The sequence below is a fragment of the Xyrauchen texanus genome, chromosome 21, assembly GCF_025860055.1.
Source record: "Xyrauchen texanus isolate HMW12.3.18 chromosome 21, RBS_HiC_50CHRs, whole genome shotgun sequence".
Lineage (NCBI taxonomy): Eukaryota > Metazoa > Chordata > Actinopteri > Cypriniformes > Catostomidae > Xyrauchen > Xyrauchen texanus.
The window spans coordinates 25,866,502-26,410,423 of NC_068296.1; the positions used below are offsets into that span (position 1 = coordinate 25,866,502).

The 543,922-nt window shown below is 38.6% G+C and overlaps 15 protein-coding genes across 20 annotated transcripts; 5 read left to right on the plus strand and 10 right to left on the minus strand.

Annotated features, from left to right (window-relative positions):
• Positions 1-13,405: 13,405 nt before the first annotated feature.
• LOC127661976 (neurotensin/neuromedin N-like) lies at positions 13,406-17,653 on the minus strand. Its single transcript, XM_052152964.1, has 4 exons — positions 17,387-17,653; positions 16,602-16,663; positions 14,767-14,997; positions 13,406-13,688 (listed from the first exon to the last, which is right to left on the minus strand). Exons 1-4 carry the CDS (start codon positions 17,475-17,477, stop codon positions 13,545-13,547), a joined length of 528 nt encoding a protein of 175 aa, XP_052008924.1. The 5' UTR covers positions 17,478-17,653; the 3' UTR covers positions 13,406-13,544.
• Positions 17,654-23,118: 5,465 nt separating this feature from the next.
• LOC127661398 (ras association domain-containing protein 9-like) lies at positions 23,119-88,387 on the plus strand. Of its 4 annotated transcripts, XR_007972757.1 has the most exons (4): positions 23,119-23,270; positions 29,874-31,188; positions 88,021-88,087; positions 88,258-88,387. XR_007972757.1 is itself a non-coding variant. In XM_052152065.1 (3 exons), the coding sequence occupies exons 1-2, from the start codon at positions 23,224-23,226 to the stop codon at positions 31,156-31,158; spliced, it is 1,332 nt and encodes a 443-aa protein (XP_052008025.1). In that variant the 5' UTR covers positions 23,119-23,223; the 3' UTR covers positions 31,159-31,188; positions 88,021-88,215. The 4 variants fall into 4 exon arrangements, 3 of the variants coding, with proteins under 3 accessions (XP_052008025.1, XP_052008027.1, XP_052008024.1); XM_052152065.1 differs by lacking the exon at positions 88,258-88,387 and having other exon boundaries at positions 88,021-88,215; XM_052152067.1 differs by lacking the exons at positions 88,021-88,087; positions 88,258-88,387 and adding an exon at positions 44,703-44,812.
• Positions 77,418-83,279, minus strand: LOC127661399 (ALX homeobox protein 1-like). Its single transcript, XM_052152068.1, has 4 exons — positions 82,838-83,279; positions 81,680-81,972; positions 81,069-81,197; positions 77,418-78,587 (listed from the first exon to the last, which is right to left on the minus strand). Exons 1-4 carry the CDS (start codon positions 83,037-83,039, stop codon positions 78,249-78,251), a joined length of 963 nt encoding a protein of 320 aa, XP_052008028.1. The 5' UTR covers positions 83,040-83,279; the 3' UTR covers positions 77,418-78,248.
• lrriq1 (leucine-rich repeats and IQ motif containing 1) lies at positions 88,203-132,773 on the minus strand. Its single transcript, XM_052152219.1, has 27 exons — positions 132,761-132,773; positions 132,403-132,572; positions 131,935-132,037; positions 129,447-129,550; positions 128,974-129,031; positions 126,836-127,056; positions 126,632-126,703; positions 125,165-126,511; positions 124,919-125,071; positions 121,127-121,277; positions 120,440-120,633; positions 119,795-119,922; positions 118,913-118,986; positions 118,524-118,617; positions 112,658-112,828; positions 104,629-104,976; positions 104,161-104,335; positions 103,455-103,574; positions 102,691-102,780; positions 99,470-99,546; positions 99,321-99,365; positions 99,097-99,185; positions 98,078-98,179; positions 92,427-92,556; positions 92,177-92,237; positions 91,816-91,936; positions 88,203-88,351 (listed from the first exon to the last, which is right to left on the minus strand). Exons 1-27 carry the CDS (start codon positions 132,771-132,773, stop codon positions 88,221-88,223), a joined length of 4,542 nt encoding a protein of 1,513 aa, XP_052008179.1. The 3' UTR covers positions 88,203-88,220.
• Positions 132,774-160,082: 27,309 nt separating this feature from the next.
• On the plus strand, positions 160,083-180,246 carry LOC127661397 (sodium-dependent neutral amino acid transporter B(0)AT2-like). The gene is made up of 12 exons (XM_052152063.1): positions 160,083-160,393; positions 161,588-162,051; positions 167,014-167,171; positions 167,314-167,440; positions 167,817-167,998; positions 169,183-169,293; positions 171,127-171,368; positions 171,830-172,019; positions 175,076-175,268; positions 176,804-176,963; positions 177,368-177,530; positions 178,505-180,246. Exons 2-12 carry the CDS (start codon positions 161,757-161,759, stop codon positions 178,895-178,897), a joined length of 2,214 nt encoding a protein of 737 aa, XP_052008023.1. The 5' UTR covers positions 160,083-160,393; positions 161,588-161,756; the 3' UTR covers positions 178,898-180,246.
• A 17,122-nt stretch (positions 180,247-197,368) lies between these two features.
• Positions 197,369-205,963, minus strand: LOC127661724 (cathepsin D). Its single transcript, XM_052152566.1, has 9 exons — positions 205,756-205,963; positions 204,106-204,262; positions 201,776-201,899; positions 200,973-201,091; positions 200,686-200,885; positions 199,456-199,578; positions 198,614-198,758; positions 198,274-198,372; positions 197,369-197,920 (listed from the first exon to the last, which is right to left on the minus strand). The coding sequence occupies exons 1-9, from the start codon at positions 205,815-205,817 to the stop codon at positions 197,759-197,761; spliced, it is 1,191 nt and encodes a 396-aa protein (XP_052008526.1). The 5' UTR covers positions 205,818-205,963; the 3' UTR covers positions 197,369-197,758.
• Positions 205,964-210,100: 4,137 nt separating this feature from the next.
• bhlhe41 (basic helix-loop-helix family, member e41) lies at positions 210,101-216,138 on the minus strand. 3 transcript variants are annotated; one of them, XM_052152632.1, is made up of 6 exons: positions 215,941-216,138; positions 214,770-215,185; positions 214,599-214,662; positions 214,361-214,468; positions 214,109-214,220; positions 210,101-213,919 (listed from the first exon to the last, which is right to left on the minus strand). In XM_052152632.1, the coding sequence occupies exons 2-6, from the start codon at positions 214,829-214,831 to the stop codon at positions 213,003-213,005; spliced, it is 1,263 nt and encodes a 420-aa protein (XP_052008592.1). In that variant the 5' UTR covers positions 214,832-215,185; positions 215,941-216,138; the 3' UTR covers positions 210,101-213,002. The 3 variants fall into 3 exon arrangements, with proteins under 3 accessions (XP_052008592.1, XP_052008594.1, XP_052008593.1); XM_052152634.1 differs by lacking the exon at positions 214,770-215,185; XM_052152633.1 differs by lacking the exon at positions 215,941-216,138 and having other exon boundaries at positions 214,770-215,278.
• An 8,639-nt stretch (positions 216,139-224,777) lies between these two features.
• On the plus strand, positions 224,778-235,500 carry LOC127661211 (sarcospan-like). Its single transcript, XM_052151818.1, has 3 exons — positions 224,778-225,255; positions 227,734-227,820; positions 231,715-235,500. Exons 1-3 carry the CDS (start codon positions 225,001-225,003, stop codon positions 232,072-232,074), a joined length of 702 nt encoding a protein of 233 aa, XP_052007778.1. The 5' UTR covers positions 224,778-225,000; the 3' UTR covers positions 232,075-235,500.
• Positions 235,501-238,221: 2,721 nt separating this feature from the next.
• Positions 238,222-337,994, minus strand: itpr2 (inositol 1,4,5-trisphosphate receptor, type 2). Its single transcript, XM_052152014.1, has 57 exons — positions 337,424-337,994; positions 332,238-332,308; positions 330,758-330,873; positions 330,370-330,456; positions 329,566-329,724; positions 327,173-327,271; positions 326,594-326,677; positions 326,347-326,493; positions 325,052-325,147; positions 324,235-324,276; positions 319,810-319,958; positions 319,508-319,607; positions 319,258-319,421; positions 318,973-319,114; positions 318,705-318,863; positions 317,221-317,393; positions 316,888-317,007; positions 316,541-316,723; positions 316,038-316,289; positions 314,934-315,081; positions 314,084-314,231; positions 313,444-313,631; positions 313,109-313,226; positions 312,930-312,981; positions 312,449-312,617; positions 310,832-310,999; positions 310,346-310,435; positions 309,953-310,078; positions 307,216-307,338; positions 306,864-307,064; positions 305,563-305,814; positions 303,327-303,452; positions 302,977-303,105; positions 302,429-302,549; positions 298,803-298,984; positions 298,410-298,549; positions 295,106-295,214; positions 274,070-274,172; positions 271,343-271,530; positions 271,075-271,255; positions 269,535-269,782; positions 268,596-268,796; positions 267,231-267,341; positions 266,851-266,946; positions 266,610-266,726; positions 264,712-264,822; positions 262,457-262,649; positions 262,217-262,342; positions 260,696-260,871; positions 259,964-260,128; positions 259,631-259,814; positions 257,970-258,044; positions 249,972-250,102; positions 249,426-249,591; positions 248,450-248,610; positions 242,129-242,290; positions 238,222-239,025 (listed from the first exon to the last, which is right to left on the minus strand). Exons 1-57 carry the CDS (start codon positions 337,513-337,515, stop codon positions 238,942-238,944), a joined length of 8,004 nt encoding a protein of 2,667 aa, XP_052007974.1. The 5' UTR covers positions 337,516-337,994; the 3' UTR covers positions 238,222-238,941.
• A 5,189-nt stretch (positions 337,995-343,183) lies between these two features.
• On the plus strand, positions 343,184-366,459 carry LOC127661896 (pleckstrin homology domain-containing family G member 7-like). Its single transcript, XM_052152851.1, has 17 exons — positions 343,184-343,531; positions 344,444-345,176; positions 345,925-345,947; positions 348,335-348,453; positions 351,234-351,274; positions 351,699-351,782; positions 351,945-352,094; positions 352,311-352,406; positions 352,609-352,710; positions 356,220-356,333; positions 357,289-357,463; positions 360,313-360,428; positions 362,118-362,205; positions 362,304-362,383; positions 363,865-364,018; positions 364,233-364,330; positions 365,299-366,459. The coding sequence occupies exons 2-17, from the start codon at positions 344,484-344,486 to the stop codon at positions 365,407-365,409; spliced, it is 2,244 nt and encodes a 747-aa protein (XP_052008811.1). The 5' UTR covers positions 343,184-343,531; positions 344,444-344,483; the 3' UTR covers positions 365,410-366,459.
• An 816-nt stretch (positions 366,460-367,275) lies between these two features.
• On the minus strand, positions 367,276-402,928 carry LOC127661751 (early endosome antigen 1-like). Its single transcript, XM_052152609.1, has 29 exons — positions 402,785-402,928; positions 401,392-401,466; positions 396,397-396,509; positions 395,449-395,503; positions 395,227-395,298; positions 395,031-395,067; positions 394,815-394,919; positions 391,426-391,547; positions 391,161-391,316; positions 388,016-388,132; positions 385,347-385,685; positions 384,878-385,027; positions 383,259-383,378; positions 382,855-383,058; positions 382,125-382,325; positions 381,850-381,963; positions 381,246-381,401; positions 380,922-381,061; positions 380,204-380,534; positions 378,134-378,235; positions 377,787-377,981; positions 377,382-377,564; positions 377,050-377,235; positions 376,337-376,468; positions 376,064-376,249; positions 374,226-374,464; positions 374,000-374,120; positions 372,730-372,828; positions 367,276-370,529 (listed from the first exon to the last, which is right to left on the minus strand). The coding sequence occupies exons 1-29, from the start codon at positions 402,806-402,808 to the stop codon at positions 370,407-370,409; spliced, it is 4,197 nt and encodes a 1,398-aa protein (XP_052008569.1). The 5' UTR covers positions 402,809-402,928; the 3' UTR covers positions 367,276-370,406.
• Positions 402,929-404,636: 1,708 nt separating this feature from the next.
• Positions 404,637-447,944, minus strand: LOC127662011 (diphosphoinositol polyphosphate phosphohydrolase 2-like). The gene is made up of 5 exons (XM_052153023.1): positions 447,579-447,944; positions 426,033-426,143; positions 411,553-411,597; positions 411,240-411,324; positions 404,637-408,941 (listed from the first exon to the last, which is right to left on the minus strand). The coding sequence occupies exons 1-5, from the start codon at positions 447,804-447,806 to the stop codon at positions 408,736-408,738; spliced, it is 675 nt and encodes a 224-aa protein (XP_052008983.1). The 5' UTR covers positions 447,807-447,944; the 3' UTR covers positions 404,637-408,735.
• A 620-nt stretch (positions 447,945-448,564) lies between these two features.
• LOC127661918 (ubiquitin-conjugating enzyme E2 N-like) lies at positions 448,565-459,330 on the minus strand. Its single transcript, XM_052152877.1, has 4 exons — positions 459,204-459,330; positions 451,873-452,119; positions 451,169-451,309; positions 448,565-449,754 (listed from the first exon to the last, which is right to left on the minus strand). Exons 1-4 carry the CDS (start codon positions 459,231-459,233, stop codon positions 449,708-449,710), a joined length of 465 nt encoding a protein of 154 aa, XP_052008837.1. The 5' UTR covers positions 459,234-459,330; the 3' UTR covers positions 448,565-449,707.
• An 880-nt stretch (positions 459,331-460,210) lies between these two features.
• LOC127661874 (complement C1q tumor necrosis factor-related protein 4-like) lies at positions 460,211-466,725 on the plus strand. Its single transcript, XM_052152816.1, has 2 exons — positions 460,211-460,339; positions 464,861-466,725. Exons 1-2 carry the CDS (start codon positions 460,312-460,314, stop codon positions 465,940-465,942), a joined length of 1,110 nt encoding a protein of 369 aa, XP_052008776.1. The 5' UTR covers positions 460,211-460,311; the 3' UTR covers positions 465,943-466,725.
• Positions 466,726-516,235: 49,510 nt separating this feature from the next.
• LOC127661794 (vesicular glutamate transporter 3) lies at positions 516,236-533,120 on the minus strand. The gene is made up of 12 exons (XM_052152688.1): positions 533,023-533,120; positions 528,103-528,358; positions 525,714-525,832; positions 524,701-524,815; positions 524,370-524,457; positions 520,753-520,839; positions 519,804-519,946; positions 519,512-519,661; positions 519,273-519,405; positions 519,029-519,139; positions 518,132-518,259; positions 516,236-517,763 (listed from the first exon to the last, which is right to left on the minus strand). The coding sequence occupies exons 1-12, from the start codon at positions 533,118-533,120 to the stop codon at positions 517,419-517,421; spliced, it is 1,773 nt and encodes a 590-aa protein (XP_052008648.1). The 3' UTR covers positions 516,236-517,418.
• Between the last annotated feature and the right edge of the window lie 10,802 nt (positions 533,121-543,922).

Genomic DNA, 543,922 nt, shown 5'->3' on the forward strand with positions numbered 1-543,922 from the left:
ACTTTGTGAATGTGCGGGGTGATAGGACTAGGCCGAATGGAAGAACCAGATATTGGAAAGCTTTGCCCCTGAAAGCGAACCTCAGGAACTTCCTGTGTTGTGGCAGAATTTCTATATGGAAATATGTGTTCATGAGATCGATCGTGACCAACCAATCATGATGTTGGATTTGAGACACAACCCAACCGTCTTGACAGATAGCATCTTGAACTTGAACTGAACGTTTCAAGCCTCGAAGGTCTAAAATCGGATGCAACCCCCCACCCTTCTTGGGAACCAGGAAGTATCTGCTGTAGTAACCTGACTCTTTCTCTGGAAGGGAAACATGTTCTATGGCCCCTTTGACCAAGAGATTTTGCAGTTTTTTCCACAGTAGACATGCTTATTCTGGTGTCATGGTAGTGGAGACCACGCCGTTGAAACGCGGAGGACGGCGATCAAATTTAATTCTGTAGCCTTTTTCTACTGTTCTTAGAACCAATATAGAAACACCTGGCAGTAGCTACCACGCTGCCAGGTTCTCTGAGATGGGAATCAATTTTGACACTTCCTGTTGAGGGGATGTCAATTATTCCGCATCCTGGACTAAAGCAGGAAGCGATGGAACACTCAACATTTTGCTGGAAACCTCTAACTCCCGAAACACCAGAAGCGGCGGAATGGAGAGGTTTTGTGGGGTATCGGGAAGGTACAGGTGAATGCATCACGTGCCCCGACTCGAGGGGGACTACCCCCACAAAGCTGGGTTCAAAACCGTCAGGGTTTTCTCTTTTTAGAAATAACTGCCCTGAGGTCTTGGTTTGGGGGCTGCTGAGGGCGATTAACCGGCCCCCAGTCTCTACGAGGGGGAGCACGATTCGCCACGCTTTGTTTTTGAGCCTCCTGTCTAGAAGGACTAGGGCGGGGCTGGGTGGCTACCTCCCCTCCCCCTGAGTATGGTGAGGAAGGAATTGCCCGAAGGCTTCCTCATGACTCTTTGCCTCCTGGAACCTGGTGATAACCTAGTTCATGGCGTCACCAAATAAACCAGAAGGCGAAACCTGGGCATCGAGGAGGAAAACTTTGTCCTTATCTCTGATGCCCGACAGGTTGAGCCATAAGTGTCTCTCTGTGCTGACCAAGGCATCCATAGACCGGCCAATTGCGTGAGCTGTCTGGTTGGTCATAGTGCCATAGTGTGCACGAAGACACGGGAAGTATAAGGTTTCCTCCATGAATGAGAGAGCTCGTCATGGAAGTCATCAAAGAAGGGAAGGGACTGATGAGGCGTTCCCTTCCACTGGCCACCAGACAGAAATCTCTCCTCCAGTTTGTCTGGTTGGTCACCCGGTGAGACAGATCTGTGGCTCGACGAAGCTCTGAGAAAGCCTCTTCGTCGACCGTGGTGCCCGCACTCAGGTCCTTCAACAGGTCAGCCTGGTACGCCTGTAACACTGCCATAGTGTGCACGAAGACACGGGAAGTATAAGGTTTCCTCCATGAATGAGAGAGCTCGTCATGGAAGTCATCAAAGAAGGGAAGGGACTGATGAGGCGTTCCCTTCCATTGGCCACCAGACAGAAATCTCTCCTCCAGTTTGGAGAACTTGGGGGTCTCTTGTTTGCATGGCCAGTCTAACTGATTGCAATGACCCCAAACACACAAAACAAAACTGGTGTGTGTCCCTCTCAGCCATAGAGCGTAAACATTGGAACACACATTGCTTGCTTTGTTTGTCATTCTTTTTCTTCTTTTTTTTAAAGAGAAAAGAGAAAGATAAAGGTTTCTGAAATGAAATTGTCTGCAAGCAACATTTAAATCGCAAGTATTATTAGATAGATTTTTCCAGATATTATAGACCTCCTTGGTAGATTCATATGAAAAATTATGATTTTTGAATGTCTGTTCGAGAGACGTTCATTTCACAAAACAGTCAAGCTGCAAATAAAATTAGGCTTGCTTGAGCATTAAGTGTCATTTCAAGTTTTGGGTTTCATTCGTGGACGTGTTTTTAAAATGTTCTAGTTATCTGCAACATAATGTATGATCAGGGTTGGGAGGGTTACTTTTTAATATATATTCCATAACAGATAAATGCAAAGTAATCTCTTCAGTAATCAAAATACTTTTTGAATGTAACTGTATTCTAATTACCATGTTTAAATTGTAACTGTATTGGAATACAGTTACTTATATTTTGTATTTTAAATATGTATTCCATCACTCCCCAAACCTTTGTATGATGCCCAAAGGCATAGGGTCTCTTATTCATTGTGAAACTGTGTTTTCTTAATGGCATTAATCACACTGAAGGCCTAGATTTTAAATGCACAACCTGCCACTGGCTTTAGTCCATATGTGATGAGACCAAAGGAGCTGTCTCATGGCAACCATTAGATGGTTAGCACACCCATAAGCAGATGTTTATCTCTAGGCCTAGTGACACAACCCCACAGGTGTTGGAATGGACCATTTCTGGCTGAACTTACTCTCTCCTGGGTCACAGCGGTTTAATACCCCATCACTGCTATGCACCAAGGTAACATCTGGCTTTTCTCCACTGCTGTCAAATATCACGCTAGGGATGCTGGAGCCAGATCTACCCTCATCCAATAATTAGTCTCATTTATCCTGCTGCTCCCCTCGGAGTGTTGCTCTGGGGTCCTGCCTGCTCCTATGTGCTTCTTTCATCAGTTTCATCAAGTTTCATACGTATTAAGTACTGGCTGGTGACACTCTCCCTCAATAGCGCATCTTTATAAAGCTGATGGTGCCCATCATTTTGCAGTAGCAATAGGTACCCCTGCTGCCAATGGTAGAAGTAAAATTAGCTCTTCAACAACACTATGATGTTGAGCAATTGCATATTAAAGCTGTTTGCTCACAGAGACCCAGGTTCGATTCTGGCCTGGGTCATGTCCAATCCCATTTCCACCTCAACTTTCCTATATAATAAAGGCTAAAAATTCCCAAAATAAAATAAATAAGCAACACTATGACATTATTTTATTCAATAGTTTGAAATATTACATAAGGACGGACATAAACGTTTGACAATCTGTTGAATATACAACTTTAACTGGATAGTTTTCTCACTCTCATGTTGTTCCAAACCCGTATGGTTATTTTTTTTCTGTAGAAAACAAAAGTAGTAATTTTTGGAAGATTCCTTACACAGCTGTTATCATACAATGTCAGCTGTCAAGCTCAAAAATAAAGATGGAAAGATTACCAGTGAAATTTTCCTCACTCAAAGCTATTATATGGCTGCAGAAGACTTGGAATATGGCTCACAAGTTGTAATGATTACTAGGCCTGTGCCTTTTTTTATGCATCGATAATCGCAAAATTTTCCAGATGAAACCTCTTCAAAGATACAGAGAGAAATTGCATAATAATTTCTGATCGTTTTTCTAAAATGTATCGATAAAATAACGAGCCTGTCGATAGTTAATATATAAATATTTGATGACATGCCTTTTTTGTTTTACAAAAAAATGTTTTATTTTATATTCTAAACTGTTTAAATTATACTTATTTTTTTGATTTTATTCTTATGTTAATCTCTTCTATGTAAAGCACTTTGAATTACCATTGTGTATGAAATGTGCTATATAAATAAACTTGCCTTGCCTTACTAAAAATATAGGTTTGCCATATGTGTTGGGAACAATGAGGTTGAATAAATTATGATTTACATTTTCTTTTTGGGGTGAACCAAAAAGCCAATTAGAGGGTGTTAAAGATCAATTTGCAAGAAATGAGCCATTAGAAATGAGTTAGCAATATATATTAATCCGTGTTCTCTCAGCGAGGGCATAAACAATACATAAAACGCTGTTTGCCCTCGCTATCATGCCAACATTATTCTGTACATCCTATTACAGATCCAACCATATAATTCATCAATATTTGAGTATGTTACAATACTCCAAACAACAATTGTAGAATTATCCCTTTATTTGCTGAGGCATCTGTCCTCTTCAAAGTCTGTTAGATCTTGAGAGAAAGTGTTTTTGATGATGACTAAATGAGCTTCTACTAATGTACTCATGCACTCTCTATCTCCCACACTCTCTGTCTTCTCTCTTGTTGTTATACCAAACCCCTTTTCTCTCTCTTTCCCTATTACTGCAGTGTCCCTCTCCATTGTAACAGCCGTAATTAAAGATTAATGGCAGGGTTTTCCCTGCATGTAGAGTGGAGATAACTCATTTCCCAAGGCACTTCTCTAAAAGCACCTCACTGCTGGGAGTGCTAAAAGTGGAAGAGAATATTGTGCTGTGGAGAACAAAGACATTCTGGCCTATCCCGTCTCCCTCTTTCCCATTGTAGGGCACGTAATAACCACATGAAAATAGGAGGTGCGCCATTGAATGTAATCATTTTAATTTTGGCTGCCAAAGAGATGCAATCAGCTCATTTAAAATCATGTGTCACGGCTGCCTTTCTTTCCTCCCATGACAATTTCTGCCGCACCTCCATCAGGCCCTTTAATGGCCCTGCTCGGAGCCTGTCTGAGAACAGTCTTCTTTCTTACTTTTCTAGGGGGAGCTTTTAAAAGAACCAGTACAGGAGAGAAATGAGACGGATAATTGTTGCTTTTTGGAGTGAAGATTTAGCTTTTTCCTCTGGCAATCCATGTTACAGTGGGATCAATGGTGGTATATAATTACATTTTTGTTTGTTTGCTCTTCAGTTGTTTTTGACATGAGGCTTGTAGCATAAATCACATTTAGGTTTGGGTTTAAGGTTTAGGGTAGGGAAGTAGGTTTTGTCACAGTTATGTAATTTAAAAATGAGTGTACGATTCTACTTGTGGAAATCTAGCTTATTTGCTTCTAAGTGCATCAAAATTCTGAAAATATTTACTCATATGATGCCACTAACTTAGAAAACGTTAACTGTTATTAGTTCTTACTCAAAAGTGCTTATTCTATCAACCTGGGACCATTAAGTTTGGTTCATTGCAAGAAGACAGTAAGTTAGATTAGATCTCTGTTTCTCCTGTTAGGGGCTGTCAGTTCCCAACCACCCCCAAACTCTTTTCTTTCGTCGAAGCTGGGTAATGCTGCCCATATGCAGGCCCTAATTATTTACTCTGCTGGCAGAGAACAAGGTCATGCTTGTTATACCATCATCCAATTCACACAATCAGATTCAATCCACACAATCAGCTTTCTCACAAAGAGAACTAATCTTGTTCTTTCACAAGCAATTATCTTGATGCAACTGCCTTGTAGGAGATGTACCACCCTGCCCAGATGAAGGCAATGACTCTCATTTTGCATCAGGCCCAGGATTTGGTAAAGACACATGGCTAAGTTAAACTGTCAATCTGTGCTTCTATTGGAAAATTTGAACTAAATTAAAGCAAGCTTCAGCACTGGATTGTTGCCAAACCAATTAGGGAGAGCAGGCATGGACACAACAGATGATCCTTTTGAGGATTGCATATCCTTGGTGTCCGTCCACAGTACATGACCTTTTTCATAGAGTTGATGTGACAAATCCTGCATGAGTGAAGTCTATTCACATACAATTTACTGAAAGACACAGCAGCAGGATCCACCTCTGTGCCGTCATACCACAAACATGTAAAACAATATATCATAAGTATAACAGGACATTTACATTTAAGAAAAAATTATATTTTGACATATTACGCCTCTTTTTACAAGATGTCTCAGGTGTCCCCAGAATGTGTCTGTGAAGTTCCAGCTCAAAATATCCCCTGGATCATTTATTATATACCATGTTATAAATGGCTCTTTTTGGGTGGAATCAAAAACACGCTGTTTTGTTTTCGTGTGTCTCTTTAAATGCAAATGAGCTGCTGTTCCCCGCCACCTTTCCGGAAGAGGGCTGTGCCTTTACAGCTCCTGCTTCGGATACTACAGCAACAAAAAATCAGAACCTATATGACTGACATAGATAATACTATGATGTCTAACTAAAAAATTGCTATTGAGTACACTTTTGATGTGTCAAGGAGATTAAAGTCTAGCTTTTATCCATCATGTAGGGATGCATTTTTTTACAGTGTTGATGAGAAAAATTTGAATATTTTAAATGGAAGTTTATGCAGTTACATTGAATGAATGAGCATCTATAAACATCAAATTTATATGAAATATATTGAAGACAATAAGAAAGGCACAGCTGTCATGTAGCCCATACAGTTGAAGTCAAAATGTACATACACTTAGGTTAAAACACATTTTAAACCACAGATTTAATATTAGCAAATGTCTAGGTTACAGATGTAACCTCCGTTCCCTGATGGAGGGAACGAGACGTTGTGTCGAAGAAGCAACACTAGGGGTCTTTCTTGAGCGCCTTTTGCATCTCTGATCTATGAGAAAAGGCCAATGACAAATTGGCAGACAGAATTTGCATGTCCCGCCCCCGGACATATGGGTATAAAGGAAGGGAAATACTTCTGTTTCATTCAGGATTTTTCTGAGGAACCGATAATGGTTTGGCCACAACAGTGCCTCGGTTCAGTGACGTGGAGTACACAACGTCTCGTTCTCTCCATCAGGGAACGGAGGTTACATTCTGCAGGAATGAGAGCACTGACCTAACTGCGCACCACTGAGGGTCTTCAGCCCGGGAAGAACACCAAATTGCGAACAAGCGCCACTTCAGGGTGTAAAGTTGCCTGGTAAAGGGGGCTATGGATTGGTTGATCATGTCTATGACGGCAGGTGGTAGACCAGCTAGATTTTCCGCATCCTGTCCAGGGGCCAGACGTGGAGGTTCCAGAGGTCTGGGTACGGATGCCAGAGCATGCCCCATCCCTGAGAAAGAAGGTCCTTCCTCAGGGGAATTCGCCAGGGAGGGGCTGTCACGAGGAGTTCGAGATCTGAGAACCAAGTCCGAGTGGGCCAATAAGGAGCCACTAGAGTGTCTTGTTCCTCGTCCTCCCAGACCTTGCACAGCACCTGTGCAAGAAGGCTCACTGGGGTAAATGCGTACTTGCGCAGCCCCGTGGGCCAGCTGTGTGCCAGCGTTTTTTCCCCCGAGGGGAGCCTCCATTCAGGCGTACCAGAGCAGGCAGTGGGAGGTCTCTCGGGAGGCGAACAGGTCTATCTGAGCCTTGCCGAACCATTCCCAAATCAGCTGGACCGACTGGGGGTGAAGCCTCCACTCTCCACTGGGCAAGCATTGTCGTGATAACGCGTCCGCCACCATGTTGAGGTTGCCTGGGATGTGAGTGGCACACAGCGACTTGAAAAGTTTTAAAGGGACCACTGTGCCTGGCCTGAAGGTGGCAAGGTATTTCAGCACTGACTGCGTGTGCTTGTTGGTGAGGCACGCTGACATTGAGACTGAGTCTAACTCCGTGCCGAGAATAGAGATGATCTGTACCGGGCGAGCTTGCTCTTTTCCCAGTTGACCTGAAGCCCTAAACGGCTGAGGTTCCTGAGCATCTGGTCCTTGTGGACGCATAGTAACTCTTGGGAGTGGGCCAGGATGAGCCAGTCGTCGAGGTAGTTGAGTATGCGGATGCCGGCTTCCCAAAGCAGGGCAAGGGCTGCCTCTGCGACCTTCAAAAAGACGCAAGGGGACAGGGACATTCCGAAGGGGAGGACCTTGTACTGATAAGCCTGGCCGTCGAACGCGAACCATAGGAAGGGTCGATGTCGAGGTAATATTGAGGTGTGGAAGTACGCATCCTTCAGGTTTACCACTGCGAACCAATCTAGATGTCGGACATAAGTAAAAATGTGTTTTTGCGTGAGCATTTTGAACAGGAGTTTGTGCAAGGCCCGGTTGAAAACTTGCAAGTCCAAGTTCGGTCGTAAGCTGTCGCCTTTCTTGGGTACGATGAAGCAAGGGCTGTAGAAACCCTTCTTCATCTCAGTTGGAGGGGCAGGCTCTATCGCGTCTTTGAGAAAGAGAGTCGTGATTTCCGCAGGCAGGGTTTTGGTATGTTCGTTGTGAACTGCGGTAAAGCGGACGCCCCTGAAGGGGGGGGCCTGGCAAATTGAATTGTGTAACTGAGTCGAATGGTCCTGGCCAGCCAGCGTGACAGATTGGGAAGTGAGAGCCACACGTCCAAACTCTGAGCTAGGGGCACTAAGGGGATGGTTATTTTTTACTTACCTGGCAGTGCTTCGCAGCGAGGCAGAGCAGGTAATGTGGCGTCGGGAGGCAAGGATGCTTCCCGAGGCACTGGTGCTGAGAGAAGAATCGAAGCACTTACCTTGCTCCGCACACCCGGCAGGGGGTGGGTTAGTGACTGAGGAGGAGGCCCCATAGAGGCGTCCTCCAGACTCGAAAGGTCCGCGTCCAGCATGCCGGGACTGTTGAGGTTGAGAGTGCCGTGAGAACGGCATTTGCGGGCATGGCGACCCAGAACAAAGGAAATAGCTCTTTTATTTATAGGCTTTGTGACGGGTGGAGAAGGGTGTCCTCCACAAACTTGTTAGCTCATCATGCACTTGAGCCGAGGAACCAATCGTCAAGCCGCGAAGGCTGTGGGGAGGACGGAGGGTTCCAGTTGGCGGCCCGGGAAAGCATGTCGGACATCTGGGCGTCAGCCTCAAACTGTTGTGGGGGTGCTTTGCTGCACTTCACAAAGTAGATGGCATCATGAGGATATATTGAAGCAACATCTCAAGACATCAGCCAGGAAGTTAAAGCTCGATCGCAAATGGGTCTTCCAAATGGACAATGACCCCAAGCATACCAAAGTTGTGGCAAAATGGCTGAAGGACAACAAAGTCAAGGTATTGGAGTGGCCATCACAAAGCCCTGACCTCAATCCAATAGAAAATTGGGGAATGGGCCAAAATTCCAGCAACTTATTGTGAGAAGCTTGTGGAAGGCTACACAAAATGTTTGACCCAAGTTAAACAATTTAAAGGCAATGCTACCAAATAATAACAAAGTGTATGTAAACGTCTGACCCACTGGGAATGTGATGAAAGTAATAAAAGCTGAAATAAATAATTTTCTCTACTATTATTTCTGACATTTCACATTCTTAAAATAAAATACTGGTTAGACAGGGAATGTTCTCAATGATTAAATGTCAGGAATTTATGTTCAATTTATTTGGCTTAGGTGTATTTAAACGTCTGACTCTATAAGAAACACTCAGCATGCTAAGTCACCATCAAATAATTAAGTGTTTTGTAAATAGAGGGATATGCATATTATGTTCCTATCTGTATTGTGTGGGACCTTAATTGTTAAGGGACACAATAGTTTTTTCCTATACTTCAGCAGGAGGCAATAAAGTGAGTGACAAACAAGACAAGCAGCCATATGCAATCAATGCCAGTAAGAAATGGGAAAAAAGGCAAGGACTCTCTGTCTAAACAGAACTGCACACATGCACACTATATCTATAAAAACAACTTACTGTGGAAGTACTTGCAGTGATGGTTTTTGCAGTAACTGGCAGCATACAGCAACACCTCAGATCTGGAGAGAAGCCTTACTATTTTAAATAATATTAATTATATTTTATTACCGTATTAAAATATATATATATATATAATGTTTGTTTCAAGACATTAGAGATAAAATTAAATATATATTAAAAGCAACTGACATGGTGTAAATCCCCATTGTTTATCTAAACATCTTTATCACTTGCCAGGTCTCAGTTATTTCCTCAAGCTTGCTGCCGTTTGAGGTCCCTCAATTTTGCATTAAACTGTACTGCCATCTCCTGGTGCATATGCCCTGACAACTTACTGGTTGTCTGAAAAATGCAAATTACCAGAGGACACCTTCAGAGGTCTTGTGGAGTCCATGCCTCAATAGGTCAGAGCTGTATGGGCAGCATGAGGGGGGCCTACACAATATTAGGCAGGTGGTTTTAATGATGATCGGTGTATATTGACCTGAGTGAATTCTGGATGCAATCTTATATTAAATGTTTCAAGAACGTTTAGTTTATGTCTAAATTACAGTGTCCAAAGGGCATGGTGGAATAACATATTTGGTCGGTCCATTTAAATTGTTCAGTACTTTTCAAAGCTAATTACTTACTGAAGCTGAATTAGTGGCCTATTAGAGAAATGAAAACCAACAAGCTCTCACTTTTCCATTTCATAACGTAAGAGGTGGGCTTAAACTGAAGCTAGAGGTTTGACAAATCATTGCTCATTTATCAGAGAGATACTGTTTTAGTACAGAAATGTCCTATAGAGAAATGTATTTTCTTTATGGAGAGAAACTGAATATCTTTAAACATCTTTCTTAAGTGAAGCCTTTGCGTAATGGTTACACTAGGCTATACTACTTTGAATGGACCTGTGCAATGGAAAACATATATATATATATATATATATACAGTGCATCCAGAAAGTATTCACAGCGCTTCACTTTTTCCACATTTTGTTATGGTGCAGCCTTATTCCAAAATTGATTAAATTCATTATTTTCCTCAAAATTCTACAAACAATACCCCATAATGACAACATGAAATGAGTTTGATTGAAATCTTTGCAAATTTATTAAAAATAAAAAAATGTTCACAGCCTTTGCCATGACACTCAAAATTGAGCTCAGGTGCATCCTGTTTCCACTGATCATTCTTGAGATGTTCACAACTTGATTGTAGTCCACCTGTGGTACATTGAGTTGATTGGACATGATTTGGAAAGGCACACACCTGTCTATATAAGGTCCCACAGTTAACAGTGCATGTCAGACCACAAACCAAGCCATGAAGTCCAAGGAATTGTCTGTAGACCTCCAAAGACAGGATTGTATCAAGGCACAGATCTGGGGAAGGGTACAGAAAAATGTCTGCAGCATTGAAGGTCCCAATGAGCACAGTGGCCTCCATCATCCATAAATGGAAGAAGTTTGGAAGCACCAGGACACTTCCTAGAGCTGGCCACCCTGCCAAACTGAGTGATCGGGGGAGAAGGGCCTTAGTCAGGGAGGTGACCAAGAACATGATGGTCACTCTGACAGAGCTCCAGCAGTTCTCTGTTGAAAAAGGAGAAACTTCCAGAAGAACAACCATCTCTGCAGCACTCCACCAATCAGGCCTGTATGGTAGAGTGGCCAGATGGAAGCCACTCCTCAGTAAAAGGCACATGACAGCCCACCTGGTGTTTGCCAAAAGGCACCTGAAGGACTCTCAGACCTCTTTGGCCTGAATGGCAAGCGTCATGTCTAGAGGAAACCAGGCACTGATCATCACCTGGCCAATACCATCCTTACAGTGAAGCATGATGGTGGTAGCGTCATGCTGAGGGGAGGTTTTTCAGCGGCAGGAACTGGGAGACTAGTCAGGATCGAGGAAAATATGAATTCTGCAATATACAGAGACATCCTTGATGAAAACCTGCTCCAGAGCACTCCGGACCTCAGACTGGGGTGAAGGTTAATCTTCCAACAGGACAACAACCCTAAGCACACAGCTAAGATAACAAAGGAGTGGCTATGGGACAACTCTGTGAATGAGTGGCCCAGCCAGAGCCCAGACTTGAACCCGATTGAACATCTCTGGAGAGATCTGAAAATGGCTGTGCACCGATGCTCCCCATGCAACCTGATGGAGTTTGAGAGGTCCTGCAAAGAAGAATGGGATAAACTGCCCAAAAATAGGTGTGCCAAGCTTGTAGCATCATACACAAAAAGACTTGAGGCTGTAATTGGTGCCAAAGGTGCTTCAACCAAGTATTATGCAAAGGCTGTGAATACTTATGTACATGTTTCGGTTTTTTTATTTTTAATGAATTTGCAAAGACTGATGAGAAACTCAGTATAAGGTTATATACTGCAATCCTTGAAAATGTTATAGTTATTGCATTTTTGCACATTCCTTTAAAGGAACAGTTCACCCAAAAATGAAAATTCTCTCATCATTTACACACCCTCGTGCCATCTCAGATGTGTATGACTTTCTTTCTTCTGATGAACACAAACACCGATTTTTAGATGAATATTTCAGCTCTGAAGTTTCATACAATGTAAATGGGTATAAAAAATTTTAAGGTCCAAAAAGCAATAAAATGCAGCTTAAAAGTAATCCATGCAACTCCAGTATTAAATCCATTCTTCAGAAGTGATACGATAGGTTTGGGTGAGAAACAGATCAATAGTTAAATCCTTTTTTTATGATCAATGCCCATTTTCACATTCTTCTTTTTTTTTTGGCAATTTGTATTCTTCATACATATTGCCACCTACTGCGCAGGGAGGAGAAATTATAGTAAAAAGTACTAATATTAATCTGTTTCTCACCCACGACTATCATATCACTTCTAAAGACATGGATTTAACCACTGGAATCTTTTTGATTACTTTTATGTTGCCTTTATACATTTTGGTACTTCCATTGTGAGGACCTACATAGCTGAAATATTCTTCTAAAAATCATTGTTTGTGTTCAGCAGATTAAAAAAGTCATACACATATGGAATGTCATGAGGGAGAGTAAATTATTAGAGTATTTTAAATTTTGATTGAACTATCATTTTAACTAGGCATCATTCAATATCTGTTAAGAAATGTTGGGTTTGCCCTCAAATTACAGCACATTCAATTTTGAATTGCAAAGTGTTGACATATTTATTTGGAGAATACTCTTTATATATATATTAACATTTCAGGCTCACTACTTTGTGAACACTGACATTTTTCTGATGTCACCGACTCTATGAAATATTAAAGAAGGCCGTGTAACCATCATCTTTCATGTAATTGATTAAACTCTGTTTATGTGGGCCTAACCGTTCTGATTTTAGGTAGAGTTATATTGAATATTAATACACTTTTTTGTCAAAATATTCCCCTTTTGCTTCAATATCATTATGTACTCTAGCTGGCATAGACTCTGATTATCAGACTCAGCAAAACCTGATTATCCATATTATCCCAGCATGATTTGAGAATGCTCCAAAGAGCAACTTGGACACTTCTATTGAAGCAAGGAAATCTGACCTTTTGTACATAGGAGTTAAAATGGTCAGTGTCACAAATTTGCTTACATTGTATTAGTGACCTAGAAATAGTGCAGAATCCTAAATGTTTCTTATTCATTTCACATCATTTCTTAGTTTATAATTTTCCAAAAAAGTAAAACTTGTATTATTATTATTACTAAATTCCATTTAAATGTGGACTTCACTGTATTATGTCTTCTTTGCAACAATATAAGTCTATATACTTAGTAAAGTTACTTACATTAGTATATCAGGTAGTATCTCACACAAATAATTTTGTGATTATTATTATTCATGTGTGAGGAATAAAAATGTAAATCCAAATAAAGAATAATTTTCTCAATTAAATAATGCAAAATATTTTAAGGAGCTTTAATGATATGATTTAATTACATTTGGAAGCAAAATAAATATACATTGAATAAATTTAAATATTAAATAAACTCTTGAATTGAATGCTGTTTATATTTACATTGTCCATCCCAAAATGAAGAAGGGATAAACTATTGAAAAGAACTTTAGCTGAAACAAAAGTTTAGCTAAAATAAAACACAATTAATGTCGCTACTGATACTATGACAGTGAGTACAAACACATATTAACAAAATGTAAAACAGTTTTTACATCAGTGGGTCTTGGGCATCAGTAATATGCACTTCGCTTCAGAATGTATGGCCTTCTTGATTTATTGGTGCGCAGTTGCCTTTTTAGTATATATGGAGATTTCCTCTTCAGTGGGCTGTCACTGTTTTGGTCCAGATTCAGATATTCTTGACCATCTTGAAGCTAAAATGAAAGAGAATATTTGAGATGCATATAATTACAGAACTGACTATGTCAGCAATTGAAGGGACAATGCATTCATTCTGCTGTCATGACAGCTGTTTTTGTTGTTGCTTGGCTTTTTCTCATAATTTCTCCTTTCTCTGAAGTTTGCTTGAATAAGATGTATAACTGATAAGAATCTACAACATAAAAATGATAGAGGATGCACTTTAAAGGCAGGGGTAATTTTTAATTTTTTTTAAGTATTATTATTTTAATGACATATGAGATACTCAAGAATGTTTGTTGGTAATGCAAGCAGCACACATTCAGTCCTAGATCACAACATTTTCGACTCATAAAATGGAGATTTACCAATACTTTTAACCAAAGCACTTACTCCATGCTGCTCCATTACTGGTACCTGCATAAAAATGTATGTAAACCATTTAGTCTGGTTTCTGTATGAGTTAATATGTTTGGCTTGTGTTGTTCAGTGTTGGGTGTAATCGGATTACAAAGTAATTATTTACTGTAATCTAATTACATTTAAGCACAAAAGTAGTGTAATGTACTCAATGAAAGTAATTACTTTTAAGTACATTTCTTGGGTAAAAACTAGTTCTAAAAAATATTATTTAGGTGTAATACAATTAAAATGTGAATTAATATGTTTGTATGTACGGCTGTTTGCATTTCTGTGACAACTGAATGGTGTACGACAATGAACAAGGAGAAAATAGACATAATTTTGAATTTGTTGAGCACAAAAACAAAAGAAACCTGTTTGTGACAAGTGTTTAGAAAGTAACTTAAATGTAAAGTAATTAGTATTGTGATTACTTTTCAAATAAGTCAATTGTAAAGTAATCTGATTACAATTTTAGAGAAGTAGTTAGTGATGTGTAAAGGATTACTTTTATTTAGTAACTTAACCAACACTGTGGTTATCAGCTCTTGCCATTTTAAAATTGGCAGCATTTCTTTTTCAACTTTTCTGTAAGGTATTTATAAAGTATATAATTATATTGGCTTTGTGTTAGAGCATGGCTATCCAAGTTTGTGTGTTTCTATGGTGTCTGTATGTCATCTATCTCACCTCTCTGGGATGAAGTACCCTACAGAGGTTTTGAAGGTCATGCAGTTCCTCAGGCATTTGGGTGAAGCTACTGGACACTCTATGGTCATAGTCAGCTTGAACATACTCCTCCTCCTGCTCCTCCATGCTGCCCCAGGCCTCCTGCCATGGGTTCCCTTGATCGCTTATGATCTTGCACACCTCATGAAGAGGCAGTTGCCACAGGGGGGCGATGTGCTTGCTCTGCTTTACCTGCACGTATGATGAGAGAGCAAAATTTGACTTACAATGTCTCACTCTGTATCACAGCTTTATTTTGGCGTATAAAAAGTTGTGCTGTCTCCAGCCAACAATATCTTTCAATAGCACTGTATAAACACATTTCAAGTTTTCTCTTAGCCTCTTTAAATGGCCTTCACAAGATTAAATTAACAACATCAAGGCTTGACTTGATGCCTGGAAATCTGTTTTGAACCCGTTGCCTGTATATTGCAGTCTAACACAATTCTCCCTTGAGTTCTTCTGTCCAGTCTAATATTAATATCACACAGTATGCAAGTGTAAATTGTTTTAGTAATTCTTATATATCAGACTGACATATGGACTTTTTTCTAATTGAATTACAGAGAGAAATGTCATTGCATTAACTATTTCCCATTATCTCACCAAGACCTCTCAGACAAAATATCCAGAGAGTAGACTGACAATCTGCATTAAAGAAATTCTGTTCCACTACATTTAATTAGATCTGACCTACTGACATTTTAAAAGTATCAGCCTTGAACAAGCACAAGACATTATATTTAATGTCAGCACTTAAATGCTTAATTATTCATTAACTCTATGGTGGAGAGTTGCCTTAATTGAAAGTTACAAAAGCTGCCTTGCCATGAATTATGGTCAGTGTTCAAAATAATCTAAATACAATTTGTCCAATCTCTGAGAAATTAAATGTTTCCACACTTTAAAGATAACAAATAATAGTCAAATATTTGATAGTATATACAGTAGTTGTTATAGATGGCAGATCAATGTAGAACATTGCTTAATGAATGAAGCTGAGTATTACCTCAGCCAATAAACCCTAATTTGGTCCACCAAAGGAGCGTAAAAGCATCATCCAATGTGCTTTTTGACTACGCTGCTCATGATTTGCTGCTTAAACATTTAATTTCATGCATTACACAAAATGTGTCATCTCAACGTGTAGTTGAATTTGAAGTCAATCAGCTTTAGCATTTATGGACCACTCTGCACCCTGTCATACACAAAAACCCTTGTGCTATTCTGTTTTCGTTTAAAATGTTTTAGTAAAAAATAATCAAAGGTCTGATGTGGTAAAGGGAGAGAATATTCTCCCCTGTTTTATTTTGTATTTTTTTTAAGAATGTCTTATTTCTGTTATTACTGTATAGAACTAGTCTTGGTTTTCTTCAGCTGCACACTGTTCTTCCACGTAGTATTTTCCCTGCAGCACCAAATACCTTTATAAACATTGATACAGAGGATATCCTAGCACTGTGTAAAGAAAACACATTTATACATTCATTTAAGAATGCATACAAGTCATGGATCAAACCAAAAGTCACAAACATAGAAGGAGAAAAATACATAATGATATATTTGTCACAGAAATAAATATTTACATTGTTTATTTTTTTCTGTACCACAGGTACTGTATACTTTAAAGAAAGGAACAAAGAAAAAGAAAAAACATGGTATCCATTTAAAATCCAGTTGCTCTTTACAGTCAAAGGGCATATCTATATTAAGGCCCTACTTTATATAAGGCCAGTATCACCTCTGTTGGATTTTTTCTCTTGCCCTCAACAGGTGTTTTAAAAGCACTACTATACCTTTGAAGTGAGGAGACTTCTCAGTACCTCTTCCTCTACTGCCTCTTTTCCCTGGTCTATATCTGCAGAGATAAAACACACAATGTTTTAAGGGTAAGACTGAGTGTAAAAACACCAAACAAAGTGCATTTAATTTTAATCCATTTTAAAGTAAGTGAAAAATAGGTTTGTACTTCATTGAAGCCATTTAGAAAAAATATTAGAATTTTTAATTTTAAAGTAAAGTCAAAACCACTTTTAGGCTTTGTCAGGAAGTTAAAGTTAGGAAGATTTGTAAGATACAATGCTTGCCCAACAGCATGTTCTACGATGTGTGAAAAAGGCATTTCAGCATTAGTGTGACTTTCCAACAGATAATATTTTCCCCTATATTTAGGGATATGTGTATGGCTCGCTGGAGATGTGTGAAGAACCTTACACAGGCAATTGATCTTTCAAAGGGAAATTGTGCAATGTGCGGGAAAAATGTACTCCAGAAATAAAGCAGAATGTGAACAATTTCCACTCTATAAATACATACACTATGTCTGATTCCATCCATCAGGACTAAGTCTAAATGCCTGCTTTCAAAAATACTTTTCATTCATGTAATTTGTAATTTGTTCATATGAAATTTACCAATCAAAATCATCATAATAACACATTACTTTGCAAATATAGTTTTTTATTGGTATTATTGGTTCTGGTATTGGCAAATTTTTACCACTTTCAAAGGTGAATTACAACTTGCATTTGGTTAGTTAAACCATAGTAAAAATAATTCTGAGTGAATAAAGTGTGCATACCTGAGCACAGTCCATTGCACAGTAAAAACAGGAGCGTCACGAAGGTCAGCTGCATCTGCATTTTGTTAGTTGTCCCACAGTCTTTGCACATTTAATCTGGGCCCAAGTCCATAGGGTTAGAGGTAAAAAAAAAAATGTTTTCTATGTGTGGCACGAGGAGAGAGATAAGTTGTAAGAGATTCAGAGATAGAGAAGCACAGAGTGTCCAGCAAAAGTCACGATGTTGTCCTCTTGGTTTCTTATCCAACCTGTATTCTGCGTCTTCTGTCTCTTGGCTTCCCAGAAGTGAAGTGAGGAATGGTGGGCTCCATTCTATCCAGTATATAAGAGCCTCTATGATGTCAGAGGAGCCGCACTATAATTCCTACCCCTCCCGTATCCATCTCCATATCTCTCTCTCCATCCCTCCCTCCATGCCCCCTTGTCCTGTGTCATGATGACATCAGCAGGCACCTCATAAATGGATGCCAACCACTTTAGCGGTTGACGTCAAAACTTTCCTAACTGCTAACTGATGTTCCTCGTCATTCTAAAGAAGGGAGGGGGGAGTGTAGAAGTTAATTTATTTTGGAGTAGATTTATCTTGGAGTGAATTTATTATTTATTATTAGTTCTTAGAAGCATGATGATGACAGATAATGTTGAGGAGGATGCATGATGCCAGAGTTTTATCTGAACTGGTTGATATTAATGGTATTACAGTTTAGATGCTCCATATTGGACAAGTCATGCTCATACTCACAGTGCCTAGTTTTTCATAGTCTTACAATGACTTGTGTTTTCTACAGTTTTGATTTTCCTAGCATCTACATTGACATGCTGAGGCACCAGCATGTCAATCACCATCATTTGCACTGTATATTTCCTTTGCTGCTAAATATTATTGCATTTAAACAAAAACTTATGTTATTAAACTTTGGGAAAATACAGAGTGTTACTGCACCCATGCTAGTTTTTATGCTCTTCTTCGCAGACGTATGTAACATATGTAACCTCGGTCCCCTGAGTCAAAGGGAATGAGACAATGTGTCACTAAGCTGACGCTACGGGGAGTGTCCTTCAATACGACCAAGTTGAAACCTTTCTACAATAACTGCAATTCTAAAATTGACTATGGTGTTTAAGCCTTGACATTTTAGGTGCGAAGCTGTCTCAAATAAAAGCAGGCACACAAACACAATTCCTCAGAATTATCTGACAGAGGAGCAAGAGTGCATCGCTCACACCTCAAAGTCTGTAGTGTGGCCAGCTTACGCAATGTCTCGTTCCTTTCATCTCAGAGAACCAAGGTTACATATGTAACCGAGACATTCCCTTATGACTCAGTACACTTGACATTGCATCTCTAAGCTGACACTATGGGGAACAGAGTCTCATCATGCCGCAATATAAGACATAACCTTCCAGAGAGGAAACATGACGCCGCAATCCCCTGGGACGACGACCAATATGAGTAGGCCACAAGTCAATGACCCTCATGGTGGGCCATGAAGGGAACACTCAGAATGGATATATGATCTGTAGTCATGTAGTATGAATTAACCCCTTCACGAACTCAGTCAGGAAGGAAGTTTATTTCTAATAAAAGTGCCTGTGACTTTTGGGAAATACAACGGTCTGAATGCAGGCAGTTGAGTAAAAATGTATGGAGCCCGTACTTAAAAAGAAGGGCAAAAGTATATGTTTGGACAATGAAAGAGCAAGCGCTCTAGACAGAGATGACTTGCTGTGAGTGAGATGTTACGTCTAGGTTGTAAAACTTTGCAAATGTGTTTTGAGGAGACCATCCTGCTGCAAAACATATGTCTTGTAAGGATACACCATTCGTCCATGCCTATGAAGAGGCCACACCTCTAGTTGAGTGTGCTTTAACACCAATTGGGCAATTCACACCCTGCGACTTGTAAGCTTGGGCAATCGCATCAACATTCCAGTGAGAAAGTCTTTGCTTGGAGACGGACAATCCTTTCGTCCATCCTCCATTGCACACAAAGAGCTGTGCTCCGTTCAAAGGCCACATATATAGGCTTCACAGCTTTGGCTGGGGATGCCAAATTGTGCCTTGTGTTTGAGAGAGAAGGTCTCTTTTCAGCTGTATTTGCCATGGATGCCTGCCCAGTATTTCTATTATCTCCAGAAACCAGGACTGTTTGGGCCATTTCGGCACAATAAACAGGACTGTTTTCATGTCCACTCTAACTTTGCCGATGACAGAATGAAGGAGGCACACCGGGGAAAACGCATACTTGCGTTTCACCGGCCATACGTGGGTCAGCGCATCCTGGTGACTTATATACACCACTACTGTTGTGTTGTCCAAAAAAATCAGAATGGGATGATTCACAATGTCAGAATGAAAAGCTCTCAAAGCTAGAATGACAAGCAGTTGACATGCCATGCCCGTTTCACACCTGTCCAGGTATTGAAAGTCAGGTGCTCATCACACACCATGCCCCAACCTGTGTTGGATGCATCTGTGGTCAGCACTTTCATTCTGAAAATTTGACCCAGCATAACACCCTGCTGGTAGAAGGCCGGCACTGCCCATGGTTCTAGAGCAGCCAGACAGCAGCGAGTCACCACAATGTGCATGCACCCGAGGCTCCAGGTGCGATGGTATGACGGCAGATGCTGCCGCCATAGACCCCAGCATTCTCTGAAATTACTTTAGTGGTAATGTTTTTCCAGTTTGGACTGAGACAGACACTGAAGAATGGTCTGAACACACTTGTTTGCGCATGCATTTTCATGGAGTCGAGATGAACTCCTAAAAAAGGAGACTTAATGGCTGGGGGAAAGTGTGGCATAAATGGGCATGTCACGAGCGATTCAAGCTTCTCAGAACAAGAATGGGCCGAATCCTGCCGCACTTCTCCAGGATATAACGTCTGTAAATCCCACTGTGTGGAACACAGATTGCAAAGCACCGTTGAAGTAAGGGGGCCGGACGCATTCGCACAGCAGGACAGAAGGCTTTTTAATTAATCTGAAACAACCTCTTTCTCGTTCTTTGCGAGAAGATTGTGTATTTCGGATCAAAACACCGGCAAGTCTTCGGACGGAATCGTGGAAGACAGAACACTGTTGGAACGGTGCAGCCAATGTGCAAACTGGATCATATAGCCATGTTCGACCGTTTTTAGCACCCAGTCGGAAATGCCTGTAAAGGGACAGAGGGCGATTTGGTTTGTTCATTATATGATACATGTTGTGCAAAATGTGTGGGCTTTGAAGTGGGAAAGCTCTTTATTGAAAAGGGTTGAGCGTCTCACTCATGTGCAACTAGCGCTGTACTCTTTTTTGCATTCTTAATTGCATGTGATTGAATGTGAGACACAGAAACAACATATTGAACAACATTTTTAACAACAATATTCCTTTCCCAACAAACGAAGAAGGGAACAGCATGGTGTATCAGGAGCGCGCAAGGATTTTGCTAGTTTGTTATGAACTTCCGGGAGGAATGGGGCAGATTTGCGGTACGCGGTCACTTGACAGCATCTGGACTGCAAGAACCATTCATCAAGGACGCGAAGCATCTCCTCATCAGTGGCGTGTACACGCTCCTTGCCCTCGCTGGGGGTAGGGGCAGCAACGTCAATCATTGACCACTCACCAGATGCAGCGAGAGACATAACATCATCCCCAGCATCAGAACCGCTGAAAAATACATATTTTTCATCCTTCCATTCTCATTGACCTTTTTGTATATGTATTTTTAATTGCTTTCCACTCTTAATTAATCTACAAACAAATAGAGAAAAACAAAAAGTTTATCCAGTCAGAATATAATCCTTGATGCTTACAAGAAAAGTGAGACAACTGTTTCACAAATCGCATGCCCGAAGCCAAAGCAGTGTGTGAGTTTGAGCTCCACCCAGTCAGGCCTTCAGAATGTCTTCAAAATCCCTCAACAGTGCAAATGAATGGGCTACTACTTACAACTAAAATCAGATTGTCAGATTCATCAGCCAATCAGATTGATTTATTTGTTCTGGGTGGGTGTGATCTTTAGGATATGTCCCAGTCGAGGCCTTCTAGCTGGTGCTGAGTGACGCAATCACGCTTTAAGTGATGTAATTTGAAAGCGATGAGCGTGAGATATTGCTGACGAGTTGGCTATCAATGTCACATCACCAATGAGAAAGAGATCCTTATGGATTTAGAAACAGGAGAAGTTCTGCATGACCCTGTGATTGCTTAATTTATTAAACAGGAAAAGAGGACAGATTTTCACTTCAATTAAATTGGTAAGTGCTTTTTGTATTGTTATAGCAACATCAGTTGTTTTTTACGTGTAAATTAGGCTGCTTCAGCATTCAGTGTCGAATCAAGTTTTGAAAAGTACTGCTGCACTCGGAAAGTCGGATTTTATAAATTCCTACAAGGAAAAGTGCAATGGAATGCATCTTGAAGTCAGAATTACAACTTGTAGGCTTGTGCAGAAAATCTCAACTCTGATTTCACCGAAATGCAGGTGTATGATGTCACACAAACATGTAGACACTCAGTCAGGTATGCAAAGTAAGTGATAAATATTCACTTTATTAAGTAATATTGATAAATGAGTTCGTTTCCACATTACATGATATTAAGCTTGTTTTATAAACACTTGCAGAAACAGTAATTGGTATTACTAGTTAGCTGTGAGGGCAGTCTTTCTCTATAAGAGCATTATTAAACACTATAGCCAATTTTAGAATTGCAGTTATTGTAGAAAGGTTTCAACTAGGTCATATAGGAGGACACTCCCCATAGTGTCAGCCTAGTGACACAATGTCAAGTGTACTGAGTCATAAGGGAACCACTAATTATATCAAAATCATTTTTTCTGTCTTTTACTGCAGTCAGTCGTGCCTTTTTTCCTTGTGATATCAAATCATTTTAATTTATATTTCTTAATAGGAAATCTATTTCACTCTATACACAGAAAATAACATTTTTGTACACAAATAAAACAAACCAATAACCTAATAATTCATTCTTATTGCGTAATATAAGATAACTTGTTAATATGAACATTACTACATTAGTCATTACCATTACAATGCTTAACAATTTATTGTGTATAAGATAATGTATGTTTTAGTTTATTGTAAAGTATAAAGTGTTACCCATTTCACTGATAAATAAAAGAACAGCTAATCAAACCTATTAATTTAAAGAGATATTTAATATCAAGGTTTATTAGTGCACTGTAGCTACACCATGCCAACTAGAAACTTACCCTGACAAGCATTTTGTAAGTTCAAACGAGACTATGATAACAACAGACCACCATCCTCGATAAATTCAAAATCCTCATTCCACAGACTCGTTTTCATTTCCTACAAAATCCAACATGACGCTACTGTCCGCCATACTTCTGTTATTGCTCTTAGTATTAGAGGTAGGCTAAAAATGTAAATTGAAGGCTTTTGGTAAATGTTTTGACAGTCGCCAGTGCAATGTGTTACCTTGAGTGTTCCTCTCAATAGTCTGTAGATAAAACACTATTTTCTTTTGATTGCTTTCAAACACAAAAGTTTTATTCCAAATGTCTGAGTGATGTGAATGTCAAGATTAAATAGTTATAGATTATGATTCATAATGAATGATTCATTATAATACCTTGCATTAGGATAGAAATGCTATCACAATCAACACACAGTCTTGAGTTTTTGCCGCCTCCCTCCGTGTGTGGTGGGCAGGCCCTGCGCGATGAGCGTTGCTTGGAGCTCCTCATACTTTGAAGTTCACAAGTTGTTAAACTTTTCCTCCTACCAGTATTTCAGTGGCACTTTCTTGATTAACTTTAGGCGCTCCAGTGTGTTCATATTGCCACTTGGTGACGTGCAATGGCTCCTTTCGGAAGAAACTTTCTAAAAGCGCGTTTGAAGAGCAGGTATGATTCACTCCTATTTCTTATGAAAATGTTCTTATGTTATAGCCTAAATAAATATGCATATTATTTTAAAAGGGCGTTAAAATACAAATGTTTTTCTGGTTTTGCTCTTTCGTATTTGTCTGAACCGTTCACAATGAGAAACGCGTATAATAGCCTAATCATAGGTTAGTCGGAGTACTGTAACTCACATCACTAACAACAGAACTAGCTCTCGCTAAAGGGTTCTACTACATGGTCGCAGAGAGTCGAGTTACAATGCTGTTGTTGTTCTGCTTCCAATGGTGCCTCTAGGATGCAGGTATCTGGCGTTAAGTAACGTCAAATGAGTGTCTTCAAATGAGTCATTTTCCGACTAAATATTAAATCCCTTATGTCGGACTGGAGAGTGAGTAGCCTATATAAGCGCATCTGGGTTTGTGCTTGAAGAGAACGGGAATGACTGAGCTTTGGTTTAGTATACATTTTACTTATTTGTTTTGTTTTGGTCTTAAATTATTGAATCGTGTTTTCACGTTTATCTGCCTCCTCCTGTTGTGTGTTAATATAACATAATATAATACTTATTATATACGTGATATATATATATATATATATATATATATATATATATATATATATATATATATATATATATATATATATTATTCTTAAATATAAGCAAACTTGGCTGAAGTGGAGAAGGATCCTGTCATCGACACAACCATAACTGACTTCAAAGTCTTAGACTTCTAAATTGTTAATTGTTCAGAAATAGTGTTTGTTGTGGGTCAGATTAAAGAGATTTGATAATCCTTTTAGGCTATGCCATGAAGGCAAGACAAGTTTTATGTGGTGTTTTTCCAGATATTAGATGACCCATTTTTGTATAATTAGAGAAGGGGTTCAATCCTCTACAGTATATTTATGCATGTAGAGGGAATAAAAGCTGCCAAAAATAATGCCAGAAATGCAATTACTTTGCAAGAATTCTTGTTGGTTTTGCCAGTCTTTTAGCAGTTTAAACTGGAGACTATTTGAGGGGTGATTGTGCTATGTTTTATGATCCAGTAAAATCACCTTTAAAGCACAAGCCAGCTGCAATTATCTGAAATGTTCAGATGAAGAACTAATCAAAGGTGATCTAACTCAGTGTCTGCTTTATTTCACGTGGTTCATAGAGAAGAATGCCATTCTAACAGCTGATTTATAAATGCTTAATGCTTTAATTCTTAGATTGACTTAAAAAAATACATAGATGTATGCTTAAGTAATTATCAAGCTTCACATAACTACCTCAGCTACCATAGTGTGGAGTATTTCAGTGCAAGGAATAACATCACTTTCCAAAAGCCTAAATATTGTTATCATTACAAAATTTTAGCTTTATTACTTTAGTGCTATTGAGACAAACTGCTCCAGTTAGAGATGTAATGGAAATGTTTTGTCTTCTCAGTGATAGGGGTCTTCCTGAAAATCAGTGAACCATAAAGAAAAAAACATGATGTTTTCCTAACATCATAGTGTGAAAATGTGACTTATGAATTCTTCTCTTAACTTTAGTCTCTCTTACTTCTGTATCTCTGCAGTTCACATTTGGCCACTAAAATCTCTCTGCCCTCTCAGACTTTTCTTAATAAATCAAATAACACAGCCAATATCCATATAATACTATAATAATTTAAAGCACAGGGGTCGGAAACCTTTTTTCACTAAGGAGCCAATTTTAAAAATTTTTGGTTGATTTGGTTTTTTCGAAAGAGCCAAACCACAAAAGTTACTATTTTCAAAAACAAGTTTTTCAATAAAATTAAATGTTTATATTGACCATAGACTACTAAAAAACAAACAAATATGCAAACATTAATAGGTAACATGTTGCAGTATGGAATTGAGTACACGTGTTTGTGCGGGTCTCCTAAATTTACTTCATTTTACAATTGTTCATGAAAAATGTAACTTCACTTTTGGGCTGGGCGATATGTAAAATAATATTTTAATGATAATCACATTTAATGTATCGCAATATGTAATTATATGGTCAACCCCCAAGGTCTGTGAATATTTTGGCTTTACTGATTTTGCTTTAAAAATATAATTAATGTATTCAAATGGCACTTTAAATGAAATGAAAAAGCAATTAAAATAATGAAGGGATTAAAAAAACTTATATATAACCACCTCCCCAAATCCAAACATTTCCCCAATGGCCCCATTTGCCATCAGGGAAGTATCAGTACACAGCAACAGGTGAAAAATTATTTATAGCCTACAAATTAAGAACTAAAGACAGTTATAAATGTAAAGATAATTATAATGATCATCATAATAAATAAGCCTAATAAATTCTGCTTAATGTGTGTTCTTATCGAATTTGTTTGTATTGCGTTTGTTAATACAGTTAATGCTGCCTAAAGAAAAGAAAATAGAACTACATTTTAGGCTCAAGGTGAACGTGTCTTGTATTACTTTATGATTTAATCACATTCGTCTTTGTTTCTTTAATACAAAGATGCCTGTATATATTACTCAACCTGCAGAGTTGTGTTCACAATGTGTAAGAGTGAACTATTCAGTGGAAATAAAGTGAAATTCACAGTATATCACGAGATGATCGGAGATAATTTGCAGCATTCTCATAGACAACATTATTCTTGCAAACAGTTTTCAGTCGAATGAAACAGAGAAAAGGGAGTGATAACTCTTTACATGCGCTTGTTCCACAAGACAGGGTCCTGCTGGACGCATCTGAACAAACAGCGAATCAGATACAAGCAATGACAGCATTTCTTTTGTTTGTTTTTATATAATAAAAATATAATAAATTGTCTTCAAGCATGTGTCTTTGTGACTAACAGCATTTCTTCTCATGTGTCACTCCAAGACATCTTACATGTCATCCGCCAGTTGCGGATAGATGAGCAAAATTACTCACGCATGAAATAAATTTGGACGAGGAGCTTGTGAACTGGATTCAGCCTTGTTGCATTTTGCCAGTGGTGGGTGCTATATCACACCCTGGGTGCACATAAAAAATAGCAAACTTTCATAAAATCAGCTCGTAGAAAATGCTCTTAACAGCTAAGATTAATAGTTATTTGGAAACGAGGCCCAGAACTCTATGCATGTGCATGTCTAGGAGAAGAGCATTCATTGCACTCGTGAACAGTTGAGCTCACTTCACATATTATTCAAATCAGACGCACATTGGTGGCTTTTCTTTAGGCTGTTCTTCAATATATAATCGCACTTTTTGTCAAACGCGTGACTTTGTATCTAATTTCTTGTAATAATCACTCTGAGAAGTCTTACAGGTCGCCCTCTACAGTGGCTGGTACATCAGCAAAATACTTTGCATGATTAATTTCAAGTCTTGTTCACCAGGAGTAGGCTGTATGAAAAATTTGGGAGAAAGGAAATCATAACAGTGTCTATGACTTCAAACTTTGCAATCACACCCACACATTCTGCAGGAAAATTATATCTAGAAAGCTTTAAACAATCAAGTGTTGTTGAATGGTGTGACCCCCAGTGAGCCACTTGATTTTTAACAAAGACCCACTTGTGGCTTGTGAGCCATAGGATCCTGACTCCTGCCCTAGCATATTTGTGTAAAGTACAAAAGTTTAAACTGGGTTTATGTTCCTTGTCCGGACACTATATTGTACCTGTAAGGATACAGCATGTTCTCTGTATTACTGATCATGTCTGTAACACATTTTTGTATAGCTTGTTCAGTTGAGAAGCAGCGTGTTCTGTTCTTTTCACCTTCATTGTTATCCCACAATGTGTCTGGTGTTGTAATTATGAGGCCACAAGAGATATATCTAATCTGCATTTTCAAACACAGCTTTGGTGTTAATTTTAAGCAATTTATTTAAATAGACCACCACAAAGATTTCTTCTTTGCCCGTAGATGTACCTTCTGTGTAGCAAAGACACGTCTCAAATGTTTAAAACATTCACAGTAAAAACTTTTGTATTTACAGTATTTTACTGTACTGAAAAGACATAGAGTACAGTTTACATATTTATTTTATTTTTGGTCAGCTTTTCTTCATTTGTTTGCAATATATCCTTGGAATGGTATTCATATTTTTCCATTGCCTCACAATACATAAACTTGGTGGCCGGATGTATGTAACAGGATGCTGCTGGTCACCATTGATTTTCCCACAAGACAAACACAGGTGCTTCCATCTCTCCTCATTTATTTCCTGTACTCATGAGGATTTTAGAAAAGGCCAAATAAAAAAGGCAATTTCATGAAAACAATATTGAATTCAGAGTATACGGTTGTTGATAACTTTTGTAACTTAGAGTAAATCCATTTAGCAAACTGTATTACAATTATATAGTATGTGAAGAAAAGAATGTTGTGTTCATCAGTTAAGTGTGAATATTTGCATTATATTGTAGTATATTAAATAGTTGCGTGTAGTGCAGCTGACATGTTTGCACAAGCTATCATTTTACATGCTTATTATGTAAAAGCCAGGGTTGCACATTTCTTTTCTGATGTCATTAACATTATGTCATATGCAATTACTTGCATAGGTGTGTCTGTGGCATTGACTGTGAAAAACAGCATACAGTTATTAATATCATACAGTATCAACCATGTGCAAATCTTACATTTGATCTATGGACTTATTTTGGGTCTAAGAGATTAAGTTTAGCCCTATGAAATATTTTTTGTAATTGTCTTAGTTTGTCTCCATCAAGTGGTTTTCTGTGTGACTAGCTCAACTATTTACTTTTGCTTAGGGTAGCAGGGTCCTCAAAAGATTAACTAACCACTCACATTGTTGCATACGTAATGCATTCTTTTGAGGTCATTCGTCAAGATGCACAATATACACCAACTGTATTTTTATCACCTTGTGGAAAGCAAAATGCCAGTATATCAGACCGAAAGGATCTTGAAAGGATAGACAAACAAACGGTTCTACTGAAAACATTTCTTTCTGTTTCACTCTGGAAGATGATATGTAGCAAGACATGGGAGCTCTCAGTTATAAAAGAGTCAGGTTTAAAAGCTGAGACTTGGCATTGGCCTTGCCTAAAGGGAGAATGTTAACAGCAAAGAAGTGACATTGATTTAATATCATTCTAATTTGTCTTTGATCCAGAGTTTTAATATACATCATCTTTTTAAATGTTAATATTTAAAAGGAAAAACACTATTTCCTCCTTCTGTTTGCAACTTTGCAATAGATTTTAAATCACCTCTACAATAGTCATAATATTTTTTTCTTCCCATTATTGTTGTTGCCGAACTGACATGATTAAAGATGGATTAATTTGATGATCACAATGCAAAAGAACTAAGAGAATAAATTAGTCATGCGTAATGTTACTGTGAGAGTGCACAGACTGAAAAATTATGAAACAACCATTTCAGATAATGGAGGTTAGGATACATTTGTCTTGAACAAAAATGAACAAAAAGCATTTGCCTTCTGCTCTACTGAATAATATTGCCATTTAGTGTGTTATTTGTGGTACGGATGTGAATCTGTCATCAGCATTATCATAGACTGTTAAAAAGCATAGTTAGTCTGCCTATATCTGGACTATATACAGTATACGCTGATCAACCACAACATTATAACCACCAGACTAATATCGTGTAGATCCCCCTTTTGCTGCTAATACAGTGCCAACCTGTACAACCCCTCACCAAAATTGTTTAGAGTGGTTATCTGAGTTACCGTAGACTTTGTCAGTATAAACCAGTCTGGCCATTCTGTGTTGACCTCTCTCATCAACAAGGCGTTTCCATCCAGAGAACTGCCCCTCACTGGATGTTTTGTGTTTTGTGCACCATTCTGAGTAAACTCTAGAGACTGTTGTGTGTGAAAATCCCAGTAGATCAGCAGTTACAAAAATACTCAAACCAACCCATCTGGCACCAACAATCATGCCACAACCCAAATCACTGATATAAAAATGTTTCCCCATCCTGATGGTTGATGTGAACATTAACTGAAGTTCCTGACCCGTATCTGCTTGACTTTATACACTGCACTGCTGCCACACGATTGGCAGATTTTTTTTTTTTAACAATATATATATATGCTACCGCATTTCAAATTGGATGTTTTATAATGAAGCAAGGAGACCCTCAAGTTTGTGCATTACAGTGATTTAACCAAGGTTAAGGGGTTGAACATGATGTTAAGTGAAGTGTCTAAACCATAGTGAAATCATTGTAACCTACATTATTGCTTATGCTACAGTACGATGCTAAATTATTCTATTGCTTTTTTGGCAGCAATAGCAATATGATACATCGGTATGCAATAAAGAATCCAACATATTAGTAATAATAATAAGGAATAAGTAATATAGATCATTAGCCTAGGCTGCAACTTGGTCCATTAATATAGAATCAAGCATATGTGCCATTACAGGTGTGTGTAAATCAGCTGTTTTACAACAGGTTTTAACATTACTTATCCTATCAGATTTTATAACCAGAACTATCTATTTTATAACTATCCATTTTTTGTTGATTTGAGAATCTAATCAAATGTCATTTAAAGATATATACTTGTGGCTATGAAATACACTTGTGGCTATGTTTTTATAAAGTGAACACTTGCTATATTCTTTTATCAGGTCTAAGGTTGTAGAAGAAACTCCAGGGAAAGAAATCCAGGTGCTGGTATGTCAGGAAGAAAAAGTAGTCTGTGGTGTGATCAAGCACACAACCTGTGCTGATGTGGTTAAGGCTTTATTGGAAGACCACAAGACTCTACCAGAGAGTAAGAGGCTCTTACATGGAGAACCTAAAGACTTCTGCATCTTGGAGAGGTGGAAGGGATTTGAGAGGGCTTTGCCTCCTCTCACTCGAATTCTCCGGCTATGGAACGCTTGGGGTGATGAGAGACCTTCCATAAAGTTTGTCCTGGTAAAGACCAGTGAATTTGTGCCATCATCCAAGGGAACCAAGAGGATGTCAAAGTCTCGGGGAGTGAGATCTAAGAGACGGGACCAGGGACCTTCACAGTACGCCAAGACCGTATCTGCAGAGAAGCAAAAGCGCATGGTGAAGAAGGCCTTTCGCAAATTGGAGAAGATTCAGAAAGGAGAGATATCAGAAGGCTCTGAAGAAATCAACAAGTTGGTGCAGTTGATCATCTCCCAGGACCAGACCATCCGGCAACAGATTCACAATATGCGCAAGTTAGATCTGGATATTGAAAGTGTGGAGCAACAGCTGAGGAACAGCCCCACACCCTGCTCCAGCCTCACAGAGAGTGCAGACGGTGAGTCGCTGACCCCGTCCATGTCCCAATTTGAGGACCAGCTGCAGGTGTACATCTACACCAGTGATGGAATAGAGCAACTAAAACTGCATTTGTGCAGACACCAAGAACTCATTGACCAGCTTTCTCAAGACATTGAATTGGAACTAAAGAGCAGTGCTTGGATCTCTGATTCAGATGAATTGAAAGGAGCTGCAGCTGCTAGTCCAGAACTGGATCTGAAATTAGGCCTCTCCTTGTCATCCTCAGATCTTTTAGAGCTAGAAAGCTTACGCAATGAACTTGAGTCTAGCATGCGAGCAGGGCTCTCGCTCTATGCCCAAACCCATGAAATCGAGAAGGAAATACAGCAGAACAAAACAGCCCTGCAATCGCAGGACCAAGAATACCAGCATCTTGTTGCCCAACTCAGTGCACTGGAACTGGGGGCCTGTCCAGACCAGTCAAGCTCTGTATCTTTGAAGAGCCAGATCAGGGCTACTGTCTCTCAGCAAACAGTCAGCAAAGTGAGACAGACATGCTCCCCTACAGATGCAATAGACACTGATTCAGACACTGGAATAAGCTCTACTCATAGTCAGGACTCACTGTCCACCTACATGGACAGGTCACCTCCTCTGGACACAGATGTTTAAACAAGCTGGACAAACAACCAAACTGAACAAGTATGCTTTAATTCATACTGCATTTAATGACTCCAACAAAAAGCACAATGCATAACAACCATTTATTGTGCCGTTAAAGTTACAAATATATTACATAGTAATAGTGCAGCTTTGGAAGCATATATAAAATTGACTGTTTAAGTGAATTATGTCTATCGTCTTATGTTTTTTTTCAAAATGATTAGAACTCATATTCTCTTAAAGCCCAAATTAAATATGTGAAAGTCTTTACAAAGTTTGACAAATTTCCACAAAAGAAATAAATAAATACAAATCTTTTGGGTTCAACTATAGAAAGTGACCCTCTAGTTTTGTTTGAATTTCAAAATTATTCTGATGATATTTATTAAGCCCAAATGTTCCACAATTTGAAATCAACATAGTGTACTTTCATAATACTTTCTTCCTAATAATGATGCACTTACAAAAAAGCAACCAATTGGCCCGGTTGCTAGGGAGGGTAGAGTCACATGAGATAACCCCCCCTCGTGGTTGCTATAATGTGGTTCTCGCTCTCGGTGGGGCACATGGTGAGTTGTGCGTGGATGCCGTGAAGAATAGCGTGAGCCTCCACACGTGCTAGGGCTCTGCGTTAACATGCTCAACAAGCCATGTGATAAGATGTGCAGATTGACGGTCTCAGATGCGGAGGCAACTGAGATTCGTCCTCCGCCACCCAGATTGAGGTGAGTCACTATGCTCCACAAGGACCTAGAGCGCACCTGGAATTGGGCATGCCAAATTGGGGAGAAACTTGTGATGTGAAAAAGGCCTGTCACTTTGTTTTAAGAAAGTGAACAATCTGTGAACAAATTGTCCCTCATTCCATATTTATGCAATACAAAGATATTGATGTATGTCAAAAACATGTAACATGATTCCCTTATCCCGTTCCAAACTCAATGTTATCTTTTTTCCGTGGTATGTTATTTTCCTATTAAAATCATGGTTAGGTTTAGGTGTGGGTTTAAACTTAGGAAAAAACTAAAAACATTGTTCATTGGTTCATTTATTTTTTTCTATGGCAGTAAAAGTTGTACATTATTTGTACAAGCCCACATGTACGATTTCTTAAGATTTTGCCATCTCGTACCATTTGTTAAAACTTGTCATGAGACCGGGTTGTTTGAAAAACTGGCAGCTGTTGTTGCCAGAATAATTATATAAAAAAATACAGTAAAAATGTAAACAACTTTACAGAACAACCTTTACATTTTACAGTTTAAAACGGTTGTAATTTCCATGACCATGTCACTGTAAAAAAAAAAAAAAAATTTACAGAAAAAAACATAAACTCGATATTAACCTTCTGAAACTGTAAAAATCAGCTTTTCACTTTATAATGTTTTGTTAATTACTGTAAAAATGAGTTCACCAGCAGTGGCTCTTCCATAAGCAATGACCAAAACACATGTAGAGACAGTGCTCAGTGTCACACACACAAACACATCAGGGTAACACAATTTCAATTATGCAATAAACATTAACTAAACTACAATAAATATAAAACAGAACACCCCAAAGTACATAACTGATATTAAAAATAAGAAGAAACATAAATATTCCCATAAAACAATGAAATAGGATGGGTCATGCAGGGAATTGCGGGAATGCCCGATTATAGTTTTTTACTGTAATTTTTACAATACTTTACTGTAAAAAGTACATGTACTCACATGTTAAAAATAATGTCAATTTTTTACATTAATCATACAGGAAAACCATAATTTTTACAACATTTTATTGTAAAATAAATACTGTATTGTCTTGTAAAATATATAAAAACAATCACTATATTTAACAGTTAGTATTTGTTAATCAGTTAACATTTTATTTCTGAAAATTGCAGACATTTTTTACAGTGTACAGAGTTTAGTTATCTAGATTAGCTAATAAGACATTTTACCCTCAAGACATTTTTTAAGAAAATAAATTAATGCTATCTTTGTAAATAGGTCAATAGCATTATAAAGATCAAAGAACATAACATTGTTTTATATTAAAACTTCATACTTTCAAAATGTACAGCAAAAATGAACACAACTGCACAGATTGCAAACTATAAAGATAATTTATGATGTATCACATATGAATGCATAATTTATTGTTATCTTTAAAAAAATATATTTTGAATTAAAATATACTATATTCAAATGTATTATAAACTGTATTACTTTGTATTTTCCACCACACCGAGAGCTTTTTTTAGCACAGCAAATGTGATGTGATGACATTTCCTCCAATGTAATTGCAAAGATGTGTTATCAACAGTCATTTCTAGTGTGGCACATTGTAACTTGTTCACTGAAAGTTGTGGTTTCACATTCCCCTTGCAGCTAAAGTGGTATATGACACTTAGAGAAATAATCAATTTTCATGCTGGTACAAATGCGGAATATATTTTAGGAAAACTTTTGTACATAGCATTCATCAGTGCCAGTAAAGTAATTTTGCTTCAAGTAATTGCCTAATTTCTCCTTTCTTTAAAACTGTGAACAGACTAAGAAGCCCCATTAGAGTGTGGTCTCATTACTACATTGAATTAATGCATGGTCTTGAAAGCCAAGTTCCTGAGTGGTGACAGCATGTTACACCGTTGTCGTACAGCATGACTCATAACAAATGGGATTTTTAAAATAAAAGTTCCTTGTAATGCAAAACAAGTGGTTTAAAAAAAAGCTGCATTATGCAGGAGGCCTTGGTTTTTCAGAGGGTGTTAATGAAGCCTTGCTTCATTGGATCCATCTGAGTGCTGGCTTCGCACTGAGATAATAACCGAAATCTCCTTCGTTAGCTCTGATCCAACACAACATCCACTGCAGGGTGTAGGCAATACAAAGTCAGAAGGCTCTTTAATGTCTTCACTGGCAACATCATGACTTGTTTACCTCCGCTGTCAATTCAGGAGGAACCAGAGTGCTGCCAGGACTCTGCCACATTACAAAACGGCCATAATTACCTGGGCGAAAACAGCAATTACTGACTTTTATCTCTCTACTGCAGTGTTTGTATTTCCAGCACTAACAATTACACGGGCCAATTCTACAGTAATTAAACAGCTCTTTAAGATTGTGTAAGGGAAGGTACCACAATGAACTTTCAATTACGATGACAGTAGTATACTATCAGGCACTTTGGATTAAAATGAGGGTGATGACATCATAATAGGGGGCTCTGATGTAGAGGAATTCAGGATATTTGCATGGGTAAGTAATTTTACCCCTTAAGCCGTCATGTAACAAGACACTTGTAGTTTCCTTCACTACAAGGAGCCTGTCCAACTCACGTTTCATAAAAACATATTGTGGTTTCCTTTTTCACAAGGATTATCTTGATCAATACAAAAAGACCTGCCTTGACATTTCCTGATTATGTTTTTTATTATTATTATTATTTCCCCTTAAATCAACAATTTGTAAGTTAATGTTGCACTCATAGATACCAATTAAATTTGAACTTGTACCAAAAAGCTAATAAATTAATTTTAGGATCTCTTTTCAACTGAGTCACTTTATTTTCACCATTGTTCATAAACTGCAGTGTGGGTGAAGGGTGTGTTCATAGGATTACAGAAACCACAGAAATGTCAACTTGACAGCAACTAAATGTTCCTTGGTTTAAATCACATAATTACATGTTGAAAGCTGTAATGTCTTGTATTCATTTTTAGTGGACATGGACATGTTATACAGGAACCAATCTTTGTGTAAATGACTAGCTAATTTAAAGTTGTTAAGCACAGTACAGATTATAGTCGCTTAAAAAGTCATCTAGGTTGAGACAAGTTTATTTCATAAACAAATGTGATTATGTTTTTAATTGGAACAAATTATAAATCACTATAAACCCTAATAAGTTACCAGAAATTAAAAAAAAATGTAGGCAATTAGTAACATCCAATTATTAAGTTAATAAACTCCCAAGTTTAAGTTAATAGAACTTAATAGCTAATAGAGTTAATAGTGACTTTGTACTACACATGTATGTTAATTGCTCAACTTCAAAACACTCAGTAAGCTAACTCGAACATTTCAATGGCACTTAACTTGAAATATAACTCTTTGGCTGAACTTGAAATTACCATGTAAACTCAACCTAATCACTTCAAGTAGAGAGAACCTAACTAGATAGAACTAGAGAGAACTAGAGAAGTAGCTAGTACAGTGAATTTCAAGTGCCATGTAAAACATGTTGGGAAATAGAAATCACCTGCCCAGTTTCTGTTTTTTAATTTAGTTAATTAAACTTAAAACAATTCAGGTTACTTAAAAGGTGTCAGTTTCATGAACTGGAAAGAAAGAGAAAGTTCTAAATACTTATCAAGGTTAATTTATTTGAACTTACTGTATGTGTAAGTTCAAAAGAATCTCAAAAAGAATATATATACATACATATATATATATATATATATATATATATATATATATATATATATATATATATATATACAGTATATATTATTTTGAGCATTAGAGTTTACAGTGTTTGTGCTTTCCCAGGCATGTCCATGTTTATGTTTATGTAATTTTCACAGCACACAAATTTTAAAGATTTTTCAGCCTAAAGATGTTTGTATCCTTGCATGTTTAAAGCATTCAGGTGAAACTTTTTGCTCTTGCTAAATTGTGTCAGGGAACAGGTTCATCTTCTTTTTTTTAACTCATAAAAAATAACTGCTCAAATGAAACAAGCTTGCCGTTCCTCTACCGTGCATACACCTGGCATGTCTGAACATCTCCTATGGTAAAGGGTAATTGTCTTAATAAAAGCAGTTAAGAAGTGTGACGCCATCTGACCAACCATGAATTAAAAAGCTTCTTATACCACTGGTCTGTTGGATGCTTGATTCTGATTGGTTGACAGACGTTCTAAGGTGTGCAATAATTTTTTTTAAGGAAATGCACGACTACAAAGTGGTTACAGGTCGTGACCGAATAACGGTTCCATATCACTTCGCCAAATTATTTCAGTTATTTCAAAGAGCCGTACAGGTTACTACAACAAAATAACCAAATAAAAAAAAGACATTGGTTAAGTACATCAAATAAGAATGACAAACAATGTCTATAATATCCTAAATTAATTTAAATTTAGATTGAAAAGTGTCCTTGGGATCCCTCTCTTTCTCTCTCTCTTTCACTCTCGTCTCACCCACAAACACTGTACATGCTACCACAGCAAAATAACCATATAAACAAAGACATTGGTTATAGAAAATCGGTTAAGAATGACAAACAATGTCTATAATATCCTAAATTAATTTCAGTTTCGATTGAAAAGCGTCCTTGGGATCCCTCTCTTTCTCTCTCTCTTTCGCTCTCGTCTCACCCACAAACACTGTACATGCTACCACAGCAAAATAACCATATAAACAAAGACATTGGTTATAGAAAATCGGTTAAGAATGTCAAACAATGTCTATAATATCCTACATTTATTTAAATTTCAGTTGAAAAGCTCCCTTATCTCCAACAAGTAGAGCCGTACCCCTGCGACTTGATCATTACAACAGTTTCTATTATACGAAATAGCGTAATATGTGAAAACCTTTTATGTTTCAATGTATTTCGCCCTAATCAGCCTCACATAGCTATAATGGAAAGCACCGCACTACCCCTCCCCCTCTCTTTCGCTCGTGCATGCACGCACACATGCACACGCACACATAAACTACCTTGTTACTCCAATGCCGAAAAGAAGCGTATCCTCTGTTGATAGTTCCAAAACTATGGCGACACTCGGTGCTGCTGAGAAGAGCTTAAACTTACATCTTGGCGATTTTGAAGTGAGGTTACTTCTAAAGGTAATCCCACAGGCGACTCTCTCAGTTTCTGAGCTTCTCCCTTTTGATCCCTCAAAAACAAACTCACACAGCAGCATAAAGTAAAGTAAAATATAGTAATGTAAAACTCAGTAAAGCAGCGCAAGCATCACCATCCTCCATTGCTAGTTCTAAAGTGATGTTTTTAAACTAGTAACAAAGGCTTGAGCTGTATCAGAGCAAGACGCTGAATCCGTGGTGGAAGAAAGTAGTTCCACTCACAAGAGCGTTTTAGGAACAAAAAACAGAAAATGTCTTGAGATAAAACCTTGAACTATGTATTAATGTGTGGTAACCATGGTATAAGTGGAATAATGGACTCCATCCTGTTGAACTCCGCTGCGCGCCTTGACCGCATTACCACCTCGGTTGTGCATTATTTTATAATAATTCAACGGTCCATCATCAATTATTCCTTACATAAATAATACCAAAAAGCAACCATGTACAGTGACATGTTTTTTGTTCTTTGTTTAAATTTTGTAATTAATTAATTACACAAATTTGTGTCAGCTCTCATTAATGTTTTGGTTATTTGAACTGTTGAAAGCTGGAGAGAAGATTTATGTACAGAGATCAGTGATTTCATTTGATAACAAAGCCAAGCCCTCAGGGTTGTTATTCATGAGCAAACAATCTTGCTGTCCCAGGAATAGAGAAAAAGCAGCAATTGAGTTATAGTGCAATAACTCTATGAATTGAGGGTTGGAAATCTAACATGCATGGACTAAAAGATAACTTTAATTTTGATTCTTTAATAACAACATGCACTCAAACTGGCATGAACCTTAACTTTTTGCAAAACCTGATGATCTATGTTTTCCCAGCATGATTTGAAAATGCTCCAGAGTGTGCATAATGTGTGCATAAAATGTAAGCACGGAAATATGACTATTTGTACAAATGAGTGAACAATGTCAAAAATGTGCTTACATTTGATTAGTGACCTTGAAATAGTGCAGCATGTTCAACATCTTATTCATTTTACAACAAACTTTAAAAAAATTCAAAATGCTAAAACTTATTTCCTTTACAGCCTTTATTTTGGTCCCATTTTCAGTGTGGATGCAGTCTTTTTGACCTCAATGTTCACATATACTCAAACCTCACTGGGGTGGTCTAGTATAAGCATTCTTCAAAGGTGATGGTGGGTCTGAAGCACCCACATGTCTCTAATTCATTCATTAGAAGCATTTGCCACAGGTGTTCTCTAAGGCTCATCAGCAAACCTGTTATTATAGCACCACGTCAGAGAGAAGAGAGGTGGTGGTGGTGTTTTGGGTTGAGATTGTGAGTATTGTAATATAAGTAGAGAGGAAGAATATAGATTTGGACATTTGCTAGACAGAAACAAATACCTCTGGGAGCCCAGAATTTGACAGGCAGCAAATCTCGTCTCGGAACAAGTGATCAGAAGTAAATATTCAAATATGCTGGTTAACCAGAAGGATTAGGACAGTTGTCTGGATCATTGCCATGCAATGTAATTTAAAGCAGAACATGTTTAGATGTATCTCACCTGTTCGAACGGCACTAACTCACTTATTCTTGTCTTTATTAGTGCGGGTCTGAAAAGGAGAAAGTTGTACTCCTTCCTCTTTGATGTTTTTACATGGGTTTGCATAAAAGAGAGACATTTTCCTTTTCCCTTCTCATCTTCCCTCCCGGTCCTCATAACCCTTGTTTATTTTGCTGATTAGCTGCTTATATAAACATTTATTTTGCCATATCACACTCTGTGCTTGAAGCCTGCTTGAAGCTTGGTCCTCCTCTTTCCTACTCAACCAATTTCTTCCTCTGAGGCCCCCACTGACCGCCTTGTGTGCGGATAAGCTCTGATTGCCTACAGCACAGGGAGTATATCCATACGGCTAATCAGTCTAAAGCCATGACCCAGTAGTATTAAAAGCAAATTATTTCCTATTGTCTTGTTTTTCATACTGCTGGTTTCACAAGCCTCACAATCACATCAAGGCAGTTTTATTAACTTCAATAGAAAATTCATATTATCATTAATGACTAATACATATAAAAGATGAAAATTTCTTCATTTTTCTAAATCTTTTGATACACCCAAGATCAAAACCAGAGAGAGTATACTCCACTGAGTGATTGCACGAACACAGATGCTGGTGCTTTTGTGACACCAGGTTCACTCAGAAGTGTCTGTGATGAAGACTTTGAACTGAGGCCTTCACTCTCACCCCTTGTAAGGTTTGAAGTACCAATTAGGGAGAACCTACAGTATCCTGCAAAGTTGAGATCTTGTATGGCAAAACCTTTGATCACATACTGTAGATCTCTCTCTCTCTCTCTCTCTCTCTCTCTCTCTCTCTCTCTCTTTCTCGTTCTCTCCTCATGACTTCCTCTAGGCTGTACTGAGCACAACACTAATCTTGATTAACTTCCTGCTCATCCCCAGCTTGTTTATAAGATTAATCTGAGTTGATGTTTATTTCCTGAGAGCACCTCTCCAGCTCTCATCCTACAACCCAAAATCCACACCTTGTGCTCTTTATAAATCACCATGGCAACAAAATGACTCATCTTGATAGATATACTATAATACAGTATACAGTAAAAATTTTGTAAATAGCTAGATTGGTGATTCTAGAGACAAAATAAAAAGAAATTGCTAGTTTCACTTAATGTACAGTACTTAAAGGAATGTTCCGAGTTCATTACAAGTTGAGCTCAATCAATCACATTTGTGGCATAATGTTGATTACCATACAATTAAATAAAAATAAATACAAATGTAAATATAAAAATCAGGGTTCCAGGAAGTGAGTGGGGCAGTCCATAAATGTTAAAATAGACAATTTTAAAAGTATGTCCACAAGACATTAGCATTATACATGATTTTAATGTTATAAAATCACTTTCTGAACTCATCTGTGTAAATTTATATCCAATATTACTTTGTAGTCATGACGGCGTAATGCTGGTAAACCATTTAATCTGGTAAAATGCTGTAATACCAGTAAATTTGAAACTTTATGGACTGAAAATGTATGGACTGTTGCCAATTGTAAATACCTCACTGTAACCATATTTTTTTTTTTTTTGCTTTTTATCATTTAATAAATGAGAGATAGTTCAAATTAATAAACATTATGCCACAAATGCTCTAAATTGAGATTTAACCCAGAACATTTCTTACAGACTTTCAAGATTTACACATAAAAGCATTTAAAGGTAACCAAATCTGTACTATTTGCAAGGGTTTCAAATAAATCACAAGAAAATAATGAGCATAACTCAATACAAGTAGTTTATTCTAGTATTTGGCCTTAAATAAAATTCTCTGGAAATCAGTAAAAAAAAAATGCAGAAAGAAAGAAAGTTAGACACAGATTTGAGCAAAAAAAAAAGAAGAAATGGCATACCAAGTTACTCCACAAAACAGGTACAATATGTGCCACTCTGAGAATATGTGCAGAGAAAAATGGGTCTATACAGGTTGTATGGTAAAAATAAAAATTCCAAATAATCTGTAAACAAACAAAAATAGTTAATTTGCATATTGCACCAATAGGTTTGTAAAGGCAGCATGTTTAAGTATGAATTTACAATTTGATTATACACATGGCACAGACTAGATAAATCACTTTCATGAAAATAAAATAAAAATCAGCCCATATAACATAACTGAAAAGCTGAATTTAAAAGCACACAATTATAAATGCATGAGCTTGCTTTGTCTGAGCACTTACAAAAATGTGGCATGCATCTGCTATACATGTAATCCAGAACTACACACACTGAGCACTTTATTAGAAACACCTGTACACCTACTTAATCATGCGTTTATCTAACCAGCCAATCATGTGGCAGCAGCAGATACGGGTTGGGAGATTCAGTTAATATTCACATCAACCATCAGAATGGGGAAAAATGTGATCTCAGTGATTTCGACCATGTTATGATTGTTGGAGTCAGACTAGCATCTCAGAATGCACAACACATCGAACCTTGAGGCGGATGGGTTACAACAGCAGAAAACCACGTTGGGCACTTTATTAGGACCATAGTGTTCCTAATAAAGTGTTCAGTGAGAGTATGTTCTGCTCATTAGGTGTTGAGCAGAACAGAGTCTGAACAGAGGAATTTGGTCTGTGTTTGATAGTGGAGGACAAATCCCACCAGGTCTGTGAATGCCTGCATATCTCTGAGATAATAATACTGACATTTATGGGTCTCTTTCCGCTTGCTTTTGTACACTCAGTGGGAGTGATTTCCTCTGAACTCAATGGTCAACATTTCCTGTTGAAGTCAGGTTCCAAACAAAATGAGAGCCTAGAGAAACATTTCCGTATTGAATATCACCAACAACATGGCTACACAGGCTTGAAGTAAAATAAGTTATATATGTCTGAAGATTGCTTGTTATTTTGCAAAATTGGTGTGGAATAAAGATATAGAAGTCGATATGGAAAACTACATGTTGCAACATGCTTCTGTGTTACAGTTCAATGGGTCCAGTAAGGTTATATTTATATACACTCTTACCGTTTATGAATGGCCCTCAGGGTATCATTTATAATATTGATGGTTTTAACTGACAATTAAATACATAACCTGAATGATGCCAAATAGCAGTTAAAACATAAAATCTATAGAGTTTATGTAAAGCAGCATTTATATTGTAAGGGTATCTTTGGGTTAATGAAAAAAGAAATTCAACTTATTTTGGAAAAATGACACTCTGTTGTTCATCTGAATAAAAATGTCCAGATATACAACCTGCATAACAGACCAAAGGAGAAACAGTTAGCTTGGAGTGTTCTCGAGAGTAAATGCAGTACTTCAGTTGATTTGTCATACAGAAGACTCATTAATGAAATGAAGCATATACTGTAATGTGATTTTGAAAAGGGAAGTACTACAGTGTGATATTTTATTCTCTGTTTCCTCAGCAATAGATGTATTAAATCAATCCACATTTTGGCAAGTCTGTTCTAGATGTGTTTTTACTATACTAGCCTGATAGTATACTGATGCTGTTTCAAATGAATGTTGACACTTGACTGGGATCTGATACACCATCCTTAAAGGATCATAACAAATTGTCTTAAAGCTGAAGAATGAAACTTCCTTCTATGTCATCTGATACGGTATATGCTGAGATAACACTGGGAGTGTTCGGGAGTGAATGATCATATCATGCTCACTGTTTAGGAGTCCAGCCAAAATAATTTTTCTTTGGATACAAAGCAAAACACCAAGTATATGAGTGGAAAAGACCCTAAACTCAATGGATCTAAAGAGAGGTGATATATCATGAAATAAGTTTACTTTTAAAACGTTGAAGTCCGCAGATACATAAGTCATGCATTTGAGGTATCATTAGAATGCTTAGAACACTTTGACATTTGCATTTATTTACATTCATAGTTACATAAAATTAAAAAATAACGTCTGATAACTTCAGCTAATGTGGTAGAAATGATTATATAAATTTAAAAATCTTTCATATAGCACTCTGATTCTGATTCTGATAAATTGACATGTCAAGGCATGTGCGATGGGCTTTGAGATTGGGCAGACAACAAAGATTGTTAATAAAAATTATTAAACACTCTGCCCAAAACACATTATATGGGTCAGTGTAATGTCACAGAAATGTTACTGATGTACATTTTTGCCTTAGAGCCCACCAGTCAATGGAAACAATTATGTCAACTTCATTACCAAAGATTGTTAGTAACTAGTTTCATCGTAGGCCTCACATGTCACTCATGTCACTCACATGTAACGTAGATAGTCTAAATTGGCCTAGTTGCTAGGGAGGGTAGAGTCACATGGGGTAAACTCCTCGTGAGTGCTATAATGTGGGATTCTCGCTCTCGGTGGGGTACGTGGTGAGTTGTGCATGGATGCCGCGGAGAATAGCGCGAGGCCTCCATACATGCTACGTCTCTGTGGTTACACGCTCAACAAGCCACGTGATACTCAATTGAGATTCATCCTCCGCCATCCAGATTGAGCCGAGTCACTACGACACCATGAGGATTTAGAGCAATTGGGAATTGGGCATTCCAAATTGGGGAGAAAAGGGGAGAAGAAAAAAATCAGACAGAGCAGAACACAAGAAGGACATGATTGATCACCACTACATAGCTTCAGACTAACCAGAAACAATGACCTAGTATCAATAACACATATTTTTAATAAATAAATTAACTATCCTTTACCTAAGTACAAAATCTAAAAGTGTGTCTTTGTACAAAAGTCTCTCCGTCACTTTTTTTAAAGTCGCCTGCTTGTTGAAGTTTCGATAGCCTCTCTTCCTCGATTCCACTGAAATCAAGTTCTTAAAATCCCTGTAGGTCGCCGATGCTAACACAGTTAAGTGAACTTGAACGTGTTGACACAAAACTAAAATCTAGCCAATCAGGTAGTGTAACTAAAGTAAGAGTTTCTGATTGGCTTACTCATTTTGGTAAGCATACTTACCTTGGCCATTTGTAGTAGCAGGTGCGACTCAATTTGAATGAACATGCAGTGTTGAATTAATGGTCGTAAACAATGTTTTGAATCAGAGAAAGCATAACATAAAGTGTTTATACCTAAGGATAGTTCTAAGCAAATGAATTAATAACTGTCTGTGCTGCTCTACTGAGATGAAAGATGATGAATTTGAATGAAAATAGTTGTTTATATTAACAATTATATTTAAAAATGTAATTATGTAATTTTGTTTTTCACACGTCTATAAGGTAAGCAATGCTTACCTTGCATATATGGACGGCACATCCCTGGACAAGTTATATATATAAAATGAAAGCTCTTATTATCACTCAGGAATGTGACTATATAGTTTATATTGTTGCCCTAAAACCACAGTTTGAAAGATTTTCAAAAGAATCACAAAGTAAAATATGATTTCTGTAAGACATCAAATAAAACATCTCTTTTATCACTGCAGCTGTAAGCCCCAAGTAGCTAAAGTTTTTATATAGTCCATTCAGACTGCAGAATCGTGGTATTTCTCTAAAACCCAAAACAGTATCTTTCCTCAGACACAAAGCCTCCTATGCCCCACATGTAAGGTATCTGAATGTAAAGCATATGAATCTTCAAACGAACTCAAACACAAACACTGGACTGATCATTCCACTTTAAAACCACTGATGATCTTATCTTTTTGCAAAATCGAAACTGTGCAAGTTATTATTGTCCAGATATTTGGTAAGGAGGAAATGTAGAGGCCGGACCTCTTGGAACTTTAATGAAATATCCCTGCTATACTTTGTACAACATATAGTTACCTCACACATTTAGTCATTTATCAGTATGTACACCTTTATTTATTATTATCAACATGTATTAATATCCTCTTTAAACTTTAAGAAATTGTCTATGGGTGATAAATATAAAAATAAATATACTGTATGATAAATATGATTATTGCTATAATTGTTAGTTGTATGTCTATAACTTATATCATTATATCATTATCATTACTGCTAATATTTTATATATATATATATATATATATATATATATATATATATATATATATATATATCAATTTCAATTCAATGTTAATCATAAGTAGTTTAAGTAGTAGATTTAGCCAAAAAATGAAGTTTTAATCAATTACATTATGAACATTACATTTAAAGTATTACATTATGTGCAGTTATTACATTATGCTGCTTTGTTATCACATTATGTGTTGCTACAGGCCATTTCCTTGATTATTGTGAGCAGGTCACAAGCATATACTGTCTCCAGACTCCAGAGTAACACAAGAAAGGCCTCTGGAGCAGTGGCCCAGATTCCCCTAGTAAACAAGAGAATGGACATAAACCCATGGGACTATTAAAGATAAGGTAACACTGGAAATGTATTCTCACTTTGCAGAGGAACAATGCAACAAAATAATAAGATAGAAATTAGTGTGAGCAAATTTAAAATGTGTATATTTTGTTGTTGGGTTTTGGCCACCTTTGTATTCAGAGATGCAATAGAGGGGATCAGTAAATAACTCTTACCAGAGTCAAGAACCAGTCATATACAAGAGCACAAGAAAACATGTATTTAAAAATATTTGGGTAGTTGACACATAATTTGTCCATATTTACTTTTAAATTGAGGAAAGTTTATATTTCAGGCGCTGAAGTGTTTCACACTTTTGATAACATTCATTAAAACTTAATTTTACATTTTTAAGTACAACATTCCATGATTTCCTTCAAAATTATCATTAAAACTGTATAAATAATTATAAAATTAGCAAAGTGTTATTACAGTTTTAGATCTAATTATGCAGGACATGTCAACAACACATATACATTAACAAATTTGCATTTCTCCAATACTCGGTTTACTTTGAACTGAGATATAACAGTACTGGGGCTGTTTGCACTTAGTGCCAAACAAAATAATTAGCAATATTATATTTTTTTTAAAAATCCATCATTCCATTATTATAGTCTAAAGAAATGTATTAATCAATTTCCATCAAATATAGTTTAAAGCATAAAACTGATTCCCCATTTTATGGTGAGTGGATACTGCAGATACCAGGAGTCTAGTGAACTGGGTTGCCCAGAGGGAATTTTGGTAGTTGAAGTATGTCCTGTAAAAAAGTATTTTTGTCTTCTGCCCTTCCTTTCTCTGCTGCCTCTAGTTTTGCTTTCTTTGGCAGGGTATGGGTTTGATGTGCCTTTGTGTTGCAGGATGATGTCAGCTGGGTTATTGGGAACACCTGCTGAATTACGCACAATGCTGCCACAAGAGGGGAGAGAGGTTGAGACCTATCCCTTCTGTTAGTGCATCCAAGTACCACTGTGTGTTTTTATATGCATACACTCATGTGCAACCCTGGAAACAGACACTCATGGGTTTTAGCTTATCAACAAAAAGACAGCATACTTCCTGTGCTATCTGAATTGTCTTGCCATCCTTTTGCCACACCTCTTCCATTGCCTCTAATTCCTCTAATCAGAGGCTTTTTACTACAGAGTGCAAGCTTTCATGAGGACACCGCCCTCCATTGTCCCAGATGGGTGGCTCTGGCTTATGAAAGTTGTCAGTGTAGAGTGGAGCTTCATGGCCAACTAAGCAGACAATCTTTTGAAATGTATCAAATATTATTTTGGGAAATATAGTTATAGGGGAATAAATATGGCATGAATAATTTTGTGCGATTTTTCAATTTAGGCTATTTGATAAAGGGCATATTCAATTTCTGCAGCCTAAACTAAACATACCGCAAAAGGCATGCTCTGTCCCAGGTTGTAAGTTTGTGTTTAATGGCACAACATTGTAAAAACAGAGCCTACAAAGTTAAAACAGATCCCGCAAGGTTAGCAACACAATGCACAATGCAGTCCCATAGACATCCTATGGGTGTTACACTGGCGAGAAGACCAGACCTTTTTTAAGATTATTTTTGTTTTTAAATGGATGTCTTAAATGGATGCTTCATTGTGCTAAATAAACTGCTTTTGTGATGAAACACCTCATAACTTAATGAACTGACCACCTGTCTTCCAATCTTCAACATGTTTTATATTAAACAATCCAATTGGAATGAACTATGTGTGGTGTTTACTAAAAATAAATAGCTTTTTTATAAGAGAAGACAATTTTGCAGCAGGAAGGTGTCAGTTTGCAGCTCTCCCCATTCATTTTTGTGTGATCCGCAAATGGTGACTTACTGTTGTAACATGCTAGTTGACCATTACATGCTGCTCTCCTATGGTGAAAACACAGTAGTATAATATTCACAGTTGGTAAAAATTCTGAGATACTAAAGACAACATTTGGGGCTCCTCAGATGCCAAATTATTGGATCTTTGTGGTCCTCCAAACTTTCATTCTCTGAGAAAATTGTAATATCTGCAAGAACTGTCAATGTGTACTGAAGGAACTTATACTGCAAGAAATTTAACTTGCAGATTTACCTCTCCCATGGTAAATTTGGCTACAGTAGGTCAAAAGTTCAGTTTAAATTGGTCTGTACTTCCTGGAATTCTAAACACTGCCCCCAGTGGCTGAAGCTGTTTAAGCTTTTTAGTGCTGTTGAAAGTATTGGCATGTGAAAGAAGGATATAGCAGCAGGCAGAGTTCCATAAAGCTGCATGCAGAGCACCATATCGCTATTAAATTTATATGGAGCCCCTAAATTAATGCTTTCCCTAACCTTAACCATGTGTGGAAGTGATGCACCATTTTGGAGTTGTCACAACCCACTTTTGGAGTAATCCCGCCCTCTTTTGGAGTAAATCTGCCCTATTTTGTAGATCACGCTGCCATTTGAATATATCCGGCCTGCAGCTGTACCTCACAAGCTCCAATTACAGTGTGAAATGTCCACAGAGTGGCGCTAAAAACAAGTTGTGTGGAGAGTTGTTTTTAATTGTACAGTCAGCAGGAATGCATATTTAACAAAGCAGACACCCTAACCCAAACCTAACCATCAGCAAAGTAAATCTAACAGGGAAAATCTAAAATCTTACAGGGAAAATCCAACCTGAAAAACGTCTCGGGTTACATGTGTTGTTCCCTGAAAAAAGCGGAACGAGATGCTGTGCTTTGCTAAGCGCTTTTGGGAACAATCCTGCATTGTGACCAGCTGTGAATATGTGTGTAACACGTCAATAAACATTGACCGGAATTTATAGCCTCGGCTGGTGAGATCATTAGATGCACCTGTGGCCAGGCTATAAACAGAGGCATCACCAGCGTGTCGTCAGATATCTTTTTCTGAAGAGCAGTCCTGGGACGTCCCAGTGCGGCAAAGAAGTGCAGCATCTCGTTCCGCTTTTTTCAGGGAACAAGGGTTACACATGTAACCCGAGACATTCCCTTTACAAAAAGCTTCACTATGATGCTGCGCTTTGCTAAGCACTTTTGGGAATGCAATACCCACGCCGCCGCACTGGGGCTGTCCGTACCCCTACGGTTGTGAAGTGTGCTCACAAGAATGCGAGAGGTCTCAGACATGAGCTTGAGATGTCGACTCAAGGACGCAAGAGCCCGGAGTAGCATAAACATCTAAACCATAAAATTTGACGAATGTGTGCAGAGAGGACCAGCCTGCAGCATCACAAACTTGTTCAGACATGAGCTTGAGATGTCGACTCAAGGACGTAAGAGTCCAGAGTAGCAAAAACATCTAACCCATAATGTTCGATGAACGTGTGCGGTGAGGACCAGCCTGCTGCATCATGAACTTGTTAAGGCATGAGCCTGCCATAAAAACTGATGAATGTGCACGGAGAGGACCAGCCTGCCGCGTCAAAAATTGTTCAGGCATGAGCTTGAGATGGGGTCGGGAACACGTTCATGGCCCCTTTGACCAAGAGATTTTGCAGCTCTTTCCACAGTAGAAGTGTCTGCTCCGGTTTCATGGTAGTTCACGCGGAGGGTGGCGAGCAAATTGAATTCTGTAGCCTCTTTCTACTGTGTTCAGAACCCACATAGAAATGCCTGGCAGAAGTTTTCCATGCTGCCAGGTTCTCTGAGATGAGTATCAATTTCGACACTTCCTGTTGAGGGGATGTCGAGTGTTCCGCGTCCTGGATAAAGGCAGGAAGCAACAGTACACCCAACTCTTTGTTGGAAGCCTCTGTCACCCGAAACACCAAAGGCGGCGGGAGTGAAGAGGTTTCGTGAGGGTATCGGGAGGGCCAAATTGGATGGTACACGCGTCCCGTCCCGAGAGGAATCACCCCCACAAGGCTGGGTACAATACCGTCAGGGTTTCTTTCTTTTAGAAATAACGACCCTGAGGTCCTGCTTCAGGGGATGCTGAGGGCAATGAGCCTGTCCCCAGTCTTTACGAGGGGGAGCATGACTCGCCATGCTCTGCCTAGTAGAGTCGGGATGGGACTGGGTGGCCGACGGCCCCGCCCCCCTGAGTGCGGCGAGGAAAAAACTGCCCGAAGGCTTCCTCATGGCTTTTTGCCTCCTGGAATGTGGAGATAACTGTATTCATGGCATCTCCGAAGAGACCGGAAGGCGAAACCGGGGCATCGAGTGGGAAAACTCTGTCCTTATCCTTGATGCCCGAAAGGTTAAGCCATAAATGCCTCTCTTTGCTGACTAAAGCAGACATAGACTGACCAATGGCTTGGTCGCACGGAAAGATAAATCTGTGGCCCGAAGAAGTTCAGAAAAGGCTTCTTCGTCTAGCGTTGCACCCGCACTCAGATCTTTCAGTAGGTCAGCCTGGTACGCCTGTAACACGTGCATGGTGTGCAACACTGCACCAGCCTGACCTGCCGCTTGATAAGCCCTCCCCACTAGCATGGAGGTAGTGCTGCATGGCTTAGTGGGGAGAGCGGGTTTTTTGAGTGATGATGCCGAACCCGGTGAGAGATAGCCCGCAAGCGTCTCTTCGACCGACGGCATCATTGAATACCCCCGTGTCTCAGCACCCACGATAGTCGAGTATAAAGACGTCGAGGGTACGTGAACAATGGAAGTATATGGGTTCCTCCATGAGTGAGAAAGCTCGTCATGGAGGTCATCAAAGAAAGGAAGGGACTAATATAGCGTTCCCTTTTTCTTTTTTTTATTATATATATATATTTATTTTTTTTGGCCACCAGACAGAAATCTGTCTTATAGTTTGGAGAGTTTGGGGGGGTGGTCTCTTGTTCGCGTGGCCAGTCTAGCTGTAGTCTGGCCACAGCCCGAGTAACCACCTCGAGTAATTTCTCAGCCGCTTTATTATTATGCGTGAAATATACAGAGGTTCAGCGTCCCCCTCGTGAAGAGGCGCCAAGGCGCACTTCAGATTACGAGAAGGATCAGCTGGATCTGGGGAGAGAGCAAGCGATAGGGACGGACCCGTCTTTTGCTCCTCAGCCAAATATATGCGAGAGCCCCATGATGAAAGTGTGGGCGCTGACTCCCGGAATTAAGCGAGGCGAGCGCGAAGCATTTCGCCCGAAAGTAGGTCGCAATGCGCGCACTCGCCCGGCCCCAACGCGAGAGAAGCATGCTCTTCCCCCAAACAAACAAAACAAAATTGATGCGTGTCCCTGACAGTCATAGAACTTTGACAGGGAAACACGCATAGTTTGCTTTGCTTCTCCGACATTTTTCCACCTTTTTCTTTTAGATATATATATATATATATATATATATATATATATATATATATATATATATATATAGAAAGAGGGAAAGGAGAAAAGGTTCACTGCGCACTGCCTAACAAATTCTAAATAATAGCAGAGGAAAGAAAGTTTCTGACAGGCTTGTGAGACACATAGCACAGTTTTCTCTGAAGAAAACGGATCTGACGACATGCTGGTGATGCCTCTATTTATAGCCTGGCCACAGGTGCATCTAATGATCTCACCAGCCAAGGTGTATAAATTCTGGTCAATGTTCATTGACGTGTTACACACATATTCACAGCTGGTCACAACGCAGGATTGTTCCCAGAAGCGCTTAGCAAAGCGCATCATCATAGTGAAGCTTTTTGTAAAGGGAACTGCTATCATTGAATATCTTGACATGATCATGTACCATGCTATCAGTAGCACCTCAGGAAAAGGTAAACACTTTTGAATTCATGCGAATATGTCTGATGGGAGGGTACAGAAACAGTCGGTAGTACTTTGTCATGTTCCCTTGTGATTATGTTGGATTGGGTTACTTAATGGCTTCTTGGGTTCCATCAGCTGATAAGCATTGTCATGACATTTTCCTACAGCTCTAGAATGATTCGTCACATTACGGCTCAAATGATTGTCATTGAAATGAATAGGAATGTTACCTGATTGATTTCTCCAGCTACTATAGACCTCCTTAGTCTGACCTCAACCTCTTTTCTAGTCAATTCTCACACACATCACACAGTAATTGACCTAAATTACTATGCATGCAAGCAGTATTCTCAGCAGAAAAATCAAAATGCTCTGAAAACCAACACGTTGAAGCCTTCTTAAATCGTCCATAGTTTACAGTTTTACTCATAGACTGCAATTTCTAGCTTGAGGGATTTCCCCTCCTGCAACCTGTGAATTTCTAATGACATATTAATAGCCCATGAACAGAGAATTATGTTTGAGAGAGAAATTATTCTCTTTTCTTAAGCATACTGCACTGTTTGGTAGTTCTATTAAGTGACTCACAGTGCAACCTTGAATTTAATAAGAAATTCTGTTAAGCTTGTCAAAGTTATTGCAATTTACTGCTTGAACTTCACAAAGCTTTGCAGTAACTCCATCGCCCTCCCCTAACTTATTCAAAATGTGTGCTATGAGCAAAAAAATCCACAACACGAGAGAAAAACAAAACATTTCAAGAAATAGTTATGTCTATGTTCTAATTCCTCAGTCTTCTCCAGACTATATAGTCTCCTTTCAAGGCTGCAAGGCCTGAGGGTGAAGTGGGAAATCTAGGTTTTGACACTGTGGGAAAGCAAGCTTTGTTCTTACTTATCTTACTGTGCTCTCACCACCCTGAGCTGAGAGCAGCAGACATGCACTCAGAAGTGGGAGCTTTCATGTGGCTGTACCAGCACACATGCACAGGTCCCCCGTCTCCAGCAAAAACTCATAGAAATGGAGACATTTTCAAAATAATGTCTGGCTTTTGTCTTAGAGTATGTGCGGTGCCGGTGGGTATTGGATAAAAGTTTTTTCAAGTGGCATAGGTTAAGTTTGACTTACATACTATATAGTGTAAAAATTATTGAGATCTTAGCTATTAACGGTATACACCATGGAAATAAGACAACCTTGTCAGACAGAAACTAAAACAATGATGCTAGATTTTTCCTTAGAACTTTTAGTAGCCATTATTGCAATTACTTTTAACCAACTATTTTCATGATAATTTAGTTGATGAAGTCAGTTCCACCAAGTTCACACAAGTGCTCTCGCAGAGTAACCAAAAATGCAGTTCATTACATTAACTATTGTCATGTTTCACAAAGTTTGACAACCAGAAAGTGTGTATTTTGTGTCAATTTTGAACACGTCTATTTATTATAATTTGAAACCTAAAAAAGCTATTTGTGACATGTTACTTAAAAATCTTAATATTTTGTTATACTGTATAATGCAAAGACATAAATTTTTGAGACTGAAGTGTCCAAGTAATTTCTGGGGCCAAGTCAAGTAAGTTTACTTATGCATTTTTCTATGTGAATAGACACAGACTGAGTTCTGGCCTAAGGCAAAATATAATTCACATGTTCACAGTAGTAGAGGATGACTCCATTGGGAATGCTGTGACAAGAAACGCGGACCAGTTTTCGTCTAATCCTTCTGAATGACAGAGAAGTAAGAAACATGAAGGGATGGTAAAAAGAGGTCAGCATAAGCTCCAGGCAATACAAAAAAGGGTCTTAAAACACTCACTTATACTCATTTAGGACTTATCAAGTGAACAGCACAATTAAACTTTATCTCTCCACCCCTAATTTTTATTACCACCAGTGATATTGCATGATATTGGATGAAGGAACTCAATATTTGTAAATACGAAATGCAAAAATTATTGTTCAGGAAACCTGTATGAAAACAATCATTTTTGCAGTTCCATCTGGTGATGCGAGTTATGCAGATACGACACACTTAGGGCTCTATTTCGTGAGTGCACAAAGCGCAGCACTAAGCGCTTCCACTGTGTGCAACTTCTTATAAAATGTTCGTGCCGGTGCAAAGCGCAAGTGGGTGGGACTGTTTCTATAGGTGTATTGTATGTAAATGAAGTGGCGCAAAGCACAATTTGCTATTTTCCTCAACACCATTTTTATTGATTGTTTTTTATTAAGTGTTGTGTTGCATGCCTCTTCATGGATTGACATCAAATCAGAGAATTACTTGATTATTTTAAATCACTTGTTAACATGCATTCTTGCTTATTGTTTTATTAAGCTGATTTTGCAGAGTTATCAGCATATTAGTGTGCTTGTAAACAGGCTCAAATACACTGTTTATTATTGAGACTTTTGTTTTGTAAAAATGGGAGATTTGGGGTTTTCTTTTTTTACAACCCCTTTCTGTACTGGCGACCTGTCCAGGGTGTCCCCTGCCTTTCGCCCAATGTTAGCTGGGATAGGCTCCAGCCCCCCGCGACCCTGTACACAGGATAAGCGGTTGACGATGGATGGATGGATGGATGGACAACCCCTTTCTGTAAAGTTCTTTGTGAATTAGAATTTGAAAAGCTTGTCTTTACCAGAAGCTTCTGTCCTCTGTCTCACCTCTCTATAAACTTCCTAACAGTAGCTCTATACCAGCAACATCTAGTTCCTGTCTCTGCAGTGTATAGAGCTTTTATGTAGGATTTCTCACACACATTTATGATGCCTGAGGGAGGACACTCATAGGTTTAAAGAGCACTGTTATGTTACCACTGACAAGACCTTTCCTGCTGGTTCCAATATTGAGCTAATGAGTAATATCGAAATACTGACCAATCACATTTGAAGAGAGGCCTGGGTTTTTGTGCCCCAGACATACTAATGGTCCAGACGAAAAGATTATCTGACATTAGAGAACATTTCCATTAATTGTTATAACGTTGCTCTGTTCAGACCTGTTATTTAAGGGGGTTGATGAGCTGTGCTACAGAGCCAAATGCCTGTTTCTTTAATATAATTTACCTGATGAATATGTTTTTCATTCTTTAAAGAGCACAGACAGTTCAGAAGCCTTTCTTATAAGTAAACTGATATAAATATTATTTAAATATGATCAACCTAAAGGACATCATGCAATTCCTAATAAGCATTTAACCTAACCAAATGCTTACGTAAACCTCCCTGAAGCAAAGATGCTCTAACTTTGGGGGATGTTTTTACTCATTTCCTAACTGAAGAGTAAAGATAAAACGTGTCACCATGAAATTGTTGTTGTCTTTTATTTCTGTTTATCAATTAAATTCGATATTGACATTTTTTCCCCACTTTGACAATAACTCTCCTTAAATTGTACTTAAATAGTCTTTAAATTGTTAAGAAGCATTGCTGTTTGTACTTTGCTGTCAGGTCACTCTTGCAAAATAGATTATCTCAATAGGTTTTATTCATGAAAAAACAAACAAAGCAAATTTTTGTGTAAATTGTTCATGAATCCATTCTAACGTAAATTGTCTCATTGAATTAAATGGGACAATTTACGCAAAAATGGATTTACACCCATTTGATCTGCACGTGTTTCATGAATAAGGCCTATTGTATTGTCTTTTACTACAAAGGTAACGGAAGAGTATTCCAATTGCCATTATTTATCCTTTGCCTAAATTTCTGCATGAAGTTGTGGCATATATGCCAAAACTGAAGTGATTTCAACACCTGTTACTTTCTTCCTCTTTTCAGATCCACGCGTACATATTTTCAGCCTGAAACCTGGCAGTAAAAACATTTACTTGTGAGACATTGTCCATTTGAAGCAAAGAGCAATGTTAGGATTTGAATTGCAATTAGAGTGTGCTGCTGAGGAAATTATGTTAATTAACCAGCACAGCTGTGTGCTACGAGGGACATTTTAACTCACTAATGCTAATATTGTCAGCATACAAAAGCTTGCAGGGGGAGGCATGCAGAATGTTCACACTCATTTTCTGGTATAGTGAAGAAAAGTATTTTGAACAGCAGTTTCAGTAGTTCGTATGTTAATGTAATCTTGAAACATTAAATGTATTTGGCTTGCTGTCCATATACTGGAGGGCTTGGAGCTCGAGACTCGACTCAAGTCCTGATTACCCCCCCTGGACTTTACTTATTTTGATTATGAATCAAGAGAATAGGTGGAGATGGGGTGGAGGTGAGATGTCAGGATAGTTGTCCCAGGAAGCAGGAAAGCAGTGGCTTATATACTCCTGCTCGTGGGCTGTGATTTGTCTGATTAAAATTAACATGCTCCTCCCGAACCTCTGTTAATTAACTCCATTTCAGTAGTTCGTAGGTTAAGGTAATCTTGTTTTGAAGCAGTAAACGTATTTGAACAGTACCATGACTATGGCAGGAAGCATTTAGGACAGCAAGACAGCAACAATTCTATTTGGTAAATTGGCTTGGTGGATGCTTCTGAAATGTTCTTTCCACAAAATCTGTATAGAGGGAGTGCCTTAAGCATTTGTTTGAAGGTGCGTTCTTGTACGATGGCTGGTCAAGATGGCTACACTGCGATTTGAACGAGAGACCACCACTCATCGTAGAAGTGGGTGGGCTCACAGTATGTGAACAGGGAAGGTTAAAATGAGAGTTGGCTTGTGCTGCATTCGAAAGGTTGGGCTCACACTGTAATTCAAACAGGAGACTGTTCTAAGAGAGAGAGTTTTAACTCAAGGCATTTGAATGGTTACGCCCCGCATGCATTAGAATGGGGAAAGTGAGCACTAGTTGGTCATGCTGCATTTGAAAGGGAGTGCTCACACTATGATTCGAATGGGAGACTGCTCCATAGAGAAAGAGAGCTCACGGCATTCGGGAGGGTAAGCCCAGCAAGCAATCGAACTGGGAAAATGAGCACGAGATTTGGTCACGCTGCATTCGAAAGGGAGGGCTCACACTGCGATTCGAACGGGATAATTCTCTATAGAGAGAGAGAGCTTCATTCAAACTGGTAAGCCCAGCAAGAAATTGAACGGGAAAGGTGAAAATGAAAGATGGCTCGTGCTGCGTTCGAAAAGGAGGGCTCACATTGCGATTCGAATGGGAGACAGCTCTATAGAGAGAGAGCGCTCACTGCATTCAAACACGTAAGCCCAGCAAGCAATCGAATGGGGAGAATGAGAACGAGAGGAATGGGGCTTGTAGTAGTAGGAAGTGTGGACCGGGCAAGTCCTTTCTGCATGGAAGTAGTAATGGGGTAGTAGGGAGGGGCTTAATTTGGCTGGAGGTCTGAGAATTTTTTATTTATTTTTCTTGCTTGCGGGTCTGTTGAATTCCTGGAAGCGAAACGAGGGAGGGAGTCAGGGATTATATTGAAAAACTCAGGAATGTGTCTGGCTGTGATAATGAAGTTGCAGGAAATTATCTGCCATGTCAGACGTCTCATTTGGGACATGATGGTTTAAGGAGGACCGAACTTTATTGATTATAGTGACGACTGCGGAATTGTCGCAAAACTACGACGTTTTGCGTGTCCAAAGGGAACCCAATATAATGCTAGCCGTGATGATGGGATGAATTTCAAAGAGAGCGGATGGAGTGTAGGAAGCTTTATTGAAAAAAATATAATCTGGCCATTTCCCTGTGAACTATGATCCTAGAAAGTAACCCCCGAATCCTATGGAGGGAGCCGCGTCCGTGAAAAGGGACATGTCAAACGGAGATTCGCGGCAGCCATCGTCGATTGATATGTAGGAGAGGTTGTCTACGGAATGAGCTAGAGTGAGGAGGCGGAAAAATTAAGGAGCGGCCTTGAGGAATGATGCGCATGGTAAAAGTGAGGTGGCCTAATAGGGACAGTAGACCACATTATGAGACATAAACTGACCAGAGAATGACGTGCATATAAACCTGAACCTAAACCTTGCATGTTTAGAGAATGGAGCGTGATGCCTAGAATATCAAAAGACGTGGATTTATTTATTTATTTTTTTCTTCCCGAACTGGAGCAAATACATTGAGAAGAATAATGTCACAGCTTCGTTAGCATCATAAGTGTTCTGTTGTTGGCTGTAAAAGTAAACATAAGAGAAACAAGTTTTGTTTTGAAGGAAATGTGCCCCAAAGCATACGAAAAATCGTGTATGTTTGTGCAAATCATTTTACACAGGACTGCTTTGTGAATGGGTGTAAATATAGATCAGGATCTTCAAAAATTGGATTCTCAAGCATGGATCAGTACCAACTTTTCGGGGTCCAGATTCGCACTTTATATTTTGTGAATGTTTGCAAATCGCCTTTCCGAAGAAAAACTTGCCTGCCGGTCCCTGGAAATGCTGTCGCCGGTCCTCAACCGCTCCTCTCCAGATGACAGCTCACTCCTCCCCTGGTGGATGGCTGTGAGGCCTACGACTCCTGGTGGACAGAACCACTCCTCCCCATATCGGTGGACGGTAGCAGTTCCTCCGGATCTCGGTGGCCAGCAGCGACCCCTCTGTCACCAGGCAGACAGCTGCGGCTAATCCTCTGAAAGATGGCAGCATCCCTCCTCCTTCCTGGGTTTCGGCACCACTGTAACGGTTAAGGATGGGCAGAAACCAGCTAAACAATAAACGTAAAGTTTAATATCAAAGTCAACATAAAACAAACATAAACAAACACATGGCTGTGTGCATCTCTCTCTCTCTCTCTCTCAAACTAGCATCTCCAGCTCCCCTTTATATCACTCTCCCACTGATCATCTGATTCAGTGCCTGCTGTGCACCGCCCAGTCGAAATAACACTCCCATCCATTGTAAAAATAGTTTTGCATGTAAACAAGCTACTAAAGTATGTATTTATGAAGTATTTGTTGATGTTGGGGCAGTTGGTTTACATGTTTGTTTCTTCAACTTTTGGGATCCTCAAGTCTATATTTCAAGAAGCTTTGGAAGGGAATCAGGAACTATTCCAAAGCATGTGCTTGTAAGATTACAAAATGCCATCACAATGCCTTGGTAATGAGCAAAGCCAGGAAGGGTGCCAACAAAAAGAGCCTGCCTGTTTTTATATTTCCCTTCATTATCGGCCTCAATGAGACCCGAGTGATTTCTAACGGGCTCATAAAAACACTCAATAAATCTGTCCAACTTTACATTCAGCCTTCTACCTCTGCGATTTCAGGGAAGGTAGACGATGTATTTCTCTTTGATGCCCCGATTCAAATCACTCACATCAGCCTTTGTTTATTGCCTGACATTGAACCTGTTCCTGACAGATAGGTTTTCTGTGGGTAAGAGGCATGTGAATATAACATTATGGTTTGGAAAACTTGTGTCAGAATTGAATCATTCTTACTTGCTCCTTGACATTTTTGTCCATAAATAATCTGGGATTTCAGAGTAAAGTAATCCTTATCCAGAGTAAATCCTTATTTCTCAAGCCTGTATGAACATCTATGCCAAGGTTCTGATTGGAGGTTAAAATACAGAATTTTGTTACAATATGTTAGACTTTGCATTGCACAAATATTTTTAAATCCGTATTGACCACAACATTTTTAAATCAATACAGTTTTAACATCAGCAAAGTAGCCACTTTACCTAGATTACACTCTAGCCATTCTCTCAACCAGTTTCATGAGGCATCCACCTGGGATGCTTTTTAGTCAGGCAAGGAGTTCCCATATACCCTCCTGAGACTAAACCATAAATGCTGTGGGCATTTTCCAGTTCCCTTTTTGATTTGTAACTATTAGCACCTAATAAATAAATAAATTCTAGAGAAAATAAAAATACGTTTCCTAAAAATGTATGTCCACATATGAGGAAAGTGGGACCAAGTTGTGATATTTTAAATAATAACAAGCTAAAGAAAGTCTGATTTATTTGTTGTTGTTGTTTATCATGTTTCCAGGAGTGTTGGTTATTCATGCTTTTGAGACGTTACAGAAATTACAACTGATTTTCTGTAAAGCTGCTTTGGAACAACTTGTATTGGGAAAAGCCAAAATTAAAAACTATACAAATAAAAATGATTTTACTTTATATGACTTTTATGTTACTTTTTGTTTTGTTTTTACTTGCGCAACAAAATTTTAATGTTCTCTCTTTGTACTGTCAAACAAACAAGTTAAAGAGAGCGCTGAAGCATTTTACCAGTCAGAAATGTAAATAATGGCCATCGTCCAATCAATGTCAACCAGGTTAAAATAAAATATACATTATAACTTCTGAATCTAAGTACTAAGTACCATTGTCCCATGTCTGCCAAACATCATCTGCAGGCTGAAAGTGAACTTTTGATGGAAGTTTGTATTGAATGCACTTGGTTTCATAAGAAAACTTTAGGATGCTCCCTTGTTCCCTATTTAGTGAATGTATTAACCTCCAGTGTGCTGTATATCTGTACTGGTCTCTGAATTGCACAATATGTTCATCCTAACTCCTTATAAAGCCTCTGAAATAAAAAAAAATTCTCAATATGAAAATGCACAGTAAATATAGCATTTATAATGAAAACTTTGTGCCATTGTACGAAGTGCCTAGGTTCCCTAACTCCTTATAAAGCCTCTGAAATAAAAAAAAATTCTCAATATGAAAATGCACAGTAAATATAGCATTTATAATGAAAACTTTGTGCCATTGTACACTATAGAGTACATTGTGATTTGCAGCATAGCTTTTTGCAATGAATCACTCACATTTTTAAAATGGCATATTGGATGAAACTAGAGACTCTAATCTTTTGACTCACAGGTGTGGGGAGAGATTTGAATCTTTTAAAAGCAGAGAAAAAGACAGAGCCCTGCTGAAGCCTTTGAGAGTGAATGTTTTTTTGACTGCCAATCAATGCAGCCTTCCATGAGGTAGGAAACGGAAAGAGTGGATAGTGTTAGCATGCAGTGTACAACAGAAAGAAGCAAGGGTGATGGATGCAGTAGTCATGAGTCATCAGCCGATAAGGTTAATGCTGTGATAGTGGCTAGGTGTAAACTGCAGCCATAAATCTCTCCGAAAGGTCAATTGTATACAGTGTTACGTTTGATATTTTATTTAGATTGCTTACTGATTGATGACTGAGTGGCAGAAATTAACTATTTATTAAGGGGCAAATATTTGCCCTCAGGAATTGATTCAGGGGGGATATGTAAAAGCAGTGTGTTGTCCATTTTTTGTAATACTTGAGTTTAATTAAATTACAATTATTGCTGTTACCCATCAAATTCACAAAACAAAATGGCCACTATAATGGTAACCTCCCAAAGCATTCCTGTCAGTTTCCTCAATGCTACATTAACACCACAGAAAGTATTTACTGTATGTAGTCCCAACTCTAAAAAATGTATTAAGAAAACTTCCATTTTATAAATTTAAATTAATAGAATGCAGTGAAATATTCTATTATATTCTAGAATTGTATCGCTTTATTTCATTTTAATAATTAAATTGATCAAGAAACAAACCTTTTTTGATTGTAGCTGTTACGTTCCTGTGTTGTCTGCCCTATGTTCTCTGTTTCACTATCACGTTTATTTCACGTTTCCTTGTTGTCCGCCCTGAGTCTCACTGTCCGTGTGTTAAACTACATTTCCCACAATTGCCGGCCTCCCCCACTGCCTGCACTCATCATTGTTTTCACCTGTGTCTCGTTCAGTCTCCACTTTGTCTGTGTATTTAAACCCTGGTTCTTTGTTTAGTCTCTGTCGATCGTTTTCGTTTCTTGCATGTTGTCAAGCCTGGTCCGTGTTCCCTACCCGAGTTCAGAGTTTGTTTCATCGTGTTTATATCTGTCGTTGTGCATCAGTTTTCTGTTTTCCCCTCGTGGACTTTTCTTTGTGTTTACCTTTTGTTTCTTATTTGTCTTAAATAAAATACCACGTTTGGATCCGCACCTCTGTCTGTCTTGTCCTGCTTCCACACCCAGCATAACAGAACGATCGACCCAAAAATGGATCCAGCGGTCCAACAGGCCAACTATCGGCTGCTTTGTCTAAAGCAAGGGGACCAACCGGCGCTGAACCACATAGGCGACTTTCTCAAGCTGGCTAGCGTCTCTGACTTCCCGGACCCTGCCCTGGTGGTCTACTTCAGGGGCAACCTGAACGCCTCATTGAGGGAACGGTTGCCACCGGCAACGCACGAGTGGACTCTCTGCAGCTTCGTGGAGATGACTTTGCGGGTCTGCGGCTCGCCGTTAACCGTGGGCGTCGCTGAGGAGGATCCTACCTCGCCTCCCTCAGTGGTGACTCTCCAGTCACCCATGGCGCTTCCTGTCACGCCAGTCCCAACTGTCAACGAGTTCACCCTCACGCCAGTCGCCTTCCACGAGCCAGCACGGCCCACTTCGTCTGCCCGGAGGAGGGAGAGAACACGGGCTTCTGCCTTCCGGCACACGCCTGCCCCGGTCTGCGAGCCAGAGCCCACGCCTGCCCCGGTCTGCGAGCCAGAGCCCACGCCTGCCCCGGTCTGCGAGCCAGAGCCCACGCCTGCCCCGGTCTGCGAGCCAGAGCCCACGCCTGCCCCGGTCTGCGAGCCAGAGCCCACGCCTGTCACCGTGAGCGAGCCAGAGCCCTCGCCTGTCACGGTGAGCGAGCCTGTGCCCACGTCAGCCACGGTCAGCGAGCCTGAGTCCTCGTCAGCCACGGTCAACCAGCCAGAGCCACTATCCCCCGATGTCTGTGAGCCAGCGCTTGTAGCCTCGACCGTCCCCGAGCCAGCGCCTGTAGCCTCGACCGTCCCCGAGCCAGCGCCTGTAGCCTCGACCGTCCCCGAGCCAGCGCCTGTAGCCTCGACCGTCCCCGAGCCAGCGCCTGTAGCCTCGACCGTCCCGAGCCAGCGCCTGTAGCCTCGACCGTCCCGAGCCAGCGCCTGTAGCCTCGACCGTCCCGAGCCAGCGCCTGTAGCCTCGACCGTCCCGAGCCAGCGCCTGTAGCCTCGACCGTCCCCGAGCCAGCGCCTGTAGCCTCGACCGTCCACCGAGCCAGCACCTGTAGCCTCGACCGTCCCCGAGCCAGCGCCTGTAGCCTCGACCGTCCCCGAGCCAGCGCCTGTAGCCTTGACCGTCCCCGAGCCAGCACCTGTAGCCTCGACCGTCCCAGAGCCAGCGCCTGTATCTGGCTCTGGAGCCAGCGCCAGCAGCCTTGACCGTCCCAGAGCCAGCGCCAGCAGCCTTGACCGTCCAAGAGCCAGCGCCAGCAGCCATGACCGTTCAAGAGCCAACGCCTCCCGAGCTTTCCAGAGCTCCACCTCCCGAGCTTTCCAGAGCTCCACCTCCCGAGCTTTCCAGAGCTCCACCTCCCGAGCTTTCCAGAGCTCCACCTCCCGAGCTTTCCAGAGCTCCTCCTTCCGAGCTTTCCAGAGCTCCGCCTTCCGAGCCTCCCGAGCTTTCCAGAGCTCCGCCTTCCGAGCTTTCCAGAGCTCCGCCTTCCGAGCTTTCCAGAGCTACTCCTCCCGAGCTTTCCAGAGCTACTCCTCCCGAGCCTTCCAGGGCTCCACCTCCCAAGTCTCTCGAGTCTTCCAGGGCTCCTCCTCCCGAGCCTCCCAGGGCTCCGCCTCCCAAGTCTCTCGAGTCTTCCAGGGCTCCTCCTCCCGAGCCTCCCAGGGCTCCGCCTCCCAAGTCTCTCGAGTCTTCCAGGGCTCCTCCTCCCGAGCCTCCCAGGGCTCCGCCTCCCAAGTCTCTCGAGTCTTCCAGGGCTCCTCCTCCCGAGCCTCCCAGGGCTCCGCCTCCCAAGTCTCTCGAGTCTTCCAGGGCTCCTCCTCCCGAGCCTCCCAGGGCTCCGCCTCTCAAGTCTCTCAGGCCTCCCAGGACTCCGCCTCTCAAGCCTCTCGAACCTTCCGGGGCTCCGCCTCTCGGGCCTTCCAGGGCTCCGCCTCTCGAGCCTTCCAGGGCTCAGCTCTTCAAGTCACTCGAGCCTTCCAGGACTCCGCCTCTCGAGCCTCTCGAGCCTTCCAGGGCTCCGCCTCTCGAGCCTCTCGAGCCTTCCAGGGCTCCGCCTCTCAAGCCTCTCAAGCCTTCCAGGGCTCCGCCTCTCAAGCCTCTCGAGCCTTCCAGGGCTCCGCCTCCAGAGCCTCTCGAGTCTTCCACTGCCTTTTTTTCCCGAGCCTCCTACGGCTCTGCTCCCAGAGACTCCAGAGCTTCCTACGGCTCCGCCTCTCGAGCCTCCTACGGCTCCGCCTGCTCGAGCCTCCTACGGCTCCTCTCCCAGAGACTCCCGAGCCTCCTACGGCTCCGCCTTCTGAGCCTCCTACGGCTCCGCCTCCAGAGCCTTCCAGGCCTCCGCCTCTAGAGCTGCCTATGGCGCCACCGCCCTCAGCTCCATCTCATGAGCCTCCCTCAGCTCCGCCTCCTGAGCTTCCAGAGCCTCCCTCAGCTCCTGAGCCTTCCTCGGCTCCGCCTCAGAGGTCCTCCTTGGCTCCGCCTCACGCGGCTCCGCCGGCCTCCCCAGTGGCCACTCCTCCTCCCAGGCCCCCTGAACCGGTCCTTGCCCCACGGCCATCTCCTAGGCCACCTAAACCGGCCTCTGTCCCGTGGCCACCTCCCAGGTCCCCTGAACCGGCCCTTGGCCCACGGCCATCTCCCAGGCCACCAAAACCGGCCTCTGTCTGGTGGCCTCCTCCCAGGCCCCCTGAACCAGACCTTGCCTTATGGGCAGCCCCCGGGCCATCTAAACCTGTCCCGGCCCGGTCAACACCTCCCAGACCACCTAAACCTGTCCCTGCCCGGTCGATACCTCCCTGGCCTCCTAAACCTGTCCCTTTGTGCCCCGGTGGACTGCCTAATTGCCCCTTGTGCCCCCATGGACTGCCTAATTACCCCTTGTGCCCCCGTGGACTGTCTCATTTCCCTTTGTGCCCCCGTGGACTGCCTAATTGCCCCTTGTAACCCCGTGGACTGTCTCCATGTCCCTGGTGCCCCCTTGGTCTGTCTCCGTGTCCCTTGTGCCTTCTTGGTCTGTCTCTGTGCCCCTTGTGCTCCCTTTTCTCTGTCTGTGTTCCCCCGGGTCTACCCCCTCACTCCTTGGATCTTTTGTTTTTGTTCTTCTGTGTGGGTTTTCTTTTTGCTATTTTAGGGGGGGTTATGTTACGTTCCTGTGTTGTCTGCCCTATGTTCTCTGTTTCACTATCACGTTTATTTCACGTTTCCTTGTTGTCCGCTCCGTGTTTTCCGTTTCACCCGTCACCGATCCTGTTCCATGTCACGTTTTCCCTGTTGTCCGCCCTGAGTCTCACTGTCCGTGTGTTAAACTACATTTCCCACAATTGCCGGCCTCCCCCACTGCCTGCACTCATCATTGTTTTCACCTGTGTCTCGTTCAGTCTCCACTTTGTCTGTGTATTTAAACCCTGGTTCTTTGTTTAGTCTCTGTTGATCGTTTTCGTTTCTTGCATGTTGTCAAGCCTGGTCCGTGTTCCCTACCCGAGTTCAGAGTTTGTTTCATCGTGTTTATATCTGTTTCGTTGTGCATCAGTTTCCTGTTTTCCCCTCGTGGACATTTCTTTGTGTTTACCTTTTGTTTCTTATTTGTTTATCTTAAATAAAATACCGCGTTTGGATCCGCACCTCTGTCTGTCTTGTCCTGCTTCCACACCCAGCATAACAGTAGCATCAAAGAAGCTGTATAATGCACAAGGTTTCATAGCAATAAACCTTCTACACTTTATTAAAAATATATATATATATATTTTAGAATATTTTATGATTCATGCATTTCAATTTCCATCAAACAAAATTACTTAAACTTAAAATATCAAATGGTTTTTAATTTCATATTCTCAAATTTGATTGATAATTGTTATGAAATTGAAATGCATAAATCTTACAAATATTTTTGTTGAGTACAGAATATGTTTTAAATAATAGAACTGTCCCTATGTTAGTTTTCAAGAATTCTACTGTCTACCATGGAGAGTTCATTTTGTACTCAATGTTTTGGAGTTGTTGCTGTTGATTTCAGAGCTGATTTTATGGCTGATTTTCTTTTATCAATGTAATTTTTTTCAAAGACACTTTTTCTCTTCACTAAGGTCTGTAAAGTCACTATATGGATAGAATAGAATAGAACATTATAACATATACCAAATGTTAGACAAATACTAAGAATTTACAATATTGGATTTACCCCCCAAAACAATTTCCCCCTGTGGCTTTTTTGCCATGCCCCTGGTTAAGTTTGGACTATTCTTGGTGGTTATGTGGCATATTTTTATTTTAAGACTGCCTATAAGACCCAAATCTGTTAAAACCCAATCCGAATGATCATGATGACAAAGCCTTAAAGTACAGACAGTCGATGATTGGAGCCACATTCAATGACTCAGTGGGTAATACCCATTAAATCAACCAAGCTCAACATATATCTGCGTGGGAAGATTCATAAGCTATTTTCAGCGTGAGCAATTATGTGAAGAGCATGCAAATCTGACTTCCCTGTCTCACTGTTTTTAAATTGATTAGGTTCATTACTGATCCTACGTAATATGTCCAGCATAGTCAGATGAAACATTCTATTGTGTTTAGTTACCCCTAGACCTGTCTATGTCCCCATTTGACAGGGATTTTTGAAGGGGAATACTGAGTCATCCACAGGTATGCTGCAAAGGCCTTGATTCAGACAAAGCAGATACTAAAAAAAGTCAGTTGTTAAACACTGAATTAAACTTGCACAAACCTCAGGCATGAAGCTTCTCGTTCTTCCTACAGTAGATGGTCTTAATGCCCCATTTCCTCTTAGCATGGTAAACACTTAGCATCATTAAATGGTTAATCGTTAGTGAAAAGAGTCATCATTTGGGAAGTTGAGTAAATTCTGTATGCTTGAAATGTTTCCTGGAATGTGTGGAATGTCCAAGTTCCAGTTTGCAAATAATTAATAGGTTAGCTTGGCATCCAATAACAGTTCCTTTCAATTTTGTTCAGGCTTGACAACACAGAATTATCTGGAACTATTTCTGTTAACTGAGGGGAACAAGACAAAATTACCGCCAATATTGTTTCTAAAATGTAAGCTACTCATTATAAACTTTATTCAGAGTAGAGCCATATTTAAATTTTGACAGGAATAAATGCTGTTAGGGATAGATTTACAGTCTTTACAAAAGTTGTACAGTTGTTTAAAGTGGTATAGACCAATCCCTCTGTTAACAAAAATGGCATCGTGTGCACAGAGAGCTGACAAACTGTTGTGTTAGATTTGACAGACTAGATGCTTAAACAATAGATCAAAAAATAAATATGGCACTACTCTTAATAGATCTATTGACATCTTGATCGAACTGATATGTAAAGAAATTGCATGGGAAAAAAATGGTCTTCATGTTGAGGCAAGTTTACAACATAATAAACTAATGAATGGAACCATTATTATTCGCTTACATAAACATGCAAAATGTATAGATTAGGGTTGTAAGTGAAGCCACACTGAGCTGAATGACTAGCATGGCAGATTGGCAGCAGAATACTGATGAACTGATATTTGAAGAGCTGGTCACACGCACATTATCGCCCCTGGGACACCCATCTCCACGCAAAGCAGAAGAGGTTGGCAGACACCACAGACTGGCCTCTCATTTCCAATCACAGGGGAGAATTTAATGAGAGACAAACACCAGGCACTCCCACAGGACTTTGAGTGATAAATTCATACAATCACTGATTAGAATAGGAGACAGCACAGGTGCTGAGCATGCTGAATATATTGTCAGGGACAACTGCAACTTTCTTGTGCTAAAGCGTAATGTTTCATTTTTGGTTTAAAAGCCTTCTCTTCGTGACTTCAGGGGAACTATGTATTATACTGCCATCTGCTGGCGGATGCGTAATAAAACAGGTTTGATTGTGCTGTCACAAAGATGGGATACACAGTTAAAGCAAAAATTTACATCTTGATTATCTTTTATAAGTACATAATTATATTTTCATTTGTGAGTATCCCTTTAATATTAGATTTTAAAAGGTTTTAAAACATATTAAAGATGACATATCCTTTTTGTATTTTAGATGCAATTTGGTGCACTTGAAGACTTTGTAAGTTACGGCTTTGCTATTTTTTCCCCTGGTGTTAATCATAGGATTGCTTGTTCAGGGAGAACTAAAAGAAAGGAATGAATCACAGCATGAGAACTGAATGTATGTACCATAAAATTACACCAACAAACAACACACACCAACAAAATATGTTCACAGAGTATGAACATCTTCACAACCATCCAATTTCAATTAGTCCAATCCAGGCATAAAAAAGTGATTTCAAAGACAAAAGCTTATTTCATTTGCTCATCTCTCTCTCTCTCTCTCTCTCTCTCTCTCTCTCTCTCTCTCTCTCTCTCTCTCTCATCTTTTACTCCTAGGGGAGATACTTGTACATCTAAAGGAGAAAGTATAGCATGTGACATGGGCTTACATGCTTATTTTCATTCAAATTACAGTCGCCTTCAGCTTGCTCACTGGGGTTATTAATACAATTATTATTTAATTATTTTTAAACACGTTTAAGAATCGTATTTTATATAATTACACAATGATGATTCATCGACTTTATAGACATTACAATTTTATTGTCTGTTAATGCTGATCTTCTGAAAAGCTGATTTGAAACGATGTATGTTGTCAAAGGCGCTATATAAATAAAATTGACTTGACTTGACATTTATGCATTTGGCAGACGCTTTTATCCAAAGCAACTTATAGTGCACTTATTACAGGGACAATCCCTCCAGAGCAACCAGGAGTTACGTGTCTTGCTCAAGGACACAATGGTGGTGGCTGTGGGGATTGAACCAGCGATATTCTGTTTACTAGTTATGTGCTTTAGCCCACTACACCACCACCACTCTCATATGCTTATATGAGAATGACAGGACAAATCCCTTATCATACCAAGCAGATAATAAGACGTACATGTGTGTGAAGCCCAGGTCAATTTTGAAGTGAATTTTCACTTTCCCATTCTTTCCACACTCTGAAAGCGAAAGTAAAACTGGAGATTTATAGTAAAAAAGGATTTAAATATTGATCTGTTTCTCACCCAAAATGATTGCATCACTTAAAACCACTGGAGTCTTATGGATTACTTTTATGTTGTCTTTATGTGATTTTTGGAGTTTCAAAGGTCTGGCCATCATTCACTTGCATTGTATGAACCTACAGTGCTGAGATATTCTTTTAAAATTCTTTGTTTGCATTCAGCAGAAAAAAAAGAAATTCATACACATCTGGCATATCCATTTAATGGCCTCATTCTGCTCAGAAAAGTTCACCTCACAGGTACTCTGTTAGTTAATAGTTTATCTTTATTTAATAAATCAAAGTATCATATGAGGCTTTTCAATAAATTGCAATGTGACCTTTAGTTTCCCAGATTATAATCACAGTAAAAACAGCACTGTCACTGATGCAATCAGCCTCTTGATTCAGTGCACCCTATGGGGGTGTGTGTGGGGGTGATGGGGGTTATCCCAGAGGGACTGCAGGACTTTAGCTACTTAACCTTTTCCATTAATGAGAGCAACAGGGGGGTGATAAAGCTCTCTCCTTAGACCTGACTAGAAGAATCCATTGGTTATCAAAAGACTCAGAGTTGTATTTACAGTGCAGTGCTCTGCCAGGCTCCATTACATAACCCCCTTTAGAGTAAATCTGTTAGATCCGCAGTGTCACCTGAGAGGTGCCATTGTTATTTAACAGATGATTATGTTCCTAATTTGGGAACAAGGACAGGGAATTCTGCCACAGCAGCCTCCACATTTAAACAATGGCATAATTTTATTCAAAACCTCCAGGACCTCGGGAAAGTCGTCAACATGTCAAAAGCTACAATTTATGAAAAGTTGTTTGGTTAAAAAAGAAAAGGAAAAATAAACCAATTGTGATCTGGGATAAAATCTGGGATCACATTTTATTTTAAATCTAAACAAAACAAAAAAAAATATTTTGAATAATGTAACAAAAAGAATCAGAACTATTTAAGATTCTGCACTATTTCTAGGCCCCTAAACAATTAAGCAAATTTGTGACATTAAAGCCTTTGTACAAAATATCACTCAAGCTGCTGTTTGGGACATTACCAAATCCTGCTGGGAGTACCTGGATCACCAGGTTTTAGACAAATTTTGAGTGTATTAAGTTACTAAAGCATGTGGTGGATATTTTAAATGCTAATAAATTATATTAAATTAAATTCAACTTTTTAAAATTGTTAATTAAATTATATAGCTTATAATATAACTTATTGTGTCTTTAAATTTAGAATAAGGAAAGTAACAGAAAACCATTGTTATGTGGTTCACCATGTCTTTATTAGTAAACGACAAGTCCGTAACTTTGCTTGGAGGACGTGTCAATCACAGTAAACTTTTATTAATTCCTATCTTTAATATTTCAGACTTTGTGGTGACTTGGCACTGAGAGTTTTCACCTTGAGAAAATTTAATTTAAAGCCATTAGAAAAAGGAAACAACCATGTGGGAGGACTTGGCTTGACATTGGAGATGGGCTTCAAATGCATACAGGGTCAGCAGATCACATCAATTGACATGATAAGAAACAAACATTTCTACCATCAGTTCAGATCGTGACAGAGTGATACTTCACTGTCCACAACCCAGATATTACTTCTAGGAGGGTTTGAGATCCATGTGTTTTATCAACAAAAGAAGAGTTACTTTCTCTTTCAAAACACAACTTTTATTTTTAAACAAAAGTCTATCTTAAACAGGATAGTTACTGTTGCTGCTGACATTGCTTTGAGTGTCCAGAGATGGATCTGACAATGCAGATTTAAAAAATTAGAGATTCCATAGACCAACTGCTACCTAATTGCTCTTGCATCAAGCCAAATCATTTTATCACAAATTTTACCCACTTTCGAATAAACCAGGCATTTTTGCTCTCTTGTTTTGTCATTAGCATCTTTTGCATTCTTTAGTGAAGATCTGTTGGTGCTTCAAATATGGCACGTTTCCACTGCATGTTACGGTTCGACTCGCCTCGACGCTACTCGCTTTACATTTCGGAGCTTGCATTTCCACTGCAGTTTAGTGCCATCTCAACTTGGGTGAGATTATAGGTTGATCGTCATAGTTGCGCCGCCTCTACTGCCAGGACATCTTCTTAAATACGACACAAACCAAGCATCCCTGAGATGGGCATGTTCAGAGCATCTCTTTCCTCAGCATGGAGTTAGACTCAGTCTCAATGGTAGCGTGACTCACAAACGTGCGTGCGCAGTCAGTGCTGAATTGCCTCTCTTCGTTCAAAATAGGTACTGCGGTCCCCCTAAAACAGTTCCAGAGGCTACTGGGGCATATGGCATCCTCAGCTGCAGTCGCACCGCTAGGGTTGATGCAAATGAGACCGCTCCAGCACTGGCTTCAGACTCGAGTCGCGAGGTGGGCATTGGCACTGCGGCACGTATCGTGTGATTTTCACCCCTCTCTGCCGTCAGTTACTCAACCCCTGGACAGACCTCTGTTTTCTGCAGAAAGGAGTCCCCTTGCAGCAGGTGTCCAGGTGCATCGTGGTCACCACAGATGCCTCCAAACAGGGTTGAGGCACCTTGTGCAATGGGCATGAGGCTGCCCGGTCCTGCCCCGTGGCTGCATTGGCACATGAACTGCCTAGAGTTGCTGGCTGTATTTCTTGCCCTGCAGAGATTTCTCCCGCTGGTCCGAGGCAAGCACGTCTTGATCCATTCAGACAGCACCGCGACGGTAGTGTACATAAATCGCCAAGGCGGTGTGTGCTCTCGTCATATGTCACAACTCGCTCGCTATCTCCTCCTTTGGAGCCAGCATCGTCTGAGGTCGTGCACACCACTCATATTCCGGGCAGCCTCAACACAACAGCGGACGTGCTGTAGTGTCAGGCTCTGCTCAATGGAGAGTGGAGGCTACACCCCCAGGTGGTTCAGCTGATCTGGGGCCATTATGGTGAAGCACAGATAGACCTGTTCGCTTCTCAAGAGAACTCCCACTGCCCGCTCTGGTACTCCCTCAGGTCGGAGGCAAGTCCCCTCGGGACAGATGCGTTGGCACACACCTTGCCCCAGAGGCAAATTGGTGTTCATCCCGATCTGAAGACCCACAGAATTGCACAGTCGGGTCAGTGCTCTCATTCCTACATGGAAAGCTGGAGGGGCGGCAGTCCCCCTCCACCTTGAAGGTATATGTTGCCGCTTTAGAGGCCCACCATGATGGGTGGACGGTAAGTCCCTAGGAAAGCACGACCTGATCATCAGGTTTCTAAGAGGTGTCTGGAGGCTGAACCCGCCCAGGCCATGCCTGTTCCCCTCATGGGATCTCTCCATGGTTCTTACGGGCCTTCAGAGAACCCACTTCAGGCCTCTAGAATCAGTTGAGCTAAGTGCCCTCTCCCAGAAGACAGCCCTTCTGATTGCACTCACTTCCATCAAGAGGGTTGGAGACCTGCAACCATCAGCGACACATGTACATAAATCGTGTCTATCGTGTCTATGTTTACACGACATAAATCGTGTAAATCGTGTCTATCGTGTCTATGTACATAAATATGTGTCTATCAGTGACACATGCCTAGAGTTCGGTCAAGCAGATACTCATGTCCTCCTAAGACCACGACCGGGCTACGTGCCCAAGGTTCCTACGACCCCTTTCAGGGACCAGGTAGTGAACCTGCAAGCGCTGCCCTGGGAGGATGCAGACCCAGCCTTATCGTTGCTGTGTCTGGTACGTGCTTTGCGTACCTATTTGAACTGCACACAGAGCTTTAGACTCTCTGAGCAGCTCTTTTTTGCTTTGGCGGACAGCAGAAAGGGAATGCTGTCTCCAAACAGAGGCTTGCCACTGGGTAGTCGACACCATCGCATTGGCCTATCAGACCCAGGCCTTGCCTGCCACCTTGCGGGTTCGAGCACACTCTATAAGATGTGTGGCATCCTCGTGGGCACTGGCTAATGGCACCTCTCTAGTAGACATCTGTAGAGCAGCAGGCTGGGCGACACCCAATACCTTTGCGAGATTCTACAATCTCCTGGTTAAGTCAGTTTCGATCAGTGTTTTGTCAGGCCAAGCATGTAGAACTCGGTAACACAGGAGGACTGATCGGGTGTACCGCTTGCGCCAGAGCCCTTCCCCTTCACTGAGGTGATCACGTGCGCTGTTTCTCCCAGGAGAGTCCACTAAACTTGTGCTCCTTGGATCTCTTTTCCTCCCTAGCCCTCTGGTCCGCAAATTCCGCAGAGGAATTCCCGACCAGACCCACTACGGGTACTAATTACTCTGTACTGGAATAGGTGCTCCACAGGGTTTGCCTTCATTGATTAATCCCCCTGTGTGTATTTTCCATGGTAAGGTCCCCCTACTGGTGGACCCGCGTCTCCCTTGGGCAGTCCCCTCTGCCCCCCGGTCGCTGTGTTTGTAGCAACTCCTCCCTCTCAGCAGGTAGGATCTACCACAGCGGCACTTCCACATGTGACCTAAAAACCCATGTGAGGTATTCACCACATTTAACCTCCCCCAGCCTGGGCAAGATGTGGTCTTAGCAGGGTCTTTTCCCCCTGAAAGAATAGGAGTCGAAAAAGAATGCCTTCCCCAATGAGTGTTATAGCTACATGGCCCCGGCCTCATCTAACACTCTATGAGGAGAAACATAGAGAAAAGGCCACTGCTGGTGCGGCCTGCTCCCATGCTTGCCACGTCGCTTGTTCCCACCCCCCCAAGGGAGTCCTGGGTCAGATTCCGGGAGCCTAATAAAAACAATATGATGTCTTAGTGGGGCGTTGGGGAGGGTTATGTGCAGTCTGATGTGCCTTTGGCACGCTACAGCCTGATGCACCAGCATCATCAGCTCACGTAACACGGTCAGTGTAGGTGGCGCTATTGAATAGGGACCCCTTGTGTCACTACAATCAACACAACGTCGAGTGAGTGAGTGACAGAAGGGGAATGTCTAGGTTACTAGTGTAACCCCCGTTCCCTGATGGAGGGAACGAGACATTGTGTCCCCCTTGCCACAACACTGTACCAAGTTCTCAGCTACTCAGTGCAGAACCTGACTAAACAGAGGCACATCCCGCCTTTCATACCCGTATGTCCGGGACATACAAATTCTGTTCGCCAATTTGGCATTGGCCTTTTTCATATTCAGAGGTATCCGAGGCTCCCGAAAGAAGCTCCTTGTGTCACTACAATCGACAAAACGTCTCGTTCCCTCCATCAGGAAACAGGGTTACACTAGTAACCTAGACGTTTTTGCAGCTTGGCTTCAATAAATGCTTTTATTGCATTGGGGATTATGTTTTGAGTTCTGAAATTTACAGTATGTTTTTATGGTAGAATGACCTCCTATATATCAAAATATCAAGAACATTTTGATTCCTCATGCATGACCCCTTTAAGATTGCTATCAGCAAGTGTAGTTTGTCGTCTTTACAGCTGCACTTTACCTCTTCAGCTGGAGTTGCACTTACTGCCCCTACTGACATAGACTCATAGAAACATGAAAGTGAACATTCATTATTATAGCCAAGAGGTGGTTAATTGACAGCTCAAATTTGAACATAAAAAATTGCGCACTACAGGTTTAAATGCACTTTAAGTTGTACTGGATAAAAGCGTCTGCCTAATGCATAAGTGTAAATGTAGGGAGGCTGAAGGAATAGTGCTTCCCACAGATCAGTTTGGGATGTTTGGGTACATATAGAGATGAGCCAGTGCAGATGATGGAGATTGATGGTTTTTGAGCTGATCCGCAGATGTGAGTCCTCCTGCTGGGAGCTCAGTATGAGGCCAGTCACTGGAGAACAGACCACTTGATTGTCATTTGATATGTGGTTGTGGTATTTGTGTGCAATGGTTTCATGTTATTTGGTTGAAATAATTTGTGTTTTAAAATGTACCAATCTTTGATTGAATATCCAGCATAGAAAAGGACTGAAGAATATACTTTTAAATTTTCCAGCTTGCATTAGCCCTTAATGCACACATTTTATACACTAATTTCCTAAACGTATTCAAATATTTTCTTTGAAAACAACTAGTTACAATTATTCTGTACATTCTGAATGATAAAGAATGCAGTTTTATTTAATATACATAATTTATATCATGCTAGTTGAAGACTCAAGCCTAGACGTCACGGCCCAGATAATTTTGGCATGTTTTGAGTGTGTTTGCCTCTGATGGTTAATTGGTCTGTTTGTTGCCTCAGTTTGTCTTTCCATTAGTAAACATTGTTATCTCAGCAGGGTGCCGCCACATTTCACTATTCATAAGCACACAACATGTCAAGACTGACAATCACTCAATGACTCATCAGGCTTAACAAATGATATATTAAAGGCCTACTGCATACAGACTGAACGAATAGACTATCTTCCTGCATCGTCTGCAAGTATGTGTATGTGTATTTGTATGTGTATGTGTACAAATAATACAATACTTCTGCGCTCCTTAAAGGTGATTCAAGGGGGGGGGGTCCCATGTTATGATACAAAATTAAATAAAGCTATAGTTCAAAACCAAAAATGGAAAGATGCGGTCATGTAGGCTACTCGCAGTAAATTAATTACTGAATTAATTTAATTCAATGCCTGGCCAAAGAACTCTCAACACTTTACATAATTCTGGTTGATCATTTTCCTTACATTTTAATCACCTGATCAGCCTTTCTGTCATTTTTGTTTCAGGGTCTCAGGTAACATTTCCATTTGCTAGGGTTTACATTAATCATAGACATCACCACTGCGGCTTCACCGCCTAATCTATATGACCATGTTGCTCTCCAAAACAGCCAAATGCTGTGTGAAAATGTAATAAAAAAATCCCTTCACACACAATAACTCATCAGGCTTCTTGTGTGAAGGAAAGTCAGTTTGGGGAGTTCATTCATTAATCACAAAGCCCGGTATGGACTGTAGCACCACTGCTCCTACTGAACATGCATAACTGTCCTGGCAGGAAGAGAGATCATGGGCCTCTAACTCGGCAAGGATCTAAAAACATCAGGGCCCACTGCACGCTGAGAGTTTTTTGAATGATAGGGCCCAGCTGAAATGTCCATCAGAGCGTGTATGTGGCATTTGGATAGAAGGAAAACAAGAAGTGTGAAATAGTTAAGAGCTGAGTATGCTTGTCTAGCTGGTCTTCTACTCTTACAGCATGGGCCATGAGTGCCCCTGAGGTCCGTATATGTTGCTTTATCCAATATTTCACAACAACCCAAGTTTTTTTTTTTTTTGGTGTTTTGATGATTCATACTAAGTCCTGTATGGACAAAAACATTCAGTAGTATAAAGATAATGAGTTTTACAGTGATCTGAGTAAGGACTTGTATGTTGTAGTGACCTGTTAGAGAGAAGTAGTGCTATTGTGACATACATTATTATATAAATAATCCAAAATAATTATTGTTATTTAGGCTCCATTTTATTTTGGCTCTATAATACTTTCATATTTTATTGCTATGGTTATTTCAATTTCTTATAAAGTAACTACTGATAATGAACTATTCAATTGACATATCCATATCAAAACAAAAACTAAATCCTACAAATAATTATTTTAATTAAACACTATACAGTGTACGATATAGAACATTTTAAGGGTTCCAAATATGAAGGAATTATTATTACCTTTTAAGATTCTATAGAACCATTTCTGCTGTATGATTAAAAAGGCAGTGTTGCTCTCTGTCTAGGCTATCTCAGTACATCCTTAATTGATGGCTCTAGTCCTACATCTTTTTTAGAGCAGCATAAATGAGTCTTGCCCCATCTTTCTCAAATATAATTTTCTGGGGCATTTTCAGGATACTGTTTTCCAGAGGTGTGGTAATTTCACCCCAAACATAAAATCATATCACATAAAATCATTATCATGACCCAGAGGATAATGTGGGTGATGGAACTCACTCCTAAACTTCATAGCATAAAACTGACATTTGGAATAGATGGAATAGACATTTGCAGCTGATACCTCAAAATGGAATATAAAAATAAAGTCAAGAATTACAGTTCCCATTACGTCTGACAGTGTCATGACATGTCTTTGGTACCGCACCAGTTGGATCTGTTGGTACACAGGAATGGATAAGCAGTCCATAGGAAATACAGACTAAATGTGTTTACTCTCAGGCTGTAATTATAAAAGCCACATTGTACTGAATGGAAAGTGGAGCCAAATCAAGCATTCAGGGCATGGCAAATCTATGAGTGTTCTGGAGCAGAGTCATTCAAAGTCAGGGTGCAATTGCTGGATAAGAAGCATCATTTTTCCACACAAAGTCTTATGGGACTTATTTTTATTTTTGCTGTTGAACTTGCCAGCTTATCTTTGAAATATCTATCACAAAATGTATGTTCTGTACAAAGCCAGATTGTTACGCTTCATGTGAATGTGTTGGTGAGTATGTACTTTGCTAGTTTGGGGACAAATGTTTTCCCAAAAGTGAAATAAATCTGACCAAACCTCCCCTTGTGGAAATTCTGAGACATCTTTTGGAAAGAAGATTAACAACGCACTGTTTTGTTTTGTTTGTTATGTTATGTTATGTGTTGGTTTTTGTTTCAAAAATGTTAAATTTTTATTATTTTTCTTAAATTTTTTTTGGAGTGTTAAACGTAAATGAGTTAGTCTAAATGTAAATAAGACCTACTAATTTACCTTTAATTTATTTATCCGTGGGACTTTCCAACCAGTCACAACAGCAAAAACAAGTCTGAGTGGAATCTATTTGGATATACTCTCATTTCAAAGACATATTTTATGCACAATTATTTGTAATCATTATTAAACCTGCTTTAAGATATGATTCCCCCTCCAAAGTGTGGGGCTGGAGTGTGGGGCAACAGAGAGATCTGACTCCTTTGTGTGGCTCACTCCCCCAAGTGTATGAGGGTCTTTATTAATGACTGTGGCTCACCCCAGAGGGTCAAACACATTCTGCCTGCTGATGGATCTCATCTGCAACTGAGTGTGGTGGGATCTTCTGCCTCATATGTGGTGCACCATCAGTCTTACAGTGAACGCAGGGTTACACTGATGATCTGCATCCAGAGAAATTACCAGTGACCATAAGAGAAATGATGACGAGACCAGTACATGCAGAGATTACAGTATGAGGCAGTACATGAACATAAAGTACTCTCTCTCTCTCCCTCTCTCTCTCTCTCTCTCTCTCTGTCTGTCTGTCTGATCAGTAAGTAACCCTTAGAGTTTAGACCTCTTAAGTCACTGTTAAGAAAGTCTTAAATATTCAGAGGTAAGATTTAAGTATGAGGGAAGAACTCATTAAAAACAAATAAAAAAGAAGGAAATAACCCTAATATATAAGTAAATTATAAATACATTTTAACAAAGGTTGATATCACTACAGTCAATACAAAATCAAAGCATGGAAGCTAGAAATTTGCAGTAATATATAAGCTTGAATCAAAGTTATTAAACTGAGAGATTTCTTTAATCATAAGTAATCCATATGTAACCTAAAACACTCAAATTACTGATTTGCTTTATGGTTATTTATAGGATAACTATTTATAGCGTATAATACTAAATACAATGTGTATATATAATCTACTTAACATTCTAACAAATTTTAACATTTAATTTTTATTTCACTACTTTCAGAATACACTTTTGGTACATCTGTATCAATATACTGTATGTATTATTCACCAGTTTTTATATTGTATATCAAATGATCACATCTTCATAAGACCATAAAAAGCAGATATTTTTGAAGAAGCTGTTTATTTGCCAAAAGCCTTAAACAGTTGACCTAACTCGATAAAATTATTTTTGTTGTTAGAAGGAGAGACAACAATTATGAAGGTTAAATTCATAAATTAATTTTAACAGAGCAGTTAAAATAGATCAATACAAAACCAATATTTTGGTAGTACTGGTAATTATGACGATTTTGTCAGTTATCATTTGTTAGCACTTTTTGGAGTCTTCATATTTTAGATCACTGAAAAACAATGTTCTCCAAAACTAATATCTAATTCACAAATTAATAATAAAGGAATGTACATTACAAATTCAAGTGGGTTACAACAGGGTGTTCAAATGATTACTCTGTCCTGAATTACATTTTTAAAACAGCTATGATTTGAAATTACTCAACAAACCTCATCTGATCATCAATTAAAGGGCTGTGATGGAGTGGTGTCTAAAATAAATAAATCGGAACACATTAAGTATAGTTTTAACAACTTTTAATGAACTTGTATTAACATAAAATAAAAAATTCTCCTCCGCATGTGGCACAGTGCACACCAGCCACAGCTAAAGAGCGTTATACAGCTTTGCTGCAAAGCACACAGACATACAGTAGTGTTAGTATGTCGGTCACAACATCTCTGTAAGTCATGAGAGTATAAAACTTCTGAGCACTGTGCTCTTTATAATCACAACAAGAGATGCTAAGACAAAAATTATGAAATTATGTGAACAGTCATTCTTGAAAGGACAAAAAACTCCAAATAGACTATTTTATAATTAATGCTGATACCTTTGTTTTTTTAATTTACAGTATTATTGCTGATATCTTTGTTACAAAAAAAGAGTAAGAGAATAAGTCTTTCACACCTTATTATAGTATGTTTGTCATTGGGGCAACAACTGATTCATTGTGAAAAGGTAGAGGAGTCTTTTTTTGTCAGTTTGGTGCCCACAACAATGGCTGTATTGTTATTCTTTTTAAAACACATCAGATCTGCACTATTAGAATAGAGTTTAGAGTTCACATAGCCCAAGATATGTTGGCTGTATGTTCCTTAGCCTTCATTCGCAGTACAGCAATGCTGGATGACCGCCTTTCAAACTCAGGTTTGGTTTCAAACGTGGCATGACTGTTTGGTGAAGGAGCCAGAAGTGAATCGGCAAAGAAGTTATTAAGAGACACGTGATTAACTCCAAATTGGTTTTGCTGGTGATTAGGGAATCCCACGTAACCGTGCTCACTGGCCCGGGGTGAGTGTGGGTAGGGGGATGTCACACAGGGAGGGGAACCTCGTGGGATCATGCAGGAAGAGACTACAGAGCTGCCTGGAGTTGGACCCGTCCACAAGTTGTTGGGAATCTGTGTGGTCAGGGAAAGGTGGAATAATGAAAAATTAAACAAAGATTGCACCTGTATGTAAATCACACCAAATCAGCAAGCTTCCGATTTAATACACTGTAAAAAGTGAATACACATGCAGTTGTTGCCTATGCTGAAAAAAATATTTTGTCAGATATCCTAAAAAATGTGCATCATGTGGTAACATCTAAATTAACAGGTTTACAAGTCAAAAATTGGAATTAATATGACTGAATCAACCTGACTACACGAGATTTCACCAACACCAGTATTTTTATGGGTTGGATCAGGTAGTAATATAACCTAAGACAATTGCAGGTTACCATTAGATTTTTAATCTAGGTTAGATTTATTCAAGGCAATCGGTTTGCATGCAGTTTCAAAGTAAACGTACTAATTTGGCTCAAGTAAACTGAACTTAACTGTTAACTAGTTACAAGTAAACTTAACACATCTGTGAAGTATTATTGTATTTAAATTGAGTTATAGCACGTCTTATACAGTATAAGATGGAATCTCGGTTAGCCATATGGCACATTGGATTCTCCTTAGAGTCTCTCAGTACTTAAATAGGCACTTTTGTAAAGTACAATTGAGGTAACACCATCACCCTCATGGTAACTTCATACAAATCACATCAACCAGCTACAACAAAACACAACAATAGACAGAAGAATAAAAACTTTATACATTTTTAAATAACAATTATTATTTTTATACAAAGTTCCTTTGTTTTGACCAAACATACATAATTTATACAAGCACAAGGTATTATGTGTATTCCACACAGCTGCAATTTTGTTTTGGATAATTTTAGAAGTCAAAGTTAGTTGGACTTGAAGACAATTTTAAAGAACGTATACTGTATATTTCAGTTCTAATTCCAAAATGTGACATTTTAAGTACTGATTAATTAGGACATTTTAAATGTTTTATTAATGACAACTTTAAGATTTATAGAGTAACAGTAATGTAAACTAGTATGAATATTGAAAACTTAACCTTAATTTGAGTAAAAAATTTAGATAATTATTTACAATAATTGTACCATATTTACATTGTACCTAATCTGACTGTTAAATGTAATTTTGTTAGAAATAACAGTGGTTAATTATATCTAATAATATTTAAAAAAAAAAAAAAAACAGTTATTTTAAATGTTACAACATAAAGCTCTTGTTTTTTAGGTTAAGTGGTAAAAGTGTATGCTAATGAGAGGTGAGCTATAATTGGACAGAAAATCCTGCTTAGTAAGGATATCTACAGTAAATGAAAAATGGAGGTGAAACAACATCAGGAACTCATGGAGCAAAATGTCCACAATCAAAATGATAGAAATCAAAATGTTTGGAAATTCAAAGCACATATAGAACATAAATCTTGATTTGGAAAGTGTATTCAATTGAAAAAAATATATATAAATATGCATTTTAGCGTGCCTGGGGAAAAAAAAAAATTCTGATAAACATCAAATCAGATATGACCTCAGACTAAATTAAAGTGCAGTTTCAATTATAACCAAAGACTTAAATAAATCCAGATCAGGCTTTAAAACAAACAAACAATGCATGCAGCCCACAAAAATGCATTTATGTTGGCCACAAAAATCCACATTATAATGTTGACTGTACACATGTCAAGGGCATAAGACAAACACAAGCACTGCAGTCTTGCTGAGCCCTCCCTCCTCTTCTTGGCATGCCCAGTATGGACCTGTCATAATCTCATATGAAGACAGAGATTTTTTTAAGTGAATATTGAAAACGCATGAGCGAAGAATATAAACCCTGTGAAATCTGCTCTAAAGGAAATTGAGGTCCTGCAGTGCCACAAAAACCTTCATAGCTGTCAGTTACCGTCCGTGAGACTACGTTGTGCGGCCTGACTGGTGGACCACACCACACCCGTCAAAAGTCAAGTTAGGAAGACCTTGCTACCCGACAATTCATGCCTAGTGTTTGTGCGTTATTAGCGATCCATCCACACACACACACTTCATCAAAATATGCAGACATCACTCACAATATCACGTTCGGGGGTGGGGGGTGCCTTACGGGGAGTCAAATAAATCATGAAATCTACTGTGTGGGTATTAGCAATATTGTAGTGTAATAACGGACAAATTAATGTGCATTATATGTTCATTAAGAACTGCAGCATGATATATTCCATGCATAATTATAATAATGCTGATTTGGAAGAACGCGCGTCATGCGTTTGCGTTTAGGAAGTGTGAACCTATAACCAATGCATATAGCTTATAGCTAATTAAATGACCGGCCACGGTAGGTTTATGTGGCTTGGTTGATTCTCTCTCTCTCTCTCTCTCTCTCTCTCTCTCTCTCTCTCTCTCTCTCTCTCTCTCTCTCTCTCTCTCGTCTCTGTCTCTGTCTCTGTCTCTGTCTCTTTTTTTTTTTTTTACATAAGTCTTTGAGGACACTAATAAAAACAAATAATAAAGAAATAAAGAAAGTCACTCACCTGTGAATAACTGTCTGTCCGGGGCACCATTGAAATGTCATATGACGCTGCAAAGTGACTTTTGGCCTGCTGGATCTGTCCATATCTCTCTCTCTTCCTCCACTTAGCTCTTCTGTTCTGGAACCATACCTTAAAAGAAAGAGAAACGTACGGTTCTAGTCGCTGGATGTTAAATAAATGATTAAAGATGGGGAAACTAACTTTTTATGTAGCGCTATTTAGAAATTGTATGAGTGACTCGCCTAATGATTGAAGGCTATGTGTTTTATTGTTTGATGATTGTGAGTTGTCAGTAGATTCGGCTATTCGCTGTATGGTAAATGTGAAGGCATAATTAATTAGAGGTTTGTGGGACGTTTTAAGTTAATTAAATGTTACATAGTTACACATTTTTCAAACACACACATAAAGAACGATTAGCTGTAAATCCACTATGCTTTATTATTATAGTAGGCCTAGCCTACGAATAAGCGTCCATTAATCTTAATTAAATGTAGGAAATTCTAATTTTGCCTGTAAGATGTAGGCTATATGCATAACGTTTCATGCGTAGAGAAAGTATTCAAAATAAGATTGTCTCAGAACTGTAGATATTTAATGAATTAAGTTACCTGTACTCTGGCCTCCGTGAGCTCTGTTCTCATGGCCAGCTGTTCTCTCACATACACATCTGGATAATGGGTTTTCTGGAAGACTTTCTCTAGATCCTCTAGTTGAGCACTCGTGAAGGTTGTGCGATGGCGTCTCTTTTTGCTGCTCGACACGTTACTGTCGCATTTCTCTTCGAGCTCGTCTAAGTCGGGTTTCTCTGGTCCGGTTGTGACCGGTGAGGCTCTGATGTTGCAACAGTTCTCCATCGGATGCAGGCTGCTGTCCTCAGTTTTAGGAGCGCAGTAACTCACGCCTACAGTCATTATTAACAATTAAAATGTATCTTAGTGCAAATAAAGTAGGTCAAATATATCTAATGTAATGGTAAGTTTATAATAACTTCAACAAACATTATTGCATTATATAATGCGCACAATCTTGAATCCGTGTACAGTAATGTCATTAAACTTTGATAGGCATATATATATATATATATATATATATATATATATATATATATATATATATAGATATATATATATAGATATATATATATATACATACATACATACATATATACACATCAGGCTAAATTATATATATATATATATATATATATATATATATATATATATATATATTGCATGTATTGTATGTGGCTGCGTATCACTGATCTGTTAAGCATCATATTGATTAATTTAATTAAGTGTTAGCCAACCTGTTTATTAATTAAATTAATAAATATAGGGTTAGGAAAATAAAAGAGCAATGTTTTGATAAGTAGGCCTATGTCTAATATTGAAAAGAAAAAATCGACTAGGAAAATATTAGACACTTTACAGCTATCATAATTTCTCGTTAAAATTTCACACATTGCAATTGTAATTATACCTTAAACATGTTGAACTGTTGAATAAATTTGGCCCACATTGAAAAAGTTAAATGTGTAATAAGTAGGCCAAATAATAAATTAAACTAGTCAATGGTAGGCTAACATTTTTTTATAATAAATAAAATAAAATAAAAACATTTAAGTTACATTTTTTTTAATCAACATTTGTTTTACGCTTTAATAAAAACAATCGAGTTGGTTTACTTTATTATTATTAATGGGTTTTACATGTCACTTTTATTTTTTTTAAGACAAAAGTTTATTTCTTTCAAAAATCCAAACTTACTGTTTTGGTTGTCACATGGAGAAGACCTGTCCATTGTGCTGTGGTGATCATTGCTCTGCATTGAGAAGGCCTGAACGCATTTAGGTGATGCCTTGTAGTACTGCACATTGTCTAAAGTCTCCATGACCTGGTCCATGTAGTAATCGCTGCCTTTAATCGCTTGACTTTTCAAGGCGAACTTGTCACTCAAGTATTCCATCATCGTCCTCTGGCCTCGTCTCAAGCATGAAGCTCATCAAAGGACACCATAAATGTTTTAGTGATGTCAAAAAGAAGTAATACAGCCAATTATTTGCACAGACTGTTAATTTGTCTTGTCTTAAAGAGACCGAGGGCCTGTTTTTATACTGCTGAGAAAGGGGGCTTCAAGCAACCACCCAACTTCTGAATATGGAGAAGTTGAAACTCCACCCACGTGCACATCCACAATAAAAAAAAAGATTTATGAAACTCTGTGATGACCCGAAATGAAGCATTTACACTTTCTTTCGCTTTCAATATGTTTGAATATCGCTAATGGATATTTAAATGACTAGCGCGCCATTTTAAAATTGTGATGTTTCTAAAGCCCAAAACATCCTAGATTAAAATGGGTAAACAGTATAAATAAATTAATATAAAAATGCGGGATCTAAACTCTAAACCCCGCATTTATTTGAAAAGTTGTAACAACAAATGTAACATTATAATTCGAGTAAATCTTAATAACTTTCTAGTAAAGTTCATTTTGTGGTAATAATCTTTTTTAATAAGTTATTTTCACTAGCTGCAACCTTTGTACAATTGTAATTTTAATAATTAGCCTAATAATAATAATAATAATGCCCTTTTAAGAGAATTTAGCTTCATTTTAAAACCTAAACCTATGCATGAATTTTCCGACGCTATTTAATATTACCTATTGTTTAACTTCTTGTTTGTTGATTATGGCGAACCCTGAAATGTAAATACAAGTACAACGACTACGCAGAAAGCAATTCCCCATCTTTTAATAATTGTAAATAAATAAATAAATAACTAAGTATTTAAAGTACTAAACCTTCATCCAAATCTATGATATTTTAAATCTCTTAGTAGTAATAAAAGGTATTTACAGCTTTAATAAAGTCAGAATCTAGAATCTTCCGACCAAGAGTCGATCAGCGCATGGCAATTTGTGACGTCCTATTATAATCATTTCAATTGCAAATTAATCCCGTTATAATGACCCGATTTAAATAGAAGACATTGAAAAAACAAATCACATGTTATTGTCGCACATTTATATGGAATTGTCACACAGTATCAAGCCTGAGAGTTTATTTTTCCTTTAGAAAAATGTCTTGTAATACCGATATTAAATGTAGGCTTGGTTCAATTCTAGCCTCATATTACAGTTGTTTCTGATTGCTTAGGCACTATCTTTGAAAATATAGGCTATTTTTTGCTAAACTCTACACACTAACCACAAAGCCTTACACCAAACCAGCAAAACATTATACATCTCTTGCAAAAGCAAACAATTCTTGCAAAACTCTTCAAACTCTTTTAAAAAAATTGCGTTTTTACATCAATACAGTACACACAAACCATCACTTGAAACAGCACATGAAGCACCAGCACTGATAGTACAAATGAAAAACACTTGTGGCTTTTGATTTTTCTGTGTGCAGGGCATAGCAGCATTCAAGTTTTGTCATACATGTTGTAAACACACATACACACACATCCAAATGTGTTAAGTATGTGTATTTCCGAACATAACACACTGTTACTACAAATAAGGAGAAAAAGTTGTTTACTCTATTTTTTTTTCTCAATGTTCTAACACTCCTCAAACAACAAAAGTGGAGTAGAAGAAAACAAAAAAAATGTGTGCTAAAAAAATAAATAAAAAATAAAACAGAAAAAAATGTGTTGTGGGTCTGGCAATAAGACTGCGGCCTATTTATAGTGCTCAAGCGCTGATTTGTAAGTGAACTCATTATTTACAAATGAGTCAATGTGGAAAGGCAATTGGCGAAACAGTGTAGCAATGTAGCATTGGTCTATGTTTACAGTTTTGCTAGAAGTGTGTTATAAAATTATAACACATAATGTAAAGCAGAGAACGTGCATTCAGTTTGGCACACTTGGTAAATGCATTGGCTACAAGTGTTAATGGTTTCAGATATAGTGCTTCAAAAATCAATTAATGTTTAAGCAATAAGAAAAAACTGTAAATGACACAAATTCTTACAATTTATTTTGTTCTATTTTGACACCCTATAGCCAAACTCCATTAATAATAGATATAATAACACATTAAAGTCTCCAAATCTCCAAACAGTCTCTATATTTTTTAAATATGACCAACACACAGTGAGCATAAGGCTAATAACCAGATGCCAGTCTTTTTTGGATGCCAGAATAAAAGCCGGCACCAAAATATTTTTGCGACCACCTGAACGTTTGTATTTAAAACAGTTAAGGTGTCATCCGATACCACCCTCCAAAAGTCTGTGTAAAAGAGATCACACATCGAGAAGCTCTCTCCCCACTGCCAGCAAATTATACCACCTGCCAGGCTAGCCATATCTAAGGGTCACTTCCAATACTTGGGGTTTGATGGTGCCACTCTTGGAAAAAATAAAAATAAATAGGGACGCTCTTAAGTAGCAGGGGGGTTTCTTTTTAAGGTTCTGAAATGACCTTGTATTTGGGCCCCTTGCTGAGGGGAAAATGTGAGAAATTCTGTGTGGTTTGTTGAAATTTTTTCTGCAAATTAAAAGTAAAGCACATGAAAGAACTTGACTTATGGTCTGAATTCACTCAGTTCAGAACATAACCCCATGTAAAAATAAATACATAAATCTTATCAAATAAAATTTGTTTTTGTGTGACAATGTATGCAGTGAATTAATTAAAGCATTTAAGCTATTACACAAGGTCTGTCCGTTCCTTAGTACCCAAATGCTCCCAAAACACCCAATACAAAAAAATAAAACACTTTTTATTGCTGTGATAGAGGGCAAAATATTCAACTGGCAATACGATTTTTATTGTCGTTTTAAAAAAAAAAAATTATTAGGCCCACTTTAAACTAAACTACAATACAACTACTTTCTAAACAAATAGAAAAAAAGGATCTACATCAGAAACATATTCATAGTTTTACCTCTAAATTGTATGTGAATCATTCTGGAAATCAACCTTTCAGGCTTTGCAATGAGATGTGAAGATTACATATATATATATATATATATATATATACATATATATATATATATATATATATATATATATATATATATAGCTCTGGAAAAATTAAGAGACCACTCCATACATATATATTACTTCCATTTGCTCATCGGATGCTTTGTTGATTAAATGTTATGTTAGGTTACAGTGGTACTCACACAAATAAAATACTTACTTATCCACAATAATTACTGTTGTTTTCAGCCCCATAAATACTTGTGTTTGGAATAATATTTGTGTGTGCATTTGTGGTGGTTGTTTATGACTTTATTTACCTGAGTTTGTTTTCTCAGGGCATTGATGGCTGCAGAGATGGTTTAGATTCGAAAGCAAAGTTTAGGTCCGACTCAACTGGTATCCCTCCAACTCTTAACAAACATACTCAGGCTCAAAGACATTCAGCTGAACACACAAGTGAGTTTCAAAACATATATATATATATATATATATATATATATATATATATACAGTATAGGCACTGTCAGACTGGTACAGACCAATCAGAGAGAAGTTGGTAGTTTCCTCCATTATGAATGTTATTACATTTGTTACATTCTTAAATATTTTTTGTACAGGCCGCACAAGGCTTTTAGGCCAAAGACATGTTTGCCATTGTTTATTTCTTCTCTCTCTGCCGTTCTCTTTCTCTTATGTAGGATAGACTGAATGAATCCCTAGTAAAAGTCAGAGGTCAGTATGAGCGTGTCAGCTGGGTTTGTGTATATATGCCTTTGCAGTCACTTAAGTAATTAAAATGATAATAAATGGATTGGCCACAGTCAGTCCTTCCAGCTGCAGAGATGGGGCAGCTCAGGCTGGGTCAGTGAGTAACATTTGGTTTGAAAGGCTGATTTACGTAAGTGTGAAGCCTTTGCTTCTTGTTAAAATGGCTAAAGGATTTAGTCAATGCATACTGTATTTATTTTCCCTGTAATGTGTCCTGGGTAGTTAAGTACAACGTAGTCTATATACATAACCCAAACACACCAGTAGGTTTTCGATGGCTCTGAAGGCTCTTACTAACCCTTTACAGATCTGCTCTCACTGGCAGTCGAAAAGATTATTTCTTATGGTTTGCCTATATTTTTTTTGGTGGGTAATAACTGGCATGAATTACCCACTGGCATCCAGTCAGTGAATAATTCTGCTGTTGAAACTTGTAAACTTACTGTTAATGCAACACTGCAGAGCTATCTACGATGTTTCTATAACTCAAAATACCATATTACTTCCTTTTTATTCTAATTTTTTATGTGCTATAAACATATTTCCACATATGAACAGAATCAAGCAATGTGAGACCTATAGGCAGCCTGCCTAAACACAATGCCAAAACTCTCACTAACAAGACACCATTTTCTTAAGATTTATTTGATCATTGCTAGGGTCAGAAAGCAGCTCCTCTAAGACTCTAAGCTGTGCCCAGAAAGTTATTTTTCAATCAATATTTGTGAATATAGCCAACTTTTTTATGTCCAGTTTAAAATAAACAAATGCAGAGATTGCTATCTGATATTAACACTAGATAAAACACAAGTCTAAAAGTAATTCTGTTTTATGTAATTATTCAACTTATTTTTATACCTGTTTGCCATAGATGCTAACAATTTATCAATTAGATCAAAAATGAATGTTTGTGCCAGAAATGTGTACAAAATCAATATTTTATTGATGGCTATATTTGATATATAACTTAAATTTTTAGTTTTATGAACGGTACAAAGAAATGACAAAAAAGAAATGTGAAGAAAAAAACCCTAAACTGAATCAAAACAAAAATGAACTGGTTTCTATTGCTTGTCATTGTCTGCATATTAAGCATGTCATTTGTAAATGCTTTCCACTCATTCCATGGCTCGCCGTGCACACGTTAACTGGATTGATACTTGAAAGCAATACATATCATGTGACCGCCTGCAGATATTTGGGCTATATCTCATCCATTGCTTCTAATTCATTTGCAGGAGAGGAAGCTGGATTTTAGTAAAAACAGCAGCTGCAGGGAATTTCAGTGGAGATCAAATGTGCATTGTAAGTCTTGTTAAGGGCTTACATCAACAATACATCCATCACACTCTGAATATATACACACCCACAAATATGAAGTTCAAAACTAAAGAACTGAATCAATATTATCTCACAAACACGAGCTGATGTTGTCTTTTTACTTGTTCAATTTGGCCTTCTTTCCTCCACCCCAGCCTCCACTGTGTCGGACCGGGTTGTCCCGGAATGAGATCCGTTCCTTTCGGGTTGGAGCTGAACTGACTCTATTGGGTGACGGCACTTTGGTTTCTGTAAAAAACAAAGACAATATTTCAATGATAATGCACCTTCAGTTATACAAGGGTAGTTGACATACTTGATCTACAACTATTATAATGGCATTTTGCAAATTATTTTTATTATAGTACATATTGCTTTTATTAACCTCATATTAATTGAAGACTACATGGAATATTTGAATATATATATAAAACAATTGTCACACAGCAGGGCCATTTAAAATAAAATAGTGAAGGCAAAAAGGTGTTTAACTCTTTAAGCTTGAATTAGAGAAAAAAAAAAAATCAAAATATTAATAACTACAGTCTTGACAGCACACAATATGTATTGTTTTAAATCTTAGAAGCTGAGAATATTATGATGCATGTTGAAATTTGCAGTGTTCCGTATCATAAGTGTTCTGTTTTGATAATGTATTAAAAAGTTTGCATTGCACATACATTATTATTGTTATCGATTAAAATACCAAACTGATCAAATAGTCATGTGTCTTATGTTGTTGGAAAGCTCTAAAAGAGTAGAATATAACCAGCCTATTTGCTTTACTCACAAAGAAATATAGCGTATGATAGCCAAGTATGTCTTTGACATACATGTTACATGTAAACAGGTGTTGCTTATATGCTGCGTTTTTGCTTATAACTTTACAAAAAATAAACAGAACATAAAATATTACATACCACTACTTAGAAAAGGTAAAATGAGCCTCCACACAGCCTAATCTGATGCATAGATCATTAGATAATCCCCACAAAGCAGTGTTCACACAGCACATAATGTGTTATCTGGCTAAAAACATGCTTTCCTGGATCAGATGACTTGATTAGAAATGATGTTGTATCATGCATCATGGAATGTTAAACCAATTGTTTTAGGACGCTGCAACCAGAGGTGGAAGTCATCCAAATATGGGCAGAGAGGATCATTCAATCTATTTACATAAATTCATGACCGACTCGATGGCTCAAATGACACAGAATGAAACTAAATGAGATCTCGTTACTCATACCCACATGCTGTGGAGAGAAAGCATACCTTTAGGCATTGTTGTATGTGTGATTAGTTCTTATGTACAAGTTTTTTTGTTTGTTGGTTTGTTTGTTTGTTTTTGGAGAGACTTTTAGACACGTTTTTGGACACTATGATGAATTATTTTTTAAATGCTATAACTTTTGATTGCTTTATCATATTAATGCAAAATGTCACTCAGTTACAGGTGGCATGATTTCTTAGGGTGACAGTCTCAGAATTTATAATTTAAATAATTTAAATATGTGCATCTTTAAGCATCTTTACAATGATACCAAACACTTGACCCTCCTTGTTTTTATATATATTTTTTTTATTCTAGTTATAAGCCTTTAATTTTGCATATGCCACTGAAAGAAGTAGTCTTTAAAAACACCCTAAGAGCTTAAAGGGCAAAAAAAAAAAAATTGTGAAAATTTCATAATAAATTTTTGTTATTTTATGCTGAAATTCTGATATTGTTTAAAAAAAAAAACAAAAAAACAGTGTCTCTCTGTTTATCTCTCCATCTCTCTATCTCAAAATAGTGCTATCGTATATGTAAGTATAGATTGAATGCATTTGAAATTCTCTCCCAGCAGGGCATTATGGTCCATATCCGTGTGCTATGGCCCGTCTGTGTCCATTCCACATTGAGATAAGAAAAGTTTTTATTCCAAACAGAGAACAAAGTGAGCTTTTTTCTATAGTTGATGCATTCCACGTGTAGAACCCATGGCCTCACTAGGCAAGACAGAACGGTATTTGGAAATCTTTATAGACTCAAGGCTGTGTGCACCACACAAGTCACTACCCACTATGATATAATGATGTATTCAAAAAATTATATATATCATCTTTATTATTGAACAGAAAATGTAGTCTCATCACCAAGTAACTCTTCCCTTAACAAATTCTATACATTTTACAAATGCAACACTGTGTTTTTGCTAAATTTGTCTTTGTTTGTTCTTTGCCTGTGTGTGATGGATATAAATCACACTTCAAAACCTGAATGTTTATATTAAAAGAGACTGTGTTCTGTGGGCAAATATTTAATAAAAAGGCCGTCACTCTTTTAACTGCTGTGACCAAACAAATTGTTTTCAGCCATTTTGCTCCCATTACCTTTGGACGAGGGCAAAAACAAGGCACCGGGATATTTCCTCTACACACATAATGAAAACGTTTAATGCTTCCTAAACCGTTCTATATGGCTCTGCCCCAGTAAGCAGAGGGTATCTTGTTGCATTAAACTAAGTAGTACTTAAGGATTCCTTAGTGGAATTTGAACACAGTAATAAGCCTGTCAATTTTTTGCCCATGATTTAAAGGGCCACATTGATTCAATTCAAATGGCAAAAGGCCTATATGAGGGACTGGTAAATTTAGCATTATGTTAGCTGATAAACAACAGAATAAAATCTGCACTACGAGAATAAAACATTCCTTTCAGAAAATGAGTATTGATATTTGTGGCCATGATGATTGTTACCATGAGTCACTGAAATGTCTTTTGAAATAATAATGAATACAATGCATACAAACTGCAAAATGAATAATATATAAAGGAATCTTGGAAAAATGTAATATATTTAAATGTTATCCTTCCAACGCAACAAGAGCTTTGAGCTGCAGAGAAACAGCCTGGTTATGCACTTTTTCTTTTGTTAAAATACCTCTCATAAATCACCTAAAAATACCTCTGTATGAAAGACTTGGTTCAGTCAGTCATTTAGACAGAGTCAGTCAGTCAGTCAGGCTGTCAGCATCCTCGTGGATTTCATTTTCAAATCATCATCAGAATCCAATTTGGCTTCATTAGGAGAGACAGTGAAAGGCCTTCACAATCCTACATCACTGTGTTAAATGTGCTGAGCCCTGCTAGTGTCCCTTAGTGGTATCTTTGTCAGGGCGAGGCACTTTTTATGTATGACAGTACTTGCACTCATTCAGTGAGCTGACAGTGGTCTCTCGCTGGTAGTTTCCTGCTGAAAGAGAGATTATTCCCTCTGCCCCCTCTTTGACCTTGTCTGCTAAGCTCACACACGTGCACACATGCAATTACACTCTCTCTCTCTCTCTCTCTCTCTCTCTCTCACACACACACACACACACACACACACACACACACACACACACACACACACACAAACACACACGGGCACATACTGTTTGCTCAAGGATACTTGTATGTACACATACACATGCATTTAAGCAAAATCATTCAAACACAGGCACTATATCATTATCTACAACACAGCAACAGAACATCAACGAAATCTGATTTATTGTTGGTGTTGTTATCAGTGAGGATGATGTGTATATTCATGTCAGTTTCCATTGTGCGCTTCACCCCACGCTGGTGAATATGTGTGTGTGTGTGTGTGTGTGTGTGTATAGTATATGTGAGTGTATATATATATATATTCATTCAGTTTATTTATATTATATATAAAACTCACTTGTGTGTTCAGCTGAATGTCTTTGAGCCTGAGTATGTTTGTTAAGAGGTGGAGGGATACCAGTTGAGTCGGACCTAAACTTTGCTTTCGAATCTAAACCATCTCTGCAGCCAGCAATGCCCTGAGAAAACAAACTCAGGTAAATAAAGTCATAAACAACCACCACAAATGCACACACAAATATTATTCCAAACACAAGTATTTATGGGGCTGAAAACAACAGTAATTATTGTGGATAAGTAAGTATTTTATTTGTGTGAGTACCACTGTAACCTAACATAACATTTAATCAACAAAGCATCCGATGAGCAAATGGTAATGTAAGGGTTTACGTACAGAAAAGCCAAATAGCAGTTCTTACCACAAGCTGCACCCTTCCACCATTAAGAACATCAGGGTCAATCTCAGGCAGGAAATGACTCCTACAAAATAATTGAATAAATTACCTTTAACACTGCATTTACACCAAGGCACATTCTCAAAGCTTTAAGCTCTAAAATTGTAGATGTATATGTGTACACTATCACTGTGTGATATCATCTAACTATAAATGATCATCCATCTGTACATTTCTTAAAAGTATACAGTATAATGCAAAGCAGATATCTCACCGTCCCAAGTCTGCAGATTCTGCGTGGGGGTGGACTGCTTGTGTGTGAAGCCACTGGTAAGTTCTCTCCTTATAACTTTGTCTTTCATTTGCTCTCAGTGCGTTGTAAACTTCCTCTTCTGCATGGCGAACTGCATTTGACGTAAACCAAGTAGCAAAGCATCCAAAATATTTTTTTCCTGTTACTTCCATTTAAACATTAGCAGGAATCAACATTACATTTAGAAGGCCGTTGTTTCTCAGAACATTTCTAAAAAGCACTATGCGAATCAAGAAACGAAAAGAAAAAAACAATTGTACTAGATTGTAATTAGAAAACAAAATAATAAAAAAAATAATAACTTTTTGTTTTGCAAGGCTTGGAAAGGCATTACTATAAAGCTCCAAAGGTGGACAGTGCATGTGGTTTATGTTTAAGCCTATTGAACAACAGAAATTAGCAAAAGAGTCGGAAGTAGGAAAATTTATGGACAGTGTTGATACTTGCCACCCAAAAGCCCTAATTCAAAATAAGCACATGCGCTCAGTGGAGACTAGAATGAATTGATAACGACTTCTGACGGCCAAGTGCTGGAACTAATGATCCATTTATTTAACTCATTTTCATGGTTTTGCCAAAAAGTAAAGAGTAGACAAGGTTTATGGGTTACAGTTGTCATGGGTTAATTGAAAATCCAATAAAAATGTCAAGTGATTAACTCCTCCCTAAGGGCTGAACAAGAAATGAAAAAAAAAAGGCAATGCACATTTGTTGGTGTTAAAACGTGATGAAATGTAACAATTATTCAGCATTAACACAAAGTATTTTGCATTTCTGGGCTTTCTAGTGCTTGCTTACTACTGTTTTTAGACATATATCAGTTATATATCATATATCAGGCAAATGTAATAAATAGAACAAAACTACTTTTTTGATATGCGAGTGGCAAGCATATACTGTACATACAAATTACAGTTGAGAGAAAGAGAAAAAAGAATAGAATACAAAATAAAAGAATAGAAGAGATTGCAGATATTACACTTCTAGTTCTTAGGCTTACAAGTCTATACATCAATATTAATATTTTTTTAATCTATTTAATGTACACTCACTGAGCACTTTATTAGGAACACCTGTACACCTACTTATTCATGCAATTATCTATTCAGCCAATCGTGTGGCAGCAGTGCAGTGAATAATATCATGAAGATATGGGTCAGGAGCTTCAGTTAATGTTCACATCAACCATCAGAATGGGGACATTTCGACCGTGGCATGATTGTTGGTGTCAGACGGGCTGGTTTGAGTATTTCTGTAACTGCTGATCTTCAGAGATTTTCACGAACAACAGTCTCTAGAATTGACTCAGAATGGTGCCAAAAACATAAAGGATCCAGTGAGTGGCAGTTCTGTGGACGGAAATGCCTTGCTGATGACAGAGGTCAACGAAGATTGGCCAGACTGGTTCGAACTGACAGGAAGGCTACGGTAACTCAGAAAACTGTTCTGTACAATTGTAGTGAGCAGAATAACATCTCAGAATGCACAAAACATTGAACCGTGAGGTAGATGAGCTACAACAGCAGAAGACTACATCTGGCACTTTATTAGGACCATAGTGTTCCTAATAAAGTGCTTAGTGAGTGTATATCTTTTATCAAAAGTTTACATTCAACAAACAAAAATGTATCATGAAAAATGTTTGAGTTATAGATCATTCATAAAAAGTATACAAATTGGGGAATCAACAGGTGCATATGAATTATCTTGGAATTTGCTGAAATAAAACATATTTAAAAGAATTGGAACTGTTTGAATAGAAGGTATGTACATACAGTAAATGCAAATTTATGTAAATGACCTGCAGAATTAACAGAGGTTATAGGAAAGAAGCACATCACATCTAGTGTCCGGTAGATCTTGAACCCACAACCCCCAATCTATCCCACCCTCAGGACATTAGGGGGCCCAGGAGTCATGCCTGTTAGAGTAGCTCATAAGTATATTATGCTGTGTGGTACTGCAGTGGTGGTGGCAGGGGTCTGGTCTCTGAATTAGTGAATTGGCTCTTTCATGAGGGGCAAGAATGACAGAACCAAACAGCATTGGTGGAACAGGTCAAAATTGTTCCTTTAGTCCACTTTGCAGGTATTTAAAAAAATCCTGTTCTCCTATACCAATACTGATTTTTCTCATTCAAATAACTTTTTAAGAGGCTGATATGAATCTCATCTGGGTGGCGATATAATCTTATGTCTATCAAAAATGCTTCCAATGATGACGCCAAACTTTTGAGCTATTTTTGGGTCTGAATTAATAAACTGGAATTTGGCCTCCAAAATGCCTGAATGTTTTTCATCACAATGAAGTCACCACATGGACTCACACATTTCATAATTTTGTATAGGACACACTGAATGAAATTGTACTCTTGCATGTGGGGGATTCTTATGTGTGTATGTGTGTGTTTGTGTGGCATACCCATGGGGCTTTGATAGTTTGGAAGTACTCTGAGCAGACTCAAAGAGGGAGGTCAGGTCTTTTATCGTATGGTTTCATCTCCCACTTTCCTTTACCCTGTGTCAAACCTTCACCTCCAGAGGGCAGACCACAGGCGGTCAACCAGCGGTCAACACACACACATACACAAACACATGCCACAGCAAACGCTTTCGAAATGCAAGAGGCTTGTATGCGTGCATGAAGTACTTGTCAATCATTTCAAACCAACAAAACCACTGAAACTGATGGATCAATGGAGGAAAGAAAAATTATAAAATTTTAAGGTGCTCCTACAATTTATTGGATGCATTGGTGGGGGAAAATGTGAAACAGTGGTAATATTAATTTAGATTTGGTTATTTGGTTAAGAATTTTGGGTGCGAAAAGCCTCTCATAAGTCTGGGTCTTATAAAACCACAATGTAGCCAGGAGAAAAAAACATGATATTTCTAGACAAATCATATATTTCAAACTTTATTTACTGAAAAATAAATTAAACATGGAAAACATGACCAAACTATTGATGCGAGGCAGATTTTATCTGCAATTGAAGTGCTTAACAATTTAGGGGTTTGAACTGCTTGGGTTTTGAGTTGCTTTGAGAATTGTGTTCTGGTGGTTGTATTTTATATAATGTATGTATATTAATATTTATTAAAATATAAAATGTAATTTGAGCAATGAGGAATTTCTTATGTTAAACAGCATTCATTCATATATTATCTAAAGTAAGACATTATATGTTAGGTAAATCCTTTCAGCTGATCTAAAAAATTATTTTGCAACTAGTTTTCAAAGGAATGCGGCCAAACCAAAAGCATCATCTACATGACGTGATATATTGATACACTGCCACATATGAGGATACGGGGCTGGAAATATAGTACACATGATGCAAATCAAACGCAGTAGAGCAGTGAAAACTAGGAGGTTAGCAAAAGGCATCAACGTGTTAAAACACTGCATTAAAAAAAAAAAGTGTCAGATGATTGCATTTCTTAAGATTACTTGAGCATTTAGTATAAAGAAAGATAAAAGAGCACCATAGAGTGTCATGGAGTGTCTATTTAACTGGGTAACTCAGAACTGAGTCCTGGCTGTGGGGTTTTGTTAGGCTACCTGCTCTTCCCATTTGCTGACCTGCGGAAGGCACCAGCAATACAACCTCAAAACCCAACCCTACCCCATCCCCACTAGGGACGGCCCAAAGCCTCAGGCTACAGGCCGGCCGCTGCTTCCCTGCTCTCCCCCAGCAGGGGCTTACATTTCAGCTGAGCACTCCAAGCCCCCTTCTGGAGGTGATTAGCCCCACGAAGCCGTGACAGATTCTTTCCGAGATATCCGACTCACTCTTGTTTATTTTATCCGAGCTCTCTTTTGTGGATGTGCTGGACATGAAGTAACTCACTTGAAATGGGTATCAGCTTACATACGCCAGGGAACTAGTGGAGTCAGAACAACAACAAAAAAGGAAAAGGGAAAAAAAGCAACCGTTTGCATGTAAAGAGAATATCTTTCCAATTTACTTGCCCTGGTCTTTAATGTGACCCTTCATCTATCCCTCTCAGGGCTAATCTCTTATTCTTAACCTCCCTTGGTAGCCTCACTCTGGAAGCCCCTCCCCCCTTGGGTGGCACTGGGGGCTACAGACAACTCTCTCTCAGTCTGGAACCCCTAAGTGCCCTACCTCCTCTGCACTTAACTCAATTTCACACTTTAGGTCCACTACAAAGTCTCCTGAAATACAATCATCTTGTTTATTCTTTACCATCCCAAACAACCTAATAGCTAGCTATTTACGATCCCATCATGTGCGTTCAATTTTATCAGTCGATCCGCATGTTTTCGTGTATTACTCACAAAACAGGTCCAAGCATGTCCCAATCAATTGTATGGATTTGACCATTTCACAAAGGTAATGTATAGGGATGGCGATATGATTAAAATCTTATGTCATGGTATATGATATGAGTAATTTTATTATATGGTAATGATATAGATATGTTTTGTTTTTGTTTTTGGAAAATCAATAAAAATCTATTATATATGAAATAACCATATTGTAATGCCTATTTTTGGATAATTCAGTCAGTGAATTAACTTCAAGTGACCCCGCGTCCAAATGTGTGGACATTGTAGTTTGGCTTCGCTATACACAACACATCATTCAAATTAATTTAAACCAACTGAATACTGTTCACAAGACTCTAGACTGTCATTTAATGGTTAAACTTCAGGTGCACAGAGTCATATGACACAACAACATGACGTTGATTTCCGTGAAGTACTTCTATGGACGCAGAGCAAACAAAAGTGCCTCTGGTAAGAAACCTCTTTTTTCTTTGAAAAAGTTATTTCTTTGAAACCTCTTTGGGTGTAAAGAGTAGAGCCACTTTGAGGCTTCGTTTGATATGTCGCTTTAAATATTTAACATTTTCAAATTCATCCAAAAGCTCAATAAAGTTTGCTTTCAAAGGCTTTATTTTTTTATTTAAATTAAATTCTGAAATGTTTTAATGCCAAAAAAATCATGTCCACATTTCTTTCTGATCGATAAGCCAGCACCGCGCACATGGATATTTACATATTGCGATATACACAATACATCATATGTATATATATATATATATATATATATATATCATCATATCACCCAGCCCTGATATAGAAATTATGGAAGGGACAGTTTATGGTATACAATGTCAAGTGGGATTGCTGAAAATCTTGGGAATTTAGGAAATTAGGTTGAACTTGAACTGCATCAGTTTTTATTATGTAACATATGAGTGTGTTGCGACGTTGAACACAAAAATTCAAATCAAGATGTATTTTCCGCTTCTGCATGAGTTGTTAAATGACTATGTTAAACTTGACTAGTTCATTGGGTCAGTGGTTCTCAAGTGGTTTTGCTTCAGGACCTAGATTTTACAGTGGATATAAGTGGCGTCTGAATAAGGTACCAAAATTTTAATCGTACCAAAGTTAACAAAATGTCATATATAAAATGCCAATGTACATAAATTTGTAAGTTGCATTTTACTATTTGCATTTAGTATTTGTTTTTGGTGTGTGCCGCCAGTCGAGAACCACTGCGATACGCTGATACATTTAATTCATAATTTGAATATATTGTATTCTAGTGTGACCACATATTGAAAATTCAGCCCTACCTTCAAAGCAGTCCTTGACCCTCAGATGGGTTTGGCTTTGAGTTTCAATGGAAACATTCTGGTTACTGTGTCTCCTGAACATGGTCAGACGTGCGCTTGGGTCTAGAACACATAACACAGACAGGAACGCTGCCAAAAATGAGCTCACACGAATGCTAGATTCATCGGGCAGACCAGTGCAAATAGAAAATTGACAGAAACCAAAGTTTCACTTTCTATTTAGAGACCAAAAGAGGCCTTGGAGAGCTTCACACAGGCCTTCATTGCATTAGAGTCACACACTCCTGACCTTGATCAAAGCCAGCTTCAGGCCAGCCCTGGAGGATCCAGACCAGGACTACCGTGTCTGGACTTCTTCTTAGACTTACGAGCATTCGTGTTTTCCTATGTTCTAGTAATCAAAGCTGGTTCTTGGCCCTCTGAGAGAGGAGGACATTATAATATATGTATGTATGTTTGAGGACAGGCCAATCGAACATGACAAGGCATGGAGTAGAGTGGAGCTACTTGCTGTTATGGCAGATTAAGCTTCACATGGAATTACAAGCTCTATGCTTGAGTGCCATGACTGCTCACCAAAGCACTAGAGGAAAAATAATAAAAAGGGCTTAAAGACAGGCATATTTTTGGAGAAATTTGAATTTTTCATTAAAACTCGTAAAGTTTCATTTAGACTTCCACCCCCTCAAATAGACTTCAGTCTTCAGACATCAGATAGAATTAAACTTATTTCCAAAAGAGCAGCAGAGGGAGAAATCTGAGAAGCTTGCTATACAGTTTGAATTACTACAAATTAAATATAAAAATAATGAAGTTAACAGGAGAACATTTTTGTGTAATTTAAATGTATCTATTTTAGTTTGCTTATTTATTTGAAATATAAGATATCGGTACTTTTACCATGGGCTGATGATCAATTCTTTTAGAGATACACCTTTCTAGAATTATGAAACTTTTCCAACTTTTGAAAGGAAATAATTCAAAAGAGTAAGTGAATTTTTATACTGTAGATAGCTTACCCAATAATTTCTTCTGCTGCTGTTTCCTGCCCTTCATTTTACTGGCTCTCTTCAGCATAAGCAGCGCAGTGGAGTTACTAGTGAAGCCCCTGATAGAAAAGCCAGAAAGAACACATATAGACTAATAGATTTACTTAAACTCTATAGATTTTTTAAATTATATTTGTACATTACACGTATAACATGTAAGTGGGATACTTGTACAAAGTTGCAGAGAAACATACCATTCTTTGACAATTTGTTCGGATTTCTCAGAAAGGGTGATGTTTCTGGATATTGTCAGAAAAATGTGTGTTTGCTAAATTGTATTCTTGCAATTTATTTTTCCAAAGAATTTATGTTAGGAAGTGTGAAGTGGCTCTTCTCTAATTACCTACTACTATGGGGAGGTGACATGTTTTGCTCCAAGTGGGCTGCTCCTTCTCTGTCTGACCAGGCATGCTTGGGTTGCTGTGGAAGGAATCAAAGGAATCATCTAATTATAAAACACGATTAAATAAAACTGATCCTGAAAAAGGTACAGCATATAGGAAATTATAAAGGGAAATTAAAAGAAAATGTACACTGGCAGCCAAAAGTTTGGAATAATGTACATATTTTGCTGTTCCAGAAGGAAATTGTTACTTTATTTCACCAAAGTTGCATTCGACTGAACACAAAGTGTAGTCATTACTGATGTAAAAAAAACAGCACATCCCTATTTGAAAAAGTAATTTTTTATCAAATCTAGACAGGCTCCATTTCCAGCAGCCATCACTCCAACACCTTATCATTGAGCAATCATGCTAAATTGATAATTTGGTTCTAGAAAATCACTTGCCATTATATCATACACAGCTGAAATAGATTTGGTTCATTAAATGAAGCTTTACATTGTATTTGTGTTTGTTTTTGAGTTACCACAGTATGTAATAGACTGGCATGTCTTAAGGTCAATATTAGGTCAAAAATGGCAAAAAAGAAACAGCTTTCTCTAGAAACTCATCTGTCAATCATTGTTTTGAGGAATGAAGGCTAAACAATGCTTGAAATAGCCAAAAAACAGAAGATTTCATACAAAGGTGTACACTACAGTCTTCAAAGACAAAGAACAACTGGCTCTAACAAGGACAGAAAGAGATGTGGAAGGCCAGCTGTACAACTAAACAAGAGGATATGTACATCAGAGTCCCTAGTTTGAGAAATAGATGCCTCACATGTCCTCAGCTGACAGCTTCATTGAATTCTACCCGCTCAACACAAGTTTCATGTAAAACAGTAAAGAGAAGACTCAGGGGTGCATGCCTTAAGAGAAGAATTGCAAAGAAAAAAAAACTTTTGAAAAAGAAAAAGAAAAACAAAAGGTTAGTGTTTGCAAAGAAACACAGACATTTGACAACAGATAATTGGAAAAGAGTGTTATGGATCTTAACCCCATTGAGATTTTGTGAGATCAGCTGTAAGGTGCATGAGAATTGCCTGACAAGACACATCTATGACAAGTGCTACAGAAAGTGTGAGGTGAAATGTCACCTGAGTATCTGGACAAACTGACAGCTAGAATGCCAAGGATCTGAAAAGCTGTCATTGCTGCACGTGGAGGATTTTTTGATGAGAACTCTTTGAAGTAGTTTAAGAGGCTTCCCCCGACCAAAGATTTTTTTAGTCGACTAGTTGTCATTAGTTTAAGCCATTAGTTGACTAGTTATCGCACATTTATTATATTAATTTAATAACTTAAATATATATATTCTGGTGGGGCTTAGAAAGATTTGAGTTCCAGGGCTGAGAAAGAATGTTATAAGTAACATCGTTAACACTGTTCTACAGTTCAGAGAAATACTAAACCATAATAATGATCCTTTAAAATATACATTTTACAAGCGCAGGTACATAGCGAGCCACAGCAACACCGGCAAAAGTGGTAATGATTCTGAATGTGTCGGAAAAACTAGCAAGGAGACTGTTTGAACGTTTCATTAATTTATAGAGAAATACACATTAGGGCTTTGCCGACAGACGATGATCTCGGGATCGATGATGGTCAGAATGATCGCCAATAGCTGATGCTTTGACGATGTCAAGATGATATTTGGCTCGTTTTCCCATTAATGTATACAATTATTTTATTATTATTATTATTATTATTATTATTATTATTATTATTATTATTATTATAAGGCTATTATTATTATCAAATTTATATTACAAATAATTTGCCCGTAGACACACAGACATGCGCTTGAAGAAACACACTTTATTATATTATTAAGGGCATATGACAGAAAAGCCATCTATGCGCATGTATGACATGCTGTTTGTACAGAGGTGTTCAGTCTTGTGGAACACGGTCATGTTAAAGATTCTCACTCTTTGTTTGTCTTTGGAATTTTTTATTTTTTTTTGTCTATGAGTGCTGCAAATTACCTCAGAGATCTCAGCTCTGTGGGTGAACAACACACATTTTAATTGTACTTAATAGTTTTCCAGTTTCATTTGAATTTTTTGTTAAAATAAATACAAAATAAAGTTCAAAGTTTGAAATCAAGGTGTCTTGCTTTATTGTGTAAGGCTTAACCCCTAACCCTGCTTAAAGAAAATTACCCCATAGTACCACCTAGCAATACCGGTGTTCGTTGGTTTCCTGTGGAGGTTTTTTCTTGGTACAATGTTATGTTATGTTATGAGTCAAATCACTAGTGTTTAACCCATATGGCCAAGCTGGCCTAGACACACATAGAGATTGATTTAGCATTTAGCATTATGCCATTTGGCCAAACTGGCCAAAAGCACTTAGCTAGCATACACTCTGAGCACATAGATCTTCAGAGTAGCAGCAGTACACAGGTTTAGGTTGTAGATCTGATTGGTGCTCTAGAGCAGCATCAGCTAAGAAGATCTAGTCCACCAGGACCAAAATCTTATCAATATGTCATACCCACATTAACATGCTCAATCCTGCAGAGAGTTGTCATGATTAAATATGCATTAGACAGACGTCTTTGTCTCGCTGTTTTTTTTTAGTGTCTTGCACAGAAGGGCCTGTTAAAAATACATTTAGAGACATTTGTAATCTGTTTCATTCGTGTTTTAAGGCGTTCTGTCTGAATGACATCTAAAACACTATACCAGTTAATTTATGTATTATAAACACTTTTAGGTTTATTTATAATTTCTGTAAAAGCTTTATAATATAAGAGAAAATAAAATGTTTCTGACACAAAGACCATGTACAAAGTGCACACATAGGTTCTTCAATTCTTTTGGAATACATTTTGAGAATGGACGGAGTTCCATTCTATCTGCACTCACTCGGTTTTCATTTTGGTTCTAAAGCACTGAAGTGCCTATGGAAATCTCTACATCTTTACAGCAGCAGCTGCATCACATCACAGCACCACTACCATGATAGAAAAGGCCAGCTCTCTCTAAAGAAAAGAAACCGCAGGAGAAAAAGCACTGTCCTGAAAAATTACATCTGCTGACGAGAAGGAAGTTTAAGGCGGCCCAGAAAGTAATTGTGTTTTTGGAGGCAATAAATTCGGCACTTAATCACCCTGAGAAACTCTGATTGTGCCGACCCATAGACAGAGGGAGGGTTAGTAGGGCTGTTACCTTTGGCAATGGCAGCTGCGCTGAAAATGGCATTGTTCTGGCCGGTGAGGTATTGGAATGTAGGGTTATCCAGTCTTTCTCCAGTGCTTTCTATTTACAACACAGAACACACGCAAAAAGCTCAACATGGATTGCATCATTCCAAAATCAATGGGATTTGTACTGTTGTTGAAGTGCATCTTGCTGTTTTCATTATTCCTTCAAAGCAAGTGGCAGATCACATTAAACTAAAAGCACTGAACAAGCCTTGATGTTCCCTGTGTGTGCATGCAGACGTACAAACACTTGAAGACATATCCACTTCAAAACAGCACATTAAATTTTTTCCTAAGTCGATATGTATGTGATGATTAGAAGAATAAAAGTTAGTGGAACCTTTCTGAATCAAAGAAAATTGGAGAGATCCAACCATTGAAAAACCTCAGATGTAGACCAATAATACAGATCAATGTAACATGACATTGCAATACACTATAATGAAGCACCTAATAAGCTACATGTATGAGCTCACTTAGCGTAATGCACACGTTAAGCCAAAGTTGAGTAAACATGATGCAAATGGGCAGAAAATAGCAGGTGACATAAGTAAAAGAAACAACATTTTCCTCCACTCATTGACTGTTCTTTTTTTACACCTAATCAATGCTGACAGCCTCCCACCTTACTGCTACAACAGCTAGTTAAAGGACTGTCAGCACACCAGTACAGGCTATCAATCTACCGACTTCACTATAATGGCAGGAGCACCACGCATCTGCTCATACCTCATCAAAAATGAATTCGTCCATGTCCACCTCTTCAAAGTACTCATCGTTCTCTGTGATCTGAGCGGCGGCTAGAGTGCGGGCTAGCCTTCTCCGCAGAGCGTAGCCCCTCCACGCAGCCTGCAGGGGCAATACACACAGCCATGAATCACATACAAGCATAAATATTGTGTGTTATCCCATTAGGAAGATAAAACATGTTAACCTCTGTTTAATTGCCCCGCGGTCTGCAGTTTGAACTTTCGGTGACTTTGGCTTTGCAAGACAAATGTAACACAGGGATGCCTTTAAATCTGCGTATTCCCCATGGGCAAAAAAGACTTAACGGATCAGAACCTGAGCGCTCCCACTCCTGCGACACGTTGGAATTTGATTAATCATTTTTGTCTCTCAGTTTGGGTCCTCAGAGACTCATTAAACTCAGACAGAGAGAAAAAATATCCCTTAGAAGTTGCATGTGAAAGGAATAGACTGTTTTTAAAAGCACTACCTACCGATTCAAAACAAGCCCTTGGCAGTAATAGTATAATGAAGATGATTTAATTTTATATAAGTTATTTATAGCATTCATAAAAGGAGGTATGGAAAACACCTTTCCAGAGGTACGATAAGCACCTCAGAGCAGTAGATCACACAATCAAAGCCAAAATTAAGCTCAATAATCCATGTAACTTTAAATTAGGAGAGCTGCTAGAAAAACTCTCACCTGAATAACAACGGCAGCATGGTCCCTATTATGCAGCTCTGGCCTCCCAATGCAGGAATCTTCCATCCAATGAATATTCGATCTCTCTTTTGTTTTCGCAATTACGCCTAAGAGGCCCCCACATCTCTGCATTACGCATCTCCGCCAGCGTCGTTGGATCACCACAGCTGCCGCTCTGAGTGATAGAGCAGAAGACAATTTTATCTGATGACTCACTGAGGTCATGAGTGACTAAATTAATGTCGCTGAACTCATGCCTTGGATGATTCATCTTTGTGAAGACATCTAAACAGAGACCCACTAGGGATCCAATGTCATTTTAATGATTTAGAGATGAGCTTTATTTTGGTTACCTTTAGCTAAAAATAAATGTACTTTAAATCATGTGAGATGTTTTCTCAAATCAGAAATCTTCTACACATCTAAAGCTTTTAAAGCAAGATAAAGAGACCAATGTGAGAGTCATACATTTTAAGGTTCTGTGCTTGAACAGGTTTCATCTCAGTTGGTTTCTCAGGACAGTCAGCTTGAAAGTCTTTAGAATGAAGCTCAAGGTCAGAATTTTTAGTAATCTGTGGATTGTGTATCTGCCAATCTGCTGTACACTGAAGCTGCTCGTCTTGGCTTTGCCTCTGTGATGGAGGTGCATCAGAAACATCATGTAGACAACTGTCAGCAGCTACTGCCGGTGCGGGATCCTCTGTGACACAGCTATCGGCGTATTCATGGGCATAACGCTGATCTACTGCCAATCTGAACAGGTCTGCATGGTGGCCACTGGCAAGAAGTTGGGCATCATGTTGTGAGTGGGCAGAACTTTATGACAAACAGAGAAAAAAAAATAAAATTTTTGAATGCATTTGATTTAATTTATAAACTGTGGAGATATGCAATAAAACATTTGAATTCTCTTGATAAGGAATTTAAAACAGCGTACCATAGGGGAAAAAAATTACCAATACAAACAGCTGAATTTTTCACTGTGTGAGGCAAATCTGGAATACAGTGGCCCCAAAAAGGATTTAGAAAATTTAGCCACTCTTAAAAATGTATGAATGCCATTGCATTAGATAACAAAGATAACACCTGGCATTTATTTAAAAGAAAGGAAGTTTGTTAGTTTTTAACCTTGTGCGACCCTGCGTCAATATGTGTGGACTTGTATTTTGGCTTTGCTATTCGCAACACATAACTTAATTTAATTTAAACTGACTGATCTCAGCTTAGGAGACTCTGTGCTGTCAGTAAAGGGTTAAACGTTCAATGTATGGAGTTATGTGACAAAACAACATGGCGCAAATCACAGTGGAAATGCCAACAAATATACATATAGTTAAGAAACCTAACTACATTTTTACATTGAAACCTTTTACAGTAAAACCCCTCAACATGTTTGGTAGACATGGGACAATGGTAATCAGTACATAGATTTAGAATTTATAATGTATAATTTTATTTTAACATGGTTGGCATTGATTGGATGATGCTGACCATTACTTGTATCAGAATTAATTATGCTAATTTGTGATTGGTAAAAGGCTTCAGCTCTGGCTTTAACTTGTTTGTTTGACAGTACAAAGAGAGAAAATTGAGATTTTGTTGCCAAAGTAGAAAAAAGAACTAACAGAAAATGTTGTCAAGTGAAATAATATTTATTTGTATACTTTTCCCAATACACGTTGTTCCAAAGCAGCTTTACAGAAAATCAGCTGTAATGTCTGTAACGTCTCAAAAACACGAATAACCAACACTCCTGGAAACATGATAAAAAAAATCTGACTTTCTATAGCTTGGTATTATTTGAAATTTTCACAACTTAATCCCACTGTCCACATATGTGGACATCAATTTTTAGGAAAACTATTTGCTCTAGAAGATTTTTTATTTTTTTGCATGTTTATTAGTTGCTACTAGTTACAAATCAAAAAGGAAAATGGAAAATGCCCACATCAGTCACGCTCGGTCTCATGTAGATAATTGATAAAACAATAGATACTGTTTAAAATTAAGACAAAAAGTAATTTAAGTAATTTTCAAATGAGTGAAACATAGTGGCCCATAATGCGATGAACTACACCTCTGGTTACTGTTAGGACACCTGTGTGAACTTGAGGGGAACTGACTGACGGAGATACAACAGGTAAAAGTAATTGCACAAATGGCTCATAAAAGTGAGGTTAGTTCTGAGAAAAGGTCTAGCATCTTTTGTTTTGCAAAGGCCTCTTTGTTTTGTATTTTGTGATCTAATGAAAGTCATACATTTTTAGTGTGGCCAATTCTTCAAATACTCTTTGGGGCCACTGTCTAATGAGGTTGAAGTCCTCACAAAGGTGCCTCAATGCCACTCTAATTACTCTATTAGCCATGGCGAGTTTGTCCCCTCCTGCCCCTGACCCCTGAGCCCATCTCAGAAACCAGCTCTGTCACTCCAGATTCCCTGCTTTTCTAATCCTCTGACACGGTTAAGGGGCATCCTCTTTCCGCCACAACACACACACACATCTCATATATAACAATTCAGCACATAGTCATATAAAAAGCCACAAGAGTCAAATGCAATGTTCATTTGTAATGGGAAATACAGTAAACTGTTGAAAATGTTGAAACCCACTGCAAGCATAGAGATGTATATCAACATGTCTAATTTGATTACCTCATTAAAACAAATTAATGTCAAATTGCATATACAGTCCGCAATGGACATATTGAGAGCCAAACTTTGTTACAAGTTGTAAAATGTATGCCAAGGAAAATAAATACAATTCTTAAATAGTCACTCTACTTACTGACAACTGAAATTACCTCAGCTAAATTTCGGGAAGGGTTTTCGTTCACACAGAACTAAAGTGGCTTTACCGTAATACAACATGTATATTTATGATGCAATGGCAAGCCATTGAAAATCCCATTTTATTGCAGTGGTTTGGTGGTATTAAAAGAAATAGTTCACCCAAAAATTACACTTATTCCATAATTTACTCACTGTCATGCAAGTATGACTTTCTTTTATGGTACTTTTTGTGATTTTGGAGCTTGACAGCCTCAGTCCTCATTCATTTTCATTCTATGAATAAAAGTGGCCAGGATATTCTTCAAAAACGCACCTTTTTTGTTCCACGCAAGACAGTCATATGGGTTTGGAACAACATTAGTGTAAATAAATTATGAAAGAACTTTCATTTTGGGGGGGGGAACTCTTCTTTTAAATGAATCCCTTATAGTTCAGTTGTAACTCAGACATCCGCCGCCTGACTGCAATACAACGTTAAACCAGACTCTTCACCTAGCCAAAGCTGGGGACTGACACTGGGTCAGGTCAGATGTTAAACGGCTGCATCACTCCCCCTGGGAGTGCAAAAGACCCTTTGTGCAGAGTACGCTGCGGAAGGGTTAGGGGGTATCTCGAAAGTCCTCCAAGCCATGAGAGACCTCAGCTTGAACCACAGGACACACAGACTTCTGCCAATCATCCTTTATGAAACATGACAAGTGTTCTGCTTTATTTGCTGGTGGTCTGTGGCAGCGTCTAAGGGGGCTTTTGTATTGATAGAAGTAAAAATGTTATATCTTGTTGATATTCAGCATGTGTAGCCTAAGAACATAAGGAGTTTTATCCTACACACATAGACATGGGAATACTTAATCAATACAGATGTCAATACAAAGACATTTTTAATTTCTCAGCCAGTATCACAAGCTTTTAAAAATAAACACATAGTTAAAATTTTATATGCCACACTGCATTCAAAATTTTTACTACATATACACTTTGGTATGGACACTTTTCACAGACTGTGGTGATGCTTTTTCACCTTAAACTTTTTATATATAATGTGTATATATATATATTTTTTATTTATTTAAAATAAATTATTAACATTTATAACAATATTCTTTGTTAATTTACCCTGGCATTAATAAAAAATAAAAACACTGCTGTGATAGGGTTTCAAATACATCTTCTAATGGAAGAGATAGTAAATTTGATCTCTCAGTCTCCTCTGATGGCTGTTATAGAAGTTTATTCCACCATAGTTTACATCCGCTTCTCAAACCTGGAAATGAGTCCATTGTGTTCTTCCTCTAATTAATTGTTTCTACTTGAATTATTCTCATTAGTAAGTTGCTTTGGATCAAATTATCTGCTAAATTAATAAATGAAAATGTAAATTTGTTTATTAAATAAGTGAACATGCAAGAGATGGGAAGATGTGTAGAACTTGAATGATGGCTGTTCCAATTCTTCATAAATCTGCAGTTCCGTGGACACAACAATTTGTGTGGGTTTTGATATGTTACTGAATGCAGAGGCATCATGCCCAGCCAGACTGAGGGAGCATGGGCCCCCTTTGATTTTTGAACCAAAATATTTGAATGAATTGCTTGAAATGTAAAAAATTGATTTGTACATTTGATAATTAAATTAAATTACAGGAATATTCCAGGTTCAATACAAGTTAAGCTCAATTGACAGCATACGTGACATAATGTTGATTAACACAAAAATTCAACTTACTCCCTTTCTTTAAAAGAAGCAAAAATCGAGGTTACAGTGAGACACTTACGTACATTGGAAGTGAATGGGGCCAATTTTTGGAGGGTTTAAAAGGTAGAAATGTGAAGCTTATGATTTTATAAAAGCACTTACATTCATTCTTCTGTTAAAACTTCTGTATTATTTGAGCTGTGGAGTTGTTTAAATTATAATTTTTACAGTCATTTTAGGCTCTGACAGCATACTGCCCTATAACGGCTTTTCAGCCAGGTGCCTTTCAGTGGCCCAAACAGGGCATTAAGTATTTGGGTATTTTATTCCCAGCACATTTGTGTGATTTAGTTAGACTTAATATTGACCCTTAAATCAAAAGGTTTTCAAGCGATGTTGGCAGGTGGGCTTCATAACATTTATCGATGTTTGTGAATATTAATGTTATTAAAATTAATTGTACTCCAAAATTCGTCTACTTGCTACAGTCTCTCCCGATAGATGTCCTCCTCTCTTATTTCAAACAATTTGATTGCATAGTGAAGTCTTTCATTTGGAATGGGAAACATCCCAGATTACATTTCAGTAAGCTGCATAGGCCGACAAAAGTGGGCTAGGCAAACCGAAGATTTCGATTTATTATTATGCGTTCAGTCTCAGACATCTGGCTCATTGGTCGCTTCCACCTGAGAGAGCCCCTCCCTTGTTTTGTATTGAACAGGAAGTTCTTGGCCCTATTTCACCATTGCAAAGCCTTTCTATCAAACTAATCAGAGAAGTTAAATTACACCACGTTATCTCGCATTTGCACTCGGTATGTTTAATTCTGACATTTATTTAAATGTTGCCTCGAGCATATGGCTGAACCCCAAATTATGTGTTAATAAGTCCCCTTTGTGCTGGTCAGAGTGGATTGTGAAGGGGTTAAAATGCTCACAATAATACGCTATATGAGAGTGGAGTGTTGAGATCATTTGAAAATTTGGTTCAACATTTTGGGATTCCCAGATGTCAGTTATTTAGGTATTTACCTATTGGGAGGTAGCATGCACCCCCCTAGTGCGGCAGATAATATAGTGGTGATTACTGCTTTTGGAAAAGGTCATGACCTTTCATGGTCATGTGAGGCATCAGTGTATTACTCGCTGCTAATTCAGAGTCTGGGGGGCAGAGCTTCAAATTCTCTCAAGAGATTATGGAAGAAAGATTTAAACTTGGTATTGGAGGAGGGAGAGAGGGCTAGGATTCTAAAAAAAAATTAAGTTTGCATCTAGGGACGCAAGGGTGCGCATTATGCGATTCAAGATTTTACATAGATTTTATTGGACCACTCTAGATTGTATAGGCTTGGTCTTGAAGACACACCCACCTGCTGGTGATGCTAATCAGAGGATGGAGCCATAATCCATGTCTTTTGGGGGGGGGGGGTGTTAAGATCCAGGAGCTTTGGTTGAAGGTTCAAAGTTTTGTGTGTGATGTATTGGGCACTCGGGTTTCATTTTGCCACAGACTCAAGTTTTTTTGGCAATGGGGCGGTCATCGATGTTGAGAATAGACACATAAAGAGTTGGCTCCTAACCAGTGTCATGATCGCCAGACAGATATATTTAAGGGGATGGAGGTCGGCTGGAGCACCCTCATTTCAGGAGTGGTGTTGGGAGATAGGAAGGGTGGCGGCCTTTGAAGAAGAGTAATTTAGAAGACTGGGGAAATTTAGCTTGTTTATGGGGAAATGGGGCGGATATCTGGCGTTTATGGATGTGTGATTAATATTTTTATTTTTATTTTATTTTTTTTTATTTTTTTTTGTGTGTGTCTATAATCATGCCACCATTGGTGTATGAGTGTGTGTGTGAATGGGTGATTGGGACACAGTGTAAAGAGCTTTGGTAACCTCTAAGGTTAGAAAAAAGCACTATATAAGTGCAGACCATTTACCATGTATGTTCACTGGCATGTTGTTTGGGGCCAGAGTGGGGTTTGGGATTGGGAGAGGTAATAGTGGGGGTTAATTTTTGATTCTGTGTATAAATGTTTTGTTTTTCTGTGTTCAATATATGAATCAATAACAAATTATTCATCAGAAAAAAAAGTAACAAAAGGCTGTTTTACATGGTTCCTCGGTAGCCGCAGGTCCTGTATTTTTAGAATGGCATTTGTCTTTTTCTTTTTTTCTTTCTTTTTTATCCCATTTTCTCCCAAGTTGGAATGCCCAATTCCCACTACTTATTAGACCCTCATGGTGGCAAGGTTGATCACCTCAATCAGGGTGGCGGAGGACAAGTCCCAGTTACCTCCGGTTCTGTGACCGTCAATCTGCACATCTTATCATGTGGCTCACTGAGCATGACACCGACTCTGAGACTCTGCATGTGAAGGCTCATGCCACGCACAACTTACCACACACCCCATTGAGAGCGAGAACCACTAATCGTGACCACGAGGAGGTTATCCAGCGGGCCATTTTGGTTGCTTAGGAGACCTGGCTGGAGTCACTCCGCACACCCTGGATTCAAACTCGTGACTCCAGGGGTGGTAGTCAGCGTCAATACTCGCTGAGCTTCCCAGGCCCCCTAGTGGCATTTGTCAAGCTCATTCACTAGACATCAGCTGTTTTGTCTTGCATGACAACCTTTTGAGGCTGCTGCATGTCATTGACCATCTTATGAAGATAACTTTAATGAGCGGCATAGCTTTTATTTATTCAGTTCCCTTAAGCACAATCTAATCTGATCGATCACTCTCTGTTCCCTACATAGTTTAAATGTAGGTTAATGATGCCTCTGACTGAATTTGTATTAAATCATTGAGAACAACATAATACACAACCAGCACTTAACTTTAACAAAATTAGACATCAGAATGTTCTAGAGCAGGGGTCGGCAACCTATGACATGCGTGCTAGCATTGGTACATGGTGGGGTAATCACTGGCGAGAGAGGAGTAGACTATTTTATTCATATAAATTCCACACCTGCATTCCAATCTCCATCTTGATGTAATCCTTCCTCATGATCACACAGCATGTTTTCATCAGCTGAATGGGAGACTAAACATTATTAATGTGTGATGAGACTGCAGTATACCCAACAGACTTGTGCAGTGCGTGCAAGTCATTCAAGCATCATGAGCCGGCAGCACTTCACGTTCGGTTAATTCGTAAACACGCCTGCTTTGCTTCGGTCAGGCTGCGTAAATGACAGCCTACATTCCATGTTTCATTTGTTTCTTTTTACTTTCAAAACACCACATGATGTAATAAGGAAAAAAAACACAAAAAAAACATTGGATTTCCAACCCAGCATACAGTCACACCCTCCTTAAACAATGGTCAAACTAAAAATTACATAAAACAATTAAAAGAGAAAACATAAAACATCAATTCAAAATATAAATTAAACCTGGAAATAAAGTTTGTAGATTTTGCAGGTGCAATTCACTGAAAATGGCTAAATAGTTGATCGGCTTGTGATGTGCAAATGGCGTGATCACGAGGAAGGATTACATCAAGATGTAGATTGGAATACAGGTGCGAAAAACATCAAATAAATAAAATAGCCTGCTCCTCTCTCGCTGTTGTTTGCATGCTAGTGATTACATGATTAAAATGGCATAATATAAGACAAATTTAAGATTCCGCACAATTTCGTGATTAGTAATTAAATAAGCAAATTTGTTACATTAACTGTAACTCATTTTGTGCAAAAGGACAGGTTTTCTTTCATTAAAGCACTGTGATGCTCAGTGAAAATTCACATACAGGATCATGATTATATCATAACCATCGGTTTTGCACACAATTTCACTCAAACACTTATGCTGATAATATAATTTGTAACGAAAAATAAATGATTAAATAAGAAAAATGCTAAATAGAAAAATGTTTACAAATGTTTTTCATACTTTTGGGGGGTAGGGTTGGCTAGGCCATTGACCAGGAAAATAAAAAATGGCACTCCATGTCAAAAAGGTTGCCGACCCCTGTTCTAGAGACTGAAATCAGACATCTACCTGATCTTCATCTTTTGTTGCTGGAGGAGTAAATCATGCTTCCTCTGCTGTGCCTGACACAGGGCCTGGAAACTCCACTGCTCTCCTGGACCTTTAGTGGGCGCTGTTGTTGCGCCAGTCTGCTCATTATTCAACTTAATCAAGCCAGGCACTGTCTCCAGAAGCAAGGACCTGAGGGAAAACATGGATTTATATGATGAACATTTTAAGTGAACAGACCACACAAAATGCTGAAAGCTCTATGAATTAATTAGTCTAATTTTTATAACTGTTTATTTTATAAAGCTTAAGGCAGTTTTAAAGAAAAGCTTTCAATTGCAAAACTTTCAAAAACTTAAAGAAATTTAATCTTGAGGCCTCAATCTAGATAAAATAATAAACAGTGTGCCACTAAAAAAAGAAAATGAAAACAAATAGGGGTAAATCAATTATTTTAAACAATTATGATTTAAATACCCAAAACAGTAAGCATATCAGAGTAATATGTAATGTTATCCAATTGACTGTCCTCTGCAATCATAAAAGCTTGTGGAAATGTAAGTTCCAGCCCCTCCCTCCCTGTCTCCATGGCTTTTCTATTGGAGAATATTTACATTGAGCAGATGAAATCAGTTAGGATAGAGGTATAAAATGTTTAATGAGTTTGACATTCTGGACTGCAGAGAATCAAAAGAACGTTTGTGTGCTAAGTAAAAGGGTTGGTCAGAGTCTGCCTTTCTGTGAGAAACAGCATGATGACACTCAGCTTGGATTAGAAGTGAACAAGGGTTTGCTGGCCTCACTCCAGAGTTGTGACAGTTATTCATGTGAGCCATTATTGCATTTGTTGGTCTGTTTTTAAATGTGTGAGGATGTATGAGAAAACGCAGGTGTGGCCTATTTTGTAAAGCATGCTGAAAGAAGTCAAATAAATTTTGCACAAAAAAAAGCAGCTTTTTTTTTTTTTATTCAATCCTCAAATATATATATATATATATATATATAAATAAAAAAAAAAAGTCATGCAACCAATGAAATTTAAATGAACTGTGTTGATTCAACTAAAAAACGTGTATCTTGTGAGCTTTATTATTTGTGTTGGAACAACAATATTTTTTTGTTTGGTTAAACTAAACTGGGCTGAGTATTTCTAGTTCCCAGCATGCTTTACATGGGACTCAAAAGAGAGTGTAAATGTTCAAATGAAGTGCTATTTTATGTGTCTTTGCAAGATGAATATAAAGGGGGAGATATAGTATGTTAATGTTTTGCTATGTTGATATTTAGAAGAATTTTTCTTATGTTGTAGCTTTGGGAGTTCCCATCATGGTGAAGAGTGGAGCTTGAGCCTAGGTTGAGGACCAACACATTTGTATTCTTGATTTTGCTTTATTCATCGAGCAATTGCAGTATAACCATAACATAGCGAACAAGTTAAATTTGGTAGTGCTTCCTGCCAACATGTACTTAGCATAATAACATTTACTGTCACTAGCTAACATATCACAAAAAGTTATTTTGACATATTACATTTGGTTGGGTTTGCTTGATTCAGTTATGTTCCCTGTACTTGAAGTAGTCAAGTTAAAATACAAGGTAATTTCAATTTAATAAAACTACTTTCAAACATGTGGAAACACTGTCCATGATAGAATCAAGTTCAGCCAAAGGGTTATTTATTTTAGTGTATAATCCGTAGCAATTCATTTATTGTAGTATTATTGTAGAATTTTAGGATTATTGTAGTCATTTGTTATTTAGAGTTTGTTGTGTGTTTGTCCTTGTTACCATTCCAAATAATATTGCTGATATGTTTATGACATTTATAAAAATTGTATTTATATATAATAGTAAAATACAAAATACACAAAGTGTAAAAATGTATTTTACAAAAAAGCCTTAATTTTGGCTTTATTCAAACCCTTGTTTTGTCGCAGACAGCCCCAGATCAAGAGCAAATCAAAAAGCTTCACTTTCACAAACATCAGAGCATGGTCATGTTTATGGTCACGATATGTTCAGTCGTCAGGCTCAATTGCAACCTAAAAGTGGACTCTATTCTGTTCATCACTTAGTGAAAACTTCCCTGCAAACAAAGAGTTTTAGAGCCGTTCAATTAATCTAGCTAAAGTCCCTCTGTTCTCCCAGACTCTGAACACTCAGGCGCTGTGTCCTGCTTTGAAATTTCCTTCGGTCCTTTAATTTAGCCTTTGTTATCACTGGATGAGGATGAAAGAGCAATGGGGAGAGAGGAAAATACAGGCTCTAATTCCGTTGTTGGCATATAGGGTTAGACTAAGTTCAGTGGAATCCAGAGACCGGCGAGTGAATTTCCTATCCGTCATTCCCGAATAAAACAGATGAAAAGACAACATATATTTCACCTCAAACTTCTCCTGATTCCAACAGAATTCAGGTGTCTCGAAGCATATTTAGAAAATTTTGTTTTTAAATTGCTGTCTTAAAATTTGGCGCACATGGAGTGACATGCCGGAAAAACTGTGAGGCGAAGCTCAACAGTCAAAAATGTCTGTGTAGGGCATATTAGAAAACATATAAAAAAACACACACAAAAGAAAAATAGTGCAGACAGATGCAAGAATGCATCTTGTGTAAACTGCACCTTAAGAAAGATTCTGAAAAGAGTCCTGGAAAATAAATGTGGTACCAATCTGAGCTATTGAACTACATGACACTTTGAAATAAAGGATTTTTTTCAAATTTTAACAGGATGAACAGGCTGATTGGTACCTCAGTGTAGGCTAATACCAATATGCTTATATAATTTTCTTGATCTCCTTGTTCTGTCTCTAACAAAAGATTATCATCACATAAGAACAAACAAATTGCACAATTTTAAATCAACCCATTTAAGTATAATTAAAAACACTCATCAAACTGCTGGCACTTTAGAGTAGGAGCACATTTGCTTTTAAAAATATTCCCCCTCTGAGCAAATATTTTCAGAATTATGAGCACTTAAGTCCACGTGCGTACAGATGTCATTGGGAAATCCAATAGCAGACACAGATACAATTGCTGGTGTGCTGATATGGGCGGGAAGCTCGGCGGTAAAGAGGAATGTTTATTCTGCTTTAAACGCCTGGTGCACTTCCAGGCAATGTCCCCATTCACATTAGTTTCACATTTTTGGACAATTATGAAATGCTCAGTGACTTTTGCTGGAATGCACACATAACAGCTTCAGCACAATCCCAGATAAATCTTTCCATTAATGAAGGGGGAACCACAACTTCTCTAAATCCTTGTGCGACCCCCGCGAACACATGCGTGGACATTGTATTTTGGCTTCACTATATGCATAATTTAATTTAATTTAAACTGACTGATCTCAGTTCAGGAGTCTTTCGATGGGCCAAGTCAAATGACATAACAACATGGTAATGGCCATAGCAGAGTCTTTGGGAGAAATGGCAAAAAAAACTACATCTGGTAAGAAACCTAACTACGTTTTTACATTGAAACCTATTTGAGTCAAAAGATTAGAGTTCCTCGTTTCATCCAATATCCCGTTTTAAAATTTTGAGTGATTTATCGCAAAATGTACACACTACTAAACACAATGTACACTAATGTGTACAATAGTACAAGGTTTTCGTTAGAAATCCTATACTGTATTTACTGTGCATTTTCACATTGAGAATTTATTTTTATTATTTTAGAGGCTTTATATGGAGTTAGGATGAAAGTAAGGTGAAATTAAAGCTGTTCTGAGACCAGTGCAGACAGACAGCACACTGGGGGTTAAGTCATTCACTAAATAGGGAACAAGGGAGAAACCTATATATTTCCTATGAAGCCAAGTGCATAAAATCCAAACTCCCTATCAAAAGTTCTGTTTCAGGCTGCAGATGATGTTTGCACCACTCAATATGTTTTGCAGTGATTAGATGATGTTGGCCATTACTTGAATCAAAATTAGTTATGCTAATTTCTGATTGGTAAAATGCGTCAGCTCTGGCTATAACTTGCTTGTTTGACAGTGCAAAGAGAGAACATTGAGATTTTGTTGCCAAAGTAGAAAAATTTATTAAATTAAAATTAAAATCAAGTCAAATTATATGACAGGTTGTGTAGAGCCAACAACCTGTCCCTGAATGTCGACAAAACAAAAGAGATGGTTGTTGACTTTAGGAGAGCACAAGGTGAACACACTCCGCTGAACATCGACGGCTCCTCTGTGGAGATCGTCAAAAGCACCAAATTCCTTGGTGTTCACTTGGCGGAGAACCTCAACTGGTCCCTCAACACCAGCTCTATCACCAAGAAAGCCCAGCAGCGTCTCTACTTTCTTCGAAGGCTGAGGAAAGCACATCTCCCAACCCCCATCCTCACTACATTCTATAGAGGGACTATTGAGAGCATCCTGAGCAGCTGCATCACTGCCTGGTTTGGGACTTGCACCGTTTCGGACCGCAAAGCCCTGCAGAGGATAGTGAGGACAGCTGAGAAGATCATTGGGGTCTCTCTTCCCTCCATCAAAGACATTTACAAAAAACACTGTATCCGCAAAGCAACCAGCATTGTGGACGACCCCACACACCCCTCACACAAACTCTTTACCCTCCTCCCGTCTGGCAAGAGGTACCGAAGCATTCGGGCCCTCACGGCCAGACTGTGTAACAGCTTCTTCCCCCAAGCCATCAGACTCCTCAATACTCAGAGACTGGTTCGACACACACGTGTCCTGAATTGCACTTTAATTACTGTCACTTTATAACTGTCTGCTACCTCAATAACTGCTATGTGCATAGAACATTATCTCATAGTATGTTATGTTTACATTTTTAGAAACTGTCATCTTTTTGCACTACTGAGTACTGGTCGGCGCTGCACTGTCTATTGTCCTGTTCATTGTCAGTAATTTGTTGTACTGTCCTGTACTTTTTGCACATGTTTGCACGTGCACTTTATATAGGTATATGTAGGTTTTTTTATATAGGTATTTTATTTCGTTGTGTTGTCTCATGTGGTCCTGTGTTGGTCCTTTGTTGTTTTTATGTAGCACCATGGTCCTGGAGGAACGTTGTCTCGTTTTGCTGTGTACTGTACTAACTGTATATGGATGAAACGACAATAAAAACCACTTGACTTCACTTGACTTGATATGAATTTGTTTAGTTTTTGATTTTTGCTTTTCCCAATGCACATTGTTCCAAAGCAGCTTTACAGAAAATCAGCTGTATTGTCTGTAACATCTCATAAACATGAACAACCAACACTCCTGGAAACATAATACACCATTTGATATAAAACAAATCTGAATTTCTATTGCTTGTTATTATTGAACATTTTACAACTTAGTCCTGCTGTCCACATATGTGGACATACATTTTTAGGACATCTATTTGCTCTAGAATTTGCATGTTTATTAGCTGCTACTAGTTATAAATCAAAAAGTGAACTGGAAAATCCACAGCAGACACGCTCGAGTCTCAGGAGGTTAAACAATTATACTAGTTCCAGTCATCTATTTTGATTGGTCAGGCAGCATTCCAAAAGTGTCAATATTTAACAACACTTAGATGCTTCACTGTTTGTATCACTCCACTTGTCTATGTTCGTTAACAAACAGCTGTGAGTTTTCTGACGACATTTTATCCAACTTTGGCTTCTTTTGGAGCTATTTTTGGTTGACAGAGCAAAACTATTCAAAATAGCTGGCCATATTTAGTAAAACAGTTCTATAGCTCATGAGACATTGCTTAAATGGACCATCTCAATAGCAAAAACTCACTTTGGCCTGGTAAGATTATACATTATACACAAGATCTGCTCTCAGTTTAACAGTCTGATAATGGACTAATCTTCAACCAATAAATATCTAAATATACATAAATAAACTGGTTCCCTAAGTCACACCTACCTCCAGTTGTTGTCCTGCTGTAGTGGGTTGCCAGTCAGGTTAATTTCTTGGAGCCCAGTACATCCCTGAAGATTCAGACAAACGTTCTGCAAGTCTAAAGTGAGAACAACTCCTCATGAGGCCGAGACACTTCTATTAAATCTATTCATTGGTATAATTCTATTCTGGAGAGAGCTGGGAATGCACAACAAATATTAGTGTTACATTCTGGTCTAAATTAGAACTCAGATATCATAATAAAGACTTATAGAAAAAGATCACTGTGTTATATATATATTTTATATATATAACTATATTAATAAATATAGTTAATATTATCTTTAAATATACAAATATACAAATGCTTTCAAAAGCATTTTTTGTCAAGCCACCCCATGTCCACAACTCACCTGACAGACAGTTGTGGCTGACATCCAGTGTCTTCAAAGAGATCAAGTCCAAGAGTGGAATTAAATAAGTTATACTGAGGGAAAAAGTGAATCATTATTTTAAACAATAAACAAACATCTTAGCATTGCATATTCACATGGGTTTCTTCCATACTGTATGACTACTGCCCTGGCCCTTTTATGAGCATATGGGGGCATTAAGCAAATGCCAACCCACCCAAGAATGACACCACATTACAGTCTGACATTTAAATTTATGCATTTGGAATACCCTTTTATCCAAAGCGACTTACAGAGCACTTATTACAGGGACAATCCCCCTGAACAACCTAGATTTAAGTGCCTTGCTCAAGGACACAATGGTGTTGGCTGTGGGGATCAAGCCAGCAACCTTCTGCTTACCAGTTCTGTGCTTTAGCTCACTATGCCACTACTAAATTTTGAATATATTGATTTAAATTGGAATATATTAATTACACAAAACACAAAATTACGCAAAAAAAAAAAAATTATTAACAAACACTTAACAATAAATTACCAATAAATAAATATACAAATGAACAATACATTTCTATAAATAACTGTATATACAAAAAATGTAGAAAAAAAAAAACCTGACCTTGCTTTGTGGGGCCACCTGGTGGCTCGGAGGACCTAAACAGCCGCTTATACCACTTAGAGCTAGAAACAGCCCTGCCACTGCCTCAGAAAATGTTTAATTGAAAGAATTAACTTTTACTTTAAGTAGCACTTGATTGTGAGAGAGAAACCTAAAGAAGTGCCTACCTACACAGCATAGGTGCTGAAATGATGCCCAAAAGCTCCCTAGTTTGGCAGCTGACTAGATTAGGAGCTACAGCTGTTCTCTATATTGAGGCCTACCTGTTTTGAGCCACAGAGAGGTTTTGTAGCAAAGGTAACCAATGAGATTCCAGATTATGTATAGAGGAAATCAGATTGTCATCCAGAAAAAGGTCCCTCAGAAGAACGTGGTTCTGCAGGACAGGTAGCTATGCCACAGGACAGACACAAAAAAACAACCATATGATGAAGTAAATGTCAACCTGTCTGTTCTAACCATGAACACTGTCCCATGAGCAAGGGAAACTCAATGGGCGGAAACTCAAATCTCTTCCTGAATATGAGACCTCATTGACTAACATCCACACACTGAGCACAACAGATAACGATAATTGAATTAAAGTGATGGCAGCCAAGGATTGCAGTCTAATGGGTGAGCAAGTTTTGGTATGAAAATAACATTTACAAAGGCTGTCATCATTATATTTTAGTTCTCTCCAATGGCAAATGCATTTCTTGTAATCAACACTGTCAAGTTACTAATTTCCTGGACATTTGAATGGAAATATGTTTCTACATAGAATCTAACAGGTGAAAATCTCTTATTTCAGTCTAGGTAATTAAAGTAAGAATGCAAAACAGTTCTCATTCACAGACAAAAAAAACTAAATAATGGGGGCGGGGGGTGATGTCATCTTTTAACTTGTAAGGTTGAGTAAGATTTACCTCAGTCAGACTGTTTCCTCTCAGGTCCAGCGTGTTAAGCAGAGCACAATTCTCCAAACCTTCGATGTGGCTTAGGTGGTTGTGCGAACAGTCTAGATGCAGTAGGGTATAAATTTCATTCAAACCTCTTGTGCTGAGCAGCTGGTTATGGTCCACTGACAATCTCAGAAGCATTTTCAGGGATCCTAAACCACCTAAGAGAACAAAGATATTTCATCAAGTCAATGCCACTGTAGAAACCTGGTTAGAGTGTATGAGAATCATTCAAGGCACAGTGAAAATATCTAATACCAGCCAAAGAATAATCTAATCTAAAAAGGCAATATTGGCAGGACATCATCAAACACTGACAGCATAAACCTTTTAACTGCATTTATCCCCTTTCTTAATGATATTTATCCATATTTTTTCAATATGAAGCCAATTTTTCATAAGTGAGATATATTTGGAGAGCCATAAGAGAGAGAGAGAGAGAGAAGGGCAATATGAAGAAACCAAACTGGAACAATGCTGCCTTCTACTGGATCACGGCTGAATGTTATATGCTAATTCAATGCCACACTTGTTGTGCTATAAAGTATACATCATATGCATTTTAGTTCTTCTCTTTCTAGAATGCACTTGTTAAAAAATAAATAGAATATAGCATACAATTTATCAACACTTGCGTCTAGTAAAGACACTCACCAATTCGGGAGATGTTGTTGTGTGAGAGCTGAAGCACTTGTAGATTTTCAGCACCATCAAGGCCATGAATGTTTGTCAGCTGGTTCCTGCCAAGCAGGAGGACCTGAAGTCTGGCCAGACCTCCACAATCCAGAAGGCTAATGGAGTTCTCCTTAACGTAAGAAAGAATAGGATAAGAAAAGTTTTTAAGAAATTTCTTCTTAGCTACGATTTTCTTCTTAATTGTAACTTAACAAAGAAGTTAAGAATATTTGGTATTCCCAAATAAACTCCTTAAGAAAGTTCTTATCTTTTTTCTTAAGATTGTAAAAACTTAAGAAGCATTCAAATTCTCAAAAAAAGAAAATTCTTAAATATTGTTTAGGAATATTTAAGAATTTAGGATAACTTCACAGTTGTCTTAAATCCTAAAAGGTAAGATTTTTAATGAATTTACGTTGAGTCTGAAGTCGCAATGGGCTTATTATGTAGAAATGTTATTTTAGACCCAAAAAAAAAAAAACAGTTTTTGACTGTTTTGTGTTTAATTATATTTTTTAAGTCTTGTAAATCATTTAAATGTTATCACCAAATAAAAAATAAAAAATTGTTTTGAAGCTTCTTAATGTGGTGACCAATCATGCTAATTCAAATGGATGCACTGCATATAGTGCTCTCTCTCTCTCTCTCAACGATATTTGAGTTCATTGAAACTTAATAATTATAACAATAGAAAGCTGAGACTTTCTTTTTCACCCCCCATCCACATCCCTATCAGAGCTAGGCACAGCAGAGATAGCCTCCGACACTTTTTCCCATTTACTTTCTAACGTGATATTATTATCAAGCTTCCTAAGGAGAACATTTACCTTGCAGTAATTTCCTCAACAAGAACATGTAAAATTAAAAGATATCAAATGATTAGCAGCAAGTAAATACTCTTATGACAGAGAAACGTCTCCGTTTAAACAACCTCGGTTCCTTGAGATGAAGGAAACGAGACATTGCAGTAAACGCTTTTGGAGAATTCCTTTTCCGACAACCTAATCGAAGCCCTTGTATAATAACAGCAATCCTATGATTTCCAATGGTATTTGAGCTCCGCCCCTTTAAGCGCACAGTTGGCCTATATAAGTGGGCATTCGATCACCATTTCTTCAGAATTCTCTGACTGAAGGACAAGAGCACATCGCCGATACCTAAAAACTCTGAAGTAGTAGTGCGACCAGATTTCACAATGTCTCATTCCCTTCATCTCAGGGAACCGAGGTTGCATGTGTAAATGGAGACGTTCCCTTTCGATTATGGTTCACTCAACATTGTGGTAAACAGCTTTGATCCCATCACGCCACACTACATGACGTCATACCTCGAGAGATACACCAGGGTATAAACACTTGTAAAAATAATATGTATGTGAGGTCACTGGCCTGCTGGACGGTGACTTATTACAACATATTTCAAGTGTATAGAATAATAATGAACCCCACATGGTGACAACCAGATGGGAAGATAATCTTATGCTGGGGATATATTTGAGTCATACACAGTATCAATGTAACCCCTTTCATAACCAGAGGTTGTGAGGGAGATTTATTCTTTTGTAAGTGCTTGCGACTTTAGAGAGAGTAATTTGGACAACAGCCTACACATGCAGTTATATTAAAATTACAACAGGTACCCCACCCATAGTAAAGGAGCTTGGGCTCACTAGTTGGGTGTTAGGATATAGATGCCACATCTATATTATAAAACCTCACGAATGTGTTTTACGAAAACCATCCTGCTGCAAGGCATATGTCCTGCAGGGGCACACCGTTTGTCCATGTCCATGAAGAGGCCATGCCTCTAGTTGAATGCGCTTTCACACCAATAGGGCATTTCACTCCCTGTGAATTATAGGCAAGGGCGATCGTATCAACGATCCAGTGAGAGAGGCTTTGCTTAGGTACGGACATGCCTTTTGTGCATTCTCCTAACAAACAAAGAGCTGATCTGACAGCCTAAACTTGCGGGTATGCTCCATATACATGTGTAGTTCCCACACAGGGCATAATTAATGCGCTAATTGCTCTTCATCCGAATTAAACGGTGGGGGAGAGAAAGCTTGTAGGTGAAATACTTGAGCTTTAAATGGCATGGAAAGCACCTTAGGCACACAGCCTTTTTGGGTTTGATGGTGGCCTTTGAAAGCCCTGGTTCAAATTCCAGACATGAACTGTCAATTGACAGTGCCTGTAGCACCCTCAGCACCAGATTTAAATCCTACGTTGGGACTGTAGCAGGGCGAAGGGGGTTCAAACACCTAGCTCATGACTGCCCATAGAGGAGCCAGCCTCTGGGGTGTGAAATGCAGAGATAGTCGCTACATAGACCTTAGGTGTTGACGAAAGACTTGTGTCCAGCCACTCTTGAAGGAATGCAAGATTTTCTGCTATGGAGCAATTCACTTGAGCGGCACATGAGGAGCACCAATCTTCAAACATGTGCCATTTTAGTGCATAGAAGCGTCATGTGGACGGTGCTGCAAAATGGTGTTTATTACCGACTGAGCCAATTCTATGCTACGTTAGGAGCCACATGTGTAGGTTCCACAGCTCCAGCTGGGGATGCCAAATTATGTTCTGCGCTTAAGCGAGGAGATCCGTTCTCAGCGGTATTACCCCATGATTCTTGCTGAGGTGCTGTTGTCAAGGCGAAGAGCGTCTGAAGCAAAGAACCTGTTGCCGGCGTCGAGACAAAAAGACTCTTTGCTGGAACACTGCAGGGGGCTGGTAAGTCTTTCGCTGCAGGTGCAGAGTCAGGCGATGAATCGTCCTGTTGCGTCTGCAGGGAAGTCCTGTCTGCTGAAGGGTGTATGTCGATGGTGAAGACAGCTTTTCAAGATGAGATGTAGTCATATCATCCCAAATGGAACACTTAATGTTTTTTACTACACGGAAGCATTCACCGTTTAACAGCTGACGGAAGTGATGCGCCAAACACATGTGACGTGTTGCCACTAGCTTTAGCACGTTAGCCAATCTCATTTGAATATAAAAAAATTTACATTTTCACACAGCTTGGGGTGATGGCAAAGCATTCAACTCACATTTGTAAGGTGCTGTATCCACTGAAGTTTTGCCAGCTGCTACATTCTTCATTATATACAATTGTTTTATCAGACCAGCAGCGCAGCCAGGTAAATCTGCCGCTTCCGCTATATACAACAAGCCGTGTGCACTGAGTGCATGAAGTGTACAACATTCCACACTCTTAAAGTACACTTATTTGCTGCATTTTCAGTGTAAACCTACTACTCGTACTACATACACTACAAAATGGTGTAGAATAGTGCAGAAGTGTGAGGTTTGGGATGCACCTCATGTTTTTTGGTGGAAACCATGGTTTTAATACAGTATACTGTATACATATAGTAACCATGGTTTTACTATAGATTAACCATGGTAATTTTTTGGCTACTATGGTTTTACAACAAATATTGTAGAATAACCATGTTAACCACAAAATTATAAAAAATGTTCACCATAGTTTTCATTTTTATGTTTTATTACTATGGTATTACTATATAGTATATGGTTACTATAGTATGTAAATTTGAAGAAAAAAAATAAACATGGTACATTTATTGAGGGAGAACGCAAAACTATAGCGAGGTAACGCAAAACTATTTCAGAACAAACAATTCCTTCCCTGTCCTCTAAGGGGCTCCATATGAGAAAAAATGAAGGTGGAGTAAATAATGGCAGAACTTTCATTTTTAGGTGAACTGTTCCTATAAGAACCATTTGATAGTCCTTTTGTCTTTCTTACCTGTACATCAATGTATCTAATATGGGTACACTGATTAAGTCCATCTAAGGATCTGAGTCCACAGCGTCTAAGGGTTAAAGTTTGCAGTTTGATACACTCAGACAGTGTGGACAGGCTGCAGCCCGGCAGGTCCTCCAGTGTCACTGTTGTAACCTAATTTTGACAGCACAATGAATTTATAATCTATACATGTCTCATTCAAGTAATCAGATTTTCTATATATGTCAAGTTTAATCAAACTGCTACCTGTATGATAGAGCACCACTCTCCTGTCTTGAGAATAGTGTCCACAGACAGAGGAGGCAAGCTGGGTACTCTTGTTCTTCTTGGCCCTCTCTTTTGGGACTGTAGCTGGGCAGAGGGACCCTTTCTTTTATTCAGCATTGATAGTTTGGCCCAAGGAGTGCACTTCATCATCCAGGCCAGACGCTTCTGCTCTGTACTGTCAGGCAGATATAAAGAATTTAATTGTTGAATCTCTGGTACACGTTTCTCCAACTCAATGGCTGTAGCATTTGTATGCACCCTAGTGTTCATCCCAGGTCCTACACCATGAAAATCAGAAACTGGTAGAGTCGTGTCTGTCTCTGGGTTCTGAGTCGTTTCAACACTTATGTGGTCTGTATCACTAGGGGAACCAACTGGACTAATGCCACGCTCATAAGATAGTGGCTGATGTGCATTTATGCAGGACTCTGGAGTGACTGTATGAACTTCTAGGTGTTTTCTTAAATTTGAGAGATGTATTAAAGAGTCAAGATCTCCATTATCAAGTCGTTTCTTCTCTTGATGGCTCTTCATTCTGTCTTTATCACTCATTGTTAGTGGTCTCTGATCATTTAATCGTTCTGGAACTTCTAAGTTCATGCTTTTTTCATTTTTTTCCATCATATACTTCTCCGCCTTCACTGTCTTTTCCTCCTTGTTCCCATCTCTTATTCTTTCATTATTATCTTCTTCTTTTCTTACATTTTCCTCATTGCCTATGTTCTCCTTTTCCCTTCTTTCCTCAATTTCCTTTTTTCTTTTACATTCATCCTCCACTGTGATTTTTCTCTCTTTTTCTGTTTCCTTTGTCTCAACATCCTCTTCCTGTCTTCTTCCTCGGCTGCTCTCCTTCACACTCTTCTCTTCAACTGATTTATTGTTGTTCTGCTTCTCCTTCCTCTTCCTCTCCATTTCCCTCCACCTCTCTTCATCTTCCTCCTCTTTCCTCTTCTTCTGCTCAAGTCTATGCTCTCTCTCCAAACGATGGCGCTCTAGTTCTTTTTCTCTTTCATAATTTGCTCTCCTTCTCTCTGTCTCCTCCTTTCGAGTGTGTTCTTCCTCCTCAATCCTACTTCTCTCCTCCTCCCTGTATTTCGTAATCTTCTCCCATTCCCTCTTCTCCTCCTCAAGCCTTTTTTTTTCTTCTCTCTTTCTGTTCAGCTCTGTCTTGCTCCACTGGCGTGCTAATGTTCCTCTGAAAGCAGCTTGGATCTTTGTGGCTGCTCTGCAGTGAAGCTCCTGGGTTCTCCTTCTCGCCTCCTTCTGAGCTTCCTCAAAAGCTTGTCTCTCCTCCACCATCTCTTCCGCAAGCTTCCTTATCAACTCCTGAAATGTACCATAAAACATTGATTGGTAAACACTGTATACTGTCATTTATGAGGAACTGTGTAGGGTTTAAAAAGAACTTACACATGCATACAGCATAACATTTAACAGATTACTCACCTGCTGTTTATCCATTTCCAATTGAAGATCCACTGTGGGATGTACTTCTTTTTTTAATCCAAATTTTTGAATCTATTATCAATATACAGATATATTATTATATTGCAAAACATCTTGATTCAATCCTGCTTCCTCATAATTTTCACAAGGTATCCGTTGATGTCATCTCAAGATTAATAAATGTTATGTTAAAGATAAACATACCAAAGTGGTCTGCTCTATCCTCCTCAGCTCCTCCTCGAACTCCAATTGTCTTCTACTCCTCCTCTCTTCCTCCTCTCTCACTGAGTTCAAATGTAGCTCTCTTTCTTCCTCCTGTGCTGCTAATCTCTGCTTCTCTTCCTCTTGCAGTCTTTTCTCCAGTTCTCTCCATTCAATATTGAATTGTAATTCACTTTCAGTGCATATATCATGCCTAGTTATATCTGAAAACCAACAAATTACATAATGAGGTAAACTGAGTAATGAGTGATCTATACAAAAATATTGTGGATTTGGTGTTTTTAAAGGGATAGTTCACCCAAAAATGAAAATTCTCTCATCATTTACTCACCCTCATGCCATCCAGATGTGTATGACTTACTTTCTTCTGATGACCACAAACAAAGATTTTTAGAAGAATATCTCAGCTCTGTAGATCCATACAAAGCAAGTGAATAGTGATCAGTGCATCTATGCCAACTTCCGCAGTTAATACAGGATGGACTTCAAAGACATAAGTCATTAATGTTACTGTTTTTTTTAATACTGGACCTTAACACTTAGTTTATACATTTTAAACCATGACTTGCACTGCAAATAAATAACTAATATGGCCATTATATTCATGCTGTTTAGCCAGAGGGGAACTGGCCCCCACAGTGAGCCTGGTTTCCCCCAAGGTTCTTTTTCTCCACTAACCAACATCTTATGGAGTTTTATGTTCCTTGCCACGTTCAGTTTTAGCTTGCTCACTGTGGGGTCTAAAAATAATTATTTTTATATACTTTTTGCACGATGATTGCGCGACTCTGACATTACAGATATTACAGCATGATTTTCTGTAAAGCTGCTTTGAAACGATGTGTGTTGTGAAAAGCGCTATACAAATAAAAATTTGAAGCTTCAAAAAACACATAAAGTCAAAAACATCAGACTCGAGTGGTTTAATTAATGTCTTCTGATGTGATCCAGGTGGTTTTGGGTGAAAATAGACCAAAACGTAACTCCTTTTTCACTGTACATCTTGACAGTAGTCTCCTTGGTGATCATGATATCAAGCTCGATTACACTTCCCACAGCACCATCTAGCATTCTGTGCATACTGAAGTGTAATCGAGCTTGAAATCATAATCATGCCTAAAGACTGCAATGACAAGTTGTACAGTGAAAAAGGAGTTATATGTTGGTCTGCTCTCACGCAAAACCAACTGGATAACTTCAGAAGACATTAATTAAACTACTGAAGTCGAATGGATTACTTTTATTCTGACTTAATCTTCTTTTTGGACTTAGTACTTGTCACTTGCATTTTATGGATCTACAGGGCTGAGCTATTCTTCTAAAAATCTTCATTTGTGTTCAGCAGAAGAAAGTCATACACATCTGGGACAGTATGAGGGTGAGTAAATGATGAGAGAATTTTCATTTTTAGGTGAACTATTCCTTTAAGAGGTGAGATTTGAAAAGCTTGTCCAATGGTATACTTTTAAAAGGTGCCATCTACTGGCAAACTATTAAATTACTCTCTTGAGTGAGTATTGACGCTGATTACCACCCCTGGAGTCGCGAGTTCGAATCCAGGGTGTGCTGAGTGACTCCAGACTGGTCTCCCAAGTAATCAAATTGGCCCGGTTGCTAGGGAGGGTAGAGTCATATGGGGTAACCTCCTCATGTTCAGGATTAAGTGGTTCTCCCTCCCAATGGGGCGCATGGTAAATTGTGCGTGGATCGCAAAGAGTAGCATGACCCTCCACATGCTGGGAGTCTCCGCGGTGTCATGCACAAAGAGCCACGTGATAAGATGCGCAGATTGACTGTCTCAGGTGCGGAGGCACCCGGATTGAGGTGAGCAACAGTGCCACCACGAGGACCTAGTAAGTAGTGGGAATTGGGAATTCCAAGAAAAGGGGATAATATAAAATAAACAAATAAAAAAAACTCTCTTTGCAGTGAACATTGTTCAACACCTGAACATCAAAACAGATTTAAGTTTTGATTCGTTTAGTTATCTAGATTATTATGATAATATATTTTTATGACATAATTCATTTTTAACTGCAGTACTGTAACAAGGCTAGGTTTCTACTTGTGTTAGTACATTGATCATCCATGTTATGACATCTGTGACATCTCCCTCTCACCATTCTGTGGGTCAATGTCTTTGGGAAGTCCAATTTGTTCCTTAATTTCAGAATGAACCTGAAAACACACACACACACACACACACACACACACACACACCTTAAGCAAGATAATTTGGCTTAGGTGTCAGAATAAAAGCGTGTTTGTGCTGCTTTAACTTTAATTAATTTCAAATTACTGGTTTAAAAAATCTATCTGAGATGCCATTTTAGGAGAAGGGCATGACTATGGGTAAATAAGGACCTTTTTCTCTCTTCAACATCTTGAGAGTTATATCTTTTGGAATAAACTGTCTAAGTGTATATTTACTCAACAAAATAAGATAAACATAACATCTAATTGGTATTATAAAGGGACAACCAGTATTTAAGGTTAAGGACAAAGCACAGACACTCCTGAGTGATGACTCAGATGGGTTTATTGTCTCATTTCCATTTAATCACAAACAACAAACCTTGAAAGCATGACTCACCCTCTCTTTCCACTTTATGGGGTCCTCACTGAATTCTGAATCTGATTCATTTATAAGATTATCGTTGCAATTGAGGTGAGACAGTTCCAGGCTTGAGATGTCTACTAGTAAACAGACAAGAAAAAACAAGTAATGTAGTATTCCAAGAACTTGATAGGGAACAACGGGCCTAAAGGCTCCTTGGGTTAAAATTATTTCTCTCTCTCTAAATAAACACCACCACAGCACTTTCCTAAACACCTGTTTGCTGCTACGTATTGCAAAAATTTTCCATGCAATGACAAAAGGTTGCTTTTGGGGTAATTTGGTCTAAAATGCAGGGTACAACTGGGCTAAAGGCACACCTTAAGGAAAATTTGCCTTTTTTTCTGGTCACAAAGTGTATCACGATTAAAAACATAAATGTATTTTTATTGAATATTGATGGAGCAACTTAATTTGTGCGAAAATAAATAATAACAGATTATTTCACATGTAAATGTAATATTCTTGACACAACATAACACTTACCAGCCCCAGTCAGCTATATGCTTTCTACATGCGAAAGGGACCCCACCACACACACACACAAATACACGCACGTACAGTTATGTCACCGCATAACAACATGTCAAACTCACTTCATTTCAAGTGGCATGCGAGCTCATTTCTGACTTCCCCTGTCATCTGTATGTTTTGGAGTGCATTTTGCTTGCTTCAACAGTGGAATGAAACGTTACACGGGTCAATTACCAACACGGCTTAATCATATCAGCACGAGCGCAGAGCAGGTGCAGTAATTTGCAGACTGGTCTCAACCGCTGAGACTATTTTAAATGTGTTTGTGAACCAGTGAGATATGGGGCAGGGTTTGCAAAACATGTTTGAATGCTGTACAGAATTGTCTCGTGATTAAAAACAAACAGCCCCCAAATTCTAAACGGCACATAAACATAAATTAGAAGGGTTTTCAATTCACAGATCGCAATGCTTACAAAATTGTACCATGGATGTACTGCAGTAACACTACCTGTATTGTATTACCTATGGAAGTTGTGGCAGAAAAACTTTCTAAATATATTTAGACTGCTGTTTTGTAATTACAAAAATGCCATGCCATGCATGGTTTTACCTATGGTTACCATGAACTATTTCAAATATCATTGTTAAAACTATGAATACTATGGAAGTGCATTTTCATAATAATGGACCATGTTATCCGTTTTCCATCTGTGTAAAATCTGTACTCTTGTAATGCTCTCTGATTGTAAGTTGTTTTGTTTGCCTTCAGAAATTCCAAGACATGACTGTAGTTTAATCTGTAGAAGCCTGATGAAAGGAATCTGTAAAGACCCAATTTAGTCACACTGTCATAATATGTAAATGTAGCCATATACAAATTAGGTGCTCATTTTCAACAGATGTTACTGTTATTAATGTTATAATTTTTATCTTCATCCCAACCTCAAAATCAATGCTTTACTGTCAAATGTGCATTTCAATGCACATAACGTAATATTATTTGCATGGGTGCTACCAAATCAGGTGCTGGTGCCACATTTTCAAAGGGCCCTTTGAGGTCACAAATAAATCAATATGTGGCTCAGGCTGAAATTGAGTTTGACACCCCTGTTTTAATCTATTCTTTGGCTAACACGCATTAATATGGGTCCAGTGTTGTGGGCTTGTGGACACATGCACAACAGCACCTCTGATGAAAAAACCAAGTAGTAACACTGTGAAAATATAGGGGAAATAGTTATAGGGCAATATTTGTCAAATACATTTGAGACAGCAAGTTGCTTTTTTGAGTTAGAAATTAAGAAAATGCTTATTCAAAATAACAACTTCAGAAAAGGGTTAAACATTTTCTGTTAATCTCAATCACATTTGGCATTTCATAACACCTCAAGTTTTCTATAAACATATTATTCACCATTGTGATTGGATCAGTCAATGTCAATCACATTTCAAACATTTTTCATAACATTTCTATATGCCCCACTATGTGCTTTATGAGTGCCTTTAGCTCCTGCAACAGAGGGGCTTTTATACCAAATACTATCTTTTCACATATTAGACAACTTTTTTTAAACTTTTGATTTAATCACCTTAAACAAAACTGAAAATGACAAACAAGTATTTTGTTTTTAAAATAAATGTGATAATTTCAGGGATTCTCATTACATTTTCAAAATGTTAAATTATTACATATTAGATCAAATTACCTAAAAAAATAAAACTTTAGATATTGCACACAAAGATCTCATGGATCAGGAATATTTTTCTGTGTATAGTGACACACAGGTGTTTAGGAAAGTACTGTGGTAGTTTTTGTTGCTGTTTAGTGTTTTGTGAGCAAATAAAATCAAAAGTGCCTTTTACCCCATGGGGCATTTAGCCCTATTGTACCCTAATAAGTTTTTCAAATGTTGCAGATTTACAGTATGCAGAATGAGAATCCCTTAAAATATCACATCTGTTTTGAGACAAAAGACTTGTATCTCACCTTTTTCCTCAAAATCTTCATGGATCAACTGTTCAAAAGCGTTCATTCGATTTCTTGAAGCTTCCATATATGCTAGGACAGAGTTAGGAAGTTCTGCATGCAGCTTTTGTGAAAACACAAATAATGTTACTGATACAATGACAGCTGAGGTAGTAAACATGCAACCTTATGGCTGAACTATATTGAATTATGTCTACACAATGTCACAAAAGTTGGGGTACATTACATTTCATCCATATTTTCAGATTGTTCATTTTTCTTATAGTTATATAAGAAGTTATACGTGAACTTATGTATGGAAGTATGACTTTTTCGCCCTTTGATTTTATTTTACTTAAAAGTTTCAAGATGAAGTGGAATGGGTTGAAAACACTGTTGGAAAAGTCGATTGAATTTCAAATGTTATTATGCACTTGTGTAGGATGTTTAAGGACTGTTTATTAAATGGCACACGCACAAGCCACTTACATCTCCATCCAACACAGTTAAGCTGTCATCTTCTGATTCTTCAGAGTCATTTCCAGAGGGATCAAAGTTTAATTTATTCAACTCCTCGTCAATTGCCTGCTCAATGTCATCCATATTATCACATCCCGGGTCAAAAATCAATAAACTGTCTGGGGAAACGAACAGAAGGCCTATTTGTTAACGTCTTTACATCTTATAAATCACGCGCATTTAACATTTATCAGTATCAACTCTTCACGACATCACTAAATAATAATAACAATAACAGAAAGGGTCTTAGAAGTATTTAACAAAATAAAGATTATGTCTTTATTTTATATTCAGCACTTGTTTCTTACGATCTGCCTCATGCTCGCACCATGCGCGTCCATCGTAGTTGCTATGGAAACCAAGAATACAGGGTGCCGTGAGGGACAACCTTCATGAAACATGCAAGCGCTAAACATGGAGCCGCAAATGGTACAATTTAAATACAGTTTGTTGGCAGAAAACAATTATATTTTGTCCAGATTTAGCATAATAAAACAAATGTACATTTTCAATTGTGAAAATTAAATAGAAAATATTTTTAATATAAATCATGAATATAAACGATATGAAAACATTATACATCAGAAGTAAAGAACTATAGGCCTGTGTCAAATCTAGAAACTGCACACCATTTATAATGGCTGGTCTGAGCTAACTCATTCATTATTCGTTCACTAATTCATTGGGGTGTCTGTAGCCTATATGAAGGCATTGTTACTTTACAAATTATTACAAAATGAGTGAAACAAGACCAATTAATACTTTGGAAAATAGTAAATGCTACTTTGATGTTAAAAAACATACATCAGACACAAATATATTGCACAAGGAAGCCTAACATCATTCTACTGCATCACTGCTGTATCATTTTCGGTGCATCAAATTCTTCATCAACATACAGTCAGTGTCGAGTCTTTTATTTAGCAATACACTGTTGCTGATAAAGTGTGAACATTGATGGGGTTTATTTACTGTACCAAACTCTTATTGTAAAAAAACAAAACAGTCGTCATCACAATTACAGTGCATTCAAGTGCACATCTTATTTCTTTAAGTGCATTTTTAATTGTATACTGTAGGGTACAATGGGGCCAAACTGTGTGTCTCAAAATTATTTGCCAAAGTTGACAAATCTTCCTCTATAACTATTGTCTCCATATTTACATCGTCTAACTATAACCTCCCTGGGGGCTTTTACCCCATGTGTGGAGTCTAAAATACCCACAAATAAAATGCTTAGAGTAGATCTTCCTTTACATACACTGGCAGCCAAAAGTTTGGAATAATCGTTTGGTTACGTATGTAACCTCCGTTCCCCGAGGGAGGGAACGACACGTTGTGTCGGAGAAGCGACACTAGGGGTCTCTCTTGAGTGCTGATATCCACCTCTGATCTATGAAAAAAGGCCAATGAGAGTTGGCAGCCGGTATTTGCATGTCCCGCCCCCGGACATACGGGTATTTAAGTGGCGCAAATACGGGAGTTCATTCAGGATTTTTCTGAGGAGCCGGAAATGGTCCGGCCACAACAGTGGCTCGGTTCAGCGACATGGCGGAGGAAAGACACAACATGTCGTTCCCTCCCTCGGGGAACGGAGGTTACATACGTAACCAAACGTTCCCCTTCTGTCGCTCTCTCCACGTTGTGTCGGAGAAGCGACACTAGGGGACCCATTCCAATCTTGCCATGCCCTGAACCGTGTACGTGAACCGCCGATACAGAGGCGGGCAGGGATTTCATCCAGTGCCGCGCATCGTCTGTACCTGGCTGCACGTACCCTTCCCCAATGCCCCATAAGAACATCGGAATCCTTCTAGTTACCCTGGGAGGGGAACAAGGCGATGTTTGCCAACATGGGAACGGGCCAGCCTGGCTGGGCCTCTTTTCTCTCTATGTTTCTCGCATAGAGCAATCACGACCGGGGCCCTTACACGCATATAGGGAAGGGGTCTTACCCAGACCCTACGGAGACCACACCTGCCCTTTTTCTTGGGGAGGAAAAGTGGTAGACACGTCACACGTCCGTCTTAGGGCTCGTGTGGAATGTATGGTGCGGTGGTAGATCCAGTCTCGAAAGGGGGGAGTTGCTACAACATGGCGACCGGGGCAGCTGTAACTGCCTAAGGGAGACACGGGGGTCCGCTCGAAAGGGGACAGAACCGTGGAATTACACACAGGGGGAGTCCGAGCAGGAGGTCTTACCTGTGGAGCACCTATACCAGTACAGGGTAGCCATCAGGGTACCCGCAGTGGCTTGGGTCGGTGAGTTCCTCCGCTGAACCGCGGACCCGGAGGGCTGGGGAGGAATCGACCAGGGTCCCGACTCGGAGTGGGGCGCCCTGGGAAGAAGGCGCACTACTTTACCTTGACGTCAGGAAAAGGGCGCTGGGCGCAAGCGATCCACCCGGCCGGTCGGTCTACGTGTTACCGAGTTCTACGGGCTCGGACCTGACAAAACACGAGACGCAACCGACTCAACGCGGAGGTTGTAAAACCTCGCGAAGGTGTTGGGTGTTGCCCAACCCGCGGCTCTACAGATATCTGCTAGGGAGGTGCCCTTGGCCAGTGCCCACGAGGACGCAACACCCCTTGTTGAGTGAGCTCGGACCCGTAAGGGTAGGGGCACGGCCTGGGAGTGATAAGCCAGTGTGATGGCGTCGACAACCCAGTGGGCGAGCCTCTGTTTGGAGACGGCATTCCCTTTCTGCCGTCCCCCAAAGCAGACAAAGAGCTGCTCAGAGCGTCTGGTGCTCTGTGTGCGGTCCAGGTAAATGCGCAGGGCGCGCACTGGACATAGCAACGAAAGGGCTGGGTCTACCTCCTCCCGGGGCAGCGCTTGCAGGTTCACTACCTGATCTCGGAAGGGTGTGGTAGGAACCTTGGGCACGTAGCCCGGTCGCGGTCTTAGGATCACAGACGTATCTGCCGGACCGAATTCCAGGCAAGTGTCGCTGACAGAGAACGCTTGCAGGTCCCCGACCCTCTTGATAGAGGCGAGCACGATCAGCAGGGCCGTCTTAAGAGAGAGGGCCCTGAGTCCAGTTGATTCAAGCGGCTCGAAAGGAGATCTCTGGAGTCCTGCCAAGACTACCGAGAGATCCCAGGAGGGAACTAGGCCTGGCCGGGAGGGATTCAACCTCTGGGCGCCTCTCAGGAACCTGAGGATCAGGTCGTGCTTACCCAAAGACTTGCCGTCTACAGGATCGTGGTGGGCGGCAATGGCGGCAACATACACCTTGAGGGTGGACGGGGACAGCCTCCTGTCCAGCCTCTCCTGTAGGAACAGGAGCACTGACTAGATCGCACATCTCTGCGGGTCTTCAGTTCGGGAAGAACACCAATCTGCGAACAAGCGCCACTTTAGGGCGTAAAGGTGCCTGGTAGAGGGGGCTCTGGCTTGGTTGATTGTATTCACAACGGTCGCCGGTAAGCCGGCTAGCTCTTCCGCATCCCGTCCAGGGACCAGACGTGGAGGTTCCAGAGGTCTGGGCGCGGGTGCCAGAGCGTGCCCTGTCCCTGAGAGAGGAGGTCCTTTCTCAGGGGAATTTGCCAGGGAGGAGCTGTCGCGAGAAGTCTGAGTTCCGAGAACCAAGTCCGAGTGGGCCAGTAGGGGGCCACTAACGTGACTTGCTCCTCGTCCTCCCTGACCTTGCACAGCACCGGTGCAAGAAGGCTCACTGGGGGAAATGCGTACTTGCGCAGCCCCGAGGGCCAGCTGTGTGCCAGCGCGTCTGTCCCGAGGGGAGCCTCTGTTAGGGCGTACCAGAGCGGGCAGTGGGAGGTTTCCTGGGAGGCAAACAGGTCTACCTGGGCCTTGCCAAACCATTCCCAAATCAGCTGGACCGACTGGGGGTGAAGCCTCCACTCCCCGCCGGGCAGGCGTTGTCGTGATAGCGCGTCCACTACGACGTTGAGCTTGCCGGGGATGTGAGTGGCACGCAGCGACTTGAGTTGAGCTGGCTCCATAGGAGGAGACGGCGGGCGAGTTGTGACATGTGGTGGGAGCGTACGCCGCCTTGGCGATTTATGTACGCCACCACTGTGGTGCTGTCCGATCTCACGAGGACGTGTTTGTCCCGAACTAACGGGAGGAACTTCCTGAGAGCAAGAAGGAAGGTCAGCAACTCCAGGCAGTTGATGTGCCAACGCAGCAGGGCCCCTTTCCAACGGCCCGCTGCTGCGTGCCCGCTGCACACGGCACCCCACCCGGACCAGGAGGCGTCGGTTGTGACCAGAACACGTCGGGACACCTGCTGCAGGGGCACTCCTGCCCGTAAAAACCAGAGGTCTGTCCAGGGTCGGAGTGTTTTGAGGCAGGCGGGGGTGATCCTTACCCGATGCGTGCCGTGGTGCCATGCTTGTCTCGGGACTCGAGTCTGGAGCCAGTGCTGGAGTGGTCTCATATGCAACAACCCCAGCAGCGCGACCGCCGCGGAGGACGCCATATGCCCCAGGAGCCTCTGGAAAAGTTTTAGAGGGACCACTGTGCCTGGCTTGAAGGAAGCGAGGCAGTCCAGCACCGACTGAGCACGCTCGCTCCTGAGATGTGCTGTCATTGAGACTGAGTCTAACTCCAACCCGAGAAAAGAGATGCTCTGAACCGGAGTGAGCTTGCTCTTTTCCCAGTTGACCTGAAGCCCCAAACGGCTGAGGTGCCGGAGCACCTGGTCTCTGTGTGTGCATAGTAACTCTCGAGAGTGTGCTAGGATGAGCCAGTCGTCGAGGTAGTTGAGAATGCGGATGCCGGCTACTCGTAGCGGGGCAAGGGCCGCCTCTGCGACCTTCGTGAAGATGCGAGGGGACAGAGACAGGCCGAAGGGGAGGACTTTGTACTGAAACGCCTGGCCGTCGAACGCGAACCGTAAGAAGGGTCGGTGTCGTGGCAGAATTGAGACGTGGAAGTATGCGTCCTTCAGGTCTACCGCTGCGAACCAATCTAGATGCTGAACACCAGCCAGAATATTTCTCAGAATATTTGAACGGGAGTTTTAACAAGGCCCGATTGAAAACTCGCAGGTCCAGGATTGGTCGTAAGCCGCCGCCTTTCTTGGGTACAATGAAGTAAGGGCTGTAGAAACCCTTCCTCATTTCGGTTGGAGGGACGGGCTCTACCCATGACTCGGTTCTACCCGTGCTATTTCCGTGCGCAGGGAACTGGCATGCTCGCCGTGTACAGCGGAAAAGCGGACGCCCCTGAATGGGGGCGGGAGCCGGGCAAACTGAATTGCGTAACCGAGTCGAATGGTCCGGTGCAGCCAGCGTGATGCATTGGGAAGCGAAACCCACGCTTCCCAGCTCTGCGCTAGGGGCACCAAAGGGACGAGTATTTTGGATGTACCCGGCGGGGCCTCGCAGCGGGGCGGAACAGGTAATGCAGCGTCGGGCGGCTTCGTTGCGGCCTGAGGCTGAGGTGCTGAGAATAGACTCAAAGCACTTACCTTGCTCCGCGCGCCCGGCAGGGGGCGGGTTCGTGACTGAGGAGGAGGTCTGATGTTGGCGTCCTCTGGACTCGTCTGAACCGGCCGGCCGGGGGACAGTCGTGGGCAGGTGGAAGGCGGGATCGCCGCGTCCGGTGTACCGGGACTGTCATAATCTGAAAGCACATTGCCGTGAGAACGGCATTTGCGGGCCAGGTGACCCAGATGCAAAGGAAATAGCTCTTTTATTGAGAATGTGGGTACCACAGCCCCCATCAGGGGGTGTGGCAAATGAAAAAACAAAGGATTCTCCACCCGGCCCTCCACCGGGGGACGGAGCTGTCTTACCACCTCCGGAGCTAACGTCTTCGGCTCTGGGTCGACTGTCTCAGGAATGCTTGGGAGCCTTCCGGGTCCTAGAGGGGGTTCGTGAGACAGGGGGCGTACGCCGCCTGCGGGGTGCTCGACGCTGGGGCTGAGAGCTGGGCCCGGGTTGGGGCGGAGCAGGAGCTGGTTTCTTCGCCGCAGGGGGACGCCCTCGGCGAGCAGACGGGGCAGGGCCTGTAGCGGCAGGTGTGCGGCGGGGCATGATGTGAGAGATGGCCTCCGTCTGCTTCTTCACCGCGGAGAACTGTTGGGCGAAGTCCTCGACGGTGTCGCCGAAAAGGCCGATCTGGGAGACAGGTGCGTCCAGGAAGCGGTTCTTGTCGGCCTCACGCATCTCGACCAGATTGAGCCAGAGATGGCGTTCCTGGACCTGTCCGAGTGCCTGCGCTGTGGCCTTCGTCGCTCTCAGGGCGAGGTCGGTCGCTGAGCGCAGTTCCTGCAGCACATCAGGATCAGGTCCACCCCCGTGCATGTTTCTGAGTGCTTTGCCCTGGTGGACTTGCAGGAGGGCCATCGCATGCAGCGAGGCAGCGCATCCAGCCGCACTGTAGGCCTTCGCGTTGAGCGAGGATGTTGTCCTACAGGGCTTGGATGGGAGTACGGGGCGGCCACGCCAGGAGGTAGGGCTACCGGGGCATAGATGGTACGCAACTGCCCTATCGACCTGGGGAATCGCCCCGTATCCGTGGCGCTCTCCGCCGTCGAGGGTGGTGAGAGTGGAGCGGGCACCTAGACGGGCGGAGAGCGGGGCTCTCCACGTAGACGTCAGCTCGTCATGCACCTCCAGGAAAAACGGGACCGGGGGATGCGAGGCCGCGAACGGCGCGTTGCCCCCAGGAACCAGTCATCCAACCGTGAAGGCTGTGGGGAGGATGGAGGGTTCCAATCCAACCCCACGCTCACGGCGGCCCGGGAAAGCATGTCAGACATCTGAGCGTCGGCCTCAGCCTGGGCCTGCTGGCCTGAAGGCGACAGTCCAGGGGAGTCCTCGGCATCAGACATCACACTCTCCGATGCAGCGGCGAGCTCATCTGCTTCGGGCTCGGGAGGACAGACAGCCAGGCCGTGAGGCGAGCCGCTACCCGGCGAAACTGCACCCGCTGCCGCCCCCAAATCGCCCCAGCGCCAACCGCATCGAGCAATGCGGGGTGCAGCTGGGGTGGCTTGCTTTCTGTTGAAAACAAGCCACGACCACAACGTGGTCATGGTCATGTTCTCGCAGTGAGAACATGAACCATCCACAAACGCCGCCTCGGTGTGATCGCGACCCAAACACACGAGACAGCGCCTGTGGCCGTCTGAAGCGGAGAGGCTTCTACCGCATCCAGGAACAACACAGGGGCGGAAGGGCATCTTGAAAAATACGCGTCCTGAAAAGGACGTTCAACACCGCTGTGTTTTGCTCTTTTAGAGAAATTACTCGTTTAATAGAAATTTGCTCTTTTAAATACACAATGTGTGTGTGTGTCTGCGCTGTCGAAGCGCTCAGGGGCAACAATGCACGCCGTGCAATGTGAAGGAGAAAGCCGCTGTTGTGTGCCGTCAAGATCCAACAGCATGCAGATCGTCAGAGGAAACAGGAACGTTTATAGTGGTGTGTAACTCGCAGCAAACTGCAGACAGATCATCGGCTCCGAAGACATTTTCTGAATGAACTCCCGTATTTGCGCCGCTTAAATACCTGTATGTCCAGGGCGGGACATGCAAATACCGGCTGCCAACTCTCATTGGCCTTTTTTCATAGATCAGAGGTGGATATCGGCGCTCAAGAGAGACCCCTAGTGTCGCTTCTCCGACACAACGTGGAGAGAGCGACAGAAGGGGAAGTACAGATTTTGCTGTTTTGGAAGGAAATCGGTACTTTAATTCACCAAAGTGGCATTCAACTGATCACAAAGTATAGTCAGGACATTACTGATGTAAAAAAAACAGCACCATCACTATTTGATAAAGTCCTTTTTGAACTCTAGACAAAACCTAATTTCCAGCAGCCATCACTCCAACACCTTATTCTTGAGCAATCATGCTAAATTGCTAATTCGGTACTAGAAATTCACTTGCCATTATATCAATCATTAAATGAAGCTCAAAATTGTCTTTGTGTTTGTTTTTGAGTTGTCACAGTATGCAATATACTGGCATGTCTAAAAAAAAGTCAATGATGCCAAAAAAAGAAACAGCTTTCTCTGGAAACTCATCAGTCAATCATTGTTTTGAAGAATGAATGCTATACAATGCTTAAAATGACCAAAAAACTTAAGATTTCATACAAAGGTGTACAGCCTTCAAAGAACAACTGGCTCTAACAAGGACAGAAAGAGATGTGAAAGGCCAGATGTACAACTAAACAAGAGGATAATTACATCAGAGTCTCTAGTTAGATGCCTCACATGTCCTCAGCTGACAGCTTCGTTGAATTCTACTCGCTCAACACAAGTTTCATGTACAACAGTAAAGAGAAGACTCAGGGTGCGGGCCTTATGGGAATAATTGTAAAGAAAAAGCCACTTTTGGAACAGAAAAACAAAAATAAAAGGTTAGAGTGACTCAGACATTCGACAACAGATAATTGGAAAAGAGTGTTATGGATCTTAACCCCATTGAGCTTTTGTGGGATGATGAGAAAGGTTCTCAACCTTTTGCAAGCTGGGCCCGCCCAAAGCTGGTTCATTGCAGTTGGGGCCCCAGTGCCCCCCGCCCCGCCCCATGCTTTATTGTTGTTATTATTATTATTATTATTATTATTATTATTATTATTATTATTATTATTATTGGCAGTAGCACCAGACTTCTAATGTGAGCTTGCAGGCATTATTATTATTATTATTATTATTATTATGAGTAGTAGTAGGCCTATCATCATTACTAGGCTATTGCTATTTAATTATATGAGGTTACATGCTTTATTGTTGTTATTATTATTATTATTATTATCATCATCAGTAGGCCTATTATCATTACTAGGCTATTGCTATAATTGGGAATTGGCACCAGACCTCTGATATTAATTTATGCTTTATTATTGTTATTATTACTAGGCCTAATAGTAGGCATCATCTGCATTTTTACAGAAGCTTGCTGGTAGGTGATGTTAATGTGAGACCTGAGCCTGCTTTGCCTTGCAAAGATCCTCAATTCTTGGCTCAATGTTTGATAAACATAGCCTCAAATCATCCTCGATTTGTGCACGATTGCGTATTTCGTTTTGAGTGCAGTCAATTTTGAGAATCCTGCCTCACACAAATATGTCGACGCGAAAGGAAGGAGAATCTTCAAGGCGACGTCACAGAGTTCAGGGTATTCCTGCATCAATGCTGCCCAGAATGACGAAAGAGGCTGTTCCTGCATATCAATTGATAGCTCGTTTGCTGTGCACACAAACGGATCTCGAACCCATGCAAAAGAGCGATAATCCTCTTTAAAGTACGTCGCAAATTGTTTTCTCATTGCTGACAGGTGCTCAGACGCTGATTGAAACAGGGAGGAGATCGTGTGACATGCCTGCATCAGTGATAAAGTCTGCAAGGCTCGGGAACATGTCGCAGTTCCCTCGACAGATGCGGCCATGCCAGAGGTCTAGTTTTTGTGTGAAGGCGTGCACTTTTATGGAATGATATTCCGGACATTATTCAAAAGGAATTGCAAATTGTATTTGCAATTGCGTTTTCAATTTGTGGACGCATAAATTGTGACATAATCCAAACGCAATTGCAAATCGCGCATTACCGTTTGCATTTTCGTTTAAGCGAACGCACAGTGACTGCCAGATTTCAAATGGAAAAGCAAAGTCCGTTTGCAACTGTGTTTCTCATATCTTACGAGTTTTGGCCCTGTCATATTTAAATAGCAATTTCAATTACCACGTCTGCTTTTTCACTTTCTCAGCGTCGCGTATGTAGCCAGCCAAAACTCAAATGGAATATTATTATTTTTTTTTTTTTTTATTATTGCAATATTAACAAACAGAACAAGACGATACATACAAGAAATATAAACAATCTTTCAAAACAAAAGAGAAATTATGGTTCAGAATACATTAAGAGAGGAAATGTGAAAGAAATTTAAATATATTCAACAACAGTCTAAAAAGAAAAGAGAGTAAGAGAAGAAAGAAAAAAAAAGAAGAGGGCACAAAAGAAAAAAACATTAAGAGAGAATATTAAACATGGCACTAATTCTGGATGTTTTCATTGCTTTCTTGTTAACAGAAGTTGAAATTGTATTTAAATACATCTTCAATTCTTCTTTGAAAAAGCTAAAGTGGGGTTTACTTTTCATATATTTACATTTATGGATATGAAACTTTCCAATATATAAAAGAAGGTTTATACAAAAACATGCATTAATTAGATTCTTGTCTTTAACATAAAATCCAAAAAGAATGTGTCTATATGATAAAGAAAAGTTACATAAAACCTTTTGGACAATCAGAGCATCAATATTGTTCCAGAAAGACCGAGTAAAAAGACATTCCCAAAACAAATGATCAACAGTTTCAGAGGAGGCTTCACAAAAAGAGCAGGAAGTATCAATATCATTTCTAAATTTCTTTAAAAAAGTATTTAACTGGATAAAATCTATGAATAATTTTATAGGATATTTCTTTAACTTTATTAGTTAGAAAGAATTTCTGAGGAAGTGACCAAACATATGACCATTTAATATCATCAAAAAGGTTATTCCAATACGAAATGGAGGAAGGAATTGAAGTAACAGGGTCCAAAAATAATGACCTAATTTTATAACTGGATTTATGTATTGAAAAACAAATAGAACCAACCACAGTAGATTCAGGGCTAGGGGGAGAAACAGAAGTCACTGTAGCATTATTATTGTTTCTAAACAGCATACAGATTTCCAAAGAGATGGCCTTGAAAACTATATTAAATTCTTTACTAGATACTGGGAATTGGTATCCTGAAACAAAATCGGAATAATTAAATAAATTACCTTCACTATCAAATAGCTGGTTTACTAATATCACCCCATTATTGAACCAGTTTTCAAGAAATAAAGATTTCCTCTTATGAAGAATATTACAGTTGTTCCAAATTAAAAAATTGTGTGGCGAGAAATTATGCTTGTAAATAAGTTTCCAAGCCATAAGCATCTGCTGATGATAATTGGAAAGTTTGACAGGAAGTTTACTAATTGAATAATTGCACATTAAAAGAAAATGTATACCTCCTAATTGAGAAAAAATATATCTTGGGATTATACTCCAAATAGAAGATTGATTGTGAAGGAAACGTTTAAGCCAATTAATTTTTAAGGTATTGTTAAGAGAATCAAAATCACTGAAATTTAAGCCACCTTTATTATAAGAATTCAAAATAACTGATTTTCTAATACTCAAATGGAATACTAATTCCCTTAGTATTTCCATTTCCGATGCCTTACACAGAAACCTGTCAATCAGGGTCAAGGGTGGGATTATGCTATGGGGCGTGTTTGTCTTGGGAAGTGACGTCACTCACAGTCGACGGTCAAGAGGTGATGCCCTGAACAGACGCCGGTTTATCAAATCAAATCAAATCAAATCAAATCAAATCAAATCACATTATTGTCACACTACCATGTACACAAGTGCAACAGTAGGTGAAATTCTTGTGTGCAGTTCCGAGCAACATAGCAGTCATGACAGTGACGAGACATATACCAATTACAATAAACAACATACTTACACAACACAATTTACATATCAAATGTACACATACTTACACAACACAATAATTATATACAATGTACAGTAAACAATACACACAATATACAATACAATAAGTAGGAGTATATGAAATATATATATATATATATATATATGAAGTAGTATATTGAGGAGAATATGTTGACAGTCCAGTGTGAGATTATAGATGAATAAAGTGCAGTGCTAATTATTGATCCTGATAGACTGTGAGTGATGTCACTTCCCAAGACAAACACAGCATAATCCCACCCTTGACCCTGATTGACAGGTTTCCCTGTAAGGCATCAATGGAAATACTAAGGGAATTAGTATTCCATTTGAGTTTTGGCTGGCTACATACGCGACGCTGAGAAAGTGAAAAAGCAGACGTGGTAATTGAAATTGCTATTTAAATATGACAGGGCCAAAACTCGTAAGATATGAGAAACACAGTTGCAAACGGACTTTGCTTTTCCATTTGAAATCTGGCAGTCACTGTGCGTTCGCTTAAACGAAAATGCAAACGGTAATGCGCGATTTGCAATTGCGTTTGGATTATGTCACATTTTATGCGTCCACAAATTGAAAACGCAATTGCAAATACAATTTGCAATTCCTTTTGAATAATGTCCGGAATATCATTCCATAGTCGTCATGTCGTGTGATGTATGTTGCTGAACTGTATTCAAATGTTATAAATATAAAAACACCACATTTTGAAATTTAACTGCAGTAGGCCTATGTCAATTTAGTTTATTTGTGTGTGCTGCGCTCATAGACTTTAGAAAACGGCGCTCATTTGTTTGATTTCAACCTGTCTTTGCAAGGCCGCGAAACTCATATTTTGCTCCTTGCAGACAAAGTGAATGTGGTGTTTTTATATTTATAACATTTGAATACAGTTCAGCAACATACATCACACGACATGACGACCAAGAGAGCTGACAATTGACCATCACTTACCATCACCTCACGATTGAAAATGTGACACTGATTTCATATGACAGTTCAACAAACAAGTTAATAATATTAAGTCATTTACATTTTAGACGAAATAATGACTGTTTTGGTCTATTTTAGCAGCGAAAATAGATCCGATGAATCCAAACAAAGATCACAGCATAGCGCATCTCACAGCAATACTCTTTTTGAATGATTTGTTAAATCATTGTGTTTTGAATGATTCAGTGTTGTGAACGAATCGGTTAAGTCAAAGATTCAATGCCCCCTAGATCTCCCGACCACCCGCCTGTCCGATGTTCCCCCTGACCTTGCCTTGAAACTGCCCATTGACCCCATGGACTGTCTCATTTCCCTCTGTGCCCCTTGGACTGCCCTCAATTTTGTTTGTGTGTTTTGTGGGTTGTCTGTTCAGGGTTTTTTTTGTTTGTTGGGATCGTCCAGCACCACTTCCTCGCAACCGAGCGCGGCCGTCAGAAGCCGTCCGTTTTAGAGGGGGGAGTACTGTCACAAACCCCGCTCCTCTGCCCCATCCCCGCTTCGTCGCACACACACTCACTCCTCAAGCTCGCACGCTCGCTCCGCCCCCTCGAGCTTTTCACGCTCTTTTTGCTCGCTCGAGCCCTCACGCCCACTTTGCTCCTACTCGCTCACATGAATCTGTCTCATTCTTGATGACTCGGCCGTTTGAACGAATCGTTTGAATGAACGACTCAATGACTCGCTTAATGAAACCGCTTATGCTTATCACCTGCATTTGTTCTCACTATCGGCAAACCAGTCAAATTTGTTCAAAACATTTTTTTTTAAATCAGTCCAAACACATTTCAATTTTTATTCAGAAGTTATGTATATACAAAACTATAACTTTTTATGACAGTAGTTTAGTGATAAAAAAAATGTGCCCAAAAAATCCCTTCCATCATAGCCTACTCGCGCCCCCCGGGAGAGTGTCCGCGCCCCACCGGTTGAGAACCACTGATCTAGACTGTAAGGTGCACGAGAAGTGCTCGACAAGACAGCCACATCTATGGCAAGGGCTACAGGAAGTGTGGGGTGAAATGTCACCTGAGTATCTGAACAAACTGACAGCTAGAATGCAAAGAATATGCAAAGCTGTCATTGCTGCACATGGAGGATTTTCTTGATGAAAACACTTTGAAGTAGTTTAAGAAGTTCTGAGCATTTCTTTCAAATTGTAATAGTAATTTTTCACGATATTAATGTCCTGACTATACATTGTGATCAGTTGAATGCCACTTTGGTGAAAAAAGGTACCAATTTCTTTCCCTAAGAGCAAAATCTGTACATTATTCCAAACTTTTGGCTGCCCATGTATGTCTTCAGGATCTTGCAACCAGTGTTTCCAAAGCCTCACAGGATGTATAAAGGGAATACATCAAACAATGCAATACAGTGAACAGATTGAAAGATACATTTTGGAGGGAAGTAAGACTTTTCACACACCTTCTGCGTAATTTATCTCAAATACTGTAACCCGCACAAGAAGAGACAGTCACAATGTATGTCAAAACTGCGTTTATTTGCAGGCAAACAAAAGTACAGCATGGAAAATCCAGAGGGAGAATGGTCAGGGTAGCGTAGGGTCAAAAGCCGGGGAAACAAAGTCGAGTAAAGGGGCAAATCCGGGAGAGAGTGGTCAACGAGAGTGGGGAGGTCGAAGCCGGGAAACAGGATCAGAGTAGACGGGACTAGTGGGAGCAAAAGACAGGGGAACAAGGGGAGCTGGCAAGCTAAGAGGAGGACAAGAGGAGTTCAAAACTAGACGAGACTAGCGGGGGGCAAAGACACGGGAAACTAAATACAATAACCAACAGGAGTGAGACGAACGGGTTGTGAAATATATAGGGGCGAGTGCAGGTGTAAACAATGATAGGTGATGAGACGAGTGCAGGTGAAACTAATGTGCAGGAGTGCAGATGACGCGAGTACAGGTGGTCATAATGTTCTGGGGGATAGGAAACGCGTGAGAAACTCGAGGAAGGGAGATTGCCTACGAGCATGTGAGCGAGTAGGAGCAAAGTGGGCGTGAGGGCTCGAGCGAGCAAAAAGAGCGTGAAAAGCTCGAGGGGGCGGAGCGAGCGTGCGAGCTTGAGGAGTGAGTGTGTGTGCGACGAAGCGGGGATGGGGCAGAGGAGCGGGGTTCGTGACAGTACTCCCCCCTCTAAAACGGACGGCTCCTGACGGCCGCGCTCGGTTGCGAGGAAGTGGTGCTGGACGATCCCAACAAACAAAAAAACCCTGAACAGACAACCCACAAAACACACAAACAAAATTGAGGGCAGTCCAAGGGGCACAGAGGGAAATGAGACAGTCCATGGGGTCAATGGGCAGTTTCAAGGCAAGGTCAGGGGGAACATAGCAGACAGGCGGGTGGTCGGGAGATCTAGGGGGCAGCCGTAGGGCAGAGACAGGGTCAGGGGGTCTGGAAGGCGACTGGAGGACAGGGACTGGGTCCGGGGGTCTGGAAGGTGACCACCGGACAGGAATAGGGTCTGGAGGCCAGGGAAGAGGCCACAGGACAGGGAGAGGGTCAGGAAGTCCGGGCTGAGCCGTGAAAGGCGGTGCCGTCAGAGGCGACACTGTAGGCGGCTCTGGAGGTGGGGTTCTGGAAGGCTCTGGAGGTGGAGCCGAAGGAGGCTTTAGGGGCGAAGGCCTGAAAGGCTCTGGAGGTGGAGCCGAAGGAGGCTTTAGGGGGGAAGGCCTGGAAGGCTCAGGAGGTGGAGCCAATGGAGGTGGCGCCGTGGGAGGTCCCCGAGGTGACGACCTGGCAGGCTCTGTAGTCTCGGGGGGTAGAGCCGTAGGAGGCCCGAGAGGCGGAGCCATAGAAAGCTCTGGAGTCTTTGGGAGCAGAGCCGTGAGGGGCTCGGGAGGTGGAGCCGTGGGAGGCTCGGGAGGCGGAGCTGTAGGAGGCTTGGGAGGCGGAGCCGTAGGAGGCTCGGGAGGCGGAGCCCTAGGAAGCTCTGGAGTCTCTGGGAGTAGAGCCGTGAGAGGCTCGGGGAAAAAGGTCATGGAAGACTCGAGAGGCTCTAGAGGTGGGGCCCTGGAAGGCTCGAGAGGCTCGAGGGGGGGAGCCATGAAAGACTCAAGAGACGGAGCCCTGAGAGGCTCGGGAGGAGGAGGAGCCCTGGAAGACTCGAGAGGAGAAGCCCTGAGAGGCTTGAGGGGAGGAGGAGCCCTGAGAGACTCGAGAGGGGAAGCCCTGAGAGGCTTGAGAGGGGGAGGAGCCCTGAGAGACTCGAGGGGCGAAGCTGTGAGAGGCTTGAGGGGTGGAGCCATGAAAGACTCGAGGGACGGAGCCCTGAGAGGCTCGAGGGGAGGAGGAGCCCTGAGAGGCTCGAGGGGTGGAGCCATGAAAGACTCGAGGGGAGGAGGAGCCCTGAGAGGCTCGAGGGGAGGAGGAGCCCTGAAAGACTCGAGAGGGGAAGCCCTGAGAGGCTTGAGGGGGGGAGGAGCCCTGAGAGACTCGAGAGGAGAAGCCCTGAGAGGCTTGGGAGGGGGAGCCCTGGGAGGCTTGGGAGAGGAGCTTTGGAAGGCTTGAGAAGAGGAGCCCTGGGAGGCTTGGGAGGAGGAGCCTTGAAAGACTCGGGAGGAGAAGCCCTGAGAGGCGGCGCTCTGGGAGGCTCGAGAGACTTGAAAGGCAGAACCCTGGGGGGCTTGGGAGGTAGAGCTCTGGGAGGCTCGAGAGGAGGAGCCTTAGGAGGCTCGAGAGGAAGAGCCCTGGGAGGCTTGAGAGGAGGAGCCTTGGGAGACTCGAGAGGCAGAGGCCGCGAGGGCTCTGAGGGGCGAGCAGAGGCTGGCAGAGCCGTGGAAGACTCTGGGGGCGGAGCAGAACCCGGCAGAGCTGTGAAAGACTCTGGGGGCGGAGCAGAACCCGGCAGAGCCGTGGAAGACTCTGGGGGCAGAGCAGAACCCGGCAGAGCCGTGGAAGACTCTGGGGGCGGAGCAGAACCCGGCAGAGCCGTGGAAGACTCTGGGGGCGGAGCAGAACCCGGCAGAGCCGTGGAAGACTCTGAGGGAACCTCTGCGGTCTTGAGCACAAGACGAGACTGGGGAGAAGGGGCCCTCTTCCTTCTCTTGCGTCCTCGGCCAACAGGGGACGTGGCCATGGGGACGGTCGAGGCTACAGGCGCTGGCTCACCGACCGTGGCGGGCATGGGCGCTGGCTCGTTGGCCGTGGCGGGCATGGGCGCTGGCTCGCTGGCCGTGGCGGGCATGGGCACTGGCTCGTTGGCCGTGGCAGGCATGGGCGTTGACTCGCTGGCCGTGCCAGGCTTCGAGACTGGGGCCGTGACAGGCTTCGGGACTGGGGCCGTGACAGGCTTCGGGACTGGGGCCGCGACAGGCTTCGGGACTGGGGCCGCGACAGGCCTCGGGACTGGGGCCGTGTCAGGCTTCGGGGCTGGGGCCGCGACAGGCTTCCAGACGGGGGCCGTGGTAGGCTTCCAGACAGGGGCCGTGGTAGGCTTCCAGACAGGGGCCGTGGTAGGCTTCAAGACGGGGGCCGTGGTATGGAACGTTGGTTCAGTTTCTGCCTCCCCCACAGTAAACGAGGAACCAGCGTACAGTAGGGCGAGGTCAATAAACTGAGCCAGGTTGAGAGAGCAGCGACCACCAGGCATGAATGATGAGGCTGGCTCATTCAGTCCAAATTGAAAAATGTCTTTCAGAGCCACCTCATCAAAATTCACCTGGTTGGCCAGGGCACAAAAATCAACCACATAAGCCTCCAAGGGTTGACTCCCCTGACGCAAAACCAAGAGTTGGGCCGCTGGGTCCATAATGTTAAGGGCACGGTTAAAAGTTCTACAACCGCTGCCCTGCATAAACAACCCTTGGCAAGCGCCCGAAGAGCCATCAAACCTCTCAGGGGGTTGAAGGCTTACGGCGCTCAGAAATGCACTGGAGGCATAAAAGGGCTCAGGGGCAGACACATGTGAAACAGGGTGACATAAATCAGACAAGGGACATACCTGCTGCCCCTGGGCCGCGAGCGCTTGGTCCTGCCTCCAAACTGTAGCTCCTCGCGCCGAATGTGACGTGCACCTCCGCTCTATTGAGCTGCGCGAATCCTCAGCGCGGGGCATTGTGACTGTCTTCGGTAACGGTTGGTTATTTTGTAACCCGCACAAGAAGAGACAGTCACAATGTATGTCAAAACTGCGTTTATTTGCAGGCAAACAAAAGTACAGCACGGAAAATCCAGAGGGAGAATGGTCAGGGTAGCGTAAAAAGTCCCCTTTTTGACCCCCGGTCAAAAGCCGGGGTAAAGGGGCAAATCCGGGAGAGAGTGGTCAACGAGAGTGGGGAGGTCGAAGCCGGGAAACAGGATCAGAGTAGACGGGACTAGTGGGAGCAAAAGACAGGGGAACAAGGGGAGCTGGCAAGCTAAGAGGAGGACAAGAGGAGTTCAAAACTAGACGAGACTAGCGGGGGGGCAAAGACACGGGAAACTAAATACAATAACCAACAGGAGTGAGACGAACGGGTTGTGAAATATATAGGGGCGAGTGCAGGTGTAAACAATGATAGGTGATGAGACGAGTGCAGGTGAAACTAATGTGCAGGAGTGCAGATGACGCGAGTGCAGGTGGTCATAATGTTCTGGGGGATAGGAAACGCGTGAGAAACTCGAGGAAGGGAGATTGCCTACGAGCATGTGAGCGAGTAGGAGCAAAGTGGGCGTGAGGGCTCGAGTGAGCAAAAAGAGCATGAAAAGCTCGAGGGGGCGGAGCGAGCGTGCGAGCTTGAGGAGTGAGTGTGTGTGCGACGAAGCGGGGATGGGGCAGAGGAGCGGGGTTCGTGACAAATACAAAGAATAATGTTCCAAAACCTAGTGTCAACTTTCAAAAACTCACACAAATTGTAATCATAGATCTCTCTGAGTGGCTGCACAACTTCAGTTGCATTGCAGGAGTCTGTTATTGAAGTCAAATCAACTGTCCATGTTTCATCAGATCCATTCACAACGTTCAATTGCTCAAAAAGGCCCCATCAGCAAGCCTTGTCTGCTTCAATTAGCGGAGAGTGGCATCAACCTCTTTGTTAGTGGGCAAGGTGTCCGGAGTGTTTTGTCTGAGAGCATGGAACCCGAACAGGGACTAGACAGGCCGTGGCTGCAGATTTACACTGCAGATTAGGCAGTCTTAGCATGCTCAGCTTGAAACAGAGCTCAAGTTTGTATAGTGTCCCTACATTGTAAAGGGTTTTCTGTTACTGGTCTGTTGCCATTATCTGCATACTGCTCTTCAAGCTGATTGTTTCCATTCATTCTTTCTCTGTGGATGACAGGGAAAGAACATGTTGAATAAAAGGTGGCTTTAGTTTTGTGCTGCTATCTGTGATTCTTCTTTATACTGTATTCCTTCTTAGTACATAACCACATTGAATTACTGGTGAAGAACTAGAAACAGTATTAAATGATCTCAGATCTCTTGGGCAACTTGATGTTAAATTTTAGATATTCAGATGGAGTCATTAGAAAATCAAATCAAATCAATATCTAAACAGGGTATTTTAGTGTTGGCTATGCAAATAACTGTACAATTGTTACTTTAGTTCATTTCCATATTTAACATTTATCATTAAATACAGACATCAAATTTCCTTTGAGCATGTAATAGTAATGATCAAATTTAGAAAAATAAAAAACATGCTTCTACACATCTTTTTCAAATGTTAAACGCAATTTACCAATCCATGATATGACAAATGGACATTGTCATATAAGTGTTCATTTTAATTTGCAATCCCCCTTATTCTACCTAGCTCTTTGTAGGTTAAGGGCAAATTAACCAAAAGTAGCTTGTGAATCTCATGTAAAATATATGTAAATACTTCATAAGGTTTAAAAAAAAAAAAAAACACAAAACTGGGCTCCCTGAAAAGGAACTCATGGAATTAACTGATATTCTGGCAAATTCTGAGTAAAATTCCTATTAACACTTTGTAGTTACACATCTACATAGCAACATCTGGCAGCTGTGAGTTCCAAATATATTCCATTCCAATACTCCAGTTTTTAAAGGGAATATAATGGTATAAAATCTTTAATCTGTCATATTTCTGTATTTAGTTCAAGTTTCATTCCTTAAAGGTATAGTTCTCCCAAAAATAAATATTCTCTCATCATTTACTCACCCTCATGTCATACCAGATGTGTATGACTTTATTTCTTCTGCAGAACACAAACAAATATTTTTAGAAGAAATATTTCACCTCTGTAGGTCCATGTAGGTAAGTGAATGGTGACCCAAAATTTTGAAGCTCCAAAAAGCCCATAAAGGCAGCATAAAAGTAAACCACACAATATTTACAACAATATTTAAGTCTTTTTTTTACTATAAATTCCCTGCCCAGAAGGTGGTGATGTGCATGAAGAATGCAAATCGCTAAAAACAAATGAAGAAGAATGTGAAAGTGAAAGTGGAAAGTAAAAAAAGACTTACATATGGATTTGTTTCTCACCAACACCTATCATATAGCTTCAGAAGACATAGATTTAACCACTGAAGTCTTATAGATTACTTTTATGCTGACTTGCTATGCTATTGGAGCTTCAAATGTTTGGACCCACAGAGCTGAGAAATTCTTCTAAACATCTTTGTTTTCAACAGAAAAGAAAAGTCATACACATCTGGGATGGCATGAGGGTGAGTAAATGATGAGAGATTTTTCATTTTTGGGTGAACTATCCCATTGAAGGATTCCCAACCATCTGATTATCCCATGACTAAGTTGAACCCAATGACACAGAACGATTTTCTAAGAAAGAGGAACTTAAAGACCACATTAAAATTAATCCTCTCATCTTCAAACATCTCCAAAAGCTTGTGAAGGCACCTCTGTCCACTCCAATTCCCACATTAATTCCATTATTTTGGAACATGGACAGTGAAGATATGACAAGGGGTACTGGACAGAGAGAGACAAAGATAAATAACCTTTTTTCATCAGGGTGAAGGTAACTACAGCGTGGGTGAGTGTTAGTAATGCAATGTGAATGACTCATGTGTCAGAATATTAAATGATCTTCTTTAACTCAAGAATATTGTGAAAGGACCTCCAGTTGTTTGAATATGCGCTATCACCACTTTACCCTTGAGCAAGGAACTTGAGGTTTCTCTGTGGATTGTCCCTGTAATGGTTCTGTTGCGATATCACATGAAATTCCTGGAAAAAAATTCCATGGTCGAGTAGTGATAATTAATTAAAAGATTCTAGAGAAGGAAGACACTTCACCCAAAGCCACAACTGTTCAGATAAAACAGATAAAACAGAACCTTAAAAGGGATAGTTCACCCAAAAAATTAAATTCTCTTATCATTTGCCATCTAAAATTTGTATGACTTTCTTTCTTCTGTGGACACTAACAAAGATTTTAAGAAGAATATCTCAGCTCTGTAGGTCAATACAGTGCAGGTGAATGGTGATCAGGCCTTTGAAGCACCAAAAAGTAAAGATAAAGTCAGCATAAAATAATCTATAAGACTCCAGTGGATTAATCAATGTCTTCTGAAATGATCCAGTTGGTTAGGTGTGAGAACAGACCAAAATGTAACTCCTTTCTCTGTAACTCTTCTTGGCGACCATGATTTCAAGCTTGATTACACTTTCTACAGCCCTATCTAGCGCTCTGTGCCTGCGTCAAGCACTAGGAGGTGTAATCAAGCTTGAAATCATGATCATGCTAAGAGACTGCAATGACAAGATGTTTTATGCTGACTTTATCTTTTTTTTATCCCCTTTTCTCCCCAATTCCCACTATTTAGCAGGTCCTCGTGGTGGCGCTGTTACTCAACTCAATCTGGGTGGCAGAGGACAAGTCTCAGTTGCTTCAGTCTCTACTTCTAAGACTGTCAATCCGCACATTTTATCACATGGCTTGTTGTGCATGACACCGCTGAGACTCCTAATGTGGAGGCTCATGCTACTCACCGTGATCCATGCACATCTTACCGCATGTCCCATTGAGAGCGAGAACCACTAATTGCGACCATGAGGAGGTTACCCCATGTGACTCTACCTTCCCTAGCAACTGGGCCAATTTGTTTGCTTAGGAGACCTGGTTGGAGTCACTAAGCACGCCCTGGAATTGAACTTGTGACTCTAGGGATGGTAGTCAGCGTCAATACTCACTGTGCTACCCAGGCCCCGACAACTTTATCTTCTTTACAACTTCAGTTGTATTGCTTGAGTCTGTGTTTCATCAGATCATGAAGAAGCATTCACCAAGTTCAATTGCTCAAAAAGGCTCCACCAGCAAGCCTTGTCCGCTTCAATTAGCAGGGAGTGGCATCAACCACTTTGTTAGTGGGCAAGGTGTCTGGAGCTTTTTATCTGAGATATTATGAAATAATTTTCATTTTTGGGTGAACTATCCCTTTAAGAACAATACGGTATCATTTTTAGGTGTTGTTACCACTACCAAGAAAGCCAGTTTATGTCTTTAGTTTCACTCTGTGAAGAACTTAAATTAGTCATAATGATGCATAGATCATTAATGTAACTAATTCTACTCAAAATAATGTAATTTATATTTTACACAAACCACTAGAGCAGTCAGATAAATTTAACAAGGTTAAAATGTCATTCTGGTTTAGGCATAAAAAAGACTTGTGACAGCAACAAAGCATCATGTTACGTGACGCATTAAGTAGTTAAGAAATTAACTATTTAACAGGTAGCCAGAACAACCTGCCATCTGTGACATTTTTTATTGTTGAAAACATTCCACAAATGATGCCTTGGACAGGAGACACTATATGAGACAAGATTTAGGGGGTCTGCTTTTCAGGTTCCAGTGAGATAGCAAAGTTAGCTTTTTCTCCATCATATGATGGTCAAGTACAAAACCTTCCCATCAATGGAAACTGCTCCAGTTGATGACATCACAATGGTATGAGTGAAATGCGTCACACTAAAGTTCCAGGACATGACCCATATCTGACATCATGTTCACCCAAATACTTACAAACAAGAAAGCCTTCCAAGTGTTCTTTTTCATAGAATGTTTTGTGACTTTTAAGTCAATTACACATTTTAATTTAACTAATACTAGCATGTATTTCACATTCACCATCCCTTAATGTTGGAATCAAACTCCACCCAAGCGGTTGAGTCCTTAATAATCTTCAAAAAGACTTGCAGATGGAAGTCTTCTACATATCCACCTTTTTCCTGAATTCTCCATGGGCGGCACCATTGCAGCGAGACTTCCTCTCGGATGCTCCACAATTACGCTTAGTTGTTGTTATCAGCTAGACTAACGTTACTGGTGATGGCAAGCAGCTAAGGGTCTGGGTAATTATGCACTGTTATAGGGTGTTATAACAACTACAGATGGCTTAAAAACGACTAAAAAATTAACGTCACAACGACAAGCCCCCCAAAAGATGTAAATGCTGAAATATCCCAAGTCGATTTAATAATCAGAGGTTGCATTAAAATAATTCTATATCACTTGCCTTTTTTTTTTTAAACATTGACAGACTGTCATACTGTCTGTCATATTGGAAGATAACAATGATGAAAAACTTTTAAAACAAGCCTTTGTTTAATTAATCATCTTTACAAGGTTCATATCTCATGTTGTGCTGTGAGTGTATGTGAATAAGCGAGAGGCCAAGTTGTTCTCGGTAGAGTGCGTGAGAAGGCGGCACTTGTTAATGCAGAAATAATGCAAAGATACCTGCCTCAAATCAGAAGATTTCTTAAATGGAACCTATGATGAACATACACCCTCTTTTCATGGACATGTCCTCTTTTTACAAAAATGTTTATTAAATATAGCGCATCATACATGTATGTGAATTCTCTCTTTTTGCATGCTGTATGTCTGTCTCTCGCTCTCTCTTTTACACACAACACACACACAATCACACACATATACAGGGAGCATGCAGAGAGTGCTAGAGCCCAGTAACTTTACCATGTAAATGTGTGTGATTGTGTACTTATCTAATAAGGGATTGCCTTAGTGAGAAAGGGATTTACGTTAAGTAAACACAGACTGTTCACTCGTTTTTGACTGTTGTTAGAGATATATCAATGCTTGGTAATGGGAATAAGCTGCAAAGCGGAAGTCTATAGCATCCGCATTGGAAGAACACGCTAAGCATAATTGGTAATTTCACAGCCTGTAAAAAAAGTGGACACTTAAACGGTAAGTTCACCCAAAAATTATTCTCTCATCACATTTTCCTGATTCCATGCAGATGTGTAGGACTTTCATTATTCTGCTGAACACAAACAAAGATTTTTAAAAGAATATCTCAGCTCTGTAGGTCCATACAATGAAGTTGGAGTCCAGAACTCCAAAAGCTCCAAAAATGACTCCAGTGGTTTAATCAATGTCTTCTGAAGCGATCCAGCTGGTTTTGGTTGAGAACAGACCAAAGTATAACTCTTTTTTTCACTATAAATTTTGACAGCAGTCTCCTTGGCAATCCCGATTTCAAGCTCAGTAATATTTCCTATAGTGCCATCTGTGCATGTGTCAAGCGCTAGGAAGTGTAATTGAGCTTGAAATCTTGATCGTACCAGTAGAGACTGCAATGGCAAGATTTTCAGTGAAAAATGTGTTACATTAATGTCTTTTCACACAGACATGGATTAAACAACTGGAATCATATGGATTACTTTTAAAATGACTGTCTGTGCTTTTTGGAGTTTTAAAGTGCTAATAACCTTTCGCTTGCATTGTGTGGACCTACAGCCGTGGCCAAAAGTATTGGCAGTGACATACATTTTGTGTTTCACAAAGTTTTCTGCTTCAGTTGTTGTGGTGTTGATTCACATTGTTTCTAGATTACTGTGCAGAGTGATCAGATGCATTTAAAATAATTGCAAAAAGCTTAATTGGCCAAAAAATGAACTTTATCACAAAAACCTAAATTTCACTGTTTTTTGGCCCTGGCACAAAATGACCAGCTAACATAATTTTCATAATCATATACTAGTCAGGTGAAATCACTCTATCATTCTGATTGGATTATAAGAGCAGACTGATTGCTATAAAAGGAGAGAAGAAGTGCTTCCAATCATTGTGTTCTTGTTCGCAATATTACCTCTAAAGAAAGATGTGCAGCCATCATCACTTTGCATCAAAATGGCCTCACATGCAAGGAAATTGCTGTAAAGAATATTGCACCTGAAAGAACCATTTACCGGACCATCAAGAACTTCAAGCAGAGAGGTTCAACTAGTGACAAAGGCTTCAGGACATCCCAGAGTGTCCAGCAAACACCAGGACCGTCTCCTCCTGAGGAGTCAGCTATGGAATGGTGTCACCACAAGTGCAGAGCTTGCTCAATATTGGCAGCAGGATGGTGTGAGTGAATCTGCATGCACAGTGAGGCAAAGACTTTTGGACAATGGCCTGGTGTCAAGAAGGGCAGCAAAGAATCTACTTCTCCCCAAGAAAAACATCAAGGACAGACAAAAATTCTGCAGGAAGTACAAGAAGATTGGACAGCAGAAGACTGGTGCAAAGATATTTTCTCTGATGAAGCCCCTTTCCGACTGTTTGGGACATCTGGAAAATCGATAGTTTGGAGAAGAAAAGGTGAACACTACCATGAGTGCTGTGTCGTACCAATAGTGAAGCATCCTGAGACCATCCATGTGTGGGGTTGTTTTTCATCTAAGAGAGTGGGCTTTCTCGCAATTCTGCCCAAAAACACTGCCATGAATAAAGAAGGGTATCAAAACGTCCAGCAAGAGCAACTTCTCCCTATGATCCAGGAGCAATTTGGTGATGATCCGTGCATTTTCCAGCATGATGGAGCACCATGTCACAAGACAAGAGTGATAATGAAGTGGCTTGGAGATCCTTACATTGAAAAATTTGGATCTGTGGCCAGGCAACTCCCCGGATCTTAATCCCATAGAGAACCTGTAGTCAATCCTCAAAAGGCGAGTGGACAAGCAGAAGCCCACAAATTGTGATCAACTCAGAGCACTAATAAGACACGAATGGATCGCCATCAGTCAGGATTTGGCCCAGAAACTGATATCCAGCATGCCAGAGCAAATTGTAGAGGTTATGAAGAACAAGGGCCAACACTGTAAATATTGCATATATTGAATGTTTTTGCCAATAAAAGCCTTTAAATATTATGAAATACTTGTCATTGTTTCCAGTATACCATAGAAACTTGTAAAAAATATATATATATACAAATACTGAAGCAGCAAACTTTGCAAAACACAAAACTGATGTCACTGCCATTACTTTTGGCCACGGCCATACAGAGATGAGATATTCTTCTAAAAATCTTTGTTTGTGTTCAGCAGAAGAAAGAAACATCATACATATCAGGGATGGCATGAGGGTGAGTAAATGACGAGAGAATTTTCATTTTGGGTGAACTATCCTTTTAATACACAACTACCTATAATCTAAATGCTAAGGCAAGGAACATTCTAATAATACTAAAATAAAGCCCTATTAACTGGGTTTGTACTTTTCTGGACAACTTTGGTACCTTGTATTGCATCACTCCTGATAAATTGCTTGGAGCACTCCTTTTAAAGTTGCTTGGAATAAAAGTGTCTGCTAAACTCATAAAATGTAAATAATTTTTAAATGTCTCTCTGCACATTGCCAATAACCACCAGTGGCTTGAATGGAAAAGTGCAACTTCATTCATACAATTGACAACACATTTAGAGTACAACGAAACATGAAGATTCCAACATGAAATTTGTAAATGGGAGATTTGGATGCTCATTTCAGGTGCAAGATAAATTATATGAGAGGACATTTTTAAACTGTCAACATAAGGATCTGTGTTAGCCTTAAAATCTATTCTACTGAAAATTGAAATGCTGCCCGAGAACTGATTATTTTGTTATTATTTATTTTTGATTATGTAGGGAGATTCAGCTAATTATATGATTTTACACTCACTGAGCACTTTATTAGGAACAGGTCCAACTCCTAATAAAGTGCCAGGCATGGTCTTCTGCTGTTGTAGCACATCCGCCTCAAGGTTTGATGTGTTGTGCATTACAGATACCTGTTCTGCTCACTGCAATTGTACATAGTGGTTATCTGAGCTTCCATAGCCTTTCTGTCAGCTCGAATCATTCTCTGTTGACCTCTCTCCTCAACAAGGCATTTCCGCCTGCAGAACTGCCACCCACTGGATGTTTTTTGTTTTTCGCACCATTCTCTTTACACTCTACAGACTGTTGTTCGTAAAAATCCCAGGAGATCAGCAGTTACAGAAATACTCAAACCAGCCCGTCCAAGACCAACAATCATGCCACGGTGGAAATCACTGAATCAAATTTTTCCCCATTCTGATGGCTGATGTGAACATTAACTGAAGATATATATATATAAATACCTTGTATATGCTTCACAAAAAAGGTTGCATTCCTCATTTGATTAGCTTATTGCATACCATACTGTGTAATCTCATTCTACAAAATGGCAACGTATTCCACTAATTCTTTAGCCAATGCTTAGAGTTACCCCAGATGTGCCATGTCAGAAATGTACTGTGACTGTGGGACAATCTATCTGCTTTGGTTTTGCACAGATCTAACCAGTGTAAGTGTGCTGGAATATTCAGCAAAGGGACGATACCTAGCCGTCAGGATATTACTTTATGATGCAATATTTCAACCCGATTATTCATTATGGACTTCGTCAGCAGGGGCGCATGACGTACGACGACTGCTCATTGAGACAGAACATCAGAGGCTCAAAAATAACGTTTATTCCGAACTCAGCTTTTAAGTCATTTTTATTGGAAATTATGGTTAAAGCAATCTTATAGCACTGCTAATATGATTGTTCTCCTTTCGAAGTGCAGGGGCTAATTTATGCCGTTTTGAACGCAGGGTGAAAGTATTGCCATTGCAGTGTGTAAGCCTATCATAGGCTACAGTTAAATAAAAAGGAAAGAATGTATCCTTATTTTCGTATATAGCCTATATATTGCAGTCACCTTCTCGCCATGCCTTCAGCAATGATGATAGCTCAATCAATGTAAAATAAATTATTAAGCAGGTGCCAAAATCTGTGATTTCGGCCATTTTATTGTAAAGCTGATGTAAGATTTCCAAGCACGAGGTTACAACGGCGGTACACCCCAAAAAATCAGCTTGTGGGCGCTATTTTGGATTGTACCACTCAGTTACATTTACTAGGGGGAGTTCAATTTGAAATAAATGTTCCAACATACCGCTTTTAAAGAAAAAAGTCATGAAATATTGTCAGGTTATTTAAGCTATTTAAAACATTTATGTTAATAGCCCACAGAAGACCCGCCTAGTTCACTTCTTCAGGGAACTCAAAGCAGTTTCCCCGGTAATCTCGTCAGAGCATCTGCGCCTGCTGTCCACCACCGGCTACATCACTTTTGCATCAGACTGTGCCATTACTGTATGTTCAGACCATCGAAATCATATAAAGCGTTTTCAAGTCAAAAGAGCAATTCTACCAACATTATCTTATTTTCTCCTCTTCGTTCGTTATAAGGTAAGATTATTATTATTATTATTATGTTTTTCGTTAGTGATGCTTTAACATACAGTATGATGAGAGAAGGGCTGCGCATTAAGATTCAGTGTGTATGATGAAACCTCTCACATGGTAGACATAATCAATTTTGGCGGTGGGAGAATTTAAGTTCTTTACTAGCCTAATAATAATGGTGTTTCCTGTCATCGTAATTGGGGATTGTAGAATGAATGTTTCATTCCCCCCCGTAAAATAGTCTATTCTGAAATAAATTAGATAACGTGACACAGAATTTACAAACACATCATTTTCTTTTCTAAACATTTTGCTTAATTCTTGTCTGCATGTAGATTTATGGTCTTAGATTGTGTGTCCTTATTTTAATATGCTATTGCTATTCAAAGTGCTTGAATTCGATTTTTTAATGAGCGCATTTTAAGAGTCCAGGTTTCCAAGGTTTGGTAAATCCAATGGCAAAGTGGCAGGTTTTAATAGGAAGCCTATTAATAAATATATGGTATAAGGTGTTGCCCTAAAATAAATCGATTTATCACGAGCTGTGGCTAAGTGTATTGTACGCACACACATTAGGCTACGTAGTTTCGCGTCTTTTTTTGTCATTTGTACACTCATGGTTAAACCCTGAGCTTTTGCGTCTCAAAATATTGATTTTATAAGGTATTTAGCATTATTTTCTATTTTTACTGTGTATTGAGAACCAACCTGCTGTTCTGCCACGTGACTACAGAACGCGCGCTTGTCTGTTTGGGTACGTATGCAAATTCATTGACCTCGTGCTCTAAATAGGAGCTAAATTATTTAGGCGCGAAGTATGATCGTGTTCCGAACGTTCCAATGGGTTTCAAGTCACTTTTGCTGTTACAAAGAATAAGCTGCGATGCGAGTAATGGTTAGTCGTTGTGACTTGGCGTCGTGCAACTTTGTAGCCTATTTGCTGGAAGTTCTTCATTCCTGTTAAACTATACCGTTTGTAAATAAGAGTGATATAATATTATGTCGGATATGTATTTAGTTCAGCCAAACAATAATGCTACCAACTTTGTCATGATAATTAAAAAAATAATTAGTTAAACTTAAAAATAAGAAAACCTGCCTGTTTTACAAAATACATGCAAATAAGTGATGCATTGCATCATGTTAGGGGAATTACCTGAAAGTCTTGTTTCTGTTCTTTATTTTTGTATCTAATAGGAAGCCTATTCTGTCAAAATGAGAAGATAGGTATTTCAGCCAGCCACCCTTTCCTCTATTCACTAAATCCATCTTTTTGACCTACCTTTGTCAGTTTGGCCCTAACCTGCCCCTGCTGAAAAGGGTTAGTTTTAATATCTCCCAACCCATAGCTAAAAGACATTTTCAAATGCCCAAAAACAGCAAAGCCGTCAGGAGAGAAATTGACGATGATGATGTTACGGAATCTGTCAAAGATTTACTCTCCAATGAAGATACCTGCGAGGATTCTTTCAAGAAGAGCTCTCTGATGGTGGGAGGTGTTCCTCTGAATAAGGAGAGGGATGCTGAGGAGGGCTCAGAGGAGGAGGAGGAGAGGCCCGCTTGGGGTAGCAAGCTCCAGTACATCCTCGCCCAAGTGGGTTTCTCAGTGGGCCTGGGCAACGTCTGGAGGTTTCCCTATTTGTGCCAGAAAAATGGTGGCGGTAGGTTGAATTCAGTAATGAAAATGAATTCAAAATTAGCACAAGGTTCACAAGGGTAGATGATTAAAATGTATTCTGTATAAGTTCAGTGTATTGTCTGCTCTTGTCTGACAATCAGTGTAAATGCAATTTACTGTGTAAAAAATTAGGATATATGATTAGGCTAACTCTGAACTTAATTTTCTTTCAGTACACAATTGCATTGAATAGCAGTCCCTATTCTCTATAAGGAATTACAAATGTTTGCTAAATAAAATTCAGTATTCTTTTTTTATTCTTAAAATGTACATTAACTCATACAATTATATAATGTATATGAATGAAGACATTTTAGGAGTCTGTGGACCAAAAATTGGGTCTGAAAAAGTGAGTTGTAATTAGATAACAAAACTAAACTAACAAAACAACAGAATATTGCTGAGATTTTGTTTATATTGTAACAAACCTTGCTAAAACCCTATGAATGAAGTTGAGGAAACAGATGTTTTTATATTACTTAAAAGACAGAGGAACCTTATTTAAAGAACTGACATCTTTACTGCTTCTAAAGTCAGACATATGTCTGACACCTCATTTGCAAAGTTCTCATTATGCATTTCCTCTTCTTAGAAGTTTGATTATACAAAGCTTTTTAATGTCAAGAGAAAGCAGATTAGAGCTCCTTTTACTGGCCTCCCTGGGAGCAATGACATTCAGTAGGTATGATTGCTCAGGTCTCTGTCTTCAACTTATTTCATTTGCAGAAAGACACAGAGAGTGAATGTTTTCTGCACTATAGACAAAATAAAAATGGTGAGATATGGTTCATTTTGTATACACTGCTGCTATGTCTTGCAAGTCAACACATAGTAGGAAGCTGCTGTGTTTGTATACATATTTATTGCATCTGTATCAGAGAGAGTGTGCCAGTTTGTCGATCGGGCTGTCTGTACGAAAGGGTTTGAACCCAACACCACACCCCTGCTTGGTCATATATTCCAGGTTGTTATAAGTGAGTGTGGCCACCCTGCTGTGCAGATCTGTAATTAGATTAAACAGGCCACTCAGTATGTGTGTGGGCCATGCCTGTCTCTGTCTTTACCAGGGCAGCGCAACGACAAAAGTGCACCATCTGGGTGCCATCTAAATGACAGCATATTTTGTTCTCAAAGAAATACCCCTATGTCTGTCTGCTCCAATCTTCCAGATGTCATCTCACACATACCCTGTAGTTTTACTGTTACATGTTTGCAATTAATACACTAGTTTTGCCAACAGCATTTCACAGTGCCTTGGCCTGAACTATTATGAGCCTTAAACTAAATGCAAAAGCATCACTTTTGAAGAGACTCTATTTGTTAAGAAAATAAATTGGATACAAGACCTTATGACCCCTATTGTTGGCCACATCCAGGCTGTTAAAGACCTTAATGTTAAAGCATTGTAATCAGTTGCCCAGCTTGCCTTTTCGGTATATGAGTAAAATGAGACAGCCCGGGTTACGTAAAAGCCCCAGAAAATGGATAATGCCTATATAAAAAAAATGGAAATCATTGTCCCAGAATGGTTCATTCTTTTCCAAATAACATGACTAAATAATACCACAATATACTATCCCAAAGCCTTGACTGCTAAGTTGGCACTTTTTTAAGATCCTTTATATATTGAAATAGATCATACAGACCAAGATATTTTGAAATATACTGGAATATTAATCAATCTCCCCTCTTATTTCCCCAGACAGATTTTGTGCGTGCAGAACTCTGCAGATACTCTCAGTTCAATTTAACACATTTTACCATTTTTAAATCCCTTCAGCAGAATTGAGCAGATTTTCCTTCAAAATCAGCATAGAAAATGTGAAAAAATTAAAAAGGATTTAATCAGGACCTGCTAATTTCTTTGCTTGTATGGGTTGGGGGATAACTTTTTGAAAATTGGCATTTCAATTAAAGTGTTTGTTCACCCAAAAATGAAACTTCTTTCCACCCTCATGTCATTCCAGATGTGTATGAATTTTTTTTTTTTAGAATATTTCAGCTCTGTAGGTCCAGAACATGCAAGTGAATGGTGACCAAACCACATAAAGGCAACATAAAAGTAATGCATATGATTCCATTGGTTAAATCCATGTCTTTAGAAGCAATATAATAGAACGTTTAGAGAAACATATCAACATTTAAGTCTTTTTTTACAATAAATCTCCACTTTCACTTTCAGAGAGTGAAAGTGGACATGTATTGTTAAAAGGGATTGAAATGTTGCTTCTAAAGACATGACATACATTAAGCCACTGTAGTCTTATGGATTACTTTTATACCTTTCACTTGCATTGTATGGACATACAGAGCTGAAATATTCTTCTAAAAATCTTAGTTTGTGTTCTGCAGAAGAAACATAATGTCATAGGATGGGATGGGATAAAAGGGAGTAAATTATGAGATAATTGTCATTTTGGGTGAACTATTTCTCAGTGTCACTAAATATATGATGGTATAAATGATGTTCTCTAAAATAATTGTCATTGTCTATGAATCTCAGTATGTTTCTGTGTGTTAGAACACATGACTACAACATGGTTGAAGCCCCTGAGAGCTTAAGAGTACCACATGTACATTACTGTCAAAGCAACACTATTGTATGAAAGCTGTTCCCCATAAGGGACTGGGAAGGAATGTTCTATCCTCTGCCACTGGCAGTACTTGAACTGTTTGTAAATATCAGTCTCTTCCTCATTTGCCTCTTTGTAATGAAAGTGGACATTCAAGAAAGAGTAATATTCACAATCAGAACAGTTACCTCATTCTTTCATATCTTGCAGAATTAGTCAGGTAATTGGATACAAAAACAATATGCATGATAAACATGAGAAATAAATCCATTTGAACACAAAAAAAAAACAATTAGTTAAACAAGTTAGTTAAAAGGGATTTCAAATAAACAGTAACAAATGAACAGGATACATGAAAGTAACATGGATGGTTGATTGGTAGCAGAATCCATATAGTTTTAGGTTTAACACTTTTGGAAACACAAGGGTGACAAAGATGTTTTAAAACATCCAAATATTGTCCTTGAGTAATGATTGATTATTCTGGGTAATTACTTTAAATACATGAAATTGCATAAAATGTTATTATATTGACCACAAAACATATTTTGACATGTACTGTAAGCTGCACAAATTATTAACTTTAATCTCTGAGGATGTTTTAAAGATTTCCTGTTTCAGTGGCATACCCAAAATTAAATGCATAAAAAAACAAGTGTGTGGTATCATTGTAAAGAAAACTTCACATTAGATTATGATAAATGTGGAGACTCTCAGCCTAAGAAACTGCTAAAAATTCAAACAAAGAACTTGATCCATAGATTAACCTTTTTCCCCTTATTTTTATGATTTGACATTATATATCTCTGGCTGTAAATAAGGTAGCTAAAACAGCTTTTGTTTTGTTCCCAATAATGTCACTTGTAACAGAGTAAAATTTGTGTTGTAAGAACAAAGCAATAAAAATGTATAGCATTACAAAAATAATTTATCCTAGTGTCCAAAAATGTCTCCAAGTGTCCAAAAGCCTCTCCAAACAAACAAAACATAATTATTGTACATAAGAACTAATTACACATGCAAACACAACAATGAATAAAGGTTTGTATAGCATGCAGACTTGAATTTAGTAATGAGATTTCACATAACGAGTTTCATTCTGTGCCATTTGAGTCATCATCGAGTCGGTGGCGCCATCTCGTGGTGGCCATATATGATTAGAGTTATTGATCACATGAATCTCTTCCCAAATATGGAGGATTATCACCACTGGTTGGACCAATCTGAACCCAGTCTGATTGGTTTAGCATTCCATGATGCCACAGCATTTCTGATGACGTCATCTGATCCAGGAAAGCTAACATGTTTGTAGCCAAATGCCAGATAGCCAGATGTTGTGTGCACATTGTGCTTCATGTGGTTTATCTAATTATCTACGCATCCGTTTTGAGTGTTAGCTCGTTTCAAAGACAATCACCTCCTCTAAGTAATGTTATGTGATATTCTGTGATCTGTTTATTTTTTGTGAAGTTATAAGTGAAAACGTGGCAAATGAGCGACACATGTTCACATGAAACGTGTATATCAAAGGCGTACACCGATCAGACACAACATTAAACCACCTGCCTATTATTGTGTAGGTCCCCCTCGTGCCACCAAAACAGCACCGGTTATCTGAGTTTCCATAGACTTTGTCAGTTCGAACCAGTCTGGCCATTCTCTGTTGACCTCTCTCATCAACATGGCATTTCCATTCACAGAACCACCTCTCACTGGATGTTTTTTGTTTTTGGCACCATTCTGAGTAAATTCTAGAGACTGATGTGTGTGAAAATACCAGGAGATCAACAGTTACATTAAAAAAAACACCCATCTGGCACCAACAATCATGCCATGGTCCAAATCACTGAGATCAATTTTTTTCCACATTCTGATGGTGGATGTGAACATTAACTGAAGCTCCTGACACATATCTGCATTATTTTATGCACTGCACTGATGCCACACGATTGGCTGATTAGATAATCACATGGCATGATTGTTGGTGCCAGATGGGCTGGTTTGAGTATTTCTGTAACTGCTGATCTCCTGGGATTTTCACACGCAACAGTCTCTAGCATTTAGTCCATATTTTGAACATTATAGCTGTTTTTTTTTTTTTAATGTTAAGTCTTTTCTTTGTGAATTATTTTGCTCAAAGAGTACTTCTGCTATTTTTCTTTGAAGTAAATGTTACTATGTTTAATATGTTGTATATAATGCAATGACATTAATACATTTTTAAATCTGGCTAAAATGTCCAAATAATTTTTGGAGCCACTGTGTATACCATGATAATAATATATCTGAAGTACAACACTGTGGAGCCTGGAGCATTTGCATGTGTGGATAGTTACAATTCATGGTCCCTGAAAACATTATTTTCTTTGAAGGAGCATACCTGGTTCCCTACATCATTCTGCTGGTGGTCATAGGGATTCCCCTCTTCTTTCTGGAACTAGCCGCCGGACAGCGCATCCGTCGGGGCAGCATTGGGGTGTGGAACTACATTAGCCCACGCCTGGGTGGTATCGGCTTTGCCAGCTGTTTGGTAAATATCAGGCTGTGCTTTCATGCGGAGAGGCAACTAATTACGCTATTAAAAAACTTAGGTAGATGGAATTGATATCACAGCCTGTACCTATCCTAATATATGCAATCAGTGGACTTGACTGTATTCTTTCTTGTTGCAGGTGTGCTTTTTTGTTGCCCTCTACTATAACGTCATCATTGGCTGGAGTCTTTTCTATTTCTCGCAGTCCTTTCAGCAGCCTCTTCCTTGGCACGAGTGTCCCTTGGTCAAAAATAAAACCACAACATGTAAGACTTGTATTTAAAAGTATTTTAAATTACATATTTTGTTTTTTTGCATTGTGGCATTATTTTCATAAAAAAAGAGAAACACACCCCTACCACCAATCTAATTCTCATAACTGTAATGCACACAAAAATATGTTTAAATTCTAAAGTATATACATTTCACTCTATTATTTGTTGTACTCCATTTAATTATTCTGAATTAAATGTAAAAAATAATTGTATTAGAGTAAAATTTTAACTGTAATATTACATGAGAATTATCCATTTAGACATCTTCTGACATATCTTATAATAATGTACAATGTTTTAAGTTCACTTCTGCCTAAGAATTTTTTTTATATCAGGTAGATCTTTTAGTGTTCATGTTATTGTTTAGATGTTGTGCCAGAGTGTGAGAAAAGTTCTGCCACAACATTCTACTGGTATCGTGTGGCCTTGGACATTTCCGACTCCATCTCTGAGAGCGGAGGACTTAACTGGAAGATGACTTTGTGTCTACTCATTGCTTGGGCCATGGTGTGCCTTGCTATGATTAAGGGCATCCAATCTTCTGGAAAGGTAAGAAAACTGACATGGTTATTCATGTGAATGATTTACATCACTGTTGTGTTATACAGTATATAATCTCAAAGAATGGCTTATCCAGGAAAGTTTTATTTTGCCTAGTGATACCCAATAAGGCAATAACTACAAAAGGTATTTTGTTTTTGGTAAGTCACAGATTAAAAGACAGCCAAGGCCTCAAGGTTAATTTGATCTCAAGACAACAAACTGACATTTGGCTATTCTTTGAAGATACTATGTGTCATTGAGAACCATTGGTCTCTCTTGTGATCAACGCCTGTGTACAGTGTCCATATGGATTTGCTCAGATGTGGCACTCTGACGTCATTGTGTTTTGACCTTGTTCCCTTTAAACAGCTGTGGCAAACCCATTGACCCAACATCATTTTGAGCTCTACAAAACAATCGGGCACTTGTAAAACAGCTATTTTCAATTTATCTTTTGCAATTTTCCACAAGTAGGTGCTAACCATCCAGCTAATCCTTGACCCACTGCTTAAGTCAGAAGGCAGAAAAGGGAGGGTGCTTGTGGAAACTGTCATTACAGTACAGATTTAGAAATCACATATTAGTCATGGCCTTGATGATACCTGCGTGTTTTTGTTGTACATACATAATTATAATTATTATTATTATTATTATTATTATTATTTGTATTTTTATTTTCTCCTCAAATTGGAATCCCCAATTTCCTCATGTCTCCAAGTCCCCAAGGTGGCATAGTGACTCGCCTCAATATGGCTGGTGGAGGACGAATCTCAGTTGTTTTCTCTTCCGAGACGTTAATCCATGCATTTTATCACGTGGCTTGTTGACCGCATTACTGTGGAGAACTAGCACATGTGGAGGCTTCACGCTATTCTCCATGGCATCCAACACAACACACCATGTGCCTCACTGAGAGTGAAAACCACACATTATACATGAGGAGGTTACCCCATGTGATTCCACCCTCCCTAGCAACCGGGCCAATTTGGTTGCATGGTAGACCTAGCTGGAGTAACTCAGCATGCCCTGGATTCGAACTTGTGACTCCAGGGGTGGTAGTCAGCGTCTTTACTCGCTGAGCTACCCAGGCCCCCCGTTGTGCAGACATAATTAAGATTTTACAGTTTATTTTTTTATTTATTAATTATTTGTGCCACTGAAATCCATTACATGGGTATGATTGATTGCAGGTGATGTACTTCAGCTCTCTGTTCCCCTACGTGGTGCTTATTTGCTTCCTGGTTCGTGCTCTCCTTCTCAAGGGTTCTGTGGATGGTATTGTCCATATGTTTACCCCAAAGGTAAGATCCTAACAGATAGGAACAGTGTATGTGTTTGCAGGTGCAACCTTTTTCCCAACATCATCAACCCAAAGACACGTTACTACAATGATTAGATCAATTTACTCTACATGCTCTGGTTAATACAGCAGTAATTAGTCTAATTTATTCAAAGTTATGGTAATGATCCATTAGTAATTCCTATGTCTATCCCTCGACTCAGTCTAGTGGAAGCCAGAAAATGTATCTATGGAAACAATGATCCCAGCATGCATTTGTGCTTGTGACTCGGCACAAGTAAATTAACTCTTCACTCAGTGGAGACTGAAACACAGCAGTCTGTCTCACTTTGTCAGCTACTTTACATATACAGTCACTAAGCACTTTATTAGGAACACTCTGGTGCTAATAAAGTGCCCGACGTGATTTTCTGCCGTTGTTGCCCATCCGCCTCAAGATTCGACATGTTGTGCATTCTAAGATGCTATTCTGCTCACTACAATTTTACAGAACAGTTATCTGAGTTACAGTACCCTTTCAGTCAGCTCAAACCAGTCTGGCCATTCTGTTTCTGTCCACAGAACTGCTGCTTACTGAATATTTTTAGTTTTTAGCACCATTCGGAGTAAACTCTAGATGTTGTGTGTGAAAATCCCAGGAGATCAGCAGTTACAGAAATACTCAAACCAGCCCATCTGACACAAACAATAATGCCACAGTCCAAATCACTTAGATCAAATTTTTTCCCATTCTATGGTTGATGTGAACATTAACTGAAGCTCCTGACCAGTATCTGCATGATGAATAGCACTGCTGCCACACGATTGACTGATTAAATAATCTCATGAATAAGTACGAGTACAGGTTTTCCTAATAAAGTGCAATTAACAATATGCATGTGTAAAGATATGCCAACATTGTAGGAATATTTTGATGTACAACCTGAAATCATTGACATTGTGGGGACCAACCAAGGGTCCCAATGGGAAAAATATGTTAATAACATTTAAGGTTTTGGCCATGCTGATTAATTTGGCAACTTTGAAATGACATTAGCGTAACTTTCCCTTTTGACACCCGATGGATAATGCAGTTTCCATTTTCAAATATTTATGGGTGAATTTTGATAAATATTGTGTCAGAAAAATCTGTGTATTATCAGTGCACATCTGTATAAACCTACTTACTGTATATATTTGACATATTGCCCATTACCCACCCCACACTGTAGTTACGGTTTCGCCATTGAGAAATCCATAACAGCTGGCTGGTAACTGAAAAATTGGTTGTCCAAACCCCACAAGGGGGGATCCATGTACTTTCACTATTCTACCTAAAGACACTTAAAGGGATAGTTAACCCCAAAATGTAAATACTCTAATAATTTACTCACCCTCATGTCATCCCAGATATGTGTGACGTTATTTCTTCTAATGAACGCAGACAACGATTTTTAGAAGAATTTCTCAGCTCAATACATTGCAAGTGAATGGTGGCCAGAACTTTAAAGCTCCAAAAATCACATAAAGGCAATGTCTTCAGAAATTAAATCAATGTTTCAGAAGCTATATGAAATGTCCTTTTTGACCATATATCTCTACTTACACTTTGAAAATGTGAAATAATGGAAGGACCAACAGAGCTGAAATATTCTTCTAAAAATCTCTGCTCGTTTTCTGCAGAAGAAAGAAAGTCATACACATCTGGGATGGCATGATGGTGAGTAAATGATGAGAAAATCTTAATTTTGGATGAACTATTCCTTGTCCTACTTGAAACAGCTTGATAGCTTGTAGAAAAAAGGAATGTCACTGTGTCCCACCATGTGACAAAAAATTTACTATTTTCTCACAGCTGGAAATCATGTTGGAGTCGAAAGTGTGGCGTGAAGCTGCAACGCAGGTCTTTTTTGCCCTGGGTCTTGGTTTTGGTGGTGTGATCGCCTTCTCCAGCTACAACAAGCGAGACAACAACTGCCACTTTGATGCTGTGCTGGTCTCCTTCATTAACTTCTTTACCTCTGTGCTGGCCACTCTGGTCGTGTTTGCTGTACTAGGCTTCAAAGCCAACATCATGATCGCCAAGTGTGTGGAAACGTAAGTTCAAAGTGAACTAAGCACAAAAGGATTAAGACTGTTAGTTTGTTTTCTGACATTTTTAAAGGGTTAGTTCACCTAAAAATGTTCTAATGGTTCTGTGTCATTCATTCACTCATAATTTTCAAAACCTGAAACACAAGAGGAGAACTTATGGAGCATGTTGACACTGCATTTTCCCATATAATGAAAGTGAATAATGACTGAGGCTGTCAGTCTCTAACATTCTGCCTAATATATCTTTTGTGTTCTTTTTTGGGTAAACTCTTTAAATATTAATGCCCAGTTTATCCAGTCTATTTATGAGACAGTTTGGTGGCATAGTTTCCACTTTAACATATTTAAATCCATTTTGCCACCCCAAAAATTTAGAGAGAGAAAAAAAGTCAGCAGACTCCATCTGATCCTGGGCATCACCCACTGGCCTGTATGTTGACAGTTCTTGTTTTGATGTATCTTAGAAACACGAAGAAGATCATTGATTTACTTGGCAAAGAGATCAATCCCAGTTTGATCCCACACCACATTAACTTCAGTCATGTTAGCAATGAGGACTACCAGAAAATGACTGACATCATCCGGGATGTGGTGGAAAATGATTACCCACGCCTAGGCTTAGAAAACTGTGACATCAAAGAGGAGCTGAACAAGGTAAGATGGAGCTTAAGTCAACTGATACATTGAGTGACAACTGATATACACAAGCTTTCCATTGGAATGTAACCCTACAGGATACAATCTCGCTCTAATCATGTTTTGAAAGGTAGAACAACACAAGCGAGTCCTCATTAAGCCTTTGTAAAAAAAAAAAAAAAAAACTATTCCCATATCATTCAGGAATACATATATAGCATTTTCCCACTGCACGTTATGGTTTGACTCTACTCGCTTTACTTTTCTGAACTTGCTTTCCACTGCTGTTTAGTGCCATCTCAATGTGGTAGCGCCGCCTCTACTGCCGTGACATCATCTTAAATGTGACACAAAACAATAAGCAATAACACGACCGCTAGCTGTTAGCTACTAGCTTATTGTGCTGCATAAAGCAGTTGTTTCATGGTGATTTTACAAGTGTAACAGTTCAATTGGCCTGGTTGTTTTAGAAGCAAGCTTTCCAGTAGCTGGTCAACTAAATAAATTGAAGCTTTCAAGCAGAGTATAGAGTTAACGTACCATCCTCCATCATGGGGGCACTCTCCCTCCCATTGCTCACAGACTTGATTGCGTCCATTTGGTCGAACCACTTCCACTTTTCCTTGATGGTTCTGTAGACAAATTTGTTTTACTTTTCCATAAATTGTTGGTAGGTCCGGTGGTAGCCGTGTGCGGCCAACAGATGAGACACTTCCTGAAAGACATTTTTGTTTAGTTCGTCGCTAACTAGAGGAATGTCTGCACCTCGTTTATTGACCACGTTTATAATTTGTTCAGTTGCGTGAACAAATTATACTGCTATACTGTAGCTAACTTTAAAACAAGCGGGTTGATGTCCCATGTCCAGTGACGCTAGTAGTGACGATTCTCTCTGACCAATCAGTGATCTGCAGGGTTTGACCTCACATTTAGTATCGGCTCGGCTCAGTTGGAACCTCGACCGAGGTGGTACTAAAGAAAGTACCAGGTACCATCCACAGTGGAAAACCCCAGAAAGCGAGCAGAGTGAGTCCAGTCGTACCGTGCAGTGGAAAATCCCCATTAGTCTTTTTATTCAGAGTTCCCACGATTATGGAAAACCTGGAAATACAAGGGGGTAAAAAGTGTTTTCCAGGCCCAGAAAAGTGTTGGAAATCAATCAAATCTTAAAAGTCATGGAAATTTCTATAGCTAATACTTTTTTGTAATTAAACTCTGCTCTCAAATATTTCATTGGCTAGAAAGAGTAAAACTTGCATGCAATCCGTGACATGTGACATCAGTGATTTGCCAGTGAAACATTATTTTGAGTTGGTTATTTTCAATGAATATTTTGAACCGATTCACAAATGAGTCATTAGCTGTCTGAATTTGAATGCTTTTTGAAAATCAATTTCCAGATATTTCAAACAGGGCTAGACTGGTAATCTGGCATACCTGTTATTTTTCCGGTGGGCAGACGCACTTTGGGGCAGATCAGGGGCGGACTGGCCATCGGGAGAACCGAGCAGGCCAGTGGGTCGTCCGCAAAATGTGCCGAATGGGCCGCGATAAGCAAAAATGAGCCGACGCGTTATGCAAAATGGCGTCGCGATATGCATAAAAGGACAGCGAACACACCCCCACCCCCCGCTCAACAGTTGGGCCAGTTGCCATGTACAATCCCCGGCCGATTTCCTTTGCCAGTCCAGGCCTGATCACAAATGAAGTCACAGAAAAGTCTAAAGTGTGGGAAACCTGATTAGTGTTGCCTCCTAATTACTTTAATGCTAGTTATTACTTTTCTATGTGATCAGACTTATGATTTTTGCCAGTCAGAGGATAAAACAGACAACAGAATCCCATTGACTTACACTGAAGTAGGGACTTGAGCCAGAATCAAAGAGACTTTGGTATGGGCTCTTTTGACTTGGGGTAACCACTAGTACTAATACCCTAGTAACCATCAGTTATGTAACAGAATTAACAGATATATGTACAGCAGTCCTACTGGCAGTGATCTAATGTTATTTTAAAATGTAAACATCAACACTAGACTTAATGGAATATTCCGGGTTCAATACAAGTTGAGCTCTATGAACACCATTTGTGGCATAATGTTAATAACCATAAAATATTAATTCGTCTCAACCCTCCTTTTCTTAAAAAAAAAAAAAAAAAAGCAAAAATCTGGGTTGAAGTGATGCACTTACAATGGAAGTGAATGAGGCCAATGAGGCCGTAACGTCAAAATACTCATTGTAGCCTCAAGATGTAAACAATATGCATGTTAACATGGTTTTAGTGTAATAAAATGGCTTACAAACCGTTTCTGTGTAAAGTTATGTGCAATATTACAACTTTGTACAACACCGTAAACCCATAAAACAACCATAAAAACAATGATTTAAATAACTTTACATCTCAAATAGTACACAAGTTTTAACAGAGGAATTAATGTAAGAGCTTTTATAAAATTATAAGTTTTACATTTCTGCCTTAAAACCCTCTGAATATTGGCAACATGAACTTCTATTGCAAATGCCACACTCTAACCACAATTTTTGCTTTTTTTAAAGAAAAGGAGGGACGAGTTGAAATTACTTTTTGTGGTTACCAAAATTATGCCACAAATGCTGTCGTTAGAGCTTAACTTAAAGGAGTATTCCGGGTTCAATCAAGTTATCACATGAAGCACCACATTTTCTGGTCTCTAAATATCACTTGGGTTCTTTCGTCAGTGAAATTTAATGGGATTTTTTTGCCCGTTTTATCATCCACCAGGTGAAAATCATCAGTCTTATTCCTTAGGAAAGTAATGGTACACCTCTCCTCAACAAGCCACAAGATTTAAGATGTAATTTATGTCCGTAGCGCAAACAGTGCAGGTTGTATTATGCGCCAACGTCTAATGTTTAGGGTTAGGGGTTTATTCAGATCTGTATGAAAAAAGAGTGCAAGAAGTGTCTTAAACATGGGGCAGTTCATATTGCTGCAGATCACATGCTGTGTCTTTGTATTTATACTTCTAAATGCATACCAGAAGGTTGAGACACTTTGAATCTTTCAGCATCTCTCTCTGTTTTCTCTCACAGGAAGTGCAAGGTACAGGTTTGGCCTTCATCGCCTTCACTGAAGCTATGACCCATTTCCCAGCCTCACCTTTTTGGTCCGTCATGTTCTTCCTCATGTTGGTCAACCTGGGGCTGGGCAGCATGTTCGGCACTATCCAGGGCATACTAACACCCATTGTGGACACCTTCAAAGTGCGCAAGGAATACCTCACAGGTATGTAAGCAAAAGCCAAATACAGATAACTGCAAAAATGATGGAATTGCATTTGTTTTTTGGTTGTCAATATTTTAGAAAATCAAATACAATAGGAAAGGGACCATCGAACCTATGCCGGTGCTGTTATTTCTTTCCAAAAAAAAATGTATTGTATGTGGCAGTGTTAAGTTGCTTAATGTTGCTGTAAGCAATTTTAGACAATGGAAATTCCACCAGACTAGCCGTTGAATTAGCCACACCCCCTCTTTCCATAACCCACCATTTTGAAAGACATGCACACACACAAACAGACTAAAGGCCATTGTCTTGCAGCAGATTCAGAACATTTCACCATCTGACAATGAGAGTTACATGGGAGCAGGACAGCGAGCCTGCGGCACTTTTATGAGCATATCTGTGCTTCCCTATGAACCGAATGATTGACAGGCAGAAAGTCTTCTGTTTTTCTGTACAAACTATTTGACCATGGCCTGCGGACATCTTGTCCCCCGCTGTTTACTGAGTCTAGGGCTGTTACAGTGATAGGTGTGATATTTCATGCCACATATTTCAGTGATATCTGATGTAATAGAAGTGTTTTCTGCATGTAAATCCATTTTTGTTTTAAATCACTTACAGCACCTTTACGTTACAGAACAAGGACAACTTCTAAAACAAGGGCGAAAGTTAAGAGATAGTTCACCCAAAAAAGAAAATTCTCTCATCATTGACCCACCCTCATGCCATCCCAGATGTGTTTGGCTTTCTATCTTCTGTTGAACACAAACAAAGTTTTTAGAAAAACGTCTCAGCTCTGTAGTTCCATACAATGCAAGTGTATGGAGGCCAGAACTTTGGAGCTCCAAAAAGCACACAAAGGCAGCATAAAAGTAATCAATACGACTCCAGTGGTTAAATCCATATCTTCAGAAGATATATGATAGGTATGGGTGAGAATAGATCAATATTAAAGTCATTTTTTACGATAAATCTCCACTTTAACATTAGTCTTCTTTTGCTGATTTGCATTCTTTGTGCACATCGCCACCTACTGTGCAGGGAGGAGAATTTATAGTAAAAAAGGACTTAAATATTCATCTGTTTCTCATCAACATCTATCATACTGCTTTGAAAATATGAATTTAACCACTGGAGTCTTTGCTTTTATTCTGCCTGTATGTGCTTGTTGGACCTTCAATGTTCTGGCCACAATTCACTTGAATTTTGAGGACCTACAGAGCTGAAATATTCTTCTAAAAATCTCTGTTTGTGTTCAGAAGAAAAAAGAAAGTCATGCATGTCTGGGATGGCATGAGGGTGAGTAAATGATTTGAGAATTACATTTTTGGAGTGAACTATCCCTGTAATGAATGTATTGTCATGGATTTCTTGATAACCTTATATACCAGTCCAGATATTTTAATCACTAGGCTAAACAATCAGGGTTTACATTACTCAGAGAATGCTGTAATGATAACATTTTGATGTGCAGTTCACCTGTTAGTTTAGAGTATTACGCAAGCTCACCCATTCTTTCTCTGCTGTCTTTACAGTTGGTTGCTGTGTACTTGCCTTCAGTATTGGTTTAATCTTTGTCCAGCGATCTGGGAACTACTTTGTGGCTATGTTTGATGACTATTCTGCCACTCTTCCTCTCCTCATCGTGGTTCTTCTGGAGAACATTGCTGTGGCCTGGGTGTATGGCACTGAGAAGTATGTTACAAAGATCAAAGATTTTAAACAAAGGGATTCAGCTGGAGAGTCTATTAGAGAGCCTAGTCTAGCCCCCTTTAGTGGCTTGAGCTTGATATTGCATCTGTGGATGTTTTTACATTTTACATTTAAGGAAATAAACAAATATTTTTCTTTGACTCATAAGGCATAGGTGTCTAAGTGCATAATGGAACAAATGTAAAAAAAAAAATGTCATCCCTAAATAACATTATTTGAAAACTCTATTTCCTACATTTGTAATAATAAGCACTGCTATTTTTAACAAAATGACAGCTATAATTGAACATTATGCACAATTTTGGAAATATTTTGTAAAGTAGTCCATAAGCTGTAAGCAAACTCTGATCTAATTTGGCCTGATGAGAATGTCTATGGTCATTCAGGTTCTTTGAGGATTTGAAGGACATGCTGGGTTTCACTCCATACCGCTTCTATTACTATATGTGGAAGTTTGTGACACCCATTCTGCTTCTGGGCCTTCTGGTTGCAAGTATCATTCAGCTGGTACTGTCGCCTCCTAGCTACAGTGCATGGAACCAGCAACTGGTAAGTACTCTTGATTAAAGGCCTTTGTCAACAACTAAATCATAGCAATGAATTCAAAGTGTTAATATTTGAGGTTCCCTGAAAGGTAAAACTGAATTACGGTAGTGTTTTAACTATCAAATTATTAATCAATTTTGACACTTAATATGCATTTTAAAAGCCTTAATACTCAAGATTTGAGATCTGAAATTTTTTTGGAACTCAGATTGTTGTAACAGTAGGATTAATAAAAAAATTAAATAGGATTGGTTTGGTTTGGTTTTCAGTCTTTTGATTCGCTAAACGGAAGTGAATGGGGGCCAAACTGTAATGTCAAAAGTATAGCCACAAACATAAACAATATGCATTTAACATGATTTTAGTGTATTAAAATCACTAACCTTTTCTGTGTAAAGTTAAACAACTTTTTGAAGTTTTACAACTTCGTTGCCATGACGATGTAATGTCAACAAACCCTAAAATGACAATTTAAACAACTTTACAGCTCAATCTAAGTGCTTTTATATATATTTGTTCACATTCACATTTTTGCTTTTTAAAAAAAAGGAGGGACGAGTCAGTATGATAATGTCATTGTAATATTTGCTTAATTGAGATTGGTCTTGTTTTACACATATTTGCATATATTTAAACTTTTAAAGCAGCCTTACTGTATACTGCACAATGACAGTGTTGTTATTGTGTGCAGCTGATGCATGCTGAGGGTCATGACAATGGCAAAGTAGCTCTGTTAATTTAATTAACCCAGAACCAAATTTTAACACCTAAAACTTTAAAACTATTCTTTTGCTGTCTTGCAAGCACCGTTTTTTCATATACATATATGAAATTCCATATACATTTCCACATACAACAGGATATTGACCAAAAAAGGCCAGGTCTGTCATAGGGCCTTGTGATGCACAGATTTACCACAGGATTAAAGTGGAATTATTCCTTTGCCAGAATAATCCAATTGCTTTGTCTGTTCTTAGGCTCAAGGACAATCTCTCAGCTACCCGCCCTGGGGCCTGGCGGTCTGCATCTCACTTGTAGTCATAGCCATTCTCCCTGTGCCTGTTGTCTTCATTCTGCGCTGTCTGAACATAATTGATGAGAATGCAGGTGGCCTGTCCACAATCTCCTATAAGAAGGGTTGCATTATCAAAGACACCACTAGTAGGACCAGAGAAGAGGATGAAGACGATGATGCCAGTCTTCTCCAGGCAAAGACACCCAGTGAAGCTCCTTCACCCATGCCGGCCAACTACCGCAAGAAGAGCGGCCCTCCATTGGGCAAAGACATCACCCTCAATGGTAGCTGTGGCACTGGATATGTAATGCCGAATATTACAGACATTCCAGATATGCCTGAATCTGATTTGTGAGGAACTGTAAACTGTAAACTGTCTAGTTTCATGTGTACTGTAAGGACCAGTTCCATTTCATGTGTACTGTAAAGGCTGAGAACACAACCCTGTGTAATATTTACCATTTCATCACCTTTACTATGAGCCATACTGGTCAAATTCTAAATTCCGTTTTTGTACCTTTGAAGTTCACTGCGGAAAGTGGCTGCTTCTCGTAGGGTCATTCCAAACAAAAGTGAGCAACTGTATGCCTTCATGTGAGTGAAGTGTACATGTTCATAATTAATTATAAAATGTTAGTGTTATGGTCAGGTTTAGGAAAAATAGGTCATTTATGTAAGGTATTTCCTGGGATATTAAAACCCTCAGTTGCTCTCATGCACCCGGGGACTATATATTTTCGTGTATTCTTATTTTCATATTGTCAGTATTTTCTTTTATGTTTAATGCTATGCTATCAGGGTATTATTGAATTTCAAAATAAAGTGGAGTAGGTAGGGCATAGTTATGCTCACTTTTGAATGGAATACACCCATCTGTTGCCTCCTGCAGTGTCCCATAAATCAACATGTCAGTCATCTCCTTAACCAATCTTAATCAAACTCCCTCTCCTGTATGTCTAATAATCTCATTACCGCCCATTTTTAACCTTCAGTTCGAACAAATCTCTTTCACCCACCCTGTCCAGAAAAAGGTATGAATATTTCAAATTGTATTATGTATGTCTGTAGCTAGCACTGATTAACCCCATATCCCTCTACAACCCCGAACACATTTACCCAATTGTTACATGCACGTATCAACCTTGGTTTGTCTGTAGGGGTCTGTAGACCCCTGGGATATGCTCTACTGTAGAATGGCTTGGCCTATTTGTACAAAAAGATTGTTGCAAGTCTGAGCAGTTACTATTCACCCAAACCGAGATTAGAAGTATATTAGCAGCTTTGGAAAAGTTTAAAATGAATGCATAAAATTTCAAAAACATGCAGTACATTTCTTTTGGATGTAATTAAATCATTGTGCATCAGCGTATGTATTGCATTTAAAACAACCCTACTGTAACTCATCGTTCTTCAACTGTGTGCCTAATTAATTCTCAAATATTAATACAAGGTGAATGTTGTAAATTTAAGATATCCTGTAAATACATCATGAATAATTGGAATATAGTTTGGATAACAGATCATGTTGATTTTGGTAAGAAGTGCTTAATCCAGAATGCTAACTTTTTTGTTTGTATGTTTGCTGATGTGCTATCAATGTAAGGGGCTGTATACTCTGCACACTTCCTGTAAATATTTTTTCATGAATTTGCTCAACAACGCAGTATTTCCTTTCTCAGTATTGAGATTAAAAGAAAGGATTCAAACACGCTTTTGCTTTGTTACTTCCTTGAACTAAAATGGCCTATAAATGAAATGAATAAAAATGTAAGACATTCTAACACACAATTCTGACTGGATGTGCAGCATTCAAAGCCATTGTAAAATTACAATAAACACATCTGGCATCACACATTATGAATTAATGCGTATATTCTGTTAAATAATTAGCTGTCGGCATATCCTTACCCCCAAAAAAAGGTATTCAAGTCTGCATTACAGTGAATTTAACATGTGTCCCTTTCCTGTAAAATATATCACTGTACTGCACAGCCTCTTATGGCTTATTTCTTTAATATAATGTCTACTTAATCAGTTTATGGTTTCCATCAATATGCCAAAGGAGTAGGGACTGAATACACCCTTCTGTGAATCAAATGAAGGTGCAGTCCACGAAGCAGGGTGCCTATTGGATCCACAGCCTTCAGAGTTTCTCGAACTCAAGATCGATTCTATATAAGAGGGGTTAGAACAACAACTTTCTATTAGCATCAACACTACATATTTGTATTCTACTGCCATCTTTATACCTTCCATTCAATATGAACTAAGATCTGCTTAAGCTGAATAGTAACCAAATTTTATACCACTGTGCAACTTGACATGTTAGACACAACTAAAACCAAAAATATCTCAGGAACAGTGACGTTTAGTTCAATGAGGTATTCCAGCTGATCTATTGCAATGCTAAAGGAAGACCGTCCCTTCTCGCCAGTTTGTTTGTGAACTGGAGCTATAAAAACATGAAATGTTGCATCCCCTGACCAGCTGATGTGCCTCTTTAACTTTTCTAACACATGGTCAAGTTTCCAAATGCTAAACGGTCAGCACATTTTACAAGTAGACATATCCTATTCTCTATCTGGTACAACACACAATCAAAATCACCTGAACCAGGGCATTAAAGTTTCTGTCCTAAAAAACGGAGGAAATCTGCAGTCTAAGCTACACCATCTTGAGAGAGCTCAACCCTAACGGGGAAAGATGAAAAAGCAAACTATATATATATATGGCCAATGAATAGCAAGTGCTCTAAACAGAGAGGACTTGTGAAGAAAGAGACGTTACGTCTAGGTTGTAAAATGTGTTTTGCGAGGACCATCCTGCTGCAAAACATATGTCTTGTAAGGACACACCATTTGTCCATACTCATGAGGAAGCCATGCCTCTAGTTGAGTGCGCTTTAACACCAATTTGACAAGTCTGACCCTGCGATTCGTAAGCCAGGGTATTTGCATCGACAATCCAGTGAGAAAGTCTTTGCTTGGAGATGGACATTCCTTTTGTGCATCCTCCATAGCATATAAAGAGCTGATCAGACAGTCTAAACGGGCAAGTATGCTCAATGTATGTAAGTAGTGCCCGCACAGATCATAACAAAGGCAATGATTGTTCCTCTTGAAAGACCAGAGCCAAACTCTAGACATGAATTGTCAACTGATAATGCATGTAGGTCACCTACCTGTTTTACTGAGGCCAGAGCCAGCAGTAGTGTGGTCTTAGTAGAGAGCATACGCAAATCAACAGAGTCCAAAGGCTCGAAGGGGGGGCCCTGCGAGAGCTTTAAGGACTAAAGTTAAGTCCCAAGTCGGGACTGTAGCCTGCCGAGGTGGGTTTAATCGTCTTGCTCCTTTTAGGAACTTTATGATTAAATCAAGCTTGCCTATAGAGGCGCCAGTTTTATGTGTGTGATACGCAGATATAGTTTCCACATACACTTTGAGCGTTGATGGGGTGAGTCCTGCGTCTAATCGCTCTTGAAGAAATATTACAATTTCATGTATGGGGCAGTTTACTGGGTCCTTGCTGTGTGAGATACCAATCAGTGAACATATTCCATTTTAGTGCATAGAGGCATCTACTGGATGGTGCTCTGGCTTGTAAAATGGTGTTCATGACTGAACGCATCAGTTCTGGTGCGTGTTGTGCGCTCCGTTCAGGGGACACACGTGGAGGTTCTACAGCTGGGGAATGCAGTTTGTGCCTTGTGCCTGAGAGAGGAGATCCCTCCTCAGTGGTATTTCCCATGGTGAGCTGTACAGCATCTCCATCATTTCCAGAAACCATGGCTGGTTGGCCATTTCAGCGGATTTTGCAAATGGCAGAGTGGATCATGCATAGCGGAGTAAACGCATATTTGTTTTTCACTGGCTATTTGTGTGCCATTACATCCATTCCCAGCGGGGCTTGGGACTTCGAATAACAGAGGGGACAGTGGGCATTCTCCACTGAGGCAGATTTCTGCTTTGCAGAATATTTCCTAAATTCTCAGTATAGTTTGAAGATGAAGTCTCCATTCGCCTGGTATCAGCCCTTAGCTTACCATAATTCAGGCAGCCTGGGACATATGTCACTCTCAGGTAGAGATGATGCTTGCTCAATAGGAGGGAGTGATGCATTATTCTTGACAGTGGCAATGAATGAATTCTGCCTTGGTTGTTTATATATGACACAACTGTCATGTTGACTGAGCAAACCAGGACATAACAGCTCACTATTTCTGACTGAATTACAGCCAATAGCTCTAAGTGGTTGATGTGTCACGACCCTCCTCGCACATGTCCAGGTGTCAAAAGTTGGACGTCCATTGCTCACCGCCCCCCAACCTGTGTTGGAAGCATCCGTGGTCACCACTTTCTCTCTAACAACTTGGGACTTAAAGTACCAGAGGGGACAGTGGGTATTCTCCACTGAGGCAAATAGATGGATTTCTACTTTGACAGATATTTCCAAAATCCTCTATACAGTTTGAGGGTGAAGTCTCCTGAATTCTGCCTTGGCGGTTTATATATGCCACAACTGTCATGTTGTCTGAGCTAACCAGGACATGACAGTTTGATATTTCTGACTGAAAAGCCTTAGAAATACAGCCGATGGCTTTAGGCACTGCGTGACACTTGCCCCAGCATGACACCTTGCTGGTAAAATGCAGGAGGAGCTGTCCGTGGTGCTTAACAGCGGCTAGATATAGTGATGCGCATGCTTCATTGGCGCTAAGCACGTCACGGCACACGGCACTTCAGCCAGCACTGAAGAGGTCTCATGTGTAAGAGACGTAATGGAATGACAGCGGATACTGCCGCCACAAATCCCAATGCTTTCTGAAACAAGTTTCAGTGGAAATGTTCTCCCCAGATTGAACTGACATGGACACAAAAATGGCTGAAGAGTAAATCTCTATGCTTGCATAACATAGCCTCTGATTGCAGCAGTAACATCCAATTGTCGAGGTTGTTCAAGATGCGCATGCCGCTCAGTCTCAGAGGGACAAGAACCGCATCAATGCACTTTGTGAATGTACAAGGCGTCAAAGAGAGTTTTGTCTCTTGCTTTTGGTAAAAAAAAAAAAAAAAACTACAAAAAGAAAAAATGAATAAAGCTCTGATAAAGCGTTTCAATGAAAAATGTGGTTGTTTTTTTGGTGGTCAATGAAACAATTTAAGAAAAGGTGAGGGGGTATAATCAGTTTATATTAGGTTTTCTATTAGCCAATTTCTGCTTATGAATGTGATATTTCCCATAAATCATAAAGATATTATGTTTGTAGTATTAAGGTCAGCATTTGAACCAACAGATGAACGAAAAGTGATGTCACACATCTGGCAATTGCGCATCCTGACAAGTAATTTTTACTGATAAATGATTGAGCAGCATTAATAAACAGTGGAGTATTTCACAATGTAATACATCATAGTAATGTAAATAAAATGCACTATTAGGGTGATACATTTAGTTTATAGTGCAGAAGTAAAAGTAGGTCCTTTGAAGAACATACAAAATGTTTTACTTTATTATAATTATAGTATATTTTTCAATATTCTAGTATGTTTCTTATATATCAAAATACTTATATGAGTTTCCTGGCCTTTGTGTGACCCAGGAGAGAGCATATGAGGTTACTAAAAGTGTTGATGCTGCAGAGGCCACAAAGAGCACCCAGCTGTAACAAAATAATGAGACTAAGGACCTTGAAGATAGACTAAAGCCAAGTTTCTACCAGTAAAAAGATATCAAAAGGCTCTGTGAGATAATGGTGGCAAATAGTATCCATTGGTTACAAAAATAACAAAGGGGCACAGAAATGAGGTAATGCCAGATAACAAACTGTATAGAAGAGGAGGTTTTGGACTAAGACAGTCAGAACGGACAGCTGGCCGGTCTCATGTTTGTTGGTGTTCAATAAACTACAACTTTGGCATCTGGAACTCAAGACTCTGAGAGTTTTCTTACAACTTAGAGAGATTCATCGTGATATTCCACGACATATCTTTGGCGCCCAACTCATGGGGCCGGCATTGAGGTCAAGGGGGTAGAGGTCGCTGGTGGGACGGCTTGCACGAATCGCACAGAAACACCGGCGCCAGAAACTGAGGTAAGCATCTTTGCTTAAGGTGTTTTTGTGTGATCTGTGGTAGCGAGTCCCAGTAAGTGACTTCCCTAAGACTTTTGCCGGTCCGGACATAGAATAATTCGAACTAATTGGCTAAAATAGAGACGAGTTCCAGATTTCAAAAACTTGGGGTGGGATTATTTAAGGAATGTTATTTAAAGAGTCGAGAAGCGACTGAGTGTTATTTAAGAAGTCGAGAAGCGACTGAGTGTTATTTAAAGAGTCGAGAAGCGACTGAACGTTATTTAAAAAGTCGAGAAGCGACTGAAGGTTATTTAAAAAGTCGAGAAGCGACTAAAATATATTTAAAGAGTCGAGAAGCGACTAAAGAGAGTTGAGAAGCAACTCTAGGCCTGGAGGTGAGTCAAGAAGCGACCATGCGTGAAAATTCCCGGTTAGGTGCATTTATTCGAGGTTTGGCCAAGAAGTGGCAGAGAAAATCCTGTACAGGTGAAAATCCTAACTCGGGTGGTTGAAATTCGCGTAAAATTCCTCCAGGTGTTAGATTTAGTTATTTATTGAAGTGTTTGACGGAACCCGGACTGTGTAGAAAACGGGGAAATGTTGAACTATGTGCATGTTTGAGATAATGAATAATGTGCATGACTAACTATGTTGTTGGTGCATGTGTGCTTATGGTACTAAATGCGCTGTTTTTGTGTTTATTCAAATGCATGATTGCAGTGTTGATGATGTATTGTGTGCAGAGGCAGAATAATACAGAGAATCAGGTGCACAAAGGAAATGCTAAATGAGAGCAAAAGTGGAAAATGAATTGAAACATTGAATTGAATAAAACAATTGTTGAAAAAGTATAAAGACACAAAATGGCACCGGCTTCTCTGATATCTCCCTGCCTTGCTCTCACTCACTGGTCAGCTGAACGGACAGCTCTGTGAGTGAGGGGAAGGGGAGATTCAGAAGAGAAAAAATAGAATAATTGGGAAAAAGATAAAGAAAAGGCAAAAAGTTTTCCATTACAGTGAACAAGACTAGAGAAAAATGCAGAGACAAGCTGAGTTTTGTAAAGTTGGAGATCAATGCAGATCTGAAGAGTGGGAGAGAGAATTGGAAAGAGCGCTGATAAAGTCAAAGGGAATCAGCGATCATTTTTGGAAAGAATCAGAGTACATAGATTACGCAGGGCAGAAGAGAAAATTAACTGCAAAAAGAAGGAGTTAATGAGAACCTTAACTGAAGTGGTGAATTTAGGAGAAATAGAACAGGAGTGGCCATTTGTTAACTGGTTGGATGTTGCGGTTAGGAACATAGATCCTAAATTATTTGTGGATCACATAACTACACTCTGTAAAACAGGCCATAGAGATGAGATAGATATATACAAGGGACATTTGAAAGTGTCAGTCAAGGAGGCGAATATTCCTTACTTGAAATCTGAAGTGGCACATTATTGGGAAATGTTGTTTTAAGAGGGCAGACTTGGATAGGGAAACATAGATATGCATGATATAAAGCAGAATGCAAACCTTAAGTGTGTATTGCTAATATAGACATAGATAATGATGCATTACTTATGTGAAAGCAATGTATTGCTCATGTTGAAATAAATATGTAATCAAAAATGAAAGTATAATGCATGATAAAGCAAATAATTTGAAAAATTAATGCATTAGTTTAAACACTTGTGACCATGCTGTATGTATAAGAAATAAGTAATGTATAATCATGTTATCCAGTTTAGACTTTGTACCCAAGATGTATGTATAAGTAGTATGTGAGGTATAACCATGTTTTAAGAAAAGTTTTGTAATTCACAAAATAAGATTATACTAACAAACATAAAGCATGAATAAACAAATAGTTGGTTTTGAGAATAAATAAAGTGAAACCATATAAGCAATAAAAGAAGGAACATAAGCAAATAATACAATAAAAGAATAAGAGAAAATATAAGTTAAGAAAATAAAGAGGATAACAAAAAGAGTAAAAAGAAAGAAATAAAAGATAATAAATAAATATAAGGGGAAGAGATAAGAAATAAAAATAAGTATAATAAATATATAAATAAGTATTAGTAGTAATAAATATTTAGTTTATTTAGTTGGATGTTATCCAGAAGTATAGTTGATAAGACTCGGATAAATGAGCACAGTTGTTGATTTTTTCATTCTCTCTCTCTTACAGTACGCTGGAGACTGAGTGCTAGAGAAGAGAGAAGGGAGGGGCTGCTAGAGTGAGAATAGGGAGCTGTAAAGGGAGGGCTTTGAGCAGGCACAGAGAAACAGAACAATACTTTTTTTTTCCTTGTCTCAGTTTTCCTCCTGAAGCAGAAATCATAATGTGGAAATAAGATGTTACTGAATTTGAGAGGAGACTAAGTGAGAGGAGAAAAGATATCGAATTAAAAAGATTAATAATAGAAACACAGGGAATTAGTGATCATTTCTGGAGTTATGAAAAATTAAATACAGTCAAAAATGTTAAGGTGATTTTTAATAGGGAGAGTAAAGGAGAATTAGCACCAATGTAGAAATTGTCTTGAACAGAGACCCAAAATGGATGTGACCTCTGTGGGTGGAAGTACATGAGTTTTAATATAAAAAGAAGTAACAGATATAGCAATCAACCACTGTAAATAATTAGTGTTTTTTATGGAAATAAAGGAGAGAGAGGGATAAAAAGAGGAGAGCAAAAGGAGGGGCAGAAGTAATAGGTTTGTTTTAGTATAATATTTTTTGAGAGCTCTGTGTTTATAAAGGCCTTGTGTTTGTAAAAGTGTGAAATGTTCTGTGTTTGTGAGAGTATCTGTGTCTGTGTTTTAAAGTATGGGAAGTATGACTGAAGAGTGATTGCGTATGGAAGTGTATGTTATATGAGCCCTATAAATATCCATCCAGATAGAGAGGTTGATCCTTTGCTGCATAACTAATGAGGAGTATGTATGCAATTTACATAAAAGAAAATCTATTTAGACTATTTTCATCAATATAAGAGGCAGAAGAGATCTGATGATTAAAAACAAAGAGGGCACTTAATAAATATTATGATTGTAGAATTAAAACCAATGATAAAAATTATATTTGTATGTCTGTGAAAATGTGTGTATGTATATGTATATGTATGTATGTATGTATAAGGATAAATATAATACAGTATAAACAAACAAATAGCTTTAAAACAAAAATGTGCATGAAATCAAAAAGTTAACCCTTAGCGGACTGGACAATGTTTATTCTTGGGCTGTTCTTTTCATGTCATGAATGAAGCCTGATGTAAGATTAACTAAACTGAAAGGGAGCAGCTGTTGAATGGACATGTGTCAGATCATAACTCCTTTTATATCAAAGTGATGAGTAAGAATATTTAGATTATAAAAAAGTGATAACTTTAAAGTCCCGCGACCCTGTACACAGGATAAGCGGTTGACGATGGATGGATGGATGGATGGATAACTTTAAAGTGATTGAATTGCATTTGGGAAATCACATTATCTGGACAAACAATAAAGCTTTCAATCTAGTGTATTGCGCTAAACTTAAGTCAAATAAGTAATTGTATTTTAAACCAAGGTTGTATTTAAGATAAGTGTTGTTATATTAAAGCAAATGGCAAAAGAGGACCAAAGATATGATAAAATAAGAAAATTATATTTTGTATCTTATGCAGTTAAACCTTAAATGTGAAAACTTCACATTCATGTGTCCATTTTATGTTCTGTCTGGTCCAGTTTATGAGAGAATACTATTTTAACATTATTAAAATAAACACAAGAAAGTTGTTTTTGAATTTTCTATGATTTTAAAAATGTCTGGAGAACAATTTAAATGTGAGTGCAGCGTTGTCGGTGTAAACTTGATCAACCAACAAAAGATAGGCAGAGATTTTTTATTTTTGTTAGGGACTGTCTGATGAGGGCATTGAGGATGGCTTTGAGGGGAAACAGGCCTCTCTTGATGTCTTCAGACAGACAGAAAGGGGCCCCGACTTTAGAAAAAGATAGAAAGCAGATAGATAGCTATTTTATTTTTATTTTATTTATTTTTTGTTTGGTATACACAGAATAGGTCTTGGTTGATCGTGGATACACTGAGAAGCTGCATTTGAGACTAAAATTAAAGGAAAATAAATTTAAGAATGATTTGGATCATTTAAACATTGGTCTTTGGGGCAGGTGAAGCCCATGGAGAAAGGTTAAGATTAAATTGAACATCATAACTTCCTCATATATGAATGTTAATAAGTTCATATTCATGTGTCTATTCTGTGTTTCATTTGTTATTATTATGTGTGTTGTTTCACTAACTCATTCTGGAACTAGTTTCTCCCCATTGCAGACGGCTGAGAAAGATGATTTTATAGAAGTTACTAATGGTGCAGGAGGAAATCCGGACACAAAGAAGACTGAAAATGATGTGACTGATCTGATATATCCTCCTGCGCTCATTACTGCTGGTAATCATTATTGATTTGCCATTTATAATGTGGATTAAAATTTCTCTGGAAAAGTTGATTTCAGTCTTATACGATCACTTTATGATTTTCCAGAATGCCATCAATGGGTTCAATGCCCGTGTCTAAATTGTTCTGAGGGTCTAAATTTAAATCCAGCAGCTAACCATGATTTATTGATTTGAAGAGTAAATATTACAAACATGTGGCAAAGTTATAGAGTTACCTATTGGATTGGTTACTCCCCAAATTTTCCAGAGAGTACCCTCATAATAAAGAAATTAAAAAAAAAAAAGGAGCTTAGTGTGTGCTATAAAGTGCTGATTGAGTGTCTATTTCTATTACTACTATTTTAGTTTGCCATAGTTAATACATGAAAGTGTAATTTTAGAGGTATAATAGTGATAACTGTTAAAAGATGATGAAACATTTGGATAAAAAAAATAAAAATAAATAAATAATGTAAGAGTCATGAGAAATTAAAAGTACGTAGTGTATCTTACTGAGCAATTATTTCAAAACACAAGAAAAGAGATATGTTTTTAGATATGTTTGTCTTTAAGACTTTATTCTGTTTAATCTTTTACTTTTCTGTTAGTTTAAAAACTTGATTTATATTATTTTATTAGATAGAATGGAAGTTCCTTCACCTGAGAAAGTGTAAGAAATGGAGAAAGTAGTAATAATAAATTATTACTTAACAATAAAAAGGGATTATAATATATTAATAATAAGATAGGTGTTGTAAATGTAAAGCTCTGCATAAACAGAAGGCTAAAAATAAGTTGAATTGATTATATAGAGAATGTCGAAAAAGACATTGTGTTCTGTTTTATTAAAGATTAGAAAGGTTATTTGTATGTTGTTTGAATGGACAGAAGAAAGTAAGATGAGAGTAGTTTTTGATGAGAGTAGTTTTTGTTTTTAAATGGTGTGAGATGAGAAAGTTTGAAAGCAGTTAATATAATCAGTTATTATAAATATCACTATTTTTACTGTTGAAGAATAAATTAAATGTATTATTGTGAAACAGTGTAATGCCCCACTCCTCACTCTCAGTCTAAAATTGACAAGTGTCTGCTTGAAACAGAAACACAAGAGCAGAATTTGAAGAAATATTCATAAGTGTTTTATTTCATTTTATTTTGGTTTGATTTTATTTTTATATGTAAAATGATGTGCCTTGACAATAATGTTAGATAGAGTGATATGAAGGAGTTCAAACAGCTCTCCTCATCAATGATTAAAGATTTCATATATTAAGAGGGCAATCTAAAGTTAAGGGTTTATACTAAAGAAAAGAGATTAAGTTGAAAATTCATCTGAAAGAATAAATGTAAACTATCTAGAGACTATTATTGAATTGAGGTGATGTTTTTAATTAAGCTTCCTAGAAGCTTGAGAGGCTCTGATCTGATGTTAGTCCCCACATAGTTTTGTGTAACATTTGCTGAAGTAGCAGAAATAAAACCTGAATGGAAATTAATTATCTATAAATGAGTTCAATTTTAGCATATTTTACTTTTACTTTGGACAATTTTAATAGATTGATGAATTTTTAATAATGCTTTTTTGAATTTAACCATGTTTTGAATTGTCTCCATATTTAAGCATTTGTAGATGTTCCATTGGCTGTGTCGGTTCTCTGGTGATACTCCCTGAAAAAGAAAATATCTGTTTACTGATAGCAAATTATTAAGGATTGAGGACTGAGCAGCATCAAGACCAGTGGCAAGAGGTGACGACCCAATGACGGGTAAGACTTGACAATGGCATAAAAGGTTAAGCAACCAAAGCAGGGGCGTCACCGCCCTGGAGACCTGACTAAGAAGGTTTGAAAGGGGTTTAAGGAAGTGGATGAATGCTCTTAGATCAGAAGCATCAAAAGGGAGGTCTAGAAGAGACCTGCTCAAAAATTTAAAAGTTCCACTGAACCCGACAGCATTTTTATAACCACTTTACTAAAATAACTTATCACAGTGATAAATACTAAGCATTCTGTCACTGTGTTGTCAGGGGATCATACCCTGTGTAGAGGATTATTTATAGATTGGTTTTGGGGGTAAAGTTTTGAGAACCGTTGCAGACAAAGGAGTGCTTGACATTTTATAGAAGTATTAAACAAACATGGGGAATGTTTGTATGATAATGAATTTAGACTGGAAGATGATTTATTACTTTTACTTATGCTTTAATTGAACTCATATACATTTTAAAAGTAATGAAGAATGGAAAAGATACATGGTGGTGACTAAAGATTGCGATTGCTTGTCTTGTTTGTTTGTAACAATATAAATGGAATTAATTAAGAAATAGGGTGCAGGGTTGGCTACAATTGGTATAATAATTGAAACAACAATTTGTGAGAGGGAATAATATAATATTGTGTGTTACCATTGATTAAATAAAAAACCAGATGAAGTACTGATCAATGTAAATGGCCCAATGCAACAGAAAGACCAAACTGGGAGGAAATTGATTCCTCCAATGATATGTTATATATTTGATAATTCTTTTATTGATTTAATACTCTGAATTACTCTGATATAGTCTGAAACTATGAAAAACAGCTTAGCTTTCAGGGAAAATTAATTAATGTGATACAGACATTGAGAGTCCTTGGGAAACAGGAGGAAATGAAATGTATGTGATAAGTGAATGAGTAGGGAGTTTTAAGATAAGGAACACCTGTGGTAGTTTACCTCCTCTGTGGAGAATTATAGCCTTTTGTGAATGACCATGAAAAATGTTGTGTATAGATATGGGATGATCTAATGTTTTTAATTGGAACAAAGTCAGGCTATGCCTGGCTCCTGCCTGGAGGAGGCAGAGGACCCATGTGTTATTTAGTGCTAGAAATGAGATGCAACAAATGTGTGTGTAGCAAATGACTCTAATAAGGGAAATCATTTAATATATTAATCAAATGAATGCAGAAAGTAATGATTGTTAGTTAATATAAAACATGTAACCATATGAGGTGATTACAGTGTTCTTTATGCATATAAAATGAAATAGTCATACTGTTGCCATCATTGAAGCAAGTTAGGACAGGATGACCCGCTGAAGGAGAGAAGGTGGAAAACAATTGCGGCCTACAATACCAATGAATAAGAAAGACATATTAATATGGATGTTATTACTGACATACTTGGGACAAGTGTTGCCCCCAATGACGGGGCCTACCAGAGAAACGTCCCAAGAAGGACCAGGATCCCCAGATGAACAATTCTATGAAAGCATACTGCAGAATGGGTTCCCTACAATCAGCCTTGGAGATCTTGGTTGGCCTTTCCAATGAAGCTAACCTGAAACTAAATAATCCAGAAAGTGAATTCAGAAAGTACAGAGCACTTGACGGACTGCATTGAAGAAACTATGAATATGGACTTCCCAACGATGAATACGAGGCAAGATTTAGACAAAGAAGAGCAGCAAGCACAAAAACAAGAACCCGAGGAAGAAGATCAACAGGAACCGGCTACAGAATCTGAAGAAAGAGAAGAGGAAGTAGAAGAGGGACAAGCGAAAATAGGGGAAGAGCATGCTGTGGCAGAAAGAGGGATTGAAGTGCCGCAGTAGAGCAGGAAAGCATAGAAAGTGAGACGGAAGTACATGTCACAGAGGAACAGAACCAGGAAGGTGAAGAAGGAGAAAGACAAGAAGAAAGTGATCGTCCTGCTGAAACAGATACAGAAACAACTGAAGGACATGAAGCAGGCCAACAAGCGCAGTCATTCAATGAAGCGTTGTGGGACATGGAGAAAAGAATGGAAGCTCAAGGAGGTACTAGTGTGGATAATGATCTTACTAACATATTTGGGACAGGTATTGCCTCCCATACAGGGCCTACCGGAGAGGAAATCCAGGAAGGTCCAGACTCCCCAGGTGAGGGACCATCACAACGACCATGGTATGATGAATTTCCTACAATTGACATCTCAGACCTTCAATATTATTCCCCCTAATGAGCAGAGACTAGATAACATAGCACGAGAAATCAGAAAGAAGCGAACGCCTGGATCACTAAACAAAGGTGAACCCGAAAAGCAAAGAATCTGGATAAGCAATTTGGCTAAGCAGAACAAACCGAAGAATCCGCCTCAAAAGACACCTGTCAAAATAATCACCCAAAGACTGAAAAAGCCAATAAATTTAGAAAATGATATGGAACCCATAGAGTCAGCAGGAACAGAGGAACTATTACAATATGAAAATCAAAATGACTGGTATAAATGGGCCAGATATACAGCTAAGCAAGCAAAAATGACAAACTGTGTAATGTGCTCACCCACTCCATTGAAAAAATTTGTAGTAGTCCCAAATCAGTATGATTATAAGCATTGCGCTGAGTATTATGCCAAAAAATTGTGGTAAAACAGGGAGAACAGTGTTCTGCCCAGCAGAATGTTTGGCATTCTTGGGTCATCCGGAATATGATAAATAGTATAAGATGATAGGGTGGGGAGATGAAGGCAGAAAATTAGACGTACGTGTGTATAATTAGAAAAAAGAAAGCACATTATCATATAAAATAAATCGTCAACTGGAGTATGAATGCTTTAACAAAACTAAAGGAAAAACGAATGTAGGACAATTTAAGGGCAATTGTGCAGTAATATGGCATTTAGATGATGAAATGTTTTTTTTTTTTTAATAATAATGTGCTGTATATAACAGATTGCTGTATATACATACATACCAAATAATACATCCCCAGAAGGAACTTTTACCCAGGCGATGAGGAAACTGCATGACCTGAGAAAGGAAGTTAAATCTAATGTAGGGAGAGATCAGCGGTTTGGGCAATGGTTTGATGATCTTTTTGGTTCATGGAAGTTGGGACTAATGAAAATAGGTATAATAGTAGTTATGGGACTGACCTTATTTGCATTATTGTTATGTTGTATTATACCCATTCTGAGATCAATTATGACTAGAACGGAGGCTAAGCAAATGGTAGCCGTATCAATGATGACAACGCAAACAAGTGTAGCAACCAGACAATATACCATTGGGGCAGGATTGGATGAACTTGATGAGATTTACTGAGAAGCAATCAAGAAAATAACAATGTAAGGGGAATTTTATTTTTGAACACTTTTCTCATGTTTTTGATAGTAAGGGAGACAGCAAGACTATTGTACTTTCATTTTACATAACAAAATAGGTAGCATCTCAAGAAAGGAGTTAGAGGGTGTTTTGTTTGTTATTTTTGACATATTCCCCTATTATCAATGTAACCAATTACTTATTACTTATTGGTGAAGTATATCTTTAGTACACTGTATCTAACCAAATAGAAGTAGCATTTTGATGATTATGGTTCCATATAATGTATATGTGAAGTTATTGCCAAGAGAAGACATATAAGAGCTATATTTGAAGACAGGAGCGACGAACACCTCAGTGCTTGGCTGCAAGAGCAAATAGACTCAACTGGTGGTTTAAAAACCCGCTGTCTGCTCCAACACACCACCAGATAGCGCTCCAGGCTACCGGAATTGTCTGTGAGTTCCTCTGGCAACGAAGGATAAATATTACTATGTTACTTTTAATAGTGTTTTGTTAAAGCATATATATATATATATATATATATATATATATATATATATATATATATATATATATCTTCTACTCAATGGATAATCAATTGTACTCTACATCACGTAAGGCTTCACATTTGCATGCACATGCTTATTACAAATGAGTTGATTTTTGTCACCCACCCCCAGGCACAGCGCTAGCTAGAGGACTGGGATCTTTTACTCCTTCCTAGTTAAGTGTGGATGGAGAGGTTTGGTCCCAAGTTCTGCAGAGTGCAGCCCCATAAAAATGGCATTGGATAGTGGACTGAGTGGCCTACTTTGGCTACATGATGAAATGGGACAGGCTAGCTTGTGTGACTGCACTCTGGTTTGAGGGAAATAGAGTGTGAGACTTTTTAAGTCTCAGAGGTGGGAATATATAGTATATTTTTCAATATTCTAGTATGTTTCTTATATATCAAAATACTTATATGAGTTTCCTGGCCTTTGTGTGACCCAGGAGAGAGCATATGAGGTTACTAAAAGTGTTGATGCTGCAGAGGCCACAAAGAGCACCCAGCTGTAACAAAATAATGAGACTAAGGACCTTGAAGATAGACTAAAGCCAAGTTTCTACCAGTAAAAAGATATCAAAAGGCTCTGTGAGATAATGGTGGCAAATAGTATCCATTGGTTACAAAAATAACAAAGGGGCACAGAAATGAGGTAATGCCAGATAACAAACTGTATAGAAGAGGAGATTTTGGACTAAGACAGTCAGAACGGACAGCTGGCCGGTCTCATGTTTGTTGGTGTTCAATAAACTACAACTTTGGCATCTGGAACTCAAGACTCTGAGAGTTTTCTTACAACTTAGAGAGATTCATCGTGATATTCCACGACATAATCTACAGAATTTAATGTTAAACAGCTATTGTCATTGTCTTGCCTTTAGAACCCAGAGTGTTGCCGCAAAGCATATGTTTGTAAAAGTGAACAATATGTATTTATGGGACATCATAAACAACCCAACTGCATCAGAGCGAGTCGCCGGCTGCGTGAGGAGAGTGAGTCACTTGCTGCGTGGGTCACCATCTAAGTGAGGAGATTGAGTCACCGACTGCATTAGGTGTGCGTGTTGCCGGCTGCATGAGGAGAGTGAGTAGCCTATCCAGATGCCCTGCCAGCTTCTCATTAGTCAGTGCTGTTCTATCAGTGAGAGACTCAAGTGGCTTCCCGTGGCAAGTCATTAGTCTTATTTTTGAACCGTTTGGCACACCATACAGGTGTACCTAGGATCATTTTGGCTGTTTTAAAGGCAAAGGTGGTCATACCAAATATAGATTTTTTTAATGTTTACTGGACTTTGTATGACATTAAGTGATAAACGAAAAATATTTCTGTCATTATTTTTGAAGACAGCCTCACTATGCAATATTTTTCACAAGTGCCTAAAACTTTTGCACAGTACTGTAAATATATAAACAAACAAATGTTCACCATTGTTAATGTTTTAGAATAATAAAGTTTAACACTAGGAAACAGTAAAAATCTGGGAATTATATAGTGATCAAAAATGTTAAACAAATAAAACCTTTTTTAGCTTCTACAAAAGTAGCCACCCTTTGCCATGATTTCATTTGTGTGAACTATCACTTAAAGCATAAGCCTTTTAAGATCAAAAGGTTAGGATTGCAGCTAGGTTTACATTCACTTACAAAAATTGTTTATTCCAGGGATTTTGCAGAAAGTGGCATTCTGAAACATCATGTACTGTAAAAATCATGTAATTTTCTAACACTATTTAAGAGATTAAAGGATTAGTTTACCCCCCAAAAAAAGAAAAACTCAGTCATTGTTTACTCACCAGTGTTGTTATAGCCCAATATGACTTAACACAAAGGGAGAAATTGTGAAAAATGTTGTTCTCAGTGATGTCATACAAATGGTAGTTTATGGGGACCACAAGATTCCAAAGAACATAAAAGTATAATTCAGAAGTCTAATAAATTATTCCACAAGACTCATGATTTTTATGAAAGCATACGATAAGGAAGAGCGAAACAAGCCGAAATCTAACGTATTGTTTAATGAAAATATTAACTGACCTTTCATAATTTTCTTCTTTTTTTTTTCTTTTTTTTACAATTTCTCCGTGTTTAAACAAGAAAAAGTCATATGAGGTTATAACACAGGAGTGAGTAAACAATGACTGAACTTAAATTTTTGGGTGAACTATCCCTTTATTAGAAAGTGGTTTAACACACCGGGGTTTCTTCCAGAGAATGTAGCTAAACACATAAGTGTGGTTCTGATGAGTGTTTGAAGGGTGCGCATGTGTATGAACAGACGTCATAGGATGGACCCCAAAAACAAGTTAACAGCAGAAAGAATTCCAGGTTTCTGGGGAGTAAAGTGGGTGGGTAAATGTTTACATTTGCATAAATGTGCTCCTACATTACTGACTTTTATGTAAGAGGGAATCCCCACTATTGCAGAGCAATTCTTCTTCAGGTCAGTTTAGTTTAACTCTAGAATATCTGGAAATAAAGTGAAGCAGAGAATTAAATAGCAAAGTCTTTTGGATTCCATGCATGTCGTTTACTCCAGCATTGCAGGGAATTATGTAGCTGTGGAGAAAGCTGCTTACGGACCGAGACGCATGTAAACAGGATTTACCCTTAAATCTTGAGCCCTTATTTCACATGGGGAAAATATCCATAGTGTATAGTATTACAGTGCTTCACTTAAGACAGATAAATGAGAAAATACATGTGGCTTTAAATCGCTTTATTTTTCCATTGTAATTTATTCAATTATTGGAGGTAATTTTCAACAGTACAAACTTGAAAAACTGGTAGTGTCTAAAATCAAATGACATGTCAACAACAATCATAAAATAAAATGTTAAAACATGGTATAATAAATCACAGATATTGAGAAAAGCCTGCACTAAAAAGCAAATTAATGTAACCTTGTCATTTTAGGACTTTTCTCTGAATCATTTAATCTCCACATACTACTTTATAAAACAAAAACATTTGAAAAGCTAAAATCAGTGCAAATAAAACAATCATACCGCCATTTAAGCAGAGATGATATTGACAAAGTTCCTAGATTCCTTATTACTCTCATGACACCTCTTCAGTATTAAGGGCTACAGCTGGGCTTATACAGCCTTAGCAAATCCGACTCGGTTATTCTCACGATCAAACACAGTGTAGTACTGCCCAATGAACACATCACCCAGAATCCAGAGGGGTCCAGCGGGAGCTGGGATATCCAGGCCCATGAATCCACTCAGACAAATATCCTTTCCACCCTGGCTTTCCTATGAGGTGCAAACACACACATAATATGCATTTATATAAAGCTCATTATAATTACTATAGACTAACCCAAACCCTTCACTTAAGGAAAAGTTTATGTTCTTTTTGGCCTAACACAGAAAGAAAAAGGATCTAATCTTTCAAAAGTCTTTGTGGAAAAACAAACAAACATTAAAAGACACGTGATTTAGAAAACATCCAGGCCCATGATTAGGTTCTGGTGACTCATACCGTTTGACCTGATAACAAACATGTCGATTTCACAACTCTTGCAATGCAAAAAAAAAAAAAAAAAAAAACACACATCAAAACAGAAGCACTGCTCAGGGCCAGAAAGGATAGAGAACGTACATACCTTCAGAATGTATTGCTCTCCAGTCAGCGAGTAAGTCTTTCCACCCAGAGTAAATGAGACGGTGGGGAGTGTGGGCACTTTCTTACAGTCAACCATGTACTATAGGGAGAATAGATGTAATTAAAGAAGACTGTCAGAGTGAAAGCTCACTTTGAAATACATTTAAATAGCTTAAGTTGCCTTGACAAACTGTTAAGCAATTTAAAATGCACATCATGTACACAAGCACCCAATATTTTCAACAGGGTGAAAAAGAATTCCATTTCAATTAAATCTCATACAGAGATCAAGTTAAAAGTCTCAGCGATGTTAAATTGTATAAATATTAATATTTTAGTACCTCTCCCTGGATCAGAGGGATCGCTCCAATAGCCTTCTGCAGGGCTTTGACTTCAGCGGATGGACCAGTGATCAGTGATGTTCCAGTGTCAACAATGGCTTCACATCCTCCCTTACACAGTGTCAGCCCACCACCAATGTTCATGCTACACACATACATATACACACACAAAACTGTTAAAAACCAGCAGAGTTTACAGGATTCTTCTGCTTTGCTGGTTAAGTGGTACCTTTTACATAACAGGCCAGGATCTGATTACACATGCATAGTATTTTTCATATTAATTACATAAACAAATTAACAGGTTTAAATAGGCTTGAACCAGCAAGTCTTAAAATTGGTGCCAAAACTGCTTTTGCTTGACTAAAGTTAGAATTTCTTAAACACAAACTTTTAAGCTCCATCAAATTCAATAAGACGAAATAGTCATTCTGTCTGTGGAGACTTTATACAAATGTCAGCCAAGAGTACAACACTTTAAAGATGCTAAAATGAACAGAATTAAGCCTTTTACCATTGCAGGGGTTAGAATAACTACAGGAGCAACAGAACCATCTGCGAAAGACTCCAGTTTTCACTTCTAGCTACTCTACTGTTAAGTGCACTGTTTCCCACAATTTAGACACTTTGTGCACTTAAGATATGATACCGGCAAAGAGTAACACATAATGGGAATGCTTAAACTGCCAGGATCGATAGGGGATTTGCAATGAGGTGCTGCCCTTAAACACCAACTTTGATTCTACACATAGATGTGTATGTTTATTTGTAAAAAGAATGTTTAGATTAACTCTGTATTATCCAAAAAACAGGTTTTTAACAGTACAAAGGCAAGTTCTCACCCATCCATGTGAATCTGCCAGTAGGCCTGTTTGCTGATGTCGACATAGTTAAAGTCTCCAGTATAATATTTGGGGTCTGTACCTCCGAGGAGTAACTCGCCACCAGGTTGGGTGTCAGGGTTTCTGCCGAACAAATAAACAGGGTCATCCACAACAATCATGCAAAACAATTAAACAAATTTGACTCCAGAACACAACCATATGAAGAACAGAAAATGTAAACACCAGGGGCACACCATGTGTATGACAGACTGACCTTATATCTTTATAATGGTCTTTTAAATAAGCAGGATACGAACGCAATATCACATGAGCAAGTGCTGTATGGCCCTATATCAGCACAGCTATGATTTGGCTGCAGGCCAATCACAGTTCAAAGTAATCTTCCAAAGGTAATCTTATATACACAACAGTTCAACAATAAAGAATTTGTGCATGGAACTACTTTCGTACATCACAGATCAGGATCTGCTATTGCTAGTTAAATGGATGTGCTCAAGCATCTGTTACTAAAATGTCAAAACACAAAAAAAATATCACTTTAGAACTAGTTAGATGGCTTGGCCGGTATCTTACAAGTTATTAAGGAAACAAGGGTGTGTGTATGTGTGTGTGTGTGTGTGAGTGAGAGTGATTGAGTGCATCTGTCGTGACTACCAAGCAGAGATGAGTAAAGATATAGCTGATTAACCATTCCTCAGCTGTAGTGTTAATCAGCTTGCAGGTGATAATATAATTTGGGTCAAATAAATCCTATTTTCTCAGTGTAAAAATAGCAGTCCAAGCAGGGGTATTCCTCCCCATTTCGTAGTAGCGGTGTGCAGGAGTCATTCGCTATAGAAACCGTACACCCCTCCACCATGTTGAATGTTTGTTTACATTTCCTTCCAAAGAAAACACTCTGGTATCCAATAGTTTCAAGTAATCATATGTGCGATTATGCAGTCTGTTGTATCTCTGTGAACCCTTTTCACAGACATGTTGTGATGCTTTTCCACCTTTTTTTTTTTTTTTTTTTTTTAAACATAGCAAACTTTTTATATTTACAATTTTTTAATATGGAGTGTAAATTTATAACATTGGATGAGAGACGAACAAAGTACAATCTCAATCGAGGACTGGAACTAACCATTTTATATTTTAAAACAGCAGAGGTGCTAAACTCTACCCATTCTGAGATCCCCTTTTTTCTGAGATGGATTAGAAGTTTGTAAATCTATAAAAAGTTACCTGTTCAGGTAGAAAGAGAAAATATTTTTCTCCACTTTCTTTTGGCTCATCATCATGTCAAAAACAGGAGGGACCCCGTCCACTGCAATGCGAGGATAGGCCATGCCAAGAATACCATCAAACTTAGCTGCAATGAAGGCCACTCCTGGCTGTTTGATTGCTTCTCCAAATATCTGTTTCTCAACCACAATATCCCCAACCTAAAAGAGAAGTAACAAATTCGTTTGTTTCTTTTATCATTTCAAGGGACAGAAATTTGTAGACATGCTAGACTTTTTGAATCCTACCGTGCACGTATCCTGGCTGAGATAACCAGACAAGCTTCCAGATCCATACTGTATGGCAAACGCAGTCCCGTTCTTAACATAGGTGCTGGACTTGCCACCGTTGTACTTATGATGAAGCACTACATGATTCAAAATTATCATTAAAAAAAAAAAAAAAAAAAAAGGTTACACAAGACACGGTTCACCTAACTACTGTGTATATCACTGCACAGCACCCATATTGGACAGCCCTAGTTTATTGCTTGGATAAAAATTATCCTAAAAATACAGAATTTTTATCTCATAATGAAATACCCAAACAAGTCAAACCGAAGGAATGCACTTAGATCATTTGTTTTCTTGCAACTTCTGCAGCTCTAGAGTCTTGCAGATCAGACACTATGATAAACTTCTAACTATATAGAAAAGGGGTGATGCTATCTTTGGTAAGAATGTCTGTCTGTCCCACCCCCCCAGATTACAGGAACAAACTAGTTAACATGTCACAAAATTTTAGGCCACAGACAAACTTGAGCAATTTGACCACTTTGAACTGGCTTCTTGTTTCCTTTAAAATTTATTTTTAAGATGTATTACAAAGTAAATTATGGTCTAGTGCCTATAAACAATTAATGACAGAATAAAACAATATCGGAGAACATGAAAAACTAGTTTACCAAATATTGCCAGAGAAGAGCCACGGAAGCTTTTGTTCTTATGCATCAAAAGGATAATTGCATTAACATTATTAATTTATTTTGTCAAAATAATGTCAACATATGATGTTCAAATGTGAAATAAACATTCTATGCTCATTGACTTACAGCAGGCGATATCAGTGAGGGAACAGTGGACAGAAGGCACCCACAGGTTGGAGGATCCTGTATCAAACACTACAGTAAAGGACTGGACAGGAGTGCCAAGGCCAATCTCTCCATAGTACTGAGCCTGAAAACAAAAATGCTCCATTAATTCAAAATGTATCACCACAACAGGCTGTAGCCTAAGAAAACTCCCACTATTTTCACATGAATACAAATTCTAGGGTCTTGTTACTGCTAGAAAATTTTACTGATATCAACAATTACTGTATTGCTTGTGAGGCAAATCCACATTTTTAGTTACATTGAATTGAAAATCTCAGGAGATTATAATCCATTAACTGTATCAATTGTAACACTAGTATGATTCTAACTTTTTACAGAGGTAGAGATCTCTGATAGTGAGAGTGACATGAATGAATCCACTTCTAATAATCTTATTATAAGAGGCTGACGATTTAACACATTAATTCAGTGCAATTATATATACATTTATGCATTTGGCAGACGCTTTTATCCAAAGCGACTTACAGAGCCCTTATTACAGGGACAATCCCCCCAGAGCAACCTGGAGTTAAGTGCCTTGCTCAAGGACACAATGGTGGTGGCTGTGGGGATCAAACCGACAACCATCTGCTTAACAGTTTAGTGCTTTAGACCACTACACCACCACCACTCCAAATAATAATATATAAATATGATGGTACTGTGCAAAAGTGTATCACTTAATGTCATACAAAGTCCAGTAAACATTAAATCAATATTTGCTGTGGCCACTATTTATGCTCAATTGCTTCAGTCTTTTACGTAATCTTAGACTGACACGATGTTCAGTGGGGGACTCTGTGGGGGCCCTGCCATCTGTTGCAGGGCTCCCTGTTCTTCTATTCTATTTAATCTTTTTTAACTTGCAAAAGTAATGTTTGGGAGTCTAACATTTATATTTACTATTTTATTTAGTGAAACAGCTTATGTTCACACTTATGTTTAGATTTTGCACAATTGTATGTATGTATAATATATATAAAACGTTAAAATTAAAACACTTCATGTCCTTGGACCATAGAATAGCCTTTATACTAAATTATTGCTGTGGACTGTAGGGCAACGATAGACTTATGTTCAATAATATGGAAATATTTTTTGTTTGGCTCATCAATGCTCTACTCGCCTGCCACAATAAAGTATTTTAATTCTGAATTACTATTATTTTATAATACATATATTTTATTATAATTAAATACAGCCATTTATAAATATTTTATCATAATAAACTGAATTTTTGTTATTTGAGGGGCTTTCTCAGCAAATATCTTCATATGCGATTAATTCAATTAATTAAAAGCCATACCATGTGATTAATTGGATTAAAAAAGTTAATCAATTTACAGCACAACTTGTATTATGTAATGCATTGGCTTGACAAAGCCTTGTCTGAAAGTTGATTGTCCGCTGAGTGAAAACCATAAGTCTTATCAGATTTTCAAAAATAAATAAAAGATAGCAACCAGGGTCTAGAACAGCCTGAAGGTCAGTTCCCAGTTTGGTGGAGGCAGCTTGAAAGCTCTAGTAGTTAGTCAGTAATTGTTGCCTTCATTAAGGGATTTTTGGGGATGAGAAAAAAAAAAAAAAGTAAAATTTCACCTACATTAATATTTATCCCTATGCAAATATGATAATATATTTTTTTTACTTGTTTATTGATACAAGTTCTTAAGGGGTTTCAGATCATGTTTCAATTTGTTTTATTCTTGAAAAACTATTGTTGGCAAAAACATCACCTGCATACGGCCAAAGCGGATTGTGTGGCCCACTCAACTTTAGTGGAGTCATTGTTTCAGAGGTATGACAAACATTCTCATGACCACTTTTAAATCACACTTTCCATAAGAGCTAATGACAGGAAATGCAAGTGCACAATTTTTGCTGAATAAACTAAACATAACTAGTTTCAAGTTCATTTTTTGCTGGTGTCAGTCACGTTCCTACCTGATGACATGGTGAAACTTAAATCATATGATATATGGTCTACAAAAGGTCTGTCTGATCAACTAGAACAACTTGTCTTAATATTGTACAATGTCCAGTTGTGTGTGCAACTTTATGCAACCTCTGTGGTTAAAGGGAGTAGACATTCATGACACACACAGAAGCTCCCTGCTAAAACAATTGCCATTATGCCGGAGAAGGATATCTACTGAAAAACCAGGCCAAGTAGGTAGGTTTAGTAAATGATTAAGAGGCTTTTACAGTAAATGGAGCCACAGGATTAAAACGGACCAGTTACCTTAGACCAAAAGCTACTTGAAGCACAGGAAATAGGCAGTACTCACATCAAGGTAGTTTTTGAGAGTTTCAGGAGTTGGACCATTACTAGCTGGGAAGCCCAGGTTGTATTTTAAGGGTACAGAACCAGCCACAAGCTCCTCTACAGCTCTACCAGAGTCACTCATTGTCCGTCTTATGGAACGAAACTTGTTAAGTGGAATCCTGGAGAGAGACAGACACAGAAATGCTATCAAGTCTTTGCCTCCAACATTCATATTCATTCAGACTTACTAGAGTATACACTGTTATCTTGCAGTCCTTTTCAAAAAATGACCTGTGACAAACTGTAAACATTCTCATACTGATAACAAGTAAAGGCTCTTTTTCATACAGACACAAACACACCTAAATAATCTATAATTAGGATTCAAATCAGCTAGTTGCAGTGGGCTATTTTTACTGCCCTGTAATAGCCCAAATAACATGAGCTGTACAATACTTTGTTATTATACATGCCGATTTCAAACATACACATAAATGGTTTTTAAAAAAATATATTAGTACTGTTAGGGCAGCAATTTTTCTCATCAAAACAATGCAAGTAGTTGCATTGCTTACGGCGATCAAATGTAACTTTCTCTTTCCTTGTATGGGGTGAGATGTTATGATGCAGTAAATGCTGTTGTGTTTTGGACTTTGACAGATTGGTGAAAAAGCCTAAACAGCTCAGCATGTGTCGACAAACCTCTGACAAATCAGGTCAATTTCTATCATTGAAGAGCAAGAGTCTTTCATGATCGGGACTAACATCAATAGATGTATACTTGGGCTAGTGCTGGAATCGAAGCATGTCAGACTGGAATCTGGATTTTGAATGGTTGAACTTAAAGGAACATTCCAAAAATTGATTTAGACTAGATAAAAAATAAATAAAGTAGTAAATATCAGGGTTCTAGTGAGGCACATACAATGGGAGTGTACGGGGACCATTTCTGTAGGGTTTAAAGACAGAAATGTGAAGCTTATTTTTATAAAAGCATGCAATAACTCTTCTGTTAAAACTCATGATGATTTGAACAACTTGGCTCAAATAATACGTTTTAACGGTCTTTTTAAGGGTTTAGTGTTTACAGCATTACGTTGTCATGGCAACAAATTTTTACAATTTGCTATAACTTTACACAGAAATGTTTAGTAAGTGATTTTATCACAATAAAATCATGTTAACACACGTTGTTTACATCTTGTGGCTATACTTGTGAACTAGTATGCAATTTAACGTTTATTTCCCCCCATTCACTTCCATTGTAAGCGCCTCACTGGAACACAGACTATTGCTTTTAAAAAGAAAAGTAGGGACAAATCAGGATTATTTTGAGTCACAAACGGTACAGACAGGCTCTTGTCTTGTGGGAGACCTACAAACGACGTCTATGTGCCTCATAACATCTCACACATGGGCTGCGAAACAAATCCTAGTGAGTTACTTAACTAGACCGCGGTTTTGGGCATCATAGCGACGTTTGAACGCGTAAAAACCACTAAATCTAATTACGTTTTGAGATCCAGCTAATGTATATCAAATTAGCTGGCTTAAATAGGACCATATAATACAACCATCATGAATCAACAACAATAACAAGCACACTAGAGCTATTTTCACGAGGTTTTCAGGCACATCGGATTGCGTCGCTGTGAAGTTACTTTGACCTTACCGAACAATCGCATCGGATGTCCACACAAAGGCAGCAGCTAGCAGCAGACAGGCGAGTCTCATGTTGTCGAGTCCTCAGGGGTGTTAGCGCATCTGAGGAGTTGTGTTGATATGTGGACAGTGTTGTGTCGCGTGATCTGATATTTATAGTCAGTTGGATATTCAGGGCAAACGGCTGCAGTCAGCTGATGTTGATGCAGAGCAACTTATGCCCACAGTCATGTGATGAGTGACCGGCGCACTCATGAGCGTCAAGACTGCGCGTTATTCTGCGCAGTAAAATGTTGGATAATAACTGAAATAACAAATCACGTTTTAATTTCACTTAAAATATAGTCTATTTAATAGAAATATATGTATATATTTATATTCACAAGTATTACTGTTTTCATTTATATAATTGTTGTGTTAGGGTTAAGGTTAGAGTGTACATTGTTCAAAAGGCAGGGTTGGGCTGTTACGTACTAACACATGTAACGGCGTTACGTATTTAGAATACACAAATAAAGTAACTGTAACGTTAAGTTTTCAATCAGCTGTATTACTTTTAAAATAGTATACTTCTCTATTAACGACAACAAAATAAGGCAGTTGTGAAAGAAAAAAAGGATTGCAATTGTCAATCGAGTGAGAACCTGCGTTTTTCTAAATATTGCACACGCTGCACACTTGTCCTCTGACTTTCTCTTCCACAGAGCAGCTGCAGCTCTAGTGCAATTTTGCCAATAACTACTGTCAATGTTGTGGCTTATAGAGGTATGGGCAGCTAGTTCAGTGTGACACCTGTTGTAACATAATAGGCATTTTAATATTTCTATCTCACTTAAAAAAGGTTTTTTTTAAACCATCTCATATGTTTTTGGTTTTCTTTCTTTCTTTTTTTAATTAGGGGTTTCTGCAGCTCAACTGGTGGAGCATGGTGCTATCAACGAGAACATGGGTTCAATTCCCAGGGAACACAATAATTTAAAATGTTAATACCTTGAATACATTGTAAGTTGCTTTTGGGTCTTGAAGATACCCGCACGCAGTATTTTCTTACATTTTGGAAAGTGGACAGAATATTTTAGTTGATCACAAACTGCCTTCAGCCCTCCATAAAGAAAAACATTAGTGTCCAACTTCACATCTAATTTAAAGAAACTAGCCCTTCAGATTCTCTAACAGATTAGATGTTAAAAGTGTGGGTGTAGCAGTTCAGAGAACATAATAATGACAGATCATACATCATTCCAATTGTCCCTTGTCTTTATAAATATATATTGCAAAAGTATTCTGAATATGTTGTTTTTTATGTGATGCATCTGAATACATTACTGAATAATGTAAAGAGAGAGTATTTCGTTTTCAACCCAGAATACTTATAACAATTGTGCAGCTGATCATTTTAATTTGTGCACATTTCCTCAACGTTTACATGGGTTAATGATTTGATGCTAATTGTTTTTTTTGTCCGGATTCTTTAAGCTATTCAAAAAATACATGACAAATGCTTTTCACACAAAACAATTACATGAATAAACCTCTACTATGGTAAACATGTCAACTAGCGTATTACAACACTAATCACCATTTGTGGATAAGGCAATTTATTCCACTCACTGGCAACCCCGGAAGGCTAAATCGCCATGGGTTTATTATTATTATTTTATTATAATTTTACTCGTAAGTTTAAACATCCCATTATAAAAATGCAAATGAAAATCCAGAGGACACCCATGGTGAATTGTCTTCCGGGTTTTTGGACTACAACCCGAACAGCTGTATTTTTCAATGTAAACAAGTGAGTTGACTGACAGGTGATGTCTGTATTCAAAAGGTGATTGGCTCATTTACTTGTAAGTTTGGACTTCCTTTTCCGCTCCATTGACCGTTCCAATTTCTCGCATACATTTTTTTTCTCCCCTTTTTTCCCCAATTTGGAATAACCAATACCCAGTGTGCTCTGAGTCCGGGTGGCTGGATGACAAATCTCAGTTGCCTCTGCTTCTGAGACTGTCAATCTACACATCTTATCATGTGGCTTGTTGAGTGTGTTACCACGGAGACGTAGCGCGTGTGGAGGCTTCACGCTATTCTCCACGGCACCCATGCACAACTCACCACGCGCTGCACCGAGAGCGAGAACCACATTATAGTGACAATGAGAAGGTTACCCCATGTAACCCTACCCTCCCTATCAACAGGTCCAGCTGGTTGCTTAGGAGACCTGATTGGAGTCACTCAGCACACCCTGGATTCGAACTCGCGACCCCAGGTGTGATAGTCAGCGGCAATCTTTACCCTCCTCCCGTCTGGCAAGAGGTACCGAAGCATTCGGGCCCTCACGGCCAGACTGTGTAACAGCTTCTTCCCCCAAGCCATCAGACTCCTCAATACTCAGAGACTGGTTTGACACACACGTGTCCTGAGTTGCATTTTAATAACTGTCACTTTATAACTGTCTGCTACCTCAATAACTGCTATGTGCATAGAACATTATCTCATAGTATGTTATGTTTACATTTTTAGAAACTGTCATCTTTTTGCACTACTGAGTACTGGTCGGCGCTGCACTGTCTATTGTCCTGTTCATTGTCAGTAATTTGTTGTACTGTCCTGTACTTTTTGCACATGTTTGCACGTGCACTTTATATAGGTATATATATAGGTAGTTTATATAGGTATTTTATTTCGTTGTGTAGTCTCATGTGGTCCTATGTTGGTCCTTTGTTGTTTTTATGTAGCACCATGGTCCTGGAGAAACGTTGTCTCGTTTTGCTGTGTACTGTACTAACTGTATATGGTTGAAACGACAATAAAAACCACTTGACTTGACTTGAGATGCAGGTCCCATCTTGCGATTCACTTTAATAGAAGTAGCCCGTCTCTGCTAAATAGTCTCTATTTGATACACACTAATTATCATATCACATACTATTTAGCACGGATAGTGTGCATATTGAGACGCAGGGACAGTTACACCCATACAAGTGAAAAAATTGTGACTTCATCTTTTTGCCACTAGAGGGCAGTGTTATCTCATTAATAACCCTTTCTCGTTGCATTCTGGAAGCTGATCAGAGAGCAGACTTCCAAACATAACCTGATTTTACTGATACTGTGAGAATGTGGGATATCAATCTCGAGTGTATGGATGTCTTGTTTGTTTGAGGTAACTGTGAGTTGTTGCAAAGGAACACTTTTTATTCAATACAATCACTGGAATACACTCCATATAGGATTTTCAGGCCTATTGTAGCTAAAGCTTTAAGATTAAGGTCCTGACGATCTTAAATGATATGTTTACATAAGTATTTAGTGGATGATTCCTTGCTATATACCTTTTCACCATCCGGGTTTTAAAATGCGGAAGTACAGGTTTGCAGGGTAAACTTCAGCGCTAAATGGGAGATCACATTTGCTCAAACAGCAAATGAAAAAATCCACTATTCATTTTTCAATGAGTGGTGAATTACGACTGTCATATGACAGAAAATACCACATTTAATATTCCAGTGTAATATAACAAAAGAATGATGTTATAAACTTGCACTAAATATAAAAAAAAAATGCCATTATAAAACATTTTGCTAGATTTACGTTGCTAAATCTGGCGGAAACGCGTCATCACAGTCCGTGAAAAAGGTCCATTGTCTTACCATTTTTCTGTATTTCCCACAAGCTATAATGATGCCATAGGGACTGAAATGATTTGAGGTTTGTGATAATTGTGTACAGTGAATACATTTCAGTCTCAAATCACGTGATTTGTTAAGATTGGTTGCTTTTACGTTCCAACTCTGTGAATCTCATGTCAGCAGATTTTCAAGCTGTTTGTTTCCCTACAACTATAAAATCCACAAAACACCAATGTAATGGACTATAATGTCCATTATGAAAAGTATAACAGGCTCTTGGTCTGACCAATTATGTGGTTGTTGACCCATATGCTATGTATATCAGTGACAGTAAACAATTAGTTTATCACAGGATGATTTTATATATTTGATCCAAATGGGTCCTCTCAGGTATTCTGGTGTTCCATAGAGACAGTTTCACACTATTATGTGATTACATTGATTTTTCTTGTTTCCTTGTTAAATAGTGAAGGTTAGGCTACTGGTGTAAAACACCAGTTTATGTATAACTGAGATCAGTAGGTTGGGAGGTTCACGTTGAAAGTGACACAGTAATGGATGTCTTGAAAGACTGAGTGTGTCACGTGTGTACTTTGACCTGTAATGAAGTCAGAAGAGAACTGAAGGATTATTCTGTCAGCTGTCTGTACAAAAGTTATACTGTGTGCTATGAACACAATGACAGTGTACTGTATAAATATAATGTAAATCTCAGTGCTTAAAATGAATGAGGGGGAATAATAACATTCTGTTCATATGAGCTTATTTTTATTTGACAACTGAGCTGCATAAATTCAAACAGCAAATGTGTAAAGCATTAAGGACATGTGCAGCAGTTACTCAGTTTCTCCTTTAAAAAAATCCATAGATTTCCTCTACAACATGAACATTAAACATACAGCATATTCACAAACTATGTACATCCAAATGCCACTGTATAGGCTAAATGACAGTCGAGGCAAAGACATTATAGGGCCTATGAAATGTGTTACAATGCAAAAACAAATGGCAGCGGTTACAACACTGTTCTTATGCATTCATGAACACATTCAGTATAACTTATGAGCCTTCCATTGCCTTATCAGTTGTGACATTGGTCTTTAATGTATACACAAATGCGCCTTCTGAATTTTTATCCAGTTCAAAAGTTTGCTTACATTATTCATGTGTCATGTTACAGTGCTCTACAACAGTTGCACAATACACGGCATGACTCTTGTTTGGTTAGCTTGTCATAGGTCATGAATTGTGAAAATGTTTCAGTAAGGCAAAGCATGACTGATATAATCTCTTAAAAGTTTTACCTTTAAATAAAATGGTGACAGCTGTCTCCCCAACTAGACACTAAGAACTGTCACTGGAGAATCATTGTAAATCTTGAAAATAAGCCCAGGATGTGAGCAAGCCAATATTGGTTAAAGTGAGCTTCAAAAATCATTTATCATGATGTTATACATAAATATATACACATAATCCAAAATTTTCCTTTCAGTTAAGATTTCTTTAAGAAAACATACATTATAGTTTGAGTTCGAAGGGCTTTGACTAAAAAATGATGAGTGAGGATTGTGTTATAGGAAACTGAGAAGGCAAGAAAAAGTGCACTTAAATTCTGGATTAAATAACTACTTTTATCAGAATATATACAGTACAAACTTTTATATCTACTAAAAGAACAGAGATACATTCAATATCAAAGTTCCATAAGGTGCTAATATACCTTTTATATTTTTGTTAGAGGTGCAAGCAATGTGAATAAGTCACATGACAGGGGACAAAGAGTTGTCAAAACGTTATCCTGAAATCACTTTCTACTCTATAGCCTTTCTACTCTAATGTGGAGTGTTGATATCCTTTGTATAACAGATTAAAATTTAATTTTTCATATGAATTCCTTTGGGGGGTGAAAGACGGGGGTGCTGTAACATTACATCAGAGGATTGTTGCTCACATGATTTGTCCAATTAAAAATGTTTTATCACCATCCCTAGCAGAGGAGCATCTCTAAGAATGTTGAGGTATTTAAGTTACTCTTTCAAGTGCTGAACATTAAAAGAGAAATTATGACTGCTTCCAGTCTTATTATAGCAAAGAGAAAGTTATCTGACAAATACTGCAGCAGTCACACCAGCCTGCATGAGGTCAGTATCAGATATTACATCCAAGAGTCCAATATGTGATATAATTCCAAATTTTTGAAAACAACTTTCTATATCTTAAAGAAGATTACTAATACACATTGCACTAAACTACATTATTTCATGAAAAATAAAAACCCTACCACAACAACACAATAATTCCAGATCAAATTCTGAGATTTGACATATTTTCAGTCATAACCAATATGCCATTGGATGGCAAGACCTATAGGTCAATAAGTTTTGATTTTCATTAAAATGTCTGGCTGTTACAACCAGTGTTGGGTGTAAACCAGTTACAAAGTAATTAGTTACAGTAATCTAATTATTTTTGTAATGTAATGCATTACATTTTAACTTCTTGTAATCAGAATCAGATTACTTTTAAATACATTATAGGGTTATGCTTATTTCTAATATGTTATTTATGTAGAATACATGACTTATGGCCCTGTAACGAGTCATTGTGAAGGAGAAATGTGAGGTGCTGAGTGTATAACTTGAGTGTAACAATTAATAACAACAGAAATGTTGAAAGGTTTTTAAGGGATGCACCAATGTATTAGCTGCCGATATTTATCGCCCAGTTATTATATTATATAACCATCTGCATATCAGTTATAAGCATAAAAACGCAGATATTAAAAACTGATGGTTTATTTATATTTAATTAGTTACCCTTTGTAAAAACTGTGAATTCAAATGCACACTTACACATAGCCTACATGATGAGGTAATTCATCCAAAACACTTAGAAACCAGAAGACTTTGACTTCGAACCCCCCCAAATAATCGAAACAAGTGAGTACAACCCCCCCATTATTTATACCATGATAAATGGAAACATGTGAATGCTTCACACTGCAACCCGCCCACCCCAAAGTTCAAGCCAAATCTATGCCCTTGACTTTTAAGATATCAAAAATTATATACAGTATATTGAAAATTATTTATTGATAGAAAAGTTCGTAAATTTTTTATGTATTCCCAAGTAAATCTGATGACAAAATAAGGTAAGTGGCAACATATCGGTATCATTATCGGCCTATAGTTTAAAATCGGTAACGGCCAAAAATTTTCATTTCAGTGCAAAGTTCAAGAGTGTCTAAGAAAGTAACTTAAAAGTAAAGTTATTAGTAATGTGATTACTTTTCCAATAAAAAGTACCAGTAAAGTAATCTGATTATAATTTTTGATTTAATTATTAGTGATTTATAGTGGATTACTATTTTTAAGCAACCTACCCAACACTGGTTACAACATCCCCCCAGTCTACCCTTAAAAACTAAATAGAAAAAAATGTTGTTGTGTTTTTCAACTAAATTTAATAATGGAAAACAAATACAAAAAATAAATGAACAGCCTTTGTTTGGAAATCCATAGAAACACTATTGTAAATACTCAATAATGACAATTAAATTTAAGAATCAGATAAATAGAAGCAGTTTTACAAGCAAACTAATGCGCACTGAAAGATTAAATTATCAGCTTTATGTGCCATCATTTTCGTTTCTTTGGTGCTGATGACCAGCATCACACTCTGCCCCTTGTTCCCCGGATTCAGGAGAAGCCAGCTCTGCCTCGTTTGACAGCTCATCATCGGGAAACGTCGGGTCGTTGTCTTTTGAGGATGCGGCATCAAATCCAGAGATTTTAACCTGGGAGACTCCGGGAAACGCAAAGGCTGCGGCAGAGGCGTTCGCGGGAATCCCGGGATAAAGCCAGGGGAACGGGGTGGTCAGCGCCGCCGCTGCTGCTGCTGGATACACAAGCTTCTCCAAATGACTTTTGTCAAATAAAGGCATGTACGATGCCGCCGCGGACGGGTTTATGAAGTAAAATGGCATGCAAAACGGAGTTTGCTGTCCACCAACACCTGTCATTCCCATTAACGAGTTCATTAGCGCCACGTCCGGCCGGTTATTGGCAGAGTCTGAGCAAGACGCGCCATTCGTAGACCAGTTCATTTTGGGTTTCTTGGCGACGCGCTCGTCTCCGAACTCCTGCTTGATTTTAACTCCTTTCGCCGCGTCACATCCTTTCTCGCATTTACCGTCGCCTTTCTCCGCCTCTCCTCCGTATCCGCTGTCTGTGTCAGTGTCGTTTTCGTTCAGCTCGAGGTTCTGAGTCCTCTGGATGACAGGGACGCAGTTGGATTGCGCATCTCTCTGAGTGTCCCGCTCTTGAGCGTCGTCGTCGGACGATGAATGCTGCAGGAGTCGCGCGCCCGGCTGGAACTGCGCGGAAACTTTGTGCAAGTGGCCGAAGAGCCGCGTGCACCTCTGTTCGTGCGCCGTCCAGTTCTCCACCTTGTTCAGATACTGCAGGACTTCTTTGGCACAAGCTTGAAAGCCTGAGTGAAAAGCGTCTAAGTCAGCCTGGAGAGAGGGCTTCAACGATCGTTCCCCTGTCATATGCAAAAGAAAAACAAATGTCCTGTCATACAAAATACATTATAGATAGATAGATGGATGGATGAATAATATTGCACAATACATAATCATGTGTTTATGTACTTATTTTCATAATGTGACAGTAATTTAAGTATTTATCGTGCAATTGTGTAGGTTGCTTGTGATTATGTAATTCAGGCTACCATTCTGCAATGCGATGATCTTCTGGTGCTGTTGCTCTGTGACAGCTGTCAAAGCGTTCAAATGCTTCAGCGTCAATTCAAGAACCACTGCTTTTTCCAAGTGACCTAGGGTCTGTTAGACATAACAAACATTTACTCATCTGATTTAAAGATTTATACGTGTAATATACTTCATTAATTTGCTTATATGACTGAGATAAAATCAAACACAGCATATTATCACAAGGCTAAACAAAATTCCCTTGAGTTTACCGTGAGTTTGAGATGTTCAGGTAATAAATCTTTCAGCTGCCCAATACATTCATTTATTCTGTCCCTCCTCTTTTTCTCTATCAGTCTGTGTGGTAACTTGTACGCGTCCTGTGAATTTGAAGTAGCCATTGTTAATGCAAAAACCAAAAAGTTTCCAAAAGTATCTTTGATGACACCAAGCGTGTTATCTGAACCTAACAGACATAATGTTTTCATCACGGGTTCACAGTTTGCTTACCTTTCCTTCTTCTCTCTTCATCCCTCTTTTCGATTTGCACATGTAGAGAGACGAATATTCAACCCTATAAAAACAAAGGCCTAATTCTTAAGCAAATGCATTCATCTCGCCACCAACCTCACACAATTTTAATAAACAAAATATCAGTTGCGTTAATAACAAAACAATTACCCCAAGAAATCAGCGTGATCCAAGAACTGTCTGCTCTGCATTCTCGGTATTCTTTCATCCATAACTTTGTTTCACTTTCTTGTGCACTTCTTATGCAATCGTGTTTTGTTAATCCAGTATGAGCGGAGCGGCAGCGCGTTGTGTCCAGTATCGCGCAGAACCTCGGAATGATGATGTGTGTGTGTGCGCGCGCACTAGAACGAGCTGCCACTTTACCCAACACTCTCGCGCGCTCACACTGCGCGTGGCAACTACAGCGCACGCGCGCCTCCAGTAAGAACCGCGCACTGACTCACGTGTTAACTGCACCAGCTCGAGAGACTGGGGGAATTAGATAGGCGCTCGAGCTCTTCATTAGGGAGATTTGCTCAGAAGTTCAAGGAGGAGGGAAATTTGTCAGTTCAGTGCTGAATTGTCTGTTGGATGAAAAGATAAACCATAGCATAACTCTCCAAAGAATGAAGATTATTGTATTTTAAATCTCAGGAATAAAAGAGAAATGTTGTCCATCTAGGCTATATGTACACTAACAAAGTTTGGACACACCTACTCATTATTATTAATATTTTTTATTTACATGTTTGAATTGTATTAAAGCCATCAATACTATGAAATAACAAAAAAGTAGGCTATGTATGGTAATTATGTATTGATTGTAATTCTGTGTTGACATTATATAAAAAATGTTAAACAAATCAAAACTGCTATATTTTGCACACCCTTGGCATTCTCTCAACCAACTTCATAAGGTATCACCTGGAAAATAATAACTTAAGTTATATTTTGGTTTTGAAAAGAAGCCTTCAGCCTATACATGGTACTTTTCACATTAAGTCTATATTTACACAGACACGAATGCCTCCTACACACTACACGACTTTCAAAGACGTCGAATCGTTCATATTACACAACTGTCTGTCTTGTCATGGAAGTCGAAGTGTTTTCAAATTACACGACGAATCCGCGACAGGTGTGAACACATAAAGCATTGCACTAAACGAATCCCAGACGACTCTCCATGTAGGCTACTCCAAATTACGTTTCACAACAGAGTACACGTGAGAAGTGATACGAGATACGAAAACAAATGCATGATCACATGTTATGCATTTCAGATTATGATGTTTTTAATAATATATTTTATTTGGTTGCAATATTAAAAAGTACCTACTGTAAAACCTTTGCTTATCTGACTGTCCAAGAGAATTGTCAGATTCTCTCCAACTCTTCTCTTTCTCTAACCAGTTGTGATACAGTTCAGAGGAAACATCACATATAGGCACTGGTGCTGCTGCCAATGTTCCACACATTTTTCCTCCATTTCTTCGGTCCAATGATACTTTTTGATACCGCAGCTATGCTAGTTGGTGTTCTGTTGCAGGTACATCAGGATTCCTCCCACTGAAACTTCCGTGTCCCGTTTCTTGCTCTCTCATTGGCTGTAGGTCAACGCTGCAGTTGTATTCAGTCAAAACATATTTCACATTGCGCGATCTGGAATCGCAGACAGGTCCAGATATTTAACATCTGGACCTGCTTCTCTCAAATCACATCTTGATAGTTCATACATTGCGATCGTCGCTCACGGGAGCGAGCTCCGATTTGCCTACGATTTCAGGCTTTTGTCGGCGAACGAAATTTGGGCTTAAAATCCTGTAGTGTAAACTCGGCATAACACTCACCACCAGTGGTGTGTTTACAATTTCTGAGGCCCCAAGCAACCGACCAACCCAGGGCCACAATTTAGAAAATGTTGGCTTCAAAAATCACATAAAATTGATTTTAAATTATAATTTTAAATTCATCCTATCAGCCGTTGTAGCCAAGTACATTCAACATGTTTAATGAAATAAAAATCTAGTTAAAGATAATACATGTTTTCCAGTTTTTCCACAATATAATGATAAAATACAAGACATATATTTTTACAAAACACTTTTTTTTTTTGAACAGGGTGTGCAAAATCTACTACACCCACTAACCTTTTGGAATTCAGTTGTTATTTATTATTATTATAACCAAACAATTATTGACAGTTGTCCAGTTTTTCATTATAATACAGTATGTTACAGTATCATTATTAATACTTTGAGGATTTGCTGTATACAATAGAAATATAAGTCTTGCTTTACTTTCACCTGGAGCTTATATTCTAATGCTGCAGTGTATTATTGTTCATCATGTTGCAAAAGGCTGTATTTGTATGTAAGCATTGTAGGCAACCTTCATAACAGTAACAACAAACATACAAGGCATGGTGGCCCCTCAGCACACTAGAGCAGAAGGAAAAAAACAGAATAATCTGGAATTATGTTATATACATTGTAACAGTCACCTCTTTGCAACCTGAAAGTTAAATCTTTGTGACACCTGCACTAAAAACAATTTAGATGCAGCACTTCCAGCATGAAAGAGAACGCAGGTGTTTCGAGATGCGTTTTTGAGGCATGAAGTTATTTTTAACTTGAGACAGTATCAAAAAATATGTTGGTCCTGACGAGACTGAAGAAATAGCATCCAGATGGACATTCGTTCAGTGCGTGTTTACAAAGGAAAACAATGGATAAACAGAGCAGATGCACACAAACGCGTGTGAACAGCCCAACAAAGTTTGGAAGGACTGTATATTTTTTTCAGAAATTACAAACCCCAACACAAAATAAAACGACTTAAAAACCCGGCAGACCTCTACCATGAACTACTCTGAGAGCGCTAAAACAATGTTATGTTTCAAGAGGTTTTTGCTGAACTTCTCAACAGGAGAAGTTTTTGAACCCCCAAAATGCGGGACCCCACACAATTGCGTGGTGGTTAAAACCGCTACTGCTCACCACACCTTTAACTATATAAGTCAAGTCAAGTAAAGTGGTTTTTATTGTTGTTCAACCATATACAGTTATTACAGTACACAGTGAAACGAGACAACATTCTTCCAGGACCATGGTGCTACATAAAACAACATAAGGACAAACACAGAACCACATGAGTCTACACAGACTAAATAACATACCTATATAAAGTGCACGTGCAAACGTGTGCACAAAGTATGGGACAGTAAAATAAATTACTAAAAGGAACAGGACAATGGGCACAGTGAGGGACCAGTACACAGTAGTGCAAAAGGATGACAGTTTCTAAAATGCTAAATGTAAACATAACATACTATGAGATGTGTTCTATCAGTTAGATAGTTAGCAGCCAGGTATAAAGTGACTATAATTAAAGTACAACTCAGGAAATGTGTGTGTGTGTGTGTGTGTGTGTGTGTGTGTGTGTGTGTGTGTGTGTGTGTGTGTGTGTGTGTGTGTGTGTGTGTGTGTGTGTGTGAGCGTGTATTTATCACTTTGTGGGGACCAAATGTCCCCATAAGGATAGTAAAACCCGAAATTTTTGACCTTGTGGGGACATTTTGTCGGTCCCCATGAGGAAAACAGCTTATAAATCATACTAAATTATGTTTTTTGAAAATGTAAAAACGCAGAAAGTTTTCTGTGAGGGTTAGGTTTAGGGGTAGGGCTAGGTTTAGGGGATAGAATATAAAGTTTGTACAGTATAAAAACCATTATGTCTATGGAAAGTCCCCATAAAACATGGAAACACAACGTGTGTGTGTGTGTGTGAGTGTGTGTGTGTCAGTCCAGTCTCTGAGTATTGAGGAGTCTGATGGCTTGGGAGAAGAAGCTGTTACACAGTCTGGCCGTGAGGGCCCGAATGCTTCGGTACCTCTTGGCAGGAGGGTGAAGATTTTGTGTGAGGGGTGTGTGGGGTCATCCACAATGTTGGTTGCTTTCCAGATGCACTGTAAGCTGCAGGTGAGGGGGTCTTTAGGGTCAAAAAAGAGCAGTACTCTTAAGGTGTTTTCAAATAATTTTATCAGCTTTTCCAATTATTAATGTACAGTAATTATTATGGTTGTTTTAAATCAATAATTCATATTTTGAAGGAATATTCTAATTGACTTCATACGTTTTTTTCAGCTGTTACATATATGAAGGTTATATCACCCTGCAAATTACAGTACATACGTGTCATGAATAAATTTACATAAAAACGTATAAACTGAAGTTCTGTGCATTGCAAGAGAAATTACTAGTCCATGTTTTAGTTTGAATGGAGGTCTATTGAGATCGCTTTGCTTATACTGTATATGAGGTTTGACGTGACATACAACAGCACATAAACAAGGCCTCTGTCACGGAGCGCTCAGCTACGCCTCCCTCTGGTTTCATCCGCTCCCTCTCTCCAGAGTTTTAGAGCTGCACTTCCCATCTTTCCCTCTGGTCATTATCTATCTCCATCCCTGCCTGGTCTATCTGATTATCCTCATCACCGTCACCTGTTCATCATTATCTCCCCAATATCTGGACTGCCCCATTCATTGTTACTTTGCGAAGTGTTGTTTTGCTCAGCGGACATTACCAAGCGTTGTTCCCTGATTCCCATTATTATCTGGACCTTAGATCTCTGCCTGGACTGTAAACCTTGTGAACCTTTGCTGCCTGCCCCGACCCTTGCCTGTGTCTGATTACGAGTACCAAAACTTTGCAGCCTGCCCCGACCCTTGCCTGTGTCTGATTACGAGTACTGGATTGTCCCTTTATCAGAGCCTGTTTCTGTTTATGTCTGCTTCTCTATGTTTGATCGCATGTGTGAATAAACTACTGCAAATGGATCCAAACGCCTCTGCCTCTACACTACAGAACACGTTGCCATCACAGGATCCAGCAGATTTGTTCCGCCTAGCCCACGAGGTTTCTTCGCAAGCATCGGAGTTTGTTACACATCGTCAGCAGCTGGTTAAATTGACTACTCTCACTGAGGAACTGGTGAAATCTGTATGAGCACTCACCCCAGCGATCACGGCCGCTAATCAGGCTCCAGCACCCGCCGCACCTGCTCCTTCACAGCCTGTTGTGAGTACCTCTTCCAGCAATCCCAAAATGTCATTCCCTGAAAAATTCACTGGATCACCCATCACTTGTAAAGGTTTTCTGATGCATTGTGAGATCTATTTTAACCAGTCACGGGAGCATGCCACCGACGACAGCCGTATCTCCTTTGTGTGTTCGCTCCTCACTGGAAAGGCGCTGGAGTGGGCAACGGCGATGTGGTCAGGAGGTCAGCTCTCTACTCTCTCTTATGATATGTTAGTTACTCACTTCAGAGAGGTGTTCGAACACCCAGCGTGTGGAAAGGATCCGGGGGAACTTCTTCTTTCGTTATGCCAGGGAAGCTCCACAGCGGCCGATTACACTCTCGCCTTTCGGACGCTCGCTGCACAGACGGGCTGGGCTGAGGAACCCCTCAAGCTCTTATACCGGAAGGGTCTCATCTCGGAGCTTCAGGGAGAGCTAGCCTGCCGCGATGATGGAAAGACTTTGAACCAGATTATGGAGCTCGACGTTCGTCTCGATCATCTCATCCGGGCTCATCGCTCATCGTACAAAACTAACTTCTTTGTTAATCCCCCAGTAAGCAGGCGGCATAATCTGTGCATGTATTGCGCTCAACCTGTTCATCTGAGAGCTTCCTGTCCAGTGAGACCTCCTGGGAGACCCACATCCACAGATTTGATTGCGGTGAGTCCTCATGTTTCATCTCTAAACTCACTCATTTTGGAGATTTCGCTATATTCAAATGGAAAGAGTGTCAAAACTAAAGCATTAATTGACTCAGGAGCGGCAGGGTGTTTTGTTGATCTTGCTTTTGCCAAAACTCATCGTCTTCCTCTCGTCTCTTGTGATCCCCGGATGGCAGTTGCAGCGTTGGATGGGCGCCCCCTGGGGACCGGGAGAGTGCAGTACATCACACAACCCCTCACGCTTAACATCGGCTCTCAGCACACCGAAACTATACAGCTGTTTACCATTAATTCACCTCTTCATCCAGTAATACTAGGATTTCCCTGGTTGGAGAATCACAACCCCCAGATTTCCTGGTCAGAGAGGAGGATTTCCCAGTGGTCTCCCCGTTGTCAGAGGAACTGCGCACCCACTGTCCAAGGTCCTGAAGCATGCCTCGTTTCATCTACGGAATCGAATCTTCATAAGGTACCGGCAGTTTATCATGATTTAAGCTGGGCATTCAGCGAGAGAGAAGCTGATCAACTACCGCCACATCAAGCGGGCGACTGTGCCATTGAACTCCTACCTGGGGCTGTACCACCTTGCGGGAGAGTTTACCCATTATCTCAGCCTGAGACTGAGTCCATGCAAGCATATATCGAAGAGCAACTATCCAAGGGCTTCATAACTACCTCTACATCCCCTGCTTCAGCTGGATTCTTTTTCGTGAGAAAGAGGGACGGTGGCCTCCGGCCGTGCATTGACTTTCGGGGCCTGAATGAAGTGACCGTTAAATATCGATATCCTCTGCCGTTAGTTCCTGCTGCCTTGGAGATGCTTCGCACAGCCCGGTACTTCACCAAGCTGGATCTACGGAATGCTTATAACCTGATACGCATATGCAAGTGTGACGAGTGGAAGACAGCATTTTCTACTACCACCGGCCACTATGAATATCGGGTTAAGCCGTTCGGACTTTCCAATAGTCCCTCCGTGTTCCAGGCTTTTGTCAACGAGATATTCCGAGACCTGCTTAACCGAAACGTCATAGTTTACATGGATGACATCTTGATCTATTCTAAGACTCTAGAAGCGCATGTTAGGGATGTGCGAGCCGTCCTGAAACACTTAATTGACAATCAGCTATACGCCAAGATTCAGAAATGCGAGTTTCATCAGACCCGAATCTCTTTCCTGGGCTACATTATCAGCGCCGAAGGGGTCTTTATGGATGATAGCAAGGTCCAAGCTGTGGTCAATTGGCCTCAACCCTCATCTGTGAAGGAGTTGCTACGCTTTCTGGGGTTTGCCAACTTTTACCGCAGATTTATACGGAATTTCAGCATTATCGTGGCTCCCCTCACATCCCTTCTCCGGGGGGGGGGAGTTCAGGTGGTCTCCCGAGTGCACTTCAGCATTTGAATGACTGAAAGAGAGATTCACCACAGCTCCCATTCTTCACCACCCTAATCCAGAGAGGGAGGTGAAGGTGGAGGTGGATGCTTCTAACACAGGAGTGGGTGCGATTCTTTCACAACGCCATGGCAACCCGGCCAAAATGTTCCCCTGTGCGTTTCATTCTCACAAGCTCAATTCAGCAGAATGTAATTATGATGTGGGCGATCGTGAACTCCTGGCCATGAAGGCAGCCTTTGAAGAGTGGAGGCACTGGTTGGAGGGTGCACGTCAGCCTTTCACTGTCCTCACGGACCACAGGAATCTGGAATACATCAGATCCGCCTAGCGTTTGAATGCGTGTCAAGCTCGCTGGTCTCTGTTCTTTTCCAGATTTATCTTCAAGATCACTTACAGACCAGGGTCTAAGAACGGGAAGGCTGATGCTCTCTCTCGTCTGTTTGATAGTCCCCATGAACCATCCAAACCTGAGTCTATTCTTCCCTCCATGCTAATTGTGGCACCCGTGCAATGGGATGTAATTGCTGAGGTAACTGCTTCACAGCAAGATCACGCTGCTCTGCCAGAATGCCCTGCAGATCGCCTCTATGTTCCTCTCGAGCTTCGCCATCGTGTCCTCCAATGGGTTCACTGCACTCCCAGTACGGGACATCCTGGTATCACGGCTACCACTCAGCTCGTCTCCAACCGTTTCTGGTGGCCTACTTTGCAAGCCGACGTCATCACTCTCATCCACCAATGTGTTATTTGCAATACTGTCAAATCCTCTCATCTCAAGCCTGCTGGTCTATTACAACCTCTGCCCGTTCCTCAGCGTCCCTGGTCCCACATTGCCGTGGACTTCGTCACTGATCTGCCTCAGTCCTAGGGGTTCACTACCATTCTATCGGTAGTTGATCGCTTTTCCAAGTCATGCTGCTTTATTCCCATGGCTGGATTGCCTTCCATCCTTCAAACAGCTGAGGCTCTCGTGAATCATGTGTTTCATCTCTTCGGACTTCCAGATGACATTGTTTCTGACCGCGGTCCCCAGTTCACATCTAGAGTCTGGAAAGAGCTCTGCACCAAAAGAAACATCAACGTAAGCCTCACATCGAGTTACCACCCTCAGGCCAACGGTCAGGTGGAGCGGCTCAACCAGGATCTCATCCGTTTTCTGCGCACCTATTGCCACCAGAATCAACACGACTGGAGTCGCTTCTTGGTCTGGGCAGAGTACGCCCAGAATTCTCTGTTGAAACCAGCTACAGGATTAACCCCATTTCAATGTGTTCTAGGCTTTCAACCCCCGCTCTTCCTATGGGCTGGAGAACCATCTGATCTCCCCGCAGTGGACGCGTGGCTACGGCGCAGCGAGGCTACCTGGGACTCCGCCCACGTCCACTTAGAGCGCGCTATCCGCCACTATCAGCAGCACGCAGATCGGAGAAGGCGCAGCGGCAGCAATACAGGCCTGGCCAGTGGGTGTGGCTCTCCACCAGGGATCTCCGTCTTAAGCTTCCCTGCAGAAAACTTTCTCCTCGGTTCATCGGGCCATTCAAAATTCTCCGCCAGATCACTCCAGTCTCTTTTCGTTTGGCACTACCAGTTCATTACTGCATCTCACCCACTTTTCATGTGTCTCTTTTCAGACCCGCTACTACTCCCAGGAGAGAGGTGGTCCAGGAGGAGATCGCCCCAGTGCAGGCTCCTCCCATTGAGGTCGGCGGCGCAGAGGCATACCGGGTGCAAATGGTCCTGGATTCCAGACGCCGCGGCGGGGTACTACAGTATCTCATTGACTGGGAGGGATACGGTCCCGAAGAACGCTCCTGGTTAGGTCTCAGGATATTCTAGACCCCTCGTTACTCTCCACTTTCCATCGAGACCACCCAGATCGACCCGCACCAAGACCCCGTGGAAGACCCCATCGTCGGTCAGGTCCTCGCTTCCGGAGCCGCTCGCAGGGGGGGGCTCTGTCACGGAGCGCTCAGCTACGCCTCCCTCTGGTTTCATCCGCTCCCTCTCTCCAGAGTTTTAGAGCTGCACTTCCCATCTTTCCCTCTGGTCATTATCTATCTCCATCCCTGCCTGGTCTATCTAATTATCCTCATCACCGTCACCTGTTCATCATTATCTCCCCTATATCTGGACTGCCCCGTTCATTGTTACTTTGCGAAGTGTTGTTTTGCTCAGCGGACATTACCAAGCGTTGTTCCCTGATTCCCGTTATTATCTGGACCTTAGATCTCTGCCTGGACTCTAAACTCTGTGAACCTTTGCTGCCTGCCCCGACCCTTGCCTGTGTCTGATTACGAGTACCGAACCTTTGCTGCCTGCCCCGACCCTTGCCTGTGTCTGATTACGAGTACTGGATTGTCCCTTCATCAGAGCCTGTTTCTGTTTATGTCTGCTTCTCTCTGTTTGATCACATGTGTGAATAAACTATGCTTCTGCCTCTACACTACAGCCTCAAAGTCTGGTTAAAAAAAAACAGAATATCGTCAATATCTAGCCTTCAGAAGATGATTAACTCTTGATCAAGATCTGCAGAGTATTACAAAAATGTTATAAAATAAATAAATGTAATTGTTGCACAAAATACATACTTGAATAGAGACACATTAATTAGGTGGAGCGCATATGCACATAGTTAATGAGTCTGCATAATTAAAGCAAAATTATATTAATAAGAAATTAAAAGTAACCCACTCATATGCATGCAGGGCACATAACTTCATCAAAATCATGTGACTGACATTATGAGATTTCACAGTGTGTAGCAAGAAGTTGGCAGGACTAAAGCACTTGCCCCAGCGACATGAAGTGTGTTTGCCAATGCTTGAAAATAACAGTGGATCTCTGGCACTCTGTAAGATCCATTTTTCTTGCTTACTTTCAGGGAGTAGTTGTCGTGTGTTGGAGTCCCCCCTTTATGTCTTCCCTCCCCTTTCCTCCCCTCTGCTCTATATGTGGCTCTCACGCTGCTTGTGGAATCTGCTCCAAATGTTTTCCATATTAGTTCAGAGCCCTGTATGATTTTGAATAGCAGCACCCGATCATGGTTCACATAGAGCGAGGGCTCCAGTGAGGAGGGAGGGGAAGGGCAGGGAAGGGGGTGGCAGGCAGAGTGAAGGAACAGTCAGGCTAAGGAGAGCAAAAGAGGCACCAGGCAAGCAAGAAAAGGAAGGACAAACAGACAGGGAGGGAGCGAGAACTTCCAGTTGGCCTCAAAGGAAGATTAAGAACCTCAGCCCAAGTGAGGAGGAATTATGGGGTACAGGAAGAGTCCGGTGGGGTCCTCCGGAGGGGGCAATGCACCCCCTGGCAATGAGAAGAAGGAAAAAGCAGAAACTGGAGGCCCAGTGGTGGAGGAAGCCCAAAGGTGTTGTGGTTGCCGTTTTCCTTTGCTGGTCGCTCTGCTACAACTTCTCCTGGGTATCGCGATAGCAGGCGTGGGCTTTCTCATGGTGGCCTTAAGCCCCTCTTTGCTAACAAGGGAAACACCCTACTGGGCCGGCATCATTGTAAGCAATCCTCTTGTTCTTCATCATCCTCTTCCTCAACTCCTGGCATGCCTTGTTTACTTTTACAGGGCCATGCATGAGGCCATCTCACCAAAACACCTAATGGATTCATAGGCCACAAGGCCATATTGTTCATATGTATACTGTTTACATAAACAGTAAGAATGTTCATAAGCTTGCTGTTACAGAAACTAACAATTCTGTTTGTCAGTGTGCATGTATAGTGTGAAAGTTCAAATATAACATTTTAGTGAGACCAATAACTACATATAGTGCATTATAGATTAAATTCCTAAAGCTGATATGAAGACTACCAAATGAAAGTGTCATAGTGCAAGTAATCTGCTCTAAAGATAAACATCCATAAGTGCTAATTGCACTCTTTCAGCGGTCAGCAGTGATTTAACCCTTATATTGTGTTCAGGTCAAAACTGACCGATTATCATATTTTTATCTCTCTCTGAAAACTGCCGTTTATTTCATCCAGTTGGAATAAAATTCCATGGATTTGTTCACACAGGGCATCCGAACACAAACTTTCTATTTTTAGATCATTTTCATAAAAATATTTTGGTTTTAATTCACTTTGTTGCACCTGTGGAGATCCTGGTCTAAAGGGACTGGCCATTGGGAATTAAGGGAAATATTAAGTGTTCAGGAGCATCCCAGTCTTTTAGATGAGCACATCTGGATGTGTGTTTGCACACAAAAAGTCCTCGAATGCATGCACACACAATGTGTGTTGAGTGCCATTTTGTGCATCATCTCTCCATGTACACTCTTTGAGGAATATTTCAAGATCTACTTATCATATTATATAGTGTTTAGGCTTGTTTGAATCAGGATAGTTGGCTGTAAGTTCTGATATGCCATTATCTATGTTATATGTATGTTTCAGTAAGTAATAAGGAAAAAGGTGACAAAAAGCTTATATTTATGTGTCAGTGGGAATAACATACATTAATTCTGACAGCAGAAACAAGTTTGCTCATTACATTTTACTAATTGAGACATTCTGCTGGGAGTGCCTACCACTAGCCTGTTATGAGCTCAGTTCAATGAATCCTTCTATTCATAATAAAATATATACCGGTACTTTAAAAATATTCAAAAAATAAGTATTATTTAGTCATAATTACATATATATGGTCACAATTATCAAAAAAGGAAGTTGACAAAAAGATCTAATGCAGTATCTTGGAATAATATATGAAATATGACAAAATGACAATATGATTTATTAACAACCTTAGTGGGCCGGTCATTTTTGACCAGGAACACAAAAGGTGTTATCACAAAACAAAACACAAAGGTTAAAAAGAATTTACACCTGAATAATGTCCAAACTGCTCACCGTTACTCAGAAAAGTATCTGTTAAAGTCTGTAAAAACTGTATAAAAAATAAATAAAACAAAAAACCTGTTAAATTTGCATAAATAATGGCAGCTGTGGTTGCCAAAAATATACAATATAAATTCAATGACCATGTTTCAGGCATTACGGGATCTCATTTTGTCACCTGTTTATTTCACTGTTCTCAAAGATCATTAAATGATATAATGTTATTATACAAACATACTGGAACATATGATAAAAAGTACATTATTTAATTAATTGTTTTGCTTAAATTCATGGTGAGCCTTCATGCGTAACACTCATAAAAATCAGTCTTTGACATCAAAAATGTTTGTGTACACAAATGTTTCATCATGCAAAATATTTGCTAGTGTGGCAATGATATGAAGCAATGTGTTATGAGAGGCCTATTTGTTGTTGGATACACACTTTCGGACTCACACACAGTATCAGAGTGATAAGGTAGATCAGAGAGCATCTCTGTGTACTCTGGCATCTCAAGATCAGGCCTCACGAGATCAGATCTGCAGTTCCTGAAAAACAAGCTGAGGTCACCGGGACTTCTCCAACTCTGCCTCTCTGCCTCAATACCGGGTAAAAACAATCAAATTAGATACCACACGCTAGTCACAAGACTCCAATCATGCTGAGAGAAAGAGTGGGAAATATATATATATATATATATATATATATAGAGAGAGAGAGAGAGAGAGAGAGAGAGAGAGAGAATAAAAGAGCAAGATAAAGAGCGTGAAAGATTAAGATATCTCGGAGGGTGGGAGTCAAACTATTCAATTTGCAACGGCAGTCAATAGATTATCAGATGACAACTGAATGCTGAGTTGCACAATGCTGATTACAATAAGGGTTATGGGTGGCCCATGACAGGCCTGGTAAACACAGAGAATTATGAAGTCCTGCTGCAATGCAAATAAGATTAATACAATCCAGCAGACTTGTGTGTGGTCATAAATTGAAAACATTTTTCAGCAACAGATCATAAGATGCCCATGCCCATGTTCATGGTCAGTTTGCTTGAATGATTTGTTCAAATATGATGCTAGATTTGAGGTTCGAGTGATAGTAAGTCTTTCAAAAAACATCTCCATTGTGTTTTGCAGATGTGCGTGGTGTCTCTGGTGGGATTCATACTCTTCTGCATCACCAGAGTGCCTGATGAGAGAGCATCAGTGCAATTTATAACAAAGGTGAAAAAGGAATGCATGTTTTGTGTCATTTTTAAAGGGATAATTCACCAAAAAAGTAAGATTCTCTTATCATTTACTCACCCTTATGCCGGATGTGTATGACTGACTTTCTTCTGCTGAACACTGCTGATTTTTAGATGAATATCTCAGCTCTGTAGGTCCATACAATGCGAGTGAATGGTGACCAGAATTTTGAAGCTCAAAAAATCCCATAAAGGCAACATAAAAGTCATCCATTTGACTCAACAGATCAATATGTCAATCATTTTTACCATTAATCTCCACTTTCACTTACAGAATGTGAAAGAATATCAAAGATTTAACCACCAGAGTCGCATGGATTACTTTTATGCTGCCTTTATGCTATTTTTTGAGCTTCAAAGGTCACCATTAACTTACATTGTATGTACATACAGTGATGAAATATTCTTCTAAAACCTTTGTGTTCTGCAGAAGAAAGAAAATCATACACATCAGGGATGGCATGAGGGCGAGTAAATGAAGATTGAATTTGAGATACATTTTGGATGAACTATCCCTTAAATTGCAATTGCTGGCAATTGCTAAATGTATTTCATATGGACTTTGTGCATGAGCTGGTTACATTACACTGAGTAAATAAGTACAACTTTATTTTTTATAGCACTTATAAAAATGTGTTTACACAGTGCTTTATAGAAGAAATGTATGTAGTGGTCCCAAAAAGTATATGGACAATTTAGCCACACTCCAAAATATCAAAGCATGAGCCATTTAATATAAAATGTTAGCATACATATGTTATATATGTAATGAGATACAAGAAACTGAGTGAGAATAAAAATAAGAGAATAAAACAGAAATAAGAATATTATGAAATTAGAACTAAAAATATAATTCTAAACAGACAAAATAAATTAAATTCAAAACCATTTAATTAAAACATTTAATTAAAGCCTCATTAACAAGTGTGCTTTGAGTTACACAGAAATGTACTCCAGCTCTCAGTGTGGGGAACATCTTTGGCAGCAATGCAGATATCCAGCAGCAGGTCTAAAATGAAATCATTCTTTATATCATCATTGTACTTTTAATTAGACGTGCCATCAATATTTAATGGACCATTGACATTGGCCATAACATGATTCATGAGTCATCAAGACACAACATTCAGCTTAAGTGAACAAGTATGGACATTTTAGCTTATTAAAACAATTTTCCATAAACTTAATCCATTTACAAGTGAGATTTCATGTCATGCCAGTACGCAGAATTTCCTATTAATCAAAGATCTGTGCCTCTACACCTATGGATTCTGAAAAGCATTGCCTAATTGCCTAAAAGGGATTATTCACTCAAAAATGAAGATTCTGTCATTATTTACTCACCCTCATGTTGCTTTAAACCTGTCTGACTTTGGTTTTCCTCTGTGGAACACAAAAGGAGATGTTAGTTTTTAAATCAAACCTAAAAACTCATCTATATTCTTTAGCTTTTGAATGAATTTGAGGTTGTAATAGTGGTTCTTGATCAGATTTAAGAAATGTTAAGCATCTGTAACATTATGTAGATGTGTGTATCTGTGTATATGTATTTGTGTAAATGCGTGCATGTACATTTGTGTTTGTGTATTTTCTGTTTTATGTATGTATGTGTAAGTGCAGTTGAAGTCAGACGTTTACATACACCTTCAATTCACAATTCCTGACATTTAATCGTGGAAAACATTCCCTGTCTTAGATCGGGTAGGATCATTACTATTTTTAGAGTGTGAAAAGTCAGAATAATAGTAGAGAGAATTATTTATTTCATCTAATATTTCTTTCATCACATTCCCAGTGGGTCAGAAGTTTACTTTCACTATGTTAGTATTTGGTAGTATTGCCTTTAAATGATTCAACTTGGATCACATTTTTAGCCTTCCGCAAGCTTTTCACTATAAATTGCTTATAGTAGCATGGTATTGCTACTCCAATACCATTACATTGTTGTCCTTAAGCCATTTTGCCACAACTTTGGAGTTATGCTTGGGATCATTGTCCATTTGGAAGACCCATTTGCGACCAAGCTTTAACTTCCTGGCTGATGTCTTGAGAGGTTGCTTCAATATATCCACACAAATGTCCTTCTTCACAATGCCATCGATTTTGTGAAGTGCACCAGTCCCTCCTGCAGCAAAGCACCCCAACAACATGATGCTGCCACCCCCATGCTTCACGGTTGGGATGGTGTTCTTCAGCTTGCAAGCTTCACCCATTTTCATCCAAACATAACAATGGTCATTATGGCCAAACAGTACAATATTTGTTTCATCAGACCAGAGGACATTTCGAGTAAGATCTTTGTCCCCATGTGCACTTGCAAACTGTAGTCTGGCTTTTTTATGGCGGTTTTGGAGCAGTGGCTTCTTCCTTGCTTAGCAGCCTTTCAGGTTATGTCGATATTGGATTCATTTTAGTGTGGATATACATACTTGTCAACGTGTTTCCTCCAGAATCTTCACAAGGTCCTTTGCTGTTTGGGATTGATTTGCACTTTTTGCACCAAACTACGTTCATCTCTAGGTCTCTTTCCTGAGCGTGGTCCAATGGTGTTTATACTTTGTACAGATGAACGTAGTACTTTCAGGGGTTTGAAAATTTCTCCCAAGGATGAACCAGACTTGTGGAGGTCCACAACTTCTGAGGTCTTGGCTGATTTCTTTTGATTTTCCCATTATGTCAAGCAAAGAGGCACTGAGTTTGAAAGTAGGCCTTAAAATATATTCACAGGTACACCTCCAATTCAGTACACCTCCTATCAGAAGATAATTGGCTAACTGCGAATGTGTAATTTTATGTAATTTTACATGCTGCTTAAAGGCACAGATAACTTAGTGTATGTAAACTTCTGACCCACTGGAATTGTGATATAGTCAATTAAAAGTTAAACAATTCACTATTAACAGTTTAGTCTGTAAACAATTGTTGGAAAAATGACTCGTGTCATGTCCAAAGTCCTAAAGATGTCCTAAACAACTTGCCAAAACCAGGGGCGAAAATGTCATTAAAATGTTGGGGGGGACAATAAACATTACAATTCTTAAGAGCAATTTTTGAAGGGGACACAAAGGTTTTTTTGGTTGTTGCCCCGTTTGCATTTGTATTATTTTATTTCTTAAACAATTATTTTAAGAATATATCATTATATTATTTACAATACACATATTTTAATGATATTTTGGGGGGGGACAACCCTCAGATGGGGAGGTCCTGATAGTTTGCAAATATGAAATCTGTTGAGTGGTTAAAAAAATTGTTTTAATGACTTCAAACTAAGTGTATGTAAACTTCTGACTTCAACTTTATATATACACAACTCTGTAAAAAAAGTTAAGAGAACACTGCAATTATCAGTTTCTCTTGATTTACTATTTATAGGTATGTGTTTGTGTAAAATGAAATATTTTGTTTTATTCTATAAAGTACTCCACCAAATACTAATTTTGACTGAATTTAAAACATTAGTATTGAGTTGTTTAAAAATGAACATGAACCTGATTTCTTTGCATTATTCAAGGTCTAAAAACTCTGCATCTTTTCTGTTATTTTGACCAGATGTCATTTTCTGCAAAGAAATGCTCTAAATGACAATATTTTTATTTGGAAATTGGGAGAAATGTTGTCAGTACTTTACTGTTGCTTTTAAATGTGCCATAGAAATAAACTTTGACTTGACTTTTGACTTGTTAGAATGTTCACTTTCATCTCGTCTTTTTTCCACACAATGAAAGTGAATAGTGACTGAAGCTAATTGCGTCTAACAAAGTCATTTGGGTTTGGAACAACATAGGAGTGTGTAAATGATAACATAAGTTGAATTTTGGGGGGAATTAACCCTTTAACCATCTTTAATGACTCTCTGACTTCCCTCCAGCTCCTGTACTTCCTCCTTTGCACGATGGGGCTGGTCATCTCCATACTGGTCATTGCCTACCAGTGCCACCACTGCGCACTTACTTACAGCCTCATCTGCGATAAATTAGGGGAGGACTGCTTTTGCACCCTGGACCCTACAGATCCTATTGCCCGTACCTTTAACTACAGTGGTGTGACAGACTGCAGCACCATCAAAAGCACACTACCAATGTACAACATTCTGCAGATGGTCCTGAATCTGGCTCAGGCCGTTGTTTGCCTGGTGGGGGCCTTCATGATATGGAAGCACCGCTATCAGGTGTTTTTTGCCGGACTACAGATGGGATCCCCCTCTGCCATGCAGTGGCAGAGCGTTTAGGGCACTGAGTAGAAGAAATCATGTAGAGTGTGGGAGTGTTTGTGCCTTTAGGATGGAAACTTTTTTCTGCAATATCTGCCCCAATGGAAGTTTTGTGTCATATGTGACCTTTTGTCAAAGCAATTGATTGATGCTATGTTTGCATTGCAAAATTACAATATCATGGAAAGTTTTGTGATTTTTAGTGGTATTTTTCTACATTGGATTTTTTAAAATTTCCACTGATCAAGGTAAACCATCTTTACTGTTGCCACTGCCAAGGAGAGTATTTTTATCTCTGAAACCTGTATATGACGCAAAACGAGACCTGTCGTTTTGCAAAAATGAGCTGCACAATCTGTTGTTGTTTCTGTGGTGATAACGATATGCATAAAATGTCATTTAATTGCCAGTCTTAATTGTTTGCTTAGTCAAAGAAAAACACATCAATATGTAATCATTTCAGCTAAAAAGAAATCTTCATGCTGTGGAGGTGCGGTGAACTTTTCAAAGAGATGGTATATAAATTACACGATTGCTTGGTTTCTTGGTAGTACATCTTAATCTGTGATATTGAGCAAATTCCAACTTGCGCACAAAACATTTAACAATAAGTTACCAATAAATAACAAAATAAATGACTGTAAATAACAATAAATAACTATATACAAAATATTTTAATAATAATAATAAAAACATTAAAAACCGACCTTGCTTTGCGGGGCCCCCTGGTGGCTCGGGAACCTTAAGCGTGATGCTTTTACCACTTATAGCTAGAAAGGGCCATGCTGAAAGTTATGGTGGGACACTGCAAAACCTTTGGCCCCCCTTTTTAATCACTCACTTCTGGGGCCCCAACTGTTCCAGGACAATGTTCATGTTTGTTCTCCTGCTGCTGGTGCAAATATGTGCATAAGATGTTTAAATAAGCATTTTTATTGGTTCTTGCTCATTTTTTTCTAATAAACATATTTTTTTAACTATTGTATCATTAAGATTGATAACCAATTTAGACGACAATTGCCTTACCATGAGAGACTGTTTTTAAATGGAATATTTCACCCAATATTTCACCATTTACTCACAGTCATGCCATCCTAGATGTGTCCGACTTTCTTCTGCTGAACACAAACGAAGATTTTTAGAATAATAGTTCAGCTCTGTAGTTCCATACAATGCAAGTTAATGGTGGCCAGAACTTAAAAGCCAAAATAAAAGATACATAAAGGCAGCATAAAAGTAATCCATATGACTCCAGTGGTTAAATCCATAGCTTCAAAAGTGATACACAAGGTGTGGTTTAGAAACAGATAAACGTATAGTGCATTTTTATTAGTTTGTGTGTTTCCTTAAAATCAAACCCATGATCTCGGCATTGCTAGCGCTACGCTCTACCAGTTGAGCTACAATAACTTTTATGTTGTCTTTATGTGGATTTTGGAACTTCAAATTTTGGTCACCATTCACTTGCAATATTTGGACCTAGAGAGCTTAAATATTCTTCCAAAAGTCTTAATTTGTGTTCTGCAGAAGAAAGAAAGCCATACACCTCTAAGATGACACGAGGTGAGTAAATGACGAGAGGATTTTCTTTTTTGGGTGAACTATCCCTTTAAATGTAATTGCTAGTGTTATGTTCTACAACAGGTATTAATATATTATTTTTAATAAATTAAGCCATATTATAAACTCTGTTATGAAGTAAGAATACACACAGATGATGGCCTGCCTTAAATGGAATCGGATATCTAAAAATCAGATACAAAAATATCAAATTATTGGATTGAACTTACTGCTTTAAGAAAAGAACTGCTAAAATAACTGAAAAGACAAACAAAAAGGAAAGGTGTGTCCAACTGTCCAATGATGTGACTCGCCAGGCTTGTGGACTGAGGTCATAGTTCACACAGCCAGACTGTGTGTGTGTGTGTGGGTGAGTGGGGGGGTTAAAGGGGTACTTGGAGAAACTGTCACTGCCTCCAGCTACATGAAACTGATGAGTAAATTGACTTTTCCCTCCATTTTTTTACATTGCAACATATGCCAAAGTAGTCTACAACATATTTTGAATTTGAGGCAAAGTGAAAATTAAACAAGTGTTAAACTTGATAACTAAACCAAAAATGCATGAAGCTCTATGCTCATCAACTTATAGTCAATGAAACTTGTAACCAAACTAAAATAAACAAGACTGCTAATTATAACAGTAAGAGAGCTGATTGGGGGTGTTAAAAAGTCCTGTCTCTTTAAAAACATCCTTCAATCTGGTGTTTGGAAGAGATGCAACATGATGGTTTGATACAGAAGAAAAAAACAGCCCTAAATGAACACTTTGTATGACTCATCTTTCCTGTGAGCCGATTTCTAATAAAAGACATTTACATAACTCTCTCCCTCATCTTTATATCGCATTTCCTCTAAAAATTATTAAATGAATTTCATAGTCTTCTGTTTCTGCCATGACGCTAATGTGAAATATGTCTTCATTGGTTAATTTCCACAAATCCATTCTATGTATCCTATCGCTAATACATCTGATCAAATAACATTCATATATAATAATAATACTGCTATACACGGCAATCATACTTAATAAACAATCACTTTCCTTGCAGTATGAATCCCAACTTAAATGGTCATATTTCACCTAAAAATTATTTTATCATTTACTCACCCTCATGACATCCCAGATGTGTATGACTTTCTTTTTTCAGCAGAACACAAAGATTTTTAGAATAATATTTCAGCTCTGTACATTAAGTAAACATGTACCAAAACTTTGAAGCTCCAAGAAGCATATAAATGCAGCATAAAAGCAATCCATGCGACTCCGGTGTTTAAATCTCTATATTCAGAAGCGATATCATAGGTGTGGGTGAGAAATAGATCGATATTGAAGACGTTTTACCATAAATTCTCCTCCCTGCCCAGTAGATGGCGATATACATAAAGAAAGGGAATCATCAAAAACAAAAGAAGAATGTGATAGTGGAAATTTATTGTAAAAATGGACTAAATATTGATTTGTTTCTCACCCACACCTATCATATTACTTCAGAATACATGGATTAAACAACTGGAGTCTTATGGATTACTTTTAAGCTGGTCCTTTTGGATCTGGTCACCATTCACTTACAATGTATGGACTGAATAATAGAGCTGAATATTCTTCAAAAATCTTTATTTGTGTTCTGCAGAAGAAAGAAAGTCATACATATCAGAGATGGCATGAGGGTGAGTAAAAAATTTTTGTGAACTATCCCTTTAAATACAATAAAATCTGTTGAGAACCATTAAGATTTTCTGCATTGTCATATTATTTTCACAACAATTAAGCACGTTCCCCCCAAATTCTCATTGCCATAATGCAATTTTTTTCTTATTACTGTAATGTGAAGGAAATTGATATGAAAGTCATGAAAATTTGCTTTACTGCCTTTATACTGATTTTAGTTAAAAATACTGTATTACAGTATTTTTTTATTTGTATTTTTTTTTTTTACAGTAAAACAGAAAATGGTACTGTATTGCAATAATGAAAGTCTAATGAGAATGACCATTGAGAATAATGGGAATCATACAAAACAAAAACAAACAATGAAATGTGTCAGTGTAATCTCCTGCTGTTATATCATTAAAATGTCAATGCTACTGTCCTAAATGTCTATAATATTTTATTTAGACCACAGTCCTGCAGATCAGCCCTCTCTTTCCTCCAGAGTTTCAGCGAGTCATTTTTCACACTATCAGATTAAGCAAGAATGCTGAGTCAAATGAAAAATCCCCCTCACATTCCCTGTACTTTTAGAAAAGAGTGCAGCAGGGGTGATCCATTGCTGCTTGGAGATATGCTCATGTGACAGATCTCGCCTGCTCTCCATCCTGCCAACAAGACAACAACACGCAGAATCACATGCAGACACACCACATGCAGAAAGGAGGAAGGGAGGTAGGCATATTTAGATTAGTGACTGTTTATCATGGATGTTGTTCACTAAATGTGTCGTCCCATCATTGCACGTGCCCCCATAACTGTGCACACATCCTTTATTGACCGGCACAATATAATTTTATGTGAGAAAGATAGTGAATGTGTACTGAACTAGACAGAAGGATAAATACAGTAGTGATCAGTGTTGATAACAATACAAAAGCTTCTGAAACCTGTTCATGGAATAACTAGAATATGCATGACTACTGCTGTTCATTGATTATTTCTGTTCTGTATCGGAAAGAGCCTGTTTGCCAACGGATGAGCGATCAATGCGAGTGGGGACAGTTGGTGAGAGTGGCAGCTATCCAGCTGGCTTTTCCCTGATGAAGCATTCCAGAAGTGCTGGACTTTCCCTCGCTTAGTGACAGCTGTGAGCTATAATGGAGCTGTTTGAGGCTAATTTTAACCAGAGTTGAAGCACGAGATTCATTAGTAACTGGGGAGGGTTATCTACCCTAAACAACAAGGAATGATATATCTAAAGCAATCAACTGATGTTTTATTATAGAGATATTATTCTAACAATGTTTATCAACATGAGTAACAGGTGTGCTTTATAGTTTTGCTCTCAATTCCAGTATCATTACACATCAATATTCATTTTCATTTTCTAGTGTTTATAACCAACATTTTGGCAGCCAACATACATTTTTAAAAACTCAACCAGTTTTAACTTACGTCTGCATTTTCAAAATAGCCCAACTGGAAGTGTGTGAATTACCTTCTCACACAAATGCACCAAGGAGATGGTGGATGTCAAGATTTATAGTGAACAGGGACTAATATTTTGGTCTGTTCTCACCAAAAGTGATCGTATCACTTCAGAATACATTGATTAAAATACTCCAGTTGTATGGATTAATTTTATACTGCATTTATGTCCTTTTAGGAGCTTAAAAGTTCTGGACCCCACTGGCTTACATTGTATGAGCAAAAACGCATCATACATCCTTCAAAATATCTTTGATTGTGTTTTGAAGAAGAAAGTCATACGAGTTTTAGACAGCATTAGAGTGGGTTTGCAATGGAGGAAATGTTGGGGTTTATGGTAAATGGTCTGCACTTATATATAGAGTCTTTTTAATCTTAGCGGTATTCAAAGCGCTTTACACTGCATCTCATTTACCCATTCACACACACATTCACACTCCAATGACGGCAGATCTGCCATGCAAGGTGCTAGCCTGCCATTGGGAGCAACTTGGGGTTTAGTGTCTTGCCCAAGGACACTCCGGCATGTGGAGTCGTGCGGGCCGGGAATCAAACCACCAACCCTGCAATTAGTGGACTACCCGCTCTACCACCAACAATTTTTTTATGATTGCTTCTATTGTTTCCATTGCCTGTTTTTTACCACAACAACCTTATAGTTCACCCAAAAATGAAAAGTCCCTCATTGTCATCCCAGACTTCCTTTCTTCTGAAGAACACAAATTAAGATTTTTAGAACATGTCAGCTCTGGAGGTCCATACAATGAAAGTGAATGGTAATCAGACATTTGAAGCTCCAAAGATCCCATAAAGGCAGCATAAATGTAATCCATAAGACTCCAGTGGTTTAATCCATGTCTTCTGAAGTGATATAATAGATGTGGATGAGAAACAGATCAATATTTATGTCCTATTTTACTAGAAATCTACACTTTCACATTCTGAAAGTGGAAATTTATAGTAAAAAATATATTTAAATATTGATCAGTTTCTCACCCAAAGTGACTGCATAGATTCAGAAGACATGGATTAAACCACTGGAGTTGTATTTATTACTTTTATGCTACCTTCATGTGCATTTTTGGAGCTTAAAATATCTGGCCACCATTTACTTGCATTAAAAGGACCACACATATGACAATAAAGTTTTGAACTTGAACTTTTGTAAGCCACTGATAACCACAATCTTGATTTTAAATATATCTCGTTTTGGGGTGAATTTTGTGTGATTTTATCAAGCTGTGACATTCAATATGCAATTTTTCCCCACCAAACATCATGTTGTTTTGATAAAGTTCAGAGTGCCAACTACTGTTATATGTAGTTTTTACCCAGTTCAATAAAAAATAGGTGTTATGTAATTGCTTTAAAGTACCATTGCAATTCTGCTACAGTGGGACTCTGGGGGGGGGGGTCTGACAATTTTAGACAAAAAAACAGTCAAAGCTAACCATTCTAATAAACAAATATACATTCTTTATTACTTTCTGTACAACTTTGTAAGGCAGGCACAAACAGTGCATGTGCAGGGTAGTCACATTTCTGACTTTAAAAAAAATGTAAAAAATCATCATGTGAAAGTTGAGACTAGAGTTCAGAGGGTTTAGGTGTTTGTAGAAGGCGGCACAAATAGATACAGATGGTTCCATGATTATGAGACGATAATTTTTCCAGTTTTATATCTTTCATCAAAGGAACAGTAAGGCACAAGTCAGCGATTTTAAAAACTTTGATTGTCTAAAGGCACTTTATCTCTCCAGTTTTTCCAGTACAGAAAGTCCACCTTGAGTTACAGCAATACTCCAGTTATTTAAATGACAATAAAAATACGAATGAGTTAATACTTAAGCTAAAAAAAACAGACAGCCCTTCCAAAGGCTGTCGGCGTTAAATAGGGAGCAAATGGAGTGCACGTTCCAATGTCCTGAACAATACTGGTAATAAGTACAGTGTTCATGATTTTCCAAAATAATATTTTCAAAAAAAGAGTAAACAACATGCACTTTATAAAGAAACCACTTATATGAGATGACGGTCAAGTCTTTAGTCATTTCTGATTTTGTAACTGAACAACTGTCACAATGTAAAGTGTGATGTCACCATGAGTATAGTGTTGTTCATGGTGTGAACATAAGCATGTGTGTGAGTGTGCGTGTTCAGAGTGTGACACTGTAAGGTCATCATCAGTGTGCAGGGGGCATGTGATGGTTCATCTGTGATGGTCCCAGGAAGCCTAGTCTCTGTTTTGTCTTCCTTTGCTCTGTCATCTGTACATGTACATGAAACACACAAAACAGAGGAACCATTGTTACAGATGCAGATATTTATATAATAGACAATAAGCTGGGTCAAAAAACTCTATTCAACTACGTAACCAAAATGCTTCTAGATAGGTAAGCTTGACCTCTCGTGTCACTGCATTCTCAGCGTTGCCACTTGGGGTGCTATAGCAGGAATATACAAAAAGTTTTCTCTTTCAGGTCAAATAGTGTCATGGAGTTAATCTGTCATCATGTTAATGGCTCTAAAACATTAAAACAACCATAAAAACATTGATTTAAACAACTTTACAGCTATAAATAATACATGTGTTCTAACAGAAGAATGAATGTAAGTGTATTTATAAAATTATAGGCTTCGCATTTCTGCCTTTAAACCCTCAAACTTTGAGTGCCTTTAAACTGTGCTTTTCCAATACATTAGCCAAGCATTAGCATCCGCATTTGTGTACTTGCATTACAAGTACACAAATGTCTGTTGCCACCTGTCCTTATTTACAGTTTGGGATTTTGAATCTCAATTAAACATTATGTACATTATGGTTATGCAACAGTTCATGATTTCACGAGTGAAGACACTTTTACGTTTACAACATCTTTGGGTCCTTTTTTTAGCTTTAAATTGAGTCACTATCAACTGCCATTGTATTAAAATCAGCGAACGGGGGTGCCTGGGGGTTTAACTAACCCCCTTTTGCTCAGTGAGCGAAGATGCTAACTACCACCCCTAGAGTCACAGGTTTGAATCCAGGGCGTTATGAGTGACTCCAACCAGGCCTCCTAAGTAACCATTTGGCCCAGTTGCTAGGGAGGGTAGAGTCACATGGGGTAACCCCCTTGGGGTCGCTATAATGTGTGGTTCTCACTCTCGGTGCAGTGTGTGGTGAGTTGTGCATGGGTGCTGTGGTGAATAGTGTGAAGCCTCCACACGCACTATGTCTCCGTGGTAACGTGCTCAAGTCACGTGATAAGATGCGTGGATTGACTGTCTCAGACGCGGAGGCAACTGAGATTCATCCTCCGCCACCCGGACAGAGCTGAGTCACTACGCCACCACGAGTACTTGGAGCGCATTTGGAATTGGGCATTCCAAATTGGGAAGAAAATGGAAGAAAAATAAAAAAATTTAAAAAATCAGCGAACGGGGCATCCTTTAAAATACCTCCTTTTGTGTTCCACAGCAGAAAGTAAGTCAAATGGAACAGCATTATGGTGAATAAATGATGATATAATGTATTATTTTCTGTCTTTAAGAGAGTACAAAAGCATTGATGTAGAGCATAACTTCTTATTTCATGGTTCTTTGTTACTTTTCCACCACATAGGGTTTGGACTGACATATGACCTTTGCTGAGATGGGACTAGTAAGTAAACACCCCTACACCAAGAAAACCGGTGGAACACAGTGTAACACTGAACTGGAGAGAGGCTGTGTGTCTGAACACATGACAAGTTTGGATTTCACCCACTGGTTCTGAGCCTGGCTAGTGCTGAGAGGTGAGGAGGATCTGTTTAATTAAGCCTACGGCCAGGAGAATTACAGTAAGCTCACTTCTCGTGACCACCAGGAATTAAAAGAACTGCTTGCTGTGTATGTGAAGGGGGCCACGCTGATTTGTCTACTGTACCTGTTGTGGTTTTATTAAAGGGGTCATATCATTTACATTTTACATTTATGCATTTGGCAGACGCTTTTATCCAAAGCGACTTACAGTGCAATTATTACAGGGACAATCCCCCCGGAGCAACCTGGAGTTAAGTGCCTTGCTCAAGGACACAATGGTGGTGGCCGTGGGGTTAGAACCTTAGGCTTGGCTTTAGCCACTACGCCACCACCACTCCTATATCATTCTGTTTTTGCACTAAAATTCTGATTTATTTAAAAAAATACTAATTTATTTTATCCTGACCCTCTCTCTGACCTTTAGAATAAAACTAGTCTGTTTTTTGCTGCTGTGCCTATAAAAAATGCATGTGAAATGAGCAACATCGATGCCAGGTTTAGAATAAAATGTATATATTTTAACTACCCTGTCTAATTTTAACAGCCTCTTTGCAAAGTCTGCATCATATTTTGACAGATTCTTAAAATCAGTTCAAGCTGAAAAGTGCCACATAAATAGTTAAAGGGATAATTCACCCAAAAATGAAAATTCTCTCATCATTTAGGTTAAAAATAAACTTAAGCCACTTTTTCCTAACATTGGGTTCCTTCAGAAGGATACGCAGAGCTGTAGGTGCTACACATTGTCTGAAACAGCTCAAGGTTTAGAACATTTTAACATATTTAATACTTATATTGTAAAATGTTGTTTAAGAATAATAGTATCTATCTATCTATCTATCTATCTATCTATCTATCTATCTATCTATCTATCTATCTATCTATCTATCTATCTATCTATCTATCTATCTATCTATCTATCTATCAACACCTGATAGTTAAAACAAATTTAGATTAAGCTCTTTTTCATCACAAGATAAAGAAAAATTAGCATCGACTGTTTCTCGCTCACTTTCCTTGGATCAGTGATGTTTCTCAAATACTATGCAAGATTTCAATTCCTGTGTGTTTGTCCAAGTACAGCACAGTTCAATCCATGGGGCAGCAATTTCTTTCCAATGTCATCTTATTAGAACCCGAAGCTCTCCCTTTCTAGTCTCTCCTTGTGTCATGTGAACTGGTTAATCCGTTTGTGCAAAATCACATGTGGGCCAGGCAGGTGATAACAGTGATCCTACACAGCGGAGCGGAGCCGGAACATCCATATGGCCACAAGGCACTGCCCCACCCCTATGCTGATGCACTTCCACAGCGGGGCCTTATAGTCACACATCAGAGGCCAAAAAAAAGAAAAAAGCAAGAAACGGTTGTTTTTTTTTTTTGCTTAGTGCGAGCAGTGAAACTGGGCAACCTTTTGGACATCGACTGGGTTTCTGTGGCACAACTGGTAGAGCATGGTGGCAGCAACACCAAAGTCATGGGTTTGAATCACAGGACAGACACAGAGTGATAAAAAGTATAACTTGAATGCTTTGTTAGTCGCTTTGGATAAAAAGCATTTTCCAAATGCTTCAATGTAAATGTTACCTGTTCTTTAAGTTCAGAAAGCTGGCTAGACAGCTGAGTCACCAGTGTGACGGTGGTGTCCAACCTCTCCTGCAGCGATCGTATCTCGTTCTGTTCGCTCTCGCCCTCAGAGCTCACCAAAGACATGGCCCTCATTCGTGGAAACCAGTCCAGATTCTTCTCCTAAGGGTAAGAGAGAAATCTGAATGGTACTTTGCACAGTTCAAAAACATCTGTGGGTACAGAAAATAGTCCTACTCTCAAGTTACAGCATTAGTTGATTCGATATTGCTGTGTTGGGCTGGTCAGGATGCTCAAACAAACAGAGCAATGTTTTTTTAGAGGTCGACCGACTTATAGGTTTTGCCGAATAATTGGTACAATAGCTGCTTTTGAAACGGAACCGTGCAGACAATTCAAATTAAGAATCCCCGGTGTATTTTGGGCTTGTTGAAATTCTTGTGTTATGCACCAAATCTATTTTTGTCTGGTTATAATTGGGATTTTGGTTGCTCAGAAAAATGCATCTGTGATTTTATTAACTTTGGACTCTTTTGCTTCTATGTCTGTGCCTGTCACAGTAACGAACGGCAATTTTTAAATGTTCAGTTATATATTTTTTAATTATGTATCAGCCAATGACTAGTTATCGGCCTTTACCACAACCTTAGTAATCGGTATCTGCAAAATCCAAAGTCGGTTGACTTTTAGTTTTTATTGCTCCACAGAGCCATAGTATATACACTTTTCAGTCAACCTACAAATGTTTTACTTGTAGTTGTCTCTGCATATTAAGCGGAATAGGAGATGGTATTTACCAAAGAATATTACAAAGTTCAGCTTTAAATATATATAAAAAAAGTTTTTTGATGATTACTCAACTAGTCGATCATCCTCACCCATCCCTATTTGGGATCTGCTTCAACTGCTCTTAGCTAAAGAAAATAAGATTATAAGCACAGTTAAAAGATCATTCTGAAAACAGGAATAGGCCTGTTGTGAGTCATTATGCTTTGTGAATTGTGTGGGCCTACACAGCAGCTCACGTACATGAAATTCTTTTGCAGCCAGCGTTTGCCATGTGTGATTAGTGTGTACATGTTTATCTAGTTTGGTGGTTGTTCGGGGGGGGGGGGAGCAGAGAGTTCCAGGATATGTTTAGAGGCGGGGAAAACACTGCCTTCCCTTCTTACACAATCCCGCAATAGCACACAGCTACATACACTCAAAAGGAAACACACCCGTGCATAAAGCTTCTGACAACCTTTCTCCGCTATACAATAGGGAATGAGTCTTTCCAAGAAAACCACACTGGATAAACACGCTGCCCTTCTGAGAATGCAGTACATGCACAAGGTCAAATACACTTCTGTGAACTTCCCATAAAAATCAGAACAAAGCACCTCAACAGTATATGTCTGGAAACCTCTGCATCTGGTTTCCATGGGAAATAAAATGGGAACAAGGGGAAAATTTGCAATTACAATTAATTGGTTCCAGGGCATGGTTCATTATGAAATCTATTAAAAACATTAAAGAGAAAAGGAGTGCTAAAACATAGGTGAAGTGAGGTCAGAGGAACAGAGGCTAGACTGTGGTGGTCAAGTCTCATGAAATATCCAATTTTTCAAGGTCTGGTACTACCTAAGGATACAAGAGAGAACACAAAAACAACTCAGCTTTCTTATGGCAGTTCTCTCATGGCGGTTTGGGGGGTGGAGAAAGACTGGGCACAAAGTATCTTTTTCATGAGACTCGGACAGCATTGAACAATGGAGTTTATCCAAGGACAACTGATCATTACTTGTTCAATTATCCATGACTAATTAATTGAACATTCAGTGATAAGAGTGCCAACAACCTGTCTGATAAACTCTCTGTGCATAGCAAATATTAATAGGTTCAGATACTGTTTTTCAGAAATGATTTACCACATTCAAAGAAGCCATATTCTTTATTAATAAAAACATACTTAAAAATGACTAAAACTGACCCCACGTACACATGACTATGTATTTTGGCAACGCTATATGCAATGCATAGTTTAAATTAATTTATACTGAATGAATTCAGAAACGCTGGGCTGTCAGTAAAGGTATAAAAACACATTCACTGGCTTTCTCTATACTGTGTGCATTCGTGTTCGTCACTTCTTACTGGAGCTTACACTAATCCTACGTCATATGCCGGAAGTCGACTCGATTGTGAACCCGCAGATGGCCGTTACCGGAAGCCAGTGATTATAGTTTATAAAGTTATAAATATGGATATTTTTCTTACAAAAACTCATCGATTCACTTCAGAAGGCCTTTATTAACCCCCTGGAGCCATATGGATTATTTGTTTTATGGTTGGATGCACATTTCTGGGCTTCAAAATCTAAGTTACCATTCACTCCCAATATTTAGCTTGGAAGAGACATTATATTTTGTATATAACTCTGATTGTGTTTGGCTGAAAGAAGAAAGTCATATACACCTAGGATGGCTTGAGGGTGAGTAAATTATGGGATAATTTTCATTTGTGGGTGAATTAATCCTTTAATAAATTGCTCAGTGAGTGTATATTGTCTTTCACTTTTATATTGTCATTAAAATTCTATCTGGAAAATATGTACTTTGCATTAAGTTGACAGCCTAACTTTTTTATACCCAATACCCAGAGTAATGTTAGATGAATAAACCTGTCCTGAAGAGAAACATATATTAAATAAAATGTTAATTATTTGTATGGCACTTTTCACAATAGAATAGTCCATACAATAAAATAATTGTGATAAATCTAATTATTTATGACCTTCTGTTTTTAGAAAGCATATTAAAACAGTGATGCTTTACAGTTTATATACAGTTAGTTAATATGTTAAAAACAATTCCAGGACAGTTTGAAAAATCCCCTTTTTAAGCAAGTAACAGACCACAAACGCTTAAAGCTAAGCAAGCTTAATTTTATGCATCATTGCATTCCAAATTATGTCAGAATGCAATTTATAACAAAACACAAGTGTGCATTGTATTTCTCAGTATTGCTGCAAAACAGAACAAACTTCTTTTATGCTCATTTTTCACTTATAGGTCAACTACTGTCATAGCAGAGCTACAATTTGAATTTGAATCTTGCTAAGCTGAAGTTAGTTAAACAAACTATTGATATGATTATACATTAGCTAGTTACTTGAATAATAACACATCCATTTTAATGCCAAAGACATTTGAAGGAACTATCGTGCCCTTAAGTAAAGTTTGTTACCACCACAGTAACGCACGAATGCACATACAACGTGCTATCCAGGCATTCACATCTGCATTTGTGTACCTTCCTTAAAGTAAAAGAGGTCACAGTTTCAAATCGACCTCAGAGTAAATGCCTGAATGATATTGAAATCTGTCCAGAGTAAGACACAGTTATCATGGGTAGACACTAGTATGCTATTGCCAGTTAAGAGTGGACTAATCCCAGTAAAACAGAGGCTAATAACGGCTTTAGGTTACAGCTAACAACGTACAAAAAATGTACACACACACACAAACACACACACACACACACACACACACACACACACACACACACACACACACACACACACACACACACACACACACACACTTCAACACTTCAACACTGATGCTGCTGTACATGTAAGGTGAATGGGCTATCATTAAAGTGCTATTAAATTTTTTCCCATCTGACAGACAGCATAATTGCTCGATCACGTGAATTCATCTCTCATCCCCATAAAACCGCTGTTTTGTAACGGAAATGCAGTTTCAGAGCGCTGCCATCAAACCAGTTCTGGAAATAGCTGCATGACTGCAATAATCAGTTTGATTAGAGTGGCCATTGCACACACTCCTGCAGCTGGGGGAGAGAGGAGAAAGGGAGAGGTCCCATGGTGAATGTGTGACATTTGAACTTGCATTGATCACAAGTCTAGAGGTAGAGGAGTTTTTTCTTATTTCTGCCGACAGAGCATGACGACGGTGTTGCCAAGGAGATGCCTGACTCACTGTGTGTTAAAGAGTGGCGTAGAAGGTGTGTGTGTGTGTGTGTGTGTGTGTGTATGTGAGGGACAGGAGAGTACATGTGAGGATGGGCTAAGCTAACAGTAGGCCACTTGAGATGGGTTACATAAAGCTTTGACTGCTACAGTACCTGCACACATACACACACTCCCTCTCTCTAGCAGTGTGATAATGGCATGCACGCACGCACGCACCAGTATATAGAGATCTACCAGCTTCAATGTAAGGCTCTCTGTGTTATTACCTTTAAAGTGCACTCAGTAACTTTTTTCCAATGTAAAATAGCTTTACCCCTAAAGAAATGATTTGTACTTGTGAAAAATATACTCTTATGTATGTGAATGAAAACACTAAGCTTGATTTCTTGCATTGTTGCATTCCAAAACGTTTCAGAATGCAATTAATAATGTGAACACCATCATATGTGCCAGTAAAACGTTTTAAATTAATTAAAGAGATTAAGCTGGGCTTAATTTGAGTCTATTTGTTTCTTTTCAGGTGACTGGAGTCTGCGCACACACAATAATACAGAGCCAGACTGTAATATTTTGCATTCTGTTATGGTTTCATGTGGTCTAATACAAGATAATTTTATAGATGGAACGAACAATCAAACAAATAATTACACTATCAAAACGAAACAATTATTTGTGCATGTGTTGCCCATGTCTCATCTTTGCCATCTCAGACTTAATAAGAGCCCTTGTGTTTGTAGTAAGTAACACAGGACAATTAGTTAATATCATATTAATTGAATGTGTCCTCAATAGGCCTGCATAGAATCTGCATTGATTCACTCCACAAATTTTTACAGAATTGAAAGAATTGATTTTGTGAGCCATGGTCCATGTCAGCAGATGCTTTTTGTGAAAAGCTAATTCCAAGTGTTTAAGTGCTTTTTAAAAGTCAAAGTAGCTCTAGCCCACACCTCCAATCTCGTTTCATTGATTGGATGACAGGTTTGCCAACTCCTGACTCTAATTAGCTTTCGTTGATTTCATTAGCCTATGGGGTTCACATACTTTTTACAACCTACTCTGTGAATGTTTGAATGATGTATTCAATATGTACAAGAACAATACGGCATGTAAATGAAGGTAATTCCAAAGGGTTCACATAATTTTACTTGCCACTGTATGCAGTATATATCAGTATTATAACAAAACTATACAGTATGTTCTCTATAGATATCGGTTCATTCTGCAGATTTTTCTTCCATGTGGGTCTGAATGATGAGTGAAGTCATCTATATATAGTAGATCTTAACTCTGCATGAAACATATTTTTTTTCTCCTCGCCTCCAATATGATCGTTAGCCCTACTCAACGCATTATCATACTGAGGAAGCCCTCTAAATGAGGGTTTTTAATTACTACACTAATTTTAGTGTGCTCTGTGAGAAACAAGGATCAAGAGAAGGCCACACACACATATAAACAAACAATTGAACACACACACACACAGGGTAATCTTAAGGGATGTTCACTGCCTCTTTCTGCTGGAGCCTAGTCAGCTTGGAATCAAAGGCAGACATACACACACACACACCCACACACACTCACTGGGCAAGTCCTTGGTTTGTCACTGCCAACAATGTCAACAATGACAAAGCAAACAAGAATCCAGTTACAAACCAAACTTATTTAATCAAAACAATTCGTGCTACAAGGGACAAAGGACATAGCATTCGATGATCATGTGCATGTGCCTTCATGCTTCATGTGCATTCTGCTGATGTTAACGTGTAACCAAGATGTTATCCAGCTGGCTGAATGAGGTTGTCAAAATTTCTCAAATAACTTTTAATAGTATTGAAAGCATTAGTTAGAAGGGGTTGAAAATTGGAAAAAAATCCATAATGTTTTCCCATTTTCCAGCAACAATTTTATAAATTTAGCTCTCATGAAGTTTATTTTGGTAACACTTTAGCATAAGGTTCCATTTGTTTAACATTAGTAAATGCATAGGGTATAGTGAACAAACAATTAACAATTTATTTTTACAGCATTTATTCCTTTTTGTTAATAAAATACTATTTTATTTTATCACTATATTTGTTAACAAATGGAAACTTATTGTAAATTGTTGCCATTATTTTATTATTATTATTTTTAAAAATTATATATATTTTATATATATAAAATATTTAAAAAAAAATGTGTTACTAAATAAACAAAATCTTCTTATTTTTTGGGGGTGGGGTCATTGAAAATATTGACAGGGAAAATCAAAATCGTAACTAATGGCCAGACTGTGCAACAGAAAAAATCCTTATGCTGGCAATTGGCAAATCATGGTACTAGACCGGTGATGGACTAACCTTAATCATCTGGGCCACATAGCTCTCAGGGCCTGTATATTCAGTGGGGTCCTTCACCTTCACCAAGACAAGGAAGTACAAGTAGTGCCACATGTTGTGCTCTGATTTGATGTGTTCCTCGAATGACACAGTCTTGTTATCAAACTTGTCTCTTTCAAGGCCTGAAGAACAACACATAATAAATATGAAAAGTTCTCATTCTGTCTATCAAAATCTCTTGTTTCATTAATGGCATTCCACTGATATGTTTATAGACACTGTAATACATTCCGCCAGATCTGTTATTCTCTTACACAGACTTTATTTCCTCTATATAGGTTTAAATGTCACCATAATCATAGTTCAAACCATATCATCAACTTTAAGGGACTACTTTTGTTGCATTTTATTTTTGCCAGTAAAATCCTCATGTATGTTTCTTGCATTGAGTTTCTTCGTTTTATTCATAGTTTTATACTCTTACTCTGATCCTCATGAATACAAATTTACATTATAAAGTCATATGATAGCTTTGTGTGAGGGATACATGGAAATGTATGTCACTGCAGCAGCTACGTTTTGAATGTTCATTGTGAGCAAAGTCAATCTCTTAATTTAAAGGAATAGTTCACCCAAAATGAAATTCTGTCATTATTTACTAACCCTCTTGTCATTCCAAACCCATATTACTTTTTTTGTCTATGGAACACAAAAGGATATATTTTAAAGAATGATCAATGATTTGATTTGATAGTGAATAATGACTTACATTTTGGAATTAACATTTATGACACATTTGGGTGCATTTAAGCTTTAAACTAAAGTGAGTTAAAATCAACTGCTAATGGAAATCAGTGATCACAACATTCTTTAAAATATCTCCTTTTGTGTTCAACATGAAGCCGAGTAAATTATAATATAATTGGGTGAACTATTCCTTTAAAAGATCAAGGAAAATACTGTTTTCCATGACATGTCTCCTTTAAGTAAGACATACCACAAATGAAGCAGGAGGTCTTCAGAATCTCCTCCTTTCTTTGTTTCTCACTCCTGAGATCAGCAAAGGTGTCGATGATCACGCCAAAGATGAGGTTCAACACAATGATGATGACAATGAAGAAGAACAGGAGGTCATACACAACGCGTGCCGGGAACATGGGCTCCTGAGTAGCAACAATTGGAGCGTCATGGGTGAAGAAATTATTTTATAGATTTTGGCTCTAAAAGCAAAAGGTTAGGCCTACAGAACACATAAACAACAACATTGACATCTCCTCTATTACAGTTTATCATCAAAATATTGATCTGTAGCTTTCAATCATCCCCAGAACAGACAATAGTCTTTGAAGCCAGCAAGACTGATTTTGCAAAGCTTCAAAGTATATAGACAGATGCAAGCAGATAGTATAACAAACGCAGAAGCCTGTGTAAGCATGATGGACAGATGGTTGTGGGTACCATTGGATTATACTGACAGTATTGGTGACAATGGAAAGGATTTATTGGCATCTTTCATGTCTGTGTGTGTTGATGTTATGTTCACCTCTTTAGAGAGCTTGCGCAGTACATCTGCGATTCCTCCTCCATTCCTCAGCCCGTGGTTCAGAACCGTAATGATACACATCAGCAGGGTGTCACATACGCGCTCCGTACCATCTTCATCATCTTGCTCTGCTGGGATGGACACAAACACACACACACAGAGAGAGAGAGAGAGACAACATAACAGTTTTAAAGGTTTATGGATAGTAAATGGTTTTATTAGGATTTACTATATATAAAAAAATATATATATATATATATACACACACACACACACACACACACACACACACACAGTGTCTCACATAAGTGAGTACACCACTCACATTTTTGTAAATATTTTATTATATATTTTCATGTGACAACACTGAAGAAATTACACTTTGCTACAATGTAAAGTAGTGAGTGTAAAGCTTGTATTAATAGTGTCAATTTGCTGTCCCCTCAAAATAACTCAACACACAGCCATTAATGTCTAAACCGCTGGCAACAAAAGTGAGTACACTCCTAAGTGAAAATGTACAAATTGGGCCCAAAGTGTCAATATTTTGTGTGGCCACCATTATTTTCCAGCACTGCTTTAACCCTCTTGGGCATGGAGTTCACCAGAGCTTCACAGGTTGCTACTGGAGTCCTCTTCACTCCTCCATGACGACATCACTGTGCTGGTGGATGTTAGAGACCTTGTTCTCCTCCACCTTCCATTTGAGGATGCCCCACAGATGCTCAATAGGGTTTAGGTCTGAAGACATGCTTGGTCAGTCCATCACCTTCACTCTCAGCTTCTTAGCAAGGCGTCTTGGAGGTGTGTTTGGGGTCATTACCATGCTGGAATACTGCCCTGCGGCCCAGTCTCCGAATGGAGGGGATCATGCTATGCTTCAGTATGTCACAGTACATGTTGGCATTCATGGTTCCCTCAATGAACTGTAGCTCCCCAGTGCCGGCAGCACTCATGCAGCCCCAGACCATGACACTCCCACCACCATGCTTGAATGTAGGCAAGGACACACTTGTCTTTGTTCTCCTCACCTGGTTTCCGCCACACACACTTGACACCATCTGAACCAAATAAGTTTATCTTGGTCTCATCAGACCACAGGACATGGTTCCAGTAATCCATGTCCTTAGTCTGCTTGTCTTCAGCAAACTGTTTGCGGGCTTTCTTGTGCATTATCTTTAGAAGAGGCTTCCTTCTGGGACGACAGCCATGCAGAACAATATGATGCAGTGTGCGGCGTATGGTCGGAGCACTTACAGGCTGACCCCCCACCCCTTCAACCTCTGCAGCAATGCTGGCAGCACTCATATGTCTATTTCCCAAAGACAACCTCTGGATATGACGCTGAGCACGTGCACTCAACTTCTTTGGTCGACCATGGCGAGGCCTGTTCTGAGTGGAACCTCTCCTGTTAAACCGCTGTATGGTCTTGGCCACTGTACTGCAGCTCAGTATCAGGGTCTTGGCAATCGTCTTATAGACTAGGCCATCTTTATGTAGAGCAACAATTCTTTTTTTTTTCAGATTCTCAGAGAATTATGCGCCATGAGGTACCATGTTGAACTTCCAGTGACCAGTATGAGGCAGTGTGAGAGCGATGACACCAAATTTAACACACCTGCTCCCCATTCACACCTGAGACCTTGTAACACTTATGAGTCACATGACACCGGGGAGGGAAAATGGCTAATTGGGCCCAATTTGGACATTTTCACTTAGGAGTGTACTCACTTTTGTTGCCAGCGGTTTAGACATTACTGGCTGTGTGTTGAGTTATTTTGAGGGGACAGCAAATGTCCACTGTTATACAAGCTGTACACTCAATACTTTATATTTTAGCAAAGTGTAATTTCTTCAGTGTTGTCACATGAAAACCTAGAATAAATTATTTACAAAAATGTGAGGGGTGTACTCACTTTTGTGAGATACTGAATATATATATGTATATATATACACAACTGTGGCCAAAAGTATTGGCAGCGACATACATTTTGTGTTTCGCAAATGTTCCTGCTTCAGTTGTTGTGGTGTTGATTCTCATTGTTTCTAGATTATTGTGATCAGATGCATTTTAAATAATTGCAAAAAGCTTAAATGGCCTTTTGCTTCATTTAACTTTTACAAAAACCCAAATGTAACTGGTTTTTGGCCCTGGCACAAAATGACCAGCTAACATAATTTCACCTAAGCATATCAGCAGCACCTGGGAAAGTGTAAACCAGTACTAGTCAGGTGAAATCACTCTATCATTCTAATTGGATTATAAGAGCAGACTGTTTGCTATTAAAGGAGGGAAGAAGTGCTTCCAATCATTGTGTTCTTGTTAAGATTAAGATTCAACTTTATTGTCATTGTACAGAGTACAGGTACAGAGCCAATGAAAAGTTAGCAATGGTTACCTCTAAAGAAAGATGTGCAGCCATCATTGCTTTGCATCAAAATGGCCTCACATGCAAGGATATTGCTGCAAAGAATATTGCACCTGAAAGAACCATTTACCGGATCAAGAACTTCAAGGAGAGCGGTTCAACTGCAGTGAAGAAGCCTTTAGGACGTCCCAGAGTGTTCAGCAAGCGCCAGGACCATTTTCTCCTGAGGAGTCAGCTATGGAATCGTATCACCACCAGTGCAGAGCTTGCTCAATATTGGCATCAGGTTGGTGAGTCCATCTGCACGCAAAGCAAGACGAAGACTTTGGACAATGGCCTGGTGGGAAGAAGGGCAGCAAAGAAGCCACTTCTCTCCAAGAAAAAGTTCAAGGACAGACTGAAATTCAGCATGAAGTACAAGGATTGGACAGCAGAAGACTGGTGCAAAGTTATTTTCTCTGATGAAGCCCCTTCCGACTGTTTGGGATATCTGGAAATTCGATAGACCGGAGAAGAAAAGGTGAACGCTACCATGAGTCCTGTGTCGTGCCAACAGTGAAGCATCCTGAGACAATCCATGTGTGGGGTTGCTTTAAATCCAAGGGAGTGGGCTCTCTCACAAGACAAGAGTGATAATGAAGTGGCTCGGAGATCATTACATTGAAATTTTGGATCCGTGGCCAGGCAAATGCCTGGAACTTAATCCTAAGGACCTGTAGTCAATCCTCAAAAGGCGAGTGGACAAGCAGAAGCCGACAAATTGTGATCAAATCTGAGCACTAATAAATCAAGAATGGATCGCCATCAGTCAGAATTTGGCCCAGAAGCTGATATCCAGCATGCCAGAGTGAATTGCAGAGGTTATGAAGAACAAGGGTCAGCACTGTAAATATTAACTCTTTGCATAAATTGAGTGTGTTTGCCAATAAAAGCCTTTAAAACTTATGGAACACTTATTACTGTTTTCCAGTATACCATAGAAACATGTGAAAAAATAATCTACAAATACTGAAGCAGCAAACTTTGCAAAACACAAAATTGATGTCACTGCCAATATGTTTGGCCACGGCTGTACAGTGCATTCAGAAAGTATAAGCCTTACACTAAAATGCTTTAAATTAAATAATTTTTTTTTTCACATCAATCTACACTCCATATCCCATAATGACAAAGCAATAACCAGATTTCTGATACATTTGCAATTTTATTAAAAATAAAACTTAAATATCATATTGATATATGTATTCAGACCATTTGCAATGAATTAGCTCTAGTGCATCCCATTTCTCTGGATTGTCTTTCAGATGTTTCTACACTTTGATTGGAGACCATCTGTGGCAAATTCAATTGATTGGACAAGATTTGGAAAGGGACACACCTGTTTATTTAAGGCCTCACAGCTGAAAAGACATATCAGAGCAAAAATCAAGCCATGAGGTCAAAGGAACTGAGTAGACAGGATTGTGTTGAGGCACAGATCTGGAGAAGGCTAAAACAAATTTGGCTGCATTGAAGGTTCCAAAGAGCACAGTGGTTCATAATTCTTAAATGGATGATTGGAACAACAAGGACTCTTCCTAGAGCTGGTCACCCAGCCAAACTGAGCAATTAGGGGAGAAGCTCCTTGGTAAGACAGGTGACCACGAACCCGATGGTCACTCTCGTTGAGCTCCAGAGATAATGTGTGGAGATGGGAGTAACTTGCAGAAGGACAAACATCACTGCAACGCTCCACCGATCTGGGCTTTATGGCAGAGTGGCGGAAGTCTCTCAGTGCAAGACACATAAAAAAAGCACCTAAAGGACTTTCGAACTTTGAGAAACAAGATTCTCTGATCTGATGAAATGAAAATTTAACTTTTTGGCCTCAATTCCAAGTGTCATGTCTGAAGGAAACCAGGCACCGCTTATCACCTGTGAAATACCATCCCAACGGTGAAGCATGATGGTGGTAGCATCATGCTGTGGGGGTGTTTTTCAGTGGCAGGCACTGCGGGACTGGTCAGGGTTAAAGGAAAGCTGAACTCACAGCAAAATACAGAGATATCCTTAATGACAGCTGCTTAGGACCTCAGACTGGGCCAAAGGTTCACCTTCCAACAGGACAATGACCCTAAGCACACAGCAAAGACAACGCAAGAGTGGCTTAGGGACAATTCTGTGAATGTCCTTGAATGAACTTGAACCCAATCAATCAGCCTGAAAGGCTGCTCAGCAAGGAAGAAGCCACTGCTCAAAAACCACCATAAAAAAGCCAGACTACAGTTTGCAAATTCACATGGGAACAAAGATCTTACTTTATGGAGAAATGTCCTCTGGTCTGATGAAAACATTTTTTTATTTGTTTGGCCATAATGACCATAGTTATGTTTGGAGGAAAACAGGGGGGCTTGCAAGCCAAAGAACACCATCCCAACCGTGAAGCATGGGTGGCAGCATCATGTTGTGGGGGGTGCTTTGCTGCAGGAGGGACTGGTGCACTTCACAAAATAGATGGCATCATGAGGAAGGAAAATTATGCAGATAAATTGAAACAACATCTCAAGACATCAGCCAGGAAGTTAAAGCTTGGTCGCAAATGGGTCTTCCAAATAGACTATGACCCCAAGAGTACCTCTAAGGTTGTGGCAAAATGGCTGAAGTACAGCCAAGGTATTGGAATGTTCATCACAAAGCCCTGACCTCAATACGATAGAACATTTGTGGGTAGAACTGAAAAAGCGTGTGCGAGCAAGGAGGCCTAGAAACCTGTCTGAGGTACATCAGTTCTGTCTGGAGGAATGGGCCAAAATTCCAGAAAGTTATTGTGAGAAGCTTGTGGAAGTCTAGAAGCTTGTGGAAGTCTACCCAAATTTTTTGTGACCCAAGTAATACAATTTAAGGGCAATGCTACCAAATACTAACAAAGTGTATGTAAACTTGTGACCTACTGGGAATGTGATGAAAGAAATAAAAGCTGAAATAAATCAATCCGTCTACTATTATTCTGACATTTTATATTCTTAAAATAAAGTAGTGACCCTAAATGTTTTCTAGGATTAAATGTCAGGAATTGTGAAAAACGGAGTTTAAATGTTTTTGGCTTAGGTATATGTAAAACTCTGACTTCAACTATATATATATTTATTCAGATTTGCAAGAATATATTCAGGATTTTTATTGACATGTTTGCATTTATAAATACATTAAGTAATCCATCCATGTATACATCCATCCATCCATATGTGAGATTCAAAAACTGGAGGTTTTACTGTATCAAGAACTCAGACCCTTAGAATATGTTGACATATATGGGGACCATATTGTTTTTTTTTTATTTGTATAAATGGTTTTATTTTTTCAGTATATGTAAATATATTACATACCAAATATTATGAAATTATCATTCAATTCCAATTTTCACTCAACTTCTATATTGCTGATATAATTTGTAATAAATATGCAGCATTAAATTTGAAAAAATGAGGGCTGGGAAATGTAACATTCATTTCTGCGATTAATAGTTGTCTGTTTAACGTCATGCTGTAATTTCTTTTAATTAAGTTTTTATTTTTCACTACCTGAAACTAACTCTAATGTTTTTCCTCACTTCCTATGGCTAAAATTTGCATATATATTTTCCAGGAGATACACGGTCGACTCGACATCCTTTTTTATTATTGTGTGGAGCATTGCACACTTATTTATTACGCACAACACATGTCACAGGCATAATAAACATGGGAACGTATTTACTGTAAGGAGAATGGAGATTTCACCCACAAGTTGTGAACCAGGGAGAGATACGGGCAAGCTGCGGTATCTCTTCGCATCAGCCAAAAATGCTCACTCCCTGTCATCTGAACTAGTGTCATAAGCGAAACCGTCTGAGAAAGACTGTTTCTTGTGTGTGCGTGACAGAGACTGAAAGGCAGCCAGAGAAAATAATAGTTTTTATATTTTATACTTCAGCAAATAAAATTTCAGCATTCAAAATTGTTTTTATCTGTATGTGTCTAATAATGCATTGGCAATGTACACTTAAGTTTATTTAGCCAAAAATACTATCAAAAAATTTATATAAATTGAGTGCTCATTTGGTCCTATTATTAAAAAAGTCTACTAGAAAACACAATATTGCCCAACTTTTAATTAGAGCATGTTCACTGATTGTATTGCATGTATACAAATACAAAAAATTGTCTAATTAACTCTCTGCAAAAAATTTACATTTTCACATGTTTATACTTTAAAACAAACAAGAGTTGACTAACCAATTTCTTGCAAGTTCTTTGAGACAAAGTATAAATTAAATATACTCATGATTATATTTGAATGTTTGTTTTAATGTACCATGATTAATCGTAATTAATTTGTCAAAATTTTTAATCGATACACAGCCCTATAAATGATATATATATATAGTTTTGCTGGACTTTTGGTCCTCACTGTATTTATACAGTGCTTGTGAAGGCCAATTTTCTTATAGGAGGGGAAACAAAGAAAAAACAAAGAAAGAGAGAAAGGAAGGAAGGAAGGAAGGATGAAGGAATGAGAAGGGTAAGGCAAGTAAGCAACAAGGAAAGAGATGGGAGAAAGAGGGAGAGGTCAAAAGAATGCATTGATATTAAACACATAGGCACACACAGATGGATCAGCATGCCACCAGTGAAGCAAATTATGCAATGCATTGAGCAAAAGAGTGTGACGAGTAAAGACTAAGGAGAAACTAATGTACTGCACAGGAAATAATGATTCATGAAGTCATTCTAAATGAGAGGCTCACACTCCAAATAAAACCCTTAATTTAGCTTGATTATTTAGCCCGACAATACTAATGCTAAACAATAACTAAACAATCACACCAAGTGACATAACGATTTTTACATCAGTACTGCAAACGGAGATCCATTTAATACATACAATTGCCCCAGAAAGTATTAGTACACTTGATGTAAAAAAATAAAAATAAAAAAATTTCATTAAATATTTTCACCACATTTATGATATACTGTTTGTTTCCACTCGGCCAAGTTGCCAGTCACATTTCTCGGTTGTGTATTCTGTGTTTATTTAAATTATTTTCTACTGAAACCATGCAAAAATATATATAAAAAAACATTTGAACAGAAAGCATTAAAGGAATAATCTGGGTTCAATACAAGTTAAGCTCAATTGACTGCATTTGTGGCATAATGTTGATTATGTTGATAAGATGTGCTGATTTACGGTCTCAGATGCAGAGGCAACTGAGATTCATCCTCCGCCACCCCGGATTGAGGCGAGTCACTATGCCACCAAAAGGACTTTGAGCGCATTGGGAATTGGGCATTCCAATTTGGGGAGAATATGGGAGAAATAAAAAGCCAAAAATCGATTTTACAGTCTGGTACTTACTTTATTTTGCTTTATTTAAAGAAAGGAGGGGCAAGTTAAAATACATTTTTGTAGTAATCAATATTATGCCACAAATTCTGTTGATTGAGCTTAACTTGGAGTGAACCCGGAAAATTATTTTAAAGTCCCTGTATATGAAGAAAGTGGAGAGCAGATCTCTTAAGTAATGACATTTATACAATTCAAGAGTGGCTTCAGTGTCCAGATACTTTTTGGGGCCACTGTAAGAACGAATCAAGGTGTGCTGACTTACCGTGTAGAGGGCTAAAGGGGGAGTTAGAACAGGTCTCACTAACACAGGTCATAGTCTCCTTCATGTCTGGTCTCTCTAGAAGACGAACCAGACAAATAGTCAGTATCTAAATACACTTTTCCATGAGCTATTGTCAAAACAATAAAACCTGCATTTGTATCACATGCATAAACATTTAAAAAACGTGCTATATTTCGTTTCTTTTTCATATTTACGTAAAAAATGTTTCAACTGCAAAGAGCAGGACATCCGTGCTCACAATCAAATGTTCTTTTTTGAATGTTTTAATAAATCATGCTGATTTTTTTTTTCCAGTGTATGCATGTGTTTTATGAGTGTGCCCTTTCTGTCCTCAGTGCTTGTACAGTGTTGCAGTGCACAGGAAGTCATTACATAAGAAAGTGTGACCTGAGCTGGGCCACATGTCTAGGTGCCATGTGCTAGCAGGTCCTCTCCCATCTAAACACAGCCACGGCCAGGGCCACATGTGGTCATATAAACAGACAGATGTACTAACCTAAATATCAACACCTTCCATTGCGGCAGCATATCCACATGTGTAGCAAGTACAAATAAACTTATACCGAGTACATACTGACTATGTCACAGATCTGGTAGTTCTAGATCCTTTTAATAATCTCGCAGAAACATTTTAGTGTTATTCATATCAAGTCTTTTAAAAAACAACAAAACAAACAGTTATTTCAAAATGGTAATCCATTTTAGACATTACAAAGTAGATAACGAAGCTTACCAAGTTCATAGGAGGCCAGTATTCTAAAATAATTTGGACGTGAAATGCCTTTGTGCTCAAACAAAAGGGTAATGTGTACAAAACTTGCTGTAATTTCTAAAAGGCCAGCCATATGCACATTTTAGATTTACCCCTGCCATTAAAGGGATAGTTCACACTCATGTCATCCCAGATGTGTTATCACTTACTTTCTTCTGCTAAACACAAAGTGAAAGGTGGCCAGAACTCTGAAATTCCAAAAAATATATAAAGGCAGCATAAAAGTAATCCAAAAGTAAGACTCCGATGGTTTAATCCATGTCTTCAGAAGCAATATGATAAGTGTGGGAGAAAAAAAGATCAATATTTAAGTTATTTTTTATTATTACACTCAACTTTCACGTTCTTCTTCTTTTGTTTTTGGCAATTCACATTCTTAGTGCATATCACCATCTACTGGGCAGGGAGGAGAATTTATAGTAAAAAAGGACTTAAATATTTATCTGTTTCTCACCCAATCCTATCATATTGCTTTAGAAAACATGGATTAAACTACTGGAGTCTTATGGATTACTTTTATACTGTCTTTTTTATGGACTAACAGAGCTGAGATATTCTTATAAAAATGGTGAGGGAATGTAAATTTTTGGGTGAACTATCCCATTAACATGAGTCTTTTGATCACAATTGCATACCATTCAACCACATTAAAACTGTGTAAATGCACCCAGGCGTATTGTGATCGAATTTAGATACATAGGATGTGTCATGAAACTCCATATGGACATTTGATAATGACTTTCAGAACATTTTGGAAATATGAAAGAGACCACAAGTTCCTTTGCTTCAGTTAAATACGCAGCTTGAGAGAAGGGAGGCTACCATACCTGAGAACATGAGTGGGGCATCATGTACAATTCATACTTACTTAAGCCAGGTAGCCGGTCCACTTCCATCAAGAAGTCATCTTTAAAGAAGAGGAAGCCCACAATGGAGAAGAGGTAGACCAGGATGATGGCCAGAACAGCTGTGAGGAAGATGGAACGGCCGTTCTTCGTCACACTCCTCATTACATTTAGAAGTGTTTCCTCTCTACGTACTAAATCGAACAACTGTAGAGAAGGAAATAAAGACGATGAGAAAGAGAGCGTTTGGAAAGGAGCTAAACATGAATAAAAAAAGAAATAAAATAAAAAAACACATAAAAATTTCATTTATTGTTGTAACTCAAGATTATTCAGCAAAACATGTGAAATTGTACCAGAATGCTGTAGAAGAACTCGTGTACGAACAGACCCAACATGCACACGATGACAAAACTGATGTGGAGAAGGAAGAAGACGTCCATGATGACCGCTTTATACCCTCGTGTGAACGTGCCCTGGTTCCCAACAAAACTCACCAGGAACACAATTTTATTCAGCAGCTGTGAAGACAGAATAAACATCCTTCCAATAACATTTGAAGGCACGTTTCAACAGCATTCAGTTCAGGCCTTTTTGTCGTACCAATCTAACTTCTATGGCGTCTAATATAAAACGGATCCCAGACTCCTAGAATCTGTTTGAGCACATGTGTCTGTTGGTTCTTCATGTGGTGCCATAATGGCTGTGGGAGATGCCAGCTTGATCAGACACACACAGACTGACACAACAGAGTCAGCAGCGTCAGCAGTTGCGAGACTGCAGCTCCAGTTGGCTGGGAGAGAGGCATGAAATCACTCAAATTTTTTATCTGAACGCACATCAAGCACAGTGATACTGACAGAAAATGGCAAAGCTAGATACTCTCCTGGCATCTTTCATATTATGCCGATATTGAACAGCTTCCTGTAATTACTAGTATTAACAATTCATCTGTGGACTTCCTCACCACCATCAGTCCTGGTAAACAATGTTTATTTGTTAATGAATGGTCTTTTCTAATATTTCATTGTCTCTGAGAATTGACGGGATAAATAAAGCATGAACGGTTGCTAATGAATTTGCCTTACGTTAACGGCCCCCAGAAGCAGCAGTGTGGGTGCTAAGCCCAGCGTGTAAATGGAGCGGAGAATGGCGGTGACCAGAAACACCAGAATACCCCCAGGCCGGGGTAGGACTAACAACATGAAGGTGCTCATGACCACTGCAACCCAAAGCAAGATGGACACGAATGGTGGCAAGATACCTGAAAAACAAACAAATATAACATTGATTTATCTGGAACTTCTTCACCTTATTTATATAAAAAATCCACAGGCTTAAGATTTTAAGTGTTAATAACTCAAACTATTAAGTACAAAGATGAGGCTATTAGGAATACCCACAATCCCTTGCTGCTTAAATAATGTTTATGTTTCCTTGGACAGAGGAAACATATGGGAGCATTTACATAGTTGTTTATAAGAATTCATAGAGGTTTTGTTGCATTATTTATGTTGTTCTGTTGAAAATAGTGTTTGGCTATAATGTTAACAGGGTCAAGTTTCTCCTTGTGCATGTGCAGTTAAAGTGCAGGTATTTATGATTTCTGTGGAGAATTATGTTTATATAATGACTGAACTAGAATCAGTTACCATCTTTATTTCAGCTGTGTTATTGTTTGATCTAAACTTGAATCAATTCAATCAAAATGATCAACAAGAGTAGAAACAACAATATTTAAATATCAAATCTGAGTTAAAGGTGCTGTAAGCGATGTTGCCGTTCTACAATTTCTACAAACTGAGCCATTGGATTAGCCACGCTAACTGCTTTTTCCAAAACCCCACACTCCAAAGATAACAAATTAGCTTTATTGAGACCGACAAGAGCAGAAACGGTTGTCAAAAACAACAGCAGCAAAATTGCACCCTCAACTGACAACCGTTATGAGCAAGATAGCATAAAAGTGGCATTAGGCCTCAATAATTTGCTGTAACTTCAATACTATGAGAACATGCAAAATGACTGACAGGCAGAAAGCGTCATTGTCCGCAGATTGCGGACATATTTTGTTTGCTGTTTACAGAGTCTAGTTGTCACAGAGACCAGTGAGATATATCCGGACTATATTAATATTTCTTTCTTTTAATGATATTGAGAGGGTGAAAGCCCCTTAAATCTCTTAGGTCATCTGATCAGAGGATTTTGAGTGCCCCTAGGTCCAGACTCAAACTAAAAGGAGACCATACAGTACATTTGCAGTAGTGGCCCCAAAGCTTTGGAAAAGTTTCCCCCTGAATATTAGAAGAGCTCCAATGCTGTTATCTTTTAATTCAATTTCATTAAAAACTCTCAGGGAGTAGTAAAAATGTTTGGATACCTTTCCATGAAAAAAAAAAAAACATTGCTTACAGCATATTTAAGTCTGCTTGCATCTAGTTAAATCAACTTAAATAGTTACGTTTACTCTACTTGAACACCAAGTTGATTGAACTAAAATACCCCATTACTTAATGAAATGAAGGGAACTCATTTAATCAAATGAGCGCAATACATTTATTAGGGTTTTCAGAGTGTATGTCAGAAAACAATGATCCTTGGTGCCATACCCTCATCTCCATCATCTCCAAATGGGTAGAAAAGAGCAACAGCTAAGTTGACCAGCACAGCCAAATTGAAGGAAATGCTGCCCCATAGTGATATGTGTTTCGACACCCAGAAAAGCGGTGCGTTATCTGCAAACAAACACCAATACATAAGTTCAATGACTCAATATGAAGGCAATAAAAACAGTGATGTGGTGGTAGATTTTTACAATTGTTTTTCTTGTGCAAAGCAAAGTAACTCACTTCTTATTTTCTTCTGCCACCTCATCTCATTGTAGAGGTCATCAAACTGTTGAAAGAAGTCATTGACTTTGCTGCCCTGATCATCTCGCTCGGTGGTTGTGAACACACGCACTTTTGATTCTTCTGTCAGATACTCGCAGATGTTGGGCACAGGAAACACGATCTGCTCCATTGTGCGATCGTGACGCACAATCTAAAAAGCAAAAAAAAGGGCAGATCGATAAACATTCGTCTTTAATTGATAATATAGACAAAACAGGATTTGGAACCAGGCTTTTAGAAATGCTGGAATGGAAACAGGTGGCATGCTTTGCTTTAGAACAGCCCTTAAATTGTGAATGAAACTAATCAAATTTACGATGGAAACAAATCAAATTTCATTAGGCTGAAGTGTGTTATTTCTGGGCCACTAGAAAAGTTAAACCGAACTGAAAAAATAATGAACGCTTTCAAACTGGTTTCCCAAACACACCAAATGTCTTCCATTGATCAAACAAAAAAGTCGAACTAATGCCATTGGTCGAGCCAATGTTGGGCTGGTTTTGATGCTCAAACAAACAGAGCAATGTTTTTAAAGTGCCACAGAGCCTTAGTGTTTACACTTTTCAGGAAAATCAACCAAAGAATGGCTTACTTATTATTGTTGTCTCTAGACCAGCACGGTTAATCGTTAAAAGATCTCGATCTCGATTCAGACACCCATGCGATCTCATTTCTAAATGACAACGATTCTGTAATGTATATTAATGATCCAGTGGCATGCATTTGTAAGGTGGTCAAATTTTAATGAGAAATTCACATCAAGACATGTTTTTAAATGTTAAATATACATTTTATATGGCATCTACAAAACGCAGTGCTCCTGCACGAGATGTTGAATAAACTTTGGCAATGGCCAAAGACATTTGTCGAGCATAGTGGGTTACAAACTGCAGGATGCAGCCACGATTAGCTAAGAGTATGACATAATCTCTGTTCAGTTCAATATTTTAATAGCCACCGCTGCTAAAAAATACCGCCATTGCCAAGGTCTGACTAAATTCACATCAAGGGCGCAGTTTCATCACAGCTGGCAGCTCTCAAATGCTCACATCCGTGTGTCTGCCCGTGCACTTGGGTCTTGTGATGAATGCAGTGTTCCTGCATGAGACACTAAACAGTTTGTAATCAAAATACCCCTCTTTAGGTGATATTAATGTAAACACAGCTGTTAATGAATTACCAGTGAAAACAGACTGATTAAATCTGCGCTGTCTTGACAAGATATTAAAGCAAACACAGCCATTAATGTATAAGCAGATGGGACAAAGTCTTCATCATGTTAGATTTGTGCGATGTCTAAATGTATGCAAGCTGCACGCTGTCTGTTATTGGCATTTAGGCATTCTTGCTGCATCAAATCAGTATTAATGTAAATCTATCACACAGTAAAGAGTGTCAAGTATTTAAGTAGTTTCATTTTCAATGAAAATACCTTTTTTAATGTTTTATAATATTATTTTTTAAATGTTTAATTGCTACTGTTGCTAAAAACTTAATGCACTGTTTACTCTGTTCTCTATTTAATTACTGGCTCTTGAAAAAAATCCTCTACAAGCTTGAAGCAAGTTTTAAAGGCTTAAGCCTGCTTAAGGCCTCATTGTTTTAAATTATTTATATATATATATATATAAACTTTTGTAAAATAACAGTGTTTTATAGCATATTTGCTTACAAGTGCAATACCAAGTTAACATAGAACTGTTAATGAAGCTTTTTTCTAATTGTTTTGATTTTTACTTAGCATGTGATAAACACTTTAAATAGTTTTTTTTGATATATTATGCAGTTTTTAAAAGGATTTTTTTTGTTTTGCAATAGTCACAAGGTGCTGTTTGGTTTATAATGTATTTGTTGCACGCTCTTGTGGACTAAGAACATTTTAAATGTATATATTTGATTTACAACTTTATTTAATTTTTGTATAGATTGAAGCAGAGGACATTTTGTCAGAACCTCTAGTAAACTCTATGTTACATTGTCCAATACCCAGTTATGTCCAGGTTTTTTTTAAATCACTGAAATCTTCAGAATCGTCTTCAGAATCGTGAGAGAATCGTGATCTTTTTTCTAAGTAAAAAAATCCAGAATCGTGCAGCTCTAGTTATGGATATTAAGTTATGGATATCTACTACTCTGGATATTAAACTTGGATAGGAGAAAGTATTTTAACATCGAAAAAATTATACACTTCAGCTTGAAACTCTTTAATTTACCTCTATCTGAGCAGTGTGGTTGGCGTAGTATCTGCGTGCTTCCTCTCCCTCGGCATTAGGGTCTAGACCAGGTTTCAAACTATGCTGGAGGTCTTTTCTATGTCGAGCCAACTGAAAATCAAAAACACTAGCAATCACACACCAGCAACAACAGCTCAATGTTACTACATTAGAGACACAGTGATTTAACTAAGACAGTTTATCAGTTTAATAATGGATGAGTCAATCCACAAGAGGCCAGACAGATCAAGGTGATTATTTCAAAATCAAAACACTATATCAGCAACCCATATAGAGGAACTCTGGTTTTTATTGAAATTACTGAATTCCAACAGTCTCGTGGGGCAGTAAGCATCTGTGAGACAATGACACCCAGAGAGAACACAATTAAAAATCAGGGAACTAAAAAGTATTTGGTTGATCATTTCAAATACAGGACAATGAAGAAAAAAATGGCCCTCTGCAGGAACCTACTCCATACTCCAACAATGTTCACAGCAACATTTTCATTCTCGAAAAACTGGAAGAGAGCCAGGCGCGTGGTCGAAAGCAGAACTGACACCACATAATGTCATTGACTTTGTATTCTCCTTCTAACCATGCAAGCACAAGAATATCTCTAATTTTGTGACAAACACCAACATTGCTGAGCAAACCAACAAAAAATTAAAGTGGGAACAAATCAAACATTTCTTATTCTTTGTGGAAATGCTTATATCATCATTCAATTCATTTTCCAGAGCTACAAAGTCAATTTACACACAGTTCTATGCATCAATTGCAGAATGTTTACAGAGAGTTCTCTCATGGGTGGCAATTAAAGCTACTGTGAGTTTGACCAAACTAAAGGAAGTTAAGCCAAACAAGCACAATGCATTAATGAATTACTAAAAAGACATCTTCAGTTTTAATAAACTACTTAATAATATTTTTATAGGGGGGCCTGGGTATTTCAGTGAGTACTGACGCAGACCACCCCCCCCCCCCTGGTCTTACGTCCTCAGGCCCTGTTTTGTTTTCTTCATGTGAGGAACTACAGAGAAAATGTAAACATTGTGCAGATGATTCAACTGAAGCAGAACCTCCCAAACTCGATCATATGGCAATGAGCAGCACTTCAATTTAACTCCAGCAAGGCAAACTGAGTGAAATGTGCACACTTTTGTTCTCTCTAAGACCTTCGTGTGGTCTGATATATGTCAGAAAAACTGTGATAGAGGAACACTTAAAATTATGCTGGTGTCATTATGAAAGCAGCCAGTTAGTGACAGAAATAAACTGTCTGGCAGATGGCTGAGACCATCAGGAAAACAGGTGGAAGTGAAAGAGAAGTTTAAGACTGAGAAACGCACAACTTGCAAGAGGATTTCCTCACAAGACAACTAAACCCATCCTCAGAGGGATTTTCTTTTCTTCTTTTTTTCAAAATGGCAAATATGCATGTGGATTGCCATGAACAATTAAAAAAAACTTTAAAGACATCATAAAATCACTTGATGAGCAGTTTTCTTTCTTGCATTAACGTACTTTCTAATGAAACCCAACGCTAACAGATATGAAGTAAAAATCACTGCAGCCATCTACTGGTTATTATTGTCATTTCATGTAACTGTATTTTTTTTCCAGCAGAGGCTCCAAATGCATGACACATTTTTTCAGTTTAATGAAGTGTATAATTTTAATTAAGTGAACGTAAAATAAAATGTGTTTATTTAATATGAAAACAAATGGTGTAATGTAGTGTAGTTAGTTTTAATAAATTTCTTTAAAGAAATTAACTAAAATACATGATTATTGTATCCAGTGAAATTTAAACTGGAATATTAAGAGTGTTGGCCTGTAACGAAGACTGTAGAAGGGTTAAGAAAGATTTTAAGCAATGATGGAATAAATCTTACCTGATGGGCCAGGATGTAGATGTTGTGGCCAACGTCTTTAGGTCTGATCTGATCTGAAGTCTCTTGATCAATCTTACTTTCTTCTACATGATCGTAGGCCTCATTCATCACATCAAACTATATACATACATACAGTCACACTGTATTAGAACATCACATTATAAAGTTGATGGGAAAGTTGAGATTTGTTTTGGCTAATAATAGATGACCTCAAAAGTACATAATGTACTGCTCAGCTCACCAGTTCGTTGGGTCTCATCTTGTAGAGGATCTTCTCAGCGTTCTCGCTGTCCTGACAACTTTCCATGATGGCCAGGAGAAGTTTAGATGCATTGTTCTGATTTTTCATCATATAAAAAGGACATTTTAATTTAGCTCATTGACATTTAGCTATATTTCTCTAGACTTAGCCCCTGACTTTCCACACATGGTATTTAAAACAGCACCTTTAAATGGCTGTGAAGTGCAAAAATCACTTATTAGATAAACTGTGAAGATGTTTTTAAACATCAAAACTAAAATGCCTCAAAACAAGCTATGTTGTTATCTGAGAATTTTATTATAATCCTATCACTTGCCTCCTTATTGGAATTACATGAGTATCTGCATGCAAATGAGTACCTTCAGTTCCAGCACAAGGTCAAGTCGGTTCTTTCCCAAAGGATCGATTGGGTTCACAATGAGAGCAATGATGATGTCAATGCCGTTCGACTCGTGCCTGGCTATGCATGACTGCAGAGGAGGAAATACATAATCTATAATCCATAAGAGCTTAATTGAAATAACATTCATACATAAAACTTATCTGAAACTGAAAGCAAGTAGCTGTATCTGATCATTTTTTAAGCCTTTGGTGAGTGGAAAAAATCACCTCTTCAGCATAATCAGTAGAGTTTAAGGAACAGTTTTCCCAAAAATGCCAATTATCATTATTCTCATGTCTCATGCCATTACAAACTTTTAGAACACAAAAGGGACACAGAAGGTTGTTTTTGTTGTTCTTTTCCACGCAATTACAATGAATTGGGAAAGGCGCATAAAGGACATAAAAGCACCATAAAAGTATAATAAATTAGCCTGTATGACTAGTGCTCAATATTCCAAGTCTTCTCAAGTCATACAATCAAAATTTAAGTTGATATTCACTGTTCATTTGAGAACTGTTGTGATTGAATCAGAGTTGATCTTGGGAATCGAATCAGTCCGATTTGTGAACGAATCATTTAGACTGCGCTTGTGAACTTGATCAACCGATTTAAGGAAAAGATCTGACTCAAAAGCACGTTTCACACACGGATCGAACATAATTTCTTCTCTCCTGTATGGGCTAATGGGAGCTATGGCGATTGTCAAGTCAATAACGGTTTAACGGGATCAATGGAAAGGAGGAGGCGAGAACTGGCTGGACAATGTAAATAATATTTAATTAACAACTTAAACAAAAGACAAACACACAAACATGACGGACATGTCCGTAAACTATCTCTCTCTCCCGCACGATCCTCTTAAGTCGACCTTTATCCCTCTCGGAGGCTTGATTAGCCTATTAAGGGTCCGGGTGTGTATTATCACGACCCGGCCCCACCCTCCGCCCTGCCACAAACGGCTTTCATTTCAGTCTGTCCCTGATACAAAGCTATCGTATGGCTTCAGAAGATTTAGAATATAGAGTCATATGGACTACTTTTATTGTGCTTTTGTCTCCTTCTTGAAGCTTGGAAGCTCCAGTCCCCATTAGTTGTAACTGAACAGAAAAGAGCGATCAGTACAGTATTCAGAATTTCTCTTTTTTGATTTTCACTGAAGAAAAAATAAAGAAATTTCAGGTTTGAAATGACGGTTAGTAAATGATTATAGATTTGAACTGTTCCTTTAAATGCAAATACAGTATCTAATCTAACACCTGAAACCTTTTGTCTATGTGGAAAAATATATATATATATATATATACATATTTCACATTTTCCAGAGATGAAGCTTTAGTACCTGGTTCTCATGGCAAGGACCCTGACAGTACTCTGTGATCGTCTCTAGTGTTTGTATGACAAGGTCCACATTCCTCTCATTAATGTAGAGCCCCAGCAGCCCCAAGCCTCCAGTGGTACTGCCACAGATACAGTCCAGAAACTGGAGTGTTTCACACACAAGGTTGTAATTGGTCTTGTTGTTCTGATCTCGCAGAAAGTTCTGTATACAAGAAAACAGAACGATTTGGATTAAAGCACAAACCTGAGTTCTGTGTGGCAGTAATCGGTATCTCTATTCAGACTGAGTGATCCATACTAGGTCGGGGGTCCTTTGAAATGTTAATTCTCACAGCAAATATTTGACTTTGTAAGCATCGCCAGGCTTTTTTTCCTCACAATGGAGAAAAGATCATTTCAAGCCCTCTTGTTTATGGCTTAGTGAAAATACTTTGACTGGATGCCACTACTAAACACAATATATCCCATCTTATCTTGCAGTGCTGCTTAACACAAGTAATCTCTTAGAATGGTTTAAAGCACTAACAAGGTGAAATTTGTAATTTCTGCTAGAGACACCAAATGGAACTGCAAACTCGCAAACTATTACTTGTGTGATTTAAAAACCTTTCCTGAACATTCATTCATTGGTCTGAAAAAGTCTTGCACCAATATGAATATATTTATTTAGTCATATGCATTACTTATGTTTCCTTGATGTGATATTTGGAGCTACAAAACTCTGACCACCTTTCACTTTTATTGACATACAGAGCTGAAACATTCTTCTAAAAATCTTCATTTGTGTTCTGCAGAAGAATAAGAATTCATAAGAGAATTTTCATTTTTGGGTGAACTATCCATTTAAGCTGAAATAAAAGAAAGTACTTTAACAATCGAAAAAAATGACACACTTCAGATTGAAATCCTTCTCAAAATTGAGCCAATGACAATACAGCACCTGCAGGTCCCTGTTGTGATTCTCGCAGAGCAGCTGAAGGAAGCGTAGTATGGGTTTCATGATAGTGATTGCCTGGCTCATCTGGATCTCCTCCTCGACCTCCTCCAGCCCCTCCAATCCTCCTGACCCCATCAGCTCTATCTCGGGGTCCAGCTCCCGGCGAAAAGTGCTGTATGCCTTGGAGGTGACCGAGGAGGCTTCTTTGAGTTGACCCCGCATTTCCTCTCTGAGATGCAAGGGGTCTCGAGCTTCACAAGACAAGAAAGAAGGAACTTGCTACATAAAGTAAACTAATATTCATGAATATTTGCAGTTCTTCTCTCAAAAGTGGCTAAACTGAATGCAAATCACCCAAAATGTTACAGCCAACAATATTTTTCCTTGAACAACAACAATTTCTCGGGTGCTAAATGCTCCTGGTTTATAATTAGTTATATATAGTTATGGTATGTAAACTATAATTCAGGCAAAAATGAACCTTAGTATTCAAAACTAAATCCATGTATGGCAATATTTCTACTTATCAAATGACCAAGTCATTACATTTCTCTTTGACACTAGATACTAGCCTAAAATAAAATACTGGTTCATAACAGCAGGTCTTTGATAAACCAGCAGTGACCCCTCACATGACCTCATGTTACAGGGAATATGGAAACCAGCAGTTGAAATAGGGACAGATCCTATTCATTTGCCTCACTATCTCTTCATTTATGCTGCCTCAGGCCTGAAAGGCACTTGCACGAATAGCTATAACATAAAGGGATAGTTCACCCAAAAATGAAAAATCTTTATGTGCTTTTTGGACCATCAAAGTTCTGGCCACCATTCACTTACATTGTGTGGACCTACAGAGCTGAAATATTCTTCTAAAAATCTTTGTTTGTGTTCAGCAGAAGAAAAAGAAAGTCATACACATATGGGGTGGCATGAGGGTGAGCAAATGATGAGTGAATTTTCTATTTTTGTGTGAACTATCCCTTTCAGGCACACTTGTTTTTCAGAGATGGGCTATTCACATGACCAATGAAACACTTAGAGAACTCATGCAATGTGCGTCATTTAGAGAGTCTAGGTTGTTTTTTTAGGATTATGCATATACAGTATGATAAAGCAGAACACTGCATTTAGGGCACGTCTCTATTTTCAGCAAGAAACTGAGAGTGTGATTTCTAAAATTTTATTTTTTAGACTTTAAAACATCACATCTTTTTCTGTGAGAGGTTTCTAACAAGGCAAAAATAAAAAGAGTAGAGCTTGCACAACAACTAACAAATTTTACTAGTCGACAAGTTGTTGAAAAAAAGTAGTCGACAGGTCATTGTTTTCATTATGTAAATGACTTATCTGACACTGTGCCTAAATGTGCTAAATTGTTACAATACAAAAAATAGGTTTAATTTTCTTATAAAAATGATAAGAAATATAATTTCTTATTTTATTTTTGGGTGAAATATGACATGGACCTTTCTTGACAGGTTTCAGAAATGTGCCCTTACATGCACCTAAAGAGGCAGAGATAGAAAAAGAGGAAGTATACCTTTTTTATATCTGATACCAGAGCCCTCTCCCTCCTCCTCTCTCTTCCTACAGCTGATCTCAAACATGTTGACGGACACACTAGAGCGGATCTCTTTCTGAGCCTGCTCCATTCGTTCGTAGAACACCTTAAAGAACTTCTCTGACTTCTTCTGCTTGTGCAGCTGATTGTGAAAAGAGTTCTGCAGGGGGATAGCAGAACATGACATCAGAACAGTGCACCCACAAGATCCAGATGAAATGTGTGTGTTGGCAGCACCTTTGTGTACCTGAATTTGTGTATTCCCTCCTTTTAGCAGTGCAATGCCCAGCAAAATGCTCTCCTCAAAGATACGGTCATTCTTAGTGCTGACGATGAGGTCGATGACGAGCTCGGATGCCCCCACACCATCTAACCTACTCTGAGTTTCTGCAAGGCTGGTGCCTGGCTTATCAGAGTCCTGCCCTTGAGAGCCACCTAAACACACAAATACACAGTTTCAGGTACTGCCTTAAAATCTGATTGCACTCATGCAATAAAAATAAAAATACACTAGACTGTAATGTGTATAAACTAGGTCTGTCAATCAATTACAATTTTTTATCAAATTAATTACACAGTGTCCTGATTAATTAATCATGATTAATCGCATTTAAATCGCACATACAAATATTCGCTTAGAAAGCCCCTCATATAAATATAATTCAATATATAATGATGAAATAATGATACATAGTTATCTTTAAATATTTAAAAAGTATATATATATATATATATATATATATATATATATATATATATATATATATATATATATATATATATATATAAAATAACAAATACTCAATTAATTAAAATGCATTACATTCTTGTAGCAGAAGAGTTAATCATTGATAAAACAATACAAAAAGTGGCTTTAGAATATAATGTATTGTTTACTACCATATTATTGATCATAAGTCAATCATTGGCATACAGTTCACAGCAATCCATTACACAAGTGAATTTGTCAATCAGTTGGAGATTTATTATGAGGGCTTGTTTAAGGACCCGTCAATGTACACCTGCATCAGACAGATGCTTATAAATAAGGATATTGTAAATAAATTCCCAATACATTGAAAATTATTTTGAAGGAATATCACATTAAAGGGATAGTTGGATAGTTGCAATGAAAGTGAATGGTGATTGAAACTAACATTCTGCATATTCATCTTTTGTCTCCCACGGAAGAAAGAAAGTCCTACAAGTTTGAAATAACATGTGCAAGAGTAAATGATGAAGTCATTTTCATCTTTGGGTGAACTATCCCTTTAAAAAAATCACATAAGAGCTTGTCATTTATATAGATATCTTCACTTTCATATGGTACATTTCAGCAGATATTGTTCCAAATCTTATTGAGCTGCCTACCTAGACAGGCTAAATTCTAAGGCAGCATTGAAACGAATGCAAGTTTAGAGACAAAGTTCATCCAAAATAGAATATGAAGTGGAATTAAATGAAATGTTGATTAAAATACACATACTTTTTTTTATTGAATATTGAGAAGCATTGATAAATAACATTTCAATCTAGGGCTGCAACAAATGATTATTTTGACAATTCTATTAAATAAAATTATTTGGCTAAAATTAATCAAATAAATAATAATAATAATAATAATAATTGTATTTCCTGTACTTTATTCATTACAATTTATTTAAAACAGAAATTATTTTATGCTATTCATTGTGTTCATAAAAGGTTTGAAATTGAAATGTTATAAAAAAAATGCATGTAGTTAAAAAACTTAAATAAAATTAAAATATATATATAATTATCACAAAGATTTCTTACAAGACTTAAGGTGCTAAATACAGTATATAGGCTATAGCATTTCAAATGTGAATTTTTTTTATTTTATAATTTGACACATTTAAGCTTAAAATTTCCAAATTCCACATTCTACTCTATTTCACCAAACTCCTGCATAGACAATGTAAGAGCCAATTAGATAATTCTTCAATATTACAGTATTGCAGTAACACAGTAATTACACAATTATTACATATTTTGAAACTGCTTGTTATTTATATGCATAATTTGTACTATTTAGAAGCATTTCTAATGAGTTTACATTGATACGTATACAGGTGCTAAAACGGTCTCTTTAGGAGCGTCTCAGAAATGTGAGCACATTTCTTTTTACTTTTAGAGCAGCAAATGACAGTAAATAAAATAAATTATATTAAAAGAAAAATGTATTCAATAAAATGGATTGCATGAATTTAATCTTTGGACACTGGTCTGTTGAGCCATTTTGGTGCTAAACTTCTTCTGTCAGAGATGGCAACAGGCCCACAATAAACTGAACGCTTATGATCTTGAAGTGTTAAACATCAAGGGCTTCCGTCCACTGAACAACTTTGTTCGTGTTTTTTTATGCTTTAGCTGGTCTCAAAACCATTTTTCACGACTGTAAAAATGACATCGAGTTTCTCCTTGCACGCTGCACATATCTGATAATTGATTTCTTTGTCGATTATTTTAATTATTGATTACTATAGATTTTGTTGATTAGTTGTTGCAGCACTAATTCAACCTAATGATTATTTTACCCAATATTTGTATCTCTCTCATAGCACAGCAATATGCTAACTTTAAATAAATTGTGAGTCTCCCGTGCACCTCTCGTGAGGAGTTATTTTTGTGTGGCACGTTGCTGCCTTAAATGCCAGCTGCTTATGTAGATAGTAAACAGAATGGCAGCAGTATTAGAAGAAACACTTTCTTAGAAAATATCTGAATGTTTCTACCCAGTCTCATCAAGCCAAGCGTGGCCCTGTTCAGAACCATCAAGTCTCTCAAAAAGGACTATCGTACCCCTTTGTGGAGGGTTGGTGTTGATTGAACTGACAATATGACGACTTCTGAAGCGACAGTGAATGAGTCTGCTTTTTTTAGAGTCAGGTACCGTATGAGAGGAGGTGATGTTAGGTGAAGTTGTTTAAGGCAAGTTGGCCTTGCAATATACCTCCAGAGGAAGAGCTGTTTCCACTGCTATAATCCAGGGACTTGGTGTAGGGCAGCTGATTGCCAAAGTAGTGTGTGAGGAGAGTCTTCCTCAGTGCATTAGCCTGAGGAAAAAAAGGAGAGGCATGTTAGTTTAGCAACTGTGACATCTGAGAGCAAATGTGAAAGGCTCTTTTCTCTTTAACCTCCTGATACATGAGATTGTCTGTTGTGTGCATTTTCCATTTTGCACCATTTTCCAAGTTTTCCTAAAAATTTATGTCCACATATGTGAAAGTGGGAATACGTTGTGAAATTTTAAATAATACCATGCTCTAAAAAGTCAGATTTTAAAAAAATCGAATTGTTTATTATATTTCCAGGAGTGTTGGTAATTGACAGTTTTTGAGACATTACAGACAAAACATCAGAAATTTGCATAAATAATACAGATTGAAAGTAATGGCCAACATCATCCAATCACTACCAGGTTTGTTAAAATAAAATTTAGCATGAAAAATGATGAATCTATGTACTGATTACCATTGTCCCATGTCTGGTCCAAACATCATCTGCAGCCTGAAACTGAACATTTACATTTTTAAGGCTTTTTGGCTTTTTAATGAGATAGGGAAAGTAGATAGGTGACAGGAAATGTGAGGGAGAACATTGGGAATGGACCTCACGAGTTGGGACTTGAACTCGGGTCACCGGCGATGCACCACATGTTATGAGTGCAGCCCGCTAGGCTACAGCTCCGACGGAAACTGAACTTTTGACCCCGATGTTACGAGTGAAGCACTTGGATGCAGAGGAGATCTACAGGTTTCTCCCTTGCTTCCTAATTAGGGAATTATTTAAACTCCAGTGTGCTGTCTGTCAGCACTGGTCTCGGAACAGTTTAAATGAACATTATTTTCATCCTAACTCCATATAAAGCCTCTGAAAGCAAATTTTCCAGCTTTTGGATGCAATGTGATAATGGATTCTCTATGTGATAATCCACAGTGAATAAAGGATATTTTAAGAAAAATTTGACTTGGTCCACCTACATTTTCATTGTGTTTAGCAGTGTGCTGTTTTGATATAATTCAACAATTTTTTAAATGGTATATCGGATGAAAATAGAGACTACTCTTTAACTCAAACAGGATTTAATGTAAAAACTTAATGAGGTTTCATACTAGATGTTGTTTTGTTTCCATTTGCCCCAAAGACAAACTCGGATGAGATATAGGTGGCATGTTGTTTTGTCATATGACTCATATGGCTTATCTTTTAATGACAGCCTAGAGACTCCTGAACTCCTGAGTCTCCAAGTGACCCGAGGTTGAGTCCCAGCTTGTGAGGTCCTTTCTCGATGTCTTAACCATCTTAAGACAAATGTTTTTGTGAAACATCTTAAGTGCCTAAAACCTTTGCACAGTATTGTATATTTTTTATTTGGTACAAAAATGTGCTATTTGAACTGTAGTTTTTTTACATAATAAGTGCTTTAAACATAAATCTTTAAGGTGGATTTTTGGATGTAAACAGCCTCTTTCTGGTATCCTTATGCATATCATGCAAAAGTCACAGGGTTTACTGGCTTTACATAGTCATGACCGGAGTTGAAAAATTGGATATAACCTTTATTAAACTAGTCTCAACACGTAATGTTTAAGCATTCTGGTTTTTTAGGTAAGGTACACATTTTTCAGCATTATTTTCAGTAAGAATTGAAAGCATATGTGAAAGTAATAGTAGTATAAGTAAAAACTTGTATTGAAACCAACATTACATTAAGTTGCATTTAAAAAAGCCATTTTCCAACAACCAATGGAAACATTCAAATCAAGCTTGTTTTTTTGTGTGTAAAGGCAAGAGTACTGTTATTTCCTGTTCGTTTTGATTATCTTCACGCTTTTGCATGTTTTCCTCTCAACAGTGTTGGATAAAGCACACATTCACATGAGATAACTTTTTACATAACTGGTATAAACAGTCGTAATTGCTGTAATTATGCCAGAAGTGTAGCGAAACCTCAGGGAGGCAGAGGGTGAGCGAGTGAGAGCAGAATGTAGAGAGCAGACGGCAGCCTTGAAAATCTGTTTCCCAGTGGCAAACGACTGAATGTGTGAAAAAGAGAGGGAGGATGGCTGGCAGAGAGACGGAGAGAGAGAGTTACGTAACACCTAGTGGTGGCTTGCCGAGAGATCACGGGGAAAGGCAGAGAGCAGGATGGTACCAATCCTCTCTCCCTCTCTTTGTCAACTTGCCTAATGTTTTCTTTTCTTTGTATCAGTTGTGTCTGTCTCCTTTCTCTTTTAAACATCTGGCTTGTTATAGTTGCAGCTAATATTTTGTTGTTTTCTAAGATTTGAGAGAAACAAGAGAAAGAGACAGGGTGGAGGTGATATTCCTCTATCCAAAATTGTGTCAGAGTATCTAGGGACAGACAGTTGGATGGGCATCTCAGGTGCCCCTATGGAGGCCACCAAAGTTATTGTTGCTTTTATGGAAACCAGCAAGATGGTTGACAAGGCCCTGACATTTTACTGGCTTTACCATTGCACACTATGCTGCCCAATCGGATAACGACAACCCCTGATCCGAGTGGCCATGCATGTGCTGACAAAAGTGACAAACTGCCACAGAGGGAAGACACTTTTCTCTCTCGCTTTGACAAGCACGTTGTTGATGTTCCCGTGCTCTCAGTAAACACACCGGCTAATCAGCAGTCAGCACAGGCGATGTCTGCTTCCACTGTCTGGATGTGCAATCACCACATTCACATCAGTTGAATGTTATGATCCTAAAAAGACATACTAATGCAAACATTATTATTACCATTGCTCCTCATACTTGTATAATAATAATGTGCCAAAAAAATGCTAATTTGAAAGTATCAAAATTTGCCGCATAACACTTTATCCTAACCAGGCGTGTTAGAGACCACGATATTCATACAATAAATCAGAATTTAGAACAGTCAGACAGATCAGTCTGAACATAACTGATTTTCACACTGAAGCTATGTATATACAGGGCTGGGCGAATTACTTTTGAAATGTATTCCACGACAAAATCATTATCAAACGACATAGATTATTTACTCTAGCCTTGATAATTGTTGAAGGCGGGAGAAACCTTTGTAATTTTTGTGTGTACTGTCTGCCATTTGAACCACATCGACGTGCCTTTTGCTTGATAACTGCGCCGTGTCCTTGCCACGACATGATGCGGTGTGGTGCTTCTCGTCCGGTGTGTGACCGGCTTTATGAAAAATATTTTATACACAAAAGGGTTAATTTGCAGACGGGTCTGCCAGATGCAACATTGCTGAAATAGAAACCATGTCAAAGATAAAATTCCCTGTCGTTGTCGCAGCTGGTTAAGACAAAAACTTTGATTAACTTGGAAAAGATACCTTTTAAGACACGGTGTTGCGCTACAGACATAAATTATACCTCAAATATTGTGGCGTCTTGAGGTGTGCCATTTATTTTTCTAATCAGTCTGACTTGAGCTTTGCCTGGCGGATGATAAAATGTGCAAAAAAATTTAATACATAAAATCCAGGAGTACACCCAAGCAACCGCATAGCAACACATTAAATAAAACACTCGGAACACCTTAGCAACTCCATAGCAATATGTCAAAAACCACTAATAACACTAGGGCTGCATGATAATGGTTAAAATTATAAATCACGGTTATTTTTCAAGATCATTCTGTAATTTGGAAAAAAAATTATACAAATAATAATAATAACACTTCAATAGATTTATTACACATTCATGTTAGCCCAATAAAAAAAACATCACCATGCTATCACTATTTTAAAAGAAATTCATAAAAATAAAAAAAAACTCAGTGATAAGGTTTCAGCTCACGTTTCATGATTTTTTGGAATCCAATAAACTTTATCATTATTAAAAATTATTATTATTATTATTATTATGATTATATAGAATATTAATATATTTTTGTAATAATTTTCTAACTTGCATGCAGCATAACTATGCAGTCTCGAGCCTTTATTTTGGCACAGATCTGAAGAAAGACCTTTGAGATTCTGTGTGTAGTTAAGTTGAAAACAGCTTTCTGCTCCTCATTCCAAACATAGTGAAATGCTCTTATCTCCTCCTCGGTCCACAAAACCAAGGTATCATGGAGTTACTTTAGATTTGTTTGGTAACTTGTGGTAAGCACTCAAATTGTTTTTAGAAAATGTTAATAATATAGTTAACCCTCACTGATACTTTAATCAGGCCTGTCTTTTTGTGTCACTTCTAGTTCCTGTTTACTGTAATTGGACATGATTTCTCAGAAGCTGTTGTCTTTTCACCAAATTCTGTGATAATGGGGGAGTTTACTGTCCCTCCAGATCCTGCATTCATTCTTGCACTTCAGTGGGGGACTTTAGACAGAAAGACAGCTAGAAAGTGAGAGATGAAGGTAGCATTGCCAGTCTGACTCATCCGTCTGCTGCTGCATGGGAGAGGAAAAAAAAATGTATCTGTGCAGGTGAAGTGAGGACAAAGAGGTGGAAAGGAGGAGAAAGAGAGAAAGAGAGAGAGAGAGAGAGAGAGAGAGAGGCAGATAGGAGATAGACAGAGAGAAACAGGGGGCGAGGGAGAGATAGAGGGATAGATAGAGATTTGAGGAGGAAGAAATAGACTGACTGACTTTAAAATGTGCACAGGCACGCCACACTGCAGCTGGCCTGGCTAAGCCTGGGATGCTCCTGTGAGCTTCAAAAAGCCCTGCTCTGCTCATCAGCAGGTACCTGGGCACTCGGGAAGGAGGGATCCATCGAGAGAGAAAGAGAAGCAGAGAGGGAGGGGTGACTCTGCGCTGCTGGTCTGATCAAGTCAAGCTCAGACACGACACGGCACATCCAGGGGTCATATCGCCTCCAATTACAACACGTGGGGCTTCGCTCTAAGGTTACATTAGCCACACTTTCTTTTCCAACTTTTGGATGTGTTAAAAAATTTAGTAAAGAGAGGAGGGGGTAAGAGAGAGAGATGCACGCATTTTCACAAGAGCTCCTGTACAAACAACCATGGTCCTAATAAAGTGTCCGATGTGGTTTTTTGCTGTTGTAGCCGATCCGTCTCAAGGTTCAATATGTTGTGCATTCTGAGATCATATTCTACTCACTACAATTGTACAGAGTGGTTATTTTGTAGTGTGTCAAAATCCCAGGAACTCAACAGCTACAGAAATACGCAAACAAGCCTATCTGACACCAACAATCATGCCATGGTCGAAATCACAGAGATCACGTTTTTCCCCATTCTGGTGGTTGATGTGAACATTAACTGAAACTCCTGACCCGTATCTGCATGATTTTATGCATTGCACTGCTCCCACATGATTGGCTGATTAGATAATCGCATGAATAAGTAGGTGTAGAGGTGTTCCTATTAAAGTGCTCAATGAGTGAAGGTCTGCAATCCAACCTGAGCTCGATGGGATGCAAAAAATCATAGAGATTGTAATGAATAAAAAACAAGTTAGGGGCACTTCACATCGAATGCGTTTTTGTGTATGTCTGCTCTGTTTTTAAATAGTTTTTTTCTATCTATCCATCTAAGCAAATGCTGTATGGACTTCTTTGACTGTTGCACTGCTTCTCGCTGTTCTTTCAGCATCTCGTGCAGGACCGCCGCATTTTTTAATTTGAAACCATCTCAAATTAAAAATAACGTATTTTTTTGAAAACACATCTTGAGACACCTGCATTCGGTTTCATTCGTAGCACTACATTTATCTTTTCTTTTTTAAGTGCAGATGTCACAAAGATTAAAATGTTCTGAAGAAGTTCAGGGTGCAAAGAGGACATTGTGTGACATTTTGTACTTACACATGAGTCTGTAGATTGTTTTTTTTACCCAGCAAAGTTGACACTTGATAAATGGTAAGCCAATGTCTTTTCCCGTTTGCTCTGGTGTGCTGTGGGGCCTCTGTACCTTGTATGTTTACTGTTACGAAACACGAATATTGCCTACGATGCTTAAACAAAATACAGCCTATTGCAACAAATGTACTTGTTTGATTATAAAGAGTGAGCAGTTGGCTTGGGTCAGGTCAGGTCAAACGGTCTCTGGGATGGGGTAGGTTCAAGCTTCAACTTAATGCCCAAGCAGACCAACAATGTATGAGTATATAAATCAGATATTCTGATCCCTAGACATGGCTCAAGTCTCTCCTTCAATGTAGTGCAAGTCTATGGGATTTTTAAATGATTTTATCATCCACTAGAAGAAAAGGTATTTCTAATCACTTAAAGTATAATCAAACCTTTCCTTAACAAGCCACACAATTTGAGATAACATACATGTCATTAGCACAAACGGTGCAGAGCCAGTTACGCACCAAAGTTTAACAGATCCTTTTTACAGTACACAGAAATACTCTAAAAATACTTTGCTTTAAACAAGCGCCACTAATGGTTGTTCCCAGTTGGGTTTCCCAAAACACTTCATGCAGAAAAACAATATATAGCCTCTTCTATTTTTTGGGGGAGAGGCCTACATTAAACAAAAGGTGCTTCAGTTCAAAAAAGTTGTAGTGAGGAAGTATAAAGAAGTTTGTAAATGATCACTATGGTCTAAAAGAAGTTGTTACGTATACTTGGCGATTGAAACAAATGTATTGGCACAGTAAAGTTAATGAACTGAAACTTTGCTTCCAGGCACTCCCTCCCATGACTTTGGGTGGAACAGGTTTATCGAGGAGAAAGAGAAGAGAGGGAGAGAAAAATCAATACACCTAAAACCTCATTGGGCAGGCTAGACATGCACACCATGGCCACATCTTCTCAGAGTTGAAAAAAAAAAAAAACTTGCATAACAGAAACTGGAGAGGAGAGAACGAAATAAATAGTGACTGAGAAAAAGTAAGATACTTATACATTTATTGAGTAGACTATCTAGAATCCATGGAGTGGGGATTGTGGATATTCCCTAAGCTTCCATGAAGCTTAAAAGGACTTTTCAAGGTGCCGTTCCATCTTGATCAAAAACTACTATACATACACTCAGCACTATGGTGGACTTTGGCATCTGGTAGAGGCAATGAAAGTGAAAGTGACTGATTTTGTCAATTCCTAACATTCTCTCTAACATCTCCTTTTCTGTTCCACGGAAGAAAATAATAATAATTTGGGTTTGGACCAACATGAGGGTGAGTAAATGATGACAGAATAAAAAAAATTGTGTCAATTATCCCTTTAATCTCCAACACTCTTACGTTAAATCTTCAAACTCCCTAGCATTTCCTGGCTAGTACACTCTATCTTGCTCTTCTGACAATAAATAGCATAGAGGAGGACAAGGAGGCGTCTCTAACTCAGGGTTCCCGTAAGCATCCGCCCAGTGCAGTGGCCTGACCGCTCTCCGATTGGTCCAGATGTCCCTTGTGACTCACTCTCAGTGGCAGCAGTGTTCAGTATGGCTCCTCTAATAAACAGTGCCACCAGCAGCAAAACAAATTTGCTTTGCATGTGAAAGCAATTGACGAGATTGTTGATTTGCAGGCAGGTCCAAGACAAACAACAGCAGCAGCAGCAGCAGCAGCATGTAAACAACCATTCCTGAAGTTGGCTGACCCTGGTGCAATTCGGAAGTTGGGCATATGACTACCTAACATTGTTAGGGGCACAGAATCGTGTTTGTGAGATGCACTGTGCCGTCAGAGGACAAGGGAGAAGGAGCCTGACCAGTGGATGTTTAAGCCTTGGTTTCTGACACACCCGACCATTTGATACCCACCAAAGTGAGCATTTACACACAAATAACATGGCTTTAACCGCACATTGCAAAAACAGTACTTTATTCTAAGCAACTTTATAAAACGCATAATTCATCTGCTTGATGAATCCACTTAAAGGAATATTCCGGGTTCAATACAAGTTAAGCTCAATTGACAGCATTTGTGTCATAATACTGATTACCACAAAATTTTATTTTTTCCTTGAGAAAAGGCCCCTCCTTTCATTCCAAAAAAATAAAAAAATGGAAAGATCTGGTCTACAGTGATGTACTTACAATCGAAGTAAATGGGGCCAATCTGTAAATGTGAAAATACTCAAATAATTCAAAAGTAATGCCACAAGACCTAATGATGATTTAAACAACTTTACATAACTAATTAAATAATACATGAGTTTTAACAGAAACATTTTATGTAAATGCTTTTATAAAATTATAAGCTTCACATTTCTGCCTTTAAAAAAATGGACCCCATTCACTTCCATTGTAAGTGTCTCACTGCAACTTTGATTTTTGCTTTTTTTACAGAAAAGGGATGAGTCAAAATATTTTTTTTGTGGCAATCAACATTATGCCACAAAGGCTATCGATTGAGCTTAACCTGCATTAATCCGGAATATTCCTTTAAATTTAGTAAATCCATAAGCAAACATCTAAGATTCTTTTTTAAACAACTAATGTAAATAACATCTGTTCCCCAGCCTTTCATTTCAGTCAAGGTTAAACTGTGGACATTTTTAGGTCTTTCACAAATGTTGGTTGGAGGTCATTTGGATTCAGCCACCTTAAAGGGATAGTACAACCAAAATGTTTATTCTGTCATCATTTATTCACCCTCATTGTAGTTCCAAGTCTGTATGACTTTCTTTCATATGCACAAAAGTAACACAAATGGAGATGTTTTAATGAATACCACAGTCCATTTATTTAGTACAATGGCAGTGAATAATTAAAAGCATTAAAAAAATTTAATAAAAATAATCACCCAAAATTGAACATGAAAACTGTAAACATGATTTTCTCATAATGCTCATGAATGAGAAATGGACATCAATATTTTCGGGTTCGGGTTGTTTCTCACCAAAACCTATCCTATGGCTTCAGAAGACTCAGAATATAATGCACAAGCCACATGAACTACCTTTTCATACTTTAAGCTTTCCATTTCCATTGTATTGTATTAATATTCATTAAAAATTATTTTGTGTTTTAATGTGAAAGAAAGACATATGTGATTGGAATGACATGAGGGTGAGTCATTTATGACATATTCATTTAAAGGTGAAATAATCGTTTAACATCACTTTTCTTTCTTTATCTTCTACTTTTCTTCTTAGATAAAGATTATCTTCTAAATAGATTCCTATAAGTGAAGTAGCCTCACTATAATGTCTTCCACAGTACGGCCTGACCAGAATGAATATCAATAATATGATAATCTAAGCCTCCTGAATCATTCTTCTTTGAGCTCTCTCCTGCTGAGAGCTGTGGACCTGCTTGTGGTATCATCTAAACGTGTGTTTTTCCTCAATCTTCAAGGAAATTGAGATGTACAGCATGTACTGGCTCATTTCCATGGTGACCACACACTTCTTGCATTGCACTTAATGGCTTATTTAAGCGGCAGGGGTGTGGAGAACATGAGAATCCCTCATGCACATACACACACAAACACACATTTTCAAGCAGATGTTCTAACAGCACAGGAGTGATCATAAAGCACATATACCTGCACTAGCAGTGACAGCTGATGCTCCTCCATTAGACAATATGAGATAAAAATTGACCTTGCTTACTTAAAGGGATAGTTCACCCAAAATGAAAATTATTTGATCATTTACTCACCCTCATGCCATCCCATGTGTATGACTTTCTTCTGCTGAACACAAACAAAGATTTTTAAGAATATCTCCACTCTGTAGATCCATACAATGTAAATGAATGGCAGCCAGAACTTTAAAGGTCCAAAAAGCACATAAAGACAGCATAAAAATAATAAATTTGATTCCAGTGTTTAAATCCATGTCTTCAGAAGTGACATGAAATATTTAAAAGGTGCATTCGGTAGTTTGGAGCCAATTTAAATAGTTTTTTTGTAAAGTTTGATCAGAATGGAGTACACTCACATAAGATTAATTAGTTTTCTATAAAAAGTGTTTTATTGTACATGGCACTTCAATGTGTTTCACCAGGTTAAAATCACATGACCTGTGGTGTTTTACTAAACGTTGAAGAAGAGAATCCTCACGCTCATTGGCTGCCGCCAATGCTTAGAACATTGTTGAAGAGCGAAAAGAATCAGAATGAGCTTTATTGCCAAGTATGCTTACAAACACAAGGAATTTGTCATGTGACAGAACACAATGGAACATACTTATTTATCGTGCATTAGGAGCGGAGACAATGGGAGTTCCAGTAGCTGTACTACAGAAGAAGCAAAAAAAGGTCTGAAGCAACTTGCTTCAAGCAAGATGACAAGGCAAAAAACTAGAGTAAACATCGGTAACGGTAAGGCATCTACATCTTCATTGTTTTAGTGGAAAGTAGATTGGCACAGCGATTGTTGTGGATTGTGTGTAAATCATGACATTGGTTTGCTTGGAAACAAAACGAGTTCTTCAAATAAAGTATTCATGGACATGTTCAATTTGATCATCAAAAACAATTCTAATCTTTACTTTACCATAACATTCTGTATCGCTAGATAATTGAGGTTTATTTTACGCTAAGCAGTTCTCTAATAAAGGTCTTTAGAAATAATGTGAAATGTAGACAATAATAATCTGTCCTTAACTGCAGAAGTCTGTTCTCTTGAATTCTGATGTATGTTTTTAGGCAAAACAATCATTTTATTGTAGTAATAAGTAACTTCGAAACTGATGAGGGCAGCAGAAAAATGGCAGTATAGCGCCAAACACCACTGTCGTATCGGTACTTAAAGTATACAAAGAACAGCAACGCTAACGCTAGTTAGATAACTACTAAATGCCCCTTTCAGTCCTTTTTTACTTTACATGCTCCTCCCTGCCCAGTAGGTGGTGATATGCATGAAGAATGGGAATTGCCAAAAACCAAAGTAGAAGAATGTGGAAGTGAAAGTGAAGATTTCTAGTAAAAAGGACTTAATCATAGATCGGTTTCTCACCCACACTTTTCATATCACTTCTGAGGATGTGGATTTAACCACTGGAGTCTTATGGATAACCTTTTTGCTGTCTTTTTATACTTTTTGGAAGAGAAATTCTTTTAAAAATCTTAATTTGTTTTCAGCAGAAGAAAGAAAATCATACATATCAGGGATGGCATGAGGGTGAGTAATTGATGAGAATTTTAATTTTTGGGTGAGCTATCTCTTTAATAAATATCTCTGGTCTTTTTGTGCATGATTCAATTGTGCATGCTTTTAACCACTATTTTTCTGCTAATATAACCAAAGACCAAGTGTGGGGGGGAAAGATAATATTAACCTATGTTAAACTATATTTTAACATTTTCTGAAAATAATAATATATATAAAAAAAAATGTATATATAAAATAATTATTGTTATTATAAATATTGCCCATGCAAAATGTCCTAACACAATACTATGGTATTGCTATGCCATTGCTAAAATGTCTAAAAGTGCTAAAAGTGTGGTGGTAAAATTAAAAAAAAAAACATGTCACTATAATATTCTAATCCCTAAATAAATCTGACTGCATAAAAAGTAATAGCACAACTTTCCACAATGATTCGCTCAATTTGAAGTATCATTCACGTATGTAGCACAAACAGTGCTGGGCAAGTAATGCACTGAAGTTTATTACAAAGTTTGAGCAACACAAATAGTATTAACAACAAATAATATCATACTGTAGCTGAATTCTAGAAACATACTTTATGTAAGTACCGGTACACGGATTGCCAATGCCATTCGGAGTGAACGGCCCTTCATATGTTTTGAGAACAAGTCTGCCGGCCTGTGGCGTTAGTAAGATTAAACACCAAGCCCCCGTATGAGAACCCTGAATAGTCTGGGGTTAAACGTGTGTGTGAGTGTGTTCATGAGGGGTTTAAATTTGGAGAGCTTTGCATACTGTATATGTGTGTGTAGGGTTTCAACTAACAGCTTTGAATGCTTTGGTGGATTTGTGTGTGGGCTAAAATAGTCGTATACCACTGCAGATATCGGAGAGGCCTGCTAGCTGTGTGTGTGTGTGTGTGTGTGTGTGTGTTATACAGCATATACATGTCCCACTCCCACATCCAGCCTAACATTATGTGTACAGTGGGGTGTGTGTGTGTGTCTGTCTGTGCATCTGCATGTGTGTGAGGGGCTTAACAGTGTAATCTGAAAAGCTGCTTTGCCTCGAGCGGTAGTGTGAAACTTGGCTAGAGAGTGATATAGACAGGAAGAGAAACAGAGAAAGAGAGAGAGGGAGCGTTATGTAACAGGGCTTTCCTGTCCTTTGTCAACAAACAGGAGAGGCATGTTTATATACACACCAAGTCATCCTCACACACATACACACACATACCAAATATTGGCATGAGAGAGTTTACTTCAAGGGCACGCCTGACTCGTGAGATGCAAGTATTATTCTATACACACACAAACAAATACACTCCAGAACTTGATGTCAGTACATAGCTGGCAGCAGCGGTTTGTATCCTGAGGTGAATTTTTTGTAACAAGAGCTGGACGCAAAGGTTCTAGAAAGGAGAAAAGAACACGCTGAGGAACAGAAGTGGCCTGGCTGCCGTCCAGAGGGCTTTTACACGTACATGCTCACACACACATACATACTGAACAACTTTTTGCAAAACATGAACCCTGGGCAGCCATTGCTCAGGTTTCAAACACTCCCCACTTATTTAATTGCTTGGACAAACAGATAGTCCCGGCCCACTTGTGTAAATGTTAACAGATTTTTGGATTATAATGGAAGCAATCTAGTTTTGCGTTTTTTTGAAAACTGTACTTGGTTATGATATTATACCAGCCTCTGACGGTAGCAGTTCCTAATTTGAGATTAGCAGGTTTAAGGGACTGGTGCAGAGCCAATTCTTCCAGACGAGAACCAGCTTTCTTTGAAAACATATGGAATGGTTCAAGAGTAGGCACCGCCTCCAGCACCTAATTGGTGGGAAAAGCTATAATGAGAGTAAATTGAAAGCAACACAAACATTACATGTGTGCACGTACATGTAGTCTTATTAATTTGTTACAAGAGCCACACCTGAACTCAGCCAAACACACCTACTATAGTGTCATAAACCGTATAAACACACTGAAACTATAAACATTTTCTGAAGCTTTGTGGTCAACACCATTTGTGCATTACCATGTATTTAAAATTGCAGCTGAAAAACAGCACCTGCTTGACAACTTAAACCCTTTGTACATTGTGTTCAGATGGGAACACACTCACGTTCACCTCACCATGTCGACACAAATGATAATTTGAGAGAGAGAGAGAGAGAGAGAGAGAGAGAGAGAGAGAGAGAGAGAGACCAATTATATGTGCTCATGAGTCATGACCTGCTGCTCAGCAACACCAAGTCATGGGAGAGAGGGGGGTGGGGGCAAGAGTTATAACCAAGAGTTATTATATTAAATATTAAAATATTTATTAGAGTATTCTTATTGTTCATTAATGTGTTGTTTAATTAAAATTTGTGTATATTTTATATTATAAATTTGATTACTATTTCTAGGACTGGTAAAAACATTTCTTAACTTGTTTTTTTTTTACATGTCACTTCTTTTATTGTCTGCATTAATGCTTTGGAAATATTGCATGCAGTACTTTGAAATTGAAAAGAGAGAGAGAGAAAGAGAGAAAGAAAGAAAGAGAGAGACGAGAAAGACAATAGAGACTCAACCTGAAAATAAAGAAACACAGAGATAAACAAGTGCTAAATGATGGGAGAGACCAGAGTGAGAGAGCAATAGAGAGAAAGAGAACGTGATGAGCCACGTGAGGTTGGCTCAGACACTGCAGGCGAGTTACGTAAACAGCCCCCTCCCTGCTCCGTCTCCTCGTGCACTCAGCAGACACCGCTCCTTTTCAATCCCTCTGCCTGCTGCTGTGCCACGCTTTTCTCTCCTCCCTCACATGGCTTCTCACATGCTCATTCCCTCCATCCCTCTCTCCCTCACTCGCTTACCCTCCTACTCTCTCTCTCTCTCTCCCCGGGAAGCCTCCAGTCTGCCAATCAGGTCTGCATGAAACTGCAGCACCACTCTCAGGACAGAAAAAACACAGCAAACTAGCCAAACCTCAAGGAGAACAAGCACTCCAATACAAACAACCATAAAAGATGTAGAATTGCACAAACTATCGCATTTTAGGGTGGAGCATGTTTCTACGCTTCTGTATTTGCACTGTCTACAACTTGGAACTTTGTCTGTCTTGTGTACATTGTGTATATAATGTGTATATTATGCGTATGTGAATATGATATTCTATACTGTATGACATAGTATCTGTTGTATTTTGCCTTGACTGTTGCTGCTGTCTTTCAACCAAATGGATTAATGAGGTACATTTAAACAAACAACTCACTAACAAACTAACTTACAAAACAGCCAACCAAACAACAAATATACCATCCATCCATTAATCTACCCATATACTAACTGCAGACTGACCCCAACTACCTATTCATCTATCTATAGTTCAAATGATTTTACTTTTTACATTTAAGGCATTTAGCAGACATTCTTATCCAGAGCTAATTTCTTCTTTTCCTTACATTTTTCTTATTTCTTCTTTATTACCCTCTCAAATTCAAACATGCTCTACTGGCATGACTGCAGCACAGTATTGTCAAAGCAAATGGCAATCTCCCTTCTCTTTTTCCTTATGTGCAGGGCTGTAGTCAGCTCAATGCAGTAATAATTCGTTGAGTTCGGTGTTTTGGCTACTCGCTCTAACACTACAATTGTTTGCTCATGTGCCTATGCTTATGTAACAGCACAGGACACTTTCTCCACTGAATGCTGATTAACTGTCTGGAGCTTAGGACTCCCAGCATTCACCCCACCACAAACGACAACGACACTGCAGAGCCCTGAGAGCTGCGGTTCATCTCACACTCCCAAACACACACACACACTTGCTCTCTCCTCTGAGGGGAGGGGGTCATCGAGTTCTATGACCTTCCTTATTACACTAGTGCCATCTTCTGGTGGTATGCTGGCATGGCAACAACATTCCCTTGATCAGGAATGTCCAACCGTTTTCTATTGTGGGCCAAATGCAGGAAAAATAAGGTGTCATGGGCTGCATCGCTGTAATAATAATAATAATAATAATAATAAAAAAGGGCTTGATGCTACTAGATTATAAAGATAAAGATAATAGTACATTGTACACTTAATATTATGCGAGTTCTCTTTCAAATATTAGTTCATTATCTCACAATGGGAATTCAAATCAGGTGTATCAGACACTGTCACCACACCTGTCAGCAGGACAGACCAATCACAGCATTGATAAGTGAGCCCCACCACCCTATATAAGATACCACCACAGGTCTCTTCTTATTCTCGTTCTCTTCGCCGTGAAGTTTATTTGAAGCCGTCCTCAACAGGACTTGCAAGGAGTGGTCGACTGGTCGCTAATATGTTTTTAGACAAGCTGCTCAGGTACATCGCAGAACGCTGCTTTTTTCTTTTGCGAATATATTCATTGTCGAAGTGAATATATTTTTGGATGTGTCAATATTGTTTTTCCAGGCGTAAACCAGCACGTCAAGGCGGGTTTACATATTTTTTCAGTAGAGTTAAAAGAGGTTAAAGCTGGAGGCCTGGGAAGCTCAGCGAGTAAAGATGCTTACTTCCACCTCTGGAGTCGTGAGTTCAAAGGATGTTCCTAGGCTGGATGTGCATGTGATGAATGATATATGGCTGTCCAGGCCCCCTCTGTTGAGGATTCATGAGGATTCGGTGGTGAATCACTTCCACCCCGATCGTCGGGGTGGCCTTTTCGTCTGCTCCCCTTCATTGCCGGGATGGACTGAGAGATAGTTGGCCTCCATTTATCAGAAGATCTACCAATCTTCAGCCATAGCCGTAAGAGCTCTTAATGCCACCTCGCTTCTCATAGCATATCAGGCCGAGCAGATGGAGGAGATGGGACAGAAAATTGACGCTGGGGCACCAGACACGTCATTGTGGGAGGAGATCTGCATCATTGCGGATCTCAACCTGCATACATCAAGAGGAGCTGTTAAGAGCTGTGGCCACAGCATGGGTCGTTGGAAAATTAGCTCTTTGGCTAGGTTTGTCAGAGAGAAAAGATAGACTTCCTGGACATACTTGTGGAACTGAAAGCCCTTTTCGGGGCTATGGTTTCTACCATGCAACATCAGTGCAATTCAAGGAGAAAAGATTGGGAGGATAATTGCCTTCCCCATAAAGCCACTGCTCGAGCTCCGCAGCCATCATGCTCTGGTTTCCAAACCCATTTTAGAGGTGGGCAATCTGGATTCAGGACCCAGACAAGGCCCCCCCACCACCCCAACAATCAGTGCAGTGAGGGGCACAGCCGAAGCAGCCCCAACCGAAACGTGAGGCTTCTTTTGCAGCGGCGGCTAACCCTCAGGGGAACAACAAAAGGCGGGCAACCTAACCAGTATTCTGGAGTGGATGAACAGCACTTGCTGAGTCTATGTTCCACTCCTTCCTCAAGAAGAGAGTTTGTGGAAAAAGTGGTGAAGACAGACGCCTCACTCACAGGTTGGGGCACGGTGAGCGAAGGCAGAATAGTGAATGGGGTGTGGCCCACGTCACTACGCAACATGTAAATTAACTTGGAGTTATTGACAGTGTTTCTAGCATTGAAGCACTTTGCACTGTTCCTACAAAGCCACCATGTCATAGTCAGATCGGTCAACACAACAACAGTGGCATACATAAACAGACAATGGGGCACATGTTCAGTGACTTCACAGCTTGGCACAAAAGCTGATTGTGTGGAGCGGTGCGTGCTTTCTCTCATTGGGTGCAACGCACATTCCGGGAGTAATGATTACAGGGGCAGATCTCCTGTCCAGGGGGAATCCTCTGTACAGAGAGTGGAAGCTTCACCCTCAGGTGGTAAGTCAGCTGTGGGAGAGATACGGGCAAGCTGCCGTAGATCTCTTCGCATTGCACGAAAATGTTCATTGCCCTCTGTTCTTCTCTCTGGCGAGAGACGGTGCTCCTATGGCTGTGGATGCTCTAGCGCATCTGTGGCCATTTGCGTTATTTACGTGTTTCCCCAACTGAGTTTAATCCCCAACTGAGTTTAAAGAGTAAGAGAATATGGTCCCGCACTTGTTGGGGAGACCGTGGGTGGCAGAAATAATACTCTTGTACAGCCAGCGTTGGTCCCTCCCTCTGTGCAGGGACTTGCTGTCGCAAGCGTGGGGGGAAATATTTCACCCCGACTGTGCAGCTTTTTGGGCTTGGCCCATGAGAGACTAAATTTGCGTGTAACAGGTTTACCGTCAAGGTTAATCTCGCTGCCATATCGGACTGTCTTGTGGGAATTGACTCAAGAACAATAGGTCAAAACCTGTTTGATTGCAGGTTTATGAGGGGCACTTGGTATTTGAACAGGGTGTCAAAACCGCTAGTTCCATCATGGGATCTGTCCGTGGTTCTGAACGAGCTTTTTCAGCCTTCCTTTTGAACCAGTTGAAAGTACGCAATATAAGCTCCTTTCGCTAAAGGCTGATTCGTTACTGGCTCTGATGGCCGCAACGAGAGTTAGTGAACTCAATGCGTTGTCAGTACAGCACTCTATGCTTTGCAGTGGATTTGTCGAGAGTGTCTCTTAAAACGAATCCAGCCTTTGTGCCTAAGGTGAGCGATTTCACGCTCAGCTGTAAGCCTGTGGACTTGTTGGCTTTTCACCCACTGCCGTTTTCCTTGGAGGACGAGCAGCTTAACTGTCTGTGTCCAGTTCATACTGTACATTTGTACGTGGAGAACTAAGGCATTGAGGAAGAGTAATCGGCTTTTTGTTTCTTGGGCAGATTCTTGTTAAGGCAGACCCATATCACAACAATGTCTCATTGGGCAGTGGAAGCTATTATAGTCTGGGGTTATGACCTCCAGAGGGCTTGAGAGCTCATTTTACCAGAGGCATGGCTACCTCGTGTGCGCTGTTTAAGGGCATTTCAGTCCAGGACATTTGTGAGGCTGCAAATTGGGTGTCGCCTCACAGTTTTGTCCGATTTTACAGACTGGATGTTACAGAGCCATCATTGGCTCATTCAGTCCTTGGTGTGGGTAGTCAATCTGCCGATGTGTAAAAAAAATATTTGATATATATAATACACAGACACACACAAATAAATAATAACACCGTGAAGCACAAGTGTGTTATTTTGTCCCTCACCCATTCATTCTATGCTAATTGATTAGGTGGGTGTACATTGGACACTACAAGTCGGTTGATGGTCTGCTTCGGACAGCATATCTGCAATACGGGAGTTGGCTATATCTCATAGTGAGATACCAAACGAATGTTAGAAAGAGAACTTTAGGTTACTCATGTAACCCGGATCTCTAATAACAGGAGTGAGGTATCTAACCACACTTCCATCCTAGCAGTTGCATGGAGAAGAGATATGCGGAGAATGAACAGACCTGAGGCGGTGTCTTATATAGCGAGGTGGGGCTCCCTTATCACTGCTGTGATTGGTCTGTCAGTTGACAGATGTGGTGTCATTGCTTCAAGTGTCGGATACGCCGGAGGCAAATTCCCATAATGCGATACCTCACTCCTGTTATCAGAGATCTGGGGTTAAATGAGTAACCTAAAGTTTTAATCACACTTTGTGCTCTATGGTATGCTTGCGTAGACCCTACATGTTAATAAAGAAAAGGCTAATTTAATCATTAAAAAAAAACTTGTAATTAAACATTGATGCATCTTCTTCACATTTTTTGTCATAGGCGCAAGTAAAATTATACGAAACTAACTTCTTAATGTTTTTATCTTTTGTTTTTATGCCTATTCAATGTCACTGCAAAGCACATATAGAGCTGCTACTGAGCAGTGTTAGGTGTGATGCATCACAATAATCAGAATCATATTTTATTTTCCTTCTATGAAGTGATTTAAGGAATTACTCTTAATTTTTAATTAATTCAATTATACTGTAGTTTCTGTTCTATTGTTACTTGCGTGTCAAATACGATTTTTAGTTTGATCAAAATTATTGCATTTCTTATTATCTGGTTGAAGCGCAGGTGCAAGCTGAGTGCATGCAGTACAGGGTCAGAAGTGTATTAAGTAATCTTTCGTGTCCTCACTCTCAAGTGGCGCTGGGAGGTCTGTGTATTATTTTGTTTGTTTCAATGAATATTATAATTAATCAATTCACTACATTTAATTCAAGTTTCTAGTTTTAAAGCAGACATTCTGGGAGAGTGTGCTTGGATTGCACGGCTCTGTGCACAGTCAATAATGTCAGTGTGGTCACTTGCACAACTCAGTTGTATGATGTATGGGATCTGGAGTTTTCTAAACACTGAAAACTGAAGCTGGCGGCGACTGCAAACAGAATGCACTATTGAAGATCATGTGGCGGTCTGTGATAGCAACATTCAGTGTTCATAATATTAATTAAAAATGATTTCTCAATAGCGATACAAATTCTGTTCTATTTCTAAAATCTCTTTCATCAGCAGCTGGCATGCCGCAGTTTGGTCACCCCTGTGAGAGACATTTTGACATTGCAATTGGCAAGTGCATTTGGTTAACCCACCAAAACAATGTGCTTGTAGCTTCCACCACCTTAAATGGGAATGAATATATCTTTGTGTAATGAGAGCATAATTAAAGATACTGTAAGCAATTGTTTCGGAATACTATGCATGAAATATCAGAGATTACTGAAATTCCTGAGAAATCACACCTGTCTCTGTAATGGCTGAAATGACAAAAAAGTTTTGATCCTACATTTTTTGGTACATTTTGCCAAAAGTGAAAAACTCTAAATGCAAACAAAGAAACAAGATTGGAGGTGTGGGTTATAGCTACTTTGAATTATAAAAAGCACTCAAAAAAAATGTGTTTGCTATTCACAAGAAGCATCTGCTAACGTAGACCATGCCTCACAAAAACAGATCTCAGAAGACCTACTATCAAGTATTCTTGCTTTGCATCAGTCTGAAAAGAGTTACAAAGTTACCTCAAAGTGCTTAGATATTCAGCTGTCCACAGTTAGACAAATTGTTAGACAAATTGTGTATAAATGGAGACTCAAAGGGTACACAGTAGAATGCTCAATGAGGTAAAAATGAAACCTAGAATGACAGCTTAAGACTTGAAGGAATCACTGGAGCTGGTAAACATATCTTTTCATAAGCCTACAATATAAAAATTATTAAATAGGCATGGTGTCCATGGCAGGACACCACAAAAGCAGCTGCTGCATTCCAACAAAAACATTGCTGCGTGCCTGAAATTTGCCAAACACCACCTTGACACTCCACAAGGCTACTGGGAAAATGTTTTGTGGACTGATGAAACTATGGTTGAATTGTCTGGAAGGAACATGCAGCACTAGATATGGGGTAAATAGGGCACCACATGCAAACATCATCCCACTGGTGAAGTATGGTGGAGGGAGCATCATGATTGGGGGCTGCTTTGCTGCATCAAAGCCAGGACCGTTTGCCATCAAGGGAAAAATTAATTCCCAAGTTTATTAAGATATTCTACAGAATAATGTCAGAGTATCTGTGAATAAGCTGAAGTTCGGCAGACATTGGGTGATTCAGCAGGACAATCACCCTAAACATCGAAGTAAATCCAGTACAGAATGGCGTAAAAAAATGTAAATCTACTCAGTCAGAGCCACGTCCTTAACCCAATAGAGATGCTGTGGAATGACCTTGAGAGCTGTTCACACCACATCCTAAGAATATGGCTGAGCTGTTCTGTAAGGAAGAATGGTACCAAATTCCTTCTGAATATTGTGCAGGTCTAATCCGCAGCTACCGGAAAAACATATTGCTGCCAAAGGAGGATCAACCAGTTATTAAATACATTTATTTTTCCACAGCACTGTGAATGTTTAACGGGATGTGTTCAAAAAAGATATGAAAGATCATAAGTCTATGTGTGTTGTGAGCTTAAGCACATTGTGATTTGTTTATACTTGTGACTTTGATGAAGATGAGTTCACATTTTATGACAAATTAATGCAGAAAACCAGCTAATTCCAAAGGGTTTGCATGCTTTTTCTTGCCACTGTAAATGACCACATAGGTTATGGAGGCAATGTAGAGGTTCCAATCACACTTACTTTCTCTTCAAACCTCTCCTCCTTATCCAGCATCTCTCGCAGGGTCTGAAGGATCTTAATGCACAACTTCTCCTCTTTCTCCATCAGTTTTTTGGTGTGTTTGATGAGCCTGAAAGAAAAGCAGTTTGGTAGAACACACTGTATTATATTATATTTCACACTAATGCATGCAAATAAAATACTTCAAATTAAGTATTTTAATATTTTTTGTAGTGTATGATACCTTAATAAATTTATTTGAAAATATATAATTCCCCAAAAATAAGGGAAAACAACAGTATGTAACTATAAAACTAAGGGAAATGGGTTCTGCTTCATTCCTTCTGACCACCAGAGGCGGTGCTTAAGCACTAGTGGATTATAGCAGCGCCAGCAAGATAGGTCGAAAGAATATACGAACAAAGTCATGTAGTGACGTAGGCGGAGCCTCGAGGATAATAGCAACATTAGCTCAGCTTTCATCCTCTTTCGCTTTCTTGTATGATAGGCAGTTTGCGGTTCCCCACTAACTTTTGATCCATCTAATCTCTATTTGGATTTTTGTGATAAGCTATGCTCCTCGGTGCAATCCGGCAGGCTATTTCCCGCTTTGCTTGCCTTAGCATTTCAGTTCTATCCGGGGGTGTTTTTAACCAAGTGATCATGACTCACGGTTCTCAAACTTGGCCCCCCCAAGTTCTCGAGAAATTCGTTCTCTGTTGGAGAAGGGAGCCATAGAAAAGGTTCATCCACTCGTTCAAAGGAAGGGTTTTTATTCAACTTATTTTCTAGTTCCGAAAAACTGTGTTTTTTGTCCATTTCTCAATTTAAGGCTTCTAAACTTGTTCCTGAAAACGCTGTCTTTTTTAAAGTTATGTGCAGCCAACGTTCTTCGGTCTGTCATGTTGGTTTACAAGTGTCGAATTGAAGGACGCATATGAAAGTATGAAAGTTCTGACTGTACCTTAGCACAGGAAGTTTCTTCAATTCGGTTTCGAAAACCAAGCTTACCAATTCAAGGTCCTACCATTCGTTCTATCTCTGGCCCCTCGTGTTTTCACAAGGTGCATGAGTGCAGCTCTGTATATTCTATGGTCCAGAAGAATACGGATCCTTCCTTATTTGGATGACTAGCTGCTTTGTGCCCCCACAAGGCATCAAGCTGTTTGCTTTGACCACAGATGGCTTTTAGAGCATGTGCAGAAACTGGGTCTTGCTGTAAACGAGACAATGAGTTGCCTGATTCCAGTGCAACTGGTTACTTGCTTTGGGATGACTCTAGACACTAGTGCAATGTCTGGCACTCTGTCACATGCTCGGACAGACAATGTTCTGCAGCTCCTTGCTCGTTTCCAGCTGGGAATGATGTTGCCTTACAGAGTGTTAATACATGGGGATGCTGACTGCTGCTTCGTCTGTGATTCCACTGGGCCTGTTCCACCTCAGGCTTCTCCAGTGGTGGAACAACAATTTGCGGTTGGACCCCACCAAACATTGTCATCGGTAGACTGTTGTTTCCCATCGCTGCATTCATGCATTGACACAATGGAATCGCTGGGATTTTTTAATGACAGGTGTACCTCATGGGGTCATTCCATCTCATCGGGAGGTGGTCACGACCAATGCTTCCCTCATGGGGTGGGGTGCAACATGGAATCACAGGGGTATTTGTGGACATTGGCCTCAAGATCAGTCCATGGACCACATCAACCTCCTGGAGTTACACATGGTTTTCCTAGCCCTGCAATATTTCTTGCCAGTTCTGGCAGGCCGTCATGGGGTCATTCGTTCTGACAACACCTCAACAGTGTTCCACCTGAAGCATCAGGGTGGCACGAAGTCGCTCAAGTTCTTGCATCTCACTCAGAAGATTCTCACCTGGTCTCTTCCCAGACTAGCATCACTGAGGGCAGTTTACCTCCCGAGGTTGAGCAATCAGGTAGCAGATGCTCTGTCTAGGGATCTTCTGCATCTGGAAGAATGGAGGCTTCAACTGATGTGGTGCAGAGCATATGGCATCAGTTACACATTAAACAGGATCTCCTTGTTCAACCACAGAGTGCTCCTTGTAGCACCCTGATGGCCAGCAGGTTTTGGTTTCCCATATTTCTGAGACTATTGGTGGGCAAACCATGGCACATTCCGCACAGGAAGGATCTGCTATTGCAAATGGATGGCAGTGTTTGGGATCCAGATCCAGCCCGTCTGCAGCTTTAGGTTTGGTCTCTGGGTACAATCCTCTTCAAACTGATTGTGAAACTGCTGTTTTTCATACTATTGCTAGTGTTACATCCAAAGGTCAGCTCTAGCGTTGGATTTTTTACTCTTCATGGTGCAGGGATCATGGGTTGGATCCTACACACAGTGAGCTTTCAAGAGTTTTTAGTTTTTTGCAACATCTTTTGGATGCAGGTAAAGCAGCATCAACATTGAAGGTAAACGTTGCAACTATTTCTGCATATCATGTACCAGTTAACGGTTCTTCTCTTGGAACCCATAATTCCTCATGATTATTATGGTAGTAGTCATCCACTAGTGCTTATGCATCACCTCTTGCAGTCAGGAGGAATGAAACAGAATGCTAGTTACATAGGTAACTGTGGTTCTAACAATTCCAGAAGACCGCCAAAGTTATTTGTCATACAGAATGCGTGAGAAAGACGTACCAAGGCTGAAGGCTGAACGCTGAACTAATGTGGCTATTATCATCAGGGCTCAGCCTATGTCACTAGATGACTTTGTTGGTATATTCTCTCCACCTATCTAGCTGGCACTGAAATAATCCACTAGTGCTTAAGCACCGTCTTTGGTGGTTTGGAATTCACAGAACCACTATTACCTAAGTAACTAGTGGTTTATTAATAGCTATATAGATTAATAAAGGTAAAGCTGTTATGCTGAGTGTTGCTGTGATTTTTAGACATATAGCTTGCAGCCTCAGACTCATGAAATTGCTTAAATATGACTCGAACCTCAAGAACATTCAGAGAAGATAAGTTCTCAGAACATATATGATGCTGCTTGGTAAACTAATCAAAGCAACACAGAGTCTGATGCATGTACATGTTTTGTATTACACTTACAGTAAATTGACTGTTGTTAATGTTGTCATGTTTGAAAGTAATTTGTAAAAGCATACATACATTCAGTTAAGACAGTACATGATGTCTATTTTATTGTTTACATTTACTGGTAACAATCAATCCCTTGGATTCACAATGTCGCACCTTTACGCCTATTTATAACCAAGCAATTGGACTTGTTTAATATATTCATTGCAGATGACGCATGGATTTAATTAATCTGATGTGGGTGTGTGTCTCACTTGGACATGAAGGCTCCATTCTCACTGAGCTGTGCTGACTGGGGAAACAGTAATTCTGGGCTGTGCAGCACGTCTACTAATACAGAGAACTCAGCCTGCACCCGTGGACTGAACTGCTCCTCTAGATAGACAACGACTCCCTAGAAACAGACAAGCATTATCTGATCACACATCAAATCAAAAGATTTTTTAAATATCATTCACATAAAGGTATTTATCATTGTACCTTAGCAGTAAAGGTAAAGTGAGAGTGAAATTGATGTTTGCCTTAGCATGCACCACTAAAGTAATATAATATACAAGAATATATTTTGTTTCCACAACCAGAAGCCAGTGGAATTACTGTATATTACAATGACAATTATATTACAATGTATGAAATATTCACATTACCTGAAGCTTCTCAATGATGTTCTTGTAATCAAGTGTCCCAAAGGGCTCTTTGCGGGGGCGAGTGCGGGCTGACATTCTCCAGTCTTTAGCTGCACGCTGCACCATGTTGGTGTGTGTCTTCTGAAACAGGGCATTAATCAAACCATCCAGGTCCACTGGAATGGCGATGGCTCTGTTCTTAGCTGGGAGGATTACAGGGAGGACAGTGTTTAGACTGGCTACTAGGAGAGTTTACACTCAGTAATGTGTTTCCAGACAAATAATAATATGGAAATATATACACTTTACAATAAAATTTCTAATTAGAGTAGGTAAGAACTAACAAATGAACAATTGTTTTAACAGCATTTATTAATGTTAATTGATAAAAACTCTATTGTTTATTGTAAGTTCATGTTAACTAATGTAGTAACTAATGTTTAAGGAATATTCTGGTTTCAATCGCTCAATCGACAGCATATGTGGCATATGTTGATAACTACAAAAAATTATTTCAGTTCATCCTTCCTTTTCTTTAAAAATGCAAAAATAAAAGTTATAGTGAGGCACATACAAAGGAAGTGGATGGGGACAATTTTTGGAAGGGTTACAGGCGGGAAATGTGAAGCTTATAATTTTATAAAAGCATTTACATTAATTCTTCTGTTTTGAGCTGTAAAGTTGTTTAAATTGTAATTTTTACAATCTTCTATTCAATCCCAAATATTCTTTTAACAAATAGAATCTTATTTTAAAGTGTTACCATAATATGCTTATTAAAAATTTGAGACTACAGTTAGCTTTGACTTTATTAATTACAATTTATCAATGGAAGGTAGCAGTCTTACGTCAAGGTAGCAGTATTTCATTTGGATTATAATTCTTATCAATGAAAGGTTGCCCAATCTTTGGAAATATAAGGAATGTCTTAAATAAATTCTAGAGACTGAGGGGGAAAGTCACTAAAAATGAATTGCACTCACTGATAGCCTCACTTATTTGCACAAGATAGCGGTTTTGTTTTAGCATTCAATTATACATATGATATAAATCAGGTAATCGTGTAAATATGGCCAAAAATGTAATGCTGAATGAAAACTGCATGGCTTTCAGGCTGGTTCTAAATGCTTGGTTGTGGAGGATACAGCAGACTACTGCGATCCGACACTTCACAGCATCGTTGGATTATTCCGATCCAGGCAATGATCACAAAGATGCAGCTTTTGGTGCTAAAATACCGCACACAAAAGTGACACAACTTCATTTACTCCAAAATATTATCAAGTTTATGTGCAAAGTGCTTTATGTGCCCATCACTTAAATTCCTAATGGCATATTCAAACAACACTGAATAACCCTATGGATTGCGAGGAAAACTGACTGACCAGTGAGATATTAGCTGTTGTTAATGTTTCCAGACTCTCTGCTGTTGCACAATCCAGAGTGTTGGTGGCACTAATTAACAGACCCTGGCTACCACCCCTGGAGTTTGCTATCGAATCCCAGGGCATGCTGAGTGACTCCAGCCGGGTCTCCTAAGCAACCAAATTGGCATGGTTGTTAGGGAGGGTAGAGTCAGACAGTGTAACCTCCTCGTGAACGCAATAATGTGGTTCGCTCTCGATGGCGTGCATGGTGAGTTGTGAGCAGAAGCCTCCACACGCGCTATATATCAGTGTTAATGCGCTAAACAAGCCACATGATAAAATGCGTAGGTTGACGTTGCGGATGCGGAGGCAGCTGAGATTCGTCCTCCGCCACCCGGATTGAGGCAAGTCACTACGCCACCATGAAGACACATTGGGAATTGGGCATTCCAAATTGGGAATAAACATTGGCATATGTATATTGTGTACAGGTGAAACTCGAAAAATTAGAATATCGTGCAAAAGTTCATTAATTTCAGTAATTCAACTTAAAAGGTGAAACTAATATATTATATAGACTCATTACAAGCAAAGTAAGATATTTCAAGCCTTTATTTGATATATTTTTTATTATTATGGCTTACAGCTTATGAAAACCCCAAATTCAGAATCTCAGAAAATTAGAATATTACATGAAATCAATAAAAAAAGGATTTTAAATACAGAAATGTCGGCCCTCTGAAAAGTATAATCATGCATATGTACTCAGTACTTGGTTTGGGCCCCTTTTGCATTAATTACTGCATCAATGCGGCGTGGCATGGATGCTATCAGCCTGTGGCACTGCTGAGGTGTTATGGAAGACCAAGATGCTTCAATAGCGGCCTTCAGCTCTTCTGCATTGTTTGGTCTCATGTCTCTCATCTTTCTCTTGGCAATGCCCCATAGATTCTCTATGGGGTTCAGGTCAGGCGAGTTTGCTGGCCAATCAAGCACAGTAATACCATGGTCATTGAACCAGGTTTTGGTACTTTTGGCAGTGTGGGCAGGTGCCAAGTCCTGCTGGAAAATGAAGTCAGCATCTCCATAAAGCTTGTCTGCTGAAGGAAGCATGAAGTGCTCTAAAATGTCCCGGTAGATGGCTGCGTTGACTCTGGACTTAATAAAGCACAGTGGACCAACACCAGCCGATGACATGGCTCCCCAAACCAACACAGACTGTGGAAACTTCACACTGGACTTCAAGCATCTTGGATTGTGTGCCTCTCCATTCTTCCTCCAGACTCTGGGACCTTGGTTTCCAAATGAGATGCAAAATTTGCTCTCATCAGAAAAGAGGACTTTGGACCACTGAGCAACAGACCAGTTCTTTTTTTCTTTAGCCCAGGTAAGACGCTTCTGACGTTGTTTGTTGTTCAGGAGCGGCTTGACAAGAGGAATACTGACATTTGAAGTCTCAGTCCACTCCTTGTGAAGCTCCCCACACATTTGAATGGCCTTTTCCTGACAATCCTCTCCAGGCTACGGTCATCCCTGCTGCTTGTGCACCTTTTTCTTCCACACTTTTCCCTTCCACTTAACTTTCTATTAATGTGCTTTGATACAGCACTTTGAGAACATCCAACTTCTTTTGCAATTACCTTTTGAGGCTTTCCCTCCTTGTGGAGGGTGTCAATGATGGTTTTCTGCACAACTGTCAGGTCAGCAGTCTTCCCCATGATTGTGAATTCAACTGAACCAGACTGAGAGACCATTTAAAGGCTCAGGAACCCTTTGCAGGTGTGTAGCTGATTAGAGTGTGACACTTTGAGCCTACAATACTGAACCTTTTCACAATATTCTAATTTTCTGAGATTCTGAATTTGGGGTTTTCATAAGCTGTAAGCCATAATCATCAAAATTATATCAAATAAAGGCTTGAAATATCTTACTTTGCTTGTAATGAGTCTATATAATATATTAGTTTCCTTTTAAGTTGAATTACTGAAATTAATGAACTTTTGCACGATATTCTAATTTTTCGAGTTTCACCTGTATATGTTTGGTCGGCATAGGCCTTAAGTTTGAAGGAGAATGGCCAATATCTAAAAAACATTAAAAAGGAAGCAGTGTTTTAGTCTACTAGATGTGGAACTGCAAAACAACATAAGTGATGATAGGACAGAAAGATTAAATTAATATATATTACGATATTCTGCAAGCCAAAATTCTTCGGCATTTAACAGCCTCATATTTGTCTGTTTTTTGTTTGTTTTTTTTTTTAACAGAAGGACAACCTACCCACGTCAGCAAGGGTTTTGATGCAACCTTCAATGTTGGTCTTCTGCAGGGGGTTGAGCCAGGTGCAGTTGTAGAGTCTGCAGGCTGACTGAAGCAGCTTAATGAAAATAGGTTGATGGGCCTGATTCAAAGAGATATAAATATCTCAGTCAAACAGCATAAGCAACAACACATTAACATAGTGACTGATTCAGAGAGGAGAGTTGCAGAATGATGCAGAACATAAATGATAAAAGTGTTCTGCATCTTGCCAGTAACTGCGTTAGAAAGGCAACAAAATACATGGTGTAAGTCAAACTTTAAGAATGATAGTCAGACCTTCGATGATGTAAGCAATGCAAGTGACACAAATACATGACATGCAATAATAACTACCAACTAAGCTTGTCAAAACTTGTGCATCTTTAAACGTTTCCATGAAATCAAGACACTCAGCCTTTTTATTTCTTGTTGATGACTCTGTCACAAATGGCCAGTAATCTCAATCGCCATTGTCAGGTGTGGAGTAAAGTACATTTTAGACACTGTGTGAGTGTTTCTCTCTCTACCTGCAGGTTTGAGTTGCTGACAGAGAACTGGGAGCCAAAGAAGCCCTTGACGATGTCCATGATGGTATCAGTGGTGTATTTTTCCAGGCATGCGTCAGCATGCTTCCTGTCTGTGGTGCTATTGCACACCTACAACAACAACATGACAGTTCACACAGTTCAGAATACTCAGCACCCACACAGCTAACACAAGTCAGTCATGGATGATATGAACAGGGCTGCTTTCATCTTATGCCTCATAAATAGCCATTTGCGAGGGAGGGAGAGAGAGAGAGAGAGAGAGAGAGAGAGAGAGAGAGAGAGAGAGAGAGAGAGAGAGAGAGAGAGAGTTGGTATAGAAATGGACTCACCCTGGCCATGTCTGTGAGGAAATTCTCAAAGAGCTTCCAAATGTGATAGCTGGTGTAGATTTCCTTCATCTCCACCTCAGTGTCCACATAGCAGTGGTTCACGAAATTTACATATGCTATTTTTATCTTTAAAAGTTAAGAGAATCAAATGTCAAATAGGATGGTAACTGGTTTCACTTTCACAAAATAGTCCATGGTTTAAAATGTTTTTAACATTTTCAGCACACAAATTAGCATACTGAATGGCTTCAGGAGAATTGGAATATAGTCCATGAGTCATATTGACAATTTTTTTATACTATGCTTTTAAGGTTTTATTTTCCTTTTTGTAGCCTGAAAGCCCAGAGTTAGTATTCACTTTCATATTATGGTAAAAAACTGTGAGTTTCAAAAGTTCTTAAAATTTCTGTTTTTGTGTTCCACAGAAGAGAAAAAGTCTGCAACATTAAGGCATGGTCACATTAACCGTCTCACAAAATACATTAATCTCAATGGGAAACGTCACGATCATGAATATTGCACGATGGAGTCCAAGTTTGGTGAACTTTGACAGGCGAATTCGCCACGTTGACCATTAAGAATTTGCTTAGTTTACCAGTGATATCTGTGTGGGCGGTGATTCATGCACAGCTTCACTGAATATTTCAAATGGATAAGGATATCATTTTAGCGGTAAATTTCTTTTTAACTTAATCTCCCAGAGTACAAAATACAGCATTTAAAAGAGGCCTGGTTTTTTGCTGGTTTTACAGGTGTTCAACATCTGCCCACACCTTCTTCACCTGCCGAATTTCGCCATGCAAAAGGTAAATGTGACCGGGCCTTTAGGGTTAATAAATAGACAAACTATTTCTTTTTTTTTTTTCTCCCAATTTGAAATGCCCAATTCCCAATGTGCTCCAAGTCCTCGTGGTGGCTTAGTGACTCGCCTCAATCCGGGCAGCGGAGGATGAATCTCAGCTGCCTCTGCGTCTGAGACCATCAACCAGCGCATCTTATCACGTGGACATAGCGCATGTGGAGGCTTCACGCCATCCACCGCAGCATCCACGCACAGGGTTGGGAGGGTTACTTTTGAAATGTATTCCACTACAGATTACAGAATACATGCTGTAAAATGTCATTTGTAACATAGTGTCTAGATCGTTAGATTACTCAAGGTCAGTAACTTATTCTAAATACTTTGGATTACTTCTTCAGCACTGGTAGATTTTTTTCACTTGTTTTGACTATAAAAACTCTGCCAGTACAGTAAGACAAAATATACATTAAAACTACATTCTCTAAAAAAACTAAATGTCTTATGCAGAGTTGTTTCTAAAACAAGATCAATCAAATTGATCTTGTTATATTTTACAGGAAAACAATACAAAAAACATTATTGAGAATATGATTTTTGCCCTAATATCAAAGGTCTTCCTAGAAAAAAAAAATTATGATCCAACTTGAATTTTATTGATAAAAAAATATGATTGTGCCTGGTAACGTGCATGTAAAATGGCTAGAAATAGCATTTTAGCTTAGCGTAAAGATGACAATTTACACAAGGTTTATTTCTATTTCTTCTGCTACAATCTTACTTCAAACTTACTTCTCTGTCTGCTCGTATGAATGTAACACATCATAAGAAAGTGTTTCACCGCTGTTCAAATGTACTTTGGATCACATCATTTATATGTATAAATGTTTTCCATCTGAGAAGACAAAATATTAAATGAACCAAATGACAATAAAATGCAAAGTAATCTCTTCAGTAATCAAAATACTTGAATTTTTATTACTTGAAAAATTACCAATGATTTAAATTGTAACTGTAGTGGAATACAGTTACTTATATTTTGCATTTTAAATACGTAATCCCGTTACATGTATTCCGTTACTCCCCAACCCTGTCCACGCACAACTCACCACGTGTCAAACCGAGAGCGAACCACATTATAGCAATCGCGAGGAGGTTACCCCGTGTGACTCTACCCTCCCTAGAAACTGGGCCAATTTGGTTACTTAGGAGACCCGGCTGGAATCACTCAGCATGCCCTGGGATTCGAACTAGTGAACTCCAGGAGTGGTAGCCAGCATCTTTACCACTGAGCTAACCATTCCATTATTAAATATATGGTTGACCAATGTCAGATAGATTTTAAAAAGCTGTAATAACCAACAAACTACTACTCCATTTCTTAATGAGGAGATGGTTGAATTTTTACTTTCAGGTCTGATTTGAATGCATTATCACCTCTGGAATGCAGTCTTCGTGAATGACCACCTTAACAATGTCATCGAGCGGAAGAAGTGAGTTGCACTTGAGCTCTGTGTCAACATTCTTGCCCTCTGTGCATGCTGCCAGCAGCTCCACTAGAGTGATGTGGTATGCCAGAGCCCCGTTCTCATCATTGCGTTCCCTCTCAGACCTCATCATATTCAGCAGCACAGGGAGGGAGGCACGGTCAATATAGAAGAGCAGCACATCTTCCCCTCCATTCACCAGCTTCAGCCCAAAACAAAAACGGAAAGATGTAATGCATGTTTCAGCTCTATTTCAATGAATGTTCCGGGTTCAATACAATTAAGCTCAATCAACAGCATTTGTAGCATAATGTTGATTACTAAAAAAGTTTTTGACTCGTTCATCGTTTATGTAAAAACTTTAAATCACAGTTACAGTAAGGCACTTACAATAGAAGTGAAATGGGCCAGTCCATAAGCTTTAAAATACATACAATTTCAAAAGTATAGCCACAATACATAAACATACACTCACTGAGCACTTTATTAGAAGCACATGTACACCTACTTACTCATGCAATTTTCTAATCAGCCAATCGTGTGGCAGCAGCGGTGTGCATAAAATCATGCAGATATGGGTCAGGAGCTTCAGTTAATGTTCACATCAACCATCGGAATGAAAAATTTGATCTCAGTGATTTTGACTGTGGCATGATTGTTGGTGCCAGATTGGCTGGTTTGAGTATTTCTGTAACTGCTGATCTCCTGGGATTTTAACGCACAACAGTCTCTCGAGTATACTCAAAATAGTGCCAAAAACAAAAAACATCCAGTGAGTGGCAGTTCTGCAGATGGAAATGCCTTGTTGATGAGAGAGGTCAACGGAGAATGGCCAGACTGGTTCGATCTGACAGAAAGGCTACAGTAACTCAGATAAACACTCTGTACAATTGTAGTGAGTAGAATAACATCTCGGAATGCACAAAACATTGAACCGTGAGGCGGATGGGCTACAACAACAGAAGACCACGTCGGGCACTTTATTAGCACCATAGTGTTCCTTATAATAAGTATATAAGACGTGCTCAGTGAGTGTAGATTTTAGTGTGTGTTGTCATGACGACATAACAGCCATGAACCCTTCAATCTGGTAAAAGCCGGGTAATGCTAGTAAATACCAGATTAAATCACACTAAAATTATGTTTACGCCTTGTGGGTTTACTTTTGAAAAAGTGTGTATTTCCATGTCTGTGGCCTTATGGGTGCTTAGAAATTGGGGCAATACAGTTAATACAGTGTGCCCTTCTCACCTCATTCATGACTTTGCACTGACACTCCTTCACGTATTTTCCATCGGCCTTGACGATGGTCTGGAGAAAGCGCAGGTACTGCACGTGGCGACCGTGGGTTTCGATGCAGTGCACGAAATGATGCACCACGCGATCACTGATCTCATTGCACAGGTGGTAGTTGTTCCTGAAGATGTAGCGCATGGTCTTTGCCTCAAGAAGCTAAGAGTAGTAGGGACAGAATCAAAAGAAATATACCAAATATTATCATATTCACCTCACAAAATACATACATCTATGACATGTACTGCTGATTAACAATGACTTCAGTGTGCAATAATTTATCAAACTGAGACTTCCTGACTCAACGCACCCCGGGTGTGAGGAAGAGGTTGAGATGTTTGTGCAGCAGCGTCTGGTTCTGAGGGTTATCTCTGCAGAAGTTCTGGAGAAAGGTGTGGGCGATAGTCATGATCTCATCCATCTTCTCATCACCCTAAGGAGGGAGCAGAAAAATGTTACAAGGATATAGATTCTACCCCAAAATTATATACTGTGCAGTTCTCCAAGTTTGTTATATTATACCCCTTCTGAAGAAAGAAGAAAAAAAATCGAAATGACGGGCACTGACAATTTTTGCAAAATAAGACCAAGAACGTTAAAATATGTTAAGAAAGCAACATTTCGGGGCCTGGGTAGCTCAGCGAGTACTGACGCTGACAACCAAACCTGGAGTTGCCAGTTCAAATTCAGGGCATGTTGAGTGACTCCAGCCAGGTCACCTAAGCAACCAAATTGGCCCGGTTGCTAGGGAGGGTAGAGCCACATGGGGTAACCTCCTTGTGGTCATGATTAGTGGTTCTCGCTCTCAATGGGGCGCGCAGTTAGTTGTGTGTGGATCACGGAGAGTAGCATGAGCCTACACATGCCACGTGATCAAATGCAAGCGGTGGCAACTGAGATATATCCTCCGCCACCCGGATTGAGGTGAGTAACCGCACCACCACGAGGACCTACTAAGTAGTCGGAACTGGGCATTACAAATTGGGAGAAAAGTTAAATTCTTTTTAACTAAATTTTTATTTAATGTTGACTTTAAACACCAATCACAAATCAACAAACAGAAAACATGGAAAATATTCATGGAGGAAGGATAGAATAGAGTTTGGCAACAATTGGATATCATCCAAAAGTGGAAAAATTCCAGGTCTGGAGTCATTTTATCATAGCATATGACAAGGTTATTTCACTTCTGAATAAATGAACAGATTGTGGTAGATTCTGTTGTGATTTTCCTGTGCTTGGTTGTGGATCCATTAGTTGACATTCTCATATGTGAATTGATTACATGAGCACTAAATTAACCCTCTGGGGTCTGAGGGTGTTTTGAGCCCTTGAGAAGTTTTGACATGCCTTGACAACATTTGTGCTATTTTCAGTTGCTTAAAAACATATTAATGGCTAAAGTCTGATAACACTGTATTCAGCACAAATTGGGCTACAATAATATGTGTACATGTTTGTATTTTTGAGAAAATAACATTTATGCATGGTTTTTGAAAAAAAATACAATTTTAAGCCATTGAAATAAGGTCAAATAACACATACTAAAAATTTGTCCACAAGACTTTTGAGAACTGGATCTTGTAGCCTACAGATTTTACTACAAAATGAGGTGAAAACCATCCTGATCACTCATTCATACAAAACAATATACTAATTTAACGTGGCGTGAACTATCATGAATATTTAGGTGATTCACACCTGAGGAGACAAAAGACCCCTCCCCTGGGCCTTTCAATGAGGAATGTGACAGAAAGAGAATGAATGAACGAACCTACACTATCATTTAAAAGAAGCCTCTTCTGCTCACCAAGACTGCATTTATTTGATCCAAAATACAGTAAAAACATTGTGTGAACAATTTAAAAGATCAGTTTTCTATTTGAATATATTGTAAAATGCAATTTGTGATCAAAACTGAATTTTCGGAATCATTACTGCAGTCTTTAATGTCACATGATCCTTCAGAAATCATTATAATATGCTGATTTTCTAATATGGGCATATTTAAAGTGCATTTTACTCATTTACACCCGAACCGATATTTGCAAGCACAAGCTCTGTTGATAATAATGAGGCAGCATAAACACTAGATAAAATATATTCTAAACATTCATATAATTTGATATCATATTACATATCATATTTATATCATACAGCATACAATTTAAATACCTGCTTTAGCCGAAACAACATTTACATGTAACTACAACTTGCTTACTAGGACATATTTAAAATGTCAATACTCTGAATCCTGGCTGGCAAGTCTGGAAACAGTCCCACTAGTAAAATATGCACATGTTTATATAAAATAGCATGTCAACTAATGAAAACTAAATTACTTACTCGTCCGAAATTGTATCCTCGGCTGGATCAAGTCTCTCTTCAAAATAAAAACGTTCAGAGTCCCGTTCTTCATCTGAGGAAAATTTTAACTCTTTGTCACTATCCAGGAGTTTCCTCACTTGTGTATCATGCTGTCTTTCAAATGCGCAGAAAAATGAACAAACTTGTTTTTAAGACACAGTCAGGAGCGTTTACCATTTGCCTTGATCGTGTCAGCACATTAGCGTAATGAATGGCGTGCTTTGCTGGTGGGTGGGATCACATTACCTATAATGAGCTGAGCCTGTAAAAAATTTACACCGCTTTGTTTCATACAGATTGCATTGCAGGATAATATTTGTTTTAAATTTGAATTGTTTTATTTAAAAGTAGACATTTTAAGCTTTTTTTTTTTAGACATGTTTCATGTTTGTGTGATAAGTATTCGCGGAGTTTAAGTTCATTTTTGTGACGCGTTTCAGAAATATGCTTGTGAACACAGTGACGTCTGAAAGCTCACCTTTTATATTTTCTTTATTTTGCAAAAGCACAAGGTTTTGTTGTTATTGTGAGTGTACACAAATAAAAGTAGACCCTTTATAGTCTCTAATGATGTCTTACACTTATCTGTATGCCCCAAAATGACTGAGAATTTTATGTTGTTTCCGCTGTAATGACAAAAAAATCCAGCAGTCGACCCCAGAGGGATAATGTCAACTCACTTTCTCAAATGGGATCTGGAGCAGATCCAGCACCACGGCATGAGCTCCCATGTTCTTCAGGAGCCTCTGCTGTTGCATGCGACTCTTCTTAGCAGGATAGCAAAGTTTACTGAGACTCAGCAGGATCTATGTATCCATACACAACACACACAAAATCACAAGAACACCATTATTTTTTAATTTTTGACTTTTGCCGTACTTGCTACCATTAGCAGATTACTGCATTCTGAAAATGAAAAAATTGCAAGATGCACAAAATAAACAACCTGAACAATCAAAAACATGCTGATGTGGCGTAGAAGACAAGTTGGTATTTAATGCACTTGTAATGCAAGGAGGGATCAGTTTTGGACTTATTGGTTAAAAGTGAAAACATTTGATCATAGTACTCACCTCTTTTACAATTTTATAGTTGTTGGCTTTGTTGCTGTCTATTTGAGGTTTACTGTTCCCATCCTGCACTGGGCTCAAGATACCAACTTCCTATACACCAGAAATAACATACCACAGTTTAGTCCGGTCAGTTTTGTCCCCATTGCTCATTACTGTATACTATCTCTAGTACAGTATTGTTTGTTTTCTTTTAGAATTTTTTGTATGCTCTTGCAAAATGACCTTGAGTGTAGGAAAGGCACTATATATAAAGCAATATACATACAAATGTATTAAATATAATAATATAAAATATTATTTTCTTATTACTGTCAAAAAATTAATCTATATAAAAAAATATTGCTATATCAAAAAGCCTTACAAATGAAGATCATCCATTTATTCTCTATATATCAATTGCATTCTACTAAAGTGATGAAGCAAGTTTGTTGCATTTTAGTGTAGTAATGTGATTGCAGTCTATTTTCCCTGCCAGTAGGGGCAAACCTCCAAATTCTGCTCTTTGTTCTGATTCTCAGTGCTGTCTTCATTGCCGTAACCTCCACTCTTCTCAACCCACAGCTCTGACTTTTCTACTGTAAGACGCAACTGGTCCAGGTTTGCCTTAATCTGCTTATAGTTCTCCACATCCTGCTCAGAAACCAGCAACTGGACCTGCAAACACAAACACAACTCAATCATGTAGTAATTGTTTCTATCAAAAATGTAGTAGCAGTTCATGTAAACAATGTTATACACAGGATGTGCAACAAACCAAGAAATAGACTAGTCAACCAATAAGATCCTAAAATATACAATACCCATTTGGACATAGCTGACTGAATGTATGTTTCTCACAATCTCAAAAACCTTTTGATCTACAGGTTTATGCTTAAATGTAGGGATGTCACAATAAAGTTTTTTTAGAACGAGTACTTGTACTGGTATTTTTCTTTTCAGTACTCGCCGATACCGATTCCCATTTTATTTGTTCTGAATTCCTTATCAACAGTTTATTTAAATGTTTTCATCTAAATAAATAAATTCATTAAATCTTTAATCAATCTTTAAATCTATTTCTGTCATAATATTTTCCATTTAAATTTTGCTTTTATTTTGGAGGAAGCTTTTATTTTGGAGTGAAGCCCTTTCCATTTCTGTGTGTTTCTGAAGGTAGCTTCTCACCTCCGGAAAAGCAGGTCGCCACATGACCCAATGTGGTTATTAAACCGCAAAAGGCTGCTAAACATTTCATTAAATAAATATGTAGTCTTTATGTGCTGCACGCTACACAGTGATTTAGGCCTCTGCTCAATGTCACCTGCAACAAACAGAGCACGCAATACTCATGATGGTGTTTTCTGTGTGAGACAAGGAGCTCTAAAAGGTCAGCACAACACTGGCTCCACACATTCACTTTGAAGTGTACAGCACATGCAAACTATACATTTATCTCATTAAATTGCAGCCTTTGCAGTTTGATAATCACACTTGGACATAATGGGATTTTAATTGGTTTACACTGAATGTTTACGGAATGAAATCCTTAGGTCAGATGGTATCGGTTTTTGGTATCTGAGCATTTTTACGAGCATGAGTACAAGTACATGAGCGTGGTATCAGACCCGATACCAGTATCGTTTTGAGACATCTCTTAAATACTTGAATACGTTTTAGAGACAGATATAAATCAAGTACAATTTTTTTTTTACAAAACTCGGATCACTTGGAAGCGAGACTGAAGGAAAAGCAGCAAACAAGTACACAGTGAGTCCTGGATACTTGGAAAAATTTTAATACAAATATTTTGTGTGTGCGTTTTCTTCATTTACAATTACTATTTTACTGCTATTCTTCTAACATGTGAAAAATAGCAATGATAAGTTAGTAGGGGTGACATGTGAATGCATTGTTCTGTATATTCAATAAGAAAGTGTACACTCTAAAGTTTGACTTCTGTTAATTGTCCCAAGTGGACATGGTTATCTTACGACTGCAATAATTTCAAACTGGCCAACTATTTGATGATCAATTTGCCTGACCAATATATTGGTCTATCACATTTGAAGATCTGTGCTGGTCATACATAAAAAAAGAACACAGTAGCAGGAGTATGAGTGAGACCTGTTTAAATGCCTGGAGAACTTCAGCCCTCTGGCTGAAGTGTTTGAAGATGAGCTGCAGAGAGCCGGAAACCAGCGGAGGATAGTCCTGCATGATGAGGTGAATTAACACCCGCAGAAACGTCTGGCCACCTTCATCATCAAGGTCAACCGTGCTCCTCTCCTTAACACTGCAAACACACAAAGACCCAAAGGCACACAAACCGATTATCATAATCAGTTTATCATTGACTGATTGAGCCAAACAAACAAAAGCATTTACATATACTGTAAGTCTTAAAGGCAGAGCAGCAAAAAATGCCCTTTTAATTTTTAGTCACAGAGAGGGTGAACATTTTACTAAATTACAAGTTTTTTCAGGGCAAGCAATGTCAAGTAAAATTATAAGTCCAACTCAGGAGAAAAAAAATGTATATGACACCTTTGAACACCAATCACAAATATTCAAACAAAAAACGCAAGGAAAATTATTACTCCCTCACCTTCCAGAAAACATATTCTCAGCTTTCTCTGCGATCTCCTCTATGTTTGGCTCTGCAAAAGTGCAATGGAAAAATTGCAAATATACAAACACATCCAGGCCACATCCTTTGAAACAACAAAGAAACCCTTGAACTGCATGGTAGGGTGGACTTGTTTGATTATGTCATGAAATTCTCACCAGATATGACAGGGATATCAACTGAGACAGAACTGTCCAAAGTCTGGTCGCCAAACTCTTTTTTATATATAGACAGCAGGTAGGTGATGCGGTAATCAAGACGCACATTCAGAATAAACTATAAAAGGAAACATGAAATGTAAAATAATACATGATCCCATCATTTACTATCAGAGACTTCTTCATCTTACATGGTTGAAAGCGTGAAGGACACAAACTGGTGTTTTGTGAAGTGTAACTAAAGAATTTAGTTACACGTGATTTCGTATCTTATCTGTCTCTATCAATGCATCATAAATGGCCATGATTCACAAGTGCATCCATTAGAGCATCACCTGCAGAATCTCAATAATCCTGAGCTTAGTGTCCATCACCATGACGTCCTCATTGTCAGAGAGACTGATTTGCTTGCCGTGGATTGGCTGAGCATTGGGGAGACTGTGGGGCATCATTGCGCCTCGGCTCAGGACCATCTGAGTCATCATCTCACCCACACCATGGATGCTACGCATTACATTATTACCTACACACAAAACACAAACAGCTTAAAGTGAGGCAATGTCTAAAAGACAATCAGCAATGTTTCTACACACTACATACAGAATTCTGAAAAGTATAAAAAAAGAAATAGTTCAGTTCAATTAGTAAAAACTGTTCAATTTAATTTTTAGAGTATCGCATAGTTAGCTTAGCATTCTTAGCTTAGCAACATACTAATGTTAAACTCTATTGAAATCCATTGCAAGTCGAGTCTACCAAGAAGGGCACTACTTTTATAGTTGCTGCATATGTAGGAAGTCCCAAATTTGTTACTTATGTGGTTCTGTGATGGTTAGGATGCTGCCGTAGAAGGCAGCGGCCAATGTAGTCGAGTCAGCTCACTTGATTTTTTGAACAGAGCAACTGTGGGAAAGTGTAAAAAAATAGCCAAAGTTTTGGGGCTATAGCAAGCTGCTCTCTGTCTCAGGGTCTCACCTCCATCAGGACTCTTGCTGAGTTTGGACAAAAAAGGGAAAGTGGGCTGGACAATATCCAGGATGGCCAGCAGGGTGCGTGTGAGGCACAACAGCTCACTAAAGCTGTAGAAGCCAAAGTAGACAAGGTTACGTGCCAGGTGGACCACCTGTGAGACATACAGAGACCAGAAAAAACATTAAAATTAAAAAAGCTTGAAAGTAAATGATTTAGAATTCAGTAGAGCTAATAAAGCCAAACTTCTCTGTCCTCTGGACACATTACATAATACATAAAATAAAACCTGGCACAAAGACACAAATACACTGTACATAAACTATAAACAAACTAGATTTATTTATTTTTTGAAGAAAACACGAGTGGTACTCGCCCGTGCTAAAGTCACTTCCATGATGCTAGGTTCTTTTGAGTTGTTGCCAAAGCATTGCTATGTGGTAGCCAAAGTGTTTTGACTGGTTTTTATCATGTCACTATGCAGTTGCTAGGTTGTTTTGGTGGTTGCCAGGGTATTGCAAGGGGGTTCTAGATCGTTGTTTACTGGCCCAAGACAAAACAGCCCATTAGCAAGCCTCTTTATATTTTGGTTTATAGATGTGGTTTGTCATCAAGCTTCAAATAATGACTATGGATTTTGCCTGATTAACCAGCCACCAGGCAAAGTCTGTTGTTTAGAAAATCTCTCCTCAACAAGCCGAAAATTTTAGGTATTATTCATGTCCATAGTACAAATGCTGCAGGACGATTTCCGTGTCAAAGTTTAATACGTTTAAATCACTAACCTCAAGTATGAGCTGCAGTAATAGTGCCTTCACTAATATAGTTGTATACACTTCCCATTTATGGACCTCACCTCAAGGGTCAGTTCATTCTTCTCTGTGTTTCCAAATGGGAAAGTCTGACTGACCACATCTTTGAGGTATTCATCGACAAACCGCATAGTTGGGGCAAACTTCCTCTTCATCTCTTCTCTGGATGTGTCTCTGAACTCATATTCATACCTGTGCACCAGATTCATATTCAGACAAGCCAGAAAACACAAAGCAGTTTTACAAATACTGTAAAAACATGCAAGTTAAAGAAATAGTTGACTGAAAACATAACATTTTTAAACCCATATGACTTTCTTCCATGGAATACAAGGAGACAGAATGACAGCCTCAGTCACCATTCACTTTTTTTGTAAATAAAAAAAGATTAAATATAAATGAATGCTGTCAACATGTGTTGAACAGAAGAAAGTAAGTATATGGGGTTGGAACAACACGAGGGTAAGTAAATGATGGCAGAATATTCAGTTTTGGGAAACTACTCTATCCCTTAAAAACAGCACAAAATGAAACACTGCATGTAGGAGTAAAGAGTGTGATCACTTTAGCAACAAAGTAAAGCTATTCAATGTACACTATAGGGTTCATTTTTAACCAGTTTTTGTTTTAGTCATGGTTTTAGTCTTTTGATGAAAATGTCCTTTAAAATTAGTCAATATTTCGATATGCTTGATTCATTTTCAGTTTTACTCGAATTTTGGTCAATGGAAATAAAATCTTTTAGTTGATGATAATGTGAAAATGACAAAAATGTGTGTAAAACTATAACAAATCCAACTTAAATAAGATATTCAATCATTTAGAAAAAAATTATATTCATTGAATTAATTGAAATGCAAACTACTTCACAACCTCTAACATACTGGATTACTGGATTAAATTAACCATAACTAATATCTTCTTCTATGGAACAGATGTTTCTCTAGAGTTCATATCTTGCACTGTTAATATCTATCATATTTTGTCATATTTTCATCAACATTATGCATTAATAAAATCATTTAATTATCATCATGATGTGTCTTTTACATCTTGTATTTGTTATCATTGACACACACATCATCAGTGGTTTCGTTGACAAGATTAACACTGGTGGACTGCAGAGGTCAGTAAATCCCCTCTCTTACTCATTGACGGAGATCTTGGAGGGTATCTCAGTCCAGAGGCGTGCGTAGCGAACAGGCACCACGGCCTCCTGCGGGTCACGGTCCACATGCATGTGCAGCATTAGCCGACAAAATGAGGCGCGCAGGTTGTAGGGCAGACAGTCATCAAACATGCAGCGGAGGATCAGATCCACCGGCAACTGGCTGGAAATTTGATTAATGGCCAGATACTGCCGGTCCAGGCACATTTTAGCAAAAAGATTGAGTTGGCACCTGCAAAAAAAGGGATATGGTATTTGACGCTGCTGTATTCCCATCCATATGTATACACATATATAAAAATTTAAATTAACATTTAAGGGGTCTTGTGATGGCAAGCCAAACCCTGGCTGGAATTGATAGGGATCTAATATTTACATTTTGTTAATGTTTTTCTCCAAAGCAACTCAAACTCTCACCTGTAGTAAGTAATGCCACCAATGCACTCTCACCTGTAGCAGATGATGAGGTCAAAAAACTCTCACCTGTAGTAGATGATGATGTCAGTATCCATCTTTTGTCCATCCTTGGCGTCCTGGGCCAGGTGTCGAATGGACTTCCCATGAGGCTCTTTGTGGCTATCAATCCAGTACAGCCACACCTCTTCATCATCACCATCCTCCTGAATTAGAGTTGACTCCAGAGAGCTCTCCATGTGTATGATCAGTCTAAAGAAACACATAAACTCTTCATATTTCTTAACATTAATCAAAAATACCCGGTCTACAGGCATATCATAATAGCACCTATATAGATTTATTGCCGTTTTATTCTCAGTCAATCTCAGTAGGATTATATCTCATAAGGAAGTAGCCCTTTGCTCAGATCTCACTTGGTCTGGATGAGGATGTCTGCATTAGAGGGGTTCAACATGAATTTGCAGATCAGCTCCTGAGTGACAGGAATTGCCGTTTTGTTGGAGACACAGAGGTCAGACAAATAATCTAGAAATCTGGAGAAACACACAAGAAAAATGCAGTTAATATGCACTAATGGATGTGAAAACAGGTCTTGTATCATAAACAAGAAGCACATGTAAATGTCATCAAGAGGATATGACTAAATTAGAAATGTTGTAAAGGCACTGGATGGTGCCACACTTGCAATAGCCACCCTTGCAATAGTTCTAATCATGTAATTGGATGTCTAAATCTCTGGGTCAGACCTGGGCTCTCGGTTCCTGCGCAGAAGTTTGACAAAGGTCTCAATCTCGCGTGCGGTGATGTGCTTCTCTAACAGCTTGCGGTTGTTGTGCAGGAGTGCAGTGATTGTGTCCTCTGCCAGGATCTCATAACCAATCTGAGCTTGCATGATGGAAAATTTCTTGGCTATGTACTCCTGGGAGAAAGAGAAGAAGGACACATATATTAGTAATTGGGACAAAAGAATGTATGGACGGTAGGACAGCTGGCTGGTTGGACAGATGGACTGACGAATGAAAAAAAGTTTAGGTGGGCGTATGGATGGATGAATGGAAGGACAGAGGAATGGATGAATGGAACAGGTTTAGGTGGGTGTGTGGATAGATGGGTGTTTAGATGGGCATATTAATTGAGAGATACAGTTTAGGTGGGCATATGGACGGATGGCGTTTAGGTGGGCATATGGATGGATAAATGGAAGGGAAAACGGATAGATGGATAGAAAGAAGGGCAGATGGATGGGCAGACATACAGATGGAGTATAGGTTGGCATATGGATGGAGTTTAGGTGGGCATATAGATGGTTAAATGAATGGATGAATTTTAGGTGGGTGTATAGATGGATGATGGGTGAAGTTTAGGTGGCGTATGGATGAATGGAGTTTAGGTGAGCATGGATATTTATTGATACATTTATGGATGGATGGACAAACATAACGTTGATGGATGGAAGAAAGGGCAAACAGAAAGAATGTATATATGTATGTATTGAGTTTAGGTGGGCATATGGATGGATTTATCAAAAGCTGTATGGATGGAGTTTAGGTGGGCATATGGATGGATGGATGGATGAAAGGGTGAAAAAGCAGATGATGGATGGATGAATAAATGGATAGATTTAAGGTGGGCATATGGCTGAATGAAAGGATGGATGAAGGACAAACAGATGGATGGATGGAACGTCAAATGGAAGGATGGATAGATGGATGTATGAAGTTTAGGTAGGCTTATGGATGGATGTGTGGATAATTGGAAGAACAAATGGAAGGATGGATCGAGTTTAGATGGGTATATGGATAGATGGAGGGATGGAGTTTAGGTGGGCTTATGAATGGATGGATGAATGGGCAAACAAACAGATGGATGGATGGATGGAGTTAAGGTGGGCATATGGATGGATGATGGATTTTAGGTGGGCTTATGGACTGATGAATGAATGAATGAAAAGCGATGGATGGATGGATGGATGGCTGGAGTTAAGGTTTTTAGGTGTACATATGGATGGAGTTTACGTGAGCATATGGATGAATGGATGGATGTAAGGACAAACAGATGGATGGGTGTATCGATAGATGGAAGGACAAATGGAAGGATAGGTGGATAGATGGATGGCGTTTAAGTGGGTATTTGGATAGATGGAGTTTAGGTGGGCTTATGAGTGGATGGATGAATGAATGGGCAAACAAACAGCTGGATGGAGTTTAGGTGTGCACATGGAGTTCCTTGCCTGATTCTTGCGGTAGTCTTGTTGGGAATGGCGTAATATCCTGTAACACAGCTGTAGCATGTATTTAAATGCAGCATTGCACTGGTTCCCCAGATCTTCCAACTTTGGCATGGGTGATTCCTTAATGTCGGAACATGGGGCTTTCAAAATGCCAAAAATCTGAAAACATTAAGAATGTACAGAAATCTACCATGGAATCTATAACTCTTATAGAAACATGTTGAGTTGGTAGCACTGTTGGACAAAATACATTTCTGTTGGAGCAAACCTGTGCAAGGATGTTTTGCTCTCTCATGAGTTTCTGTCTCTCTCTGTCTGGGTTCGAGATCACCACTGACAGCACTTCCTGGCCATTATTTGGCACATCGCACACAAAGAAAATCAGATCCTCCAACAGCTTAATGGTAAATCTAAAATAACACAAGAAAAGAAAGATTGGGTTTGCATATTGATCTACTTTTTAAGAATCAATTGCTTGTGGAGGTGCAACCAAACATCTATATACATACCAGAACATCCATCCTAACCCATTTAATATGAGCATGATGCATACCTGCGTTCATTTGCTGCAGGGAAGTTGCTGATCCCCAATATATGCACAAACTGCTCCAGAACCTTGTTGGCATCATTGGCAAAGTCCAAGTCTCTGACCTCTGACAGTGGGACAGAATTAATGGAGAATGCTTCCTTGTCCTCCTTCATTTGGCAGGTCCCGATCTGTTAGAATACACAGAGAAAGAATATTAGTGTTAATTGAGGGAAGCTATAACCTCATTTAATTGTTTAGAGGAAGCAAAGGTGACCTTGAGCATAACGGGTCGTTCCTCATCAACATCAATGGGAATGTTGGTGCTGGTCACCCAGGTGTTTGTGCACAGGTTCCTGAGTCTCACATATGAGTTCCTGGAAAATAAAATAACACTTATTTAGTCAGCCAATGAGGCTGTGTCCCAAATGCCATTTTTGGAACATGTCTTTAGTTACAGTCTACAGAATTCTTCATTCATCAGCTGATTTAGTATAAAGCTCAAGTTCAATAAATTAATGTAAATGCTCTAAAATGGTTTTCATGTATGAAGGGTATAGTTTGTGTAAAGGAACTAACCTGGGCACCAGGCAGTCAGCCCGCTGTAAAGTAGTAGCATCCAGTTCAAAGAGAGAGGCGATGTCGTTGCCGTGGGGCAATGCGACAAGGATGTAGGGGATTTTTTCAGTCTGCCACTTCTTTTTAGAGTACAAAGAGTCGGCCTCAGTCTGATGTTTGAACAGAGAGACATGGGAAGATCCCATTAGTGGGTAAAGACCCAGATAAGACAATGAGACAATTGTTGTTTTGTATAAACATGATATTTGAAGTTTAAAGTCGTCTAAATCTCCCTTTTAGCATTGGGACTTTTAAAGGTGGATGATTGTGGATCACGATTAAAACGCATGAAAAAGACCAAGCATGTCAGGCAGACCAACACCTTTAGCTTCTTTTTCTAGGTGGATGATTTTGGTTTTGCATTACCAGTGCAATTTCTGCAAGTGGATTTTTTTTTGTAAACAGTCCGTATCTGGTATTCCTGAGCTTCTCTTGTGATACTAACCAGGTTTATTGACTTTACATGGTCATGACAGGAGTTGAAATGTTAGATAAAATTTTGCACGAAGCAAGCGGTTTTATTAAACTAGTCTCTTGTTAACAAGTATAATGTTTAAGTCACAAAGAGCAATTTTAGTTGAACATTTAAATATATATATACATAAATTAACAGGAAAACACACAGAGGTCATTAACGGTAAGTATTTTATGCAGGACCTCATTCTGTGGTACAGACTGTTTCACTAAAGCTTTTCGATGGAGGGCTATTTGGAGAGCACCATTATAAATTCTCCTCTGCAGCTCCTGTGACTCACTCCTCCACTGAAGCAGACAGCACGTCTGCCTTTCTCTCACGGGGCACCCCCAGATTCAGACATTATGTAAGGTCCCCCTCTGTGTGTATGTGCAAGTGTGTGTGTGTCTGTGAAGCTGCCGAAACAGAATACTAAGGTAACAGCGGAAAGGTGCACAGAGAAATAAAGACTTGAGAAAAAAATCTCGGGAGAGTAGGAGGATGGGAGCTGCGTGAGTTTTGCTGTTGCAGTGAGTGTGAGATAAAGGAGAGAAAAAGGGAGGGAGGGGAGAGAAAAGGGTTACGTAATAATAAAGTTGTGCAGGAGAGTTGTCTTCAGACCATGCAGTGAGATGCAATGCTGTGTAGCTCAGCCAGAGTAGAGGGAGTCAGATAAAAATCTTTATATAAACTTTATCTTGAAAGGGGTCATGAAATGGAGAATCTGAGGTAAGTGTATTACATAAAAAAAAATAATAATAATTTCAGGACTCAAAACTTCCATTTATAGTTACTAGCCTGCAGAAACGTTGCGTTATGCAATCCGTCTGTTTGTGACGTCTCAATACATTGCACATTTGTATTTACACATCCCACAAATCACAAGTCAAGATAGCAGGCTCTGTATGGATAACTATTCCTACCATAACACCTAAGGGACAATTTTTTAATTGTTGGTGTATTTAAACAGGACGTCTTTGAACATGGATGTCTTAGACAATTGACATCTTTGACCATTTTTGTGTATTTCCATGATTTTATCATACTTTGGACTATGATGTGTTTTTTTTTTTTCAGCTCATGTCAGATGTGCTTGGTGATTATTCAAAATATGATTCAAGCTTGGCAAAAGAACAGATAATGAAGGATGGGGCAGTTAAGTAAAATATTTCAAATGTCATCACTGTTCGATAGCTTATGGTGTTAACAGTCGTGCTTGAGATGAATCGTTTAATATAGTAGCCAAAACTGAGCGTTTCAGACAGAGGGACAAAAGCAGGGTGGAAAATGATCATATATTACTAAATTGTGACGGTTTTGGTGCAAAAAAACTTTTATAACATTATCATTGGACCTCAGGGAAGATAATACAATTATAAAAATAAAAAAAAGCACTTCAAAAAAGATTCTGTCATCATTTACTCTTATGTTGTTTCACACTCATTTAAATTTCTTCTGTGGAAAACAAATATTTTTTTTAAAGATCTTCACACATCTTTATGCCATATAACAGCATGAACAGTAAATAGTAAATTAAAATAAAAAAAGTGAATAGTCACTGTGGGCTATCAAGTATAACAGTCAATACTTTAAAAAGTCATGCACTATTTTCCAGGTCTTCTGAAGCCATACAATCTCTTTGTGTGATGAACAGACAACACCAAGTTGTTACTCACTCTATATACACTACATATATACATATATATACACACACACACACACACACATATATATATACACTAAATTAATTATCAACTCATGTTTACAGCACAAATCAAATATGGCGACACATCAATAACATTGACTTCAAGTGAGTTTTGAATAACAAAACAGTGAGTTTTAATACATCACTGGTATAAAAAAAGATGCAGTGTAAGTGAATGGTGATTGAGGCTAACATTCCTCCTAACATGTCCTTTTGTGTTTCATGGAAGAAACAAGTTTTGAAAATTATGTTATTGCACCATTACTAGATTGTTGTATCTATGTTTTTATGTGTCCAGTCAACACAATAAATCAGTAGTTCAACCTTTTTTTGATGAACGTCCCCCTATTAATTTCCTTGCCCCATCAGTTATATTTTCTTATACTTAAACAAAAATATTTTAGTTTCTTTTTTTAGGATTTATGCATTTCTATTTCATCTAAAAAAAAAAAAGAAGAAAAAAAAAGAAAAAAAGAGAAGAGTATTTAAAATAGTGTATTTTGCATTTGCTCTTATGAAAATGTAAATGTGTTTATTTATAATTTTAACAGTGGTATTTGAAACAAGACCATAGTAAGCACATGGAAGAATGTATTTTCTTCACTATCGTAGTTAGAGGTTACATGATTTCTATAAATCAAATGAATGGCATTTTTGTAACTACAAACATTAGGCCTAATCTAAACACATGTAAAACATGGCAAATGAGATTCGTACTACGCCACCACGAGGACCAAGAATGTTTGGAAATTGGGCATACCAAACAAAAGAGCTTGTGACCAATCTAGGAGTAATAACACACCTGCTTTGCACTCACGCTACTTTGTCCATTGAGCCGTATCCACCTACAGAACCATACAGGTGCATTAGCGGAGGTTGTGACTATTTGACGGTGCTAAAACAGATACTTCATCTGTTCTTTATCAAGACCCATATAACGAGGTCTAGATAAACATTTTAATGGAAACAGGAACTTGACGATAGATTTGATTAACATGACTACCCCCCATTTGTAACCTCCCCCACTCTGCTAATTTGCTCTCAGCGCCCCCTGGCATCCTTTGAATGCCCTCTGGAGGGGCTGTACCCCCCCCCCCCTTGAGAACCCCTGCAATAAACAAAGAAGCTGATCGCCTAAATACGAGAAACCGCTGAAATCAGAAATTCAGAGCCTATTCTATTAGGTGCCTTACTAGACAAAAGTGATGTGAATCTATGACTGATCCCACAGATTTAGTCTGTCTTAAAGATGCATTGGTCTCTCTCTTGCGTTGGCACTGTTTCAACTCCACTATGCATGTACTGTATGGCATCATAAAGTACTGTAGTTAGCAATCCCCAGCCCTAATGAACAGAATATAATTGTGACTGTATTAAGATGTGAATTAAGTTATTACTAGGCCACTCAGAATCTGTGGACGTTTACACATTTTATATGCTGATTGTAAGGGAAAATCTGTAGCGTTCTGAAGACTGAATTTAAAGGAAAAGTTCACCCAAAAAGGATAATTCTCTCATCTTTTACTCACCCTTATGCCATTTCAAACTCATATGACTTAATTTGTGGAACAAAAAATATATTTTGATGGAGAAATGATGTCTGTTTATCCATACAGTCACAAAGGCAGTAATCCATAAAACGCCAGTGGTTTAATCCATGTCTTCTGAAGCAAGCCAATCAGTGTCTCTTGACATTAGCAGTCTCCTTGCGATCATGATTTCAAGCTCAATTACACTTCCTAGAGCCAACTAGCGCTGTGTGTATGCGTCAAGCACTAGGAAGTGTAATTGCGCTTGAAGTCATGATCGTGCCACTGGACTCTTATGGATTACTTTTATGATGATTTCATCTCCTTTTTGGAGCTTGAACGTTTGGTCACCATTCACTTGCATTGTATGGACAAACATACACCATATCTACATTCAAATATCTTCGTTTGTGCTCTGTGGAAGTCATACGGCTTCGAGATGACATAAGGGTGACTAAATGATTAGATAATTATAATTTGTGGGTGAACTATTCCTTTAAATATTGCAAAATGTGTTAACCAGAGCTGAGAATTCCATACAGCAAAAAAAGTATATAAACATAGATATAAGGTGGTGAGTGATTCTGTGGAATTCTGTGATTCCAGGCTCTGTGCGGGCCTAGTTACAGTATGATTCTGACATAAAAAAAAATTCCTTTGCATAGGCTATCATCTGCAGTAATTAAGGTCAGACTTACCTCATTTTTGTCGACACAATTATCTTTAAAATCAGGATTCACCTGAAACAGAACCAAAAATGTTTAAAAAACCCTTACAACATACATGCACACACACAAAGGCTCATTTATTCAGCATTTTTTTGACTAAGACAATAACCCTTCTGTCTGTCCTGTTCACAGTGAATCACTGTGACAATAACATTGAGAAGACTGCCACCTGCAGCCCATTTTCTACGCTCTCAAAATAAGTTGTCTCAACAATTTAAATATATTAATACATCCCCTTAGAGGACAAAAATACTGTATTGCTTAGAGGTTGCTATCTTATTGTGCTGGAAACTTAAAGGAGTTAAGTTAAATTATAATATATGTGTGCATATAAATAATTTAGATATTTGGAAATAATGAATGAATTAAATAACAACAGGAAGAAATTAGAATACAGTAATATGACATACATTAGATTAAATTTACAATTTGGCTTTCTTAAAGGCCAAAAATACACCACTGCCGATACTTTGTGGCATTTTTCTGCTATCAACATTCAGATATGGGTTATTAATGACAGCAGTCAGGGTCTGTGTTATTTAATTTCAGGGTCAGTTGAGCAAATAAACAGCCAGTGTGACAGGCTGGTGAGTGTACTGCTCTAGGAAACACTGCTGTTGGGGGAATTTGTGTGTAGCATGCAAATAAATGTAAACCACAGCCATACATACAAACCACACAGTGTCAAACCGTATCTTTAACCATGACAGTTACACAAACATGGGGGAAGAGGCAAACAAGATGAGACAGTGGACAGCAAAGATTGCAGAAAAGGAATGTACAGCACCTCTGCCGCAAGGTAGTTTCCCGTGGCAAGATGTTTAAAGCGAAATAGGCTATTCCATTGGCCAGATCCTCCTCTGCAGGGGTCATAGTGTACAACCTACAGCACATGGCACAGGGTGAAAGACTTTGGATTAATTCTGTACAGCATGACATTGACAACATTTTAAAGTAAGGACAGATATCCCAAAATCCCTGTAATTTTAGACTCAGCAGCCATGCTAAAAATGTTATGATACACCTTTCTCGATTATGTACAAGTTGTACTTTGTCCAAGATACATTTTAGTAAAGATGAGGTATACTCAAGATCAGATGAGGAAAATTAAGATTCTAGTATACAGCAGCTCCAAAAAGAATTTGGACACTTAAATGTATGAATGTCATTTATTTAAACGATAGCCCAAGCACACTTTACAAGCAAAACATTTCACAAAAAGATGCTTATTAGGTTTTCAATGATAAAACAATAGATATACTTTTTCAGAAAAGTATTTAGACATTTTTTGTTTGTCAAACTTAGCAGAACATGTCCATAGCTAATGTACAAAACTACACCCGTGTGAACTTGAGGGGAACTGACTTCAATAAAAATGAATTCAGATCTCAGTTGCTTAAATTTAATAGCAAAAAAATGGACATAAAAGTAAAGTTAGATCTTAAGTGCACTCACTAATTTTTTTGAAGTACTGTATGTCGAAGAATGGCTTACACTGACCCAAGTAGAATAAAAGAGCTTTTATAAGGTTACTGATATGACTGAACTCTTCATCTCAAATAAGTGGTCACGTTCCAAAATGACTATTCATTTCTTTAAAAGTAAAACATTTTAAATGAGGAAAAACATTACTGTGCGCACCTTTAAAACAGCTTCAGCATAATTAAATATTAGCATTATATTCATTCAGTATGGCAAGATGGGAACTAGCTCCCCAAACTGAGCCTGGTTCCTCCCAAGTTTTTTTCCCCCTCTCCATAAACTATTAACTAATGTTATGTAGTTTTGTGTTCCTTGCCACAGTTGCCTTTGGCTTGCTCACTGGGGGCCTATAGACAAATCACGTTTTTCATTTCGACAGAGTTCAAGACTTTAAGACATTGCAGCATAATTTTCTGTGAAAAGTGCTACACAAATAAAACTGACTTCACATTTATTTGCAGATGCCACTCTTTTGCTAGTTTTTTATCAAATGCAACAAAACTCATAAATCTTTAGGTGTGACCTACTGTAAGTGTCTGAATACTTTTAGGACCACTGTATAAATGTCAAATACTTTTCCTTGTTCGTATAGTACTATACCTCCACTTCCCAGAGAGCTTTCGAACTGGTGGCGGAGGTTGCTGATTGGCGGAGAGTGGTGCGCAAGAAGACGTACTGTTGTTTCTTGTATTCATCACAAGTCAGAAACTTCTCTTGCTCGGCATGAAACAACCTCACCACATCACCCTGAGACCAAGAGAGAGACCGATTATAAACCCACAGTCAATATCAAAAAACTAAATCAACACATCAACTCCCATATAACATAGACAAACTGAAGACTCACCCCTTTTAAGACATCATCTCTGTATTCACTGAATTTCATGAAGAGAGTGACCTTCCAACTGGTGTTGCAGTTCAAAGCGTTAACCTGGCAAACCATAAAGTATAAAACACATACTGCAATCTTTCTTACTTCTTACAAGGAAACATTTAAACACATCAAAATTGAAAATTCTGTAACCATTTCCTCACCCTCATGTCGTTCTAAGCAATATGACTTTCATTCTTCTGTGGTACACATGAGGAGAAATCTTAGAATGATGATTCTGTTATGTTCCCATGTAATAGAAGTGAATGGTGACTGAGGCTAACATTCTGCCTAACATCTCCTTTTGTGTTCCATGGAAGAAAGAAAGTAATACTGGTTTGGAACACTATGAGGATGAAAAATGCTAGAATTTTACATTATGAGTAAACTATTTCCTTTAAGAAATTTTCAGGTCTTGACATATTTATGTCTACATTAGCAGGGCACACAATGACACTGAAAATCTTGCAATATTAATTAATACAAAACATCAAAACTTGTTGCACTGTGTGATCTCATTAGCAGTATTAGTGAAAAATGCAGCTGGTGTCTGACCTCTTTGCAGCCTCGGTTATCCAGGAGTTCAATGTTGCTTGCGTGGAGAGGCTGCCCTGCGTTTACAGGCATCAGAACCACTTTATCTCCAACCACCACCTAGAGACAAACAAATAAACAACACTGCAATCCTGTGGTTGCATTTATTGTGAACGTTTTGTTGTTGCTTCCATTTTAACAAAAAACCAAATAGAATGTCATCAGATACAGTGACATGCATACTTTGGAAAATGGTGTTAACAAATACATACACTTAGCGTAAAAACGTCCACCTTGCGTCAAATGCAAGCAAAAATGGTCTTTGTTGCGTCAATAAAAGTTATTCTCAAGTTGGCCGGTAACTTTATTAGGAACTGCAATATTCTAATTATCTGAACCTGGCTGATGTCAGTGATGTAAGCAATTCAGAGACATATATAGTGGCAAGAAAAAGAATGTGAACCCTTTGGAAATAGCTGGTTTTCTGCATTAATTGGTCATAAAATGTGATCACATCTTCAAAGTCCCAAGTATATACAAACACAATGTGCTTAAGCTCACAACACACAGACAATTATAATATTTCTTGCTTTTTATTGAACATAAGCCAAAGTAGCTCTAACCAAATCTAATCTTCTTTCATTAGTTGGATGCCAGGTTTACCATTATTCAACTGTTTGAATAATGTATTCAATATGGACAAGAACAATACAATAATTTATGTGTTATTAGCTAAAACAGATTGCGTTTATTTCATTATTGTAACTTAGATGAAGATCAAACCAGATTTTAAGACTATTTATACAACATATATGCTGGGTAATTCCAAAGGGTTCACATACATTTTCTTGCCAGTGTACACAACTAAATCTACTAAAGAAAGCATCTGTCACAAATCGTTTGTCTTCTAACAACTTTTTTCCCCTCAATGGAAAATGTACAAGCAGTGGATGATGGAAGCTTTTTAAAATTTGACCAAGACTGTTTAATCTAATTCATGACGCTGCGAGTAATACAATGACCTGCGCTGTTTGTCACATATATGCAAGAAGCAAACAATGGCATTTTCATAGGAGAATAAGAATACTTCAGAAAGAATTGTTTAATGGGCAATGTAATGCAATATTCAGTCCTCCAATAAATCCTTTCCCACTTAGGACCCCGAAACAATTTAATTTGCTGAAAGGGGTTTATTTAGGCATTATTTCTGGAGCTTTGCAGTAAATCCTGAAAACAAATAACATGAAAATATATCAATTAATGTTGTGTAAGCTATAAAACATGATAAAAACCAAAGCAACAAAAGGTCAAATTAAACTTTTCTACTAGTATTCTTAGTTAGCATGCTAACCGATTAGCCTGCTAAGCTAAAATTCCATCATGAATTCCCTATGGTTAACATGATTATCAATTATCCTAATAAGTTAACATATTCAGCGCAAGTACATGTAATTATGTCAAAATGTTAAATTTTGTATTATACATTAAATACATATGTAAATAGCCTACTATATTTTTGTGAGGAATTGAGACAGTCCTGATCAGGCATTGCGAACAACTACGTAAGGGGACTGAATATTGCACAACACCGAAAATAAATATAAATGGCTAATAAATGTTCCCAGTTCACCCAGTATTGGTAGGTGGGGCAAAAAGTGAATTTTGGATCCTGTATAAACTTTTTTTTTATGACTATAACATTTGGTTTAAAAGAGCAGATCAGTCTATACTAGAGATAAGATGAAACTGTCAAATCATAATGTGTAAAGAACATGTGAGTGGATTGTGTTTATATAAGGTCTCTCTTTGTACACAACGTAAAATCAATGGGAAAACAATAGTGACAAACAGACCTCAACCCATTAATGTGAATAGGCAAATAAATCACTGATCCAAGCCACCCACAGGCTGTTTGAATCATATTTGATTACTATCTCAGGTTTGGATGGCAAAAATCTGAAAAAGTTCTGAGTAACAACTACATGTGAATGTGGTTCCTGTAGCAGGCAGTTAAGAGTTGCAGGCTGCATGCACCTTTGCATGCTGCATACTTCTCTCAGTGAATTAACACACACACACACACACACACACACACACACACACACACACACACACACACACACACACACACACACACACACACACACACACACTCACACACACTCACACACACTCACACACACACACCACACACACACACACACAAACACACTACTAGCTCCAAACAGGTTATATACCTTCAAATTTTGGTTGCTGAGATGAAAACAAAAAGGAAACACCAGATGAGTTAACCCGATAAAAGATAATATGAGATGTGACTTGCTACTACAAAAAAAGGGTATGTCCATAAAACACTGATAAAGGCAGAACCTAAATATAGTGATATTTTTTTGTGTTAATGGAGTGATGCCTACATTGTCGCCTTCACTGCGAAGCTTCCAGAAAGGCTGGATGTAGAACCAGGAGCCCTCGTTTCCTGAGGGGTCCAGAGACACACGCATGGCGTTCTTCTCAAGCAGGGCAGGTAGACGCTTATTCACTGTCATGTACTTATTACTCTTTATGTGTAGAAGCTGAAATATAGGGAAAATGTGTTAAAAAATACCTTCTAGATTGATATGGACACACAATTAAGAAAACCATGACGTATAGCCAGTTTTGTTGAGGGACTTAAAATAAATGTTTTAATAGAAATCTATAAGTGTTTCCAAGGAGGAACAAGTCCCTGAGTTTGCCAAACTTTGCAAGGTATATGGCATCAAATCTTTGAAAAATATTTGAGAGTTTTGTCTGAGACGCTTAGTAGCAAGAACAGAACCACTGGACAAAGTAAGACTTTGTGTAGATAGTCAAACACATGGCTATTTGATACTACTTTCACCACAACATTTTAAAAAATCTAGTTATTTTTTTGCTAATGCCAAGATTCAACATACGGCAAGAGTAAAAGGCACTTTGGGTCAAACAAGTTGGCTTGTTTAAAACCACTGCTTTTGAGGAAGCTCTTAGAAAAACCCTGGTTGAAGGGACTAGTCCAACAGTGTTATCTTCATATCAATGCTGGAGCCATACATCAACACGAGCTGGCAGAGGCCTCTTTGGCCCTTGAGCAGCACACCACAGCCTTGGTAACAGTTTAAAAACAAACAGAACGTTCTAGATGTCCAGCCAAAAGTAAAAAAAAAAAAAACTTTTGCTGATAAGAAGTTTGACAGTACCTGTATAACTTGACTGTATTTAACAACTTCTCCCAGCAACTTCTTGTTTTCAGTGTCATTTTGCTTTTGCTCCAGTTCTGCTGCATGCTGCACATGTAGTAAAGAGGACAGTACGTTACCAATACAATATAAAGAAGTAATATTGTATAGCATAAAAATCTTTAAGAATGCAACAATGAATAGTCCTTCCAAAAATGAAAGTGATTGGTGACTGATGTTGTCAGTCCCTCACCTTCTGCCAAACATCTCTTTTTGTGTTCAATGGAAGAAAATTTTAATCGTTTTGAGACAAGATGAGGGTGAGTAAATGATGACAGAATTACATTTTTAGGTGAACTATCCCTTTAAGATGCATATTCACTATCTGCATGCAGTTTCGCAAGGGTACCTGTAATTTCTTAAACAGATCTCCCTGTGTGTTATTCCCATGTTTCCCCTGTTTTGCCTTCCAGAATTGTCTCTGTGCAGAGTACCTATTCATGGGACACACTTTGAAGAAGCAATCTGAAGAACACAAAATATGACATTTCTATTAGCTGCAGAAGCTCTCCTGATAAATACAGAATGATTGGCTTAACAACTCCTTTGCTTTTACAAAGACCCAATAAATAAGGAAAATGTTTAAGTTGGTCTCAGTGTAGCTACTAAATCCAAGCAACTGCATCATTTTAATTGATGGGTTGTCTCTTTTGAGTCAAATAAAAAGATAGCACTGACTGTCATTTAATTTATTAGCAAATCAAATAGCTGTTTATTTTTCCTCGAGGTCACTGAGCAAACAAAGTACTTCTGAGAAGACAAACTCAAATACACTTCTTTAAATATCCTTTTTGTCGAGGTGACAACCAAGCAAATCCAAAAGATTCAAAGTTTATTTGCTAACATACAGCGATAGGGAACATCTTTTATGGCATCACTAAAATGTGGCTTTTCCTGTTTGAAAGTATTTGATTTTCAGATCCAGACTCGTCTTTTGAGAAATCAGCCATAACATATACTGGAGTCAAGAAAGGTAAAACACGTTAAACTTAAGGAGATCTCTCACTTAGAATGAAGTACTCTGGTTTAATTGACCTTAATATTTAATGAATCCCTGCATAAAGTATACCCTTGAGTATACTCTGTCCTTATTATGTGAATTAATACACTTTAAACAGTTTTCATGCAAAAGCAAAATTATACAAATGATTTCAACATGTCCCTCAGTTTGTAAAAATCAAGCAAGTTTTTTTTTACAATACTGCACTTACAATGGAAGGTTAAGTGTCAAGGCATTGCACTGGGATAAATATTAAGATTTTATTGTATTTATTTAGAATTCCTAACAAAAAAAAATTTCTTTACCAAGGGATGAGTCGAAATTATTATCTATGGTTACTGACAGCATGTCACAGATTCTGTTGATAGAGCTTAACTTGTCTTGATCCCGGAGATTTATTTTAAAATCTTGGAAAATAATCTGTTCTTCAAAATATATCATTGGTGGTTACTGCTGGTGCTATTTCTGATTTTTTGTAAAGCCCTCAACGGTCAAATGTACAGTACACTTCAGAGAGAACAGTGTTTACAAAGACTTTGTGTACATTTCTAGTCATTAGACAACAGAAAGCCACCCTGTTGTGATCTCACTATAAAAACGAAGGATGTGGGGCCTGACAGACTGTTTGGCCTTGGAGAACAGCAAAGAATGAGTGTGTAGGAGGCTGTTAAAGCTTGTGCGACAAATAATTAATCTGTAGCCGAGCAGGTGTAAAGAAACACAAACACAGGAAATGCTACATATTTATTAATCTCCATAACAACAGTCTATTAACTGATAATAGTCCAAAAAAGCCTTTTTAGTGATTCAATTTTTTGGCTAGACTCACCTCTGAATTTTTTCGGCGGGTTTGTGAGATCTCCCGCCTCAGGTTGCACCACACACCTGTCATCTACCAACCTGCATGCAAAATGCCACAGTTATTTCCATTTGCACAGATACAACTGAAAATGAATGCACCAAACCAGAGTTCACAAACAAAATTTGAATAAAATCTTAAGTATCAGAGCTTTCACTAGGGTAAACCTGGTCTAAGTCCATCATCATTACTGGCATTCATAACTGAAGCCCCAGTGTGGATGCTGACTTCTCTAAAAGACATCTTCACAAATCTTTCTTTGCATATTAGTGAAATTATTAGGGTGCAAGCTTGTTAGACACCCAGTGAATTGAACAGGCTAAACTAAGCTACACAGTAGGGTACAGATGAAATACACTTGATCATATAAAAGAATGAAAAACAATGTCAACTGATATTTATATAATAGCCGTAACACTTCAATTCATGTTGTATTATGAAAAAACCTTTTCAAGGCACAAGAATAAAAGACAAACCAGGCTCATCAGGATATATCAAAGCAAATAACGTTCTTCTTTCTCACAAAAGGGCTTGACTAAAAATGCTTATAATCCTAAATCAACAATCTATTCAACTCATTTTTGAATGCAAACCATGTTTGCCCACTCTACGGCCAATCCAAAACCAGTCTAATTTAATTACACACTTTAGCCCTATCCAGAAACTGTCATTAGAGTGAGGTGGCAAGGGCAAAATGTTTCCTACACACTGTAAACCCTTATGTAGGCATTACTGGAAAAAATCTAGTTTTCTTAATTAAACATTACTTTAAATGTCAAGTTTTGGCCTCAAACTAGTGGATTGATAGAGAATTAGCTCTATCTATTGAGCTAATTTGTCTTAAAAATTCATAGACTTAAGATTTTAAGTGTTAATATCTCAAACTATGGAGTATTTAATTATGCTTCTTTGGTCAAAGGGAAAATATTGAAGTATCTAAATAGTTATTTAGAATTTTAGCTTTTTAGTGGTATTATATATGCAGTTTTGTTTAAAAAAGTTGGTTGGTGTGATGTCACCATTAGGGTGATCTGTGTCCCCTTTGGTCAAGTTGCACTCTGTTAACACAATCTCAGTTCTCCTTGTGCATGTGCAACTGAAGTACAGGTGTCAACACATTTCTGTAGAGAAATTTGTTTTTTTTAATGATTTACCAAGAATCAGTTATAATCTGTAAACTGTATTATTGTATGACCTAAATGTTAGTCCATTCAATTAAAATTATTAAGTAGAAACAACATTTAAATAGTAAATCTGAATTAAGTCTACTTGCTTCTAGTTACCTTAAATATTTAAGTTCATTGTATATAATCATCCAGTCAAGTTTTGGAGACGCCATTATTCAATTCAGTTGAGGGAGCAAGTTTATTCAATCAATTAAGAGTACAGTCAACTTATTAGGGTTTTCAGTGTACTAACTACCAGAGATTTGAGGGCAATTTTACTTAAGTGCTCCTTAAACAAAAAAGACCAAACTTCAGATAAAGACGGAAGCTACTGTTGTCTTAAGAGGCCTGATAAACGCACTTACACCCAGGCTTCCCCAACTATAATGGTTCAAGTAAAAATAGGCTCCTACTTATCAATAACTGCCCATGGTTTTATTAAGGATAGCACTTGTCTCAGCTTGGTTATCTTGTGAAAACAGTTGTCAGTAAAAAAATACTTTTTAGCAATACGTGGAAGTTAACACAGTTAACCACTGTGTTAAACTGACTTGAGGAACAAGGTCACATACATGTTGTGTGTAAAATAACATTGCTTTTATTTATGCATGAGAGAAACCTAACCACTATTTATTTTTCATCAAACTCAGAGCAAATCATCCACTGATGTAATTGTATTAAGTTACAATGGACACACACACAAACACAATGCCAGAAGATACAAAGCAGTAAAGGGGATGAATGGAGTGGAATCAAACTGAGTATACTGCCAGTACACCGAATGGTAAGGGACATCACAATTTAAATCAATATGATCAATACCAAAAAGTTTAAGTCTGCTTATAAAACATGAGAAGGCTACTAAGCTCTGAGGATTGAACATTTAATTTATTGCTAGAACGTCCACAGTGTGTGAATGAAGTTCATTCAACTTAATCAAATTAACTTTGAAGCCATTAAGTAGCAAAGACCTTATTTGCAGGTCTAGAACGTCAAGTAACAGTAAGTTGCCCTCTGATTGCCAAGTTTATGCTGCTCCCAGAACAGAAAATCAAAGTGATCTATGTAGCCAACACAAATAGAGCCACTAAACGATTAAAAGCAAGTGCTGCAAATGGGTATTTTCATAGTGACAAATTGTTTTATTGCTATAATGCTAGCAAACGTCCTTATCTTCCTGTGTATTCGTACAGGTACAACACAGACATTAAGTATATTAATGGAATGTATTATGGAAAGGGGAGTGGAAAAACAGGACAAGGACTTATTGACTGGTTTCACATGCTCATAAATGAGTAACAAAGTGCTTCTCGCTCTCAGCACTCTCCAAAAACACTCTTTAAACTCTTTGACCTCTAGCAATCTTCAAAAGACATAACGAAGTACACTAGGTTAAACATGAACCAAATGCATGCCTGTTCTGCAGCGTTCAAACAAGCTAATTATAGCTCAATTACTTGATGACATGAGGTAAAGGAGTAAGAAATTGCCCAGATCAAGTTCTATCTGAAATTAGATGCCATTTGCATTTTGTATGCAACAGATTATGAATATGTCATATCTACCGTAGCTTTTGCAGTACAGATTTACATTGATACCCCACCGAAACATGTCCTTATAGTACCCAAAAAGACAATGCCATTCTAATGTATGTTCAATTAACTTTTATTGCATTTTTAAAGGCTGGGGAAAAAAATCAAAATCTGCCTTGTTCAGGATCAGAAGAAAGGCTTTGTCTATCCAGATCATGGAACATTTGTACTGGACAAACAAGTGTGAAGACATAACAAGTCTAGATGAACTGGAACCCCAAGAGTGCACTCGAACACTGAAGCATGCAATCTGTCAGCTCTCTCTGGTGCTCCAAACATGCTTATCTTAGAATCATAAAGCTCAAGGTAATGAGGCCAGAAACTCCAGAGCAACTAAATAGTTTGGTCATGGCATGCATTGCATGAGAACCGACTGTAGTTGCAATTGATCTTTAGCAATGCCACAAAATCACTTTAAATATGAAACTTGTGTGCCACTTCTTGTGACCACAGTTTTTTAAATGCTATAGAGCATATGGAAAAGCATTTGTTTTGCACACATTTCCAGCACCTTGATTGCTTGATGAGTCATTGCACAACAATGCAGAAGTGAATCTTGATATCGATCCTTAAATCCCAAGACTAATCTTTTCATAAATGCGCAACTCTCTACAACGCAAGGAAATCACTGGCATGTGCAACCAAATCTCTATGCGACTAAAAATTTATTTGATTAGCCACTGGCTGGTAATTGTTCAGATTTCACACCAGTAGTATATTGACAAAGTTGTTCAGCATCCGTTTACAGCGTTTTGAGAGAAAAAGCTTAGTTTTAATTGCCTGTATAATGTGTCCAAAGATGAGATTTGTCTATTTGTGACTGAATAATGTTAATGTTAAACATTATAAAGGTAATACATAAGTCTCCAGTGGTCAAATCCGTATCTTCAGAAGTGATATTATAGGTATGGGTGAGAAACAGATCAAGATTTAAGTACATTTTTGTAGAAATTCTTCCAGTAGGGGGTAAATGCATGAAGAATGTAAGTCATCAAAACACAAGAAGAAGAATATGAAAATGAAAGTTAAAGTGGAGACTAACTGAGTAGGGAGAATTTATAGTACAAATTGACAAAAATATTGATCTGTTTCTCACCCACACCTAACAAAACTCTTCTGAAGACATGGATTTAACCACTGGAGTCATATAGATTAAATTTATGCTGCCTTCATTTGCTTTTTGGAGCTTAGAAATTGTGGCACCCATTCACTTGCATTGCATGGACCAAAAGAGCAGAGAATTTCTTCTAATTTGTGAAGAGAGAATGTCATACACATCCAGGATGGCGTATGGGTGAGTAAATGATGAGAGAATATTAATTTATGGGTGAACTATCCACTTAATATGAGCTCATTTACAGAACTGCTGGCATCTGATGTACAAATCAATGTGAATACTTGTAAGTAATATAAAAATGTGCATTAAACAAAAAGCATGTGCTAAAAATCAATATAAACACTTGAACATAGTATAAATTAAGCATTTAACCATAAACATGTAACAAAATATATGTAATACAATATTCATTGATAAAATACGTGGTTTTTAAAAAGCAAAAAATGTACAAAACGACGATTCGTAAATAATAATCGTATAATTCGTAAAATTTATATTTTTGTAATGTACATAGTTAGAATGTCCCCTATAAAAATTAACATCATTAACTGGAAGAATATTTATTTCATATTAAAAGAAAAAGGGACATTCTATCTGAAACATACCCTTATGAATCAATATCAAATCTGGTCAATTACCAGCCCTAATAATTAATTCATTAACATATTAAAAACTTTTACAGAGTGCATTCTCAGAAGAAACAACTTTTTAAACATTTTAAATTGGTGTACACAAGCAGATTTACAGTTACCTAAAGACTACATGCAGATATATAGTACTATGCAACAGACTTCTAGACAAACCACCATTAAGATCACCAGAAGATCTTGTGTGACAGTGTTACACGCATGATACAATATCCCAAGCCAGCATACCAAAATTTAGTAACTTGTCAAGTAAAAATCAGACATTATTAGGTGATAACATGTTCTGGACTCAAACACCATTCATCAACACTTCAAATTCAAAAAGGCCTGCGTAGTTGAAGTAACTGTACTGTGGTTTGTAAACTTAAAGCCAACTTTGCATTCCTGTCCAATGATTTGCATGCTTTTGAGGCAATGCTGTCACACTACACCTCTGGCCTGCTGTACTCAAATCACTTCCTAGTTCCACTCTCCACACTACATCTGCCATTTGGAGGATTACATTTCTTTAATATTGTACTGTACTTCTAGTATTGTGCTGCATTTCAGACAACAAGATCACACACATATAACTGAATGAAGAGTAAACCTCTAATGTTTACTCAACTTTAAGATTGTTTGGTTGGCAACGTACCCTAAAGTGCTGATAAATCCATTGACAGTTCCCTCCGCATAAAGAGACACTATATCCCCAATGTGAAGGAAACTGGACCTGTGCTCCGACATGCCTGCAAATGTTACAGTTTTTGTTATGATACTTCAAGCCCTCCGATCCACCGCAATGTGTCCAGACGTCTCTATGAATCCACTAGTTTGAATGCGCGCACACTTTCTGCACTTTGACAGTGACACATTTTAATCCAACCATCCAGAGGAGAGATATTCCGAGCTCGTAAGTTTTCAACAGTAATTGCTCCAACTGTCGCTTTTCTTCAAGTTTACTCGACTTCTTCCTGTGAGACAAACGAGGCTTTTTTCTCACCAATATGCCACTTGGGTGGGTGGAGACTCGCTCTCCTATCCCGTGAAATCAAGGAAGTGATGCCGCCTGTCTTTAGTGCTGTGGTATGCAACTCAACAAGTGAGACACATACCCTGCCACGTTTATTTTCTCTAAATAATATTCTGATTTTGGAAAAATATTGCATGCATTATTGCCAGTCCTAAATTAATTGGCGATGTTTTACTTTAACAAATCTATAATAAGCCGGTGACATTTCGAGGTACATTTCGAACATTTTGTTAAATAAACAAAAATATATAGGCCTATTTTATTTATTTATTATTTCGCCATGTGTTTTTGCAAATGAATGAGAGGCCTGTTTTATTTGATTTATTTCATCTATGATTTTTAAGGTACATTAAAACTATATATTTTGTATTATTATTATTATTATTATTCATTAGGCCACACTCACACTTATTCACACTCACTGATAATTTTATTAGGAGCACTTGTACATGTACTTGTCCATGCGATTATCTAATCAGCCAATGGTGTGGCATCAGTGGTGTGCATAAAATCATAAAAGCAGATACGGGTCAGGAGCTTCAGTTAATGTTCACATCAACCATCAGAATGGGAAAAAATTTGATCTCAGTGATTTTGACAGTGGCATGATTGTTGGTGCCAGATGGGCTGGTTTGAGTATTTCTGAAACTGTTGATCTCCTGGGATTTCCATGCACAACCATCTCTAGAGTTTACTCCTAATGGTGCCAAAAACAAAAAACATCCAGTCAGCGGCAGTTCTGCAGACAGAAACAACTTGTTTATGTCTACAGCAGCATGTCTGGCACTTTATTAGGACCATAATGAATATACTTGTTGCTGTTCTGCTGCAGTCCATTATGTGCAGCTGAATAATTGTCATTAAGTTGTTGCAGGAATAACATAAAGGTTTAAAAAAAGTTTAATTTTTACCATGCACAGTAGTCTATCACCACTTGTCAATGTAATTTGAGATTAGGAATCAAGTTTAAAAAGCAAAGCGGGAACCTCATGGACTATGACTCCAGTGCCACCCATAAGCAAGCAGTTCAGGATAAAAGTGTTTGTGTCATGTAAAATTTAAGTATCTAACTAAATATGCAATATTTGACCACTGTTTTATGATTCAAATGTAGTACAAACAGTAAGTAATTTCCAAGGGTGCAAACAATTCTGCGTTTTTCATTTAAAATATGTCATTCGTATGTGATTCGGATGTCATTAATAATTCTGAATGTGAAAACATTAACGGGGCAGTTTTCAACATATCAGGTTTAAGACAATGAGTGAATGTGTGCATACTGTAACGAATTGACTGAATGTGGTTATCTGGCAAGCTTTTGAAGGAACCTTTTAGAAAATTCACATTATCTAAGAAAATGATCTAGAAAACACAAAGTAGGCCTAGAGCGTTTTCACCCTCAGATTAAAACTAGAACATTAGACCTGTGATTTTAGGCTTCCATTGAGTTTTTAGGTTGTGACAAGGACATAGTCATATATTTTTTTAGTCCAAATAGAATTAGGTAATACTTTACAATTAAGATTTTCAAAATAATTTGTCTCTAATTAATTCAGCCTCTATGTGCTTGGGAGGGAGACGAGGGGAGGGAAAAACAAAACATAACAACAACAAAAAAGAGGAGAGGGAAAGGGCAAGGCAAGACAGTTAGAGAGAGAGAGAGAGATAGAGAGAACTAAAAATGTGCTCGCTGGATCCCAGACACACCATCACCTGGTCCTCCATCACTCTTCCACCCTCTGGTGTTCAACAGCTGCTCCTCCCCGGGCAGACTGGAGCCAGTCCTCTGACCCCTGGCAGATGGAATGCCCCTCCGTGTTCCTCCGCCCCTGGAGCGGCTCCACTGCTCCAGGCAGCCGGCAGCGAGCCCTTCCTCCCCTTGCGTATGGCGGGCGTTCCTCTGTGTCCAGGTGGCCAGCAGCAACTAGGCCTACTCCGTCCCCCGGCGGATGGCCGCCACTGCTCCTTTGGCAGTCAAATCTTAAGTCTATGGATTTTTAAGAAAAATAAGTTCCATGAAATTAAATATTTGAGTTATGAGTCCAAAACTTGACATTTCAAGTCATTTGTTTTTATTATTTATTTATTATTTCAAGTATTTTATTAAGACAACTTGATTTTTACAGTAATGACAACTTAGGGTTTACAGTGTGGTAGCTGCATGTCTCTCTCTCTCTCTCTCGCTCTCTCTCTCTCTCTCTCTCTCTCTCTAGAGCTGCCGCATTCCGCTGAACTTATCCCTCTCCTCGGCTGATCAGCCCGATTGGGGCCGGGCGTGCGTAGTCACGGGGGCCCCACCTTCCTCCTTGTCACAGAGTAGTTCACCTAAAAATGGAAAATGTACTTTTACTCACCCTTATGTTGTTCAAAAACCATATGCTGTCACTTTTTCTTGGGACATAAAAATAGATATTTAAGCAACAGTTTATAGCAAGCAGGAGCTGTCAAGCTTCAAAAAGGACAAATACCATAAATCGTTATTAAAGTTTCAGTATAAAGACGTCACAACAGTAATCTATATGACTTGTGCACTATGTTCCATCTTTCTGGGGCTAAAGAAAAGCTTTATGGACTACTTTTATGATATTTTAATATAGATTTTTTTTTTTTACCTCTTTGGACCTTGACAGCAGTGGTCAATATGAACTGTTTTTGTATGCAAAAGAGCATCATTAGGATTCTTTAAGAAAATATTGTTTTAAGATTCTATGGGGGAAAACAAAGAGGGACAACTGTAAATCATTTTGTGTATTTTCTTTTTGCAAGCCAACTGATGGCATGTCATTTTACAGACACATCAGTGATTAAAAGAAATTACATTTATCAATTACAGTATTTGCTATTTTAAAGGACTGAGGACACCCGTAACCCTCCACCCCAAAATGGTTTGATCCCCACCCAATTTTCAAGACATGTTTACAGCCTTGAGAGGCCTGTTTTGTTCTGTTTGAACTTAAAAAGAAACGTTTTTGAGATGTATTTGAAAATTTTATGTTTTTAAACATTTATTTATTATGAAAAAAATATGTTCTTGCTGCTGCTCCAATTCTTTGTTAATGAGAGGCCTATGTTGTTCTGTTTTAATTTTAAATAATTTTAATAAAAAGAACAAAAGTTTTGAGTGTTGCTCAAACAATTCTGAATATTTTAAATGAGACATATGTGTCTAAAGAAGCTTCTCTTTTAAAGGTCAGGTAAAGTTTCAAACTTAAGCAAACAATTCTTTTGAGTGATCTATAGGCCCTCATTGCATAATAACATTACCCACTGTGAGCTTATCGGATATGTGCAAAGTCTTCATTTGTGAGTGCTCATATAGGCTAATAACAGACATGACTGATTAAAGGAATATTCCCGGGTTCAATACAAGTTAAGCTCAACTGACAGTATTTGTGGCATTATATAGTTGATCACAAAAACTAACTTCAATTCCTCCCTCCTTTTCTTAAAAATGTTTTTACAGTGAGGCACTTACAATGGAAGTGAATGGGGCAAATCATTGGAGGGTTTAAATGCAGAAATGTGAAGCTTTTAATTAAAAAAAAAAAGCACTTAAATGAATTCCTCTGTTAAAACTGGTGTACTATTTGAGCTGTAAAGTTATTTAAATCATTTTTTTTTTTGTAGTGGACTACTGTTCTAGATGGATTAACTTCTAGTTATTTGTAACCAAGGGTACATCTTCATGGCAATGAAGTTGTAAACTGGATATAACTTTACACAGAAAAGGTTAGCAAGCGATTTTATCATTTTAAAATCATGTTGTAACGTTTGAATAATGAGGCTGACGAGGAGATGCGGATCCAAACGCAGTTTGAGTTTATTTGATCACTAAAACACTAAATGAACAAAAGAACAACCCACGATGGGGAAAAGAAACATAAACTAGATAAGGTAGCCACGGTAGAGACAAACAGGAAACAAGGGAGAGACGCAAACATCAAACAACGATCGATAAAGACTTGAACAAAGACACGGGGTATAAATACACAAACATGGGATAGGTGGCCAATGAAAGAACAGAACTCAAACAAGATAACAAGGTGATTAACAGAAACCAAAGGCAAATTAACAGGGGCAGGTGTAAACAATGAACAGTGAACACGAACGCTAACAAGGACTATGGAGTTACATAAGGGACTAAAGTGAAAACTAAGAAATGCAAAAGTGACAACAAATGGTAAACAAAAGGGCAACAGAGAAACAAGACAGGGTAATCGTTACACATGTTAACAAGCATTTTGTTTATGTCTTGAAAACGCTGTACTTATGAAAGCGTTTACCGATTGGCCCCATTTACTTCCATTGTAAGTGCCTCACTATAACCCAGATTTTGGCTTTTTTAAAGAAAAGGAGGTGCGAAATTATTATTATTATTATTATTATTATTTGTAATCAACATTAAAATACAAATTCTGTTGTTTGATTTTAACTAATAAACAAAACTGAATATTCCTTTAATGGTAATAAATTATTACTAGTTAAGGTTAATTGTTTTATTTTGGGATAATTTATTGAGCAAGGATAAATCATGGCCTAATGTCACTTTTTCCCTCTTTTTTTTAACTTATTCTTTTATTTATAAAATTTAGATATATCACATGTATATAATTATAAACCTACAGTATATCTCATTATTTGTTTTGTAATTCAAATGATCTGTTATAGTTTTCTTAGACGCTAATTCCACTAAACCCATTATCCCATGTTTGAGAGAGTACTGGTGCTGACCGTATGATAAACTCACCTGCACTGCCATCTAGTGTTTAATGAAGGTTAATGTAATCACAATAAAGCCACATGGTCACATGAATGGTGTTATTTCTGGATTGTAGTTTCATATTGTCCAAAATAAAACACTTTACGTTTAATATGCACAACATTTTTTTTTTTTTTTAATTAGAACAATTGAAATACTTGTGTTTCTGGAAATCTTTATAATATTGCAAAAAAAAAAAAAAAACTTTAAAAACAAACTGGCATGACATACTGTAGATGGGAGGATACTATGATACAATTCTCCGTGTATTTGAATGTGTGTGTATATATATAGAGAGAGAGAGAGAGAGAGAGAGATATTTATTTACTAAAAGTGGTAAAACAGTGTGTGTAACCTATTACACTATTTCTATCCATTTATCTACAAGTCTCTCCTGGACATGGATTTATAAATATATAATAAATAAAAACCTCATCTTGACAGATCTCAACATCATTCCGATCAAATGATTCGGAAGGAAATGCAAGATGCTTGACATTTGGTCAAACTTTCCATGAGGCTACAGCTGACGTAGGACTACAACAACATTAACCACTCCTGTTACCAAGTGTCACACTTTCTCAGCTAGCTTTCAAAGGTAATATGAGATTATAGCAAACGCATCTGTGCCTGTTGAAATGCACTTCGTTGTGCACATACGCATTGATCAACTACACTATGCTCCACCTCCATTGACCTTAGGCAACAATACTCTAGACCTCCCTCACACAATACCTGCTACTGAGCCACAGAGGAATGAAACTGCATTTTGCATGCACTATTCTATTAAAACTATAAGGCTGTTTGACTAACATGGATGCTACTGGTGGCTTTTGAGCATTAACAGCCGTTATTAAATTGAAAGAGGGCAATGTTCTGAAACATTGTGCCTCTGGTCCAGGTCTGCTCCTCCAACAGTCCGATTCTCACCCGGATCGCACCGGGGAACAACCAGCGGACCCACAAAACCCGTAAGTGCCACATACACAATAATCTATACATATACATATAATGTTTTTTTGAACGGACACATTTGTGGTTTATCCGTATCAATACACGTTGTATGAATGCAGTAGCCTATCATTTGTAGGCTAATTATAGCACGCGCTTATTTAGTCCAATAACAAAGAACAAAGATGAAGCCCTTCGCTGCATGATACATTCAACAAAATAACGTTGTATTTTATTCGTCAGTTAAATTGATGGGTTTCTTGTATTTTACGGAAACCTACCTAAAGTCTTCTAGAGCAGGATCAGGTGCATTTTTGTTTCCCACTGTATAATAATGTAGGGACATTGTTATATTTTGGGGCCGTTCAGACCGAACGTGTCATAGCTCAATAGAGCAGAATGCAGGTGTCTCGAGACGCCTTTTTAACAGTTGACGTTATTTTAACGTCCAAAAACGCGGGGCTCCTGAGCGAGACGATGAAAAAAAACAGCTGGACGCGGCACAACAGTCAAATTAGCATTATTAACGTTGGAAAACTGTTAACAAGTAGCGCAGACTGACGCAAAAACGCATTCTGTGTGAACGGCCCTCAATATCGTTTTACATTCCGTGTTCATCGATAAGGTGACTACAAAAGGTTATCAAAAAGAATAGCCTACACCTGAATGTGTCATGCTGTTTATCGCTTTAAACTAGATTACAGATAGGTTATATTGAGTTCAACAATATGTGGTAAGAATAATCCTCCTGAATTTGTTGCTTGAAAATTGCATAAGGTTTATACTGTTTAGGCTTTCAGTGTCTGAGTGCTTAACTTCATAAGTAATGCTGAATGCAGATTAAGGATTTAAAATAGCCATAAACTGACAGTTCTACAAAAATTCAGATAAACACACTGGGTGGCTTTTATAATCCCCTTTTGCTTTTTTAGAAATTCTCTGAAGTCCCAGAGTCATGGATTCTGGGGTTGGATGCATTTTTGGTGGGAATGTTTCGAATTAAACCAGCATCTGATTCACTCTTCTTTTTTTGGATATAATGCCGAATTGCTCAAGATGACTGAGCTGAATTATGCCTTGATAAGCGAAAACAGGAAAGAAGTGGACAAAACTTTGACCTGGAGTTACATAGAATGGCATGAGAAGGAAACAGACAAAGGGACAGATGCCCAGACTCAAACAAAGTGTGAACAAACTGAAGACAAAGAGACGCAAACGAGTAACCCTTTCATAATGCGAATAGATTTAGGTAGGGTTCCCTCCAGACTGAGGTACAGTTCTCTTAAAGAGGGTGATGGCATGCCCACACACTTATTTCAGTTTGATAGGCAAGCCCCGTCCCGCATCTCCACGTCCCCAACGCTGAGGAGGATGAGAAGCACTAGAATCTCCTCCCAAGAGCCAGGCAGGTTTGACGGCCCTTTAGGAGAGGAGACACCCCCTCAGAGGAGCCCCCTGTCTCCAGTAAATCTGAAAAAGTCTCCTCTGGCTGCTCAGTCAAATGGAGAGGGTGGAAACGTAGAATCTTCATTGATTCGTGGGAAAAATCCCTGGCAAAGATCAAAGACTCTTCACAACGTTCTTACAGGCAACAGTCAAGATTCTCATGATTCAAAAGAGGTTGTTTCTGATGACAACGAGAGCACCACTGATGACAGTGATCAGGTATACAATTAGTTCTTGATGTCTTCTAAAAACATTCAATATGTCAGACACATTTCAGATCTACTGGTAGAGCATGGTGCAAATAATGGTGCCAAGGTTGTGGGTTAGATTCCCAGGGAACACAGAAACTGATAAAACATATACCTTGAGTGCACTTTTGGATAAAAGTGTCTCCTATTGACATATTTGTAAAAATAAAATAAAATGGTAAACAATAATTTTGATAGATTTAAATTAAAAGAGTAGATAACAATCAGTTTCAAATGATAACATCTAGATATGATACCAATACATATTCATATGAGCTTCAAATCGCTGTTCTTGCCAATGGAAGCCTTGCCTCATACTCCTCTGGCCTCCTGAGGTTTTAGTTCACAATAAGAGCTTTTGACAGCAAATGAATCTGTAGTTAAATGCATGGACAGCTTTGTGAAAGGCCACGTCTCTAGTCTCATTGGGAGGGCGGCTCCTCCAATGAGGCCCCAATCATGGCAGTGTCAGTTAATGATCAAAGTAATAAAGGAAACCCATTCACTCCATCCACACGTCCATCCAAGTATCTCCACAATAGAGTCAGAACATTTCTGTAGATGCAGGAACTTTAGGCGTCTTTAACTCACACAATAACTTTCAAAAGCCAATTGTGTGAAGAGCTTCTCTGACATTGATATTGTATAGCTGAGGAGTACTTGGGCAGAGCAAATTTCTAAGTACTTTGCTTACATGTTGTATCTGTTTTTGATTACAGGTGAATGAGCCCTGTCATAAAAGGTAGGTGAGCTGTCTCTATCTATCTTACATTTTGCATAAACTATCCCAACCATATTTGCATTTTAGCAAGCAATCTGCTCTCATCTCCAGCTCATATTGGCCAAATGTCCCAGCCAACTGCCATAACACTGTTTTGTGTCAAAGCAAAATTTCCTTTTCTACTAAAACCATCGTTCCAGCTCTTGTTACATTAATCTAGGAGTTTGTTTGTGTGGAAACACACAGTTTGTGATGATGAGGCCAAAGCAGGACACATTTTTCTGTAGAGTGCCGGTAGCTGGGATAGAGTGAAGTTCATTGTGCATTGTATTGTTGCTTTGTTAGCTGCACATGCACTCTTTAGGGAGAGTTATTAGAGTCCCATGGTTTGGCCCTGTACGGCCCAGACAAACTCTCATTAGTGCTGTTTTCCCCCCGTTGGGCCCACTCTTCTTGCCTGCTGGACCACAGGCTTCTTTTCAACAGTGGATAATTAGGCAGCTATTGTGGCCTTAATTACAGTATGGCACCGTCTGATTGCAGTGCTCATCCCTGGACAGCGATTGGATGAGACAGTTATGTTAAGGTGCGAGGACAAAGCTCCCTTCTTTGTGGCCGCGCCGGGGCTGGGAAGTCGGCATAGAGGGCTGCTTCATTCCAGCCAGCTACATTGCCACAGGATTGCATTGTGGATGTTCCTTTAGATAAACAGCAATTAGCAGTGATGCACTGAGTAACTTTCTACTGGTGAGGTTTCAAAACTCGGCGCACTGGCCTCTGTGTTTGAGATTGTACTTGCAAACCAAAAGATAGATGAGCTTTTTACGAGCCTCTATGTCTAGAAACACCTAAAATGATACAGACGAGAAAGTACATGGCTAATAAGGAAGTATTTGAATGGTCTGTTGTGCCAGGTACCGTGAGAATGGGTGCTACCTTTATAATGCACAATAATTTCTATATCATAGCAACTGTATATGTGACTCAAGTGTTTATTGGTATATTGTCCCATATTGACTGCAATGAGCATGAAAAGACTGATAAAAGTATCTGCTTTTGCTGTTTTTGTATATAGGTCTTTAGCCAAATTTAAGATGGAAGTTAAATTAATTATTGAATGTAGCAGTAAAAACACATTATTCATTCAATGTAGATGGAAGGTGGGGTTGGATCTCACCCCAAGGCATTTTTGATGCCTCATACCTGCATCTGAAAATATCAGTCACTCTAAACTGTTTATTGACATACATCACATACTGTAGTGGGACACACGATTGAGTCGCTGTACAGATGGATGGGCACAAAGCTGGGAGTGGCTCAACAAAAACCAGCACGTCGAGTTGTGTCTGAAAACAGTCATACCACTGCGTAAATGCCCTTGGAATTTTTAGTCAAAATGTAACGGGAACTAAAGCAGTGCGGAACAGAACACAATACAAGGAACTATAATAGCAAAAGAGAGGAAAAATGTGCCTTTTTCTATTAGCTGCATGGTTTTAAACAAAAGTACAAGAGGAACCAAATCAAATAGTTGACTTTGATTAACAGTGACACTCCTACCACCGCAGGCCAAAAATTAGATTTTACCTGCTGATTTATTCCAGTTGATAAGAGAAGTAACTGGTAGAGCAACTGGCACTAGCAATTCCAAGATTATGGGTTTGATTCCCAGGGAATACATACTGTATACTGATACAATCAATGAAAAATTTAACTTTAATGCACTGTATTGTAAGGTGCATTGAATAAAAGTGCCTGACAAATGCATTAAATGTAAATAACTGTTATAATCAAAATCTTTCAATATATTCCTATGCTCTGCTGTCTATTGACCACGGGTCTGTATTTTCACTATGCAATGGTGTGTTGTTAGGAGACGGTGCATGTGTATCATGGTATGATTCTGTTCATCTTTGCTAATGCAGTTCTGACCGCCTAATTCTACCATGGCATGTTAGAAATGTGAACATGGAATTCTTTGATTTCCTGCTTAACCAAATCTGGTTTGAAATTTGAAGTTTTGCATGGCTTGAGTCTGTGTAAAGAGATTAGTACAGCACATTGGTCAGGATTTATCAGTTTAGTGGAATAATTGTTTTCTGAGGTCTAATGAGCTTTTGTATAAAGTTTTTGTGAGTAAGAGAAGCAATATTTCATTTTTTTACATAATTTACGTCCAAATCCACCCTCTACAGGTACATGACCAGCTTGTGGTGCAACCGGAGAATGTGTCATTATAGAAATGTACACTGAATTTGAGGCTGTGTGATTAATTCACAGCTTTTCCCTGAGCATGCAGAAAGTTCATCATTCATACTTTGAGGGGCTAGGTACCATAGGTTCCAAAATATTATGTGAACTCACCTGCTCTCTTCTGGTCTCTTTCGGTCACATTTGCTTTTTATCAGGCTGCAGGAAAGGAGGCGGAGCTCTGTGGTTGTGAGTCTTCCTGGATTGGATGTTTCCCCTGGAGATTTATTTGTGTCCAATGGTGCTGCTGATTTTTTACATAAATCAGTCTATTCAGGTTAGTCATGCCTAGGTTAAAGTCATGTCTTGTTGGGGTTTGATCAGAATTTTGGATATAAGGTGCTTGCCACAAATAGAACACAATTTAGTGTCCCATAACATCTTTAAATGCATTAGAGGCACAAATGCCATGTTTTTTGCATGTGTGTGTGAGTGTGTGTGTGTGAGTGTGTGTGTGTGTGTGTGTGTTTGTGAGAGAGAGAGAGAGAGAGAGAGAGAGAGAGCTATTACATACAGTGGAAAGAGAAAGTCTGTTAACCCTTTGGAATTACCTGCATTTATACATTTCTCTTAAAATCTTGTTTCTTCTTCGAAGTTACAATAATTAACAAATACAATATGTTTTAGCTTATAACAAACAAATTATGGTATTGTTCTTGCATATATTGAAAACCTAATTTACAACCACAGTGAAGGTTGGAAAAAGTATGTGAACCCCTAGACTAATGACGTAAAAAAAAATCTTATTAGAGCTAGGAGTTGGCAAACCTGGCCTCCAATTAATGTAATGTGATTTGAGGTGTGGGTTAGAGCTACTTTGATAAAAAACACTCAAACATTTTGAGTTTGCTATTTACAAGAAGCATCTGCTGTAGTGGACATGGCACACAAAGAAAAAAGATCTCAAAAGACCTATAATCAAGAACTGCTGCTTTATTTTAATTGCTGCTTTGCATGAAGCTGAAAAGGGTTACAAAGTTATCTCGAAGAGCTTATTAATTTGTATACAGTTAGACAAATATAATTGAGACAAATTAGTACTGTGGCTTCTCTCCCTAGAAGTGGCCATTCAGGCCAGCTCAAACGGCACACAGTAGAATACTCAGTGAGGTAAAAAAGAACGCTAGAGGGACAGCTAAAGATTTGAAGGAATTATTGGAACTGGTTAACATCTCTGTTCATGAGTCTTCTATATGGAAAACATTAAACAGGCATGGTGTCCATGACAGGACACCACGAAGGAAGCCACTGCTTTTTCCATCAGAAACATTGCTGAAGTTAGCCAAAGACACCTTGACACTACTAGAAAAATGTTTTGTGGACTAATGTTGAATTGTTTGGGAAGAACACGTAGCACTATGTATGGCATAAAAAGGGCACTGCATACCAACATGAAAATATAAATTCAACGGAGAATTACGGTGGAGGGAGCATCATGATTTGGGCTGCTTTGGGGCCTGGACCGCTTGCCAACATCGAGGGGAAACATGAATTCTCAAGTTTATCAAGAATGATAACCTACAGAATAATGTCAGTGTGGCAGTGTGCCAGCTGAAAATCAATAAAAGTTGGGTGATACAGCAGGACAATGACCCTAAACATCGAAATAGATCCATTATAGAATGGCTTAAAAAAAAATTCCACCTTTTGAAGTGGCCCAGTCAGAGCCCAGACCATAACCTAATACAGAAGCTGTGGAATGAACTCAAGAGAGCCGTTCATACCAGACATCCTAAAAATATGGCTGAGCCGAAGCAGTTCTGTAAGGGAGAATGGTCCAAAATTCCTTCTAAACGTTGCGCAGGTCTAATCCACAGCTACCGGAAACGCTTGGTTGAGGTTATTGCTGCCAAAGGAGCATCGACTAGTTATTAAATCCAAGGGTTCACTTACTTTTTCCACAACACTGTGAATGTTTAATGGCATGGGTTCAATTAAAACAAAGATTATAATTGTTTTGTGCTGTTAGCTTAAGCACATTGTGTTTGTCTATAACACTTTGATGAAGATGAGATCACATTTTATGACCAATTAATTCTGAAAACCATCTAATTCTTGCCACTCTATGTCTTATAAACTATTATCTAATATAAAATGTACCCAGCAAAAGTACCAAATAGTATTAAACACATCAGACCCACATAAGAGGTCTTGACCTTATCGACTGTATCCCACATTTAAAATCATACAGCAATGTCATTTTATATTCTATATATATTCTGTTGAATTGATATTCAGTTCATTGTAGTAAAAATGTGTTTTTAAATGTGAAGTAATCTGAATGATCAAAAACATCATATTTAGCTGTCACACATTGCAACCCTGTTTTTTTTCCCTTATTGCAAAAAATGTAACATTGCAATAAATGTGACACTGAAGAAATAACAATTTGGACCCTTTCTACAACATGTTGGTATGACAAGTAAACAATCTGATTCCATTTGCTCAGTTTTTACTAAATCTTTTGTGTTGACTGCATTCGTCAAGCTCAATCATTCAACATTGTTACCCAAGTTACTGTAAGAAAAAAATTATCAAACAAATATTTTTCTTCAATTTCATGGAAATATAAGTTAATCAATAACTGCAGGCCAAAATATGGTCCCAAACAAGTTAGCTCCTACTGAGTGATACCTGAATTTTTCAAGTAGTTATAGCTGCAGACCGGAGATCCCCAAATTGGGGTGGAATCTCCAAAACAGGGAGGGGTTACTCCAAAAGGGGCCGGGGTTAAACTAAAAGAGGGTTGCGCCAAACTGGTAAGGTTAGGGGCTCCCTGTATCTTTAATGGGAATTTGGAGCTCACACCCGTTTTTGGAGCTATTCCTGCAGCTATACCTTTCAAAACTTTTTGCAAGCAATTTTATTTAGACACATATCCAAAATGTTGGTTATGTAGCTGCAAAGATTTTTAGTTTGATCTCCTGAGGTTGACGATCAACATTTTATAAAGGTTAAACACCTCCTTCCACTGATAATTTGTTTGTTTTAGTTTTAGTTTCAGGTCCTAATTTGTAATTTCTAAAAAAAATTTCTTGCATTATTTAATTTTTATAGACACCAAGAAATCAAAGTGGCCCTTCTCGAGACGTAACACAGTAAGTGATGTGTAAATGTTCTCATATTTGATTGTTTCAATACCATAATGAAGATATTTTTTCCCATGACTTTTTTATATAATGCCAGTGTCGTGTTTGTTGCCATTGGCATATACTTTGTGCTGTAATTTTTCAGATGCTTTGTCATCCAGCCCATGTCCAGTACATAATGTTCACTGACCCACTTTGAGCTAAATCAGATTTGCATGCCTTTCCAACACACACCCTCCCTACACACACACACACACACACACACACACACACACACACACCAGTTCTATATACAATAAACAACACCAAAACAAGCAACAACTAAAATAAAATGTACTGCTTTCAAATTGCTATCCAATCTTCTCCACAGTTCATGATCAAATACAAAAGGATACAGTATGATTGAATACATTTGAGTGTTGTTTTCCATTAGGCAAAAGGGAAGGCAGACATTGACAAGTGTCTGGCTGGCATTCAGATCCAGGAATGGAGGGACACAGACTTTCAAACATACAAGGTATGAGTTGAAAACTAAATACTTTTTAATATTCAGAGACAACTGGAAAGCCATTTGTAGGTTGATTTCAAAGTGTGAACACTGGCTCTGTGGCGCTATCAATACATTGACGAACATAGACACTCAAACTTCACCTCATCCTCTTCTCTCCCCTGTTCTCAGGATATGTCTCTGGAGGAGTTTTTGAGAGGTTGCTCTGAGCTGAGAGCAGCAGAGAATCTTTATAAAGCTGACCGTAAACAAGAGGCCATTTGGGAGCTTTTCACCACTGAATGTGTCTACTTCCTTGATCAGCTCATGGTTTTAAAAGAGGTGTGAACACAATACCTTCATATTTTATGGGTTATTGCAGAATTAAAGCATGTCCTGAGGAGAAAAAAGAAACAAACATGTCAAGAAGAGTGTTTTAGCTGTATTGTATGCCATAGACAGCTGCAATGGTTATAGAAATTGAAATTGACCAGTTTATAACAAGTGTTCTGTGTCAGTAGCCGAGTTTAAATGTGTTCACTTTTGTATTGCATGCAGGTATTTTTGACTACTCTGTCAGATCTGCAGATGAGAGACTGTTTACATGACATAGACTCTTGGAGGCTTTTTGCTAATTTAAATGAGCTCTGCCTGGTAAGATATCAATGAGTTTTGTGGTTGATTTTACCTAAAAATTTACCAGCTGCCTCTTTAAGCTGTGTTAAAAGTAATTAGAATTGATGGTGCTTAACTTTATAATAAAAGTATTGTTTTCAAGTGAAAATATGAAATTAGCTTTATCTGTTGCATCTGAGGAATCCATCAGAATATTTGACTAATCTTTACTTTATTGTAGGTTAGCTTTGGCTTTCTTACAAGTCTGTTGCGTGTCGTTAAGGAATTGTGGACCAATCCGGACAGCTATAGTACTCAGACTCTTCTTGAACTCCTTAGAAAGGTAAAAAATATATATATATATATATATTTTCCTTGTTGCACATCACCTGCTGTTCTCCACTCATAACATGCAGATCTACAAGAAAAAACATAAACTGGCCTCAAAAGATCCACATTCATTTGATCTTTGTTACATGTTTTTTTTAAAAGCATAAATGGATTATATTACGTTAACTTTTCTTTTTACCCTCTGAAACTTTTCGAAGCCATTTGGATTCAAGTTATGTGCAGGGTTAGAGCAACATGCAGGTTGAATTTATAACTGAATTAATACTTTATATTGTCTGCAGAGGTCTTTTAAAAACACATATGTAGAAATTACTAATGAAATCTCATTTGATGTAGAGATTTTGATGAAAATGTGCTAGGCTCTGGAATACGCCTTTCCCGCTATAGCAACGCGTCATATGACGTAGGGCGAGGCAAACAAAAGAGCTCACGGTCAGCTCTCTATTGTTGGGTGTTGATGTAGTTAGAGCAGTAGTGAGAGACAGAAAGTTTTAGATCGAGTTTTAGAGAAGCCATAATGGTAAATTATTGTGTTTGTGCTGGTTGCACGAATTCCAGCCTGTCAGGACATCGTGTCCATCATTTTCCTTCTAGGAAAAACAAGGCTTTTCGGTCTTGGGTGCGTTTTGTGCAGGTGAAGAGAGCAGACTTCACTGCCGCGTCTGTTACCACACACTCGGTCGTTTGTGGTGCACATTTCACTCTGGAGAATTATCGACCTGGAGATTATCGAGTGCGATGATTCCATCGCACTCGATGGAATCAAGTCCACCGTCAAAGTGTACACCGGATTTTGGCGCGGGCTGGACTGGAGGACAAAGTGCTAACGTTAGCAGACATTCTGTGCAACGAAAACGAGGACTTAGCAGAGTAAGTCTTACTTTTAATTATTTTAACTCTTAATTTGTGTAATTTCGTAATAATAATAGTATAATATTTTTATATAATATATTTTTTATAATATTAAATATTTAATATTTATTTAGTATAATAATAATACAGAGAGAGGGAGAGAGACTGAGCTTTAGGACAGGTTGTCGTAACATAATTGTCTGCCTTCTGAAATGAATTTAGTAGTTTGCACAATGCTATAGCTATTGGCAGGAAGCTAGCCCAACTTTCCCGTTTCCCCCGCATTTCAATTCAAACTGTTCTCCCGCCGCCCTCCCGTCTGATTTTGTATCCCTGTAGGCTAACGTTATACTCTCCAGTAAATTGCAAAACCACACCGGAGAACTCTGTTTCTTCATTCGCATCCATTGTAACCTGAGCTTGAACTTGACCAGACTCCCTCGCCCATCGTCACTTCCGGTTAGTGCTTTATAGACGCGGAAGTTATTTTATCACAATTTATCTCAAAATATCGTTAATGGCTAAATATATATTACTCCAGTTCAGAAAATCTAGTTGTTTTATCATCAACATACACTATGCTATATAGGGGTGTCCAACCTGCATGTTGCTCTTTAAGGGCATGATCGGGCTTATTAAGGTAGTAATAATAATAATAATAATAAAACTTACATATAAATACTTAAATACTCTCTTAAATGTATTCAGTAATGTATTCAGATACATCACATAAAAAAGTTACATATTCAGAATACTTTAACAATACATTGGCAAGGAACAATTGGAAGAATTATGTGTGATATGTAGTTATTAGCTTATCTTAACCACTAAATCTACACTTTTAACATCTAAGTAAATCTGAATAGCTAGTTTCTTTAAATTAGATGTGGAGTTGGACACTAATGTTTTTCTTTATGGAAGGCAGAATGCAAACAAATGGCAACTTGTCAACAATATTTCATCCACTCTTTTACATGTAAGAAAATGCTGCCTGTACCTTCAAGACCCAAAAGCCCCTAGCTATGATATTATAGCTACCAAGAAGGGTTGTTTGTGAATGTTCAAAATGTCATTTTTAACTATTTTCTTAACATTTTAATCTTCTTCTTAACCATTTATTTGATTGGACTGACAAAGATTTATACATTTTAAAGCACAACATTAGATAAGAAATGAAAATAAACAGGAATAAAACTTGATGCCACTTGCAATAGTTAGGTCATGTGACAACAATATATATGAAGGATTTTAACTAGGCTTGCTTGAATGTTTCCATATCAAGGCCTATTTATTGTTTTTATCTCTTTTATTACTGACACTTTTATTTTTGGATGCTTTTAATTATTTTACTTTTAATTCGATTTTCCGTGAATTGCTTTGTACATGTACATTTATGCATTTGGTAGATCCTTTTATCCAAAGAAATTTACAGTGCTTTCAAGGGTTTTCATTTTATCAATTTGTGTGTTCCCTGGGAATTGAACTCATGATCTTGCTGTGGTTAGCTCCATGCTCTACCAGTTGAGCTACAGGATCCCCTAATGTTTTAAAAACCCTCATATGTAAAGTTGTCCGATGTGGACGTGTCTCACCAAATGCTTATTGAGAGCAGTCAGTCTTTACACTGCAAAGCTCGACACAGAAGCCTCATCTGCAGTGGCATAAATGTATTTACACAACACAACAAGTGTGCAGCATGTGCGGTGTTTAGAAAAATGCTGGTTCTCACTAGATTGGCAATTGCAATATAGTTTTTCTATCACAACTGTCTTATATTGTGGTCGTTATGAGAGAATTATTCTTTAAAACATTTATTTTATATAACTGTATTTTGGGGAGGCCTGGGTAGTTCAGCAAGTAAAGACGCTGACTACCAACCCTGGAGTCATGAGTTTGAATCCAGGGCATGCTGAGTGACTTCAGCCAGGTCCCCTAAGCAACCAAATTGGTCCTGTTGCTAGGGAGGGTGGAATCACATGGGGCAACCTACTCATGGTCGCTATAATGTGGTTTTCGCTCTCGGTGGGGTATGCGATGAGTTGCGCATGGATGCTACGGAGAATAGAGTGAAGCCTCCACATGCGCTATGTGTCTGCGGTAACGCGCTCAACAAGCCACGTGATAAAATGCGCAGATTGATGGACTCAGACACGGAGGCAACTGAGATTCATCCTCCGCCACCAGGAATGTGGCGAGTCACTACGTCACCACGAGGACTTAGAGCGCATTTATAATTGGCCATTTTAAATTGGGGAGAAAAAATAAATAAATAAATAAAAAAGTACCATTATTTTGAAATCAGGTGATTGAAAATATCAAGGGCTGAATTAAGTTACTTCGTTTTTGTATTCTGAATACGTAACGCTGTTACATGTTTTGCGTTACAGCCCAAACCTGGTCATGTGCAATGAGCTTTAAACATAACTCATGTATAAAAATGTCTACATAGACCAACACATACCTAATCCCTCATTGTGTGCTTGTAGAATATATTATACTGTATGAGTCATTTAGCAAATGATTGTTCTATATGACAAAAAAAACTGAACAACATTGAACGTTTGTTCCCTATTTGCAGTGGATTTAATATAATATTTTCTCTATTGTCCTATTTTGATCACTTTCCTATGTTGACTTTTGACTTTGCAGGCATTTGGTGAGAGCATTTGCCATTGTTTACAGAAATACTGCCTAAATTACAGCACAGCCATCCTTTATCTGGACAGCCTGAAGCTCAGAGAGGACTTTGGCTCCTTTGTGAAGGTAACCGTGGCGAGCGCAATTTGACATGGTAATCAGGGTTAGTCTGAATGCTCTGACAATATGTAGGGAACAGGGCAAGGTTCAGGCCACTGCTGTATGGTTGTCAGGGACCATTGCTCCTTGCATTGGAACCTGATGACCAGATATGTGGTGAATGAGTGTGTTGACACAGCTACTCACCCCGCTAACATCATATGTTGTATTAAGCTGTCTCCACATCAATTTTGGCCTGTCAATTCTCTCTTATATCAGGCTCTCACCCAACCTTTTTTCTGCCCATACTTTTCCACTCCGCTACACATTGAGGATCTGGTTTGTCAGTTGACTCTCGTTTATTCATGGGAAAAAGTATAATCTCTTAAAAAAACACTCCGCACTATAGCTCTGTTCCAAAACCTCCTGCTAAATTAAGACCAACTTAACCAGCATGCAATTCCCATGCAATTTTCTAGGCTGATTTACACTGCTTTGGTGCTGGCCTATAGCTGGTGGACTAGTATATCCATGTTGTTCTCCAGCTAAATTTAGCTAGTGAAGCTGATCTACTAATATCGGTTTTCTGCTAATGTTGGTTAACCAAGGAAGTCTTGCTGGTTGAGCCAGTCAAAAAGATCTGTGCACCAGCATTCAAAACACAACATATGTTGGTGACCAGCTACTAAGCTGGGCTAGTGAGCTGCTTAGCTGTCTATTGTCTACATAGCCAGCTTCCTTTTAAGACAGCATCCTAACCATTATGGACCTCAGAAGTGACCGATTTGGGACGCTCTACAGTAAAAAGGCAACAACTCCACACACCACATAAATAGAACTCAACACAGGAGACTCAACTTTTTTGGGGGGTGTGGACTATCCCTTTAAAAGCTGCCTATATATGCCACTTACTAGGTTTTGTTACAAAGCATACATCTCTGTTTCTCCCGCTCTCTTCCTTCTCAATATTTTTCTCGGTCAGTGGTGTGAACGTAACGAGCAGTGCCGCAGGCTGCACCTGAAGGATCTGCTGGTGGCTCCTTTACAGAGGTTCACACGGTACCCTCTGCTGTTGAAGAACATAGGAAAGAGAGGCTGCTCAGAGGAAGAGGAGAGCGCTCTACAGAGCATCGTGGACATAATTGACCAAGCCATCTGTAAGTTTTGTCCTCCCACTTTACATAGAATTAATAGTAAAAACTGTAAAACAAAAGTGGTAAGATGTAATTGTTACCTTAAGGGACTTTTTCTATTTGATCTAACCCTTAGTTTGTTAGTGTAACATAAATGTAATATATTTGGCTTGAATAAAGTCAGTCAATTTAGATGTTTTTTTACATGACACACATTTGTTTTTACCAGGGATGCACCAATACAAAATATATATGCCGATACCGATTTCTGATTACCGGTAGTTTGGTGGTTCTGCTGTTTTATGCTACCTTGTTTCAAATGACTGATAATTAATTACACAACTTTGAATGAAATTTAAATGATCACGTTCTCTATGTCTCAACACGTCTTCCATGTTTAAATTTACTAGTCTCAGTTATAAACAAAACACTTATTATTAACTCACATTCATATTATTAACTTCCATTAGTTGAAATATAAATAGCCTCTAGTTAGGCTCACATCAAGTAAGATTTGTAAAAGAAAAATTATGTTCTTAACTCACGTTAACTGAATTCTGAAGGATTACTTGAGGCAGTCTACACTTTTAACAAACTCATCATATTCCTTACTCTGTTGAGCTTTAAGGTGAGTAATCAAAGTAATGCAAATTTGCAAATCAATGTCCAGTGTGACTGAATGATACATAAGGGATAACGTACAGTTGCAAATTATTACACAGGTCTATGGAATACTCGATTCTGATCGGTCAATGGCACCATCTTGCAGTCTGATATTTCTGAGTAACATCCGCATTAAGACGTATATGACCTGTCATATGACCGTTCATTCGGGTATTGCGAGTAATCTTTTCTACTTCTCGTATCCCTCTGTGATATCTACAAATAATAAAATAATTTCAACTCATGTCAATGTTTCATGTACATTTACTTAGTAGTCATGTAATTAGCTGAATAATGAGCAATCAGACAGTCATTTTTGCAAAACAAACACCAACACAAAAAGGATTTCCAAATCAACTATACAGTGATTTCTTTCTACTCACATAATAACAATTTCCACACAAATCAGTATTTCATGTCCATTTGTTTTTTTATTTGGTTAGCAGCCATGTAAATCAGGCTGATACAAGGCCTGATCACCCAGTCTGGGTTTATTTTGCGATAACAACTGACTGTACATTATGCCTTATATTGTGTCACCCTGAAGGGGTTTATTTTGTGATAATGACCAGCAGACTGTACTTTACTTATTACATGACTGCATTCAAAATAAATATGAAATATCAATTTGTTATGAGTCATGAGACTAACACGAGTTGACCTAGCCTGCAAGATTCATTGTTTTATTGTAAATCTTGTTCATGTTTTCTGTGCAGACTTTTGGTCTTTGATGTTTTTTCGGTACTCACATGTGAAAAATTTGCGTTCCCTTCTTACTGTCATTGTTACTGCTGTTTCCCAGGTAGGGACACTTTGATCTTGTTTGAGTTACATGCTCATGTCAAATGAGGAATTAGAAAAAGTGACAAGTAACTTTTCCAGTTCTCATGGGGAAGATGTTTGTGAGGCGTGTAGTGGCAGCCACTAAAGAAATGCAGAGTGACAGTTGCGAAATGAAGGCGTGAGATGTCACCCAAAACAGTTGAAAGTACGCAATGTTTTAGTAAACCATGAAAACGTGACGCTGTCTTTGTATCTGCATTCAATGTCACAGCTGTCATGCAAAAGCCTGGTTATCTTTCTGGAGCATTACACACCTTGTCATAAATCCCTTTTGTTTTTATTAACTATAAAAAAGTGAGATTAAAATGTATTGCATAATACAGCTTTTGTGCTGTTTCAGCCCATGCTGTTTGAGTTCACATATGCTGGTGATTCTGCAGTTACTATTTTTATAGTCACTGTTTTGTTTAGACTACTCCCTGCAAAATGCCATTAAACATTTTTTTGAAGTGCATTTTTATTTCCATTGTATCACTTACGGAATGAGGAAAGACCCAAGTTACTAAGACAAACATCCATCCATCCATCCATCCATCCATCGTCAACCGCTTATCCTGTGTACAGGGTCGCGGGGGGCTGGAGCCTATCCCAGCTAACATTGGGCGAAAGGCGGGGGACACCCTGGACAGGTCGCCAGTCCATCGCAGGGCCTAAGACAAACAATTATTTGAAAATTAAAAATATTAAAAAAGATACAATGAAAAAAGGTGACTGAGGCTGTCATTATACACATCTCCTTATGTGTCCCACGGAAGAAAGTAAGTCGTACAGGCTTTAAACAAATTGAGTAAATAATGACAGGATTTTCATTTTTGGGTGAAATATCCCTCTGACTAAGGCATTTGACACGTGTTTGCCAGCCTGTTTTGACTTGTCAACCTGATTGCGTACTGATTAACAGCTAGACCATCTCAATGCGAAGAATAGGCATCATTCACGCAACAGTTTTCTCAATTTAAAACATCTCAGGATGGCAGCAACTCATTTCAGCACACTTTAGTTCCCACAAATGATAATGAGGGTGTGTATACAGCACTGCGATGCTTTCATGCAAATACAAGGAGAGACAGCAAATGAAAAGTTGCCAGATGGGTGTGGGCTTCAAACAACCGATTCATGCTTGTGTGTCATTGTTGATAAAAGAGCTTTTATGTGGAACTCTGAAGGAAGAGTCTAGAACGCAATTGTTTCCAACTGAACAGCCAAAAAACACGATCTCTGATTGTTAGTACAAAAGCAGCAATGTTTGTTTGGGAGGTGTGGATGAACCGTCTAACCATGTGTAGCCAGCCTTCTTTGTATAGATTGAGAAAACAATAAGATTCCTATCCAACTCTCTTTTTCTCTTTCTCTTTGTCTCTCTACAGATGATCTTGAAGGTAAAGTTAAGTGGTTGGACAACTACCAGAAGGTGAAGCAGCTGAAGGAATCTCTGGTGTGGTTTCCTGTATGGGAGCGAGACAAGAAAGCCCATGTACCCGAGGTCTGGTAAAATCCAAATTTTCAGACACACTCCAAAAATACAATTGTTGTCATTATTACTTACCCTCACATTGTTCCAAACTCATATGACTTCCGTTCTTCCATTGAACACAAAAAGAGGAATTCTGAATAAAGCACTGGTTCCATGCAATTAAAATAAATGTGTACTGACCAAATTAAATGGTGCTTTGGCATCTCCTTTAAAGCTTGTAAGCTCCAGTTACATTATTACTGTTACTACTTTTCCATAGATGTCACACAGGAGCAATAAAGAATACAGCTCTTTGGCTATTTTGGGTGAACAGTGGTTTGAAATGAGATTGCTTTACTTAAAATTACTATGTAATCTCAACACATACACTTTGTGTAGAAAGAACCTAGTTCAATTGAGTAAACCCAACAAAATGAGCTGTGTCATTGTAACTCAAATAAATCTCTTTTATTTCTGTATGTACTAACTACTGAAAGTGAATGATAGCATGCTAAATACATGCTGGTTTGAAGCACTACAGAGTGTAGATTAGTAACTATGCTATGCTAAGCATAGTATTTGATCAATGAAGCCAGCAATCAATTTCATGCGTGACATGTACCTGTCATCATCGTTAACACAAGCTCCACTTCTCACCGTAACGGTGACCCCTAAAACTCCAACATAAAAGAAACTCCTCTAAATCTCATCATGACAAAACATTAAACACTAACAAGTATCCCCATTTATATTCATCTTGCACAAAAACACATAAAATAACACTTCATTTTTACATTAACTCTCCCTATCGAGTCCCATGCAAAAAAAAAAGGAAAGTCCCTGCTACAAAAAGACTACAAAAAGTATTAATGTAGTCCCAACTCAAATGGATTGAGTAAACTTCCATTGTACACATTTAAATGGATAGAATGCAAGGAAATCAAATTGTGACTAAATGTTCTAGAATTATGTTGCTTTAGTTCATTTTAATTAAGTAAATCGAACAAGCAGCAAAAATATTTTTTTTGAGTGGAAGTAAATGATGGCAGAATTTGCATTTATGGGTAAACCAAAATTTGAAGTGTGTCATTTCTGTTCATTCAGCAGCACCAAATGGTAAATGGTCTGCACTTATATAGCACCTTTTTAACCTTAGCGGTATTCAAAGCACTTTACACTGCGTCTCATTCACCCATTCACACACACACACACACACACTCGCACACCAATGACAACAGCTTCTATGCAAGGCACTAGCTTGACATTGGGAGCAACTTGGGGTTCAGTGTCTTGCCCAAGCACACTTCAGCATGTGGAGTCGTGTGGGCTGGGAATCGAACCACCAACCCTGCGATTAGTGGACAACCCGCTCCAAGCCGCCCCAAAATGGTATTGCAAAAACCATGACAGGTTTTCAAACACCATGTATTTGCCATTGGTCAAAAAACATAGTCCCGCCCCAAGCTCAATGTCAATGTTGCTATGTTGGGCTGGTCGGGATGCTAAACACAAACAGAGCACTGTTTGATAGCTACACAGAGCTACAGTGTTTACACTTTCACTGAAATGAACCTACGAATGGCTTACTTATAGTTGTCTCTGCATATTAAGCTGAGGTACCTGAACAGAAAACATTACACACTTCATCTTTAAAGGGTCCTTCCATCTGTATTTCATACAGATTTTAAGGGTGTGTTTTTGATCTTTGATCTTTTATAGAATCTCAAACACTTATTAAAAGCTGTAACCATGGAGAACCTGGTGTCTCAACGAAGTCTTCTTTACGACGGCAAGCTCATTCTCATAGGTCAGATGGAAATAAAGTTGTTCTTTTCATTGGTCCATTTGTACTTCTGTTATTGGTTGTGTAGCATTTCCTTACATTATTTTTTACTTTGTACACAGAAAACGCAAAGCTGCAAGACGTCTACCTGTTTCTCTTTGACGAATTCCTTCTGATCACAAAGATCAAGCGAAGCAAAAAGGTGTGGTTGTGTATCACCATGAACATATATAGATTCATGGAAAATATGACTGCTGTTTGGTGTTATCACTGCCCTAGCCAGAGCCACTTTATGTATTGACAGAAATCAGAGTGTGGGAGGCACGTATTAACGTGATGGTGATGTAAAAATTGATTTGTTGATTCTGTCTTAGAGTGATTATTGATTGAAGCCATTACTCCCTTTTACATGCTTAAGTTGAATAGAGGTCAGTGTTTTGTGAAAGACTGTAGTCTTGCCTGTTGGGATTCAACCAAGGTCATAAACTAAATGGAGATTAAAAGATGACTATTACCTGTAGATGAGATGCTCTTACATTCACCATTATGTAAAAAATATTTTGAAAGCTAATTCTGCAACAAGAAATTCAGTGGAGTGGCCCCTGCTTTTTTACCCAACCATAAAACTCTCTCTACTTTTTACACATTTGGGGTTGCTGTCATAGGGTAGGCAGGCATGTATTTGGGTTTATTTTATGCTATTGCAAAGAAATGCAATGCAATGCAGAAATGTTTGTCTTCGTTACTCTTAATCAAAATGTTATTTCTTGCTCCAGCTCTGAAATAATTTTCTCTTTTGGCTGACTTTTATTTTTGCCAACTATTAATGATCTAATCAATTTCTGATTAATAAAATCCATTTATTCAATTTGAATATTGTTTCGCTCAAAAAGTTAATACTATGGAAGCAAAATGGGTTACCACTGTTTCATGTAGTCTTTAAGTTAGTATCTTTATATAATGGATAAGTGCATTTACAATATTTTTAGCAATTCTTGTCTTTAAAGGAATATTCTGGGTTCAGTACAACTTAAGTTGAATGGACAGCATTTGTGGCATACTGTTGATTTCTACAAAAAAATCCCTTTGTGGCAATCAACCACAGCCAAAAAAAAAAGAAGCCAAAAACACTACAATGGAAGTGAATGGGCCAGTTCATAAAAGCTAAAATATCATTTTAAAAGTATAACCACAAGAGGTAAACATTATACGTTTAAACATTATTTTAGTGTGATAAAATCGCTAACTAAACTTATCTGTTTAAAGTTTTATCCAAATTAAAATTTATTATCATTATAAAGTAACAGCGGTAAACATTGTAATCTGATTACATTACGTAATGTTGGTAAATCCCTAATTTTATCACACTAAAATCATGTTAAAACATATAAAGTTTACATCTTGTGGCAATGCTTTTGAAACAGTGTGTATTTAAATGTTTATGGACTGGCCCCATTCACTTCCATTGTAAGTGCCTTACATTAACTAACTTTTTTTTTATTATTATTATTATTATTGATTAGGGACAAGTCAAAATTACTGTACTTGACTGTACTTACTTTTTTGTAGTAATCAACATTATCCCCACAAATGCTGTCGATTGAGCTTAGCTTCTATTGAACCCAGAATGTTCCTTTAATTTGCTCCATGTCACAGGCAGTGTCTTTTATTTTTGTATTGTAGAAGTCTAATGTGGTGGAGCTAAACCCACTGCGTCCAGCTGTGGGCCAAGAGTTTGACATCTTATTGCAGGAGGGCTGTAGCTTCACAGTTCTGGACCAGCCCATTTCCCTGGACCGCCTGCAGTTAAAGAACATAGACCAACTCAATGCCACAGGTTTTCATCACACACAAACTCAAGCAATAACGCATGCTTTGGATTAAGGTCATTTTGCAATTGTTTGATCATGCAGTTATTATGTAATCATTTAGTAATACGGAGCCATTTCCATTGAGGATAGGCCCACGTGACCAGCATGGACAGTGATGTGATAATTATGTAGATACAAACACCCTGTCTGGACTGACTATTTTGTCGTTGTATATTTCAGCATCTGGTCTGCCTAATTCTTTCATAATAATGCATCAGAACCGTTACCAGCAATGCATCGGAGTGTTCCTTCTGCAAGCCCAGACTGAATCTATAAAGGTGAATATGCATTTCTGCTTTTTTAACATCACCAAAACTTGTCTAAATACATCTCAAAGACCCATGCTTTCTGCCCAGCTTTTACACCTGACACCCCTAAATTGCTTCATTAATCAGTTAAGGATCTGATGCATTATATTTGCATTATTAAGTTAGTACTCTTAAAGGGTTAGTTGACCCAAAAATGAAAATTCTCTCATCATTGTTGTATGATTGTTGGCACCATTGCCATTGGTGTATGAGTGTGAGAGTGAATGTGTGTATGAATGGGTGAATGGGACAAAGTGTAAAGCGCTTGGTAACCTCTAAGGTTAAATAAAGGCACTATATAAGTGCAGACCACTCACCACCATGCCATTCCAAACTCATATGACTTCCTTTCCTCTGTGAAACACAAAAGGAGATTTTAGGCAGTGAATTACAAGAATGAGTTAGTGAAGGAGAAGTACTAAATATAGACCTTGAGTGAGAAGAAAAATAATAAAATGCAAACATAAGGCATTAAGACTATTTATATTGCTTGACATTGCAAGGTAGAGCCAAAGTTCCTTGTAAGAAAAGTTATTTCACTCGCCAGCCATCTTGGCAGTGCCACCGTTCAGCTATTTTCTATGGATGCAACAAGCAAGTGCAGCTTCTACCTACATACAGTAAATGGGAAAAGACTGAAATCTCCACAACTGTCTGTCATGATTACATTTCAATAACATCATTTCAAAAAAACATCAGATGCCTGTGTCAAAATGGCGATCGGTTCTTCTAATTGAAAGGTGGGACTTCTGTTCCTACAGCCACCATATTGAATGTTACAATTTCTACGAATTGTCCATCTCCTCTTCCCTTTAACGTCTCTAGTAGAACTCAAGAATTAATATGCTAAGTTTTTCAACTTTAGACCTCAGCTGTGAAATAATACACCGTTTACAGTTCAACTGTCTTTATTGGTCAAATGTACTGTGTTTTTTCAGAAAGGGTGGATGTCAGAGATAGAGAATGCCATCAATTCTCTGCTGAAGCAGGACTGTCAGCAGCCCCGGGTCAAAAACTCCACGCTTTACCTGGAGTCTTCACAAATCTAACTTATACACAGACTTTCTGTAGAACTTCCCGTAAAGTGCCATTGGACCACTGAAGAAGATCCCTGGAACAATGTCACAGTTACCTTCCCGCAACATATTTGACAGTTTTACAATTTATTCATTTTGCACCACCAACAGTGGTGGTGATCCTTAGCATATTGAAGTTCCACAAGAGGAAGTATGTGTCAGTTCTCTTAATTTTAGTAAAACAAACAATGCTCAGTTGCTGAATTTGTCTGTATTTCATGATAACGTGACTAACATTTCTTGTTATGAGGAAAGTAGAATGCTCTGTTAAACATAAGCACTCAGAAATGCTTCCCAAACAGTCATGTGATGATCTAGATCAGGGGTTTTCAAAGTCACTGGGCCTCCATTCTGACACAACGTAAATGACCCCCCCCACACACACACACACATCTGAATAGATTGTCAGACAATTGTTTGACATTATGTAATCATTTTGATCATTTATTGTTTAAAAAGAAAAGTGCAGAAGTTATTAACTGAATTGAAATTGAATATACAACTATATATTATATACTTTTTACAATGGTGGAGAAAAATGGAACAAAAACAATACTAGTTCCCAGCTAGAAATATATAAAATACCTGTAACGGTCCATCTCAGTCAAGCCAGTCAGAAGATGGTATGTTCAGCAATATGCAGCACAGTGATATGAAGCTTTAGCGGCCTTAACATTTAATTTCACAAATTCTTCGACAACTTTTTCCATCACGTCTGCTTTATTGGGGGGCTTGACAAATAACAGAGAATCTTCACAAAGATTTGTTTTTTGCCTATTATTTCAGAACTGTTTAAATAATGTTTTAAATATAATTGTTAAAATCTCTCTCTCTATATATATATACACACACACACACACATTAATTATTAAAAGTTATTTACCACTCTCCGCACCTCCCCTGACATGCTCTAGTGCCCCAACTTTGAAAACACCTGATCTAGATTATAATTCATTATGTGGTTGTAAATTATTGGCAATGGACATTTTATAAATGAAAAGGTTTTGTTAAAACTTTGCACTACATTGTGTTGGGAATTATTTATATTGATATAATTTATGTATATGTATATATATATATATATATATTATTTTTTTTTTTCCAAACTTTTCACCACTGCCAGTGTATATAAATATAATGTACACTTGCGGCCAAAAGTTTGGGATAATGTACAGATTTTGCTGTTTCGGAAAGGAATTGGTACTTTAATTCACCAAAGTGGCATTCAACTGATCACAAAGTGTAGTCAGCACATTACTGATGTAAATCAGCACCATCACTATTTGAAAAAAGTCCTTTTTTATCAAATCTAGACAGGCCCCATTTCCAGCAGCCATCACTCCAACACCTTATCCTTGAGTAATCATTCTAAATTGATACTTTGGTACTAGAAAATCACTTGCCATTATATCATACACAGTTGAAAGCTATTTGGTTGTATTTGTGTTTGTTTTTGAGTTACCACAGTATGTAATAGACTGGCATGTCTTAAGGTCGATATTAGGTCAAAAATGGCAAAAAAGAAACAGCTTTCTCTAGAAACTCATCTGTCAATCATTGTTTTGAAGAATGAAGGCTATTCAATGCTTTAAATTGCACAACAAAAAAAAAAAGATTTCATACAAAGGTGTACACTACAGTCTTCAAAGACAAAGAACAACTGGCTCTAACAAGGACAGAAAGAGATGTGGAAGGCCAGATGTACAACTAAACAAGAGGATAAGTACATCAGAGCAGTGGCGGAGCTAAGGGATGGCCAGGCTTTGGTCCATGGTGGCCACGGCCACCCCCTAGCGCCGCCACTGCTCTGATGTACTTATCCTCTTGTTTAGTCACACACACACACACACACATAAATATATATTCTCACTCAAAACCAACTGAAACACAGATGGAATATGATTGATGAGCATCATTCACTTGCATTGTATGGACCCAAGTGATGAATATTTTCATTGTTGGGTCAACTATCCCTTTAACTGAGACACTAAGAAAATAGAAACAACTAGTTTATTATTTACTCTTAAACATAAGAATGAAAAATTATAAAACAATACTTTTTTCCCACTTCAGGTAAATCACTCCAACTGTTATTTTAGTCAGTTTATTTTTAGCCTCAGGAAAAAAAATGTATCTGAAGAAACCTTTCGTATGCAATATTTTATATGTATTTAATTATATTTAGATCATTTTTATCCAATTTTGACAATATCTTACACTGTTTTCACATCACAAATTTTAGAAAACTGATAAATGAATCAAAATGTATCTGATCTGGGTTTCACCTGATTAGACGTGCCAGCTAACTGAAACACACAAAAGAGCAAACATGACAGAAACAATGCTTGACATAAGGCACACCTACATTACCATTACAACATGAATCCGCCCTGCTGTTCAGCAATTGGAACTGCGAGATAATGCATCACAAATCATATGACAGATACTGTTAGTGTAATGCTTTCCCAAAAACTGATATTAGGTGATGCATTTTGCATATAGGGTCACAAATTACACTGTTGCACAACTTGTTTTTCTTACGAATGCGCAAAAAAACTTACAACACTGTTAATGGTTACAGAATCATCAAGAGGAAGTGATGTTAGGTAGAGGGTTTTGGAGGAAGTGATGTCATCAGGTAGAGGGATTGGAGGAAGTGATGTCGTCAGGTAGAGGGTTTTGGAAGAAGTGATGTCGTCAGGTAGAGGGTTTTGGAAGAAGTGATGTCGTCAGGTAGAGGATTTTGTATGGAGGGTATCAGAGTTACAGTATATGGCACTGAAGGACATCTTTGATACTGTAATGTAATGATAAAGTTGACTGCAGCACACATTTCATTCAAAATCAAGTTAAAGGGCTTCTTTTCAATAAGTCAGGTCACCATGATGAGCTGGTGATGAAGGACCCTCTATTATGAGGTCATAACATCCTGAGACAGAGCACGTAAAGTCCATCTTTCCCCAGAGGAAATATCAGATTTTTACAGTATTACAAAAAATCTTTAAGCATTATAACTGACAAACAAACAGGAAGTAATCAATAATTGAATCACATTGACAAGAAACACACTTAAACACAGTGCCATCAACACTGCGAGTTGACATGCAACTTATTAAGCAGTGCCTGCAGAGCAAACACATCAGAATGTGGCTATTCGACAAACCACAAACAGTGAAGCGCACTTTACAGCAGTTACACTGGCAGTCCTCTCACTTGCGTTCCCTGGAGTGCTAACGTTACACTCAAACTATCTCGCAACACTTTCAGCTTGTAATTTAGCTCACTATTAAGGGGGATAGTTCACCCAAAAGTGAACATCACCCTCATGTTGATCCAAACCCATATGATGAAAAGGAGATCTTAGGCAGAATGTTAGCCTCTGTCACCATTAACTTTCATTGTATGGGAAAAAGATGAAACGAAGGTGAATGGTGACTGAGGCTTCCTCCTTTAATATTCCAAATGAAGAAAATCATACGGGGTTGGAATGACATAAGAGTTAGAAAAGGACTAAAGGGTGAACTATCGCTTTAAGTCTAAAACGTAGGTTAGCACGATCAACGTACAGTAGGAGCTGTAAATAAGCAAAACTGCTCAGGTTGCCTTGACAAAAGCCGTAGCAGTCAACATATTAAACAATCAGTGGTCTGGCATTCATTTTCAATATGCTGGCACACATACACACAATCAAACCCAATGCACAATAATCAATGCTTAAAAGCAGGGCACGTACATCTGACATGCAAATGTACAAATGATAAGACAATGCAAAACAAAAAGACACATTTTTGCCACTGTGTGCATAAACAATTAAAATAACATCAACTTCTATTGGTGAGATGATGAGTGCAAAACAATGATAAGTCTATCATTTAAACAGCAACAATGCATGTATATTACCACCACATACCTTATGTGAAACATGCCAAGACTGAATTAGACATGTTACAGTCCTTATAGAGTGACAATTAATTTTAAATTATTCACATATGCTTCTTTTGTCTGTACATTTACTTTACAAATAATGATATGTCAAAGGATCCTGCAAACAGCTTTGGTTCTATTCAAATTCCCTAAGTATTGGCATGATATGCAGTACCCCCAAAAAGAATTTGGACACTTTTGGACACTTAAGTGGGAGTTGTATTCATTGCATAAATTACTACCATTAAACTAAGTGGAATCTGCAAACAAATGATGCAAATAACTAGCTTTATTTTTAGAGGATGAATTAATCAGTTCCTATTATCTTCATTTCAAACAATATATTTAGTGTTTTATCATTTGAAACCAAACCACTTTTTGTGAAATGTTTTGCTTTAAAAAACAAATTATAATTCCTTAAAATAAATACCACTTGGTTAGATATATTCTGCCAAAAAATGTATGCATTTTGTAATGGTGGCTGAAGTGTCTGAATACTTTTTGGGGCCACTGTGTACGCACATGTTCTCAAATGACATGACATCCCCATTCAAACTTTCTGCTTTAAACCTTTTAAAGACAACATCAATTTAAAACATCTAAACTGAGTGCCAAACAGCTGCAGAACTGTAGCATTCAGTGGGAGAAACCACATTCCACAAACCTGACATTCAAGAGTCCCGATAGACCCTCCATCTTTTACACTTATATTACAAATAATACAAATCAAAAAAGGGCCCAATGCCTCGGCTGGTCTGGCCCCTCCCTTTTAAATCCTCTGGGTGCGAGAGTGGCCCTCAGAAGCGGCAAAGGCACTGGACAGATGTCTGGACAAGCTGTCCGGTCTGTCAAATTTAGTGTTCCCTTCATCTGATTGGCAGGATAAAGAGGACACCACAGCAGCTGCAAGCATGCAGTTCCTCAGTGGTGCCTGCAGTCCCGAGCTCTGACCAGACCTCAGCCGGTCACGCATCCATCCATCCTGGGGAGAGGTCAAAATGAGCAGGAGACAGAGGGTTGTGCAGGGAAGGGGTTGTGTGGGGCCGTCAGCCCTGCAGCTCATCAAAGCAAGTGTCACACACTCGGACAGGCTTCTTCGAGTATGGCGTAAGGGCGTTGCGTGTAGAACACTCTGCACAGAAGATGTTTCCGCAGTGTCGACAGTGGTGCTGGAGGATGGGAGGGACAGAGAGCAAGAGAGAGAGGTCAGGATCTCCCAAATCAATTTGATTCCTATTTCGATTGGATATAAATTCATTTGGAAATATTTTAGTTGCAATGTCAACACGGCTGTTGCAATTATTAAATCATTTTTTTCCAATTTGCAAAGCTAATGTCTTTGTTTTATATGGTTATTTTGCTATTGTAGGCTGTAATGCTCATTAAAATTATTGAAATCATTTTGCGAAGATATTTGAAGTCAACACCTGGAACTACTGAAAAATAATCAACACCTTAGAACGTCAGACAACCAATCAGAATCAAGCATTCAACAGTACAGATGTACGAAACAATTTAAAGAATCAATATCAGTCTGATCAAATGAACAATGTTAAAATTAACACAAATATTTTGTTACTTTGCTCTAACGATAGTCTCACACCTGAATTTCACAACATTACACTGGGAATTAGCACTGAATGATTAATCGTAATAAAATGTAAATAGCGATATGTCCATCAAACCCCAAGGGCTGTGATTTAGTTAAATAAATTCACAGTCTGCACATGCAGCTCGCTGTACTCACTGTATGTACACAGCTCTGTTCTCTGTAGTGTATTAAACATACTCAAAGAACTCGTGAGGCTAATGAGCTGAGTGCATTATATTTACAGCGCTCTAGATTTTTGCACATTGCACATTTTTGTAGATTCCAATATGCTTGGCCACTTAAAGTTACAATTCAAATCTAAAGAAACCCCATAAAACATTGGATGAGAGCATTTCTCTGCATTGTCATCTCAAAACAAATGTCTTCCTTCAGTGTTCCACCAAAATAAAAGCTACAGCCAAAATAAAGGCTAAAGGTTTAACCGGACCGCATAGCTATGCCATATTAAAGTGTAAATGAATGCATGAAATTACAACATAAATATGCTACTGTTTTATAACAATCCTAATAAAAAATGATTCCCATGATAATTTACTAATATTAGCCTATTATTTTTGGTTTCCAAAAAATAATGATGAAAAGTGGGCTGAGAATACTGAGCCCCTTAGAGGACAGGACCATTTACCATGTTTTTACAACTGTGACCATGTTTCAAGCATGATATTTGTAGTTAAACCACTGCGATAACAAAAGCTACGGTAAAAACAAATAAATAATAATTTTGAGGTTATTTTACTATACCTTAATTTAACTATGGTTTTACCCTAGTAATATTGTAGACCGTATTAACCATAGTTTTTGGCGGAAATCATGGTTTTACTATAGTAATTGTAGTAACTATCAAAAGTAACCATGTTTATTTGTAAGACACTGTGGTTTTAATACAGTACACTGTATCCATATAGTAATTATGCTTTCACTAAAGATTAACCGTAGTTAATCTTGTAGTTACTATGGTTTTACAACAAATACCATGATTTTTTTTACCATAGTGTTCAGTTTCCTGTAATATTACTATGGTTTCATTACGAATAGCAAAGTTAAAATATGGTTACTCTATTAATATCATGGCAACTTTTTTGCAAGTGAGTGCAAAACTTATTGCAAGGACACGCAAATCTATTTCAGAAAAATAAATAAATCCTGCCCTGTCCTAAGGTGTATGACACCCTATCACAAAGTTGACAAAACCAGGTACACAGTGAACAGATACATTGTGTAGATGGTGTGAATCTGTTTTACCTCCACCTTTTTGTTTTACTACATTGTCTATTTATTTATTTAGTTTGCTTCTTTTTAACAAGACTTAAGTATGAACACCCTTTTTTGAACGATATTTCAATTCGCAGGGCAGCATGATTGGCCGTGACTTAATTTTGGCCAAAAGAAAACACTTACTAGTTTTTAAATGTTAATAATCATATCACAGTTTAAATAGCAATATTTTTCAAAATAATCACAATTCGATTTTTTTTACAAATCATTCAGCCCTACTGGGAATACTGATTTTGACAAATTTGACCATGATTTAAGGCAGTGACGGGTTTGACAGAACAGTTCATTGCCAATGACTTCATAAAAACAGCAAATGCTTTTGCTTGGTGGCTTTGATGCACAATGTCATGTGTTCACAAAACAAATCCAGCCCTTTGAATGGGGAGCATGGGTCAATGAGTTAGATCATTAACATTGTATTGATCTCACACTTTGATTAAAAAAATAAAAATAAATAACGTGTGTGTTTGTGTTGAACACACCTTTCTGACAGTGACAGAGAAGCCCTTCCCACAGGCCATACAGTTCTGAACCTCATGATCTTCCGCCCACTTCCGTGTGAGGGACTGTGACTGTTTAATCTGTAACAGGAGATGGAAGCCACAATTATGAAAACTGAAATGGGCTGACATTAAATCACTTAAGTCCCATTCGTGCATGCAGTGACCAGCATCAAAGCGACATGGTCTTATTCATTTTCAATGACAGCTGGCGACTTCCTGTGACATGAGCACATCCAGCGACTTCAGAAAGTTGAGAAAAGATTAACTTTTTAAACGAGGAATCACTTTCGGCAGCAACAACTTATAGGAGTGAAGATGTGTTAGAGGAGCTCAAGTCATCCATCACCTGTCAAGTAATGTTGTTAAGCGCAGGAAATACGAAATAAGTTTCTGTGAGCGATTTCACTATTCTATGATTTATCTATAACCACATACACGGATATAATAAAAATTGATAAATAAATAAAAATAAGGAAGTGTCAGCATTCTGAGTGAGTTTGATTCGCACAATGATAGATCACTCATCTTGTCAATGATATGATTCACTGAGCACTGCTGTGGTTTATATAAAAACACTTTCCCCTGCAGAATGTTAATTTTTAGTGAACAAAATGTCAAATTAGAATGATATCTTTTATAACTATGCATCACTCCATGACTGTCTCCCCAATTTGGGATGCCCAATTCCAAATGCACTCTAAGTCCTCGTGGTGGCATAGTGCTCGCCTCAATCCGGGTGGCGGAGGACGAATCTTAGTTGCCTCCGCGTCTGAGACCGACAATCAGCGCATCTCATCATGTGGCTTGTTGAGCGCATTACCGCAGAGACATAGCGCATGTGGAGGCTTAATGCTATTCTCAGCAGGATCCACGCACAACTCACACGTGCCCCACCGAGAGCGAACCACATTATAGCGACCACGAGGAGGTTACCCCATGTGACTCTACCAACCCGAGCAACTGGGTCAATTTGGTTGCTTACCTGGCTGGAGTCACTTAGCACGCCCTGGATTCAATCTCGCAACTCCAGGGGTGGTAGTCAGCATCTTTACTTGCTGAGCTACCCAGACCCCCCTAAAATGCATCCTTGACTATGCTACATGCCTACACTTGTTTATAGCAGTGCATATTGCCTGGCTAATTTGAACTGTGTGGTTTGTGGCTAAGTCACAGTGTTTTATGGTATTAAACGGCTGGTACAACTGTTTGGTGAATTCAAGCCTTTAGTGTGTTAGTCAGTTAGTCTGACCTGTAATGACTGGTTTTCTCGGCCAAGCTCCTGCATTGCAGCCGTTGTATCATCAAGCTTCCTGCGCATCTCCACTACCTTAGCCTGAAGCTTCTCAAACTCACCCTCACCCTTGACACACCTGTTAAAGGAGACACCAACAGTGCAAAAGGTTTAAAAGAAAGATCCAAATATTCTTAAATGTGATGTACAGGTCAAAAAGGTCTAAAGAGTCAGGAGAGATCACCTCTCCAGCAGTGCACGTCTCTCATCCTGGTTGTTCTGGACGGTGGCTTCCAGGACGGCAATCTCTCCCCGTAGTTCGTCTGTCTGTTTCTCCAGCTCGCCCACCCGCCGCTGGCTGCTCTGCCATTCTCTCTTCAGCGTCGCCACATTCTCGTTCAGTGCTGTCACCTGCATAGACATCTTCACCTCCGCTTCTTCCCTCTGCTTCTCCACCTCCTCTTTAGCCTTCACTTCTGCCACCTGAAACAGACAGAGGGAGAGAAAGAGATGCAGACTTTACCACCTTTTAGAGTGTCTGCTTGTACATCCGTAAAATGTTCCTTGTCAGATGTTAGAACTGCATTCAGCAGATGTTTTCACAACATTTACAATTTATACTGCATGTGAATCCACTTTTTTTTAAAGATGTTTGTACACGAATATGACGAGCCAAAAAGAAGTTTGAAACAGCTGAGCAACGGTATACTGTTTGCGAACATTCAGACACCAGCCACGTTGCTGGGGGAGGCGTTTAGAGGTGGAAAATACGAGGAAGCACAAGACCACTAATGTAAAAAAAAAAAATCTTCTTGGTATACATTTTATTTATTATTTCTTTCACTCTTTTTATTTCCCTGTAATTGGTGGCGTGTACAGTTTTGTGTTTGTGTGTGTTTGTTTTGTTATGATTCTTGAAAAAAATAAATAAAAAAAAACCATGAAATTAAAATATATTAAAATATGATATTAACAACTTCATGCCTCATTCGAGGAGTAGAATTCAAACGAGATCAGTAAAAGAATCTGTTTTACCCACTCGATGATGGTATAAATAATGTGTAATTAAGGGAGCCTGGGTATCTCAGCGATTATTGACGCAGACTACCACCCCAGGAGTTGCGAGTTCGAATCCAGGGAGAGCTGAGTGACTCTAGCCAGGTCTCCTAAGCAACCAAATTGGCCCGGTTAATGGGGAGGATAGTCACATGGGTAACCTCCTCATGGTCACGATTAAGTGGTTCTCGCTCTCAAGGGGGTGCGTGGTGAGATGTGAGTAGATCGCGGAGAGTACCATGACCCTCCACACATGCCCACGTCATGCACAATGAGCCACATAATAAGATGCACAGATTGATAATCTCAGAAGTTGAGGCAATTGAGACTTGTCCTCTGCCACCTGGATTGAGGTGAGTAACCATGCCGCCACGAGGACCTAGTAAGTAGTGTGATTTGGGCATTCCAAAGTTGGGGAGAAAAGGGTATACATTTTTTTAAATCAAATAATAATAATAATTATTAATAATTTGTCAGGTTTACATTCTACATTCATAGCGCTAATGTGCAAACACGCTATATGCAGCCATAATGTGAGCCGATTACACTCTGTTATTGTCATTTTAGATGACACTGCTACTACTGTAAAGACGTGTATAAAAGAGTGTTAATGGGCAAAATACCGTCAAAATAATTATGGTTACTTACTATTAATAATTATGCCTTACTATGTGCAGATGTGTGAATGGCTTTCAGCTGAAGATGACACATGAGTGAAACAGCTTATCAAACAACAGATTGAATGGGCACTTAAGAGTATTTCAGTATATTTGATTCCTTTTGTATACTAAGAAAAGAGTCTATTATATGCGATATATATATATTATATAACTCAAAAATACCTTCATTTTGGACAGATTTTGTTCATTCTTTGATTTTATATGAAGTGTACCAGGGCCTTTAGCAATGTGTGTGTGCTTACTGGGACTAAAACAAACCTCAACACTAAACAGCAAAAACAAAACTAAACAAAACTGAATGTGAACTGAATTAATTTGTTCTGAAGCCGTTTGGCTGCTAATGTACCAGCTGTTTCTGTAGTTTGTCAGTTTCAGCTTTAAGCTGCTGCTGTAAATGTTTGATGGAATCTCGAGTCTTCTGGTGTTCACTTTGCTCCTGTTCCAGAGCCGCCTGAGTCGCCTCCACCTTCCCCTGGAGCTCCACCTTCTGCTGGATCAACAGCTGCTTGGCTGCCTGGAGCTCCTTCAGCTCCTGCACAAACACACAAACTTATAAGCTATTTTAAATAATCTAATTCTCAATTATAAACAATTGCATTTGTAATAAAGTCAGCCTGACCTTCTCATTCTTCTCTGCCAGTGCTTTGAGATCAGCACTGAGTTTGCTCTTGTCCTTCTCCAGAGCAATCTGATACTCTCTCAGCTCTTCGCAATGAACTTTCTCCTTCTTCAGCTGCTCCTCTGTGACCTCCTGCAGAAGATAAAAAGAGACACAATCAGTCTATCAACTCTCAATATCCATGAATGTTCTAAAATAAGGTGCTCACTGTAGCCACATTGATAAGCAAATTAAGATAAGAGCTATTCCTGGTTAAAATAAAGGTTGTGTTGTGGTTGTGCTGTGTCTAGAATAGAAAAGAATAGATTCTTTATTTATTGCCACACAACCAAGACCGATGGTATTTGTTTCATCGACGTCACACTATGTCATCATAAAACAGCAAGGTGTTAAGTTACCTGAAGGGTTCACCTGGAGTAACCTCCATTTCTAACCTTTCCTTTTTCAAGCAAAACAATATGAAAAAAGACATATGCACGCATTAAAAAAAAAAAAAAAAAAACACAATAGACATACTGTACTGTTCAAAATGAAAACACGTTATTTGGATACTTTCTGGCAGTCTAATTTAGACACCTGTCCATTGTTAATATGATGAACTACATCTGTGGTTACTCTTCAAGGACACCTGGGTGAACTTGAGGAACATTTTAAGCCAGTAAAAATCTAGGACTGCTCAGTGCAAATTTCGAACATGCAACCCTGTTTATTACCTGTTGTTTCTGAAGATTCTGGAGAGCCTCCACCTGCTGTTTGATCTTCTCGTCTCTTTTGCCATGGTCTATCTCCAAAGCTGCATGCCTCATCTGCAGCTCCTGGATCTGAGACTCACGACTGCTGAGCTGGTTCCTGTAGGCCACCAGCTCCTCTTGAGATAGAACCAGCTTCTCCTCACACACCTGCAATACAAAGACATCATCAACTCTGAGATCAGGATCAGATATTTCATACAACTATTTATTAAGATACATGCAGAGTAGGGATGAGTTTTGGAAAGGGTGATGTCACACTTTAACAATCACAAGTACTATTACTGCACACACACCTTGAGATCCTGGCGCACTGCAGAGAGCTCAGACTCTTTGCCATAGAAATCTGACTGAAGTGAGGCAAGACTTTCTTTGGTGCTGTCATTGGTTTTTTGCAGCTCTGCACAGCAATTCTTCTCAGAGTTCAGATCTTTAGACAATGTTGCCACCTGCCCCTTCAGTATGGCCTCCTCCTCAGCCTGAAACACACACATCAATCAGAAAAGAGGCAGGGAGCATAATGTGTGCTCATTGAATAATGTTAAAGGCCTCATGAAATGGCTTGATAAGGGCTGTTTTGTCTGCGTTGATGTATTTGAAACAGTAAGTTTGAATGGGAAATTTCACTTATTTTAAATAGACAAAACTCTTTAGTTTACGTTTATGACATTACAATGTGAGTATAGTGTTACGATGATTGCCTTTTTAGTGATGGTGGCCTGCAGCTCGGACACTTGAGTCTCAAGTTTCTTCACTTCCTGGCTGAAGGACCCCTGGGTGGTCTTCAGCTGTGCCTGAAGTTGCCGAGAGCTCTTCTCCTTCTCTTTCAGTGCATCTTGAGATTCTTTCAGCAGGGCGTTCAGTGCGGTAAGCTGAGATTGAAGGCTCTTCTCTGCCTACAAGATTTAAATGAGAATTTAATAATCGAAAAACAAAGATTCTACTAATAGCACAAAAGCAATGACAATAAAATATTGAACTTACATAAAGGTTTTATGTAATGCTTCTATTGAAATAAACCGCAGATCATTGTATTTTAAATTCTTACCTCAATTGATTTTTCCAGTTGACCTCTGACCTCACTTAGCTGTTTAGAAGTGGCCTCTGCATTTTTCTGGAGCTCTTGTTGTGCTTTCTGATAAGACTTCTCCTAAAAACCAGAGAAATGTGGCTCAACTGAAGGACTAATAGTTAAGTAATGTCCTAACTCTTGGAATTTAAAAAAAGCATCATAAAAGCCCTCCATACAACTAATTCCAAGTTTTCTGATGCCATATAATAGCTTTATGTGAGGAACAGTCTGGAGTCTTGCCCTTTTATCATAGCTTCATTCACACTTTGTGCAATGCATCTGGAGGTTCTTTATTTGAATATAAATTCAAGGGAGGGAGGAATCTCAGTGAATAACAACTTATTTCAGTCTGTTCCTATGCAGTCATATGAATTACTTTTTTTTGGAGTTTTTCAGGGAGTTTGACAGTCCGTGGTCATTATGCTTTTGTTGTATGGAAAAGAGCCCCTATGACAATTGTGTTAACCTCTGCATTTGTGCTCAACAGAAGAAAGTAATATTGACATGTTTGAAATGTCAAGAGGGAGAATAAATAATGACAGAATTTTCATTTTGCCATTATCCATTCTCCCATCATTTACTCACCCTCATGCCACCTCAGACGCGTATGACTTTCTTCTGCTGAACACAAATAAAGAATATTTCATCTCTGGAGGTCCATACAATCATAGTAAATGGGTACCAACATTTTGTAAGCTCCAAAAATCACAAAGTCAGCATAAAAGTAGCTGTTCCAGCAGTTAAATCCATGACTTCAGAAGCGATATGATATGTGGGTGAGCAACAGATCAATATTTAAGTCTTTTTTTACTATACATTCTCCTAGGTGGTGATATACACAAGAATGCGAACTGCCAAAAACAAAAGAACTCTTCTGATAGCGGAATGGGAGCGAGAGTCTCTGAGGAGAGTGATTTGGAAGATATTGATAAACAATCGGTCAATACTAGATTATGCCTCATTAAATTTAAGGTCTTACATAGATTACATTTCTCAAAAAAGAAATTACATAGGATTTTCCCCAATGTCTCGCCTCTATGTGATAAGTGCAAATCAGAAGATGCTGTTTTAGCCCATAGTTTTATTTTCTGCCATAAAATACAGGGGTTGTGGTGTGAGGTTTTTAAAGTGCTTTCAGATGTCCTTAATGTAAACTTGGAACCAGACCCAGTGCTCATTCTAACTATTTATATATTTGTTGAACATTGCTCAACAGAAATGTCTCACATATTGTCTGATAACAGCCAAAACACTGTTATTACTGTTCTGGAAAAAGGTTGACCCTCCTGCTGCTAAACTATGGCTTGAGGAACTGATGTTTTCTCTACACCTGGAATGAACTAAATACCTTTTGAAAGGCGACATTGGACAATTCCACAAGATTTGGGACTTTCATCTGCTACCTTATTAGGAGTGTTATTCCTTAATGCAAAGTATTGTAACTGAAGTGCTCTGCAATAATGTCGCTGGATTGTATATTAACAGGCGGGGTAAGGGTTGGTTATACTTAATGGATGTCTTTTTTTTCTTTTTACATTTTCTTAGTTTATTTCTTTTGTTAATATAAGATCCTGGAACCTGTAATTATTTGAAGGCTATTCGCTGTGTGAATAAAAACCTATTTGACAAAAAAGAACTCTTAGAAAGAAAACAAACTGAAAAAAAAAAAAAAAAAAGTGGGGACTTAAATGGGATCTGTTTCTCACCCACACCTATCATATCGCTTCTGGAGATATGGATTAAACCACTGGAGTCATATGGATTGCTTTTATGATGCCTTTATATGATTTCTGGAGCTTCAAAGTTCTGGTCACCATTCACTTGCATTGTATGGACCTACAAAGCTAAGATACTCCTCTAAAAATCTTTTGTTTGTGTTCAGCAGAAGAAAGAAAGTCATACACATCTGAGATGGCATGAGGTAAATGATGAGAGAATTAACATTTTGGGGTAATTTTTCCTTAAAGAAAAAAGAAAAGTAATTTTGTATGAGAGGTTAGCTGAAAAAAAAAAAAATCAACATGCACTAGATTATATGGGACCCACTTTTTCCTCCAAAGCGGACTTGCTCTTTTTCATCTCTTTCTCCAGCTGAGTCTGGCTCTCTGTCAGAGCTTTAGAAGCTTTGCTCAGAGCCTCCTTGACCGTGGCCATCTCTTTAGATAGACCCTCCTTCTCCTGCTGGGCTTTCTGAAGCTCAGCGCTCAAGCCTAGGACTTTTCGATCCAACTCTGCCTGTCGTGTCTGACCCTCCTGAGACAGTTTATCCAGGCTGGCCTGCAGGACTCCATGCTCTTGCAATGCCTTCTCCAGCTGTTGTCGGGTTTCAGAGAGTGCTGAGACTTTTTTCTTCAAATCCTCTTGTTGGGTAGCAGCTCTGAGACAGGCAGAAGAGTAGACAGATACATCACATCTGTTGTCTCTACTCATCTGCTTTAAATAAACATGTAAATTTAAAGATCCTATGAATTCAAAATTGGAGCTTTTTAGTCCATGTGTGTTAGCCTCGAAGCCATCTAGGCATATGCTATTATACTCTTAATAGTTGACAAAATTAACTTTGAGCAAAAATGCCACCTGCATTTGACAAGCAATAGCAAGTAGCAAATCACACTTCCCGACTGAGGCGAAAACGAAAGGTTATTGGCTTTTTAAAAATAAGGACAAGCCTTTTGATATGTCCTGTCCCAACTTCCTGTATAAATAGGAAATTACATTTCATGGAGTCTTTACCATTTTACACTGTCCCATATAAAGCACATACCCTTGTTTCTCTGACTCCAACTGACGGTTCAGCTCCTTCATCTTCACCTCCAGTTCTCCGATGTGCTTCTTCAGCTTTTGATGCTCTTTCTGAGCCTGTTCCCTTCCAGAGCAGAGCTCAGTTAACTCCACCTCTGCTTTCTATCTCAGCCAGAACAACATATACACCCAAAAAAAAAAACACGTTAGAATGCATATATTCACATAAACACATATCAAATGCTCTCTGAAATACTAAAAACATTCTCAAAATGCAGATGTTTGATGCCATGGTAACTCAGCAGACTGCTGCTGCAGTGATTTAAGGAAAAGCGCTGATCCTGACCTTGGTCTGGGTCTCCAGGGTCTCTATCCTCTGCTCTGCAGTCAGCAGTTTGTCTCTGCCATCCTTCAGACTGGTCTCCAGCTGAGAGCACTGCTCCTGCTTCTCATGCAGCCTGCGGCCCTGCTCCTCCAGCTGAGCCTGTGCTTTACTCAACTCCTGCAAAAACACAAAACAAACAGTTAAAGACACCATAAATCAAAATAGGAGTTTTGTGAACTTTAGTTGAGGCCATCTACTATAAGGTAGTGTACTCCAAAACCTGACAAAATGTACTTTGAGCAGATATGTACATTTGTAATTTGCAGTGTAAAATGGATACTGGATGATATGGAGATACCAAAGATACAGAAGATACACTTAGCAAAGAAGCAAATCATTGTTTGCGACTGTGATGTAAACTAAAGCGTATTGGCCATTTAAAAAAGGGCAAAAACCTTTGATATGCCCCACCCTAACTTCCTGATTCAATATGAAATACATCACTACAGAAGGAAAACTGTGCTCCTCAAACCATTTCATGGGGCATCAAAGATATCTATGCACTTAACTATACACAGGAGAAAGCTAATATGACATGTACAACTATAAAAGCAATTGTGCATACTTGCTGCTTGTCCTGCAATGCATTTTGAGCCGTCTCCAGGTGATTTTCCAAGTCAGCTCGCTGGGCAATTTTTGCAGCTTCAGTCGACAGCAGCATCTCCGTCTTGGCTTTCAACTATGAGACAAACAAGTCATTCACATTTCAGTAGTTAAAAACTGAACTGCATTGAAACAATAAGCCAGAGTAAATTACATTTAAAATGCTCTTCTATTGTCACTTTGAATTAAATGTTTACACACTCTACATGATCGAATAACTTCATTCAGTCGCTGTACCTGTGTGTCCAGCTGTGCAATCTTCTCTTTGCTCTCAGTGAGCTGTGTGTTAAGTTCGCTGATTGTGGTCTCCAGACTCTGGCAGTGGTCTTGCGCTGAACGCAAGTGGGTCTTTTGCTCCTGCATCTGCTCGTGAAGGTTCTCCTGAGCCTGCTTGTGGCTTACCGATTGGTTTTTGAGCTTGTCAGTCAACTGTGTAATCTGAATTAACAAACAGGTTATAAAATTACATACTTCCTAATACATTGAGGAGAAAACACTACATGATAAGGGGCCAAATTATTTAATTAGGTTATATTTAAAATAAATAGTTCACTCAAAAATATAAATGCAGTAATTTGTGGACCTTTGTGTCATCTTTATTTGTTCTGCAGAACCCATAAGGAAAGATTTTTAATAATATCCCAGTCCTTATTTTCAAATCCGCGTTCAAGCTTTAAAAAAAGGACCTGAGATTCGTGCATAATTTTCCAAGTCTTCTGAAGGCATCCAATGAGTTTTGGTGAGAAACAACCCAAAACTGAAGTCATTTTGCAGCTAATATTGACGTTTGCACAAGTTGCATTAACTACTTATGGTAAATGTTTACATTCTGAAAGTTGAAAGTGTAATCACTAGCCACTGAAATGAATGACTGAATATCTTCAAATGTTCCTTTGTATATTCAGTAGAAGAAATAAAATAAAATGTTTGAGTGAGTGAGTGAGTTTGTGGGTCTAGTCTCCAATACCTGTTCCTGTAGTGAGTGGTTTTTCTCCTGTAGTTGGTTGAGCACAGCTGCTTCTCCCTCTCCAGCCTGGATTTTAGCACACAGGTCCTCTCTCTCTGTCTCCAACTGGCTCATGCTATCCTTGCTCTTCTGAAGCAGAGCTTCAAGATTCTGGATCTTCTGATCCTTATCTCCGATCTGACGCAACACCTGTTCCAGGTCGTTCTAGATGGGAAGGTCAAATGAGATTAGAATTAGATCAAGGTAAATAATAATTCAATGTGCATTAATGCCCAAAACTTGTGGGTGTCTACACTTATTACAATAAATAGCAATTTCCTGATGAGGCTGTTTAAAATAAACTACTTTGCATTAAAAAAACTTTGGGGGATGGCATTAAGAAACCCTACTGGACAAATGTTTACCTGTGCCTCTCTAAGTTTGCCATTAGTGCTTTGTTGAAGAGTTTGCAGTTCTTGGTGTTGCTGTTTGGATTTGTCCAGCTGATGCTGCAGGTCAGTAGACTTCACAGAGCTCTCTTTTACCTACACACATACATCACAAACACAGAGATAAAGACAAAAATGGAGTGGATAAGAATGAAAACAAGACAGTCAGGCCCACCACAATAATAACTCCGTCTGGGCTGTGCAAGTAAATACACTCACCTAAAGGATTATTAGGAACACCTGTTCAATTTCTCATTAATGCAATTATCTAATCAACCAATCACATGGCAGTTGCTTCAATGCATTTAGGGGTGTGGTCCTGGTCAAGACAATCTCCTGAACTCCAAACTGAATGTCAGAATGGGAAAGAAAGGTGATTTAAGCAATTTTGAGCGTGGCATGGTTGTTGGTGCCAGACGGGCCGGTCTGAGTATTTCACAATCTGCTCAGTTACTAGGATTTTCACACACAACCATTTCTAGGGTTTACAAAGAATGGTGTGAAAAGGGAAAAACATCCAGTATGCGGCAGTCCTGTGGGCAAAAATGCCTTGTTGATGCTAGAGGTCAGAGGAGAATGGGCCGACTGATTCAAGCTGATAGAAGAGCAACTTTGCCTGAAATAACCACTCGTTACAACCGAGGTATGCAGCAAAGCATTTGTGAAGCCACAACACGCACAACCTTGAGGCGGATGGGCTACAACAGCAGAAGACCCCACCGGTACCACTCATCTCCACTACAAATAGGAAAAAGAGGCTACAATTTGCAAGAGCTCACCAAAATTGGACAGTTGAAGACTGGAAAAATGTTGCCTGGTCTGATGAGTCTCGATTTCTGTTGAGACATTCAGATGGTAGAGTCAGAATTTGGCGTAAACAGAATGAGAACATGGATCCATCATGCCTTGTTACCACTGTGCAGGCTGGTGTTGGTGGTGTAATGGTGTGGGGGATGTTTTCTTGGCACACTTTAGGCCCCTTAGTGCCAATTGGGCATCATTTAAATGCCACGGCCTACCTGAGCATTGTTTCTGACCATGTCCATCCCTTTATGGCCACCATGTACCCATCCTCTGATGGCTACTTCCAGCAGGATAATGCACCATGTCACAAAGCTTGAATCATTTCAAATTGGTTTCTTGAACATGACAATGAGTTCACTGTACTAAAATGGCCCCCACAGTCACCAGATCTCAACCCAATAGAGCATCTTTGGGATGTGGTTGAACGGGAGCTTCGTGCCCTGGATGTGCATCCCACAAATCTCTATCAACTGCAAGATGCTATCCTATCAATATGGGCCAACATTTCTAAAGAATGCTTTCAGCACCTTGTTGAATCAATGCCACGTAGAATTAAGGCAGTTCTGAAGGTGAAAGGGGGTCAAACACAGTATTAGTATGGTGTTCCTAATAATCCTTTAGGTGAGTGTATACACATTACCAATAAAAACACTGATTAACTCAATAATTACTGTCAGTGTGCGTCAATGCACTAATGAGGTATAAATTCACAAGCTATATATGGTTAGTCTATGCAGTGTTGTCAAATCCTTAATTATCAGCCAGATTATGTTCATCCAAGCTTTTCACACCTGCTCCTCCACACGAGAGAGTTTCAGCTGCAGATCTGCCACCTGTTGTTCTCGATCTTTGAGCTTCTCTGCTGACAGCTGCCTCTGCTCTTTCAGCCGGCCCTGCAGCTCCCCCAGCTGACGCTCGGCCTCAAGCAGCTTGGCATGCAGCTAAAGAGGACAGAAACATGAGGCTCCTGTTACGTCAATACAGCCTGATATCAAATCAAACTCAATATAGGATGCTACCACACAAATGTGAAACTATACACTGACAGATGGACGGGCAGATACAAATGACATTTTATCAGCATAAAAACTTGATTGAAAAGTTGAAGCGAAACCCAAGAGCATCTTCTGCGCTTTAATGGAAGCAATAACAAATTTGGGATGGATGGATGGATTTTAGGTGAATTTTAGATTAAAAATATGGATGGATGGATATAACCAACATATTACAAATTATTATAGTTTTGTGTGTGTCTCTGACCTGGCTGATCTCGCTCTGCATCTGCAGTCCCTGGTTCTCCTTATCCTCCCTTTGCTGCTGGAGTTGTTTTTTCTCTGCCTTCAGCTCCTGTTGATTTTTCTCAAGCTCAACGAGCTCACGTCTGAGTCGAGCAGCCTCCTCACTACGCTCAGTCAGTTCAGCCTGAGACCGACTCAGAGCCGCCTCCCCCGCTGACATCCGGGCCTGACTCTCCTGGAGCTCTAGATCTCTCTGGTGCAGGTTAGCCCGAAGACTCTTCTTAGAGGCCTGTTCCTGACCCAGACGCCCCTCAAGCTCCTCATTTTCCTTCTCCTTCTGAGATAACTTCTCTGACAACAGCTGAGGAGTGGCAGATGTGATTAGAAGTTATTGCTATTTAGTTTTTATTATCGCAGTGTTAAGTGAGACCAAAAGCCAACTTATTAATTTAACACATATTGTCTACAATAATGCAATAACAGAATTTTATTGTCTACACCTACTCTACAGAACATCAAAATCAAATAATAGCTTTTAAAAAAAAAATTAAGCTGAAGTGAATAATTTGTAATGTAAAAATTGTTTTCCCTAAAAAGAGGAAATCAAAACATTGCACTGTTTGTTTGAGCACACTAACCAGCCCATATCAACACTGACTCCACCAATGGCATGATTTAGCCTCAGGACTATCTGTTTGCTTGACCATTGAAAGATGGGCGCAGTGTTAAGGAAACCAGTTTGATATCAGTCATTATGTTTGCAATTATATTTGGTGACACTGTTGAGTTCACCTTTAAAGTTACAAAATAACAGAGATGTTTTATGTAGACAAAGTGTTAAGGAATTCTGGGACAACACAAAGCATTCTGAGCCTTTGTAAAGCAATACAGGGTAGAGTTGGGCACTTGAATGCCAGACATGGTGTGTTGTGACCTTTGCCCTGCGACAGCTATAAAGAGGGCAAGGTTGATAAGGACACAGTGACTAGCACAAATTGTTTACACAGAAAGTGTACATACATCACACCCTGAGCTTTGCCTTGAAGCAGTGTCCAGGGCACAGCTGTGCACCCCTTCTACAAAGTCCCTATCTTTCATCGCTGTGCTTTTTCCACTACAGTCTCTCTACAGTCCCATTTGTTAAAGCGTTGCTTTGACTTTACCTGCTCCTTGAAGTGCCTGAAAGAATTTTAAAAGAGTGTTTGAAAAATCAAAGTCTAAAGTCTTTTTGACAGATTAACAGATTAATAGAATAGAACCATCTTTTTTTTTGAGTGCTGTTGGTAGATTTGAACTTTTCACAATGTAATCGCACAAATTCAGATCAGATTGCAAACAGCTGTTTTTTTATTTATTTCCAAAGTGCAATCACTGTGACATATATGTGGCCAAATATGATCTAACAATGATCTTATACCACCACCATGTAAGATCTAATGGAAAGAACTGGACCCTGCCTCCACCACTGCAGCCCATAGGACTACTATTATACTTTTAAAATATGCCTTTGCATTCATTTTGAATGCATTAACTTATTCAATAGTCATACTTAACAACCGACTGATCAAGTCTAATATTATTATTTACTGTATTATGGCTTATAATTTAAGCAGTAAAGACACATATTGAATGTCTAAAGGTAGTTTTAATTATTATATTCTACATTTCTCAGGCTTTAGAAGTGTGATAACTGTGTGAGGATGTGTATTCATAAAATTGTTCGAAGGTGCACACCCCAGTTCGGACAACCGAATGAACTGAACTTTGGCGTGTGAAAGTTGCCTAAATATAACGTCCCATTTTCATCTAATTTAGTAAACTAATGCAACATGTGACTCTGAAGAGTCATGCTACATCTCGATGGTAATTTACCTGATGTTGCAGAAGATTATGGTGCTTTATCTCTTTTTTAGGGGCTAACAGGCTATCTGAATAATGCTCAATACACATGAACTTCAAGGCCTTATTCTACTTGAAACCTGATAGTTGCTGCTGGCATCTATATTGTCTACTTTCCTTTCTCATGGCAACAGATGACATAATTTCTCTTAGCCAGTTATGCCTCTTTTATTCCTATCCTTGAATGGGTCGGTTGACAGGGATGGCTCTATTATTGACCCTTTAATCGCCACTATCATCCACAGTGGTCTACATTTTTCAGAAGTCAATGCGTCTCTAAACTCTGATCTCCTAATCCCGTTCTGACAACATTAACAACGTACCAGAGAATTGTGGGTCAGTACCTGTGGCAATACATCTTTCTGAACATCACAGCTGGCACGAGATGTATCGCCCAATGCTGCTTTAATTACACAGGATCTGTAATGCGTATGTCAATACTCTTTAATGGCCAATCAAAAAACATTGTGTGTTGACAGGCCAATGGGGTGGCTTTGGAATAGACACACTGTGCATCTTCCTGTAAACAGTGTTGGCCTGTTTTCCTGAAAAGCAACTGGTGGTGCTTTTAAACGGTGGTACAGTAAACCTAATTTTGTTTAAAATACTTGGTGGGTCCAGAGACTAGCAGTTCTTAACTGATGCTGGGGTGTGTTGTGCTAAGCCATAAAGTAGGCCACTTGCATATAAAGCTGGATTTGCTGTCGACATACCTTGTTACTTAAGGCTATCCAGTAACTCTAGGCATGATGTCTCTGCTTGTGTTTTTGCAAGTGTGTGTGTGAGTATTACCTGGGTCTGTTGCTGGAACTTGTTCAGGCTGCTCTGTAATTGGTGGATTTGTTGGGTGTAGACTGCTGCCTCCTGAGGTCCCTTGTCCAGTTCTGCTTTTAACTGAGCAATTGTGGTCTACAAACAAGCATACAAGTGTGAGACAGGAAATTTCAATACTTGAAATTTGATATTTAATGTTCTTTACATTTTTACTAAATCAATGTTGCTTAACTTTGAAAAACATGTAACAAATAAGAGGCCATTCAGTTAGACTCATGAAAACACTAACACAGAGGCATTCAAGAGTGAAAAGTGTTACCTCCAGCTTACGAACCTCCAATATAAAGCACAGCAGGTGCAGTGTTTAGTGAAGAGTGAGAAAGAGATGAGAGAGGATGACGGACAAAGACACAAGCAGACAGACCAGTGAGGTGAGACAGGACACACAGCACAGAGGTGCTAATATACCAATACAGAGATCAGCAATACATTTGATATATTCAATAATCTTGCTTGATAACAATACTTCCCTTGTACCATATACAGTATTAAACTAAATAACTGGTTATGACAAGTACTTCGGGCCAAAACACTGGCTCTGTTACAAACTCTGAGCTGCCAACCTAGACAGTATTTTTATTGAATCATAGGCTTGACTTCTGCCTACTTTTCCTCCTACAGTCTCTAGATGGCAGCCTTTGAACTTAGACAAATGAAAGTCCCCATACTAGAATATCTAAAAAGGTCGTCACACACCCGAGTGACTTGTTTGTAATGATCTATGATCCAGAACGACTCCGCTTTTGTGGGAGAAACAACTTTTGGGTCAGAAGTGCAAGCAATTAGAAGCATGTTTACAGGAAGCACTCAGAAGCGGGAGAGCTGACAGATGGTTAATGGTTAACCTCTAGAATCTGTTATAGAGGACATTTAGTGTGACCCTCCCATACTCGTATCCACTTTGAGATCCAACATTTGGTCTTGTACTCGCAAACCTAACGTAAATATTGCTAGTGAGTTTTATGCACATGCCAGTGCCTTCACAGAAAATGTGATTGCCACTTTTTTTTTAACCTTAACCGATATTCTATAATTGATTGTAAGGCTGGGCAAGATATATTAAATAATTACAATAAAGTTCTATCGTTTTTGTTGCAGATTTAAAATTAAGCAACACTGAATATTTCCATGATGTTTGGGGGGGCTTTTTATTTATTAAGTTTACTAAACAGTGTGCCATTACATTAGTTTCACAATCTTTCCTTGCCTCGCAACTCACTAGTATGAGAGGGTTGAGACGCTGTTTTCATAGCAGCTCTAATTTAAACTTCTGTAGCAAAAACTGGCATCAGAATAGGCAAGTTAAATTAACTTTAAATCAGTTAAAACTGTCTGTTCGAACAAATAAATTCCAAATGATTTTTAGGGATTTTGATAAAATATCAATATATCAATTATTGATCAGCACATTATTTGATTGATATATTTTTTAGACATCGATATATTAACATCCGCCAACATTTAAATTGGAAGCCTAATTTATGTGCTCTCAATTCACGGTCAGTTCATTCCATTCAATGTAGTCTGACATAATAGCTTTGGGAGACCACAAGGGGGAGACATAACATTTACTAAAGCCAGTCGCTGCGTGGACAAGGCACAGATATCACACACACATTACGAGCTGATGGCAGTCCAAAGTTATGAAGGTTTATTGCATCTATGTGAACTACATATCTGTAATACAGGATCTTTAATCTTACAGTTCATACAAACTCTATGTTTAAACTGTCCCTTAACACTAACTTAGTTTCATAATTTTAAACACTGATTTGCACTATACATAAGTAATATTTGCATGATGTTAGCCAGAGGGGAACTGGCCACCACAGTGAGTCTGGTTTCTCCCAAGCTTATTTTTCTCCCATTAACCAACATCTTATGGAGTTTTGTGTTCCTTGCAACAGTCTCCTTCGGCTTGCTCACAGGGGTTATAAATACAATTATTATTGAATTACTTATTTTTAAACACAATTCACAATCTTATTTGATCTAATTACACAATAATGACTCATGATGTGTGTTGTAAAGACGCTATACAAATAAAGATTTTCTTGACTTGACTTTATGTACTTCTTCAAGAATTAAAAAAGTGACATTGATGAGTTTGCAGGTTAATGTATGAAACTGATGGAAATGTGCAAACTGAACGATTAGATACGGTGATGTTTAATATGCAATTTCCCTGTATGTAGAATTAAATAGGTGATTCATTCAAGCTGTCAAACCAGAGAACGACATACTTGTTACAGAAAATACAACGTGTAGGCTTTATGAAAGATACAATATAATATCCAGTGATAGCTATAGTAAATCATCTTTTACCTTTGATAATGATTTGGGTCAAATTTTATGGAAAACTATGTGAGCTGAGCTCCTTGGTGCTGCAGGATTTTTTACAGCCTCCGGAGAAGTCCAGTCCATGGTTAAATTGTTTTAGTACAAAAATATGTAGGGAAATATTGCTGCTTATTTCTATGTAGTCACATCTAAATTAAAATGAGTAATTGTCAGTCTTCCTTGTGTTTATTTAGTGAAAAACTATGCAGAAAACATGCCTTGATTATTTTTAAATAGATTTGTTTAATACTTTGCTTTAAACATTTTGAATATTCTTCTAAAATCTCTTTTAAGCTATAGCAAATACATAAATATTGAGATATATTTATTGAACATTGTCAAAAGGCTAAAGAATATCAAGATAATTTTTTTTTTAGATATATTGCCAAGCCTTGGTTGTAGTCTAAATCTAAGTTTTGAATGGCATACCATACTACTCAATTCCGTTATATCTATCTATGTCAGAAATCGGAAGAGCAGTATGGTACTATGCCTTAGTTTCCAATTTACTTCAAGGGCAAAGTGACATCACTGGTGCACCCATTTCAAAGGTAACATGCTTGCCTTTGTCTCAAAATGACCTCCCATAATGTCTGTCTTTACAAGCTATTGATTTTGGCACGAGGCTCCATATTTACCCGCGTTAATCAATACTTAAATTCTCCAAATAAACAGTATAGAAATGTATAGTCTCTAAAGCAGTGCACCATGCTAACTGTCTTTATTTTATACAGGTCACAGCAGGTTTGAGGCAGACGCTCACCTCTGAGTTAGTGAAGTTGGCCTGCAGCTGTTCATATTGGCTCTTGAGGCGCTCAGACTCCCCCTCCCGCTCCCGTGTCATGTTGTCCATGAGAGTTTGCACCTGCACCAGCTCTTTCTTTAACACCTCCACGTCCTCTACTCCAGGCCTCTGGAGCTACAGGAGAGCCAATGACAGACAGGATTAGATGGGAGAGATTAATAGGCAGCAGTAGCTGAGGTGATGATAACTCTATTAATTATCATGAGACAAGGAGTGACTTTACCAACTCTGACGACAGTTTCTCGTTCTCTTGTCTCTCTCTCTGCAGATCTTGGTTCAGATTGGCCACCTTCTGCTCTAAAGCTTCTCGCAAGCTTTTCTCCTCGTCATAACGAGATTTGATTTCTGGGATTTAAAGCACACATTAATTAATGGCACTTTTCCACTGCACGTTACGGTTCGACTCGACTCTACTCGCTTTACTTTTCTGAGCTTGCTTTTACACTGCTGTTTAGTGCCGCCTCAACGTGGGTGGAATTATAGGCTGATCGTCATACTTGCTATCACTGACATAATCTTAAACGTGACACAAAACAATACAAAAATAACACGACAAGCTAGCTGTTCGCTACTAGCTCATTGTGCTGCATAAAGCAGTTGTTGTAACGTTGTGCTGGCACTGGCAATGACGAAGACCATGACGTGAAGATGAAGAACCCAAGTGCAGTTTATTTTCATATACGTGAAATCCAAAACCCCAAATATCAGGCATGAAAACTGGTCAGGGGTAAAAAAGGTGAGAAGAATACGGCAGCAAAAAAATCCAATCCAATCGACTTTATATATACTGTATATAGCACATTTTAATTTTTCTCATTCATTTCACATTTGCTGCACAAAGAATAAATTGAAAATATAGTAACACATAAAACATACAAAATATGGGGGCCATTTTAATGTGTGGAGGCAAGTATTTACATGGAAATTTATTTAAATGGAAATTCAGCATTTAAAGCATGCCATAAGTTAGGGTTGGGCAATTGCCAAAGAAATCTGAATTTTGGGGCTAAATGGCGATGGTATAATCTCAGTATTTAGCTTTTTTTTTTCTTTTCTTTTTTTTTTTTTAAATCTGTATTTAATTTAAACAAAAAAAAAGTTATTTCATATCCTGGTAAATATTGTCCTACAAACAATGTTCATATTGAAGGCTATGAAAACAAACAGTGAATGCAACCTTTCAGTCTATCCAAAAAAGGGGTCAAATCACATTACACTCTAACATTGCAAACATTACGATCTAAAAACAAAATAATGCTTTTTAAAGAAGTAGTAAAATTTACTAAACTTAAAATGAAAATAAAAACAAAACTGATATCATAAAAATACACTTGTAGGTTTGAAATTCTCTAGCACATTTATGTTCACCATCAACAACAAATATTCAACAACAAATATATTAGCAAAATCTATTTATTATTTAGTGTTAATGTATATTTTATTCAGAATTATTGCGCTCCTATTCTATTGCGCTCTGTTCGGCGCGCATGCTCGTTCACGGAAGTTTAGCCTGCTGAAGGCTCGTCCACTCATGACAGCAAAATGGAAATATTTGCATAACTTTCTAACATTTACAGATGGAGAATATGTCTGTGGAATCAAGTAAGTTATGCACTGAGGAAATTATTGGAAGTCACTTCGTTAAATATTATTAATAGAGGTATATTTGTTTCCACCAATCGCTGCACAAGTTAAGGTCACGTACTGTATGAAAGCACGTTAGTGCGAGCCCTCCCGGAACCCACAGAGAATGCAAATAACATTGTAAGCTAACTTACCTCAGGCTTGCTTTTCGACGTGCAGAACTGTCTTTGTTCGGCAGTGTGTCCAGTTGTCAGATTCGCGGTGTGACTTTGAAAAAAATTCTGCCGTACTCTCTGACTCGGATTGGCTGTCAGTCGGCATTAGGAATGATTGGATTGGTTTTTAAAGCCGCGAAGTTTATGGTAACTATAGATACATCACACACACCCCCCCAACCCCCAAATGTTTTTTCATCGGATCTGCACAAGTCACGTAGGTGACCCATTTTGTTTGTAAAACGGCGAAATTCGCCGAAAGGTGAGGAGTTTTCATGCCTGCAAATATAGACAAACTAAACATAAACATGAACAATTAACATGAACATAAACTTGACTTAAACTTGACTAGCAAACAAGGTTACATAACATTCACATTCAATACTTGACAAGAGACAATGGTAAACATGAGGGCTTAAATACACAGACATTGGGTAAAACAATAACAAGAAAACTAATAAACAGACAGAACTAAAAACAAGATATCAAGACTAATAACCTTAAACCAATGACAAACAAGAACTGATAAGACAATAAACCAATGAAAACAAGACACATGTACATGGAGGGACACATTAAATCACATGACAAGGGATCCACATGACATGAAACAGGAACTAGAATTTCAAAATAAAAGACATGAAAACAAAACATGAACAAAAACACATCTAGACATTAAAGTTGTTGCATGGTGATTTTATATAAGTGTAACAGTTAAATTGGCCTGGTTGTTTTAGAAGCAAGCTTTCCAGTAGCTGCTCAACTAAATAAATTGAAGCTTTCAAACAGAGTATAGAGTTAACGTACCATCCTCCATCGCGGAGTCCAGGGCACTCTCCCTCCCATTGCTCGCCTGTCTAAATAGCGTCCATTTGGTCAAACCACTTCCACTTTTCCTTGATGGTTCTGTAGTCACTTTTATTTATTTTTTTACTTTTCCATAAACTGTTGGTAGGTACAGTGGTAGACATGTGCGGTCAACAGCTGAGACACTTCCTGAAAGACTTTTTTGTTTCGCTTGTCGCTAACGAGACGAACGTCTGCACCTCGTTTATTGACCACGGCGTGGTTTTGCGCACAGCCATTTCTTTTTACAATTCGAAAGTCGCATGAACAAATGATACTGCTATCACTGTAGCTAACTTTAACTTTAGCGGGTCCGTGTTGAAAATCCAGTGATGCTGCTAGTGACTATTCTCTCTGACCAATCAGTGATCTGCAGGGTTTTGACGTCACATTTCGTATCAGCTCGGCTCGCTTGGAACCTCGACCGAGGTGGTACTAAAAAAAAGTACCAGGTACCATCCACAGTGGAAAACCCCCAAAAAGCATGCAGAGTCGAGTTGTACCGTGCAGTGGAAAAGCCCCATAAGAAAGCCATCTTCTGGAAGATGGCTTTGTTTCCTCTTTAAATGCTGAGCAAACACCAAACAGCAAAGGTGGTACAGAAGCTGCATCTGAATTGGCATTTAGGTGTTTTAATATGAAATGAAATTATAAAATAGATGCTCTATCATGACAAAGTTTAAAGCTGTTGCTGCATTTCATTTACACATAACCAAAGCAGCAGCAGAATGGCGTTTGATACTAGGGGCTGGGGTAGATCAGACCAGGCATAATTTAGTCTGGCTTTTATGTGGCAATGCACCTTTACACAGAATTTTGAACATAAACAGAGCAGCCTTAACTTGGCTGTGTAAATATGCCTTAAGATGCTCAACATCAAATTGTGAATAGGTCCATAAAATTGTTTCTGAAGATTTTATCTCAGCCTCATAAATGAAAAACACAGGAACTTTGCTGCAAATCTTACCAACAACCTCAGTGGCGAGCTGAGCAGCTTTCTGTTCAAACAGATCTTTCATCTGTTTGATGTTGAATTTCTCTGTCTCGGATTTATTGAGCCTCAACTCGAGCTCTGATGAAGAAAAAAAAAAAACTGAGAGCAACTTTATATTTTGAACCATGTGATCATTTTGAATTTCCAAACAAAATGTTTGAGAACAAATTTAAACTACTCTCAACCAACCTGATTCTTCTACACTGGTACCATCACTATGTGAGCCCTAAAATCAAAACACATTGAAAATATACACATTGAGTGAACACAGCAAACATTCCATCAGTAATCTATCAATCTATCTAAAGATTGTAAACCCTTCATAAAACTGCCTTTGACCTCTCTGATCAATCAATTCTGTCTGAAAGACATTTGAAAGATTTACTTTATTAGTCGCTAGTTGTCCTTGTACTTTGTCTAATTCTTTTTTTAATTCCCCAGAAAACCAGCGTTCTTCCTGAAAACACACACACAAAAAAGGGTGTCAGCAATTTCGATCCAAACGGCTGATCCAGTGGAAATATCATCAATGAGTAATGGTGTTGAGTAAACTTTCACGCATACTGTGGCTGATAAAAATGGTGGGAGTCAAAGGCAGGGTAGATACCTTCAGTGAAGCTTGTAAATCTTGGACTTCCTGTCGAAGAAATGCTAGATCCTCCCTGAACAAGAGAAACCAAGGCTTTATTAACACAGGCACCAATTGAAGTGTTTTTGAGAGATTTTACTAATGGCTGAAGTACAAACATTACGAAGTAACCAACAAAAAGCTATAAAAACTAAAGTCAAACTTTAAAGAAACTTGGATCATGGTTATTATATGACTGGTGGTTGGAGGGGCAGAAAAATGCCCACAATAAGACCATTAATGTGTATTTAGAAAGTAAATATGGGGGGCCTAAGTAGCTTAGTGAGTATTGACGCTGACTACCACCCCTGGAGTCGAGAGTTCAAATCCAGGCTTTGCTGAGTGACTCCAGCCAGGTCTCCTAAGCAACCATATTGGCCCATTTGCTAGGGAGGGTAGAGGCACATGGGGTAATCTCCTTGTGGTCACGATTAGTGGTTCTCGCTCCCATTGGGGTGCGTGGCAAGTTGTGCGAGGATCGCAGAGAGTAGCATGAGCCTCCACATGCAAGGATTCTCCGCGGTGTCATGCACAATGAGCCACATGATAAGATGCGCAGATTGACGGTCTCAGAAGTGGAGGAAACCGAGACTAGTCCTCTGCCACCCGGATTGATGTGAGTAACTGCGCCACCACAAGGACTTACTAAGTAGTGGGAATCGGGCGTTCCAAATTGGGGAGAAAAGGGGACATAAAAAAAAAATAATTGAAAAATGTTCTCATGTGGATTCTTCTCCTTTGAAGTCCTTTACATATGCCTCTAATGTTCCTTCATATAATTTATTTGACTATGTATTTCCTTCTTTAAGAGAGAGGACAGGTCAGCTCTTTAAGGTTGTGAATATTTTGCAAGATTATCTGACTGAACAACTTATTTTCCCCAAAAGGAAAGGCAGCAATTAGGCTTTGATAATACTGAAGCCCCACCTGCCAGAGCTGAACTCGGAGGGCTGCTCTCCGGACTCATGGAACACCTCATAATGCTTGAAGAGCTCCTCAGCAGAGTTGTGTGATTTCATACACTGGGGACAAATAAAGCCCTGTGGACAAGCAAATTAACACCACAATGAGATCATGAAAAGTTGCAAAATAAAAATGAGGAAAGAAAAAATTTTCATCATTCATAAAGACTCAATATCTTGAGAAAAAATGCTCACATCCACATGGCTGAACAGTTGTGCTGTGGTTTTTCCGCCGTGTTGTTCTTAATTTATTTGTGTTCTTGCTTATATCGGTTGTGCTGTGGTTTTTCTGCTGTGTCTTAATTGCATTGTGTTGTAGCTTATATCCATTGTACTCTGGTTTTTCCAGAGGTGGGAACAAGTCACACATGTTCAAGTCACAAGCAATAGTCTTAACCATCAAGCCTCTAGTCAAGTCTCAAGTGCAGTGCAGACAAATCAAGCAAGTCAAGTCAAGTCAGTGACTCATCTCAAGCAATTCAAGTTCAGTCCTGATGAGTTTCAATTCAAGTCGAGTCAAGCCACAGTACTAAAATAAATAGAGGTTAATTTTTGAAATAAATATTTATTTTTAGTCTGAAAAGATCTTAGAAGAAGATCTGAAAAGACCTGCTTTGGCAAATCTTTTTTTATTCACATGATCCAATTTGAAATCTTTATATCTAAAGGAGATTATTTTTGGAACTCGAAAATCATGTCATTTTGGCACGTTGTGAGCGCAGCATTAACTGTGCAGATGCAGATCAGTAGTGCTGGCGGGCTTACATTTTTGCATATGAATTCATTGATGTCTCAATATGTTCTTTAAACATATTTGATTACTGTTTATAATAAGATATTGAAAATAATAATAAATAAACAGTCAAGTAATTTTCGAGTCATGCAGTTCAAGTCAAGTCAAGTCTCGAGTCACTGGTTCTCAGTGAAGTAGAGTCATTTTATTCAAGCAAGTCACAAATCCTTAAATTTGCAACTTGAGTCAGACTCAAGCCAAGTCATTTAACTTGTCTCCCACCTCTGGGTTTTTCCATCATGTCGTGTCCTAATTTTGTTGTGTTGTGTTGTGTTGTGGATTATCAATTGTGTCACATTTTGGGCCCTGGAGAGGTTTTGACATGCCTTGACATTTATGCTTTTTTCAGTTGCTTAAAAACATATTAATGGCTAAAGTCTGATAACACTGTATTCAGCACAAACTGGGCTATAATAATATGTGAGCAACATGTGTGTACATAATTGTATTTTTGAGAAAATAACATTTATGCATGGTTTCTGAAAAAACAAAAAATTTAAGTCATTGAAATAAGGCCAGATAACAATAAGTTTTTGCTACAAAATTATGTGAAAACCATCCTGATCACTCATTCATACAAAACAATATACTAATTTAACTTTTGTAAGACAATTTTAGTGTTGAAAGGTAATATGCAAGGAGGCGTGAACTATCATGAATATTTAGGTGATTCACACCTGAGACGACAAAAGACCCCTCCCCTGGGCCCATCAATGAGGAATGTAACAGAAAGAGAATGAATGTGAGGAGACTTAATTATCAAAATCAAGTTTTATGTTAAAATAAGTAATCTGACTATACATTTTCTTTCAAAAAAAGACTTAATTTTAGACCTACACTACCATTTAAAAGAAGTCTCTTCTGCTCAACTTGACTGCATTTATTTGATCCAAAATACAGTAAAAACATTGTGTGAACTCTTTTTACAATTTAAAAGAACAGTTTTCTATATGTAAAATGCAATTTGTGATCAAAGCTGAATTTTCAGCATCATTACTGCAGTCTTCCTTCAGAAATCATAATAATATGCATATAATATGGGCATTTTACTCATTTAACCTGAACACATATTGGCAAGCACAAGCTTTGTTGATGATAATGAGGCAGCATAAACACTAGTTAAAATATAATCTAAACTTTATCTAACTTTTATTTTGATATCATATTTATATCATATAGCATACAATTTAAATACCTGCTTTGGCCGAAACAGCATTTAAATTTAACTAAAACTTGCTTATTAGGAGTCATATTTCAATTGTCAATACTCTGAATCCTGGCTGGCAAGTCTGGAAACAGTCCCACTAGTAAAATATGTACATGTTTATATAAAATAGAGTCCTGCTCTTTTTCTGAGGTAAATGTTAACTCTTCCTTACTATCCAGGAGTTTCCTCGCATGTGTATCATTACAAATGCAGAGTAAAGTGAATTAATTGTTTACATCAAACCACTGAACACTGTCGGGGGCGTTCACCGTTTGCATTGTTCGCCTCAGCACATTAACGTATGAATGGCGCACTTTGCTGGTGGGTGTGATCACATTATCTATAATTAGATGAACCGGTAAAAACTGTACATCACTTTGTTTCATACAGATTACATTGCAGGATAATATTTGTTTTATTTAAAAGTAGAAATCTTAAGCTTTCTTTAGACATATGTTTCATGGTTGTGTGATAAGTATTCGCAGAGTTTCAGTTCATTTTTGTGACGTGTTTCAGAAATATGCTCGTGAACACAGAGGTTCAAAAGCACAAGGTTTTGATGTTATTGTGAGTGTACACAAATAAAAGTAGACCCTTTTATAGTCTCTAATGATGTCCCAAAATGACAGAGTATTTTAAGTTGTTTCCGCTGTAATGACAAAAATATCCAGCAGGACGCGCAGGCGCCAGAGGGTTAATTCCATTTTGTTGTGGCTTAATTTAATTGTGTTGTGGTTTATTTCATTGCGCTGTGAATTTTCCATTGTGCTGTGTCTTACTTTCATTGCTTTGTGGAATACTTTCATTGTGTTATACTTTCATTGTGTTGTGGCTTATTTCCATTGTGCTGTGTTTTTTTCTGTTGTGTCGTGTTTTAATTACATTGTGTTGTAGAATATTTCCATTGTGCTGTGTTTTTCCCATTGTGTTGTGGCTTAATTTTGTTGTGTTGTGGTTTATTTCCGTTTTGGTGTGGTTTTTCCAGTGTGTTGTGGCTTATTTCCATTGAGCTGTGGTTTTTCTGTTGTGACTTGTTGTGGTTTACTTCCATTGTGCTGTGGTTTACTTCCATTGTGTTGTGGCTTATTTACATTGTGCTGTGGTTTTTCCATTGTGTTGTGACTTTCATTGTGTTGTGGCTTATTTCCATTGTGCTGTGGTTTTTCCATTGTGTTGTGACTTACTTTTATTGTGTTGTGTCTTATTTCCATTGTGCTGTGGCCTTTCCATTGTGTTGTGGCTTAATTTTGTTGTGTTGTGGTTTATTTCCGTTTTGGTGTGGTTTTTCCAGTGTGTTGTGGCTTATTTCCATTGAGCTGTGGTTTTTCTGTTGTGACATGTTGTGGTTTACTTCCATTGTGCTGTGGTTTACTTCCATTGTGTTGTGTCTTATTTCCATTGTGTTGTGGCTTACTTCCATTGTGCTGTGGTTTTTCCATTGTGTTGTGGCTTAATTCCATTGTGTTGTGGCTTATTTCCATTGTGTTGTGGCTTAATTCCATTGTGCTGTGGTTCTTCCATTGTGTTGTGGCTTAATTCCATTGTGCTGTGGTTTTTCCATTGTGCTGTGGATTTCCATTGTGCTGTGGTTTTTCCACGGTGATGTGTCTTAATTTCATTATGTTCTGTTTTATTTCCATTGTGCTGTGGCTTAATTTCATTGTGTTGTAGTTTATTTCCATTGTGCTGTGGCTTTTCCATGTGTCGTGTCTTAATTCTGTTGTGTTATGTATTATTTCCAATGTGCTGTGGTTTTTCCACTGTGTTGTGTCTTAATTTCATTGTGTCGTGTAGCTTATTTCCATTGTGCTGTGGTTTTTCCATTGTGTGTGTAGCTTATTTCCTTTGTGCTGTGGTTTTTCCATTGTGTGTGTAGCTTATTTCCATTGTGCTGTGGTTTTCCACTGTGTTGTGTAGCTTATTTCCATTGTGCTGTGGTTTTTCCATTGTGTGTGTAGCTTATTTCCATTGTGCTGTGGTTTTTCCATTGTATGTGTAGCTTATTTCCATTGTGCTGTGGTTTTCCACTGTGTTGTGTAGCTTATTTCCATTGTGCTGAGGTTTTTCCACAGTGTTGTGTCTTAATTTCATTGTGTTGTGTAGCTTATTTCCACTGTGTTGTGTCTTAATTTAATTGTGTAGCTTATTTCCATTGTGCTGAGGTTTTTCCACAGTGTTGTGACTTAATTTAATTGTGTTCGGTTTTATTTCCATTGTGCTGTGGCTTAATTTAATTGTGTTGTATCTTATTTCCATTGTGCACTGGTTTATTTCTGTTGTGCTGTGGTTTTTCCATTGTGTTGTGTCTTTCATTATGTTGTGCAGTTCTTTTTCCATTGTGTTGTGTCATAAATTAATTGTGTTGTGGTTTATTTTGTTGTGTTGTGGCATTTTCTTCATTCAGTCAACCAAGTCACAAATCCTTATATTTGCAACTCGAGTCAGACTCTAGCCAAGTCATGTAACTCGAGTCCCCCACCCCTTGGTTTTTCGGTCATTTGTGTCCTAATTTTGTTGTGTTGTTCTGTGGATTATCAGTTGTGTCATGTCTTAATTCCATTGTGTTGTGGCTTAATTTAATTGTGTTGTGGTTTATTTCTATTGTGTTGTGGTTTTTCCATTGTATTGTGTCTTATTTCCAATGTGCTGTGTTTTGTCTGTTGTGTTGTTTTATTTACATTGTGCTGTGGCTTAATTTCATTATGTTGTGGTTTATTAACATTGTGCTATGTTTTTTCTGTTGTATTGTAGCTTAATTTCGTTGTGTCTTTTTTCTGTCATTAATGTTTTAGCTTTTATATGCTTTGCTAATTTGGTTGTGTTGTGCACTTCTTGGCCACCGTAGAAATGCCTTGATGAGAAGTAAATTATAACAGAATATTCATTTTTGGGTGAACTAATCCTAAAAGTAAATTATTTAGGCAGAAATTCTGTAGTGTTACACAGTTAACTTGGTTTACCTCTGAAGACTCATTATTCACATCTGCAGAGGGCTGCTCAGACTCCGAGCTCTGGGAGCCTCCTTTCCCTGGAGTCTATTTCCACAAGGAGACGGACAGACACAGACCAGACAGGAAAGCATGAAAAATCACATCTCATTGTATCACACTATTCAGCTATGGCACAGTTGGTCAGTGTATCTGGGCACTGATCTGGACAGAACCAGCTCAATGCATTTCATTCATAAGGTGTGGAGGAAATTAATTGCTTTGTCCACATCTTTGTACTAGGCATAATTATCATATTGGTGGACATGCATGGGGCTGAAATGGTATATACTCAGCAGAAGTTTCCCTGAGCAAATGTTGATCCTGGCAACCAAGAGCAATGTGATGTCAAACAATACTATGCTCTATAACACTGACAGATGTGCCTAGAGCACATATCCACGTCAGATCACAAGATCATGGTACAGTAATGGAATCAGATGGTAATACCATGGTACTGAGTGATTACACTAATCATACACCATGATTTTAACATGGTACTCCAGGTTACTTCAAAGAATACTATAGTATTACCATTGTCTTAAAATGGTAATGGTATTAACAAGGTTCGGAACATCCAAAACATTATAGTACCATGGTACGTTTTTTGTTAAGTGTTATTGTTTTTGTCTGAAGCTGGACCAAAAGCTTATTATAGTTCTTTCAGTTCACCTGACATGACTCAATCAAATGTTCTCATTGTATGGTGATGAAAGCTGTTAATTTAACACCTGCAGATTCAATGAAGTCAACAGCAAAGGACTGCTGGATGTCATTGCAAATCATCTCTCTAGCATTCAGCAAGACAATTCTAAACAGAGCACTGTTCCTTAACATACTGATACAAAGATCAGATCTTACAAGTACATTTTCCAGAAGACAATGAGATATTACAAGCAAGATCAGACATTAAATATAATGAGGACACTATCTAGCGTGAGACGCAAATATAGTGTGATCACGGTAGTGAAAAAAATATACATGGGCTAATTCAAACGGTCACACCTTTGGGATATTGAAAAATAAACTAAATAAAGTTCGTGACACTTTGTCAATGCTTGTCGTTATTTATAAAACTAGTTATTTTACCAAGCTATGGTCCGCTAGCCGGCTAACTGCTCAACTACCATAACAACATTTATTCATTCGAGCACAGAATTATCAGGACTAGTCCCCAAAAGACCAGAAATCGTCTTAACTCGTAATTTGTGAGTGTCTTGGAGAAACCACTAGATTTTTACTTTTATTTTTAATCAATCTTACTCCTCACACAAGGCCATAATGCAGAGTCAGGCCTGCCTAGCTACAAACTACACACACAACTGAATGAGTGTCTGTGTGTCTTTTCCGAGAGATTTTTACTCACCATCTGTAATATTCGTCTAAGCATTCTGGTACTTTTTCTGCCTACAACTCAGAAGAATTATATCCAACAGGTTTTAGTCCTGAAGCGTGTGTGTGTGTGTTTGTGTGTCAATATTTTCCAGTTGACACCTGCAACACACACTGTAGCTTCTGTGCAAGCCAACCCGTTTTCCGATCAGTCCCGCCGTTCACCAATCACTGTTTGCTGTGGTTAAACTGGATTAATGAAAGGTTTCTTTTTGTCCAATCACAGAATGCCTGACACGAGCATATACCAATAATAGAAAAGAGAGATTAGGTCAAAGGCGGGACTTGTCGGAATATGGGTTGGGAATATCAGAACATACAGAAGCACTGGACCGGGGCTGGAATACTTTCCTGTAATAAGGCATTACTGACAAAATTCTTCTTTAAGGTGGTATGTTACAGTATTTATAGATCATTCTGAAAGCAGTTGCACATTTTTGGGCAGGCTGACGTCGCTGGTTTCGGTATGAGGACGGGTATGTTACTCTCTGCCACCTGCTGGCCTGGAGAATGACCGACTGGTTGCTTTTGATTTACATTTAAAGAAATAATTAATATTTTAGTTTTTTCTTCTAGGGTTTTCACGGTCATGGACAACCTAGAAATATCAGTGAATTTTAATATATTCACGCCTGGAAAAGTCAACGAAAAGACAAAAATCTTACACACACACACACACACACACACACACTATATACATATAGAATAATGTTGGGGAGTAACAGAATACATGTAACGGGATTACATATTTTAAATAGAAAATATAAGTAACTGTAATCTACTACTATTGAAACTGTAATTAGAATACAGTTAAAAAGTATTTTTACATCAGTAATGCCTGACGATACTGTTGAATGCCACTTTGGTGAATTAAAGTACCAATTTCTTTCCTTAAGAGCAAAATCTGTACATTATTCCAAACTTTTGGCCACCAATACGGTATATCCATCTCTCTCTCTCTCTCTCTCTCTCTCGCTATATATATATACACACATACCTTTATTATAGTTTTGCTCAGTTCTAAAACATTTCAAAGACTATAAATTGCCTCTAAATTGAGTAGAATCTCTGTAAAATATATTTGTAAAATCCTTGGAAAAAAATAGTTATGGAAATGTATTGGTAAAAAGGCGTGGGAGTACATGATACACACACACACATTATATATAAATATATATATACACACACTGATCAGCCACAACATTAAAACCACCTGCCTAATATTGTGTAGGTCCCCCTTGTGCTGCCCTCATCTCAAAATTCTAGATACTGCTTTGTGTGAAAATCCCAGAGTATCAACAGTTACAGAAAAATTAAAACCAGCCTGTCTGGCACCAACAGTCATGCCACAGTCAAAATCATAATTTTTTTTCCCCATTCTGATGGTGGATGTGAACACTAACTGAAGCTCCTGACATGTATCTGCATGATTTTATGCTCTGCACTTCTGCCACACGATTGGCTGATTAGATAATCGCACAGATGATTGTTGGTGCCAGATGGGCTGGTTTGAGTATTTCTGTAACTGCTGATCTACTGGGCTTTTCACGCATGCCGTTTGAACTGACAAAATCTATGGTAACTCAGATAACCTCTCTGTACAATTGTGGAGAGAAGGATATCAGAATGCTATTCTGTGATGCAGGTTGGTGCTATTTTGGTAGAACAAGGGGGACATACAAAATATTAGGCAGGTGGTTTCAATGTTGTGGCTGATCGGTATATGTATCTATACTAACATAATTTTTTCCCAAGTTGTTACCTCTGTGTTCTCACAAACTCATACATTCTACATGACTTTCCAAGAAGTAGTTTTTATTAAAATGTTAGACCTTCAATCAAATCTCGTTTTAATTTTTTTTTTATCAATAAGCAGCCTTAACCGCAGACTTAATGAATAATGCCCAACTGGCTGCATGGTAAAATTTAGTTTACCTTAGGTCCATCAGTGTGCCATTACACTCATAACTACAAACAGCACCAAGACATACTGAGATCATCCTGAATTTGAAACATAGTGAGGAGTTTATTCCAAAAGAAATTGTTTTTCTGATTTTCTCAAAGTGGACAGAAATAATAATAATACAAATTTTAATTTCTTTCAGATCACAATTTTAACACAATATTTCACATATTAAACAGTGTTTCATTGAACCTTGTAAATAAACAATTTAAGAGCTGAGTTGCTTGCATTTCTTAGGAGTGCAATCCTTTAGCTTTGTCTATAACAAACTCATGTCAGACTCATAATATTAAATAAACTACTACGTAGGCTGAAGCTGAAATGTATCAATATTAAAACATATTTACAACCTGACATGCAATCTTTCCTCTGAGGAAAGATACAAGCATGCTCATTTACCATCCACAGTCTTATTAAAATGGTTTGGCCTCATATCCCACTCTGTTTCAGTGAATTCCACAAACTGTTCACTGACTTAAAAAAAACAACAACAAAAAAACAGAGGACAACAAATGTTTACTTTTAAAATACCTCCTCAGCTATTTCTGCTAAGATTACAACCTCAAAATTGCTTTCTGGTTGTATAAAATCTTCTCATAATTATATGTACAATTGCATTTCTGTTGCCATTTAAATAAAAAACAATCTTACAGAAAGAAACACAGAGTTTTGCATTTTCATTTTGTAAAATATTTAGAATATCTCTTTATGGACAATAAAAACTGCAATTTTGGTGGGCAAATGAAACCTTTCAGTGCAAAGATTAAGAGGGTTCATTAGATTGCACTGTTCCACAAGGCAAGTTCATATTTTGGACCAAACTGTGAAAAGACCTTAAAATTTCACAGCATGTTAAACCTACAGTATCTCACATAAGTGAGTACACCCCTCACATTTTTGTAAATATTTGATTATATCTTTTCATGTGACAACACTGAAGAAATTCACTTTGCCACAATGTAAAGTATTGAGTGTACAGCTTGTATAAGTGTAAATTTGCTGTCCCCTTAAAATAACTCAACACACAGCTATTAATGTCTAAACCGCTGGCAACAAAAGTGAGTACACTCCTAAGTGAAAATGTCCAAATTGGGTCCAATTAGCCATTTTCCCTGCCCGGTGTCATGCGACTCGTTAGTGTTACACGGTCTCAGGTGTGAATGGGGAGCAGGTGTGTTAAATTTGATGTCATCGCCCTCACACTGCCTCATACTGGTCACTGGAAGTTCAACATGGCACCTCATGGCAAAGAACTTTGCTCTACATAAAGATGTCCTAGGCTATAAGAAGATTGCCAAGACACTGAGCTGCAGTACGGTGGCCATGACCATACAGCGGTATAACAGGAGAGGTTCCACTCAGAACAGGCCTCGCCATGGTCTACCAAAGAAGTTGAGTGCACATGCTCAGCGTCATATCCAGAGGTTCTCTTTGGGAAATAGACGTATGAGTGCTGCCAGCATTGCTGCAGAGGTTGAAGGGGTGGGGGGGTCAGTCTGTCAGTGCTCAGACCATACGCCGCACTGCATCAATTTGGTCTGCATGGCTGTCGTCCCAGAAGGAAGCCTTTTCTATAGATGATGCACAAGAAAGCCCGCAAACAGTTTGCTGAAGACAAGCAGACTAAGGACATGGATTAATGGAACCATGTCCTGTGGTCTGATGAGACCAAGATAAACTTATTTGGTTCAGATGGTGTCAAGCGTGTGTGGCGGAAACCAGGTGAGGAGTACAAAGTAGGGCTGCACGATATTGGAAAAAATTGACATTGCAATATTTTGTTTTTCTGCTATATATATTGCGATATGAAATAATACAGGATGACTTCGCCAGATGACGAATTATTCTAGAATGATTGGGGTGATTTTGTAGGGAATTGCATCTTCATGGAAAATTGTAATTAAAAAAGAAACTGAATTTCTTTTGACTTATTTTGGGTAGTATATTTTATTATAATAATTAATACACTGTTTAATTCACCATGGTTAAATTGTATTCATGTAATACTATATCAATTCACCCTAAAGTCAATGATCTAACATGTTATGATATTAATAATGCATGTTGCTTACCCTAAAATAAAGGGGCTCATTTGTGAATGAAGAGTGGTGTCTAGAAGAGATCCAGGAGATTACAGGAGGCTTTATCTCTGAACTCCAACCAGGTTAAAACAGAGCATTACACTAAGGAAGTTTCATTACCACAATAGGGCATTAATGTGAATGATAAAATAAGTAATGTAACATTTTATTACATTACAAATTAATTAATTTTTTTTTTTTTTTTTAAGAAATGTAAACCATAAATATCTTTTAATTTAAACCCTTTGGGGGGGTTTATTTTGCAACCAAATCCTCCATTTCTTTTTGACTGATCCTCACTCATCATTTCATCAAGTGCAAGCAGAGCCTGCACGTGAACAATGTGCAGCAATTAACTTTGTTTAAATTATAATAAAGTCTGTGTATCTATGAACCCATAAATCTGAGTAAATTACATGATATCAGACAGATATAATGCCACTTTTCCAATCGGAAAAAAAATATTGTAGACTATATGTTTATCTTACTACATCGCACATTCTGCGATGCGACAATTGCGGAGGCGCACATCTCGATGTCGATGCTGAAACAATGTATTGTGCAGCCCTAGTACAAAGACAAGTGTGCCTGGCCTACAGTCAAGCATGGTATTGGGAGTGTCATGGTCTGGGGCTGCATAAGTGCTGCCGGTACTGGGGAGCTACAGTTCATTGAGGGAACCATGAAAGCCAACATGTACTGTGACATACTGAAGCAGAGCATGATCTCTCCCTTCGGAGACTGGGCCGCAGGGCAGTATTCCAGCATGATAACGACCCCAAACACACCTCCAAGACGACCACTGCCTTGGTAAAGAAGCTGAGGGTGAAGGTGATGGACTGGCCAAGCATGTCTCCAGACCTAAACCCTATTGAGCATCTGTGGGGCATCCTCAAATGGAAGGTGGAAGAGCACAAGGTCTCTAATATCCACCAGCTCCATGATTGTCGTCATGGAGGAGTGGAAGAGGACTCCAGTGGCAACCTGTGAAGCTCTGGTGAACTCCATGCCCAAGAGGGTTAAAGCAGTGCTGGACAATAATGGTGGCCACACAAACTATTGACACTTTGGGCCAAATTTTGACATTTTCACTTAGGGGTGGACTCCCTTTTGTTGCCAGCGGTTTAGACATTAAAATGGCTGTGTGTGAAGTTATAACAAAATGTCATTTCTTCAGTGTTGTCACATGAAAAGATATAATTAAATATTTACAAAAATGTTAGGGGTGTACTCACTTTTGTGAGATACTGTATATTAAAAAGGTAGATATTTGCGATGAAGGCATCTATATGTAAATTAGCAGCACCCAAAATCATCTTTTAGAAACATTTACATACTGTATAATTAATGATGTTTATATGTCTTAAGTAAATGAGAATTTTTTTCTTTCTTGGTTTCATTAAACATATACTTAACAGACATGCCAAGTTATCTTTTAAATATATAAAGTCAGCATTTCGAAAGATCGCAATAATACTTTCTAATCAATGTCCAAAATATTTCTCCACTGCTTAATCAAAACTTGGCATAATAATTGTATATGTCCATCATTACAGTCTTCCATCTACCAAAGCCCTCGGTCAAATGATTTCCAAAACATCCACCATAGCAACTTTATCCTTTAATCTGCGCTTTAAACAAATTCCTTCAAATAACTTTACCTTTTTTTGGCTTGAAATTATTTGTTACAAATAAAAAAAGGGAAAGCAGCACTCTTTACTGATCTGGATGTTTTAGGTATTTCACAGCTAGCCTTTCTTTTTTTAAAAAGGTTTCAAATAGAAAACATTGAAACATTCTACATGCAAAATTGTCCTTTCCAGTCCAAGGATAGTTTCCCTGGTAAAGCACGTTCTGCATTGGTGCCCTCTGTTGACAGTTCTATCTTTGTAAACGGGCCAGTCCACAGTCCTGTGAAGCTGTTTGGTGGAGGGGGGCGTTGTCATCTGCGTTTACTAGCTCCTGGGTGTTCCCATTTGTGGGACTGCAGTGAGGAGTTAGCTTGCGGAGATACTCTGCGTGGACAGGTTTATGGCACTGTAGCACCCGGATTGCCTCATCAATTCTGAACCATTTTCGCTTACGACCTGCAAAACATATAGTATATTAAATCAACAGCATTAACTTAAATGGAAAATCCAAAAATGAAAACTCTGTCATATTTACTCACCCACACATCATTCCAAAGGTGTACAGTATGCTGTTATTTGTTTCACAAAAAAAAATCACCATAAATGTAAAATCCTAAAAGAAATCCATACAACTTTTTCTCTTATTGAAGGTTCTGAAGTCTTCTGTGTAACTGAATGAAAAGTCGTTATTCACTGATAATCTTTCCCTCTGCCAAAGCTCTGAAATCTCATTCATATTTGCATTCAGATTCAAAATTGGCAACGTACAGTCCCAGGTTTGGCGTCACTGACAACAAATAGCATTGGTTCTTGAATGTGAAGTAGCCAAATGTGACATGCAATTTAGAATATGCGGAATAGAGAATGCAGTGGAGGGGAAGATTTTCAGTTAACAACATACATTTTGGTCTGTTCTTCACACAAAGCTATTGTATGGCTTCAGAAAATTTGGAATACAATGCAGCAGTCATATGGACTACATTTATGATGATTTATTGTCCTTTTTAGAGCTTGACAGACAGTGGTCACTATGAATTATCATGGTGTTGAGAAGAGTTGCATAAAAGATTCTTTAATATTTTTTTCTTCTTTGTTCCACATACAAAAAAAACAGCATATGGATTTGGAACAGCATGGGGGTGAATAAACAAAATATTGTTTTAACTATTTAAAATGTTGATATGTTGTGACAACAGTGATTTTGGTAGATTACTTTAACATTTTGTGCATTCCTTCAGGTGATCATTTTGGTTTTTTGAATTGCTTCATTTACTTTTGACCTTCTGCCATTAAATACACTTGCTGCTTGGTTTTAAAAATGCATAGCATTGATTTGAATACAGTACAAAAGGTCAGTTTTGCAGTGAACTTGTCAGATGTTCGGCTGCACAACCATCTGGCTGACAGACATTCCACTTTATTTGTAGTCCTCAAAACTGTATCTCAAAAAGTGCCCACACATTCACCTAAAGGATAAAAAAATGGCATGTTGATGTTGAAAATGCAGAGGGTTAAAAGGTTATCGAGTTGACAATAAGATTATCGAGTTTGTTCATTTAACTCGGCTTTGGGTCAAGTATGCAGCTTGCTTCCTCTCAGTGTACTAAGGTTATGATGCCCTATTTGGCAGCTGAAACTATGCTACAGGCAGAGAGAGTTGGAGGCCACTGATGGGGAGTGAAGTGACGTTAACTGGAAAACAACTGTGCCGCTGCTACAGACACGCCTCCCAATGAACAAACTTGGGGCTATTTATATGGCTACTGTGAGTGAAGGATTACCAGGTTCTCTCTTTCCACACCATCTACAAATAGTGCAAGTTTTGAATTGCACTGTCTGTGGGCAATGTTATTTTTATGGATCCTTCCCAACAACAAAAATCCAGTAGCAGATTTCAGTGGCTAATCCACATGCCTGCTAAACATCTGTAATAGCTTTGTTAAATAGTTCCATAAATCCCCATTTTTGCCCTTCCAGATCAGCAGTTAACAGAAATTAGTTTGTTAGGATTCAGATAAGCTGGCGAAAACCCACCATTAAAACAAATTAAACCATGTCCTTTTAGCAGACTAAGCCTCTTCTGTACACAAATAAAGTCCCCACTATTGATTTACTGCAGCCTTGGGAAGGGATAATTTTGTTAAAGTTTATGGAAACACACATATTTATACTATTCATTTAGTATAAATCTGTAAGCAACATTTTGCTCTGTCGGGCTGATTTCGATGCTCAAACAAATAGAGCAATGTTTTGATAGCGCCACAGCCATTAAACCAGATTTGTTTATATTCAGACAGCTAGCTACATATTGATAATTTAAATAACTTTAATGTTCTCAGCCAGATTCTCTTCAAGCCATAAAGATATTTCCTTTTATAATAATTCCAGCAATAATGTCAGTAAACATGCAAAGAATATTGTGAATTTGCACCATATCCAACTCAGCAGCACAAAATAAAAAAATGATTATTGTAGGCTTACTGTAGTGAATCGGGGTAAGACAAGGACAAAGTTTTGAACACTGTTTATGTACTCACTCAAAAATGCATTTCTGTTCATTGCAACCATAAAAATCTTCCTTAATGCAGCTTTAAAAAGCTGTTATATATGCATAGTCATGAACTTATCTGATACGAACACTAGTGGGGAAGAGTTTGCATAAGAAGAAACAAAAGCATGAAATGTACACATTTTAAATGCAGAGCTGCCATTGTTTAGACCCACATAGAAATCTGAAAGTAAACAACAACTCACCTATATTGACTGAGTCCTCCCAGTCTTCCAGTGTCTCTGTTACAGTAAGCACATACACATAGGTCCGATGTTTGCTGTCCTGGTTCTGTTTTACAGAATAAGAAAAATATATTTATCAGGTGGTTACTCAAACTCAATGTGTGATACACTGGAAAGCATGCATTGAGAAGGTGTGAAGATAACATTATTATAAGCGTTTATGAAATAAAAGTCTTGTTTATTAAAGTCTCAAGTGTGTGACATTTATTAGTACGATATGCAAGCAGGACTGAAGTAACATCTTACTTTATACAAGGCAGCTTGGCAGTCTTACCTCAAACACCCCCAGTAACCTGCCAAGAGTGCCCCTCACACCAGCCTGTTCAAGCAGGAATAGACATGGAAAAGAAGGAAGAGAAAGCTGCAACATTTGCATTTTTTCCCACCCAAAAGCTACTTTTACACTTTGGGTATAAATAAAGTTGCTTTCACAAGATGTCCCACACTGTAAATCATGCAGACATATTATTCTAACTAAACAGTAAAAAATGTTTTATATAAACCTTGCATTATTTAAATTGTGTTACCTTTAACAGGTCATGTAGTTTAACATAAAATATGTAAAAAAGGGGGTTATTATGGTTAGGTGAAATATACTGTAGAATATTTAAAATATAAATGGCGCTATGACTGCAATGCAATACTTTTCACATGATTCTTTTTGTAAAAGGCCTGCGAGAATGAAAGCATTGGAGATATTTGTAACAGGTAAAGGACAGGCGAGGAGGCGGTGGGAACCGGCTGAACAGTCAACATAGTTTAATGTAAAGCCCAACATAAAACAAACACACACACACACACACACACGCGCAGCCACGAACTGGTGTCTCCAGCTTCCCTTTATCTCGCTCCCCTACCGTTCATCTGATTCAGCACTGGCCTCACGGCCCGGCCACGCCCTCCACCTCATCACAATATTTTAATAGCATCTCAGATTTAAACCTCATTAAAATGAGTTGGGAAGTTCGATCATTTCACGATTATTATTTAAATATGAATATGGAAGTCTCACCGAGGCATTTTACATGCTTTATGTTATAGCAAAAATAAATGCAGGAAAATATTGCTGTTCATTTCCATGTATTGCTATATTGGTAAATAAATAAAAATTAGACGTAGTTAATCCTAAAATGAAAATGTTAGCCTCAGTCACCATTCACTTTCATTGTATGGAAAAAAATGCAATGAACATGAATGATGACTGATGACTGAGGCTAACATTCTTCCTAACATCTTTTTTCAGCTATATTGCCCATCCCTAGGGGTTATGATGCTTTATTGTGTGTATACTTAAGAACAGGAAATGTCTGAGTCGCCATGTGATGGTTGGACATGTGAACGACGAGCTCTGCACACTTTGTTTGTTTTTTAATAATTTTTGTATCAAACCGGTGAGATTTGATACACCCTGCTACATAACTGTTCTAAGAAGTCAACATGTCAAAGAATTCAAAATGGAATTCTTGAGATATTATAAAAGACACTTACGTGCTCAAGCCGATACACCAGATAGGCCTGCAGACCTGGGACTTTGTTTGGACAATGCATTGGGAGATATTCAGTGGCAACTGGCGAGCATGTCTGTAATACTGGCGAAAGTCGTAGCGGATCTGTAGGATCTTGCTGTAATACGTTGATCGATTACGGCGATGTAGGTAAAATTCTCTGAGTTGGTTACAAGAATCGGGGATGTTGTGAAATGAATAGATTATCTTGAGTCATCGGAGAGGGAATTAGCTGTTAATTCAAATGCGTTTGGGAAAAACTGGAGGATTTGGAGAAACGTAATCCGCTAAACAACGTCCGAATTGTTGGAATTCCTTCGCATGAGGAAGGCTGAGATATGGAAAAATTCCTAGATGAGCTCTTCCCATGTCTGCTTGACATAACAGGCCATAAGCTGGAAGCGAGCTCACAGAGTCCCGGCTCGGAGATCCGCTGAGGGAGACAGGCCCCTATCAATTCTGGCCAAATTTTTGAGATCAGCCGATAAAGATCTTGTGTTACGCGAGGCAAGGAGTAAAAGGAAGGCTTTCTTGTAAAAATCACAACATTTTCTTGTTCCCAGACTTTACGAATTCGACAAGAAAGAATCATGATTGATTCAAGGAATGCAAGAAACTCTTACATCAACAGAAGATCGCTTTTGCACTTATGTTCTTGGACAAATTAAGAAAGATAATAAGGATGGCTGCAAAATATTTGCATGCCCACAGCAAGCAATGTCCTTCATAAAGTAAATTTGTTTTTGTATTGAACAGGAAGTTCTTGCCCCTATTTTGCAAAGCCTTTCTATCAAACTAATCGGAGAATTAAGTTACACCCAGTTATCTCGTAGTTAAGTGTCCAGAGTTTTTAATTCTGTCATTTATTTAAATGTTGCCTCGAACTTATGGCTTAACCCCAAATTATGTATTAATAAGTCCCCTTTTTGCTGGTCAGAGTGGATTGTGAGGAGGGTTACTACACTCTGTGACATATATGAGAGTGGAGTGTTGAGATCCTTTGAAAATCTGGTTCAACATTTTGGGATTCCCAGATCTCAGTTCTTTAGATATTTACAGGTGCGACACCAGCTCTGTACTATTTTTGGGAGTAGCATTCACTCTGGGAGTGGTGATTACTGCTTTTGGAAAAGGCCATGTGGCATCGGTGTATTACTCCCTACTAATTCAGAGTCTGAGGGTCGGAGCTTCAACCTCTCTCAAGATATTATGGGAGGAAGATTTAAACTTGGTATTGGAGGAGGGAGAGTGGGCTAGGATTCTAAAAAAACATCATGTCTGCATCTAGAGATGCAAGGGTGAGCCTTATGCAATTCAAGATTTGACATCGATTTTATTGGACCCCTCTAGATTGTAGATTGTCTTGGTCTTAAAGACACAACCACCTACAGGTGATGCCAATCAGGGGATGGAGACATAACCCATGTCTTTTGGGGGTGTGTTAAGATCCCGGAGTTTTGGTTGAAAGTTCAGAGTCTTGTATGTAATGTATTGGGCACTTTCATTTAGACCTAGATTCTGTATTTTGGGCAATGGGGCATTCATTGACGTTGAAAATAGGCACATAAAGAGTTGGATCCTAACTAGCGTAATGATCGCCAGACAGGTTCTTTTAAGGGGATGGGGGTCAACGGGAGCACCCTCATTTCATGAGTGGTGCTCAGAGATTGGGAGAGGGTGGTGGCCTTTGAAGAAGGGTCATTTAGAAAATCTAATTTGTTTATAGAGAAATGGGGCAGATGCCTGACATTACTGGATGTGTAAATATTATTATTATTATATTTTTTATTTATGTATTTTTATATACGTCTATAATCATGTGTGTACATACTTTGTGACCATGGGGATGTTTGTTGGGGGTCGGGGTGGGATGGTTGCATGGTTTAAATGCTTGAATGATCCCATACAGTTTATATATATATATATATATATATATATATATATATATATATATATATATATATAAAATATTTTATTATTATTATATATTTCTTTGCTCTTGTATATATATATATATATATATATATGTTTTGTGGAATCAATAATAAATGTTTATTACAAAAAAAGTAAAGGAAATGTCTATCTCATTTTGACATGAGCTGCAGGATGATTCTTAGCATGTTTACAGTGGCTTAACAAGATGATGATCACACCACATTTTTGGAACCATGCCAGGTGACACGGACACATTAGGCAAACACATTATACCCAGCACACTGATCTGGGAGACCCGAGTCCCATGTTTCCATAACACAGGAGATTCCCAGACATTGCTCACAAGGGAACAGCATGACTTGATCCAGACACTGCAAAATACCCCACCCAGCCTCGGTTCACCCAGTTTGAGGGAAAACCCCCAACTATGCAACCACGTGCAAATCTGGTTGACAAGACCATTTACAATCGGAACTGACAAACAACAGGGGCAATTTTAGAGACTACGAGAGATTGTCTATTTAAACTGCCAAAGGTGTATTTCTATCATGAAATGTATCCTCTTCTGACTAAGTCACACATGTAGATGAAGAAACATCTGTATTTGTCCTTTTCAGCGACCCTGTTGATAACCATTTATCCATTTTTAAATCTGTTGTAGCCTACAGTTACTGTATGCAGCAAAAATATGATAAATTGGAGGGTTATTCTTAAACCAATCAGCAAGATTGAATAATGAACGCACAGTACCAGTTTAATATTTATTTTTTGTTATTTAATTATTTATCGAATTATGATATTTAATTATTACTTAGACATTTTTACACATATTTACAAAGTTATTATTTATATTAATTATAATTATTATAATTAATAATTATTATTAATTATATACGGTCTTATTATATACTGTATATACCACAATACTGTCGCCTGCGGCCCACAGGTTGAAAACCACTGTAATAGAACTTTACAAATTCATACTATCCATATGTTGGGCAATTCCACAGAAATGGTCAACCGCATATTGGGAAAATAATATGCTTATACCAAAAGGAACAAAACCCCCTTTTAAATTCTGTATTATATGCTCACGGAGCACTTTATTAGAAACACTTTGGTCCTGATTAAGTGCCCAATGCGGTCTTCTGCTGTTGTAGCCCATCCACCTCTAGATTCAATGTGTAGTGCATTCTGAGATTCTCTTCATTTCACAACAAATGTTCAGAGTGGTCGGAGTTACCGTAGCCTTTCTGTCAGCTCGAATCAGGCCATTTTTCATTGAACTCTCTCATCAACCAGGTGTTTCCATCCACAAAACTGCCACTCACTTGATGTTCCAATCCCAGGAGATCAGCAGTTAAAGAAATACTCAAACCAGCTCAACTGGCAATAACAATAATGCCATGGTCAAAATCAGAGATGTATTTTTTCCTCCCCATTCTGATGGTTGATGTGAACATTTACTGAAGCTCCTGACCCATATCTGCATGATTTTATGCATTGCACTGTTGCCACACGATTGGCTGATTAGATAATCGCATGAATAAGTAGTGTGAAGGTGCTTCTAATAAAGTGCTCAGTGAGTGTAGTGGTTAATGGATGATGCCATTCAGACTGCTAGAGGGGCCACTTGCTAACACAGTGCTGACTTACGCACTGAATGCAGAAATAGTATTTGTGCAAGGCCATTTTAAGATTTCAACAACTTTCCTTACAACTGAAATCAGATAAGCTATTAAAAGTGGTGAGAAAAGAGGGAACACAAAACTATAATGATGTTGTCCTTGGTAAACTTAATGGACAATTATAAACCACAAAATCATTGCAAAGATATAATTAATCTACAATATAAATAGCTCAGCTCCATCTGGAAGAGGACCACATTTTTAAGATGCTCATTTAATTTCCTGTGGGCAAATGCCATCTTTTACATTTGTTTTACTGTGGTAACCACATATATTCATGCCCACAGAGGAATTACCTGCTTCACCAGGACTTTGAGACATCCTGCAACTGGCAGGGTCCCATGAGTGCTGCCATAGCGAGCATACCATAATTCACAGACAGGTTTATGGTCTCCTCAGGTCTCGGTAACACTATAATGGTTTAGGTTCCACCTTTTAAACCATTATGTAAAAATAAATCCCTCGAAGTAAAAATCAAATCATGTGCATAAAGGATAAAATGGATAAAGAATAAATAGGCCTAATATGGCTTAGTTGCATGCATGTTTTTATTCAGAGCTATGTGATTAATCTTCGTTTATCTGAAATGTCAATCTCCTAGCATGCGATTTCAAGTGAACTGAATTAAAATTATGTACGGAAACATCACAAGATTTTGACAGCATAGCTGACTAATTTCTTTATATGAACATACATCCCATCCTAGCCCATAAACTGCAAACATAATTTTCTTAATCAGAATGTTGTCGTTTTCCATTAGAAAATATCTATTTATCTAAAGACTAGTTCTTGAATTCAGTTAACCTTTCTTGCCCCTTCGCAAATTGTTTTTAAGCATAAACCTAACAATATATTTAGATTTCCATCAAAAAAATAAAATGTGATTCAATGCTACATGTACATTTATCTTGCATGGGGAATACAAAATTAAGCCACAGAAATTGGGCAACCGCAAGCTTCCAAACACTGTGACTCTTGAATCTCAGTGAGATATACATTTCAGACAGAGAAGGCCAGCAGTAACAGGACAAAGTTTCTAAATGTCACTGCAATATTTCAGAGCTGTCAACAAATTACCCTCTTGGCAGACTCTTACAATGGCTCTTCAGTGTCATGACACAGGCCTTCCTTAAAATGAACCACAAAACCATTAGCTCAACATATCCAAGACAGACATAGAAGTGATGCTTTTAGTGAAGGCTCTTAAATTGAATTTGACAGTGAAGTTGCTGATGGTTTAAATCACATTGTGAATGATGATTAAGGAATCTATAATGTTGAGGTATCCAATGGCCATAATTCTCATACCTAAACTGACTATAACAGTTTCAGATAGGTGGCAAAAAAAATAAGTAAAAATTATGAATGTGTGGTGATGTCCAGTATTGCAGACTTGTGCAGAGACTTCGTTAATGCGCTCCAACCTACAAGAGTGCCCTCAACGTTGCTGATCTTGTTGGTCCTAGGGAGGGCAGCTTACAAATTAATGCTCATTAATCTTGTTGACATTTTCAAAAAGTGTAGTCAATGTGGTGAAAAAGAATTCCCTAATAAGCCCACAGTTTCATCGGCTAAATCTGTCTTATTAGCTAACAAGTTACACTGGTGGCCAAAAATTTGGAATAATGTACAGATTTTATTTTAATGTCAGGACATTAATAACGCGAAAAATTACTATTACAATGTGAAAATAATGTTCAGAACTCAAACTACTAAAAGAGTTCTCATAAAAAAATCCTCCACGTGCAGCAATGACAACTTTGCAGATTCTTGGCATTCTAGCTGTCAGTTTGTTCAGATACTCAGGTGACATTTCACCCAACACTTCCTGTAACACTTGACAAGACAGCCACATCTATGATGAGCACTTCTCACGCACCTTACAGCTGATCCCACAAAAGCTCAATGAGGTTAAAGGGTTAGTTAACCCCAAAATGAAAATTATCCCATCATTTACTCACCCTCAACCCATCCTAGGTGTACAGCCATGGCCAAAAGTATTGGCAGTGACATCAACTTCAGTATTTGTAGATTATATTTTCACATGTTTCTATGGTATACTGGAAAAAACAATAAGTATTTCATAAGCTTTAAAGGCGTTTATTGGCAAAAACATTCAATATATGCAGTATTTTCAGTGTTGGCCCTTGTTCTTCATAACCTCTGCAATTTGCTCTGGCATGCTGGATATCAGCTTCTGGGCAAAATCCTGACTGATGGTGATCCATTCTTGCCTTATTAGTGCTCGGAGTTTATCACAATTTGTGGCCTTCTGCTTGTCCACTCGCCTTTTGAGGATTGACCATAGATTCTCTATGGGATTAAGATCCGGGGAGTTGCCTGACCACGTTCACCGAGCCACTTCATTATCACTCTTGCCTTGTGCGTTCATCACTTCTCACTGGAGCTTACGCTACACCTACATCATACGCCGGAACTCGACTCTCTTGTGAACATGCGGACAGCCGTTACTGGAAGCCAGTGATTATAAAGTTATAAATATGGATATTTTCTTACAAAAATGCACTGTTTCACCTCAGAAGGCCTTTATTAACCCCCTGGAGCGGTATGGATTACTTTTTGATGGATGGATAGATGCGCTTTTTTGGGCTTCAAAATCTAAGGTACCATTCACTCCCATTATAAAGCTTGGAAGACCCAGGATATTTTTTAACATACTTCAGATTTTTGGGTGAACTAAACCTTTAAGATTAACGACACATTTCCAATTATCTTGTTCAATGTCTGTTTTACTTTGCCCACTACTGTTCTACTGTTGTACATGAAACTGGAGTTGAGCGGGTAGAATTCAATGAAGCTGTCAGCTGAGGACATGTGAGGCGTCTATTTCTCAAACTACAGACTCTGATGTACTTATCCTCATTGTTTAGTTGTACATCTGGCCTTCCACATCTCTTTCTGTCCTTGTTAGAGCCAGTTGTCCTTTGTCTTTGAAGACTGTAGCATACACCTTTGTATGAAATCTCAATTTTTTTGGGCAATTTCAAACATTGTTTAGCCTTCATTCCTCAAAACAATGATTGACTGATGAGTTTAGAAAAAGCGGTTTCTTTTTTCCATTTTTGAACTAATATTGGCCTTAAGACATGCCAGTCTATTGCATACTGTGGCAACTCAAAAACAAACAAAAGACAATGGTAAGCTTCATTTAATGAACCAAATAGTTTTCAACTGTGTTTGATATAATGGCAAGCACCATATTAGCAATTTAGCATGATTACTCAAGGAAAAAGGTGTTTGAGTGATGGCTGCTGGAAATGGGGCCTGTCTAGATTTTATAACAAATGTATTTTTTTTTCAAATAGTGACGGTGCTGTTTTTTACATCATTAATGACTATATTTTGTGATCAGTTGAATGCCACTTAATTCACTTGGTGAATTAAAATAGCATTTACCGGAGAGTCTCACGTGATGCCATGCGAGGAGCGGATGTGTAAATGATGAGCTCTGCGCACTTTGATTATTTTTAATAATTTGTATGACATAATCTGGTGAGATTCGACACATCCTGCTACATATCTGTTCTTTGAAATCAACATGGCAAAGAAGTCAAAATCCTCGGGCTCTGGAGATATTAAAAGACACATACGTGCTCAAGCTGAAACCTCTGATGGTTTGGGCAGTGCAGAGGGAGAAATCTAGTGCCAACTGTCCAACTGTATTGCTGACGAAAGTTGTTGCCAACTTGTTCTATAATATGTTGATCGATTACTGGAAATGGAAACTAAATTTGAGAGTTGGTAACAAGATTGTCGGATGTCGAGAGAAGGATCGATTATCTGGAGTCATCCAACAGGGAATTATCTGCTAATACGCTAACGACCAAGATAGATTTGGAACACATTTTTGAAAATGTGAGGTAAATGTATTTTGAGAAGCGCAATAGGTGAAATAACATCCAAATTTTTGGAATTCCTGAGAATAAGGAAGGCAGAGATATGGTGAAATTCCTAGATGAGCTCTTCCAGAGTCTGCTCGGCATAACTGGCCACAAGCTGGAAATCAAGTGAGCTCACAGAGTCCCAGCTTGCAGATCCACTGAGGGAGACAGGCCCCGAAAAATTCTGGCCAAATTTCTGAGATCATCCGATAAAGATCTTGTGTTAGGCGATGAGCAAAAGGAAAGCTTTCTTGTAAGAATCAAAACATTTTCTTGTTCCCAGACATTGCAAATTCAACAAAAGAGAAACGTGATCGATTCAAGAATATCTTACATCAACGGAAGATCGCTTTTCCTCTGATATTTCCGGCCAAACTGAGAATAGATACTAAGGATGACCACAAAGTATTTACATGGAGGAAGCACTAATCTTCATAGAAACATTGGAGTGAGCCATTTGGTGATTTTCATGTTGCTGTCTAGTGGACCTGTCTCATTAAACATACACTTGACTGTCCGAGGAAGCTGGGTGCCCTTTTCGTTTCTCTTTGTGCTGGTTCCGCCTAGCGGCTTGAGTTTGTTTTGTGTAATATCATTTCTTCAGGGCAGCTTGTGGATTAATCTGCTCGTTTTGGATGCTTATGTCTCCTGTTAGCTGGAGTTGGTTTTGTAAAATATTTCTTGCAGGGCATTGGAGTGAGTTTGACTGCCCGAAGAACTGAACGACCCATTTAAATTTGTTTTGTGCTGGTTCCGCTAGAGGCTGGTGCTTGTTTTGTGGAGGCGCACAACTTCAAGACAGTTAAGTACATGTTTTTTGTGTTTATTCTGCTTATGGGCTCGAGAATTCACAAATTTGTACAGTAGCACTGGACTGGAGCAATCCAATGTCGTGGGGGCTCTCGAAGGAGTACATGTACTGTTTGTGTTTAGAGGGATAGACCGGTTGGCACTGTCGTGTGCGGGGTTAATGCACATGTTTTTCTTTTTTCAGTTTTTTTCTGGGGCAAATTCTGGGTTTGATTGTTGTACCAATGTGGAATGTGGCCTTTATCATTTTATTTTTGACACACAATCTATTTTTTCTCATATGTCAAAATGTCAAATGTTAATATGAGTGGATTGTCTCTCTCCATGTGGAATGTGAATGGGTTGGGGCACCCCATAAAAAGAAGGTTATTTCTTTTCTTAAACGTAAGAACTATGATATAGTTTCTTCAAGAAACATATCTTTCCCCGCAGAAGGCTGAGAAATTTAGGAAGACAAGGGATGGGCATGTTTTCTTTAGTGCTGGCTCAAGTAAGAGCAGGGGAGTCATTACACTGATAAGTAAGCATCTACAATTCAAATGCCTCAAACAGATTCAAGATAAATTAGGAAGAGTTATTGTTTTTAGCTGAAATTCAGGGGCAAAGGTTGATTTGGGCAAATATTTACACACCGAACGCTGATAATCAGGGCTTTTTTTATAGATCCTGAAGGGTTGCTACAAGCCGCTGGCAACCCTCATGACATAATATTGGGAGAGTTTAATCTTTTGATGGACTCAGTCCTTGATCATAGTGAAGCAGAAGTGTGTAAGCCCCCTAGGGCAACATTGATGCTCCATAGGATGTGTAAAATTTTGGTCTTACAGATATTTGTAGACTTTTGAACCCATCTGGGAGGGACTATAATTTTTTTTAATCCGTCCATATATTTATTATAGAATTGATTTTTTTCTTGATATCAAGTCCCTCATTTCATCTGTTGTTTACTCAATTGGAAACATTTTATTAACAGATCATGCCATGGTGAGTTTAGAGGTGCTGCCACATATGGAGAAAAATAAATCCAATAGTTGGTGATTTAATGTATCCCTTTTGCAAAATTCTGATTTCCAACAAATGTTAAAGGCTGAAATCAATGTTTATATGGAGACCAACTGGTCCTCAGTATCCTCTGTGGGTGTGACTTGGGAGGCACATAAGGCAGGTTCTTAGGGGTCGGATCATACAGCATGCCTCATTCATCAAAGAATCCAAAACACGATAACTTGTGGAGTTGGAATGGAATATTAAAAGTGCCAAGGCAGAGCTGAAGCGTCGAATGTCATCAGATGGCCTCAGAGAATTGACCCGACTGAAATAAATACATAATACTATTTTGTCACGGAAGGTGGAGTTTTGGCTATTCAGGGCAAGATAGTCATACTTTGTGTCAGGGGATAAAGTAGGGAAATTTTTGGCTAGATATATAAAGCAGAGAGAGTATATTTCTACATTCCCTCAATGAAATCTGCTGGTGGTGAAATTTTTACCTCGGCTATTGATATTAAAGAATTCTTTAAAAGCCTTTATCTTGATCTTTATAGTTCCATGTCTTTTTTTAGATCTAATGCTACAGAACTGGCTCCACTTTTGTTAGAAGATTATATGGAATCAAGAATGGAAAGTTTCCGCCAACCATGACACAAGCCTTGATCAGTCTCATTTATAAAAAAGCCAAAGATTCAAGCGAGTGCAAGAGTTATGGTCCAATTTCCCTGATCCAGCTAGACATTACAATTTTGTCTGACCGATTAAGTTAGGGCAGGGAAGAGAGATTTGTAATTTTTAGTTTTATGTGTATGTGCACATAATAAAAACACATCCTGCTACAAAATGTAATATAAAAAAACTCTGAAACAGCTAAATCTGTACATTATTCCAAACTTTTGTCCACCTGTGTATATCAGCCATGAAGTCATACCATGAACTAAATTAATTGTCATTTCTATCACATTATAATTACTTTCGGACAACATAAATGGGTGTTTCCTGTTGGGTTGTACACTCCTGACAGAAAAAAAAAAAAACTTGATTATACTACATTAAGAATGTACACTGTATACTTCAGAATACAAATTTGATATCTGAGATGATATCTGTTCACCACTATATGAATTTAAATGGTCATGTAACCCCAAAACATTATTTATTTATAGAGGTTGCATATTTACAGGTTGCACATCATTGAAAACAATGATAGCACTCACTAGGTTTCATTTTAAGGGACTGTTTTTTTTGTTCGTTTTATTAAGCCATTTTGTTTTTCCAGTTTAAAAACGAAATTTGAAGCAGTGTCATAAATGTTCGGTATACACATAAACTCTTAGTTGTGGTTGGTAGTACAGTACATTTCATTCTATTCTTGAGCGTTTCTCCGTATTATTCATGAGAAAGAATGCTCACAACGAAACAGAATTCCGGGCAGGCACAAGACTTCAACAGCATTCGTGGAACAGTAATGAGAGGGGATTTTACAAGACACACTGTGGTGAGATCAAAATCACTCATCAGAATGGACCACCGTTCATAACCACACAGAAGCGAGCATGTTTGGCCAGGCACTGTTCCGCTACTAGCGCTCCAAACATGAAGCAGCTGTTTATGAGGGGAGGCTGTTCAGACGGTGCGCATATCCAGTCTACTCCTTGAATATGATCATGGACAGGATAACACGATGGCTTGTTTAAAAACAGAAGACAATAATGCAAACCAAAAACTCTAAGTCAAAGCTCTCTATTTTTGTATCCTTTACATGGTGCAAAATTGTCCAGGATTTAGGCCTACATGGTTTACCTGCGTTATGTCATAATGACAGTTAAGTTGAAATACTGGATAACTTTACACAGAAATGTTTATTAAGCGGTTATCGCACTTAAGCCTTTTCCCGCCCATTTCATGAGTTTTTTTAGTCTAACGTGTGAAAGATTGGCGCTGAAATAAGGGGGTTTCATGACACTTTAAAATAATAGTAATGACGTCATATGACAACAATGTAGTACAATTTGAAATGCTTATTACATGTAGTGCATTTTCACATACTCATTTTAAAATAGTATTAGTATTTCAATTACAAATCACTGTGTCCGAAATCTCATACTGTCAAGAGTATGTACTTTATTTGATAGAGTTAGCACTTAACAGCTGGTAAGAAAGTATAATCTTAGGTATGCAGGTCGAATAGTATGAACGGATTCTGGAGATATTTCATCAAGGAATGTGGGCATTATCCTGTGATGAATATATGATGTAATAACAGCAACCGTGAAAATAATCTACTCTGGTGTTGTTAAACAAGCATAATTTAACCACAAGGAACTTTCTTGGTATAAATAGCACTTAAACGTTATAAGAGACACTTGATTTCCGGTTCTCCACAGTTTTGTTTTTTTCACAGTTTCAACGTGACGATTCATCAGCTCCCGTGGTGTTATGGGATAGTAATATGTCTAGTAGATGTGCACTTCACAATCTCGCCTCAGAAATATTAGGTAAGCGGAGTATTTCTCGCTAACAGTTTTAATATTACTGAGGGTTCGCATTCTGTTTTTGGCATACTTTATAGTAGGGAAGTATGCATATCCGGACCCAGCTTGTATACTAACATACTAAATACTATATAGCAATACATTTGTTTTTCTGAATGTTCGAGTGCACAGCCTTTCTGAATATACTAATTTGACTGCGAGCCCATATGTAAGTGTTTGACTCCTGCACACTACGTCTGCTGTGTGATACTCTTTTAGCACAGTCAACGGCAGGCACATACACTGACGTGGACTGTCCGCGTGTCTATTAAAAACTAGGCTGCACGTCGACAGTCCACACATACTGTGCCGAAGACAAAATTTGTGCAAGACATAGTGAAGTATACTTTGGCCTTTAGTCTCCACCATGGTCCTACAGCTGTTTGGAATTGCAACCATGTCCAGTGACTAAGTCCAGTAGAGGAAACAGCTCTTGGCTATAGAGCCGTCTCAGTTACAAGTCTGAAGTGACACAATTCTGATGTCTTGAACATTACCCTAACCAAGGCAAATCAGACACATAGTGGACATGTGAAGCACAAAAAAATCCTGATGACAAAATAATGAGGGACAGCTGCTACCCATAACTCTAAACCCATACATGAGCAAGGCCTCTATGCTAGTACACATATATAGCACAAGAGTTGAGTCAGACCACATTTAGGACCCTGGACTAATAGACTGCAAAGTCTCTGCTCCTCAAAGATCATGATTACTCGATAGACAACCTATAGTACTGGTGACGCAACCCACTTCAATAAGTACAGATAACCTCACCTGCTGAAGAAAAACTAACAAAAAACAATTAAGTTGGTTTGCTGGACTTGGCTAGTCTCCCAGCCTGGTCAGGGTTGTCTGTTGACTGGATTTAGAAGCCTTGAGTGTAAATTTAAACGGTTTAGGCTGGGAAACCAACTGGCCTCCCAGCTAAGACCAGCAAATCAGCTTAGGATGGTTTGAGGCATTTTTCAACAACAAATCCCCCACTTACCTTTCATTTTCCCCCTTAATAAATACATAAATAACCAACTGATCAACAGATAACCTATCCTTCATGTAAATGATGTAATGTTATTTATGACTGTTGTTTTTTCATAGTGGATAGCACCGTTACTATGACTTAAATTTGGATTTATGGATTTACATTATCTCTGGAAGGTGATTATCTGCAAGGTGAGCTGGGGTTTGATCCTATCATTGTCCCAAACTGATTTTTACATGGTAGTTCGTTAAACGAATCTGTATACAAATGTATAACTGCTATTGATAGAAGATTATAATGACTAACAAGTAGTCAATAATAAAGTTGAGGTCTTAGCGGTTTACATTCAAACCTCCTGGTGTGTCTTTTCTAAGTAATCGGGGAGCAGATCACAGGAGGAGAGCTCACCTCCTCATAGACTTCTCGAACCGCAGCTCCTCCAGGCTCCTCTTCCGGCTCCATCCCACCTCCGGGAACGATCCATTGATCTGGGTGCCGACTGCTGCTAACAAGCAAGACCTGCCACACACACATACCCAGATAGAGCTTAGTCAGTGTAGTCCAAATCCCAGTTCTCATCAACACTGTCAGAACATCTTCATTAAATAACTGAGCCATACCTGACACTGCTCACAGTACCTCAATCTTCAAAAGTATCATCCATCTGCTGACCTTTCTGACACTGCTGGGGGTTCAGCATGCACTGTGGCAATTAATTTCATTAAGCTGGCTTGACAAAAGCCAACATACTATTATTCTACAAACATGGTATAGGGTCTTTTCCAAATCCCTAAACCCAGGCAAAAATTTCTAACACTAACTCCTCCTAGAACATTCAAGCTACATCCACCAAACTTGGTACAGACCTTCAAACTGTTCTGACTTACTGATGTTTGTCTATTCTAACTGATCAGATTTACTTTGTTCGCACAGTAGACATTAAAATATTAGAAAAATACCATAGACTTATATTGACAGAATTATTAAACAGGCCAACAGAATACTCGTTATAGGTGCTGTAAGTGATTTTAGCATTCAAAATTCAACAGTGTCAAATTCAACAGTGGCCCAATAGTGCCCTCAACTGACAAACATTATGAATCATAGCCTCAATGATCCGCTTCACATACAACACTATGAGAACGAGCAAAATGACTGACAGGTGAAAAGCGTCAATGTCCGTAGTACTGGACACATTTTTGTTTGCCTTTTACAAAGTCTCCAGCTATCACAGAGACCAGTGAGATATCTCAGGACTAGTGTTGTAAAAAGTACCGATACCTCGGTACAAAGTCGGTCCTAAAATAAAAAACCTGTAACGATACCAGTGATTTTACAGTACCTATAGTACAGAGCACCGACTCAATCTGTTACCCGCACACACAACTGCTTTCAAATGCTCACACTTATTTGAGAGTGTGCTCTGTTGCTCCTATTACACTGAAATGCACAACTAATCAAATTAAAATTGTGATATGTCCTAGTGTGATTATTAAACCGTGGAACGCTGCAATCCTAGTCTGTATGAGCTGCACAAGCTTTAAATGAATGCGTGGAGCAGACCACTCATACACTGGAAACTCCACAGACTATGAGAATCCTTCACGTTGTATGAGAGATGAGCACTTAAGCCACTCTGAAGCATAATTTTTATATAAATTATATTATTAAAATCACATAATTTGCGCTTTAATGATCACACTGGGCCATGAAGCAAACTGTTTATCTGGAGAAATTAAACTTCTGTCAAAATAAAAGCATGATTCATAATAAAAGCTAAATGCCTGAAATGTAAGAAATTGCAACAGAACTATATTATAGTAAAATTATTAATGAATAATGATTGTAATAACACAAATTAAGCAATATATCACAATGAAGAGTGCTTTTGTACTGAATAAAATTGTTAAAATGCAGTGCCATGTTGATAAGTAATTGCTCTAATTTTTTACTTTTTAAAAGTTTAAGGAAAAATTATTGATTGGACACCATTTTGATAATGAAATTAAAACTTTAAAACATAAAAGTTTCTCTGCTACAATCAATAAAAAAGGCAAAAAGGCCAAATAATGTTTAATAAATGGTGTTGGTGTGCAACTCAAATGCAGTGGTGGGTGATGCATTAAAAGTCTAGTAGGGGCCTATGGTTTCCGCATTGCAGAAAACATGGACTGAATACAATACAAGTCTAAACGACTTACCTCCGGTAAGACAAGCGCATCTAAAAAAAGTTAAGAAACACAATTAACTGCCAAGTACCTTGAACAATATCCCAATGACTACTATGAGTCTGGCCAACAGCTTTTCTGTAAGTTTTGCCAGCACACTATTGACTGGACTTGCAAAGATACGTGTAATGGCCATCTAAAATCGAGTCTATCTGAAGAACAATGCGAAATCAACTACCGGTAGCTCAGCCCTCCAGGTTTCTATCGAAGCTACATCAATAGATGCTAGACGTGAGTTTGTAGAGAATTTTGTTGCAATGTGTGCGGAGACAGACATACCACTTGAGAAAATGAAGAAGATACGTCCCTTTCTTTTAAATCATTGCAAACAGGGGACAATCGTCTATTTGGAAGAAGTATTATAATACATTTTCCTATTTATTTTCTATATAATTCAACAGGTACTGAAGGCAAATACTTTCTAACCGATATTATCTTTATGGAGAGCTGCAACTTTTCATAATTTTCTCAACTAGTGCTGCAGTCTTTCCACACCAGTCATGTGAACTTAAATGACATTCTGGCAGTGGTACCTGACAATGAATCATGTTGTCTTAAAGCCTACAAAGATGTATTGAAGAGTCTAATGCCTCAGTGTGCATGCAACCTGATTGTGCCATGTCATCAATTTGGTGGGAGAGACCTGGCAACACTACAAATACTTAAGCAAGGTCACAGCTTTGGTGATGTGGGTGAAATCTTCTTTCTTCAAAAAACCTGCTAGAAAGAGGAGATGGCTGTGCTTTTTGACAACAAAGGAGGCTGTGAAGCCCAAGGTTCCTCCTGAGCCAGGAAATACAAGATGGAATAGTTGGTTCGAATCAGTTCAGTACCATGCTGACCAAGTCCATCTCTACAAGGAGCTTTTTTTATGGCTGAGAATTCCTCTGCTCAGGCAATTAGAAACATCCTTGAACTGCTTGATACAGATGACAAGCTAGAGGCCCTGCAGGTGAAGCTGTCCTTCATCTCTGAGGGGTGTGGCAAATTAGTTACAGCTCTGAGGGTGCTTGAGGGCACCCACTCTCCCACAGCAGTCTCTGCTTATAACATCATGGACGATCTTGGTTCCTACTTAGTTAATGGAACAGCCAAAAACCCATGGCTTTGGGGCCAAAATGGATGAGCTGCTGAATCAAATGACCATGCAACAGAAGAGGGATGTACTTGATCACCTTCATGATGGATTTCACATTGAATTTGAAAAATGTTCAAAGCACTGGAATGTCCAACCTGCCAGAGAGATCTACAAGATGATCAGAGTGTTTGATCCCAGACAGGCACCTGCGATGGAGAGGTATATTGAGGCCTATGGTACTCTGTGGGCTCTGAAGAGCGCATCTTCAGAGCTCAGTGAGGAGTGGGCTTCATATCAACATTGTGTCAGGAATGAAGCCCTCTCAACTTCCCTGGACCTTGCTGACTACTGGAAAGGCAAAAGCCAAGGATTTCCAAGGGTTGCAGAAATGGCAATGTCTTACATGTACATTCCAGTCAGTTCAGTTGACTGTGAAAGGAGCTTCAGCAAGTACAAGACACTCCTCACTGACAATAATATTAATTTTTTCTTGATGTTGCAAGACATAAATATACATTTGGTCATATTATACAACATTTTTATCTTGTCCTACTACATCTTTTTCCCATAAAACAAAAAGATAAATAAATAAATGAAAATAATAATAAAACAAAAACAAAGCAAACAAGCAAACAAACAAACAGGTAGCAAGAACAAAAACAGGGGAGAGCCTCAGGTATTATGTTTCACACAAAGTCTGATCTTATTGGCCGAATAAATTTCAAGAATCCATTCCACAACCTCTCGAATTTATCCATTTCAAATCTACAAGTGGAAGTCAGTTTCTCCATAACGTATATATCATGCATCACATCAACCCAATTTTCCTTTCTTGGCGCTTCCACCTTAAGCCATTTCCTAGTAATTCCCTTTTTTCCTGCTAGTAACATGATTTTAAACATTTTACAATTCAGATTCTTTTTACCTTGCATATTACGTCTTCCCAAATAAAGTGTGTCAAAAGTGAAAGGTAGATCAATCTGTAAAATCTTGTCCATACATTGTTTAAGTTCCATCCAATATTTCACCATCAAAGGACAACTCCAAAAAATATGAACATTGTCTGAGCTGAAAAACAGCTCACCATCGAAGGACAACTCCAAAAAATATGAACATTGTCTGAGCTGAAAAACAGCTCAATACGTCTAGCCAATATTGCAGTGAAAAGTCTATAGTCCTGATTCAAGACACTAATAGGTCTATAGCTGGAACAGTCCAATTCGTCCTTGCCTTCTTTAGGGATTACAGAAATTATGGCTTCCCGCCATGAGTATGGTATTTCACCATTCTTTAACACCTAGTTAAACGTTTTTTCTAGCATTGGAATTAATGATTCCCTGAACAACTTATACCATTCTGAGGAGTATCCATCTGCTCCCGGGGACTTACTCACTTTGAGTTTAGAAATCGCAGAGTTATTTCCTGAGCTGTAATCACTGATATCAGGAATGAATTTTGTTCGTCTGTTACCTTAGGCAATGAAAGTGTATCTAAAAAGGCTTCTATGTCTGCTATATTATCTATGAGTGGTTGGTCGTAAAGTTGTGTTTAATATGATTCAAAGCATTTTTTTATGTCCTCTGTCTTATACCTTATTATTATTATTGTGAGAATCCCTTATCTTATATATATTACTTCTAGCCTGCTGTTTTCTTAACTTATATGCCAGTAACTTTGTCGATTTACTACCTGTTTCATAATAAAGTTGTTTTGTGAACAGTAACTTTTTTTGTATGTCTGCTGAGTAAATTTCATTTATCTCTGCTTTTTTCCTTCCTAATTTCCTGATAAGTTTTGTCATTCGGCCTTTCTTTATGTTCCTGTTCTAATTTCTGTAGGTCCAATTGTAATGCATCAAGATTCCTTTGCCTCAATTTTTTTAAATAAGCAGATTTGGCAATTATTTTCCCTCTTAACACCGCCTTACACGCGTCCCATAGTACTGGTGGGGACACTTCCCCATTATCATTCTCCTCCAAATATCTTTGAATTTCCGATTCTATTTCTTCCTTAATACTTCCTTTTAATATACTGGCATTAAGTCTCCAGAATGTTGTTCTTTTTTCAGGTCTCAAAGCCAATGTTGCATAAACCGGACTATGATCAGATAAGTCAGCCACCCCAATCTCACAATTCCCCACCATATGTCTATCTTTATTGTACATTAGGATGTAATCTATTCTTGAATATATTTTATGCGGAGAAGAGTAAAAAGTGTAGTCCTTGGTTGTAGGATTCAATTCTCTCCATACATCCATGATACCCAATTCCCCCATCATATTTCCAATTTTATTTGGAATCACATTCTTTTTTACTCCCCTCCCTGAGGTGTCTAATTGAGGGTCCAACCTTTGGTTCAAATCCCCTCCTGCGATTAAAACCCCCTCCCCCTCTGATGCCACCAACTCAAACAATTTTCTATAAAACGTCCAATCTGAGCCAGGGGGTGCATATATATTCAGAAGACTAATTAATACTCCCTCTACTCTTCCTTTAACCCAGACATATCTTCCATCTTTATCGCTTATCACTGACTGTTTCTGAAATGGGATTTGATTCGATATTAAAACCGCTACCCCTCTCCTGTGGCCTGATTTATATGAAGCAGCATATACCTGGTTATAGCCATTTCTCTTCAGTTTTTCATGTTCTTTTTCTGTCAGATGGGTTTCCTGCAGGAAAACTATCCCCGCCCTATCTTTCTTCATTTTACTTAGAATTTTACTTCTTTTAATTGGGTTGAGAACACCATTCACGTTATAGGAAACCACTTTAAGTTTTTTTTGTATAGCCATATTTTAGGTCTAATTGTTCTTATTATTATCCCCAGTACTCCCCCTATGCCACCGTAAAAACACACAACCATGAGCCTAACAAAACAAGCTCTAGAACAATTTTTTATCAAATCACTAAACAAAAACAAAAAGACTTCCAATATTTAGGTCATTCTCTCGACCTTATCTGAGCCTAGATAAGACTCGGAGGGATAGCCTCTGGCCCTAACAGCCAGAGGGCCCTCTCTGAAACAAGAATCTAACCAAAAATACATACCATAACGACAACTCGGAGAATACAGTACCTGACAATTGTACCTTAATTTGAGGGAGTTCTTCTTATACATCTCACCCTAAAACACTGAAAGAAAAGAAGAAGGGAAAAAAAAAGAAAGAAAAAAGTCCTGAAATATTCTGGATCAGTCATTTGCCTCCGGCATCCTCCTAAAAGCCTGCAGTCTCTGCTTACACCCGGGTCTAGCATCCGCCTGTCATCCACCGTTCGTGGCTCGGTCACGGCGCCACGTCAGGTGCTTTATCTTCTCTATTACGTCCTCCGTGGGCTCCACGACCTTCACCTGGAAGCCCCTGTCAGCCATATCTTTCGTCGCCGCCTCCGCTGACTCATACGTGCATGTCCCACCATCATAAAATACCCGGAGACGTGCAGGAAATGGCGTTTGGAAACGAATCTTCTTATCCCGAAGCACTTTCTTTGCCTCCCCGTATTTTTTCCGCTGTTTCAAAATCTCTGGTGCATAGTTATGATCTATAATTATCTTCCTGCCTTCGTCCTCGAATCCCTTTTTCTGCCACACCGTCTTCATGATTTCTTCTTTGCATCTGTAACTGAGAAACTTCACCACTACTGATCTCGGTGGAGCGTCATTTGGGGGTGGCGCAGCCAACGACCGGTGAGCTCGTTCAATGGTGAGTTCTAGGGACGGCGGTAATTCAAGCTTCTCTCTCAGGAGGGACTCGATGAATGCGACCATCGACTGGGCCCCATCTTCTGCTCCTTCTTTTAAGCCGTGAATCCTGATATTGTCCCTTCTTAAGCGACCCTCTTGATCCGTCAATTTAGCTGCAACTTGATTTTGTAACTCCAAAAGTTCCAAAGTGGCGTCTTTAATATTTTGAATCCGGTCTTCTGACTCCATTATGCGCCGCTTAGCCTCGTCCAACCTGCTATCTATTACTTTGAGGTTTTCCCCGTTCTCACTGTGAAAAATCTCTGAGCTCTTGCAGCACAATGTCTAAAGTTGCCATCTTTTTAGATGAATCGTCTGCTTTACTCGTGGCTTTGCTAGCTTCGTCCTCGGCTAACATTGGCTTCGCTGCTAGTCCTGACTGACTTTCGACGTCTTCCAAATTTCCAGTGTTGTTTCCAGTTTTCTTTGCTTTCCCTCTTGTCATGATACCCCCTTACTATAATGTCCTAATTTTGATGCTTACAATCCGAGAAAAGGGGAATTTTAAAACTTTAGTCGGGGAGCTGTTCCTCTATGCTGCCATCATTATCAGCGTCCAACCGGAAGTCCCCTAAATTACATTTTTAAGCTACACTTTTATTTGTATATTTTATTCGGCCTAAAGGCTAATTATTGCAATTACATTTATTTTGTTCTCTGGTACGAATTATATTTTTGCCCTGAGAAAGAACTTTTGAGAGTGCAGAGAGTTTACACTATCCTGAATGTATCCACAGTTTGAATAAAAAAATATTGACATATTGCAATTGTTTGTGCACTTAGTTGACTTTTACAAGTAAAAGTTGGTTAAAAATGAAAAATACAAAACAGATGAAAATAAATCTGAAAAAAATTTAACTGAATTTGTGAAAAAATAAAACTCGTAGGGCCCTAGTCTAGGCCTTCAGTGTGATTCATGCCATTAATAAAACAGGTTCACAATGAATAAGACACCGTATGCCTTTGGGCATCATACATTGTCGCAGCCAACTAATAATACAATTGACATTTTAAAAACACGTCCATGCACGAAAGCCAGAACTTGAAACGACACTTAATGCTCAAGCAAACCTAATTTTAAACTGCAGCATGACCGTTTGTGAAATGAACGTCTCCCGAACAGACATTCAAAAATCACAATTTGTCATATGAATCTACCAATGAGGTCTATAATACCTGGAAAAAATTAATAACGTTTGCGATTTAAATTTCACTTGCAATAAATTTCGTTTCATCAGGGTTCATGGTAATACTGCATTCCATTCAAGTTGGATGTGGGATATTCCTATTTGATATCTCCGACCATAAATGCATTACATTCCCTGATATTCGGAAGATGACGTTTAAGGAAACAAAACCGCAATGCTCCCGTTAGCTTTGACTCTCATTAGAGATGTCTCCTAGCAACCCAACCTATAAACAATGCTGCAGCACTAGCATTTGTGCTTCAGGTGTACGATTATTACACCTGTTTCTCCAGGTATTTGTTAAACAAGCTTTAATATCGTTTAATGTGGAAACTAATTTAGCGATATTAATTAATAAAGTGAATGTTGATCACTTACTGTGTATATCTCCCTGAGTGTCGACATGTTTGTGTGGCATTATGCAACTGCATCTCGGCGAAATCGGAGTTGAGAATTTCTGCAAGAACCTACAAGTTGTAATTCTGACTTTAAGTTGCATTCCATTGCACTTTTCCTAGTAGGAAGTTGGAAAATCCGGCTTTCCTAGTTGAATGGAATGCAGCAGTACTGCTCAAAACTTGATCTGACACTGAACACTCAAGCAGCCTAATTTACACTTAGAAAACTCCTGATGTTGCAATTACAATGCAAAAAGCACTTACCAATTTACTTGACGTGAAAATCAGTCCTAATTTCCTGATTAATTAATTAAGCAAAATCACACGGTCATGCAGAACATCTTGTGTTTTTAAATGAATAGGAACTCTCTCAATGCCGATAGTGGCAGTAATGACAGTCGACTCGTCAGCAAGTTCTCGCGCTCTTTGCTTTCAAATTACTCAAAGCATGACTGCGTCACTCAAGGCCAGCTAGAAGGCCCCGACTGGGACATATCCTAAAGATCACACCCACCAAGTACAAATAAATCAATCTGATTGGCTGATGAATCTGACAATCTGACTTTAGTCGCTCATTCATGTGCACTGTTGAGGGATTCTGTGGAAATTCTGAAGCCCTGGGGGTGTGGAGCTCAAACTCACACGCTGCTTCGGCTAAGGAGCATGGCTTCGGGCATGTGATTTGTGAAACAGCTGTCACACTTCGCTTGTAAGCATCAAGGAATAAATTCTGACTGGATAAACTTTTTGTTTTTCTCTATATGTTAGTAGATTAATTAAGAGTGGAAAGCAATTAAAAATACACAGGCAAAAAGGTGATTGAGAATGAAAGGATAAAAAAAAAATTATTTGGCATGTTAGGCCAGCAGAGAAGGCTGGCCCTGAGAATTCACCACTGATCAAATGTCTTTCACTATGAATGTGTTCATAATGGTTTATGAGTCACAAGCTCCATCAATGATGAGCTAATGTGATTCTACTGTATTACTCCAACATTTAATGTGGACACTCTCCACTACTCTTCTAGAAGGTAGTGTATTTCTGTGGTATCACTTCGTATAAATAAACTACCGGCAACAGCTGCCCCCAGCTAGAGCAGTAGATTCTGTATGCTGAGAGTCAAGCTCTTCTTTGAGGTATGAGGTGTAGGAGCAAAAACAGGTGCGGCCAGATCAAGTGGCCCTGATAGATGTGGAGAAATCACACAGGTTCAGCCTTTACATTGCTACTGAAAAGGCACACGGTTCAATCACAGCCTTTGGTGGAGAAATCCCAAGAATCAATACGCTCACTACTGCAGATAATAAGTTGGGCAAGTAGCTTAATTTCCTAATAACACAGAGTGACAATTTGACAGGTAGGCAATTGGTTTAATTAGACCAAAAATTTGCATTTGTATTGACACAGAATCACTAACACAGTGGTGTTCCAACTTGGTCAAGCACCTCCAAATATGATGATCCCCTTGCATCCCCTTTCTAAAATATAAAAAAGGCAGCTACCCATTTGTAATTTTATTTATAAAAGATATGCTTTAAGTTGTCATTGTATGACAATGAAGTCAGTTTCTTCTGTTTTTTTACTACTTTAAATGCATTTTTTTTCTCTCTCTCTCTCTCAAAATGTTCTTATGGCCCCCTGAGGGTCCCTAAACCACTGGTCTAAAACACTAAAAAGAAAAAAAAAAGAAAAAAATGCTGGCATACAAGATTAAAGTCATTATGGTATTCCCAAAGAAAATAATGCAACTATGAACTATTTACCAAATTTTGCCAATGAATCCTATTACATGATTGCTAATTACAAATAAGAACACAACTGCCTCTTTTAAAAAGGAGCTTTATTGTTTTAGCTTTTATGTAATATAATATTTTGTTTACCTTTTTCTTTTTTTTAGCACTTTAATTCCATTCAGCGCTGCAGTCAGAATCAGAGTATGTGATGTGTCAGATAAAGTCCCCTGCCCACTGATAGCTATAAAACTATTTTCATTCAGCTCATCCTTGGAAGTGACAAGATAATAAAACTATACAAGCCAATTGTTTCCAAAGACAGCAAATCTCCTGGCAGCACTACTGTTCAAATGTGTTCTCATCACAGCATATGTGCCTGCACCCTGAACACCACAAAATACTGATGGTATTTACATTTTCCTAATATGTAGAAGGTAAGGCAGTATGGTGATGATATATCATGCCAATGGTACAAGGTGTCAGCGGTATAACCATTTTGCTATTCAATGTATATAGCGATATGTAAACCATGTGCATCATGAATCATGATCAACCTGCATGTGAGACTGTGAATGAGAGACAAAGAAACAGAGAAAGGTGAACATACAGATTGGGATGACTCCCAAACAAGTCAAATACAGGAGGAACTTGTTATTTAAAGAGGTACAACATCCACGGCTTGGGCACAGGTTTTTTAATCTGCCAAAATAACGAACAGCATTTTGAAATTATCCGTCAAGGTTTTAAAATTCGGTTGAATGAAAACGACGTGTTCTTCCACCATTGTCAATAAAATCAATGGCATGATCAATATGAAATCACATATAAATATATAACTGCAGTAATATACATTTATTTGAATGTTAGTTCTGTTATACGTTCCTCGAATTTAATACAAATTTAGGCAATTAATTTAAAAAAGGCATTCTCGATTTTATTCTGAATGGTGCATAATCCTGCACTGTTTATAAAACATGTGATGATGATCTTAATGTCAAGGGTAAAGAAAAATATTCGCTTTTAAGATTAACAATGAATCCAAGACTGTCTAAAATTCACAACAAATGGACAATCATTTCAATATGACTTTTAAAATTGTTCATTATAAATGTTGAATCTATGTACTGATCATCACTGTCCCATGTGTGCCAACCATGTTAAGTGGTTTAAACATCATCTGCAGCCTGAAACTTTTTGGAAGTTTGGATTGAGTGCACTTAAAATGCTATAGGATACTCCCTTTCTCCCTAATTAGGAAATGACTTTCACCTCCAGTGTGCTGTCCGTCCACACTGGTCTCAGGACAGTTTGAAATGCACCATATTTTCATCCTAACTCCATATAAAGCCTTTGAAACCAATGTATTTCTCAATGTGAAAATGCACAGTAAATATAGAATTTCTAATGAAAACTTGTACTATTGTACACATTAGTGTACACTGTATTTAGACGCGTGGCGTTTCACGATAAATCGTTCAAATTTAAAAAATGGCATATTGGATGAAACTAGAGACTTTAATCTTTTGACTCAAACAGGTTTCAATGCAAAAACTTCATTAGGTTTCTAACCAGCTGAAGTTTTGTTGTCGTTTCTCCCAAAGACAAACTCTGCTGTGATCATCGCCATGTTGTTTTGTCACATGACTTCATCCATCGAAAGTTTAACTTTTTACTGACAGCCCAGAGTCTCCTAAACTGAGATCAGTCTGTTTAAATAAAATTACATTTTGCTTTGCATGTAGCGAAGGCAAAATACTAAATCCACGCATGTGTTAGTGGGGTCACACAAGGTTGAAGCATATTTATCTGATGGTTTTTTTTGTAAAATAAATTGTTAAATTGCACAGGAATTTGATTAAAGACTGTGGAGACTGTGAAACAGAATCGAGGCAACAATTATCACAGTCACTTGATGGGAAAAGCGCAATTTAACAACGATTACACACCTGATAACATTAGTGTAAGTGAACAGAACTGCTTATAACATCTCATAACAGACTCACTATGATGCTGGAAACTATTGTCTTTACCAAGTCTTGAATCAATTCATGAATTAATGTTAAGTTATTAGCTTTAACTTATCTTGGAGCAAATGTAGGTGTCCTTGGTGATGTTATACATGTTCGTTTGGAAATGAGGGCTGACATAGTTTAATCCATACAATACTTTTCTCGAGATTTATTTAATAGATTAGATTCAACTTTATTGTCATTGTGCAAAATACAAGTACAGAGCCAATGAAATACCGTTAGCATCTAACCAGAAGTGCAAATAGCAAAATGTATACATAGTATGTGTGTGTGTGAGTATGTGTGTGTGTAATTTATATATATATATATATATATATATATATATATATATATGAGAGAGAAATATGTGAGTATATACAATATGGGTTTTTGAGTGCAAAGTTATGATGTAGTGGAGCAGAGACCAGCTCAATGCAAATGTCTATAATACAGTACAAAACGTGGATTTAATAAAAATAAATACCCAGTGTATCATTTCTAGGTACCTCGTGTCACTATAACAAGTAACCCAGCAACAATGGTTTTGACTTTTTATGGATCATTTCTATCAAATTCAGCTTAAAACTACTCAACTACCACATTACTCCCATAGACTCTTGCTGTAAAAAAAGGGCTTGTCAGAGAAATGGAAGATGACAACATACAGGATGTTTCCAAGACAGGATTTTCAGGCTTTTAAGGCAAGGATTGGTGAAGGGTCAATTGCCTGTTTAAAACAATAATTGGGCTGCAGGTCTGTTTAAATATGATCACAGATGACAGTGGAAAAACTACACTAAATGCAAGATATAACCTTATAATCATGCATAGGTAGAACAGCCAAATAAAGGCTTATCAACTTAAAAAAATGCTTCCATTACTTTTACTGTTAAAATCAAAGGTTATGCACCCCTTAAACTCTCATTTGATAGAAGCAAGCCAAATTAGGCTGATGGGCATTGAAAGGTTGATGTATGCCCTCTTTCTGGAAAACCAAGAAGAAAACTACACAAGCCAAGGTAAAAGAAAAGAAAATCTCAGAAAATATTAAACATCTGGGTCCCTGAAGCAAAACCAGTTTAGAACCACTAGTTAAAATAAATTTATTCACAACATTCAGTTCACTGAATTAATCAATTTGTTAGTCTTTCATAATGTTATTGATTTTAAACTATTGTACAAGGATTAATTAGCTCTGTAACTTAAATCACTCATAGTCCTGAGCATAAGCTGACATACTGAACCAGTTCAGAGCCCCAGTGACACCCAAGATTAATTGTATCTTAAATTCAACCATGAGATGAGAATGTGTGGTCAGATAGTCATCAACACAACCCAAGAGAACAAGAATCTTTCTCTTGGGCAAAACACCAGTTAAAAATGACAGTGGCTGTCTTCCAGTCACGACAGGCATCAGTGTCAGAGCTGTGTTATAAAGTTGAGTGTGTCTATTTGTGGATTGCATTAAGAACTGCATTCAAGATCCACAGATACTGTGCAACTGTTTGAAAGCAAAACATTACCACAATATTTTATTGGGAATGTCATGTCAATCTAGAATACAAGAAATTCCTTTATATTTTTAAATACACAATTTACATGCATAACAGTAGTGGTGGTGGTGTAGTGGATTAATGCACATAACTGTTAATCAGAAGGTCGCTGGTTTGATCCCCACAGACACCACCATTGTGTCGTTGAGCAAGACACTTGCACTGAAAGTCCCTTTGGATAAAAGCGTCTGCCAAATGCATAAATGTAACAGCATGTCAACAGACTACTAAGCTAACATCCATTTACACTTTAAATAAACCTTTCACAAAGATAAACCTTTAAACCAATTCTTTCCTTGAACCAGTCTATTTGCTAGTGCTAAAGGTAAAGCTCACAAGCTACAGTACCAGGGGAAGTGCTCATGGTTTAAAGTCACATACAGCATGCCACTCTATGCAGTTTTAATCTGGTTTGTTTTGATTGTCATTGTTCAAGGGCAGTCTAATGTATCATGTTCACATTAATCAGGATCATGGTTGCTAGGACTACTTTCACATTACTGTTATTCAACCAGTCTGCTCAGCTTAACAATTCAAGAACTCCAATAAAGTCCCTGTGGCAAACCATAAATGTAAATGTTTGTAAACTTAAACTACCCGAAGCCATGCTCCTTAGCCGAAGCGGTGCGTGTCTGAGCTCCACCCAGTCAAGCCTTCAGAATTTCTGAGAAGGGTCTGGCTGCAGACTGTGGGCGATTGGAGCTCCACTCTCAAACAGGAAATACGTCACCTCCACTTCGTAAAAGTTTAGTATACTGCTTTGATATTGTGTGTGAAGATTAGGTGAGGTCACGTACATATGCGCTCGGTTAAATATATATATATATATATATATATGCTCGGTCGCAGTCATAGACAGTATAAGGCCGCAGTAGAGGTGACGTATTTCCGCTTTTGAATGGAGCTCCACTCGCCCATTAGTCTGCAGCCATCCCCTATTGGAATTTCTTCAGAATCCCTCAACAGAGAAAATGAATGGGCAACTAAAGTCAGATTGTCAAATTCATCAGCCAATCAGATTTATTTTTTTGTTCTGGGTGGGTGTGGTCTTTAGGATATGTGCCAATCCAGGCCTTCTAGCTGGCCTTGATTGACGCAAGCACACTAAGTGATGTGCGTAATTTGAAAGCGAAGAGAGCAAGATCTTGCTGATGAGTCGACTGTCATCACCATTGAGATAGAGAATCTTATGGATTTAAAAACACGAGATGTTCTGAATGATTGTGTAATTAATTAATTAATTAAACAGGAAAGGAGGATGGATTTTCACTTTAAGTAAATTGGTAAGTGCTTCTTGCATTGTTATAGCAACATCAGGAGTTTTCTAAGTGTAAATTGGGCTGCTGGAGCATTCAGTGTCTGTAACAGTGTACCCTGACGAAACTAAATTTATTGCAAGCAAAATTTTCATCACAAATGTTATTAGAGAGCTTTTTCTTGGTATTAGACCTCCTTGGTTCTGGCTTTCGTGCTTGGACATGTTTTTAAAATGTCAGTTGGTATTATTAGGTGACTGCTAAGTAATGCATGACAGTATGGCATACAGTCGAGTCAAGTGGTTTTTATTGTTGTTCAACCATATACAGTTATTACAGTACACAGTGAAACGAGACAGCGTTCCTCCAGGACGATGGTGCTACATAAAACAACATAAGGACAAACACAGAACCACATGAGACTACACAGACTAAATAACATACCTATATAAAGTGCATGTGCAAAAAGTATGGGACAGTACAATAAATTACAAAGAATTAACAGGACAATAGGCACAGTGAGAGACAGTGCAGCGCCGACCAGGACACAGTAGTGCAAAAAGATGCAAAATGTTAACATAACATACTATGAGATACTGTTCTATAGTGTTCACATAGTAGTTATTGAGATAGCAGCCAGGTATAAAGTGACAATAATTGAAGTGCAACTCAGGACGCTGTGTGTGTGTGTGTGTGTGTGTGTGTGTGTGTGTGTGTGTGTGTGTGTGTGTGTGTGTGTGTCAGTCCAGTCCCTGAGTATTGAGTAGTCTGATGGCTTGGGAGAAGAAGATGTTACACAGTCTGGCCGTGAAGGCCCAAATGCTTCAGTACCCCTTGCGAGACGGCAGGAGGGTGAAGAGTTTGTGTGAGGGGTGTGTGGGGTCATCCACAATGCTGGTTGCTTTGCAGATGCAGGGTTTTTTGTAAATGTCTTTGATGGAGGGAAGATCTTCTCAGCGGTCCTCACTATCCTGTGCAGGGCTTTGCGGTCCGAAACGGTGCAAGAGCCAAACCAGGCGGTAATGCAGCTGCTCAGGATGCTCTGAATAGTCCCTCTATAGAATTTAGTGAGGATGGGGAGTGGGAGATGTGCTTTCCTCAGCCTTCAAAGAAAGTAGAGACGCTGCTGGGCTTTCTTGGTAATAGAGCTGGTGTTGAGGAACCTGGTGGGCCCCAGTGCTCAGTGTGGTGGTGGTGGAGATGCTGTTACCAATCCGGACTGACTGAGGTCCCCCAGTCAGGAAGTCCAGGATCCAGTTGCAGAGGGAGGTGTCCAGGCCCAGCAGGTTCAGCTTTCCTATCAGGTGTTGAGGAATTATTGTGTTGAATGCTGAGCTGAAGTCTATGAACAGCATTTGAACGTATGAGTCCTTTTTATCTAGGTAGGTGAGTGCCAGATGGAGGGTGGTGGGGATGGCATCATCTGTTGAACGGTTTGGATGATATGCAAACTGCAGTGGGTCTAGTGAGGGGGCAGCTGGGTCTTAATGTGCCTCATGACGAGCCTCTCGAAGCACTTCATGATGATGGGTGAGAGTGCGACGGGACGGCAGTCGTTGAGGCAGGACACTGAAGACTTCTTTGGCATGGGGACAATGGTGGTGGCCTTGAAGCATGTTGGAACAACGGCGCTACTCAAAGAGATGTTGAAGATCTCCCAGCTGGTCTGCACATTCTCGAAACACTTTGCCAGGAATGTTGTCTGGTCCAGCGGCCTTCCTTGGGTTGACCCAACGTAGAGTTTTCCTCACATCAGCCGTGGTAAGACAGAGCACCTAGTCGTTGGGAGGAGGGGTGGTCTTCCTCGCCACAATGTCGTTCTGTGCTTCAAACCTAGCGTAGAAGTCGTTCAGCGCATCTGGAAGGGATGCATCTTTGTCACAGGCAACTGATGTTGTCGTATAGTTGGTGATGGCCTGGATGCCCTGCCACATGCGCCACGTCTCGCCTCTGTCCTGGAAGTGACTGTGGATTCTCTGGGCGTGTGCGTGCTTTGCCTCTCTGATGGCCCAGGACAGTTTGGCCCTCCCTGTTCTTAGGAGGACTTAGGAGTCTCGGGTCCTCAGTAGCGGGTTGGAGCGTGTGGTGATTGCCTTGGAGAAGGTGACATCAATGCACTTGCTGATGTAGCTGGTCACTGACGCTGTGTATTCCTCCAAGTTGTTAGAGTCGCCATATGTTGCAGCCTCCCTCAATATGTGCCAGTCAGTACACTCAAAACAGTCCTGAAGAGCAGAGATGGCTCCTAATGGCCATGTTTTCACCTGCTTCTGGAGCGGTCTGTATGCTGGAATTAGCATAACAGAGATGTGGTCTGAGTAGCCAAGGTGGGAGAGGGGCTCCGCCCGGTACGTGCCTGGGATGTTTGTGTAAACAAGATCAAGCATGTTCGCACCTTTCGTTGCAAAGTCCACATACTGATGGAATTTAGGGAGCACTGTCTTGAGATTCGCATGGTTGAAATCTCCGGCGACAATAAACAGTCCGTCAGGGTGAGCGTTCTGCAGTTCGCTCATAGCCCCATACAGTTCAGAGAGCGCTTCCTTAGCATTAGCGCTGGGGGGGGGGGGGAATGTAAACTCCGGTTATGATAACAGTGGTGAATTCCCTTGGTAAATAAAAATGTCTGCATCTAACGGTCACAAGCTCCACCAGCGATGTGCAGAAACTAGAGACTAGCATAGAGTTATTGCACCATTCCGTGTTGATGTAAACACACAAGCCACCACCGCGAGTCTTACCGCACAGAGCTGCATTTCTTTCGGCACGAAATGAGGCGAGCCCGTCTAGCTGAATGGTGGTTTCCGGAACTCAGACGCTGAGCCACGTCTCCGTGGAAAAAAAGACGCAGCAGTCTCTAAACTCATGCTGCGTAGTCTGCTGGAGTCAGATGTAGTCCAGTTTATTGTCCAGGGAGCAAACATTTCAGAGCAGGATAGATGGGAGAGCCGGCCGGCTAGGGTTTGTTTTTGGCCTAGCATGGACCCCCGCTGCGCTTTCGCTTCCTTGCACAACGCTTACGACGTCCCCTCCCCGGGCACCGGCATCAGGCGATGCAGAGGACTGGAGGCCTGGTCTCCGCAGCAAGCAGAGTACGCGTAGCAACTCCTGCAGATCATCATACAGCTTGGTTGTTGCATGAATCTTATATTTTAACAGTGTCTGGTATTCAATAATACAGTGTATTATTCATTGTGAAACTGAGTTTTCTTAATGGCATGAACTGCATTGAAGGCCTAGACTTAAAATGCACGGGCCGCGGCTGGTCATCAGTGGGCGGCAGAACTAAAAGAGACACAACCCACATGCACAAACAAATTTTTTACAAGCACTGTTTCAGCAGTTTTAATTCTGAATAGGAATACGCAGCTTAACTGCACTGTCAAGAGAGGCACGTATGCACATGATTTTTGGATAGTCAAAAAGCATGTTTATGAAATTATTATTATTCGTGGCAATTTTACTCATATGTCGGGTTAAGGATTTGAATGTCCTGGCATATGATCAAATATAAAAAAAAATCCCATAGAAAATATAGAGACTAGGGCCAATAAGCAATTAGCTATCAATAACCCAGAACACCCTAACAACCACCAAAAATACCCAAAGCAACTGCAGGTAAACACCAGGAGCGGTCCGATTTGCATGTACAAGCACCATTAACATTTCTTAAAAAATGCGACAATCTACACTCACTTACAACTTTATTAGGAACACTAAATGGGCTCTTGTAGCACATCCACCTCAAGGTTCGACGTGCTGTGCATTCTGAGATGCTATTCTGCTCACTCAAATTGTACAGAGTGATCATCTGACTTACTGTAGACTTTGTCTGTTCGAATCAGTCTGGCCATTCTCTGTTGACCTCTCTCATCAACAAGGCGTTTCCATATGCAGAACTGCCAATCACTGGATGTTTTTTTTATTTTTGGCACCATTTTGAGTAAATTCTAGAGACTGTTGTGTGTGAAAATCCCAGGAGATCAGCAGTTACAGAAATACTCAAACCAACCCATCTGGCACCAACAGTCATGCCACAGTCAAAATCACTGCAATAACATTTTTCCCCATTCTGATGGTTGATGTGAACATTTACTGAAGCTCCTGACCCATATCTGCATGATTTTATGCATTGCACTGCTGCCACAAGATTGGCTGATTTGATAATCAAATGAATACGTAGGTGTACAGGTGTTCCTAATTAAGTGCTCAGTGAGTATGTATTATTATGTGTATATTTTATATAACAGGATAAAGAGCATAGAAGTTAACTACTCAAGGCCTTTGCCTGTGCATGATTCACTTTCACTGTTACAGGAATGTTATGAAATCCACTGTGCTGTCCCTGGACTTAATGCTAAACATTATCAGCAGTAAACAGAAATTATAGAGATGAGATCCTTCCCAAAAGGAGGATAAAATGAGAGAAAAAGGGCAACTGATCAAATAAGAAAGAAAGAAAAAACTGTAAAAGGAATATGTCTGGTGACAGCAATTGCTTTCGTTCTGGTTCTATAAATTGCTGTTGATAGGTCACTTGGAGCCTTTTGCACATAGTGTAACTTTCCCCCTACCCCCAACAGAACCCTCTCTGTGACAATCACATGGAAGAGACCAGGGAGACTGGGTCCCATTGAAATGTGGAATATTCAGGACCCAAAGCTCCCATGCCTCAACAAGCCTCATGTCTTCACTTCAGTAATCAAAATGGGAGCACTGTATTCTATACAGTAGTTATTTTAATGATAGATTATTTGATCATAACTCCATTTGAAGTTATAGTTTGAATGAGTTAATTTAAGAAAAAAAAAAAAAAAAGACATGAGGGAGAAGGGGGTGGTGAAAGTATGTTTATGCAACAGCATTTTCCTATAATTTCTGTGCATCCCCTAGTATTAACATCTCAACTGTGACTGACACGGTTCATAATAAACAGTATTTTTAGTCTTAAGTGGAGCCTACTTTCGAGGAGGTCACAAAATGCAATGGGTGGTCAGTGTCATAACAGCTTTTTAAACATCATCAACAAGAATTTTTCAACATAAAAATGAATAGTAGTAAAGATAGTTTTTTTTCTGGCCATGTAAATGAGGCATGTTATTTAGCTGTGTCGGCAAAAAATAGAATGAAAACAGCTTCTACAAAGAGAGTGACTCATCGTCATGCCATCCCCGATGTGGATGACTTTCTTCTGCAGAACTCAGACTTTTAGAAGAATATCTCAGCTCTGTAGGTCCAAAGTGAATGGTGGGAAGAACTTTGAAGCTCCAAAAGGACATAAAGTCAGCATAAAAGTAATCCATATGACTCCAGTGGTTTAATCCATGTCTTCAGAAGCAATCGAATCGATTTTGGGTGAGAACAGACCACAATATAAATTGTTTTTCACTATAAATCTTGGCGATCATGTTTCTAGCGCAATCAAGCAGTTTGCGCACTAGGAAGTTTAATCGAAGTCGAAATCATGATCGTGCCTAGAGCATGCAATGGCAAATGACAAGACTTTCACCCACTGTTGCACTTGTGTACATGGTACTGACAATAAAGAAAAGTTGTACAATGAAAAAGGAGTTATATTTTGGCTTGTTCACACCCAAAACCGATTGGATCGATTCAGAATTCATTGACTTGACCACTGGAGTCTGATGGATTACTTTTATGCAATTTTCTGTGCTTTTTGGAGTTACAAAGATTTGGTCACCATTCACTTGGATTGTATGGACCTACAGAGCTGAGATACTCTCCTAAAAATCTTCATTTGTGTTCAGCAGAAGAAAGAAAGTCATACACGTCTGGGATGGCATGAGGGTAAATACAATTTATTTTTTTTAAAAATCAGTTTATAGGCGAATTATACCTTTACTGAACATTTAATTTACACTTATTTGATTCAAATAAAAAAAAAGAAGTAAAAAAAGAAAATGTGGCTATCCATTGACAGGTTTGTCAGTAGACTGGAACCGACAGTTGGCTAATGCCTAGAATCTTAAAACACCCAAATATTGGCCAATATATTGATCAATCACTAAATCAATAAATGTTTCTGATTTGGATATGAAAGAGCTAATACTCTTTATGTATCCATTTAACTCGAGCTGATGAAGCATGTGCTCCAAATATCTACATGTCAAACTATTGCCAACCAATTAAACAACTATATACAGTACAACTTCCTTTTAATAAATACATAACCAACCTGTGACAGACAAATACATTCAGCTGTATGAAAGTGACTGATGGAGTCGAGTTAGAGATTAGGCAACAGCCTTGCTGTTTGTGTACTCTTTCCCTTTTCACATATATACTACAAAACTCTATACTGTACACCTTGCCTAGACACTAAACAAGCAATAACCACGTTGACATTATATATGTATGGGAGATATGATCTGGGACAGAAGATCAGTTACCTGTTGATGACAGCTGTCATTCCTCATGACTAAGGCTCACTTCTGACCTGGTAAGCTGATCTCACCGATTACTTTTATATCTTCTATCATCAACCCCATGCAGAGTCGATGTATTTTCTAGCCATGAATCATGAATTAGTTCTTCGTGACAAATAAGCAGTTTAAATAATATTTGGAGGTGGAGTGACCTGTGAGTGAGTTTACATTAATACGAATAAACTTGATTATATCAGCACATCTAATCACAGCGGCAATAACTTCGATCTTGTGCTTATTTACTTTAGGGAGTTAGAAGGGATGAATATCATATTGACTTCGGGCGTCTTAAATCAGTAGTACACATTTCCTCAACCTTACCTCTTCCTCCAGGTCGTTCTTAAAACAAAGACACGCTGCCCGTTTTTTGAATCCCTCTCCGTCATATGTCCTTGTCTGATTGGGCTTGAATTTCATCATGTGGGGTTTTCTACGAACAAAACAAGAATGCAAATGTTCTCGGTTGATTAATGTTTGGCTATCACGCGCAACGCAACTGCCTTTCAGGCCAGGAGCTGAAAATCGTCCCAGAGAGTCCAGGTTGATCATACAGTTTGCGTTTACAAAAATTGGCTCACGTTGACAACATAACTCCTCTCTTGACAGTGGACATTGTGAGTTGGGGTGCTCTTGTCTTGACCATGGTGGCTGGTTGGTGCTGCAGCTCTGCGCAGTCGCCTTAAATCAGCTGCGTTAACCAAGATACCATCAACAGATAGGCGTTCCCTCCTGAAAATATGAATGAGACATTATCTGTGCTGCCAAACCTCCCCGTTTATTGAAACTGTAAAGGGGGGTGGGGGTAATTTAGGGACCGCTCGCAGTGGACAGAATGGAACAATGTAACACTGTTACGGTTCATTGCTACAATAAATGTCAGTTGTGGAGACAAAGTGGCGTTCTAATTACAATGATTGTGATAGTGTGCTGGCGCCATCTGCAGGCTATCGTTCATCAACGCAACCAACTCTGGAAACACGAGGTCACGTGTTGAAAAATCTAATCAATATTTATATGCAAATAAAACTAGGTAAATAAAATACTTATGTTATCAAACATATTAAGAGTAATACTGACATCACCCACAGGCAAATCAGATACATTTACAAAATTAAATTAAATCTAATGTTTTAATAAAATTTAAATAAATCACTCAAGTCCAATTAAAGTTACGTTTAAACTTCTATTATTACAACAGTTTCTCAATGCTTATACAAATATTTATTCTCCATTTAAAAGTAAAGTTAAATTACCAGTTAACCTTATTCATCCTCCAAAAAGTAATAAAACCACCACATAAATGCTTCTTATTAATCAACAGATTTTATTTACAGAAAGAACAGAAATATGTGTGTGGACCGTTGTCATCACGTTAAAAAGCAGTATCTTTCTCCTCTTTCTATAGAAAGCAGAAATTTACAAACAATGAGTTGATGACCCCCCATATTTTTAACCAAAGACCAATCTTGGAAATTGTGACAAATCCTTTATTGATCTTTTGCAATGTTTTTGAAAACATTCCCACCCTTTTACTAAATATCACTATTTATCATCTCCAGCCCCCTTCAACCTTGGGTGTTTTGAAATGAATGCTTAAGGGAAGAGACAGACAAATGAATCTTGATGCACTGGACAGTGACAGACACAAGAAAACAAATGAAAAAACAAAACAAAAAAAACAATGTTGGAGTTTTGAGAGTGCTATTAGTACAGTGATGGCAAGATAGATAAAACAAAAACACCAAAACCGGATACATTAACCAAATTGTTATACTAAAAGGAACATAACGCAAAATCTCCTTTATCTCTGCCTTGCCCATATTCCAAAAAAATCAAGTCCACATTAGGGTCTATGTTTTTAACAGTTTCTGTCACTTTTGAACTATTTCTCTGGTGAAATAACTGTTTGCATTTTGTTTAAATCTTGTGTCTTCCATTTTAGTGAACCTATATTTCTGCAAGGATTTCTAAGAGGGTAAGTCTGTAGTTTGACAGAAAGGGTGCTCTAAACAGGGGCTAGTCTGCTGCTCCTCATTAACAAAGAGCAATGAAAAAAAAAAAAAGTTAAAAGAAATATAAAAAGCCCCCCCAAAAAACAAACAACAACAATGGGACAGACAAATGATGGTCAGTTTAATGCAAGCTTCTTAGTAGAAGTGAGCGGATGCCTCCCCAACCACTGTACAAGAAAGCCGTATGAGTAGATCATCTGCCCATGCATCTGAACAGCAGTGAATAAGGACAAAGACATTTTTGTACTAATGTGCATTTAAATCACAAATTGTCTGCAGTTCTCTTTTTACTTTGTTAATATATTCTTTACAGTTTGTTTTATCATAATGTTTTGTTTCCTAAGACTGTGGAGACTGTTGGAACATGGAGTTGTGTTCACTCGTGACATCCATTATTATTATTTTTTTTTTTTTTACTTTTTTGTCCCCCAAACATTTCTAGACTTCGATATTGTTTCCAGCATAAAGCCTGGTCCATGTTCGTGCTGCAAAAGAAAAACAAATGCAGAATTAATAAACTTCCTCCACTACAGCAAAGTAATATGACAATCATTTAGTTCTTTGACAGCGCATGGTGTAGTAAGAAACCTCAAATTTTACTCTAATGTGTGCCAAGTTTTATATCACACTAAACCCCTGAGATCATCAATTATTCAGAGTACCTTTGGCACAAAGTTGTTTAAATCAAACTACATGATCAATGCTGGTGTTTTTTTTTTTGCACTTGCAAAATCAGTATGACTAACTATTATATGCAATTAGCAAAAGCAAACAAATTACGTGGGAAACATTTACATGAAATAAGAAATAATTTTCGTAAGGTCAGCTCCAACGCTTCTGGGACAAAGGGGCCGTTCACACCGGAAAAGCTCACTGGAATTTAACAAAAGGTCCATTTATAATTTATAGGTGCTTTTACAATCAGTAACATAACATTTTTTAAGTTAACAATCTCCCAATTTAATAGAACTTTCAGATGTTGATTTTGTACTACACATGCATGTTAATTTCTCTCAACTTGAAACACTTAGTAAGCTAACTCATACATTTCAATGACACTTCATTTTAATTCTATGACTGAACTTAAAATTATCATGCAAACTCAACTTAAATACTTCAACAGGGAACCTAATTAGCTAGAACTAGCTATTAAAGTGAATGCATGCTAATTGGAAACACTAAGCTTTGGTTAGCATAGCAATTGTCAGCGAGTATAGAAATACTGTTGAACAATCTTAAACTGTACCTGTCCTCAGGCTAAGCTTAAGCTCCACTCTTGACCATAATAGTAACCCCAAAAACTTTCAAATAACAAACTATTCTAAACAACACTACAAAACATTAAGTCTCCCCCTTTACATCAACCGTGAACAAAGACATTATATAACACTTCATTTTTACATTTGCTCTCCCTGTGGATTGTTATGCAAAACATACTGGGAAATGAAAATCCCCTTCCCAGTTTCAGTAAAATGTAAATTTCTTTAAGTTAACAAACTCAAAACAATAAAACAATTCAGGTTGCTTAAAAGGTGTTAGTTTTGTGAACTTAAAAAAAAAAACTCACATTAAAAACTATTTTTAAGTGGACACAAAAAACAATGCTTATGGCTCAAAATGCTGAAAATACATAATCTAGGTGAAACAGCCAAAGACACTTCTAGGTCAAGTTTTCTGCATAAAAAAATAAATCAGACAGAAAATATCAGTGCTATGAAGGGCCCCTAAAAGATTCTTGCCTTGTACTAATGACCGCACTCATCAGTGAGTTTAGTTCAAACAGACAAAGCACTACCAGCATTTTAATTATTTACTTTCTTCATGGCACATTACAACAGCTGTAGCAGGCAGAGTTGAAGTATGCAAAGTGTTGTTTAAACACATTTAACCAGCACCCACCTGTCTCTATGGCTTGAGCTTCATTAGACTTCCACTGCTCTGCGACATCGTTTGCTAGAGGATCATCAGGGTTGGGAGCGCTTAGTAATGCCTGGATTGATAGCAGCACTGTGCGGATTTGCAAGGCTGGAGACCACTTATCTGCATGACATCGAGAGAGATATACAAGAGAAAGAGCATTAGGAGAAAAGTAGCTGGTAGCTAGTAGCTTTCTATTAGCAGCACAGTAGCACAATGAAAGATAATTTCTGAGGGGTCAAAATAATAATCTGAGATACTTTTGATCTTTTAAAAGAGTAAATCTCACATAGTCTGTACATGGCAAATGTCATCTATCCTTGTAGTTTACAGCTGCAAAACGCCAGAACGTGGGTATTGTTATTAACTGTTGCAATTCTGGGAGTTACTCCAGTATACCTTACACATACAGAGTTATAAAATGCAGTTGTCACTCCCAAATCTTTGCATGTGGCCAATATTACCTACCTAACAGTCAAAAAATTAGCATTCATATTATTTTTATAATATAACTTGAAAGTTTCATTATAGAATATTCAGAGCATAAACACAGATGACATGTCCATCCTCCCCAAAAATAGTAAAATCAGTAGAATTTATTACTTGAAAGGCTTTCCCAGTTGTACATATAAAATGTATTTTTTTTTACAGGCTGAAATTGAGGATGGAATGAGACGGTCGCTCACCTTTCAAAATATCTAGACATATTCTTCCCAGCTTGTCTACATTGGGGTGATATATTTTGGTCATGAAGCGTACTTTCGGAGCTGCCATGGGATATTCTTCAGGAAGAAAGAGTTCAAGTTTAAAAGTTCCTCCCTCAAAGGGGGAGTCTTGAGGTCCGGCGATGACCACGTGGAAGTAGCGAGCATTCCCCTCATCTGGCTCTGCCTTTATACCTGGCACTGGCTCAGCCAACAAACGCTGCGTTTCCTAAACACACATGGACACAGGATCAATCAGGTTGGAACATGAAGATCTGAGACAGTGAGCCAACATGTAATGGACACAAGAAAAACGGTTTTGTTTGTGTTTTTGTAATGGAAAATATCTATGACTATCTGCTTCATTTTTGTTTTACTAAGGGGAGACTCTATGCAGACCAGACCAGACCACCATGTAACGTTTTGTGAAAGGATATCAATCTCAAATGATAAGCAAAGTATTTCTTATTCTGAATATTAGCCAAGTTCATGCACATTTAAAAATAGTTACTAATGTCACAAGACTAATACATATATATATATATATATATATATATATATATATACACACATACACACACAGGTCCTTCTCAAAAAATTTGCATATTGTGATAAAGTTCATTATTTTCCATAATGTAATGATAAAAATTAAACTTTTATATATTTTAGATTCATTGCACACCAACTGAAATATTTCAGGTCTTTTATTGTTGTAATACTGATGATTTTGGCATACAGCTCATGAAAACCCAAAATTCCTATCTCAAAAAATTAGCATATTTCATCCGACCAATAAAAGAAGTGTTTTTAATACAAAAAAAAGTCAACCTTCAAATAATCATGTTCAGTTATGCACTCAATACTTGGTCGGGAATCCTTTTGCAGAAATGACTGCTTCAATGCGGCGTGGCATGGAGGCAATCAGCCTGTGGCACTGCTGAGGTGTTATGGAGGCCCAGGATGCTTCGATAGCGGCCTTAAGCTCATCCAGAGTGTTGGGTCTTGCGTCTCTCAACTTTCTCTTCACAATATCCCACAGATTCTCTATGGGGTTCAGGTCAGGAGAGTTGGCAGGCCAATTGAGCACAGTAATACCATGGTCAGTAAACCATTTACCAGTGGTTTTGGCACTGTGAGCAGGTGCCAGGTCGTGCTGAAAAATTAAATCTTCATCTCCATAAAGCTTTTCAGCAGATGGAAGCATGAAGAACTCCAAAATCTCCTGATAGCTAGCTGCATTGACCCTGCCCTTGATAAAACACAGTGGACCAACACCAGCAGCTGACATGGCACCCCAGACCATCACTGACTGTGGGTACTTGACACTGGACTTCAGGCATTTTGGCATTTCCTTCTCCCCAGTCTTCCTCCAGACTCTGGCACCTTGATTTCCGAATGACATGCAAAATTTGCTTTCATCCGAAAAAGTACTTTGGACCACTGAGCAACAGTCCAGTGCTGCTTCTCTGTAGCCCAGGTCAGGCGCTTCTGCCGCTGTTTCTGGTTCAAAAGTGGCTTGACCTGGGGAATGCGGCACCTGTAGCCCATTTCCTGCACACGCCTGTGCACGATGGCTCTGGATGTTTCTACTCCAGACTCAGTCCACTGCTTCCGCAGGTCCCCCAAGGTCTGGAATCGGTCCTTCTCCACAATCTTCCTCAGGGTCCGGTCACCTCTTCTCGTTGTGCAGCGTTTTTTGCCACACTTTTTCCTTCCCACAGACTTCCCACTGAGGTGCCTTGATACAGCACTCTGGGAACAGCCTATTTGTTCAGAAATTTCTTTCTGTGTCTTACCCTCTTGCTTGAGGGTGTCAATGATGGCCTTCTGGACAGCAGTCAGGTTGGCAGTCTTACCCATGATTGCGGTTTTGAATAATGAAACAGGCTGGGAGTTTTTAAAAGCCTCAGGAATCTTTTGCAGGTGTTTAGAGTTAATTAGTTGCTTCAGATGATTAGGTTAATAGCTCGTTTAGAGACCCTTTTCATGATATGCTAATTTTTTGAGATAGGAATTTTGGGTTTTCATGAGCTGTATGCCAAAATCATCAGTATTAAAACAATAAAAGACCTGAAATATTTCAGTTGGTGTGCAATGAATCTAAAATATATGAAAGTTTAATTTTTATCATTACATTATGGAAAATAATGACCTTTATCACAATATGCTAATTTTTTGAGAAGGACCTGTATATATATAGCATACACATATACTGTATTTGTTGCTGTTGTGTGTATATATAAATATTATATACACACAACAGCAACAAATACAGTAAACTTAACCTTTGTACAGTATTCTCTAAATATCACTGGTAAGTCAATGTTTTTCAGTAAACATTTCCTTTGCACATCATACAAGGAAGACTTGAATGTTGAGTTGCTTGGAAATTTTTATGGCTTTCATCTGAAGTATTTTTGCTGTCCTGTAGACTGCACTGCACTCTGACATTTAACCCGACATTATACCTGAAAGTAGGGCAAAAAATTATATTGCGATTATTTAATTATTATTATTTAATATTTTAGAAAAATATTGAGATTTGAACTGAGATTATGAAAATCACTCTAGTCCTCCTCGTGGTGGTGGCGTGGCATAGCGGGCTAAAGCGCTGAACTGGTAATCAGAAAGTCACTGGTTCGAACCCCACAGTCACCACATTGTGTCCTTGAGCAAGGCACTTAACTCGAGGTTGCTCCGGGGGGATTGTCCCTGTAGTAAGGGCACTGTAAGTCGCTTTGGATAAAAGCGTCAGCCAAATGCATAAATAAAATAAATAAAAAGAGAGCCAAACTGAGACCTTTTTTCAATTCACCCACAAACATACAAATATATAAACCGGGGTACTCAATAGGCGGATGCCGGTCCGGACCGAATGACACCTGGCTAAGTGATTGTGCAGGCACAGGTGCATACGCACGAGGAACAGCAATAGCGCGTTTCGCGCTGGAGAGAAATATTTTTCTCAAGCGCTACGCACTTATTCCTGCACTCCATGCGTTTCCTCTCTCCCAGCTATTGGCATGATCCGGCGTATGAAGCCTGAATTACTGATGTAGTTGTATGCATGGTTATTTTAACAAGAGTAGTGGAGACCCCACTACAGATACTGCCATCTTTAGCTTAACAACACTGTAGAAAACAAAAATGAAGCAAAGTGAATCCATCTTCACCAGTCTAATATGTGATTCAGACGGTTCAGCAAAGCCAGGTTTGTGTTAGGATGTTTTTTCTATCTAAATTTAGCTTCATTAATCAGCATGTTAGAAGCCTTTTACAAAATAAACAAACAGATTTTTGTTCTAATTTTGAGAAAATATGTCATCGTGGCATGGATGGCAAGGAAAGCCTATTTATACTTAAATTAAGAAAACCGTATTTTAATGCTTCACTGTTATGTAAATTGTTTGTTAGTAGATTCTTTAAGGAAAATATTTAAAACAAATTGTCAATTCAAGACATTTACTGTCATTCAGCTTTAAAACTATTGATATTTTCATATAATATTTATATCCAAGTGCCCTCACTTGATAAACTCCTGATAAAATATCTGAATCCTTCTGAGATCCCTCAGACCCCACTGAAAGTCTCTGGGCCCCAAAGTCCCCATACCTGCCCAGTTTTGAAGAGACTATTTTGACTCTTTATTTCTTTACAAAGTACTATTGCTACCAACGTGGCAAGTTATAAAAACTATTCAAAAATATACATTATATAATTTAATATCCATATGACTACTGACACCATGTAAGTTACGCATTATTATCCAGACCTTTGTTTGGAAGGAAATGTAGAGACCAGACTTCTTGGAACTTTAATTGAATACCCCTGATATAAACAGTGAAACAACGAAAAATCTCTGTCATCATATTCAAATGGTACCATCCACCGCATACCTGCTTTTGTCCATTTTGTGATTATCATCATTCGTTTTTGAAATCCAGTCAGCTGAATACTAGGGATGCTCCATCCAGGGATGATACTAGGGATCAGGATTTTAACATCTGATACCAACCTCCAATTTTCTTTTCATCGAATTGCACGATGCTGATCATTTAACTTTTTAATCAACAGCTCTGTCAAAACTGGTTATACGAAAGCTTTCTGCTCAATGTCACAGTTAGGGCTGAAATGATTAGTTGACGTTATCGACAACAAAAAATTTTTGACAAAAATTGTCATTGTCAAATAGTCGTTTGATCTCATTTAACGTAACATGAGATCACATTAAATTGTAATGATGACTTGTGAGAGCAGCAAATTACACAAATCAGTCCAGATGCACTCTAAACTTTCCAATCAGCTTCATCTTATGTAGATAGTAAAGTACAAGGGAATTATACAAAAATAACAAATAAGCAAATACAGAAGCACTCTCGTTGTGGAATAAGTGGAGCCGGAGCTCTTTAAAGGATCATAAATGCAGTTTTCTTTAATATATATTTTATTAGCTTTATTAAAGTTCAAATAATACAGAAGCAGATCATGTAAATAACTACAAACTCAGAAAATGGCATTTCTCTGTGAGGTCAGCGCCTCTTCTATGAGTTGCACGAATGTCCCAATCTGAGGGGGAGAGACAGAAACTGCACCGGCTGATGCGCACTCAGTGTCGGGGACGCTCGTCCCTCGAGCACACACACTTAATGCAGCTAGATTATAACGCGATGGCTTGTGACCCATTGAATCATAATATATGTTGTTGCACCTATATAAGTCTTTGCCCCATTATACACCACAACAAAATATGTTTATGATTTGTTTTGGCTTGTTTTCCAATTTTTTTCTCTCGATTTTCTCACCAATTTGGAATGCCCAATTCCCAATGCGCTCCAAGTGCTCGTGGTGGTGTAGTGACTCGCCTCAATCCAGGTGGCGGAGGTCGCATCTCAGTTGCCTCCGCTTCTGAGAACGTAAATCCATGCATCTTATCAGGTGGTTTGTTGAGCAAGTTACCACAGAGAACTAGCGCATGTGGAGGCTTCACGCAATTATCCGTGGCATCCACGCACAACTCACTACGCACCCTACTGAGAGTGAACCACATTATAGGTTACCCCATGTGGCGCTACCCTCCCTAGCAACCGGGCCAATTTGATTGCTTTGAAGACCTGGTTGGAGTCACTCAGCACACCCTGGATTCGAACTCGTGACTCCAGGGGTGCTAGTAAGTGGCCCTGAAGGGTCTATTAAGTTTTTTGTGATTTAACCAGTGGCATCCATGGGGTATCGCCATATAGACATATTTGAGCATCTATTGTCTTTTTGAGCAGCATAACTCTCAATTTAGCATACAGGTTGAACTACAAACGAAATTCCTAACATGTTTCAGATATCCCACAGACAAAAACACGCAAAGAAAACACAGACACAAAAGGGGCTCCCTTTTACACTCTCTCATGCTTGGGGGACAGGCTATTAAGGATGTGTTCCCAGCCCTCCCACTCATGTCAGTCAGTTCACATCCCAACCTACCAGTTCACACGCAAACCCACTGACCACAACACTGTAACTCTTAATACATTTAGATTTAGCAGGTGTAAATGTTTGTAGTTGCAATTTCTTTAGCATGTTCTTTCCGAATGGCCAAATATGCTTGTATAATTCACTACTCAATGAGTCAATGCTGACAGTGCAAGATGCACATCGACTAAAACCAAGCAACTGTAGACTGATTTTTTTAAACAAACATTTAGGAAGACTGCCTTGGAATGTCTTAACCATTTGATAATTAAAAGTGAAATATTGTTTGTTTCATTTTTTACGCTATACCAGCTTCAATGGCTATATTCATGGCGGGAGCCAGGTTTAGCTATTTAAAAATATAGTAAAATAAGGCGATTAAGATTAATTTTTCCTAATAAACCTTAAAATTAAATATGGATTCACTTGATTAAAAACCTTTTCAAACATATCAAATGAATAATACAGGTTACTCAGATGTGTAGAGGTATAACAGTCCAGTAAAATATGTTTAATGGATAGTGGGTTCTGACGAGATAAGCACTTTGGTGAATTTTGTCCTATCCGACATGGTGTGTCAATTATTTGATCCCTGCGATTATTAAAAGGGAACATGTATCTTGTTCCAACAACAAGATTTATGTCCCATAATTTGCAGTTTAAACATTGATCCCACTCCAACGGCCATTTGTTTTTGATGTATACATTCAGAGTTGATTTCAAATCTCTGGAAGTTTTGGGCAATTTACTGGTTCAGTAAATGGCAGCTCTATCTGCGTGTTCATTTCTGGAGATTCCTGAGTTTCCAGGTACCCAGCAGAAAATAATATTAAAACCCTTTGCTTCAAGAGATGACAGTTTGATTAAAATCTTCACAATTGTTGGGTAAGTGAGATACTGATCAACATACCAAAAACCTGATACAGATTTAAGGAGAATTTATCAGGACATTTACATCTCTATAGCTACTTATTTCCTCATCAACTAAACATGTATACAGACTTATCTGTCAGATATTACGTTTCTGTTTGAATTTGCATAAAGATGTGCATTCATAGCAGTGTTTTTTTTGTTGTTGTTGAGGAAACGGATTCTGTCATGTTATAAGCCATATATTTTAAATCTTTCTTAATGGCTGTTTTTCTCAGTAAGGGGTTTGTTCTATTATTAACGGCCCCTTTAATAGTCACAAATCGTGTTTTAGTTTGCATCTCTTCTGTTTGGGGCCTGCTGTCATTAGTTCGTTTAGCAGCAGCACAACAAACAGCTTCCCTATCTTACACCGAATAATTGTACTCATAATCGAGTCTGTTTTAACTAGATAATAGTCCAAATGTAGATAAACACATTTGTACTCCTCTGTTTGTGAAATTATTGGGGAAAAGCCTTGGCTGAACGCATGAGACTATTTGCTTGAGTTTTTTTTTTTACGCACTACAGCTCGCGACGGGCGACTTAGCACGTGAGCTAACAAACAACAGCTCGCGCTCAACCAGTTAATGACCGCGTGCGATGTTTTAACATCTAAACTTTTGTTTTGGATGATGGACTTTTGTCATTTTGTGTCGCATTTATTTTTTCCGTCCAAATAGTAATGAATCACAGACAGGCCCTCCGCCATCTTTCGCTCACAACATAGCGCTGGTTGTATTTTTAAACCACCCATTTTCGAGATCCGAGCGATTGCACCGAAACGGAAGTGGCTAACAAACACAGTGCTCAGGCGCACAGAGCTAAGCCAGCTGTCGCTTCTCGTTTGCTGAATATTTCAATTATATTTGAGGATTGCATGGCGTTCTGATATCAAATTACAGACTAAACATGTGCAATGTATCTAACTTTACGGTTACCTTAATGATCCTGCGGGGCAACCCTGCCATCTTGTCTTGAATGCGGTTTTGTGCTGGGACTCGGTGCCTCTTACTTAGTTTGCATTGACGGCGGAGACGCAGTGCAACACGCCCTCCGGCGCCTTGCGTCAGACCGGCCTGACCTCCAGACGCACGCGGAAACGTGTGTCCTTGATGATATGGAACATGTAGTTTTGTAGTGAAAGAAGTCTGTTTATTTTAATACTTAGCAAACTACACGTCCCAAAATGCATGATACGTTTTTGCCCTTCATTAAATTCAGTGCATTGCACTTTTATGCAATGTTTTATATTGGGATCTAATAGAAAGGAAATTGCTTTATACAACTTTTTACATTGCTAGATACCCAGATCATCCATTTAATACTGTGTTGAGCATACAAGTATTATCATGCATGCATGTTGGGCAATTTTAAGAAATATGAAGACAATTTGTCCCTATACATATTAACATTCACAGTAGGATAGACTGAGTACACATTTTGCTATACTGCATAAATACTGAGCAGAAAAAAAGTTACATTTTCCATACATCTTTATTTGTCGACCAACAAAATAGGCTAAATGTCAAAAACCTAAATACATAATTCATATTTTCCACAATCAGTGTGTGAAGACATGGTTTGCATTTGTTATTGTTACAAGTGTGTGCTAATTGTGCATGTGCATACTTATAATCACTGTTCGAACTTCCATGAGAAAGGAAATATTTACAGCGTTACACCTGTACTAGGTCTACCCCTACTTTAAAACCTTGCAAATACTTACAAAATTACACTGTGATGGCAGTTGGCATTGACCATGTATGCCTAGACATATACTGGCATAGGTTGTAAATATGTATTACTGAAGCACCTCCCCATTCTCTCTCTCTCTCTCTCTCTCTCTCTCTCTCTCTCTCTCTCTCTCTCTCTCTCTCTCTCTCTCTCTCTCTCTCTCTCTAATACCTCTTTTATTTGAATATGGGGACACTTTAGTTTTTGGTGAGAGTAGATTCCACAGAAATAACATTTGGACAGCTTCACAGTGTTGTAAAAACTGAGTCTTTCAGCAGCTTACAGGACAGAAAGAAGCTGGCCATCGCAGATATGAAGTGTCTGCTGACATTTACACCAGGTAAAAACTGTGTTTGTGCTAAAGAAAACATTAATTTATACTTTAAAAACAGTGTTGTTCAGCAAAGTCAGTGAATCATAAAAACATTTAGCCAGGTTCAATATTCTACTGTTATGATTTGTTTCTGATTCACTGTATTGAACAGTGAAATAACCTCTTTTGTTATTTAACTGATAACTGAACTTGAATACTACTGCTTAGCCAAACAGGCCATTAAGAAAGGCTGTTTTATATATGGCATTCAGTCATTGTGGCATTAAAGCCATTTTGTGTATTACATTAATGAATACTGGGATCTGAGACGAAAGTGAATGAAATAGCTCAATATCAAAAACCTTGTAGGACTGATCTTGTGTATTTAATTTAAGACATTCTTGGATGAGTTATACGCTGATTTACAAAACTATGTTTTATAAATGAATCATTAATTTTAAAGGATTATTCCAGGTACAATACAAGTTAAGCTCAATCGACAGCATTTGTGTCATAATAATCATTTAGACGCGTCCCTCGAGGTTACAGGTTACAAAATCGAGGTTAAAGTGAGGCACTTAACGTGGAAGTGAATGGAGACCAGTTTTTGGAAGGTGTAAATCACTTACATTAATTCTTCTGTTAAAACTTTTTTTATTTAAACTTTGTATATTATTTAATTATTTGAGTATTATTATATATTATATGACCGTTTTTAATACAGCGTTATGTCATTATGACAATTAAGTTTTAAAATGTAACTTTTACACAGAAAATGTTAGTAAGTGATTTATATTAGCATGCACATTGTTTCCATCATGTGGCTATATTTTTGGAAAGGTGAGTACTTTATTGTTCACGGATTGGCCCCATTCACTTTCATTGTAAGTACCTCACTTCAACCCAGATTTTTGTTTTTTAATAACCCTCCTATTGTGTTCAAAATCTGCATACACCTTTTGCTTTTGTGGGTCAGTTTTGACTCAGTGGATTTTTAAGCTCATGAATCATTCATAACACAATTCAATCAAAACACAAGCACAACACAACAAAATTCAATCAAAAAGACATATAGTAGCTCAATGATAACCTCTTTGCTGTTCATACATGTAAAAATCTTTTTTTGGCACGTTAATTGAAAAATATGAATGTTATTATGTATGATGTCAGTTTTTTTATCAAAAAATTTAGAAATACTTTAACATTTCAAAATATAAATTAACTTATGTTAAACCAGTGTGATACATCTGAATATATATATATATATTATTTTTATTTTTTTTCAAGGTTTAAATACAATTTTATTTGAAAAAAAAAAAACTTGCATTAAATTTATATAAATGTTGAATGAGAATTTCTAGTAATTATCTTCCATATTAATTAATTACTCACTGAAAAACAACTCAGTAGTGCAAATCTATGCAACCAAGTACATTTTTTTCCAACCATGTTTTTAAACAAAATGTATTCTGTTTATTGCATGAACTTCTGAATGTGTGATTATGCTGCAAGCTGGTTCATTATCAGATCAGTCTATAGAGAGCTGCAGACTAAAATGTGGACTTTTCTTCCTTCAACCCTTATTCAGACTATGTATTCTTGAACTTTTGCTCTTGCCACACCTCCTTTTATGATTCTGTTTTTCCTTTGATATAGTTTATTTGTTATGTTTGTTACATCTGTTTTGTCAGTTCTGTGTGTGAGTGTGCGTGAGACTGTATGTGTGTGTGTGTGTATGTTTGTATACGTGATACAGTCCCATTTTGAGACAAAAAAATTGAAAGAGGCTAAATGTAAGTAAAGTATATTTAAGAAAAATAGAATTCATAAATGTGCAAAAATATCGGCATAATGCAGTATCATGTATAAAGCCACAATTGATGCCCGGGTCAAAATTGTCCGGAGCATGCAAAAGATGTAACAATTGAATATAATAGAATATCTCTCAAATCATTTCTTCTAAAAAATCTGAACTAAATTAATAATGTATAATAAAGTCACAAAATTTGGTTCCCGTACGAAAAACTAAAAAATGACTTGAACGCAATAGTAGGGTTAAAGAAAAGGAGGGACATGTCGAAATGCATTTTTGTGGCAATCAATATATAAAAGTAGATATATTACAAGGTAGGTACCTGTAAAAGTAGCTGTAGGAATTCTTGGCAAAATGTTTCCTTATTGTCAATATGAGTTATTTTAACAGTATATCAAAAATAAATGAAATACTACCCACTATAAGGGTCACTTACTGGCCCTTAAAGGGACAGTTCACACAGAAATTAAAATTCTCTCATCATTTACTCACATTAATGTCATCCCTGTGTATGACTTTCTTTCTTCTGCTGAACACAAAATTGATTTTTAGAAGAATATTTCAGAGCTGTAGGTCCATACAATGAATGGTGATCAGACCTTTTGAGCTCCAAAAATCACATAAATGTAGCATAAAAGTTATCCATATAACTCCAGTGGTTTGATATATGTCTACTGAAGTGATGCAATCACATTGGGTGAGAAACAGTTCAATATTATAATCCTTTTTTATTATAAATCTCCACTTTCACTTTCAGAATGTGAAAGTGAAGATTTATAGTTAAAAGGACTTAAGCATTGATCTGTTTCTCACCCAAACCTATCATACACTGTATTGCAAATATTAAATCACTGGAGTCTTGTGAATTACTTTTATGCTGCCTTTGTGAATTTTGGAGCTTGAAAGGTCTGGCACTTGCATTGTATGCACCTACAGAGCTAAAATATTCTTCAAAAATCTTTGTTTGTGTTCAGCAGAAGAAAAAAAGTCATACATATCTGGGATGGCATATGGGTGAGTAAATTATGAGAGAATTTACATTTTTGGGTGAACTATTCTTTAAAGGTGTTGTCAGCATTTGTATCTGTTCTGGAACTTTCACTACGCCGAGCCGTTAAATTAGACATGCCCTCTCTGTCCAAAACACTGCCCTCCGATATCACTGAGACTGTCATCGAACAGTAGAGCAGTGCGTCTTCTCACGTTTGTCAAACACAGCGCCATCACCTGTAATGAATCTGAATGACATTAAACCTGAATATTCTACTTCAACTTCATTATGAGAACATAAAAAATTATCGACAGGCAGAAAGCCCATCAAAGTCTTCTGATTGGCTGATCAAAGAATGTGTTGTTTGCTGTTTACACCGTCTGTCACAGAGACTGGTGAGATATCTCAGGACAATTATTTCGGTGATATCTATCAGGGAGAAGGAACATAGCATACAGCAACTTTAATGGAGACCTTATTATGATCTCCGGTTTGATCTTCATCTGTAACTGACTGACTGGATCTTCACTTGACCATAAAGTCTCCCATGCTCTGCACCCGTGAAAAGTTTCAGTCCTCCTTCTCAAATATGCCTTTGTTCCAGCACATAAGAGCAGATGAACCAATGTCTAATCTATTGCCTTTTGCCAGTGCACATTGTGAACAGACAATAGCAGCTGAATTAGAGGGACTACTGCTTCCACTGAGCACTTGATATGAGAGGCAGAATCCATTCTGACAGGGTTAAACCTAACTTCCTAGCACATTTATATGGCATTTTAACCAGTTCATTACACAGTAGATGGAAGGGGTGCAGGACCTTATATTATAAATATAAGTGAGTGACGGAGAGTGAAAAAAAGATCAGACGATAATATGATGACTGATAAAAACTATTTCACAGCAGCGCCATCTTTGATTGTTTGAAGGCAATGACAACCGTGAGGGACAGATTTAGAGTCTCTTCAATGGGTTGTACTGCAGTTTAAAGTGCTATTGGGTCATTCCGAGGACAAAACATTGAAAAAACTATTTTTAAGAACATTTAGTAGACAAAAAACTCAAGATGAGGTGTGGAAAATCAGATGTGATCTAGGTGATTTTTACAGCTTGATGGCGCTATCATGAATAAGGTCTGTTGTCATGGATAGCAACAGTGACTCGAATACTTCATTCTTATTGGTCAGTCACAGTATTATGTGCTTAAATATGTATGATAATGTCTGTTAAGCTGTATGTTTTTTAATTTGTTTTATCTCTCCACTATCTTTTTTCATTTAATTTGGTAAATAGCCATGTCAGTAATCAAGTTAGCCGTTTTTGCAATGTTTGCCAGTAAGAAAACAATCTCACAATAATAAAAAACATGGATTTTTGAAGATTTTTATATTTGAATGTTTTCAACCGTGCACAAAAGGTGGCACTTGATTTCTGACAAATTGTTCACCCACACATAAAAATTCTGCATGTCATTTACTCACCCTCATGTTGTTCCAAATCCATATGACCTTCTTTCCAAATTGGCAGAATATTCGCCTCAGTCACCATTCACTTTCATTGTGTGGAAAAAGATTCAGTGAAAGTGAGTCTAACATTCTGCTTAACAGCTCCTATTGTGTTTTCTACAAAAGAAAGAATGTCATATAGGTGTTGACCAGCATGATGGTGAGTAAATGAGAACATTTTTGTGAAATCTCTACCTTTAAGCACCTTTGAGCATAATGGTGATGTCTCCTTACTGCAGCTGGTATGACATTATGGAGACCATGCAGACGTGTTTCCTGTTTACTGTGGGTGTTCATCTATCTGGGCTGCGTGACTCCCTTGAACATTACTCCAATGACGTCAGGACTGCGCTCTGCCTTCTCTGCCACGCGTAGTACCAGTGTGTTGGGTGGCTCTCAGCGAGCTTTGTCCTTTGACCGTCTCCTAGTCAACGTTGGTGATGACTTCAACCCAGATACAGGCCGTTTCCGATGCCGCTTGCCTGGTGCATACTACTTCTCATTCACGGTGGGAAAGTTTCCTAAGAAGATGTTGTCGGTTATGTTGGTGAAAAATGGAATGGAAATTCAGGCCATGGCATATGATGGATCCAGAAAGCAAGGCCGCAAGGTGCAGAGTCAGAGTGTGATGATCAGTCTAAAGCCTATGGACACAGTCTCCCTGCTGCTTCAGGAAAGCCCTGACTATGCCATATACAGCAATATCGGACCATACATCACATTTAGTGGTTATCTTGTCTACCCAGACTCCACGTCCTCTATTGAGTATCTCAATAACCACTTGTCTCCTCCAGGGCTCCATCTCCCTGGTTGTCCTCCCCCTGTAGACCCTCATTATGATTGGAGAAGAAGAGCTGCCAAAGAGGAACCAAGGTCTGCATTTTCAGTTGCAAGGACCTCATCGGCACTGGGAGAACGCAAAGGACAGCATGAGAGAGAAGCTCTCGTGTTTGACGTAGAGTATGTCAACATTGGTGGCCATTTCAATAAAACATCCGGACGTTTCACTTGCCATTTCCCCGGTGCATACTACTTCGCATTTACTGTGGGCAAGCACCCTCTCCGGGCAGTCTCTGTAAAGTTGATGAGGGGCAGATCGGAGGTTCAAGCCATGGTGTTCGACGAGGACACGTCTCGGAGAAGAGAGATGCAGAGTCAGAGTCTACTGTTGTCACTGAGGAAAGGAGATCATATTTGGCTGTACAGTCAACAGGATGAGGGCTATGCTGTTTACAGCAACCAAGGACGCTACACGACCTTCTCTGGTTTCCTTGTCTACCCTGAGGGTGAATCCATAAACACAGACAGAACTTTCCCTTGAGACCTGAAGCCAGCTTAAGTGCTAAATAATTAATTGGTCTGCTTTTAAGCTTTAGTTTTTATATTAAAACTGTCAATACCTGCGTTTTTCTCAACATAGTGTTGATGCCATGCACCTTTACATACTGTTCCAGCTAAAAATGTATCATTGTGGGGGCCTGGGTAGCTCAGTGAGTAAAGACGCTGACTACCACACCTGGAGACACGAGTTCGAATCCAGGGCGTGCTGAGTGACTCCAGCCAGGTCTCCTAAGCAACCAAATTGGCCCGGTTGCTAGGGAGGGCAGAGTCACATGGGGTAACCTCCTTGTGGTCGCTATAATGTGGTTCGCTCTTGGTGGGACACGTGTTGAGTTGTGCGTGGATGCCGCAGAGACTAGCGTGAAGCCTTCATATGCGCTACGTCTCCTCGGAAACACACTCAACAAGCCATGTGATAAGATGCGTGGATTAACGGTCTCAGACGCTGAGGCAACTGAGATTTGTCCTGTACTAATAAGTAAGTACTAATTTCTCATATTGTTAGAGCCAAAATGCTTAATGTAAAATGCTTAATGTTGACTTCTTAGGAAGCTATGATTTTCCAGAGTTCATGTGTATTACTTTGGTACAAATAAACTGATTTAAGTAGTAGTAGTATTTTTATTCGTTTAGTTAGTTTAGTCATAATTATGTTTGTAGTTACAGGCTAATTACATGGCAAGAACAAGAAATCAAGAATCAAATCGGTGAAATCAATCAATCAATAAATAAAATTAACCAACCTAAATGAAATAAAAATAGATATGATACATATAAAGATTATGTTGTGTTCTGATCATTTTGACCCAGACAAATTTGTCTTGCTTTTTGTTGTGTTTTTTATTTTTATCCAATTGGCATAGAATGACCTGACTTTGTTCTCATATGGCTTCTGAAAACACACACACACACACACACACACACACACACACACACACACACACACACACACACACACACACACACACACACACACACACAAATTAGACCTTAGGTTTTATTTCACTGTTACACTTGTGTTCCTGGTCAAAATGACCAGCCATTGGACATGAATGGATTAGACTACAAAATACAGAAAGATTAAGTGTTCAGGAGCATTCTAATCCTTTAGATTAGCACACACTGTAAGTCGATGTGTGATTGCACACAGAATGTCCTCATGCACACACACACACACACACACACACACACACACACACACACACACCCACACACACGCGCGCACGCGGTGGGAGGGCGGGGGTGATATGTGAAAAGTAAAAGTAAAAGGGTGAGTGTGAAAAGTAAAGTTTGCATTGCAATTCTCAGTTTAAACAAAATTTTACTCACTCTTTCTTTGTACATTTTACTCAAGCAATGTAACAATGTAAGCTATGCTTTTAAAAGTGTACTAGGATTTCAATGTGTTTTTAACTTAGTCATGTATCACATGAGTCACACACAAGCCCTCGACAGGTAAGCTTAATGCATGCTATTTTCTCTATTAGACAACATCACCTTGCTTTAATGGTGACAGCAACAAGTTCCAGAGCTGCGCAGCAGACCTTAACACTTAGTATACAAAACTCAATGACAGTGCCAATCAAAAGATAATTCTTTTGATCATGAGTAGATCGTTTTGAGTAGAAAATAAACTGACTTCACAAAACAAGAAGTCACCAAACGTCACAACAAAAGCAACAATAAAAATGATGTAAATCTACTTGCAAATAGTGAAACCATGCAAGCTCATTCATTATTCAAGCCGGTGCATGCTGGGAAAACCAGCTTTGAAAAGGTAAGTAAAATGTACTCAAATTAGCATATAAATATGACAAGGTTTTTCACTTCAGGGCTGATACATGATGACAAATTGTAAAGATAATAAACAAACCAATATTTACTAATAAGTTAGAGCATTAAATTAGAATTGAGTAAAAATTTAGAATTGACTTCATATTTTCAAGTTCATGCTTAAAATTAACTTATTCAATGTAGAAACTTAATTTTTATACTATATTTACTTCACCAAAATAATAATAGTAATTTTCCAGTAACCAACAGATGTGCCGCTTTAATTTAACTGTGCTGTTTGGTTGCTAAAACTGGCTCACTCACATATTATTTTGTATTTCAAGACATTTTAGGCTAATTTCGGACGTGAGCAAAAATGGTGATGTCCAAGTAAATTAGTTGTTTATTGGAGATTTATAAATCTTGGAGAAAGCTATACATTAACGCCTGGACAAACACAATCTGAAGGCTGCCATATTTGCTTTTTTTATTTTTTTATTATTGTATTATCTGTATTTTAGAAAAGCAAATCCTTTTAATGTGATGGATGAAACCATATTGAATGACTTACCTTATTTCTGATCTCTCAGATCTTTAGCAATATTTTCCTGTTGTTCTTTATTCTCTTCAAGAGTTCTTTATTCTCTTCCACAAACCAATTTCATCCTGGAACATATGAGAATAAAAAGAGACATTGAAACTAGGGATTTTCTTATGAATTCAAATATATATTCAGCCAAACATGTGACAGTAATGCATAAAAGTAAGCAGATATGGTCAAGATATTCAGAAGAATGGAGAATACGTGATCTATGAGAGTATCTCGGAAATTGCTGATCTCCTGGTATTTTCATGCATATATTTATCTTCAGCTGACAGTAAATAGTGAGTGTACATTCTTTGGGTGACAACTCCTTGTGAATGAGAGTCAGAGGAAAATGGCCAGACGTTAGATCCCTTAAAGGGATAGTTCACCCCAAAATTGCAACTCATTTCCTCATCATATTGTTCTATACTTTCTTTCTTTTTGATTCCACAGAAAAAAAGAACATCATATAGGCTTGGAACAACATGAGGTTGAGTACATGACAGAATATTGAGACTCCAACAAGTGCCCCATGACTCAGTATATCTGGAGCTAACCACTAGACCACGGCTTCAACAAAGAATTAGTCTTACCTCAGAAAGTGAGGATGAGGATATTGTGACCGTTAGATTTGTTCCACAGTGTTTCATTCCAAGGTTCTGGAATTAAACATACAGGAAATGTTAATTAAATGTATGGCATAATGTTGATTGCCACAAAAATGTATTTCGACTCACCCTAATGAATTAAAAATAGCAGTTAAAGTGTGGCATATACAATGGAATGGGGCCAGTCCCTAAATGCTAATGCCACAAACATTATGCCACAAATTCTTTTAATTCAGCTTAACCTGAACTGAACCCAGAATATTCATTTAAAAAGTATGAAAGTTATAGTTACTTTTGGATGGGCACTGCAGTGACCTAGGAATACAGTATAATTATTATTATTAGTAGTAGTAGTAATAGTATTTTAATCTTAAATAAAGTAACTTCTTACATTAAAAATGTTAAAATAATAGTATGGACATGATTTTACTTAGTTATTTCTGAAGGAATTTGATCATTTGTCTTCTTTTCAGTAATTTTTTATAGTTCCTGCTTCAGGGACCTCCTCTCTCATTTCTTCATAAGATCCCAAGCATGGACATTTATAACATCCCTTGATATTCATTAATTGCTGAAGCCTGGCCTCCAGTTTCTCCAGAGTACCCCATGAGACATTGATCATGTTGACTATGGAGTAAATCATTAATAGCCGATACCTGCAAGGAATGCAAAGGAAGTAAACAAATCCATAGATGACCAGTGAGAACTCTTGAGGGTGTTGAGCTGCTGTGATGATGTACATAAGCACCATGCCAATGATGAACATACCACTAGGGGTCATAAAAGTGCTCTGCTTAACTAAATCACCTGTGAGAGATGAGATGAGGAGAGACAGTGTATTATAGCTAAAGCTAAACTCATACAAGACAGCCCCATCACTTATTTGCATCTGTACTGGCTTAACATGTATTTTTAAAGGTGCATGCTGTGACTGCGTCCAAATATGCATACTTGGACACTCCTATTGCATAATCCCATTATGCTGAGTCCTCCTCAGTAAACATCAAGTAAAAAAAAATGTCTGTGTCTATGTCTTCTGCTTAAAGATGTCAGAAGTCTAAGCGAGTCATATTCGGCTGGTCTTGAATGTGCACCAAGCACCATTCAGTATGTAAAATAAAGCAGCTTTTTTCTCGTAGACTGATATGACTAGTGTCTTCATCTCATGTGTATGTACATCATTTTAAACATGTTAAAAAAACATATTTTTCTGTTGAAATGTTTAGCAATTAGCAACAACAATTGGAAATTCTGTCAACATTTATGGGGTGGGCACACTTTTCATACTTTGTTGAATATCTCTGGTGATATTCTCTGGAATATCTTAACAAACATTAAGATACCCCAAGTAGGTTACAACGAAACCTTAAGTTCTTAGGTAAAAAACAAACACATTCAATGTCATCATTCAAAATGATTTTTGTTGATAAGTGGTCACAGTTATAATAATAATAATAATTATTATTATTATACACTATTTAATTTTATTTGTGTGTATATTTAAAGGTATCAAGTTCATACCCAGTGTGATAACCCACCCAAAAACCAATCACATCCGTGTAGTTCAAGAAAGTGAACATTCAGATGTTACACTTTTGTGAAAATTATTTCAAAATTACCAGAAATGAACTCTGTGCCAACCAACCACAACTCACCCTCATATTGTTTCAAACCCATATTAATTCACTTGGAACACAAAATGAGGCAGAATGTTAGGGACTATGAGACTCAGTTACCATTTACCTTTGCTGTATGGAAAAAAAGAACAGTCTCACATTTCACACAAAAATGTTCCTCTTGGGTTTCATGGAAGACAGAATGTCATACAGATTTGGAAACACAACACCACCCCCCACCTCACCCTTTTTTTTTTTTTTTTTTTTGGTGATCTATACCTTTAATAAAAAATTTCAACTCTCAACTGTACCTGCTAACATCAGACAAATAGTGGCAAGGCCCAAGATGGAAGCTGCCATGCCTAAAATCTAGTACAAGATGAAACGTTTTGAGATGGAAGTGTTCCTCTGAGAAGTCAGTACTCCTGAGCCTAAGAGATTAATGGAACTGGCCATGGTGGAAGGGCCCCAGTGTTGGCGCTGGTTGTAGAATTTTTTGAATTCCTGTGGAGCGTTTGTGTAGGCATCAGAGGCTGCATTATATGCCACTCTCCATCCCTGCTGCAGTAACAGAGTGCACAACCAGCGATCCTCACCTGACATTACACAAAATGAAGGATAAACTAGTTTAAAGGGAAAATTCATCCAAAAATAAACATGCTGTCATCATTTACACACAACATACTTTGTGGCAAAAGTTTCTGTAAAAACAAATCTTCCTTTTGAGAGATTAAAAAAGGACAATGCAACAGAAAAGCACAAATGAATTACAATAAAGGGATAGTTTACCAAAACTTTATATTCTGTCACCATTTAGTCACCCTCATGTTGTTCCAAACCCATATGACTTTATTTTATCTGTGGAAAACCAAAAGTAGATGTTTGGCAGAACGACAGCCTAATTCATCCTTCGCTTTCATTGTTTGGAAATTTTTTTGGCAGAATGACAGCCTTATTCATCCTTTGCTTTCATTGTTTGGAAAAAAGATAAGTGAATGGTGACTGAGACTAACAATCTGCCTAACACCTCATGCCATACAGGTTGGGAACAACATGAGTGTGAGAAAATGATGACAGAATTTGAATGATTGATGGTTAAACAGACATTAAAGTGAGACAAACAGCCAGCTAGCTAAATAGTCATCAGACTGTCACAGATAGTCAGATAAACGATAGATTGATTCCTTAAAATAAAAATAAAAATTTAATTTGGAAAATAAAAGTGGAATAATGGGTAAACCTCAGGGCTCTTAGTCAGAAGGTTGCTGGTTCTATTCCTGCAAGGAGTGAGCCCTAATTATTATAATATTTATACATATATATAAAGTAAATGTATCCAACCTAAGCCTGTTGGGTGAATCCTGCTGCATGCAGCCCCAACCTCTGGATAGAGATTAAGTCTGTCAATTAATAACATCACTGCAGATGGTTGGTAATCAGTATCTATAGTGCCAAAATGTATGTGTTCTAACTCTCTTTCTGTTGAGCATTGAAAACACAGTCAAAACTGTAGGGGTTGGTCATTATTATAGTACTTTTTAGGGTATACGTTCAATTCTAACCTTTATTCTTTCCTTAATGGAATTCACGTCTTCTTTTTCGTCAAAGTTCTTGAAGTACGGTGTGTTAAGTTTCCAGCCAAGAATGTAGTACAGATACATTATCTGAAAACACAGATGATTAGGGAATTACACAAAGTAGCTCTAGCTGTGTTTACATCAATGAAAAGTAATTCAGGAAGAAGTTTAAGTTAAAACAATCTGATTAAAGATTACGAAGACAGACATTTTATTTGGGATGGGTGGATCGATCCTAAAGTATCAATATTTGACCGGTCGCTATGACAGCACTAGACAGTGTAAACCACAAAAAAAATGTGACAGCGGGCCATAGACTCATCAGTGTTGTGTTTTCTGCCTGTCAATAATTTTGCACGTTCTCATTGTGTAGTAGTTGAAGCGGATCATTCGAGAAGGTTGTAGCTGCAGGCAGAGCTCCAAACTGCCAGCAAAGATACAGGGAGCTCCTAACCCTTTCTCTAACCCTAACGGTGAGTGGAAGTGACTCCACAGTTTTGGAGCTGTCACATCCCTCCATTTAAAGTAACCCCAAACACCTTCTGGAGTAACCTGACCCTCTTTTGGAGATTCTGCCCCCATTTGTAGATCTCCGGTCTGCAGCTATATCTACTTGGTATTGACAGAAAAACAACCAGCTTCTGGAGTTTGTACACACAAAATAACGACCAATCTAATTGTGACTTATTTTATTGGGGTTGTTTGTAAGTTTATTTAAATTAAAAGTTGTTAAAACATTGTTAATGTTCTGATACCCTTTGTACTTTACTACTTTACTGTAGTAATACTGTAGTAACCATAACTGTACTTACCATGATTGGAACCAAGTTTTTTGGAAACCATGGTTTTAATACAATTATTAATGGTGTAACTAGAGTAAAACTGTAGTATACACATACAGTTGTAGCCATGGTTTTAAAATAGTATGCTAATATTATAGTAACATATATAATTTTGTGGTTACAATGGTTTTAGTACAAATAACATTAAACAATGATTACTTTCACTAATCTATAATATACAGTATATATATATATATATATATATATATATATATATATATATATATATATACACACTCTATACCCTCATACCATCCCAGGTGTGTATAACTGTCTTTCTTCTGCTAAACACAAACACAGATTTTTAGAAGAATATCTTAGTTCTGGTGGTCCTTACAATGCAAGTCGTGTGCTCCAAAAAGCACACGAAGGCAGCATAAAGTTATTCCATATGACCCCAATATTTTAATCAATGTGTTCTGAATGATTCAACCAGTTTTGGGGGAGAACAGTCTGAACTCCCTTTTCACTATAAATCTTACCATTGCAGTCTTTCGATTCATGCAATGGCACGATTCATGATTTCAAGCTCGAACACTTCCTAATATTTGACGCATGCGCAGAGCATTAAATGGCACTATAGGAAGTGTAATTGAGCTTGAAATCAAGATTGCTAAGGAGACTGCTGATGTCAACATTTATTGTTAAAAATAAGTTATATTTTTGGTCCGTTCTCAACCAAAACTGATTGAATCACTTCAGAAGACATGGACCACTGGAGTTGTATGGATTAATTTACGTTGCCTTTATGTGCTTTTTAGATATTGTAAATTTTGGTCACCATTCACTTGCATTGAAAGGACCTACTACATAGCTGTGATATTCTTCTAAAAATCTTAATTTGTGTTCTACATAAGAAAGTCATACACATCTAGTATGGCATGGGGGTGAGTAAATGATGAGAGAATTTAGATTTTTTGATGAACTGTTACTTTTAAGTAATTCTTACCTGAGACCACCTTTTTTATGACATATGTGCCTTGTCTTTCAGGTGAACCAACAACACATTGCCTTTAGGGAATGTGTATTCAAGCCAACCTCCATGGGGAGTTTTTATGATCTTTAGGGAAGGGCAGGATGTCTTCTGATTAAATATACATCGATCCTCTGCCCTGAAAATGCTAAAGCATGATAACAAATTATTCAGATTTTCAGAGTTTTGCACATCAGTTACCTGGACATGCAAAAGGATTAGATTAAGGATAATTCTTATGTGTAAACCTCCTTAATTACTTCAACAAGGATTTCAGCATATTCATTTGCATGTCTTTCTTTACTACCACCTTTGAAAGCATCATCAAATTAAATGTGGAATTCAAACTCAACATCACTGTTTTTGTCATCCTTTGGCCTGCATTTATCAACCCTGGCTGTAAAAGAAATAGTATTGCTGTTACTATTCGGTTGACATTTAAACAAGCTGTGTGAGTGTAGTATATGTTTATTGTATCTGAACATAGAGATGGTTATCTTCATCATTTCATTGTACATCTCATGCCACATTGTTGCACATAGAAACACTCTGATGGTTTCTTCTGGTCTGAGGAGGAAAATCAATTTTTTATAAATTGATGTGTGTAATGTTCACACACACATAACTGCCACAGCACTCTTGCCACATCCCATCCTCTGTTTTCCTCCTTCTCTCCTCTTTTTGAGACTGAGGTCTACAAAGTGCTTTTTTATCACCATTCTCCCACCCGTCCCCTTGACCCTATCCCCTCCCATCTTCTAGAAGCTGTCCATCAATCATGCCCATAACTTAATTAACATATCTCTTACAACTGGAAACTTTCCCAACACATTTAAGCAGGCTTGAGTATCTGTTTGTTCAACCAATGAAAGACAAACAGCACAAGTTTTTAGAATCTGTTTGAAAACAGTGATAATTTTTTCAATTCATTTTGGTGATACTAGTGGCTCAGAAATCATACACATCAGCTGTAACTAAGGTGTAAAATTATTTGTAAGACTTACCATTTCTCTTTGGCATTCTTTCTGGTCTTGAAATGGGTGTTCAGCAACAAGGACTGCTCCAGAAATGCACCTTCATACATTGGTTGCACAAACAAATCTTGTGTTCTTTCTATTCGATGAACCTACAGACGGCAGACATAAATTGTACTGAGTATGAGTCCCAGCCACCAGCTTATAGCACTGCAGCTTCAAAATGCCAGTCCCTCTGTCTTCATATTAACCACAATTTCACAGGCATACAGAGTTCTTTTAACATCCATTACCTAGTGCAGGCAGATGCCAGCGTACGACTGATCGGATTCAGAGAAGGTAAAATTTTGCAAATCCAAGGGCACGACAAAAGCTGGAACCAAAAACACCACCAAAACTGTGACTGATGCCAGGAACATGGGGATGACCAAGCTGCGGAACATGAAATGCATGTTACATGCCACAAACCAGTGGCACAGGGCAGAGGATGCGATCTGTATAACCACCAATGAAACGATAACTGTATTGAAGACAAGTCTCAATGATTCCCAGCTTTGATAAGACAATGCAACATAAGCTCCGACCACAGCTGATGTAATCGCAATTCTCACCAAACTGGAGATGATGCAGACCACATTACTGGTTCAAACTATGTCTTTGGAGATGTCTTTTAGAAACGGCACCTTAAACACTGTGCTGTAGTTCTCCCACCAGTTCAGAGAAACTATGGCAACAATGATTAAACTTTGTTCTTTCAATTTTATTATATTTATTATATTTCTATCAGGAAGACTTGCAGACTTGAGTGAGATTTAAGATGACATTTATTTGATGAAAATAAAACAGAAAAGTATTGTATCTCTTTTTCGTAGGCCCCGTCTGGTGGTCCGAAGAAGTTGTACTCGTCATATCCTGCCGGAGATAGGAGACAGGGGTGAGGAGCCTACCCCTGAGCAGGATGGGACTCAAATGGTGGTGGTGGGGTGGTTGAGGTTGCCTTGTTAGCACACTGAAACAGCAATGTGATAGATTTTGTGCAGACTTATAGAGCAACGGCTTACATGTGATTGGCTGGGAATTACCCAGCTAATGGTGCAATGATGTACAGCTGCTAATCTTCCCGCTAGAACTATGCTGCACTTATATTTCTGGTAGTTGTACATGAACAATTATTCAATGGGTGTTTCTTCAACTAGCTTTTGAAAACACTTGATTGGGGGCAACATTTTTGGGTGTGGTGGAAATGATGCTTGTTTTGAAATAAATAAATAAATTAAAAAGGATAAAAATAATTTCCCCGCAATAAATATTGAAATGGTTTATTTTTATTTCACTCTTATTTTCTCTCACAAAAAAATAAAACATCCTCGCACTTTCAACTGCTTTTATTTACAGCAAAATTAACATACATGTGTACATATTTTTATGAACATAAGATTCAACAACTAAGACATGTGACATGACACAGACATGTGATTAACAGAAATGGAATAATGTGTCCATGAACAAAATAAAAAGTAACAGTCAGCATCTGGTTATTGCAGTATCTGCATTATTTACTGTAGTGATTCAGCATCAGCCGTGGTCCATCACGGCTTAGCCACACCCTCCTCCTCATCACATTTATATATTTTAATGTTTTTTTTTTACTTTGTATTATATAACCCTGGCAATAATTACAAAAATCTTGCTTTATCCAGCTGTATGGATAAACAGCTCTTTCCGGTTATAAATGGACAGTGCTTGGGTTAACCCAAAGGCTCAAAGTGCTAATCAACAAACTAGACAGTTTTTGTCTCAATAAAAATTTTGCCCATGTAATTACTGTTTTTACAGAATTTCCCATTAACTCAGACTGGTAAACACAACATAAACATAAACATATGCTGTCTGAGATCTTACCCAATTCAAAAGCAGGAAGAATCGTGCTGAGTGACTCCAGTCAGGCCTCCTATGCAACCAACTGGTCCGGTTGTTAGGGTGGTCACTGTAATGAGTTGTCAAGTCAATTTTATTTGTATAGCGGCTTTCACAACAAACATAATTTCAAAGCAGCTTTACAGAAGATCAGGCATTAACAGAAGATAAACCTGTAATACCTATAATGTCGATGAATCATCATTGTGTAGTTTGATAAAATATGATTTTGAATTGTATTTAAAAATAAGTTATTAAATAATAATTCTGTTTATATCCTCAATGAACAAGCAAAGGCGACTGTGGCAAGGAACACAGAACTCCAAAAGATGTTGATTAATGGAGAAAAAGAACCTTGGGAGAAACCAGACTCACTGTGGGGGCCAGTTTCACTCTGGCTAACATCATTAATATAATGCCAATATTGCTTATGTATAGTGCAAGACATTCTTTAAAATTATTAAACTAAGTAAGTGTTAAGGGCCATCCTATCTCATCACTTTCATGACTGCTATGTTGCTCGGAACTGCACTCAAGGCTTTCACCCACTGTTGGACTTGTATATATGGTTGACTGACAATAAAGGGATTTGTTTTGAATTGAGACATGACTCAGCAAAACTCTGCCTTTGACATTGACACCCACCTCAGTCAGAGTAACGTTGTTTATTTGGAGTGGAAGAGAGGAGATGCAGGAGTAAATATTTTAAATTTTTTAATGACAATCGCTGGAGTGGAACAAACAATAAAGCTTAACATCATAACTTAACACACAATGTAACATTTTAAGGACTGACAATTGACTAAACAAAACTAGAGGGTATTTAAACACAAGGAGTTAAATGAGGAAATGGAATACAGGTGAGGATGATGAGCAGATGGAAATGATGAGGGCAGTGCACTATGGGAGATGTAGTCTGGGAGAAAACTTCAAAATAAGAGTTCTAGGGAAACGTGAGGGAGACAGACTGTGACAGTTGGCCTACTTTAGCCCAAGGGTAATCGTCGGGCCAAGGCGCATGCCCCTGAGGAGTCCCAAGGAGGCATGGTAAAGTCACCCTTACAAAAATGTTTCATGGCAATTTTTCATATTCCAAACTATTTTCCCGTAAGACACCAACAAAGTTCACAATATAGATGTCAATCAGAAGTGAAACTTTACATTAGCAATGTTTTGGCCAATTCTCAATAAATTTTTGCTCTAATAATTGTCAAACCATGGCTGTTGTGGCTCAGAGTGTTACTGTGCTGACTTGTAATCAAAACATTCACACGTGTGTGGGATTGAATCCAGTCTTGAACGAGTTTGTAAAGGTTTCTGTTGCTCTTGACTTTGCATCTTGCTGAGCACAATAAAGGCTGATGTCATGGGCTAAAGGTCGTCAAAATGGAGGCTTTAAATCAATGGTCCTCAGTTCTGGTTCTGAGGTCACACAGAACTACACATTTTGTTTAGCTTACGTGACACTTCGGCTGTGTCTCGTTTGGAAGGCTGTGTCCTCCTGAGGTTGCATTTGTCGGCCGCTTTCGTCATAAAGGCTGTCACGTTTCAGAAAAGTGAGTAGGAAACTTCAAATGCAGCCTTCGAATGCGAGCGACCTTTCACAGGAATTCGGAGGATGCATGAGGTGTATCCTTCATGGGCACTCACAACCCACAATTCTTTGCTTCAATGGAAATGTCAAAAAAAAATACAAATAATGCCAATTTGCCCGTAAATATGATGTTCAAGCGCAAGTAATATTAATTCCCAAGTTTAAATACCTCAGTAGATGGGTGCATAGTATACAATATGTATTATTATATGAATATACAATTCAAATAAAGTATTAGACTAAATGTACACCAGTAAAATCTATTATCTTTTCTCTTTTTACATTATTATAAATTTCCTAAAATTTACCTCATGCATCCAGAGGGACTTTGTTCCCTTCTCACTCAAAGCGCTCCCGCTTGTTAAAGAGTGGCGTGCTGTCATAGCAACCATGTTACGTTCCGATTCCGTTCATCCTACGAAGACCGTCTCGTTTAAATTAGAATAAAGGAGGAAGCTCGGGATACTGCAGCCTTCAAAGGACGCATCCTACCTAGCACGCAGCCTTCGAAACGAGACACAGCTTTCAGTTCACGAATCTCTCTGCCGACAAGCTGATGATTTGAATCAGGCGTGTTCATAATTGTGGCAAGTATTTGACACCTGCCTCAGTTGGCCTACTTTAGCCTAAGGGTAACCGTCGGATCAAATGATTGGCAGGTAATGCCACACAAAGGTTATTTAATGTATGCATTATATGAATCACATTTGACAACAACAATTTTTTCGCAATACTTCTGTGTGCTGCCTCTAATATTGGTATGCCTGTTTTGCAATAACATTTATGTGGCTCAGAGTGTAAGTGCACTGACTTGTAATATGAACATTTGTGACAATGCAGATTTAAATCCAGTCTTGACCAAGTTTATAAATGCTTCTGTTGCTCTTGGCTTTGCATCTTGCTGAGCACAATAAAGGCTGATCTCATAGGCTAAAGGTATAAAGTAGTCAAATGTATGCTTCTCAATGCTGGCTCTGAGGTCCCACTCTGCACATTTTGTATAGCTTACTTGTGTGACACACTTGATGGTGTGATCAGATCATTTTGCTGACTTGGGACTTTGCATCTTGTTCAACAAAATGAACAAATCTTTATTTAAGTCCTTTCATTAATTTGTCACGTGACAGCCGTATAGGCACTAAAGGAAACCGATATGATTAGTTCACCTCCTAACTGGGTCTTTGGATCTGAGTCTTTCTTACATTTGTCATGTGACCGCTACTAGGCACAGCATATAAAAGACAAATGATTCGTTCACGAGTGACAGTTACTCGTCTTTCATTAATTTTTCTCTTTACAGCTTACAGTTCTGTATGTTGCAGTTTTTTGTATTGTGATCAACATGTCAGAGTGACAAATAACTTTTTAAAATCATACTACTTGAATTATTTTCATGTATTCAATAAAGGAAGTTACAAAATATTTTGACCGGTTTCACCAATATTCACACAATATTCCACAGCTTCCATTGGTTGGCCTGGCCCAATCACACACCATAGGCTGAACAAATATTGCTGTATTGGACTCATTGGGATGTTCAGACACCACGCAGCCTCAGTGTTTATACTTCAATCTCCAAAAAAATCTTTTTAACATCTTTTTAATGTTTTTAACATCAAACAAGTTATGTGCTTCCCCATTAATATCTAATGCAATTTTACTTCTCAATAAAATTCATCTTGTTTTTACTATAAAACAAGACCAGAATACGGATTAAGAAAATGATTTCTTGCACTGAAAGTCAAAATATTTGTGCAAGCCAGAAGTGAGAGCACAAAAATGCCTGAATTCTGTATGTATCAGAGAAAACAGATGTTTTCTCTGGAAAGAGATGAAATTATCACAATATACAGACTCCTTTCACAGTTTCATTCATATCCCTTCAGATGAAAGTATAACCTTTGTCATAACTTTCCAAAAAGAAAAAGGAGGGAGCAAAAAAACAAAAACCTGATGCATCACAGGGGCTTCTCGCCAGATAAATGTCAGAGGCACTGAGAGGCAGGGAGTGGGACAATAGACCTCTCGATGTTTAGATAGAGAACAATAGTCTCTTCAGACAGTGCCTCACTCTCTCCCATGGCTGGCCTTTATATATTCCTAAACCCTCACTCTGGGGAAAAAGAGTGACAGACTCAAACAATCTATGCCACTCCGCATTCAACTTTTTGTTTAGAAATATTACAAACAAACTGAACAAAGATTACAGCGATCCATCTCAGTTTTTCAAATACTGAGAAGCTGAATGTAAGGGGTATGTACTAAATGGCATACTACCAAACTACTCTTAAGTTTGCTGCAGTATATAGTATGCACTGTATACTCTGCACAGTATGCAAAACTTCTGTTTAATATGGAATATTTTCTACTTTTTTGTTTTTAAATGCAGAGCTTACAGGTAATAAAGCCAATCACTTTTTAGATACAGACATCGTCAGTCAATCAACTCGAGAACGCACATGTGCATTAGCTATACAAACTGGGATTATTGAATTTTTTTTGCATAATTAAGATAAAGAAGCACACTTTATGATTCAAGTATTGTCAGACTGTACTGCTGATTTGAAATATGATATTTGATAGTAAACTTGACAAACTGTTTTGGAAATTTCGGCCTTTCCCCATTCAAATAGATTGTCTGCCACTTATTTACATAAAAAAAAAAAGCTCCCCGAGACTGTTCCAAAGATGGCCACCATTGGACTGATTTGCTAGAAAGACTTTGACAGTATCTGGTCTTTCAAAACTGAAGTGTAATTTCTGCATTACTAGCACACCAAAATTAATTTCAAAAGTAATCAAACAACCTTCTGAATACATCCCCCGTCTGCTATTGATCGAACAAACATATAGTCTGTCCCCCAACTCAAGCCATTGGTTGCGTCAGTGTTGTTGAGTCGGGCTGGACCGGTTGCTCAAAACAAACAGAGGAATTTTTATAATGCCCCAGAGACACCGGGGCAGATTCGCCAAAGAGTTGCGCCACTTTTGCATGTGGTATTTAAGCAAAAATACCTGCATTTTATTCATTAACCACCCACAATCACATTTACTGGGCACAATCAGCGCCGAAATTGCGTTGCATCTACAATATTTAAGTGAAGTCATTGTCATTCCTTTTTCGAACAAACACCCCTCCTTTTTATGTAAAGGCTCATTAAAGATTGTGCTTCATTCGAAAACTTTGTTCAATTTGCCCTGCGCTATTCGCGCAAATGCAAGTAGGTGATAAAATTAATTCTATTTAAAAGAGAAGTTTGGGAACATTTTCAACAGATCATTACAGCAGTAATCTGCGGCATCCTCGGCTATATTGCGCTCAGACCGCAAATCAGAATAACGTGGGCAAAGTTTGTTCAGAAGTGATTTTGTGGATGCATTTTATTCATTAACTACCCACAATCACATTTACTGGGCACAATCAGCGCCGAAATTGCGTTGCATCTACAATATTTAAGTGAAGTCATTGTCATTCCTTTTTCGAACAAACACCCCTCCTTTTTATGTAAAGGCTCATTAAAGATTGTGCTTCATTCGAAAACTTTGTTCAATTTGCCCTGCGCTATTCGCGCAAATGCAAGTAGGTGATAAAATTAATTCAATTTAAAAGAGAAGTTTGGGAACATTTTCAACAGATCATTACAGCAGTAATCTGCGGCATCCTCGGCTATATTGCGCTCAGATCGCAAATCAGAATAACGTGGGCAAAGTTTGTTCAGAAGTGATTTTGTGGATGCATTTTTGCCGTTGCCTGATCTGCATAATTCCTGTAGTGAATTGGGTGCTAAAAGAGCACAGTTAGCATGTGCAAAAAAAAAAAAAATTCTAGGTTACGTACGTAACCTCCATTCCCTGATGGAGCGAACAAGACGTGTGTCGAAGAAGCGACACTAGGGGTCTTTCTTGAGTGCCGAATATACCTCTGATCTATGAAAAAAGGCCAATGAGAAGTTGGCAGACAGTATTTGCATACCCTGCCCCCAGACATACGGGTATAAAAGCGGGGAAATATGTCAAGTTTATTCAGAATTTTTCTGAGGAGCCGGAAATGGTCCGACCACAACAGTGGCTCGGCTCAGCGATGTTGCCGGGAAGACACACCGTCTCGTTCCCTCCATCAGGGAATGGAAGTTACATACGTAACCTAGACGTTCCCCGTCTGTCACTCACTTCAACGTTGTGTCGAAGAAACGACACTAGGGGTCCAATTTAAATCACGCCATGCGCTGAGCCATGTACGTGTACTGCTGACACAGGAGCGGGCAGGTGCTTTACGTGCAAAGGCGACCAGCTGTGTCAGACTGCACGTACCCTTCCCCAATGCCCCATAAAAGTCGTCAGAATCATTCTGGTTACCCTAAACATGGGAACAAGGCGACGCTTGCCAACCTGGGAAGGGGCCGGGCCTCTTTTCTCTCTATGTTTCTCAAATAGAGCCAAACGGCTGGGGCCCTTACATGCATCGTGGGAAGGGGGTCTTACCCAGTTTCCTATTCTTTCAGGGGGGGAAAGACCCTGCGGAGACCACACCTGCCCAGGAAGGGGGAGGTAAAAGTGGCGAAATACATCACATGGACCTCTTAGGTCACATGTGGGAAAATGGCGCAGGGGTAGATCCAGCCTCAAGGAGGGGGGAGTTACTACAACACTGCGACCGAAGGGCAGCTGGAACTGCCTAAGGGAGACGCAGGTCCACTCGTAAGGGGACCGTACCGTGGAAAATGCACACAGGAGGAGTCCCAGCCTGTGGAGCACCTATTCCAGTACAGGATAGATTTGAGTACCCGCAGTGGATTGGGTCGGCGAATTCCTCTGCTGAGTTGTGGACCCACAGGGCTAGGGAGGAGTCATCCAGGGATCCAAATGAACAGGATCTCCTGGGAGAGAAAGCGCACAGTTTTACCTTGGCTGAGGGAAAGGGTGCTAGGTGCAAGCGATCCACCCAGTCAGTCCATCAGCATGTACCGAGTTCTACCGGCTCGGACCTGAGAAAACCTGGGACGATACTGACTCAACCCTGAGATTGTAAAACCTTGCAAAGGTATTAGGTGTTGCCCAACCCACTGCTCTACATATGTCTGCCAGGGAGGTGCCCCTGGCCAGTGCCCATGAGGATGCATCACTCCTTGTTGAGTGTGCTCTGACCCACAAGAGGGGGGGCACGGCCTGGGTGTGATGGGCCAATGAAATGGTGTCCACAACCCAGTGGGAAAGCCTCTGTTTGGAGACAACGTTCCCTTTCCACTGTCCACCAAAGCAGACAAAGAGCTGCTCAGAACGTCTAAAGCTATGCATGCAGTCCAAGTAGGTATGCAAAGCACGTACCACACACAGCAACGAAGGGGCTACCTGGTCTCTGAAGGGTGTGGTAGGAACCTTGGGCACGTAGCCTGGTCCCGGTCTTAGGATCACATGTGTTTCTGCCTGACCGAACTCCAGGCAAGTATCGCTGACTGAGAACGCTTGCAGGTCCCCGACCCTCTGGATGGAGGCGAGCGCGATCAGCAGGGCAGTCTTTAGAGAAAGTGTACATTTTGGAAGTTTGATTCAGCAAAGTACTGTGACTTTGTGTGAGATGTTTCTGGATTAAGGAATGTCTTAGTATTCGAGTCGTGCAAATCCGATGGTCCTTGTAACCTTACGCAGAACAGCCTGGTTTACTCCTGTGTGGGGGAACCAGCAGAGGGCCTGTAATTTGTGACGTGGAAACATTCCAAACTGCTAGGCTGGGTTTTTCCTAGATCCAAATCATGTTGCTGGAATTCTTCTGCATATATAATCGTACAGACCTAGGCATCATTTGCAGGAGGGATGGATGGGACATGTCCCTTCCACTTTTTGCCTTTGCCAATTTTGTCCCCACCACTTTTAGAGGTAAGAAACATCTCCAGTCCTTAAGCAGGAGTTTCTATTTCATTCATGTGTTATATGCAATCCAGTGCTGGAGTTTATTTTAATGAGTGCTCATTGGGGCTGTTATTCATGCCACCAAGTGAAAGTGGGCTTCGATGATCTCTCGTTCATCCAGATGTGTGCCCTACTCAATACGCTGTTGAGTAGCTTGCACTCCTTTCCAGTTAAAAAGCAAAGCAAAATGTATCTCTACTCATGATATACATCCCCTGACATACAGATGTAATCTTCTTTTATTAAATAAAAAAATTATATTAGGGCGGATCAAGGTTATTTTCGTAAATGAAACTAAAACTAAAAGGAAAACTATTAATTTTCAAAAATGTGTGAACTGAAAAAAAAAATATTGCAAAGTAAATGGAAAAACTAAAACTAACTAAATTAAAAACAGTTATTGAAAAATTAACATGGGAAAAAATAAATAAAAAATAATTATCGTTTTCGTAATCTAGCAAACTCTTCAAATGGCAGAATAATCTGATTTGTGTGACATGAGATCATATAAAACAGATGATGTGTTCTAACCAGAGAAGAAATGCAGCCAGAGAGGAAGAAGACGCACTTTGCAGTCCTGATGCTTTACAAAGTGATCACAATGATGCAGATATCAAAGTATCGGCAAATTATTCTAATATACTAAATAAGTAACACACAGAATAAATATCTTTGTGAAATAAAGCATCTGCAAGCTAAACTTGCATGTTAGCATATAAAAGGAAACTGTATTAAATCCTTCAGTCTGTAAAAGTCAAATAATAATGAAGCAAGTGATATAAATAAGCACAAACTCTGAAACTAGCATTCCTCTGTGCGGTCAGTGCTGCTTTGAGTCGCTTGAAGTGAAGCAAACTTGCTTCTTCATTTGTGATTGCTCGCAATTAATTGAATTATAGTTCATTAAAGTGTTACTTTGTTTATCTTATTGTGAGGTAACTGGCGATACCAAGGTCAATTAAAAAGAGAGAGTTCACTTTTGTGAGAGAATTTGTTTGAAATCAAGTGAACAAACAGGTGAGACAGTAGGCTTATTTTACATTTTAGTTGTTAATTCTTTTTTGCATGCTTTCAGATTCAATTTAAAAAATCCTTTAAAACTAAGTGCATTTACCTGAGGAGCCACACTGATATTAAGATATTTAGATTTATTTTCAGAGACTGTGTCTTGAATATAAATACATTTTGTCGTACTGCACTGGTAGATTATTTTTAACTTGTTTTAAAACCAACTGCCAGTGCAGTAAGACAAAATACACTTATTTAATACATATTTTCTGAAAATTAGTCATAATATCTCATGCAGTATTGCTTCTCGGGTAAATTTATCTTGTTTTAAGGATTTTTAGATAAATTACAAGAAAGCAAAAAAGATTAATACATGATTTTGTGTATTTTTAACTGAATTAAATTAGATAGAAATACAGAGAAGGTAATTTAAAAGTATTTTTAAGATACTTTCAACCTTGTTATATTATTGTTAGTAAGCACGTGTTTAATACAAACTCTTTAGTCAAGGCACAAGCTGAACTGTCGGTTAAGAGCGGTTGATTAATCATTCTTACAATCATTAAATTAATCGAGTCCTTGGTAGGCAAGGCAAGGCAAGTTTATTTATATAGCACATTTCATACACAATGGTAATTCAAAGTGCTTTACATAGAAGAGATTAAAATAAGAATAAAAAAATAAGAATAATTGAAACAGTTTAGAATAAAATAAAATACAGTACAAACAGTCGGACACACAGTGGCACAGTGCTCATCCAGTAAATGCACAGCTAAACAGATGTGTTTTGAGTCTGGATTTGAATGTGACTAATGTAGGAGCACATCTGATCTCTTCTGGAAGCTGGTTCCAGCTGCGGCTGGCATATTAGCTAAAAGCAGACTCTCTTGCTTAGAGTGAACCCTTGGTATTTCTAGCTGATGTGATCCTAATGATCTGAGTGATCTGTTGGGTTTATATTCAGTGAGCATATCTGCAATATATTGAGGTCCTAGCCCATTGAGTGATTTATATACCAGTAATAATACTTTAAAATCAATCCTAAATGTAACTGGGAGCCAGTGTAAAGACCTGAGGACTGGTGTGATATGTTCATATTTTCTGGTTCTGCTCAGAATCCTGGCAGCAGCGTTCTGTATGAGCTGCAACTGTCTTATGGTCTTTTGGGAAGGCCAGTGAGGAGTCCATTACAATAATCCACCCTGCTGGTGATGAAAGCATGCACAAGTTTCTCTAGGTCTTGACTGGAAACAAAGCATCTAATTCTTGCAATATTTTTCAGATGATAGTATGCTGATTTAGTTATTGCTTTGACATGACTACTGAAACTAAGGTCTGACTCTAGAGACACACCAAGGTTCCTGACTTGATTTTTAGTTGTTTGACCCCTAGCGTCAAGGTATGCATTCACCTTGAGAACGTCATCTTTGTTTCCAAACACAATGACTTCAGTTTTGTCTTTGTTTAACTGAAGAAAGTTTTGGCACATCCAACTGTTTAATTCATCAATGCATTGGCACAGGGAGTCAATGGGGCTGTTAGGTGATAGTGCTAAGTAGATCTGTGTGTCATCTGCATAGCTGTGGTAAGCAATTTGGTTCTGTCTCATTATTTGGCTCATTGGGAGCATATACAGGTTGAACAGGAGTGGCGCAAGAATTGAGCCTTGAGGGACTCCGCATGTCATGGACGTCCACTCAGACTTATGGTCTCCTATACTCACATAATAACCTCTCCCTTCGAAGTATGACCTGAACCGTTTTAGGACCATCCCAGAATGCCCCACCCAGTTTTCCAGCCTGTCAAGAAGTATGTTGTGATCGACAGTGTCAAATGCAGCACTGAGGTCGAGTAGTACCAGTACTGATAATTTGCCTGTATCAGTATTTAAGCGAATATCATTTATTATCTTTATGAGCGCTGTCTCTGTGCTGTGATGAGATCGGAAACCAGATTGAAAATTGTCAAAGTATCCATTTGAGTTCAAGAATTTGTTCAGCTGATTGAAGACAACTTTTTCAATGATCTTGCCTATGGAAGGAAGATTTGAGATCGGTCAATAGTTGCTTAGTATGGTCTTATCCAGATTGCTCTTTTTCAAGAGGGGCTTGACAACTGCAGTTTTCAGGGAGTTTGGAAAACTCCCAGAGAGAAGTGAAGAGTTTATCACTTCTAGGAGATCTGCTTCTAAACAGTTGAACACACTTTTGAAAAAAGATGTGGGAAGTGCATCAAGGGCGCAGGTTGATGTTTTAAGGTGCTGTACGGTTTCTTCCAAAATGTTACCATCAATTTCTTTGAAATCAGACATAGTAATAGACTTTCTCAGGTTGTGGTTTGATTTGTCTGACCCCAGCACAACTCAAGGATGTGCTGATCACCTTTCTGATATTATTGATTTTTTCAGAGAAGAAAGAAGCAAACTCACTGCACTTGCTGTCTGAGAGCATTTCACTGGGAATCTGGCTTGGGGGGTTTGTCAGTCTCTCTACAGTCGCAAAAAGAGTGCGTGTGTTGTTTAAGTTGCTGTTTATAATATTCGAGAAGAAAGTCTGTCTAGCTTTGCCTAGTTCCATATTAAAAGCATGGATGCTGTCTTTGTAGATGTTATAATGGACTACAAGTTTTGTCTTCCACCACATACACTCTGCTTTTCTGCATTGTCTTTTCATATTTTGCACTGCTGTTGAGTTTCTCCAAGGTGCTTTTTGTCTGCCACTCTTCTTCCTGACTTTCACAGGAGCAATATCATCAATTACACTTTTAACTTTTGAGTTAAAAGAATCAAGGAGAAAATCAACAGAGTCAGCAGATATACTTGGTGTTAAAGATATAGCCTTCATAAATAGTACACTAGTGTTCTCATTTAAGCATCTCTTCTTGACAGACACAGATCTAGCTTCAATGGCAGGAGAGATCAATATATCAAAGAAAATACAGAAATGATCAGACAGTGCTACATCCTTAATAACAATCGATGAAATGTTTAGACCCTTACTGATAAGTAAATCTATAGTGTGTCCATGATTGTGTGTGGGTCCATGTACATGTTGAGTCAGATCAAAAGTTTATAAAACAGTTATGATTTCTTTTGTCATATTGTTTTCTGCATTATCTATGTGACTGTTAAAGTCTCCAGCAATGGCAAAACAGTCAAACTCTGAGGTAATTGTTGATAACAGTTCTGTAAAGTCCTCAGCAAAGACTGGAGAGTATTTTGGAGGCCTGTAAATAATGATAAGTAAAATGCGTGGAGCACCTTTTAACACACTACCCAGATATTCGAAAGACGGGTAAGTCCCAAATGATATTTGCTTACATTGATAGACATCTTTAAAGAGAGCAGCTAAACCCCCACCTCTCCTACCTTCTCTGCAGACACTCAAATAAGTAAAGTTAGGAGGGGATGTTTCATTAAGTAAAATGTACAAATGGTAGAATCTCAAACCATTTGTTATTGTTATTATGCACATGTATGCGGAGTCTAAGTAAAATGTACAAATTATTCCCTTTTGTTTAAAGTTTGCCAATTGATCTTAAAGGAATAATTTAAGCTCAGTTGACAGCATTTGTGGCATAATAGTGAAAACCAAAAAAAAAAATGTTTGCCTTAATTCTGCCCCTTCTTTTCTTAAAAATAAAAAAGCTCAAATCTGGATTTCAGTGAGGTACTTACAATGGAAGTGCATGCGGCCAATTTTTGAATGTTAAAATACTCACTTTTTCAAAAGTAAAGAAACAAGATAAGTGTGTGGAGGTGAGGGTGTGGTCAAGCGCCCCTCTGGGGAGAGAGAAAGCGATAAGGACATCCACCTGAGATGAATTGTAACTAATTACTGTATCTCCCCTGACGCACATTGAGGGTCTGGGGAGATAAAAGATGACCCAGTCCACCGAGAGAGAGCATTGCACGGAGCAGAGTACTCCTGAGTGCGATTTGTTTTGTGTTGAAAAGCATCAATTTGAGTGTGACAACCGAAAAGTGGAATATATATATATGTGTGTGTGTGTGTGTGTGTATATATATATATATATATATCACTTTTAAGCTATGGGAAATGGAAGCCCTTTTACATTTACATTTACATTTATGCATTTGGCAGACGCTTTTATCCAAAGTGACTTACAGTGCACTTATTTTAGGGACAATCCCCCTGGAGCAACCTGGAGTTAAGTGCCTTGCTCAAGGACACAATGGTGGTGGCTTTGGGGTTCGAATCAACGACCTTCTGATTACCAGTTATGTGGTTTAGACCACTACACCACCACCACTCCTCACCACCACTTTTGAGTTGGATCTCGCCGTGTCTCGCTTCCTCCTTTTGATCCAAATACGAACATCTGTGACAGTGATGCTGAAACCTGGGAGGGAGTAGGGATGCGCTGTCCTGGAGTCCTCGCCACTGCCGTCCATCAGAAGGCAGCTGCAGCCGTCTGCCTGGGATGGAGGGGTCACTTCCGGCCACCCGAGAAGGGGAGGAGTGGTTCCATATGCCGGGGTCGGAGGGCTCGCTGCTATCTGCCAGGGGTGGAGCGAGCTATCGTCTGCCAGTGTTGAATCAGATAATCAGCGGGAGAGCAAGATAAAGGGGGGCCGGAGGTGCCAGTTCGAGGGAGCGAGAGAAGCGCGTGGCTGCACTGCATGTGTGTTTGTTTAATGTTGAGTTTTGCATTAAACTGGTTCCCAGCTCCTCCTTGCCCATTCTTTTACTGTTACAAGTGTTAACAGGATTTTAGTATAATACATTTGCTTACTAACCTTTTCTGTGTAAAGTTTTAGCCAATTTTACAACTTCGCTGCCATGACGATGTAATGTCAACAAACACTAAAATGACGATTTAAACAAATTTACAACTTAAAAAATACATGAGATTTACATTTATGCATTTTGCAGACACTTTTATCCAAAGCGACTTACAGTGAACTTATTACAGGGACAATCCCCCCGGAGCAACCTGGAGTTAAGTGCCTTGCTCGAGGACACAATGGTGGTGGCTGTGGGGATCGAACCAGTGATCTTCTGATTAACAGTTATGTGCTTTAGCCCAAAGAGCTGCCTCTGCCGTGAGTGAGGCAAAGCAATGGATGTGGGAAAAGTTTGGAGAAGCCATGGAGAAGGGGACATCCAGCTGGGAGAAGGCCTTGGGGAAGACCTAGGACTATTACATATCCACACTGGCCTGGGAATGCCTCTGGGTCCCCCAGACAGAGCAGGTTAATGTGGCTTGGGATAGGGAAGTTTGGGGCCCCCTGCTGGAGTGCTACCCCTGTGACCCAACTTTGGATAAGCGGTTGAAGATGGATGGATGGACCCTTTTTGGAATGGCGATAAGAGGGCAAGAATAGCCACACAAAGGCCTTCAAAAATTTTTTTACATTTTTTTTATAAAAAAAACAAGACACAAAATTCTAATGAAGAACATTGTTTTTTGTTGTTGTTTTTTGCAGTTTGAGAATTGTAGTACAACAGACAGCATCACTGCAAATCTTGGTGCAAAACCATTAGGCGAAACAAGGAGGCCACTTTGTAAACACAGATCAAGGAATAGGTTCACTGCAGCCCAGTGTATGTAACGTATGGTGTAATTACATTCTGTACTGTAATAAAGATACTCGTGGATGCTCAATTTTCAGTTCTAGGCAGCAGACAAACATGTGTAGTTGTTTATGGAACATCTAGCATGAACCAATGAGCAAAATGACACACATTAACTTTGCATGGTGCCGTGTGGGTCTGGTTGCCTGCATCATTATTCAGCAGAAAGCTGAGAGGCAACCCAATCCAGACGGAGCGTGTAGAAGCACCAAACCCAGCCAAGCCAGTGGGGCTCGAGACACATATCCCAGGTCTGCCCTTTGGGCATTGTCCATGCACAGGTAAATGGTCTGCACTTATAGAGCTGCCATGCAAGGTGCTAGCCTGCCATTGGGAGCAACTTGGGGTTCAGTGTCTTGCCCAAGGACACTTCGGCATGTGGAGTTGTTTGGGCCAGGAATTAAATCACCAACCCTGTGATTAGTGGAGTGCCCACTCTACCACCTGAGCCACAGCCACCTGTAATCGATCTTTTTAATTAAATGGTATGCAAAAACATTTCCTTCTTTCTAAAGGCTATCACTGAAATAAGTGTTTTGGTGTATATAAGAAATCTCACCAGTCTCTATGTCAGCACTAGACTGTGAACAGAAAACAAAAATGTTGCTGAGGGCACATTCTTTGATCAGCCAATCAGAAGACTTTGATGTGCTTTCTGCCTGTCAATCATTCTACATGTTCTTGTAGTAAAGCAACTGAAGCAGAAAAATCAGGTTTAATGTTAGTCTCACGGAAGTTCCAGATTGTCTAAAATCGCTTACAGCACTTTTAATAAAAAAAAATAAAATAAAAATAAAACATATTTTTCAAGTTGAATATTTTTATTTTTTTTACAAATATCTTGAATTTTCAAGTTTTCTCAGGGTTATTCCACATGATCTGAACAAAATGTGCAATCTCATAAAAATGTGAAAATATTGAAAGTATATGATTTTTTTTTTTTACTTCATACATTTGAGGATTTGAAGGGGTCCGTTCTGTTTTTTCTTTTGATTTGTTTGTTTTTTGTCACATGAAAACACTGCTTATTTTCAAACAAGCTTATTACAATGTATTTTTTAAAGAAATAATAAAAGATTATTGTGCAGAAAAAAAGATTTTTCTGCACTACTCATGCCAACATTTGTTTTTTCAAGAATTTCAGCGTTTCATGTTTACTCTCTAGATGATTGCACCACATGACATTTTTTACTTTAAGCCTCATAAAAAATAACAAAATGACTTATAATTCTGAAACTGAAAACATGTTTATCATAGAAGAGGTATATTCAAGTAATTGTATTGTGTGAATTACCTTTTAAATGTAATTTTAAAGGGTTAGTTCACCCAAAAATGAAAATTCTCTCATCGTTTACCCCATCCCATCTCAGAAGTGTGTGACTATCTTTCTTTGCTGAAGATTTTTAGAAGAATATTTCAGCTCTGTAGGTCCATACAATGGATGTGAATTGTGGCCAAATCTTTGAAGGTCCAAATAGCACATAAATGATTCCAGGGGTTAAATCCATGTTTTCAGAAGCATTATGAAAGGTGTGGGAGAAAATCTGATTAAAATGTATTTCCTTTTTAATTTTAATCTCCACTTTCACTTTCACATTCTTCTTCTTTAGTTTTTCGCATTCTTTGTGCATATCACCACCTACTGGGCAGGGAGGAGAATGTGTAGTAAAAAGGACTGAAATATTGATCTGTTTCCACCATTCTGGCCACCATTCACTTGTTATGTATAGACCTACAGAGATGAGATATTCTTCTAATAATCTTTGTTTGTTTTCAGCAGAAGAAAGTAAGTCAAACACATCTTGGATGGCATGAGTTTAAGTAAATTATGAGAGCGTTTGAATTTTTGGGGAACAAAGAAAAAAGAAAAATGCGCATCATGTCACTAAATGATGACTAATGCTGTCAGACCCTAACATTCTACCTAAAATCTCCTTTTGGAACAACTTGAGAGTGAGTAAATGATGACAAAATTTCTAAAAAACAAAGCATGTCAATGAATTAAGGTCTTTTCAGCATGGATATCTAGTAAAATACAAATGGAAAAGCTACATTTGTGCTAATTGTAGCAAACACAAAACTTAACATGTAGGTAGGTTCTCCAAAAATATCTACTTTGTGACTAATAAAGGCAACAACAAAAATACGGTAAAGTATGGGATTCACCTTTACATCCCTCACATGTGAGAGAATTGTTATGATACCCTGAGGCTTTATCTCCACACATCACACACAGATCCTCGCCTTTGCGCTTCCTGAGTGAGTAGCATATCTGGACCTCTTACACACAGTTGGGAATGGTTCTTCCATTTCATTATCAAAGCTTCCCTCCAGCTGTCCTATCCTCAACACAAACACTGTGGATGGCGTGTACCACTCGTCCCCACCGTACTGTGAGTAGCAGTGCTGGCTGCAGTAGTATGAGGGTGGTGATCTGGAGGGCTCCACTAAAGTGTACTGCATGCTAGGATAACTGGTGAAGGGCACGACCTCCTGGTCCTGAAGCAAAAGAGTGTTTTGTTCTGCCAGAATATTTAAGGAGAAGATAGCAGGGTGGAGTTGTGGTTTTGAATTTACACCTGTCAAGGAGATGCAAAGCTCAAGTTCAGCGTACCCTTTTAGCCAAGCACAGAGTGCTAATAGGTCTTATGCCAACATGGTGATGTACTGTTACCTTGCAGCCACCAGTATCGTTATCAATATGATCATCTAGTAGCTGTAGACTTCTATCTGATTTTAATAAAAAAAAAGTCTTCCCTCCCGAATACAGGAGTCCAACACACCCAGAAATACCACAAAACAAGAAAAAGAAAAGCTTACACTGAATTTGGCTTTAATGATTTAAATATTTAGTAACATTACATTTAAGCTTTTAAAGATGCTTTAATCCAAAGTAGTTTACATTGCATTCCTGCTACAGTCGAAGTCAGAAATTTACATACACCTTAGCCAAATACATTTAAATTGTTTTTCACAATTCCTGAAATTTAATCATAGAAAACATTCCCTGTCTTAGATCAGTTAGGATCACTACTTTATTTTTAGAATGTGAAATGTCAGAATAATAGTAGAGAGAATTATTTATTTCAGCTTTTCTTTCTTTCATCACATTCCCAGTGGGTCAGAAGTTTACTTACACTTTGTTAGTATTTGGTAGGATTGCCTTTTAAATTATTTAACTTGGGTCACACATTTTGTGTAGCCTTCCACAAGCTTCTCACAATAAGTTGCTGGACTTTTGGCCCATTCATCCAGATAGAACTGCTGTAACTGAGTCTGATTTTTAAGCCTCCTTAAAAGGCTTAACAATTTTCAGTTCTGCCCACAAATTTTTGGATTGAGGTCAGGGCTTTGTGATGGCCACTCCAATACCATGGCTTTATTGTCGTTAAGCCACTTTGCCACAAATTTGGAGTTATGCTTGGGATCATTGTCCATTTGGAAGACCAATTTGCGACCGAGCTTTAACTTCCTGGCTGATGTCTTGAGATGTTGCTTCAATATATCCACATTATTTTCCTTCCTCATGATGCCATCTATTTTGTGAAGTGCACCAGTCCCTCCTGCAGCAAAGCACCCCAACATCATGATGGTGCTACCCCCATGCTTCGCGGTTGGGATGGTGTTCTTCAGCTTGCAAGCTTCACCCTTTTTCCTCCAAACATAACAATGGTCATTTTGGCCAAACAGTTAACTTTTTGTTTCATCAGACCAGAGAACATTTCTCCATGAGGTAAGATCTTTGTCCCCATGTGCACTTGCGAACTTTAGTCTGGCTTTTTTATGGCGGTTTTGGAGCAGTGGCTTCTTCTTCGCTGAGCAGCCTTTCAGGTTATGTCAATACAGGACTCATTTTACTGTTAATATAGATACTTGTCTACCTGTTTCCTCCAGCATCTTCACAAGGTCGTTTGCTGTTATTCTGGGGTTGATTTGCACTTTTCGCACCATATCGCATATCTCTAGGAGACAGAATGCGTCTCCTTCCTGAGCGGTATGATGGCTGCGTGGTCCCATGGTGTTTATATTTGTGTATCACTGCTTGTACAGATGAGCATGGTACCTTCAGGAGTTTGGAAATTACTCCAAGGGATGAACCAGACTTGTGGAGGACTAAACATTTTTTTCTGAGGTCTTGGCTGATTTCTTTTGATTTTCCCATTACGTCAAGCAAAGAGGGGTTGAGTTTGAAGGTAGACCTTAAAATACATTCACAGGTACACCTCCAATTGACTCCAATTAGCATATATCATTAGCAATATCATAAGATAATTGGCTAATTGAACTCGTAAAATTGGCATTACTAGAACAACCCTCCATGAGTTTAACTACAGGACTTGCTCTGTTTTTTACTTGTTTATAGCCATTACAATAAGACAATTTAGTTAAAATGGAGTTTGATTTGCTACCGGTGACATAACTGTTTCATAAATGGGAGAGTCATTTGAAGTCTGAAACCCAGTCCTCCCCCCAGATTTACAAAGAAGAGTTCAAAGATGACGGTGTCAAAGAAAATCTCCTGAAGATCCTTTCTCTATCATCTTTCTTTCTTACTCCCTGTGTCTATATTGGCTAGACCCTTTTTAAAAATATTAATCTAGAACACCTTCATACTTGCCTAAAAAGCATTAGTGGAACAAAGGTTGCCATAATTGCTCATTAACTTGAGAGTCACTGTTCCTTGTCTCATTGCAGGTAGGATGGATCTACCTTTATAAATGTCATCTAGTGCAAAATATGCTGACGCGTGGTTGTAAATTTAAAGGTAACAGTCTCATTTTAAATGCTAATAGGTGAACACTTGTCTAGTAACATCAGACAGTAAGATCACATTTCTGTCTTTATTTCAACATTGGATTTATAGCATTAGCATAACACAGAAAAGAAGCCTGTTTAAATCTCAACTAAACTCACCAAAAAAGTGCGAGCTCTCTGATACGGGGAACCCATCACTGCCTGGGATCTGTAGTCCCACCACATTGGCGTCATGGGCAACCCACTCATTCATTCAGATGCCTGTGTGTCGATTTTGGCACTCAGGAGAGAATGTGGTTTAATCTCTCAGTCCAGAATAGAAATTATGGGGTTAATCCTGTTTCTTTAAGACAGATAAAATTCGTAAATGTAGCTTTTGATACAATATAGTAAAACACATAAAACACAAAACTGACAGTGGCATCATTCAAATTGAATTCAGATTTCTTTCATTGTTAAAAGTAATTGTTGAGAAAACTAAAGAAATTCAACAGCTGTGACAGCTCTGGACTGTGTAAACCACAAACAAAAATGTGATTGCGAGTCACAGACAAATCAACCAATCAGAAGACTTTGATGTACTTTCTGCCTGTCCATCATTTTGCAAGTTCTCATTGTGTGGTAGTTGAAGCGGATCATTTGAGAAGGTTGTAGCTGCAGGCAGAGCTCCAAACCACCAGGAAAGATACAGGGAGTCCCAAACCTTAAAATTTCCCTAACCCTAACCATGAGTGGAAGTGACCCCCCCTTTTGGAGTTGGCATAACACCCCTTAGGAGTAAGCCTAGCATCTTCTGAAGTAACCCCGCCCTCTTTTGGAGAATCCCCCATTTCGAGATCTCCAACCTGCAGCTTTGCCTACGTTGAAAATTCAGGGTTAATGTAATTTTCAGATTCATAACAGTTGTCATATGAGGGTGCTATTTTCATACTGTTGTGTTTGACAACAGTAAAAAAGACGTACTGCTCTACAGTTTGTTGTCAGTCTAAACACTATCTTTGGAGGGCAGTGTTTTGGAAAGAGGGGGCATGTCTAATTTAACTGCTCAGTCTTGTGAAAGATTCAGAATGGTTAACAGCAGTGGTTCTCCACTAGGGGGCCTCGGCAAACTTCCAAAGGGGCCTAAAGTTGACTTAAGTAGTTTTTAAATCAGTTAATTAACTATATTAAATTAATCTAACTACTAAAATCCTTTAACAAACAAAGTGTACAGCATGTAAACTTACATCCTATTTCTTATTTTGATTCAATAACGCCCTTCAATTATACTGATTTTGTATCAAGAATATTGATCCTCAGATTAAAATATCCATTTTAAAAGTTTTTTTAAACTATTGATAATATTATTTAGTTACCATTAAAATAAATATGCATATCATAAGCATCGAAGTGGAAAACATTAAGTATATTAGCAAATAGTTGCGTAGGATAGAAACTATTTGTGTTTTCACTCATATTAAAGTGATTATTTTATGGAATGATATGCAGAAAATATTTCTTCTTCCTGAAAGATATCACTGAAATTTGTGTCGTGAGATATGTCACCAGTCTTTGTGACAGCACTAGACTGTAAAATGCAAACAAAAATGTGACTGTGGGCCACGTAAACAAAGCAATTAGAAGACTTTGAAGTGCTTGTTCATCGTTTTGCATGCTGTCATTGTGTAGTAGTTGAAGAGGATCATTTGAGACGTATATTGGTGCAGGCATAGCTCCAAAAAGGCATGGGAGCTCCAGACCACCAGCAAAAATATAGGGAGCCCTTTATCTTACCTAAACCGTGAGTGGAAGTGAATGTTTATGAGTTGGCACAACCCCCTTTTGGAGTCACCCGCCCCCTTCTGGAGTAACCCTGCCTTCTGTTGAAGATCCCACCCCCATTTGGAGAACTCCGACCTGCAACTATGCCAACTTGGAGAATGAAGGTTTAAGGCTACTGTTGTGTTTGACAACCGTAAGACGCACTACTCTGCTGTTCAGTGTTTGTCTCCATGTTATCTTTGGAGGGCGGTGTTTTGGAAAGATAGGGCATGTCTAATTTAATGGCTCAGTCTCGTGTAAATTCCAGAATGGCTAAAATCTACCTGACTTTAAAATATTTTAAATCAGTTAATTACTATATTATAATCTAACTACTAAAATGATATCCTGTTTCTTATTTTAATTCAATAACTCTCTTCAATGACAATCAAAAAATTAATCACGATTAATTATTTTATCTATTGACATTCCTAAATTCTCTTAATAAAATGTTTCATGATTACAGCAGAAATACCAGAGAAATACCATATCTTAGCCTACACTGGGGCCTTTGAATATTGTCTTGGACAATGGGGAGCCTTGGATTCAAAAAGGTTGAGAACCACTGGCTTACAGCATATTTAATGTGCAGAGCTGCTGAAAGACAAGCAGACACAGACAGCACTTGTGTCACTCAAACAAGAGGTACTTAGCTGAGGTATTGAAAGAAAAACAACCAGCTTCTGGAGTTCTGGTACAAAGGGTGCTAGTTTTGGAAAGTGGTTCATTCCGTTCGAGGCACTGCAACTCATCAGCATAAGTTTCCTGTTGTACTGCTCATATGATAACATCTGTGCTCTAAAGTAGTGTATCAGCACTTAGAGGTAGTTTGCAACAGTGCCATCCTTTGTCTGATGGGTGTCATTTTGGCTCTGCTTATGAGCGTGCAATATGAATCAGCTTGCCAACGGCTCTTATCAGACGGCGTTTTGAGACAGTGGTATGGAGCACTGTCACTTGTGGTCGAAGTTCTGAATCTCGGTCAGGATCTACAAGTTCAAAACATTATTTTTGAAATGCCTCAGTTTTGGGATGATGCAAGAATGCTGATCTACTGAACCAGATGGTGTCCTGCAATTTAGTTGGAGCTATTGGTCGTGTTGCAACATCAGCTGGATTATGCTCTGAGCTCACATAATGCCATTGTTCTGGATTGGTGCTTCTCCGGATTCTCTGTATGTGGTTGCTTACGTAGACGTGAAATCCATGTTTCTCGTTGTAGATATAACCAAGGACCACTCGACTATCTGTGAAGAAGGTAATCTCGGCGAATTTGACAGCAATCTCTGTAGTGATGATTTCCATCATGTTTACAGCTAAGACGGCAGCACAGAGTTCCAGACAATGTATAGTGGGGTCTGGTTGTGGCGCTAGTCTTGCTTTGGCTGTGATAAACCCCATAGTACAGTTACCATCTGGATCTACTGTTTTGAGGTAAGCAACTTCTGCAACAACTCTCTCTGAAGTATCAGAAAAAACACAGAGCTCTTTGAACTTGGTGCCTGACAACAATGTGTGCCCAAAGCTCCTTGGGACCTTTACATGTTGCAGTTCTTGTAAAGAATCTCTCCATTCCTCCCACACCTTTTGTTTGTTCACAGGTAATGGTGCATCCCAGTCAGCAGCATTGTTAGTCAGCTCCCTCAGTAGTACTTTACCTTGAACTGTGATAGGAGCAACAAATCCTAGTGGATCATACAAACTGTTTATTACTGATAACAGTCCACGTCTAGTGTAAGGTCTTTTATTATTTTGGATGTGAAAATTGAAGCAGTCTGTGTCCGGATTCCAAAGCAAGCCGAGACTGTGTTGCATTGGAAGTGCGCCAACACCCAACTCCATTTATTTCTGTGAGTTGGCATAATCCTCTGATGGGAAAGCTCTCATGACTTCCTTGCTGTTTGAAGCCAATTTATGCCACATCAAATTAGATCCAGCCAGCATGTCCTGTGTCCTTTTTAAAAGGTCGATTGCCATTTCTGGGGAGGGTAAGGATTTCAATCCATCGTCCATATAAAAGTCTTGCTCCACGAACTGTCGGGTGTCTTGACTGAATTCCTCTTCTCCTTCTTGAGCTGCACGACGAAGACAGTAAATGGCCACTGCTGGAGAGGGACTGTTCCCAAATACATGTACTTTAATACGGTATTCCTTGACTACCTCCTCTGGGTTATTGTCATTGTCACGACTGTGCCTGCGCATGTTACACTCTGTAATGCCAGTAGTCCTCTTTGTACTTCAATCCCAATGTGACCCACTTTTCTTATAAACTGAACTGCAATTTCTGTTTTATTGGATTTACACTATGCAGTGTGTCTAGATAGGAAAGACCCACCATCCTGCTTAGCTGATTGGATCTCCATGAGCAAATCTCCCAGCTCTTGCAGTCTGTGATTGTCTCTGTTAGATATTTTTGGGAAGCTCTCCAGTTTCCCGAATAGAGCACTCTCTACCATGTCCGGCGAACCATATGTCTCGTAAAGTCTCTCCCAAATCAGATTGAGCCCTTGTATCGGATGGTTAATGTACACAGCTCTGATCTGTTTTGCATGCTCAAATGACCCCAGCCATTTTACTAGCAAGTCCATCTCTTCGCTGGGTGAGAGGCTAAGGTCTTTAGTGGCATTTATGAAGGATTCCCTCCATGCTCTGAAAGTCTCTGGATGATCGTTAAACTGCATAAGACTGGTGGACACTAATTCACGTCTTGCAATAAACTTCACAACGTCAGACATTTGGTTCTGTGCATACAGATTACCTTGATTTAATTCAGCTTGTAAAGCTGTAGCTGACTGAGTCGGAGAATAGTCGAACATCACCCGCCTGTCTCCGCTCCTTTCCTCTCTGCCTTGAAATGCTGTAATTTGTGGGTGATATACATCTCAAGGTGACCTGAAGTACGCCTCATGCTGAACTGGGCATGTAAAGTGTATATCAGCGGATTGCAAAATGGTAGTATACTGCAGACTCTCTACATTGACAAGTTGAGACTTGGGTGGTGTGGCATAAAAACTACACTGTCCCTTCTGCTGCAAGTAGGGTTCTTTGTCTTTGTTGCACTTCTGAATCGTTTACGCCATTAAACGGCCCATCCAGTACTGGTATTTGGGAATCCTCGACATTATCCACCTGTTCCAATAAGTAAGCCTGTGTGCGTACTGTTGTGTCCTCTGTTGGTAACTCCATTACACTTGAACACCCTCTCCTTTCTAGCTCTGCAGCTGTTATTAAGGCGTCCGCTTTCGCTTGCATGGCTGCAACTTTCTTTTCCAGCTTTAAAGACTCTAATGATGCCTCAAGCTGTGCTTGTTGTATTTTCAGTTCGCTTTCCTTCTTAGCAAAAGCTATTTCCGCTTTAGCTGCTTCAGCCTCTGCTCTAGCCATTGCGGCAGCTGTGGTTGCGGCCATTGAGCTGCGCGAGTGCCGCGACGAACATGATACTTTAGATGTTCGCCTCAGCAATCCGGACTTGGAGCTTGACTTAGACATTGTCACTTAATGAGCAGAATTCCTCCCCGCCGTGGAGTTAGACAACTAGAAGTTGGTCACAGAAGTTTTCGATTTACTGTTCTGCCCTTTATCCCAAATGCCTTGTTTGAGTCTGCAGTCAGATATTGTCTCCCAAAGAAAACAGACACAGGAATTGTTTTCAAGCTTTACTGCTGTCCAAGGAATAACGTTAAACTGTAATAAATACAAATACAGAGTTCTAAGTGTACAGAGTCATTAACATTTTTACATAAGCACAAAAAGGCTTTTAGAAGGAATAAAAGTCAATGGGGTTTGGTTGCTAGGGTGCTCTAAATGGTTACTAGGGCATGGATAAGTAGATTCCATTATGATACTTGAAGACTGATTTCAAACAAGCCAACTCTTATGTCTCTAGGATCCGATTCTGATCCGAAGATATCACACTCAGCCATTTTTAATGGAAGTCAATGTGGCTGGTTGCTAGGGCATGGTTAAGTAGTTTCCACATTGATGCATATAAAGTGCTTTGTATCCCAATTCAGATGAGCCAAGTCCTGCATCTCTTTGACATTCTGATCCATAGTAGCAAAACACATATCTCTGCACCAAAACATCATAGAAACTTCCTGTTTGAGTCTTTTGTTACTCTGTTAACTGCCTAGCAACCAGATGGGGTCACTCTAGCAACTAAGTACATTTTACATTTATGCATTTTGGCAGACGCTTTTTTCCAAAGTGACTTAAAGTGCACTTATTACAGGGACAATCCCCCCGGAGCAACGTGGAGTTAAGTGTCTTACTCAAGGACACAGTGGTGGTGGCCATGGGGATCGAACCAGCGACCTTCTGATTAACAGATATGTGCTTTAGCCCACTACGCCACCACCCCTCACATAACAAAACACATATCTCTTCACCAGAATATCATTGACAATTCCAGGTTGGCTCATTTGACTCAGGCTGGCAAGGAGTCTTTCAAGTATCACACTTGTAACTGCCTAGCAACCAGATGGGATTATCCTAGCAAACAAGTAACAAAACACATGTCTCTGCACCAGAACATCATTGACACTTCTGGGTTGGCTCATTTTAATCAGGCTGGAAAGGAGCCTTTTGAGTATAACCCTGGTAACTGCCTAGCTACCAGATGGGGTTACCCTAGCAACTGATTAGAAAAACGCATATCTCTTCGTCAGAACATTGTAGACACTTCTGGGTTGGCTCATTTGACTCAGGCTGGCAAGGAGTCTTTTGAATGTCACCCTGGTAATTGCCTAGCAACTAGATAAGTTTACCTTAGCATCTGAGTAACAAAATACATATCTCCACACCAGAATAGTGTAGACTCTTCCGGGTTGGCTCAATTGACTCAGGGTGGCAAGGGGTATTTTGTGTAAGACCTTTAACTCCCTAACAACCAGATGGAACACCATAGCAACCATGGAACAGCACCAATATCTCTGCACCAGAACATCCAACTGTCATAGGGATGGCCTCTTTCAATTTGGGGCAGTTGGTGGGATATGGTGGTGATGAATTTTGCCATGGCAAGCACCACTTATTTGCTTCAGGATATGCACCTTTCTAGTTAATATTATTTTTCATCTTGCATACTACAACCAAATTCGCAACAGACCTTCAGGCTGTTCTGAGAACAGGACTTATTTTATATTGACTCCCATTCAAGGTGTGAAAGATTTTCCCTGTAATAACTCCTTTAGAGCAGAGGTCTCCATCCCCCGGGTCACGACCCAGTACCGGGCTTTGGAAGAGTTGCTACCGGGTCACGACAACGTTCTGAGAAACTTTTTTGTGCAGCACTGATATACGCCCTTTTCCCTTTAAGAGGCAATATCCAAATTTAAATAAAAGGTGCAATTTCAGAAAACATCGGTTCCATTCTTCCTGTAGATTAAGTTACTGTTAATATACAAATGCTCCGCCCTGCCCTTTCCGAGTTCTTTTTTGCCCAGAAAATAACTGGTGTCTGTGGGAGCTTTGCTCAAATTGACCTGAAACTGACCAAAAAGTGCTGTTTTGGGGGTTGAAATGTTTTCCACATATTATTGGAGATTATGGCTTCTTTAATTTTCCACCAGATTGTTGCATCAGGAAAAATACAGGATTTTACATAAATGATGATATTTCACAGGTCACTGTTATTACGTCTGCTCTATTAGACACAATTGACCCGCAGCAGCTGTTGGTAGATATTAACTTTTTATGAAGAAATCACACAAATGGCTGTTTGTAATTTCCAAAGTGCTGACACTGTGACAGATATGAGGTAAAATATGATCTAACGATAATATGATCAAGACACCACATACTATATAACGGGAGGAACAGATCCCATCTCCATCACCGCAGAACTTGAACTACTGTATTTGAAAGGATAAGTGAATAAAAATAATGTCATACTGTGAAAATTATATCTTTGCATTTATTTTGAATACAGTAAATAATATTGTTCAATCCAAATGTCCTTTATTAAGATTTGATATGGAATATGTTCATACTGAAGTAAGAATATTATTATTTATTGTATGTGGGTGTCATGAACTCCGATTCCCATCAGTCACCGCAGCATCCAAACATGACCACCCCGGACTCCATTTCCTATGCACACCTCAATCCCAGTCACCGGAGTTCTAATCAGCCTCACTCGCATGTCATCACCACAGCAATCACTGCACCCTTTATAATAGACTCTGTTATGCTCACTCACTGCGAAGTATATGGTCTAAGACGTTACCAAGCTTTCATAATTCTGACTGATTCATTGTTGATATACCTTGACTGTTTTCATTTAAACTCAAAACTGCACTTGCGTCCTACTCTACTGTGTGTATTTCCTGACAGTGGGTTAATAATGTAAGAAGTAAAGACACATATTGCATGTCTAGTGGTAGTTTTTATTTGTATATATCACTTTTTTTAGGCTTTAGAAGTGTGTAAAAATTGTGAGGATGTGTAATCATCAACATGTTACATTTCCAAAATAATCACACAGGCTCATTGAACCAAGTTTAAACTTGTTTTGCCGATATTTCAGAAAATAACATATTTACTTTCTTCACTGTAAACCATAGATATTCCTTTATAATAACTTGTATTAAGATTACAATAATTTTTTACATTCTATTAAGCTTAAAAGATTATTTAAACTGCAGCGCTGCCTATTTTCACCATTGAAATCTGCTGTTTCCTGTGGTGTGACATCAGAGTAATTTCATCTATTGCCATCTAACATGAGGCTAGCAAGGAGCCTTTTGAGTATCATCCTGTTAACTGCCAAGCAACCAGATGGGGTTACCTTAGCAACAGATTAGCAAAACACATTTCTCTGCACCAGAACATTGTAGATACTTCCGGGTTGGGTCATTTGACTCAGGCTAGCAAGGAACCATTTGAGTATCACCCTGGTAACTGCCTAAAAACCAGATGGGGTTACCCTAGCAACCAATTAGAAAAACACATATCTCTGCATCAGTATATTACTCAGGCTAGCATCGAGCCTTTTGATTATCTCCCTGGTAAATGCCTAGCAAACAAATGAGCTCACCCTAGCAACCAAGTAGAAAAACACATTGTGGCAGGGCAGAGGGCAGGGCCGGGCCATGATACTGCACACCTGGCCCCTAATTAGGCTGATTAAGCCCAATGGGATAAAGGTGACCAGAGATGGCAGTGCGACAGAGAGAGAGCGTCACGGGCAGCTGCCTGACACTTGTGTGTGTGTGTTTGTGTGTGTGTGAGTGTGTTTGTCTTTTTGCTTAATTTATAATTAAAATATTATTTATATTGTTTTATATTGTGAAGCTGGTTCTCTCCTCCTCCTTTCCCTTTAAAGGCCAGTTCACACTGCACCGACAGACACCGACCAAAGTCGACAATCACCAACATTCTAAAGTTGTCCTTTGGATTTAGAATGTTGGAAACATAACGGTTATGTTCAAACTGCACCAACAGACACCAATTGACTTCATTACGGAGAGTCAGTATGGTTAAAAAAATTAATGATCCTTTAACGACAATACAAATTTTACTTTAACTTATGTCTTTACCTGTTTTTCTTCACCTGAAAAAAACGATGAATGAAACGAAAGAGGTTGTGGGTGATGCCTTGGTTGTTGCGACGTGAGAGATGGGGCGCTTACTTAAATTTATGCTGACAACTGCAAACAGACGATGTCCAGACTTTTGCTCAAAACATTTTGCTCTGTTTGCCCCCAATCAGTTTGAAGAACTTCATATGGTGACACCAATAATTCAGAGGCAAGCAACACATTTTAGAAATGCCATTTCACCCGGTGGACACCTAATGATGACACTTCGTTTCCTGGCAACAGGTAATAATAATCTCATATTTTATCCCTTGAACAAAACAAAAAAAGGGTAGATTGTCTTCACCAGGGGCTGAAATAAACACATTTATTTAAATAACACATCGATACATAATTACCTTTTCTCAAATAATATGTCGGTGTCCGCTCTTGTGCTTTAATTTAAGTATGCACATCTTTAAGGAGCTGTCACATCCATTGGTACTGAACACGGTCAAAGCTTTCAGCACTATCTAGTTTAATAATAGTGTTAGTGCTATTCTATGCACAGAGATGAATGATGCATGCTAAATAAATGCATGTTATATGATTACACGCGATGTTCTCATAAGGACATCCTAAAGAATTGTCAGCTGTACACTTGGCAAGAAAGGGCACATATTTCCAAATGCTGTGACCAAATGCTTCATTCCTTTGTGCTATTAACACAACTTTACAGTTCATATGTTTTTGGTAACAAAACGAAGTAATTTCATGTCCAGAAATCTGCCATTTTTATATTTACAACAGCGATTTAGCACACCTGCTGCTAGCACCTAGCTTACACGCTTTCGTTTCCATGGAGATTTCAGGGATGCTTCCCTCATTGTCATGGCAATGGTTCGTGGCCATTTCAGATTACATCAGAGTTTGTTTGAAAATCATACCGCACTGCTCAAACATTCCACGACACAACAACCACCGATTGGACATGTTATATCGGCGAAAACAGACGCCAACCATTGCCGACAGATGCCGACAGGGTTAACAAACTGATCCAACAAAGCCCGACAGACGTGTCGGTCGGTGTCTGTTGGTGCAGTGTGAACTGGCCTTAACTGTGTTAAACTGGTGCCGCAACCCAGGAAGGAGGAGGGATGTGCCATAGTAGAGTCATCGCCACTACCATCCACCCCAATGGAGCAGCCGCAGCAGAGGAGGGGCTCCAAGCCGACCGCCTGGAGTGGTCAGGGCCACTACCAGGTGCAGAGGAGACCCCTACCAGCCGCTAAAATGTGGCGGGGTCAGAGAACCACAGACTACGAGCGGGGATTGGCTCCTGGTCGACCACCTGGAGCGGGAGGACTGCTGCAAGGGGCAGGGGAGGCCCCTTCCGTCCACCGAAAACACAGTGGGGCGTTCCGTCCGCAAGGGGCTGGAGGACTGCCTCTGATCTGCCCTGGGAGGCGTGGCTGTTGGCCACTAGAGGGTGAAGGAGTGGCTGAGGACCAGGCTCTGGTATATCGGAGAACCGGAGAGTAAATTATTATAATTTTTTACTCTGTCTTAAGCTACACTAATTCTCACGATGCAGTAGGAATCATAATGGATTCCTCACATTAAGATACTAATGCAAGTATCATATTCATTTTGTTTAGCCTTTAATTAATTAATGCTTTGTGTCTAAATATTTTTTGAGAAATCATAATTTACCACAAGAAATGTATAATATTTATTAAGTCATACGTAATCATGCATTTCTGTAAGAAATGCAAAAATACCACCCCTGGAGTTGCAAGTTCGAATCCAGGGTGTGCTCAGTGACTCCAGCCTGGTCTCCTAAGCAATAAATTGGCCAGGTTGCTAGGGAGGGTAGAGTCACATGGGGTAACCTCGTGGTCGCAATAATGTAGTTCTTGCTCTCGGTGGGGTGCGTGGTGAGTTGTGCGTGGATGCCGTGGAGAATAGCGTGAAGCCTCCACACACACTAGGTCTCTGCGGTAACGTTCTTAATAAGTCATATTATAAGAGATTCGTCCTCTGCCACCCGGATTGAGGCGAGTCATTATGCCACCACGAGGACTTAGAGAGCATTAGGAATTGGGCATTCCAAATTGGGGAGAGAAAAAAATTTAAAGAAATGCAAATTATTCAAAGGTTCTTAATACATCAATATCAGCATAACTGCTTACATTCATTTGAAACAGTATGCTGCAATTCCACTGTAAAATATACTGATGGAAAGACATCAGCACACCCAGCAACAATGCCATTTTTCTATTAACCTTGCTGTTCTATTCAGTTCCCATACGTATAAACAATATAAGAGAAAACACTGGTTCTTTTTAAAAAGTCACAGTTCTGTGATTTAAGGTACGTGGGCAAGAGTAAATTCATACTCCTGAATTACATGTTGTCATTGACACAAACTACTATGTCACCAGGCCCCAACCATTAGCCAAATTGATTAATACATCTGTCAAAACATCTAAAAAGTCCCCTCAAAGACTTTTTATAATCCAGCCCATAATTTCCCATGGGCTCAAATACCAGTCCACATGGAGGGTCTCCATAACACAGTGCCATTACAAATCAATAAATTGCCATCTCTACACCCCACCCTCAACCACCAAATTAAAGTAATAATGTAAGCTATCATGGGTGATTTATCTTTTTGAGGAAAATATCAGAAAGGGTATTTTCTTACCTTTTACTTTGCTAGAGACACTGTGTTCTCTCTGGCTTCGTCGCAATATTCGAAACCATAACTTCTTGGCAATAGGCAACTAGCTGTTTCTGTGTAATGACTAGACAGTTCCCTGAGTGGATGGGGTCATGGGGGAAAGGGAAAGTGGTTATTAATGAAACTATCTATCTGTTTATCTTCATGAGTACTAGCAGTTTCTCCCTCCCTCTCCCATCAGCTCCAAACTTTGGCTGACAGGCCTACAAATGCAGCATTACATCCTTAATAGGGAGAGATAACCAGTACAGTATACCCTTCCTCCCAGCACATTCTCCGTAGACAGACACACACACACACACACACACACACACACACACACACACACACACACACACACACACACACACACACACAGTTTCATGTAAGCACAATAATTACTGGATGAGTATAATGTGCTAGCCTGTTACTCAATTTCAAACTTGTTTGGACAAAAAAAAAAAAAAAAAATCAGCCCAATTTTGGTTTGTTAACTGATGCAAATTTTTAAAGATGAGGTTGATATATCAAAAAGAGGATCCCCAATGATGTGCTTGAAAAGAATTGGCATAAATTGTTAATTTGGTCATCATACATATAATAAACAAACCATTTGCCATATATAGGCTGCTGGCTGTTTGTGGAGCATTGAGGGAGGGGTGTGTATTGATGGCCTTGTGAGAAGGCCACGTTCATGGCTCCATTAAAAATGTCTAATGCTATCATCAAGTACTTCAGCTATTCTGTGAGTCACGCTGCACTATACAGAATGGGGCGTTTTCAAAATACGTTTATTTTTGCAGATTTAAGTTGAATTTGATTAAGGATTATCAAAACATATTTCATATCATCTGATATTTTCTGTCATTTTTTATTTGTTTGTACATCTGCATTTATAGGGTTTGATCATCCCAAGCCAAAGCAAACCAAAATGACTGGAATGCAAGAATGTTCTATCTCTACAAAATTCTCTGTAATGACATATGAAACATCCCGTTTCAGAGAGCTGGTGTTATAGAATTGTGGACAACTTGGAGAATAGCTATCAGTTCACAAAGCACATTTTGTTTGACATCTGATAGTTGACCTTAAAATAAAAATGCTTACAGCCTACTGTTTTAGAAGCATGCACCTCATCATAAAAGAATGTAGAGATATGACCATCAAACAGTACTGAAAACCAGTACTGTCAACATGTTCAACACGAGCTGTCAAGGACACAAGTACAAAGAATGCCGCTACAAACCACAACAAGGTCCACAACCTTGAACTCTTAGGAGGTTAACACGTGTGTGTTTATGTGGTCTTTTGAGTTTATCATTAAAACTATTATTTATATTGAAAAGCCTGTTCTCGCCTCCTCCTTTCCATTGAATACCGTTACACTGGTGCCGAAGCCCGGGAAGGAGGAGGGATACGCTGTAATAGAGTTCTCGCCACTACCGTCCACCCCAACGGAGCAGCCGCAGCCATCTGACGGGGGACAAGGAGCCCAGCCGCCTGAAGAGGACGATGGCCGCCGACCGTGAGGGGAGAAGGGGCTCCTAACCGACCGGCTGGAGCGGTCAGGGCCGCTGCCAGGGGCGGAGGAGTTCCCTACCAGCCGTTGAAATGCGGCAGGGTTTAAGACCGCCGACCGCGAGCGGGGAGAGGCTCACTGCCGACCGCCTGGAGCGAGAGAACCGCTGCCAGGGGCGGGGGAGACCCCTTCTGTTCCCCGAGAACGCGGTGGGGTGTTCCGTCCGCCAGGGGCTGGAGGACTGCCTCGGATCCGCCCGGAGAGGCACGGCTGTTGTCCGATAGAGGGTGGAGGAGTGGCCGAGGAACAAGCTGCTGTGTATCGGAAAACTGGCGAGTAAGAGTTTTCTATTTTTCATCTTCCTCTCTCTCTCTCTCACTGTCGCTCTACGTTGGCCTTTATCCTCTTTTAAATTTGACAGTTTTTTGGGGGGTACTTCACTGTTAAAGGAAGTACCCCCCATTTTAATTATTTCTGTTTCCCTCCCCTCGTCCAGGTAGATGGGGATGACCTGCCGGCAGACAGGTCATCCCCATGGAAAGAGGGGGGGTGTACGTCAGGCCGGGGGCTCCCCAGCCTGAGAGAACAAGGGAGGAATGTGGCAGGGTGGAGGGCGGGGCGGGGCCGGGTCGTGATCCTACGCACCCGGTCCTGTATTAGGCTAATCAAGCCTCCGAGATATAAAGGTCGACTGCAGGGTGTCGTGCGGGAGAGAGAGATCGTTAGCGGACATGTCCGTCATGTGTATGTTTATGTTGTCTTTTAAGTTTCCCATTAAAATATTATTTATATTGAAAAGCCGGTTCTCGCCTCCTCCTTTCCATTGATCCCTTTACAGTCGCATAACAACTACAAGCAAAATTGAGTTCCATATTATAGCGGACACAGTCTGTATTTTATCATCTCACACCCAAACAAATGAGAGAGTAGGCTTTGAGAGATGAAACTGATGTTGCTGATGTTGCGCCGCTTCACTTGACGGTGCGGGAAGGATCATGGAAGATCCATCGAGAACAGATAAACTACTAATAGCTGAATGAATGAACGTGCTTCAGATACAACATCATCACAAGTTTAATACTGACTGCAGTCACACAATCTCAATAAATGAATCCTCTTCCCTAGCAGTGCAGAATGATAATAGCTCAATTATTATTTATTTGTCACAAAATAACAGAATACTTAAAGTAAATGAATACAGATGCATCAGCACGACATGGTACGAAAATAAGATTAAACTAAAAGAAACAAACTGCACAGAGAGTCTTAAATGTTGTATCATGCAATAAAACCCTCTTAAAGAGACCGTAACCATTTTGCCTTTGTCCTGAACATTTACGTTCCAAGTAAAAGAAAAGTACAAATATTTAGAATTTTATTTCACTTATATCGTTGTAAAACGGCATGCTTTTGAATATTATGTAAAAATTTAAAAACAATCACTCAACCTCACTGGATCTGTTGCTATTTTAGTTATCTAAAATACAAAGCACTGACCATTTAAAGTCTGAGCCTGTACATCATGAAAGCGTTATAAACAGTTACAGTTCTACAGTGTTATTATGTGCCGAGATAGTCTTTAAAATAAACTTAGTTTACCCAAAAATGAAATTTCTCTCATCATTTACTCACCCTCATGCCATCCCAGATGTGTATAATTTATTTTTTCTGCTGAACTCAAATTATGCTTTTTAGAAGAATTGCTCCGTTTTGTTGGTCCTTTCAATGCAAGTGAATGGTGATCAGAACTCAGAAGGTACAAAAATCACATAAATGCAGCATTAAAGTGATCCAAATAACTCCAGTGGTTTAATCTATGTCTTCAGAAGAGATATGATAGGCGTGGGTGAGAAACAGATCAATATTTAAGTTATTTTTGCTATAAATTCTCCTTGCCCAGTAGGGTGTGATATGCTTATGTAAATCACCAAAAACAGAAGAACTCTTAAAAGAGAAGAGCGCTGTTATTGATCTGTTTCTCACTGCTTCTCATTTACTTGCATAGAAATGGACATACAGAGCTGAGATATTCTTCTAAACATCTTCCTTCATGTTCTGCAGAAGAAAGTCATACACATCTGGGATGTCATGAGGGTGAGGAAATGATCAAATATCCCTTTATCATTCACTTATTTTTACAACACATACAATTGAAGTCTTATGACAAAGTGAAAATCTTAGTGAATGCCGTATGTGGTATAATGACATGGAGAGTTTAAATAATTTTCAAGTAATTGCATATTTTTGCTGTGTCTATTGTATTCACCTCCAACCCCCCTTTTGGGTGTGGGCTGACTTGGACATGACATACCTGGCTGAATATGAATCCCACTCTGGCCCTGCTTCCTAGCAACTGGGCCAATTTGGTTGCCCAGGAGACCTGGCTTGAGTCACTCAGCACCCTGGATTCGAACTTGCGTCTCCAGGGGTGGGCCCCCATTTATACAGATTTTATTTTGCCATACAGTAGCACAACATGATGTGAACACCTTGTTTAAGACAACATTATACATTTTTAATAAACAAATAAATATTCTCAGAAATGAAGTGTTATTCCACCATTGTCCATAAAATGAGTTAATTTATTAAATATAATTAAATATGTATATATTAAGTTCAAATGTCCATAGGTGGCATTTCAAACATTGATTATTAAAGGGATAGTTCACCCAAAAAAGAAAATTCTCCCATAATTTACTCACCCTTATGCCATCCCAGATGTGTATGACTTTCTTTCTTCTGCTGAACACAAATGAAGATTATTAAAAGAAGATTATATCTCAGTTCTGTAGGTCCATACAAAGCAAGCGAATGGTGACCAAAACTTTGAAGGTCTAAAAGCACATAAAGGCAGCATAAAAGTAATCCATAAGACTCCAGTGGTCTAATCCATGTCTTCAGAAGTGATATGATATATGTGGGTGAGAAACAGATACATATTTAAGTCCTTTTTTACTATAAATGTAACTTCCTGACAAGTAGGTGGCAATATGCACAAAGAATGTGAATCGCCAAAAACAAAAGAAAAATAATATGAAAGAGAAATTGGAGATGGTAAAAAATTACTTAAATATTGATGTTTCTCACCGACACCTTTAATATCACTTCTGAAGATGTGGATCAAACCACCAAAGTCTTATGAATTACTTTTATGCTGCCTTTATGTGCATTTTGGAGCTTAAATTTCTGGCCACCATTCACTTACATTGTGTGGACCAACAGAGCTGAAATATTATTCTATTCTTCATTTGTGTTCAGCAGAAAAATGGAAGTCATACACATCTGGGATGGCATGAGAGTAAGTAAATACAGGTGAAACTCGAAAAATTCGAATATCGTGCAAAAGTTCATTAATTTCAGTAATTCAACTTAAAAGTTGAAACTAATATATTATATAGACTCATTACAAGCAAAGTAAGATATTTCAAGCCTTTATTTGATATAATTTTGATGATTATGGCTTACAGCTTATGAAAACCCTAAATTCAGAATCTCAGAAAATTAGAATATTACATGAAATCAATAAAAAAAAAGGATTTTAAATACAGAAATGTCGGCCCTCTGAAAAGTATAATCATGCATATGTACTCAGTACTTGGTTTGGGCCCCTTTTGCATTAATTACTGCCTCAATGCGGCGTGGCATGGATGCTATCAGCCTGTGGCACTGCTGAGGTGTTATGGAAGACCAAGATGCTTCAATAGCGGCCTTCAGCTCTTCTGCATTGTTTGGTCTCATGTCTCTCATCTTTCTCTTGGCAATGCCCCATAGATTCTCTATGGGGTTCAGGTCAGGCGAGTTTGCTGGCCAATCAAGCACAGTAATACCATGGTCATTGAACCAGGTTTTGGTACTTTTGGCAGTGTGGGCAGGTGCCAAGTCCTGCTGGAAAATGAAGTCAGCATCTCCATAAAGCTTGTCTGCTGAAGGAAGCATGAAGTGCTCTAAAATGTCCCGGTAGACGGCTGTGTTGACTCTGGACTTAATAAAGCACAGTGGACCAACACCAGCCGATGACATGGCTCCCCAAACCAACACAGACTGTGGAAACTTCACACTGGACTTCAAGCATCTTGGATTGTGTGCCTCTCCATTCTTCCTCCAGACTCTGGGACCTTGGTTTCCAAATGAGATGCAAAATTTGCTCTCATCAGAAAAGAGGACTTTGGACCACTGAGCAACAGACCAGTTCTTTTTTCTTTAGCCCAGGTAAGACGTTTGACATTTGAAGCCCATGTCCAGGACCCGTCTGTGTGTGGTGGCTCTTGATGCAGTAACTCCAGCCTCAGTCCACTCCTTGTGAAGCTCCCCACACATCTGAATGGCCTTTTCCTGACAATCCTCTCCAGGCTACGGTCATCCCTGCTGCTTGTGCACCTTTTTCTTCCACACTTTTCCCTTCCACTTAACTTTCTATTAATGTGCTTTGATACAGCACTTTGAGAACATCCAACTTCTTTTGCAATTACCTTTTGAGGCTTTCCCTCCTTGTGGAGGGTGTCAATGATGGTTTTCTGCACAACTGTCAGGTCAGCAGTCTTCCCCATGATTGTGAATTCAACTGAACCAGACTGAGAGACCATTTAAAGGCTCAGGAACCCTTTGCAGGTGTTTAGCTGATTAGAGTGTGACACTTTGAGCCTACAATACTGAACCTTTTCACAATATTCTAATTTTCTGAGATTCTGAATTTGGGGTTTTCATAAGCTGTAAGCCATAATCATCAAAATTATATCAAATAAAGGCTTGAAATATCGTACTTTGCTTGTAATGAGTCTATATAATATATTAGTTTCACCTTTTAAGTTGAATTACTGAAATTAATGAACTTTTGCACGATATTCTAATTTTTCGAGTTTCACCTGTAATGTTATGTGTTATGTCATGCTTTTCCATGTTCCTTTTAGTTATGTCAGTTCATGTTATTCTGCCTAACGTCTACATCAATTTAGACTCCAGCTATAGGCTGTGTCTCGTTTGGAAGGCTGTGTGCTAGGTAGGACGCGTCCTTTGAAGGCAACAGTATACCGAGCGTCGTCCTTTAAACAAGCCTCGTTTAAACGAGACGGCCTTCATAGGACAAACGGAAACGTAACGTAACATTGTTGCTATGACAGCACGCCACTCTTTAACAAGTCGCGACGCTTTGAGTGAGAAGGGAACAAAGTCCCTCTGTAAGGGAATGCATGAGGTACTTTTTAGGAAAGTTCTAAATAATGTAAATAGAAAAGAAAATATATATTTTACAGGTGTACTTTTAGTCAAATACTTTATTTTAATTATATATTAATATAATTATAGATGTTATATACTATGCACCCATTTAGACATTTCCGTTGTGAGTGCCCATGAAGGATACACCTGATGCATCCTCCGAAATCCCGTGAATGAAAGAAGGTCGCATTCGAAGTGTCCTACTCGCTTTTCTGAAACGAGACAGCCTCGATGACGTATACAGCCGACAAATGCGATCTCAGGAGAACGCAGCCTTCCAAACGAGACACGGTGATAGTTTTTATGTGACGAAGATGATAAATTATTCATGAGAAGACCTTTTGAAATTAAAATTGGAGTTTGTTGATTTTAGTTTTGCTTATATATTTATTCATTTATTGTGATAAGCTTTGAGCTTATCCGAACACTTTTATTAGACATATGCTCTTCAGGTTTTCAGTATTTATTTTCTGTGAGAACGGACCAATAATATACATGGTCATCGCTAGAATTTACTGTTTCTCTCTCTCTCTCTCTCTCTCTCTCTCTCTCTCTCTCTCTCTCTCTCTCGCTCGCTCGCTCGCTCTCTCACACACACACACACACTCATTCAAATGAGCTTTATTGGCATGACTGTATACAGAGTACAATGTTGTCAAAGCATTGAGTAAAAAACACATTACAAACGTAAAAACAACAACAAAAAAAAAACAGTTATACACAAAAAAAATTATAATAATGATAATAAAATAAAATACAGTTGACAAAGTAAAATACAGAGATCAATGAGGAAGAGAGGGAAAAAAGTCAATTAAATGATCAGTTTGAATAGAGCTGTAATATGATGAGGGGTCAGTCTCTCGCCCTCATACATGACAAGACGACACGTACTGCGCTGCCAGCTGAACACACTCTACTTTCTCTCCCATTAGATACAAGAGTTTGTCTAAGTCATTTATGTCCTGGAATTCAGGTAGAATATGAGCTATTTGTGTAAAGTGTGTGTTTCTAATGGTCTCATATTTACTGCAGTGAGTGAGGAAGTGAAGTTCATCCTCCACAACTCCTTCAGTGCAGTGTGATCACAGTCTGTCCTCTCTGGGTCTCCAGTTCTCTGTGCTCACTCAGACGATACTTTGACAGTATCTTTCTTTGTCCATAATCTTTAATATGGATCAAATATGTTGCCAATTTATAATCAGTCTTGATTCTGTGGAAGTAGTTTAATTTATGTACTTGTGTGACTTTGTGCTGCCACAAAGTCACACTCCACACTAAAGTCACACTAGTTGTTGAGCAACTAGCAATAGCAAGTATAGCAAATCATGGTTCACAGCGTCCATTAATTTAAAAATTGTGGGTGAGCCCTTATTATGTCCCACCGAAACGTTCAGTTTTATTTGGAAACACTAACACAAGAAAGAAAATGGCACTTGTCAAGCCATTTCATGAGGTCTTTAAACATTAGGCCTACTATGTTTCACATTTAAATATTAAAAAGTAAAAGTTCAATTGAAAGCATTTTCTTTATTCTCCTACAAATATACATTTAAATAGACATTATTAGTTACAGTAATGCAATGGTATAATATAGTGCACATTTCAAACAATCATCTTGACATTCATGTAAGCAATGACATGTCTTTTCTCTGGTATTGTGCAATGAAAAAAAGAAGAAAAGAAAAAACAGGCACATTGTGGATTGTTTTTGTAAGATGTTTTCTAAATGCAATTCAAAATGGAATTTGACATTTAATTACTATGAATTCAACCAAACATTAACACCAATCCAAGCACATGATAAACTTACTGAACTGTGAGATATTAAATGGACAAAATACATTTTAAAAAGCATTCTACTAAATAAAATATACATTCATTTTTCAGACCACACCATCAATAATTTGTACCATGATAATACAGTAAATTATATTTTCTGAGACTTGTTAATCAAAGTCACCAAAGAGGTCTGTGGAGGTTGCACAACTGCATGCAAGAAAAGCCGTGGGGGCACAGAGAGAGGGTTTCTCCAAAACAAAATTGTGACTCCTTAACTGTTTAAGCACTATACATCTGCTTCCTTTGCATAGCTGACAGCAAAGGAAAATAAAATACAAAATAAATTATGCATATTCTGCTGTCTGCCAGTAGTATTGTAAATATATAAAGATTTTGGAGCAAAATAGGATATAAATGGAGATGAATTTATTCGGAAATATTTTTGATCTTCTGTTTAACTTTAAAGCAATGTTCTTTTGCATCTGTTTATTTATTCTAGTTAAGTTACTAGGCTGAATTAAAGTGTCCCCAAAAAGTATTTGGATACTTAAAAAATGAATGTCAATGCCCCACTAAATTCCCCCCAAAGCTAAAACAAGTAGCTTTACCTTAAAATAGCACAAGTACATTCTAGATGTACTAGAAGATATTCTGTTAAAAATGAGCACGAGAAAATATTTGGACACAATTTGGTTGTCAAATGTTGTGGAACATGTCCATGGTTAATATGATGAATATATCCATGGTTACTATGCTAGGACTCCTGCGTAAACTTTTTACCTCTTAATCCTCTAAATATTTCAAAAATGCCTTAGAAAATCATTTTGGTTTAATTTTTATCTAATGAATGAAATTCATACATTTTAAGAATGCCTCAAAAGGTCCAAATTCTTTTTGAAGTAACTGCATGTACATTCCAGATCTAAGGCTAAGAATCTCCTCCATCAAAATAAATATGCAGAGAACATTGATACTGTAGTTCTCATGTTACTGTACCTTCATCAGGTTCTACAGCAGGGTGAAATTATTAAGGAAATAAAATATACTCTTCAACTGTGTTGAATGTCAAATGGAATGTTGTTGTTCCAGGATGGGGTTTTCTTTGCCGTTTTCTGAATAAATATTCCAGCACCTCACCACTCTTTGGATAAGGGGGCAGGCTTTTGATGTCTAGAATGTCATTGATACTGGTTTTGAAATTCACCATTTTCATAATGATTTGATCCGTGATTTTCATCGTCTTGCATGGTCACCCCTCTCTTCTTCTTCCAGCCTTGCTTGCTTCCTGAGGAGTTGTCTGAGGTTCCATAGGTCTTCTTCTTAGTTGCCAGGGCACTGTCACTGCTGGGCTCCATCTCATCAGCCAGCTCATCTTCCCCAATGATGCCGCATTTCTCATCACTAGTGCTCTCAGGATCAGCCCAATCCTGCTTCTCACCAGAGGCAAAGATGGCATAGAAGATCACGCCAGTGTAATGCACCATGGAGGCAATAATAAAAACATGTTGCCATTCCAGGCGAGTCTGTTGAAGGCAAATAAATGCAATGATTTTAAATGCAAAATGTCAATGCATTAGATACAAAATATCAAACTAAATGAGATCTGCAAATGATGCTTGATCTTTTCTCAGAATATATTTTGTTATATAATACAATATAATACATTTAAAGTTTGGCTAAAGTGTCCAAATGACACCCTTTATGAATCCCCCTGGGGTTTGAACATTTGGGTTACCTGATCAGTTTTTTAACCATTATGCTAAGCTTAATTATTCATAATTTAATCATTTCAACATGAAAGAAGGAAGCTTTATGTTGGGGTGTAGGCTTGTATCTAGCTGAGATTTAAACTTTAAAAGTTTTCACAAGGAAAAGATGAGAAGTTAAATACCTTGTGTTTGGTGAGTGCTCCAACGATGAGAGGGCATACCATACCAGACAGGGTACCCACTCCATTGGAGATGCCCATAAGAATACTGGCATAGCGAGGAGCTATGTCTAGATGATTTACGTTAAAACCTGTGTTGCAGAACAGAGATGCATTTTACATCTGTAGACATTATTTGCTGTAATTTCAAAAAGCAATATTGCAAAACAAATATATTGTATGTATTATGCAATATATACTGTTTTTATAAATGAGTGACCCACATGCATAATCGCACAAATAAGAAGTAAATCCACAATATATTTGCAGGAAGAAATTGCAAAAAGTTTATTTAAGCATATTTTGGAGAGAAATACAGAAAATACTTTATATAGCCTGCATAATCATACAGTATCAGCAAGGGGAATGGATGATGTTGGCTGTGTTCAAAAACTGAAACATGCTGCCTTTTAAGATCTAGGTACTTCTGTATCTAATGTTTACTTAACATCTTGTCTACTAAGATAACTTCAACTGGTCAGTTTTGATGGCAGCATAGCTTTATCCTCGCTACTTATGATATCCCACAAAAAAAGTAATTTCATGGAGCAGTTGAAAGAAGTAAATAAATTCATAAATATTCATTCTGATCATCTGCTTCAAAATTTGTTCCGAGCAATAAGCATTATAGTCATAAAATATTTTTTTGGCTAAAGCTCCCTTGAATTTGTTCTTGATCATCACATGCGATATTATGGTGCCTTGGAAGGTGGTCTTAAACCAGTTTCCTTATCAGGTACCTTTATAAAGAAATGCTGTCTTTTAAGTCATTGGCTGACTGGGCAGTTAGACATCAATGATTTGGACACAGCCGTTGAAAATGACTGGAGTATGTTGACTGACACCTGTCTCGTGTGTCACCTGATATCGCAAATCCACTGAAGCCCACAGCCAGGATGAGAAATGAGATAGCCACTGCACGTGTGTGTGAGAACCCCACCACCAGCAGTAACGTGGCCTCCATGCCAAAACCTGTGGATAATGGCATATTATATGATGAACATTAGGTCAATCAGTAACAGATGGGATAGTGTTCACGAAACCTGTTTGAAAGCATTTTTCTTTTTTTCATTTACACATATCGGTACTGGGGAACTTCGCTTACCTCCACAGTTCATGATTTTGCGCACTGTTGTAGTAGAGAGGATTTTCCGACTCCTCAAGAAGTCAGCCAGCTGACCTCCAATCGGTACTATGATAGTCATCACCATGTGGGGCACAGCTGACAAAATGCCCACCTGATAGAGCAACATTATTTAGTTATTGCTATAGAGAATTGTTCAGCGAAAGGAGAGTAATTTAAATCATAGACAGCATTGTAGCTTAACACATGTAACAGCCCACCTTACTGATGGGGAACCCAAAGACCTCTTCAAAGTAAGCTGGCTGACTAATGAGCAGGAGGTAAAAGGTCCAGCTGCGGCAGAAGTTTGCCACAATAATGGCATAGACAGGCATAGATGTAAAGAATTTACGCCAGGGAGTTTTGAATTTCTATAGAGTGATTAAAGCATTTAATTAATATTTGGTAAACATCCCTACAAAAACATTTTAAGATACTACATTTGAATATGCATTAGTAAATAAAAAAACATGTTAAGAAACACAAAGGTCTTTAAAGATTTGTAGACTATACCTCAGTAGCACTTGTTAAACTGGCTCCCTCCCCTATAGAGGTCTCTATATATGTCCTCTCTTCATCACTGATGGTGGGGTGTATCGCTGGGCTATCATAAGCTAACAGGAGCCAGAATGTATACCATATAATGCCAAACACACCTGGATAAGAGCACAACCAATATGTCAGACCGATATATATTTATATATATATATATACACTACCTTTTGAAAAACTTGACTGAAATGTTCCTCATGATCTCAAAAACCTTTTGATCTGAAGGCATATTCTTAAATATTTGAAATTAGTATAATATAATTGTGCTACCATATTCATTTATTTCATTGCAAAACTAAAGTTTAATTTAAAGTAAAGTTTTTGAAATGTATGACTTGGACCAGGGGCGTAGCACCAAATTTTGGGCCCTGGGTACAAACCATCTTGCTGGGCCCCCGTACCAAATATGTATGTATAGAAAACTGACTTCTAAGGGGCCCCCCCTGCCTCGGGCCCTGGGTACTCGGTACCCTTTACCCCCCCAGTCCGATGCCCCTGACTTGGACCAAATAATATAGAAAAGCAGCCAATAAGTTTCCAACATAGATGGGAACTCCTTCAATACTCTTTAAAAAGCATCCCAGGGTGATACCTCAAGAAGTTGGTTGAGAAAATATCAAGAGTACATGTCAAATTCTAGGCAAAGGTGACTACTTTGAAGATGCTAAAATATAACAGTGTTGATTTTATTAGTCACAACATAATTCCCATAGTTTATGTTATTCCATCGTTTTAATGACATTACTATTATTCTAAAATGTGAAGAAACAAATTATAATAAAGAATACGTTTTTCAAAACTTTTGACCGGTAGTATATATATATATACATGCATACAGTATATAATGAGGTACAATTAAATTAAATTCCATGATTCCTTGTGATATACTGTGAAACAATGTTAAACTCACCATATATGTAGAACACAGAGGGCCAGCCCACGTACTGCACTAATACTCCAGCCAGTGGCATGGCTATCACAGCCCCTGCATAAGATCCTGCCAAGCAGAACACACACACACACACACACACACACATACATACAGGAGTAATTAAGAAAGTTCAATTAAGGATGAATTAAAAGCATTAATCAACTTGCAATATCTTCCCCTCATTATAATTCAATAATTTGCAGCCGTTACGTGGGTTGCCTCATAGTTGCCTGTGGAAAACTGAGATGCTTTGTTTGGTTCGTCTTTAAGAGACCTGACCTGGTTTTTATTTATTTTCGTTATAGTTAATTTTAGTTTAAGCTTCTGACACTTTTATATTTGGGGGTATTATCTCTTAAAAGGGCCATGACATGCCTTTTATTATTATTCTAAAAGGTTCACTTATATATTAGTAAAGTTTTTATTTAATAATATTTTTTTTTTTTACAAAAAACAGTCATATATTTGTAAAACATGATCATATCCCACCCTCATTCTGACCGTCTGTCAGAAACGCTTGGTTTTGGTGCTTTTTCTCCTTTAAGACTTGACAGTAAATGCTCACTGTTAAGATTGGCTCTCTCTACTTGCCATCTCACTGCTCAACGCTACTGGGCGAGCTACAGAAGTTATTAAAGGTAAAGTTGGCATTGATGTGTTTTTGTGGAGGCAGTCAGATGTAAATGTCCACAACATTGTGACATCACAATGTGGAGGAAGTACAGTATGTTTTTATAGTACAATGAACTCTTAAATGGTAAATCTGATTCCTCATGTTATGACTCCTTTTAAGTTGAACTGTTTGGCTTTAATGCCACTAACGTCACCAAATGGAAATGCCAGAATAATCTCCCAAAATAAACTCCCCTGTCCACTGGTTGAATAAACAGACAGTCCTCCCCAAACTCACGCTATTTATGTCTATACATATTAGGCTAAGATAAGAGAAATTATTTTACTTAAACTTATATTCTTCACCTTCAAGTTATTAAGACTATAAGGACTATTAAAACTATTAAGTCAATAAAACCCAGGGGATATACAAATCTTCAAAACTCACAAAACTAACATGCTCAGTTACACATGCAAACACTTCAGACCACAGCGCTCAGCTATCAGAGGGGCTGCCAGCTGCTGGAAATGGGATTTTAATGAAAAGGTTTCTTAATGTATATGCACTTGTAAACCTTACTGTTCAGTGTAGGGAAGAATTCTCGAGTGAGCTTTTGAACAGATGGCGCTACTTCATTTATGTCAACAAGAAAGCCTCTTTCCCACACAGAAGGTGAAGCTGTGTGCAAACCATCTTCATTTAGTGGCCATGTCAAGAGCTTTTTGAAGCACAGGTTGTCATGGCACCAGTTTATTGTGGAAAACACCTGTTTTAATGCATTTCAGGGGTAATGAGTATTTTTTTGTAGCTCCCCCAGCTCTTAGCCTTCTGTGACACTGGTCAGCAACTGGACTCTGTGAAAGATTTCTGAGAATCTGTGTCTTTGTGTGATATTACACAGGCATACACTCAAAAAGAAAAAAAAAAATTCCCTGCTTTTTTCAATTTACTTAATTAAAATGAACTAAAGCAACACAATTCTAGTATATTATGTTACAACTTGATTTCATTATATTCTGTCCATATATAAAATGGAAATGTACTTAATCCATTTGAGTTGAGACTGCATGAATAATCTTTGTGGTGTTAATGTAGCATTGATGAAACAGGGCAAGGGATTTCCATTTTCCTGCTCACTTTGCATGGGACTGAATAGGGAGAACAGGTGTTGAAATTAAGTGTTATTTTATGCATTTTTGAGCAAGAAGACAATAGGTGGAGATTTGATAATGTACTGTTATATTTAAGCAATATCACACAAGCAAGAGTGCAATAGGGCCTCACTTCAGCACTGATGTGATTTTGCCATAGGCCGAGTGCTGTAGGCACAGCAATGCTGATTTAGGGCTATATAGCATGATTGCCAGTGTGATATTGCTTATATACAACAGTTCAATGAACAAGTAAGTTTTATAAAATGAGGAAAAACACATTTGTGCATGGAACTACTTTCTTACACCATGGATCAGAATCTGCCTTTGCTGGCTCAAAACAAATGATGCGTCCAAGCCTCTCAAAAACATTACTTTAGAACTACTAGTATCACGGCTTGGGCTGTTTCTAAACATGTTATTGGAGAAACAAGGATCTGTGTGTGTGTGTGTGAGTGCGCGTGTGTGTTTGTGTTTGTGTGTGTGAGCGAGAGAGAGATGGAGTATGTGCGATCACCTGTTGATGATGCTGGATTCTGTTAGTCATCTTTGTGAATATAATGTCATTTTGGTGAAATTCATCCTATTTTCTCAGTGGAAAAATAGCCATTCAAGCAGGGGTATTCCTTCCTATTTCGCAGTAGCTGGTAGAAACCGCAATCTCCTCCACCATTTTGAACAGTATTTTCTCTCCATTATGGAAACTCCGGTAAGAGGTAAGTGCCTTGAGTATGTGTCTGTCTCTAAGCCGTGATGAGTCTTAATGCTAAAGTTGTTAGTTGGTAGTGTAGTAGTAAAACGAGCGATCACAGAGTGCTGTTGAATGTAAACACTGACTGATGCTGACTCACTGCATGTCACCAACTGGCTCATATCACACACAAAAAGGGTCTTTTGCCACCACCTGCTGGCTAAAATATGTAATGTCACAAAATTAAATGTAAAGAGACAGATGGCTCTTAACACATCTGCACTGCTCTTACACTTTAGTTTAGAACGGCACGAACACAAGCGGAGTGATACACACAGTGAAGAGTCCGAGTGCTGATGGTGTGAGACATCACTACTCATAGAACGTCTCTCGACCAGTCAGATTCGAGGACCGGAACTAACTGTTATATATTATTTTTAAAAAGAGTATCTGCTAAGCTAGAGTTTTGGAGGTTACCATTGGGTCTAATAATGTGCTTGTGCTTAGTTTGAGGATGTGTTTTTACATTCAAGTGATATATGATTTGAGTGATGATTAGATTAGACTATAAGTGCAACAGTTTCACTGTCCTTACAGTTACTCACTTTGCATATACTAATGATGAATTAAATAATTTAACTTCGATCAAGAAAAGAAAATTAATTCAATAAACTTCAATAAATCAAGTCTTACAAACCTAATAAATTTGAGTAAAAACTACTATTGTACATTAATTTGACCTAATCATATAAAAAAAATTGGCTCAATGAAACTGACTTAATCGGAATGAAAGACTATCTCTTATTCAATAATTTTCTGAGTGAACAAAATCTATTATTAGTGGTCTTTAAAGCAAAATCTTTAATTAAGTGTGTGATATGCATTGGAAGAAATATCAAATCTACGAACTTTCTCGCATACAAATAGCATTCTGTTAAATAACGTAATAGCCTATGCTATACAAAAATCTATATTATTCTGGTCTTTTCAATTAAGGAAGTCCTTAAAGGAAGGTTTTGTCAGATTTAGCTAGCTTCTTGGGACTAATTTTCCCCTAAAGTAAATTCATACCAATGTTTGCTTGTCATTTCTGTTACAGCAAGGGTCCCTTGAACCTTTCTATAAAATGAAACCTACTTACCACAGAAAGAGGTAGTAGCCAGACGGCTTCTCTCCAGTGGAGGAGCCCATTTGCTCCACATCCCATGGCAAGCTGGATAAGTGACACCCTGTTACAATATCATGCATTATTATTATCATTGTCTATGCTTTATTCTTTCATCACAATGTTCGTCACCTCTGATGGCGCATACTTAAGTTAAGTAAATAGAATGATCAATAGTGTACTAACTGTATATATATATAATATGTAACATATTAATGTAAACTTATGTCACATGTAAATGAATAACAAAGGTAAAGGCTTTATGACAGAGGATGTGTTTAATGGTGGAATGACTATTGATTATTACCTCCACCAGTCCTTGTAAGATTCGCACAAACATGACACATCCATAGTGGTCCCTGGCAGCTGATGGAATAAACATGTTTAGCACTGACGTCAAAAAAATTGCTGCCCCAAACACCCTGAGAAAAAAAATTCAGAGACATTTAATGTTAGTTTAGTCAGTTATGGTTAGAATAACCAATAAAAACAAGGTAAAACAAATGGCAATACAGCTTACATCATAAGACAGCCCAAAATCATTTTAGGTTTAAATAAGGTTTGGTGCAAATACACACTATCACTATGTCTAATACTAAATTACGGAATGTATTTGTTTTAACACTAATTCTGTAATTTTTAAATGTTAGCATTTCAAAAAAGGAATCATTAAAGCATTTCTTGCTGTGAAGTCATATGCAGTAACATGGTAAGTTAGTGACACCTAGAGAGTAACTTTGGATTTTTGTAACTTGAAAAGCACTCTAATTGAACAGATTTAGAAACATGATATGACAGACACCTCATAGCAACCATCATTGTTTTCCAATGAATATAAAAAAAACAATTATTTATAATTTTGAGACTTTTGGTGATTTTAAGTCCCGCACCCCCCCCTGTTGAGCTACATCGCTGGATCGCACAAGAGAGTCATTTTGGTTCATTCAGTTGTCCTTTATCTCTATTTAATCCATCCATCTGCCTCTTTTTTTCCCAAAACAGTGTGTAAGTGACACTTGTAATATTCCAGTGGCTGGTGTTTCAGTGTGAGATCTGCGACGGATCTTTCATTATTAACTCTGTCAGCCACGTGTCCCCTGTTCCTGTGAGGCTTTTATTACAAGACCACTATCGCCCCTCTAATCATCACATTGCGCAAATTTAACCCTTGCAGATCTGGCCACTGCTCTCGTGAGCTTCCTTGTGTCCTTTCTGATTCAGAGAAAGTGAAATTCTGAATGTTATATATGTGTTACATATGTGGAGTGGAATACACTTTCTTTCTAAACATTGCAGCCTGTCTGTCAGGATGTGGCTCACCTGTTAGCTGCTAGCTTATTGGAGATGAATCCTCCAGGGATTTGAGTGACAATGTAGCCCCAGAAAAAAGAGCCATGTATCAAACCCACTGTCTCTGGATCCCAATTGAACTGAGCTGGCTAAAAGGTAGAAAAACCAGAGGAGACCATGTAAACTTAAAGGATAATTCACCCAAAAATAAAATTTCTGTCATACTTTATTCAACCCCCAAACCTGTGTGACTTTCTTTTTTTTTTCATGGGACACAAAAGATGTTAGGCAGAATGATAGCCTTAGTCACGATCACTTTCATTGATTTTTTTCTCTCGATACAATGAAAATGAACGTTGACCGAGGCTGTCAGTCCCAAACATTCAGGCTAACATTTATTTTTGTATTCCATTGAAGAAAGAAATTCATATGGGTTTGGAACGACATGAGGGTGAGTAATGGTTTATTTTAAACCAACATAGTGGGTGAGTTTATTTTGGGGGAAAAATCCCTAAAAAAAATTCTGCTTAATTAAAAAGTGAGATGAATGAGTTATCACAGGACAAACATACTGAAATGACCTTGCGAGTATGTGTGTGTGTATGTGCGTCATCCATTCTACCCAATATTACGACAGGAAATTACAGGAAATTGTGGCAGCTAACTACTGAAAAAGTTATTGATGAGATATCAAGCCATGAAAAAGAAGATAATGCTTTGTTTGGTCCTTTAAACTTTATAAGTCAAACGAATCGTAATGATGAGTAAAAAATAAAAGCTGATGAATTTACGAATCACTCGGCTTTGATAGTAGCCTATCCGCTGTATTCAGATAATCAAACCTCTGCGGATTTAAGGGATAATTCACCCAAAAATAAAAATCTGTCATCAATAAGTCACCCTCATGTTGTTCCAAATCCCATATTACTTTCTTCTTTGGAACTTAAAAGATGTTAGGCAGAATGACAGCCTCAGTCACCATTCACTTTCATTTTATGGAAAAAAGAGGTAACTGAAGTTGTCATTCTGCCCAACATCTCCTATTGTGTTTCACAGAAGAAAGAAAATGTAGATTTTGAAATGACATGAGGTGAGTAGATGAAGATTATTATCATTTAAATTTTTGGGTGAACTATACCTTTACAACCCATTCTCATTCCCTTAGCATCCAATTTTGATACTTGTACAGAAGCCGTCCGTGTCTGCACGATGACGCCAAAGGTGCCCCCCTTGCGTCCTCTCGTTGACATGGTGAGAAACCTCATTGTTTTCAACGAGAAATATTTGTCGTCAGTTATCAATCTTTGAATAATATTTTGTGTGCTTAACCTCAATGTTTTATAATACCTATAAATATATTAGTGTGATATTACATTATACAATCATATATAATATTTTAGATCCCCTAACCCAGCCCCATTTCTAAACCTAACCGATAATCAACAATATCAAACATGAAAGAGACACTTTGATAATTTTAGATACATTACACTATTTATAGATATTTTTAAGCACCCAACTGCACATTTATGCCTAAACCTAACCAGTTTTCAACAATAGAAAAGACATAACAAGTAGATATAGTACAGTCACGATCATTTATTTAAAAAAATTGACTATAATAATATGCCAAACCATACGATGGCATTGTGTGAGTAGCAGAGTGAAACTGAAGGTTTTAATTGGTAAACATATTCCCCCTCTGTGAAGGCATCCTGATCCTGTGTCATCCTGATTCTACCAGCACGTCTCATTCAAGAAATACGTGAACATCCAAACTGAGGTTGTTGCAATCAGTCATAAGACACGCGAGAGCCAATGGCATAATCACATTTTTTATGTGTTTTAACAAAACTTGTGTAGGATGTGTTACGGTGGTTGCCGGGTGACCGTGATCGGTGACTAAAAACCTACATTTAGTTTTGTTCTTCACATGATTGTATGACTTGGAATACACCTGGAATGAAACGTGTCACTTCAGCAGTGCAAGATGTGACAGATTAAATAGACAGATAAACAACAGATGAAATATTAACCGCTGTAAATAAAATCTAGCAGATTTAAAATGAAATGAAAATCATTCCCCCAACATAAGTCACGATGACAAAATTGTACCCCAGCATCCCAAGGGGACACTTTTGGCATCTGTAGATTGATGCGCAGGGCCATTTCAGACCATTCTGGCACCCTAGGTGAGATCCCTATCTCACCTAAAGGGGTGTATGGCAGAGGCCTCTTCTTTGGCGCCCTCCCAGCAGGCAGTTATCTAGTTTGCCTATGCCTAGAAACAGCCCTGTTGAAGCGCTTGGCTCTTACACAAGCATCAGTCTTTGATGCCTTAGGAGTGAGAACATGTTGACCTTTAAGATGTGTGTACTTCCAGTAAGTGTATAGTATCAGTTTATGTTTCTGGTTTCACCTGCATGACGGGAGTCCCATTGATGTAGACCGTGTTGTTGTTGACCATTTCTACTATGGCAACACCCAGGTTGCAGCGGATGCCAAATGAGATGCAGAAACCAAGGCCACTGAGGACGGCAATGATGTAACGTTTGGGAAGACCAAAACAGCCACAGTCCAACAAAGGTGGGCTACGTTTAGGGGCTGCCACTGGCTGACCATCCTCTGTCAGCTCAATGTTGTTCTCTTCAGACACATTAGTTCCATCGATCTTCCTGCACAAAAGAGAAGAAATTGTTTAGAAATATAGGAAAATTATTAGTGAAATAGATTTGGCAAAATCGTAAGAAATTGTACGTGTTGGCTAGTACAAAAACTTACAACTTAAACTCCAATTATTCTGTCATTTAAACCTAAACCTAACCATAAAGTCTAATCCCTTATCAACCCCCTAAACAACATGATATTTATTACCACAAGAAATAATTTTGACTCGTCCCTCCTTTTCTTAAAAAAAAAGCAAAAATCAAGGTTATAGTGAGGCACTTACAATGGAAGTAAATGGGACCAATTTTTGGAGGGTTTATAAAAGGCAGAAATGTGATTATAAATATGAATTGTATTGTTATAATTTTATAAAAGCACTTACATTAATACTTCTGTTAAAACTCATGTATTATTTGAGCTGCAAAGTTGTATAAATCGTCGTTTTTACTTTCCTTTTAGGGTTTTAGGTTTGTTGACATTACATTGGATACAACTTTACACAGAAAAGGTTTGTAATCGATCTTATCACACTAACGTTTTGTTAACACATATTATTTATGTCTTGTGGCTTTACTTTTGTAACAGTGAGTATTTTAATGTTTACTGATTGGCCCCATTCACTTCCATTGTAAGTGCCTCACTGGAACCCAGAATATTCTTATTTTTTTTTTTTTTAAAGAAAAGAAGTTGAAAGTCTAAATGTATTTATTATGGTAATCAATATTATGCCACAGATGCTGTTGATTGAGCTTAACTTGTATTGAACTCAGAGTTTATTCCTTTAATAAATATATAATAAGTAAACAAATTTGTTTCCAGATGTTTCTTTACTTAAAATGAAGTGTTATGAAGAATTATGACGAGTTGTCTTGACTCTTGAGACTATATTAACAATTCCTTGAATCAAAGTAGAGGAACTGATGTAACTCCAGAATTGATATTTCAAACAAATCCAGAATACTTATTTGGACTGAAAATCTCCAAGCTGGTTTAGATTCACAGTATTGCTGTATAAAGGTGATATACCAATATTTATGTATTATGTACTAGGGGACCATTGTAAACATGTTTCCTGCTGACAAATTCTTTGCATAGGTGAACAGACTAGAAGTGGTTGCAGAGTGTGGTGTTGAAAAGGTCACATTGCGTTTGGTACTCCCTCCCTCTGCTTCCCTCTTGCCCGCACGCACCTGTTCCATTACCCAACCTCTATCTTTCCTCTCATCCTCCACCTCTCAGGAATAACTTTCATCTGTCTATTTTAAAATGCACACCTGAGTTCTTCTACATGCAGAAGAAGGACCTCACTAAAAGCGGGATACTGGAGGATTCTGAATGGAGGATCAAGAGGCAATATTGCATTTCAAGAGTCACACCAGAGCCTGTCCCTGATGTTTGTGAAGAAGATGAACTGGATGCATTGTTAATGGACATAAAGCACAATAAGGTGAAGTCGTGGTCTGGTACACTCACACAATTGTGTTCAACTCTGAACAAAACACTTTTATTTGGTTCAGAAAAAGCTTTGTCAATGCCTTTAATCTATACATTTTTTACTATGTATATTAAAATACTTCAAATAATTTTTTTATCATCTTAATTTTAGCAATAGCATGATCTGAGCCCTTTGTAGAAATTCTCTTTACTCTCTCCCAAGTCGAATCTAAGCATTGATGCAGATCTATATTTATTTATTTATTTATTTATTTATAAACATATCTTTATTACGAGGATTAACCCCTTGAGATGAAGCATCTCGTTTTCGAGGGGGTCCTCCAGTACATCAAAGCAAAAAAAGAACCAAAACAGCAGAGCAAATATCACGGTCAAAAACCGCACAACAAAACACAACAACACACACACACCAGCTCACAATGCTCAACCCCACCCTACCCAACACGATCCCTATAGATAACATGATAGAGAAACAACCACATGACTAGCATTGCACAAGGTCAAGGACTAAGAGTAATACAAAAAGAAAAAAAAAGAAAAAATAAATTGAGGATAAAAATAACAATAATAATAAATAAATGAATAAAAATGAAGACATAAAAATTAGAATTAATATGTCTATATAGAACACTCTCTGCAATTATTGGCATATATTATATATATTTCAGAAGCTTATCAGGGAAAATACATTTGTAAAGACCAAAATATAACCTCTATGTTCATATAGGGATGTGGTATTTGCAGAATTCTGCAAAGGATTGCCTTCAAAAGAGTGTTTACACATTGTAAGGACAGCCAAATCAACATGTTATTCACTTCAACAGTCAGAATACTCTCAATAATCAGAGATAAAGAAAGGTAAAAGGGGAAACTAAAAAAAGATACAAAAAAAGAAAGGTATTCAGATTGCATTCCATCTTAGCATATTGCATTCTCAGAAATAATGTCCAAAACAATGTTTTTAAAATGCGTACTGGCTAAGACAGCTTCAAAATAATTATTAAAAAAAAATGAAAACACTTGCTTCTCGCAAGACCACGAGATCCCTGAATCTGACAACTATGTTAAGCTTTAACAGAAATTTGGCTGTGTGGACTTCCTCAAAATCAATTCTATCCATGTTTCATGGAAATTTGAATTTGCTGCTGTTTTGGAAGAGACTGTAAAATATTGTTCATTGCTATTTTATAAATAAAATAAAAAACCTTCATGGCTATTTTAATTAATTATATTACTACGTAATATCTTTAATAAAATGTGTTGATTTTAGAAACGGTATTGTGCTTCTTAAGCTAGTTATTTTGTGCCCTGTTTATGCACAAATTTAAATGAAGTTCTGTACAGTTTAAACTCTTTAAAAAATTAAGCAAATTTGAGTAGGACTGAAAATATATATTAAATTAATTATTAAATGTGTGCATATTCCATTTTACTTAACCTCTATCTCCCGCTCTCTGTCTCTTTCTTTTTTTATAATGTGATGATTTTTATCTTGTCATTTCTCTATATTATTTGTAGTATTTGTAATATCAAACTACCTCTAATAGATTTCTTGGTAATATTACGCAGACACAAGAAATTATTCACATTATCTCACATATTAAGATGTCTAATATGCAAGGAAAATATAACAGACATATACAGACATATACAAATTGGGAGACCACTGCAATGATCATTTTCTCTGGATTTACTATGTATAGGTATGTTTGAGTTAAATGAAATTTTTTGTTTGATTCTATAAAGTACTGACAAAATTTCTCCCAAATTCCAAATAACAATATTGCTATTTAGAGCATTTATTTACAGAAAATGACAATTGGACAAAATAACAAAAAAGATGCCTTCTTAGGGGTCGGATCATACTGTATGCCTCATTTATCAAAAAGCACGAGAACTCGTGGAGTTGGAAGGGAATATTAAAAGTGCCGTGGCAGAGCTAAAGCGCCAAATATCATCTGATGGCCGAGATTGAATTTACATAATAGAGAATTGACACGATTGAAATATAGACATAATACTATTTTGTCACAGAAAGTGGAGTTTTGGTTATTTAGTGCAAGACAGCCATACTTTGAGGGGGACAAAGCAGGGAAGCTTTTGGCTAGATATATAAAACTGAGAGAGTCTTTTTCTACCATTCCCTCTGTGAAATCTGCTGGTGGTGAAATATTTACCTCAGCCATTGATATTGATAATGCTTTTAAAGAATATAGTCTCTATAGATCTCTACAGTTCCATGTCTTAGTCTACTGATGATGATATTATAAACTTTGTGGAACCATTAGAACTTCCTAAACTGACGGCTGAGCAAAAATATTCTCTTGATTCTGAGATAACCTTAGAGGAACTTGGCAAGGTAATTAAGGCCTTGCCTACAGGCAAGGTATCAGGGCCTGATGGTTTTGCCACTGAAAACACAGCATCTTTTTGTTATTTTGACCAGTTGTCATTTTCTGCAAATAAATGCTCTAAATGACAATATTATTTGGAATTTGGGAGAAATGTTGTCAGTACTTTATCAGAGGAACTGATACATTTGCAGTGGCCTCTTTATTTTTTTCCAGAGCTGTATATTTGAGTGATATTGCTAGATGCCTTTACAGTTAAACCAAAGATAACTTGTTGCATTGTTTTGATGTTGAAATTAACATAAAAGTTTAAACTTAGATTTGATGCCACTAATTTAAATTTTTTAAAAACAATTAAAAGATTAAAAATACTGCGTCAACAGCTTTTCAAATACTAGAACATTACAATGTCATAATGCATATGCAGTTTTTTACTGTTTTGTTTTTTCTACAAGCATCTTTCATCACAACACAAATATATATAGATATATATATTCTATATACCAGTTCTATATACTGTTAACTACGTTAAAATTGGTTGTACCCTTATTTCAGTTTCTATGCTATTTCCACCTGATCTGACCCTTAAAAATATTTTTGTTGATGAAACCTTATTTATTAAAGATTTATTTATTGATATTATATAATAATTTGGATTTAAAAATTTTGACCAGTTCATTTGGCACATAAAGCTAATTTCTGCCACAAATTAGTCATGCATGCAAAAATCAACTCTTCTAAATTCCTGTCATCTCATTTAATAACAAATGCAATCAGACACTTGATACAGTATAGATAACGCAAGCAGCTTTCCGCACATCTTCCTCTCAGTGCTTAGACTCCAATTCTACTGTCTTTTCACTTACTTTTGTAGGTTCCCCAGAGAGTCACCCACATTGTTCTTCAACTCCTCCTTTCCTGGTCTGAGCTTCTCCTTTAGACCCGCAAACCCCCCCAGTGGCATCTCTCCTTCCCTCTCTCTTCTTGCCCACAAACACTTGTCTTTCCCACTCTGCTCTTTGCAGAAAAGAGAACAGGTTATCCACTAGGCACTGATGCACATTCTCTCCTGTGCTGGACTGAGACTGTTCGCTAGGGCTGGGTTAGGTGCGCTGAAGGGGAGGAGGAGAGATGCTGAGCCAGGGAATGGAAGAGAGAAGAGGAGGGACTTGGATTTGATGGCCTCACAAGCTTTTTTCAGCAATCCAGGGATCTGAGTGCAATCCTTAATTGAGTTGGCCATAGAACTTCCTAATGCACAATTTTGTGTGTTTTCAGTTCTGGGTAACAGCATTGTGAATATAGCAGTAATGGAAATCCAGCATTACTGTCAGCTCACAAACAGTGATGCTGTAAGTTTACAAGATCAGGAGAAGATCCTGAATACCTGCCTTTTCTCCAACCCCTCCCTCTTTGGCTCCTGTGAGAACAGGCTGAAAAGAGTGACTAGCAGAGTTCATAAAAGATTGATGGCAAAGTCAAGGATCACAGGCTCTCTGTTGTATGATATGAGCAAGTGTAACAAGACCTTGCGTCCTCTAGTCCCAGTCTAACCCTTATCCTGAGTAACAGTTCCAGGGGTTCACAGGTCAAACGTATCAACATCAACAACCAAACTCTTCAATAAAGGTTCCAACTGTGCATGCCATTGCACTGTTTCCAATGTTCAAAAGTCTTTAATTGCATTTGCTCTGTAACTAGTGAGTGTTTTTTTTTCTTTATGTGAGTGAAGAAGTGCACCGTTGTATCATGAATGTCTGTTTTAAGCAATAATCATAAAAAATGCAGTGGACTTTAAACATTCAGATATTGAAGTCTAAAAAATTCATTGGTAGTCTGTGGTGGTGTTGCACTCTAGGTTCTCAGGCTCTGTTTCACTGATGCTTGTTGTAGGTTTCCTCAGTAGTATTGGCACGAATAAAATCTGGATCTGCCTCACTGAAGGACAAGCTTTCAGTGCAAAACCTCTGACATGTCACAAATAACTGCCAGAAACTTTGATTTACTATTTTCTTTTGCAACCAGAATGGACAGACATTGAAAGTAGACTTTTTCTACATAGGCTACTGCATATTCAGTACATACTGCACTTTTCAACACAGTCTTTTCAACTTTGCAACTTTTAATTCAGCTTTCTATATTATTAGCAGAATTTAGAATGATTTGGAAAAAGCACTGAAATTTCTTCAAACGAACACACACTTTTGTACATGATCAAAGGGTACTCTGTTCTTTGGTACTAATGTTTGAGGGATTGCCTCTTTTTAAGTACTACAGTGACATCTAATGGTGTGCAGAAACTACAACCACTACCAATGTGCTGTGAGGCAAAGACTTGCTCAAACAATAATATTTTGAGATCAATTCTATCAATTGTTTTGCCTGTGCTATTAGCAGTACTGGTTGGATTACTTGTGATTTGTAATCGGGTACTGATTAAAAATTACATGACAAAAATCCAATCAGTAAGTAATCTCGTAGATTACATTTGGTGGTAATCTAATGTGATTACTTTTGGATTACTTTCAACCTAATTCTATTTTATTGTCACATGCATTTGAGTAGGATAATACTTTTAACATAAATGTAAGAGGAAGATGTATTGCATTCTTTATTACTAATAAAAAGAGCTCCTATAATGACATTTTTAAAAAGTGCATTAAACATTACATGAATGAAACATTAAATCTAACAGCAATGATGTTACATGGCCAAAGTTTATCATTCAAAACACTGAGCAGAGCAGAATATTTTAAAACAGCTGAGTTCCACCGAGTCACATAAGGAACAACTGTGTCAAGTTTTATGTCAAGTTTCATGCAGTGGACTGCACTGCATCATCAGCAACAGTTGAGCAATGGGCTTTATTCCATATTACTGCATATTTTGCTGTTGAACTATTGTGTACCCTGCGGGCAGGACCTTTAGAGATGGCATCCTCTAGATCTTTTATATATATATACATATCTAGTTCATTTGAAGTGCATAAAACAATAAAAACTTTACATGAACAAACAGTACAGTGTTCAGTGAACAGTGTTCATCTGTGAAACTATTGTGCTTCTGGGTAAGAATATGATTATTTTGATATGGAAGTGATCAATAAATTATTATCAGTTTACTGCCATTGCCTTGTTAATATGTAATCATGTAATCTATAAAATGTAACTGTAGTCTGATTATGAGTATTTTAAAATGTAATTTAATTACAAGTACTCATTTTTATAAACTGATTGCGTGCTCCAGATTACATGTAATCCATTATTACCCAGCACTGGCTATTAGTTTTAGAACTAATTTAGCACTGTGATCTCTACTTAACTAGTGCTTTCCACCATGTCCAAATAGGCCTACACTTAAAAAGGATTTTTGCTTCTTGTTCAATTTACTTTTAATTAAAGTTTAAATAAAATTTGAATTAAAATGCAACTAAAGCAACAATTATAGAACATTTTGTCACAACTTGATTTAACTGTGTTCTATCCATATTCAATTTGTACAATGGAAGTTTACTTAATCCACTTGAGTTGGGACTACATGAATATGTTTTGTGGTGTTAATGTAGAATTGATGAAACTGGACAAGGGATTTCCATTACCCTGCATTCCTGCATGGGACTCGATGGGGAGAGTAAATGTTAAAATAAAGTAATTGCAAGATGAATATAAAGGGGGATATTGTTCGTGTTTAAAGTTTTGTCATGTTGAGATTTAGAACAGTTCCTGTTTCGTTGGAGTTTTTGGAATTCCCGTTATGGTGAAGAGAGCTTAATGCTGAGGACAGGTAGATGTTGCACATTAAATTGATTGCTTATTTTGTTGAGCACATGCTGTGCTGACCATAACTAAATTAATTTACTAATTTACTGTCTGTATTGCTTCTAATCAGCATGTAAATAACATGCTAACATTCACTTTCACTAATTTGCACATAAAGATATGAGATTTACTTTTTGTTAATTTTGTTAATCAATCGTGTGGCAGCAGTGTAATGCATACAATCATTCAGATATGGGTCAGGAGCTTCAGTTAATGTTCACATCAACCATCAGAATGGAGAAAAATGTGATGATTGTTGGTGTCAGATGGGCTGGATTGAGTATTTCTGTAACTGCTGATCTCCTGGGATTTTCACGCACAACAGTCTCTAGAATTTGCTCCGAATGGTGCCCAAAAACTAAATTCTACAACAGCAGAAGACCATGTCTGGCACTTTATTATAACCATAGTGTTACTGATAAAGTGCTATGTGAGTGTAGTTCAGCTTTCTGAACATTCATTGACATTTAAAATGTCTTGAGTCTCTTGAGAGCTCCTGCTGCTCAACTGGTTGAGTACACAGAGAATATCTTCTTAAAGCTTACTGTAAATTGCATTTGACAAGGCATCTGCCAAATGCATACATGCAAGGGATTAGACTTGGCTTGAACACTGGGGAGGTTACAATGTGAAGAATGTATATTTTTAGGGCCCAAGCCTTGAAAAGGCAAGGCCCTATTGTTTTCGTTAGAATATTATTTTTCTTACGACTATTCGGGCACTTTTGGGGCTCTTAACGTGCTCGAAAACTCTTGAAACTTTGCACACGGGTCAGAAACCGCGGCCATTAGGGCCGGGCTGAAGCTGGTACCCGGGCGTGGCAGGGGGGCTCGACGGCGCCACCTGGAACGGGTCCGAAAACTTGGTCCATAAATCAAACACGCTTGCATGTAATAATATGAAACTCGGTACACATATAGATCTCATCGTTTCATATATCCTTCATACTGTTACTTTTTACCCCAGCCCAACAGGAAATCGTCTATTTAGGGTTGTTTGGAAAACGCATGCAATGGAATGTGAAATACTCCTCCTAGAGAATTCCACCAATCGCCACGAAACTCGGTCAGCATGAAGTCAAGACATTGAGGATGAAAAATTGACAGCGGATTTTTGATATCTCGAACGGTTTGGCCGTGGCGAGGAAACGAAATGATGGCGTGAAAAGAGAAACAGGAAGTGTGTTATAACTTCTGCATACATTAATTGATCTCGATGAAACTTCAGCAGTGTGTTTGCTGTAACAGGCCGATCACATGGATGTGACTATTGTGAGTCAAAGTTATAGCACCACCAACTGGCAGAAGGAAGTGTGTCACTTTCAAAATGCTTTGAAATTACCCTCTTATTTTTATCCGATTTACTTAAAACTTTAGGTGTAAACACACGGCAGATGTAGACATGTGTAAGGATTATTGATATCTTCGATACCTGTTGCCGCGGCAACGCTTCAAACTCGAATATTCTTTTTTGATGCTTTTGAGACTCTTAGCATACTTGAAATTGCATGAAACTCGATAGACACATCACATTTATTAGCCAGTACACATGTGCAAAGTTTCAGAAACGGGTGTGGTGCAGGGGCTCAGTAGCGCCACCTTTTGACAAAAGTGAGGGGGTTGGTTTACACTTTGACCCACAGTCACAAAACTCAGTAATTTTATTGTACTCATCGAGCCGGACAACTTTCTAATTTACAGTCTTTAGCTCAGACCAACAGAAAGTCAGATATTTTGGTTTGAATGTGGATGTTTTGGAGAATTTTCTCTCCCTCTCTCACTGACCCTACGTCTCTCTGTGTCTGTGGAGAGGGTGCTGATTTGGCTGATGAGTGAGAATGCTTTTATTTTTGTTTTTCAAGGTTTTGGGGCCCTTAACGTGCTCGAAAACTCTTGAAACTTTACACACGGGTCGGAACCCGCGGCCATCAGGGCTGGGCCGAAGATGGTACCCAGGCCTGGCAGGGGGGCTCGACAGCGCCCCCTGGAATGGGATTCGAACACTTGTCCGTATATCAAACATGCTTGCATGTAATAATATGAAACTCGGTACACTTGTAGATCTCATCGGGCCGAACAACTTTCGTGCTCTAAGTTTTACGCCAGCCCAACAGGAAGTCGGCTATTATGGGTTGTTTGGAAACACATGCTCTGGAATTATATATATTCCTCCTAGAGAATTAATCCAATCGCCACCAAACTCGGTCAGCATGAAGTCAAGACATTGAGGATGCTACATTGCGGACGGATTTTTGATATCTCGAACGGTTTGGCCGTGGCGAGGAAATTAATTTAGGACTAAAAAAGGACACATAAAGTGTGTTATAACTTAGTTAGTTCTATCTACAGTTACAAAACTCGCCGTGTACTTTGTTCTCGTCAAGCCGAACAACTTTCTAATTTACAGTCATTAGCTCCGACCAACAGAAAGTCAGATATTGTGGTTTGAATGTGGATTTCTTTGAATTTTTCTCTCTCTGACAGACAGAGTGACCCCTCCCATTCTGTGTTTTTTCTCTCTCTCTGTCTCTCTCTGACAGAGTGCCCCCTGCCATTCTGTGTGTGTGTGTGTGTGTGTGTGTGTGTGTGTGTGTGTGTGTGTGTGTGTGGGAGGGGAGGGGGAGGGAGCCGGACAACTTTCCAATTTACAGTCATTAGCTCAGACCAACAGAAAGTCAGATATTTTGGTTTGAATGTGGAACACATTGCAAATTAACTTTGAAGCTCCAAAAAGCACACAAAGGGAGCATAAAAGCAAGGAAGTGTGTTATAACTTCTGCGTACATTAACTGATCTCGATGAAACTTCAGCGGTGTGTTCGCTGGAAGAGGCCGGTCGCATGGATGTGACTACTGTGAGTCAAAGTTATAGCGCCACCAACTGGCAGAAGGAAGTGTGTCACTTTCAAAATGCTTTGAAATCACCCTCTTATGTCTCAAGTGAGCAAACAGACCAACAGAAAGTCAGATATTTTGGTTTGAATGTGGAACACATTGCAAATGAACTTTGAAGCTCGAAAAAGCACACAAAGGGAGCATAAAAGCAAGGAAGTGTGTTATAACTTCTGCGTACATTAACTGATCTCGATGAAACTTCAGCGGTGCGTAAATTATAATTACATTCATAAACCTGTACAGAGACCTCCAGATAAATACTGGCCTTCTGGATTAACACGTTTAAGTGCTGCAAAAGATATTGACCTATGATGTTAAAAATTATTCTACATTTGAATTACCTCATAGATGTGACTATTGTGGTTCACGGTCATAGGCCCTGTCCCAAATGGCACACTTCATATGAATTTTCAGTCTTGTGTACTTATTTCATGTGTCCATTAACTCCATGAGACCGTAGGGTGTCTCATTTTTCATTTTAGGTATCAGAAGGGTGCTCGCGCACACTTTGTGGTTGATGTGTGCCCTCGATGCGCACTTTTGCAGAGCCCGCGCTGATGCGAGCTCTACAGCGCGCGTCTTCTCGACGGTCAAAGCGAGGTTACGTTGTTGCCCGTCGTGCACAGCGACCCTAAAGGCACGGGGGTGGCGGTGCCACCGGGGCTTGGGCCCGAAATCGCAGCTATATTTCTATTTATTATGGTATAAATATTGGGGGGTGTACTTGCTTGTTTTTATTATTGAGGGAAGGGGTTCCTCACAGAATCTATGCCCCTGCATACATGTAATATTTTGTCTTTCTCTGGAAAATTTGTGAAAGAGCATTTCTTGTAACCCTGAAATGACGTATGGTCGTGTGATTCCTCCACCTTTTCCCCTGGGCAACAGGTGAAGTTGCCTTTAAAGATTTTATCATCAATCAATGAATTAGACATGCATTATCTAATCTCCATTTAATTAAAACTTTTTCGACCACTGGCCTCTGAGCGAAACTCATTAGTCTCTTAGTTCTTTGTCTTGACTTCATGAGAATTAATTAAGGAAAATAAGGAAAAGAAAGGATTGTTACTGAAGGAGGATGGAACAAAGACTGCAGCAATATAATGTGAAGGAGGTCTGGAGTGTCCTGAATAAAATATTTGGCAGTCTTCAAAAGGTGGAGGGTATGCTGCCCTAGTTGACTAGAAGTAGGTAGATGAATTTAATCTTTTCTTTAACAGATTTGACAATGGATCTTCTCCTAACTGGAGACTACGTTTCCCAGTATGCACTGCCCTCATCACTGCCATCTGTTCCCCATCATTGTCACCTGTTCTCTATTCTATGATCAGCACTTTTGTGTATATATACCCTCTGTTTAGTTCCTTGATTATCAGTTCTTGTTCATTGTTACACTGTCAATGCTTGACACAACGACTGTCTTGTTTTGGTAACCCTTGGCATCATCTTCTATGTATCCTAGCCTTATTCTCCTTGTTAATTACAGGATTGCTGCATGTGGATCCTGCTCTCTCGCCTCATCCTTACAACACGTGACAGAAGAACTGATCCAACTAAATGGATCTACCGCCTGCAGTTAGCATCCTCCTCCTTGAGCAAGGGGACCGTTTTGTTGAGGATCATGTCCGTGAGTTTCTCCACCTGGCGAATTTAGTGCACTATGAAGACCGCACTCTGGTGATTTACATTAGAGCTAGTCTGAATAGTGCACTGAAGGAACCGATGCCTCCGGCAGATCCTCACTGGATGCTGGTTGACTACGTGGAGGTGGCTCTGCAACTCTGTGGCTCACCCTTCACTGTGGGAAGGGAGAATGAGGCCAATTTCTGTAAGCCTTCCACGGCTCCTTGCTCCAAGCCTTCCATGACCCCTGTCTCAAAGGTAACTCCTCTCCATACATTCCCCATAAATACATATTTGGGGGGTTCTCACCGTCTCCAAGCTCCGGTGGTTGATTCCCTCACGCAGTCTGCGGTAGTAATACATTTCCCCCCGTACGCTGGTATTTATGGCATGAACCCTGAGCCACAACCAACGCCCATGCCTGCCACAGTTAATGAGCCAGAGCTCGTGCCTGCCACGGTTAACGAGCCAGTGCCGATGCCTGTAGCCTCGACCGTCCCAGAGCCAATGACTGTACCCTTGACCGTTCCCATAACTACGCTCCCAGCTTTCTGGAATAGGAGGAGAAGGAAAAGGACACCTTTTCCCCAGTTTCTGCACATGTTCTCGTCCACAGAGTTCTTCACGTGTTCTTCAATCTCAGCCCATACTCACGACCACGGAGGTCATTCCAGTCTCTGCCTGTACTCATGACAATGGAGGTTTTTCCCCAGTCTCTGCCAGTGCTCACGACCATGGAGGTCATTCACAGGTATCTTGGAAAGAGAAAATAAACAAGTTAATTGAAAAGGCCAGTTCTGTTGTGGGATGCCCTCTGCCTCTTATAGATCAAATAGGAGACGAGATGATGGCTAAGAAACTATCTTGTATTTTAGACAATATCTCTCATCCCCTCCACGAGACAGTGAGAGCTATGGGCAGCATGTTCAGTGCAAGGTTAATTCATCCATGCTGCTCAAAAGAGCGTTACAGAAAGTATTTTTTGCTACCTACCATAAGATTGTATAATCAATATTTTTACATGAATGATTTGTTACTGGTGTAATATTATTATGATGTAGTGCTTGGGTTGGTACAATATTGTTTATTGTCTGTTGTTTTGCTTGGTTCTTGTTGTTTTTTTAATCTATTATAGTAATACTTTTTAAATTATATATTTTTAAAGACATGGGTTGTGTTTCTGCTGTAACGTGTGAATTTCAATAAAATTATCAATCAATCAATCAATTAAATTTTGTTTTATATTATGAATAAATACTAGGCTTTTTTTTTTTTTAAAGAAAAAGATGCAATACATCTCACAACTGCTTGTACTATTTGTTGCTTGTTGTATAAATTAATCGCGGTTTCCTTTTTTGATGTTCTATGATGTAAGTGTAATGAATAGGCCAATGATTTATAAAGTAATATATAACACACAAGTTCAGAGTTCCCACACTTTTTGACTAATGAATTTCAATGACTTTTTCCTGACCTTTGCTGTTGTTTGATTACTGGATAATGTGTTTTAAAAAATATAATAATGATGATAATAATAATTTATATTTGTCATTGTTTTTGCAGCTGCATCTACTGTATATTTTTGATCGGAAACCTGAGCATATCAGTGCGTTATAAAACCAATCCTATTGCCCACTAGTCGGCGCTATTGTATATTGAAGCAACAAAGGTTGCTTGTTTGAGGTCGAACTTCAATCGTTCAAGTGTGCAACAGGCTACTAGTGGTGTGAAAGTTGGGGTCAGAACAGAATCTTTGGTTTCAACCAAAGAGTTTTGTTTGAGAAAACCTAAACTGTTTTATGAATGTGTTCAGAATGGAGGGATGCCTACACATGCATTTTCTTTAAAAGCAAGCCACTATGCATATACAGTATGTGAATACTGTATATGCATAGTGAATTTAATTATTTATTATTAATTAATTATTATTTAAATGTTTAGATCAGTAACCTTGTTTTCCAATACATTCAATCCAGCATATTTTATTTACAATAAATATTTTAGTAAATGTGCCGACTAGAAATGCATCTTTGAGAACCTTTGTCTTTATTTTGTCAATAGACAGAAAACAAAAAAAAAGTCGTACCAAAACAAAGAGGCACCAAAACACTTTCCCGGACTTTCAGTTACATCATACCACGGTGGTGGAATGACCTTCCCAACTCAATCCGGGAAGCTAACTCACTCTCTAGCTTCAAAAAACGGCTAAAAACACATCTTTTCCAAAAGCACTTAATCGGTCACTAAAAAAAATAAAAAATAAAAAATAAAAAAAAAAAATAAAAAAATTACATTTCTTGTTGCACTTAAATCTGTTTTGTATACTATTATGATGATAGTGAAACTTTGTAATATGGCTCTTTTTGTACCACTGTCTCCCTAAGATGATTCGCTGATGTTCTTCCTCTTTTGTAAGTCGCTTTGGATAAAAGCGTCTGCCAAATGAATAAATGTAAATGTAAAATGTACAGTCTGATATACAGTAGTTCCATCATATTTAGAAAATAAGACAGAATTCATTAACAAAAAAACATATAGATGGTAAAACAATAAAAGTAGTAAAAGTATAGTAATAATAAGTAACATTGTTATACTAATGACAGCGTAATGATACAATTGTAAATCAAAAATAACAAGAGTAACAGTGTGCACTGTTGTTATTTTTTTTAATTGTTATTACTATTATTATTATTATTGTATGGTATTATTTTAAGCCTTTGAGTCTATTTAACAAAGTGAATTAGTAAGAAAGTGATTGACAAGCTTATTTAGCAGTATATTTTGCTAGGTTTAAAACATAAAATGAGTCAAATGATGTTTCATTTGTACACTGTGCATATACTGAGAGTTCGTGACAAAGTCCAGAGTGGAAAAAATATTTAATTCAAGTATCACTTTTAGAAGAAAGAATTTATGTCAAGCCTGGAATAATTTATTGGCACTTTTACAGCCCACTGTCACTTATTTACTTTAAAAATAATTATTATTATGTTATAACTATATAGGCCTACCACATTAAATGCGCAAATATGTTTTGATTTTTTATATTTGTATACATGTGTGTTATTTTTCCGCACAAATATAGTTTATTACAAATAACAGCTAATAGGCCAAACTTAGAGCTTCCAATTGTAATATATAGGATATTTATATATATATATATATATGAAATAAGCCAATTACACTGCTAAATGTACTACATGCAGTTACATTTCTTTTGTGAATTTCTATATCTACTTATGAGCTAATTAATCACAAGACGCTATAAAAACGCTATAACACCATAATAATAATAATAATAATTGCCCTAAGTCTATCAAGTCTATTTACGTACCCTAAAAATAATCAGCAAACATTTTTACTTACGTGAGCTCAGCTAATAACCTTATAAAATAACAGCACAATACGAAAGCTCAAGTCTATATATAAATA

Excerpts from the sequence above, each read along its gene's own strand:
- LOC127661874 (XM_052152816.1), top strand. The coding sequence starts at position 460,312 with ATGAAGTGTCTGCTGACATTTACACCAG. Across the intron at positions 460,340-464,860 it reads TCTGCTGACATTTACACCAG|CTGGTATGACATTATGGAGA; the intron begins GTAAAAACTGTG and ends TCCTTACTGCAG.
- itpr2 (XM_052152014.1), bottom strand. The coding sequence starts at position 337,515 with ATGTCGGAGCACAGGTCCAGTTTCCTTCACATTGGGGATATAGTGTCT. Across the intron at positions 324,277-325,051 it reads GAAACTACCTTGCGGCAGAG|GTGAATCCTGATTTTAAAGA; the intron begins GTGCTGTACATT and ends GTTCTGTTTCAG. Across the intron at positions 305,815-306,863 it reads AGTGCAAAGTCATGAATGAG|CTGGTGAATGGAGGGGAAGA; the intron begins GTGAGAAGGGCA and ends TTTGGGCTGAAG.
- bhlhe41 (XM_052152632.1), bottom strand. The coding sequence starts at position 214,831 with ATGGATGAAAGAATACCGAGAATGCAGAGCAGACAGTTCTTGGATCAC. Across the intron at positions 214,663-214,769 it reads GATCACGCTGATTTCTTGGG|GGTTGAATATTCGTCTCTCT; the intron begins GTAATTGTTTTG and ends TTGTTTTTATAG. Across the intron at positions 214,469-214,598 it reads TGAAGAGAGAAGAAGGAAAG|GACGCGTACAAGTTACCACA; the intron begins GTAAGCAAACTG and ends TCAAATTCACAG.
- LOC127661398 (XM_052152065.1), top strand. The coding sequence starts at position 23,224 with ATGGCTCCTTTCGGAAGAAACTTTCTAAAAGCGCGTTTGAAGAGCAG. Across the intron at positions 23,271-29,873 it reads AAAGCGCGTTTGAAGAGCAG|GTCTAAGGTTGTAGAAGAAA; the intron begins GTATGATTCACT and ends TTCTTTTATCAG.
- LOC127661918 (XM_052152877.1), bottom strand. The coding sequence starts at position 459,233 with ATGGCAGGGTTGCCCCGCAGGATCATTAAG. Across the intron at positions 452,120-459,203 it reads TGCCCCGCAGGATCATTAAG|GAAACGCAGCGTTTGTTGGC; the intron begins GTAACCGTAAAG and ends ATGTGTGTTTAG. Across the intron at positions 449,755-451,168 it reads AGCTCAAGCCATAGAGACAG|CACGAACATGGACCAGGCTT; the intron begins GTGGGTGCTGGT and ends TTTCTTTTGCAG.
- LOC127661724 (XM_052152566.1), bottom strand. The coding sequence starts at position 205,817 with ATGAGACTCGCCTGTCTGCTGCTAGCTGCTGCCTTTGTGTGGACATCC. Across the intron at positions 200,886-200,972 it reads TCAGCCAGGATACGTGCACG|GTTGGGGATATTGTGGTTGA; the intron begins GTAGGATTCAAA and ends CTTCTCTTTTAG. Across the intron at positions 199,579-200,685 it reads TTCTCTTTCTACCTGAACAG|AAACCCTGACACCCAACCTG; the intron begins GTAACTTTTTAT and ends TTTGTTCGGCAG.
- LOC127661751 (XM_052152609.1), bottom strand. The coding sequence starts at position 402,808 with ATGCTTAGACGAATATTACAGATG. Across the intron at positions 391,548-394,814 it reads GCTCGCCACTGAGGTTGTTG|AAATCAAATCTCGTTATGAC; the intron begins GTAAGATTTGCA and ends TTTAAATCCCAG. Across the intron at positions 383,379-384,877 it reads TCTCTCGTGTGGAGGAGCAG|GTAAAAGAGAGCTCTGTGAA; the intron begins GTGTGAAAAGCT and ends GTATGTGTGTAG.
- LOC127661397 (XM_052152063.1), top strand. The coding sequence starts at position 161,757 with ATGCCCAAAAACAGCAAAGCCGTCAGGAGAGAAATTGACGATGATGAT. Across the intron at positions 169,294-171,126 it reads TCCATATGTTTACCCCAAAG|CTGGAAATCATGTTGGAGTC; the intron begins GTAAGATCCTAA and ends ATTTTCTCACAG. Across the intron at positions 171,369-171,829 it reads ATCGCCAAGTGTGTGGAAAC|AAACACGAAGAAGATCATTG; the intron begins GTAAGTTCAAAG and ends GATGTATCTTAG.
- LOC127661794 (XM_052152688.1), bottom strand. The coding sequence starts at position 533,120 with ATGCCACTGGGGGGGTTTGCGGGTCTAAAGGAGAAGCTCAGACCAGGA. Across the intron at positions 525,833-528,102 it reads ATGGGACTCCCGTCATGCAG|CCAGCTCAGTTCAATTGGGA; the intron begins GTGAAACCAGAA and ends TCTACCTTTTAG. Across the intron at positions 519,406-519,511 it reads TTGGGTTCCCCATCAGTAAG|GTGGGCATTTTGTCAGCTGT; the intron begins GTGGGCTGTTAC and ends TTGCTCTATCAG.
- lrriq1 (XM_052152219.1), bottom strand. Across the intron at positions 99,547-102,690 it reads CGCAGCTGCCATTGCCAAAG|CAACCCAAGCATGCCTGGTC; the intron begins GTAACAGCCCTA and ends TTCCTTCCACAG. Across the intron at positions 91,937-92,176 it reads GTGGAAGGGTGCAGCTTGTG|GGCATTGCTGGCTGCAGAGA; the intron begins GTAAGAACTGCT and ends TTGTTTTCTCAG.
- LOC127661976 (XM_052152964.1), bottom strand. The coding sequence starts at position 17,477 with ATGTGCAAAGACTGTGGGACAACTAACAAAATGCAGATGCAGCTGACC. Across the intron at positions 16,664-17,386 it reads GTGCAATGGACTGTGCTCAG|ATATAGACCAGGGAAAAGAG; the intron begins GTATGCACACTT and ends TTATCTCTGCAG. Across the intron at positions 14,998-16,601 it reads GAAGTCTCCTCACTTCAAAG|GTAAAGCAGAGCAAGCACAT; the intron begins GTATAGTAGTGC and ends TCATACGTGCAG.
- LOC127662011 (XM_052153023.1), bottom strand. The coding sequence starts at position 447,806 with ATGATCAACCTGGACTCTCTGGGACGATTTTCAGCTCCTGGCCTGAAA. Across the intron at positions 411,598-426,032 it reads TTCGAGAAGTCTATGAGGAG|GCTGGTGTGAGGGGCACTCT; the intron begins GTGAGCTCTCCT and ends CTGCTTGAACAG. Across the intron at positions 411,325-411,552 it reads GGTTACTGGGGGTGTTTGAG|AACCAGGACAGCAAACATCG; the intron begins GTAAGACTGCCA and ends TCTGTAAAACAG.
- LOC127661399 (XM_052152068.1), bottom strand. The coding sequence starts at position 83,039 with ATGATGGAATACTTGAGTGACAAGTTCGCCTTGAAAAGTCAAGCGATT. Across the intron at positions 81,973-82,837 it reads TCCATGTGACAACCAAAACA|GCGTGAGTTACTGCGCTCCT; the intron begins GTAAGTTTGGAT and ends TAATGACTGTAG. Across the intron at positions 78,588-81,068 it reads GGACAGACAGTTATTCACAG|ATTCCCAACAACTTGTGGAC; the intron begins GTGAGTGACTTT and ends CTGACCACACAG.
- LOC127661211 (XM_052151818.1), top strand. The coding sequence starts at position 225,001 with ATGGGGTACAGGAAGAGTCCGGTGGGGTCCTCCGGAGGGGGCAATGCA. Across the intron at positions 225,256-227,733 it reads CCTACTGGGCCGGCATCATT|ATGTGCGTGGTGTCTCTGGT; the intron begins GTAAGCAATCCT and ends TGTGTTTTGCAG. Across the intron at positions 227,821-231,714 it reads CAGTGCAATTTATAACAAAG|CTCCTGTACTTCCTCCTTTG; the intron begins GTGAAAAAGGAA and ends ACTTCCCTCCAG.
- LOC127661896 (XM_052152851.1), top strand. The coding sequence starts at position 344,484 with ATGCATTTTTGGTGGGAATGTTTCGAATTAAACCAGCATCTGATTCAC. Across the intron at positions 351,783-351,944 it reads CAGACTTTCAAACATACAAG|GATATGTCTCTGGAGGAGTT; the intron begins GTATGAGTTGAA and ends CCCTGTTCTCAG. Across the intron at positions 364,019-364,232 it reads AGACCAACTCAATGCCACAG|CATCTGGTCTGCCTAATTCT; the intron begins GTTTTCATCACA and ends TGTATATTTCAG.